We start from the raw sequence: 576,716 nt of genomic DNA on the forward strand, positions 1-576,716 counted from the left end.
TGTTATGAAGTGCACACTTTCTTGTGGTACATTTATCATAAGGCTCAATGGTGCAATACTTATTCCTTACTTGAACACCTACTCTTATGAAGTGCACACTTTGTTGTGGTACATTTATCATAAGGCTCAATGGTGCAATACGTATTCCTTACTTGAACACCTACTCTTATGAAGTGCACACTTTGTTGTGGTACATTTATCATAAGGCTAAATGGTGCAATACTTATTCCTTACTTGAACACCTACTCTTATGAAGTGCACACTTTGTTGTGGTACATTTATCATAAGGATGAATGGTGCAATACTTATTCCTTACTTGAACACCTACTCTTATGAAGTGCACACTTTGTTGTGGTACATTTATCATAAGGCTCAATGGTGCAATACTTATTCCTTACTTGAACACCTACTCTTATGAAGTGCACACTTTGTTGTGGTACATTTATCATAAGGCTCAATGGTGCAATACTTATTCCTTACTTGAACACCTACTCTTATGAAGTGCACACTTTGTTGTGGTACATTTATCATAAGGCTCAATGGTGCAATACTTATTCCTTACTTGAACACCTACTCTTATGAAGTGCACACTTTGTTGTGGTACATTTATCATAAGGATGAATGGTGCAATACTTATTCCTTACTTGAACACCTACTCTTATGAAGTGCACACTTTGTTGTGGTACATTTATCATAAGGCTCAATGGTGCAATACTTATTCCTTACTTGAACACCTACTCTTATGAAGTGCACACTTTGTTGTGGTACATTTATCATAAGGCTCAATGGTGCAATACTTATTCCTTACTTGAACACCTACTGTTATGAAGTGCACACTTTGTTGTCCTACATTTATCATAAGGCTCAATGGTGCAATACTTATTCCTTACTTGAACACCTACTCTTATGAAGTGCACACTTTGTTGTGGTACATTTATCATAAGGATGAATGGTGCAATACTTATTTCTTAATTGAACACCTACTCTTATGAAGTGCACACTTTGTTGTGGTACATTTATCATAAGGCTCAATGGTGCAATGCTTATTCCTTAATTGAACACCTACTCTTATGAAATGCACACTCTGTTGTACTACATTTATCATAAGGATCAACGCTGGAATGCTTATTTCTTATTAACCACGTGACAATGCTAAAGCTACTAGTTGCTCAGGGCAATTAAAACATACCTATAGGATTTCAGAAGTGGTTACTGCCCTTCTCCTGCACTGCAGATCCAAACCATATGCGCAGTAGTTCAGGTGGCTATTTCGTGGATGCTTTGGACTGATATATTTCTAAAGAAGTCTACTGTGGTGCTGGCAGTCTGGTAGAATGAGCTACTACAGAGCCTTCTAAGGCTTGTCCATTGTTCTCAACAGAAAAAATACAGCTGGTTTACCACTTAGTTGTTTTTTTTGTACAATTGTCTATTCTGCCTACCTGGTATGAAAGGTACAGACAGCTGGTTTGACTTGTCTGAGATCCTTTGCTCTTGAACTGAATTGGCTAAGCAAATTTAAGATGAGTAACATCCTCTCTCCCTTATTTTGTGGTTTGGGAAGAGAGAAGTTAACTGCATGATCTGATACAATATCATTTCCACCACTGCCCTGGGACAAAGGAAAGCTTAGTTCTAAGGCCTACTCTATTTCTATGAACTGTAATGTTTACCCACTTTCAAGGCTAAATGGGTCAGCTGACAAATCTTATCCTTCATGGCCTCATCAGGGATTTCGCCAGTCATGTTTCCTGTGTTTTTGAAGGTATTGCGTACCTAATTATATGCATTTGCTAATTTAAGGTGTATGAGGTATGATCTTTTTTTTTTTATAACTGGCCGATAACTTTGGTCTCTGTACCAGTATAGAACATCCTACTGCCTGCAGGTACTCTGCACCCCCTTGTAGCATACAACAGCACTGCTGACTCAGCTAGTGAGTATCTGCACAGATACTTACATGGGTCTTCCAAAATGAAAAACTTACAAGCTTTTAGCAGGCTTGAGGCTGGGGAAAAGGGTTCCAGGGGTGAATTTTCCAAGGCATGTAGGGACAACTAGCAACCTCAGTTCTTCTATGCCCAAGAGGTCTGGGGTACTACTTATGTGGCTTTTAAACTAACGAACAATTGAAACATGCTTTATCTTAAGACTAAATGTTTCTCCCAATGAAATATTCTCTGAAGGATGACCTGATGATTTGGTTCCTTGTCACTGTATTATTGCCAGTGCAAAGTCATCAGTGTCAAATATTGCAAATTCTCCTTGTCCGTGTCTGAGGAATCTGGATGAGGGGATTCTCTTGGATTCCACTCCCGAAGTAGAAGGCTGGTCTGGCCTGGAATAAGAGCTGATTCCATGCCATGTGACCATGCATTCCTTTGTAAATTTCCAACAATCAAAAATAGCAGAGGCTGTAGCAGGTGTTGGAAGTCTGACCAGAATAGTGGATATCTGCACATCTCTAATGTGCTAATCCCCATGGATGAGGGTCATACTGCAGCAGTGATGCCCACAACAAACATGTTATACTTCCTTGCAGAATGCACTTCTTGCAAAAGCAGTAAAAACAGTGCAGTGTTTCTTACAGCTCCAAAGTGGTTCAAGTGTCTGATGTTATTACGGTATACTCAGCAAATAATGTACACGCACATGAACACCAAGATTCATGTTTATACCTGCCATTACTTTCCAGTTCAACATTGTAATTCTATTTTGCTAAAGACGACGGTGACCACAACGAATGAACTACAAATACTACACAACGATGTAAAAACAAGCAGCACAATCAAGTGTAAAACTGGAGGATTTTTTTTTCATGGAACTGTTTATATTTGTAAAAATGAGAAAGATTTACAGTAAACATAAAAATACTGTACAAAGTGAAACCTTACTAGTACCCCTACCCACTGAGATGTTATGGTCTCTTTAAAGCCCAGTGACAATGTTAACAAGCATTATATTTACAACTGCAAAACATTTGCTTTGGTTCTCATTAAAACACAGATGCTGCCCGTCATATCAGACAGGCTTTACAGACCAACCTTTTTTCAAAACACTTGTGTCCATTTTTGGTAGGCAAAGAGGCAAACATATCAACTCATATGTTATTGCACAACTCAGACATTATGTGTAAATCTTTAAATATGCTACAAACTGATGATGAAAGTAAGAATAACGGTCCCTTGTACTGTAAGTATCAAACGCAACATTACCACAGATATCTGCAGGCCACTGCTAAACATGAATTCTATGACATCTTTCTATTAATTAACATTTCAAAATTAGACGGAACACAGGTTAAACAGCACTCATGGCAAAGGAAGAAAACTAATATGGCAAACAATGAAGCAGGCCATGCAGTTAAATTCACTAGCAGAGTACTCTATGGCTCATAATGTAATTTTTAAACAGAATTATAAAAGTGAATAATTTAAAATAGTTAAAAAAAAATCTGAAGCCCACATTCATCCATACATCTAAAATGGGGCATCTCCTAATTTAACAGTCAGAAACTTCTGGTTGTTCAGACAAAAAAGTTTGATTTTTATCTCTTTAAATTCTTTGTGAAAGAATCTAATGTATGGAGCCAGCCACACACATTATAAATTACTCTCTTGGGACTCCTGTGGTAAAGCATTTATTTGACCTTGGGCTCTATATTTCTCTCTCTCTTTTTCCCAGAACCATTTTGAGAACAGACATACTTCTGAAGGTCACTGATACAGGAGTTGTGTCAGTGTTGGTATTACTTCTTTATTTGGCCTTTCATTCACCTTGTTCTCTTGTTTTCTACTTGTGACAGATAAAGTCTAGCATTGTTGGTATTAGTAAGTGAAAGAAGCACAGTATAAAAATAATGCTAGCTCAACATAAATACTAACACCCCTTAAACACATTTTGTAATTTAATTATATAAAGGGACTCCAAAAAATGCACTACTTTCCTGTTTAGCCTTACATGTCTGCTGGCTTCTTGGACTGCATGCCTACATCAAGAATATTCAAACATTAACAAGATATAATTCTGCACCTTGTGATGTACATCTTCAAGTGACTATGACAACAAATTTACAGATATTACCTCATCCATGATAGCTGAATGAACTGCATTACCTTGCTGCAACCCTAACCAGTACATGCATCATGGCTGTGTGCTCCAAACCCTTTTGGAACCAGCATGCAAGAAAAGTACAGTTGTGTACCTACCATAAATGTAGATGTTCGAGTACATTCACTGTTGCAGTCATTACTCTTGGGTTATCCTGCTGGCAGGCTACCCACACTCGGCCTGAATTACAAAGTCCTGGTTCGGAGTCGGTTGCTGTCGCCTCTTCCCTGACGTCAGTGCGCCAGGGGTACAAAAGATGCAGCCAACGCCATTTTCTTCAGTTTTTCTTGCCCCAGATGTCAGGTGCCCCCAAAAGTGTAGGCTAAAAAAACATTGCTTATAAAAAGCATGCACTAAAATAAACATTACCTTCATCTACAAGCAAATACACCACATAGGTTGTATAGAATAGAGAAGTACAGATAAGCCCCAGCAAAGAAAGGGGGATGGTGGGTGGGTAATCTGGACTGCAACAGTGAATATACTTGAACATCTACATTTATGGTAGGTACACAACTGTACTATGTTCATCGTGTTTCACTATTGCAGTCATTACACTTGGGTTGAATCCCAAAGCTGAGGTTGGGTGGCTGGGCCTAAATAGGATTAGGAGTGGCTATGAGGCCCTGCAGAACTGCAGTGGCAAAGCCTGCTCTGGATTTAGAATAAAGAGGCAAATGGTAGTGCTTTGTGAAAGTGTGCACTGAAGTCCAAGTTGCAGCCTCCAAAATGTCCCTAGTTGGTACTCCTCTGAGGAAGGCTGCTGAAGTGGCTGCTGCTCTGGTTGAATGTGGCCCAATGCCTTTAGGCACTGATTTGCCATGTTGAGAATAGCAGAAATGAATGCAGTGTCCTATCCATTTTGAAATAGTCTGCTTTGAGATAGCCTTTCCTTGTGATCCTGCAGCATATGCCACTAAAAGTTGCTCAGTCTTTCTGAAAGCTTTAGTTTTGTCCAAGTAGAAGCGTAGCTGTCTGTGTATGTCCAAAGAATGCAGAAGTCTCTCCCCTTTATTCTGTGGGTTTGGGTAAAAAGTAGGCAAATGAATGGTTTGGTTAAGAGCCACACTGGACACTACCTTAGGCATACATGTTAGGTTTGTCCTTTGAGAAACCCTGTCCGGATGGAAGATAATAAAAGGTTCCACAGCCATTAATGCCTGTAACTCTGAGACTCTTCTTGCTGAAGTTATTGCTAGGAGCAGAGCTGTTTTCCATAAGAATTTTATCTCAGCTGTATTGGCTGGCTCAAAAGGAGGCAGTGTGAGTTTTTCCAATACAAAATTGAAGTCCCATGCAGGTATTGGTGCTCTCCTTGGAGGTCTTATGTTTTTGGCCCCCCTGAGGTACTGCCTAAGCAATGGATGTGAAAAAATAGGTGGGTCCGTATTGTAATGAGCTGAAATGGCAGAGGAATGGATCTTAATTGATGAGATGGATAGGCCTTTGTCCAGCATCTCAGTTAGATATTGTAAAATCTGAGGAATATTTGGAACAAGCGTGTCAATTCCTTGTGCCTGGTTCCAAGCACAGAATCTTTTCCATTTTTCTGCATAAGATTTTCTGGTGCTGGGCCTCCTGGCCTCCAAAATAACATCCATAACCTCTTTAGAAAGAGATGTATTCTGAATGGTTACACTATCCACCATGCAGCTAGGTTTAGGGTTCTGAGTTGGCTGTGCAGGATCTGATTGTCTTGCTGGGTCAGTAAATGAGGAATTTGAGGCAATGTCCAGGCTGGGCCTTGAGACAAGCTCCTTAGGATTGGGTACTAGTGTTGGCATGGCCAATATGGGGCAATTAGTATCATTTGTGGCTTCTCTTGTCTGACCTTTAAGAGTACTTTGGGGAGGAGAGGCAGTGGAGGAAAGGCATATACTGTGAGGTTGTTCCAGCTGAATGACAAAACATCCACTTTCCATGCTTGTTTGTGATAAGTCCTTGTGCAGAATCTCTGAAGTTGGCAGTTGTGAGGGGAGGCAAAAAGATCTATGTCTGGGCATCCCCATTTCCTTGTTATCATGTTGAAGATTTGTGGATCTAGTTTCCACTCATGAGGATCCATGAGGTTTCTGCTTAGTTCGTCTGCCAGAGCATTTGTTTTTCATGGCAGGAATTGTGCTTGCAGGTGTACTTGGTAAGTCAATGCTGTGTTCCACAAAATCATGGCTTGTCTGTGGAGGGGGTAGGAATGTGTGCCCCCCCTGCTTGTTTATGTACCACATGACTGTGGTGTTGTCTGTCTTTATCAGCAGCTGTCCTGGATGAAGTAGGTCCTTGAAGGCTGTGAGGGCATTTTGTATAGCTAGCATCTCTTTTTGATTGATGTGAAGATGCCTTTGGCTTGTGGGCCATGTGCCCTGAATACATTTTCCTACCATGTGGACCCCCCAGGCATAATCTGATGCATCTGTTGTTAGTGTTTGCCTGGCTGTGGGTAAAGTGAATGGCTGTCCCTTGTTGTGGTGACAGGCCTGTGCCCACCATCGAAACTTCTGTTGCAGGCAGGGAATGAGTGAAATGAATGATTCCAGGCTGTGGCAATGTTGTGTCCAAACACTTTTTAGATACCATTGTAGTTTCCTCATATGCAGTCTTGCATATGGAATTAGCAGAATGCAGGATGCCATGTAGCCCAGAGCCTGCAGAATTTTTCTCGCAGATAACTGGGTCTTTGTTGCCATGCTTTCGAAGTAAGAAGTCAGTTGCCTTTGTTTATCTGGCGTGAGATAAGCCATCTGGGCAGTTGTATTTAAGCTTGCACCCAGGAATATTATCTCTTGAGAGGGTACTAGTTTTGATTTCTTTTCGTTTACTGTGTACCCTAGGCAAATTAGTAATCTTTTTCAAACGCCAGATGCTTTAATAGAATGTCTTTGGTCTCTGCTTGAATAAGGCAGTCGTCCAAGTAGGAATATATTTGAATTCCTCTGTCTGCAAAATGCAATTACTGGTGCCAGGCATTTTGTGAAGACCCTGGGCGCAGTAGATAAGCCAACGGGCAGTGCAGAGAATTGGTAGTGCATTGAGCCAGCTATGAATCTGAGGTATCTTCTGCAAGATTGTCTGATTGGGACATGCAGGTATGCCTCTTTGAGGTCCAAAATTACAAGCCAAGATTTCTTGCCCAGCATGGGCAGAAGCTGCTGCAGAGTCAACATTTTGAATTTTGGAATGTCCAGAAAAGTATTTAGAATAAACAGGTCCAGAATTGGTCTCCATGCTTTGTCCTTTCTTGGTACTAAGAAAAGTCTTAAGTAAAATCCTTGTCCCTGCTCTTGTTGTGGTACTGGCTGAATAGCCCTCCTGTCCATGAGAGCTGAAACTTGTTTTTGTGCCTCTGCCCACTGATTGTGTGGCAGGTCTGGCATACCTTTTGCCTTTGGAAGGGTGTGAAAATGGAACCTGTAGCCCTGAGAGACTATATTTAAGACCCATTTGTCCTGGGTGATCATGTGCCAATTTTGTGAAAAAAGTGCTAGCTTTCCCCCCAAGGCTGCTGCCAAAAGATAAAAAGCTTGGCATTGGCAGAGGGAAGTCATTGGGACTGTTTCCAATATGGCTGTGATTTGTCTTTTCTGCTTTTGGAGGTAAAAGCACCCCATTGTTTGGGCCTGTATGAGCCCTGGGTCTGTTGTCTGCCTCTAGGGCATCTTTATCTGCCTCTTTGTGGCCTGTCTGACATGGGAAAGGACCAATTTTTAGAAGGCCAGTTCCGGCTAAATCTGGGTGGCTGTACCTGTAAGAAATCCTTTACTGTCTGCATAGACTTAGCTTTATCCTCCATTTTCTTCAACACATCTTCTACCTTAACACCAAACAAAGTATCATGCTGTAATGGAGCATCCAATAATTTTGCTTTAACATGATCAGGCAGAGTCTGTTCCTTTAACCAAGCATGCCTTCTAATGACAGAACCTGTAACAGCGGCCCTGCAAGAGGCCTCCAGTGAATCAAAACCACATTGCAAAGTATGCTTTCCCACTTGTTCAGCTGCATGCAATAAATCCTGCATTTCCTTGTTCTCAGAACATTCAGAATTTGTCAACATTTTCTGTTTTAGCAGATACATTAAGTATTGCTGATATTTAAGCATATGAAACTGACAATTTTAAAGCCCTTACAGCCAAGGTAGCAGAAGTGTAAACTTTTTTCCCCCATCTGTCCAGTACCCTTGAATCTCTATCTGAGGGGACATGTTTTTTTGCAGTAGACGCCTTGACCCCTTTGGGACCATGAGAAATAGTTTATGGGTCAGCAGCAGGGTTTTTATATGGAAATTTATGAGAATCTGGAACCCTGTAGTATCTGTCTGGCTTAACAGGTGCAGGAGGTAAAGAGTCGGGAGACAGTCCGGACTCTGAAAATACATTATCTACAATGTCTAGAACAGGTGGAATAGCAAGAGGTCTGTGCTGAGGTAGTAAAAGAAAGTCTCTGAGCCTTTTCTTAGATTTTTGAGTAATCTTGGCTTTCCCAGTGGAAATGCCCCCTCATGGTATGCAGGGTTTCCCCAAAGGAATAATTCTCAGGAGGAGAAGCTGAAGGAATAGGCTGAAGGAATAGATTCTTCAGCATCAGAATCCTCATAGGGAGGGATAGAGTATCCCTGTTCTGAAGAGGAGTCAGAGGAAATGGAAACCTGATCAGAGGAATCATATTCAGTGTCTTGCCCAGGCCTCTTATCAGGAGGGGGATGGGAACCCCTGATCAAAGTAATTAGGTCTTCGGCCATTTTGAGCATCTGTTTCTTAGGCATGGAAGTTTGTCCTGGAGAATGCTATACTTATTTCCTTGTCTTTAAAGCTGTTTTAGTCTTTGTCTTGGATGCTGAAGTTGGCTTCATGTAAAGCTGTGTAGGTCTGAAAACACCCTCAGAAGCCGATGCCTGCTCAGCGGCTCCGGACCCATCTGAGGGATTAGCTTCTGAAGGCCCAATGCCTTAAGTATTCAGAGGCCTAGTTGTCTCCACGTGGGAGTCGGAGGCGGCCTGTGGCTCTGAGGTAGCGGGTGTCAGGGGCTGTGAAAGCGCCTCACTGAGAACCGGTGACTGGCCTAGAAGAGGCTTTGTCGTCGGTTTTGGACCTCGGATGCCTGTCCTTTTCTTTTTCCTTGCGCTTTTTATGAACTCCGGTTGTTGGCTGTTCCGACGGCATATATAGTTAAACCTTCAGCCAAAGTAATGAAATGCAAAATCGTACCGAAGCTTAATAGTGAGTTGGTTAAATCTAGCACAAAACCGACAACTAGCAACGTCGCGGTCAGGGCCTAGGCAAGAAATACAGTAAGAATGAAAATCCTTATGAGGTATTTGCTTCCCACAAGAAATACAATTGATAACTTTTTCTGACATCGGTCTGGAGCAAGAAAAAAGTTTCCCCAACAGGGTACTTAGCTTTAATGAAGACTTTGGTTCTCAAATTCAATTACGAAAATCTCAGGAGTCGGCCGACCGGCACTTGCGAACTGCTTTTGCTTTGGGCAAAGCGCGGCAAGAAAGACTGAAGAAAATGGCATCGGCTGAATCTTGTATACCCCTGGCGCACTGGCGTCAGGGAAGAGGTGACATCAACTGACACCGGACCAGGACTTTGGAATTCAGGCCGACTGCGGGTAGCCTGCCAGCAGGATAACCCAAGTGTAATGACTGCAGCAGTGAAACACAATGAACATCAAGCTATAAGGAGCTGATTGTATCTTATCATTCTCATACTGCAAGATCAATGCACTTTAGGTAGATTTGAAGCACTTGCATAAGAAGAAATTTTAAATACCAGTTACTGTAGTTTACAACATAAAACAAACTCTGTGATGCCCTTTGTGTTCATAAATGAAAAACAATTTCAAAATACAACTTTACTTCAAATTAAACTAAAATTAGAATTATATTTAGAAAATAAAATCACAGCTCATATGGTCATTTCAGTGGTATGCTCATCACATCATTAGAAGGGAAATGTTTGACAACTCAACACTTCACTTCACTTCCTCTTACTTCTTGTGATCTTAATGCATGTAGTTTTGTTGATAAGGTTTTGTAAACTCCAGATCAATCCTCAGCCCTACTACTCTGTGTGCATGTCTGTGTGTTTGTATATCTATATATCTATATTTACACACACACACACACACACACACACACACACACACACACACACACACACACACACACACACACACACACACACACACACGTGTACATATTTAGAAAATCAACCCTCACTCAGGGGGGGATTGCAATGGCATAATGGTGTCACCAGCTGTCTTATTACAAAATAAATCAACAGAGGCATTGTGAGACAAAGCACAGACATTAAACCCAAATTAAAGCAAATTAAAATACAAATCATCCACGAGACCAGAAAAGACATGTATCCTACTGATGGCAATACTGTTCTGAGAAATTCAGACCTACAACTATGTATGTGACCAAAACGGTACTTTCAGAAAAGATACTAACAGAGCAAAGACGGTCTTAAAATGCTGTCATCAGGTATGAAAGCTCAAAGTAATCTAAAAAAGTTTTTTTTTTCAACTGTTTTGCAGCATTAGCAGGGGTGGCTTTTTGTGAAAGAAAGAAAGAAACCAGCTATTTAGAAATTAATGGCAAGAAAGATGTAGGTAAGATTTTAAAATCAGCACAACTTCCGACTTTAGCCAATCACAATACTTAAGTTTTCAAATAATATGCAAATACATGGTCTATTTAAGATTTGGAATCCTTCACATCCAACCAACAGATTAGAATGCTCCAGTTCACTGGCTTTACAATGAATTCAGACATATGGCAAGTTACTTCTTGACAAGCATTTGTCACAGAGCCAACTACTATGTCTTGTGAATTACTTGGAGATCATTTTACAAATCCCTAGACAGGGTGAGCAGTCATTGTGAGGACAGTCTCCTTGCAGGAAATGAGAGTAGATGGATTACAAATGAAGATTATGGCTAATCGTTTTCAGTGGCATAAACCCAGCTATAACTTCAGAATGATTTTGTCTTTATGTCATGCCTTGTACAACAATACTGGTAGACACAGTGAAAATTCTTCTTCTTCAAGTAATCCAATAACATTGTGCATCAATAATACGTACTGTGCAGCATTGTCACGGTTTGCTTTTACACATCAAATAATTGCTCAATTCACATGATGTGCACATTTGTAGAACACACTTTAATGGCACTTTGCTTATCACATAAAAGCTTATCAATCTGTATGAAGTTATCCACAGTTCAGTTTTTGTTACTGTTTTGTCATATACAATCTAAACTATTTCGACAAATGAGAAGGAGTTTTTACATTAGTAATCAAAGTTTTGTTTAAGAATGTTGCTCATTCAAAAAATAATCACTTTTGTTGAGTGTACAGAACTCTGGGCAAAGTTACTAGGTGAAGAAAAGACCACAGTAAAATAATCCATTCGTCCATAATTCAAAACATGGCAAAGTCTCTTGGCACATGCTAACAGATGCATGAAAATGACGTTGGCTTTGGCGCCATTGGACAGTGCTTAGAGAAAGAGAAATGAGGTTGCTTTGACAAAAAAGCAGCATCTATCCACAGCTGATGAAAAACGTAGGCAGTGCTGTCCTGTTCTCTGCATGTAGAACCTGACCTCCCTCAAAAATGGGAAGGCTTCACAAAGTTTTTAACATGAAGACATATTTTGTTGCAGATTTGTGTTTGTTTTGCAGCACACCTGGAGTATGTGGTATTTTTTTTTTTTACTTTCAAAGAAGCTGTGTAACATTCTTGTAAGCCATTTGGAAATTCTCATAAATAGGCATTTGTTTACAACAAGTTAAGGTGCTGCACATTACTACTCCAGATCAAATATAAATGGACTTCTGGCTCATTAATGACCAGCATAATTGTTTAGCATGAGCCTGAATTTCCAGGTGGAGAAATGCTAATGAAAACAAATTAGCTCCATTACATCTCCAGTGAAACCACCACTGCTTTTAAATAAACTCATAATAAGATATTAATTCATTTTTAATTAATCACAACTTCTGTGGGACTCATTAGGTATAAGATACCCAGACTGCCTTTGTTAATTCCACTATATAAAATGAGTTTGAAATATTCAACATGGTTTCCCTCCAAAAGAAGTCAGCACAAAAAAAGACGATTTTGAAATACACAACCAGTTTGTTCTCTTCTTTTAAAAAGTTCAGATAACGAAGGCCTTAAAATCAGAACTTAACCCTGTAAAAGTCTGTTCAAGGACTTTAACTTTGCGGTTGCGTGGATTTCCTCCGGGTGCTCCAGTTTCCTCCCACACCCCAAAGACATGATGTAGGTGGATTGGACACTCTACATTGGCCCTAGGCGTGAGTGCGTGTGTGTGGAAAGTTGAGTGCTGGGCTGGCAATGACACCGTAAAAACTCCACTGCCAATCATGAGCAGACAGGTGATCCGCTGTGGCGACCCCTAACCGGGAAAGCCAAAAGAAGAAGATTAGCTATTTCAGAATATCTACAGTGTATTTTAAATAAAAGCTAAAATCTGCAGTATTTTGCTTCACACATGAAGAAATGTCGTCTTTTTCTGTTTCGCTGTTTATCGGACAGAGTGTTCACTGAAGAAAGCGGGATGATTATTCAAACAGCTGAAGATCAGAACAACAAGGTTCAAGAGTTACCGCTGGTTGGAATCAGTAAAGAATGCAGAGCCCAGTTTCTGGTTATACAGAACTGATGTGTCCAGCACACTGATGTCCTTGATCAGGCTAACTGAAATCCAATTCCTTTAGGTCAGTACAACTCCCCAAAAAGTTTCCTTCATAAAAGACAGATGAGACTTTTCCCCTCTTCAATCTCTTCTTGGACTCTGTCACTGGATGTGGCGATTTCAGCCTGTGCTGAAAAGACAGCACAGAGGAACGTCAGCCCAGTGCCTCCGATGGCTGTGTAGAAGGCCCATCCTAAAGAACATTCACCAAGCTTATACGGAGATGCCTCAGGGCCACAGTAATCTTCTGCCTTCTGACAACCCCATCCAGCAGGGAAAAGGATGAGACCAAGGATCAGGAAGAGGCCTAGAAAACAAAAATCAGAATATGAGGAAAAAGTGAAACCTAACTGCAGTTTCAATACATGCATACCTCTCAATCTTAGTGCAAGAAATCTGGACAAAGCCTAAAATGACAGTGGGACAAAGGCCCAGGAATTGGGAAAGCTTTTAAATATTGCTCTTATATACTTACAAAAATTACTAGAATAACATCATTTGTGTTTTTATGCATTTTCTGAAGAATACGAAGTCTGAAACTAAAATGTATATCATTATTTAGTAACTTCAATCCTCAGTGATTTACCAAAAATCTACCAATGTTATGGGAATCAGGCCAAAAATATAAAGCAAAATATGAACATTCTGTGAAAATCTGGACAGTTGAGACGTATGTAAAAATAACAATATTTTGGAAGAAGTTTACACTTTTTGTACACAGTTCACAGGGTCATGCTGCCTGAATTTTGTGCTGGCTAAAATCATTTGAAGTATTAAACTGCAGCTGGGGAACCTCATTTCTAAATATACATACTTCAAAAACTGAAGGACTGAATGACAAAGTTCTAATTTTATCTGGCCAAAAATGTGTCAGAAATTTGAAACAGATGATTTTTACCAATAAGTCAGTATTGTCCCCAGAAAACAGTGCAATGTTCATTTGTAAATTGTTCACTAAACCAGTCAAGCCAGTGAAAACTGAAAGGCAGGTAAGTATATAGTCAAGAGGTTTCAATGGATCATTCCAGAAATAAACCAAAATATACAGAATGCATGGCGAGTGCCTTTCAGAGGATTACTATTGGGTCTCCAATCATGATCAAGCTATTATATGTTTTCAACATGGATGTCAAGAAATTTAACTCAAGAGTCCAATGAAGCATATGTTGAGAGTTGAATTTTGTCATCCATGTGAGAACATGTAACTACTATGATCAGCCAGACTTGATAATACTTCTTTGTAGTACACTGTGATACAGCTGCTCCAATGTACAGTTATAGAAAAAAAGTGCAGGAACATGAAGTATTTTACAGCTTTGAAAACCATAAATTACATGGTGCTGCCATACAGATAACACACAGAAAGTACAGCTGTGTACACTTACCATAAAAGTAGATGTTCAAGTGTATTCACTGTTGCAGTCATCACATTTGGGTTATCCCTGCCAGGGTAGCCCACATTCGGCCCAAATACCAGAGGCTTAGTATTTCTGCGTCAGTTGCTGTCGCTCCAGGACTGACATCAGGTCATCAGTGGTATAAAAACAGGTAGCCGACACCATTACATCTGTTTTTCTTGTCCTAATGTCAGGAGTCCCCAGTAAGGAGCTAGGTTATGGAAGAACACCACCAACAGAACGTAAATACCAAAGATTCCTTGGAGTGAGAGAGAGAGAGAGAGAGAGTGAGAGAGTGAGAGTGAGAGAGTGAGAGAGTGAGAGAGAGAGAGAGAGAGAGAGAGTGAGAGAGTGAGAGTGAGAGAGAGTGAGAGTGAGAGTGAGAGAGTGAGAGAGAGAGAGAGAGAGAGAGAGAGAGAGTGAGAGAGTGAGAGTGAGAGTGAGAGAGAGAGACAAGGGGGATGGAGGGACGGAAACCAGGACTGCAACAGTAAATACACTTGAACATCTACATTTATGGTAAGTGTACAGAACTGTACTATGTTCTTCGTGTTTCACTGTTGCAGTCATCACATTTAGGTTGATTCCCAAAGCTGAAGAAAAGGGTGGAGGCAGTCAAGGAGACTAGGGGCTGGCTAGGATGCCCGGCAAGACTGCAGTGGCAAAGCCTGCCTTGGATTTGGAGAAGATAGGCAGGTGGTAATGCCTGGTGAAGGTATGAACAGAAGTCCATGTTGCAGCCTTCAGGATGTGCCTGGTGTGGACCCCTCTGAGGAAGGTTGCAGAGCAGTGGCGGCTGGTGACTTCACATCAAAGGGGGGCTGCAGGAGACAGCTGAATGGGTGGGATCAATGGGAATGGGTGCAGCCAACTAGAAAGGGGAGGAGCTATGCTCAAAACCACAAAAAGTGTAACTTTAATTAAATACTCTGCCCTGGGTGCCAAACCATCATAATGAGAGTCCAATCAAGACAAAATGAAGTATAGAAGAAAAGACATTTCAATCCATTGGCTGCATGACAGCTTACTTAATATCTAGATGAAAACAAAAAGGTTGTGAGGCATGAAAAAGTACAGTTTTGTACCTACCATAAATGTAGATGTTCGAGTGTTCACACTGCTGCAGTCATTACACTTGGGTTATCCTGCCGTCAGGCGGTCCTGCAGTCAGCCAGAGTTCCAAAGTCCTGATCCGGCATTGGTTGCTGTCACCTCTTCCCTGATGTCAGTGCACCAGGGGTATACAAGATGCATCCGATGCCATTTTCTTCAGTTTTTCTTGCCCCAGATGTCAGGTGCCCCCAAGTAGGTAGGCAATACATATTGCTAATAAAAATATACATATAAAAATAACAACAATACCTTCATTTACAAGCAAATACACCACAAAGGTTATATAGGATAGAAAGGTATAGATACGTCCAGCTAGTTCAGAGGGGATGGAGGGAGGATAACATGGACTGCAGCAGTGTGAACACTCGAACATCTACATTTATGGTAGGTACAAAACTGTACTATGTTCATCGTGTTACACTGCTGCAGTCCTTACACTATTTAGAATCCCAAAGCTAAGGTTGGGTGGCTGGTTTATAAAGAGTTAGGATTGGCTATGAGGCCCTGCAGAACTGCAGTGGCAAATCCTGCTCTGGATTTAGAGTAAAGAGGCAGGTGGTAATGCTTGGTAAAGGTGTGCACTGAACTCCATGTTGCAGCCTCCAAAATTTCCTTGTTAGGTACTCCTCTGAGAAAGGCTGTTGCCTTGGTGGAATGTGGCCTAATGTTATTTGGGACTGATTTTCCATGCTGTGTGTAGCAGTAATGTATACAGTGTCCTATCCATTTGGATATAGTCTGCTTTGAGATAGCCTTGCCCTGTGATCCTGCAGCATATGCTACAAACAGTTGCTCAGTTTTCCTGAAAGCTTTTGTTTTGTCCAAGTAGAAGCGTAGCTGCCTGTGTATGTCCAAAGAATGCAGAAGTTTCTCCCCTTTATTCTGGCGGTTTGGATAAAAAGTTGGCAAATGGATGGTTTGGTTAAGAGCCACACTAGATACCACCGTTGGCATAAAGGTAGGGTTTGTCCTTAAAGAAACCCTGTCCTAATGAAAAATTATAAAAGGTTCCACTGCCATTAATGCCTGTAGCTCTGAGACTCTTCGTGCTGAAGTTACTGCCAGGAGCAGAGCTGTTTTCCATGATAAAAATTTTAGATTGGCTGTATTGGCTGGCTCAAAAGGTGGCAGGGTTAGTTTTTCCAAAATGAAATTGAGGTCCCAAGTTGGTGCTGGTGCTCTCCGGGGCGGTCTTATGTTTTTAGCCCTTCTGAGGTACTGTTTTAGCAAGGGATGAGAGAATAAAGGAGGATCCGTGTTGTAATGTGCTGAAATGGCAGAGGCATGGATCTTAATTGATGAGAAGGGGAGGCCTCTGTCCAGCATCTCAGCTAAGTATTGTAAAATCTGAGGAATGTTTGGAACAAGAGGGTCAAGGTTTTGAGCCTGGTTCCAGGTGCAGAATCTCTTCCATTTTTCTGAGTAAGCTTTCCTGGTGCTAGGCCTCCTGGCCTCCAAAATGACATTCATAACAGCTTTAGAGAGAGGTGTTGCCTGTTTGACTAATGAATCTGCCATGCAGCCAGGTTTAGGGTTTTGAGCTGACCGTGTAGGATCTGATTATTTTGTTGAGTCAGAAGGTGCGGAATTTGAGGCAAAATCCATGGTGGGCCTTGAGCTAAGTTCCTTAAGATAGGGTGCCAGTGCTGGCGTGGCAGCAACCTGGAGCAATCAGGATCATCTGTGGTTTTTCTTGTCTGGCTTTTAGGAGTACCTTTGAAAGGAGAGGCAGTGGCGGGAAGGCATAAACTTTTAGGTTTTTCCAGCTGAACAAAAGAGCATCCACTTTCCATGCTTGCTTGTGAAAAATTTTTTGTAGTTGGCAATTCAGTGCGGAGGCAAAAAGATCTATGTCTGGGCATCCCCATTTTTGCATTACCATGCTGAAGATTTGTGGATTCAATTTCCATTTGTGAGGGCCCATGATATTTCTGCTTAGATCGTCTGCCAGAGTATTATTCTTTCCTGGCAGGAATTGTGCTTGCAGGTGAACTTGATACGTTAGAGCTGTGTTCCACAAGGTCATGGCTTGCCTGCATAGGTGATACGAATGAGTGCCCCCTTGCTTGTTTATGTACCACATTACTGTGGTGTTGTCTGTCCTGGATGCAGAAGGTCCTTGAAAGCTGTTAGGGCATTTTGAACAGCCAACATCTCTTTTTGATTGATGTGAAGATGCATCTGGTCTGTGGTCCACTTGCCCTGAATGCATTTTCCTGCCATGTGTGCTCCCCAGGCGTAATCCGAAGCATCTGTTGTTAGAGTCTGCCTGGCTGTGGGTAGGGTAAAAGGCTGACCCTTGCTTAGGTGACATGCCTGTGCCCACCATCGAAACTCCTGTCGTAGGCAGGGAATCATTGGTATTACTGCTTCTAAACTATGAGAGTGTTGAGTCCAAACACTTTTTAGGTACCATTGTAATTTCCTCATATGCAGTCTGGCATATGGTATTAGTAGTATGCAGGATGCCATGAATACCAGGGCCTGAAGAATTTTTCTTGCAGGGAGATGGGACTTTTTTGCCAGTAGTTGAAAATAATGAGTTAGTTGAACTTGTTTGTCTGGTGTGAGGTAAGCCATCTGGGCCATTGTATTTAAGCTGGCACCCAGTAATATAATCTCTTGTGAGGGCACTAGTTTTGACTTCTTTTCCTTTACTGTGTACCCTAGAGAAATTAACAACCTTTTTACAAACGCCAGATGCTGTAGAAAAATGTCCTTTGTCTCTGCTTGAATAAGGCAGTCGTCCAAGTAGGGATATATTTGAATTCCTTTTTGTCTGCAAAATGCAATTACTGGTGCCAGGCACTTTGTGAAGACCCAGAGCGCAGTAGATAAGCCAAAGGGCAGTGCAGAGAATTAGTAGTGCATTGTACCAGCTTTGAATCTGAGGTACCTTCTGCAAGTTTGTCTGATAGGGACATGCAGGTATGCCTCTTTGAGGTCCAGAGTAACAAGCCAAGCCTTTTTGCCCAGCATGGGTAGAAGCTGCTGTAATGTCAACATTTTGAATTTCGGAATATCCAGGTAAGTATTTAGAATTGAAAGGTCTAGTATGGGCCTCCAGGCCTTGTCCTTTCTGGGGACCAGGAAGAGTCTTGAGTAAAGTCCTTGTCCTTGTTCCTGTTGTGGTACTTTTTGAATAGCTCTCATGTCCATGAGGGCTGAAATTTGTTTTTGTGCCTCTGCCCATTGATTTTGTGGCAGGACTGGCATTCCTTTTAGCCTTGGTAAAGTATGAAAGTGGAACCTGTAACCTTGAGACAATATTCAGAACCCATTTGTCTTGGGTGATTGTTTGCCAGTTTTGAGAAAAAAGTGCTAGTTTTCCCCCTAAGGGGGCTTCCAAAAGGGAAGTTCTTGGCGTATGAAGGGGAAAGTCATTTTGACTGTTTCCTGTAAGGTTGAGACTTGTCCTCACCTTCTTTTGGGGTTGAGGTGCCCCACTGTCTTTGAGCCTTGGGGTTGAGATCTGCCTCTTGGGCATCTGTATCTGCCTCTCTGTGGCCTGTCTGACACTGGAAAGGACCAATTTTTTGTTGGCCAATTTCTGCTAAATCGAGGTGGCTGTACCTGTAAGAAATCCTTGACTGTTTGCATAGATTTAGCTTTATCCTCCATTTTCTTTAACACCTCTTCTGCCTTAACACCAAACAAGGTATCATGTTGTAAAGGAGCATCCAATAATTTTGCCTTAACATGATCAGGTAAACTCTGTTCTTTTAACCAAGCATGTCTTCGAATCACAGAACCTGTAACTGCAGCCCTACAAGAGGCCTCTAAAGAATCAAAACCACATTGTAGAGTATGTTTTCCCACCTGTTCAACTGCATGCAATAAATCCAGCATTTCTTTACAATCAGGAGCTTCTGAGCTTGCAAGCATTTTCTGTTTTAACTGAGCCATTAAATATTGTTGGTACTTAAGAATGTGAAACTGGCAATTTAAAGCTCTTACTGCTAAAGTTGCAGAAGTGTATACTTTCTTCCCCCATCTATCCAAAGCTCTGGAATCTCTGTCAGAGGGCACTGGATTTTTTGCAATGAAGCCTTAACCCCTTTTGGACCCTGGGAAATAGTTTCTGGATCCGCCAAAGGGTTTTTATAAAGAAACTTGTGAGAGTCTGGGACTCTATAGTATCTATCTGGCCTGGCTGGTGCAGGGGGCAAAGAATCAGGAGATAAGCTGGATTCAGAGAACACATCATCCACAATATAAAGCACAGGCGGAATAGACAAGGGCCTGTGCTGAGGCAATAAAAGGAAATCTTGAGCCTTTTCTTGGATTCCGAGTAATCCTGACTTTCCCAATGGAAATGCTCCTTCATGGTATGTAAAGTTTCCCCAAAAGAGTAATCCTCAGGAGGAGAGGCTGAAGGGATAGATTCTTCAGCATCAGAGTCCTCTTAGGGGGGTAGAGAGTATCCCTGGTCTGAAGAGGAATCAGAGGAAATGGAAACCTGATCAGAGAAATCATAGTCTGTATCCTGCCTAGGTCTTTTCTCAGGAGGGGGATGGGAACCCCTGATTAGAGTAATGAGGTCTTCGGCCATTTTAAGCATCTGTTTTTTAGGCATTGAGGACTGTCCAGGAGAATGCTGTACTTGTTTCTTTGTCTTTAATGGTACTTTTGTCTTGGCTGTTGTTTTAATGGTAAGTTGTGAACGTCTGAAAACACCCTCAGAAGCCGATGCCTGCTCAGCGGCTCCGGACCCATCTGAGGGATTAGTTTCTGTAGGCCCAATACCTTGGGTTTCCAGAGGCCTAGTTGTCTCCACTTGGGAGTCGGAGGCGGCCTGTGGCTCTGAGGTAGCGGGTGTCAGGGGCTGCGAAAGTGCCTCACTGAGAACCGGCGACTGGCCTAGAAGAGGTTTCGTCATCGGTTTTGGGCCTCAGATGCCTATCTTTATCCTTGTCCTTGCGTTTTTTTCGGTATTGCGGTCATCGGTTGATCCGACGGCATGGTATAATTGAACCTTCGGCCAAAGTAGTGCAAAGCAAAATCAAAACGTCTTTTTATAGTGCGTTTGTTAAATCTAGCACAAAACCAACAACTTGTCACGTCGTGATCAGGGCCTAGGCATGGAATACAGTAAGAGTGGAAGTCCTTATGAGGTATTTGCTTCCCACAAGAAATACAATTATTAACTTTTTCTGACATTGGTCTGATGCAAGAAAAAAGTTTCCCGAATGGGGTACTTAGCTTTATTGAAGACTTTGGATCTGAAATTCGACTTCGAAAATCTTAGGAGTCGGCCGACCGGCACTTGCAAACTGCTTCTGCTTCGGGCACCACGTGGCAAGAAAGACTGAAGAAAATGGTGTCGGATGCATCTTGTATACCCCTGGCGCACTGACGTCAGGGAAGAGGTGACAGCAACCGACGCCAGACCAGGACTTTGGAACTCTGGCCGACTGCGGGACCGCCTGATGGCAGGATAACCCAAGTGTAATGACTGCAGCAGTGTAACACGATGAACATCATACATTACTTTTTAAATACATTACTGGAATGCCAGTTAAAGTTAAGTATAAGAAAAACAAGCAGCACTCAACTTAAACCACTTCTCCTTGCAGTGCAATTCTAATTATAATTTATATTCAGCTTTATTAAAGTACCAAGTAATATGTTGAAAGTAGCAATCTCTGTGATACCCCCACTTGTAAAAATGTTTCTTATCCAAAAAAGACCTGCTGCCTGACACCAACTATCTACTTGTTTCATGGGGAAAACATGATCAAAGTAAAAAATGAAAAGCAAACAGGAAACAAGCTCAACATACATTGCTTAAAGGATTACTGCACAGGATATGGACTACACATGATAGATTGCCATTCTGTTTAGTTTGCAGGTAAAGCCTGTAATGAGCTCTTACAATAATGTAATCCTGTCCTTTATTACAAATACTGTCATATGCATTTCAATACCCAAGGCTTATATGTTATCTAGTTATGTAAGTATTCTCTGCATGGCAACAACAGAAAGGCTTTCAATGTTGGGAATTCTTTAACAGTATGCTTATTAAAACTTACTTGCATCTTACAATCTCAGACAAGCTTACCAGATGGTCATTAAAGCACTGCTACTTAAACACAGAGCAACAGGCACTTTCTGAATAATAATAAGCATAAATCAACAGTATAAAAATATGACAGAAACCAGAACATTCTGCAAAATCAAGGACAGATGAAAAGCCATTGTAGTACTTGTGTCTACCTTGGATGGGGGGATAGTCTGCACATTTACACTGCATAACTGCTCCTTGCCTTGCTTGGACACATCCAGAGTCACTACCTGGGGGAGTGGGGTGCAACATGTATGTCACAATTTGAAATGTCTCTGGCTGACTGCAATGGCCCTGACACATTTGTCATACCTCTCAGCTTCAGAGCAAAAAATCTGGACAAAGCCATACATAGAAGTGGGACAAAGACCCAAAAATAAGGATAATTTTTAAATATTGCTCTTATAAACTTAGAAATATAATAGAATAGTAGGTCTTGCATTCGTATGAATTTTCCGAAGGGTATGAAATCTGAAACTGAAATGTCTGTCATTATTTTCTAACTTCAGTCTTTAATGATTTGCCACAAAAAACACAATTTTATGAAAAATGGACCAGAAATGTGACTCCAAAATATCAAATAGCCACACAATACAGCTGGGAACCTGTCAAAGAATGGACACTTTTTAATACTGGTACTGCTAACTTGAGCAGCTGACAAAATAAAAGAATCTACATGCATTTCTGAAATAAAAGTAATCTATAACTGATTATTACAGTTATTTATTAATTGTAAACCCTCCATGTTTTCTTCCAAAATTGCCATTTTGTGGAGGGATTATTAGGGGAAGAGCAACATTTTGAGCTAAAATCGGGGACAGTTGAGAGGTTTGGATATGCCTAATTCTATAAAGCAATTTATTTGCATGTACCTCTCAACCTGTTAATGTAGGAAATCTGGACAAGGCCAAATATATGGGGGGAACATATAAACAGTACTAAAAATTGCTCTTGTATAAACTGACAGTTGATCGCATAACAGGTCTTGCTTTAGCATGCATTTTTCTGAAGGTTATGAAGTCTGAAACTCAGTGTTTGTCATTATTTAGTGACTTCATTCCTAAATGATTTGACAGAAAACCACAAATTTTATGAGAAACAAATGAAAAATAAGAAGCAAAAATGTATTCATTCTGCAAAAATCTGGACAGTTGACAGGTATAGTTCAGCCGGGGCTGTCTTTGAGTTTGCTGCCCTTCCCCCCTCACGAAATCATGGTCGAATGGAGCTCCCCCCCTACAGCCATTCCAGTGAACCATTACTTGGCTATTTCACCCCATTTACCATAAACACTAATGTGCATACTGCTTTAGTTCTGCGATGATCTGGACTTCATTTAATAGTTTTATTTTGCATTTTACAGCGCAAACACTAATAGATAGCATATGTGCTAAACAAAATAATGCAGTCTCACAATGAGAACAGACTTAACATTAAAACTTCTCTGCCCTTGAAAACTCACAATCACTGAAACAGCATTAAAACCCACATTCAAAGAAAATACATTTTGCCAGTGGCTGATTAACTTTGACTTTGGGCTGTTTTCAAATCACAGGTCCCTTGCACACGAAACATACACATGCTCTTTCATATATCGTCCTGATTGTATTAAATTATATTCCTTGTACAATACAGTACAGTTTTAAAGGGTGTTTTAAATTTACTGTTTTGAAATTTTTCCAGTAAACAATGAAACAAAATGCATGCACCAGTAATGACAAAACTGTCCAATTCAGAACATTTCCATCATAAAAGTCTACTCAAACTTCTACAGTTCACCAGTATCAGTACATATGCACAATCTCTGAAGAAGTAAAAGTCATCTAAATAATTCCACATTAAAGAGATCTGTAACTAATGAAGAGGTTCATAGGTTCATAGGTTCATAGGTTCATACTAGGCTATCTGCCCAAGGGCATTTATAAGCCTAGCCCATAGTTATGTGGCTTTCGCCACCCCTTTAGTTTGAATAAAACTATGCCTATTATTTTGCTGTGCCTCTGTCAAGCAGTGACACTGAAGTAATCCCTGGGGTATATCTGCGATCTCCCATCCATTGGTCAAGATTCCTCTTGAACAAGGCCAGCGAGGTGCTCTGCCTCACATGTACCGGGATTTTGTTCCACAGCATAGGGAGTCTCTGGGTGATGAATCTGTCCCTCCAGCACGTTCTATTAATAACCGTGTCAAGGTTTAAGTCTCCCGCCCTTGTGGTTCTGAGGGATCTAGATTTTTGAGGTGAAGCATATTCATCAAATCTGGGTTTGACATGGCCTTATATGTCAGGCACAGGTCACCTCTGAGCAAGCGGTATGAGACTGAATAGAGCTGGAGTTCTTTCAGTCGGGCAGCATAAGACATATTTTTGAGACCCTTTATCCTTTTGGTGAGGAACTTTTGGGGCCTTTCCAGCTGCTGCAGGTGTCGGGTCAGATACATTCGAATGGGGCATTGTACTCAATCATAGGTCTAATGAGTGATGAGTACAGGGGGACGATGACCTCCCTTGATCTAGATGTGAATCCCTTCATGATCAGGTGGGCAATGTAGAAGGTTTTCCTAACTACTTTAGCAACATGAGTGTCAAACGAAAGGCTACTGTCAACCTGGGTCCCCAGATCCCTGATGACTTCTTCTGTGCTCAGTGGATTGCCACCTATATGGTAGCTAGGGGTAACCTTGTTTTTCCCGAAGGGTATGACTATGCATTTTTTGGCGTTTAACTTCAGGCCATGGCTCTGGCACCAGTTATCCGTTTCTTTGAGGCCCTTCTGGAGGATATCTGTGTCAGATGTGTTTTCGACTATGGCCCAGTTTGCAGTCATCTGCAAACTTTGTCAGCCATAACCCTCCTGTGTTTGCTTGTACTTCAGAAAAGTAGATGCCGAACAAGAGTGGACCCAGGACTGAGCCCTGTGGGACACCACTTGTGACAGGCTTTGAGTCTGACATGGCTCCAGCAACTCTGACCCTGTGGGTTCTGTCACTTAGCCAGTTTGCAACCCATCTTGTGATGTATGGGTTTACATTCAAGCTGATGAGTTTTTCGATGATACCTGAGTGGGGTATTGTGTCGAAGGCCTTTGCCAGGTTGAGGTAGGCTGTATGGACTGCCTTTCCCTCATCAATGGCCTTGGTGACTGTCTCGAAAAAGTCAACCAATTTTAAAAGGCATGATCTGCCTTTGACAAAGCCAAACTGGGTTGGATCCAAAGTCTGCAAGTTCCCTATGTTTTTATTTATGAGTTCCATTATGATCCTCTCCATGGCTTTGCAGATAAGGCTTGTCAAGCTAATGGGACGGTAATTTCCAGGGTCGGTGGAGGCACCGCCCTTGTGAAGTGGGACCACAGTCGCGCCACTCCTTGAGTGCGTATCCTGAGGTGAGGCTAAGATTAAACAGCTGTCCTAACTGCGGGTTTAATTCCTCATTGAGTTCGTGGAGCACACAGCCAGGGTCACCATCCGGTCCCATGGATGCTGTGTTTTTTGCCTTGGAGAGAGCAGTTCTCACCTGGGCGTTGGAGATGTTTGGGGGGCTACAATCCTCTGGTATAGATATCTCTCCTTTTGGGAGAAGTTTGCACTGAACCTGTCAGCCAGTATGTTGGCAATGTGTGTAGGTTCAGTAATCTTCACATCATTTTGAACTAATTCTGTGCATATCTGGGAGTTTCCTCCTAGGTTTCTAACATAGCTAAAGAAGGCCTTATGATTGTCTTTTTGAGTCCTTGGCGATTTTTCTCAAAATTTGCCTTGGATGATTTTATGAGAGCTCTTAGTTTTTTACTTATAATGATCAAAGGTGTCTTACCTTTCAAGGATTTTGCTCTATCTTGTAGTAGCTTCCTCCTTTTGTTGTAGAGCTTGTTTATGGCTGGGGTCCACCAGACTGGACGCTTGCCTTTGGTACAAAGAGTCTTAGTTTTGTTTGGGATTGCCTGATCCATGCAGTCCTGTAGGTGCTGGTAGAAGGCATTTGTAAGTGATTCAGCGGTTTGAGTAAGGTTTACCACTGGCTCAGGGGCCTTAAAGGAGACCACACTAGTTTTTAGAAGTGTGAAGTCGGCTTTTGAGAAGTTTTTCACTGTGGTCTTTTTTATTTCAGGTGGGGGCGGGATGAGGACCTCCAGCGAGATTAGTTTATGATCTGATCTCACCAGTGAGGGGTATACTTCCGGTGTTGAACATTGTGATCCCATGTTCGTGATGATGAGATCAAGTATGTTTTCTCCTCTTGTGGGGATGGTGACTAGTTTTTCCATGGCATTTGAGTTTATGAACTCCAGGAACCTTTGGGCTAGAGTTTTTGGGCTTGAGTAGTGTTCCCAATCTATATTGGGGTAGTTGAAGTCACCTAGTATGATGGTGTTTGGAGATACATTTATCCCCTCCAATGTTTTCAGGAAGGCCATGTGAGGTTCCTGAGTTTGAGAGGGTTCCTGAGTTGCTGCTAGCAAACAACTTTGTATTTAATTGTTTCATCTACAAATAAAGTGCCTGTTACCCTTGAGGAATAAATTGCCTATCTTACACTAAAAAAATGATAAGCTAGCAATATTGCAATAGGGAATGGATGACAAACTGATAACAGGTTTTGCAACACAGTACAGTATCAGCAATGCATCTATCTACTGTGGGAGTAGAACCCACAGCCTTCTGCATTACTGCTTGGTAGTAACTTGATTAAAGTGTAGCTATCATTCTAAGTCTTTTGGATTAAGCACTTGGGCTTCAGACCAGTTTTACATTAGGAAGGTTTGTGGCATGCACTGTGGTGGCAGGACAGGTAGCTTTCATCCTTCTAAGTTGGGAACTGCTGATTGAGAGCCCAGTGTCTGTTATTCTTAAAGTGTATTAGTTCTGGTTTAAGCACTTGGGCTTCAGGCCAGTTATTTTACATTAAGAAGGTTTGTGGTCTGCACTCTTGTGGGAGAAGAGGCTGGACTCTGCCCTTCTGAGCTGGGAATTTCTGGTTAAAGGTTTATAGTGCCTGAATATTTGAACTGTATCTTACTGAAATTGGTACACCTTGTTTGCTGTAGCATAGACTAGATCCAGGCCTGCAGAATCTAGCTTTGTTTATATGCTTGTTGTTTGTTTGCTTGTTATTTCCCTGGAATGCTAATTTCACCTAATAAGCGGCTTCTCAGCGCTTCTGTGGATCACTAGTGATATCTGCATTGCTTACTGTACTTATTTCCTTGTTTCACTTGAAAGAAAGTTACTGTTTGTCGTTTTTGCATTTAAGTTACCTGCAACACATTGCACTTAAGTTACTTGGCACTTGCTCACTAAAGCAATTATATAAGTCAGCACTAAAACTTAAAAGCACTACACCCTCACTCCCCACTGGCCCTTGTTTTCAATTATAAAGGAATTCCCAATATTATTCTAGCATGTCCAAAGGTCAGTTCAGTTGTCAATCTCCTCTCCGGTCCAGCTGGTGAATCTGGGAATCTTGAGCAATGTTACAACTGCCTCATGTACTACACAGACAACCCTCTCCTCCTCCCAACAAATTCCAACACATGTGAGAGATGCAACCATATAGCCAAACTGGAGGCTAAGCTCTCTCAACTCAGTACTGGCATAACCAGTCAGGAGGAGAAGGAAACCACACTCACTACAATTCCAGTCTCACATAGACCTACCATGACAGCAAACCAAACACATAATCACACAAAAAACATACTCGGAGGCTCTAAATAAAGATCTACCTAAGCAGCAGAGACCTCCAAAGCAGACACCCAAGCAACCGCTACCCCAAAACAAAACAAGTGCAACACATATCTCACAAAGCCAGTGTGCCGAACAGTCACAGCCCTTAAGACTAAACAACACACCTGATATACTTGTAATAGGTGACTCTATCGTCAGGCACACTGACGTCCCGCTCACCAGGCTGAACAAGGAGAGGGTCACGGTGAGTAGCCTGTCAGGCGCTAGGATCCACCACATAACACAAGCACTCAGGTCACTCCAAGGCAAGTACAAATATGACTCAGTCATTGTCCATTCTGGTGTGAATGACCTGAGACGTACTTCCCTGGGCTACATGAAAAGAGACATAGAGGAGCTCTCTGAGCATGTAGCCCAGGCCGGTATGACCCTGACCTTGAGTAGCATCTTACCCTCACCAAGAATGATGCCACAATATGAAGACAAGATGATCAATTTCAACAATTGGCTTAAGTACTGGTGTCATTCAAAGGGGATCCAATGCCTGTCAGCTTGGGATGATATGCTCGACAAGCCACTATGCTTCGCTAGGGATGGCTTGCACCTGTCACCCCTGGGCTTTCGGATATTGGCAAAGGCTCTTGCTACCCCCATAGTGCCTTTTTTAGGCAAGGCTCAAAAGACAAACCCACCTCCATAGGTATCACAAGGGATAAGAAACTAAGAGTAATGCTACTCAATGCCAGAAGTCTAAACCTCAAGATGCACTTTCAAACTCTCCTTAGCATGGAGAACATCGATATCTGTGCAGTAACAGAAACCTGGTTCAGGGCTCCCGAGAGCACCCCAGCACTACCAGGTTATACCTCATACCATGCTTTTCATCCCCAAAACTCGGACCGAACCACAAAAGGAGGGGGAGTATCGATATTCATCAAAGATACCCACACCTCCAGGTTGATGGCAAAGCACGAAGCATCAGAGACTATCCATGTGCAACTAACAGTGGGTAAAATTGCCTTCCAGTTTATAGCCTGCTACAGACCACCCTCCCAAACCCAGGAACCCCACTCGGCTTTCCTGAGAACACTGGAAAATATGAAGGTCTCTCCAAACACCATTATATTGGGCGGCTTCAACTACCCAAACATAGACTGGGAGCATTACTCTAGCTCCAACATCCTAGCCCAAAGGTTCCTAGAATTTATAAACTCAAATGCTATGGAACAACTTGTTACCACTCCCACAAGAGGGGAAAACATACTGGACCAGATCATTACCAACATGGGGACTCTATGCTCCAGACCAGAAGTGTATCCCTCACTGGTAAGATCAGACCATAAACTAATCTCACTGGATATTCACATCCCGACATCACCCCCTGCCCAGAAAACTTCTCTAAAGCAAATTTCACACTCCTCAAAACCGAGGTGGAATCCTTCAAATACCCCGGGCCTGTGGAAAATACGGCCCAGACCACAGAATCCTTTATAAACGCATTCTATGAACACCTTCAGGAATGCATGGATCACGCGATCCCAAATAAAACCAAAACCCAATCCTCCAAAAGCAGACGTCCTCTCTGGTGGACCCCAGCCATAAACAAACTATACAATAGAAGGAGGAAGCTACTAAATGATAGAGCAAAATCCCAAAAAGGGAAGGCATCACTGATCAGTATTAGCAAAAAACTACGGGCACTCATAAAATTGTCTAAGGCCAGCTTCGAGAGAAAAATTGCACAGGACACTAAGGATAATCACAAGGCTTTCTTTAGTTATGTTAGGAACCTGGGTGGTAATTCCCAGATATGCTCAGAATTAGTCCAAAATGACAAAAAATACACCGAACCCACAGACATTGCCAACATCCTAGCTGACAGGTTCAGCGCAAACTTCTCCCCCCCCACCAAAAGGGCAAATATCTATCCCAGCAGAGTGCTGCCCCCCTGACATCTCAGATGCTTAGGTAAGAGCCACCCTCTCCAAAGCAAAAAACACAGCATCAATGGGACCAGACGGTGTCCCGGGCTGCGTCCTACATGAATTCCAAGAAGAGCTAAACCCAAACATAAAACTACTGTTCAATCTCAGCCTTACTACAGGATATGTGCCCAAAGAGTGGCGTACAGCAACAGTGGTCCCTCTCCATAAAGGTGGTGCCTCAATGGATCCTGGAAACTATTGCCCCATAAGCCTGACTAGCTTGGTCTGCAAAGCTATGGAAAGGATCATCATGGACCTCATAAATAAAGATATTGGGGACCTACAGACACTGGATCCTACCCAGTTCGGCTTTGTTAAGGGCAGATCCTGCCTCTTAAACCTGGTTGATTTCTTTGAAACAGTCACCAAGGCCATTGACGAGGGAAGGTGGTCCACACAGCCTACCTGGACCTCATAAAGCCTTCGATACAATACCCCACTCGGGCATTATAGATAAGCTCACCAGCTTAAATATAAACCCCTATGTCACTAGATGGATTGCAAACTGGCTCAACGACAGAACCCACATGGTTAGAATTGCTGGAGCCATGTCAGACTCCAAACCAGTTACAAGTGGTGTCCTACAAGGCTCAGTCCTGGGACCTCTCTTGTTCGGTATATATTTCTTGGAGGTACAGGCCAACACAGAAGGACTGTGCCTGACCAAGTTCGCAGATGACTGCAAACTGGGCGCCATAATTGACTCTCCAGCCGACACAAGCATCCTCCAAAAGGGCCTCATAGAAACAGACAACTGGTGCCAGAGCCATGGCCTCAAGCTAAATGCCAAAATGTGTATAGTCATCCCCTTTGGCAAAAACAAAGTGTCCACAAATTACCACATAGGTGGTAATCCATTAAGTACAGAAGAAGTAATTAGGGACCTGGGGACCCAAGTTGATAGCAATCTCTCATTTGACAACCACGTGGCCAAAGTGGTTAGAAAAACATTTTATATAGCCCACCTAATCATGAAGGGATTCACATCTAGATCAGGGGAGGTCATCGTGCCTCTTTACTCATCCCTCATCAGGCCCATAATTGAGTACAATGCCCCTTTTGGGATGTACCTTACCAGACACCTGCAGCAACTGGAAAGACCCCAAAACTACCTCACCAAGAGGAACAAAAGGCTCAAACAGATGCCATATGCTGCCCGGTTAAAGAAACTCCAGCTCTACTCAGTGGTATACCACCTGTTCAGAGGCGATCTGTGCCTGACGTATAAAGCCATGTCCAACCCGGAATTAATGGACATGCTGCACCTCAGAAAATCCAAATCCCATCGAGCTACGCTCGAGACTTGAACCTCAGCACTGAAATAAATAGGACACGCTGGAGGGACAGATTCATAACCCAGAGGCTCCCTTCACTCTGGAATAAAATCCCAGTCCAGGTTAGGCAGAGTCCCTCATTGACTCTCTTCAAGAGGAATCTTGATGAGTGGATGGGAGATCGTAGGTTTACCCCGGGTATCAGTTCTGTGTCACTGTTAGACAGAGGCACAGTATACTAACCTCGAAAAAGGGCATAGCAAAACAAATTTAAAATGGGTGGCGAAAGCCAAACACATTTTGGCTAGGCTTATAAATGCCCTAGGGCAGATAGCCTAGTATGAACCTATGAACCTATGAAAAGCAAGTATACTACCTGTTGTGCTATTAACAATGCAAGCAGACTCAGCATAAGCAGCACTAAACTTTTGCTCCCCTGCAGCTCTAAGTTCCTTGTAAAATCTACTCAGTTGTATCTCTGAACTTTGCAGCACAAAGAAATCTGGAAAAAGCCAAAGTTTATTGTGGGGGGGACAAAAGCCCAAAAACCAGGGACACATTTTAAACATTGCTTGTATAATGTTGAAAAGTTGCTAGAATAAAATACTGTGTTACCACCATAGATTTCACTGCCAAGCCTTAAACCCAGGACCCTGTGCAAAACAGTCAGAGCAACATACCACAGAAATCAGCTGTTTTGTGAAAGAGGAAGACAGAAACTTAAATGGTTACCATTTAGTGAATTCAACCTCTTAGCACAAAACACCTGAACAAAGCCAATAATGGGTGAATACAGCCCCCAAACATTCAGTGAATTCAGTTCTCACCATAGCTCTCAACCTCTTAGCAAAAAACACCCGGACAAAGCCAGTAATGGGGGAATATAGCCCCCAAACATATTCAGTGAATTCGGTTCTTACCAAAGCTCTCAACCTTAGCACAAAACGTGGATGAAGCCAATAATGGGGGAATACAGTCCCAAAAATAGGGACACGTTTCAAATATCCATCTTATACACTTAGAAAATTGCTAGAATAAAAGCTTTTGTGTTACCATGCACTTTCTGAAGAATATGAAGTCTGATATTCTAATACATGTCATTTTTAACATTTGTTAACCAGGAAAGTCTGACTTGGAACAAAAGCTCATTTTTAGCAGAGGCCCAGTGAGAAACACTCCAGACAAGCGCATGTCTTTGTAAGGTGGGAGGAAGCAAAAACAGGGAGGGCATACAGACTCCACACAGAAGGTAAGGCACCCCAGCCAGGAATCAAACCAGAGAACATGTAGTTGTCAGGCAACAATGCTACCACTGCATCAATACACTACTGGTTTTGCAAGGGCACAAAAATACAGAAACCACAGATTTTATGAGGAACAGAACAAGTATGAGGGAAAAATCTGCAACAATTTTACAAATGGTGGTGGGTAGGGACAGGGTTCAATCCTTATTCTCTACCCACCACCATGTAGCACCTGGGGTATTACACACACACACACACACACACACACACACACACACACACACACACACACAAAATCTGGGACAGGTTCATTCATTGCAGCACTAAATCCTTCCATAGCTTTGTTCGTTGGAGCACTAGAAAGCCCTGCGAGATGTCCTTCCCTGATGAGACTCCTAGCCTGCTGATGTTGCAGTCTGAGTTACAACTGCATAGACTTCTGGGATCTCTGCACTTGAATGCTGTGAATGTCCGCTACTTGTGATCATTTTTTTATTTTCTTTCTTTATATTTTATTTTACTTTCTATTATTTTCTTTCTTTTTTTACAGCTGGGGGGGGGGGCTGCAGTCCGGCAGTCCAATAGCATGGGCCGCCCCTGCTGCAGAGGTGAAGGTTGCTCTGTTGGAATGTGTCCTGACCCCCTTGGGGGGAGGTTTTCCATGCTGTTTGTAGCAGAAATGGATGCAATGTGCTATCCATTTGGAAATTGTTTGTTTGGATATGGCCTTGCAAAGCTGACTAGCAATTGATCAGTTTTTCTAAAAGATTTAGTCCTGTCTAGGTAGAATCTGGGCTGTCTGTGCACATCTGGAGAGTTCAGAATCCTTTCCCCCTTGTTTTGTGGGTTGGGAAAAAGGTGGGCAAATGAATGGATTGGTTGAGAGCCACACTGGACACCACTTTTATCATGAAGGATAGGTTAGCCTTGAGGGAGACCCTGTCAGCATGGAAAATGATGAATGGCTCTACAGCCATAAGTGCTTGTAGCTTGGAGGGGATAAATGTATCTCCAAACACCATCATACTAGGTGACTTCAACTACCCTAATATAGACTGGGAACACTACTCAAGCCCAAACACTCTAACCCAAAGATTTCTGGAGTTCATAAACTCAAATGCCATGGAACAACTAGTCACCATCCCCACAAGAGGAGAAAACATACTTGATCTCATCATCATGAACACGGGATCAAAATGTTCAACACCGGAAGTATACCCCTCACTGGTGAGATCAGATCATAAACTAATCTCGCTGGAGGTCCTCATCCCGCCCCCACCTGAAACAAAAAAGACCACAGTGAAAAACTTCTCAAAAGCCGATTTCACACTTCTAAAAACTAGTGTGGTCTCCTTTAAGGCCCCTGAGCCAGTGGTAAACATTACTCAAACCGCTGAATCACTTACAAATGCCTTCTACCAGCACCTACAGGACTGCATGGATCAGGCAATCCCAAACAAAACTAAGACTCTCTGTACCAAAGGCAAGCGTCCAGTCTGGTGGACCCCAGCCATAAACAAGCTCTACAACAAAAGGAGGAAGCTACTACAAGATAGAGCAAAATCCTTGAAAGGTAAGACACCTTTGATCATTATAAGTAAAAACTAAGAGCTCTCATAAAATCATCCAAGGCAAATTTTGAGAGAAAAATCGCCAAGGACTCTAAAGACAATCATAAGGCCTTCTTTAGCTATGTTAGAAACCTAGGAGGAAACTCCCAGATATGCTCAGAATTAGTTCAAAATTATGTGAAAATTACTGAACCTACACACATTGCTAACATACTGGCTGACAGGTTCAGTGCAAACTTCTCCCCCTCCCCAAAGGAGATATCTATTCCAGAGGATTGTAGCCCCCAAACATCTCCAACGCCCAGGTGAGAACTGCCCTCACTAAGGCAAAAACACAACATCCATGGGACGGATGGTGTCCCCGGCTGTGTGCTTCATGAACTCAACGAGGAATTAAACCCACAGTTAGGACAGCTGTTTAATCTTAGCCTCACCTCAGGATATGTACCCAAGGGTGGCGCCGGCGACTGTGGTCCCACTTCATAAGGCGGTGCCTCCACAGACCCTGGAAATTACCGCCCCATTAGCTTGACAAGCCTTATCTGCAAAGCCATGGAGAGGATCATAATGGAACTCATAAATAAAGACATAGGAACTTGCAGACTTTGGATCCAACCCAGTTTGGCTTTGTCAAAGGCAGATCCTGCCTCTTAAACTTGGTTGACTGTTTGAGACAGTCACCAAGGCCATTGATGAGGAAAGGCAGTCCATACAGCCTACCTCGACCTGGCAAAGGCCTTGACACAATACCCCACTCAGGTATCATCGAAAAACTCATCAGCTTGAATGTAAACCCATACATCACAAGATGGGTTGCAAACTGGCTAAGTGGCAGAACCCACAGGGTCAGAGTTGCTGGAGCCATGTCAGACTCAAAGCCTGTCACAAGTGGTGTCCCACAGGGCTCAGTCCTGGGTCCACTCTTGTTCGGCATCTACTTTTCTGAAGTACAAGCAAACACAGGAGGGTTATGGCTGACAAAGTTTGCAGATGACTGCAAACTGGGCACCATAGTGGAAAACACATCTGACACAGATATCCTCCAGAAGGGCCTCACAGAAACGGATAACTGGTGCCAGAGCCATGGCCTGAAGTTAAGCGCCAAAAATGCATAGTCATACCGTTTGGGAAAAACAAGGTTACCCCTAGCTACCATATAGGTGGCAATCCACTGAGCACAGAAAAAGTCATCAGGGATCTGGGGACCCAAGTTGACAGTAGCCTTTAGTTTGACACTCATGTTGCTAAAGTAGTTAGGAAAACCTTCTATATCGCCCACCTGATAATGAAGGGATTCACATCTAGATCAATTGAGGTCATCGTCCTCCTGTACTCATCACTCATTAGACCTATGATTGAGTACAATGCCCGTTCGAATGTATCTGACCAGACACCTGCTGCAGCTTGAAAGGCCCCAAAAGTTCCTCACCAAAAGGATAAAGGGTCTCAAAAATATGTCTTATGCTGCCCGACTGAAAGAACTCCAGCTCTATTCAGTCTCATACCGCTTGCTCAGAGGTGACCTGTGTCTGACATATAAGGCCATGTCAAACCCAGATTTGATGAATATGCTTCACCTCAAAAAATCTAGCTCCCTCAGAACCACAAGGGCTGGAGGCTTAAACCTTGTCACGGTTATAAATAGGGCGTGCTGGAGGGACAGATTCATCACCCAGAGACTCCCTATGCTGTGGAACAAAATCCCGGTACATGTGAGGCAGAGCACCTCGCTGGCCTTGTTCAAGAGGAATCTTGACCAATGGATGGGAGATCGCAGATATACCCCAGGGATTACTTCAGTGTCACTGCTTGACAGAGGCACAGAAAAATGATAGGCATAGTTTTTATTCAAACTAAAGGGGTGGCGAAAGCCACATAACTATGGGCTAGGCTTATAAATGCCCTTGGGCAGATAGCCTAGTATGAACCTATGAACCTATGAACCTATGATACTGTTCTAGCTGAAGTGATGGCCAGAAGCAAGGCTGTCTTCCAAGAGAAACTTTTTAACTCTGCTGAAGCTGCAGGTTCAAGGGGGGCACGGTGAGCTTTTCCAGCACAAAGTTTAGATCCAAAGCTGGGGTAGGGGCTCTTCTGGGTGGCCTCATGTTGTTAGCCCCTCTTAGGAACTGTTTGATGAGAGGGTGCGAGAAAAGAGGTGGCTCTGTGCTGAAATGAGCAGAGATGGCAGAGGTATGAATTTTAATAGAAGAGAAGGATAGACCCTTGTGTAGTAGGTCTGCCAGGTAATCCCGGAAGAGAGGTAGGGTGGGCTATGCCATTCCGGTTCCCTTAGCCTGGATCCAGGTGCAAAACCTTTTCCACTTGTCAGCATAAGACTTTCTAGTGCTGAGGCATCTGGCCTCATGTGTAACATCTAGAACTTGTTTGCTTACACTGGCAGCTTGAGGAGAGGTCAGGGAATAAGCCAGGCTGCCAGACTGAGGGTCTGCAATTGGGGAAGCATGAATTCTCCATTTCTCTGGGTCAGGAATGTTGGGATCTAAGGTAGGTACCATGGTGGCAGGGGTGACAGGCTGTATTGCAGTGGGTAGCAGTGCTGCCATGGCTAGTCTGGGGCAATCAGGATTGTCCTCGGTTTTTCCTCCCTTATTTTTAGCAGAACATTTGAAATGAGTGGTACAGGGGGAAATGCATAGACCAAGAGATTTACTCAATGGAAGGATAGAGCTTCCACTTTCCAGGCCTTGTTGTGAGGTTCCCTTGTGCAGAATTTGCTGAGATGATGATTGGAGTGGAAGGCAAAGAGGTCTATCTGGGTTACAAGGGTGAAGGTTCTTTGGTTTAGCTGCCACTCATGCGGGTCTAGCAGGTTTCTGCTTGGGTTGTCTGCCAGAGAGTTTAGAGAGCCTGGCAGGAATTGTGCTAACAGGTGTAGTTGCATGGCTGTGGCCGTGTGTCATGGCGAGCCTGCACAGAGGATAAGAGTGAGTCCCTCCCTGCTTGTTGATGTACCACATCACTGTGGTGTTATCTGTTTTAATCAGCAGAGGCCCCAGGACAGTAGAGGTCTGAAAGCTGTCATGGCATGCTGAACAGCTAACATCTCTTTTTGGTTGATGTGCAAATGTATTTGATGTGGGCTCCATTGGCCCTGAATACACCTGCCATCCAGTTGTGCATCCCAGGCATAGTCTGATGCATCTGTGGTGAGGGTCTGTGCAGCGTGGGGTAGTGAGAAGGGAAGCCCCTTGTTGTGGTAGCATGCTGCTGCCCACCAAAGAAAATATTTCCTTAGACAAGGTATCATTGGTATAAGAGTTTCCAGGTCTTGAGAGTGTTGACACCAAAGGCTTTTTAGGTACCATTGAAGTTTCCTCATATGCAGTCTGGCATATGGAATGAGTAGAATGCAAGATGCCATGAACCCCACAGCTTGCAGGATTTTCCTTGCAGATAACTGGGTCCTGGTGGCTAGTTGAGAGAAGTAGGTTGTTTGGTAGGTTTGTTTTTCTGGTGTAAGGAATGCCATCTGGGATGCTGTGTCCAGGCTTGCTCCCAGGAATACATTTTTTTGTGTGGGTACTAGTTTTTATTTCCTTTAATTGATAGTATAACCCAGGGAGGTCGGTAGGTCCTTTACAAAGGCCAGGTATTTTAGCAGCTTTTCCTGACTGCCTGAATAAGGCAGTTGTCTAAGTATGGGTAAATTTGAATATTTCTTTGTCCTCAAAAAGCAATAGCGGGAGCCAGACATTTTGTGAAAACTCTGGGAGCAGTGGATAAGCCAAAGGGAAGAGCAGAGAACTGAAAGTGCAATGATCCTGGTCTGAAACATAGGTATTTCCTGCATGACTCCCTGATTGGGATGTGTAGGTAGGCCTCTTTTAGGTCTAGGGTGGCTAACCAAGCATCCTTGGAAAACATAGGAAGAAGCTGCTGGAGGGTGAGCATTTTGGTATCACCAGAAAGGTATTTAGAAGGGATCCATCAGTATGTTCGAAGTTTCACTACTTCGAACCCCACTTCACTGAGTCCACTTGTTCGAAGTAGTGAAACTTCGAACATTGACTTCAGCAATGACAATACAGCACAGAATGGGAATATTCCCTTTTCCCCGCTGTAGTGCGATCTCGGAGTTGGTATATTTAAGTGGGGGTGTGTGGGGGGTGCAGCAGGGCTTGCCCCCCTGCAAAAACATGTTTTAGTGTTTTTTTTTTTTGGGTAGCCCAGGGAACTAGATTTCAGCGAAAGTGCACTTTCGTTTAAGTGGACTTTCGCTGAAGTATAGGGTCTACCGCTCTACTTTGAAGAAGTGTATTTTTGATGTAAAGCAGTAGACCCATTTAGAATGGATAGTTCGAGGATGGGGTGCCATGTACCCTCTTTTCTGGGTACCAGGAAGAGTCTGGAGTAGAACCCTTGGCATGACTGTTCTGCAGGAACATGCTCTATTGCCCTCATAGAGAGGAGGGAAAGGACTTGCTTTTTGGCCTCTGCCCATTGGTTTGGGGGAAGATCTGGGAACCCTTTTGGGGCTGGCAGAGTGTGAAAATAAAATTTGTATCCCTGGGACACTATGTTGAGGACCCAGCGGTCATTGGTAATGGTGGCCCAGTTGCTTGTGTGGAAGGAAAGTTTTCCTCCTAGGGGAAAGTGCAGATGGGCAGAGGGAGGGGGTGGAGGTGTAAAGTCATTGTGAGCTCGTACCATAAGTGGGTGGCCTTGCACTCCCTGGTTTTGAAGAGGAGGAACTCCATTTCTTAGATCTCTGCATTCCCTGGGGCTGTTGTCTGGGGAGCCTGCTTCCCCTGGGTCTGGGCTGAGCTGACCAGGGGGGGCAGGAAAGGACCAGTGCTTGGAGGGGCAATGCCTACTGAACCTCAGTGGCTGGACCTGTAAGAAGTCTTTAACTGTCCGCATAGATTTAGCTTTTTCTTCTATCTGTTTTAGGACCTCTTCTGCCTTGGTGCCAAATAAGTTGTCTTTGTTCAAGGGTATGTCCAATAATTTGGATTTGACATGGTCTGGCAAGGTCTGTTCCTTAGGCCAAGCATGTCTTCTAAGTACAGGACCAGTAACTGTTGCCCTGCAAGATGCTTCTAGGGTGTCAAAACCACATTGTAAGGTGTCCTTGGTTACTTGACTTGCAGAATGCATTAACTCTTGTAACTCTTTATTTTCTGCACAAGCAGGGAAGAAGATATTTTTTGTTTGAGGAGTTCCATGATATGTTGGTGATATTTGGGTCTATATTAGAATGCCGAAACCTCACTTACGCGAATCCCGAAAGGCTGACACATACACAACAAAAGTACAGTTTTGTACCTACCATAAATGTAGATGTTCGAGTGTTCACCCTGCTGCAGTCATCACACTTGGGTTATCCTGACGTTAGGTGGTCCCGCAGTCGGCCCGAATTCCAAAGTCTTGGTCCGGCGTTGGTTGCTGTCGCTTCTTCCCTGATGTCAGTGCACCAGGGGTATATAAGAGGCATCCAACGCCATGTTCTTCAGTTTTTCTTGCCCCAGATGTCAGGTGCCCCCAGTAGGTAGGCAAAATATATATTGCTATATAAAAATGTACATATAAAACAAAACAATACCTTCAGGCACAAGCAAATACACCACAGAGGTTGTATAGGATAGAATGGTATAGATAAGTCCAGCTAGTTCAGAAGGGATGGAGGGAGGGTAACCTGGACTGCAGCAGGGTGAACACTCGAACATCTACATTTATAGTAGGTACAAAACTGTACTATGTTCATCGTGTTACCCTGCTGCAGTCATCACACTTGGGTTGAATCCCAAAGCTAAGGATGGGTGGTAGAGTTAAACAGGGTTAGAAGAAGCTAGTAGGCCCTGCAAAACTGCAGTGGCAAAACCAGCTCTAGTCTTAGAATATAGAGGTGCTTGAGGGAGAAGAATGCCAGTATTCTTGAGTAGAGTTGTAGGTGGGGACAGCACACTCCTCATCACCTCGGCTGATCCCCCCAGCTCCAAGGACACTGCCAGTTCTGAGGAAACAGAGGAAATCCCTGGCCTCAAGGAGACTGACTCAGAGGCTGATGCAGGAGATGAGCTCACCCGCACCAATGTACTGAGGGATAGACTCAGAACTGACGAAATTTGGGACCAAGTGACCCCCCCCCACCAAAGCCAACTGGGGAACTACAGCTCCTAGGCACTCCGGACAGCACCGATAGTGTCGGAGCAGGCAGCGGTTCCGAAGAGTCCCAAAGGGGTCTCAGAAGCAAAGGATCTACTGCAAGAGGTATTTGGCATTCCGGCTTCGAAGATCCAGCTTGGCTTGGAGGAGGAATAGTGGATGTAATCATCCTGGGTGGCTCCGAGACTGGTCGGGTCGGAGCCAAAAACAATTTAGCCAGCGCCTGCGACTTCAAAAGCCTGAGCACCACCCTGTACATGTCATCATCAGATAAGCTCCTAGAAGACCTGGATGAGAGTGTAGAGGATCGAGACCTTTGAAGAATAGGGGATCTCAAGGTCAGAGACACCGGTTCTAATTCAATGGACTGGCTCTGAGAAATAGTCTCTACTGGTTCCGAAGTCTTTGGAACTGATGGACTTCATTTGTCTGCACCAACTGTCTTCCTTGGTTCCGAAGGCAGTGGAGCCAAGGAGATAGATTTTTCAGCTACTTTAGCAATTTTTTTAGGAGGCTTGGAATGAGCCGAGGAAGAAGAAGACGAAGGTCTCCTGGATTTGTCACTAGTAGTTGGAGACTTAGATTTTGAAGTAGATTGTAAAGCTTCATCAAAGGTAGGCTTTATTAAACCTCTTAAAATCAATTTGTTTTTCCTCTCATGTAACACTCAAGAGCTGAAGGAGTGACAAAAACTGTAAGATTCCTGAAGGTGAATAGCTCCTGAGCGGTACACCCACCCACTGTGCCCATCTGTTATAGACATTTTCTGCAAGCATTGTTGGCATTTCTTGAACCCAGAGGGCTTGGGTTCCTTATCTCTGGACTCTTTAGACATATTGTACACCAAAGGATTTTGAACAGCAATAAGAATCACTGACACTATAAACACTCTAAGACAAACACACAGAAAAACAAAAAACACTGTAGGGGAAACACAGCTCTACCCTCTAAGTTAAACGGGCACTAGGCCCTCTAACTTAAACAGACCTAGCTGAGCTAAAGAAAAACACATGACAACAAACCTTCTAACTTAAACGGGTTAGTATTAGCTCTCTAACTCAAACCAGCTAAAAGGAATATACTCAAAAACTACTACTAATGAAAAAAATTAACAGGGATAGGACTGGCTTAGTAGAGAAGACAACGGGCAACAAACAACAACAACAGGTGATAAAAATGCAAACGGAATACTAAAGTAAGGATAAACTGCCTAAGACTAGGATCTATAGCAACTCTAATAATAAGATTTTGACAAAAAAAACAACTATCAATAGTAAAATTGAAAACACTTGGCCTATGCCAAGTCGAGAGCATCTGAACTCGTCAAATGGCAAACGAGATCTGGGGATTACTCCAATGCATGATGGGATAGGTATTCAGCCATGAGCCAGGTGAAAGACTTCAAGCTAGTGTATTTGGCCGAGTCGGAGCCGAGGATCAGCTCCGAACCCATCCAGTAAGAATGAAGGCGAGAAGGACAACATGACATATGTAATTTAGAAGTACATAAAACTGGCAAGGGAAGAAAGCAGCTGGAGCAGTGGCCAGTGACACAGTTTTATACAGTTGCATGTGATACATTAGGTCTCAAACCATGAAAGCCTTGTTAGAGTTTGGGAGTCTGCTAATATGTTTTTTTTTTTTTTTTGTATTTCAGTCTGTCAGGTTTGTCCACAGACCACAATATCCAGTGGCCTCTTTGTGGGAAGGAGGTACTAATCATCGACTGCTGGCAGTATCAGTTAGTGATCAACACCATGAGTTAATAATGGTTTAGTAGGGTTGAAACATATAGTAGAGTGATGCATAGAGCTGATGGGTCAAAGGCAAATAAGGGGCTTAATATTTAGACAGGGATGAAGACCCAACTGTCTTGGACCTCCTGTTTCTATGCAAGTCCAAAATTTCCAACAATACTAGAACCAAGGACCTAAATATTTACTAACAGATAAATAAAACACAGTTGAGGGATAGGTTTATAACCCTGCACCTCCCAAACCTCTGAAATACATCTCCTCTGCATGTTAAGCAGTGTGGTTTAAGCTACATGATTGGATTGGTGTCCGTAAATTTACTCCAGCATGACTGGTATGGTTCTCCTGTAGAAGGAAGAAGCAGCCTGAGGGATGGTTTTGGCAACATGTGAATGGTCATAATTCACAGTGGCCTTGTAATATCTATGGATCTATGAATCAATAGGGGCAGATATGCAGGTGGAAGTAGGTAGGACATTGATAGTACTGAATACAGATAGCAGAAATGGAAAATTTGAGAGGATAGAAAAGGGGTAAAGGCATGGAGACAAAGAGTGGTGCAGATTGCAATAGGTCTCTTTGAAGGTGTGGCTTGCCATTTCCCAATGTGAGAGGGCTCACGGGTGATGTGTCCATTCAGCTGAAAATAGAGGTATGGGTAGTGAGTCCTTTGAAATGTAACATGGGTCATTGGAGTGTGAGATCAAAACTTTATAAAGAACCTATCCTGCTAAAACAAGATGCACAGGCTAGCTCCATAAAGTAGGGGCTTGCATTTGGGTCACTGGACTAGGTGTAAGTGAGAGAATTTGTGGTTTCCTGTAATGGATCCTCCATCAGTATGCCCTGATACCTTAGCTTATGTAAAAGTCCCTGGTGACTGTGCATGTGGCACAACTTTTTTTTTTGTCTGGGGAAAGGGGGAGTTATAAGTCATCTTGTATACAGAGACAATGAGGTGGAGTTTGCTAGAGCTGTATTTATCTCACTTAGTGCCTGGTGCTGGTCCCTAAAGTAGCATCCCACCCCCTTAGCTCTTCAAGTGAAGATAAAAAAAAAACACTTCAGCTTTTACTGTACAAAGCCAATAGGTACTTTTTTACCAATTAGTTCCAACATCAACCAAATCTACACCCCCCCCTCTGGTTCTTCATATGAGAAGCAAAAAAAAAAAAATCATCTTCATACAAATACATGCCTGCATTACAATACAGGAAAAATGATTAAGGAATACAGGAACTCTCTATCTCACCCAGTAACACTTTGCGGCCATGGCAGCTGCCCCATTCTCCCAAAGTACATTCCTGGAGTTTGCATATGGGGTGGCGGATCACTTGCTTCAAAGGACAGGTATAGCAGTTGCTTGTTGGTTTAATAAATATTCACCAGAACTGACACCCACTAGGGAACTAAGATAATGTGTTTATACTGGAGAGAACATGTCATGTACATCTGCATCTCTCTTTTTTTACAGGCTTTAGTTTTACCCTTGATATTACACATTAAAAAAACTTAGATGACTCAAACTCACTACCTGAGGGATTTCATTATATGCACCTTGTTGGGTAGCAGATGGGAGAGAATGTCAAGGGCTGCATCCCAAACATATGTAGTAGAGAGTAACATTACATAATTTAGGTTTGGTCGAGTGGAAGTTTGATCAAGTGAGTGAGATGTCAGAATAAGGATAAGGTAAGTGTATTGTTTGTGATTTTAATGCCAAAAGTTTTGCTTTGTTGCTCGTTGTCATTTACTTAGCATTTCTACATGCACTGTCACTTTAAATAATGTACTACACTGACTGAAAATATTTTGATTGGATAATGCATGAATGGTGGGCTTAAGTTCCTGTAATGAAAATGTTTTACCTCTGAAGAAGTCTTATAGTGCTAAGATTTATTAAAACCTTTGGAATTTACAAGTGTTTTTTTTTTTTATATTGAATACTAGCCCAATTTCTGTTCAGGTGGTTCACTGGAGGAGTCTAGTGTTCATGTTGGTTGCTGGTTCATCCTGCTTGCTGCAGCTCTGGAGTGGTTACTAGTTCATTTTGTCAAGTTGCTGCACCTGACTCTTCACTCCATCTTATTCACGGGAGGGCTCTTTGCTGTTTTTTCGTTTTATTTGAGTTTGATGCTGGTTTTACTGGTTGTACTTTTTCAGCTGGAATTTACTTTGTATTTCATATTTATTAGCCAGTACCAATATAGAATCCTTGCCAGGTGATTTAACGATATTATTACAGCAGTTATCAAAGTTCATTGTAGTATCGAGGGTCAAGTGAAGGACTTGCTTTTCTTAACACCATGGGCAATGCGGAACCATGTGGTTCTACACTGGATCTTTCGGTGCATTTCAATCCATTAGATAAAGTTTGCACTTCGACCTCAAAGCATGCCTTACTAGTCCAGACTTTAGGATTCAAAAAAAATCAGCTAAAGGTACTCTTACTACTCAAATTAGATTGTTTAAACAAAATCTTATTAAGTTGGGGAACTTGCAATTACACAATACATATTATATGAATGTATAAAATGTAAAAATCTACCAAGAGGTCTAAGACAGTGGAGATACCTTTTAGGGTCTTAGAGATACCCTTTTGATATTAACATAAATTCCCCTTTATTTCATGATCTGGATGAATTATTTGACAGAACGGGAACTGAAATGATGAAACTACTTATTGCAGACAATGAATGGAAAATTCAATTCCTGGAAAATGAGGTTTTGCAACTTAATAGCAGTATGGAATCTGACCCCTCATTTCTGGCATACAAACAAGAATATCTGAAAATCTTTAATAGGGTTGACAATTTGGTGAAAAAGAATAAATTTAGAAAGCAGAAGAAACTTTTGAGAGACAAGTAAGAGTATGACAAAAATCGTGCTTACCCTAAGCCTAAGGTTTTTAACCTAAGTAAAGTTTTCAACGCATTGAACGAAAGGCAGCACAAGACTGATGAAGAATTTGGTTACAGTCCTTTAATTTCAAATAACACCAAGCCATTTCCAGTTTTCACCAATAGTCAAACAGGGAATAATGAATGAAGGCCTTCCACTAGAAATGTTCTTCAGAGTCCCCCTTTTGGGAAACAGCAGATGAATTCCCCAAAACAGCCGAGACGGACAAAGAATGGGAGGAACACAAAGAGAAACCGAATGGAACATTTCTAATTGGTAGTTTATTAACAAATAATTTAACATGCAAAATTATTGCCACCAAAGGCTTTAAAGTTTTTAATTACAGTTATCTTGATTTTGATATTACACTTAGGTTCATAGGTTCATAGGTTTATACTAGGCTATCTGCCCCAAGGCATTTATAAGCCTAGCCCGAATTTTTGTGGCTTACGCCACCCCTTATATGAAAAAATACTGTACCCATTAGTTTGTTGTGCCTCTGTCCAGCAATGACACAGAGATGATTCCCGGGGTAAACCTATGATCTCCCATCCACAGGTCAAGATTTCTCTTGAACAGAGCCAGCGAGGTGCTCTGCCTCACATGGACCGGGACTCTATTCCACAGCATAGGGAGTCTCTGAGTGATAAATCTATCCCTCCAGCACGTCCTATTTATATCCTTGCTAAGGTTTAAGTCACTTGCTCTAGTGGTTTTGGTAGATTTGGATTTTTTGAGGTGGAGCATGTCCATTAATTCCGGGTTGGACATGGCCTTGTATGTCAGGCACATGTCACCTCTGAGCAGACGGTATGCGACTGAATAGAGCTGGAGTTTCTTCAATCTGGCAGCATATGACAGATTTTGGAGTCCCTTTATCCTTTTGGTGAGAAACTTTTGGGGTCTCTCCAATTGCTGCAGATGTCGGGCGAGATACATCCCGAATGGGGCACTGTACTCGATCATTGGTCTGATAAGTGAAGAGTACAGGGGAACAATGACCTCACTAGATCTGGATGTGAATCCCTTCATGATCAGGTGGGCAATGTAGAAGGTCATTCTAACCACTTTAGCAACGTGAGTGTCAAAAGAAAGGCCACTGTCAACCTGGGTCCCCAGGTCCCTGATAACCTCTTCTGTGCTTAGTGGATTGCCACCTATATGGTAGCTTGGGGTTACCTTGTTTTTCCCGAAGGGTATGACTATACATTTTTTGGCGTTTAACTTCAGGCCATGGCTCTGGCACCAGCTATCTGTTTCCATGAGTCCCTTCTGAAGGATATCCGTGTCCGATGCACTTTCCACTATGGCCCAGTTTGCAGTCGTCTGCAAACTTTGTCAGCCAAAGTCCTCCCATGTTGGCCTGTACTTCTGAGAAGTAGATGCCGAACAATAGGGGGCCAAGGACCAAGCCCTGTGGGACACCACTTGTGACCGGCTTGGAGTCTGACATAGCGCCAGCAACTCTAACCCTGTGGGTTCTGTCCTTAAGCCAGTTTGCAACCCATCTTGTGACATATGGGTTTACATTTAAGCTGGTAAGTTTTTCTACAATACCCGAGTGGGGTATTGTGTCGAAAGCCTTTGCAAGGTCAAGGTAGGCTGTATGGACTGCCTTTCCCTCATCAATGGCCTTGGTGACTTTTGAAGAAGTCGACCAAGTTCAAAAGGCATGATCTTCCCTTGATGAAGCCAAACTGGGTCGGGTCCAATGTCTGCAAGTCCCCTATATCTTTGTTTATGAGCTCCATTATGATCCTCTCCATAGCTTTGCAGACTAGACTTGTTAAGCTTATGGGGCGGTAATTACCAGGGTCCGTAGAGGCACCGCCTTTGTGGAGTGGGACCACAGTTGCCGTACGCCACTCCTTGGGCACGTATCCTGTGGTAAGGCTGAGATTAAACAGCTGCCTTATGTGCGGGGTTAATTCCTCATTTAGCTCATGTAGCACACAGCCGGGGACACCATCCGGTCCCATTGATGCTGTGTTTTTAGCTTTAGAGAGAGCAGGTTTCACCTGCGCATTTGAGATGTCTGGGAGGCTACACTCCGCTGGGATAGTTATCTCTCCTTTAGGGGGGGAGAGGGGGGTGAAGTTTGCACTGAACCTGTCTGCCAGCATGTTGGCAACGTCTGTGCGTTCAGTGATTTTTGTATCATTTTGGACTAATTCTGAGCATATCTGGGAGTTTCCACCCTGGTTCCTAACATAGCTGAAAAAGGCCTTATGATTGTCCTTTGAATCCATGGCAATTTTTCTCTCAAAATTGGCCTTAGTTGATTTTATGAGTGCTTGTATTTTTTTACTAATAATGTTCAGGGGTGACTTCCCTTTTATGGATTTTGTTCTATCATGTAATAGCTTTTTCCTCTTATTGTAAAGTTTGTTAATGGCTGGGGTCCACCAGACTGGACGTTTGCCCTTTGTGGAAAGAGTCTTGGTTTTATTTGGGATTGCCTGATCCATGCAGTCCTGGAGGTGTTCATAGAAGGCATTTGTAAGGGCTTCTGCAGCTTGGGTTGTGGTTTCCACTGGCTCAGGGGCCTTGAAGGATACCACACCAGTCTTGAGTAGTGTGAAGTTTGCTTTAGTGAAGTTCTTCACTGTGGTCTTTTGTGTTTGGGGTGGGGCGGGATGTGGATTTCCAGTGAGATTAGTTTATGATCAGATCTCACCAATGAGGGATATACTATCGGTGTGGAGCATTTTGTCCCCATGTGTGTGATAATGAGATCTAGTATATTTTCTCCTCTTGTGGGAACAGTGACTAGCTGTTCCATGGCATTTGAATTTATGAACTCCAGGAACCGTTGGGCTAGAAAGTTAGGGCTTGAGTAATGTTCCCAGTCTATATTCGGGTAGTTGAAGTCACCCAATATGATGGTGTTTGGAGATACATTTATACCCTCCAGTGTCTTCAGGAAGGCTGTGTGGGGTTCCTGAGTTTGAGAGGGTGGCCTGTAGCATGCTACAATTTGTAGAGCAGTTTTGCCTATGGTTAGTTGCACCTGGATGGTTTCCAAAGCTTTGTGCGTTGCCACCAACCTGGAGGTGTGGGTATCCTTTATGAATATGGATACACCCCCTCCTTTTGTGGTGTGGTCCGGATTTTGGGGCCGGAACGCATGATATGAGGTAAAACATAATAGTGCCGGGGTGCTCTCAGGAGCCTTGAACCAGGTTTCAGTTACAGCACAGACATCGATGTTCTCCATACTGAGAAGGGCCTCGAGTGCGTGCATTTTGAGATTTAGACTTCTGGCATTGAGCAGCATTACCCTCAGTTTCTTCCCATTTTTGTTTTCTAGGGTGGTAGGTTTAGTTTCCCTATTTAAATTGGGCTTTAAGTTTGTCCCTGCATTTAAGCAGGACTTTGTGGAAGTTTTAGTGCATTTTAAAATGTACACTAGACAAATGAATTTACCAATGTGCTTTGGTAACCCCCCCACTCAAACACCACTCAGGCTAAAAATGAAGAGTCCTTTTATGCCCCCTACTTGCCCTATGGTATCTGTGTTTGAAAGGATCTGTGAAAGTAAATTTAGGCATTTATTGAAAAATAGAGAGTTCCTGATAATTTAATGCCTAAAGAAAGAGTTATACTTCCTCAGATTAGAGGTAACATGGACAGCTGTGTTATGAAATCTGATATGGATGGGGGAGCTGACATCATGGATTTTTTTATGTATGCTAGTAAAATGTTGGAATTACTCAATGATACCAATACATACACACAGGTATCAAGGAAGGAGATCAATATAGCATATTCTAAGATAGATTTTTATTTACAGGACCTACCTTTCAAGGTTTTATGTCCAATGATGTTTTTTTAAGTTGTTAAAGTGAATTATCTGGTAGTCCCAGCAATTTTGAGGATACCAAAAGTTCACAAAAATGTACAAAACCCGCCTGTCAGACCTATCATATCAGCTGGTAAATTGAAAACTATTCCACTCGTCATGTATGAGCCGGCCTTAGGCATAGGCCAACTAGGCGGCCACCTAGGGCGCCACTCTAGCAGGGGCACTTTTCCAGTATTTATTTGGTGTAGGTAGACCAGGATGGGGGCAACAGGTGGTGTGATGGGGGGCGCCATGGAGCCCTTTTGCCTAGGGCACAAGTTGACCTAAGGCCACTACTTGATGTGCATAGTAAACATTTTGTGGACAACGAAAAACACATCCTAAAAGATTCATGACATCTTTTGTAATTTTTAAACACCATTCAATTTAAAGAAAATGTAATTTTTTTCACAAATTATGTGATCAGTCTATTTTCTGTTATTCCACATGCATTAGGGCTAGAACACTTCAGGAAAATGAGAATGAAATGTTTATTATTTCTGAATTTTTGGAAATGGTGTTAAAAAATAATTATGTCTACTTCAACGGGAATTTTACCATCAAGTGACAGGTGTAGCTATGGGGCGAGATATGCTCCCACATATGCAAATTTAGTTCTTGCCAACTGAGAGCACACAAAAGTCTTTATCAAACCATTTTAAGAAAGTGTTTCATTAGTTCAAGACTTGGCTGATATATTAATATTATGGGATGATGATGATGTTTCTAACTTTGAAGAATTTTTAACAGAATTGAATATTTCCACCTGGTGGTGGTGTAAAACCTTGGCTCAAGATGATTGTCACTGTGGAAGTGAAACTCTGACCCCATGTGCAAAATGGGAAAAGGGGTTGAGGGATGAACGGAATGCTTCAACAACTTTTCTTAAGTTTAGATCTTCTGCTGGTTTAGATTCCATTAATTTCCTTAATCTTACTACATCTAAGGATTATGACAGATAAAAATGTCTCAAATATTTACAGAAAGGAAACATATTCTATTACAGCAGTTGTCATCCTTCCTATCAGAAAAGAAACCTTCAATCAAAGTCCAAAGGTAAAACAACACCAAAAGTAAAGAAAAACGGCACCAGCAGGACTTAGCTTAAAGCTATTTTAATAAAAATCCAGAAAAAAAACAATAAGGTAAGCACTTTCATTCATTGTGTTATTTGTCTGATGAAGTTTAGTTACTGGATTGAAGAAAGCGCTAACCTTATTGTTTTTTCTGGATTTTTATTGAAATAGTGTTAAGCTAAGTCCTGCTGGTGCCGTTTTTCTTTACTTTTAGAAAAGAAACCTGATCAAAGGTTGAATGGTTCATTTATTAAGAATAGTATCATTTAATGCTACCTTCAAAGATGAATTAGACATGTTATGTAAAATGTTTTATGAAAGAAACTATTCTGTTAAATTAGTCTTTAAAAGGAAGGTCTCTACGGTAGGGAAGGCAAGTATTCTCCTATTCTTTGTGGCGCTTTCACAGCGGTAGATATGCCCCAGGTGACAACCCATAATTCTACTAATGTAGATAAAACAGGTGCTATGCTTATTAAATACAACCATCACGCACCAACCCTCAGGAAGATCCTTACAGATACGTGGGAGACAGTTTTTAATGATGAGTTTCAACATCTTATAGGACCACATCCTAAGATCACTTACAGCCGTGGCAACAATCTTAAGAACATTTTTGAAATAAATAATGCCAGTACGAATAGATCTATACATTCTAAGATGTAGTGGGGTTCCTGTAAATACTGTAAATTTATTAATGATGGTTCTTACCCTGTAGTAGAAGGATGCAACAAAACACTTTTGTGTACTGGAATTTGCAATTATAGAACAAAAATGGTAGTTTATTTGGCTACGTGCACGGCTTGCACTGCACTCTATGTAGTTAAAACTACTAGGTCACTTAAATAACGGATCTATGAACATGCTTATGATATCAAAATGTTTAAAACTACAAATGCACTGTATTAACATATGTTGCAATGTTCACAATTAAAAGATTTCTATTCTATATTATTCATAGGGTATATTTTATGGACAGAGAGAGAAATAGCGAATTACTGTTAGAAGAGAAGGAATTGAATTTGCAGCTCCGGCTTGATGCTTACAAGAATCCTGGACTGAATGATATGCTGTCCTCTTAATTGTTTTCTGAAATCAAGAGCAGCAAAACTGAATTGGACAAATTCATGTCATTTTATATGTGGTTGTTTTAACTGTTTAAAAAGTTGTGGTGGCAGTGATTGCACGATGTATAAGAAATGTATGCGTTGCTGCTCATTGTCTTTTACTTAGTGTTTCTACATACACTGTCACTTTAAATAATATACTATATCAACTGTGAAAATAATGTAAGGATGGTGGGCTTACTTAAAGTTCCTGTTAATGAAAATGTTTTATCACTGAAGAAGCCTTACGCTTGAAAGCAAAAGCGCTAAGATTTATTAAAACCTTTGGAATATACGAACGTTTTGTGTTTTTTACATTGGATACTAGCTCAAATTTCTGTTTGGGTGGTTCACTGGAGGAGTTCTGTGTTCATGCTGGTTGCTGGTTCATCCTGCTTGCTGCAACTGTTTAATGCAAAAGTGTCAAATTTCTGAATCTTTCTGCAGAAGTGTGAGTGAGGATATTCGTTTATGTATGTTTTCAGGTTAGGATTAGACTAAAAGCTATGTTTGGGATAGATTTAGTGTTGTACATGTGTGATTTTGTTTGCTGCGTGTGTGTGTGTGTGTGTGTGTGTGTGTGTGTGTGTGTGTGTGTGTGTGTGTGTGTGTGTGTGTCTTTGGCAGGAAAGTGTGTATGTGAGCATTTGCAGGTTAGGTCTAGATTTAAGGTTAGGTAAGGGGATAGGTTTAATGTTATTTTTTGTGTGTGTGTTTGAGTGTGCACTTGTGATCTTTGAATGTCCACTTAAGTGGTAGTGTTATAGAAAAGGTTTTAGTGGTAATGTTACAGAAAGGATTTTAGTAAAGGACTGTGCAGGGTTAGGGTTAGGCTCTGCCTCTTTGTTTCACATTACTAATACATGATACCCTTTTCCTTAACACTGCACCTTACCTTACAAAAACCCTTTCCGTAACACAACACTATACAAACAGATTTAGCCTGAATGCTCTTGCACTATCATGGAAGGAAACTCTTGGTTCCCTTCTGAAATCATTGATCACCACGTGTTCGATGCTTCTGCATTTCAATCAGCTGTTGTACATTTGGTTAGCGATTGGAAATTGCTGATGTTGAAAGAGAGCCCCCCCACAAAAAAACCCCAATATTTATTTATTTACTTTTACATTTGTTAACCGGGTTAGTCCGACTGCAGAGCCCTTTTTTCAGTGGAGACCAGAGGAGAAAAGCTCCAGGAAAGTAATTAAAAAATAAAAAAACTCACAATTCAAGTTGTAAGATACTTAACTGTACAGAAAACAGAGAGAAATATACAATATAAATATATACAAGGCAAAAGTACAGTATTTTGAGAATGCAGTAACAATATGTTTGAGAAATTTGGTTAACATTCAGTTATTTACAAGGAATGTAGCAATGCCCAAAACAAAAGAAAAAAAAAATTCAGAGTAACATTATGTCATAGTACAACAAAGATGTATTTAATAGCATAGGTACTAGCTGCAGAGAGAGAGTAGTATATGTAGACAGTTTAGGTAGATACCAGGCAGATATGTTAATTGAGAGAAGAAGAAAAATTCGTTAGGAAATTTCCTAACAAGTACATATCCATGCATGTTGGAAATTAATTTTTAGTTGCTTTTTGAATTTGCCACTTTTGGTAGTGGAGCGAAAGGACAATGGAAGGGAGTGTAAGAATACATCAGTCTGGGTGCTTCAATGGAAGGCATCTATGCTCTCTGAGCAGTAAGTGAGGACCTACTTAGGGGAAGTAGAAATGGCATAAAGAGAAGCTATACTCCTCCAGTAATAAACAGAGATAACCTTAGTCAGTACTGAGCATGTGCAAATTCATAAGTTTAGGGATGATTGGAAGAGTTCAGATTGTTCTGTATATGAGCTGTGAGTAATATAGCCAGGAGCGTCGTGTCATTAGCTTACAGAAAACTGTAAATATTTTGGTATGGTTGGAAGACTTGAACAAGTTGCAAAGAAATGAAACTGAAGGCATGTGGAATGAAACTAGGTACAGACTAAACAGCTGTTATGACAGGAAATGGAGGAAATTAGAAGAAGCTGAAAACTGAGATAGAAAGAAAACAGTGGAAAAGGTTAACAGTTTCAAATATCTAGGAGGAAAATAAGTTTGAATGAGAAGGTCAAAGCTAGAATCAGAGGGGCTGGAGCCAACTGGTACAGAGTGTCATGGGTAGTGTATGACTAAAAAACTAAGAAGCTGAAAAGTATGGTGTACAATTCAAAACAGTGGTGCGACTGGTACTACTGAACAGTACAGAAATCTGGGCAGTAAAGGCAGAGCAATTGAGGACCTACCTTTCAAGGTGATGGAGATGAAGTGCCTGAGATGGGTAATAATGCCATTAGGACAGACGCCAAATTAACTTCAATCACAGAAGAAGTGAAAAAGACAGATTATAATGGTTTGGGGACATGTGCAGTAAAGTAGAAGACAATTTGGTGTAGAAGATTTGAGAGAAACAGGAAGAAGGCAAGAGAAAACAAGGATGTCCAGCAAAGAGATGGATGGATTGTGTGAGGGAAGACCTGTCCAGTCAGGCATTACTCTCAAAAGAAGGTGAGAGAGTGGCATTGAACTGTCAGGTAGCAACTGTTGATGTGACACCCTTAATCCATGTATGAAATGGGAAAACGGGGTTGTTGATGATGATGATGAAAGTGGCAGTGGTTGGAAAACATGGCAAAGAGCACAATTAAAACATATTGTTTACAGTGGTGTATCCATGGAATCTATATTATGAAAAAGTACAAAGTTATTAAGACTGTATTAAGTAAAGCATGGATAATGGTGATTTGAAGTTATAATTATTGCATTTATGATCATTTTCTTGCCTAATAAAGTATGGTCAAAAATGCACTCATGTGGTATGTACTTTGGGAGGGGAGATAAAGGGTACTTTACTACAGTATTACAAGAGTAACTGTGGAAGTTATAAGGATGCAATCTGAAGTATGTACTGCATGGTGCAAGTTCTGAAAGCGGTGATGGAATACGCAGATGAAAACATGCATGAGTAAAGAAGAAATTTTGTTCTAATTACAATTACTTTTTAGGCAGTGACCAGTAATGACAACTCTCTCACACTTCACAGCCAACCGCAGTTTTAACAGATTGTTCCACCACATTCAAAACATCATTTATGTGGCATTGTATGAAAAATTTCCAAAATCACCTTTTACTGGGATAATGCAAGAATGAGAATGACATACACCAAAAAGCACATAAGACCTAAAATATCCACCAGGCAAACTACAAATATAAATTAGCCAGCAGCTTGCTGCATCTGAATTCTGCTATAAATGCAGGTTTGCTGCACACTTACATGAATCTGCTTTTTGTATTTGAGCTAACATTTTAAGAAGTCAGTTTCAAGCATGCAACACAAAGTCTATGAAAAAAAAGAAAACAAAATCATTATGTTTCTTCTAAGGCATCACTTAAGACTGCTCATACTGCTTAAAGAGTGATGCAATTCATCTCATTCTTATCAGCTGCCCCAATGTATTTAAAAAGTGATCCTACCCTCCCCCATACCTCTCAAACTCTTAGAGCAAAAAAATCTGGACAAAGCCTAAAATGATGGGGGGACAAATAGGGACAGATTTTCAATATTGCTCTTACAAACTTAGAAAGTTGATAGAATAATAGGTTTTACATTAGCATGTATTTTCTGAAGGATGTGGAGTCTTAAACTGAAATGTTTGTCATTATTTAATGATTTCAATCTCAGCTATTTGCCAGAAAAGTACGGATTTTAGGAGGAACACACCAAAAATATGAAGTAAAAGTATGGACATTCTGCGGAAATCTGTACAGTTGAGAGGTAGCCCCCTACTCTATTCAGTGGCACATTTATTGTCTTGTCACGTTTTGCGCTGTGTTGGATAGGACTCTGTAGAATTTCCATTTCTATTTCATCTGTCATTTTTTGGACTGGCGCCATTCTGTCTCCTTACAGATATGGAATCTCTCTAGCCAAATAGTGTCTCATGTGTGATCTTGTTAACCTGGTACAGCAGAGAAATCATCCTTATCCCACAGACACAGTGCTTCTGTCCACATATCCCAGTATCAGAACTAAATGCATTTATAACACACAGCTTCTCCAAATATACATCATCCCTTAGGAAAACACCAGGTCTGTATTTAACAGCTCTCTCTCTTTCCATTGTTATCCTCTGTGTTGTTTTATTAGTTACATCTACCTGCCTTACTCTGCTCTGAATATAAATATCCATATTCGTGACAAGTCTATCTTAGTCCCCCTCTTCCATCTTTGTAATGACCCTTTGATAGATGTGTGTGTTATTGATGAAGGGATGCAGATTTTCATCTTTATCACATACATGATATTACAAAGAACCAGACACAAGTTCTCATTCTTGTGTTAACTTGATGGTAACCAACCACTACCTTGAAAGGACTGCAGTTACTACTGCACTGTAAACCCTGCTATGCAGCCTTTTTTTATCCACGGCCACAGTCAACACCTCCTTTCCTTACCCTTTAATAACTGTGTGTGCAAAGGAGATCAAAGTGTGAGTTACAGAAACCAAGTTTTTGATGACAGTGTTTCTGGGTTCATCTTACACTACACTAAAAGGCGAATGGAACAGGTGTCAATGTATGTAAAAGGTTGCATTATTCTTATTAACTTGACTCTGGAACTTCTCCAGTGTAGATGAGATTGAATGCTTTAGGCAACGTTCATTCTCAGGCAATGCTACACAGCTAACCTCATTAACTATAGTCAAACATGTTGTTCAGATTCAATGCCTACATCAGTAATCTCAAATGTCAGCCACAAAGCCACAGGTGTAAGGCAAGTGGCAGATAAAAGACCTGTGTACAGGATCAGGGGATGCTTTTTTGTTCTCGTTTTTTCAAGTTTTAATCAGCAAAAACATACCAAGCTAGAAATAGCTGCAGTTCCTAGGTGTGACTATAAGGAAATGGATGGGAAATGCATGCAAGGCAAAGACTTAAAAAATTATTGAAAACAGTGCAAGAAAATTTACATCACAACATTTACATGGAAAACCTATGCAGGCAGACATGCACAAACATGCATAAGACCACTGAATACAATATGGAAAGAGAAAGAAAAAAAAAGGTAGGAGAAAAAAAATTCACATACAATAATGGAATTTCACCACAACTCTCCAAATATTCACAAAAGGCAACTTGATGACGTTTCTTCCATACAACCTGAACATGCCAAAGAACTGTCGAGAAAGAGATTTGTGGTGCATGATAGGAAGGAGAAGGGGGCTCAGCAGCCTGGGAAATCTGCAAAATAGTCCTAAAGCCTGCAGCTTCAGTCCTAAATTTTACTGTTAGGCATCACTATTTGTCTATGCTCTACTCATTTTCAACACAGTCCCCATGATGGCAATAAATGATTTTTTTTTTTGTCACAATGAGCTTTCCTTAAAACAAATGGGTATTTTGGGGGTTCTAGAAATGCCACGATTTCAGACCACTATATTTCTTCACAATTTTCAGATTGCATAATTTTTCCCATACATTTCAAAGGTAGGAGCCTTTTTGCACATGATTTTTGACATGCATAATAATGTATTTATTTTTTATTATTGTGATCCTATTGTTTTTTATTTTATATCAGATTTAGTGCTATATTAGAACTATTCATGCAATCGACGTATTATGTACTTTTAATTGAATTTTTGTGTCATTTTGTTTTTGCTGGATTGTTGCTGAAAAGCCAACTGATCAGTAGTTTACTTACCTGGTTTTTGAATAAATAAATAAATGAATAAATACATTTAACACATTATTTTTGCCCACCTAATGGTGAACAACTCATCATGTTTCATGCAGACTGAACAGATGGTACATAATATAGTATAATCTTTTTTTTTTAATGCAGGACTACTTGTTTACCCATAATCATAAAAATGAAATTTAAAACACAGTGAATTCAGTTCACTGATCTGTATCACTTTTCTACTGGTAAACTACTGCTTATGTTGTTGTTGTTTGTCTTTTCCCGGTTAGGGGTCGCCACAGTGGAACTCCAGTCCGCTAATGATTGGCAGTCGATTTTTTTTATGGCACCGAGTTGCCAGCTCGACGCCCAACCTTCAGCGAAGGCATGCCTATTCGCGCATGTCTTTCGGAGACCACTCGATCGCGGGGGGGACGTACAGACTCCACACAGAAGGCACTCCAGCCGATAATCGAACAGGAGAACCTCTTGCTGTGAGGTAACAATGCTAGTGCTGTACCACCGCGGATAGAACTACTGCTTATGTGTTTTGTTATTTGCAAGCGAAAAGTGAATCAGTGTGTGTGTGTATTTGTGTCTTTTCCCCATGGCTGTGTACCCTCTGAGTACAGAAGGTACAAATAAGGAGGTACAGGAGGTGAATGCTTTTTCAAACCAAAGCTTTGCCCAGTGTGTTTCATCTGGTTGAAGCCTAAGCAAATTTTAATTGCAGAAAATGTACAGGAAGTATTCTTCTCACTTGCCTGCAGTTCTAGAAAGTTCTTACTTATAAAGTCAATTTATTAGTACAGTGCATTTTCATGAAGTCCGAAGAACTATGTCTAATTCTTTTAAATAAGCGCTTGCCAAATTTCTGTATCCAGTATTTATACCGATTCTCAATTTGCTTACTTAGTTATTTTTTCATATTATTTTTCTTATTTTTAATAATTTCCTACGGAATGTCTCTGTCATGTCATAAGTACATATACTAGCATTGCATAACAAATGGCATACAGGTAAACACTAGTCCCAGAAGAACATGTGACTTCACAGCGCAATGAATACCATGATGATGAGAGGACCCTTTTAAATGGGCATATCAAAGATGGGGTAAGTGGGTCTAATTATTAAGGGTGGAGTTGTGTAGGGATATAACCAGTAGGCTAAATTCTTGGGATTAACAAACATTTGAGTTGTTTTAAGATGAAGATAAAGTTTAACTGAATGAGACTGAGGTTCTGTTTCATGACCTCATTTCTGTGAAGCCCTAAACTTGTTTGCTGAGAAAACTGAGAACACTTTAATCACATACACAGAAAAATCCTGTAAAACTTTAATCCCGCAGGCAGAAACTAGTAATCTGAGAACTAATGGGAAAGTGTTTAGATGTAGTTATCTTCCAGTTTTAATGACAGCTTCTTAAAGCATTACATCTAACAAAGGACTAGGCTATAAGCCACTTTGTTTTGTTGTTGTTGTCTTCATTGAGGGATGGCTTTTCCCCAGGGAAGGCATCAAAGAATCAAAGTATGTTGGGTTTTTACAAAGATAAAGGCCTTCTTATCCAAAAGCTTAAAGTTGCTGCATTTTCCATGTTGTGGTATATTACACTGCGCATTACGGGCTAACACTACTTTTTTATCATTATTACTTGTGAAGAAACACCCAAGTCAGAAATTTCACATTTTAATTATATTTTCTATTTAAAAAGCAAATATTCATAACCTAATTTTGTACTATTATGATCTGTTGCTTGACTTGATAATTACCTAGGAAGACACATAAGACAATCACTTTTTATTGCATGCAATTTAGAAGTGCTATAATTAATATCATAATGTTGCACACTGGGCTTACATTACAAAGACAAATTCTTACGGTTCAAAACAAACAGCTTGTCATAGTAAATTCTGAGGTGTTGTCTTTCTCTGTTTGTTCCGATGATGAAGCGTTGCAAAGAAAGCAACTCTTCCCACATTGAGCAGTTTGACTGAAGTACAAAAAGTAAGTCACAACGTGAAAACAGCAACTTTACAAAAAGCTGGTGTAGTGATCCATCAATCCATAACCCCTTTTCCCATTTTTGCATATTGGGTCGAGGTGTCACATCAGCAGTGACAATTATCTAGAGCCAAGGTTTACATTGCTGGGTGGCTAGCCCTGCCACTGTAGTTCTTCCAAAATACACACTTACACCTATGGCCAATTTAGAGTGTCCAACCCACCTAATGCATCTGTTTGGAATGTGGGAGGAAACTGAAGCAACTGGAGAAAACCCATGTGAACACAAGGAGAAAATGCAGACAGAAGGCATCCCTGCCAAGAATCAAACTATGGAACCTACTACTGTGAGGCGACAACACTACCCACTGCACTACTGTGGCACCCCTGTCAGGCACAAACAACATACGTTCATTGCCTAGAACTGGTGGTGACAACTATGCTTACCTGCCCTTCAGCAGATTCGGGTGGGCATGCCTGTCTGCCCAGAGCTTACCATGTCAGCCTTCTTACATACAAGGACAGTATGGGCCACTAAAGTGCTCAGCTACAGATGGCAGCTCTCAACTACTTCTGCTACTGAAGTCCACTTCTCTAAAAATTATATCTTAAGCAAGTTCCCTTCCACCATTCTCTCTCTATTTTTGGTTGGCAGGAAAACAGCATGACACTTTATCTCTCACAAAGAAAAAAAAAAAGAACAGTCATCAAATTTGCCATTACACAATCAGCTGTCAAGAAACTTGAAAGTATTCCTAGGACTCCTGGCCTCTTGTTATTCAAAGTCATGAAATCTGCCATCTCTGAATCATTTCTCAGGAAATATGAATCCATTCTCAGCATCACTAGCCTGTGGTTTGCAACAGTTTTCCTTACTTCCATGACGTTACTCATTATGAATAAAACATATGAAGCTGGAGCCTACTACTGCTGTTATCATAATGCATCAAGCAGTATAGGCTCATTCTAAGTAAGTCATTTCCCAAATCCTTAATGCCTGCAAACTATATGGACTTTGATCCTGTACTCCTGTAATGGTCAGGTCTGAAGAGTATCCCATTAGGCCTTCTTCTTCTTGTCATGATGTGCTCTTGCATCACAAAAATAGACCAGAAATACACACACTGCCTTAGGAGGCATCTTACCAGACAGTACAAACCAATTTCTTTTGGTGCTAACCATCACCTCATGCAAATAATTCACTTTAATGGTCTAATTATTATTATTTCAAGCCTCCTCAACGCCCTTTAGAATGCATCACATCACAGACTTCGTACACAATACTTCATCTTAATTTTGAAATCTTCCCATTTCCTTAACTTGCCCTCCTTCAGTTATTATATGACAAAAGTAGCAACACTACCAAAGTTGCTGAATGCATAAAACTATAAACAGTCACAACTGACCAATCTAAAGTCTGTCCAACGGTATAGAGTCACACTGTTGCTGACAATATATTCATAACTATGGACCAAACTCATCTTCTGCCTAGCTTTGTCTATACAAGTGGTACTGTTTTTTAACTTTAATTTGTTTGCTGAGTGGGTAGGTGAAATGCTCCTTTCTGGATACTTTACAGCCATAACCAGCAAGTTTTAAAAGGAGGAAGAAAACCAGAGTACCCTAAGAAAATCTACACAAACATGGGCAGAACGTAGAAACTCAACACAGACACTGGCCAGAGATCAGGAATGAATCCTAAACCCTGGAGTTATAAGGCAGACATCTTACCACTGAAACACATAGCAAGTTTGAACAACCTGTAATGGAGTAGATAAATATGTAACTTGTTGTTGTTGTGTCTTTCAGCTTTTCCCGGTTAGGGGTCACCACAGCGGAACTCCGGTCTGCTAATGATTGGCAGTAGATTTTTTACGTGCCGAGTTGCCAGCTCTGACGCACAACCTTCAACGAAGGTGCACCCATTCACGCATGTCTCCACACAGAAGACGCTTTAGCTGAGAATCAAACAGGACAACATCTTACTGTGAGGTGACAACGCTACCGTAGCACCACCGCCGCAGTTTAGATAAATATGTAGCTAAACTCCCAAAAGATCATACTAGTGTCTTTTTACTACTGAAAATCCAGTGACCAGAATTAAACCATTGTATGGCTACTGATCTGCTCAGACTGACCCAATCCATTCCATACATCCTAGCAGATGCCCAGTTACACAGAGTATCATTCTGGATCTAGGACTGTTGAACGAAACTTCAACAGTCCGAATCCAACTTCACCGAACACACTTTAACGAAAGTGCTTTTACTGAAAAGCACTTTCACTAAAGTGCATTAAAAAAAAAAAAAAAGAAAAAACAGGAAAAAAGCATTTATGCAGGGGGGCTGTGTCCCCCACACCCCCCTACTTTAATATTCTCACTCCGAGATCACACTACAGTGGAGAAAAGGAAAATATTCCTTTATCCTCACCGTAGTACGATCTCCGCAACAGTCACTCCCCCACAACTCCCTCTACCTGCAAGCATACTTCCGCGAAGGTGCTTCTTCGGTGAAAAGCACTTTCACGGAAGTATGCCCAACCGTTTAGGATTCGGTGGAATGGCCATTCGCACATCAGTCCTAGACCCATCATTCTACGGTACCAACCAGCCCACTGCCTTAGGTTTAGGTCTCTTCATGTTACTGAGGCTATGAAATCTTAAAACATTTTTGTCAGGTTTATGTTTTCAAATGCCATGTCTGAACTGTGAACAGGCTAATCAAATTAATTGTTTCTTCAACCTTCTCTCTTCAACCTTTTTGACTTCTGCTTAGCTGTACTTAAATATGTAACTTATGTGTACTGTTTTACAGTCAGATAACGTATGTTTTAGTCATTTGTAATATCATATAGTTGATTTTCAACAACTTGTCTACTGTTATATATCTTCATTCCAAGTGATGTTCACCAACTTGTCTGCTGTTAATCAATCTGTCAATGTTTGTAACGGATTCTGATTACTGTTGTATCTGGAGCTTTTCTCCCCGGGCCTCTGCTGAAAAAGGACCTGTGTCCAGTCAGACTTTCCCAGTAAACAAATGTAAAATAGAATAAAATAAATAAATAAAATAAAAACTGAACCATTAGAGAAATTTAAAGCAGGTATAAAAATTCACTGCTATACAAAGTGGAAATGCAACTCTTACTCATGGTGTCACAACATTATTACCTTATTTTAAAGCTGCAAAGTAGTGACGCCTGACATACCTCTCTTACACCACCTTCCTTACTGCTTTACTAATTCAATTTGTAATCTGTTCCAGCTGTTTATCATATCAAAGTGGTACAACAGTTAGTCTAGCTGTTTCATAGCTCTTGACTTTCAACTTCATTTCCCATCTGTGCTCCCTTCTGTGTAAATTCAGCATGTTATTATACCTGTATCCACCTATTTTACAAGGTGTACTGTGTTTTCCCACATCACAAAGAAATGCCATTGGGTAAAATGGCAGTCTGCTAAATATACTGCAGGTATGTATAGGGTGTATGTGTGTGTGTGTGTGTGTGTGTCTGTGTGTGTGTCTGTGTGTGTGTCTGTGTCTGTGTCTGTGTCTGTGTCTGTGTGTGTGTGTGTGTGTGTGTGTGTGTGTGTGTGTGTGTGTGTGTGTGTGTGTGTGTGTGTGTGTGTGTGTGTGTGTGTGTGTGTGTGTGTGTGTGTGTGTGTGTGTGTGTGTACATACTGCCATGGATCATTGGCCCCTCCAGAACTGGTTCACAGCCTTACATCTGCTGAGTGCTGGGGCAGACTCTGCTCCTCTGATCCCTAACAGCATAAAACAGGTTATCAGAGAAAAAACACAATGTCACTCCTTCTCTGTAGCATTACTCAACTGTCTCAGTGCACCTAACAGAATGCTGCTTATAAAATTCCCAGTTATGAAACCTGTGAGTGTTATTTACTGGTGTATAAGCACTGCTCTTCTTGCCACCATTAGATAACATTTCTTTGCATATACAAAAGGGTTACAGAGTTCACTTCCCACAGATTTTCCCTAGCCTTTCTGCTAATCTACGTGCCTTTAAGTAACTCTTCTGGATGTGAAGCTCTTTAAATAAGCTGCAAATAGGAAATGGACAAACAGAGATGGGGGATGAAGTTTTCCAACTGGTCCTTTTTCATTAATGTATATAAGCAGCAATTAAATCATTAAAAACTCGTTAACATACATGCCTGAGGTTACAAATCAAGCCCAGGCTTGCTGAATATCGTAGCTATCCCATTCCACATTTTTTCTTGGCACATCTACACCCTCTGTAGTTGCTAGCCTGTTGTTTGGTTCTTGACTGTCTGAACATGTCTTTGCATCACCTTCCCAAGTTGTGGTCATGGGAATATGTTGTCTATGTGCAATCATGGATTATAATTTTACACATCACTGGAAAAAAGGCTCCAGTTATAAGAAACCCAGTTTTAGAAGACATTAAGAACAAAACAGCAGACAGACAAAAAGGTACTGAAATAAATGAGCCATTTTGACACACTCGTATTTTCATAGCTATAATCTGCAGAATGCTGACCTGCCCGACTATTTATTGATTTTGTTGATTGGGAAATTCCAGCTGGACAAACATGCTACCTATTTTCAACAGAGGCCTGGACAGAAACGCTCCACATGACATATGACATGTAATATATAAATATTCATTATACAAAGTACAAAAATGGTTACATATAAACAGATTAACATATTACTGTGAGAAAAACAGAAACAATAGGAGTTGACAGTTTGTAGGCGCTAAGGGAAAAAAAGAAACAATAAAAGTCAACAGGTTAAAGATGCCAAGGGAAAAAACAAAACAAAACAAAACAATAAAAGTCAACAGGTTACAGGTTCTTAAAAAAGAAACATTGAAAGTCAACAAGTTATAGTTTCTATTTTCCCCAGAAACCGACTTTTGCATGCTGAAGATATTTAGATGAAAAAGGTGTGTGTGAGGGGGATGTGTTAGGGATGCACATTCCAATGGCAAAAAGATTATCCAACTTTTAAAGATCTTAACTGCCCTTAAATTCAAATGGAATGGCATTACCGATCGTGCTCTAATTTAAGCCCAGTTTTTCATTCTGTAGTCTGCAGTGCTGTAGTTATCCTAGACTGATGTGGAATCATTGCATAAAAGCATACTTGTGCATGGTTTCAAATAAAGTCTTAAAAAATTAGAGACAAAGACCTCAACTGCACATCTTGAAACAGTAGCTAATTTCGCTTAGAAAGAAAACCATGTCTGTTGAGTCTTGCACTTTCTGCACAAGAAAGATTAGCTGCAAATCCTTTCTACCTGTAGACACACTTTTGATAAAAAAAGCAAACACTGAGCTGCCGTACTGGTATGGCTAAGACATGTATCTCTAGATCCCTACATAAATGACTTCTAAGCTTTTATACATTTTACATTTCCACAATGTTTACATCCTTGTGTAAATATTTTGCGACACTTAGCAATTTTTTATAATCTTTCCACTATACAAGTATCCCTTTGTTACTTTGATCAGTTAGTCTTTCTGTACCATACACAAACAAGGGTAATATGATGGTAAGATGGGTGATGGAGAGAAAGGCATCTTTTTGAGGGAAGATGCACAAAAGCAAGGAGAGTACCTACAGGGAGGAAGCAATTTGATTTAATAAGCAAAGATCCTCATGATACTCTTGTACTTTCTTATGTCATACACAGTATTGCTTCAGGCAAATTTTGTTTTCTTTTTTTTTTTTTTTTTTTTTTTTTTTTTTTTTTTTTGACTTGCATATGTGTAATCAATATGGAAACCACTAGATGGCAGTACTGCCCTTAAGTTGGTATTCCCTACCCCCCCACCCACACCCCATCATCACACCACTACCACCATTTCACAGCTCAAACAATGACTACAGGTGTGATCTAACATTCTGTACAAATAAAAGGCCTAGGTGTGTAAGTACTAAGTTGTTAACCAAGAGTCCAGAGACACAGTTAAACCACCATACATATTATTGACACATTTACTTAAGGACAACATAAATAAGCACATCGACAAACCTCAAAAAAAATATTTTTAAATAAGCAAAGTGTAATTGCTTCTACAACAATGCAATTACTTAATCTCTACCATAATTCCCTTTAACCCTATACCTGTTCTATTGTCATACACTTACAAATAACTGTTCAATACAACATGGGGTTAGTCAGCAGAAAGATCGACAACACTACTGTGCTGTATCAAACAATGTAAATGGATAAGCACAACACAGCACAAAGCTTATTAACTATGTATATGTCCAGCATAATGCCAGCATTATTGGTAAAGGGCTGCATAATAAAGCATCACGCTATTAAAATGGCTGCGCTGCGGGTGATAACGTGATTGGCATGAGAGAGAGAGATAGTAAGGTGGCATGGCCAGTGTTATGCCCAGTCATATGTGCAATAGAGTGCCTCATAGTCGCAACACAAGTAGTATAAGCAGGGCACATTGGGCCACCCTAGTTCATCATAAGAAAGCCTGAAAAGGGACAAGAGCAAGTAGAGAAACACACACAAACAAGATGGTAAGATGGGGAGAAGGGTATTTTTTAAGGACAGAAGCACAATATCAAAGAGTATGTACATGGAGGAAGAAGGGTAGAGGGAAAGTAGCAGGGGCAGACAAAAAACATAAAATGCATATAAAAACATGGAAGGTATCAACACAAAAGGAGGGGAGACAGGGTGAACAAGTGGTGATGGTGAGAACTTCATATGGAAAGGAACAAAAGAAAGGAATATGCGCGGAATGTAAGGTCAGAGGAGAACCCACCTACATGTCTGTCACATTTGTATGACAGATATCATAGGCAGACCCCACCTCCTGTGCAGCTGGCCTGCTAAGCAACTCTATCAAATGCACAAGGAAGCAATTCAGGGTTGGATTGCAGGCCTTCATATGCTGGCCATCTCGATTGTAACAAGTTGCCACTGTGAGACCCAGAGAGACCCCCCTCCAGGCCATTCTCAGAGGAAAAGCCTCTGCTTTCCTCCTTTGAGGTAGCCCCAGAGGTCAACTGTGAGCCTTCCAGGTCATATTTCACAGGATGTCCTTCACCCACTACAGTCATCTCTGGGGAATGTTGGTGACCCAGCGGTACAGATGTTGGCTGGTGTAATCTAGGGAGCCGCAACCACATAGCATTCTGCACTGCAGCTGACCCACAGAAGAAGAGAGCCAAAAGACAAAGAGAAAAAGTACAACACATTCATATATATATACATACATATATATATATATATATATATATATATATATATATATATATATATAGATCCCTATCACAACACCGACACGCCACAAAGCCGACACCCAGAACACCGACACCAAAAGACCGACAACACACAATACCAACAACGCACAAAACCGAACACCATAACACCGACACACAAAACGTAAACTACACATTACACACAGCTATGCATGCACTAACCTTAACCCAAACCCTAACCCTAAGGTCCTACACAACCACACACTTACCCTACCCGCACCCTAACCCTAACTCACTTAACCCACCCCTAAACCTGCAGTCCGTCACTATCGCACACATACCCTACCTGCACCCTAACCCTAACTCACTTAACCCACCCTTAAACATATAGTCCGTCACTATCGCACACTCACCCTACCCGCACCCTAACCCTAACTCACTTAACCCACCCCTAAACCTACAGTCCGTCACTATCGCACACATACCCTACCTGCACCCTAACCCTAACTCACTTAACCCACCCTTAAACATATAGTCCGTCACTATCGCAAACTCACCCTACCCGCACCCTAACCCTAACTCACTTAACCCGCCCCTAAAACTACAGTCCCTCACTATCGCACACTTACCTGTCCGCTCCCTAACACTAAATCCCTCACTCTATTGTACACTTACTGAGTCGCGCTCACACCTTCCCATGTTGGTGTTTCGTCCGTCGGGATCTCACCTTGTCGATCATCTGCGTCGTCGGTCTTCTCATCTCCTTCTTTAGAGTGTCGGCCTTCTGGTGTGTAGGTGTACTGAAGGGGACCCATATATATATATATATATATATATATATATATATATATATATATATATATATACACACACACACACACACACACACACACACACACACACACACACACACAGGTCCCCTATAGATGATCGAAATCCCAAAAAGTCAACTTTCATATGGGCGAGACCATATGATCGACTTATGGAATTTCTAACATTAAGAATGGACATCTATGTATAGCGCAGAATGGGAAGATTTCCATCTTCCGCGCTATAGTGCGATCTTGGAGTTGGTATATTGGGGGCACAACCCCCCCAAGTAGCAACATGTAAGCAAGTTTTTGTTTTATGTTTTACATTTTAAACGATGTTCGAAATTCCAAAAGTTGATCATATGGTCTTGGCCATATGAAAGTTGGCTTTTTGGGATTTCGATCATCTACAGTAGACCCATATATAGATATCTACATATATACAGTATATATATCTGTATGATACCATATCAGTGTTAAGTGATAGATGTCAATGTGCTGGACCAGTGATGGTGAACTTTTTGGGTTCAGCGTGTCAAAAATTCAGAAAATGCCTAACTTGGTTCAGTTGGTAAGTCACACCCCCAAAACAAAAATAAATTAAAAAAATATAAATAAATAAATACATGTAAATAAAACAGCATAGCTCTCAATACATCAGGGATAAATCTCAACAGAATCAGGGACAAATCTAGAAATAAGAGACACGGACAGTTTTAAACTACTAGTACTGGTAATCTGAGACACTGACAGAAAAATGAATGCAAATTAATATACATCTTCTGAAGTAAAATAAGTCTATTAAGTGTAAAAATTCACCAGTTTTAGGAAGGATTAAGAGGGACAGTTGATAAGAATGTAAAACAACACATGCTTAGAAATGCAGACTACTTGCCCTGTGCAGAAGTATAACCAAGAAGCGAAAACAATGTCAGCACTGCCCTTTGCAGACTCTATCGAGAGTATAAATGTCAGCACTGCCCTTTGCAGACTATTGAGAGAGTATAAATATCAGCACTGCCCTTTGCAGACTCTATCAAGAGAGTATAAATGTCAGAATTGCCCTTTGCAGACTCTATCGAGAGAGTATAAATGTCAGCACTGCCCTTTGCAGACTCTATCGAGAGAGTATAAATGTCAGCACTGCCCTTTGCAGACTCTATCGAGAGAGTATAAATGTCAGCACTGCCCTTTGCAGACTCTATTGAGAGAGTATAAATGTCAGCACTGCCCTTTGCAGACTCTATTGAGAGAGTATAAATGTCAGCACTGCCCTTTGCAGACTCTACTGAGAGAGTATAAATGTCAGCACTGCCCTTTGCAGACTCTATTGAGAGAGTATAAATGTCAGCACTGCCCTTTGCAGACTCTATTGAAAGAGTATAAATGTCAGCACTGCCCTTTGCAGACTCTATTGTTGTTGTTGTGTCTTTCGACTTTTCCCAGTTAGGGGTCGCCACAGCGGAACTCTGGTCCGCTAATGATTGGTAGTTGATTTTTACGTGCCAAGTTACCAGCCCTGATGCACAACCTTCCACGAAGGTACGCCCATTCACGCATGTCTCCACGCATAAGACGCTCTAGCTGAGAATCGAACCGGACAGCATCTTTGCAGACTCTATTGAGAGAGTATAAATGTCAGCACTGCCCTATGCAGACTCTATTGAGTGAATAAATGTCAGCACTGCCCTTTGCAGACTCTACCGAGAGAGTATAAATGTCAGCACTGCCCTTTGCAGACTCTATTGAGAGAGTATAAATATCAGCACTGCCCTTTGCAGACTATCGAGAGAGTATAAATGTCAGAACTGCCCTTTGCAGACTCTATTGAGAGTATAAATGTCAGCACTGCCCTTTGCAGACTCTATCGAGAGAGTATAAATGTCAGCACTGCCCTTTGCGGACTCTATCGAGAGTATAAATGTCAGCAATGCTCTTTGCAGACTCTATCGAGAGAGTATAAATGTCAGCACTGCCCTTTGCAGACTCTATCGAGAGAGTATAAATGTCAGCACTGCCCTTTGCAGACTCTATTGGAGAGAGTATAAATGTCAGCACTGCCCTTTGCAGACTCTATTGAGAGAGTACAAATGTCAGCACTGCCCTTTGCAAACTCTATTGAGAGTACAAATGTCAGCACTGCCCTTTGCAGACTATTGAGAGACTATAAATGTCAGCACTGCCCTTTGCAGACTCTATTGAGAGAGTATAAATGTCAGCACTGCCCTTTGCAGACTCTATTGTTGTTGTTGTGTCTTTCGACTTTTCCCAGTTAGGGGTCGCCACAGTGGAACTCCGGTCCGTTAATGATTGGTAGCTGATTTTTATGTGCCAAGTTACCAGCCCTGATGCACAACCTTCCAAAGGTACGTCCATTCACGCATGTCTCCAAGAAGAAGACGCTCTAGCTGAGAATCGAACCGGACAGCGTCTTTGCAGACTCTATCGAGAGAATATAAATGTCAGCACTGCCCTTTGCAGACTCTATCGAGAGAGTATAAATGTCAGCACTGCCCTTTGCAGACTCTATCGAGAGTATAAATGTTAGCACTGCCTTTTGCAGACTATTGAGAGAGTATAAATGTCAGCACTGCCCTTTGCAGACTCTATCGAGAGAGTATAAATGTCAGCACTGCCCTTTGCAGACTCTATCGAGAGAGTATAAATGTCAGCACTGCCCTTTGCACACACTATCGAGAGAGTATAAATGTCAGCACTGCCCTTTGCAGACTCTATCGAGAGAGTATAAATGTCAGCACTGCCCTTTGCAGACTCTATCGAGAGAGTATAAATGTCAGCACTGCCCTTTGCAAACTCTATTGAGAGTACAAATGTCAGCACTGCCCTTTGCAGACTATTGAGAGACTATAAATGTCAGCACTGCCCTTTGCAGACTCTATTGGAGAGAGTATAAATGTCAGCACTGCCCTTTGCAGACTCTATTGAGAGAGTACAAATGTCAGCACTGCCCTTTGCAAACTCTATTGAGAGTACAAATGTCAGCACTGCCCTTTGCAGACTATTGAGAGACTATAAATGTCAGCACTGCCCTTTGCAGACTCTATTGAGAGAGTATAAATGTCAGCACTGCCCTTTGCAGACTCTATTGTTGTTGTTGTGTCTTTCGACTTTTCCCAGTTAGGGGTCGCCACAGTGGAACTCCGGTCCGTTAATGATTGGTAGCTGATTTTTATGTGCCAAGTTACCAGCCCTGATGCACAACCTTCCACGAAGGTACGTCCATTCACGCATGTCTCCAAGAAGAAGACGCTCTAGCTGAGAATCGAACCGGACAGCGTCTTTGCAGACTCTATCGAGAGAATATAAATGTCAGCACTGCCCTTTGCAGACTCTATCGAGAGAGTATAAATGTCAGAACTGCCCTTTGCAGAATCTATCGAGAGAGTATAAATGTCAGCACTGCCCTTTGCAGACTCTATCGAAGGAGTATAAATGTGAGCACTGCCCTTTGCAGACTCTATCACGAGAGTATAAATGTCAGCACTGCCCTTTGCAGACTCTATTGAGAGAGTACAAATGTCAGCACTGCCCTTTGCAGACTCTATCGAGAGAGTAAAAATGTCAGCACTGCCCTTTGCAGACAATCGAGAGAGTATAAATGTCAGCACTGCCCTTTGCAGACTCTATTGAGAGAGTATAAATGTCAGCACTGCCCTTTGCAGACTCTATCGAGTAAATGTCAGCACTGCCCTTTGCAGACTCTATCGAGAGAGTACAAGTGTCAGCACTGCCCTTTGCAGACTCTATTGAGAGAGTATAAATGTCAGCACTGCCCTTTGCAGACTCTATTGAAAGAGTACAAATGTCAGCACTGCCCTTTGCAACCTCTATTGAGTACAAATGTCAGCACTGCCCTTTGCAGACTATCGAGAGAGTATAAATGTCAGCACTGCCCTTTGCAGACTCTATTGAGAGAGTATAAATGTCAGCACTGCCCTTTGCAGATTCTATTGAAAGAGTACAAATGTCTGGACTGCCCTTTGCAACCTCTATTGAGTACAAATTTCAGCACTGCCCTTTGCAGAGTATTGAGAGAGTATAAATGTCAGCACTGCCCTTTGCAGACTCTATTGAGAGAGTATAAATGTCAGCACTGCCCTTTGCAGGCTCTATTGAGAGAGTATAAATGTCAGCACTGCCCTTTGCAGACTCTATTGAGAGAGTATAAATGTCAACACAAATCACTTTGTAGCCAATATCCTCCAACCTTAAAACAACAGTTTATTGACCAAAGTCACAGTGAAACATAACGAAAATAAAAAAGTTTTTGATCTTTCCTTTCTCTGGTTTCTTGCCACGTCCAGACATCTTGGGGTTTAATCAATAAAATGGTGTTTTTTACAGGCAAAGTAGATGTGGTAGTATTGTATACTTAGTTTAGAATTAAGCACAAACTAGTATGTTTGTAGAGACCTTCCAGAAAGCTATCAAACTACTCAGATTCAAGTTATTATAGTCTCCTAGTAGTTAAGGTGTGAGCATTTTAATCAAGTTTTAGCTTAAATGTCAGCACTGCCCTTCTGCAGACTCTATCGAGAGTGTATAAATGTCAGCACTGCCCTTTGTAGACTCTATCGAGAGTATAAATGTCAGCACTGCCCTTTGCAGACTCTATTGAGAGAGTACAAATGTCAGCACTGCCCTTTGCAGACTCTATTGAAAGAGTACAAATGTCAGCGCTGCCCTTTGCAACCTCTATTGAGTACAAATGTCAGCACTGCCCTTTGCAGACTATTGAGAGAGTACAAATGTCAGCACTGCCCTTTGCAGACTCTGTTGAGAGAGTATAAATGTCAGCACTGCCCTTTGCAGACTCTATTGAGAGAGTATAAATGTCAGCACTGCCCTTTGCAGACTCTAATGAGAGAGTATAAATGTCAGCACTGCCCTTTGCAGATTCTATTGAAAGAGTACAAATGTCTGGACTGCCCTTTGCAGATTCTATTGAAAGAGTACAAATGTCTGGACTGCCCTTTGCAACCTCTATTGAGTACAAATTTCAGCACTGCCCTTTGCAGAGTATTGAGAGAGTATAAATGTCAGCACTGCCCTTTGCAGACTCTATTGAGAGAGTATAAATGTCAGCACTGCCCTTTGCAGGCTCTATTGAGAGAGTATAAATGTCAGCACTGCCCTTTGCAGACTCTATTGAGAGAGTATAAATGTCAACACAAATCACTTTGTAGCCAATATCCTCCAACCTTAAAACAACAGTTTATTGACCAAAGTCACAATGAAACATAACGAAAATAAAAAAGTTTTTGATCTTTCCTTTCTCTGGTTTCTTGCCACGTCCAGACATCTTGGGGTTTAATCAATAAAATGGTGTTTTTTACAGGCAAAGTAGATGTGGTAGTATTGTATACTTAGTTTAGAATTAAGCACAAACTAGTATGTTTGTAGAGACCTTCCAGAAAGCTATCAAACTACTCAGATTCAAGTTATTATAGTCTCCTAGTAGTTAAGGTGTGAGCATTTTAATCAAGTTTTTAGCTTAAATGTCAGCACTGCCCTTCTGCAGACTCTATCGAGAGTGTATAAATGTCAGCACTGCCCTTTGTAGACTCTATCGAGAGTATAAATGTCAGCACTGCCCTTTGCAGACTCTATTGAGAGAGTACAAATGTCAGCACTGCTCTTTGCAGACTCTATTGAAAGAGTACAAATGTCAGCGCTGCCGTTTGCAACCTCTATTGAGTACAAATGTCAGCACTGCCCTTTGCAGACTATTGAGAGAGTATAAATGTCAGCACTGCCCTTTGCAGACTCTGTTGAGAGAGTATAAATGTCAGCACTGCCCTTTGCAGACTCTATTGAGAGAGTATAAATGTCAGCACTGCCCTTTGCAGACTCTATTGAGAGAGTATAAATGTCAGCACTGCCCTTTGCAGATTCTATTGAAAGAGTACAAATGTCTGGACTGCCCTTTGCAACCTCTATTGAGTACAAATTTCAGCACTGCCCTTTGCAGAGTATTGAGAGAGTATAAATGTCAGCACTGCCCTTTGCAGACTCTATTGAGAGAGTATAAATGTCAGCACTGCCCTTTGCAGGCTCTATTGAGAGAGTATAAATGTCAGCACTGCCCTTTGCAGACTCTATTGAGAGAGTATAAATGTCAACACAAATCACTTTGTAGCCAATATCCTCCAACCTTAAAACAACAGTTTATTGACCAAAGTCACAGTGAAACATAACGAAAATAAAAGTTTTGATCTTTCCTTTCTCTGGTTTCTTGCCACGTCCAGACATCTTGGGGTTTAATCAATAAAATGGTGTTTTTTACAGGCAAAGTAGATGTGGTAGTATTGTATACTTAGTTTAGAATTAAGCACAAACTAGTATGTTTGTAGAGACCTTCCAGAAAGCTATCAAACTACTCAGATTCAAGTTATTATAGTCTCCTAGTAGTTAAGGTGTGAGCATTTTAATCAAGTTTTTAGCTTAAATGTCAGCACTGCCCTTCTGCAGACTCTATCGAGAGTGTATAAATGTCAGCACTGCCCTTTGTAGACTCTATCGAGAGTATAAATGTCAGCACTGCCCTTTGCAGACTCTATTGAGAGAGTACAAATGTCAGCACTGCCCTTTGCAGACTCTATTGAAAGAGTACAAATGTCAGCGCTGCCCTTTGCAACCTCTATTGAGTACAAATGTCAGCACTGCCCTTTGCAGACTATTGAGAGAGTATAAATGTCAGCACTGCCCTTTGCAGACTCTGTTGAGAGAGTATAAATGTCAGCACTGCCCTTTGCAGACTCTATTGAGAGAGTATAAATGTCAGCACTGCCCTTTGCAGACTCTATTGAGAGAGTACAAATGTCAGCACTGCCCTTTGCAAACTCTATTGAGAGAGTACAAATGTCAGCACTGCCCTTTGCTGACTATTGAGAGAGTATAAATGTCAGCACTGCCCTTTGCAGACTCTATTGAGAGAGTATAAATGTCAGCACTGCCCTTTGCAGACTATTGAGAGAGTATAAATGTCAGCACTGCCCTTTGCAGACTTTATTGAGAGAGTATAAATGTCAACACAAATCACTTCATAGCCAATATCCTCCAACCTTAGAATAACAATTTATTGACCAAAGTCACAGTGAAACATAACGAAAATAAAAAAGTTTTTGATCTTTCCTTTCTCTGGTTTCTTGCCACGTCCAGACATCTTGGGGTTTAATCAATAAAATGGTGTTTTTCACAGGCAAAGTAGAATAATAGACTTAAAAAAAAATGTAGTAGCATTGTATACTTAGTTTAGAATTAAGCACAAACTAGTATTTGTAGAGACCTTCCAGAAAGCTATCAAACTACTCAGATTCAAGTTATTATCATCTCCTAGTAGTTAAGGTGTGAGCATTTTGATCAAGTTTTTAGCTTAAATGTCAGCACTGCCCTTTTGCAGACTCTATCGAGTGTATAAATGTCAGCACTGCCCTTTGCAGACTCTATCGAGAGTATAAATCTCAGCACTACCCTTTGCAGACTCTATTGAGAGACTATAAGTGTCAGCACTGCCCTCTGCAGACTCTATCGAGAGTATAAATGTCAGCACTGCCCTTTGCAGACTCAGTCGAGAGTATAAATGTCAGCACTGCCCTTTGCAGACTCTATCGAGAGTATAAATGTCAGCACTGCCCTTTGCAGACTCTATCGAGAGAGTATAAATGTCAGCACTTCCTTTTGCAGACTCTATCGAGAGTATAAATGTCAGCACTGCCCTTTGCAGACTCTATTGAGAGTATATAAATGTCAGCACTGCCCTTTGCAGACTCTATAGAGAGAGTATAAATGTCAGCACTGCCCTTTGCAGACTCTATCGAGAGAGTATAAATGTCAGCACTGCCCTTTGCAGACTCCATCGAGAGAGTATAAATGTCAGCACTGCATTTTGCAGACTCTATCGAGAGTATACTGAAATAGTCTTTGAGGTTAATAACTCCCTTACCTCTGCTGCAGTGTTGATGAACTGGCTCCTGGCACAAAAATAATTCAGTGCTTCTCACGAGCAATGAATGCAAAAGCAGTTCCTTTGGTAACACGGGTGTTTGTGAACGTTGGTGGGTCACCCAGGACATTGTGGCATGTCACCTTTGACACGCGTGTCATAGGTTTGCCATTACTGTGCTAGACTTAGCTTGCTGCCTGGAGAGTCTGTCATGTCTCTTAAGGCATGCTGTCTGATTTAATGCTATCTCAACTGCTACTGTCATATACACAACAGACAGCAATCAGTATAATATGTTCCTGCCAACCAATGACAAGGATGGACACCATAAGATAATACTCAGGAAAAAGCAGTGTAAATCCATATATTTAGTAGTTACTATAGAATGCTGTCTCTCTCTCTCTCCCTAACATTTGTCTCCCACTGCTGCATCAAGTCAGGATGGCACTTCTGCAGGTTGGTGTACCTGTGTCAGCACAGCTCACAATGGACAGTGGAATTACTCCTAGGCCTGTCAAGTCAGTTCCAGGCATCAATTTACATGTGGTGCCATCATATTAGCTTAGTAAGTGCTCCCTATAATCCATGTGTAGCAAGAAGAAAGACATAGAAAGAGAACTTTATTTCTTTGTTGCAACAGATGACAGTCCAGCTGAAACCCTTGCCTGAAGAGACCATTTCCTCTCTGCAGTTCAAAACAAGCAGGAAAATGTTAGCTTCATATGCATGGGCACACATTAAGCACACCGCATAACTCCCATCATCATGCGGCATGGCTGTGCAATGTCCATGCAGGCAGTGGTCAGCATGGTAGCACTGGCTATGGTTTATAAACATAACGGTACAGCAGTATTTCAGAGATGATCATGCTAAATCACTGCATTAACATAATCACAAAGCATCAAGGCCCACTTTAGTGCAAAAAAAAAGCGTGGTCACCATATTGCAGGACTTGTTATAACAAGCAAATTATGAACTAGAATAAGGGGAATAATAGTTTGTACTGTCAAAAAGGCATTTTGATAGCCAAAAAGACAACTGGTAATGGACCACAGGACTGCAGGATACCCATAAAGGTGCATGGAAGCAATGTGAACAGTGTGTGTGTGTGGGGTGTAACACTGCACAACAACATGTTAGGTACTGTGAAGAGATTAGTACACCCTGACAGGGAACAGAGCACAACGACATGACAAATTAGTGTCCTGCTGTGGTGTGGGGGTTTATCTTCACATAGCACAAGACATGATAGCTTTCTGTCCTGTTGCTGGGATGACTCACCCTGACAGGGAACACAGCACAAGGATGTTACAGGGTACTGTCCTGTTGTCTGGGGGGGCAGCACTGTACTACATGCAGCATGACTTACATTATACACCCCACAGGATGTGCAGTTGCAAACCTTGCCCATACCCTCACCTCACAGGTGGCCTCCTCCTTAATTCTCACCCATAATCATAACGTTTACTATGAAAATGTATAAGCAACAAGTACATCCTTTTGTGTACTCATGAAGCTTTCCTACTACATACAGTTTCGTGCTAAAGCAATAAAAGAATACAAAAAAAAATAAAAAAGAAGTGATACAACAACACATCTACCACCCACCACAACTATTATTAATGATGTTTTATTTACTGATGATTTCTTTATTTTATTGGGGTGGTTGAAGTACAGACTTCTGTATTCCTCTTCACATTCTATTTCTTTTTTATTTTCATTATTAGGCTAAGGTGGGAGGTTCAGGAATGTAGTAGTCCCCTTTCTAGAAGTCCGAGTACAAACCTCTGCATCTTCTTTGAGCTCTCTTCCTTACAAGTTTTTTCCACTAACAGATTATGATATTGGGTACAGGGAAGAGGCAGCCCCCCTCATTGGAAGCAGGCATTACTAATGATATACAACAAGAATGGTAAGAAATATTTTCCTCTTACCATTTGTATGCCTTTGGCATTACAACAGCATGACACTGCATACATTTTTCAGAAATAACAGACTGAATTTATTTAGCTGCCAATCAGCCAGTGCCAGTCATCTGAAAACACACCCACACAATACAGTTGTGTACACTTACTATAAATGTAGATGTTCAAGTGTATTCACTGTTGCAGTCATCACACTTGGGTTATCTGCCTGCAGGTAGCCCTCAGTCGGCCCGAATACCAGAGTCTTGAGATTTCTGCATCAGATGCTGTCACCTCTTCCATGACGTCAGGTCTTCAGGGGTATAAAACATGCAGCCAATGCCATTACATCAGTTTTTCTTGCTCCAGATGTCAGGAGCCCCCAAAATAGGAAGCTATTATGTGGTGTGGAACACCTCCAGTAAAAAGTAAATACCTCTGCCATAAAACATGGCCATAAAGAGGATAGGTAGAAAGGATAGAGAAAGACAGGGGGTTGGAGGGAGGGAAACCAGGATTGCAACAGTGAATACACTCAAACATCTACATTTATGGTAAGTGTACACAACTGTACTATGTTCATCATGTTTCACTGTTGCAGTCATCACACACAGGTTGATTCCCAAAGCTGAGGAAGGGTGGAGGCAGTCAAGAAGCATTAGGGCTGGCTAGCAGACCTTGAAAGACTGCTGTAGCAAATCCAGCTCTGGATTTAGAAAAAAATAGGTAAGTGGTAATGCGTGGTGAATGTGAAGGTGTGTACAGAACTCCAGGTTGCAGCTTCCCGGATGTCCCTGTTAGGGACTCCCCTGGGAAATGCTGTAGATGTTGAAGTAGGTCTAGTGGAATGAGTTCTGATCCCCTGGGGGGTAGGTTTTCCATGGTGCTTGTAGCAGAAATGGATGCAGTGTGCTATCCATTTGGAAATGGTTTGCTTCGAAATGGCCTTGCCCTCTGCCCCTGTAGCAAAGTTGACTAGCAGCTGGTCAGATTTTCTGAAAGGCTTAGTCCTGTCAAGGTGGAACCTGAGCTGTCTGTGCATGTCCAAGGAGTGCAGGATCCTTTTCCCTTTATTCTGAGGATTAGGGAAAAAGGTTGGCAAATGGATGGACTGGTTTAATACCACACTGGATACCACTGTGGGCATAAAGTATGGGTTAGTCCTGAGGGAAACCCTGTCAGCATGGAAAATAATGAAGGGCTCCACCATCATTAGTGCCTGTAACTCAGACACTCTGCTTGCTGAAGTAATAGTTAGAAGTAAGGCTGTTTTCCAAGAGAGGAATTTTAACACTGCTGAAGCAGCAGGTTCAAAAGAGGGAAGTGTGAGCTTCTCCAGCACAAAGTTAAGGTCCCAGGCCAGGGTGGGAGCTCTCCTAGGGTGCCTTAAATTGTTAGCTCCTCTCAGGAACTGTTTGATGAGAGGGTGTGCAAAAAGAGGTGGCTCAGTATTATTATGAGCTGAGATGGCAGAGGCATGAATCTTAATGGATGAGAAAGATAGGTTTCTGTGGAGCAGTTCTGCTAGATAATCAAGGATTTGAGGTATGTCCTTTCCTTGAGACTGAATCCAAGAACGATATCTTTTCCACTTTTCAGCATAGGATTTTCTAGTACTAGGCCTTCTGGCCTCAAGGATGACATCCAGCACCTGTTTGCTGAAAGATGATGGTGGTGTACTCAGGGGATAAGCCAGGCTGCAAAGTTTAGGGTTTGCAGGTGTGGATGCAAAATCTGTCCCTCCTGCAGGGACAGCAGAGAGGGGGTCTGATGTAGGTGCCAGGGTGGTACTGCTTTCAGACTGCCTAGGAGTGGGTACCAGTGCTGGCGTGGCCAGCCTAGTGCAATAAGGATTGTCCTTGGCCTGTCCTATTTGATCTTGAGTAGTACTTTTGAGAGGAGGGGCAGAGGAGGAAAGGCATAAATTGAGAGGTTTTCCCATGTAAATGATAGGGCATCCATTTTCCAGGCTCTGCTGTGAGGGTTCCTGGAGCAAAATTTGCTCAATTGGTGTTTTTGGGGGGGAGGTACAAACATTCACCTCCGGTGTTCCCCACCTCTGGGTTAGAAATTTAAATGAGTTGGGTTCCAATTCCCACTCATGAGGGTTCAGTAGATTTTCTGCTCATCTGCCAGTGAATTTTGCTTGCCTGGCAGGAATTGAGCTTGTAGGTGCACTTGGTTGCTCAAGGCTGTGTTCCACAGGGCCATGGCTAACCTGCAGAGTGGGTAAGAATGAGTTCCCCCCTGTTTGTTTATGTACCACATAATTGTGGTGTTGTCTGTCTTTGTCAGGAGCTGTCCTGGAAGGATACGGTATTTGAAGGCTGACAGCTAACATCTCTTTTTGATTAATATGCAGGGGAATTTGTTCTGGGCTTCATTTGCCTTGAATGCATTTGCCTGCCATGTGAACCCCTCATGTATAGTCTGATGTATCTGTTGTCAGGGTTTGGGTGGCGAGGGGTTGGGTGAAAGGAAGTCCCTTGTTGTGCTTGCATGCCTCTGCCTACCAAAGGAACTCTGCTCTTAGACAAGGTATGATAGGAATCACTGTTTCCAGATCCTGAGAATGTTGACACCAGAGACCTTTAAGTACCATTGAAGTTTCGTCATATGCAGTCTTGCATATGGAATTAACAGAATGCATGAGGCCATGAACCCTAGGGCTTGAAGTATTTTTCTTACAGATAGCTGGGTTTTGGTGGCCATTAGTTTGAAACAGTTTATCAAATTTATCAAATGAACCTGCTTTTCTGGAGTGAGGAATGCTATCTGGGAAGTTGTGTTCAAGCTTGCTCCCAGGAATACAATTTGTTGGCTGGGCACCAGTTGTGATTTCTTTTCATTGATGGTGTATCCCAGTGAAGTTAGAAGTCATTTTACAAATGCCAGGTGCTGAAGTAGCAATCCCTGACTGTCGGCCTGAATCAGGCAATCGTCCAAGTATGGGTAAATTTGAATATTTCTCTGCCTGCAGTATGCAATGGCTGGAGCCAGGACCTTTGTGAATATTCTGGGCGCAGTAGATAAGCCAAAGGGAAGTGCATAGTGCCTGCCCTGAAACGTGGATATTTCCTGCAAGACTCCCTTATGGGGAAGTGCAGATAAGCTTCTTTTAAGTCTAGGGTGACTAACCAGGCATCCTTGGCTAGTATAGGAAGAAGCTGTTGCAGTGTAAGCATTTTGAATTTTGGGACCACCAGAAAGGTGTTGAGAACTGATAGATCCAGGACATGGTGCCAAGAGCTCTCTTTTCTGGGCACCAGGAACAGTCTGGAGTAGAAACCCTGTCCCCTTTGTTCTACTGGAACAGGTTGAATAGCCTTGATATGGAGAAGGGAAAGTACTTGCTTTTGAGCCTCTCCCCACTGGTTTGGAGGAAAGTCTGGCAACCCGCTTAGGGTTGGCAGTGAGTGGAAGTAGAAGCTGTATCCCTGGGATACAATGTTTAGAACCCATTGGTCCTGAGTAATGGACATCCAGTTTTTTGCATGAAGGGCGAGTTTTCCTCCTAGGGGTGCAACTACTTGGACATGGCTGGGAAGGATAATTGGAAAGTCATTGTGAACTTTCTCCATAAGGGTGTGGCTTATCACTCCCTGTTTTTGAGGTGGGATCACTCCATTGTTTAGATCTCTGCATACCCTAAGACTGTAGTCATGGGGGTCTGTTTCCCCTGGGTTTGGACTGAGAAGGCCTGGGAGGGACTGGAAAGGACCATTTTTTTGAAGGCCAATGCCTACAGAGTCTAGGTGGCTGCACCTGTAAGAAATCTTTGACAGTTTGCATAGATTTAACTTTTTCGGCCATCTTTTTAAGAACTTCTTCTGCTTTTGTGCCAAACAAACGATCCTGATTTAATGGAGCATCTAGTAATTTTGCTTTGACATGGTCTGACAAGACTTGTTCCTTCAGCTAAGCATACCTTCTCAATACAGGCCCAGTGAGAGCAGCCCTGCAAGATGCTTCTAAGGCATCAAACCCACACTGCAGAGTATGTTTGCTAACTTGGTTTGCAGAATGCATTAACTCTTGTAAATATTTATTTTCTGCACAATCTGGAAGTAGCACCATTTTTGTTTAATTAGTTCCATAATATGTTGCTAGTACTTCAACATGTGAAACTGGCAATTCAAAGCCCTGATGGCAAGAGTTGCGGAAGTATATACCTTCTTACCCCATCTGTCTAAAGCTCTAGAATCCCTGTCTGAAGAGGTAGGGTTTTTTATCTGTAGTAGCCTTAATGTCTTTAGGTCCCTGGGAAATGGTCTCTGGATCCACAGTAGGATTCTCAAAGAGAAATTTGTGAGTGTCATGTACTCTGTAGTACCTGTCAGGTTTTCTAGGATCTGGTGGGAAAGTGTCAGGAGTAATACTGGATTTCATGAAGACATCCTCTACAATATCCAGGACAGGGGGTATAGCTAGAGGTCTGTGCTGAGGCAAATCTAAAAATTCCCTGAGTCTCTTTTTGGACTGAGGATAGTCCTGGTATTCCCAGCAGAAATGCAATCTTAAGGTATGCAAGGCTTCACCAAAAGAAAAATCCTCTGGAGGGGAGGCAGAGGGAATGGATTCCTCTGCATCTGAATCCTCATAGGTTTATAAGGGTATGTCCTGGTAATCAGAAGGGTCAGAGTCATTGGACCCCTGGACTGTAGAATCAGAAGGAAATTCAATTACTTGTCTTTTAGCAGGGTAAGGCTGGCTTCTCCTAATTAGAGTAATAAGGTCTTCAGCCATTCTAAGCATTTGTTTTTCTGGCATAGGAGCTTGGGCATGCGCTTTGGACATTGGTTTTCTAGGCGTAGTGCAAACTCTGGGCCTGAGAAACTCAGTAGTTTTAGTTAATATGAATATCAGGAGGTCGGAATACATCCTCAGAAGCCGGTGCCTGCACAGCGGCTCCGGACCCACGCAGGTTTCATAGTCAAAGAAGCATCTCGCGGCATACCGGACTCCGAATGGATCTCAGCAGAGGCCTGCGAATCTGTAGAAGTAGGCATCAGGGGCCGCAAAGGCACCTCACTGAGTACTGGAGGACTGGCGACTAGTTTAACTGAAGCATCATCGGCAGTTTTTGACCTATGCGGTCTGTCTCTGTCTTTGTGCTTTTTTGGAAGATCGGTAGTCGGATGGCTTACCAAAGCTATTTTGGAATATGGAGAACGAGAGAGAAAGAATTTAGCTACAAAGATAGCCCGGCGATGAATGGTTCGGGCATTAAACAAGGCACACAACTGACAGTGAGGGACGTCGTGGTCTGGGCCTAAACAGGTGACGAAGTAAGAATGAAACTCTCTATGAGGTATTTGCTTTCCACAGGCAAGACAATTGTTAACTTTTTCTGACATCGTTTAGAGCAAGAAAAAAGAATCCCCAATGGGGTACTTAGCTTTAGAAGACTTCAGGTTTGAAACTCGAAAAACAAAAATTTCAGGTAAGGGCCGACTGGCACTTGCGAATTACTTCTGCTTCGGGCCCCTTCTCGGCAAGAAAGACTGATGTAATGGCATCGGCTGCATGCTTTATACCCCTGATGGCCTGACGTCATGGAAGACGCGACAGCATCTGACCCAGAAATCCCAAGACTCTGGTATTCGGGCTGACTAAGAGTTACCTGCAGGCAGATAACCCAAGTGTGATGACTGCAACAATGAAACACGATGAACATCTAAAGTGATATGGGGTGCCTGAAGGAAATTAGTCTCCATATGCACCTAGACCACAACACATGCTATAGAGGATATGAGGTCATCTGTACACGTCACACTATATGTTGTCAGTACAGTACAGTGCTGCACGATGGTGGACAATGGTAACCAATGTGACCATGGTTGTTTTCAGTATGTTGCAGGGTGTAAATGGTGACAGAACATTATCAGAGAAGTATGTAGCCATCAAATGCAAATAGGGTGACACTGCTGAGATACAGGTGTCTCACACACATACACAGGTTATGTCTTGGCACTGGACTGAGAGAATAACAGTGTCTAGAAAAGATAATTACACTGGAGACAAAGGTGTTATTGGAGGACTTACACACATGACATGCATATCCTTGAGAAGGGTAAAGCAGACAAGACTTTCTGGGACCAAGTGTAGCAGGGTGGTGATACAGGACACCAGTACTGAAGGTCCATATTAAGACAGTAATACAAAAGTCTTGCAAGGTGGCCAATATGACACTACATGCCATGTTTCTTTTATTCTTTTTCTCCCCTTTCCTTTTACATCTTTAGCTTCTTCCATTTCATCTCAAGACAGTCACCTACCATTATATTTCAGGCAACAAAAAACAAACTAATCACTGATATGCATAAATGATCATCATCCCCTAAGCAAAACCTATTTTCAACACATTATCACATCCAGACACTGTTGTCTTACTCTTGTGCCTCCAGGCTTCATGGAGTTCCTTTCTTATTTCACATTATACATTTCTCTGATAAAGTTGTGTAGTCACAGGGATGTCTTTCCTTACCTTGCACCAAGTACTGCCCCAAACATCTGCAACTGTCTTGTTTCACAAATGATGCAAATCAGATGAAAAAATAAAGGAACACCTGAATAACCAGCGTCCTCAGTTAATTTACTGAATGTCATGACCCTGAAGCAAAACTGAATATCACCACCCACTCACTCCAAGGGTCTGCATCACCAGCCACCGACTCCAAGGATCTGCATCACCAGCCGCCCACGCCAAGGATATGCATCACCAGCCACCCACTCCAGGGATGTGCATCACCAGCCACCCACTCCAGGGATGTGCATCACCAGCCACCCACTCCCAGGATGTGCATTACCAGCCACCAACTCCAAGGATCTGCATCAACACCCACTCACTCCAAGGATCTGAATCACCAGCCACTGACTCCAAGGATCTGCATCAGCAGCCACCCACTCCAAGGATGTGCATCACCAGCCACCCACTCCAGGGATGTGCATCACCAGCCACCCACTCCAGGGATGTGCATCACCAGCCACCCACTCCAGGGATGTGCATCACCAGCCACCCACTCTCAGGATGTGCATTACCAGCCACCAACTCCAAGGATGTGCATTACCAGCCACCCACTCCAAGGATGAGCATCACCAGACACCCAACTCCAAGGATGTGCATCACCAGCCACCCACTTCAAGGATCTGCATCACCAGCCATCCACTCCAAGGATCTGCATCACCAGCCACTGACTCCAAGGATCTGCATCACCAGCCACCCATGCCAAGGATATTCATCACCAGCCACCAACTCCAAGGATCTGCATCAACACCCACTTACTCCAAGGATCTGAATCACCAGCCACTGACTCCAAGGATCTGCATTATCAGCCACCCACTCCAAGGATGTGCATCACCAGCCACCCACTCCAGGGATGTGCATCACCAGCCACCCACTCCCAGGATGTGCATTACCAGCCACCAACTCCAAGGATGTGCATTACCAGCCACCCACTCTAAGGATGAGCATCACCAGACACCCAACTCCAAGGATGTGCATCACCAGCCACCCACTCCAAGGATCTGCATCACCAGCCACCCACTCCAAGGATCTGCATCACCAGCCACCTACTCCAAGGATCTGCATCACTAGCCCCCCACACTAAGGATATACATAACCAGCCACCCACTCCAAGGCTGCCAAAACCCCGTACAATTAAAGAGCAGGCTGCATAACGGAATGAACATAATCTTAACTCACTATGTAGCTACAGTATTCAAGCATGGAGTTCATATGCAAATGACCCCCTCCACAGTTGTATATGACTGACCCCTGCACACTCACTCAGTTGAACTCTAACTGCACTCCTCTACAACAAGCTAATGTATTGGCTACAGACCATGGAAAGTAGAAGGAGCTGTCTAAATAAAAGTGGGTGCAGAAAGTGCACACAAACACCCAAATTCCACAAGGAGAAACAGACAAAAAAGTGAGGAACACAATGAGGACAATTACTCATCGACTCACTCAAAAAGAAAACAAAAAGGAATTTAGAGTATAATTCTTTTTATGTACAGACAGATAGAGAGACAGAATTTCTTAGGTCCAGCAAAGGATAGAGGAGACAAGGGAAGAAATTCAGCCAAATGTTTCAGAATTCAGAAGTAAATCACACAAACAAGACCTTCCCAGCAGCATGTAAAGACAAGGATAACCAAAAATAATAACTCACAGCCTAAAGGAATCAGAAACCGAGACAGATGTTGTTAGTAGGAGCACAGCAATGAAGTCCTGTAAAGTGGAAACTGGTGTCGAAATTCGTGCACAGTAGAATGGGAGAAGGTGTGTACCAGTCTAGGAAAGGTTGGAGTGTTGAGCAGTCCTAATACTAGGGCACCATAACTCTGAACTACTTTGCTCAAGAATTCTTGACAAAGCCAAAAGTAATGTAAGGGGGGCTAACAGAGACGCAAAATTAGGAACAATTTTAAATATTACTTGAATTCACTAAAAAAGTGCTGCATCAACGTGTATTTTCTGAACAATATAAAGTGAGAAACTAATGTCTGCCATTATTGACCAACTACAATCCTCAATAATTTACTGAAAAAAAAAATATGTGGAACAGGGCAAAACAAAGGACATCCTGAAACATCAGGCTCAGTTAAAATGTATTCTGTGCATTTAGTCCCAACAGGTTACAAAAGAGGGACCTACTCTTACCAGAACAAAAAGCTTTACTATATTCCATGAAAAATTCATCTGTAGTACAGAATACAAGAATCTGGAAAATACCCGTTAAACCCCTATTTTCTGTCCAGATTAAAAATGACCACAATCCCATAAATTCAGAAAAGAACAAAATGAAATAGTTGCATAAAAAGAAAATATACAGTGCATGCAACAATGGACAAGAAATGAGAATATGGGCAAAGCACCTACATCTTTAACGTGGACACAAACATATTTGACAGTACCTTTTCAACCTATCCTGGACTAAAATTAAGTACTATATGCCATCTTGCTGGCAGACCACTTTATTTGCTTTGTGACTAATTCTGCAATTCATATAGGGAAATGACTGCCCCAAAGCACCCAGCTGGACATTTTTACAAAATGCGGTTACTTCTGTGTTCTACATCATCCAAGAGGTATCAGTCCACCGCCCCCCCATTTTTATAATCAAGTTTCCTTAATGACTCAGTATTGTTATGGAGATAATTTAGGCTGAATGTCATTATAATTGCTTTGCATGTGTTATAAGCCTGCACCACACACACAGCAGTAGTCACATTGTCAAAGGATTTTCTGAAGAATGTAGTTTCATAGATACTGCCTGCCCCTAGTGGCCCCCCCAAGCCTTTTTCAGTTTAGCTGTTGTCCTCTCTATGTCTGAGAATCCCCCTCCCCAGGTGGCACTACTTAGTTTCTTTTCGTACCCAATTCAGTCCCAAATTCATTTAGTCAGCTTTATGACAGACTTCCTTGCTGTCTGTCATGGCAACCTGAACAGGGCTATTGTTGTTATTATTATTAACATTATTAATAAAGTGGTAAACATGTGCAGGTGTAGAGCTGAATGAAACTTGACTAGCGAGGTTTTTATACTGACTGAAGGCACAACAAGAAACCCAGGTAATCACTGACTACTTAATTTGACATAAGTGTTGATGCCTGAAGCCTTGTAAACTGTAACTCTAGACAAAGCATAAAGAATAATGCACAGTCATGCAGATATACACTATATCATCTTCAAATGGTCCTTCCAATGACACAGGCCCATCATAATACAAATACTACCACTTGATGTTAACAGAAGGTAATATAGAAGCAGTGTTACACAGTAATAATTTCCACGATGGAAACAGCCACCTTGTTTACACAAAGTGACCATATGTTTATCTATGAAGAATATTTAACATTTTTTTAAAATTCATTACGTTTTAAACATAAAGCAGTGGACATTTTTTCCATTATTATGAAAGAATATGCCGATTACAGCCCATACTAGGAAGGGGACATTTCCACTTGCTTTCTAACGGCAAAACAACAGCACAGGTCAAGCAAGTTGCACACATGCTGGTGGCAGGTAATGGAAACAAAACAGTTGATTATATGACTTTTTTCCTAGGTAAAAATAAAATACCACTACAAAACAGGTGAACTGTATTAAATAACAACAGAACTGGAGCATAACAGTTATGTTAGAATTTTAAAAATCCTTACAGAATAACAGATAATCACACACAATATAACAACATCTGTGCAATACAAGTTTTGCCTGTACTCAGCAATTAGAGATTAGAGTCCTGGTAAGCCAAAAAAATGCCAACTGACAATGAAAGAATATCCATCCACTGCTACTTAATTTTCCTTTCTTTTATTTTTCTTACCTTTTCTGCTTGGGTCTACCAAAGAGGTTCCGATTTCCCAGCCAGAGGTCAGGATCAGCAGATTACTAACTGCATCTTAGGATCAGCCAAAATGAACCCTGAGCATTATCTTCCTGCACAGAGTGTCTGCATACAGGTGCAGTACCACAACAGAGGCTAAAAGTGTTGCAATGTAGCTGCACCTGCTTACCTGTCCTAGAGCATGTCTAACCTTTGTGCATGGTAAGCACGCCAAGCACTGCCTAAACAGCATCATCTTCATCATCATCAACCCCCCCACCCTCTTTCCCCATTTTTCTACATGGGGTGAGGATGTCATCTGAAATGTCATCCCCTCTCTCAATTTACTGCCTCATCTCCTACCTTCTGTAAGAGTCATGCCTGAATGTTTTTGGGACTGTTTTCATGCAAACTAACCTTCTCTTCTCTGGATGCCCCCATTTCTTCCTGCCTTTTTCCTGTCTCTCTCAAATCCTCTTTACCAAATTGATTTTTGCTTTCCTATGCATGTGTCCAGATCACCATAATCTGTTCTTTTTCACCTTCACTGCAACCAGAAATACTTTGTCTTCTCATCTGATGTCATAATTTCTTCAACAGTCCTACAGTGTGCATCCTACCACCAGTCTCAGGCACTTCATCTCCATTGTCTCTAAACTTCCTCAACTACTATGCTTTCACTGCCCAGGGTTTCTGTACCATACAGTAGTACGGATTGCCCCACTGTTTGTACACCTTACTTTTCATCTTGTTTGGTATTCTTCTGTCATACACGACCCTTGACACTTTGTGCCAGTTGACTGCAGCACATCTGACTCCAGAACTGACCTCTTCATTCTGACTTCCCTTCACCTTAACCACCCCTGCCAGATACCTGAAGTTATTAACCTGTTACACTATTTGTCCTTTTACCTCAGTTTTCAGCTTATTCTGGTTTACCCCATTTGCTGCCATGACAAGGGTCTCCATCTTTATTCCTTCTGCCCCCACTCATGTGGACCCACGTAGTCTTCATGTCCTGTATGTCTGTACTGACATGAGCATTCAGGTCTCACAGCTCCTACTGCATTGCCCAAAACTTTCCATGAAAAGAGAATTGCATATACTTAATATCCTCATCTTCACTAGCTTCTCTAAGACCAGGTTTGTCCCTAAATTCATGCCACCCATACTCCAGGGAGCAATCCAATAAATGCCTACTTAAGCAGGTTGTTGATCATTTCTGCCATCCTTAACATGCCACGCCTTTTCTGCTGTTGAATATAGGCCTGTTAGAGTACTGGGGTACTTCACTGATCTGAATGACACATTTAAGGTGAGCAAAAATGCAACCTACATAATCAAAAAGTTGATGAATCCTTATATGGAACATATAAACACCTTAAAGTAGTGTCACTATCTATTCTGCATCTTTTGCATTCCACCAAAGGTGGAAAACTGCCAAAGGGAAAAAAACGAAAAGGATAAACAGTACAGCAAGAAAAAAGACAAGCGCAGGTCTGTGATTAAGTATGTGGCAAGTACAAGATGTAACTCATGCTGGTGGGTGGGATGGAATGAGGTGGGTGAGGGACCAGTAAATGAAGAAAAGTAGGTTGGTAAAAAAACGAGGCAAAACACGTGATACAAATACACGCACACACACGTACATGCGCACACAGAGCTTCAAGCACATATTTGTGGCTTACAGTGTACCCTCCCCAAAACAATTAAATAACCTTTCATAAAAACTCTAACCTATATATAAAACTTTTTTTGAGACTACAAATCATCACACTGTTCATTAAGTGCTGACAGCAACATGCAAAGTCAAGCATAAAATTCCATCTGACAGGTTCAGGTTTTCCGAACATGCCCAGTGTAGATTCACAAGTATAAAAGTAAGCAGGTTGCTCTGCTACTTTAATCTATCTGGCATTTCGACCATACAACAGCTGTATCAGATCTAAAGCAAAGTAGTATGTACAGTTCTTGAGTTCATCTACACAGAGCAGAGGGAAATAGTGCAGGTTCAATACAACAGCTAGGCATAGTAAATGCTACAACATGCTGAAGTTCCTTAATGTGCTTGGTGTAATCAAGCAAAACTAAAGGGCACAGGTGACCTCAGCTATAAAGGCAAGTATGGACAAGAACAAACTACAAGGCATGCTTGTATGGTGTTTTGGACTGGGGTCCCATAGCAGAATACAGAGGAAAACTACTGTAACCTGTAAGTGCAAGTAAATGTACTGTTTTAGGATAACCAGTCAGACAGATTATGTGTTAATCAGTCCAGTTTGTGCTTCTCTGTAAATATGCCATGATGAGGTCAGTGAATCCATATGTTGTATGATACCAAACATCATGCCTAAAATGAGCACAGCTGGCATTTTAAAACCTTAGCATATTTTCATGTCTCGTTTCCTCACATACATTGTTTACATGTTATTCTCAGACAAATAGTTTCACAGGTATATACCTGGCTTATAAAGACCACCAGGGTTTTTATAAGCCTAGGCGTGCAACCCAACTCAATTGTGTCCTTAATAAATGCCCATGATACATAGGGACACAGCTGGGCTGAGTTGCACAGCTTAGCTTATAAAGGTCCCGGTGATCATTTGGCTAACAAAGAGGCTAAGAGAACAGTTGCAATTGCAAAGAACAAGGCATCAGAGGCACACTATTAGCTTCTGGAAAGTGACTTTCCAAATAGCACAAATGAACTCTATCAGGTTGTAAGACAAAAAACAGAAAGATAAAGAAGACAGTCAGACCCCCTTCATAAGGGATGCCAGCAACGACCTGCTCACTAGTCCACAGGACATCAACAACAGATGGAATGAGTACTTCCAGCAGCTTCTGAATGAAAAAAAATAAAACAAAAAATAAACACAGAACCTATATTGCCCAAGACACAGCCTACGATGAAAGAAGAAGAGGAGCCCACCCTAGAAGTAAGAACAGCACTAACGAAAATGAAGTCAGGAAAAGCAGAAGTCTCAGATGAGATCATGGCAGATATGATTAAAATGTTAGATGATTTAGGGGAGAAATGGCTTCTAAGTGTACTCATTGCAGTATGGAGAGAAAAGTGTATCCCAGATGACTGGAGAAGAAGCATTCTAATGCCAATGTACAAGAATAAAGGGACATGCACAACAGAGGTATCAAACTCCTGTCACACAGCATGAACGTTTTGCAGAGGGTGATTGATAAATGAATATGTACAGTAGGAGAAAGTAAGACAGGAGATGAGCAGTTTGGATTCAAATCAGAATGTAGCACAACTGATCTGATGTTTGCAGTGAGACAAATAGTTGAAAAGAAGTTACACATGAGGAAAGGGTCCAATTAGGCATTCCTAAACTTGGAGAAAGAATATGACAAGGTCCAAAGAAAGTTGATTTGGGCAGTCCTGTGATAGTTAGAAGTTCCAGAAACATTGGTAGGATTAGTGCAGGCCATGTACAAGGACTCAATGACACAAGTGTGAATAGTGTTCGGGCTTACTGATGGGTTCCCAGTAGGAGTGGGTGTCTATCAGGGTTCAGCTCTGAGCCCACTGCTGTTCATACTAGTGATGAACTACATTAGCAAACAAGTAGGTACTAGGAGGAGGCATATAAACAAAGTTCCTGTATGCAGACAATATGTCATTACAGGCAGACTCTGAACAATAACTTCAACGAATGTTAGGGGAATGGAGTAACAAAATCAGCTCAAATGAACCTCATGGTGTTGCTATTCAATGTTAGGAGCCTAAACAGAAAGCCCTCCTCACCCTAGAGAATATAGACATAGTACAGTTTTGTACCTACCATAAATGTAGATGTTCGAGTGTATACACTGCTGCAGTCACTACTCTTGGGTTATCCTGCTGTCAGGCGGTTCCCCAGTCGGCCTGAGTTCCAAAGTCTTGGTCCGGCGTCGGTTGCTGTCGCCTCCTCCCTGACGTCAGTGTGACAGGGGTATATAAGATGCAGCCGATGCCATTTTCTTCAGTTTTTCTTGCCCCAGATGTCAGGTGCCCCCAAAAAGGTAGGCTATTCCAAATGCTAATAAAACATACATAAGAAAAGCAATCAACAACTTTCAGATAACAGCAAATACTCCACATAGGTAGTAAAGGGTAGAAGACATAAGTACATACCAGCAAGTAAGAGGGGAAGGGGGGAGGGTAACCTGGACTGCAGCAGTGTAAACACTCGAACATCTACATTTATGGTAGGTACAAAACTGTACTATGTTCATCATGTTACACTGCTGCAGTCATTACACTTGGGTAGAATCCCAAAGCTGAGGTAGGGTGGCTGGTAGTATATGGCATTAGGGGTGGCTATAAGGCCCTGCAGCACTGCAGTGGCGAAGCCAGCTCTGGATTTAGAGTATAGAGGCAGATGGTAGTGCTTGGTGAAGGTATGTACAGAACTTCAAGTTGCTGCTTCCAAAATGTCCTTGGTAGGTACTCCTCTGAGGTAGGCAGTTGAAGTGGCTGTTGCCCTGGTGGAGTGAGATCTAATGCTGTTAGGTACAGGTTTCCCATAGTGTGTATAGCAGAAACGTATACAGTGTCCTATCCATTTTGAAATGGTCTGTTTTGAAATGGCTTTTCCCTGTGCTCCTGCAGCATATGCTACCAATAATTGCTCAGATTTTCTGAAAGCTTTGGTTTTGTCCAAGTAGAAGTGTAACTGCCTGTGTATGTCTAAAGAATGTAGTAGTCTCTCCCCTTTATTCTGTGGATTTGGATAAAAAGTTGGCAAGTGAATAGTTTGGTTTAGAGCCACACTTGATACCACCTTTGGCATAAATGTAGGGTTAGTTCCTAAAGACACCCTGTCTTGGTGGAAAATGATGAAAGGTTCCACTGCCATTAATGCCTGTAATTCTGAAACTCTTCATGCTGATGTTATTGCCAGGAGTAGAGCAGTTTTCCAAGAGATATATTTTAAATCTGCTGAGTTAGCTGACTCAAAAGGAGGTAAAGTTAATTTTTCCAACACGAAGTTGAGGTCCCAAGTTGGAGTAGGTGCTCTACGGGGCGGTCTTATGTTTTTAGCCCCTCTGAGGTACTGTTTTAGCAAAGGATTTGAGAATATTGGTGGATCCGTGTTGTAATGAGCAGAGATGGCTGAGGCGTGGATCTTGATGGATGAAAAGGAGAGGCCTTTGTCCAGCATCTCAGTTAAATATTGTAGTATCTGAGGAATATTTGGGACAAGAGGGTCAAGGCTGTGAGCCTGGTTCCAGGCACAGAATCTCTTTCATTTATCTGAATAGCCTTTCCTGGTACTAGGCCTTCTGGCCTCCAGAATGACATCCATAACAGCTTTGGAGAGAGACATTGCTTGCTTGACTAGGTAATCTTCCATGCAGCCAGGTTTAAAGTCTTTAGCTGGCTGTGAAGTAGAGTGTTATGCTGAGTCAGCAGATGTGGGATTTGAGGCAAAATCCAAGGAGGTCCTTGTGCTAAGTTCTTCAAGATTGCGTACCAGTGCTGGCGTGGCCAGTCTGGTGCAATCAGGATCAGCTTTGGCTCTTCCTGCCTGGCTTTGATGAGTACCTTTGGAAGGAGAGGCAGTGGTGGGAAAGCATATACTTGTAGGTTTTTCCAGCTGAATGAGAGGGCATCCACTTTCCATGCTTGTGGATGGTAAGTCCTTGTGCAGAATTTCTGTAGCTGGCAGTTCATTGGGGATGCAAACAGATCTATGTCCGGGCTCCACCATTTCTGTGTTATCATTCTGAATATTTGTGGATTCAACTCCCATTCGTGGGGATCCATGATGTTTCTGCTTAAGTCGTCTGCCAGTGTGTTTTTCTCTACTGGCAGGAATTGTGCTTGCAGATGAACTTGATAGTTTAGAGCTGTGTTCTACAAGGTCATGGCTTGTCTGTAGAGGGGATAAGAGTGAGTGCCCCCTTGCTTGTTTATGTACCACATAACTGTGGTGTTGTCTGTCTTTAGTAGTAGTTGTCCTGGATGTAGCAGGTCCTTGAAGGCTATTAGGGCATTTTGTACAGCTAGCATCTTTTTGATTGATGTGAAGATGCCTTTGTTCTGCGGGCCACTTGCCCTGAATACATTTTCCTGCCATGTGTGCTCCCCAGGCATAATCCGATGCATCTGTTGTCAGTGTTTGCCTGGCTATGGGTTGAGTAAAAGGCTGTCCCTTGTTGAGGTGACAAGCTTGAGCCCACCATCGAAACTCCTGTTGCAGCAAGGAATTAGTGGTATAACTGTTTCCAAACTTTGACAGTGTTGAGACCAGACACTCTTTAGGTACCATTGTAGTTTCCTCATATGCAGCCTGGCATATGGAATTAGTAGTATGCAAGATGCCATGTAACCCAAGGCCTGCAGAATTTTTCTTGCAGGGAGTTGGTTCTTGTTGCCATCAATTGAAAATATTGAGTCAGAAGTCCTTGCTTGTCTGGCATGAGATAAGCCATCTGGGCCATTGTATTCAAGCTGGCATCCAGGAATATTATTTCTTGTGAGGGCACTAGTTTTGATTTCTTTTCATTTACTGTGTACCCTAGGCAACTTAATAACTGTTTTACAAATGCCAGATGCTGTAGAAGAATGTCCTTGCTCTCTGCTTGAATCAGGCAGTCGTCCAGGTACGGATAAATTTGAATTCCTTTCTGTCTGCAAAATGCAATTACTGGTGCCAGGCACTTTGTGAAGACCCTGGGCGCAGTAGGTAAGCCAAAGGACAGTGCAGAGAATTGATAGTGCATTGAACCAGCTATGAATCTGAGGTATCTTCTGCAGTTTTGTCTGATAGGAACATGCAGGTATGCCTCCTTGAGGTCCAATGTTACGAGCCAAGCTTTCTTGCCCAGCATGGGAAGAAGCTGCTGTAGTGTCAACATTTTGAATTTCGGAACATCCAGGTAAGTGTTTAGGGAACAAAGATCCAGAATGGGCCTCCAGGCTTTGTCTTTGCTGGGAACCAGAAAGAGTCTTGAGTAAAATCCTTGTCCTTGCTCCTGTGGTGGTACCTTTTGAATAGCTCTCATGTCCATGAGTGCTGTAAATTGTTTTTGAGCCTCTGCCCATTGATTTGGTGGCAGGTTTGGCATTCCTTTTAACCTTGGCAGAGTGTGAAAGTAGAACCTGTAACCTTGAGATACAATGTTGAGAACCCATTTGTCTTTGGTGATCATATGCCAGTTATGATAGAAAAGTGCCAGTTTTCCTCCCAAGGGAGCTGCCAAGAGAGAGCTGTTTGGCAGCTGTAGTGGGAAGTCATTGGGGCTGTTTTTTATAAGGTTGTGGCCTGTGTTCCCCTTTTTTCTGGCCTGATGCACCCCATTGTCGAGGCCTGTAAGAGCTTTGTGGTTGACCTCTACCTCTTGGACATCTGTATCTGCCCCTTTGAGGTCTGTCTGAAACTGGAAAGGACCAATTATTTGTTGGCCAGTTTCTGCTAAATCGAGGAGGCTGAACCTGTAAGAAATCCTTCACCGTTTGCATAGATTTTGCCTTATCCTCCATTTTCTTTAATACCTCTTCTGCCTTAACTCCAAATAACACATCCTGCTGTAAAGGTGCATCCAATAGTTTTGCTTTAACATGATCTGGTAACGTATGTTCTTTTAACCAAGCATGTCTTCTAATGACAGAACCTGTAACAGCTGCTCTACAGGAGGCCTCTAAAGAATCAAAACCACATTTGCAAAGTGTGTTTTCCCACTTGTTCAGCTGCATTCAATAAATCCTGCATTTCCTTTAAATTAGGAGGATCTGAATCTGGAAGCATTTTTTGTTTCAGCTGAGACATCAAAAATTGCTGATATTTTAACATGTGAAACTGGCAATTTAAGGGTCTCATTGCTAAAGTTGCAGACGTATATACTTTCTTCCCCCATCTGTCTAATGCTCTGGAATCTCTGTCAGAGGGGACTGGATTCTTTGCTGATGAGGCCTTAACCCCTTTGGGTCCCTGAGAAATAGTTTCAGAGTCGGCAACAGGGCTTTTATAAAGAAATTTGTGTGAGTCAGGCTTAACTGGGGCTGGAGGTAAAGAATCAGGATTTAAGCTGGATTCAGTATACACATCATCCACAATATCTAACACTGGCGGAATAGCAAGGGGTCTGTGTTGAGGTAATAAAAGGAAGTTTCTGAGCCTTTTCTTGCATTCTGAGTAATCCTGGCCTTCCCAATGGAAATGCTCCCTCATGGTATGTAGGGTTTCCCCAAAGGAGTAGTCCTCAGGCGGAGAGGCTGATGGAATTGATTCCTCAGCATCAGAATCCTCATAAGGGGGTAAGGAGTATCCTAGGTCTGAGGATGAATCTGAAGAGATGGATACCTGGTCGGATGAGTCATAGTCTGCATCCAGTCTAGGCCTTTTATCAGGAGGGAGATGGGAACCCCTGATCAGAGTGATTAGGTCTTTGGCCATTTTGAGCATTTGTTTCTTAGGCATGGAGGCCTGTCTTGGAGAATGCTGTATTTGTTTCTTTGTTTTTAAAGTAGGTTTAGACTTAGCAGAAGATTTAATGCTTAACTGAGTAGGTCTGAAAACACCCTCTGAAGCTGCGGGTTGTTCAGCTACTCCGGATCCCTCTGAAGGAGTAGTTTCGGTAGTCTGAATAACTTGTGCGTCCGAAGGTGCAGCCATCCCCATGTGGGAGTCAGAGGCGGCCTGTGGTTCTACAGAAACGGTCGTCAGGGGCTGAGAAGGCGCCTCGCTGAAAACCGGAGAACCGGCGACTGGCCTAGAAGAGGCTTCATCGTCAGTTTTCGGCCTCGGATGCCTATCCTTGTCTTTGCACTTTTTATGTATTCCGGTCGTCAGAAGTTCCGACGGCATGATATAATTGAATTTTCTGCCAAAATAATGTCGGGCAAAATCAAACCGACGTTTAATAGTGTGCTTATTAAACCTAGCATAAAACTGACAACCAGTGACATCGTGGTCTGGGCCTAGACATGGGATACAATAAGAATGGAAATCCTTATGAGGTATTTGCTTCCCACAAGAAATACAGTTATTAACTTTTACTGACATTGGTCTGAGGCAAGAAAAAGTTTCCCCAACGGGGTACTTAGCTTTGTAGAAGACTTCGGTTCTGGATTTGGAATGAAAATCTCAGGAGTCGGCCGACTGGCACTTGCAGACTGCTTTTGCTTCGGGCACTGCGCGGCAAGAAAAACTGAAGAAAATGGCGTTGGCTGCATCTTATATACCCCTGTCACACTGACGTCATGGAGGAGGTGACAGCAACTGACGCCGGACCAAGACTTTGGAACTCAGGCCGACTGGGGAACCGCCTGACGGCAGGATAACCCAAGTGTAATGACCGCAGCAGTGTAACACGATGAACATCTGTGCAGTTACCAAGGCATGGCTTAAAGCTGCACAGAGTACCTTGGCAGTGCAAGATTTCAGTGCTTTCACACTTTAACAGTAGCTGCACAGACAGGGACAAAAGGTGGAAGTGTCTCAATATATGTCAATAACAAGCATATCTCTAGGTTGATTAAACAGGATGATGCTCTGGTGATTCTCCACATGCAGGTCACCATAGATAAAATCAAGTACCATATGCTAGTAAGCTATAGGTCATTTGCTAAGTTCCAAGAAAATTATAGCGCATACTTAAACCTATTGGAGACATTCACCATCCAACCTAATCCCTTACTTATGGGGGCCTGTAATTATCCTTCTGAAAATCCTACATGGTCTCCAAATCTGCAGGCACAGAGATTCCTGTACTTTGTAAATGCAAACACTCTTAACCAGTTAGTGCATATGCCCACTGCAGGTTCCAGCATACTAGATCTTATACTCACAAATATGGAAGTATGCTGCACCACCCCCAGTGTCATGTCCTCCATGGTAAGGTCTGACCATAAAGCTGTCCTCTTCAAAATCACACTGAACTGTGTAACCCCAGTAAACTCAGTTACAGAAACTATTCCAAGGCAAACTAACTTTTATTAAGCAATGCTTTGTCAAAATTCAATGCCCATTCAAATGCAGAAAACACAGAGGCCAATGCAGAATTGTTCACAGAAACTCTGTACAACTATGTCAATGGCTGCTATAGGGAAAGCCCTCTACCACATCATAGCCACCTATGGTCCCCCAGCATGAAACAGGAAAAGCATACCTCATAACTGGACTTACTGGAATCACTTGCCATACAGCCCAACACCTTACTCATAGGTGCTTTTAATTATCCTACCATCGAATGGGAAACATACACAACTACAAACATGCTGCCTCAGAGGTTCTTGGACTTTGTCAGTGCAAATGCCCTTGAGCCGCTAGTCAACACACCCACAAGAGGCTCAAATGTCCTGAACATACTATTCACTGACATGGGAAATCATAGCCCCCCCACCCCATGCAATGCCCAACCTGGTAAGATTGGACCATAAATCAGACTCATTCAATGTAACTGTTACAAACCAAAATGCTGCCAGCCTAGCTATCTGGAATTTTATAAATAATCATATGTCATCTGTGAATATCAACATGATTCATATGCTTGTCTTACAAATGAAAGAGAACTATATGTTATATGTATATTAAACTACTGGTGCAGAAATGTGTGTTGAACAGGGTTTGTACAGAACTGGGCTTCAAGGATGTGTCCATAATGTACCCTACTGGAAAAGAACAGAAGTGTATATAAACTATATACCTGTGCAGATGTATGTTTTAATAGTAGGAGCTGGAACATACAGAGTTAACTTGCAAAATGTCAAGAAAATAAGTTGAAATTAAAGTGTTTTATGATTGTATCATCTCTCAGTTTCATTTCAATAGCAGACACAATGTCTAGAGCTAGAGGTTTTGTATCATCTTCAAACAGAAATAATTACTAGGTTTCAAATGTAAAAGCGTTTTATTGTTTTATGACTTCCAAGTTCTGCAAACTTCTGAGAGATATGTATTTCCCACACAGAGATGTTAAAATTCTATAAGTTTCTGTTTAGCCTGGGAACTGAAGTCAGGTGACAGAGTGATGTCATCTAAGCTAACCCAGCAGTAATGTATGATGTTAATTTATGAACTCTCTCAGAGAGAGAGGCTGTGCATTTTTTATCTTGTCTTGGACCTAGAAACATCTACTCAGCACTTCTGCTTGCATGTTGTCTGTAAGACTTAGGGTATAGTATATCTCTTAGATATAGATAGGAATACAGTAAAGATTAGTTTAGATGTTTTCTGTATTTATCTGAGACTGTCCTGCAATGTTGTTTTAAAATATTTGCTGTGATTTTGAACTCTGAAGTAACTGTGTTTGTTTATTGAGTATTGTATTGTTCTTTTACTATTTATTATTAAATATATTTAAAGCCACCTTTGTGGCTATTTGTAAAACATATTTAAGCTCTTAGAGTACTTGCATATGTATTTGGTGGCACTGTACAGCCCACTTCTAAATAGCCTTGCAAGTCTTGGTCAAAACTACAATTTGGATTAATAGTAACAAGGGTAGTGTGACAGCGGTGAGATCTGCAGTGGGAGTGACAGATGCGTTTATGGTGGAGGTGGGAATTACATCAAGTATCAGCTCTGAGCCTTTTATTATTTGCAGTGGTGATGGACAGGTTGACAGATGAGATCAGACAGGAGTCCCCGTGGACTATGATGTTTGCAGATGACATTGTGATGTATAGTGAGAGTAGGGAACAGGTTGAGGAGACCCTGGAGATATGCTCTAGAGAGGAGAGGAATGAAGGTCAGTAGGACTAAGACAGAATATATGTGTGTAAATGAGAGGGAGGATAGAGGAATGGTGAGGATGCAGGGAGTAGAGTTGGCAAAGGTGGGTGAGTTTAAATACTTGGGATCAACAGTTCAGAGTAATGGCGAGTGTGGAAGAGAGGTGAAGAAGAGAGTACAGGCAGGGTGGTGTGGGTGGCAAAGAGTGTCAGGAGTGATTTGTGACAAATGAGTACCAGTAGGAGTGAAAGGGAAGGCCTACAAGACGGTAGTGGGACCAGCTATGTTATACGGGTTGGAGGCAGTGGCATTGACAAAAAGGCAGGAGTTAGAACTGGATGTGGCAGAGTTAAAGATGGTAAGATTTGCAATGGGTGTGGCAAGGGTAGACAGGATTAGGAATAAGTATATTAGAGGGTCTGCCCAGGTTGGATGGTTTGGAGACAAAGCCAGAGAGGCGAGATTGCATTGGTTTGGACATGTGCTGAGGAGGGGAAGCTGGGTATATTGGGAAAATGATGCCAAGGATGAAGCTGCCACGTAAGAGGAAAAGAGGAAGGCCTAAGATAAGGTTTATGGATGTGGTGAGAGAGGACATGCAGGTGGTTGGTATGACAGAGCAAGATGCAGAGTACAGGAAGAAATGGAAACAGATGATCCGCTGTGGCAACCCCTAATGGGAACAGCTGAAAGAAAAAGAAGAAGTAACATTACACAGTAGAATTGGACACCCTTTGTAAGGGCCTTATAGTAGCTGATAAGTAAGGGTGGCTGGTGGCAGCTGGTACTACCTTATAGTCTGGGCAGAAGGGGGCATAGCAAGTAAACCTGTGCCAGCCTTCCCCAGGTGTATGTGTGTGTTGGTATATAAATCAAATCTCAAAGTGTGTGTTATATGTGTCAGCTACTTGGGCAGGGACATGATGCACTGGTTGGACAGAGAGGGTGCTGGAGGTCTTAGCTTGGCCACTCGGCTGAGATCTCAACCCTATAGCTATGCCAGTGGAGAGTCTTATTGGAGATCTGGAGAAAGAGGGAGCAACCAGCCCCAGACTGACTGTGATCTCTGTGTGCTCTTAAGGGAAATTGTACTTTACTGTGTGTGTACTTGTCATCCTCCCATTGTGTACATCCCCTTACTGTTACCAGTGATGAGGATTGAGGCTCCTTGATTACTGGGCCAGTGCAGGACTGTCACAGTAATTATAAAAAAAAACAGATACTTCATCAAGCTCAAAAATGCTAAAGAATTTTTCAAAGACAAATTACCTCCTACTAAGTGATGGTATAAGAGGTTTCAAAGCCTCTTTCAATGCAGATAACATTGACTCCTACACAGAGGATTACACCAATGCTCTGTATAACCACTTAAGCAGTTGTACAGAATCGGATGTATCTGACCAGATTGAAGCCATGTCTTGCCAAAAAAAGACAAGCCACCCTGGTGGACCATTAGTATAAACAAACTATACAACAAGAGAAAGAAAGTAATGCCCAAAAACAAGAGGAAACTTGCTCAGTAGAGGAAGAAACAAATCAGAGATCTTGTCAAGCCCTCCCAAGCTAATTACGAAGCAAAAATAGTTTCCCTAGCTAAGGACAATCACAATGCATTCTTTACCTATGTCTGAAATCCAAACTGGAATACACAGCTATGTGCTGAACTGGCTTTGGATGCCACCATCCATACTCAATTGGAGGTAATAGCCAACCTGCTAGTTGACAGATTTGGAGCATACTTCACCTCCCTGTCCTCTCCAGTCATCCCCCAAAGTATACCTGTCACCATTCCTCAGCCAAGATGCCAGTTGAATGTCATCTTGGTGCTCTCCAAGGCCAAAAACACTGCATCGATGGGACCATCCAACATCCCAAGTTGCTTTTTAAACAAATTAAAACATGACCAACAGACCCACTTGGATCCCTGTTTAACCACAATCTGCAAACTAGCTATGTTCTAGCAGAATGGAGGACAGCAACAGTAATCCCCCTGCACAAAGGAGGACCATCAACTGACCCTAGGAGATATAGGCCCATAAGCTTGACTAGCCTCATCTGCAAGGCCATGGAAAGAATCATTATGGACCTTATTAACACGGACATAGGTAATCTCCAAACTCAAAACCCAACCCAGTTTAGACTTGTTAAAGGTAGATTATGCCTATTAAACATGGTCGACTTCTTCGAGAAAGTCACCAAGGCCCTGGACGAGGGAAAGACAGTGCATATCACCTATCCTGACCAAGCCAAGGCACTTGACACAATATCCCACTCAAGTATTATAGAGAAACTCTCCCAATTGAGAATTAACCCCTATATTACCAGATGGGTAGCCAACTGACTCACCAACATGACACATACTTTCAAAGTGGGTGACTTCACCTCTATCAAAAGACCAGTCACCAGTGGCATACCACAGGGCTCTGTGCTGGACCCCTTAATGTTTTGAATTTATTTCTCAGATGTCCAGGCAAACTTGGACTGCCTGTAGCTGACCAAGTTTGCTCACAATTGCAAATTGGGAGCAATCATTGAGTCCCCCAACAATGTTAATATATCGCAGATAGGGTTAATGCAGACAAATGAATGGTGCCAAAGGCACGGATTAAAGCAAAATGCAAAAAATGCATTATTATTCCCTTTGGGAAAGCTGACATCCATGCTAATTACATTATAGACAGCACCCCCTACATTATAGACAGCACCCCCTAAGTGTAGAGCCAGTGGTATGTGATCTGGGTATTCAGGTTGACAGCGATCTTAACTTTTACAGTAGTAAGGAAAACCTTCTATGTGGCACATCTTACAAGTGAAGGTATCTCATCTACATCTAAAAATGTTATAATTGCATTATACTCTGCCCTCATCAGAGCAATAATTGAGTACAATGCTACTTTTTGCATGTACCTCACTAGACACCTGCAACAGTTGGATAAACCACAGAGGCTTCTCACCAAGAAATTACAGGGTACACAAAACATCTCTTATGGGGAAAACTGAAAGCCCTGTCACTGTATTCTGTCTCCTACAGGTTGCTAGGGGATGACCTGTGCCTGGCTTACAGAGCAGTCTCTGACCCAGCCCTGATAGAAATGATACACATTTGTAAATCAAACTGCACGAGGGTCATTCATTCCAGGGATCTTAACCTAGCCTCTGAAATGAACAGGCCATGCTGGAGAGATAGGTACATCTCACAGACACTGCCACTTCTCTGGAACAAGCTTCCAATTCACGTGAAACAGAGCCCCTCCCTTCTTCAAACACAACCTAGATCAATGGATGGGTGACCACAGATTCACTCTTGGGGTGGTGCCCATGTCACTCCTGGTCAAAGGAAGTCGGTATTAACTACCATAGACCCTTACCTCTGTGAACTTTACTCAACTAACCATCGACAAATTGTTCAACTTGGGATAAATATGGCTAATCTTGTAAGGACTCGGGCATTTGGCCTAGTAATCTTCTATGAATCTATGAACCAATACCAACCGGAAGTACACCCAAAACTAACTCCAAAATCAAACCACCCTGGTGGTATCCCAGACTAAACAGATTACACAACAAAAGAAAAAAATCATGACTAAAATCAGGAAGTGTAACTCCCATAAAGATAATAACTCTCTCATCAAAATAAATATGGACAGCTAAAGGGCTAATTAAGACTAATAAATCCAATTTTGAGGTCAAGATAGCCTCCCAGGCAAAATATATCTACAAGGTCTTTTTCAGCTATAAAATTATCAATAAAGACATAGGAAACCTCCAGAAACTGGACCCTTCCCAGTTTGGCTTTATTAAAAGAAAGTCATGCCTAATGAACCTAGTGGACTTCTTTGAGAAGGTTGCCAAGGCAATGGATGAGGGGAAAACAGTACATACTGCCTACCTTGACCTTGGCTAAGGGATTTGATATGGTAGCCTGTGACGATGTGAAGTAGTGCCAGCTATGCCAGAGAGAGTAGGGCAGTGTATGTGTAACATATGCCAGGATAGCTAGCTGGAGTTTTGTAAAGAATTGCATGTCATTTGTATAGCAAATTGATCTGTACAGGTGCTTGTGTTGAAAATGTATTTGTAAAGCTGCTTCTGTTAAAAATGTACCAACAGTGGGTCCTGCTGGACAAAAAAGAAATACACCTGTACATCAGACTGTATTGTAACTGTTTAAATGAATATATTGTAACAGAGGAAACTGGAAGAGATTAATCTCAGTCCAGCTAACTTTGAAAAATAGTCTGAAATTAAATGATCTGGTTTAGGCCATAAAGATTGTATCTTACAGTTCTGATTGCAGTGAGAGAGAAAATGTCTGTGAAAACCAGGACTAGGAATCCTACTGTATTGCCTTTATGGGATGAACTAATTGCTATCCTGGAAGGGTAGAAGATTTGAAATGATTTTGTAGCCTTTGGGTGCTACAACACATCTTAGCAAAGCTCTATGTTTGTGTATTATGACACATACATGCTAGATCCTGGTTCAATTTCTAGTAAAGGGGGTAGTGTGGGAACCAGAAATCAGATGACCAGATATGTGTGGTATCATTCTGTAAGCCAGTACTGAAGTGATGTTTTAATATTAGATGAGACAGAAGTCTCAGGGCAGTTTTTGAAACCTGACAAAGAAGGATCACTCGCCCACTTTATCTTGCCTTGCTTTAGTGAGTAACCAGGGGATAGTAATTCTTTAGATTAGTCAGGAAAATATAGTGAGATTAGTTAAGTACTGTGTTTCTGTATCTGTGTGAATCTGTCTATCTGCGTTATATTTAATATTTCCTGTGATTGAAACTCTGATGTTTATTGTGAATAGATATTCAGTATTTTCATGTTCTTTTATTATTTATTATTAAATATACTTAAACGTTTCATTGTGGCTGGTCTTTTAGAGAATATTTTAACCTTTGAGAGTACTTATATTTATCTGATGACACTGTGGCTGCTTCTGAAAGTCTTGCTGCATTGGTCAAATACTACCATTTGTATTAGTATTAATTTTACTAAGTATAATTGGATACCTTGGTAAGAGCCTTAGAGTGGCTAGAGTGTTCTGGTGGCAGTATCAGCCTTATAGTATGGGCAGGGGAGGCATAGCTGGTAAATCTGTGCCAGCCTTTCCCAGGTGTGTGTATGTAAAAATCAAATCTCAGAGACTGTGTGCATCAGCTACTTGGAGCAGGGACACAGAGCACTGGTTTCACAGAGATGGTGGTGGAGAACTTGGCTTGGAACACTCAGCTGAGGACTCAGCTCCACAGCTGTGGTCAGTGTGTGGTCTTATTTGGGGTCTGGTGAGAGAGAGGGAAATCCAGCCCTAGGACGGGAGTGTGTTCACCGTGTGCCCTTAAGGGACATTGTGCTTGGTGCAGAGAACTGCGTCTGGAAATACTGTGTGTATCGATTTTTGTTTCAAGTGAACATCCCTCACCTGTGTCCATGGTGAGGCTTGAGACTTCTTGATCACTGTCCCAGAGGAGGGATGTCACACACCCCACTCTGGGATTGTTAAACTTATGGAATTAGGCATAAAACCCTATATAGCACACTGGACAGCTAGCTGGCACATAGATAAGACCCAGGAAGTTAGGATTAGTGAGACCACCTCCTCAAAGAAGTGATCCACCAGTGGAGTTCTTCAAGACTCATTGCTTCACCAGTGGAGTTCTTCAACACTCTGTGCTAGGCCCGCTCCTCTTGGGCATCTACTTCTCAGAAGTCAAGGCTGATGTCAAAGACCACTGGATGACCAAGTGCAGATGATTACAAACTGGGAGCAGTCATAGAATCCCCCAAGACACTAACATTTTACAAGAGGGTCTAACACAGACAAATGACTGGTGACAAAGCCATGGATTAAAACTCAATGCAAATAAATGCATTCAATTATCTTTTGGGAAGTCTGCCACCCCAGGAAACTACATAATCAATAAAACATCCCTAAGAGTTGACCCACTAGTCAGGGATCTGGGAACACATATAGACAGTAACCTGGCTTTCAACCAACATGTATTCAAGGTAGAAAGTAAATCATTCTATGTTGCTCAACGTATAAGTACATGGCATCTAGGTCCTTGGAAATCATTGTACCACTATACTAGGCCCTCATCAGACTCATTGAGTATAATGTTTCCTTTGATATGTACCTAACCAGACACATGCAGCAAATGGAATGTCTGCAAAGTTTCCTTATAGAAAGAATATAGGGTGTAAACACAATGTCATATGCAGATCATCTCAAAGCCCTATCTCTATACTTGATCTCATACAGACTACTATGAAGTGATCTATGCTTGGCATACAAGGCATCCATGAACCTTGCTCTGATGAACCTTTTGCACATCCACAAAACAAACAACATCAACTACTACATCTAAAGACCTAAATTTTGCTTGTAACAGAAATAGAACATATTGGAAAGACAGATATGTATCTCAGAGAATTCCCTTTCTCTGGAACAGGCTCTTCATCCATGTGAAACAAAGTTCCTCCCTAACCCTATTTAAGCCCAATTTGGACCACTGGATGAGAAACTGGAAATGTATCCCTGGTCTAGCACACACATCTCTGATGGACAAGGCAGTCAGTAAACCATGTCATAACTAATCATCCCTATTACAAATGTCTAAAAAATATAATTTGTGGAACACATTTGGGTTGCATGGCTAGGCTTATAAAGGCTCTAGTAGTGGTCATTAGCATAGTATACACTTATGAACCTATGGAATGCAAAATTTTTATTTATTTTATTTTATTTTACATTTGTTAACCGGGCTAGTCTAGCTGGATATATGTCCATTTTCAGTAGAGGCCCGAGGAGAAAAGCTCCACACATACTAAATTTCAATGGGACAATTTACAGAGTACATAATTAAGTACAAAGTGAATTATCATTTAGTAACATGAATAAACAAAAAATAAATATACATGAAGTATCTAAGGAACATACTATAAAAAAAAATTGTTGTTCAGTAAAAAGCATTACAAAAATTGTTGTTCAGTAAAAGCATTACAAAAATTCAGGATTAGCAAGAAGGTTTCAAAAGAAAAATGAAGAAGAGAAGAAGAACAGGAGATAAGAAGGGAATAAAAAGAAGGAAGAGGGAAAGAAGAAATAGTCTGGAGAGGAGAAGGGTAAGAATGTGTATAAGAGGACAGGGGAGAGAGAAAGGAGGAGTAGGTTAGAGCATTAGAGGATAGTAACAGGGCAATAAGAAGTAGGAATAAGTATATTTACTAAGTAAAGTGTAGAGTTCTAGTGGTGGAGGGGAAAGAAGAAATTAGTCAGGAGTCCTACAGGAACAGAGCCAGTGATTTTGGAAATACAGTTTGATTTTTTGTTTGAACAGAGGTAAGGAGGAGGTTAGAGTGATATCAGTGGGTAGCTGATTCCATATCCTTCCTATAGTATTAGTGAACAGAGAGTCACCAGCTAGGTTATGGGACTTTACTGATTTAGTCATGAGTTTGGAAGAAGATTGAAGGGAGGTAAGATTACTGTAAGGGATTAAAAGTTGAGAAAGTATAGGGGTGTTATAAGGTTGGTAGAGTATCTTGTGAGCAATGGTAAGTTGTGAGATCAAAAGACAGTTTTGTAGCTCAAGCCAGCCTAGGAGTTTTAGGTTGTGACAGTGGTGTGTTTTGAAAGGGTTGCTGGTGGCAAATCGGGCAATGCTATTGTAACAAGTTGCAAGTTTATTTAGGTTGGCCTTCTTAAGGTTAGTGAAGATTGGTGAGGCATAGAAGAGAGTAGATATAAGATGGGAGTGGGCAATAGTAGCTCTGGTAGAAGGTGTGAGAAAAGGTTTGATACGGTATAATGATCCTATTTTTTTATTAACAGTTTTGATGGTGTTATTGATGTGTTGATCAAAAGTCAGATTGTTGTCGATGGTAATTCCTAGCAGTTTAGTTGTTGTGTCAGGAGAAATAACAGTAGTGTCATTAGACAAAATGTTGAAGTTTAATGGGGAGGCTCGAGTGGTAGGAGTGAAAAGGAGAAGTTTTGTTTTTTTAGCATTGAGGAGGAGGTATCGTCTAGTAAACCAAGTTTCTACAGTGTTAAAGATAGTTTGAGTTAGAGACAGTAGTTCTGTGGGAGTGGATGCTGAGCAAATGATTGTTGAGTCGTCAGCATATTGGATGCAGGTAGCTTGAGGGATGACTGTGTTGAGATCGTTTATGTATAGGGAGAAGAGAAGTGGACCTAGGATAGAGCCCTGTGGAACTCCAATTGAAACAGGCAATAGAGAAGAGATATGATTGTCCCAAAGGACGGCTTGATGTCTGTTGTTAAGATAGGAGGTAAACCATTTTAAAGCCAGGTTATCAAATGAGAGGGATTTAAGTATATTAATAAGGGAAGAGTGGTTCACCATGTCAAAAGCTTTGGAGAGGTCAATAAATAGAGCAGAGGAGAAGATATTGGAGTTTCGATAGTTGTTGATAGTATCTATGAAAGAAAGGAGGGCAGTGGAGGTGCTATGGTGGGGCCTAAAGCCATGTTGACAGTTGGCAATTATGTTGTGAGAAGAGAGATAATGTATGAGTTGCTGATGAATGCATTTCTCCATAATCTTAGCAAGAGGAGAGAGAAGAGCAATAGGTCTAAAGTTAGTAAAGTCAATAGAGTTTCCACCTTTGTGTAGTGGGATGATATGAGAGATTTTCCATATATCTGGTATGGTTCCTTCTTGGATAGTCCTATTAATGAGTAAAGATATAGGGTATGCAATCTGTTTAGCAGCCTTTTGAAGAAAGAGAGAGGGAGTTTGTCAGCAGAGGGGTGCAGGGTTTCAGTTTAAGAATAAGCTTATAGATGAAGGAGGTAGAGATAGGATGAAGAGTGAAGTTTTGGGATGAATCCATAAGATTATTTGGAGGGTAAAAGTTATTGGCATCCAGTTGTCTAGCAAGAGATCGAATGGTTTCAATAAAAAAGGTGTTGAAGGCGTTAGCAGTATGGCTAGGGTTGTCTGGGTTTGCGTTTATAGGGGAGGGAGTTTTAGCTGAACCAGGAGAAAGGAGTTTGTTGATTGAAGACCAGAATTGTTTTGGTTTGTATAATTGGGTTGTTTGAAGATCACAGTAAAAGTTCTTTTTGTCAGAGATTATTGCTTTTTTTGTGAGATTTCTAAGTTTGCAAAAATGATGAAAATCAGAGGTGGCTCTGTGGTGTCTCCATTTGGCCCAAATTTTATTTTTATTGTGAATTAGTTTCTTTGTTTCCTTAGAGAGCCATGGGGCTGTATTAGACTTCATTCTAATAGAGCATGTAGGGGCATGTTTATCCAAAATGGAAAGGAAGGTTGAGTTAAAGAATGATACTGCTTCATTAAGAGGAAGTGATTTTAAGAGTTTCCAGTTACATGTTTCGAGATCCTTTTGAAACAAATCACTGTTAAAGTTTTTGGTAGAGCGTATTATTCTAGTGTTAGGGAGGTTTAGATAGTCGGTCTTTACTCTGGAGATATAGGTTAGGCAGTGGTCACTGAGGTCATCAGGCATAGTTCCTACTTTGTAAGAGACATTAACTTTGTTTATAAGTATCCAGTCTAAGATACTCTGTTTCTTATTTGGTTTATTAAACCTAGTTGTGGTGGTAATGGATTGTGTAAAACTATGTAGGTTTATATGACAGGAGGGATTGTTGCTACTAATAGTATTCCAGTCTATATTAAAGTCGCCCAGAATTATAGTTTCTTGGGGGAAGTTTGTGGAAGTCCAGCTGAGGAAGTCTTCTAAGATTGGTATGTTGTTGCCTGGAGGTATGTACATACAGATGATGTAAAGGGCTTTTTGAGCATTTAACTGAAGTTTAGTGATGATGGCTTCAACACTAGGATCTTGGGTTGGGCAGGCTGGGAGGGTGGAGATGCTAAGATGGTTCTTAAATAGAATAGCCACACCACCACCTTTACGCTTAGTACGATCAAGCCTATGTATATTATAGCCTTGGGGTATAATTTCAGTGTCTTTGGTGGCTGGCTTTAGCCAGGTCTCTGAGAGGCACAGAATGTCAAAGTGGTGAATATCTAACAGGGCATGTAAATAGGGTACTTTGTTATTTACACTCAGATATTTAGATGACCTATGAGAAGGGTGTTATTGAGGTTAGGCTTAGATACTTGAGGGAGGGATTTGATGGGCCTGGGTTGGGGTGAATATCACCGCCTTGTAGGGTTGGAGTATAAGGTCTGGGTGTGAGGTTACTTTTAAGAGGGTTAGTTGTTTCATTTTTATCAGAGGGAAAGGTGTAGGTAAGATGATAGTGCCTATGGAATTTGGGAAGGTGATAGCTAGGGAGGATGTGGAATTTAAGAAGGAGGTAAGAGAGGTGTGGAAGATAGCTGTATGTTTATTTATAAGTTCTGGCTGGTAAATAAGTGGGTGTTCAAAGAAGGTAAGAAGGTAAGAAGAATAAAGAGAGGTACAGAATAATGATAAGAATATTACCATGGTGGGTGTGTATGGAGCCATTTGTAGGAGTGGTGAGGTAAGGGAAGTTATAAATTAATTGAGCAAGGGAGGGTGAGAGAGGTGAAGTTTTAGGTAAAGTGCAGGGAGGAAGGAAGGAAAGAAGTAATGGGTGGATATGAAGGGGTATGAAGAGAGAATACAAAGTGTAGGTGTAGAGACTAAAGGTATATAAGAAGAAAGTAAGGAGTAGAAGAGGAGAGAAGTTAGTTATAGGAGAGTAGGAAGGTTTTAGGAGTAGAGGAAGAAGAGGGGGTGGAAGAGTTTGTATGGAAGGGAGGGGTTAAGTTTTTGGCGGGAAAGAACAGGAAGGGATGTTTGAGTAAGTGGGTGTGGTTAGGGAAGTATAAGGGTAGGACCCCTGGGGGTGGGTGGGAATTGGGGGTAGGGAGGGGAGCGGAGTGAGCCCGTAGGGCGAACGGAGCGGGATACACAGAAGAGAGAGAGGAAGGAAAAAGTAACAGAGAAAGTTAGCAAAGAGAAGGTTTGAGATAGAAAGGGAAGGGGGAGTGGGTCACAGAGCACTTCAGAGATGGAAAGGAATGGGGTGAGAAGGTGAGGGTAGGAAGAATATGGAAGGGAAATATCCAGTTCTGTAGGTCTTGGAGTGGACAGAGTGATACCTACTGGACACAGAAGTCAAGGTACAGAGAGGAGTCACAAGGTTCAGGGGTAGGAAAGAAAAAATGACAAACACTACTGGGAGGGAGAGTACAGGCTAAGTACAACACTAAGGACAAAGAGAGGAAGATTAAACAGAGTAAGGGGTATGGGGGGGCTGCTGCTAGGAAACTAGGTGGGAGCAAACCAAAACAGCACAAGATAAAAATGGGAAGAGACCATAAACAAATTAAGTAAACATACTCTCTTAGAGCTTGAGGTAGTGAGTTTGTAGAAGAGTGCAGGGTCCAGAGCTTTCAAGGGTTGTATGCAGAAAGTACCCTCATATAGTGGAGAGTTGTTCAGCCCAGGCAAACAGACGCTGGGTTAGGCAGGAGAGTTAGTCTCTTAGAGCTTGAGGTAGTGAGTTTGTAGAAGAGTGCAGGGTCCAGAGCTTTCAAGGGTTGTATGCAGAAAGTACCCTCATATAGTGGAGAGGAGTTCAGCCCAGGCAAACAGACGCTGGGTTAGGCAGGAGAGTTAGCTATTTCAGCTAGGAGAGCTCAGCCACAGTCGCACAGCAGCAGCGAGGTAGGATACAGGTAAACCCTTATGAACCCGATGAAACTGAATACACATAAGGCAGTTATAATGGCAGCAAACTGGGGAAATCAGAAGATGCTGAGAATTGAGATAAAAAGGAAAACAATGGAACAGGTGAACAGCTTGAAGTACCTGAGAGCGGTGTTTGAAGAAAAAGGAATTCTGAGTGAGGAGGTCAAAACTAGAATCAGTGGGGCTGCAGTCAACTGGCACAGAGTGTCAGGTGTAGTATATAACAGAAGAATGCCAAAGAAGCTGAAAAGGAAGGTATACAAAACAGGGGTACAACCAGTACTACTGTATGGTGCAGAAACCTGGGCAGTGAAGGTAGAGCAGTCAAGGAAGGTAGAGGTGATGGACGTGAAGTGCATAAGATGGGTGGTAGGATACACAATGTAGAACAGATAAAGAAATGAGGACATCAGAGTAGAAGCTCAAGTAGCTCAATTTGCAGAAAAGGTCAAAGATAACAGATTACCGAGGTCTGGGCACATGTGTAGGAAATTAGAAGACAATCTGGAGAAGATTTGGGACAGATAGGAAGAAGGCAAAAGGAAATGAGCACATCCAGCAAAGAGATGGACAGATCGTATGAGAGAAAAACCTAAGATGGTCAAGCATGACTGTCACAGAAGAATCGAGAGAGATGGTGACAGTTGACATGACACCCCGACCCGATGTAGAAAATGGGAAAAGGGGTTGATGATGATTTTATACATCGATATGGAAGCACTTTACTATCTTGAAATACTGAAATGTCGAATTTCAGTATCTCAAGACGAAAGTGCCAAAAGTGCAGTTGAGCGAAACTGCACTTGATTAAATTCGAAATGTCAAATCCGCGGTTGTGGTGGTGCACTACATAAGATTTGCTGTGCTTGTAAGATGCGGTGTGCTGTGGGATATGGTTTGCCTGCCATTGTGTGGATATATGTGGAGATTCAGGTAAGTGCTGTTTTTTTTAAGGGTTTTGGCTAGGTATTTGAGTGTATGTGAGTGTGTTGGGAAGTTTTAAGTGTAGGTTAAGGTAGGAAGGTAAGAGTGTGAGTGTGTAAGTGTTGAGAGTGGTGGTGTTTGTATGTACGTGGTGTGTGTTTGTGCAAGGGGAATACAAAGTATGTAGTGGTGGGTTTAGTGTCTTTGTCTTTTTAGTGCAACCTCGGAGTTAGTATATATAAGTAGCAGGGGTGTGTGGGGTACAGGGGGGTAGGTGTGTACATCTATGTTGCTGTGTTTGTTTTGTTGGTTTGTTGTAGTGTAGGGAGGAAGGTGTATGTATGTTTGTTTGTGTGGTGGAGGGTGTATTTAAAAGTCACGATTTTGAATTTCGGGCTTTTGGGGTTTCGATATTCTGAATGTTCGGCTTTATAGTCTCAGGATACTGAAATTCAAGGTTTCTGTATTTCCAGATTATAAAGTGAATCCATCTATATATACAACACAAACGCGCACACACACACACACACACACACACACACACACACATATATATATATATATATATATATATATATATATATACATATACACACACATCTATACACACACACACACACACACACACACACACACACACACACACACACACACACACACACACACACACACATATATATATATATCTATGATTATATTATTTGTTGCAAATAGCATTACTCTAAACATATCTCATTGAAAACATTAATCATGGCACAAATGGCCTACTACAACACAAAGAACATGTAAAGCAATTGTGTTACATTTGAAATCAACCTACACCAAACAAAAAATACAACTGTAAATGCAAATCTGCCTTATAGCCCAAAAACTTATATATACGCTTCCGTGTATGTTTGCCTGTTTCGTAGATCGGACTACAGTGCAGGTAAAGGAAAATTCCCTTTTCCCCACTGTAGTGCGATCTCAGAGTGAGAATAATAAAGTAGGGGGGTGTGGGGGGTGCACTTAGATTTTTTTTTTGAACTACACATACACGGAAGTGCTTTTCGATGTTAAGCGCCTTCGTGTACGTGTGTTCGATGTTTTGTGATTCGGACATATGCTAGTCGAGCATGTGTCCTAGACCCATATTATATATATATATATATATATATATATATATATATATATATATATATATATATATATATATATACATACTAATTTCATGGTTACACAGTCATGTTAAAGTCAATAGTCCAGGAGTTATGCAACATTCCTCAAGCAGCAGCTCAGCTATGGCGTAATTCACTTAATTTAACTAGTGCCTAGTGCCTACCTGTGCAGAATAGTGTGCACTTAAGAACATGAGTCTTTAACCAAATAAATGGAAACTACTTGTGTGTATGTGTATATTTATGTGTATATATACAAACATATATAAATATATATATATATAATCTATATATATATATATATATATATATATATATATATATATATATATATATATATATACATATAAAATCTATATAGATCTGTATATCTATATATACATACATATATAAAATTATGCAAATGTTTTTTGCCATGCATATGAATGCGTCTTGTCATTTGCTATTCTGAATATCTTTGACTGTCACGTTGCTTAACATTTTAAGCTTCATTATACTTATTCGGACCATTCTGTCATTCTAATTTTTAATATTCATTGCCTGCTATACTTTTGTTTTCTATACTTTTCATTGTTATACATCTTTTCTTTTATTGTTGCACTCTAATCTGCTAATTCTGACCTACTGTTCTTTAATATTTTTTCCTTGCTTCGGGTAGTGGCTGAAATGGGTCCCCCTGGTTTAGTCTGCTAGACTGGATAATAAACAATAAAAAAGAAGTTAAATAAATAGTACCACTTCAACCACTTGCATCTTACAGATTAACACTTAACTTAATCTGTGACTGTATTTTCAATGATACAGTAATTGCAAAGATTTACAGATGAAAATGCAACACCTAAAACTGTTGCTACGTCAATCAGGGTCTTGCTCTGTTTCTCTGCTACTGTTCTATATGGTTAGCAGGACAGCATTACTCGCTGCCTGTACAGGCTCACTTAACATTTATAGTACTGCGGAGTCCTGCAGTAATCATAGAATGCTGGAAGGATCTGTTTGTAACCGGTTGCTATAACCTACATTACCTGTGCCCATACCTCTCAACTATCCAGATTTTTGCCTCCTAGTTTTGGTCTGCACATTTTAAAATTTGTGTTCTTCTGGCAAACTACAGAGGATTGAAGTCACTAAATAATGACATACATCTGCATTTCAGTCTTCATATCCTTCAGAAAATGCAAGTTAATACAAAACCCATTATTCTAACAACATTCTAAGTTAAAATCAATTACTTTAAATCTGTCCCTATTTTTGGGTCTTTGTCCCTCTGTTACTTAAGGCATTGTCCAGACTTCTTGTGTCAGGAAGCTAAAAGGTATGCCTGTGCCTTTCTTTTGTGTCTTTGTAGTATTAGTGTTAACTTTAAGCAAACATTTTCAATGGCATCTAATCATCTCTCTCACTCTTCCTCTAAACAGCTTCTATAGGATATCTTTTTCCTTCCTAAGCTGCATTTCCATCCTGTACTATTCAAGCTGACAGATGCCATGGTATTTACACAGACTGTTGTTGTATCTTTCGGCTTTTCCCGGTTAGGGGTCGCCACAGTGGAACTCCGGTCCACTAAATGATTGGCAGTAGATTTTTACATGCCGAGTTGCCAGCCCTGACGCACAACCTTCAACGAAGGTATGCCCATTCACGCATGTCTCCACACAGAAGACGCTTTAGCTGAGAATAGAACAGGACAACGTCCTACTGTGAGGCGACAACGCTACCGCAGCACCACCACCGCAGTTCAGGTCTTTACACAGACTACTGCTTTTATTATTAGTTTTTATACTGGAGACTACTTTATTACTTCATAGTTGTGCTGCTCCTGTTTCATTTGTCATCAGGCATCACTAATTACTTTTTAATCATCATTTAGCATGAAGTACTCTTGTTACTGTCTGAGTAACACCAGTGTCTGTGCTTAGCAAAGCAGCTGTTCTTTGATTAGCAATGTCTTCCAGCTGAAAAGACCAAAACTCCCCCTCCCCTCAAAGTCAGCTACACTATAACGGCTGTCCACCCAACCTCATATTCAGGTCTAAGTGCGCCCTACCCACTAACAAAAATATTAAATATTTTAACATAACCTCATAGGTTCATAGGTTGGTACTAGGCTATCAGCCCTAGGGCCTATACAAGCCTAGCCATAACAATTCCCTGGCTATTTCTTCCCACATTATTTACTTTCCTGGACCCCTGTCTAGCAGGGCGACTGACGTGATCCCTGGGGTGAATTTCCTTTCTCCCATCCAATCGTCAAGGTTCCTCTTGAAGAGGTTCAAAGAGTCACTCTGCTTGACATGTATGGGCAATCTATTCCAGAGTCTGGGGAGTCTCTGGGTCAGGAACCTATCCCTCCAGCATGTTTTGTTTATTGTGATGACAAGGTTTAGATCCCTGGAGCGTGTAGCTCTGAGGGATTGGGATTTCTTTAAGTGTAGCATGTCCAACAGCTCTGGGTTTGACATGGCCTTGTGCGTTAAGCAGAGATCGCCTCTGAGTAGACGATATGCGACAGAGTATAGCTGGAGTTTTTTAAGGCGGTCAGTGTAGGGCATCTGCTTTAGGCCTGTGATTCTTTTAGTGAGGTATTTCTGAGGCCTTTCCAGTTGTTGCAGATGTCTTGAGAGGTACATACCAAATGGGGCATTGTATTCTATAATGGGTCTAATGAGGGATGAGTACAGTGGGACAATGACCTCCTTTTTTCTGGATGAAAAGCCCTTCGTGATGAGGTGTGCCACACAGAAGGATTTCCTGACTGTTGTGGCGATGTGGTTATCAAAGGTGAGATCACTGTCCACCTGTGTCCCTAAGTCTCTTATCACACTTTCTGTGTTTAGTGTACTGCCACCTATATGGTAATTCATGGATACATGTTTTTCCCAAAGGGGATAACAATACATTTCTTGGCATTGAGCTTGAGCCCATGGCTCTGGCACCAAGCATCTGTTTCTGTAAGGCCCTTTTGTAGAGTATCCACATCATTTGGGGATTCAATAATGGCTCCCAGTTTGCAGTCATCTGCAAACTTTGTTAGCCAGTGTCCCTTAGTGTTGACCTGTACTTCAGAGAAGTAGATGCCAAACAAGAGCGGCCCCAGGACTGAACCCTGAGGTACTCCACTTGTCACTTGTCTGGAGCTGGATTTGGAGTCGGCTACTTTTACAGTGTGGGTTCTATCAGTAAGCCATTTAGCAACCCAATGGGTGACATAGGGATTAATGCCCGACTTAGTAAGTTTATCTATGATTCCAGAGTGGGGGATGGTGTCAAAGGCCTTGGCAAGGTCTAGATAGGCTGTGTGGACCACCTTACCCTTGTCCATGGCTCTGGAGACTGATTCAAAGAAGTCAATCAGGTTCAGGAGACAAGATCGCCCTTCACAAACCCAAACTGGGTGGGGTCCAGTGTTTGAAGGTTGCCAATGTCTTTGTTTATAAGTTCCATGATAATACACTCCATGGCCTTGCAGATAAGGCTTGTCAGACTGATGGGACGGTAGTTTCTGGGATCCAAAGTGGATCCCCCCTTGTGGATTGGGATAACTGTAGCTCTGCGCCACTCAGTGGGCACGAAACCTGAGGTGAGGCTATGATTAAACATGACACTTAGGTGAGGTGCCAGTTCATATTGTAGTTCATGTAGTACACAGCCCGGGATGTCATCTGGTCCCATGGGTGCTGTATTCTTGGCTTTAGAGAGTGCGTTTTGTACCTGTGTGGCCGTTATTACTGGAATTTGGCAATCTTCTGGTATTGAGATGGGCCATTTAGGGGTGAGAGGGATGCAGTTGGCACTGAAGCGACCTGCCAGGATATTGGCAATATCCTTGGATCAGTATATTTAATGCCATTCTGTTTTAGCTCAGAGCAGATCTGAGCATTGCCATTTAGATTCTTGACATAGTTATAGAATGCTTTGTGGTTGTCTTTGGAATCTTCGGCAATTTTATTTTTGTAACTAGCTTTGGAGGATTTTATGAGGCATCTCAGTTTCTTACTGAGGCTAGTAAGGGAGTTTTTGCATCCTGGGATTTTCCTCTTTTCTGCAAAAGTTTCTTCCTTTTGTTGTAAAGTTTGTTTATGGCAGGGGACCACCAGATTGGCTTCCTTTTTTTGGATGAGAGCATTTTGGTTCTATTTGGGATGGCACGATTCATGCATGAGTGGATGTGCTCGTACAGTGCCTTAGTGTAGGATTCAGCAGTTGAACTTTCAGTTCCTGTCTGCATGGGTGTCATGAAGTTTGTCACTTCTGACTTGAGTAGCATGAAGTTGGCTTTGGAGAAGTTTTTTATGGTGGTTTCTTTACTGGGGGTGGGGTGGGATGTGGATGTTAAGGGTGATTAGCTTATGGTCAGACCTGACTAACGAGGGGGTGACCATAGGTATGGAGCATCGATTTCCCATGTTGGTAATGACCAGGTCTAGGATATTGGAGCCCCTGGTGGGACTGTGGATTAGTTGATCCAGGGCGTTGGAATTTATGAATTCCAAGAACCGTTGTGCAAAGGTGTTGGGACATGAGTAGTTTTCCCAGTTAATGGCAGGGTAGTTAAAATCACCCAGTATTAGGGTGTTTGTACATAATATATGTTCATAGGTAAATACTAGGCTATCAGCCTGCAGACTATTACAAGCCAAGCCAATAACCAGAGATACCTTGTATGTATGAGGGAAAGATTTTTACCATTATGTCAACCTCACTGGAGACTTCCCTTTATTTATTATATTTTATGCAGACTGCATCTCCATTATGCCTGCAAAACAATTTTTCTGCTTCTAAATAACGTACTTCTCTCACTTATCCCTTTTACTATCTTAAGTCATCCTCAAATCACAGTCTTCCTACTACCTGCCATTCTTATCAAACTATGTTCTCATCCTTCTTTGGTAATCTCTACAACCACCCACAAAACACACACGTACCACACACGTTAGCTATTATCTTACCTGCTACGCTTTATTACCCCACTCAACCATACTTCATTCTCCACTCACTACCATCTCCTCTGACCACAGCTGCAGACAATGGCCACTTTTACTTTTTCAAAATACTGAAACTTTGTAATTTCAACACCAGAAGTCTTAAGAATTAATTCTACCAGAATCTTTAATTAAAACCAGAAATAAATGCTTCAAAAGGCTTACAATGAAAGTATGCTGAACAAACACTTGTTAAAAGAATATCTATAGGTATCCTCTTGCTTGTTTTCAAAAAATTTCATTATTCTATTACAGCCATCTCTCCACACAAGCCCAACCATTAACACAAACAGGTTATTACTGAATGTCTAGTAGATGGACATCTATAGCTTATACTGTCTGCTTTTACACTCCTCCCACAATAACATAAACAAGCTGAATCAGTGCTTGAAAGCACGTTCCCTGTAATGGAAAGACTACGCAGCAGCATTACTAATGCCTTCGATGCTCAATGCTGCTCTGCTAACAGTCACAACAGTGTATTACCTCTGCAAGTTAAAACAGGCATTCCATAAGCCCCTCTGGAACTTAAGAAATGCTATATGTCAAATCATTCAGTAATATACAACGGAAATGCACTAAGTACATAACTGGCTTACAAGCCCTTGGTATATATTGCGTAAATAGTTATATAGTTATTAGTTTTACTAAATTGTTGTAAGTTAACAGAAGGGTCTCGTTATATTACTTTATTAGATATACATCATTATTGCTTTTTGAGTAAAAAAACATTGCTAACTATTTTTGTATCAACTGTCAATAAACAATTTAAGTCGGGAAAAACACTCCAGTTTCTGTTGATAATCACTGAAGGCAGTTTATGTAACAATGTGAATAAAGGAAACAACAATGGCAAAAAAGGAATTTTTCAAATTGAGTCATTTCAGAATGTGACACAGTGATTCTCCCAAGATACAGGAAATTCTCTGCAACACTCAGCTCAGGAAGTGCACAGTACACTGCTGTGAGGGTTTCACAAAGCCGCAAACTACAGCAACTGTAATAAATAATAGAAATGATGTATGGGTAAACCCAAGCAGCCATTCGTACTCAGGAGAGGATGACTAGAAATATTGGATTTGATATGAACAGCTCCAGCTGTCAGCAGAATGTAAGCAGATACTAAATAAGAGCCTGACTTTTATACCCGCTGACTTGGCTAAACTTATTGTATTCTTTTTCTTTAATTTATGTATTTGTTAATTGGGTAAGCCCACTGGACTCAAGTGTCCCTTGCCCAGGGTGACCCGGGAGCAATGTCTGGTTTAAGTGAATTTGACACAGACAGTGGGCAAACTGAGGTTAAAAGAATCAAACCCTGTACCCTTGACTACAGGAAGCATCTCAACAGCTCAGGGCTGTAATCCTCTGCACTAACTGCCTAACAAAAACATTAGACAATGTACAATTGTTTACTCATGAGCTGAATTTGAAGCGATTATTTCCAGGTTCCAGTCACTTGCTTGGATTTCTAGGCTTCAGCCACTCTTGTTAAAGCATATTCGCTCAAGCAGCATTTGTTCAGGTTTTCTTTGCTCACATTTGAATAGTCCAATACTGTATATACTCAGATCTTAGTGAGTTATGGGAGTCTGAGTTCAGTGCACCTTAGAGGAAGGGCTAGACAGTTATTACCTTTCCTGACAGGGAATATTCTTTTTCCAACGTCAACAACCTCAGAGTGAGAATAACAAAGTAAGGGGGTGTGGGAGTGCAGAGGATTCACCTCCGTGTAAAAATTATACATTTTTTTTTGTTCCACAGCTGCTGCTACAGTGATGAGTTTGAATACATTAAAGGCATTATGCGAATGTGTGTACTTGACCTCTCATTTATAAGCTCTTGTGATTGAGAAAGTGTAGCACTAATTTGTAAATATCAGGCATACACTGTAGAGTTGTTACTTCCAGATCCCTCCTCAACTTAAACAAGCAAATAAGCCTCCTAGTGAAGTCCTCCAAAGCTAACTATGAATCCAAATTAGCTTCCCTAACTAAGGATAAATACAAGGAGTTCTTTAGTTATATCCATCACCTCAAAGGTAAGGCCCAGATTTGCGCCAAACACATAGTTAATGGTACTACATATACAGAACCTGTGGATATGGCAAACCTGCTTCCTAACAGGTTCAGTGAAAACTTCACTCCTCTGTCTATGCCACATATGCCCCAAAGCATCCCTAACACCTGTCCCCCACCTAGTATCTCCAAGAAGCAGGTCTTAAACGGCCTCTCCATGGCTAAAAACACAGTCTGTATGGGACCAGACAACATCCTGGTCTGTGTATTACATGGGTTAAAACAGGAATTAGCAGCACCACTGCGCATGCTTTTCAATCACAGCCTAAGCACTGGCTTCATCCCAGTGGAATGGAAAACAGCTACCGTCATCCCTTTACACAAAGGGGGTGCATACACGGACCCTGGGAACTATACACCCATTAGTCTGAACCAGCCTTATATGCAAGACTATGGAATCATCATGGACTTTATTAAGAAAGACATAGGAAATCTCCAAATGCTCAACCCCTCCCAGTTTGACTTTGTCAAGGGGAGATTATGCCTTTTAAACTTGGTGGATTTCTTTGAAACAGTCACCAAAGCCCTAGATGAGGGCAAATCTGAGCATATGGCCTACCTAGACTTGGCCAAGGCCTTTGACACAATCCTCCACTTAGGCATCATAGATAAACTCACCTAGCTGGGTATCAACCCATATATTGTCAGGTGGGTTGCAAACTGTCTCACTGATAGAATCATACAGTCAAAACAGGGGACTCCACCCCCTCCTGCAGACCCCTAACCATTGGTGTTCCACAGGGATCTGTTCTGGGGCCCCTACTGTTCGGAATCTACTTCTCTGACATACAGGCTAAATCTTAAGGACTGTGGCTGACTAAGTTTGCTGATGACTGCAAACTGGGTGCGATCATTGAAACCCCTAGCAATGTCAACATCCTGCAAGAAGGTCTAATGCAGACTAATGACTGGTGCCAAATTCATGGTATTAAACTTATTGCAGAAAAATGCATTATCATCCCCTTTGACAAGGGTGATGTTCCTGCAAACTACCACATAAATAGAAATACTATAAGCACACAGTCAGTGGTGAGAGATCTGGGCAAAGAGGTCATCAGCAACCTTAACTTTGATCACCATGTCTCCACAGTGGTAAGAAGGGAATTTTATATTGCTCATCTCGTATGTAAGGGCGTTGCCTCCAGAAAAAGAGAGGTTACAACCCCCCTGTACTCTTCCCTCATCAGGCCAATAATAGAATACAACACTCCCTTTGGTATGTTCCTTTCCAAACACCTGCAGCATTTGGAGAGACCACAAAATTCAGAGTCTTCAAGATCTGTCGTATGCGGACAGTCTGAAATCATTGCCACTTTACTCTGTGTTGTACAGACTGCTCAGAGGTGACCTGTGCCTTGCATATAGAGCAATCTCTGACCTAGCTTTAATGGAAATGCTGCAGATTCACAAGTCAAATGGCACATGGGTCACTCACTCAGAGGACCATAACCTGGTATGTGACATCAACATAACTTGCTGGAGAGACAGATTTGTCTGACAGAGCTTGCCCCACCTTTGGAACAAGCTTCCTATTCATGTTAAACAAAGCCCCTTGTTGGCCCTATTTAAACATAATTTGGATGATTGGATGGGTAAATGGAAATTCACCATGAGGGCTCCACCTGTGTCTCTCTTGGACAGGGGTAAGAGGTGCTTATTTTAGTGTCTGCTTGAACCAGACCCCCTTTGGGAACATGGGCTTAACTCGGCTAGGCTTGTAAGGCCCCTGGAGCTGTTAGCTTAGTAACTTCCTATGATCCTACGATTGTATGATGATTGTAATTATATTTTTTTCTTAAATGTCTACTTTTATTCCTAGTAGGAACACTGCAGCTTCAGCTTTTGAAATAATGTATGAAAGGGAAAGTAGCACTAAATAACAAATGCAGTTATAACTATTACAACATGTGCAGTCAGTGAAGGAGTGTTCTGCTAGACTTAAGCATACATAAAATCAGTTAACATTACTGAAGGTGATAAGGTGCAACAACTGTCATTTTAGATTCTGAATACCTTTGCAGTCCCTGCTGTGGCTCATAGAATTCCTTTTCATACTTGCCATTTAATAAATGCTGACATAACCCAACTCCATATATGCATTCTTGTTTTAATTACATCCTAGAGACTGACAAAAGGCTTACCACGCTACGGACTGTTCTGTCTTGTCCTATGTAGGAGACACTTGTGTAGCTTCCAAAACTTGTGACAAGACCTACTACATTTTCTTAAGGGACCCTTATCTCAAGACCACCACTTGTAGTCACTCTGCTGTAAAGACAATCATAACAGAGCTTTATTCTGTTTTTTTGGGAGATGGGGCATCCTTTTTCTAAGCTGATCAGTTGAGGTTTTGCCTCATTTTTTACCGTAATTATTTAATTAAGTAAAATTGCAATAATTTAATCTTATTGCAGCTGCAACACTGATTTGTTTTCATTTACACATGGACACTTTGGGGTCACTGATGTGGGTGCATCTCTTCTTCCCTCCCAGATTGGCTGAATATGCCCATGCCCTCTAGGAGTTAACAGGTTCATAGGTACTTATTAGGCTGTTGATCTGTAAGGATATCAAGAAGCCTGTTAGCCTTACATTCCCATGGTAGTTTTAGCCCTTATAATTTGCATACGAATATCACAGAGGCAGGCAGAACAAGGATACGGTGGTAAACTTACTTGTTGCCCCTATAAATCGGGAATGAATTTAGTTTCCCATCCATTCATCCAAATTACATTTGAATAGAATGAGAGAGGTTCTTCGCTTCTGATTCTCTTATGGCCGAATCTAGATGACCTAGATGTACGCAGACACCGTCCTCGGTCACTGTTACAGTGAATTCTACTTCAACCAGTACCCAAATGGGCCATATCCCTTGTACTTCTTATATAACTTTATACAGGCAAGGTTTCTGACTTTTTTAATGATTATTACTAAGTTTCAACATGTCAAAATGCCTTTCATATGAAATAAAATGTTACATAATCTGTGAGAAACAAGTAAAAGTCAAGAAAATGGTATTTTAATACTATACATCCTTTTCACTTAATTTTATTCAAGGAAAATGAAGCATTCATCAGCACTGCATACTTCATATCAGTTTGCAATACCTTAGTGATAAAAACATTATAATATACATTTGCTTCCAGTTTTGTATAATTGCATCTCTTTATACTTCTCATTCATAATAATAGCTTTTTTTGTTAAAGTGAAGAGAATTAGTGAATATATACCATGGATTCACTTTTTTGTTTAACTCTGTTTACTTGATTTTTCCAGTACAAAAGTGACAATTTCAGACAAATAGATACTGTAGATTATCAATGTTCAAATGTTAGTAAGTAAAGCTTGAGTATATCTTAAAAAAATGACATTAGATTATAAATTGCAGATGAGAAGTTTCCATGAAAAAGGGAAACATTATTCAGTTAAATTAGTGGAGCATAATATAGAAGATTCTTATCAAGTGACATATAACTTTAAGTGTTGTCTTCTTGAATGACAAAAATACAAAAATAAATCAATCTATTTGATGAAACAGCCATTGAACAGGTACCAATTATCAGGCATGGACTCACTTTTTGACCCACTGTTAACATCTCACCTAGCATTTGTGCCACAAAACTTATATGTTAACATCATTTTGATATGAAGACTTAAACCTACAGAGAAAGGACAGTTTTATAAGTAAATACTGTAACTGTAAATGTTCAGATAGATCACTGCTGCACTATATATAGCTAGATGGGACATATCCAGCCAGTATACAAAAGCTTTTGGGCACCTTATACATCCATGAAGATCAAGTGCATGCTAGAATAAAATCAAACATACAGACACCAACATTTGGAGCTTTCTTACCACTCTAAAAAGGGAGACTGAAACAAAATAGTAAGTTAAGCAGGTTGCCAGTTTGGACATTTATATGCTAAGAGAAAAGTGGGACCAGGGAATGGAAACCGCACCCTGGCCAAACAAGATAAGTGGGATGGAGAGAGGGTTGCAGTCCTCCAACAGTGATCTAGTTGAACATCTGCTGCTATGGTCAGTTTACTTACATGGCTTTACTATGCTTAATATTTGATCACAACTGCAGTAGCATACAGCTGTACGGGATGATTACCAAAGCCTAGATAGCCAGGGAGAAGGATTTAGGGACCCTGGAGAACTGAATTGAAAATCCTGTTCTGACCTGGGATAAAAGTCAGTCTTGCAATGCTTGGTGAAGGTATATACAGATGACCAAATAGCTGCCTAGAGAACAGTCCAGCCCTTTCTAAAATGCCCTACAAGCAGCCTTACATCATATACAGTGAACTTACCATAGTGAGAACAATGAGAATGAATGGAATGGGATAAAGTTTTGAAACTGGCTGCCTTTTCTTTCTTTCCATCAAAAGAAATGAAGAGCTGGTCTGAATCTCTAAAACCAGTAGTTCTGTCAATGTAGTATCTGAGGTTTTTGTGAACATCCAGAATGTGCAGGATTCTCTCTCTCCTGTTTTTAAGTTCGGGGGAAGAACACAGGGAGATGAATACATTGGCTCAAAGTAAATTCTAAGATGACTTTTGGAATAAAGGCTGGATTCGTTTTTAAAGTTACCCTGACTGTATGAAATATGTGAAAGGGTCGGTTTACCACTAAAGCTTGCATCTCAGATGCCTGCCTAGACAGTGTCAGAGCAGCAAATAAAACAGTTTTCCAAGTTAAAAATTTCAAGTAACCTTGATGATTGGTTTGTTGATAGGGTGTTAAAGTAAGCTTTTCTAGGACATAGTTAAGATCCCAAGAAGGAGCCCCTGTTTTTTTTGTTGAACAAAAATGCAAAACTCATTTCAGAACTTGTTTAACCTGGATTAAGGAAGAAATGGGGTGACTATGGGCAGACATCTAGACATGACTTAAAGATTAATTTTTATAGAAGCCTAAGAAAGGCTTGAAATGATCAAATCACACAGATAATGGAGACCCAGAGGTGCCACTACCTTGTTTGGATCCTGGTTCTTTTTGAGGCACCAACTGGAAAATCTCTTCCATCAGGCTACATAAGATTTCCTAGTAGTAGGTTTCCAGGCCTCTGTCTTCAGAAAAGTGGTCCTAAGAGGGATCAAAATTCTAGCATCTAAGGAGTCCACTGAAGATTCTGCAGGCAGGGGTGGATCGGATGAGTGATTCCCTTGTCCTGTGTGAGTAGATCCATCTTGTAGGGAAGAATCTGGTAACTGTTCTTTGCCATTTTCATGAGTAGGGAGAACCAATGTTGTCTAGACTGCAAGGGAATTATCAATATGACTTTTGGAGAGTCCTTTGGGATCTTTAAAAGCACTATGGTTATCAGAGGAAAGGATGGAACATTCCTGTCCATGGGAAGGAAAAGGCATCTGCCTTCAAGGCCTTTCTGCAAGGTGTGACAGATGTGTGTTATGAATAAAGGCAAACTCATCTATTTGTGGGATTTCCAAAGGTGGATTATTTCCTGGAAGACCCCTGGGTTTAACTTCCATTCATGGGAGCCTTTCTTGGATAAGCTTAGTTTGTCTGCAACATTGTTTTGCTGTGACAGAATCTAAGTAGCCTGAAGGAGTAAACAATGTTGTGTTGCAAGTTCCCAGGTCATCATGGCTAGTCCAAGCAGAGAGTAGGACCTAGTTTCTCCCTTGTTTGTTTTTATACCACACCACTGAACTGTATTTTGTAATTACCTGAAGTGGTTCTGGAGTCCACAAATGGTTTAAGGTCAAAGCCATCATTTCTTTGAAATGTATGTTTCTTTCTTGGCACAATAGTCTCAAAAACCTGTACTTTGATTCCCTGAGATATCACCCCCAAGCAAAGTCTGATGCACTGTGGCTGCAGACTGGGATGGGGATGAAGAGGAGATTGAAAGACTTGGATTCAGCAAAGTTTGTTCTGTCCACCATAATAGTTTTTTCCTGACAAACTGAGGCACTAGAATATTGAAAGATAAAGGGTGTTGATGCTGAATCCATACTGATTTGAGAAACTGCTGAATTTTCCTCATGTGTAATCTATCTAGAGGAATCGTCAGGATAGTGGAATCTGTAATACCAAAACTGCAGAGACTGGCTGTGATAAAAATTGTCTTAGGAAGATAAGCCATCATTAGAGATGTGTCTAGCATTCAACCTAAAATGGAATTCTTTGAGAAAGAATAAGGGATGACTTATCCAGACTGAGATGAAAACCCAGGTTTTGAGACAGATTTATAACAAATATCAGAGACTCCTAACATTTCTGAAAACAGTCTGCAAAAATAAGGCCATCATTTAAATATGGGAAAACGAGAATGCCCTTAAGTCTGCAAAAAGCAGTTTACTGGTGCTAGACATTTTGGGAATATCCTTGGGGTCGCAGAAAGACCAAAGGGTAATGAAAAGAATTGAAATGTGAACCAGAAACAGAAAACCTTAAAAAGTGACTGAAGTTTTAAAGAATATTTGGTGACCTGAGTTACAGAAGTGAGCATACTGACCTGGGAGGATTTAAATGTCTCATGATGGGAAACCTGCAAGCACCTTCTTTATGTCAGCAAAGGAAGCAGATACTTTGCCATTTGAGACTGACAGTTGGCAGTCCTTAAAGCATGGGTTGAGGACTTGTAAACTTTCTTCCCAAATTTGTCCAAAGCTCTTCCATCCTTACCAGAAAGCAGAAGATTACTAGCAATAAGTTGTTTATAATTAGCATCCTTAGTGAAGGAAATTGTACACGGATCAGCCACAGGGATGTGGAAAGTACAGTTGTGTACTTACCATAAATGTAGATGTTCTAGTATATTCACTGTTGCAGTCATTACAATTGGGTTATCCTGCTGGCAGGCTATCCGCAGTCGGCCTGAATTCCAAAGTCTAGGTCCAGTGTCGGTTGCTTTCGCCTCCTCCCTGACGTCAGTGCGCCAGGGGTATAAAAGATGCAGCCGATGCCATTTTCTTCAGTTTTTCTTGCCCCAGATGTCAGGTGCCCCCAAAAGGGTAGGCTAAAAATATGTCAATAAAGCATGCATGCACCAAGGTAAAATTTTCCTTCATCTACAAGCAAATACACCACATAGGTTGTATAGAATAGAGAAGTACAGATAAGTTCCAGCAAAGATAAGGGGGATGGTGGGAGGGTAACCTGGACTGCAACAGTGAATACACTCGAACATCTACATTTATGGTAAGTACACAACTGTACTATGTTCATCGTGTTTCACTGTTGCAGTCATTACAATTGAGTTGAATCCCAAAGCTAAGGTTGGGAGGCTGGAGCTAAATAGGATTAGGAGCGGCTATGAGGCCCTGCAGAACTGCAGTGGCAAAGCCTACCCTGGATTTAGAGTAGAGTGGTAAGTGATAGTGCTTTGTAAAAGTGTGCATTGAACTCCAGGTTGCAGCCTCTAAAATGTCTTTGGTTGGTACTCCTCTGAGAAGGCTGCTGAAGTGGCTGCTGCTCTGGTTGAATGTGGCCTAATGGCCTTAGGCACTGATTTGCCATGTTGTGAATAGCAGAAACAAATGCAGTGGCCTATCCACTTTGAAATAGTCTGCTTTGAGATAGCCTTTCCTTGTAATCCTGCAGCATATGCCACTAGTTAATTGCTCAGTCTTTCTGAAAGCTTTGGTTCTGTCCAAGTAGAAGCGCAGCTGTCTGCGTATGTCTAAAGAACGCAGAAGTCTCTCACCCTTATTCTGTGGGTTTGGGTAAAAGGTAGTCAAATGAATAGTTTGGTTAAGGGCCACACTGGACACTACCTTAGGCATAAATGTCGGGTTTGTCCTCAGAGAAACCTTATCTGGATGGAAAATGATAAAAGTTTCCACAGCCATGAGTGCCTGTAGCTCTGAGACTCATCTTGCAGAGGTTATTGCTAGGAGCAGAGCTGTTTTCCATGATAAAAATTTTATATCAGCTGTATTGGCTGGCTCAAAAGGAGGCAGGGTGAGTTTTTCCAAGACATAATTGAGGTCCCATGCGGGTATTGGTGATCTCCTTGGAGGCCTTAAGTTTTTGTCTCCTCTGAGGTACTGCCTTAATAAAGGATGAGAAAAAATAGGTGGCTCTGTATTGTAATGAGCTGAAATGGCAGAGGCATGACTCTTAATTGATGAAAAGGATAGGCCTTTGTCCAGCATCTCAGTTAAATACTGCAAAATCTGAGGAATATTTGGTACAGTCGTGTCAAATCTTTGTGCTTGGTTCCAAGCACAGAATCTCTTCCATTTTTCAGCATAAGATTTTCTGGTACTAGGCCTCCTGGCCTCCAAAATAACATCCATCACCGCTTTAGAGAGAGGTATGTTTTGAATGACTACATTATCCGCCATGCTGCCAGATTTAAGGTCTTGAGTTGGCTGTGCAGGATCTGATTGTTGTGTTGGGACAGTAAGTGAGGAATTTGAGGTAATGTCCAGGCTGGGTATTGAGACAAGTTCCTTAGGACTGGGTGCCAGTCTGGGGCAATCAGTATCATTTTTGGCTTCTCTTGTCTGAATTTTAGGAGTACCTCGGGGAGGAGAGGCAGTGGAGGAAAGGCATATACTGTTAAGTTTTTCCAGCTGAAAGATAGAGCATCCACTTTTCATGCTTGCGTGTGATAAGTCCTTGTGCAGAATCTCTGTAGTTGGCAGTTGTGAGGGGAGGCAAATAGATCTATGTCCGGGCATCCCCAATTCCTTGTTATCATGCTGAAGACTTGCGGATCCAATTTCCACTCGTGGGGATCCATGAGGTTTCTGCTTAGTTCGTCTGCTAGAGTATTTATCTTTCCTGGCAGGAATTGTGCCTGCAGATGTACTTGGTAAGTCAATGCTGTGTCCCACAAAGTCATGGCTAGTCTGCATAGGGGGTAGGAATGAGTGCCTCCCTGCTTGTTTATGTACCACATGACTGTAGTATTGTCCGTCTTTATCAGTAGTTGTCCCAGATGAAGTAGATCCTTGAAGGCTGTCAGGGCATTCTGAACAGCTAGCATCTCTTTTTGGTTGATATGTAGATGCATTTGGTTGCGGACCGTGTGCCCTGAATACATCTTCCCGCCATGTGGGCCCCCCAGGCATAATCTGATGCATCTGTTGTTAATATCTGCCTGGCTGTGGGTAAAGCGAATGGCTGCCCCTTGTTGTGGTGACAGGCCTTTGCCCACCATCGAAACTCCTGTTGCAGGCAGGGAATGAGGGTAATTATTGTTTCCAGGCTGTGGCAATGTTGAGTCCAAACACTTTTTAGATACCGTTGAAGTTTCCTCATATGCAGTCTTGCATATGGAATTAGCAGAATGCAGGATGCCATGAAGCCCAAAGCCTGCAGAATTTTTCTTGCAGATAACTGGGTCTTTGTTGCCAACACTTTGAAATAAGTAGTCAGTTGCCTTTGTTTGTCTGGTGTGAGATAGGCCATCTGGGTAGTTGTATTTAAGCTTGCACCCAGGAATATTATCTCTTGAGAGGGTACTAGTTTTGATTTCTTTTCGTTTACTGTGTATCCTAGGCATGTTAGTAATATTTTTACAAACACCAGATGCTGTAGTAGAACGTCCTTGTTCTCTACTTGAATAAGGCAGTTGTCCAAGTAAGGATATATTTGTATTCCTCTTTGTCTGCAAAATGCAATTACGGGAGCCAGGCATTTTGGGAAGACCCTGGGCGCAGTAGATAAGCCAAAGGGCAGTGCAGAGAATTGGTAGTGCATTGAGCCAGCTATGAATCTGAAGTATCTTCTGCATGATATCTGATTGGGACATGCAGGTATGCCTCTTTTAGGTCTAAAGTCACAAGCCAAGCCTTCTTGCCCAACATGGGCAGAAGCTGCTGCAGAGTCAACATTTTGAATCTTGGAATATCCAGATATGTGTTTAGAATAGATAGGTCTGGTATTGATCTCCAGGCTTTGTCCTTTCTGGGCACCAAGAACAATCTTGAGTAAAATCCTTGTCCCTGCTCTTGCTGTGGTACTTGCTGAATGGCCCTCATGTCCATGAGGGATGACACTTGTTTTTGTGCCTCTTCCCATTGATGTTTTGGCAGGTCTGGCAAACCATTTGCCCTTGGCAGGGTGTGAAAGTGAAACCTGTAGCCTTGTGACACTATATCCAAGACCCATTTGTCCTGGGTTATTACGTGCCAATTTTGAGAAAAAAGTGTTAGTTTTCCCGCTAAAGGTGCTGCCAAAAGATAACTGCTTGGCACAGGCAAGGGGAAGTCACTGGGACTGTTTCCTGTATGGCTGTGATTTGTCTTCTCTGCTTTTGGAGGTAGAAGTACCCCATTGTTTAGACCTGTATGAGCCTTGGGGCTGGGATCTGCCTCTCTAGGGCATCTGTATCTGCCTCTTTGTGGCCTGTCTGACACTGGAAAGGACCAAGTCTTTGTAGGCCTGTGCCTGCTAAATCTTGGAGGCTGTACCTGTAAGAAATCCTTGACTGTTTGCATAGATTTAGCTTTGTCCTCCATTTTCTTCAACACCTCTTCTGCTTTAACACCAAACAAGGTATCATGCTGTAATGGAGCATCTAATCATTTTGCTTTAACATGATCAGGTAGATTCTGTTCCTTTAACCAAGCATGCCTCCTAATGACAGAACCCGTAACAGCGGCCCTGCAGGAGGCCTCCAGACAATCAAAACCACATTGCAAAGTATGCTTTCCCACTTGCTCAGCTGCATGCAATAAATCCTGCATTTCTTTGTTTTCTGCACATTCAGAATTTATCAGCATTTTCTGTTTAAGCAGTGACATAATATATTGCTGATATTTAAGCATATAAAACTGACAATTTAAAGCCCTTATAGCCAAGGTAGCAGAAGTGTAAATCTTTTTTCCCCATCTGTCCAGTGCCCTAGAATCCCTGTCAGAGGGGGTGGGTTTTTTTGCAGTGGAAGCCTTGACCCCTTTGGGACCCTGAGAGATGGTTTCTGGGTCAGCAGCAGGGTTCTTAAAAATAAATTTATGTGAATCAGGAACTCTGTAGTATCTGTCTGGCTTAACAGGAGCTGGAGGTAAAGAGTCAGGAGTCAGACTGGACTCTGAAAATACATCTGCAATGTCTAACACAGGTGGAATAGCAAGGGGCCTGTGCTGATGTAGTAAAAGGAAGTTTCTGAGCCTTTTCTTAGATTCTGAATAATCTTGGCTCTCCCAGTGGAAATGCTCCCTCATGGTATGCAGAGTTTGCCCAAAAGAGTAATCCTCAGGAGGAGAGGCTGAAGGGATAGATTCTTCAGCATCAGAATCATCATAGGGAGGAAGACAGTATTCCTGATCAGATGAGGAATCAGAAGAAATGGAAACCTGATCTGAAGATTCATATTCTGTCTCTTGCCTAGGCCTCTTATCAGGAGGGGGATGAGAACCCCTGATCAAAGTAATTGGGTCTTCAGCCATTTTGAGCATCTGTTTTTCAGGCATGGAGGCCTGTCCATGGGGCTGTTGTACTTGCTTCTTTGTCTTTAGAGATGCTTTATTCTTTGCCTTTGAAGCTGCAGTCATTTTAACATATAACTGTGTAGACCTGAAAACACCCTCAGTAGCCGATGCCTGCTCAGCGGCTCCGGACCCATCTGAAGGAATAGTTTCCGAGGTTCCAATACCTTGAGTTTCCAGCGGCCTAGTTGGCTCCACTTGGGAGTCGGAAGCGGCCTGCGGCTCTAAAGTAGCGGGCGTCAGGGGCTGCGAAAGCACCTCACTGAGAACCGGCAAACCGGCGATTGGCTTAGAAGAAGCCTCGTCATCAGTTTTGGACCTCGGATGCCTGTCCTTTTCTTTGCGTTTCTTTTGAATTGCGGTAGTCGGATGGCTATCCGACAACATCGTGTAATTAAATCTTCTGCCAAAATAGTGAAATGCAAAATCGTACCCACGCTTAATAGTGCGTTGGTTAAATCTAGCACAAAACTGACAAGTAGCAACATGTGATCAGGGCCTAGGCAAGGAATACAGCAAGAATGGAAGTCCTTATGAGGTATTTGCTTCCCACAAGAAATACAATTATTAACTTTTTCTGACATCGGTCTGGAGCAAGAAAAAAAAGTTTCCCCGACGGGGTACTTAGCTTTTAATGAAGACTTTGGATCTGAAATTCGAACACGAAAATCTCAGGAGTCGGCCGACCGGCACTTGCGAACTGCTTTTGCTTCGGGCACCACGCGGCAAGAAAGAATGAAGAAAATGGCATCGGCTGCATCTTTTATACCCCTGGCGCACTGACGTCAGGGCGGAGGCGACAGCAACAGACGCCAGACCTAGACTTTGGAATTCAGGCCGACTGCAGGTAGCCTGCTAGCAGGATAACCCAATTGTAATGACTGCAACAGTGAAACACGATGAACATCAGGAACTTATGAGTCTGTGACATGTTATAAATTTGGCCAGGTTTCTTGTGTGCAGGTAGCTGACTATCAGGTGAAGTACATGCTACATTACAGGTGTCTTCAAAGCATGTATTACAGGAGAAATGGCCCAAGGCTTAAGGGTCTCAAGCTGTTAAAGATCATAGTATCTTGTTTGGGTCTCAGAAATCTCAGGCTTCTCTTTTTCTTCCCATTGGACGAGGGCCACCATTCTGTTAATGGTGTCTGAAAATTAAATTTCAAATACTGGAGAATCTGAAGAAGTATTTTGTTTAAACTCTGACTGTAAGGGAAGTTCACAAGGGTGGACCACCAACTGCCTCCTGAAAATGCAGACCTATTAGTTTGACTAGTCTAATATGCAAAACCATGGAAAGAATTATCATGGAAATGATCAACAAAGAGACAGGCAACCTTCAGACAATGGACCCAATCCAGTTTGGCTTTTTCAAGGGATGGTCATGGCTTTTAAACCTGTTGGATTTCTACTTCTTTGAGAAGGTCACCACGGCAATGGATGAGGGGAAAACTGTGCGTACCACCTATCTGGACCCTACAAAGGCATTTGATAAAATACCCCAAGTAACCACATGTTGTGCTGGAGGACACACAAATCTGGGAAATAATAAAAACAAAACTCAAAATAATTGCACCGAAGACATTAGTACTAAGTGCTGCTCAGGTTCCCACTCTTCTGACCTGTTAACAGCTCTACAAATTATACCAACTAGTACAGTTACCTACACACAAACTTATTAAAACTAATATACACAGCCTTCAGGACCAAATTCTTCTGGCTCATCAAAATAACTTGAAACAATAAGTGTTATGGCCATTGCACTTAGCAACCATTACTCCACATTTGCAATAGTGAACAATTGTGCAATCCCTAATCAACATAAATGACTACAAGTTAGGATCATGGAAAACCTGAATGAAGACTACTTAGACTGGCTCACTTCTGCCATAGACTGGCATTGCCTAATCCAGTCACTCACTCAGTGTAGACAAAGCAGTAAATCAGAAAACTAAATCCAGAAAAAATGCTTCCCAAAGTACAGTTGTGTACCTACCATAAATGTAGATGTTCGAGTGTATTCACTGTTGCAATCATTACACTTGGGTCATCCTGCTGGCAGGCGACCCACAGTCGGCCTGAGTTCCAAAGTCTTAGTCCAGCGTCGGTTGCTGTCACTTCTTCCCTGACGTCAGTGCGCCAGGGGTATAAAAGTTGCAACCGATGCCATTTTCTTCAGTTTTTCTTGCCCCAGATATGAAGGCTGAAAAGATAAAAATATGCCAAACAACCATGCATATATTACTATAAACATTTCCTTCATCTAAAAGCAAATACACCACATAGGTTTTATAGAGTTGAGAAGTACAGAATAGTCCCAGCAAAGAGGGGGATGGAGGGTGGGTAACCTGGACTGCAACAGTGAATACACTCGAACATCTACATTTATGGTAGGTACACAACTGTACTATGTTCATCGTGTTTCACTGTTGCAGTATTTACACTTGGGTACAATCCCAAAGCTTAGGCAGGGTGGCTGGGTCTAGATTGGATTTGGCGAGGCTAACAAGCCCTGCAGAACTGCAGTGGCAAAGCCTGCTCTGGATTTGGAGTAGAGAGGTAGGTGGTAGTGCTTGGTAAAAGTGTGCACTGAGCTCCAGGTTGCAGCTTCTAATATGTCTTTGGTTGGTACTCCTCTGAGGAAAGCTGCTGAAGTGGCTGCTGCTCTGGTAGAATGAGGCCTAATGCCCTTAGGCACAGATTTGCCATGTTGTGCATAACGGAAGCGGATGCAGTGTCCTATCCATTTGGAGATTGTCTGCTTTGTAATAGGCTTTCCTTGTGATCCTGCAGCATATGCTAGAAACTGTTGCTCAGTCTTTCTGAAAGCTTTTGTTTTGTCCAAGTAAAATCATAGCTGCCTGTGTATATCCAAAGCATGCAGAAGTCTCTCCCCTTTATTCTGGGGAATTGGGTAGAAAGTAGGTAAATGAATGGTTTGGTTTAAGGCCACATTGGAGACCACTTTTGGCATGAATGTTGGGTTTGTTCTAAGAGAAACCCTGTCTTGATGAAAAATGAGGAAAGGTTCCACAGCCATCAATGCCTGTAACTCTGAGACTCTTCGTGCTGAAGTTATTGCTAGGAGCAGAGCAGTTTTCCATGACAAGAATTTAAGGTCAGCTGTGCTGGCTGGTTCAAATGGAGGCAGTGATAGTTTTTCTAAAACAAAATTGAGGTCCCAAGTAGGTACTGGTGCTCTCCTAGGGGGTCTTATATTCTTTGCCCCTCTGAGGTACTGTTGTATTAGAGTGTGTGAAAAAATAGGAGAATCCGCATTGTAATGAGCTGAAACGGCAGAGGCAAGGATTTTAATAGATGAAAAAGATAGGCCTTTGTCCAACATCTCAGTCAAGTATTGCAAAATCTGAAGTATATTAGGGACCAGTGGGTCGAGCCCTTGTGCCTGGTTCCAAGCACAGAATCTCTTCCATTTTTCTGCATAAGATTTCCTAGTGCTGGGCCTCCTGGCTTCCAAAATTACATCCATAACAGCTTTAGAGAGAGATGCAGTCTAAGTGGCTACATTATCTGCCATGCTGCCAGGTTTAAGGTTCTGAGTTGACTGTGCAGAATCTGATTGTTTTGCTGTGTCAGAAGATGAGGGATTTGAGGTAGAGGCCAAGGTGGGCCTTGGGACAAAGTCTTTAGGATTGGGAACCAGTGCTGGCGTGGCCAGTCTGGTGCAATCAGGATCATTTTTGGCCTCTCTTGTCTGACTTTTAGAAGCACCTTGGTGAGAAGAGGTGTCGGAGGGAAGGCATAGACTGTCAGGTTTTTCCAGATGAATGATAGAGCATCCACTTTCCATGCTTGAGAGTGAAAATTTCAGTATTTGGCAATTGTGAGGGGAGGCAAAAAGATCTATGTCTGGGCGTCTCCATTCCCTTGTTATCATGTTGAACACTTGTGGATTTAGCTTCCATTTGTGAGGATCCATGAGATTTCTGCTTAGTTCGTCTGCCAGTGTATTTTTTGTTCCTGGCAGGAATTGTGCTTGCAGATGTACCTGGTAGGTCAGTGCTGTGTTCCACAAAGTCATGGCTTGTCTGCATAGGGGGTAGGAATGTGTGCCCCCTTGCTTGTTTATGTACCACATAACTGTGGTATTGTCCATCTTTATTAATAGTTGTCCTGAATGTATTAGGTCCTTGAAGGCTGTCAGGGCATTCTGTACAGCTAGCATCTCTTTTTGATTGATGTGAAGATGCATTTGTTCCTTGGGCCACGTGCCCTGAATACATTTTTCTGCCATGTGTGCCCCCCAGGCATAATCTGATGCATCCGTTGTTATTGTCTGCCTGGCTGTAGGTAAGGTGAAAGGCTGTCCCTTGTTGTGGTGACAGGCCTGGGATCACCATCGAAACTCCTGTTGTAGGCAGGAGATCAAGGTTATGATTGTCTCTAGGCTGTGACGATGCTGAGTCCAAACACTTTTTAGATACCATTGTAGTTTCCTCATATGCAGTTTTGCATATGGAATTAGTAGAATGCAGGATGCCATGAAACCCAGGGCCTGCAGAATTTTTCTTGCAGGGAGCTGGGTCTTTGTTGCCATCATTTGAAAATAATGAGTCAGTTGCCTTTGTTTGTCTGGTGTGAGATAAGCCATCTGGGCAGTTGTATTTAAGCTTGCACCCAGGAATATTATCTCTTGAGAGGGCACTAGTTTTGATTTCTTTTCATTTACTGTGTACCCTAGGCAAATTAGCAATCTTTTTACAAATGCCAGGTGCTTTAGAAGAATGTCCTTGCTCTCTGCTTGAATAAGGCAGTCGTCCAAGTAGGGATATATTTGAATTCCTTTTTGTCTGCAAAATGCAATTACTGGTGCCAGGCATTTTGTGAAGACCCTGGGTGCAGTAGATAAGCCAAAGGGCAGTGCAGAGAATTGGTAATGCATTGAGCCTGCTATAAATCTGAGGTATCTTCTGCACGATTGTCTGATTGGGACGTGCAGGTATGCCTCCTTGAGATCCAAAGTAACTAGCCAAGCCTCCTTGCCCAGCATGGGCAGAAGTTGTTGTAGTGTTAACATTTTGAATTTTGGAACATCCAGGAAAGTATTTAGGATTGACAGGTCCAGTATTGGTCTCCAGGCTTTGTCTTTTCTGGGTACTAAGAAAAGTCTTGAGTAAAATCCTTGTCCCTGTTCTTTTTGTGGAACATTTTGAATAGCTCCCATATCCATAAGAGCAGCAATCTGTTTTTGTGCCTCTGCCCATTGGTTTTGTGGCAGGTTTGGCATACCTTTTAGTTTTGGAAGCGTGTGAAAGTGGAACCTGTACCCCTGAGAAACTATATTCAGCACCCACTGGTCTTGGGTGATCATGTGCCAATTTTTTGAGAAAAGTGCTAGCTTTCCCACTGGGGGAGCTGTCAACTGGTAAGAGCATGGCATTTGCAGAGGGAAGTCATTGTGACTGTTTCCTATAAGGTTGTGATTTGTCTTCTCCTCCTTTGGGGGCTGAAGCACCCCATTGTTTAGGTCTGTAGGAGCCTTGGGGTTGAGATCTGCCTCTTGGGCGTCTGTATCTGCCTCTTTGTGGCCTGTCTGACACTGGAAAAGACCAATTTTTTGAAGGCCAGTTTCTGCTAAATCTAGGTGGTTGAACCTGTAAGAAATCTTTCACCATTTGCATAGACTTTGCTTTATCCTCCATTTTCTTTAACACCTCTTCTGCATAACACCAAACAAAGTATCATGCTGTAGTGGAGCATCCAATAATTTTACTTTAACATGGTCAGGTAAACTTTGTTCTTTCAACCAAGCATGCCTTCGAATAACTGAGCCTGTAACTGCGGCTCTACAAGAAGCCTCTAATGAATCAAAACCACATTGCAGAGTATGCTTTCCCACTTGTTCAACTGCATGCAATAAATCCTGCATTTCTTTACTGTCAGGACTTTTTATATTTGTAACCATTTTCTGCTTTAACAATGACGAGATACTGTTGATATTTAAGCATGTGAAACTGACAGTTTAAAGCTATTACGTTCCCCCATCTGTCCAGAGCTCTGGAATCCCTATCTGAGGGGACAGGATTTTTTGCAGTGGAAGCTTTAACCCCTTTAAGACCCTGAGAAATTGTTTCTGGGTCTGCAACGGGGTTTTTGTAAAGAAATTTATGAGAGTCAGGGACTCTGTAGTACCTGTCTGGCTTTACTGGTGCAGGGGGTAAAGAATCTGGAGACAAGACTGGATTCAGAAAAAACATAATCTACAATATTAAGCACAGGGAGGATAGCCAGGGGCCTGTGCTGAGGCAATAAAAGGAAATCTCTGAGCCTTTTTTGGATTCTGAGTAATCCTGGCTCTCCCAATGAAAATGCTCCCTCATGGTGTGCAGGGTTTCCCCAAAAGAATAATCCTCAGGCTGTGAGGCTGAAGGAATGTACTCTTCAGCATCAGAGTCCTCATAGGGAGGGAGAGAATAGCCCTGATCAGAAGAAGAATCAGAGGAAATGGAAACCTGATCAGAGGAATCATAATCAGTGCCTTGCCTAGGCCTTTTGTCAGGAGGGGATGGGAGCCCCTGATTAAAGTAATAAGGTCTTCGGCCATTTTAAACATCTGTTTCTTTGGCATGGATGACTGCTCTGGAGAATGCTGCACTTGTTTCCTTGTCTTTATTTGACTTTGCCTTTGCTGCTGTCGTAGCCTTAATTGTAAGCTGTGAAGGTCTGAAGACGCCCTCAGAAGCCGGTGCCTGCTCAGCGGCTCCGGACCCATCTGAGGGTATAGTTTCCGTAAGCCCAATATCTTGAGTATCCACAGGCCTTGGGGCCTCCACGTGGCTGTCGGTTACGGCCTGTGGCTCTGAGGTAGCGGGTGTCAGGGGCTGCGAAAGCACCTCACTGAGCACCGGCGAACCGGCAACTGGCCTAGAAGAGGCTTCGTCGTCGGTTTTGGACCTCGGATGCCTGTCTTTTTCTTTGTCTTTGCGTTTTTTATACATTCCGGTCGTCGGTTGTTCCGATGGCATTATATAATTAAATCTTCGTCCAAAATAATGTAAAGCAAAATCAAACCGATGTTTAATAGTGCGTTTATTGAATCTAGCACAAAACCGACAACTAGTAACGTCTTGATCAGGGCCTAGGCAAGGAATGCAGTAAGATTGAAAGTCCTTATGAGGTATTTGCTTCCCACAAGAAATACAATTAACTTTTACTGACATCGGTCTGGAGCAAGAAAAAGTTTCCCCAATGGGGTACTTAGCTTTATTGAAGACTTCGGTTCTGAAATTCAACTTTGAAAATCTCAGGAGTCGGCCGACCGACACTTGTGAACTGCTTTTGCTTCAGGCACCGCGCGGCAAGAAAGACTGGAGAAAATGGCGTCAGTTGCAACTTTTATACCCCTGGCGCACTGACGTCAGGGAAGAAGCGACAGCAACCGACGCCGGACCAAGACTTTGGAACTTGGCCAGACTGCGGGTCGCCTGCCAGCAGGATAACCCAAGTGTAATGACTGCAACAGTGAAACACGATGAACATCACATTTTAAGCTGTCATGACTGAACAAATCCCTGTCCGCTTACTTAAAAAAGTAGATCCAAGCTTTACTAAGCAACTATAAAATGTTCAGAAACAGAGACAGAAGACCAATTAAAGAACACAAAAATAAAGCTTTGATCAATTTCACTACTGGCAAAATCAGTTAAAATCCTATTGAAGTAGTCTCTTGCAACCGAGAAATGGATCAACTGCCTCCCCACCACCAACAGCGGAATTATTAAAAAAAAACCTTTGTGAAAATGCTGTCCCATTTGCTAAAGGAAATTTTCCTACCAATTCTTATGCTTTCAGGATGACAACTGATTCTATCTTAAAAGAACTAAGTATTTACATTGTAAAGAAATTACTAAAATAAAAAATAAACAGTCTGGGTCAACTGGATTTAATGGCTTATCCACAAAACTCATTAAACTGGCACCACATTCATTAACTAGCCTCGTAACTCTCATATCAATAGTAGCAATCAGGAAAACATCTTACTTCCTTTATGGAATGAGGCACATATTATCCCTCTTCACAAAGGAGGAACTAAAACGGACCCAAAGACTTTCCAACACAACTGAACCAAAGACCTTTTCACCCCAGCTGCCATTTTACATGCAGTTTTCAAGACCTTAGAACACGCAGATCATCAACAATGCTCTGCACTCATGGAAGAATAGAAGATCCTAAAAAACTCCCAGCACAGTCTCTACAAAGAAATATCACTCAGTGCATCACTACTGTCCCTTAAAGAAACTCTGAAGGAAAATCTGAAAGCACTGAATGGCTCCAGACTTACTTAACAAATAGAAAATTCAGAGTAAAATACTGTATAGCCTCTCCACAGAAGCATATAAGTAATACAGTGTACCACAGTAATAGATACTGGGCCCCTTCCTATTTAATGGATACATTAACACATTACCTGAACATTGCATTTAGCTGTCCATGATCCAATACACCAATGACATATCTCTCTCAACCTCTAGGTGCAAGAAGTCTAGGAAAAGCCAAAAATAATGGGGGAGAAAGGCCCAAAATCAGGGACAAATTTTAAATATCATTCTTATCAATTTACAAAGTTGCTGGAATAACAGGTTGTGTTAGTGTGCATTTTTTCTGAAGGATATGAAGTATGAAACTCAAATATGTCATTACTTAGTGACTTCAATCCTCAACAATTTGCCAGAAAAACATAAATATTATGAAGAACAGAACAAAAATTTGAGGCAAAAATGTGGACATTCTGCAAAAATTGAGTCATTTGAGAGGTATGGGTTTTGTGTTACATGCAGTTTATGAATGATTTGAAGTCTGAAACTCAAATGTATCTCATTACTTAGTGACTTGACTCCTCAATGATTTGACAGACAACTACGAAATGTATGAGGTACAGGCAAAATCTGGACATACTGCGAAAATCTGGACAGTTGAATGGTATGGCTAATGATACTACTTTACTCTGCTGTGGTGTCAACCACAAATAACCTGAAAAAGAACTGCAGGAAGGCCTCTCAGTTCTTGAATCCTTTTCCCATTTCTGCCAACGCAGTCTCCCTGAAGTAGCACTCATTTAAAAATAAACTTCATTATATCTCCCTAATCAATGCCTATAAATTACTCCACCGTACAAACTCATCAACTACCTTTAACTTCATTGACTCATGCCACCTGATAGAAATTTCTATTCAGGCAACAATCTACTCATTAAAATCTCATAAAGCCACAATTCATATGAAAATGCACCGTCAAGAAATTCTCTGGGGGTTGCATTGAACAACCTACCCTCAATCATAAATCATATGAGCAGCATTCAAGAAGCTCTCACTAACCATTACATTAATGAGGTAAGCTGCAGCTGTTTTTCCTTTATCCCCATTGCAGTACAGCATCCAGTGATGCAACACTTTTTTTTCTTGTTTGGACCGAAATCTCTTAATGCCGACTATTGTGTTTGCAAAATCATTGTACAGTGGGTCGCAGAATTTGCCTTTTCCTTGCTATTGTGTGATCTCTGACTTGGTATACATAACTAGCAGCAGGTAAAGGGAGTGTAGAGTGTTTTATTTATTTATTTTTAATTGTTCTTTAATTCAATCTTTTTAGATCAATGTTTATTTGTTCATATGAGCATTTGTGTTTCATTAGGTAATCATATACATACACATATGTGTGTGTGTGTCTTTGTGTGTGTGTGTGCATGTGTGTGTTAACCTGAACCAATAAATGCATGTTATTAATGCCAAAATTGCTCCTTCTTCAACGTTTGCTTTCTCCAACACATCATCATAATGCTTCACTCAGCAGATTATTCAAGTTGTTGCTACCTTCTTTTATACATTTCTAATTTTAACACTTAGTGTAGAGGACTAAAGCTTCCACAAAGTTCGCAGATGACTGCAAACTAGGAGCCATAATCGAAACTCCTAACGATGTGGACATCCTAAAAAAAGGGCCTCACTGAGACAGATGCCTGGTGTCAAAGCCATGGCCTCAAGCTCAATGCCAAAAAGTGCATTGTCACCCCCTTTGGTAAAATCTCTGTACCCATGAACTACCACATAGGCAGTAGTCTATGTAACACAGAAAGTGTGATAAGAAACCTTGGGACACAGGTGGACAGTAGTCTCTCCTTTGATAATCACATTGCCACAGTAGTCAGGAAATCCTTCTACGTGGCACACCTCATCACAAAAGGTTTCTCATCCAGGAAAAATGAGGTCATTGATCCCCTCTACTCATCACTCATTAGACCCATTATAGAGTACAATGCCCCTTTTGGTATGTACCTCACAAGACATCTACAACAGCAGGAAAGGCTGCAGAAATACCTCACAAAGATGATTACCAGCCTCAAACAGATGCCCTACACAGACCATCTCAAAAAACTCCAGCTTTACTCCGTTGCATATCGCCTACTCAGAGGTGATCTCTGCCTAACATACAAAGCTATGTCAAACCCAGAGCTGTTGGACATGCTCCACTTAAAGAAATCCCGATCCCTCTGAGCTACATGCTCTAGGGACCTAAACCTGGTCACCACAATAAACAGAACATGCTGGAGGGATAGATTCCTGTCCCAGAGACTCCCCATACTCTAGAACAAACTACCTATCTATATCAAGCAAAGCTCCTCATTAGCACTATTCATGAAAAATCTTGACAATTGGATGGGAAATAGGAAATTCACCCAGTGGATCACTTCTGTGGCTCTGCTCGACAGTGGCACAGGAAAATACTTTTCTTGGATGGCAATAGCCAGGGTACCTTTCTGGCTAGGCTTATATAGGCCCTAAGGCCAACAGCCTAGTACCTACCTATGAACTGTTAATGGGTTGCTTCCTGTGCTTTGGGTACAGGGTTTGATGCCTTCAACATTCATTTTTCTACTTTGTGACTTTAACCAACTCACTTAACCAGACAGTGCTCTTGGGTCACCCTTTAAAAGGGACAAAATGTGCCAAGTGGGTTTACCCAGTCAAAAATAGGTAAAATAAAAATAAAAAAAATATTGCCGAATCTTCCTCATTGTATATGTATATGTAAAAATTGATAAGTTAACAGAGTGCCTTGTTCACAAATTATCATCATTTGTATTTTTCCCTGAGTCTCCGCTGAAAATGGGCCATGACCCAGTCAGGCATCCCAGTCACCAAAACATAAATACACAAAGACTTGAGAACCTTCTGAGCAGCCTTCGTTTTCTTCCTGTGTTCATGTGGATTTTCAATGAGTGCTCAGGTTTACTCCCACATAACACACATTGTTCATATTGTTCATGAACTAGCATTCCCTTAAGTTGAATGTAAGATTGTATGCTACCAATAGGGAGTGAGTGAGTGAGTGAGTGAGTGAGTGAGTGAGTGAGTGAGTGTGAGTGGGTAAGTGGGTGAGTGAGAGCATCTTGCACTCCTTTCAGTTTTAGTTCCTCTGTCTGGCACCAATTAATATTTAAACTGTTCTTATTTGACTGGGGTGTTCCTTTTGTACATTTTTGAGTATTGCTGGCCCTTTATTGGAGTTTCTACAAGCAAATTTTTTGGTTTTGGAGTGATATTTTTCGCTTTTCATCTCTATTTTTGTTTGCTACCAATTAATAATAATAATAATAATAATAATAATAATAATAATACCTATTTGTTAATAAGGTAGGCCCACTGGACATTGAAGCAATGCTTGGCTAAGTTACTTTCTCAAAGTCACACTGTAGGCAAATAAGGGTAGAGTGAATCAAACCCTGCACTACAAGAACTACAGCTCACAACCTTAACCCTTGTGCCAAATGGCAGACAAGGTCCAGGACAAGCTGTCACATTCCTACAGTCCTGAAATGGGTTAAGTGTGTAACTACAGAATGAATGAAAGAAATAACTAATAGTATACTAGCAACTTTAAGAGACTACCCAGTAACTTGGCCACTCCTCACAAATGTCTACATAATTTATCCACAAGAATCAAAATACAATCAAAAGCTAATAACATTAAAAGTATCTTCCATGAAAAGAAAGGGAAAAATGTCTCGGATATAGGTGACATTCTTGATGCCTACAGAAATCACTATATGGAACATTTCCAAAAAGAAGATATACATATTGATCAATTAAATCTAGATGAAAAATATTCTAATATAAAAAAATACCAGAAAAATAAAAACTAGATCTGCAAGCACCCATATCCTTCAAAGAAATTACAGATACAATAAAAGAGGTTAAAAATAATAAAAGCTCCAGGTATAGATGGCATAATTATGGAAATATATAAACTTTTTCCTTCAGAGATATTATCCCTCTTCCATAAAACTCTATTTGAAATTCAGTCACAAGCTTTAATATCACCCTCTTGGAGATATTCCTTAATCATGCCAATCCTAAAGGAAAACAAATTCCCAAACCTCTGCACCTCATATAGACCTATATCATTCTTAAGTAATGACTATAAGATATTTATGACAATATTAACTAACAGAATGAAAATACCACTATCCAAAACAATAAATAATGATCAAACTGGATTTATATATCATAGACACACACGTAATAATATTAAAAGGATCATTTCTCTTACAGATTATGTTAATAAAGAAAATAAAGAAACACTCATAATTGGCTTAGATACAGAGAAAGCCTTTGATTCCCTAAATTGGGACTATTTATTCAAAATTCTGGTGTTGTTTGAATTTCCTCCTTCCTTTGTTCATCTATTAAAGAATACATATACAAATAATTTAGCGTACGTTAAGCTAGGTTCTTTTACCTCTGAATCTATACATATAACAAAGGGCACTAAACAAGGATGTCCCGTGTCACCAATTCTATTTGCTTTGGCTATTAAAATATTGGCTGATTCAATACGTAACAATACAAAAATCAAAGGAGTAGATGTTTATGAACAATACAATTCTAAATTAATGCTCTTTGCTGATGACATATTATTAACATTATCCAATACAAAAGAAACATTAGAAGAATTAGATATTTTAATTGACACATTTTACAGGACTTCAGGACTCCATTTCAATAAATCAAAATCAAAATTTTTATATTTAAATAAAAAAAATGCAGATGAAGGGGAATCACATTATAGGGAAACAAGAATCTACCTTAAAATATCTAGGAATTGGGTTATGCAAGGATAATAAAGAATTAGTCTCAAAAAACTACAATAATATCATCAATACAATTAAAATCTCTGGAAAAGTGGAACAAAATAATATTAACATTTGAAGATAGACTACAGTTAATAAAAATGGTTTTACTACCCAAGATTCTATATATAGCTATAGGATGCGTTTAAGGTGGAGGTGGGATTACATCAAGGATCAGCTCTGAGCCCTTTCTTATTTGCAATGGTGATGGACAGGTTGACAGATGAGATCAGACAGGAGTCCCCGTGGACTATGATGTTTGCAGATGACATTGTGATCTGTAGTGAGAGTAGGGAACAGGTAGAGGAGACCCTGGAGAGGTGGAGATATGCTCTAGAGAGAAGAGGAATGAAGGTCAGCAGGACTAAGACAGAATATATGTGTGTGAATGAGAGGGAGGATAGAGGAATGGTGAGGATGCAAGGAGTAGAGGTGACGAAGGTGGATGAGTTTAAATACTTGGGATAAACAGTTCAGAGTAATGGTGAGTGTGGAAGAGAGGTGAAGAAGAGAGTACAGGCAGGATGGAGTGGGTGGAGAAGAGTGTCAGGAGTGATTTGTAGCAGACGAGTACCAGTAAGAGTGAAAGGGAAGGTCTACAAGAGGGTAGTGAGACCAGCTATGTTATATGGGTTGGAGACAGTGGCATTGAAAAAAAGGCAGGAGTCAGAGCTTGACGTGGCAGAGTTGAAGATGTTAAGATTTACACGAGGTGTGACGAGGATGGACAGGAGTAGGAATAAGTATATTAGAGGGTCAGCCCAGGTTGGAAGGTTTGGAGAGAAAGCCAGAGAGGCAAGATTACGTTGGTTTGGACATGTGCTTAGGAGGGATGCAGAGTATATTGGGAAAAAGATGCTAAGTATGAAGCTGCCAGGTAACAGGAAAAGAGGAAGGCCTAAGATAAGGTTTACGGATGTGGTGAGAGAGGACATGCAGGTGGTTGGTGTGACAGAGCAATATATAGAGGACAGGAAGAAATGGAAACAGTTGATCTGCTGTGGCGACCCCTAACGGGAGCAGCCGAAAGAAGAAGAAGAAGATTCTATATATAGCTTTGGCAATACAACTATTACCAGAAAGGAATATACTTAAAGAAATAAACTCATAACAGACCATGGAAACAGGGAGGATTAAACTTTCCTGATATAGAAACATATATAAAAGCATCAATATCTAAAACAATCTCAGATTGGATAAGTCCAAATTATTCTGCAAACTGGAAATAATTACTAATTGTAGTATCATTAAATGAATTTGATTTACAAAAAGAAATTCAAATAACAGATAAAAACAATTTGCCATGGCACATATTATGCATTAGTACGCAATATAACATAATTAAGCCCACTAAAATTCATATGATTAATTATTACATTGACTCATTTAGGAAAATTATTAATGCAAATATAGATTTAAAAATTTGGTTTGATCTTTTAACACCATTCATAGTTACAAAGAGTTATCCACATAAAATATACAGAGAAATAATTAATTCCTGGGAACAGAAAGGATTTGTTTGTTGGTTTCAATGTATCAAAGAACTAAAAGTTCTGGATATGCAAACAATAGAAACAACATACAAAATTCCACAACAAGATTGGTTAACTATGCAAAGCATTCTAATGTATTTGCAAGATTTATGCATAATAATTAGTAATTCTTCATTTATAGAAATACTTAAACTTACGAAATACCTATATGAAATTATATATAATGATTATGACATGGGAAATAGTATTTTGAAATTTTACAAAATATTGATAAATTATAAAACAACACCCAAATCCTCACATTAGAAATATATAACAAAAGGACACTCATTACAGCTAACTGAAGAAATTAAATCAAATATTTTATTATTAATAAAACATACATCCTTTACACAACACTGGAAAGTTTTAATTGGAAATGCTTGCACAGAGCATTCTTAACTCCAGCTAGAATTACTAAAATTAATTCTTTCACAAAGGGAATATGTTGGAGGTATGAGCAAATACACAATACAGATTTGAATCACATTTTTTTGACTGTGTTAAAATTAAGCTATTTTGGAATGGTATTAAAAACTTTTTACAAGCTTTATTTAATGAATCGTTTAACTTATCTAAAGCTCTAGTATTATTAAATGTCTGCGAAGGTCTTCATTTGAATGAGTCAAATATGTATCTACTATGGACAATACTTGCAATCTCAAGGAAGTGTACAACAAGAAGATGGAATACAAGCACAATATCAACTTTGGAAGACTTCTACAGTCTACTGAAGACAACAGCATTGCTGGAAAATAAAATTAAAGAATTAAGGATTCATCCTAAGCCATTTATTAACACTCCATGGAAAAAAAGTCTTAAAACTTTACAATAACTGAACAGATGCACTCTGATAACTGGACTGTTATACCTATAAAGTAATTGTATATATTGAGCTCTGTTATAGTGTCAGGCTGATGTAAATAGTGTACATAGTTATTAAGATGTTATATACAAATACTATGGAATTTATTCAACTGTATTTGAAAAATAAAAAAATTTTGATGACAGAAACAACCCAGTTTCAGCCATATTCCCTGGATGAGGAGTTACTATCAAGGACATTAGTATAAAGATATTTTTGAAAAAGAACTGGTACCCCACCTCCTTCTTTTGTGGCAGGACGATTACCTCAGAGAGATGTGCAATGACCATTTAGTGGGTAACTACCACATGAATAAATGAATGCGTGAATAAATAAATTAATGAAATATCTAACAGCATGCTCATCAAACCAAACTGAAGGGACTACCCAGTTTCAGCCTTGTTCCCCGGATGAGGGGCTAACACCAAGGACATTAGCATAAAGATGTTTTTAAACAAGAACTAGGACACCACTTCCTTCTCTTGTGTCAGGGCAATTATATCAGAGAGGGGTATAACAGGCCGAGAGTGCACTTCCTGACTGACTGGAGCTAGGCTTCAGATATGGCTAGGGCATCAGGAGAGTCTATGAAAAGGCACACCTTGAACTCAACCAGATTAGGCAGAATACTACCTGTATAAAGATGGGGCACTTTTAATATAATATTTAATTTTAATGAACAGGATACAACCTGGGGAAGGGATGCTTTATATGAGAGGGAATAATACTTTGTTACACGCTATCATCCACAAGGAGAATCTCCACTAAAATATAGAAAAGACAGACTTTTTGAGAGTCTTGTCTGGGATCCTCAGGAAAGTACAGTTGTGTACACTCATCATAAATGTAGATGTTCAAGTGTATTCACTGTTGCAGTCATCACATTTGGGTTATCCCTGCCAGGGTAGCCCTCAGTTGGCCTGAATACTAGAGGCTCCAGGACTGACGTTAGGTCATCAGTGGTATAAAATAATGCAGCCAATGCCATTACATCCGTTTTTCTTGCTCTAACTGTCAGGAGCCCCCAAGAGAGAGCTAGGTTATGGTGGAAGAGCATCACCAGTAGAAAGTAAATATCAAAAATTCCTTGTAAGAGGAGAGAGAGAGAGAGAGAGACAAGGGGGGTGGAGGGAGGGAAACCAGGACTGCAGCAGTGAATACACTTGAACATCTACATTTATGGTAAGTGTAGACAACTGTACTATGTTCTTCGTGTTTCATGGTTGCAGTCATCACATTTGGGTTGATTCCCAAAGCTTTAGAAAAGGGTGGAGGCAGTCAAGAAGATTGGGGGCTGGCTACGATGCCCTGCAAGACTGCAGTGGCAAAGCCTGCCCTGGATTTGGAGAAGATAGGCAGGTAGTAATGCCTGGTGAAGGCATGAACAGATGTCCATGTTGCAGCCTACAGGATGTCCCTGGTGGGGACTCCTCTGAGGAAAGCTGCAGAAGTGGAGGTTGCTCTGGTAGAATGAGTCCTGACTCCCTTGGGGGGTGGTTTCCCATGCAGCTTGTATCAGAAATGGATGCAGTGTGCTATCCATTTGGAAATGATTTGTTTGGATATGGCCTTGCACTCTGCTCCTGTAGCAAAGCTGACTAACAAATGATGAGTCTTTCTAAATGATTTAGTCCTGTCTAGGTAGAATCTGAGCTGTCTGTGCAAATCTAGAGGGTGCAGAATCCTTTCCCCCTTGTTTTGTGGGTTAGGGAAAAAGGTGGGAAATGAAAGGATTGGTTGAGGGCCACACTGGACACCACATTTGACATGAAGGCTGGGTTAGTCCTGAGGGAGACCCTGTCAGCATGGAAAATGATAAAGGGCTCTGCAGCCATAAGTGCTTGTAGCTCGGACACTCTTCTAGCTGAAGTGATAGCCAGAAGCAAGGCTGTCTTCCAAGAGAGAAACTTTAACTATGCTGAAGCTGCTGGTTCAAAGGGTGGCAGGGTGAGCTTTTCCAACACAAAGTTTAGGTCCCAAGCTGGGATAGGTGCTCTTCTGGGTGGCCTCAAGTTGTTAGCCCCTCTTAGGAACTGTTTGATGAGAGGGTGGGAGAAAAGAGGTGGCTCTGTGCTGCAATGAGCAGAGATGGCAGAGGCATGAATTTTAATAGAAAAGAAGGACAGACCCCTGTGTAGTAGGTCAGCCAGGTAATCCAGGATGAGAGGTAGGGAAGGCTGTGCCATTCCGGCTCCCTTAGCCTGGATCCAGGTGCAAAACCTTTTCCACTTGTCAGCATAAGACTTTTTAGTGCTAGGGCGCCTGGCCTCACGTATAACATCTAGAACTTATTTGCTTAGATTGGAAGCTTGTGAAGTGGTCAGGGAATAAGCCAGGCTGCCAGACTGAGGGTCTTTAATTGGGGATGCATGAATTCTCCATTCCTCTGAGTCAGGAGTGTTGGGATCTGAGGGAAATGCCATGGTGGCAGCGGTCACAGGCTGTGCAGCAGTGGGTATCAGTGCTGGCATGGCCAGTCTGGGGAAATCAGTTTTTCCTCCCTTATTTTGAGCAGTACCCTTAAAATGTGTGGTAGAGGGGGAAATGCATAGAGCATCCACTTTCCAGGCCTTGCTGTGAGGTTCCCTGGTGCAGAATTTGCTGAGCTGATAGAGTGGGAAGCAAGGAGGACGACCTTTGGGGTGCCTCATTTCTGGGTTACAAGGGTGAAGGTTCTTTGGTCTAGCTGCCACTTGTGTGGGTCCAGAAGATTTCTGCTTAAGTTGTCTGCCAGAGAGTTTAGAGAGCCCTGGCAGGAATTGTGCTAACAGGTATAGTTGCGTGTCTGAGGCCGTGTGCCAAAGGGTCATGGTGAGCCTGCACAGAGGGTAGGTGTGAGTCCCTCCTTGCTTGTTGCTATACCACATCACAGTGGTGTTGTCTGTTTTGATCAGCAGAGGCCCCGGGGAAAGTAGGGGTCTGAAAGCTGTCAGAGCATGCTGAACTGCAACATCTCTTTTTGGTTGATGTGCAGATGTATTTGATTTGGGCTCCATTGGCCCTGAATGCACCTGCTGTCCAGGTGTGCACCCCAGGCATAGTCTGATGCATCTGTGGTGAGGCTCTGGGTGGCGTGGGGTTGTGAGATGGGAAGTCCCTTGTTGTGGTAGCATGCTGCTGCCCACCAAAGGAAAATCTTTCCTTAAACAAGGTATAACCGGTATAAGAGTTTCCAGGTCTTGGGAGTGCTGACACCAAAGGCTTTTTAGGTACCATTGTAGTTTCCTCATATGCAGTCTGGCATATGGAATGAGTAGAATGCAAGAAGCCATGAACTCCAGAGCTTGCAGGATTTTCCTTGAGGATAACTGGGGTCTGGTGGCTAGTTGAGAGAAGTAGGCTGTCAGGCAGGTTTGTTTTTCTGGTGTAATGAATGCCATCTGGGATGCTGTGTCCAGGCTTGCTCCCAGGAATACAATTTTTTGTGTGGGTACTAGTTTTGATTTCTTTTCATTGATAGTATACCCCAGGGAGGTCAGTAGGTCCTTTACAAAGGTCAGATGCTTTAGCAGCTTTTCCTGACTGTCTGCCTGAATCAGGCAGTAGTCTAAGTATGGGTAAATTTGAATATTTCTTTGTCTGCAAAAAGCAACGGCGGCAGCCGGACATTTTGTGAAAACTCTGGGAGCAGTGGATAAGCCAAAGGGAAGCATAGAGAACTGAAAGTGCAGTGATCCTGCCCTGAAATGTAGGTATTTCCTGCATGATTCCCTGATTGGGATGTGTAGGTAGGCCTCTTTTAGGTCCAGGGTGGCTAACCAAGCATCCTTGGAGAGCATAGGAAGAAGCTGCTGGAGAGTGAGCATTTTGAATTTTGGTATCACCAGAAAGGTGTTTAGAATGCATAAATCGGGGATGGGGCAACATGTTCCCTCTTTTCTGGGCACCAGGAAGAGTCTGGAGAAGAAACCTTGGCCTATCTGTTCTGCAAGAACATGCTCTATTGGCCTCATAGAGAGCAGGGGAAGGACTTGCTTTTTGGCCTCTGCCCACTGGTTTGGGGGAAGATCTTGGAACCCTTTTGGGGTTGGTAGAGGGTGGAAATAAAATTTGTATCCCTGGGACACTATGTTGAGGACCCAGCAGTTGTTGGTAATTGTGGCCCAGGTGCTTGCATGGAAGGAGAGTTTCCTCCTACGGGTAAGAGCAGGTGGGCAGAGGGAGGGGGTGGAAGTCATTATGAGTTCTTACAATGAGGGGGTGGCTTAGCACTCCCTGGTTTTGCGCACTGAGCAGCGTCGGGCAGCGCCGCCTTAACAGGTTTAAACTATTCCAGGCTCCATAAAGTCTGCTCTTCACTTTTTCCCTTAGAACTGTTCAAAAATCACTCTATTCTCTTTCTAAAGCCCTGCACTTGCTCAGCACTTATAAGGAAACACTAACTAACTAAAGCACTACACCCTTCTTGACTTCTCATAAGTATTAGGCTCCCGATTGGTCCTTCCTGATCAAGTGAAAAATCAGTTCCCTTCCCTAATCTGAGCAGTAAAAAAACAGTTCCCTATACTAATCTGGTATGTCCAAGGGTCAGTTTCAGGGTTACTCTCCAGTCCAGCTGGTGAATCTGGGAATTTTGAGGCAATGTTACAATTGCCTTATGTACACAGACAACCCTCTCCTCCTTCCAACAAACTCTAATACATGTGAGAGATGCAGTTACACAGCCAAACTGGAGGCAGAGCTCTCTCAACCCAAGACTGGCACAGTCAGTCAGGAGAAAAAGGTAACCACCCGCACCACAAATCCAGTCTCACACAGACCTATTGCATCTGCATACCCAACACATAAACACACAAAAACATACTTGGAGTCTCTAAATAAAAATCTGCCTAAACAGCAAAGACCTCCTAAGCAGATATCCAAGCAACAGCCACCCCTCAACAATACCCATGAATCACATATCTCACAAAATCAGTGTGCCTCACAGTCACAGCCCTTAAGGCCAAACAACACACCAAATACACTTGTTATAGGGGACTCTATTGTCCGGCACACTGATGTCCCGCTCACCAGACTGAACAAGGAGACGGTCACTGTAAGCTGCCTGTCGGGTGCCAGGATCCGCCACATAATGCAAGCACTCAGGTCACTCGAAAGCAAGTACAAGTATGACTCCGTCATTGTCCATGTTGGTGTGAATGACCTGAGACGTACCTCCCTGGACTACATGAAAAGAGACATAGAGGAGCTCTCTGATCATGTAGCCCAGGCTGGTATGACCCTGACCTTGAGTAGCATCTTGCCCTCACCAAGAATGATGCCACAGTATAAAGACAAAATGATCAGTTTCAACAATTGGCTAAAGTATTGGTGTCATTCAAAGGGGATCCAGTGTCTGTCAGCCTGGGATGACATGCTGGAGAAGCCACGTTGCTTCGCTAAGGACGGCTTGCACCTGTCACCCTTAGGCTTTCGTATACTGGCCAAGGCTCTTGCCACCACCATAGTGCCTTTTTTAGGCAAGGCTCAAATGACAAACCCACTTCCATAGACAACCCAAGGATAAAAAAACTAAAGTTAATGTTACTCAATGCCAGAAGTCTGAACCTCAAGATGCACGCACTCGAGGCTCTCCTCAGTATGGAGAAAATTGATGTCTGTGCAGTAACAGAAACCTGGTTCAAGGCTCCTGAGAGCACCCCAGCACTACCAGGTTATAACTCATACCATGTGTTTCGGCCCCAAAACTCAGACTGAAGCACAAAAGGAGGCGGAGTATCTTTATTCATCAAAGATACCTACACCTCCAGGTTAGTGGCACTGCATCAAGCATCAGAAACCATCCATGTGCAACTAACAGCAGGCAAAACTGCATTTCAGTTTGTAGCCTGCTACAGAACACCCTCCCTATTACAGGAACCCCACTTGGCATTCCTGAGAACACTGGAGAATATGAAGGTCTCTCCAAACACTATGTTATTGGGTGACTTCAACTACCCAAACATTGACTGGGAAAACTACTCAAGCCCAAACACCCTCGCCCAATGGTTCCTTGAATTTATAAACTCTAACGCGATGGAACAACTGGTCACCACTCCCACAAGAGGGAACAACATATTGGACCTGGTCATCACCAACATGGGGACTCTATGTTCCACACCAGAGGTAAACCCCTCATTGGTAAGATCAGACCATAAACAAATTTCCCTGGACATCCATATCTAGTCTCCAACCCCAGCCAAGGAAATCACTGTAAAGAATTTCTCAAAAGCCAACTTTGCACTTCTCAAGACTGAGGTGGAATCCTTCAAAGCCCCTGGGCCAGAGGATAATACAGCCCAATCCACAGAATCCTTTACAAATGCATTCTATGAGCACCTGCAGGAATGCATGGATCGTGCTATCCCAAATAAAACCAAGACTCACTCCTCCAAAAACAGGATACCTGTCTGGTGGACCCCGGCCATAAATAAGCTATACAACAGAAGGAGGAAGCTACTACATGACAGAGCAAAATCCCAAAAAGGGAAGGCATCTCTGATCAGTATTAGCAAGAAACTTCGATCCCTCATAAAATCATCAAAGGCCAGTTTTGAAAGAAAAATTACCCTAGACACTAAAGATAATCACAAGGCCTTCTTTAGTTATGTCAGGAATATGGGTGGAAAATCCCAAAAAGGGAAGGCATCTCTGATCAGTATTAGCAAGAAACTTCGATCCCTCATAAAATCATCAAAGGCCAGTTTTGAAAGAAAAATTACCCTAGACACTAAAGATAATCACAAGGCCTTCTTTAGTTATGTCAGGAATATGGGTGGAAATTCCCAGATATGCTCTGAATTGTTGCATAACGGTACAAAATATACCAAACCTACAGACATAGCCAACATCCTGGCAGACAGATTCAGCGCAAACTCCCCCCCCCCTTCCCCCCCAAAGGAGCAAATGCCTATCCCAACTGAATGTAACCTCCCTGACATCACAGATGCACAGGTGAAAGCTGCCCTCTCCAAAGCAAAAAATACAGCATCTATGGGACCGGACGGTGTCCCAGGCTGTGTCTTACACTAGCTCCAAGAAGAACTGAACCCTCACATTAAGTCACTGTTCAAACTTAGCCTTACTACAGGATATGTACCCAAAGAATGGTGTACAGCTACAGTGGTCCCACTCCACAAAGGTGGTGCCACAACGGACCCCCAGGAACTATCGCCCCATAAGCCTGACTAGTCTGGTCTGTAAAGCTATAGAGCGTATTATCATGGAACTCATAAACAAAGACATTGGGAGCCTCCAGACACTGGACCCTACCCAATTCGGCTTTGTTAAGGGCAAATCTTGCCTCTTAAACCTAGTTGATTTCTTTGAAACAGTTACCAAAGCCATAGATGAGGGCAAGGTAGTCCACACAGCCTACCTGGACCTCACAAAAGCCTTCGACACAATACCCCACTCGGGCATCATAAATAAGCTTACCAGCTTAAATATCAACCCCTATATCACAAGATGGGTTGCAAACTGGCTCAGGGATAGAACCCACATGGTCAGAATCGCAGGTGCCATGTCCAAATCCAAACCAGTTACAAGTGGCATCCCACAGGGCTCAGGTCTGGGACCTCTCTTGTTCAATATATACTTCTCTGAGGTTCAGGCTAACACAGAGGGATTATGGCTGACAAAGTTCGCAGATGACTGCAAACTGGGGGCCATAATCGACTCTCCTGCTGACACAAGCATCCTCCAAAAGGGTCTCACAGAGATGGATGCTTGGTGCCAGAGCCACGGCCTCAAGCTAAATGCTAAAAAGTGCATAGTCATCCCCTTTGAGAAAAACAAAGTGCCCACAAATTACCACATAGGTGGTAATCCATTAAGTACGGAAGAAGTAATTAGGGATTTGGGGACTAACGTAGATAGTAATCTCTCCTTTGATAATCACGTTGCCAAAGTGGTTAGAAAGACCTTCTATATAGCCCACCTTATCACGAAAGGGTTCGCATCTAGATCAAGAGAGGTCATTGTGCCTCTCTACTCGTCACTCATCAGGCCCATAATTGAATACAATACCCCTTTTGGGATGTATCTTACCCGACACCTGCAGCAACTGGAGAGACCCCAAAAGTACCTCACCAAGAGGATCATGGGCTACAAACAGATGTCCTATGCAGCTCGACTAAAGAAACTCCAGCTCTACTCAGTTGCTTACCGCCTACTCAGAGGTGATCTATGCCTGACGTACAAAGCCATGACAAACCCAGAATTAATGGACATGCTCCACCTCAAAAAATTCAAGTCGCTTAGAGCTACACACTCCAGGGACTTAAACCTCAGCACAAAAATAAATAGGACATGCTGGAGGGACAGATTCATTTCCCAGAGGCTCCCCTCACTGTGGAATAGAATCCCAATTCATGTTAGACATAGCCCCTCGCTGACCCTCTTCAAGCGAAATCTGGACGTGTGGATGGGAAATCGCAAATTCACCCCTGGGATCTCTTCTGTGTCCCTGCTAGACAGAGGCACAGTAAACTAATCTTAAAGGGTACCTTCTGTGACCTACTTTACAGAGGCACAGTAGGCTAATCTAATAGGGAGGCGGAAGCCAAATACACTCTGGCTAGGCTTATAAATGCCCTAGGGCAGACAGCCTAGTATCTACCTATGAACCTATGAACCTATAAAAGGATGAACTCCATTGCTTAGATGTCTGCATTCCCTGGGGCTGTTATCTGGGGGCCCTGCATCCCCGGGGTCTGGACTGAGCTGACCTGGAGGGGGCAGGAAAGGACCAGAGTTTGGAGAGACAATGCCTACTGAACCTCGGTGGCTGGACCTGCAAGAAGTCTTTAACTGTCTGCATAGATTTAGCTTTTTCTTCCATCTTTTTAAGACCTCCTCTGCCTTGGTGCCAAATAAGCTGTCTTTGTGCAAGGGTGCATCCAATAATTTGGATTTGACATGGTCTGGCAAGGGCCGTTCCTTAATCCAAGCATGCCTTCTAAGGACAAAATCAGTGACTGCTGCCCTGCAAGATGCTTCTAGGGCGTCAAAACCACATTGTAAGGTGTGCTTAGTTACTTGACTTGCAGAATGCATTAACTCTTGTAACTCTTTATTTTCTGCACAAGCAAGAAACAAATATATATTTTTTTGAGGAGTTCCATGGTATGTTGCTGACATTTCAGCATATGAAACTGACAATTTAGTGCTCTAATAGCAAGAGTAGCAGAGATGTATACTTTTTTACCCCATCTGTCTAGTGCTCGGAAATCTCTATCTGAGGGGGTGGGATTCTTAGCAGAGGTTGCTTTAATCCCATTAGGCACTTGATAAATTACCTCAGGGTCAGCAGTAAGATTTTTGAAAAGAAATTTGTGAGAGTCAGGGACTCTATAGTACCTGTCAGGTTTTCTGGGAGCAGAAGGGAGGGTGTTAGGAGTCAAACTGGATTCCATAAAAATCATCTAGAACATCCAGGACAGGAGGAATGGCCAGAGGTCTGTGCTGTGAAAGATCTAAGAATTCCCTGGGTCTCTTTTTTGACTGAGGGTAGTCCTGACATTCCATTGGAAATGTTCCCTTAAAGTATGCAGGGTTTCCCCAAAGGAAAATTTCTTGGGTGGAGAGGCTGAAGGGATGGATTCCTCTGCATCAGAATAATCATAAGCAGAGAGGGGTTGCATATCTTCATATTCAGATGCATCAGAGTCATCGGACTCCTGTTCAGATAAAACTACAGGGACAAATCTCTTTTTCTTTTGGAAGGGGTAGCCTGGCTTCCCCTGATAAGCATTATAAGTTCTTCCACCATTTTAAGCATTTGAGACTAAGGAAAGGAAGCAGGTGCCTGAGCTTGGTCTTTGTTTTTTTTGGGTGTGGTTCATACCCTGGACCTTAGAAACTCTGCAATGTTTTCAAAAGAACGGTAGACATGAAAGAAGTCAGTCTATGTTGAGAATCAGTAGTGCGAAGTACTTCCTCGGAAGCCGGTGCCTGCTCAGTGGCTCCGGACCCATCCAAGGTAGAGACATCCACAGGATCCTTAGGCGATGAAGAGTCTTGCTGCATACCAGACTCTGATAGGGTCTCGGTTGAGGCCTGCAAATTCACAGAAGCAGGCATCAGGGTATGCGAAAGCACCTCACTGAGAACCGGAGAACTGACGACTAGCTTAACAAAAGCGGCATCGGCAGTTTTGGACCTGTGTGGTCCGTCTCTGTCTTTATCCTTACATTTTTCGGAAGATCTGCTGTCATATGGCTTACCAAAGCCATATCGGAATTCAAGGACTGAGAGCAAAAATATCTAGCTACAATAAGGGCCCGATGAATTACTGTTCTGACATTGAACAAAGCACAAAAGCGACAGTGGGGGACGTTGTGGTCTGGGCCTAAGCAAGTGACGCAGTAAGCATGAAAGTTTCAGTGTGGTATTTGCTTTCCACAGGTGAGACAATTGTTAATTTTTTCTGACATTGGTTAGAGCAAGAAAAAAGGATCCCCAATGGGGTACTTAGCTTTAGAAGACTTCAACTTCAATTCGGACATAAAAAACTCAGGTAGCGGCCGACTGGCACTCATGCGAACTGCTTCTGCTTCGAGCACCTCGGCAAGAAAGACTGATGTAATGGTGTTAGCTGACTTATTTTATAACACTGACGACCTGACGTCAGTCCTTGAACGACGGCAACTGATGCAGAAATACTAAGCCTCTGGTATTCGGTCCAACTGAGGGCTACCCTGGCAGGGATAACCCAAATGTGTTGACTGCAACAGTGAAACACAAAGAACATCAGAAATAATCCAAGGGACAAATATCTCTTTTGGTTAGTAAAAGTCATCAGAGAAGCTGGGTCTTATCATGACACAGTTGTTAAAACAGTGTCAAATGATCACAACTGATACTACATATTCCAAGACATTTTAGTTCAGAATAATAGGAAACATACAAAGTAGGAGAAAAGCAGGTTTAGCAGGCTGTAAAAGTTATCCAAGATGGAAGGGAAGAAACCTGAATAACAGCCAGTATACCATTGCTTCTACAGAAATAATATCAGCTCCAAATCTCACAACAGAAATTTTGTTTGGATAAGATTTGCACAGTGGTACACATATACAACAGTGGTACACATAAATTAGCTAAAATAAAATAAGCTTATACAAGCTACATGAATTTCAGTGAAATCATTTTTAGTACTTTAGAATAGCTGCTGACCACTGCTGAATGCATAATAAATACACAGTCAGTATGCAGTGAGCAAACAGAGGAAGTCCAGAGAAAGCAACACTTGGAATTTCCTCTCTGTTAAGCAGTATCTGGGAATGGAGCCCAGACTCCTGAAGTAGCTTTGATGTAATTTTATTCCACATGGGATGTCAGAATAGAGGTGGCCTACCAACTAAAGCAGTGGTATAACAACAGTATTTTTTCCTGGCACACAATTCCTTTTCAGTATGCTTAGTTAAGTTGACCCTTCTAACATAAAGGATGTTTGTGATGTCTGCACTTCATATATTAATGATCACACATAAATATACATTGGGCTGCATTCACAGATATATTCCACACATACACATAGTTCTGACTTTTTGCCACAAACTTTCCTAATGCTTGGGTTAAGATAAAAGAGCACAACCAAAGCGGAGACAAATGGGCAGGTTTCCATTTGTAACCACTCTTCCCAGTACCATCAAACAAAGACAAAAATCTGAAAGAAACCATAAGGCTAACTCTCTAGCATCTGGTTGTAGAATTGTCATTGTGAGCTATCAACATTAAACATAGAACATTCTATCAATTATGTCACACACTGACCTTAGGTCATGCATTAATAGACCATTTTGCTGAATTTTGTTTGTGTGCAAACAAACCAGAATTCTAAAGTTTTTCTCCTCAGGTGGGCCTTTGTTCTCCACCCCCAAGAAGAAGGGAGTACAGCTGCATCTGTTTTCTTGTATAATCAGTGATGAGGGTAATACACCTCACCAAAAGGAGAATTTCTCTTTCTCTGAACAATGTTCACTTCAATCAAATCTACAATTTGCGCAGGTGGCCATTACATAAACATTATACTCCAACCATGTTTGGAGCACAGGACAAATTAGCACAAAGTTAACTTGCCATGTCTCTGGGAATAGGAATCATGCATATTTTTCTTTTTTCTTGTAGCTAACCATCAGCTGCTACCAGCTCTTCTCCTTCTTCAATGGGTTTTAGCTTCCCAGGCTCAACCTGACCCACGTTTAAGAGTAGATCAAGCATGCTCGTACAGTGTCATACTGCTACCACGGAGTGTGCTTTAACTCCCCCCACCTTTCATCAGTCTTGTTGGCTCCACAGCTCCTGCCCTCAATAGGTGCAAATGCACTTCTGTGCATGTGCAACCTTCCAACTAAGTGGTTTGCCACTTACACAGCACTGAGCTTGGGAGGCTCATACACTGCTTATTGTAGCATGTCTATACTGCCTCCTTCCCTCCCTCCCACCGGGATGCACGAGCTGACATCTGCCTCTCACTCCTATCCTTTCCCTGTCCCCTCCAACGACAGTGCCGCCAATCAAACACAAGTAAAATGGGAAATAGTAACGGCTTTATCCCTCTGTGCCATGAGGCAACTGTACAGGTTTTTATTCATATTACAAACACACACACACACACACACACACACACACACACACACACACACACACACACACACACACACACACACACACACACACACACACACACACACACACACACACACACACACACACACACACACACACATACACACACTCAAATACGTACACATGCAAACGTACATGTTTTGCAATGGAATATGTCAGTACAAATATTGACTGGCTTGGAATGTGCAGGAAATATCAAATGGTAAATATATTGTCTCTACATTTGTTTGAATATGTTATGGTCAACTGGTGTGGTCAGCTGGAGTGTTTCTGGGGTTTTACATAAGTAGTAGTGGTTTGTGTTTGTCCAAAGTAGGCATTAGTTGAGTAGGGTTTTCTTTGCAGTGAGATATCACTACCAGTGCCATGTCCGATTGTGCCCCAGTACTGAAAACAAGTCAAAAGTGATTTATTGTTTGTCCATGCCTTTGTGACTGTAGAGTTGGTGTGTGTGTGTGTGTGTGTGTGTGTGTGTGTGTGTGTGTGTGTGTATATATATATATATATATATATATATATATATGTTTGGGGCGGTGTGGTGTCATAGGGGTGTTTGCTTCCTTGGAAAAAACATTCTGTTTGACTTTTATGCATATAGGCAATATTATGTATGATCTAGTGTTGGTGTGGTTGATATTACTTTTTTGGTGTTGGGAGGTTCAGTAGTTGTGGAGTTTGAGTTTTCACTTTAGATGTAATAGATATAGCTATATATATATATATATATATATATATATATATATATATATATATATATATACATATATATATATATATATATATATATATATATATATATGTATATATATATATACACACATACACACACAGAAATAAAAAAAAATATATATATATACATATATATATATATATAGTTTCAGTTTATAATCTCAAAATACTAAAATACCGAATTTTAGTATGCTGAGACTATAAAGCCGAAAATTCAAAAAACAGACAATCCACAACTGCAAAATTCAAAATCGCGATCATACACATACACACACCACAACACAAACAAGCACACATACACCTACCTAACTACACTACAACAAACAAAACAACACACACAAACACACCTACCCTACCTATAAGAAGGCGGGCAAGCCCCCCTTCAACCCCATGTGGGGAGCTGTGCCCCCCACACCCCTGCTAGTTATATATACTAACTCCAAGGTCACACTAAACACACAAACACATAAAACCAACCACTACACACACTCACACACACTAAAATCCCTACCCAATACCTTTACAAAAACACCACTTACCTGAATCCCCAGCTAAATTCACAAACCGCACATCATGTCACAAACACGCCAACATAACCGCAGATTCAACATTTCCGCATTCGATATTATGCAGTTTCGCGTAACTGCACTTTTGGCTTTATAGTGTCGAGATACTTTGATACATTTGATTTAGAAGTAATATATTTAGCTTGTGCAGTGTAATCTTTGAAGATGTAGTCATTTAATTCAAACAGCTCAGATTCACCGTATCATATAATTGATATACTGTTGTGTACATCAATTTACTTGCATTTACTGTCAGTTGCCCTTGTGATGGGTATAGCTTATCACGATGACCAGTGAACAATAACAACATTTCAGCAAAATACTACAAAATCTTAAAAAAAAACATTGTTTTAGTATTTAATTATGATCTTTCTTAATAAAAATGATCATATTTTGGTATAATACTTATGTCTCATTAAATCAAAATGTTATTTGCACTGCACATCATGAAGTATTGTAACTGTCTGATGGAGCATCATCTAGATGCCAGATTTAGACCCTGCACTTTCTCCACTTTTATTTTTAAGTACAAATCAGCACAGGGGTTCAGTTTTCATAATCTATAGTAGCAAATGCAACCACTATAATATCTGAATGATTTAGCTTTTAGTTTAATGGAATACTCTGCATGTTGAAAAATCTTAAGTACTTGCAGAGAACTGAAAACAATAAGGAGTTCCTATACATTAACTTAAGACTATTCTCCTAGGAGACTAACTGCCTGTTCATAAACTGGGAGACTTACACACCTTCAAACATATATGCTCAGAAATTTCTGGACTGCAGTACAAACTCTTTGGACCAGTTAGTCCGCACCCCAACTAAGAATGATTAAATCTTGGACTTTGCTCCCCAGCTACTGTAATTTCCTGAATGGTCAAATCTGACCACAACTCACTCACATTTACCTTAAGAATGAAGCTGGAAGTATCTTCCAATACTTTGATATTTGGAGATTATGTCAAAGCTAATCTACTAAACTGAGTGATGTCCAAGCAAAATTCAAAAGCCCCTTTCATTTTGATGACCCCACTGCTCATGTGGAGTCCTTTACTGCCAAATTCTGTACACTTGTACATAACTGTGTATAGACATCCCCAGATGTAAATACAACACCAAATTTAAAACTAAAAACTAAACCTCTGTGGTGGAACCCTAATATAAGCAGGCTCTATAATAAAAGAAAAAAACACTCATTGCATGCAAAAATAAAATCAGCTCACATCAAGAGGCCAACAACACTTTTGCTAAACTTTACAAGCAACTCAGGACCCTGATCAAATTAACCAAAACCAGATATAAGGCAAAAATAACAACCAGGCAAAGGATAACCACAAATCCTTCTTTATTTTAGAAATTTCAGAAACAATTCCCAGCACTGTGCAGAGCTAATATTAAAGGATATTATATACTCAGGCCCAGAGGACACAGCCAGTTTACTAGCAGACAAATTTACCTCAAACCTCTTCCCTCCTATATTTCCAAATTACATACATGCGTCTACACCATACCCCCTTCAAATCTCCCAAGAAGAAGTCCTCAGTGATGATCAGGAACAGTCAACCCCTTCCACAAATGTGGGACATGAATGTACCCGGGAAATTATAGACGCCTAAGCCTGACCAGCCTCTGTGTAAAGCTATGGAAAGGATCATTACAGAATTAATAAATAAGGAAACAGGTAACTTACAAACTCATGACCCAAGACAGCTCGGATTCATCAAGAACGGATTTTGATTATTTAACTTGGTGAGCTTCTTTGAGAAGGTTACTGAAGTAATGGCTGAGGGAAAATCAGTACGCACTCTGAATATTTAGATCTTGCAAAGCAGTTCAACACACCCCTGAAAGGTGATTGGGGATCTGGAAACCTATGTTGACAATGAACTATCCTTTGATCACTATGCAGTCACTAGTGTAAGGAAGTCCTTTTTCATCACACAACTTATATCTAAAGGTCCAGAGATGTAAACATTCCACTGTATTCAGCTCTCATCAGGCCGATCTCTAAATACAATGTTTCATGCGGTACATGCATGTCCAAACACTTGTCACTACTAGAGTGGCTTTCTCACTACAAATGACCAAGGGCCTAAATCACAAAAACTATGCTGACTGCTTCAAAGCCTTGCCCTTCTCAGTATTATACAGGCTACTAAAAGGCAACCTCTGTCCTACATACAGAGCCTCAGTGTACCACATCCTGTCAGTCCTTTTACACAATCATAAGTCCAGTGGTGGCATGAACCTTTTCAATAGATCTCGATCTCTTGTGCAACATAAGCAGAATATGTTGGAGGGTTAGATATGTATCACAGAGAACACCTCATCTGTGGAACAATATTTTTCACTGTATTTAAAGCAAAGTACTTATCTTACTTTATTCAAATGTATTTGGATGAACACACAGGAAACAACAAATTCACCCCCAGTTTAACAACAATGTCCCTCAAAGATAGGTGAAACAAATTAAATGTCACAACATACATTTGTTCTGCCTGCCTCTGGGCTATTCATACACAAATTATAATGGCTAAAAACTATCACAGGAGTGTAAGATTAGGCTTCTTAAGATCCTCACAGATCACTAACTTAGTAAGCACATATGAACCTATATATATTTGAGGACACACATAAAAACACATGCATGCACACATGTACACACACACACACACACACACACACACATGTCGTTTATGTTTGTGCATAAATGTATACAGTATTACAATACCAGGATTCTGCTGGATGCCCAAGTCTCAGCTGATGCATTTTCTACCAGTGTGACAATTTACTAACTATCAACCCTCTTACCTTAGCTTATTACACAAGAACGGTTTCATCAAGAAGACAAGTTTCGGATCAAAGATCACCTCGTTGCCCACTTAAGACATCAGTGATGCACAAAGTGTACAGTGGAAAGTGCAGGATGATGGGTGTAACATCAGCAAATTACATTTTCCTTACAGGTTTTAACAAAAATAAAATATTTTTTTTATGACAGGTATAGCAGAGAATATCAACACACAGTGAAATATCCCAAAGTACAGAGACAAGGGCTGGCCTAAAGATGGACAGGAAAAGTTTTCATCTGTGATGTTGGTGACTTGGGTTCAAGCAGTAACTCTGATGCCAAGACCCCAGCGGAGAGGAGAAGATTTAGGCCAGTGGTCAGCTCTTCTCTCTACCAGATGGGCATACATTTCTGCGCTGCCAGGAAGTTCCCCAGTTGTGGGCAAAGGACTATCAGCAGGCACAGTGGTTAGACACAGGCAGACATCTGTAGTGAAATTACATGCATTCCTCCCAAGCTGACGTCACTACACTATAGAGTAGAAGAATACCCTGATACAGCATTAAAATAATACTAAGGTAGTAACTGAGGAAAGGGCTATCACTGTACATACCAGAGTGGAAGAATGCCATGATACAACATTAAAATAATACTAAGGTAGTAACTGAGGAAAGGGCTATCACTGTATATAACAGAGTGGAAGAATACCCTGATACAGCATTAAAATAATACTAAGGTAGTAACTGAGGAAAGGGCTATCACTGTACACAACAGAGTAGAAGAATACCCTGATACAGCATTAAAATAATACTAAGGTAGTAACTGAGGAAAGGGCTATCACTGTATATAACAGAGTGGAAGAATACCCTGATACATCATTAAAATAATACTAAGGTAGTAACTGATTAAAGGGCTATCACTGTATATAACAGAGTGGAAGAATACCCTGATACAGCATTAAAATAATACTAAGGTAGTAACTGAGGAAAGGGCTATCACTGTATATAACAGAGTGGAAGAATACACTGTTACAGCATTAAAATAATACTAAGGTAGTAACTGAGGAAAGGGCCATCATTGTATATAACAGAGTGGAAGAATACTCTGGTACAGCATTAAAATAATACTAAGGTAGTAACCAAGGAAAGGGCTATCACTGTATATAACTGCAAAAATAATAGGCGCACCAATGACCTTAGAAGCCAGCAAGCATACTGATAATCAGAGTTAAAGGGAAGGGTATTCACTAAATAAAGAAAAGCAGACATTTAGAATTACACCTAACAGTTTTAGTGGTGGCTAAAGTGACAAAAAAGTGTTCTGATAGAGAACATGTGGAATGACCTTGTTAAACCACATACACTGCATTATGGAGTCCCGCAAATTCGCAAAAAATCATCAAATTCTAATTAAATGTATGCCAGTTGCCATGTTCAAATGCTGCACACTTTGTCTGTAAACTTCCACACTGATATGTTTTAACAAGATAAGAAATACCTAGTCATTTTACATCTTTGTTAATGTCCTAATGCAGTTTACTGTGACCAGATTTTGTAAACTTCTGTACTTGGCTAATGACCACTGGAACCTTTTTAAGCTTAGCCATGCGTCCCAAATCTCTGACAAATCCTGGCACCCTTGGTAGTGTAAGCAGGGGCTTGGCAGATACAACATTGGAGATGAACCATTTATCGGCCAAACCAGGGGAGAATTTCCAGTTCCCCATCCACTTGTTCAAGTTACACTTGAATTGGGTTAGGGTAAGGGTTGTTCCACAGATGGGGTAGTCTCTGGGATACATACCCATCTCTCCAGCAGGTCCTGTTTATATCACAGGCAAGGTTTACATCTTTAGAAAGTCTTTAGAATGGGTAATTCTAGTGGTGTTTGTTTTGTAGATATGCAGGAGGTCCATCAGGGTGGGATTTAACAATGCCTTTTATGCCTGGTACAGAACACAGTGATAGGTCTTTGAGGCAGTCTGCATAGGACATGTTACTTATGTCCTGTATTCTTTTAGTGAGGAACCTCTGTGAATGTTGCAATTGTTGGATGTGCCTGGTTAGACAAATATCAAAGGGGGCATTTTATTTAATGATAGGTCTGATGAATACTGAATACAGTGGAACAATGACCTCCTTGGACTTAGATGCCATACCTTTATAAGTTGCACAACATAGACTGATCTCCTCACTACTGTAAACACGTGATGGTTAAAGGGTAGCTTATGCTCTATGTCTGTCCCCATGTCTCTGATTACTGGGTTGACTCTTAGGTGTGTATTGTCAATATATGACCGTTACCGGGGGTGGATGACTTCCTGAAGGACACTATTATACATTTCTTGGCGTTTGGTTTTAGTCGATGCTTCTGACACACGTTATTTGCTTGTGTCGCCCCTTCCTGGAGAACATTTGTGTCAGAGGGAGATTCTGTGACTGCTCCTAATTTGCAATCATCTGCAAAATTGGTCAGCCTGATGCCCTTGACACTGGACTTGACTTTAGAAAAGTAAATGCCACAAAGGACCGGCCCCTGGACCGATTCCTGAGGAACTCCACTTCTGACTGGCCTCTTTGGAGAGGTGGACTCCCTAGTAAAAACTTCCTGGGTCCTGTCTGTGAGCCAGCTGTTTACCCACTGGGTGACATAAGGGTTTATACCTAGCCTCTTGAGTTTGTCAATAATTATTGAACGGGGTATTGTGTCAAATGCCTTTGCCAGGTAAAGGTAGGTGGTGTGAACTGTTTTACCCTCATCCATTGCTTTGGTGACCTTTTCAAAGAAGTCCACCAGGTTGAGTAGACATGACCTGTTCCTAATGATGCCAAACTGGGTTGGGTCAAGTGTTTGGAGTTTCCCAATGTCATTACTGATCATTTTTATCACAATTCTTTCCATAGCTTTGAATTGTCAATGTGAGGTCCTGTGCTGGGGTATGGTCTTTAACAGGTGGTGTCAGGAGAAAAATGTTTCCTTCAAAAAGGCCTTACAAGTCTTAAGGAGGCTATAGAGCTAGAGTCTACTCTTGGGTGACAATTCAAAATTCCTGTTAGCTGGACTGGTTTAATAACTAGTTCCAGAATTAAAAAGGCCTGCAAAGAATTGCAGGAAAGAAGGTGCTAGAGCTGAGATGGGATCCAAACCTTTGTCAAAAGCCTGCATAGAAAACTTTTTTTGATTTAGTTTTTTACAGTTTTTTAAAAGACTGCTTTTAAGAAGCAGTTAAAATCTGTACTATCCTCAAAGGCAAAAGCAGAGCCATTGGCCATCACTGGAATTAGAGAAACCATGCTGTCAGCTTGAAGGACCTGATGTCTGAATGAGGCTTACTGGATGGATAGGACAGAAGATCTGGTCATGGATTCAGAGACCATGGTGGCTGGGTTAAATGAGGCCAAAGTGTAGGGAATCACATTAGCATAGGCCAAAAAGGGGCAATAACAATTACTATTGCCTTACACATGTCATGACAGGAAGGGGAGGAAAGACACACAGAAGTCCAGGGCAGCCAAAGATGGACCAGAGTGTCCCTAGCTGACTGTTCTTGTAGTGGGACAAGGCCAAAATAGCTACTGCATTTTGAATTGTGAGATGAAGCAAATAGATTGTATAAAGGAGAATGGACCACAGAGCTTTCTTCTAACAGCTCTTTCTTTGAGGCTGCTACAACCAAAATGGAATCTATCAGAGGTTCTTTACTTCAACAGCAGCTGTCCTTGAAAACCATTAAAATGTTATCTGGTTTCTGGGAAATGGATCCCACCACATTGGGGTCTCACCATGCCATCTCTATGACCAGATCTATAAAGTAGTTAATGTGCGAAGTATATGGGCTAGCTCTAGAGGCCTTGATGAACCCTTTCTTATCCAGAAAAGGGATACCTGTGTACCAGTTTCCTCTTTGTTTTGTTAGTTCCATGACTTCTCCAAAAGTGGAGTCTTCAAAAGGAGTGCAGGGAGAACGTTTCCCTTCATCAAGGTCTATGTCCTGAGTGAGAGATTCCAAAGGGGAATCAAGGTGTCTCCTCTTATATCTTCTGTGCACTTTCAGGGGAGAGTCTACAAAGAGCCAGAAGTGTCCTTGTGCTCTTGCTAAAGGGAGGGATCAAGACCTTCAGAGCTAGGCTGTCCTTGGGAATGATGGTGAGGGATGTAAGCAGCAGACAGAATGAGTCATATGAGTGGAGCCAAAAAAATAGGAGCATCCCCCTTCCTGTGTAGGTTGGTGGGCCAGAATCTTCTTAAACACCTCAAAGGCTGAAGTCTATGATGACAGTATTGAGGACGGTAGCACCTATGTTGTTCCCAAGTGTAAAGCATCAAATCCGAGACAATTGGAGATGAGATATCGAGCACCAAAGAAACTACAGTTGTGTTCCACTTACCATAACTGTAGATGTTTGAGCAGATTAAAGTTGTAGAACTGATTCTTAGGTCTTCATGCCATGTAGAAGCCCATTTCCAGAGTCTTTCCACATCCCTTACAGACTAACATATGGATGACAGGGTATATGAAGGGCATCCATCAGCTCCATCTTCAGGTCCTTCTAAGCAGTGAAGGAGCAGCATGATGCCGGGTAATTTAAGTGAGGAGGAGGAAAAAACATAGGAGGCAGAGAAAGTACAGTTGTGTACACTTACCATAAATGTAGATGTTTGAGTGTATTCACTGTTGCAGTCATTACATTTAGGTAATCTGCTGGCAGGTTGCCCTCAGTCAGCCTGAATTCCAAAGTCTTGGGTCCTGCATTGGTTGCTGTCTCCTCTTTCATGTCATCAGGTCATCAGGGGTATAAAACATGCAGCCAACGCCATTTTCTTTAGTTTTTCTTGCCTCCGATGTCAGGTGCCCCCAAAAAGGTAGCAAAAAAAAAAAAATAAATAAATAAAAAAAAAAAAAAAAATATATATATATATATATATATATATATATATATATATATATATATACATGCATCAATATAAACTTTACCTTCATCTACAAGCAAATACACCACATAGGTTGTAGAGGATAGAGAAGGAAAGATAAACTCCAGAATGAAAGGGGGATGGCGGGAGGGTAACCTGGACTGCAAAAGTGAATACACTCTAACATCTACATTTATGGTAAGTGTACACAACTGTACTATATTCTTCATGTTTCACTGTTGCAGTCATTACATTTGGGTAGAATCCCAAAGCTATGGTTGGGAGTTTGGAGCTAAACAGCATTAAGAGCGGCCATAAAGCCCTGCAGAACTGCAGTGGCAATGCCTGCTCTGGATTTAGAGTAAAGAGGCAAATGATAACGCTTTGTAAAGGTGTGAACAGAACTCCAAGCAGCAGCCTCTAGAATGTCTTTGGTTGGTACTCCTCTGAGAAAGGCTGCTGAAGTAGCTGCAGCTCTGGTGGAATGAGACCTAATGCCCTTGGGCACAGGTTTACCATGGTGTAAGTAGCAGAAATGGATGCAGTGGCTTATCCACTTTGAAATTGTCTGCTTTGAAATAGCCTTGCCCTCTGATCCTGCAGCATATGTCACTAGTAATTGCTCAGTTTTTCTTAGAGCTTTAGTCCTGCTTAAGTAGAATCTTAGTTTTCTGTGTATGTCCAAGGAATGCAGAATTCTCTCCCCCTTGTTCTGCGGATTTGGATAAAAGGTTGGCAGATGAATTGTTTGGTTAAGAGCCACACTGGAAACCACCTTAGGCATAAAAGTAGGATTTGTCCTCAGAGATACCCTGTGTGGGTGAAATATGATAAAAGACGATATAGCCATGAGGGCCTGTAGCTCTGAAACTCTTCTTGCTGAAGTAATTGCTAGTAGCAGAGCTGTTTTCCATGAAAAGAACTTTATATCAGCGGTAGCAGCTGGTTCAAATGGAGGCAGGGTGAGCTTTTCCAACACATAATTGAGGTCCAATGCAGGCAATGGTGATCTTCTAGGAGGCCTTAAATTTGTGGCTCCTCTAAGATACTGCTTTAGTAAAGGATGAGAAAAGATTGATGGCTTTGTATTGTAATGAGCCAAAATGGCAGAGGCATGGATTTTAATTGATGAGAAAGATAGGCCTTTGTCAAGCATCTCAGTTAAGTATTGCAATATCTGAGGAATATTTGGTTCTGCTGTATCAGTTTCTTGTGCTTGACTCCAAGCACAGAATCTCTTCCATTTGTCACCATAAGATTTTCTAGTACTAGGCCTTCTAGCTTCCAAAACGACATCCATCACAGCTTTACTGAGAGGTGTTGTTTGTATGACTACATGATCAGCCATGCTGCCAGGTTCAGAGTCTGTAGTTGATTGTGCAGGGTCTGATTGTTTTGCTGGGACAGTAGTTGTGTTTTTTGAGGCAAGGTCCAAGCTGGGTATTGAGACAAGTTCCTTAGGATTGGGTACCAGTATTGGTGGGGCTAGTTCGGGGCAATTATTATCATCTTTGGTTTCTCTTGTCTGACTTTTAGGAGGACCTTGGGGAGAAGAGGCAGAGGAGGAAAGGTGTAAACTGATAGATTTTTCCAGCTGAAGGATAGGGTGCCCACTTTCCATGCTTGTCTGTGATAAGTCCTTGTGCAGAATCTTTTCAATTGATAATTTTGAGAAGAGGCAAATAGATCTATGTCTGGCCTCCTCCATTTATCTGTTATCATGCTGAAGACTTGTGGATTTAGTTTCCACTCGTGAGGGTCCATAAGGTTTCTGCTTAAATCGTCTGCCAGAGTGTTTTGTTTTCCTGGCAGGAATTGAGCTTGAAGATGCATTTGGTAGGTCAAAGCTATGTTCCACAGTGCCATGGCTAATCTGCAGAGGGGTATGAGTGTGTGCCCCCTTGCTTGTTTATATACCACATGACTGTTGTGTTGTCCATTTTTAGCAGTAGTTGTCCTGGATGAAGTAAGTCCTTGAAGGCTATTAGGGCATTTTGAACAGCTACCATCTCTTTCTGGTTGATATGCAGATGCATTTGTTTCGGTGACCATATGCCCTGAATGCATCTTCCTGCCATGTGGGCCCCCCAGGCATAATCTGATGCGTCTGTTGTTATGGTTTGGCTGGCAGGGGGTAGAGTGAATGGCCGTCCCATGTTTTGGTGACATGCCTTTGCCCACCATAGAAACTCCTGTTGCAGGCAGGGAATGAGAGGAATCATTGTTTCCAGACTGTGAGAATGTTGACTCCATAAACCTTTTAGGTACCATTGAAGTTTCCTCATATGCAGTCTTGCATATGGAATCAGTAGTATGCAGGATGCCATGAAGCCCAGAGCCCGCAGAATTTGTCTTGCAGAAAACTGGGTTTTTGTTGCCATCATTTTGAAGTAAGTAGTCAGTTGCCTTTCCTTGTCTGGCGTGAGGTAAGCCATCTGGGCAGTTGTATTCAAGCTTGCACCCAGGAATGTTATCTTTTGAGAGGGTACCAGTTGTGATTTCTTTTCATTTATTGTGTAGCCTAGGCATGTTAGAAGCCTTTTCACAAATACCAGGTGTCGAAGAAGAGTGTCCTTGTTTTCTGCTTGAATGAGACAGTTGTCTAAGTAAGGATATATTTGTATACTTCTTTGTCTGCAAAATGCAATTACTGGTGCCAGACACTTTGTAAAGACCCTGGGTGCAGTAGATAAGCCAAAGGGCAGTGCAGAGAATTGGTAATGCATTAAGCCAGCCTTGAATCTGAGGTATCTTCTGCATGATTGTCTTATTGGGACATGCAGGTATGCCTCTTTTAGGTCTAAAGTCACCAGCCAAGCATTTTTGCCCAGCATGGGCAGAAGCTGCTGCAAAGTCAGCATTCTGAATTTTGGAATGTCCAGGTATGTGTTCAAAATCGATAAATCCAGTATTGGTTGCCAGGCCTTGTCCTTTCTGGGTACCAAGAACAGTCGAGTAAAAACCTTGTCCTTTTTTCTGTTCTGGTACTGTCTGAATGGCCCCCATATCCATGAGGGACGTAACCTGTTTCTGTGCCTCTGACCATTGATTTTTTGGCAGATCTGGCGAACCATTTGCCATTGGCAGAGTGTGGAAATGGAATCTGTATCCCTGTGATACGATGTTAAGTACCCACTTGTCCTGGGTTATTAACTGCCAATTTTGAGCAAAAAGTGACAATTTTCCCCCTATGGGTGCTGCCAAAAGATAAGTGCTTGGTGTAGGCAGAGGGAAGTCATTGGGATTGCTTTCTGTAGGTTTGCACTTTATCTCCTCCAGATTTGGAGGTGGAAGTGCCCCATTGCTTTGACCTGTATGAATCTTGTGCCTGGTATCTGGAACCCTTAGGGTGTCTGGATTTGCCCCTTTGAGCTCTGTCTGACACAGGAAAGGACCAATTTTTGGTAGGCCAGTGTCTACTGAATCTTGGTGGCTGCACTTGTAAGAAGTCTTTAACAGTTTGCATAGACTTAGCTGTGTCTTCCATTTTCTTTAAAACCTCTTCTGTCTTAATACCAAACAGAGAATCATGCTGTAAAGGTGCATCTAGCAATTTAGCTTTAACATGATCAGGTAAATTTTGTTCCTTTAACCAGGCATGCCTCCTAATCACAGATCCAGTAACTGTGGCCCTGCAGTAGGCCTCTAAGGAATCAAAACCACATTGCAAAGTATGCTTTCCAACTTGTTCAGCTGCATGCAATAATTCCTGCAATTCTTTATTTTCTGCACATTCTGAAATCAACATCATTTTCTGTTTCAGCAATGCCATAACATGTTGTTGGTACTTAAGCATATGCAATTGACAGTTTAAGGCCATGATTGCCAAGGTTACAGATGTATAAACCTTTTTTCCCCATCTGTCCAGTGCCCTTGAATCTCTGTCAGAGGGGGTAGGATTTTTTGCTGTTGAGGCCTTAACTCCCTTTGGACCCTGTGAAGTAGTTTCAGGATCAGCAGCAGGGTTTCTAAATAAAAATTTATGTGAGTCAGGGACCCTGTAATATCTGTCAGGCTTACTGGGAGCTGGTGGTAAGGAGTCAGGGGACAAGCTTGACTCCGAAAACACATCATCCACAATGTCTAAAATAGGGGGAATGGCTAAAGGCCTGTGCTGAGGGAGAAGAAGGAAATCCCTGAGCCTCTTTTTTGATTCTGAGAAGTCTTGACTCTTCTAGTGAAAATGCTCCCTCAAAGTATGCAAGGTTTCTCCAAATGAATAATCCTCAGGAGGAGATGCAGATGGAATAGACTCCTCAGCATCAGAATACTCATAGGGAGGTATAGATAATTCCTGATCAGAAGAGGAATCAGAAGAAACAGAAACCTGATCTGAAGATTCATAATCAGTGTCTTGCCTAGGTCTCTTATCAGGAGGGGGATGGGTACCCCTGATCAAGGTAATAAGGTCTTCAGCCATTTTGATCACCTGCTTTTTAGGCATAGAGGCCTGTGCACGTGGCTCATGCGTCAGTTATTTAGTTTTAGAAGTTGCTTTTGTCTTTGGTTTTGCAGCTGTCTTCGGTTTTATATAGAAATGTTGAGGTCTGAATACACCCTCAGAAGCCAGTGCCTGCTCAGCGGCTCCAGACCCATCCGAGGGAGATACATCTGTCGGTCCAATACCTTGAGTATCTTGCCTCATGCCGGACTCCACATGGGTGTCAGTAGAGGCCTGCGACTCGAAGGTAGCGGGTATCAAGGGCTGCGAAAGCACCTCACTGAGTACCGGCGAACCGGCAACTAGCTTAGGAGAAGCTTTGTCATCGGTTTTGGATCTCGACTGCCTTTCTCTGTCGTTTTCTTTGCGTTTTTTATGTACTCCGGTAGTTGGATTGTCTGATGACATTTCTGGGTAGTTAAATCTGTTTCCAAAATACTTTGATGCAAAAATATACCGACGCTTAACAGTGCGTTGGTTAAATCTAGCACAAAACCGACAGCCAGGCACGTTGTGATCAGGGCCTAGGCAGGGAATACAGTATAAATGGAAATCTTTATGAGGTATTTGCTTCCCACAAGTAATACAATTATTAACTTTTTCTGACATTGGTAATAAGCAAGGAAAAAGTTTCTCCAACGGGGTACTTAGCTTTAGTGAAGACTTTTGTTCTGAAACTCAAACTCGAATATTTCAGTAGTTGGCCGACCAGCACTTGCGAAATGCTTCTGCTTCAGGCACCACACAGCAAGAAAGACTAAAGAAAATGGCGTCGGCTGCATGTTTTATTCCCCTGACGACCTGACGTCATGGAAGAGGAGACAGCAACTGACGCAGGACCCAGGAATTTGGAATTCAGGCCGACTGAGGGCAACCTGCCAGCAGATTACCCAAATGTAATGACTGCAACAGTGAAACACGAAGAACATGGGATGATGAAGGTAAGAGGACTACCTGCAGAAAGAATTTTCTCTAACCCTTGCACCCAGCAAAGGATAGTCAAGTTGTCATCAGAGAGAGGGGTTGGAGGGTGGGAGTATGTAGTGCAACATGGATGCATTTGAACATCTACAATTAATGTAAGTGAGCCACAGCTGTACAATGTTTTTCATATTCAGTGTTGCAGTACTGATTCTTGGGAGGACTCCCAAAGCTAAAAGTTGGGGGTGGGTCATCCGTACGACCTTAGGAAATAAGATTGTGTAAGATTGTAGTAGTGAAATCTGTTCTAGAGCTGGAGCATTGTCTAGCTTAGAGTGTTTTGTAAAGCTGTGCACGGAGTTCCATGTGGCTGCCTCTAGGATGGCCTAGGTGGGGACTCCTTTGAGGAAAGCACTGTAGTTGCCTCAGGTCTGGTGGAGTTTGCTTTAATATGTCCAGGTAACTCTTTTCCATGATGTGAGTAACAGAACTTAATGCAGTTAGCTATTCATTTTGAAATGGTTTGTTTGGAGACAGGCTTGTCATGTTTACCCTCTGTGAAGGCCATCAACAATTGCTCTGCTCTATTAGGGATTTTTGTTCTGTCTAGGTAGTACCTGATCTGCCTGTGCACATCCAGGAAGTGGAAGACTTGCTCTGCCTTGCTTTGTAGATTTGGGAAGAAGTCTGATATGTAGACAGCCTGGTTTAAAGTAAGTTCTGACAACACCTTAGGCATAAAGGATGGGTTTGTTCTGAGGGTGACCCTATCCCTGTGGAAGGCAGTGAAATGTTCTTTAACATGAGCGTTTGTAGCTCACAAACTCTCCAGGCTGATGGAACAGCTATTAGAAAACTGGTTTTCCAGGTAAGCATCTTTAGAGAGGGAGGGGTGGAGGTGGTGGGGATGGATTAGTTTTTCTAACACTTAATTTAGATCCCATGCTGGAATAAAGTTCCTTCGAAGTGGCCTCAAGTGAATCACACCTTTTACAAAGTGTTTTATGTGGGGGTGTGAGAAGATAGATGGAGCATGATGCAGGCAAGAAGATACTGCAGATGCATGTACCTTAATGATGGAATAGCAAAGTCCTTGTCTAAAGAGGCAAGACTGAGAAGTGTTCAAGTTTGTGCTGCGACATCAGGTGGAAAATCTTTTCCATTTTGCCAGGTATGATTTCATGATATTGGGCTTCCTTGCTTTTCTTAGAATGAAAAGCGAGTCCTTGGGATAGGATGCTTTCCTTGGTGTCAAACCCAATCCTCCAGGTGGTTAACCTGAAGGTGGCTAGGTGGGGATGGAAAACACATCCCTTGGATTGGCTGAGAAGAGCGACTTCCTGGGATAAGGTGTGGAATCTCCTTTTCCTGAATGTCAGGAGGAGGGACAACCAGTGCTGTCTTGGCCAGAAGAGGGCCACTAGGATCAAGCTAGGTTTGTTCTCCTTAATTTTTATTAGTACCCTGTGGATCAGGGTAATGGCAGGAAAGCACACAGGAAACAGTATGTCCATGTGAAGGAGAATGCATCTATTCTCCAAGCTCCTGTCTGTTGAGTTCTGGAGGAGAACTTCTACAGTGTTTGTTGTGATGAGAGACAAACAGGTCTGTTGAGGGAATTCCCCACCATATGGTCAAGTCCAGGAAGACCTCTCTCTTCAGCATCCATTCATTGGGCTCTAGAAGGTCTGTGTTTAGAGAGTCTACTCCAGAATGCAAGAAGCTATGAGTTAGCCCTGATTTATAGGTAGGTACTAGGCTATCGGCCCAAAGGTCTAAGTAAGCCTAGCCAACAAGGTTCCCTGGCTTATGCCACACAGTAAAGTTAATTTCCTGTGCCCCTGTCGAGCAGATCCACAGAAGTGATCCCTGGGGTGTATTTCCTATTTCCCATCCACTCATCAAGATTTTTCTTGAACAGTGCTAATGAGGAAAGTACAGTTTTGTACCTACCATAAATGTAGATGTTCGAGTGTTCACACTGCTGCAGTCATCACACTTGGGTTATCTGCCGTCAGGCGGTCCCGCAGTCAGCCTGAGTTCCAAAGTCTTGGTCCGGCGTCGGTTGCTGTCGCTTCTTCCCTGACATCAGTGCAACAGGGGTATCAAAGAGGCAGCCGACACCATTTTCTTCAGTTTTTCTTGCCCCAGATGTCAGGTGCCCCCAAATAAGAAGGCAATACATAACCCTAAGTAAATTACATAAGTAGAAAACAATAGCTACAGCTGTAAGCAAATACGCCATATAGAAATACATCTTAGAGATTGTATAAACAGGGAGCTATAGATAAAACCCAGGTAAGAAGAGGGGAAGGTGGGAGGGTAACCTGGACTGCAGCAGTGTGAACACTCGAACATCTACATTTATGGTAGGTACAAAACTGTACTATGTTCATCATGTTACACTGCTGCAGTCATCACACTTGGGTTGAATCCCAAAGCTAAGGCTGGGTGGTTGGTTCTAAACAGGGTTTGGAGAAGCTAGTAGGCCCTGCAAAACTGCAGTGGTAAAGCCAGCTCTGGCTTTTGAGTATAGAGGTAAGTGGTAGTGCTTGGTGAAGGTGTGGACTGAACTCCAAGTTGCAGCTTCCAAAATATCCTTCGTTGGTACCCCTCTGAGGAAGGCTGCTGATGTTGCTGTAGCCCTGGTGGAATGAGGCCTAATGTTACCAGGTACAGGTTTCCCATGGTGTGTGTAGCAGAAACGGATACAAAGTCCTATCCATTTTGAAATGGTCTGTTTTGATATAGGCTTTAGTTGAGATCCTGCAGCATAGCATACAAAGAGCTGATCAGATTTTCTGAAAACCTTTGTTTTATCCAAGTAGAAACGTAATTGTCTGTGAATGTCCAAAGAGTGTAGGAGCCTTTCCCCTTTATTCTGGGGGTTTAGATAAAAGGTGGGTAAATGAATGGTTTGGTTTAGAGACACACTGGATACTACCTTTGGCATAAAGGAAGGGTTAGTTCGTAAAGAGACTCTTGATGAAAAATGATGAAAGGCTCCACTGCCATTAGGGCCTGTAGCTCTGAGACTCTTCGTGCTGAAGTTATTGCTAGCAGCAGGGCAGTTTTCCATAATAAAAATTGTAAATCAGCTGAAAAAGCTGGCTCAAAGGGCAGTAGTGTAAGTTTTTCCAAAACAAAATTGAGGTCCCAAGTTAATGTTGGTGCTCTTCGGGGCAGTCTTATGTACTTAGCCCCTCTGAGGTACTGTCTTAATAATGGATGTGAAAAAATAGGAGGATCCGTGTTGTAATGAGCTGAAATAGCTGAAGCATGGATCTTTATAGATGAAAAGGAAAGGCCTTTGTGCAACATCTCAGTTAAATATTGCAGAATCTGAGGAATATTTGGGACAAGAGGATTTTGGCCTTTATCCTGGTTCCAGGCGCAGAATCTTTTCCATTTGTCTGAGTAGGCTTTCCTGGTGCTGGGTCTCCTGGCCTCCAGAATGACATCCATAACAGCTGTAGAGAGAAGTGTTGACTGGTTGTTTAGATAATCTGCCATTTAGCCAGATTTAAAGTCTTGAGCTGGCTGTGTAGAATCTGATTGTTTTGCTGCGTCAGCAGGTGAGGGATTTGAGGTAAAATCCATGGTGGGCCTTGAGCCATGTTCCTTAATATTGGATACCAGTGTTGGCATGGCCAGTCTGGAGCAATGAGTATCATTTGTGGCCTCTCTAATCTGGCTTTTAGCAGCACCTTTGCCAGAAGAGGTAGTGGAGGAAAGGCATACACTGTTAGTGTTTTCCAACTGAATGAGAGGGAGTCCACTTTCCAAGCTAGTGTGTGGTATGTCCTTGTGCAAAACTTTCGCAGTTGGTAGTTTTGGGGGGAGGCAAACAGATCTATGTCTGGGCTCCCCCATTTTTGAGTTATCATTGTGAATACTTGTGGGTCTAGTTTCCACTCGTGAGGATCCATGATATTTCTGCTTAGTTCGTCTGCCAATGTATTTTTCTTTCCTGGCAGGAATTGTGCTTGTAGTTGAACTTGGTAGGTCAGTGCTGTGTTCCACAAGGTCATTGCTTGCCTGCATAGGGGGTAGGAATGTGTGCCCCCTTGTTTGTTTATGTACCACATCACTGTGGTGTTGTCCATCTTTATTAGAAGTTGTCCTGGATGTAGGAGGTCCTTGAAAGCTGTTAGGGCATTTTCTACAGCTAGCATCTCTTTTTGATTGATGTGGAGATGCATTTGATCTGCAGACCATTTGCCCTGAATACACTGTCCTGCCATGTGTGCTCCCCAGGCGTACTCCGATGCATCTGTTGTCATTGATTGCCTGGCTGTGGGCAAGGTGAAAGGCTGACCCTTGTTGAAGTGACATGCCTGAGCCCACCATAGAAACTCCTGTTGAAGGCAGGGAATGAGTGGTATTATTGTTTCCAAGCTGTGGCTGTGTTGAGTCCATACGCTTTTCAGGTACCATTGTAATTTCCTCATATGCAGTTTGGCATATGGTATTAGTAGTATGCAAGATGCCATGAATCCCAAGGCCTGCAAATTTTTTCTTGCAGGGAGTTGGGTCTTTGTTGCCATCATTTTGAAGTATTGAGTCAGTTGTCCTTGCTTGACTGGCGTGAGATAAGCCATCTGCGCCGTTGTATTTAAGCTGGCACCCAGGAATATTATTTCTTGTGAGGGCACTAGTTTTGACTTTTTTCATTTACTGTGTACCCCAGGCAACTTAGTAGGTTTTTTACAAATGCCAGATGTTTTAAAAGAATGTCCTTGCTGTCTGCTTGAATAAGGCAGTCGTCCAGTTATAGATATATTTGGATTCCTCTTTGTCTGCAGTATGCAATTACTGGTGCCAGGCATTTTGTGAAGACCCTGGGTGCAGTAGATAAGCCAAAGGGCAGTGCAGAGAATAAATCAGAGTTATCTTCTGCAATTTTGTCTGATAGGGACATGCAGGTATGCCTCCTTGAGGTCCAACGTTACTAGCCAAGCCATCTTGCCCAGCATGGGAAGAAGTTGCTGTAGTGTGAGCATCTTGAATGTGGGTACTTCCAAGTATGTGTTTAGAATTGAAAGGTCCAGAGTGGGTCTCCAGGCTTTGTCCTTTCTGGGAACCAGAAAGAGTCTTGAGTAAAATCATTGTCCTTGCTCCTGCTTGAGTTACAATATTTAGGACCCATTTGTCTTTTGTGATGATGTGCCAATTGTCTGCAAAAAGTGCAAGTTTTCCTCCCAAAGGGAGCTGCCAAGAGTGATTTGCTTGGCAGTCTGAGGGGTAAGTCATTGTGATTGTCTTCTAATAGTTTGAGACCTGTCTTCTCCTCCTTTCTGGGTTGTGGCACCCCATTGTCGTGGCTTGTAAGAGCCTTGTGGCTGACCTCTGCCCCTTGGGCATCTGTATTTGCCTCTCTGTGGTCTGGCAGAAATTGGAAAGGACCAGTTCTTGGTTGGCCAATTTCTGCTGAAACGAGGGGGTTGAACCTGTAAAAAATCCTTAACCGTCTGCATAGATTTTGCCTTATCCGCCATTTTCTTTAAAACCTCTTCTGCTTTCCACCAAATAAAACATCCTGCTGTAAGGGTGCATCCAATAACTTTGCTTTAACATGATCAGGTAAAGTTTGTTCTTTTATCCAAGCATGCCTACGAATGACAGACCCTTTTACAGCTGCTCTGCAAGAAGCTTCCAATGAATCAAATCCACATTGCAAAGTACGTTTTCCCACTTGTTCTGCTGCATGCAACAAATCTTGCATTTCCTTGTAATCAGGCTGCGCTGTATGTGTGCTCATTTTTTATTTTAATTGAGACATCAAATATTGTTGATATTTCAGCATGTGAAACTGGCAATTTAAGGCCCTCATAGTTAGAGTAGCTGAGGTATATACTTTCTTTCCCCATCTGTCTAGTGCTCTAGAATCCCTTTCAGACGGTACAGGAGTTTTAGCAATAGAGGCCTTAACCCCTTTGGGACCCTGGGAAATGGTTTCTGGGTCAGCATCAAGGCTTTTATAGGAATTTATGTGAGTCAGGGACTCTGTAGTATCTGTCTGGTTTGGCTGGTGCAGGAGGTAATGAATCTGGATTAAGGCTCGATTCTGAATAAAGATCATCCACAATGTCTAACACAGGTGGAACAGCAAGGGGTCTGTGCTGGGGTAGTAAGAGGAACTCTTGGAGCCTTTTCTTAGAATCAGAGTAATCCTGGCCTTCCCAGTGGAAATGTTACCTCATGGTATGTAAAGTTTCCCCAAAAGAGTAGTCTTCTGGGGGAGATGCTGAAGGAATAGACTCTTCAGCATCAGAGTCTTCATAAGAGGGAAAAGAGTACTCCTGTTCCTTAGAAGAATCTGAGGAAATGGAAACCTGGTCAGAGGAAGCATAGTCCTCCTCTTGTCTAGGCTTTTTGTCAGGTGGGAGATGGGAACCCCTGATTAGGGTAATTAAGTCTTCGGCCATCTTAAGCATCTGTTTCTTAGGCAAGGGGCCTTGCACTGGAGACTGCTGTACAGGCTTCCTTACTTTTAATGGAGTTTTCAGTTTTGCATAGGATTTAATAGTAAGTGTAGTCAGTCTGAAGACACCTTCAGCAACTGACGGCCTTTCAACTGCACCGGGATCCCCTTCAGCCATGGAGTCGGAAGGGTCTAAAGATAAAGGCTCTGGAGGCCCTGCAATCTCCGCTTGGGAATCGGATGCAGGCTGGGGTTCTAAATCAGCGGTCATCAGGGGCTGTGTAGGCGCCTCACTGAAAACCGGAGAACCGGTGACTGGCCTAGCAGAGGCCTCGGTGTCTGGTTTGGGTCTCGGCTGCCTGTTCTTATCCTTGCGCTTTTTATGCATCCCGGTCATCAGTTGCTCCGACGGCATGGTATAATTAAATTTTCTACAAAAATAATGTCGGGCGAAATCAAACCGACGTTTAATAGTTCGTTTGTTAAACCTAGCACAAAACCGACAACCTGTGACGTTGTGGTCTGGGCCTAGGAAAGGGATACAATAAGAATGAAAATCCTTATGAGGTATTTGCTTCCCACAAGAAATGCAATTATTAACTTTTTCTGACATCGGATTGAGGCAAGAAAAGGTTCCCAGTGGGGTACTTAGCTTTATTGAAGACTTCAGTCTGAAATTCGATTTGAAAATCTCAGGAGTCAGCCGACCGGCACTTGTGAACTGCTTCTGCTTCGGGCACCGCGTGGCAAGAAAGACTGAAGAAAATGGCTTTGGCTGCCTCTTTTATACCCCTGTCGCACTGACGTCAGGGAAAAAGTGACAGCAACAGATGCCGGTCCAAGACTTTGGAACTTGGGCCGACTGCGGGACCGCCTGATGGCAAATAACCCAAGTGTGATGACTGCAGCAGTGTAACACGATGAACATCTTTGCTTGATATAGATGTGTAGCTTGTTCCAGAGTATAGGAAGTCTCTGGGACATGAATCTATCCCTCCAGCATGTCCTGTTTATTGTGGTGACAAGGTTTAAGTCTTTAGAGTGTGTAGCTTGGATTAGCATCCAAATGTTACTGGAAAGGCTGCACAGAGGGTAGGACAGCATTCCCCCTTACTTGTTTATGTACCAAATCACTGTGGTGTTGTCTGTCCTGATTTGCAGGGTCCCTGGGATTAAGTTCTGTTGAAAGGCTTTTAAGGTCAAGTATACTGCTTGTAACTCCTGCTGATTTACATACACTTTTCTCAGCTGAGGAGACCAATTGCCCTGCATTTTCAGGGAACTTAAGTGGGCACCCCAAGCTATGTCTGAACTGTCTGTGACAATGCTCTTTCCTGCTTCTTTTTCTAGTAAAGAGAAATTCTCCCCTGGGTTCCTCTATATAGTGTTCTTCCACCATAGGAGTTCTTTTTTTAGGTATGGAAGAAGGCACAGTAGGGTTTCCAAGGGTTGGGAATGCTGTTCCCAAACATTTTTCAAGAACCAATGAAGTTTCCTCATGTGTAACTTTGTAAATGGGATCATGAGAATTCAGGATGCCATGTAACAGAGTATCCTCAGGAATTCTCTTGCAGTGATGAGTTGCTTTGAAAGCAGACTGATTAGATAGCCTGTAAAGAAAGGAAGCTTGTCTTGGGGAGGGAAGATTGTTTGTTGAACCAAAACTATGAGTGATCCCAGAAAGAGGATCCTTACTTGAGGGAGTTTGAGATTTTTGAAGACTTATGGTGAGACCCAACTTCTGAAAACCGTCTACTGTGACTGCAAGACTCATAGGATCTCTGATGTGGCTCTTCCCTGAATGAGATGGTCATCTAAGTAGGGGTAAATATGAAGCCCCAGAGTACAGCAATGTACTATCAGAGGAGCTATACATTTTGTGAAAAATCTGGGAGGAGTAGACAATCCAAATTGTAAAGCACAGAACTGGAAGCGAGAACTTGTTGCTACAAATCATAGGTACTTCCTTTGACAGTTTGCAATGAGGACATAGAAGTCAACATCTTTTAGGTCTAGAGTGACTGTGAAGGCATCTTGGAAGATCATGGTCAGTAGTTTTTGCAATTTAAATATTTTGAAGTTTGGGATGTTGAGAAACTTGTTTAGCTTTTAGAGGTCCAAGATGGGACTCCAAGTCCCCTCCTTTCTTGGAACTAGTAAAATCCTTGAGTAGAAGCCTTTTCTTTCTTGTCCTGGAAGGACAGGCTGGATGGATCCTTGGTGAAGAAGTTTCCTGAGGATGGATGGTAAGAAGTTTTCCTGCTCTTTTGGTGTTTTTGGAATGCCCAAGAAGGGGGGATTTCCCTGAACTGGATGTAGTACCCCTTCTCTATGATGCTTAGTACCCATTGGTCCCTGGTGATGTTTTTTATTGAGTTAGGAAGAAAGACAGCCTTCTAGCCAAAGGCTTGGAGGGGGTGGGGTGTGAAACAGTATGGGAGGCTGGGATGTAGCATAGTCAAAGTTGGTGTCTGTGCTATGTGGGACTCTTTGGAGCTATCTGCTCTGTGTAACTGTTCTGTTTGCCAACTCCTGGATTGTCTTGGTCATTTGCCATGGAAAGGTCACCCCTTGTTCAAGGTTTAGAAGGGTAATTCCTAATGTGCCTTGGTGTTGGAGACAGGTAAAATTATTTCACAGTTTCAATTTGCTTTCCTTTTTTATCCATCTTCTCAAAAACTTGTTCAGCTAAGGGATCAAAAAGAAATTTCTAATCTAACAGGGCATCCAGTAGTTTAGCCATTTCCTGACCTGACAGGGGCTGGGTCCTGAGCCATGCATGTCTCTGCGGCAGCTGCTTTGTAAGAAGCATCTAGGGCGTCAGCCACATTTTAGGGAGTGTCTGGTGACATGTAAAGCTTCTCTGCCTGTCTCCTGTATTTCTTTAGATAACGTTCTATCCACAACAGTCCACCTTAGCTAGAATTTTGTCCTGTAAAGATTCAATGCTCTCATTGCTGGGATGGAAGAGGAATAAGCCTTTGCCCCAAATCTGTCTGATAATCTACTTTCCCTATCATTAGGTAGGGGATGTTTTGATTGGTCCCTTAGCTGTCTAATAATCTACTTTCTCTGTTATTAGGAGGGGGATGTTTGATTGGTCCCTTAGTAAAACCTTTTGTGGATCAGCGGAGACTACAGAAGGGTCAACTTTTAGGTTTTTGTAAAGGTGCCTAGGAGCAGGAGGCAGAGAATCAGGGTACAAAGCAATGTCTTCAAAGACGTCATCCAATACAACATGAAGAGGTAGGAATAGCCAGTGGTCTGGGTGAAGGCAAACTTAGCAGTTCCCTAGAAGTGGGTCTGAGCCTGTGAGAGCTACTTACTTTCCCATCTGAAAACCTCTTTCATTCTATGCAGGGTGTGCCAAAGGAGAGGTTCTCAGTGTGGAGGTGGAAGAGAGGTTGTCACCAGAGTATGAGTCTGGGTAAGTACGTGCTGGCAAGTGTCCCCTTCGCTTAACTTTGTGAATGTAAACAAGAACATGACACATAAGCAAAAGCAGCAAGAACACTTTGGCTAAATAGTATTTTGTGCATCAATTTTAATAAGTTTTTTATTTAGCATTTTGGATTTTGTACTATGTATATTAAGTTTGTATGTCCTCTGATGAACAGTTGGGCAAACAGATGGCGTGACAGGTAAACTTTTTTGAAGGGTTTTCCATATTAGTTGTACCAACAGCCCAACAGTACGCTAGAGAGTCAGAGAAAGAATGTGTAGCAGCAATATGACAGCTGCGACTGAGTAAGTCACGATACAATACAATACTGGCAAAGAGGTGGTATCTGGTCCACATCTATTGTTCATAGGTAGGTACTAGGCTATTGGCCCTAGGGCCTATATAAGCCTAGCCAAAGGTACCCTGGCTTTCGCCACCCAAGAAAATTATTTTCCTGTGCCACTGTCGAGCAAAGCCACAGAAGTGATCACCTAGACAACACACAATGAAATGATGTATGCATTATCACATCTAAGCTTATGCAGAGCAATGCATGGACTGGCCACCTTCTGCATCAGAGATCACTATGCTCACATAGGTTAGGGAAAGGAGGAACGCAGTCATCATCATTTGTATCATTAGTTGCACAGGTGGGAGTAGCACATTGACAGGTGACTGTAACTATAAGATGGGAGTAGGATTATGGGAGTTGAACATGTTAGCCACATACTCTAGAAGGCTGCTAGGAGTCAGGGATCACATCCTCCAGTGGCAGGGTCAAACTTCCATGACTTAACCATTAGCATCATCCACTGTGTTGGCTTGGGGTGTTGGGGCTTGGTGTGATGTGGGGCAGGGAAGATGTAGAACTATGGGACAATTAATGTCCACCCTGAAAAAAACATAGTGGGTTGATCCTGATAAGTTCATAGCTCCTCCCCTTACAAATTTGGTTATTAGTTGGAGTTAGCATTCCAAACAGCCTCCCCACACCATTTTCTTACTGTAGCCATTCATCAGCACAGGGGACTGGAACTCCATACCTTTTTGGCATTTCCACACTTCATCCACAGGCAAATTGTATCAAGCCATGGGCCTGCATATCAGCAGCCTCACTGCCGCTGAAATCCACCATATGTAGGGTTTGATGTTCTTCTTGTAGCACATTAGCATGCAGGACACCTTCCCTAACTTTGTAAAGTTCCAAATCTGAAGCATCTTTACTGAAATCCTTCTAATTCACACAGTTTTAGCAGTGTTATGTGAAATGATCTTGGTGCTTCATACCACTATAACAAGGGCGAGAAAAGCATAGCATTTATGCAAATGAAGCTAGTTAGGATCCCTGTCTGTGAATTGCTGCCACAGTACATTTTGCTACTCAAACATACTATCGCTATGTATGCTATGGTGACTGTAAAGCAGAGCATTATCCATTCCTAGTGCCACTGTGGAATGCTAGGAAGATACAATAGTGCCTTAGTGCAGTGCTACACTGCATGACACACCAGTGTTTATCTGTATCCTTTCTTAGTGTCACTGTGCAAAGCTAGACAGATACAGTAGTGCCTTAGTGCTGTGCTGGGCAGATGGAGTAGTGCCTTAGTGCAGTACTACACTGCATGACACACCAGTGTTTATCTTTATTCATTCTTAGTGTCACTGTGTAATGCTAGGCAGATACAGTAGTACCTTAGTGCAGTGCTAGGCAGATGCAGTAGCGCCTTTGTGCAGTGCAAGGCAGATGCACTAGTGCCTTAGTGCAGTGCTAGGCAGTTGCAGTAGTGCCTTAGTGTAGTGCTACACTGTATGACACACCAGTGTTTATCTGTATCTATTCTTAGTGTCACTGTGCAATGCTAGGCAGATACAGTAGTGCATTAGTGCAGTGCTAGGCAGATATAGTACTGCCTTAGTGCAGTACTAGGCAGACATAGTACTGCCTTAGTGCAGTGCTACACTGCTTGACACACCAATGTTTATCTGCACACAAAGAGTACTATTTTGCTTCTCAAGCTGTCCTATGTGAAAGTTAATGGCTACTTCATGTACTGTGGAATGCAGGGAGACTCACCATGATATGCCACAGAGAGTGGGATTTTCCTGTTCTTCCAGCACAGATACTTACAGGACTGGGTCAGTATGATAGCTTATTACAGAATGTGGATGCCTAGCACAAGCTTGTCTCACTATGGTGAGTGATGACACTGGCATCACTCATTCTGGTAAGAACTGCAGTATTGGTACAGTGATCTGAGGTGGCATCACTTGACGTGCTGTCAGTGGGACAACAGAGAGTCTAAAATATGCTGCAAGCATTTTATGTACTATTGTGTTCTGCTATCTTAACTGTTGGACATGTATACTTAGGAATGTGTACTTTGTTTTCCAGCAGAGGAAGAGAATAGTACAGTTGTGTACACTTACCGTAGTACACGTACCGTAAATGTACATGTTCGAGTGTATTCACTGTTGCAGACATCACATTTGAGTTATCTGCTTGCAGTAGCCCTCAGTCGGCCTGATTAACAAAGTCTTGGGTCCCGCATCAGTTGCTGTCTCTTCTTCCATGACATCAGGTCGTCAGGGGTATAGAACATGCAGCCGACGCCATTACATCAGTTTTTCTTGCCCCAGATGTCAGGTGCCCCCTTAATGGAAGCTCTGTCCAACCAGTGATTCATGTCCCTGCCCAAGTAGCTGACACACATACCCCTTGAGGTCTGATTTACACACACACACACACACACACACACACACACACACACACACACACACACACACACACACACACACACACACAAGGATATACCTCTACTAAAAAAGCAAATACACCAAAAAGCTTTTAAGTATAGTAAAGGAGAGTAGAGGTATAGCCAAAAAAAAAAATCAGGGGGCTGGAGGGAGGGTAACCAGGACTGCAACAGTGAATACACTCGAACACTACATTTATGGTAAGCGTACACAACTGTACAATGTTCTTCATGTTTCACTGTTGCAGTCATCACATTTGGGTGGATTCCCAAAGCTAAGGATGGGAGGAGGAATTTAGATAGCATTAGGACCAGCTATAAGACCCTGCAAGACTGCAGTGGCAAAGCCAGCTCTGGATTTAGAGAAAATTGGTAAATGGTAATGTTTGGTGAAAGTCTGTACAGAACTCCAGGTAACAATTTCTAGGATGTCCCTGGTAGGGACACCGTTGAGAATGGCTGTAGTGGTAGATGCAGCCCTGGTTGAATGGGGTCTGATTCCCTGTGGGATAGGTTTTCCCTGGTGCTTATAGCAGAAATGAATGCAATGGCCTATCCATTTAGAAATGGTTTGCTTTGAAATAGCCTTCCCCTCTGCCCCTGCAGCAAATGCCACCAGCAGTTGTTCAGATTTCCTTTGAGGTTTAGTCCTGTCCAAGTAAAATCTAAGTTGTCTGTGCACATCTAAGGAATGCAGTATCCATTCCCCTTTGTTATGTGGATTAGGAAAGAAGGTTGGCAAAAGAATGGATTGATTAAGAGCCACACTGGATACCACTTTGGGCATGAAGGAGGGATTGGTTCTGAGGGAAACCCTGTCCGCATGAAAGATGATGAAAGGCTCCACTGCCATAAGAGCCTGTAATTCAGATACCCTTCTTGCAGAAGTGACTGCTAAAAGGAAAGCTGTTTTCCAGGAAAGGAATTTAAATCTGCAGTAGCAGCTGGCTCGAAAGGAGGAAGAGTGAGTTTCTTCAATACAAAGTTAAGGTCCCAGGCTGGAGTTGGGGCTCACCTGGGTGGTCTTAAATTTTTGGCCCCTCTGAGGAACTGCTTGAGCAGTGGATGAGAGAAGAGGGGAGGCTCTGTGTTATAATGAGCTGACATGGCTGAGGCATGAATTTTAATGGAGGAAAAAGAAAGGCCCTTGTGAAGCATCTCAGTTAAGTATTGTAAATCTGAGGTAAGTTGGGCGCTACTGTGCTCATCCCTTGAGATTGGTTCCAGGCACGGAATCTTCTCCATTTTTCAGCATAAGATTTTCTAGTACTAGGCCTCCTTGCCTCTAAAATGATATCCATCACTGGTTTACTGAGGGATGGTAAAGAAGACATTAGGTACTTTGGAGAGGAGAGGCAGAGGAGGAAAGGCATAAACTGATAGTTTTTTCCAGCTGAAGGACAGAGCATCCACTTTCCAAGCTTGTTTGTGGGGAGTCCTTGTGCAAAATTTGTCTAATTGGTAGTTCTGGGGGGAGGCAAACAGGTCTATATCCGGGCTCCCCCATTTGTTTATCAACATGTTGAAAATCTTTGGTTCCAGTTTCCACTTGTGTGGGTCCATGAGGTTTCTGCTTAGTCCGTCTTCCAGTGTATTTAGTTTTCCTGGCAGGAACTGAGCTTGTAGATGCACTTGGCAGCTCAAGGCTGTGTTCCACAATGCCATGGCTAGTCTGCATAGGGGGTAAGAATGGGTACCTCCCTGCTTGTTTATGTACCACATAACAGTGGTGTTGTCCGTCTTTACCATTAATTGTCCTGGAAAAATGTGGTCCTTGAAGGCTGTCAGAGCATTCTGTACCGCTAACATTTCTTTTTGATTGATATGCAGGTGCATTTGACTTGGGTTCAATTTGCCCTGAATGCACTTTCCCTCCAGGTGAGCCCCCCATGCATAGTATGATGCGTCTGTTGTTAGGGTTTGGGTGGCAGGGGGGAGAGTGAATGGTAGTCCCTTGTTTTGGTGGCAGGCATCTGCCCACCAAAGGAACTCTAGGCATAGGCAGGGTATGATAGGAATCATTGCTTCTCGATCCTGAGAATGTGGACACCATAGGCTTTTTAGATACCATTGTAGTTTCCTAATATGCAGTCTTGCATATGGAATTAGAAGAATGCAGGAGGCCATGAACCCCAAGGCTTGCAGTGTTTGCCTTGCAGATAGCAGGGGTTTTGTGGCCACTAGTTTGAAATAGGTTGCCAAATGAATTTGTTTCTCTGGCGTAAGGAAAGCCATCTGGGAAGTTGTATTCAAGCTTGCTCCCAGGAATATAATTTGTTGACAGGGTACCAGGTGTGATTTATTTTCATTTATGGTGTACCCCAGACAAGTTAGCACCCTTTGTACAAAGGTCAGATGATTCAAAAGTATGTCCTGGCTTTCTGCCTGCAATCATCCAGGTATGGGTATATTTGAATATTTCTTTGTCTGAAAAATGCAATGACTGGAGCGAGGCACTTTGTGAATACCCTGGGCGCAGTAGATAAGGCAAAGGGCAGTGCAGAGAACTGATAGTGCGTGTAGCCTGCTTTGAAGCGTAGGTATCTTCTGCAAGATTCCCTGAATGGGATGTGCAGGTATGCTTCCTTTAAATCGAGTGTTGCCAACCAGGCATCTTTGCCTAGCATATGAAGCAACTGGTGAAGAGTCAGCATCTTGAATTTTGGAATCACGAAAAAGGTGTTTAGAGTAGACAGGTCCAGGATAGGATGCCATGAATTGTCTTTTCTGGGTACCAGGAAAAGTCTTGAATAGAAACCTTGTCCCTTTTCCTCTTCTGGTACAGTTTGAATAGCCTTTATGCTTAAGAGAGAGTGTACTTAATATTGAGCCTCTGCCCATTGATTTGGGGTTAGGTCTGGCAAACTGTTTGGGGTTGGTAACGTGTGGAAGTGAAATCTGTATCCTTGGGACACTATATTTAAAACCCATTTGTCCTGGGTAATGAGTTCCCAGTTTTTTGCATGTAGAGCAATCTTTCTCCCCAAAGGAGCAGTGAGTTGAGAAGGGCTTGGAAGTTTTAAAGTTAAGTCATTGAGTCAGTTTACCATAGGGGGGACTTTTACTAGTCCCAGACTTGAAGTAGGGGCCCCCCACCGCTTAGTCCTGTGCGTACCCTGGGACTGAAGCCTTGGTGTTCTGCTGGATCTGGGTTTGGACTGAGAAGGCTTGGAAGAGGCAGGAAAGGACCAATTCTTAGAAGGCCAGTGCTTGCTAAATCTTGGAGGTTGTACTTGTAAGAAATCATTTTGCATAGATTTAGCTTTTTCCTCCATCTTTTTAAGAACAACTTCTGCCTTATTGCCAAACAGGCAGTCCTGATTTAAGGGAGCATCCAGTAATTTAGCTTTAACATGATCTGGCAAGGATTGCTCCTTAAGCCAGTCATGCCTTCTAAGTACAGACCCAGTGACAGCAGTCCTGCAAGATGCCTCTAGTGAATCAAAACCACATTGCAAGTATGTTTTCCAACTTGTTCAGCAGAATGCATTAAATCCTGTAAATCCTTATTTTCAGCACAATCAGGAATCAACATCATTTTCTGTTTAAGCAATCCAATAATATGCTGCTGATACTTTAACATATGAAACTGGCAGTTTAAGGCCCTAATGGCCAAAGTTGCAAAAGTGTATACCTTCTTACCCCATCTATCCAGCGCCCTGGAGTCTCTATCAGAGGGGGTAGGACTTTTTGGCAGTAGTAGCTTTAATGCCCTTGGGCCCCTGTGAAATGGTGTCAGGATCCGCAGTAGGATTTTTGAAAAGGAACTTGTGAGAGTCAGGAACCCTGTAAAATCTAGCAGGTTTTCTGGTTTTCTGGGAGCAGGAGGTAAAGAGTCAGGGGCCAAGCTAGATTCCGAAAAGGCATTATCAACAATGTCTAGTACAGGAGGGATAGCTAAAGGCCTGTGCTGGGGCAGGAGTAAGAAATCCATAAGCCTCTTTTTAGAATCAGAGAATTCCTGACTTTCCCAACAAAAATGCTCCCTAAGAGTATGCAAGGTTTCACCAAAAGAGAAATCCTCTGGGGTGGAAGCAGAAGGAATAGAGTCCTCAACATCAGAATCCTCATAGGTAGATAAGGGTAAATCCTGGTCATCAGAGGAAACAGAAATTTCAGAATCCTGGTCAGAAGTATCATAAGCAAACTCAGTCCTAGGTCTCTTAGAGGGGGAAGGTTGGCTTCCCCTAATTAAAGTAATAAGGTCTTCAGCCATTCTTATCATTTATTTTTTAGGCATAGAGGCCTGACCATGCGGTCTGGGCGTCAGTGTTCTAGGCATGGTTCGAGTTTTAGACCTTGAAGAAGAAGATGGTGTTGGTTTAATATGCAAGTCAGTAGGCCTGAATACACCCTCAGAAGCCGGTGCCTGCACAGCGGCTCCAGACCCATCCAAGGTAGAGACATCTGCAAGGCGGCTCCAGACCCATCCAAGGTAGAGACATCCGCAGGTTCCACAGTTGAAGCATCTCACGGCATTCCGGACTCCAAATGGGTCTCAGTAGAGGCCTGAGAATCTGAAGTAGTGGGTATCAGGGTCTGCAAAAGCACCTCACTGAGTACCTGTGAACTGGCGACTGGCTTAGGAGAAGCGTCGTCGGCAGCTTTGGACCTAGGCGGCCTGTCTCTGTTTTATCTTTGCGTTTTTTCAGAATGTCGGTAGTCGGATGGCTTACTGAGGACATATCTAGATATGAACTGAGCACCAAAATATTTAGAAGCGAAAATATACTGACGATGGATAGTTTCTGGTTTAAATAAGGCACAAAACCGACAGCGAGGTACGTCGTGGTCAGGGCCTAGGCAAGGAATACAATACAAATTAAAATCATTATGAGGTACTTGCTTTCCACAAGAAATGCAATTATTTACTTTTACTGACATTGGTTTAGAGCAAGAAAAAGTTTCCCCAACAGGGTACTTAGCTTTTAGTTGAAGACTTTGGTTCTGAAACTCGAAAAAAAAAAAATTCAGGAGTCAGCCGACCACCACTTGCGAACTGCTTCTGCTTCGGGCACCGCATGGCAAGAAAAACTGATGTAATGGCATCGGCTGCATGTTTTATACCCCTGAGTACCTGATGTTATGGAAGAAGAGACGGCAACCGACGCAGGACCCAAGACTTTGTTAATCAGGCCGACTGAGGGCTACTGCAAACAGATAACCCAAATGTGATGACTGCAACAGTGAAACATGAAGAACATCTGCTTAAAATGGCTGGATGTCGCAGAAGTCAGAAGTGACTCTCCTGACAGTCGAGTATTCATGGCATCTGTGCGGTCTACTGTACAACTACAATTGTGTCTCTAGCATATATATGTAATCATTTTTCCCATTGTATCATCCTTCTGCATGTCCAGTTGTGGAGGATGAGGTGGAGGGGAGGCTGCACTCACCTCCTGGTGTGATGGTTCTTTTGCTAAATATGCTCTAAAAGGGTCACTACTGCCCTCTACGGTTGCTTCCTGTGGGGAAGAGGTCTGCTCTGGTCTCCTATCCATTGTGGAGGCTGCTGGCTATCAAGGTGTTCCAGCAACTGGATTCTCGCATTAGCAATGCTAAGTGCCTTCTGGCATAGTTTATGAAGTAATGCAACCAGCAAGCACTACCCACCGGACCACCAGAGCTACAACCAGTCATATCACTGGCCACTCAAGCAAGTGATGCCTGGGTTTGCTGCCCTATAGCTGGTCTGGCATCCAACCATCCCAGGACCCTGTCCTATACCAATCCTGGTGTTTTCCTTCCAACAGATGCCATTCTCCAGCCTTGTCTGTCATCCAACCATCATCACCACTAGTCTCTACCTTTTGCATACTCGTGTCTGTCCACTGTGTTATCAACCTTCTGTTGTCTGCCTGAGTCTGTGTTGTGTGTTTAAGACTGTCTGCCCCTATTACCAGTCCTTTTCTCCAAATCCCATCTCCAGCATTCCCGCAACAATTTTCTTCTAAAAAAATTACCCTTCCTCCCTTCTATCTTTTATACCTTACGGTTACTTTTATGTGTTTCCCTCTGTTTCTCCCTTTTCTCCATTCCTATGTACCCAATTTCTGCTCCATTTCCTTGATGAACAGGGTTAGCACTCTGTTGTGCACATACATGGTGGTCTACTTGGTGGTGATAATGTTGCCCTTCTTGTGTCAGATGACAATGACATGCAGCTGGGTGGTGCTACATTGCACACATGATCATGCACTGTCTCGACTTTACTAGCCTACCTTTGCCATCATAGAGCAGTGTAGTGCTGCTTATCCCGTGAGCACTATTTGACTATTTAACTCTGCTCTACATTGCGCCCATGAGCATGCACTGTCTCGACTTTACTAGCCTACCTTTGCTGTTTACGTCTGTTATAGAGCAGTGTAGTACTGCTTGTCCCGTGAGCACTACTTGACTATTTAATTCTGCAGTTCTTTGCATGGACAGCTAGTGCTATTCAATGCCTAATGCATGTCTGATTAGTGGTGTGCTTCTCCCTGCTGAGACCTCAAAAATTAGTGCTGCCTACGAATCCCAGCTGCTACACTCACAACGATATGGATACAAAAACATTAAAAATCTGTCACAGAGTGCTGTCTCCTCTTCCTAACACCAGTCACAAACCCTCACATCATTGTATTAGCTGTACAGAGCAGAAGCATAAAACTGCTAGTGAATAGAGACAGTACATTTTTATCTTTCAACTGCAGTCTAACTTAAGAAACATGCATTCTTTTGCACTTAACATTAGATTAATCTTACATTGTCTTAATCTGTAAATATTTTCTTGAATGCAAAAACACTTAAAAACATGATGAATCTTCATCTGCAGTTTTTTTACTCTCTCTCAATAGTACAAACCTAGTTAAAATATAAAATATAATAAAATACAGGACAAAAAAACTCTGAGCTGACATTGTTCATTTTGGCCCATAATGTTAATTATATAACTGGCATTAGACAGATGTTAAGCAGAAGTTAACTATCAAGCACTATTGTACAAAGGCAGTAATTATCTGACAAAGGTCATGGGGTAAGCAGCACTTTCACCCAAAGCTGAGGTCAGGTGGGGAGGAAGACTCCCGAAACAAGACTTCTCACGTACACACTACATTTAACAGAATCATGTGAGAAACTCTCCAATGCCTGAGTTTCCTCTTCTGCAAATAATATGTTGGTGGTACTCTGCATACCCTTAGCAAGTGTTTCGTTATTTTAATCAGCAAGAAAGACAAGTCTGTGCGACCTGCCTGCAAGAATGGGTTTTCAGAGTCTTGTAAAAATGATTAACGTGACTGGTTTTATCTTCGACATTCTCCAGAGAGAAAAGAGTTCAGTTTCTGTGAGATAATCAAGATTTTTTTTTCTGAAAGCACAGTATTCTGAACAGGACTATTATTATGACAAACACTGGACTGTAAGAAATTATGTCTCAGAAATGTGTTAGCCATACACTCCCAAAAATTTTACCGCCTAGTCTGTCTGCAATAACTGTAACTGGTCCTGCACAATAATTTCTCCACACCTAATTGCTCATAGAACTTTTATGCCAGCCGGAGACATACTTGGCATATCAACATACTGCAGTTTGCACTTTTTATTTATAGTTTGGCTCTTAACCACCTTTCTCTTCACTTACTTACTCTTACACTACTTTTCTTACTGTCATAGCCGGCCTTAGGCATAGGCCAACTAGGCGGCCGCCTAGGGCGCCGCTCTAGTAGGGGCACTTTTCCAGTATTTATTTAGTGCAGGTAGACCAGGATGGGGACACTGGGTGGTATGGTAGGGGGCGCCGTGGAGCCCTTTTGCCTAGGGCACCAGTTGACCTAAGGCCGCTTTTACTGTCCATCTTTTCTTACATCAACACGTAACACCTCTTATCCCCCTGTCCTACTATAACTGTACTAAGATTACATGTAAAACTTTTTGCCACCACTTTTATATTCCCAATGTGTTAACAAATCTACTTGTGAATATGTACCAATGTTTCTTATTTTTTAACATATATATGTATATATATATATATATATATATATATATATATATATATATATATGTATGTGTGTGTGTGTGTGTGTGTATTTTTAACTGAATATGTACTAATGTTTTTCTTATTTTTTAACTGGATTTCCACTGTAAACTTTTATACTATGTAATACCTTTGTTCTTCACCAGTATTACAAAATGTGAATGGATTGTTTACATTGTATACTGTTGTCACGGAGCTTTTCTCCCTGGGACTCCATTGAAAAAGTACAGTTTTGTACCTACCATAAATGTAGATGTTCGAGGATCCACATTGCTGCAGTCCTAACTATTGGGTAGTCCGCTGTCCCAGTCGGCCCGAATACCAAAGTATATGGCTGACGTCGGTCAAGGCGCATTAGACTGACGTCAGTACGTCAGGGTACTAATGCGCATGACCGACGTCATATCCTCAGTCTTTTCTTGCCCCAGATGTCAGAAGACCCTAAAAAGACAAGGCCAAAACCAAAAACTCCAAACATTCCTGCACCAAAAACATGTACAATATATACAAAATTACCAGAGTATAACCTCACCTACACAACCACCCCTAAACACAGAGGGGAAGGAGGGAGGGTAAATTGGACTGCAGCAATGTGGATCCTCGAACATCTACATTTATGGTAGGTACAAAACTGTACTATGTTCTTCATTCCACATTGCTGCAGTCCTAACTATTGGGTAGAATCCCAAAGCAGAGGTAAGGGAGGCTGGCAAATCATAAGGAAGCAGGAGCTGACAACATGCCTTGCAAAATAGCTGTGGCAAAACCAGCCCTAGATTTAGAGTAGAGAGGAAGGTGATAATGCTTAAAGAAAGTATGCACTGAACTCCAAGTAGCTGCCTCCAAAATATCCTTAGTTGCCACCCCCCTTAGAAATGCTGTTGAAGTGGCAGTAGCCCTAGTGGAATGAGGCCTAATCCCAGCCGGAATCTCCTTGCCATGATGGGAATAACAAAATGCAATGCAAAACCCAATCCACTTAGAAATAGTTTGTTTTGACACAGGCTTGCCCTGAGAACTCAAAGCAAAAGAAACAAACAACTGCTGAGACTGCCTAAAATCCTTAGTCCTGCTTAAATAATAACGCAATTGCCTGTGCACATCTAAAGTGTGCAAAATCTTTTCCCCTTTATTTTGGGGATCTGCATAAAAAGTAGGCAAATGAATAGTTTGGTTTAAAGCCACACTAGAAACCACCTTAGGCATAAAGGAAGGATTAGTACGTAATGATACCCTATCCTTATGGAAATCAAAAAGGCTCTACTGCCATAAGGGCCTGCAATTCAGAAACCCTTCTTGCAGAAGTAATGGCCAACAAAAAAGCAGTCTTCCATGACAAGCATTTCAATTCAGCAGAAGCCGCAGGCTCAAAAGGTTGTAGAGTAAGTTTCTCCAACACAAAATTGAGATCCCAAGCAGGAGTAGGAGCTCTACGGGGGTCTTATATTCTTTGCCCCTCTAAGAAATTGCTTGAACAAAGGATGCGAAAACAATGGTGGGTCACAATCATAGTGAGCTGAAATTGCTGCAGCATGAATCTTAATGGAAGAGAAAGACAAACCTTTGTTCAATAACTCAGTAAGATATTGAAGAGCCACACTCAAATTAGGCTCAGAAATCTCCAAATTGTTTGCTGCACTCCAAAATAAAAATCTCTTCCATTTTTCTGTACACTTTCCTTGTACTAGGTCTTCTGGCTTCCATAATCACATTTAAAACTTGTTGAGGAAGTTGAGACCTGCTGTGTTTCAAAACAGAAAATGCCAGGCTGTTAGATGAAGAGAGTGAAGCTTGACATTGAGCAGGTGACCGTCCTTCTGAGACAACAGGTGTGGAATCAAAGGTAAAGGCCATGGAGGCTTCCTTACCAGACTCCTCAGTAATGGGTACCAGTGTTGCCGAGGCCAATCTGGAGCTATTAAAATCATCCTTGGCTTGTCTTGTCTGACCTTTAGGAGCACCTTTGGGAGAAGAGGCAGAGGTGGAAAGGCATACACATGAAGATTTTTCCAACTGAAAGAAAGAGCATCCACTTTCCAAGCTGTGTGATGAAACCTCTTTGTGCAAAACTTTGGCAGCTGGTGGTTTAGTGGAGAAGCGAACAGATCTATGTCTGGAGTTCCCCATGACACTGTCAATTTTGAAATACATGAAGATCCAGTTTCCACTCGTGGGGATCCATGATTTGTCTGCTTAACACATCTGCTAAGGAGTTCTGTGCTCCCGGCAGAAACCTTGCCTGAAGAGTTAGTTGCAAGCTGAGCGCAGTCTCCCATAAAATCATTGCTTGCCTGCACAACGGGTAAGAATGTGTTCCCCTTGTTTGTTGATGTACCACATGACAGTTGTGTTGTCTGTTAGAATCAACACCTGCCCTGGAAGAAGTAACTCCTTGAAAGCCATTAATGCAAACTGGACTGCTAACATCTCTTTCATGTTGATATGTAGATGCTGTAGTCTGGCAGGCCACTTGTCTTGTATCCACTTTCCATTTAGATGAGCTCCCCAAGCAATGTCTGAGGCATCTGTCGTTAGAATCTGACTCGCCTCTGGCCGGGTCACAGAGAGTCCCTTGTTTAGGTGACATTCCTGAGCCCACCACAAAAATTCCTTTTGAATGCAAGGTATTATTTGAATGACAGTGTCCAAATCCTGGCAGTGCTGTGTCCATACATTTTGAGATACCATTGCAGCTTCCTCATATGCAGTTTGGCATTGGGAAGCACCAGAATACAAGATGCCATGAACCCTAAGGCTTGAAGGACTGTCCTTGCAGTCAGCCCGGACTGAAGAGATAGTTGATGGAAGTAACTGGAAAGATTCTTTTGTTTGTCCGGGGTTAAAAAGGCCATCTGGGCTGCTGTATTCAGTCTCACACCCAGAAAGCACATGTCTTGAGAGGGTACTAGACTGGACTTTATTTCGTTCACAGAATACCCTAGGCATCTTAGCACTGCTATCACAAATTCCAAATGCTGTAAAAGGTCTTCCTTTTCTTGAGCCAGAATCAGGCAGTCGTCCAAGTAAGGATAGATTTGAATTCCTTTTAGCCTGAAGGAAGCTATCACTGGAGCCAGAACCTTTGTGAATACTCTGGGCGCAGTAGATAAGCCAAAGGGCAATGCAGAGAACTGATAATGAGAACTTCCAGCTCGAAAACGCAGATACTTCCTGCAACTTAGTCTGATAGGCACATGAAGGTAAGCTTCCTTGAGATCTAAAGTTACCATCCAGTGATCTTTGCCCAGCAGAGGTAAAAGCTGTTGTAACGTCAACATTTTGAACTTGGGAATGTCCAGATAAGTGTTGAGGATAGATAAATCCAAAATTGGTCTCCACGTGTTCCCCTTCTTCGGTACTAGGAACAGGCGAGAATAAAATCCCAGGCCCCTTTCTGGCACAGGAACTGGCTGAATGGCCCCTATTTGGAGCAACAGAGAAATTTGCTTGTGAGCCTCTTTTCTTTGTAGAGGAGGAATGTCTGGCATGCCTTTGAAAGGAGGCAAGGTATGGAAATAAAACCTGTAACCGTGGTGAATGATATCCAAAACCCATCTGTCTTGGGTAATTAAATCCCAATTTTCTTTGAAAAGAGCCAGCCTTCCTCCCAAAGGTGCTGCCAGGCGAGAATGTACTGGCAGCTGAAAAGGCAGGTCATTGGGTCTGCTTACGAAAGGACTGACCCCTGCCCTCACCAGAAGTCTGAGCAGGGGAACTCCCTGTCCTAGGCCTAAAAGAACCTTGAGCTCTGCCCCTACCACATCTAGACCTACCCCTAGACTGGGAATCATAAGCAGGATAAGTCCATCCCTTAGTAGGCCAATTTCTACTAAACTTCGGAGGCTGCACCTGCAAAAAATCTTTAACAGTTTGCATAGACTTAGCCTTGTCCTCCAGTTTCTTTAAGACTGCTTCCACAGGCGAACCAAACAACACATCAGACTGCAAAGGAGCATCCAAAATCCTTGTTTTAACATGGTCAGCTAAATTCTGATCTCTCAACCAGGCATGCCTACGAAGAACAGAACCAGTGGCAGCCACCCTCGAGGAGGCCTGCACAGCATCAAAACCACATTGCAAGGAATGTTTACCCACCTGTTCAGACACATGAACTAAATCCTGCAACTCTTTACACTCAATACCTTCCGCCAGAGCATCCACCTTAGATTTCAATTGTGAAAGGAGATAATTCTGATATTTTAACATGTGAAACTGACAATTCAACGCCCTCATGGCTAAAGTGGAAGAAGTATACACTTTCTTTCCCCATCTATCCAAAGCCCTTGCCTCTTTATCAGGAGGAACAGGATTTTTAACAACAGAGGCCTTCACACCTTTAGGCCCCTGAGAGAGAGTTTCCGGGTCTGCCCTAGGACTCTTAAAAGATACTTATGAGCTTCAGGCACCCTATAGTACCTATCCGGTTTAACTGGGGCAGGAGGCAAAGAATCAGGATTGAGGGAAGCCTCTGCAAAAACATCGTCCACCACATTCAGAACAGGAGGTATAGCTAAAGGCCTATGCTGGGGTAAAAACAAGAATTCCCTAAGCCTCTTCCTGGAATCAGAGAAATCTTGACCTTCCCATTTAAAATGCTCCCTCATGGAATGCAGAGTCTCTGAAAATGAAAAATCCTCAGGAGGAGAAGCTGAAGGAGTAGAATCATCCACATCAGAATCAGAATAAGGAGGATACTCCTGCAAGTCTTCAGCAAGACTCAGAAGCCTCGAACATTGCTCAAAACTCTCAAACTCAGGTTCCACCCTAGGCCTCTTATCAGGAGGGGCATAGAACCTCTAATCATAGTAATCAAATCCTCTGCCATTTTAAGCATATGTGTCTTAGGCAAAGACCCTGAAGCACTAGGAGAAACCCGCACTCCAGTTAACCTTGGCCTGCCTGTCTTAGAAGCCGTGCAAACAGAAGGGAGGCTCTAACCACCTTAGGAAGAGAGGGAAGAACAGCCACCTGAGAAGCCCCTCAGCCTGGCCTACTTCCTGCGAGGATACATCCTGTAACAGTAAAGTCTCTCCTGAGACTCCAAAGAAACACCTGGCAAAACCTCCGGCTCCAGTGAGGCTTCTAAAGATGCGACGACTGGGACTGTCGGTTCTTCCACTCTAGGCTATGCTGCTTTGTCCTGCGCTTTTGGCGAAGCGGGCCGGAGCCTCCGACGGCATTTTATAATTACAACGCTTCCCAAAACTAACCTGGCACAGTCTAACCTTCTCTTAATAGTGCGTTTGTTAAATCTAGCACAAGAGCGCATCCAACAACGCCGTGCTCAGGCCCTAAACAAGGTATACACAAAGTATGGTAATCCCTATGAGGTATCTGTTTCCCACAAGAAATACAGTTATTCACTTTTTCTGACATCCGGTTAAATACTGAGGCAAGAAAAAACCAAAATATTCCCCAACGGGGTACTTAGCCAACTTTGATTCGGTCTGAAACTCTGACTTCAGAAACTTTCAGAACGCCAACCTGCACTCGCAAAATTGCTTCTGCATCGGACCATGCGGCAAAAAAGACTGAGGATATGACGTCGGTCATGCGCATTAGTACCCTGACGTACTGACGTCAGTCTAATGCGCCTTGACCGACGTCAGCCATATACTTTGGTATTCGGGCCGACTGGGACAGCGGACTACCCAATAGTTAGGACTGCAGCAATGTGGAATGAAGAACATCGGCTCTTCTTGGCCCAACGGACTATCCCGGTAAACAAACTGTAAATAAATAAATAAATAAATAAATAAATAAATATGGTGTCTACCACCCTTTCAGTAAAGCACTTTGTTGCAATGTGCTACTACCCTGCCTGCTTTCTCCTCAGGCTTAATCAGCTTAACTGCAACAGACTCTTCTTTGTGCATCTTACTTGTACACTTGCAGTTAACACTCCTCTGTCTTAAATGAAGCACTAGTTGAAATATCTTGGGGCTTCTTGTGTAAGACTATATCACTTCAGTGTGTTGAAATATCTTGGGGCTTCTTGTGTAAAACTATATCATTTCAGTGTTGTTTTATTCAGTAGGCAATGTGTTTCCAAAGATGATAGCACCAAAGCAGAAGACAATGTAAGAAATGGTATCATCAGCACGTGCCACAGAAATTAAATCAGTTTTACCCTCATGACATCTTTATTCCTTCAAAAGTGCACAGCATCTCACTAGAGCACTGCAGTGCCCTCTCATCATAGTCTTGCTCCTATAGGATGGTTACCATGGTTCCTATGTTCTGTCTCTGCCTGGATAATACCAGCATTCTCCATTTTACATTTCCTTTATGATAAACTTCAGCTGCATTACTTCCCTCATTTATTAGCTGCCTAGTGCATTGAAATTCAGCTCATTCATTTATTTATTAATAAGGTAAACAAAGGAACTGTTGCCAGGGTCTTTTGATCCACAAACCACTGAAAGACAGACCTAACATATAATTTACCACTCACAGCTTACTCAAATACAGATATGACAACAGTGACCAAAATTTGTGCAAATGAAAAAGGCAAAAGATAAAATAAATCATGTTTTACAAGATTTAATGACAGCAACTGTAATTAGTATACTTCCTTAGTCATTATTTTTACTCAGGCCATAGTCCGATAAAAAGGTTAAGGGAAAATCTAAAATATATCTCAGAGCATGTAAAACCCCTTTGGCTTTGCCACCCAGACCCGTGGCTTAATTTATTCCCTTTACACTTATTACAATGTAGTCTGGCCCAGTTAGACTGCATTGAAAGGATGCCATGCAAAAAGCTGAAGAGTAAGACAAAAGTTGGGTGGAAGGTTGGCATAATGGTTAAGGTGTTTACCTTACAGATACAAGGTGCAGGGTTTGATTCTCACATAGGGTAACTGGCTAGGCTTACAATGGCTCACAACAGCAGTTAGCCTAGTACTAATCTATGAACATATGAAAATGTAAGAAGGGGTGGAGAAGAGTATGCTGGCTGACCTAAAGAAATTGTCATGGGGTATCTGATCTGAGAGCACTGGGCAATGTGTGTAGGAGGGAGTAGTGGGCATTGTGGGGGGGGGGGGGGACAAGGAGCCCTTCATTGAGGTGCTATTTCACCTAACCTCAGCTCAGAGCTAGCCATAAATAGGATTATGGAGTCTTTCTTTTCGTCAGCACTGAAACTAGAGAAATATTTTGTTATCAACATATAGTCAGTTCAGCTGATACTAAATTCAAAAAAGTCACAAAGTAAAGAAATTCAGTAGAAAAAGTACATTTCTGGAGACTTCACAACATTATACATGCCAGCAGCTGATTAGTCTCTGTGTCGTGATGTAAGAGGCAAGAAGAATCATGCACAGTTTCAACATGAAAGGAGGAAACAACCCACAGAGCTTGGAGGTCTAAAACGCAGATCAATTGATAATGTTTCTCAGTATCTTGGATGTTAATAATTACCATGGCTTGCCAACAAGTGAAAACTGCAACTGACTTTAGGTTATTTACAATTTGGGAATTAAAACTCTGAATTCCGTAAACAAGTGCAACACAGCAAGACATAACAAAACTTTCATGTTTTCGTTATTTTGGCCAGACTACAAAGTAGTTATAAAAATACAGAGGAGTGAAAACATTAAGCCCCTATAAAATAGTACATACTAAGCTATACTGCCAGACTGTGCCTGATTGGTACCAGCACTACTTGTTAAGAAGTAACACATTTTCATTTAGTCTGCACATGGATATTGTAGGACAAAAGAAAACCACAGCCTCCTACCATGCTGCAAATATGCACTTCCAGACTACCTATAAAATTCTTGCTTTTATTTTAACTTTAAATCTAGTTATGCCTTGCAATACTTCAAACTGAAAGGCACACATCTTTGTGTGTTTAAGGGTGTGCAAAATCACAGACTTTGATGTCAGATTAAAGACTATTTATCTTAGCAATTCTGCCCACTTAACCCTACCTGGTGGTTGTTGAGCTGTTCATCCTAATTGTCAATAGGAGTTGTTTAACACAGGGAAATGCAAGAAGGGGATATAAAAGGAAATGTATTCTAACCTTCTGGCATACTGTCGCTGGAAGGTTAGATTCTTGTCAAAGAGAGCAGAAAAAAACAGATGATTTTGGCCTGTTTGAGATCACTGCAACAAAAATGCACAGTAGCACTTGCCATCTGCATAGGTTCATAGGTTAATACGAGGCCAACTGCCCTTGTGTGCTATTTTAAGCCTAGCCAATTATCCCATGTGAGAATCAAACTCTGCATCTTGTGTCTATAAGTCAAACACCTTAACCATTATGCCAACCTTCCAACCCCAAAAGAAACCATCCCCCTTTCACTGTTGTTAGGGACTGAATAGGCCCGACGCGTAGCAGAAATAATTACCCCTGCCAAGTCTCAAACCCAGGACCTTGTCAACTACAGCACAGTGGCCCACTAGGCCCACTCAGCTCTAAATTATATCACTCCAGATGGGACATGAACCCACAATCCCTGGCTTAGGTGGCCAATGCCGTATCCATTAGGCAACTGGAACAGAACTGCATAACTTAATAGGATGGACAGAATGGGCAACCAAACGTGTTTTGAACAGAGCACCTATATGACAGTAACTCTTGTACTCAGTAAATGAGCACTTCTAATATCATGTTGTCTTTCAACTAAAAGCATATTTGACATATTTTCAGACATACTTACATAATACTGCAGCTCAACATCAACTATGCTATATGTACTGATTGGATACTTTATTCTGTAAAAAAAAAAAAAGAAAAAAATATTTTGCGTTTTTGATGTCTTTGCTCTCATCTACTCATTGTTTGCTGTGTGGCTGTACCTACAAAATGTCATGGGTCATCTGCATGCAGGTTCATGAATACAATTTTCTTCAGAAAAGCTTTGAGAACTGGCATCATATTCTGTTTTTTATAGGTTCGGATTTTTTCTTCTTGTTTCTATTTTATTTTAAAATCTGGTACTGGGTGTTTTTGTCTATTCTGTTTCTATTTTTATTCTTATAAGTTGCCAACAGCTGACTCTTGCTGGTCTATAAGCAATGTCTGACCCAATTCTGTTTGAAAGATTGTGCCTGGAATTCACTCCTGGGGATGATAATACCAGTTTAGGGGACCTAATATTAAAACAAATAATAACAGGAAAAAAGTGAAAGATGCATTACAAGCACCTTCCAATGTTATGGAATAAGCTTCCCCTTACAATCAGTGGTCAGTCAATCATTAATATTCTTTAAAAATAATCTTAATATGCATACGGGAAGTAAAAAAATATAAACAACTGGTTATGATAATCAATCTTGTTGAAGAGTATGAGCTTGGAAGCGAAACCTGCTATGTATGACCCTCTGACCTTAAGAAGGAAAAATAAAAAGTGGAGGAGCGAACACTGTTGTCGTTTCATTGCTACAGCGCCTCATACATTCCATCTTCAAAGTCATGGTGTACAGTTCTCCTACATCTGCAGTTGGCAAATAAACATACTAGTAGCTGGTCTATTAGCTTACATATGGTGAGATGTACGTGTACAGCATACATGTTATCTATTTCCAAACTTCACTACCTACAAAAACAGAGGATGCTGTCCTTAGCAAAAAATAAAGGGGAAAAATACCTGTTTTTTAGCACTCAAAATAACGTAGTGCAGAAGTCTTCATAGGAGGCAATTCTCCACTAAATGAAGTTACTGCATTTTTTGAGTTTAGCTTGCTGCAAAAAGATCTCTAACTCACTTTAATGGAATAAGTATATCTGTGTGTGACATGCCTCTTACATCTTCTTCCTTGTAACCAAGTTAAAACTGCATTCATAAGCTATACGCTACTCCCTGTCGGCAGAAACTTGCTACAAATGTTACATTTGGACTACATTCTTGACCTCAGGCCACAAAACACCTACCAAACACATAACTTAGAGCTGGGTATACTTCAAAAAGGATTTCAACAAAAATACATTTAGTAACATAGTGCATCAATGTGATTGGTCTTCTCTCAAACCGCATGCGTTAGGTTAGAAGGTAACATTCTGCACTTTAAAAGTACAATTTTAGGTATCCTCAATTCTTTAGCACCTACTTGGGGAAAAAAAAAGAGTAAAGTGCTGCTCTGCTCCATGGATGTTCACCAGCATTTAGTAGCTAATGTTTAAAAGAGACAAGGCTTGCAAACAATAGAAGACTATCCAACATGCACACACCAGTCAACTTTACTACACATGTTGATCTACATTAAATTTACAACACATGTTGATCTACATTAAATTTCAATGTGCCATAGTAAAAAAAATACTTCCACTATGTACAAAACAACAACCAAAATCCCAGACGATATTGGGCATACCTTAATAAAGACACATACCCACATGAAACAGATAAACAAATTAGTTCTTTATTAAGTAAATATTTCATTGACTCAGTTAACTCAATAAGCACAACTCTACTCTCTAACAACCATTAGGGCGGCACATTTAACCTTTCGCGGGTCAGTGTGAGCTAAATTAAGAAATTACCCCAAAATAAATTAAGTCCATCTCTTGCTCCTGATGACCTTCATTTAGAACACTGCCACCTATCTTCCTGCCCCCTCAAGACAGGATAGTAATAGAAGGAGGAGTCCTTTTTCCACTAACAACATATGTATAATCTCCTTGTCATAGCTTTTACCTCCAAAAGAAACCTTTTCTTTCCCCAATCCACCATTAACAATATCTGCAGATATATTATTCTCTCTTTCCCAGGACATAATAACACTGCAACACGGCCTAGACAAAGCAAAATAGCTTCCCATATACCGCAGAAAACAAACCTTCTTCTAGAATCCACAATATTTAAGTTTATCAACATGGAATCATTCCCTTTTTTTGTCAACAGACTATCAGAAAGACTGGTGACATTCAACCTGAGGTCACTCTCTACATTTACCCTTAACCTTCTCCTCCCATTCGGTGAAGTAAAACATAATAAATACTCTTTCTTGGTAACAACTCTAAGTCTGGGAATCCATCCCAAACCCATAACTGGCACTCAATCACTCCAAACATTTAAGACAAAAAAACTAAAAAATACATCTCCACACTGCAGCAAAATACAAATGGTACTGCAAAGGCAGCATAACTTAACTATGACCTATACAGAAAACTCACATCAGCATATACAACTACATTCAATATTTGCTCAGATCAAGGCATCCTTTAGACCTAGTTTTCTCACACTTTTTGATATTACCTCCTGTACTACAAAATGTCTCTCTCCGGGTTTATGGAGGTGCTATTACCAAGTTTTGCTTTCTGCATACACTGTGCATATCTTTGAACAATATTGTTGCTTTCTCATTAGTGTATATACCCTTCAAAATAAAATATTTTAAATAGAGACCTCAACTTTGGTTTCAGTCCTTGTATTTTCAGTTTTTTATACAGGATGGATAAGTGCTGCTAAGAAGTCTCTGGAGGATTTACTTTTTTCTTTTTATTTGATCAGAATCTGTGTTTGGTGCTTTAACTGTTTTCATTGCTTATTGTTGTTTGTTTTTTCTCCTCTGTGACGATTGGGGAGAGATGGACAAAGGCTGCCAGCCTAGTCAAATAGAATTTGATATACAATTATGGCATTTGTAAATAAATGTAAAATACAGGCATGTTTTCTTGAATGTAAAAGAATACTGTGAAATGTGGAACTGCAAAATATGTGACAACATTACACTCTACTAGCCCAGTGAAGCATGTTGTGACCCTTTCATGTTAGAATTCAGCTCCAGTGCGGCTGGATGAAGGTTTCATGCCCACTGTTTTAAGGCTAAAGTTTATGATCAGAATTTACATGTGGAAGGTGCTTTATTACTCTGGTTTCTGCTAGAGAGTGTATATGTGAAATGCCTTGTATTGTTGTAAGTTTCTGAACAGGTGTTAGCTTGCTAAATAATGCAGTTTGTGGCCTGAGAAAACCTAAGTGTCAAAATGATGTAATTTGGGAGGGCCTCAGCAGAGACATGTTTGTTAGTAATGTTTAAATACTATTTTTCACAAGAGACTTGGAGCATTTTGATCTTGGATATCCATCTCAGCACTCTGGCTAAGCTCACATGTAAGTTTTAGTACTGTGATTTCTTGTAGGAATAGATTAATTATGTATTTTTCTTTGAAAGCAGACCTGTACTACTGTATTATTTTAAGTTTCTGTGTGATCTCTGAACTCTTAGATATCTCTGTGGTGTAGCAGTTTTGTCTTGTGTTTTAAACATTTATTATTACATATTTTTAAAACCTTCTACGTGTGGCTGGTTTATGTAGAGATAAATTATGCTTTAGAGTACATTATATATTTATAGAGTTTATTGTCTTAGACTCTAAGCCCTTCCAATAAGTCTAGACTGAATAGTCACATTACCATTGGATTATAATATTTCACAGTAATAACTGGACACTCTTTTAAGGGACTTTTAGTAGCTGATATTATTAGCTGGGTGGTGGCAGGGATTACTACTGTATAGTCTGGGTAAAGGGGCACAGCTGGAGAATCTGTGTCAGCCTTTCCCAGGAGTGTCTGTGAAGTTGTACAAATACTTATCTCAAAGTGTGTGTGTGTTGTGTCAGCTACCTGGCAGGAACACAAAGCACTGGTTGGACAGAGAGGGTACTGGAGGTTCTAGCTTGCCCAGCTAGGCTGAGACCTGGACCCTATAGCTGTGCCAGTGGGGAGTCTTATAGGGGACCTGGTGAGCAAAGAAGCAACCAGCCCCAGACTGACTGTGATCTCTGTGTGCACTTAAGGGAAATTGTACTTTACTGTGTGTATTAGTTATCCTTTTTTCTCTTCTATGAGACAACCTCCCTGGTGTTAGTGGTGAGGATTGAGGCTCCTTGATTGCTGGGCAAGGGCACGGTCGTCACATTGTGGTGGCAGTTGTCTACTTCACATACTAATTGGCTTGTAGTGGTTTGGGTAGAGTGAATTCCTGTAGCTTATGCACAGTGATCTCTAAAAGTGTTTTGTACTCTAAAACAGCTACGCAGTGTATAAGAGTTCATATCACAATTGTTTTATTTCTTTTGTTAGCTTAATGTTAGTCAGGGTGAGCAGGCAGCACATCAGCAGAGGAGTATGGAAAGCTGACAAGGAGCCAGCTGGCGGAGATGTGCCAGGCTAGGGGGCAGGTGCATGGAAACCTGACTAAGGCAGACCTGTTTGCAGCCTTGGTTACAGCTGCATCAGAAAACAGCAGCCTGGAGGACAATCAGACTGACAGTGGAGATACAATATCCTCAGAGAATGGACAGCTCAATCTTTCTGCAGTGGACATAAAAATCCAGCTGGAGCTAAAGAGACTTGAGTTGGTGGCCAGGCATATGGAACTAGAAGCAGCTGAGAGAATGAGGAGCCTAGAAGCTAAAGAACAGGAATGGCAGAGAAAGCATGAGAAGGAAATGCTGACTCTTCGCCAGAGTCATGGAGGTAATGGGGAAGGGAGTAACCGGACCCTAGAAGCACAAAAGGCCAGTAAATTTCTTCCACAGTTTAAAGAGGGGGATAATTTTGATAGCTTCATTCATATGTTTGAGCAGGTATGTAAACAGTATGAAGTTGACCAAAGGCTCTGGGTACGGTTCCTGACCCCCTTACTCCATGGTAAAGCTGTAACTTCTTTAGCAAAAATGCATGACACTGACTGTTTTGATTATACTGCTGTACAAAGACATTTATTAGAATGTTTTAAGCTAACACCTGAAATGTACAGGAAAAAGTTTCGTGAGCATAGACGCAAGGCAGATGAAAATGTATGTGAATATATTGTTGAACTGAGGACTTATTTTCATAGCTGGGTGAGTGGATGTCAGGTCACCACTTTTAAAGGGCTGGCAGACCTTTTGGTAAGGGAACAAGCCCTTAGCACTTTGCCTGAGGATATGACGATCTGGTTAGCTGATAGACAGTGTGCTACTTCAGAGGAGTTGGGGAAGAAGGGAGACCTATACCTAGCAAGCAGGGCAGCCCTGCACAGGAAATGGACCCCCAGTACTGCTCATGGGACTAAAGGAACCCATGGTGGGCAGCACAGACTGCACCAACAGAATCTGCCAGTAGCATGGGAAGTCCAGGTACACGTCCAGGAGCTAGGGTTAAATGTTTTGAATGCAACCAGTGGGGCCATGTGGCATACAGATATCCATGGAGGCAAGGTGGGGAACCAAAGGTGAGGGAGCCAGTAAGTGGGAAAGACAAAATGGCAACAGTAGGTTGTCTTGGGACAACAAGGGTACCAAACTACCATCAGAGGTTATATCCTATTGTAGTGAATGGCAAAGAGGCCATTGCTAAGAGAGACACAGCCTCTGCTATAACCATTGTAAAGCCTGCACTGGTTACAGAGGAGCTCTACTTGCCTGGGCAGTCTACTCCAATCAGGGCTTTAGGAGGGATCCCATTCCAAATACCTTTGGCTAGGGTTCACTTTGACTGGGAGGGTGGAAAAGGAAGCCAGCAAGTAGGTGTGTTTGAGGATATACCTGCAGATGTCCTGATAGGGAATGATTTTGATAGTGCAGTACCCTGCGGTTGTGCAGTTACACGCAGTCAGGCTTGGAGACAAGCATGTAAGTCTGGTAGCCTGGGGGAGACCCAGACAGACTGCACACTTGCAGTCAGGACTGCAGATGTGGTTACTTCAGGGAGGGAGCTACGCTGTAGCAGTGAGACTGAATGTGAGCCACAGCTGCTTGTGGGTACTGATGTTCCCTTGGGCAGGGTAACTGCAAAGGTAGAGGTAAGTAGTAGTACCCAGGTTGACAGTGAGGCACTGCTGTCAGAGGATGCCAGACTTCCTGTGGAAGGGGAGCTGGGAAGGGTTACAAGTTGAGAGCTGAGACAGGCTCAGCTCTCAGACCCTACATTGCAAGGCCTGAGGCAGGTAGCTAGGGAGGCACCTGATTCTCAAGGGAAGGGGGAATCTGTATACTGGAACAAAGGGTTACTGTACAGAGAGTGGACTCCTGAGGGAGGGCTAGAAGGTGAGAGAGTACAGCAGTTGGTAGTGCCTAGAGCTTACCATCTGGTGCTTCTAGCCATAGCCCATGATATTACCTTTGCAGGTTATGTGGGCATAAAGTGTGCATAAAATGTACAAAGAGGTGTATTATGCAAAACTTCTATTGGCCTGGAATTTCCAGAGATGTAACAGGATACTGAAGGACCTGTGAGCAGTGCCAAAAGGTAGGCAAGGCAGGAGATAAGGTGAGAGCTCCATTTATGCCTTTGCCTGTGATTTAGGAGCCATTTCAGAGGGTAGCTATGGATATTGTGGGTCCTCCGAGTACCCCAAGTTCCACGGGGAAAAAGTATATCCTAGTGATGGTAGATTATGCTACACGATACTCTGAGGCAGTGGCTTTGTCCTCCACTGAGGCCGAGAATGTGGCAAATGCTTTGCTAGAGATTTTCCGCAGGATAGGTTTCCCAAAGGAAATACTGTCTGACAGAGGTGCAAGTTTTATGTCAGACCTGCTGGTTTGTCTGTGGAAGTCCTGTGTGGTGAAGCACATGAAGACCACTCCCTACCATCCCAGACTGATGGTCTTGTTGAGAGGTTAAACTCTACATTCAAGTCCATACTATGGGCATTGGCAGATCAGTTTAAGAGGGAGGGGGACAGATATTTGCCCCATCTGTTGTTTGGTTACAGAGAGGTTCCCCGGGAATCCACAGGTTTTTCACCCTTTGAGTTGCTGTATGGGCATAGGGTGAAGGGACCTCTAGATTTAATTCGAGATGAGTGGGAAGGTGAGTGTGAGTCTCACAAGGAGGCTGTTGTGGCATATGTCCTGAACCTCAGGACAAGGCTCAGGGAACTCATGAGCATGGCCCAGAAGAACCTGGCAGAAGCCCAACAACAGAAAAAGGTGTTGTATGACAGGAATGCTCGAGCTACAGAGTACGCTGTAGGGCAGCAGGTGATGGTTCTCATTCCTGTCAGACACAACAAGCTGCAAGCAGCTTGGGAGGAGCCCTACAAGGTGGTAAGAAAGGTAAGTGATGTTAACTACATGGTGGAAGTGCTAGGCAGACAGCAGGGGCACAAATTGTACCATGTTAACATGATGAAACCTTATCATGATACGGAGGCCCTTGTGCTGAGCATTTGCAGTGGAGTGCAGGAGGAGTCTGAGGGAGATCTGGGGACTGATCTCCTCAGTGAGGCTCGGGCTGACACCTCGGTGGAAAAGGTAGCAATGTCCCAGCCGCTATCTTCTACCCAGGTTTGAGAAATCCAAGCAGTGTTGCAGAAATTTGGGGACATGTTCACTGGGAAACCAGGGAGCACCCACCTGGTGCAGCACCAGGTGGATACAGGATCCAAAAGGCCTATCAGGCAGGCCCCTTATAGGGTGCCTGAGAGAGTCAAACAGACTCTGAGGGAAGAGGTACAGGAGATGTTGGAACTAGGGGTGATTCCAGAGTCCAACAGTCCCTGGGCCTCGCCAGTGGTACTAGTGCCAAAGAAGGATGGCAGCACCAGGTTCTGTGTGGATTACAGGTAATTAAATAGTCACACAGAGGCAGATGTTTACCCCATGCCTAGGACAGATGAGGCCCTAGAGCATCTGGGTGGGGCTAAGTATCTTACAACCATTGATCTTACCAAGGGTTACTGGCAGGTGCCTTTGACTCTTAGTGCTAGAGAGAAGTCAGTCTTTGTGACTCCTTTTGGCTTGTATGAGTTCACAAAGATGCCTTTGGGATGAAGAATGCCCCAGCGCCTTTCCAGAGGCTGGTAGATCATATCTTAGCAGGATAAGGAGGGTTTGCCCTTACTTACATGGATGATATTGCTATCTACAGCCATTCCTGGCAAGAGCACCTTCAGCATGTCAGGGAGGTGCTGGGCAGACTATAGATGGCAGGGTTGACCATTAAGCCGAGCAAATGTCAGGTGGGTATGACAGAGGTCTCCTACCTAGGACATAGAGTGGGGAGTGGTAAGATAAGGCCAGAACCTGCCAAAGTGGAAGCTATTCAGGCATGGCCTGCACCTGTTACCAAAAAGCAGATAAGGGTATTTTTGGGGACAGCAGGGTACTACAGAAAGTTCGTTCGTAGTTATAGTACCATAGCTGCTCCCCTCAAAGAACTGACAAGGAAGAACAGGCCAGATAAGGTAGTGTGGACCCTAGCATGTGAGCAGGCATTTCAGAAGCTTAAGGAAGCTTTGGGAGGACCCCTTGTGTTAGCCAGTCCAGACTATAGCAAAGAATTTGTTGTGCAGGTGGATGCTTCAAACTATGGGGTAGGGGCTGTACTTAGCCAGATTTCTTCAGAGGGAGAAGAGCACCCAGTGGTTTATCTCAGTCATAGGCTCCAATCCAGGGAGGAATGCTATGCAGTGGTAGAAAAGGAATATCTAGCCATAGTATGGGCACTACAAAAACTTCAGCCTTATCTGTATGAAAGAAAATTCACTGTGATGACAGATCACAACCCTCTAACATGGTTAAACAAAGCCAGTCAGCAAAATGCCAAGTTGCTAAGATGGAGTCTGGGATTGCAGGGATATGATATCTCAGTGCAGCACTGCAGTGGGAGTAACAATGTCATTGCAGATGGGCTCTCAAGACAGGGAATGGGGTGAGGTACACCCAGATAAACCTGACACTCTCAAGCGATGTTACTCAAGGAGCACTTGAAAAATATGCTGGAGTTCCCCAGGGGGGAAGAGATGTAACGATTGGGGAGAGATGGGCGAAGGCTGCCAGCCTTGTCAAATAGAATTTGATATATAATTCTGGCATTTGTAAATAAATGTAAAATACAGTAATGTTTTCTTGAATGTAAAAGAATACTGTGAAATGAAGAACTGCAAAATATGTGACAACATTGGACTCTACTAGCCCAGTGAAGCATGTTGTGACCCTTTCATGCTAGAATTCGGCTCCAGTGCATCTGGATGAAGGTTTCATGCCCATTGTTTTAAGGCTAAAGTTTATGACCAAAATTTACATGTGGAAGGTGCTTTATTACTCTGGTTTGTGCTAGAGTGTATATGTGAAATGCCTTGTATTGTTGTAAGTTTCTGAGCAGGTGTTAGCTTGCTAAATAATTCAGTTTGTGGCCTGAGAAAATCTAAGTTTCAAAATGTAATTTTGGAGGGCCTCAGCAGAGACATGCTTGTTAGTAATGTTTATACTCTACTTCTCACAAGAGACTTGGAGCATTTTGTCTTGGATATCTAACTCAGCACTCTGCCTAAGCTCACATGTAAGTTTTAGTACTGTGATTTCTTGTAGGAATAGTTAAAGCTAGTAAAGATTAATTAGGTATTTTTCATTGAAATCAGACCTGAACTACTGCATTATTTTAAGTTTCTGTGAGATCTCTGAACTCTTAGCTATCTCTGTGGTGTAGTAGTTTTGTCTTGTGTTTTAAATATTTATTATTAAATATTTTTAAAACCTTCTACCTGTGGCTGGTTTATGTGGAGATAAATTATGCTTTACAGTACATTATATATTTATAGAGTTTACTGTCTAAGCCCTTCCAATAAGCCTAAACTGAATAGTCACATTACCATTGGATTATAATATTGCACAGTAATAATTGGACACCCTTTTAAGGGCCTTTTAGTAGATGATATTATTAGCTGGGTGGTGGCAGGGATTACTACCGTATAGTCTGGGTAAAGTGGCACATCTGGAGAATCTGTGTCAGCCTTTCCCAGGAGTGTCTGTGAAATTGTATAAATACTTATCTCAAAGTGTGTGTGTGTTGTGTCAGCTACTTGGCAGGGACACTAAGCACTGGTTGGACAGAGAGGGTACTGGAGGTTCTAGCTTGCCCAGCTAGGCTGAGACCTTTACCCTATAGCTGTGCCAGTAGGGAGTCTTATAGGGGACCTGGTGAGCAAAGGAGTAACCAGCCCCAGACTGACTGTGATCTCTGTGTGCACTTAAGGGAAATTGTACTTTACTGTGTGTATTAGTTATCCTTTTTTCACTTCTATGAGATGACCTCCCTGGTGTTAGTGGTAAGGATCGAGGCTCCTTGATTGCTGGGCCAGGGCACAGTCATCACATCCTCATATTGATTTTATAGCCAAGGTGCTTGAATGTCAAAACATTAACATGACCTTTTTGAAGAGCTACAATTAGAAAGAAACAGGGATAGCTTCTCATAGCTTGCTTTATGGGAGCTGTAGTATTTTGTGACCAGTCCTTCAACCTCATTTAGGAGTTTGCAGTTTTTTCAATCACATTATCCTGAATTTTCTTTTACTTAGCATTACATTTTAGCATGATTGCTTGTGCAGTTGTATGTAACTTATTTGTAATATAGGATGACATGACTTCTGAGAAAACACAAGAAATATTTTCAACCATTCTATAATACTGTTCTTTCCAAGGTGGAATGCACTTGGAGTGAAAATAACTAAGTAAGGAGTCGCAGGAGTGGTTGCCACTTAGAAAAAGCATTTGATTTACATTTTAGAGTGGCTGTATGGTGTCTACAGATGGCCTGTCCATTTTCTTTGTGATTTTGGATTTGAGGGACTGTTGCTTTCTGAATTCTGACTGGGCAATTTTCATTCAAATATTTTTGTTTGCTATTTTGAGGGGGAAATGATTTCTAGTGTGTGTGTGTGTGTGTGTGTGTGTGTGTGTGTGTGTGTGTGTGTGTGTGTGTGTGTGTGTGTGTGTGTGTGTGTGTGTGTGTGTGTGTGTGTGTGTGTGTGTGCGCGCGCGCGCGCTCGCGCACATGTTTGGTAGCACCAAGCTTGGTTTCAGATTTCTATACGGTATGATCAGCAATAAATAAGAAAAATATAAAGGTGTTGCGGTTTTAGCAAGTTCAAAATCACTTATCTCACTCCTTGCTACATCAAGAAATGTAGAATGAAAGTAGCTACTTTGGAGAACTGCTTATGTGCACTGTACAGTGCATTCCACAAATATTTCTCTGTTTGGTCTGATGGGAAAAGTACAGTTTTGTACCTACCATAAATGTAGATGTTCGAGTGTTCACCCTGCTGCAGTCATCACACTTGGGTTATTCTGCCGTCAGGCAGTCCTGCAGTCGGCCTGAGTTCCAAAGTCTTGGTCCGGCGTCGGTTGCTGTTGTTTCTTCCATGACGTCAGAGCGCCAGGGGTATATAAGAGGCATCCAACACCATTTTCTTCAGTTTTTCTTGCCCCAGATGTCAGGTGCCCCCAATAGGTAGGCAAAATATATATATATATATATAGCTAGATAAAAATAAAACAATACCTTTAGGCACAAGCAAATACACCACAGAGGTTAAATAGGATAGAGTGGTATAGATAAGTTCAGCTAGTTTAGAGGGGATGGAGGGAGGGTAACCTGGACTGCAGCAGGGTGAACACTTGAACATCTACATTTATGGTAGGTACAAAACTGTACCATGTTCATTGTGTTACCCTGCTGCAGTCATCACACTTGGGTTGAATCCCAAAGCTAAGGATGGGAGGTGGAGTTAAACAGGGTTAGAAGGAGCTAGTAGGCCCTGCAAAACTGCAGTGGCAAAACCAGCTCTAGTCTTAGAATATAGAGGTAAGTGATAGTGTTTGGTGAAGGTGTGCACTGAACTCCAAGTTGCAGCTTCCAGAATATCCTTGGTTGGCACTCCCCTGAGAAAGGCTGCTGATGTAGCTGTAGCCCTGGTGGAGTGGGACCTAATGTTAGCAGATACCGGTTTCCCATGATGCGTGTAGCAGAAACGTATGCAATGCCCTATCCATTTAGAAATCGTCTGTTTTGAGATAGCTTTTCCTTGTGATCCTGTAACATAGGCTACAAAGAGCTGGTCAGAATTTCTGAAAGCCTTAGTTTTATCCAAGTAGTAACATAATTGCCTGTGAATTTCCAAAGAGTGCAGGAGTCTTTCTCCTTTGTTCTGGGGATTTGGGAAAAAGGTGGGCAAATGAATGGTTTGGTTTAGGGCCACACTGGATACCACCTTTGGCATAAAGGAAGGGTTAGTTCGTAGAGAGACTCTGTCTTGATGAAAATTGAGGATAGGCTCTACTGCCATTAGTGCCTGTAGCTCTGAGACTCTTCTAGCTGAGGTAATTGCAAGTAGCAGGGCAGTTTTCCATGAAAGAAATTTTAAATCAGCTGAAAAAGCTGGTTCAAAGGGCGGCAGTGTAAGCTTTTCCAGAACAAAGTTGAGATCCTAAGTAGGTGTTGGTGCTCTCCTTGGCGGTCTTATGTTCTTAGCCCCTCTGAGGTACTGTCCTAGGAGTGGATGTGAGAATAAAGGAGGATCCGTGTTGTAATGAGCTGAAATTGCTGAGGCGTGGATCTTAATAGGTGAAAAGGAAAGACCTTTGTGCAACATCTCAGTTAAATATTGTAGAATCTGAGGAATGTTTAGATCAAGGGGAATTTGGCTTTTAGCCTCAGGCGCAAAATCATCTCCATTTGTCTGAATAGGTTTTCCTGGTGCTGAGCCTCCTGGCCTCCAGAATGACATCCATAACTGCTTTGGATATAGGTGTTGGCTGGTTGTTTAGGTAATTTGCCATGCAGCCAGGTTTAAAGTCTTGAGCTGGCTGTGTAGAATCTGATTGTCTCACTGGGTGAGCAGGTGAGGAATTTGTGGTAAAATCCATGGTGGGCCGTGGGCCATGTTCCTTAAAATTGGATACCAATGCTGGTGTGGCCAGTCTGGTGCAATGAGTATCATTTGTGGCCTCTCAAATCTGACTTTCAGCAGTACCTTTGCTAGAAGAGGCAGTGGAGGAAAGGCATACACTGTTACTGTTTTCCAACTGAATGAGAGGGCGTCCACTTTCCAAGCGAGGGCGTCCACTTTCCAAGCTTGTGGATGGAATGTCCTTGTGCAAAATTTTTGAAGTTGGTAGTTTTGGGGGCTTGCAAACAGATCTATGTCTGGGCGTAACCATTTTTGAGCTATCATTGCAAATACTTGAGGCTCTAGTTTCCACTCGTGTGGATCCATGATGTTTCTGCTTAGGTCATCTGCCAATGTGTTTTTCTTACCTGGCAGGAATTGTGCTTGTAATTGAACCTGGTAAGACAGTGCAGTGTTCCACAAGGTCATTGCTTGCCTGCATAGAGGGTAGGAATGTGTGCCCCCTTGCTTGTTTATGTACCACATTACTGTGGTATTGTCCGTCTTTATTATTAGTTGTCCTGGGTGTAAGAGGTTCTTGAAAGCTGTTAGGGCATTCTGTACTGCTAGCATTTCTTTTTGATTGATATGCAGATGCCTCTGATCTGTAGTCCATTTGCCCTGAATGCACTGTCCTGCCATGTGTGCTCCCCAGGCATAGTCTGATGCATCTGTTGTCATAATTTGCCTGGCTGTGGGTAAGATGAAAGGCTGACCCTTGTTGAGGTGACATGCCTGTGCCCACCATAGAAACTCCTGTTGAAGGCAGGGAATGAGTGGTATCATTGTTTCCAAGCTGTGGCTGTGCTGAGTCCATACGCTTTTCAGGTACCATTGTAATTTCCTCATATGCAGTTTTGCAAATGGTATTAGTAGTATGCAAGATGCCATGAATCCCAAGGCCTGCAGAATTTTTCTTGCAGGGAGTTGGGTCTTTGTTGCCATTATTTTGAAATATTGAGTCAGCTGTTGTTTCTTGTCTGGCGTGAGATAAGCCATCTGGGCCGTTGTATTCAAGCTGGCACCCAGGAATATTATGTTTTGTGAGGGCACTAGTTTTGATTTCTTTTTGTTTACTGTGTACCCTAGGCAACTTAGAAGGTGTTTGACAAATGCTAGATGCTTTAAAAGAATGTCCTTGCTTTCTGCTTGAATAAGGCAGTTGTCCAGGTATGGGTATATTTGAATTCCTCTTTGTCTGCAGTATGCAATTACTAGTGCCAGGCATTTTGTGAAGACCCTGGGCGCAGTAGATAAGCCAAAGGGCAGTGCAGAGAATTGATAATGCGTTGAACCTGCAATGAAGCAGAGGTATCTTCTGCAATTTTGTCTGATAGGGACATGCAGGTATACCTCTTTGAGGTCCAACGTTACTAGCCAAGCATTCTTGCCCAGCATGGGAAGAAGCTGCTGTAGTGTTAGCATCTTGAATTTTGGTACTTGCAGATAGGTGTTCAGAATTGAAAGATCCAGAATGGGTCTCCATGCTTTGTCCTTTCTTGGGACTAGAAAGAGTCTTGAGTAAAATCCTTGTCCTTGCTCCTGTGTAGGTACCTGTTGAATGGCTCTCATGTCCATGAGAGCTGTAATTTGTTTTTGTGCCTCTGCCCATTGATTTGGTGGCAGGTTTGGCATTCCTTTTATCCTTGGCAAGGTATGAAAGTGGAATCTGTATCCTTGAGAGACAATGTCTAGAACCCATTTGTCTTTTGTGATGATGTGCCAGTTGTCTGCAAAAAATGCTAATTTTCCTCCCAAGGGAGCTGCCAGGAGAGATTTGCTTGGTAGTTTGAGGATTGAGTCATTGTGTTTGTCTTCTGCTAGCCTGGGGCCTGTCATCTCCTCCTTTCTGGCTAGCAGTACCCCATTGGCGAGGTTTGTAAGGGCCTTGTCACTGACCTCTGCCCCTTGGGCATCTGTATTTGCCTCTCTGTGTTCTGTCAGAAGCTGGAAAGGACCAGTTTTTCGTTGGCCAATTTCTGCTGAAACGAAGGGGTTGTACCTGCAAAAAATCCTTGACCGTCTGCATAGACTTTGCCTTATCCTCCATTTTCTTTAAAACCTCTTCTGCTTTGACACCAAATAATACATCCTGCTGTAAAGGTGCATCCAATAATTTTGCTTTAACATGATCTGGAAGGGTTTGTTCTTTTAACCAAGCATGTCTACGTATGACAGAGCCAGTAACAGCTGCTCTACAGGAAGCTTCCAATGAATCAAATCCACATTGTAAAGTATATTTGCCCACCTGTTCAGCTGCATGCAACAGATCCTGCATTTCCTTGAATTCAGACTGTTCAGTATGTGTGCTCATTTTTTGTTTTAATTGAGACATTAGGAATTGCTGATATTTCAGCATGTGAAACTGACAATTTAATGCTCTCATAGCCAGAGTTGCTGAGGTGTATATTTTCTTTCCCCATCTATCTAGGGCTCTGGAATCCCTTTCAGAGGGCACAGGATTTTTTGCCATAGAAGCTTTAGCTCACTTAGGACCCTGGGAAATTGTTTCTGGGTCAGCCACAGAGCTTTTATAAAGGAATTTGTGTGAGTCAGGTACTCTGTAGTATCTGTCTGGTTTGGCTGGAGCAGGAGGTAGAGAGTCTGGATTTGGACTAGACTCCAAGTAAACATCATCCACAATATCCAAAACTGGAGGGATAGCAAGAGGTCTGTGCTGGGGTAGTAAAAGGAACTCTTGGAGCCTTTTCTTAGAATCAGAGTAGTCCTGGCCTTCTCAGTGGAAATGTTCCCTCATGGTATGTAAAGTTTCCCCAAAGGAGTAGTCTTCAGGGGGAGATGTTGAGGGAATAGAGTCTTCAGCATCAGAGTCTTCATAAGGTGGAAAAGTGTAATCCTGTTCCTCAGAAGAATCTGAGGAAATTGAAACCTGGTCAGAGGAAGCATAATCCTCCTCTTGTCTTGGTCTTTTATCAGGAGGGGGATGGGAACCCCTGATTAGGGTAATCAAATCTTCAGCCACCTTAAGCATCTGTTTCTTAGGCATGGGGCCTGATGTACAGTCTTCTTTGGTTTTAAAGGAGTTTTAAGCTTAGCATAAGATTTAATGGTGAGTGTAGTCGGTCTGAAGATACCTTCTGCAACCGAAGGTGTTTCCACTGCACCGGGGTCTAATTCTGCTCCGGTGTCGGAAGGGCCTAATGAAGATGGCTGCATTGGCCTAGTAGACTCCGCTTGAAAATCCACAGCTGTCTGGGGTTCCAGTTCTGTGGTCATCAGGGGCTGTGTAGGCACCTCACTGAAAACCGGAGAACCGGCGACAGGCCCAGTAGAGACCTCGGAGTCTGGCTTGTTCCTAGGCTGCCTGTCCTTATCCTTGCGTTTTTTATGCATGCCGGTCATTGGCTGCTCCGATGGCATGATATAATTAAATTTCCTACCAAAGTAATGTCGTGCGAAGTCAAAACGGCGTTTGATAGTTAGTTTATTAAACCTAGCCCAAAACAGACAACCTGTGACGTCGTGGTCTGGGCCTAGCAAGGAATACAATAGAAATGGAAGTCCTTATGAGGTATTTGCTTCCCACAAAAAATGCAGTTGTTAACTTTTTCTGACATCGGACTGAGGCAAGAAAAGGTTCCCCAACGGGACACTTAGCTTTATTGAAGACTTCGGACTGAAATTCGAATCGAAAATCTCAGGTGTCATCCGACCGGCACTTGCGAACTGCTTCTGCTTCGGGCACAGCACCGCCATTTTCTCCAGTCTTTCTAGCCGCGCGGTGCCTGAAGCAGAAGCAGTTTGCAACGAAGGCATGCCCATTCATGCATGTCTTTCGAAACGCCACTCGACCACGGGGAAAACATGCAGACTCCACACAAAAGGCACTCCTCGCACACCAGCTGAAAATCGAATGGGAGAACCTCTTGCTGTGAGGCAGCAACGCTACCACTGCACCACCGCTGATATCATCTCTTTTATGGTAAGTGATACATTTTTTACATTTAATTTGTGATTCTTTGTCCTTACACCAATTTTAACATTGGAGCAATTGTGAGTCAGTTGAAGATTGAACAACAACCCAATTTACTGTCATCTGAAAACTTTGTTAACTATAAGCCAGAAGCGCTTGCCTGAAGGTCTGAGAAATATATGCCTAACAGGAGGGGGCCCAAAACTGAGCCCTGTGGTAGACCACTGCTAACGTTTATGCTTTCACAAGTGGCACATGCTACTCTAACCACATGGGTTCTGTGAGCCAACCAGTTAGCTATCCATTGCATAGTAACCAGGGTCCATGGTTGGGTTACCCTTGTGTAATGCCATTACAATGTTTGTTTTCCAGGCTTTAGAAATGTATGAAGTGAACAGGCTAAGTAGGGATTCAGAAAGGCCATATTTGGAAATGATAATCAGGCAACCCTGGTACGTTGTGAAGGCCCATCAATGAAGTATTCTTTATTCTTAGTTTTTGAAAAGGCTGAAACAACTTGTTCCATGGCAATTAAAGGGGGTGCCTGGGACTGTGGAACCTGTGGGATATCTATAACTGTGGATGGAGTAATACTTGCACTAAATTTCTTAGCTAGGATATTAGCTATTTCCTTTGGGTCAGAGAGTGTAGTACTATTATGGACTAGCTCAGAACACTATTGGGTGTTAACTTCCAGACACAGTTAAAGAAAGATTTGCAGTTATTTTTGTTTTTACTGGTTATTTTAACTTCCTACTCAGCTTCGAACTTCCTAATAGTTCTCTTAAGCTCTTTGTTAGTTTGCTTAACTGTGGTCTTAAGGTAGGTAGAATGAGATCTCTAATAAATCAGTAAGCAGTTACTTTCTCTTGTTATATAATTTATTTATATGTGTATTCCACCACAGGGGTTTGTTTTTAAACTTCTCATTACATTTGTTGCACATAGGGACTGCCTTATCAATGCAACTATTTAAGTGCGAGAAGTCAGACACAATACTGCCAGTACAGTGACAGCATCTGACACGCAGTTCCAGACACTGCACAGTTATGTGAACATGCTCCCTCTATGTAATGTGTTAAAAAATGCAAACACTGGTTATCAGTACTTTCAAAAATACTACAAGTAGGAGACATTTAAGCCACACTCTAATGATTTAACACTGTTGAATTCCTTTTCTTCTACTAAAATAAATGAAGCTTATATTTTTTCTTCAGTTAAATATGCAGAGGTCAATGTTCCTTTTCAACCCACAGCTAAACATGCACTTGACTTTTCACCTAGCAGTATTAACAGTAAGTGACTAGAAACTCGGAACTGTAGGGAAAATCCAGGCAAACTCTTAACAGAAAGTTAGATAAAAGATGACATATCAGTGTAGCCTGCTACTGCACAAAACTCCATTGCAAATCTTACACATGTATGTGATCAAAGAATCTTGGTCAGAAAATGCTTTAACAGTATTTTGCTAAGAAAAGAAAACATTCACCATATGAAAATACTCCTACGTTGTTGGTCATGTAAGATTACACTGGATGGCTGCACCAAGCTACTGATACTGGTTACATACTCAACGCCACCAGCTTTCATGTACATTTTTGAAGAAGTTCCTAATGCTATGTATAAAGGACTTCTCAAAGAAAAAAAGATTCTGGTGGAGTATTTGAACTTCAAAGTGAATGGGAGTAGTAGTCAGTACTATAAAAAAGGGTGGGCCTACTATATCTCGACACATTCAAGTTCGCATTACAGTAATTTGACCACAAGATCCCGTAAATGATAGCTCAAGTGCACAAATTCTCAGCTTTCATTTTATGAGCAAATAAAAAGTACTCTTTGCAAAAGAAGGCAAGCCCCTTGGACTCCCGCCCAAGGGACTTTGCCATCCAAGACTGTATTGGCTTTATTTGTTCAAAGACGGCTAAATCTTGGACAAAGAGTGATCACTGACAGGCAGTGTTAACAGCTGTCTTGCTATCTGTGAGTCACACCGACTTCGAACCTCTCACAAACAGTTGTTCTTTTAGTTTGTTTCTCAGTAACTGGTGTCTTTTGCTGACTCACTGCTGCAGATAGCCAGTTCCAAACAGTTGGGCCGAGCCTAAGGATAGCTCTTTCTCCGTGGAGGTTTTAAACTCAGATCTAATGAGGATAATGATATCGTCCTGATGGTTTCTGTGTGTGCAGTTAGGCTGCCTGATTTGTAATTTTTTTTTTTGGAGTGGGGCAGTATCCTATTTTAACACAAAGAACTATAAACCTTCAAGCCACCAAACAATGAAGCAAGGAAAGTATTATAAATTACCATACTTATTTCAAGTATTTTACACCTGAGAAAATACTCAACTATGCCAGGTAATTCTAAATAAAGTCTGTCATTTTATTTCCTTTCATATCCTGGAGAACATTCTTTAACCTTCCAAAGAGAGAACTGGTTACCAGTTTTAACAAGGGCTACATTTGCTATTAGACACCCCCACACTCATATTATTATATCCTGAACACTGACCACTTCTTGCACAACTGTCAGCAGCAACCCACCACTAGTCCCAGAAGTCTACTGAGCAGAATGCCTTTACACTTATGCAACCCACATTCACACTGGCACTGGAGAAGAGGGACTTCCCAAAGTTTACACCAGCTGGCCGAAACTATCTACCAGACAGATGCCCAGAAATGTCAGTGTTACAGAACCAAACAGTCTTGTAAAAATATGTCATAAGTCCAATGTTTAAAATATTATAAAGACCATGTCTCTTTATTAATAAATAAATGGAACATCTCTCCTGCTTGATTTGTATTTATTTATGGTGTGCTTTGCATGTAGTGTGCAAGTCGGATGCAGAATATTGGGAATGAGTACAAAGCATATCTGCAGTCACTTTTGAAGATCAGCTGGCCAGCTGGAAGAAACACAAAATAATGAAAGCTAATGGCCAAACAGGTGTGAGCAAAACATTATGCTCTCATAAACATGGAAGCTAGTAGCACAGGGGTACTTAAGCAACAATAACAGAAGCTGGTAAAAAGAGCACAACTGTACAACAGAGGACAACTTAGAATTCTGTTAACAGAAAATAAAATGTATTTATAGTTTGTGCCACATGTGAGTTAGTATCTGTACTATACATGCATCCTGTAGTTGGCGGAGCACTGTCCAAAATAAGTTCTCTCCCTTTCCATCCATTGACTGTTCAACATAAGCTCTGGATCCTTGCAACCCTGAACTGAAGTAAGCTCACAAACTGAAACTGAATGAGTTTAATGTGCAATGTAAAGCAGTGCAAGTTATTACAAGATGTGAGTGAGAGACAGAAAGAGAGAGACAAAGAGCAAACTAGAGTGCTAGACAGTGGTCCAGGGGGAGTAAATACTGTGGGAAGAAACAGCCAGGGAATTGTTATGGCTAGGCTTGTATAGGCCCTAGGGCCGATAGCCTAGTACCAACCTATGAACCTATAAAATGGGACACCTTGAAGATAGTGTAATAAAAAGAAAGAAAAGGTGTACAGTTTGTAGTGTAGTCCTAGCGGGATGTGTGACTTAGTATCCACAAGTAATGCAAGTGTGAACTTCAGCAAATATTCTGCTTAGAGAGACCATAAAAAGTTGTAGATTACTCCAGAAGCAGCAGGAGTAAAACTGAAAATGGATACTGGGGCGGAAGTGTTTTATTATTTCATTTACTGCTTATAATAAACCAGATGCACAAACAAATATACAAATAAATAAATAAGTAAGTAAAAGTGCTATTCAAAACAGTAACATGAAAGAAATTGGTCCCCAAAGATATCAACGTACCAGTCATTTATAAAGGAAAAATGCAAATAATGAATTATGCATGTGTGTAGGGAGTCTAGGTAGGGACTGCTGTACTTTGGTTTTGTGCATAACTTCACAAAATGGTGCCTACAAAACATTCAGTATGAAACAAACAAAACAATCAGCTAATATGGAATGTTATGACAGTAATTTTGTAAACTGGAAGACAGAGTCTGGTCTGCATTGCATAACAAAAATAGATTTTAGTTCTGTACATCATAGCTGCCTGCAAGCAATGCATGCCACCAAAAGACTGGATACAATAACTCAGCAGACAAAAAAGAGATTTGGTACCTTACATATGTCCCTGAATGTCAAAATAGTGGTTGGAATTAAATAAGAAGTCACTAACAAGAGCGCTAAATGACGGGTTTAAATAGAATATTACATAAGAGTGTCAAAAAGCCTTCAAGACTGATGTTATGTCTTAGGAAACTGGTGCTTTTAATGTTAAGAAACTGCATAGAGCATTCACAACCAACACTGTAGCTCAACTAACCCAAACTAAGCTGCAGACATACAATACATCACTGGCTACTAAATACTGACTCTAAGAAATCAGGAAATGTCACACACTATCCTAATAAAGAATAAAATACATTTTGTGTCCTCACAAGTGCATGATGTTAACTTTTAGACACAAATTTCCAAAGCCACAAACTAAATGCCATCGACAAGACAAACTCTTAAGTCAACACTCAGTGTTGAGAATCCCAGATGCACATCTAACCAAACAGTGCTTAACATTGATAATGATGGATGACCACAACTGCATATACTCCTGGAGACAGATGTGTGTAACATACTCTGAGAAGGAAGATGGTATAAGATGTCCACTACCCATTAAGGATGACTACACCCTTAAATAAATTTGGTTCATGTAATGCTGGAGTCTGCAGAGTGCTGACCAGATGGCTTCAAACGAGCCGGCTGTCTATTCTGGACCAAGCCCAACTACGATTCAGAGATATGCCAATGAGTGCTTCAGACGGGTAGAAGTACATGTGTTTGAAGGATTGGGGTTTTGATAATATTACATAGACCCAGCAGTGCAGGCATGGAGTTGCAGCAAACATCTGACTTAAATATGAATTATAAAAGCCATCACCACTCCCAAAGTCCAGGTAAGTTGTGACATCTGCAGAACACTTGACCCTTACATCCAGAGATGATCATTCAGCTGTCTAGATTTGAATCTGAAAAGAAGTCAGCCATGGCCCAGTCAACTACCACAACTGGTACTTCACAACTATGATTCAGAAGTAAAAATAATCTACATTTCATTTAAAAAGTTTGTTTTTCATTTGCAACATGATATGGTCATAATGCTATGCTTTAAAGCAGTGAAAGCTGTGAGGTCAAATTCAGAGTTGCGATGTAATGGAAGCTCTGAGATTAGAACTGCAGTCTTAAGTGTGTGTTCTAGCTGAATTTCATATTTTCACTAGCTGAAAGTTTTGTAATGAAATCTTAAATGGCGACAGAGAAGCAGTTATTCACAGACAGGTCTTGCCACAGTGTGACCATTTTGTATTATACCAATTTTGGGCACTGCTGTGAACCTCTGTTCAGTATGCTGAGTTCACTATTGCTAGATATCACTTGTAGTGTTACATAGCCTTTCAGGTGGTCTATTTTTGCTATTCATTTCACAAAAAATGCATATTTATATTTTTAAGCTGACAGACACAGTATATTTTGAATCATAACACTAGCATGTTCTTGTAAAATGAAAAACAAAAATAATACTAGTTTTTTAGGAAAAAGTACTATTCCGCCATTCTGTAATGTTATAGCAAAATATTCTTCTGTTATATGCTCTGAGGGACATTCCCATATTTGACATTCTGTTTTCTAGTTTCCCTAAAATATTTTAGGCTGTGGAAAACAAAATGAAAGTGGGTCTATCAAAGTGTTTTTGCTAAATTGTTCCTCAAAACATCTTGAAGCAGTAGAGAAATATTATCTTTTGAACTTATGGTGTAATCCAGCCAGACTGACCTTTGTAAATGAAAAGGGTGCAGCATTTATAAATAATTTATCTCAAAATTGTGTGTAGCATTCAGGTGTTCATCATTAGATCACTGCTGTAGTGGTCTTAAACAACAAAGGACATCTGCCAAGGACTGGACCAGCCAAACAACTTACCAAAGTTTTAGGGCTCCCTATATTCCCAAGCCATTGGTATGTGCAAGGAATGTAAAGAAAAATGGTGGCTAGGGAGCTAAACACTTAGAACTTTCTTGCCGCTGAAGAGTGCACTCTACCACTGGCTTCATGAGATCAATGGTTGGTTAACACTTCCTTGAAGATGGGCAGATAAGTTTGCCATTGGGGATTATCTTCCACTTATTAAAACAATGATTTTGTTTTGTTTTATGCAGTAATTTATTTAAAGGGAATTTCTTCCCATTGCACTTTTTGTCACAAGAGAAATTTTCTTCAGAGCTTAAGTTTTATGTTTTTTCTGCTTTGTGGAAATTCCCTTGTATAACTGTATTTTTTTTCTTACAAAACTAATATTTTAGTTTAGCATTTCACTAGTGTGGCTTATTCTTTAGTTGTCAGCTTTGTCTTTTGTGACTTTTTCAACAAAAAGTTATTTTTCTGTCAAAAATTGGGACTGACCTTTCTCATCTCGTCTAACCACTTATCAGACACTACTCTTGGCTGTAAGCCACTCCTTAGTCCTGAGGGATATTCCCTAACCTTCTGGGAATTTTAATGAAATTCGTGAGTAAAGGTGTACTGCTTATGTATTCCTTTATTGTGAGGGGCTAGAGCAAGTGTTTTTAATGCTTGAGAGGAAAACTTTTTACCTCAGTAATTTCCTTTTTAGTTAGGAGATTTCATTGACCCATCTTGGCTTCATTATCCATCTGAGAGACTCCATTATTGGGTAGGACATGGATCAGACTCTAGCTAAAAAGTACAGTTGTGTACACTTACCATAAATGTAGATGTTCGAGCGTATTCACTGTTGCAGTCATTACATTTGCGTAATCTGCTGGCAGGTTGCCCTCAGTTGGCCTGAATATCAAAGTCGTGGGTCCTACGTCAGTTGCTCTTCCATGACGTCAGGTCGTCAGGGGTATAAAACATGCAGCCAATGCCATTTTATTCAGTTTTTCTTGCCCCAGATGTCAGGTGCCCCCCAAATGGGAAGTATATATATATATATATATATATATATATATATATATATATATATATATATATAAACAGCAATATATGAAAATGCACTTTTAGCAACATAAACTTTACCTTCATCTAAAAGCAAATACACCACAAAGGCTTTGGAGTATAGTGAAGGAAAGAGAAGTTATAGAAAAGGGGGATGGCGGATGGGTAACCTGGACTGCAACAGTGAATGCACTCGAACATCTATATTTATGCTAAGTGTACACAACTGTACTATGTTCTTCGTATTTTACTGTTACAGTCATTGCATTTGGGTAGAATCCCAAAGATATGCATGGGAGGATGAAACTAAATAGCATTAGGGGCGGCTATAAGGCCCTGCAGAACTGCAGTGGCAAAGCCTGCCCTGGATTTAGAGAAGAGAGGCAAATGGTGATGCTTTGGGAAGGTATGAACAGAGCTCCAAGTAGCAGCTTCTAGAATGTCTATGGTTGGAACTCCTCTGAGAAAGGTTGCTGAGGTAGAGGCAGCTCTGGTTGGATGTGACCTGATTCTCTTGGGTACAGGTTTACCATGATGCAAGTAGCAGAAATGAATGCAGTGGCTTATCCACTTAGAAATAGTCTGCTTTGATATAGCCTTCCCCTCTGATCCTGAAGCAAATGCCACCAGTAGTTGCTCAGACTTTCTTAGAGATTTGGTCCTGCTTAAGTAGAACCTTAGTTGTCTGTGTACGTCCTATGAATGCAGAATCCACTTCCCCTTGTTCTGGGGATTCGGGTAAAAAGTTGGCAGGTGAATAGTTTGGTTAAGAGCCACACTGGATACCACCTTAGGCATAAAGGAAGGATTGGTCCTGAGGGACACCCTGTCTGGGTAAAATGTAATAAAAAGCTCCACAGCCATGAGAGCCTGTAGTTCTGAAACCCTTGTTGCTGAAGTGATTGCCAAAAGGAAAGCTGTTTTCCAAGATAAAAACTTTATATCTGCAGTAGCTGCTGGTTCAAAAGGAGGCAGGGTGAGTTTTTCCAACACAAAATTGAGGTCGCATGTAGGAGTTGGTGATCTTCTGGGAGGCCCCTCTAAGATACTGTTTTAGCAAAGGATGAGAAAAGATGGGAGGCTCCATATTGTAATGAGCCAAGATGGCAGAGGCATGGATTTTTATTGAAGAGAAGGATAGGCCCTTGTCAAGCATCTCAGTCAAGTATTGTAAAATCTGAGGGATATTTGGTTTTGCTGTGTCCGTTCCTTGTGCTTGGTTCCAAGTGTAGAATCCTTTTCCATTTATCAGCATAAGATTTTCTAGTACTAGGCCTTCTGGCTTCCAAAATGACATCCATAACAGATTTACTGAGAGGTGTTGTCTGAATAATTACATGATCAGCCATGCTGCAAGGTTCAGAGTTTGGAGCTGAGTGTGCAGAATTTGATTGTTCTGCTGAGACAGTAGATGAGGTATTTGAGGCATGTTCCAAGGAGGGTGTTGAGACATATTCCTTAGAATTGGGTACCAGTGCTGGCGAGGCCAGTCCGGAGCAATTAGGATCATTTTTGGTTTTTCCTGTCTGACCTTTAGTAAGACCTTGGAGAGAAGAGGCAGAGGTGGAAAGGTGTAGACTGATAGGTTTTTCCAACTGAAGGATAGGGCATCCACTTTCCATGCTTGCCTGTGATAAGTCCTTGTGCAGAATTTGTCCAGTTGATAATTTTGGGGGGAAGCAAATAGATCTATGTCTGGGCTCCCCCATTTCTGTGTTACCATGCTGAGGACTTGTGGATTCAGTTTCCACTCATGCAGGTACATAAGATTTCTGCTTAGGTCATCTGCCAGAGTATTTTGTTTTCCTGGCAGGAATTGAGCTTGAAGATGTACTTGGTAAGTCAAGGCTGTGTTCCACAATGCCACGGCTATTCTGCAAAAGGGTAGGAATGTGTACCCCCCTGCTAGTTTATGTACCACATAACCGTGGTGTTGTCTGTCTTTATCAGCAGTTGTCCTGGATGAAGTAAGTCCTTGAAGGCTGTCAGGGCATTCTGAACGGCTAGCATCTCTTTCTGGTTGATATGCAGATGTATTTGTTGGGCTCCATATGCCCTGAATGCATCTCCCTGCCAGGTGGGCCCCCCAAGCATAGTCCCATGCATCTGTAGTTAGGGTTTGGGTGGCAGGGGGTAGAGTGAATGACAGTCCCTTGTTTTGGTGGCATGTCTCTGCCCACCAAAGAAACTCCTGTTGTAGGCAGGGAATGAGAGGAAAGTACAGTTTTGTACCTACCATAAATGTAGATGTTCGAGTGTTCACACTGCTGCAGTCATCACACTTGGGTTATCCTGCTGTCAGGTGGTCCTGCAGTCGGCCAGAGTTCCAAAGTCTTGGTCCGGCGTCGGTTGCTGTCGCTTCTTCCGTGACATCAGTGCGCCAGGGGTATGTAAGAGGCATCCAATGCCATTTTCTTCAGTTTTTCTTGCCCCAGATGTCAGGTGCCCCCAAGTAGGTAGGCAATACATATTGCTAATAAAAGGAATAAAAGGAATACCTTTAGTTACAAGCAAATCCACCACAAAGGTTGTACAGGATAGAAAAGGTATAGAAAAGTTCAGCTAGGTCAGAAGGGATGGAGGGAGAGTAACCTGGACTGCAGCAGTGTGAACACTTGAATATCTACATTTATGGTAGGTACAAAACTGTACTATGTTCATCATGTTACACTGCTGCAGTCATCACACTTGGGTTGAATCCCAAAGCTAAGAATGTGTGGTGGAACTAAACAGGGTTTGGAGAGGCTAGTAGGCCCTGCAGAACTGCAGTGGCAAAGCCAGCTCTGGTTTTAGAGTATAGAGGTAAGTGATAGTGCTTGGTGAAGGTGTGCTCTGAACTCCAAGTTGCAGCCTCCAAAATATCCTTGCTTGGTACCCCTCTGAGGAAGGCTGTTGATGTTGCTGTAGCCCTGGTGGAATGGGGCCTGATGTTACCAGGTACAGGTTTCCCATGGTGTGTGTAGCAGAAATGGATACAATGTCCTATCCATTTTGAAATGGTCTGTTTTGAGATAGCCTTTCTTTGTGATCCTGCAGCATAGGATACAAAGAGCTGGTCAGATTTTCTGAAAGCCTTAGTTTTATCCAAGTAGTAATGTAATTGCCTGTGAAGGAGCCTTTCCCCTTTGTTCTGGGGATTTGGATAAAAGGTGGGCAAATGAACACTGGATACCACCTTTGGCATAAAGGAAGGGTTAGTTCATAAAGAGACTCTGTCTTGATGAAAAATGATGAAAGGCTCCACTGCCATTAGGGCCTGTAGCTCTGAGACACTTCGTGCTGAAGTTATTGGTAGCAGCAGGGCAGTTTTCCATGATAGAAACTGTAGATCAGCTGTAAAAGCTGGTTCAAAGGGCGGTAGTGTAAGTTTTTCCAAAACAAAGTTGAGATCCCAAGTTGGTGTTGGTGCTCTCCGGGGCGGTCTTATGTTCTTAGCCCCTCTGAGGAGCTGTCTTAGTAATGGATGTGAAAATATAGGAGGATCCGTGTTGTATTGAGCTGAAATAGCTGAGGCGTGGATCTTAACAGATGAAAAGGAAAGTCCTTTGTGCAACATCTCAGTTAAATATTGAAGAATCTGAGGAATATTTGGGACAAGGGGATTTTGGCCTTTAGTCTGGTTCCAGGCGCAGAATCTTTTCCATTTGTCTGAATAGGCTTTCCCGGTGCTGGGCCTCCTGGCCTCTAGAATGACATCCATCACAGCTTTAGAGAGACGTGTTGACTGGTTGTTTAGGTAATTTGCCATGCAGCCAGATTTAAAGTCTTGAGCTGGCTGTGTAGAATCTGATTGTTTTGCTGAGTGAGCAGGTGAGGAATTGGAGGTAAAATTCATGGTGGACCTTGAGCCATGTTCCTTAGTATTGGATACCAGTGTTGGCGTGGCCAGTCTGGAGCAATGAGTATCATTTGTGGCCTCTCTAATCTGGCTTTCAGCAGCACCTTTGCCAGAAGAGGCAGTGGAGGAAAGGCATACACTGTCAATGTTTTCCAACTGAATGAGAGGGTGTCCACTTTCCAAGCTAGTGTGTGGTATGTCCTTGTGCAGAATTTCCGTAGTTGGTAGTTTTGGGGGGGAAGCAAACAGATCTATGTCTGGGCTCCCCCATTTTTGAGTTATCATTGCGAATACTTGTGGATCTAGTTTCTACTCATGAGAATCTATGATGTTTCTGCTTAGATCGTCTGCCAATGTGTTTTTCTTTCTTGGCAGGAATTGTGCTTGTAGTTGAACTTGGTAGGTCAGTGCTGTGTTCCACAAGGTCATTGCTTGTCTGCATAGGGGGTAGGAATGTGTGCCCCCTTGCTTGTTTATGTACCACATCACTGTGGTGTTATCCATCTTTATTAGTTGTCCTGGATGTAGGAGGTCATTGAAAGCTGTTAGTGCATTTTGTACAGCTAGCATCTCTTTTTGATTGATATGTAGATGCCTTTCATCTGCAGACCATTTGCCCTGAATACACTGTCCTGCCATGTGCGCTCCCCAGGCATAATCCGATGCATCTTTTGTTAGTTTGCCTGGCTGTGGGTAAGGTAAAAGGCTGACCCTTGTTGAGGTGACATGCCTGAGCCCACTATAGAAACTCCTGTTGAAGGCAGGGAATGAGTGGAATTATTGTTTCCAAGCTGTGGCTGTGTTGAGTCCATACGCTTTTCAGATACCATTATAATTTCCTCATATGCAGTTTTGAAAATGGTATTAGTAGTATGCAAGATGCCATGAATCCCAAGGCCTGCAGATTTTTTCTTGCAGGGAGTTGGGTCTTTGTTGCCATCATTTTGAAGTATTGAGTCAGTTGTCCTTGCTTGTCTGGCATGAGATAAGCCATCTAGGCCGTTGTATTTAAGCTGACACCCAGGAATATTATGTCTTGTGAGGGCACTAGTTTTGACTTCTTTTTGTTTACTGTGTACCCAAGGCAACTTAATAGGTTTTTGACAAATGCCAGATGCTTTAAAAGAATGTCCTTGCTTTCTGCTTGAATAAGGCAGTCGTCCAGGTACGGATATATTTGAATTCCTCTTTGCCTGCAGTATGCAATTACTAGTGCCAGGCATTTTGTGAAGACCCTGGGCGCAGTAGATGAGCCAAAGGGCAGTGCAGAGAATTGGTAATGGGTTGAACCTGCTATAAATCGGAGGTATCTTCTGCAATTTTGTCTGATAGGGACATGCAGGTATGCCTCCTTGAGGTCCAATGTTACTAGCCAAGCCTTCTTGCCCAGCATGGGAAGAAGTTGCTGTAGTGTTAGCATCTTGAATTTGGGTACTTCCAGATATGTGTTTAGAATTGAGAGGTCGAGAATGGGTCTCCAGGCTTTGTCCTTTCAGGGAACTAGAAAGAGTCTTGAGTAAAATCCTTGACCTTGCTCCTGTGTAGGAACCTGTTGAATGGCTCTCATGTCCATGAGAGCTGAAATGTGCCTTTTAGCCTCTGCCCATTGATTTGGTGGCAGGTTTGGCATTCCTTTTATCCTTGGTAAAGTGTGAAAGTGGAATCTGTATCCTTGAGATACAATATTTAGGACCCGTTTGTCTTTTGTGATGATGTGCCAGTTGTCTGCAAAAAGTGCTAGTTTTCCTCCCAAGGGAGCTGCCAAGAGGGATTTGCTTGGTAGTCTGAGGGGTAAGTCATTGTGTTTGTCATCTGATAGTTTGAGACCTGTCTTCTCCTCCTTTTTGGGTTGTGGCACCCCATTGTCGAGGCTGGTAAGAGCCTTGTGACTGACCTCTGCCCCTTGGGCGTCTGTATTTGCCCCTCTGTGGTCTGGCAGAAGCTGGAAAGGACCAGTTTTTGTTTGGCCAATTTCTGCTGAAACGAGGGGGTTGAACCTGTAAAAAATCCTTGATTGCCTGCATTGATTTTGCCTTATCCTCCATTTTCTTTAAAACCTCTTCTGCTTTTACAACAAATGAAACATCCTGCTGTAAAGGTGCATCCGATAACTTTGCTTTAACATGATCAGGTAAAGTTTGTTCTTTTAACCAAGCATGCCTACATATGACAGACCCTGTCACTTCTGCTCTACAAGAAGCTTCCAGCGAATCAAATCCACATTGCAAATTATGTTTTCCCACTTGTTCAGCTGCATGCAACAAATCTTGCATTTCCTTGTAATCAGGCTGTTCTGTATGTGTGATAATTTTTTGTTTTAATTGATACATCAAATATTGTTGATATTTCAGCATGTGAAACTGGCAATTTAAGGCCCTCACAGCTAGAGTAGCTGAGGTATATACTTTCTTTCACCATCTGTCTAGTGCTCTAGAATCCCTTTCAGTGGGTACAGGATTTTTAGCAATAGAGGCCTTAACCCCTTTGGGATCCTAGGAAATGGTTTCTGGGTCAGCAACAGGGCTTTTATATAGGAATTTGTGTGAGTCAGGGACTCTGTAGTATCTGTCTTGTTTGGCTGGTGCAGGAGGTAATGAATATGGGTTAAGGCTAGATTCTGAATAAACATCATCCACAATATCTAATACGGTTGGAATAGCAAGTGGTCTGTGCTGGGGTAGCAAAAGGAACTCTCAGAGCTTTTTCTTAGAATCAGAGTAATCCTGGCCTTCCCAGTGGAAATGTAGTCTTATGGGGGAGATGCTGAAGGGATAGACTCTTCAGCATCAGAGTCTTCATAAGGGGGAAAGGAATATTCCTGTTCCTCAGAAGAATCTGAGGAAATTGAAACCTGGTCAGAGGAAGCGTAGTCCTCCTCCTGTCTTGGCCTTTTATCAGGGGGGGGATGGGAACCCCTGATAAGGGTAATTAAATCTTCAGCCATCTTAAGCATCTGTTTCTTAGGCATGGGGCCTTGTACTGGAGACTGCTGTACAGTCTTCTTTGTTTTTAAAGGGATTTTCAGCTTTGCATAGAATTTAATAGTGAGTGCAGTCGGTCTGAAGACACCTTCTGCAACTGAAGGTGTTTCAACTGCACTGGAATCTCCTTCAGCCATGGAGTCGGAAGGGCCTAAAGGCCTAGCAACCTCCGCTTGGGAATCGGATGCTGCTTGGGGTTCTAAATCAGCGGTTGCCAGGGGCTGCGTAGGCGCCTCACTGAAAACCAGAGAACCGGCGACTGGCCTAGCAGAGGCCTCAGAGTCTGGTTTGGGTCTCGGCTGCCTGTCCTTATCTTTGTGTTTTTTATGCATTCCGGTCGTCGGTTGCTCCGATAGCATGGTATAATTAAATTTCCGACCAAAATAATGTTGGGCGAAATCAAACCGACATTTAATAGTTCGTTTGTTAAACTTAGCACAAAACCGACAACCTGTGACGTCGTGGTCTGGGCCTAGGCAAAGAATACAATAAGAATGAAAGTCCTTATGAGGTATTTGCTTCCCACAAGAAATGCAATTGTTAACTTTTTCTGACATCGGACTGAGGCAAGAAAAGGTTCTCCAATGGGGTACATAGCTTTATTGAAGACTTCGGTCTGAAATTCGATTTGAAAATCTCAGGAGTCGGCCGACCGGCACTTGTGGACTGCTTCTGCTTCAGGCACCGCGCGGCAAGAAAGACTGAAGAAAATGGCGTCGGATGCCTCTTATATACCCCTGGCACACTGACATCAGGTAAGAAGCGACAGCAACCGACGCCGGACCAAGACTTTGGAACTCTGGCCAACTGCAGGACCGCCTGATGGCAGGATAACCCAAGTGTGATGACTGCAGCAGTGTAACACGATGAACATTCATTGTTTCCAGACTGTGATAATGTTAACCCCATAAACATTTTAGGTACCACTGAAGTTTCCTCATATGCAGTCTTGCATATGGAATTAGTAGAATGCAGGATGCCAAGAACCCCAAAGCCTGCAGAATTTGTCTTGCAGATAACTGGGTTTTTGTTGCCATCTGTTCGAAGTATATAGTCAGTTGCCTTTGTTTGTCTGGCGTAAGGTAAGCCATCTGGGCAGTTGTATTCAAGCTTGCACCCAGGAATGTAATTTTTTGAGATGGTACCAGCTGTGATTTCTTTTCGTTTCTTGTGTACCCTAGGCATGTTAGAAGCCTTTTTACATACGTCAGATGTTGAAGAAGAATGTCCTTGTTTTCTGCTTGAATGAGACAGTCGTCCAAGTAAGGATAAATTTGTATGCTCCTTTGTCTGCAAAATGCAATCACTGGTGCCAGGCACTTTCTAAAGACCCTGGGTGCAGTAGATAAGCCAAAGGGCAGTGCAGAGAATTGATAATGCATAAAATCTGCCTTGAAGCGGAGGTATCTTCTGCATGATTCTTTTATTGGGATATGCAGGTATGCATCTTTTAAGTCTAGAGTCACTAACCAAGCATTCTTGCCCAGCATAGGCAGTAACTGTTGTAAAGTCAGCATTTTGAATTTTGGAATGTCCAGGAATGTGTTCAAAATTGATAAGTCCAGTATTGGAGCCAGGCATTGTCTTTTCTGGGTACCAGGAACAGCCTTGAATAAAAACCTTGTCCTTTTTCCTGTTCTGGTACTGGCTGAATAGCCCCCATATCCATGAGAGACGTAACTTGTTTCTGAGCCTCTGCCCATTGATTTTGTGGCAGATCTGGCCAACCATTTGGAATTGGCAAAGTATGGAAATGAAATCTGTACCCCTGGGATACTATGTTTAATACACACTTGTCCTGAGTAATTAACTGCCAATTTTGAGCATGAAGTGCTAATTTTCCCCCCAAGGGGGCTGCTAAAAGATAAGTGCTTGGTGATGGTAGAGGGAAGTCATTGAGACTGCTTACTGTAGGGTTGTGCTTTGTTTCCTCCAGATTTGGAGGTGGAGGCACCTCACTGCTTTGACCTGTAAGAATCCTGTGATTGGTATCTAGAGCCTTTTGAGCACCTGGATTTCCTTGAGAGGCTCTGTTGGGCACAGGAAAGGACCAATTTTTAGTAGGCCAGTCCTACTCAACCTGGGAGGCTGCACTTGTAAGAAATCTTTTACAGTTTGCATAGATTTAGCTTTGTCTTCCATTTTCTTTAAAACCTCTTCTGCCTTATTACCAAACAGAGTATCATGCTGTAAAAGGGCATCCAACAATTTAGCTTTAACATGATCAGGCAGATTTTGCTCCTTGAGCCAGGCATGCCTTCTAATCCAAGGAATCAAAACCACATTGCAAAGTATGCTTTCCAACCTGTTCTGCTGCATGAAATAATTCCTGTAATTCTTTATTTTCCACACAATCAGAAATCAACATAATTTTCTGTTTTAATAGGCCCATAACATGCTGTTGATATGTAAGCATATGAAACTGGCAGTTTAAGGCCCTAATTCCCAAGGTTGCAGAAGTATAAACCTTCTTTCCCCATCTATCCAGCACCCTGGAATCTCTATCAGAGGGGGTAGGATTTTTGGCTGTAGAGGCCTTTACACCTTTGGGACCCTGTCAGATAGTTTCAGGATTAGCAGCAGGATTTTTGAATAGAAATTTGTGGGAGTCAGGAACCCTGTAATATCTGTCTGGCTTACTAGGAGCCAGAGGTAGGGAATCAGGAGCCATGCTTGATTCCGAAAACACATCATAAACAATGTCTAATACAGGAGGTATAGCCAAAGGCCTATGCTGAGGAAGAAGAAGGAAATCCCTAAGCCTCTTTTTTGATTCAGAGAAATCCTGACTTTCCCAATGAAAATGTTCCCTTAAAGTATGAAAGGTTTCTCCCAAAGAATATTCCTCAGGAGGAGATGCAGATGGGATGGATTCTTCTGCATCTGAATCCTCATAGGGTGGTATAGAATATTCCCGATCAGAAGAGAAATCAGAAGAAATAGAAACCTGATCTGAAGATTCATAATCAGTGTCTTGCCTAGGCCTCTTAGTGGGGGGGGGGGGGGGTTGGGAACCCCTGATCAAGGTAATTAAGTCATCAGCCATTTTGATCATCTGTTTTTTAGGCATAGGGGCGTGAGCACGTGGCTCACGCATTGGTTTTTTAGACTTAGAAGTTGTTTTTGATTTTGTTTTTGAAGCTGGCGTCAGTTTTATATAAAAATGTTGAGGCCTAAAAACACCCTCAGAAGCCGGTGCCTGCTCAGCGCCTCCGGACCCATCCAAGGGAGAGACATCCACGGGTTCAATACTCTGAGAAACTCGTGGCATACAGGACTCCACATGGGTCTTGATAGAGGCCTGCAACTCAAAAGAAGTGGGTATCAGGGGCTGCAAAAGCACTTCACTGAGTACCGGCAAGCCGGCGACTGGCTTAGGAAAAGTTTTGTTTTTGGACCTCGACGGTCTGTTTCTTTCTTTTTCTTTGTGTTTTTTGTGAACTCCAGTAGTCGGATTGCTATCCAACAAAATTTCAGGGTAATTAAATCTGGATCCAAAATATTTTGAAGCAAAAATATACTGACGCTTAATAGTGCATTTTTTAAATCTAGCACAAAACTGACAGCGAGGCACATTATGATCTGGGCCTAGGCAAGGAATACAGTACAAATGAAAATCCTTATGAGGTATTTGCTTCCCACAAGTAATGCAATTATTAACTTTTACTGACATCGGTAAGGAGCAAGAAAAAGTTTCCCCAATGGGGTACTTTACTTTAATTGAAGACTTTGGTTCTGAAACTCGAATGCGAAAATTTCAGGAGTCGGCCAACTGGCACTTGCAAACTGCTTCTGCTTCAGGACTGAATAAAATGGCATTGGCTGCATGTTTTATACCCCTGATGACCTGACGTCATGCAAGAGGAGACAGCAACTGATGCAGGACCCAAGACTTTGATATTCAGGCTGACTGAGGGCAACCTGCCAGCAGATTACTCAAATGTAATGACTGCAACAGTGAAACACGAAGAACATCTGTTGTTCCTTCTCCAAGCCACAAGAAAAAAAAAAGTTCTCTGGGAGACTTCGTTCTTCAAGCCAGCTTCCTTCTTGCCTCAGCCATGAAAAAATGTCTCTGCTATGGTCATCAGTTATTCCTCAGCCCACTCTTCTTTTTCTCCTGGTCCTTCAGGGGTTGCTCCTCAGGATGCCAAAATGAACCAGGAGTCAGGTACATCCTATGTGGCTATATAGGGAAGTGGGACACACCCTTACAGGCTTGAGGTTCATAGAAATTTATCAGGATTCCAATCCAGGGAACCATTGAGGAGTCTAGCCTAAATTCCCAGTTGCCCTTAAGCAACTTCAAGGTCACACAGTAGGCAATTGAGGGCTGAGGGAATCAAACTCTGTACCAAAAGAACTAAAGCTCATAGCCTTAACCTTCTGCATCAACTGCCAGGGTTACATACTGGAGGAGCATTTTCCCTGGGGTAGTGACTGTCAGTTCAGCCTCTCTTTTTTTGTGGGGAGGGGTTCTCCTACAGAAGTCTAGACATTTTTCCTCATCTACAAAAAATAACTGTCAGGGTTTGGCAAAAGGATTGTTGACAGAATTTCAGTTTCTGACAATGATTTTCATTCTCTGAAAGTATCTATCTCCCCAGCAGGATCTATTTACATTTCAGTGGAAGTTAGGACCTCTTAAGTGGGTATTTAGGATATTAGTCCTTTTGTGGATGTGCAGCAAGTTGCATAGGACTGGATCCTTCAAGGCTCTGAAGACTAGGCAGAGGTCATCCCTCACTGGTCTGTAGGAAACAGAAAAGAGAGAGAATGATTTAAGGCTGTCTGGGTAGCCAAGGGTGACATGCCTTGATCATCTTAATGAGGAAATGGTGTGGTCTCTCAGTCTGGGTCATACGCTTAGACATGTACATACCAAAGGGGTAACTGCACTCTATTATAGACTTGATGGGGGGGGGGGTATGAGAGGGATGACAACTTCCTTGGATCTGGAAGAAATACTCTTGGCGATTAGTCTGGCTTGGTAAAAGACTTTCATAACAGCAGTGGACACATGGTGATCAAAGGATAGCTTATTGTCAGTAAAAATGCCCAGGTCCCTAATGACTGAGTCTATGTTCCAAGGGGTGACAACTATATGGTAAATGCATGGGTACCCAGTTTTACCACAGGTTACAATGCAGCATTTCTTGGTATTTAGTTTTAGGCATGGTTAAGTCAGACAGGGACTTAATGACAGCTTGAAGTGTACAGTCATCTGTAAACATAGTCAGCCACAGGCCTTTACATCAGAGAACTAAATACCAAAGAGAAATGGTCCTTGTACTGACCCCTGGGGACACTGCTAGTAACTACTGTTTTTGAAGAGAGTGTACCTTCTACACTAATAGACTGGGATCTGTCTGTTGGCCAGTTTGCTATCCAGGTAATAAAAGGGTTCACATTTAGCTTACTGGTAAAATGGGAATGTGGGATGCTATCAGAGGCCTTGGACAGGTCTCAGTAAGGAGTGTGAACCAATTTGTCTGAATCTTATGCATCAGTGAATTGCTCAAAGATCTGCCTTTAGCAAAGGAAAATTGGCCTGTCTTGGGCCCATTACTTGTAGACTGCCTATGCCACTGCTAATAAATTCCAAAATGAAGCACTCCACTGCCTTGCAGATTAGGCCGGTCAGGGTTATAGGTATAGTTTCCTGGATCAGTAGTGGATCCCTCTTGTGGTGTAGGATGAATACCACAGTGATTCATTTTTGGATCACAAATTCAGCTAGGAATCTAAAGTTGAATAGGGATAGTAGTGAATCTACCAGACAGTGCCTGGTGCTGACAAGAGGGTAGCCTGTCACATTATTAAGACCTATGGAACTAGTGTTTTTCACCTTGGAGACAGCATTCAGATTTTGCTCAGAGGTGATTAGAGGGGGTGGTGTGGATATCAATAAGTTAGGGAAAGTTAAAGGGAGTAAAGTCAGAGCTGAATGTTTTGCTAATATGTTGGCTATGCTTTCAGGGGATGAAAATTTGTATTTATGTATTAGTTCTGAGCATTGATGAGCATTACTCCTAGGCTTTCTGACACTGACATAGCTGAACATAGCTTTGTGGTTGCCCTTAGCAGAGGTGACAGTTCTCAAGTCATAGTCAGGGCTAGCCAGTTGTTGGTCACATTGACTAATGTTGATGCGACACCCCAATCCCATGCAAAATGGGCAAAAAGGGGTTGATGACAATGATAACTTACTTTTGGAAGATTTGATTTTTTTTTTTACGAGTTCTTTGTTGATCATTCTGAGTTCATCTCTAGATGAAAGATACTAAGTTTGCTTTTATGGGCTATGGGTCTCTTCCCCTTACTGCACAGTAAGGTTCCATCATAGGTTCATAGGTAGGTACTAGGCTATCGGCCCGAGGGCCTACGTAAGCCTAGCCAATAAGGTTCCCTGGCTTACGCCACCCAAGAAAGTTGTTTTCCTGTGCCACTGTTGAGCAGAGACACAGAAGTGATCCCTGGGATGTATTTCCTATTTCCAAAGCACTCATCAAGATTTTTCTTGAAGAATGCTAATGAAGAACTCTGCTTGACATAGATGGGTAGCCTGTTCCAGAGTATGGGAAGTCTCTGGGACAGGAATCTATCCCTCCAGCATGTCCTTTTCATTGTGGTTACAAAGTTTAGGTCCCAGGAGCATGTAACTCGGAGGGATTGGGATTTCTTTAGGTGTAGCATGTCCAACAGTTCTGGGTTTGACATAGCTTTATATGTTAAGGAGAGATCACCTCGGAGAAGGCGATATTCTACCGAGTAAAGCTGGAGTTTTTTGAGATGGTCAGTGTAGGGCATCTGTTTGAGGCCAGTAATCCTCTTTGTGAGGTACTTCTGTGGCCTTTCCAGGTGCTGCAGATGTCTTGTGAGGTACATTCCAAAAGGGGCGTTGTACTCTATAATGGGTCTAATGAGTGTCGAGTAGAGAGGAACAATGACCTCTGTTTTCCTGGATGAGAACCCTTTTATGATGAGGTGTGCCATGTAGAAGGACTTCCTGACTACTGTGGCAATGTGACTATCAAAGGACAGACTACTGTCCACCTGGGTCCCAAGGTATCTTATCACACATTCGGCATTAAGTAGACTGCTGTCAATGTAGTAGTTCATGGGTACAGAGTTTTTACCAAACAGGATGACAATGCACTTTTTGGCATTGAGCTTGAGGCCATGGCTCTGACACCAGGCATCTGTCTCAGCGAGGCCCTTCTGTAGGATTTCCACATCATTTGGGGACTCGACTATGGTTCCTAGTTTGCAGTCATCTGCAAACTTCATTAGCCAGAGGCCTTCTGTGTTTGATATCTACTTCTCTGAAGTACAGGCTAACAGGAGAGGTCCCAGGACTGAACCTTGTGGTACTCCACTTGTCACTGGTTTGAGGTCAGATCTGGAGTGTGCAACTTTTACAGTGTGGGTTCTGTCAGTGAGCCAGTTGGCAGCCCATCTTGTGACGTAGGGATTTATACCTAGTTTAGTGAGTTTAGCTATAATTCCAGAATGGGGGATGGTATTGAAAGCCTTGGTGAGGTCAAGATTGGCTGTGTGGACCACCTTACCCTCATCTACGGCTTTAGTGACTGCCTCAAAGAAGTCGATCAGGTTCAGGAGGCATGATCTGCCTTTCACAAACCCAAACTGGGTGGGATCCAGCGTTTGGAGGTTACCAATGTCTTTGTTTATGAGTTCCATGATGATACATTCCATGGCCTTGCAGACCAGGCTCATCAGGCTGATAGGGCGATAGTTCCCAAGATCAGTGGTGGCTCCCCCTTTGTGGAGTGGGATAAAGTACAGTTGTGTACACTTACCATAAATGTGGATGTTCGAGTGTATTCACTGTTGCAGTCATCACATTTAGGTTATCTGCTTGCAGTAGCCCTCAGTTGGCTTGATTAACAAAGTCTTGGGTCCTACATCGGTTGCTGTCTCCTCTTCCATGACGTCAGGTCATCAAGGGTATAAAACATGCAGCCGAAGTCATTACATCAGTTTTTTCTTGCCCCAGATATCAGGTGCCCCCCTAATGGGAAGCAATTAAATCTATAAATACACAAGGTTATACTTTGAACAAAAAAGCAAATACACCAAAAAGCTTTTAAGCATTGTAAAGGAGAAAAGAGGTATAGCCAAAAGAGGTCAGGGGGCTGGAGGGAGGGTAACCAGGACTGCAACAGTGAATACACTCGAACATCTACATTTATGGTAAATGTACACGACTGTACTATGTTCGTGTTTCACTGTTGCAGTCATCACATTTGGGTAGATCCCCAAAGCTAAGGATGGGAGGAGGAATTTAGATAGCATTAGGACCAGCTATAAGGCCCTGCAAGACTGCAGTGGCAAAGCCAGCTCTGGAGTTAGAGAAAATTGGTAAATGGTAATGCTTGGTGAAAGTATGTACAGAACTCCAGGTAGCAGCTTCCAGGGTGTCCCTGGTAGGTACGCCTCTGTGAAAGGCTGTAGAGGTAGATGCAGCCCTGGTTGAGTGGGGTCTGATCCCCTGTGGGATAGGTTTTACATGGTGCTTATAGCAGAAATGAATGCAATGGCCTATCCATTTGGAGATGGTTTGCTTTGAAATAGCCTTCCCCTCTGTCCCTGCAGCAAATGTCACCAACAGTTGTTCAGATTTCCTTTGAGGTTTAGTCCTGTCCAAGTAGAATCTAAGTTGTCTGTACACATCTAAGGAATGCAGTATCCATTCCCCTTTGTTCTGTGGATTAGAAAAGAAGGTTGGCAAATGAATGGACTGATTAAGGGTCACACTGGGTACCACCTTTGGCATGAAAGAGGGATTAGTCCTGAGGGACACCCTGTCCGCATGAAAGATGATGAAAGGCTCCACTGCCACAAGGGCCTGTAATTCAGATACCCTTCTTGCTGAAGTGATTGCTAAAAGGAAAGCTGTTTTTCAAGAAAGGAATTTTAAATCTGCAGTAGCAGCTGGCTCGAAAGGAGGAAGGGTGAGTTTGTCCAATACAAAGTTAAGGTCCCAGGCTGGAGTCGGAGCTCCCCTGGGTGGTCTTAAATTTTTGGCCCCTCAACTGCTTGAGCAGTGGATGAGAGAAGAGGGGAAGTTCTGTGTTATTATGAGCTGAAATGGCTGAGGCGTGAATTTTTATTAAGGAAAAAGACAGGCCCTTGTGAAGCATCTCAGTTAAGTATTGTAAAATCTGCAGTAAATTGTGCACTGCTGTGCTCATCCTTTAAGATTGGTTCCAGGCACAGAATCTTTTCCATTTTTCAGTATAAGATTTTCTAGTACTAGGACTCCTTGCCTCTAAAATGATATCCATCACTGATTTACTGAGGGATGGTAAAGGAGAGATTAGGTAATTAGCCAGGCTGCTAGGTTCAGTGTTTGAAGCTGAGGGTGCAGAATCTGGTTCTCCTGCTGAGACAGCAGGGACGGAGTCTGAGGCAGGTGCCATGGGGCCAACAGTGACACACTGTGCAGGAGGGGTACCAGTGTTGGCATGGCCAGGCTGGTGCAATCAAAATCATCCTTGGTTTGTCTTGTTTGATCTTTAGTAGTACCTTGGACAGGAGAGGCAAAGGAGGAAAGGCATAAACTGTTATGTTTTTCCAGCTGAAGGACAGAGCATCCACTTTCGAAGCTTGTCTGTGGGGAGTCCTTCTGCAAATTTTTTCCAGTTGACAGTGCTGGGGGGAGGCAAACAGGTCTATATCTGGGCTTCCCCATTTGCTTGTTAACATGTTGAAAATCCTTGGTTCCAGTTTCCAGTCGTGTGGGTCCATGAGATTTCTGCTTAGTCTGTCTGCCAGTGTATTTAGTTTTCCTAGCAGGAATTGAGCTTGTAGATGCACTTGGTAGCTCAAGGCTGTGTTCCACAATGCCATGGCTAGTCTGCAGAGGGAGTAAGGATGTGTTCAACCCCCCCCCCCGCTTGTTTATGTACTACATAACAGTGGTGTTGTCCATCTTTACCATTAATTGTCCTGGAAGAATGTGGTCCCTGAAGGCTGTCAGAGCATTCTGTACAGCTAACATTTCTTTTTGATTGATATGCAGGTGCATTTGACTTGGGTTCCATTTGCCCTGAATGCACTTCCCTGCCAGGTGTGCCCCCCCTCCATGCATAGTCTGATCCGTCTGTTGTTAGGGTTTGGGCAGCAGGGGGTAGTGTGAATGGTAGTCCCTTGTTTTGGTGGCAGGCCTCTGCCCACCAAAGGAACTCTAGGCATAGGCAAGGTATGATAGAAATCATTGCTTCTAGATCCTGAGAGTATTGACACCATAGGCTTTTTAAATACCATTATAGTTTCCTCATATGCAGTCTTGCATATGGAATTAGAAGAATGTAGGAGGCCATGAACCCCAAGGCTTGTAGTATTTGCCTTGCAGATAGCAGGGTTTTTGTGGCCACTTGTTTGAAGTAGGTTGTCAAGTGAATTTGTTTCTCTGGCATGAGGAAATCCATCTGGGAAGTTGTATTCAAGCTTGCTCCCAGGAATATAATTTGTTGATAGGGTACCAGGTGTGATTTTTTTTCGTTTATGGTGTACCCCAGACAAGTTAGCACTCTTTGTACAAAAGCCAGATGATTCAAAAGTATGTCCTGGTTTTCTGTCTGAATTAGACAATCGTCCAGGTATGGGTATATTTGAATATTTCTTTGCCTGCAAAATGCAATTACTGGAGCTAGGCACTTTGTGAATACCCTGGGCACAGTAGATAAGCCAAAGGGCAGTGAAGAAAACTGATAGTGAGTGTAGCCTGCTTTGAAGCGTAGGTATCTTCTGCAAGATTCCATGATTGGGATGTGCAGGTATGCTTCCTTTAAATCTAGTGTTGCCAACCAGGCATCTTTGCCTAGCATAGGAAGCAATTGGTGAAGAATCAGCATCTTGAATTTTGGAATCACGAAAAAGGTGTTTAGAGTAGACAGGTCCAGGGTAGGACGCCATGAATTGTCTTTTCTGGGTACCAGGAAAAGTCTAGAGTAGAAACCTTGTCCCTTTTCCTCTTCTGGTACCAACTGAATAGCCCCTATGCTTAAGAGAGAGAGTACTTGCTTTTGGACCTCTGCCCATTGATTTGGAGGTAGATCCAGTCAACCGCTTGGAATTGTTAACGTGTGGAAGTAAAATCTGTATCCTTGGGACACTATATTTAAAACCCATTTGTCCTGGATAATGAGCCCCCAGTTCATTGCATGTAGTGCAATCTTTCCCCCCAAAGGAGCAGTCAGTTGAGAAGTGCTTGGAAGTTTTAAAAAGAAGTCATTGAGACAGTTTACCATAGGGGAGAGTTTTATTACTCCCAGATTTGGAAGTGGAGGCCCCCCACTGCTTAGTCTTGTGTGTCCCCTGGGACTGAAGTCTGGATGCTCTGCTGGATCTGGGTTTGGACTGAGAAGGTCTGGAAGAGGCATGAAAGGACCAATTCTTAGAAGGCCAATGCCTACTAAATCTCGGAGGTTGTACTTGAAAAAATCTTTAACGGTTTGCATAGCTTTAGCTTTTTCCTCCATCTTTTTAAGAACTTCTTCTGCCTTGTTCCCAAACAGGCGATCCTGATTTAAGGGAGCATCCAGTAATTTTGCTTTAACATAATTTGGCAAGGATTGCTCCTTAAGCCAAGCATGCCTTCAAAGTACAGACCAAGTTACAGTAGCCCTGCAAGATGTCTCTAGTGAATCAAAACCACATTGCAATGTATGTTTACCAACTTGTTCAGCAGAATGCATTAAATCCTGTAAATCCTTATTTTTAGCACAATCAGGAATCAACATCATTTTCTGTTTAAGCAATCCAATAATATGCTGCTGATACTTTAACATATGAAATTGGCAATTCAAGGCTCTAATGGCCAAAGCTGAAGAAGTGTATACCTTCTTACCCCATCTATCCAGCGCCCTGGAGTCTCTATCAGAGGGGGTAGGATTTTGGGCAGTAGTAGCTTTAATGTCCTTAGGTCCCTGTGAAATGGTTTCAGGATCCGGAGTAGGATTGTTGAAAAGGAACTTGTGAGAGTCAGAAACCCTGTAATATCTATCAGGTTTTCTGGGAGCAGGAGGTAAAGAGTCAGGGGCCATGCTAGATTCCGAAAAGGCATCATCGACAATGTCCAGTACAGGGGGTATAGCTAAAGGCCTATGCTGGGGCAGGAGTAAGAAATCCCTAAGGCCCTTTTTAGAAGCAGAGAAATCCTGACTTTCCCAATGAAAATGCTCCCTGAGAGTATGCAAGGTTTCACCAAAATAGAAATCCTCTGGGAGGGGGGGGGGGCAGAGGGAATAGAGTCCTTAGGATCAGAATCGTCATAGGTAGATAAGGGTAAATCCTGGTCCTCAGAGGAAAAGTACAGTTGTGTACACTTACCATAAATGTAGATGTTCCAGTGTATTCACTGTTGCAGTCATTACATTTGAGTAATCCTGCTGGCAGGTTGCCCTCAGCTGGCCTGAATTCCAAAGTCTTGGGTCCTGCGTTGGCTGCCGTCACCCCTTCCCTAATGTCAGGTCGTCAGGGGTATAAAAGAAGCAGCCAACGCCATTTTCTTCAGCTTTTCTTGCCCCAGATGTCAGGTGCCCCCTAAAAGGGTCGCCAGACTTATATATATATATATATATATATATATATATATATATATATATATCTATCAATAAATGCACCAATATACGTTTTACCTTCATCTATAAGCAAATACACCACATAGGTTGTGTAAAACAGAGAAGGAAAGATAAGATCCATAGAAAATAGGGGGATGGCAGGTGGGTAACCTGGACTGCAACAGTGAATACACTCGAACATCTACATTTATGGTAAGTGTACACAACTGTACTATGTTCTTCGTGTTTCACTGTTGCAGTCATTACATTTGGGTAGAGTCCCAAAGCTATGGTTGGGAGGCTGGAGCTAAACAGCATTAGGAGTGACTATGAGGCTCTGCAGAACCGCAGTGGCAAAGCCTGCCCTGAATTTAGAGTACAGTGGCAGATGATAATGCTTTGTAAAGGTGTGCACTGAACTCCAGGTAGCCACCTCTAAAATGTCTCTGGTTGGTACTCCCCTGATAAAGGCTACTGAAGTGGCTGCAGCTCTGGTGGAATATGGCCTAATGCCCTTAGGCACTGGCTTGCCATGGTGTAAATAGCAGAAATGAATGCAGTGGCCTATCCACTTAGAAATAGTCTGCTTTGAGATAGTCTTTCTTTGTGATCCTGCAGCATTTGCCACTAGTAATTGCTCTGTCTTCCTGAAAGCTTTGGTTCTGTCTAAGTAGAATCTAAGCTGTCTGTGTACGTCCAAAGAATGCAGAATTCTCTCCCCCGTGTTCAGTGGATTTGGATAAAAGGTTGGCAGATGAATAGTTTGGTTAAGAGCCACACTGGACACCACTTTAGGCATAAATGTTGGGTTTGTCCTCAGAGAGACCCTGTCTGGATAAAAAATGATAAAAGGTTCCACAGCCATGAGCGCCTGTAGCTCTGAACCTCATCTTGCAGAAGTAATTGCTAGGAGCAGAGCTGTTTTCCAAGATAAAAACTTTATATTACTAGTAGCAGCTGGCTCAAAAGGAGGCAGGGTGAGCTTTTCCAAGACATAGTTGAGGTCCCATGCAGGTATTGGTGATCCCCTTGGAGGCCTTAAATTTTTGGCTCCTCTGAGGTGCTGCTTTAATAAAGGATGAGAAAAAATTGGTGGTTCTGTATTGTAATGAGCCAAAATGGCAGAGGCATGAATTTTAATTGAAGAAAAAGATAGGCCTTTGTCCAGCATCTCAGTTAAGTATTGCAAAATCTGAGGAATATTTGGCACAGCTGTATCAGTTCCTTGTGCCTAGTTCCAAGCACAGAATCTCTTCCATTTTCCAGCATAAGAATTTCTAGTACTAGGCCTTCTGGCTTCCAGAATGACATCCATCACAGCTTTACTGAGAGATGTTTTTTGTATGACTACATTATCCGCCATGCTGCCAGGTTTAATGTCCTGAGTTAGCTGTGCAGGATTTGATTGTTTTGCTGGGACAGTAGACGAGGTATTTGAGGTAAGGTCCAAGCTGGGCATACAGACAAGTTCCTTAGGATTGGATACCAGTACTGCCATGGCCAGTCTGGGGCAATCAGTACCATTTTTGGCTTTTCCTGTCTGACCTTTAGGAGTACCTTGGGGAAGAGAGGCAGTGGAGGAAAGGCATATACTGATAGGTTTTTCCAGCTGAAAGATAGGGCGTCCACTTTTCATGCTTGTCTGTGATCAGTCCTTGTGCAGAATCCTTTTAGTTGGAAGTTGTGAGGGGAGGCAAATAGATCTATGTCCGGGCATCCCCATGTCCTTGTTATCATGCTGAAGACTTGTGGATCCAGTTTCCATTCGTGGGGATCCATGAGGTTTCTGCTTAGTTTGTCTGCCAGAGTATTTTCCTTTCCTGACAGGAATTGTGCCTGCAGATGTACTTGGTAAGTCAAAGCGGTGTCCCACAATGTCATGGCTAGTCTGCAAAGGGAGTAAGAATGTGTGACCCCCTGCTTGTTTATATACCACATGACTGTGGTGTTGTCTGTCTTTATCAGTAGTTGTCCCAGATGAAGTAGGTCCTTGAAGGCTGTCAGGGCATTTTGAACAGCTAGCATCTATTTTTGATTGATATGTAGATGCATTTGGTTTGAGGACCATGTGCTCTGAATGCATCTTCCTGCCAAGTGGGCCCCCCAGACATAATCTGATGCATCCGTTGTTAGTGTCTGCCTGGCTGGGGGTAATGTGAATGGCTATCCCTTGTTCCGGTGACAAGCCTTTGCCCACCATCGAAACTCTTGTTGCAGGCAGGGAATGAGAGTAATCATTGTTTCCAGGCTGTGGCAATGTTGAGTTCAAACACCTTTTAGGTACCATTGAAGTTTCCTCATATGCAGTCTTGCATATGGAATTAGTAGGATGCAGGATGCCATGAAGCCCAAAACCTGCAGAATTTTTCTTGCAGATAACTGGGCCTTTGTTGCCAACATTTTGAAATAGGTAGTCAGTTGCCTTTGTTTGTCTGGCGTGAGATAAGTCATCTGGGCAGTTGTATTCAAGCTTGCACCCAGGAATATTATCTCTTGAGTGGGTACGAGCTTTGATTTCTTTTCGTTGACTGTGTACCCTAGGCATGTTAGAAGTCTTTTCACGAACGCCAGATGTTGAAGAAGAATGTCCTTGCTCTCTGCTTGAATTAGACAGTCATCCAAGTAAGGATACATTTGTATTACTCTTTGTCTGCAGAATGCAATTACTGGTGCCAGGCACTTTGTAAAGACCCTGGGCGCAGTAGATAAGCCAAAGGGCAGTGCAGAGAATTGGTAATGCATTGAACCAGCCTTGAATCTGAGGTATCTTCTGCACGATTGTCTGATTGGAACATGCAGGTATGCCTCTTTTAGGTCTAAAGTCACAAGCCAAGCATTCTTGCCCAGCATGGGCAGAAGTTGCTGCAAAGTCAACATTTTGAATTTTGGAATATCCAGGAATGTGTTCAGAATAGCTAGGTCCAGTATTGGCCTCCAGGACTTGTCCTTTCTTGGTACCAAGAACAGTTTTGAGTAAAATCCTTGTCCCTGCTCTTGCTCTGGTACTTGCTGAATGGCCCCAATGTCCATGAGGGCTGATATTTGTTTTTGTGCCTCTGTCCATTGATTTTTTGGCAGATCTGGCCAGCCGTTTGCCTTTGGCATAGTATGGAAATGGAATTTGTAGCCTTGTGACACTATATTTAGAACCCACTTGTCCTGGGTTATAATGTGCCAATTTTGAGCCAAAACTGCTAATTTTCCCCCTAAGGGTGCTGCCAGAAGATATGTGCTTGGTGTAGGCAGGGGAAAGTCATTGGGACTGCTTTCTGTATGTTTGTGCTTTATCTTCTCCAACTTTGGAGGTAGAAGCACCCCATTGTTTTGACCTGTAAGAACCTTGTGCCTGGGATCTGCCCCTAGGGTGTCTGGATCTGCTCCTTTGAGGTCTGTCTGACACAGGAAAGGACCAGTTTTTTGTAGGCCAGTGTCTACTAAACCTAGGTGGCTGTACTTGTAAAAAATCTTTAACTGTTTGCATAGATTTAGCTTTGTCTTCCATTTTCTTTAACACCAAAGTATCATGCTGTAAAGGTGCATCTAGTTATTTAACTTTAACATGATCAGGCAGTTGCTTTAGCCAAGCATGCCTCCTAATTACAGAACCCATAACTGCGGCCCTGCAGGAGGCCTCCAAAGACACAAAACCGCATTGCAAAGTATGCTTTCCAACTTGTTCAGCTGCATGCAATAAATCCTGCATTTCCTTGTTTTCAACATATTCAGATTTTAACATCATTTTCTGTTTAAGCAATCCCATGACATGTTGCTGATACTTGAGCATATGAAAATGACAGTTTAAGGCCCTTATAGCCAAAGTTGCAGATGTGTAAACCTTTTTTCCCCATCTATCCAGTACCCATAAATCTCTGTCAGAGGGTGTTGGGTTTTTTGCTGTGGAGGCCTTAACTCCCTTTGGACCCTGTGAAATAGTTTCTGGGTCAGCAGCAGGGTTTTTAAAAAGAAATTTGTGTGAGTCAGGAACCCTGTAATATCTGTCAGGCTTAACAGGAGCTGGAGGTAAGGAGTCAGGGGTTAAACTAGACTCTGAAAACACATCTACAATGTCTAACACAGGGGGAATGGCTAGAGGCCTGTGCTGAGGTAGTAAAAGGAAATCCCTGAGTCTCTTTTTAAATTCTGAAAAATCTTTGCTTGCCCAGTGAAAATGCTCCCTCATGGTATGCAAGGTTTCCCCAAAGGAATAATCCTCAGGAGGGGATGCTGAAGGTATAGATTCTTCAGCATCAGAATCCTCATAGGGAGGTAAAGAATATCCCTGATCAGAAGAGGAATCAGAATAAATAGAAACCTGATCTGAAGATTCATAGTTAGTGTCTTGCCTGGGCCTCTTGCAAGGAAGGGGATGGGTACCCCTGATCAAGGTAATCAGGTCTTCGGTAATTAGGTCTTCGGCCATTTTGATCATCTGTTTTTTGGGCATAGAGGCCTGTACACGTGGCTCTTGAGTTTGTTTCTTTGCTTTAGAAGATGCTTTAGTCTTTGTCTTTGAAGCTGAAGTTGTTTTAATGTAAAGACGTTGAGGTCTGAATATACCCTCAGAAGCCAGTACCTGCTTAGCGGCTCCGGACTCATCTGAGGGATTAGCATCCGAGGCTCCAGTACCTTGAGTATCAAGCGGCATGGCTGACTCCTCATGGGAGTTGGTAGCGGCCTGCAATTCTAAAGTAGCGGGTGTCATGGGCTGCGAAAGTGCCTCACTGAGAACCGGCGAACAAGCGACTGGCTTAGGAGAAGCTTCGTCGTTGGTTTTGGGCCTCTGTTGTTTTTCTCTATCCTTTTCTTTGCCTTTTTTGTAAACTCCGGTAGTCGGATGGCTATCCGATGACATTTTAGGATAATTAAACCGGCTACCAAAATACTTTAAAGCAAAATTATACTGATGCTTAATAGTGCGTTGGTTAAATCTAGCACAAAACTGACAACCAGTAACATTGTGATCAGGGCCTAGGCAAGGAATACAGTAAGAATGAAAATCCTTATGAGGTATTTGCTTTCCACAAGTAATACAATTATTAACTTTTTCTGACATCGGTCTGGAGCAAGAAAAAAGTTTCCCCAATGTGATACTTAGCTTTACTGAAGACTTCGGTTCTGAAACTCAAACATGAAAATTTCAGGAGTCAGCCGACAGGCACTTGCGAACTGCTTCGGGCACCGTCGGCAAGAAAGACTGAAGAAAATAGCGTTGGCTGCTTCTTTTATACGCCTGATGACCTGACGTCAGGGAAGGGGTGACAGCAGCCGACGCAGGACCCAAGACTTTGGAATTCAGGCCAGCTGAGGGCAACCTGACAGCAGGATTACCGAAATGTAATGACTGCCACAGTGAAACACGAAGAACATCAGAAATTTCAGAATTCTGGTCAGAAGTATCATAAGCAAACTCAGTTCTAGGTCTCTTAGATGGGGAAGGTTGGCTTCCTCTGAATAAAGTAATAAGGTCTTCAGTCATTCTTATCATTTGTTTTTTAGGCATAGAGACCTGACCATGTGGTCTGGGTGTCAGTTTTCAAGGCATGGTTCGAGTTTTAGGCCTTGAAGAAGAAGATGGTGTCAGTTTAATATGCAAGTCCATAGGCCTGAATATACCCTCAGAAGCCGATGCCTGCACAGCAGCTCTGGCCCATCCAAGGTAGAGACATCCACAGGTTCCACAGTTGAAGCATCTCGCGGCATACTGGACTCCGAATGGGTCTCAGTAGAGGCCTGTGAATATGAAGAAGCAGGTATCAGGGGCTGCAAAAGTGCCTCACTGAGTACCGGCGCCTCAGAGGCCTGTCTCTGTCTTTATCTTTGCATTTTTTTGGAAAGTCGGTAGTCGGATGGCTTACCGAAGACATATCGGGATAATTAAACCGAGCACCAAAATATTTAAAAGCGAAAATATACCAACGACATATTGTTCATGGTTTAAATAAGGCACAAAACTGACAATGAGGTACGTCGTGGTCAGGGCCTAGGCAAGGAATACAGTACGAATGAAAATCTTTTTGAGGTATTTGCTTTCCACAAGAAATGTAATTATTTACTTTTACTGACATTGGATTAGAGCAAGAAAAAGTTTCCCCAATGGCATACTTAGCTTATAGTTTTAGGCTTCGGTTCTGAAACTCGAAAACAAAAATTTTAGGAGTCGGACGACCGTCACTTGTGAACTGCTTCTGCTTCGGGCACCGCATGGCAAGAAAGGCTGGTGTAATGACATTGGCTGCATGTTTTATACCCTTGATGACCTGACGTCATGGAAGAGGAGACAACAACCAACGTAGGACCCAAGACTTTGTTAATCAGGCCAACTGAGGGCTACTGCAAGCAGATAACCCAAATGTGATGACTGCAACAGTGAAACACGAAGAACATCTGCTGCTGTATGCCATTCAGTGGGCACAAAGTCTGATGTGAGGCTATGATTGAACATGGTTCTTAGGTGGGGAGCCAGTTCACTCTGAAGTTCATGTAAAATGCAGCCTGGGATGTTGTCCGGTCCCATGGATGCTGTGTTTTTGGCTTTAGAGAGTGCAGCTTTTACCTGCGTAGTTGTGATTACAGCATCTCTGCATTCTTCCTGTATAGATATGGGCCTTTTAGGGGGTGAGGGGGGGTAAAGTTAGCACTGAACCTATCTGCCAGGATGTTGACAATATCAGTTGGTTCTGTAATTTTCGTGCTGTTGTGCTGTAACTCAGAGCAGATCTGGGTGTTGCCATTGAGATTCTTGACACAGCTATAGAATGCTTTGTGGTTGTCCTTAGAATCAGTGTTGATTTTGATTTCGTAGCTAGCTTTGGAGGATCTTATAAGGGATCTCAGCTTCTTACTGAGGCTGACCAGGGAGCTCCTCCACTCATGGGATTTTACTCTCTTTTGCAACAATTTCTTCCTTCTGTTGTACAGTTTGTTTATGGCAGAGGATCACCAGATTGGCTTCCTTTTTTTGGAGGATAGCATCTTGGTTCTGTTTGGGATAGCACGATCCATGCACTCGTGTAAATCCTTATAGAGTGCATTTGTGTAGGATTCAGCAATTGTAACTATATTGCCCATCTGCATGGGTGTCATGAAGTTCACCACTTCTGTCTTAAGAAGCATGAAGTTGGCTTTGGAGAAATTTTTTACCATGGTTTCCTTAATAGGGGTGGGGGTGGGATGTGGATATCAAGGGTGATTTGCTTATGGTTGGATTGGACCAACGAGGAGTTGACTTCATGTGTGGAACACTGGTCACTCATGTTGGTAATGACTAGGTCTAGGATATTGTTGCCCCTGGTGGGGGTGTGGATAAGTTGATCCAGGGCATTGGAGTTTATGAATTCCAGAAAGCGTTGTGTAAAGGAGTTGGTACATGAGTAGTTTTCCCAGTTAATGGTGAGGTAGTTGAAATCGCCCATTATTAGGGTGTTTGGTTGGACCCTAATATTTTCCAGTACATCAAGAAAAGAGGAGTGGGAATCCTGGGGCATAATGGAGGATCTGTAGCAAGCTACAATTTGGACTGCAGTTTTTCCCAGAGTTAGTTGCACTTGGATAACCTCGGATGCATTATGCTGAGAAACTAGCCTGGAGGTGTGGATATCCTTAATGAATATGGACACACCTCCGCCTTTGGTGTTCTGGTCCAGGTTACATGGCCAAAAAGTGTGGTATGAGTTATAGCCTGGTAGTGCAGGGGTGCTCTCTGGAGCCTTGAACCAGGTCTCAGTCACTGCACAGATATCGATGTTCCCAATTTTAAGGAGTGCCTCGAGCGAGTGCATTTTGAGATTTAGACTTCTATCACTGAGTAGCATTATCCTCAGTTTTTGCTTGCCTGTTCCTGTTATGGTGGTGAATTTGTCATTTGAACCTTACCTAAAAAAGGCACTATAGGGGTGACAGGTGCAGGCCATCTCTGGCAAAACATCGTGGTCTGTTGACCATGTCATCCCAAGCAGACAGATACTGGATCCCCTTAGAATGACACCAGAAGCTTAGCCAATTGTTGAAGTCAATCATTTTGTCCTTGTACTACGGTATCATTCTGGGCGATGGCAGAATGCTACTCAGGGCTAGGGTCATACCTGCCTGGGCTACAAGATCAGAGAGCTCTTCCATGTCTTTTTTCATGTAGTCCAGGGAGGTAGGTCTCAAGTCATTCACACCAACATGGACAATGGCAGAGTCATAGTTGTACTCATTGTGGAGTGGCCTGAGTGCATGGGTTATGTGGCGGATCCTGGCACCCAACAGGCAGCTGACAGTAACATTCTCCTTGTTTAGCCTGGTGAGTGGGACATCAGTGTGCCTGACTATAGAGTCACCTATGACTAGTGTGTTGGATATGTTGTTTTGCCTTATTGGCTGTGGTTGAGTGGCACACTGAGTCTGTGGGCTTTGTGTCATTTGGGTTGTGTTGGGGGGTGGACATTACTTGCTTGTCTGCTTTGGAGGTCTCTGTTGCTTGGGCAGATTATTACTGAGAGCCTCCGCGAATGTTTTTGTGTTTCTATGTGTGGATTTTCGTGGTGTAGATTTAGTGAGACTATGTGATAAGTGTGGTGTGATGCAAGTATTTATCTTCTCCTCTTGAATGTCAAGTTCAGTCTTGGTTGAAGAGAGCTTTACCTCCAGTTTGGCTAGATAAGTGCATCTCTCACAGGTTGTATTGTTGGGTGGTAGGAGGAGAGGGTTGTCTGTGTACATGAGGCAATTTCTACATTTCCCCAAGATGCCCAGATTCATTAGACAGACAGGAGAGAACACTGGGAGCTGACCCTTGGACATGCCTGAATAAAAAACTATTTTCCTCTAGATAAGTGAGGAAAGTGAGTACAAGAGCTGTTTTTCTCTGAGCAAGTGAGGAAAGTAAGTGCAAAAACTGTTTTCCTCTAGGTAATGGGGAAGGTTTAGTGCTATAGTAATTAGTAGCTTATTTAGTGCTTACAACAAGTTCTGAACAAGTGTTGAACACGAATAAGCAAATTCAAGTGCTAAAACTAAGAATCTGTATCTGCACTAGACTAGTTACAGAAAAAAAACAAGTGCAAATGTGGGCTTTCAAATCAGAAAGTTGAGAGAGATGGAAAATATTGCCCAGATGGCCAATAACTACAATTTCTGGGCCAGAACCACTCGTTATGTGGTAGACAGTTACCTAGTGCTTACCACTCCCACTGACAAGCTAGAAGGCATCCCTCCAACACAGAAAGGCTTGGGGTATATTACCATAGGGGTTTATTCCTGAACTTGGCAATTTATTTATGTCATAGGGGAACAGATTCCTCAATGTGTGCTCTCAGATGGGCATAGAAATTATCCACAAATGTGGAAGCATGCAAGATGGGATCATCCTGGGTATTTAAATTTCATCAGGCCATCAGTTAGCAGGATTAGGTTTCTCTTAAGACAGATGGGTTTTGTGGTAATCACCAAAAAAACATCAAAATTGCTGAAAACAGCCACCAAAGACAAAATACACCAAACTATACAGCAACAGAAATAGCAGCACGGACTGAAAATAAATAAAAGTTTTATTGTGATTCTGGTACCTCGGCCTTCGCCTTCAAATGGAATAATTCACATTCTCAAAAACAAGCCTGTAAGAACCACCTAACATTTCATTAATTGAAATCAATTAACACTGCCTCAAAAATTTAACTATGGTTTGTCCCCCCCACCCCATAGGGTTTGGCTATAACACTAATAATTAAATCTCTCACCAAACTTCCATGCTCTTTATGAAAATGACTAGCTACAGGACTATCAAGCCTTACATTTCTAATATCTCCTAGATGTTCTAGTATTCTTAATTTTACCTTACGTTTGGTTTGTCCCAAGTACCATTTTTGTACTGGACAATTGCACCCAATAGCATAGATTACAACAAATGAATTACAATCGAAATGATCTATGGCATTATATAAAATGCCACTGATCCTAGTACCATCTATATTCCTGATCTTATCACATACTTTGCATCTACCACATGCATATGCACCTGCCTTAGCCATCTTTTTCCTTCTGCCTTTATTTCTTACTAACTCCTTTAAATTTTGAAACCTACCATAAGAAAAAAACACTTCCTTAGGAATAATGTTTCTCAAGTTGTCATCACTACTTATGATGGGCCACAATGCCATCACCAGTTTTTTTAAAATAGGGGAAAAAGCTGAAACCTATTGACAAAAAATATCTTGTCTTTCTCTTCACTTTCTTTATTGTCATTATTTCCTCCATTTCTGTTGTTCCTGTTTTTATATTTTCTTACACTACCTAAGGAACTTTGGTCATAATGCAATAATTTTAGTGTTATAGCCAAACCCTATGGGGTGGGGGGGACAAACCATAGTTTCCAGAGGAGGTTATTAAATATGGAATCTAAATATATTACTAATTTCAATACTCTCTATCCTAATGGCATGAATTTGGAAATATGAATAGTATTTGTGGATGTTTAACAGGAATTATTGTGCTATTTACTATTAGTGTACAAGTATTTAATATGTAATAAATACAGATAGAAGTGCTTTGTAGAAATTTTGTAAATGTGGCTTTAAATTTTTGAGGCAGTGTTAAGTGATTTCAATTAATGAAATGTTAGGTGGTTCTTATAGGCTTGTTTTTGAGAATGTGAATTATTCCATTTGAAGGCGAAGGCCGAGGTACCAGAATCACAATAAAACTTTTATTTATTTTCAGTCCGTGCTGCTATTTCCGTTGTTGTATAGTTTGGTGGGTTTTGTGGTAAGTCAGGTTTTGCCCTTATAGTGAGTATTATCAAATGGTGGTCATATTTCACCACTGATGTGGCAGCTGTAGATGTTGAGCATAGGGTGGCTATATATGTGACAAACCAGGTCCAAAATTTTTGAATCCCTAGCTGAGATTTCAACCAGTTGGTCTAGGGAGCTGGCATTAATGAAGTTCAGGAATTGTTGTATTTATTAGTGGTGGTGTATGTTTCCCACTTAATGGAGGGATGGTTCAAGTTTCCCAAAAGTGTTAGGCTCAATAAGGAGGGATGTCAGTTTGTTTAAATATGCCTTATGGGTACAGGTGACATGGAATAGGTTCATAGGTTCATACTAGGCTATCTGCCCAAGGGCATTTATAAGCCTAGCCCATAGTTATGTGGCTTTCACCACCCCTTTAGTTTTGTGTACTGTAGTTGACTATGATACGGTAGAGAGTTCTGCTTACTGTTAAATGGATATAGAGGAGTTCAAGGTCATTGTCCTGGCTTATGAGCTTGGTCTGGAAGTCAGAAGCCTTCTTAGGAATACAGATACACGACCTCCAGTAACACCATCATTTACAAAGTTGGGTCTGAAAGAGTGGTAGGCATTAAAACCCTGCACCATGGGAGTGCAATTACTACTCTGAAATCATGTTTCAGTAACTACGCAGATATCTATATTTTCCTGTAATGCTTGAAAATGTCAGGATCTGCTTTAGCAAGTCCTGTAATGCTGAGAAAGCATAAAAAAACAGACTTATATATACTAAATCTAAGCTAGTCATTTCTCAGAATATTCCCTTTTCTCTGCGGTATTGCAATGTTGGAGCTGGCATGTATAAATTTGGGGGGGGGGTACAAGGGAACTTTACCCCCTGCAATAAAGACATTTAAAGGAGGAGAGTGATGTTCAATATTCACTCTTTCCTGCATTTTGGTGGGTGCTCCTTTCAGCATGTCAGCAGTCAGTTATAAGTGCTGTCATTTCAACAGAGTCTCATATTTGCAAGAGTTAGGAACGCCTTTAAAGAGAACACCTTCTTTTTTAAACTTCTAGCATTGAACAGTTCTGCCTTTATGAAGTTTTGATTTCGATTGGCTATGGTAGCTAATTTGAGGAGACTAACCTTACTAAAAAGGCTCTGTGGAGGAGGAAAGTCCTGGCCAATATATGGAAGCCATGAGGACAGAGGTGTAGGCTATCCCTAGCAAAGCAGACAGGGACGTTGGATCATCTTCTCTCAGTTTAAGATATATTGGATAAGCTTAGTATGACACCAGCAGCTAAGCCAATAACGGAAGCCAGTGACTCCTTGTTTATATTGAGGCACCCTATTTGGTGATGGTAGAATACTTCTCCATGCTGTTGTCACACCAGTTCCAGATACATATTCTGAGAACTCTACCATGTCCCTCATCATACGATCTAAGGAGGTATCTCAAGTTATTCACTGCCACATGTGTAATGACCATTTCTTATGTGTACTTAGGGTGATGGGATTTGAGGGCCCTAAAGACACTGCAGATTGTGGGACCGGAGAGGCAGGTAACCATCACTCTGTCTTTGCTCAATCTGCTGATAGGTGCATCTGTGTGCTTGACTAGGCAGTCACCTATGACTAACACATTACCAGATGTAATGTCTTGGCCTTGCTACCTTAAGGGCTTTGGCCTGCCATTTGTGTGACTTCTTTTTGTAGTTGTGTTTTCTGTAGTGTCTGTATGTCGTTTGTCTTTTAGTGCGACACTGAGTATCCTGTATACCAAATCTTTGTTTAGGAACCCTTTGTGGTTTGGGTATTTATCTAGGACATGGTGAGCATGGTCGTTTGAGGTGGATGTTGGCACTGACAACATGCTGCGTACAGTCTTTGAAGAGTGGTTTGTAGACAGTTGCACCTTTCACATGTGGAGCTACCTATAGGAAGAATTAAATAATTACCCAGAAGTATGAGGCAATTACTGCACTGTCTCACTGCTTCTCTTGTTATCAGGCTGGCAACAGCTGGTGAGGTAAACTGTGACGTTATGATATTTAGTGCTTGGAGAAATAGGTAACACTAACGAGAGCTAATGAACTGCAATTTTAGGGAAGGTCTATGTACTAGAAAATTAGGATGAACAACGAGTCAAAGCTACAGAGTTACAGTTACATTTAGTGTCAATAAATTGAAGGGTACAAAAGTCAGTAAAAGGTGTAGCGATGACTAACAAGATATTTGAAGCACTGGCCATCAACTTGGCTCGGTGCCACAGCAGCAGCTTATTACAATTATTAGATTTGTCTTGAGTGCCACAACATCAGCTTAGCATAACCAGTGTCACACAAGTGACACTACAACATTGTAGTACAGTGACGAAATAATCACTAGTCTCCAGCTATGACAGGACTCGGGCTAGGCATGCCTGCAACAGACAGCAAGTGACATGACAGGTAACTACAATAAGTAATGATTTCTTGAAAACAGAGACTGAAAATTGGCTCAGACGCCACAATTGTTGTTTTGGTACAAATTTACAGATCACAGCAAGGATTAGACTTAGGCTGAAAATGCTCACAGCTGACAAAATCAGCGGAAGAGACAAATGATATGCCTCAATACGCCTAGCTCAAACGGAATTTAACCCACTGATGTGGCTCTCTGCAAGTGGTCTTAGGTGTACATAATTGTGCCTGTATGTCCCTAGCTGTCAGCAGCCTCACATGGTCACTGAAGGAGTATACTGATATGACCAGTTGCATACTCTTATTCTTTTAGTACAGCACCCAAGAAGCAAGTCTTAGAGGTGACATCACATCAACAGATTTTTTTTTAACAGAACCAGATGATGAGAACACTTTGAACTGTCGCAAATAGTTCTGAATTGTACTCAAAGCTGCTGAGGAATATGCAACAGTTTCCAAATCTAGTGGGGTTTGGTTCTGAAGACAAGTCCGATTGGATATCCCCAGGTGTCCCTCATGTTGTCACAGCCCAGCAGAGTAGAGAGACCATGTCTACAGTCATGCTCAACTTAAACAACAAACCAGAGCATACAGGCCAATAAAAAAAATACTCAACCAGTAGCAAATTTGGCCCAGAAAAATAACAGCACCCCCTTCTCTCACCAAGAGAACTTTCAAAACCAGTTCTAAATGCAGAAATCCAGCACAGAATAACACAGTGGAGTATTTAAAATCAGCACTACACACTAATTTAAGTGCAAACACAAAAACTTGTACTTCCCAGATGTAGCGGGGTTTGGTTCTGAAGTCAAGTCTGATTAGGCATACTCGGGCTTCCTTACGTAGAAATGTCTCTTTTTTATTATATTTGGGAGTACCCTGCTGGCTTTTCTGTTAATACTTTATTGAATCCAGATGTTAAAAGAGCAGTCAATGTCATGAGCATGTAACATCCTGTGCCTTTTACTTCTCTTTCTCCTATGGGCCTAATTACTGTGATTATTGTCCTGATCATGTCTCCTCTCCTTAGCACTTCTGTTAAACATCCTCAACATTTCCTCTTTTTTTTTTTATTTTGGAATTTACTCATCTACTTACTTATTCATAAGTTTTTTTTCCCCCTGAAACATTAACTAAAATATCAACAAACATGTTCAGTCCTTGAGGTCCAGAGACACCAGAAAAGCCTGAGGGAGCAAAGGAGGAAAAAGGGACAGAAGGGACAACATCCGGGTGGAAGGCACCTTCAGATGGGAGAGGTCTAGAATAGGTCTCCAAGTACCTTCTTTCCTGTGCACTAGAAATATTCTTGAATAAAACCCTTTCCCCCTTTGGGACACAGGCACTTCTTGGAATAGTACCCTGAGACAAGAGGTCTTGAAGAACCTCTGGGAAAAAAGGAAGCTGTTCCTCAGGAGGCTGAGGAATGCCCATAAAAGGTGGGTGGGAAATCCAGACCGTGAAGTACCCTTGCCAAATGATTGATAGAACCCAAGAATCCTGGGTGATTCAGAGATAAACAGGAATAGAAAGAGAAAGGTGAAGAGAAAGAGGAATGTGGCTGGGAATGGGTGGATAGGCAGATAGCATCTGGTTTGTCAGGAAGGGAAAGCTTGAGAATCCCTGCAGTCTGAGTGGCCTTAGCAGGAGGAGTTTGTTTACTATCCTTTTTACCTTTAGGAGGAGGGCGAGACTGCCTACGAACAAAAGCTGGCTTAGAGGGGTAGTTTCACTGAAATTTAGGCACAGGAGAAACAAAGACATGCTTAAGCTCCTGTAAAGCCTTCCCCTTGTCCTGAAGAGACTTAATAAACCAGCAGCCGCTTCACCAAACAAAAGAGTATTACCCAGAGGAGCATCTATCAACTTAGCCTTAATATCATCGGGCAAAGGTTGAAGCTGAAGCCATGAATATCTCCTCAGAACTGGAACAGAAGCAGCCCTAGAAGAGGCATCTGCTGGATCATAACTACATTTGATAGAATGACGAACTACCTGAGAGGAAGACCCAAGCAAAAAAAGGCCAGAAGATTTACTCTCAGAGTCTGGAAGATCAGAAATAATCTGACAAGCCTGAGAAAGAAGAGCCAAGACATACCTAGAGATATGGGTCTGATAATTAATAGCCCTAAAAGCTAGGGTAGCTGAAGTATATACCTTCTTACCCAGCCTATCCATGGTTCTATTGTCCTTGTCAAAAGGCAGTAACTTGCATGAAGGAAGTAATTGAGATAGCTTATCAGAGGCTACAAACACCACAGAGGGGTTAGCAGCAGGACATTTAAACAAAAAGGAACAGTCCTCAGGCACCCTATAAAACCTATCAGACTTCTTAAGAGCAGAGAGCAGAGAAAGTACAGTTTTCTACCTACCATAAATGTAGATAACCGATAGGTATGCATCTGCAGTCCTAACATATGGGTTGTCCTGCCTCAGGCAGCCCTTCGGTCGGCCGGATTCCAAAGTCTGGGTCTGGCCTCGGCTGATGTCGCACTTCACCTGACGTCACAGCTGCTGGGGTATAAAGGCATCAGCCGACGCCATTTTCCTCAGTGTTTCTTGCCCCAGATGCCAGGTGCCCTCTAGGAAGGCTAAATTTGGATAAATGCAAATAATTCCAAACAGTAGAGAGCAAACAATATATATATATATATATATATATATATATATATATATATATATATATATATATATATATACATATATACAAACAAATACACCATAACAGATTCCCCCAGCTAGCTAAAAGAGGGGTAAATACCCTAGGAATACCACAGAGGGGAAGGAGGGTGGGTAATCCTGACTGCAGATGCATACCTATCGGACATCTACATTTATGGTAGGTGCAAAACTGTACTATGTCCTTCAAGGATGCATCTGCAGTCCTAACATATGGGTAGAATACCATAGCCAAACTGGGGGAGGAGGCACTAAGATAAAGATGGTGTAGTTAAGATCCCTTGCAAAACAGCAGTTGCAAAACCTGCTCATGATCTAGAGTATAAGGGAAGATTATAATGCTTGGCAAATGTATGCACGGAGCTCCAAGTAGCAGCTTCTAAAATGTTTTTGGTAGCCACTCCCCGTAGGAAAGCTGTAGTGGTGGCTGTAGCTCTTGTGGAATGAGGTCTGATATTTGCAGGAGTTGTCTTTCCATGAAAAGAGTAACAAAATCGAATGCAATTTCCTATCCATTTTGAGATTGTCTGTTTTGAAATTGCTTTTCCTTGCATTCCTGTTGCATATGCTACCAGAAGCTGGTCAGTTTTTCTGTTGGTCTTAGTTCTGTCCAGATAGTAGCGAAATTGTCTGTGCACATCCAAGGTATGTAGCAGTCTTTCCCCCCTGTTCTGTGGGTTGGGGAAGAATGTAGGTAAATGAATCGCTTGGTTCAATGATACTCTGGAGACCACTTTTGGCATAAAGGTAGGGTTTGTTCTCAGAGATACTCTATCCTGATGGAAGATAAGGAAGGGTTGCACTGCCATTAATGCCTGTAACTCAGATACCCTTCTTGCTGAAGTGATTGCTAGCAGGAAGGCAGTTTTCCAAGACAAGAACTGTAATTCTGCTGTTGCTGCTGGTTCAAAAGGGGGAAGTGTTAACTTTTCCAGCACAAAGTTGAGATCCCATGTAGGTAAAGGTGGTTTCCTTGGAGGTTTTACATTTTTGATTCCTCTCAAGAACTGCCTGAGTAGAGGATGAGAGAAGACAGGAGGATCCATGTTGTATTCTGCTGAAATTGCTGATGCATGAATCTTAATGGAGGAGTAGGACAGGCCATTGTGGAACAGTTCTGCTAAGTATTCCAGGATGTGTGCTATGCTTGCCAATGAGACATTTTCTCCCTTTGCTGCACTCCAAATGAGGTATCTTTTCCACTTGGCTGAATAAGTTTTCCTTGTGGAGGGTCTGCGTGCCTCCAGGATAATGTCCTTAACCCTCTGAGATAAAACTGGGTTATTTTGTTTTATGCAATATTCCAAGCAGCTAGCTGCAGTGTTTTCAAGTTTGGATGTAGGATCTTGTAGTTGTTCTGTGTTAGAAGTAAGGGACATAGAGGTAGAGGCCATGCGTGTGTCCGAGACATGCTTCTCAGTAGCGGGTACCAATGTTGCCTCGGCCAGTCTGGAGCTATCAGGATTACCCTTGGCTGATCCTCTCTGATCTTCAGTAGGACTTTGTACATCAAAGGAAGAGGTGGGAATGCATATGCTGTCAGGTTTTTCCAGCTGAAGGAAAGGGAGTCCACCCTCCAAGCAAGTGGGTGGTATGCTCTTGTGCAGAATTTCTTCAATTGGTGGTTGTGTGGGGAGGCGAACAGGTCTATCTCTGGTAGTCCCCATTTCTTTGTTATGTCTTTGAAGATATCTGGATGCAGCATCCATTCATGAGCATCTGTGGTAGTTCTGCTTAAGGTGTCTGCTAGTGAATTTTCTTTTCCTGGTACAAATCTGGCCTGAAGTTGAATGTTGAGATTCAGGACCACATTCCACAGGTCCATTGCCATCCGGCATAGAGGATATGAGTGTGTACCTCCCTGTTTATTGATGTACCACATGACTGTGGTATTGTCCGTCCTTATCAGCAGATGACCTTGTTGAAGGAGTGGTCTGAATGCCTGGATCGCATGTTTCACTGCCAGCATCTCCTTTAGATTTATGTGTAGATTCAGCTGGTCTTGGGTCCATAGGCCTTGTATACACTTGTCCACCATGTGTGCCCCCCAGCCTAGGTCTGAGGCGTCCGTGGTGATGGTCTGGCTTGGATGAGGTTTGTGGAAAGGCAATCCTCTGTTCAACTGACAGGCCTGAGCCCACCACAGGAATTCTTGCTTCAGGCATGGAATTATTGGAATCTGGGCTTCTAGACTGTGCTTGTGTTGAGACCATACATTCCTTAGGTACCATTGCAACTTTCTCATATGCAGCCTGGCATGCGGAATCAATATTATGCAGGATGCCATGTAACCCAGGGCTTGCAGGACTTTCCTTGCAGTAAGCTGAGTTTGTGTTGTTAATGTCATGAAGTAGACTGGTAGTTGCTTTTGTTTTTCTTCTGTGAGAAAGGCCATCTGAGTTGATGTATCCAGTACTGCACCCAAGAATGTTATCCTTTGGGATGGTACTAGTCTTGACTTTTGCATGTTGACTGTGTATCCCAAGGCTTGCAACAGTTGTATGACATTTTCCAAATCTTTTGTTAATTTTGCCTTGTTGTCCGCTTGTATTAGGCAGTCGTCCAGGTATGGATAAATTTGAATTCCCTGAAGCCTGCAATGAGCAATTACTGATGCCAGGCATTTCGTGAATACTCTGGGTGCAGTAAATAAGCCAAAGGGCAATGCTGAGAATTGATAATGCTCTGATCCTGCAAGAAATCTGAGGTGTCTTCTACAATCTGGTCATATAGGGACGTGCAGGTATGCCTCCTTGAGATCTAGAGTCACCAGCCAAGACTCCTTGCCCAGCATGGGAAGAAGTTGCTGGAGGGTCAGAATTTTGAATTTTGGAACAATGAGGTATGTGTTCAGTGCGGACAAGTCGAGAATACGTCTCCATTGATTTTCTTTTCTTGGTACAAGGAAAAGCCTGGAGTAAAATCCTTGGCCTTGTTCCATAGGCGGTACCTTTTCTATAGTTCTCATCCTTAGTAAGTTGTTGATTTGTCTTAGAGCGTCTGTTTTTTGGCTTGGTGGTAGGTTTGGCATTCCTCTCTTTTTTGGTAGAGTGTGGAAGTGAAACCTGTAGCCCTTGTCTATTGTTTGTAAAGTCCATTTGTCTCCTGTAATGTAATGCCAGTTGTCGGAAAATAAGGCTAGCTTTCCGCCCAAGGGTGCTTCCAGTTGTTCCCTGGTAGGCGGAACCAGAGCCAAGTCATTGTGCCTGCCCTGTGGAAGTGGTTGTAGTTGAATCTGTGGTAGTACTTCTCTGGTTGGTAGGTTGCCACTGACGTCCCCTGTAGGCACCCCTAGATTGACCTCTGCCTCTTGGGCGTCTATTTCTGCCTCTCTGTGCTCTGGAGTTGTCTGGAAAGGACCAATTCTTCGAAGGCCAATTTCTGCTAAACCTCGGAGGTTGAACCTGTAAGAAATCCTTGACTGTTTGGACAGATTTTGCTTTTTCTTCCACCTTCTTTAGAACCTCCTGTGCAGGGGAACCAAACAAACTTTGTTTCTCCATGGGAGCATCTAGGAGTTTTGACTTAACATGGTCTGGTAAGGATTGTTCTTTTAACCAGGCATGCCTTCGAATCACTGTTCCAGTCATAGCTGATCTAAAGGAAGCCTCCAGTGCATCATAGCCACATTTTAAGAAATGGTTACTGACCTGCTGAGAGTTATGTACCAAATCCTGAAGGGACTTGCGGTCTATAGGTTCAGGAGAGGACAGTTTTTTTATTTAGCTGGTCTAACAAAAACTCCTGGTACTGAATCATGTGAAATTGACAGTTTAAGGCCCTGGCCGAAAGAGTAGCAGAAGTATAAACCTTTTTACCCCATCTCTCTAATGCTCTAGATTCCCTTTCAGAGGGAAGAGGGTTTTTGGCAGAGGCAGCTGCCACACCTTTAGGGCCCTGTGAAATGGTTTCAGGGTCTGCAACAGGAGCCTTATACAAATGGTAGTGTGTGTCCGGGACCCTGTAATATCTGTCAGGCTTGGCAGGGGCCGGAGGAAGAGAATCAGGGGCAGTACAGGCATTATTATATGCATCATCAGCAACTGTTAGTACTGGAGGAATGGCTAAAGGCCTATGCTGTGGTAAGTGTAAAAAAGTCCTTAGCCTTTTCCTTGAATCTGAAAAATCCTGGCCCTGCCATTGGAAGTGTTCCCTCATAGCATGTAAGGTTTCCCCAAAAGAAAATTCTTCAGGAGGAGAAGCAGAAGGAATGGAGTCTTCTGCATCAGAATCCTCATAAGGAGAATATGGGCCTTCCTGAGGGTCTGAAATGTCTGAGTCATCCGAGGAATAGTCTGTAGAGACAGGTTCCGGGGGTTCAGTCCTAGGCCTCTTATCTGGAGGGGGCTGAGAGGTCCTGTCTGGGTGAGGTTGGGATCCCCTGATCAAATAAATGCGATCCTCAGCCAGGCTGAGTATTTGGGAACTAGAGGTAGGCCTATGTGAGGGAGTTTTAGCAGGTAAGGCCTTAGAAGATTTAGCTGATTTAGCCCTGGAAAAAGCCTTGATAGACATAGAAGCAGGGGGTCTAGCAGCCCCACGTGCAGGGGTAGATATGTCTAAAGGAATAGTGTCTGACAAATCCTGGGTGCCTGCTTCTGTAGCAGTAAATTCAGTAGCAGATTCAGCCATGCTCTGTGAGGTCTCGGTTATCGGAGGCATGCTTTCGGCCGAAGGAAGAACCGAGGACTCGGTTTCAGCCGAAACAGAGACACTCGTGGTTGGCCTAACCGTGGTTTCAGCGGAAACCGCGGACCGCGAGTGTCGGTCCTTTTCCTTGCGCTTTTTAGCTAATTGCGTAGTCGGAATCTCCGACGGCATTTTGTATGCAAAAGCGGGACCAAAAAACTCCTCTGCAAACTCCGACCGAAGTCTAAGCGTCCGTCGGTTGAAGGAAGCACAGGCTAGACAAGCTGATACGTCGTGGTCTGGGCCTAAGCAAGGAAGGCAGTAAGAGTGGAAATCCTTATGAGGTATTTGTTTCCCACAAGTTAAACAATTATTTACTTTGTCTGACATCGGCTGAGGCAAGAAAGAGTCCCTAACGGGGTACTTAGCTTTTTAGAAGTCTTCAGTAGTAGAAATCTCTGGATCTGACCGACCGGCACTTGCGAACAGCTTCTGCTTCTGGCACCACGCAGCAAGAAAGACTGGGGAAAATGGCATCGGCTGATGCCTTTAAACCCCAGCAGCTGTGACGTCGGGTGAAGTGCGACATCAGCCAAGGCCAGACCCAGAATTTGGAATCCGGCCGACCGAAGGGCTGCCTGAGGCAGGACAACCCACATGTTAGGACTGCAGATGCATCCTTGAAGGACATTACAGCTCTTTACAGGCATTGGAAAAACAATCCAATAAAGCAGGCAAGACAGGAAGAATGGCCACAGGTTTAGGAGATTCCATCCGCAGTAAGTCATAGTACCTCTTATGGATATCCGAAACCTGAGCACAATCCCACTTAAAAAATTCCATCATCCCAGAGATTGTGTCCCCAAAGGAAATTACCTAGAGTATGAGTCCTCCTCCTCAGACCAACAGTCATGAGCATCCTCAGACCAATAGTCTAAAGGAGAAGGAATCTGGGTAGAGTAAGCAAGGGAGTCATAATCAGAATCCACCTCAGAAGAATTCAATTCTCTGGGTCTTTTAGGGGAAGAAGAGGACCAAGGAGGAGCAGGAACTGAAACCCCTTGAGGAGGCCTCAACGACAGTAAAGCCTTAAATAATCCCTGAGTAAAGGCCTGCCACTCACTTTGTGGATCACTAGGAGCAGAAGAAACATGATTCATTTTCTGTTTCTTTTTTAAGGTGACATCCATTCTAGAAACCTGAGAAGGCCCAGACTTAGTACGGCATTCCACAAGTGCAGTAGCAACCTCTTTCCAAAAGAGAAATTGCGGAACCTCTCTATACCCCTTGGAAACAGTCAACCGTGGTTCCCTCTGAACATCTGAAACAGATGCCTGAAAAGCCTTGTTACACATGCTGCCCGCACAATCCTCACAGGCCTCCAACCCAGATGCAGTAGAAGAATCTGACAAAACAACTGGGTAAGCCGCTAGGTTCGTAATAACCTCAGGAGAAACTCCTGGCAGAGGCAGGATAGTGGAACATTCCAGTCTTACCCTATGCACCTTCTTCTTCCCTGATGACTGACCCTTGGGGCAGGAAGTTTCATCCATAGTATCTGCAGAAAGAAGCTCAAGGCAATGGTTCTCAAGACACAATGAAAGGGAAGAAAGCCTACTATAAAGAGTTTTAGAGACAAAATGCCTGACAAATTGAACAAGACGTATTTTTGTGAGCAGCACCTAGGCAAAAAAGACAATTATTGTGGTGGTCTTTATGGGGGGTCAGTCTCCCAAAATGGCATTTACCCTTCCTGGATGACATTAACTCCAAACAGCACAAAACAAACAGAAAAAATAACCAAAAACCCAAATGGGTACTTATCTGCAACTGTGAGGACTCCAGAAAACAGGAGTAAGCATAGGAATGCCAATAAACAGAAAAATGGTAAAAAAATGGACGGAAGTAACAGACCAATGGTTAAAACAGTGTTCAGACTGGCGGCAAAGAAGTTCAGAGGATGGTATGCCTGGACATCACCTTTATGCCCTATCCTATGCAAGGAGTGTGCAGGTGACGTTCAACGTACCTTAAAGCAATGGTAGACTTTGGTAAACTGGCCGAACAGTGGGTTTCATTGAAGGGAATCCCATTTGTAAGGAATAGTGCAGCGATGAATGTAAAGACATCTCAAGAGGCTTTCCTTATGTGAACATATGAATAATCTGACAGAAGGTTATAAATCTTACTGGATTTCTCTCACTGTTTCACCCAAAACAACTGCAGCTGCCTCTTTCCTTCCTAAACTATACTGAGTATCACTATTAATCTGAATTTCCACCACTTACTCTGGAAAGTTAACTCATGTCCCCACTTCTAGCCTATCTCTCACTCTATTTTCCATTTTTTTATCCTGCTAGTCCAAATCTATACTGGTTCCTCTCCTCCATCTCCTCATTCCCCTTCAGCCTGGAAATACCTCAGCTGTGGCATACTCTGTAATTCAGGTCTCTGCCCACTAGGTGGCGCCTCTTTACTTGCTGTCTAACTTATATCCTCACTCTCTCCCTTTATATCTTACTAGCTACACCTTCTGTTCTTCACTATAGCTCTTCTCGTACTAGCACACCTTTACTAGATTCCTAGCTCTAGTTAAACCCTGTGTCTTAATAGTTTTACTGTGCCCTAAGGGTCTAATATCTTTATCCACCCCTCTAAGCATCCTATATCTCCCACTGTTAAGCCTCTCACCTCCCTGTTATACTTTCCACCTCTACACTCACCTCTCTTGTCTCTCTTTTCTCACTGATTGTCTTCTTGGATTCAGGACTCCTTGTCTCTTCCCGCTCCGTTCGCCCTGCGGGCTCACTCCGCTCCCCTACCCTGCCCCCAATTCCCACCCACCCCCAGGGCCCCTACACTTATTCCTCCTACACCACACCCCCTTTAATACTGCACCAATACCACTGCTCACATCATTATCACATCACACCTCCCCTAACACAATAGTATTAGTCACACCCACCCCAATTAACTCTGTTTTTCACTTCCCACACTACATTCACCACTACACCAAGGTACCTATCACACCACACATTCTATTATCAACTATTTCAATCCAAAATGCCATCATCTCCTACCCACCTCCTAACTCAACTACTTCTCAGTCTTACACTACTTCCTCCTCTTTTTACTTTCTATCTCTTAACCTCTTACGAACAACCACTCTACTCCTCTACCCACTTCCCCACAAAATATACTTCCACATTACCACTTACCATTACTCCAATCTCTTTAAATATTACATCCACACCCATCTACATACTTCCCAAATTTCACAGACTAGCACCCATTACATATAATAACTCCAATAATAAAAAAATACTTATCCATTCTTACAAACTACTTTACCATAAATACTTTACATACCTTCACTCCCTACTAGATGGAGACATTCACCCAAACCCTGGTCCTAATCATACCTCTACCACTGAAAAATATACTCCAATTAATAGTAGCTCTATAACCCCTTCCAAGCCAGCAAACTCTCTCCTCATAGCACATCTTAATATACGCAGCATTAATAATAAAATCCCACACCTCCATGCCCTACTAGATGTCCACCATTTTGATATCCTATGCCTATCTGAAACTTGGCTTAAACCCACTATCAAAGATAATGAAGTTACCCCTCCTGGTTATAATATCATAAGAAATGACCGTACTACCAAAAAGGGAGGAGGGGTTGCAATCCTCTACAAAACCATACTCCAAATAAGCACCATTGACCTTAACCCATGCTTAGACAACAAAGCTGAATTACTTATCACTAAACTTCAAGTCAACCCTAATAAAGCTATAAATGTCATCTGCCTATACCTTCCACCAGGAAACAATATTAATACCCTTGAAAATATCCTGAACTGGCTTACTATCAACCTTCCTCAGGAAACTATAATTTTAGGTGACCTCAATATTGATTGGCAGTCCTGTAATAGTTCACACCCTTCTACCCACATTAACCTACATGGCTTTACTCAAATTATTAACTCCTCTACCAGAACTCACAAACCCAACAACAAAGAAACTATCCTGGACTGGATACTTACTAATAATCCTCTACATACCTACAAAGTAGGGACCCTCCCAGATGATCTAAGTGACCACTCCTAACCTTTTTATTAGATTTAAAACCAGTCTTACTCACCCCAACATTGCCAGAACTGTTGCTCAAAAAACAATTTAACCACGGTCTATTCATACGGAACTTAAACAATGTAATTGGTCACCACTGAAATATCTTCCACTTGATGAAGCTGTTGCATATTTTAATTCCACATTCTTATCCATCCTGAACCACCATGCCCCACTGCGTACTATTAGATGTAAAGCTAAACCCGCACCTTGGCTCTCGAACACTTCAAGGCATAAAATCCATCTGAGAAACAAAGCCTGGGTGAAATGGCGTTCTACCAAAACCCATTAGATCACTTAATTTTCAGACAACTAAGAAATGATACAAAAAGCCATAGTACTAGATAAAAATAACTTTTACCTCCAAATACAGCAAACCCATCTTAATAAGCCTCAAATGTTCTGGAACAGCATTAACAAACTTCTCCATCCAGGACAATCAGTCACCCCCAACCCCCTAGGCTCCAACCCAGATAAGCCCATTCACACTGCCAACTCCTTTAACTCCTTCTTTACCAATGCCATCCAATCTCTTGCTAGCCATCTCACACCAGACACTGCAAACCTGCCTAATTCTTCTGTAAATCCTCCCCTTCCTTTCTATTGCAACCAGTGTCTACTTCTACTATTTGCTCTCTTCTAATAAAACTTAAACCTTCCACCCCCTCAGCTGACCAACTCCCAGCAGAATACCTTCAAATAGGAGCCAAATCTATAGCCTACCCTATATCCATTCTTATCAACAGAACCATTAGTGAAGGACATGTCCCGACCATCTGGAAAATTTCTTATATTATTCCTCTACACAAAGGTGGGAACTCAAATGATTTCTCTAATTTTTAGTCCCATAGCCTTGCTATCTCCCTGGCAAAAATTATGGAAAAATGTATTCAGAAACAACTTCTTAACCACCTTCTTCAAAATAAGCTACTGGCTAACTGTCAACATGGCTTCAGACCTTACCATAGTACCACCACTGCCCTGCTATCTTTTACAGACTGTATTAACAATAATCGTAACAATGGCTTTCATTCCTCTGCAGTATTAGTTGATTTATCCAAAGCCTTGACATGGTTCATCACCAGCTGCTCTTGCATATCATGCAATCTCTGTCCCTTGACCCATTAACCATCAATTGGTTCAAATCTTACCTTAATAACAGAAAACAAGCAGTTCTCTGGCACAATAATCTTTCTAATCTCCTCCCTATCTCCCTTGGTGTCCCTCAGGGCTCCATATTAGGACCGCTCCTATTTTCCATCTATATTAATGATCTTCACTCAGCTATTCCTTATTCTACCTGCATTCAGTACGCAGATGACTCCACTATTATCTGCTCAGCTACCTCTCAAATTGAACTGCAAACCATAACCCAGAATGCATTTAACACTGTGGAACAATGGTTTACAAACCGCTGTCTCCTCCTAAATCCTAAGAAAACAAAACTGCTACTCTTCTCCCCAACACGTAAGTCCACCCCATAGAATTTACACTTACATCTAACAATGGCACTGTTATCCCTCCAGACCCAACTACCAAGCTCCTAGGAATAACCATTGACAATCACCTCAACTTTGACACACATATTAATAGCACAATAAAACAGTCAACAAGAAACTTGGATCCCTCTATAGAATCAAACCCTTTCTTACTCCAACAGCCAGGACTGCTATAGCCAGAACTCATCTCATTTCTACTCTACTCTATGCCTCACCCATCTATACAAACCTTTCTAAAACCAACATACACAAGCTGACTGTATCCTATAATAATATTGCCAGATTTGCTGCTGCCTCTCCTTTCGAACTCACCACTGTCTAAATCTTACACAACTCGATTGGTTAGAATTTTTGCAGCATCTTCATTTTCACAGCTTACTATTGCCCATCAAAGAATGTATCAACCCTCTAATACTCCTATACTCTCAAGCCTACTCACCCTCTACCATAATCCTAAAACTTACGCTCTGCTAATAAACTACTCTTTAACACCAGCAGATCAAACAATGTAGCAGGTGACTCCCTATTCTGTAACACCGTTGGTAAGCTCTGGAATCTTCTACCCACTGAACTTACTACTCTCTGCTCTCATAAACTTTTCAAAAAGAAGCTCAAGCTTCATCTCAAGAAACACTGGTTATGTTCCTGTATTATCCCTGACTAACTGTTGCTTCTTCTCCCTATAACCACCTGCATCAGCTACCCTTCCCTTCTAAAGCTGCTTACTATGAATCCTGTGACTGAATTCTTCATAATTACTTCTTTATTATCTTCTTTGTGTAACTGCTTTACCATCATATACTTTGTATATATTCTTCTGTAGACTTCTTCATGTCCATATTGTAAATGTGTTTTTTTTTTCTATTATTCTGTAGACTTTTTTATGACCATACTTAAATGTTTTTTTTTATACATTGTTTTTATTCTATTTTTGGTTTACCATATGTTGTCTTTTGCATTATTCATATTGTTTTGCACATGGAGCTTTTCTCCCCGGGCCTCTACTGAAAATGGACATATATCCAGCTAGACCAGCCCGGTCAACAAATGTAAAATAAATAAAAAATAAAAAATAAATGTTTTTACTCCTATGTACAAAAATACTTTTTTTGTCAGACTTGAAGTTTCCAATGTCCACTCACCATTATACTTTACTTCTCCTTCTCTGTTTTTCCTTAACTCCAGCTCCAACCAGATCTCTGATACCCACAGCAGCAGTTCTTTCAGTTCTATCTTTCTTCCAGGTAACATGCTCAGTGCCTTCAACTTTCCACAAGCCCAGCCCCCTCCTAATCCTGACCATCTTAAAAGCACACATTATCTTACTATTTATATTACAGATGTATAACTGAGAGTTAGAACAATAGAACAAACAAAATAGCAATCCAGGACCACCAAGGCTTAGGATAAAAGCAGAATTTATTAAAAGGTTAACGCTTTCATGCCAACAACTCGGCACTTCATCTTCGTGTTTTACATAGTTTTGCTTTGCTTTGCTGGGATCTCTGCTGCCTTGATCTCATTTTGTTCTTCACATAGAGTTAAAACAGTAATAAGCAAATGAGTTACCTGCTTTTGACTCGAATTTGAGTCTCACAAACTATACCTGCACACTGTAAGATTCTGACCAGACAAGTTAACCAGCTCCAAGTTCCTAGCTGATCCCTGAAAACGTGTGTGTATCTGTATGTATGTGTGTGTATATAATATATATATACATATATATATATATATATATATATATATATATATATATATATATATAGATAGATATCTATATATATGTACACATATACACACATATACATACACATACACACACACACACACACACATACATACATGTGTGTGTGCGGAAAAGGATGAACTTTATAAGCAGCGAATGACACAACATCATTCCAAAGGACTGAAACTCAAAACAACAGCAACAACTAAAAAAACTTGCATTTTTTGTGTTTGGGGGCTGATATGGCTGTGTTCCCCCCTGATAATTATACATACCAACTTCGAGGTCACACAACAGTGGGGAAGGGGCAAATTTCCATTCTCCATTGTCCCATGACCTCGCAGAAAGTTATGTCAAATGATTATTCAATCACTTGTGCCGGCACTAAAGATGCTATAATACATTTTATTTATATGTGTCTGTGTGTGAAGGTGGAGTTGTGAGACTCCTGTACAGACATAAACATAAATGAAAAGAAAGAAAGAGAACTTCTGAAGCACACCTGGATAAATGAAGATTGCAATGATTAACCCACAAACCACCAAAAAGGAAAACAACTGCCATCAGTACTATCCCACACCCACAAAATAACCCACAACAAATGTAGCACCTACATCTACATGCTTAGAGCTCAATGCTAGGGAAGCAATAGTAAACCTTAACAGGAGGGAATGACTGATGAAATCAGACACTAAAACTCATAACCTCCAACGTCCAGGCTTGCTTTCTGAAAGGGCCTTCATTTCATCATACAATCAAACTAAGCTACACTCCAGTATCTAGTTATGCAGCTTAAACTTTAATGTCTACAGATAGTCTTAGAGAGCTGCAGCTGTTGGATTTAGACTGCCTCAGCTTAGTTGCCAGTTCCCACAACATCTCCTCATGTCCACAAATGCATCTAAGGGACTTTCCCCCTGTTGCAAACAATTCATAAAAGTTCAATGAAATTTCAGCTCATTTTAAATATAATATATGCAAGCATATATTTAAAAAATAAATATATCACCATCACCAGAAAACAAATAACGACATATAATCCATTTCCAGAGAAAAACAAACATATTTATTTTTATGGTCAGAATGTTCACTTTTACTTTGTTTTTACCTTTTTATTCAGCCATATCTTGGGCTATGGCAGACTTTTATAATTTAAAATCTACCTAGTAAGTGAAATAAATGATAACTCACAAAATTAAAGAATGTTTTTGCCTAACCACTGGTAGCTATAGATTATAATTGCAAAAAAATACACTCTGTTAGAAAATATATTACAAAGGAATGCAAACAAAGAAAAACGACAGTGAGCATGGGGTGAAAGGAGAAGGACAGGCAAATAGAAATAGGAAAGACAAAGGCTTCCCGTTTCTTCATAGGAGAGACAATGCTAATAACGGGTTAACTGAAAGCAATATTCCCAGAAAAGACCCCCTTAAATTAATTTTAACCTACACAAATGATATCAAGCAAGTTTGTGAGATAATAAACTTTTTCCTGTCCTTACACAGGATAACAAGCTGCGTGAAACTGTAGGTGATACTCTAAGTTTACTTTTAGGAACAAAAAGAACTTAAAGCGTATACTCTGTATGATAAGATGGTTTCTCTCACAGGACTATCAGCAAGAAGAAAGGTACATTTCGTTGTGGAAGGTGTTCTGCATGTAGCAGTATAGACACAGCAAATTTTTTTAGGCATCCTACCACTGGGAAAGTGTACTCGTTTTCTTGTTATGCTGACTGCCGCACACATCTGGTTTATCTTGTGGTATGTCAGGCTTGTTCAGCATATTATGTCGGAAAAACAGACTAAATGTTCAAAAATAGAATCTCAAGACATCTTTGTGATAGTCGGAATATAGACAACAGGAATGCATTAGCATGTCATGTTGCACAATTTCCAACACATTACTTAAAATTTCAAGCTATTGAAATTACTTTTCAAGGTATGAGACAAGGAGATATCATGAATAATACTGAAAGAAACAAAGCCAAATGGATTATAAACTTGAGGGCAGATAGAGCGCCAGGACTTAATGCCATAGTACCATTAAAAACCTATATTAAAGAATAGGAGAACAGTGATTGGCTGAATAAAAGGAGTGTCTCCCTTCACAGTCTTTCATTGGTGCAATTATTCTTTGGATAATGACAAGGGGCTGGTCCTGAAATTGATGCCTGATTGGTGTTTCAGATCGTATAATAGAAAGGTGAAGAAGGAGAAATCCAAAAGCGTTTATCATTTGCAGTAAGGGGAGTTGTTGTTTTTATCATGTTGTTGGACATTAAAGACTTCTTGGTTTATTTTACATTGGTCCATGGTGGTGACACTTACATTTTTTCTTTTCCTCCTCTGAAAAAGGGCTGCTGCCTAATCAGACTGCCCCAGCCAACAAATTTCAAATAAATAAATAAATAAGCAAATTAGAAAGAGAATAGATATAATGGAATCTGCACACAAGGCAAGACTGCTGCACAGTTACTTTGGGAGTTAGGAGTCTCTTGGTTGTGTATGCTTATGATGCATACTCGCATGACACATTTGCCACAAAACCTTCAAGGTAAACAAAACATGTGGCACCAGCAGACATTAGTAGTCATTCTATACACCCCCAGGTAGTTTAGTACTCCAGCCAGAATCTGTTTTGTGCAAAATATGGCCATGGTCACAGCTTGAGCCCTTCTGTACAGCTTAATCTCACTGGAGCAAATAACTTGTACAGCTGGTGATTGATCATGGGCGTGCAAAGAAACTTACAAGCAATGACCCAGGCACAAAGACAGTAATTAAACAGTAAAAATAACTACTTAAAAAGAAAGCAGAAATGTGTTTCCTGCTGGGAGGGCAGATTTTTAGTTTTGTTAATCTTTTTTTTTTATTTTCCTTCTTCCACTTTGGCTGGTTTCTTGAAGAGTGGGCTACATAGGGCCAGCCATGCTGCAGCCAACTCCAAACCTTCTCATCATCATCACCATCAACAATAATCTTCAAACCACAGGCTGTCTCTCTGTCACCCAGATAACACTTGCACTTGCCCTGTCTGGTTGTGGTGGTATGTGTGGTCTCTTCTATTACATATGCATTTATATAACTACAGCTGCCATGAGCTTGGATAAGCTCTGATTCAGCAGCAGGCCAGCCACAGAAAACATTTCTTACTTTATGTTGCTTATCAACATCATAATGTTGTGACACTAATATGACAAGTGTTCCTGAACAAAGTCACATCATGCCCTCTGATGCAACGTTCGCTCACATTAAGTATGACAAAAGATGCAGCTTTGATTTCAACAGTGCCCAGCAAAACTCACTTCTCTACCCTACACAGTTATGAAATAATACCTTTTCAGTGTTCTTCCTCTTGGGTGCTGCTGTCTATAGTAACACCTATTTAAAGCACTGGAACTACATGTTAACTGTCATACGACTTGCTTAAAATCAAGTTAGTAGCCACAGTCTTACAACACAGACAGAACTGTGATGCAGTAGGGAGCCAACATCAGATTCCCAACAGAGGAGTCCAGAGCTTGAGCTTTGCACTGAAGTCAAAAGCAGATTCAACAAAAATATATTTACAAAAGTGACTGCTTTACTGTTTGTAATGCTAAACAGAATGTGCAAAAATATTCCAAGCCAGGAAGTATTATTGATTTTGAAGTGTAAAACCAGAAGAAGCCTAATCTAAACCCACACCCTCAGTTATGTATTTCATAGGTTCATAGGTAAGTACTAGGCTATCTGCCCAAGGGCATTTATAAGCCTAGCCAGAGTGTGTTGGCTTTAGGCACCCCCTTAGATTAATTCCCTGTGCCTCTGTCCAGCAGAGCCATTAGTTCCCTGCGCCTCTGTCCAGCAGAGCCACTGCAGTGATCCCTGGGGTAAATTGTCTGTCTCCCATCCACTCATCAAGGTTTCTCTTGAAAAGTTTTAGTGAGGGGCTCTGCCTGATGTATGTTGGAATCCTGTTCCAAAGCATGGGGAGTCTTTGGGACAGGAATCTATCCCTCCAGCATGTCCTATTGCGGTGAGGTTTATATCTCCAGATTGTGGGGCTCTCTGGGATTTGTTTTTTTTTTTTTAGGTGGAGCATGTCCATCAATTCAGGGTTGGACATGGCCTTGTATGTCAGGCAGATATCACCTCTGAGTAGGCGGTATGCAACTGAGTACAGCTGGAGTTTCTAGAGTCGGGCTGCATAGGGCATCTGTTTGAGGCCAGTAATCCTCTTGGTGAGGTACTTTTGTGGTCTTTCCAGCTGTTGCAGGTGTTTTGTAAGGAACATCCCAAATGGGATGTTGTATTCTATGATGGGTCTAATGAGTGATGAGTAGAGAGGCACACTAACCTCTTTTGTTCTAGATGCGATCCCTTTTGTGATTAGGTGGGCCACATAGAAGGATTTTCTAACCACCTTGGCAATATGATTATCAAAGGAGAGAGTACTATCTACTTGGGTCCCCAGATCCCTTATAACATTTTCTGTATTTAGGGGACTACCTATGTAGTAGTTCATGGGTACTTTGTTTTTTCCAAAGGGGATGACTATGCACTTTTTGGCATTTAGCTTGAGGCCATGATTTTGACAACAGGTATCCATCTCAGTGGGACCTTTCTGGAGGGTGTCTGTATCAGCTGGGGAATCAATTATGGCCCCAAGTTTGCAGTCGTCTGTGAACTTGGTCAGCCATAGTCCTCCTTTGCTTGCCTGTACCTCTGAGAAGTATATACCGAACAGGAGGGGTCCTAGGACTGAGCCCTGGGGACGCCACTTGTAACCAGTTTAGAGTCGGACCTAGAGCCTGAAACTCTCGCCATGTGGGTTCTATCCGTAAGCCATTTGGCAACCCATCTCATGACATAGGGGTTTATGTTCAAGCTGGTGAGCTTCTCTATAATACCAGAATGAGGAATGGTGTTGAAAGCCTTTGCGAGTTCTAGGTAGGCTGTGTGGGCCTCCTTTCCCTCGTCTAATGCCTTGGTAACTGTCTCAAAGAAGTCCACCAGGTTTAGGAGGCATGACCTGCCCTTAACAAAGCCAAACTGGGTCGGGTCAAGTGTTTGGAGGTTCCCAATGTCTCTGTTAATGAGTTCCATGATGATGCCCTCCACAGCCTTACAGACCAGGCTAGTCAGGCTTATAGGGCAATAGTTCCCAGGGTCCATTGTGGCTCCACCTTTGTGGAGTGGGATAACTGTTGCTGTGCTCCACTCTGTGGGTACATAGCCTGTAGAGAGGCTGAGTTTGAACAGTGTGTTAAGGTGGGGGGGGGGGGGTTAATTCATTTTGGAGCTCTTGTAAGATACAGCCTGGGACACCGTCCAATCCCATTGAAGCTGTGTTTTTGGCTTTAGATAGGGCTGTTTTAACCTGTGTGTTGGTGATTGATGGGGCCCTACATTCTTCTGGTATGGTTAAGGGCTCTTTAGGGGGTGAGAGGGGGGTGAAGTTTGCACTAAACCTTTCTGCCAGAATGTTGGCAATATAAGTCTGTTCAGTGTATTTTGTGCCATTCTGCACTAACTCAGTGCAGATCTGAGAGTTTCCACTTAGGTTCTTGACATAGCTAAAGAACACTTTGTGGTTATCTTTGGCGTCCTTGGCAATTTTTCTTTCGAAGCTAGCCTTGGATTTCCAAGTGCACTTTCTTACTAACAAGTTGCAAAAGTGGCTCTGTTTAACCAAAACAGTTTTTTTGCTTTTTTAGCAAACCCAGAAGTGCTAATATGAATTCCTAGTTCTACTATAGTGACTTTCTTACTGTTCAGGACAAACATTTTATTTGATATTGATTTTCTTCCCAGGGAACCTATTCACATAGAGTTGTAATAAATACTGTAAGTCAACACTATAGTTGGAGCACCATAGGGGCCCTGTGGCTTGGAGAAAATAGCCATTCTTAACGAATTTCTTCCCACAGCATTCGTTCAACATCTTATAAGTTAGGGAAGGGGACACAGTAAAACTATATATTCACTGGAGGAATTCAACCACAGAGCAGATGTTGAAGCAAAATTGTGCAAGGATCTGATCATCCTTTATCAGGATAAACTTATGCAGAGACAATCCTTTTCGGACATAAACTCCACTTCCCAAAACCGAAAAGAGCAGGTCCCACAGCAACCATTCTTGCCTGTTGACCTCAATGTTAAGGGCTTCAGGGATGCCTGGATGACTAATTAGTTAAAAGACAAACAGAAAAAAAATACCTTTTACTCTCTAGTTACAGCGTCAAAAGTTTCTTCTCTTACTTACTAAAAATGAATTTACTTCACATGTAAGTGGAATTTCTATCAGAGAAATCCAAACAAACGGCCGGGATATGCACCAGGGAAAGCATGCAATGTAGTTTAATATACAAACACTGTAATTTGTTTATTCTGTCTATTTATGCTACCAGACTTCTCTAAATATATTACGCATGCATGCTTACTGTGACACAAAACGTTCTGAAATTTACAATTAAAACAAAACAAACTAATTACTTCCAAACAAGAGTTCTATAAGCATGAATTATTCAGAAACAAACAAGGAATGCCATTTTCTCTTAGTTCTTAGGTATCATCAAATTAAAAAAAAAAAAAATAAAGAAAAAGCTCTAGAAAACGTTTCAGTTACTCCCTCATGGGAACACTTCCTGCAATAACTCCTAATGGTACATGCAGGGCTACCAAGTATTCTACGCAAGGATGTTTATTTCGGAGCATAGTATTTTGACAATATCACTTTGATCAACCCTAGTTTTGCAGGTGTAGATAAAATAAATGCTAAGTTACAGTGAGTTTTGCATTTTATGTGTTTTGGGGAAATTGTCATTCGATGCATTTGTTACATGTTTGACAGTTTAGCTTTTAGGGTTTTTTGCTTGTTTTACTCATAGCCAAACAATGACTTCAGTTCAGTTTAACTGTTTTAGCAGTTAGAATTCTGCAGCCAGGGAGAGTGACAGTTTCAAAGTAGGTAATGTTTACCCTTTCTTTGATGGTTGTGTGACAATGGGGTTAGTTTATTTAAAGAAGGGGTGTGGAGAGTCTGTATGGGGAGACTGACATGCAAAAACATGGATTATTTTTAAGTTTTAATATTTTCAGTTAAACTGTGAGTATTTATTTTTACTTTTACTTTATTTTATTTGGAATTATCAACCAGGTTATAGGTCTGCAACGTAATGAAATGCGGGCTTACCACCACAAGCTGAATACAACTTCTTTAATACAGATTTAAAAGGTTAAAAAGGTAAATGTCAATGGCAAAGGCAAAATTCTATGAATAAAAAGCCTCCAAGGCACAGAAACAAACAAGACAAGGTAACTGCTTTCGGCCGTAGCCTTCTTCAGATCCTGTTTTACTAAACCAAGCACTCTCCCTTAACAATAAATAACAGCCAATGCATAGACACATAATGAGTATTATATTGCTACTACTCACTACACTATTATATTGTTATGAATATTACTGCATTTTGTAATTGGGTCATGCAATTTTGAGTGTTGATGCTTGTTTTTTTTTTCATGGTTTCACTCTGAGGGTCTTCAGTGCCACAACATGAATCGATTACTTCAGTTTAAAAAGAAAAATTCCAGATCCTTACCTGTGTACATACATACAAGCATACAAATATTTCAAGCACCGGCATTAATTACCTTCTAGCCTGCCAATATACTAAAACACTTGTTCCCAAAATAAGTGCCCAGGCTGTTCTTAAAAATATCTAAACTAGTACTTGCTTTAATGTAATTTGGCCGTCTGTTCCATGCATCACAACTGCTCTCGCAGAGAACCAGTTAGTGCACTTCTCATTCCTATAGAATCTTCTACATAGGTTGTCTAATGATTCTCTAGTACTTTTTGATAACCTCAAACATTCCCAGAGGCAACTGTCTATAAATGTCCTATATACCTGAATAAGATCTCCTATTAGATATACGAGACACTGTACAAGTTGGGGTAGTTTAGTCTTTCATAATAACTTAAATTTTCACATCAATGGATGCCCTTGGTATGTTTCTGCTATACTCTTTCCAGTTTACTCATGCTTGTTTTCTTATAAGGTTTCTATACTGTCATTCCATATTCAGGTTTGGGTCTAATGTAACTAAAAAACAATGACTTCATCATTTCTGATTTCCTAGACTTTATAAACCTTCTTATACAACCTATAGTTATATAACTATTAGTAACCAAATGGTTGACATAAGAAAAACTCAAAGCTAGATCTACCCATATACCCAGGTCCTTAAATGAATCTACAGTTTCAATCACTGTGTGCTGTATTAAATATTCACATTTTAATTTATGTCTCCCAAATCTCATATGCTTAGGTTTTGATGTATTTATCAACATATTATTCTCCTATGCCCAAATGATCAATTTAGTCAAGTTGTTTTGCAGACATGCCTTATCTGTAACGTATGTAATCAGTTTACCAAATTTCAAGTCAAGTCATCTGTATGTAGACTATAGAAAACACCTCAGATGAAAAAGTTAGGTCTGAAAGATACAATCAAAACAAGTATTGGCCTAGGACAGAGCCCTGTGGGACACCCTATCTGTAACCAAAATTTCACCTGTCCAGTTGCTGTATGATACTTGCCATGTCCTATTAGTAAGCCATGCAGATACCATCTAGTCAAGAGTACATCAACACCTAGTTATTCTAATTTATTGATCAGTGTTTTGTGTATGACCCTGTCAAATGCTGAAATTAAATCTATATAAATTATATCACAGCACAATTTTTCATTTACAGCTATTATTATATTGTTAAAGAACATTATGTTGCAGGTGGTAATAGATCTATTTTCAACATATGCATGCTGATATATGGTTTCAGTTCCCAACCTATACAATTCTGACAATAACTCATCCAATAATACCTTCTCTATTATTTTTCTACAACACAAAAGTAGACTTAAGGGTCTATATGACTCTGGGTTTATCCTACTCTTCTTTCCCTTAAAGACAAATTTAATAAGTGCATGTCTCCAGTCATGATGAATCTGCCCATATTTATATGACCTATTAAATAATAGATATAATGTTACTGTAAGTTCTTGCTGAAGTGTTCTCAGGTCATTATTACTAATTCTGTCTCATCCCTGTGCGTTGTTTGGATACAGTTTGCTCAATTATTTTTCAATATAATCTAATTTGATTCCAGTTTCTGCAGTTATCTAGATGTCAGTAGGGCAACATCACCCCATTTATGGAGCCAAACTATTTTACATAAGATTTTGTGAATATATCTATAATCTGTTATGTCTGAGAATAAATTTTATAATCTACACATAGATTATTAATTTTTATGTCTTTACTCCTTTCACATCTTTATCTATCTATAAATAGGTTTCCTATTATGCTCAATATCTTTATATAAATTTTCCTCAAATTTTTCATGACCTTGTCTCATACTATGTATAATTTATTTATCCAGCTTGTTTATTTCAGTTTTCAAAATTGTAGTTTGACCTCTCGTCAGTTTCTTATTTTTTTGTTTTTCACCTTAATCAAGTATCTTGTTCTTATGTTAATATATCCCCCTGATGTTGTATGCCTAGATCCTGATGTTAAAATATTTTGTGTTTGATTTTTTGCATTCAATCTCTCTTTCAAAACTTTCTACATTCCATCTGCAGTTTTTCTGCCGAACACATCACTGCAGTTAGTTTTACACAGTGACTGTTTTGCTTGCATATAATCTGTAATTAATCTTCTGTGCATTGGTTTAGATTTCAGTTGGGCAGAAATATCTAGCAACAAATTAAACTTTATAACCCATGATCACTGCACATCAACAGTGGTAAAACTTGACTTAACGTAACAGTAACTTCCTTAGGAATACAAACAATATCTAGTTCCACTCCCTGGTAGTTTTTTTTACAATCTGAAGCAACTGTTGTTCCTGAACATATGTTGTGAATAATTTTCCTTACTAATGATGTATCAATATTATTCCAATCTGTTTCTGGTAAATTTAAGTCCAGGGCCAATATTATTCTTTTCTGCCTGTGTTTTATGCAAGAAACCTATGGATTCCTCTAGGTCATCAGCACTTGCCTTTGGTGGTCTATACACTCCAACAATTGTTATATGTTCCAGGGTCATCTTTATTGTCACAATCTATAGTATTGGCATTATCACTGAACATGTAATAATCACATGTCTCATAACTATCTTTAATCCCCATCATAACACCTCCACAGGATTTTTTGTTGAGTGTCTGTACAGTAACATTTATACCCTGACAGAACTGGTTTCCAATCATTGTTCTTCAATCATGTTTCACAAACAGCAAGAATATTAATCTTGTGGAAACGTAGTAAATTTTCCAATAAAAACATTACTATTAATGCTCCTAGCATTGACAGCCATCAGAAATGCATCAGATGTTGCTATCTGTGAGCTGTTAAATGTTTGACCTGGCAGAAATTCTGTCTAGTGTTTGTTAAATATTGCAAAACATCTGCTACAAAAATTCTCTTCGCTGATCTTGACAAAGGCATGCCATCCTGTCTGAACACGTGTGCTCAAAACTAGGCTTGGATGCTCTACACATTTCCATTTTTTAAAATGGGACATTTCTTCCATGTAGGTATTTACCCAAACAATCTTTTCATTCACAGTGACCTGACTATCCTTTATGTATGTGATTTGTGAAAAATACATCCTAACACCAGTACAAGCTATACTATCTAAGAGAGCTCTAAGTTCCTACTAACATTCATAGAGTCCTTGTGGATGAGCTCATTTGTACCAACATGAATGAAAACAGATCTGTGCTTCCTTACATTAAGGCATTCCAAAGCTTGCCTCACATCTTCTATTTTTGCTCCTGGCAAGCATAGCACTATTCAATGTTCATTATCTTGTCTGAAAATGTAAGTATCAGTTCCTCTAATAATAGAATCTCCATTTACAAGAATATCTTTTCTGAGCCAATCTGAAGAATCTTCAACTTCTACAATACAATAATATCTGCTCTAGCAGTTATTACAAATGAATGATCTTCATCACCATTAGTCTTATTAATCCCACTGTTTTCATTGCATATTACATTTGCAAGCATACAGTTCTCATCCAGCTAGCTTTGTACATCCACAGCTAGCGTAGAGCCATGTAGTCAACATCTGTCTTTCTCTTCTTTTTCCTTACTGTAATGTTCTTCACTCCTTCCACATTCAGTTTTGATTTCTTCCTTTTCACCTGTCCCTTAACTCTTTTTTTTCTATCTTCCCTTTTGGAAAAATTATGCCTTTTTCTGTAGGCTGAAGGTTTTCTGATAGAAAAAATGCTATCATTCCTGTAATCTGTGTGTTACATAGCAAAGCAGTGGTCATTTTAGCATGTATAAATGGTCCGTGAACAGTCTTAAGAAAACATATTTATAAAATCTGACGAAGTGGTGATTTACAACACTATTAAGTTGCCTTAACATAACCCGAAATACAACTCCCCTTGATAAAAAGTATTTGGTTTGGAGATCTGCATTCCAAATGGGTGCTTCACAAACAGTTTTTCCTTCAATTTGACCATGGGCTTCCCAAACTCATGAGACAGTTAAAGATCCTGAATTACTCTCTTTAAACTAAAGTGAACATATGCTTGGGACACAGACAGGATACCCTTAAATTATAAAACGGATACTTGCAATGCATAACACTGGAACCACATTTACATTAAAAGCACTGTATTTGATTAACAGATGTGTAATGCGACAGGATGCAAGGCTGCATAACGCAAAAAGTGGAAGAATGGAACAAAGGTGTGCTACAACGCACGAAAGAGATGCAAGGTTTTGTAAGCAGATGCACGGGATACGACTGTCACAACTAAGGAGCAGTCTACAGCAGGTAACATTCTTCTAATATGATAGCAAATAATTAGCAAACTACAGTGTGATGGCCTGTAGAACAGCAAATGGTTCTAATAAGGTACAGCCAAGCATGTGACGTGCTGTGTGGATGGGCACAAAATGTGGGAAGTTCATGAAAATCTTTATTTCTGCATTTACTTTTAACATGATGTACTTTTCAAATGTATTTCTATTATGTAGTTCCAAGTTGACTGAAGCAGGCTACAAGCCTGCCACACTTACAACTATAATAACTATAACAATAAAAATGAACAATCACAAAAATATCTGCATCATAGCCCTTTATATTTCTCCTGGTAACAACATCTCTACCCTCAACGATATCCTCCTTTGGGCCTCATCTGAAATTAATTACAAAACTTATATTTATATATCAATTGTTATGATGGTATTTCCTAAATGAATCTCCACAGTACAGTCTTCCAGATGCATCAAAATTGTCTTTTGTCAACTAAGCCTGATACAGAATGTTCATTCATGTAAACTGTACTTTATTTTTGTAACTTACTTACTTTTGTATCTTTAATGCTTATGTTATATTTGGAGCTTTTCTCCCCGGGCCTCCACTGAAAACGGGCACTCATGGGCCCACTGGACTTCCCCAGTCACCAAACTGATACAAATAAATAAATAAGTAATAATTTAAGCATACATGAAAAACGAAAGTAAGGGGAATCTAATGTCAATACTGACAAATTAATTGTTACTAGCTCTTTTGTTTTCAGCGATTCGGAATTCATGAGTGCAGCAACCCAAGCTGAAAGAATGACCCCTCTGACATGACAGATCACTTTTCCAATGTGATAAGCTTATCAATGCAGTTATACTACCATACATTTTACATACTGTTCCCAGTCTGTGCTTCATGGAAGAAACTCATTCATCCATTCACTCTGCAATACCCACTTAATATTACTTAACATCATGGTGAGAAGAAGCCAGTCCTGGCAAGCAGCAAGGCACAAGGCAGTTAACCAGTCTGAGAGAGAATGCAACTCCATCAAAGGATGCACACGCACACTATCATGCAAATATGTCCGAGCAATTTGAATGATCACCAATTTTCTTATTTACATCCCTTTGGAATGTGGATGGTAACTGAAGACCCCAAAGAAAACTCCGTGGATATAGAGTACACATACATTTCTCCATAATGAAGGCACCCATCTAGCTGGAATCACAGTACAGAACCAACAGCTAGCCTCTGCACCACTGTACCACTGCTTCATGGGAGGAGTTCTGGGCTCAAGTTCTGTTATCATTGGTCATGTGTGCTTACACAGTGTAATGATCCTACTTGTATGTTTTGTTGTTTTGTATGTGACTTTACTGGCTAAATCTGTACTATTTTATCATTTTTCAAATAGGTATAGAATGCTTTTTGTTTTGTTTTTTCAATTGTGTTGCATATGGCTGTGTTCTGGGTAGCAGAAAGGTGTATCACCCTTAAGTAAATTTATTTTTATTTATTTATTTTAATTTACCCTTTGTTGACCGGGTTAGTCCAACTTGGCCAATAGCCTCTTTTCAGAAAAGACACAAGATAGTGTTTATACTACTAAGGGATATTTGGCCAGGACATCGGGGGGGGGGGGACTTTCCGTACTCTTTTCAATAGGTGCAGCGTGATCTTTTACATCCACCTGATCTACAACCAACTCAAACAGATGGGGCATCAGTACAACCTCTCATCTGAAGGATGACACAGTCAGAGTGCAGCAACCCCCTTATGCTGCACTGAAGTGATAATATTCCATCTCCCTGATATGGGAAAAGAACCCACAGCCTTCTGCACCAAAGACAAGTATACTACCTGTTGCACCACTGACACTGAACAGTGTCATGAACAAGACAGAGGCAAAATAAAAGAAAGTATCAAAAACGGTTGATCATCTACATCAAAAGCCACATAAAATCAGACTGCAAGAACCAAACAGCAAATGTCCCTCAGGGATTGGTCCTGGGAGTGCTCCTTTTGGCACCTACTTCTCCGAAGTCAAGGTCAATGTCAAGGGCCTCTAGCTGAACAAATTTGTAGATGATTGCAAATTAGGAGCAGCCATAGAATCTCCATCGACACTAATGTTTTCCAAGAAGAACTGACACAGACAAATAACTAGTGTCAGAGCTACGGACTAACTAAATACCAAGAAATGCAAAACAGAATCCTTCAGGAAGTTATCCACTCCTGATAACGATCATACTGACAGCACACCCCTAAGAGCAGACCCAATAGTCAGGGACTTGGGGGAAAACATTGATAGTAATATACCCTTTGACCATCACGTGCCTGTGGTACTGAGGAAAATTATTATATGTTGTGCAAATTATAAACAAAGGTATGGCATCTAGGTCTAAAGAGGCCATTGCTCCACTGTATTCAGCATTCATCAGACCTGTCATTGAGTATAATGACCCCTTTGGTATGTACCTAATCAGGCACATCCAACAACTGGAATGTCCACAGCGGTTCCTCTCTAAAAGAATACAAGGTGTAAATAACATGCCCTATGCAGACCACCTCAAAGCCTTATCCCTGTATTCTGTCTCCTACAGATTGTTGAGGGAAGAGCTATGCATAGCATACAAGACATTGTTGGACCTCACTCTAATGGACCTCCAGTATATCCACATAACAAACAGCACCAGAATTACCCATTCTAAAGACTTAAACCTTGCCTGTGAAATAAATAGGACCTGATGGACAGACAGGATATATATCCCAGAGACAACGCCTTCTCTGGAACAGGATCACCATCCAAGTGAAGCAGTGTTCCTCCTTAACCCAATTCAAGTGTAACTTATACAACTGGACGGAGAATAAGAAATTCACCCCTGGTTTGGCACCAGTGTCTCTAATGGAGACAGAAAGCCTGTAAAGGGTTCATCTCCCAGGCCCCTGCATACGCTTACCAAGGGTACCAGAACTTGTCAGAGATGTGGGATGCTTAGCCAGTTTTAAAAAGGCCCCAGTGGTCATTACCCTAGTACATATGAATATATGAATACGTACAGTCTTGATGAAAGGAAGTGAAGAAAGATATGACAGAAACCTTATAAAGTTTTGAAAGAAATCCAAGAAGTCCATGTGGTTATCATCTTTCAAAAAAAGAACACAATTTAATTGGGAGAAATGAGGAAACACTACTTAGAAAAGTTAATGGCCGATTGATAAGTGGTGCCTTTCTGAGGAGGCAGCAGGATGATAATGGTTGTAGACCTCATAGAAAGGCGGGGAGGGATAAACTCTGTTGAAGAGGGAATCCACAGGCTATCCTAGGTACAGCAATGGGCTAGCAGTCCTTGTCAACACCAAAATCTATGTTTCTGTACAAACCCTTTGTAGTGCCAGACATTCTTATATTGCAAGGCCCACACATGCTAAAAGACAACAAACCCACATTTACTAATTTATTTATCTCTAATTATAAGGAAAGTCTGACTGAGCAAAGCCCTTTTTCAACAGAGTCCCAGAGAGAAAAACTCCACATTACATAGATTTGTACAGGCAGTTAGCACGAGTTAACAGTAAAAATATACTACACAAAACTGAGGTATATATAACTTAACAGGTGGCTATAGAGTTAAGTATACTACATGTTAAGTTCACACTCTTTTACGGAACATTCAGCATTATAGTACAGCGTACACATACATTGTAATTTTATGACACAGACAGCAGATGAGACATACACGCATTTTATCCAGACAGTTACTCACTTGAAATCTATGAACAGGAGACAAATTGTAAGGATTTTATAAAATCTGATCTTACTGCATAAGGAGGAGACTTTAAATGAGATTTTAAATTATAAATGTCTTATCCCATTTACAACATCAATTGGGAATCAGTTCCACAGTTCATTAACATACGCAGACTACTGGTAATAACCAGTATGATTTTTTAATTTTTTGAGCAAGCCCTCAAGTGTTGGTTTTGTGACTGCAGTTCTCTGTGGGGTGTGTACCAGTTTAACAACTGGCTGGGGGCAGGGCACTAGTCTGGTCTATACAGGATGGTACAGGCAGTCTTAGTGTGAGATTAGGATAATGGATTACTTAACTCCAGCCAGTTAAGGAACTGAAGTACAAGACAGTGATGTGTTCAGTTACTGTGGTTACTTTTAAACTGTAAAATGTTATTATATGATTGCTCTAGTTCGTCTAGCTGTGAGGACTGCAGGTTAGTCAAAACTGATGAGGCATACAGGAGATTTTACTCCTGGCCCCTAACTTCTGGCATAGTCTGCTCACCCCAACGTCAAGGGCATTACATCCTATAAAATCTTCAGAACATGACTTAAAGCATTTCTGTGGAAACAAAGCAAGTACAAGCGCCCTAAATCCAATCATATCATATAACTGTTATTCTGACTTTTGCAGCAACCTTCCGTTCACAATCCTCCACTCTCACACTGTTGGCTTTTCATGTATACATGTACATATCTCCCCCATAATTGTTGTATCACTCCTTTTCTACATCACAGAAGAAAAGATGGCAGGACACTGCTGCTGCTCAATAAAACTTTTAATAAAAACTTTAAAACAAGTGAACAAAGTAATCCAAATGCAGACAAAATGAAAAAAGGTTAGCGCTTTCGGGTTACACCCTTCATCAGACAACAAACACTGCATGCACATTCTTTTTAAAAAGAGTCACAACCAATGAAAACCTTATAGGTCAATGAAACACACGCCTCTTCAGGAGTGTGGGTTTTAAAGGAATAACTATTTAAATGATGTTATTCCTTTAAAACCCACACTCCTGAAGAGGCGTGTGTTTCATTGACCTATAAGGTTTTCATTGGTTGTGACTCTTTTTAAAAAGAATGTGCATGCAGTGTTTGTTGTCTGATGAAGGGTAACCCAAAGCTTAACCTTTTTTCATTTTGTCTGCATTTGGATTACTTTGTTCACTTGTTTTAAAGTTTTTATTAAAAGTTTTATTGAGCAGCAGCAGTGTCCTGCCATCTTTTCTTCTGTTTTGCTTATTTTGGATTCGCAGGACTTTGGCAAGGCTAAGTGGATTCATTTTGTTTGGTCCTTTTCTACATCCCAATAGCAGTTTGCTTACCTACACATACAGCTGACCCTTCTTCTTTTCATGTATATATACACATGTATCCCAGTATAATTCTTACTGTATCACTCCTTTTCTACATCCTAATATCAGTTCTCTTACCTATTCTCACATATACCGGACCCTTCTTGTTTTCATGTATATGTACATATATCCCCCTATAATTCTTACTGTATCACTCTTTTTCTATATCAGATACGTCTCAACTGTCCAGATTTTAGCCTCATATTTTATTCTGTTCCTCATAAAATGTTGGTTTTCTGTCAAATCACTGGCATATCATTGAAGCTTGAAGTCAGAAAATAATGATAGACATTTAAATTTCAAACTTCATACACGAGAAAATCCATGTTAATGGAAAGCCCATTAATCTATCAACTTTCTAAGCTTGTAAGGGCCATATATAGTCTCTAATAAAAGAACAAAAACTGAGAACATTGCTCGGTATATTGACTTTGTCCTGAACCCCTTAGTTCAAGCAACATCCCATTACATCAAAGACTCTTGGGACTTTTTAAACACATTATTTTCTGCTGATGTTGATTTATCTAACTGTATTCTTGTTACACTGGACGTTGTAGCCTTGTATACCAGTATTCCCCATTTGGATAGTGTTGAATATGTCAAACATTACTTACGTAAATATGTCAAATTTCCCAAAAAACAAATTGATACCTTGGCTACATTAATTTCCCTTGTGTTAGATAATAACTTTTTTCACGTTAATGGTAGCATCTATCACCAGGTCAGAGGTGTGGCCATGGGAACGAAGATGGTTCCAGCATTTGCAAATTTGGTCCTAAAAGAGTGGGAGACAGACACACATTTGCCTGGATTTTTTCCTTATGAAATACTATAAAAGGTTTACAGATGATATTTTTTTTCTATGGTCCAGATAACTTATCAGAGAGTATTGGTTTTTTGAAATTTGTTATTGGTAATCACGGTGATGTAGTGTCCTTTTTGGACATAAATATTTCGATTGACAGATTCAATAATTGTTTTGAGTCATCCATCCACAGGAAAAGTACTTTCAGGAACAATTACCTTCAGTTTGATAGTTCCCACCCTTTTTTCATGAAACAAAATGTACTGAAGAGTCAATTCATTAGAGTGCCCAGATTAACAAGTAATAATATGGTTTTTGAAAATGAATGTGATTTTCTCTCCATTTTATTCACACAAAAGAAATACCCTTTAATTCTGATTAATGCAGTTAGAAGCCAAGTCACTAAAGATAGACTCACGAAATTTAAACCTATTATAACATACAGTTTTACTCCCACCCACAATATGCACAAAGAATTGATGGACTCTACACATACCCTTAGTTTTTCTTTACCAATGTGTAGGGATTTGAATAACCTAAGGCTTGTTTTGCAGAATAACTGGAAAATTTTATTGTGTGACCCAAACATTAAAACTATGTTAGGTGCTGAACCCTTGTTTGCATATAAGAGAACCAAAACCCTGAAAACGTTCTTTGAAAATAAGAGATAATCAATTTCAGTTATCTCCTGTTATCAATGTTTCAAGAGCCAAGGGAATGCATACATGTGGGAAATGTGTTTGTTGTAAATACATTCTTGAAGGTGAATCATACACTTTTACACATTGTAATGTCAGAGTGTCATTCAAAGATGTGTTTGACTGTAACTCTAGCATGGTGGTCTACTGTGAGGTCTGTTCAACCTGTTCTAGTTTTTACATAGGTAAAACTATCCGTAGGTTGAGTGACAGAATAAAGGAGCATTACGGTGCCATAAGAAATAATGACCACATGAATGCCCTCAGTAAACACAGTACCCTTTGTGGAGATTTTGGTTCATTTAAGTTCTTTATATTGGAACAAATCAAACCTTTCTTTGGGGATTCCGACTGTAAATTGCAATTACAGGAATTAAAGTGGCAACTGCGAGTGAAAGCAGATTTTTTTCCAGGTTTAAATGAGACTCAACCTAAAATGTGCCTTGAAGTGGTTCCACTGATGGAACCTATCTGAGGTTTGATGTCCCTTGACTTTTAATGTGACTGTTTACCTGTATATACATTTGATTTTTGTACTTGGTAATATGCATATAGGGTGGATTTTGTGTGCCTTTAACTGTCTTTTTTCATGACATTCTTTATTCACTAGCATGCTCTTACATATACATCACTGTAATGTTGTTGTTATTTACTACTGGATAGTTCTTGTATTTTAATATTCATGAGTTATGTAATGCTATGTTATACTTTGGTTCCTTGACATTTGATCCATTCTGAAGAAGTTCTGATACCTATTAAAAGGAACGAAAGCTTAATCAGTCACTGTGGGCTGTGTCTTGCTATTTTATATTTTATATATTTTTTTATATTAATTTAGTCACTAGAAGTCTTTATTGCAATATTTAAAAATTGTCCCTATTTTTGAGCCTTTGCCCCCTCATTATTGTTGCTTTGTTCAGATTTTGTGCTCTAAGAGGCTGAGAGGTATTCTTACATCCTAATATCATTTCCCTTACCAGTTCGCACATATACCTGACCCTTTTCTTCCTCTCTGTAGTCATGACACTGATTATATTGGTCAGATGCTAATTGCAGCCCTACCCTGATAAACAAACTTAAACAGATACATTCAGAAATAGGTCTGAACTATGAACTTACATGCATGCGCTGACAGAAAAAGATTTGATTTTATAAAGAAGTCCGACTTTATGTCACTGTCAGTGGCACAACAGGTAGCACACACACCTTTGCTGCTAGAAAATGACCAGATGACTGTGGGTTCTATTCCCACTCCAGATGATTGGACTGTTGACACTATAGTGTAGCATTAGGGGGTATTGCACTCCTGAATGAGTCATCCTTCAGAAGAGACATTAAAAGAAGGTCCCATTTGCCTGAGCTGGTGGTAGTTCAGGTGAATGTAAAAATTCCCATACCACCTAACAAAAAAAGTAGGAGAAATTCCCTAGTGCCCTGGTCAAATTTTCCCTAGTAGCATAAACAGCGCCTTAGGTTTCCCCTCAAAACAGCCAAGTAGGACTAACCCTGTCAACAAAGAATAAATAAAAATGATGTTTACTTTTAACAGTATATTTTATGCATTGCTCAGATCTTAACCTATGGTCAATTATTAGTCCCAGTAGTTTTGTATTTTGTACTAGATGAATTCTAGATTATTGGCTGACATGCAGCAATCTGATTTCTGGCTTGGAGGTGTAAATACCATAACTTAAGTTTTATTTGGATTTAGAAGTAGTTTAGATTGCTCTAGCCAATTTTCAATTTTTGTAAAGGAATGCTGTATATCACCCTGGAGGCATTTCATGGAGGGAGCTACACATATTAGTGTTACGTCATCTGCATACTGGATTAGATATACAAGATGAGAGGCTGTATGCATTTTGTTTATAATTATATTAAAGAATAAATGTCATAATATTGTACCTTTCAGCATATCTAATGTTATTTGTTGAGGAGTTGACAGCATATCAGACCCAGCATGTACATTGTGCTCAGTTGCTAAGGAAACCAAGGTGACCACATGATCACTGTACAAACTCTTACCTTACCACAGGTGCAAGCATCACTTAACCATGTCTTCTTTCTATTTTACTCATGAAATTACATAAGGTGTAAGACCCCAGTCCATTCACACAACAGAATACTGCACTACTGATGTACATAATGTAATCCAGCACTGACAGAGACAGTCAGAAGTAAATGGACTTGGCAGGCTTCTGTATGAGTCATCAAGGAAAGTTTGCTTGGCTTCTACATTCCTGATTTAACTTTTTGTATGTTGCCATCACATGTTTTCCCCACAAGCCTTTTTCTGCTGGTTTCTAAATAGTACAGCATCACTGTGAAATAATATGTTTATTTTTTTTTTACTTTATTTCTATTTGGTTACTGGGGTAGAGCACTGATCAGGTGATCAGGGCATGCCCAATTGCATTCTCAGCCTGGGGTACATTCAAAATAAACACAGGATATAGAAGAATTGATTTAGCTCTTGAGGAATATCTCATTGACAATCGTGTCACTTCTGAGGTATACGATTATTTGAAAACTGAATATCCTATCATGGCACATATCATAGGTATCCCTAAGATCCACAAGAACAAGAACAAACCTCCATTCAGACCCATTGTTTCTGGATCAAGGTCCAAAACCTTCAAAATAGGGACCACCATAGACCAATGGACCAAGCAGATATACACCAGGGTGGATCATTTGGTCAAGGATTCCTGGGATTTTTTAAGCAAACTCACTGCGGATGTATTGGACAAAGAACTGACCTTCCTCACCATAGATGTACAGGATTTATTTTCAAGTATACCAGCATCCATAGGTTTGGAGTACTTTCAAAGTAGCTTAAGTAAATATTCTGGATGTAGTTGGGATAGAGTGAATCTTATTATGGACATGATGGGGCTTGTTCTCGAACACAATTACATATCACATGCTGGAGATTATTTCCGTCAAACTCGAGGTGTAGCTATGGGAGCTTCTTGTGCTCCCATATTTGCTAATTTGGTCATGCTCGAGTGGGAGAATTTATTTATCTTCCCTAGTGAGTTTTACAAGCACATCAGACTATACACTAGATTTTTGGATGACGTTTTCATCATTTGGACAGGACCACAAGAATTGATTTCCTCGTTTATGGATTATCTCAATAATACTACACATTTTCTGAAATTCACTTCACAACATGATAAGGAAGGTATCGCCTATTTGGACACTTGGATTGGTAACACAGGAACAGGTTTTATCTCAAAGATATACAGGAAACCTACTTTCTCAAACGACTATATACATTATACCAGTTGTCACCCTAAACACATTTTCAAGAATATAGTCAAGGGACAGAGCATAAGAGCGGCAAGAATGTCCTCCACTACGGAAATTATGACTAATGAGTTGGGTAAAATTACAAAATTATTCTTGGATAGAGGATACCCAAAGAAACTGCTGGAGAATGTCACTTCATATGTAAGATCACAATGGGGTCACAAGTATACCCCTTTATTGGGGTGTGGTACAGTGTCTATTAACAACAAAAATGACGAAAGAAATAGAAGAGTATGTGCGATTACCTACAACCCGTTTTCCAGCGCTATCATTGAAATATTAAATAAACATTGGCCATTAATCAACACAGCTGGAGCAATAGGCAATATAGTTGGAACAAGTATTGATACAGTATTTAAAATGGGGAGTAACATTAAGAGAATAATGGAATATGGAAGAAGAGATACAAGTGACAAAAGAATGAAAGGAACAACTAAATGTGGTACATGCAAACAATGTGCACACATAGACATTCAACATAAAATTAAGTTAGACAACATTATGAACACCACTATACGTTACAAAAATGGAAATTGTAACACACAACGCATAGTTTATATAGCAACCTGTACAAAATGCCCAGCCTTTTACATAGGCAAAACTGAGAGGAAGCTGAAGACACGTATCTATGAGCACTTGTACAGGATAAAAAAGAGAGATACAAAAAATGCCTTATGTAAACACATTGTAGAAAAAGGGAATGAGCATAGTTTTAAGTTTGCTATCATTGACCAGGTAGAGATTAGTGACAAAGGAGGGAACTGGAAGACATACCTGTCATGGATAGAAAGTAAATGGCAAATATGTACTGACGCAACCACACTACCTGGTATAAATGATTTCATTAGTATCAAACCCTTTTTGGAATTAAATTAATATTGTACAAATTCATATTTCATATCACATAATTCCCACTACAGGCATCATCCTGAATGCATGTTATTAGGGGTGCTTCCTTTAGCAATACACTCCTGTACAAATCATTTAACAACCTGTTCACAATATAATACACATGTTTAGTATGATCACACAAATTGGTACAGTTCTGTTTATATGCATCAAATATGTGTTGAGATATTATAGAACTAATTATATGTATGATTCAATATATTTATTCATTCATTTAATTCAGTATTACATTGGGTACAGTATAATAACATTATAATGTAGTTTATAGGTTGATTGTAATTGAATTAGGATTTTGATTTTTATTTAATTATTTATATAAAAACATATAAAATTTGTAAATATTTTTATATTACATTTTTTATATTATAATTTATAAGTGTAAAGAGGAGTAAGTATTGTGTAGAAATCCACTAAGGTTTATATTTTATATTTTATATGTATTACTGTGTTTTTAACATATATAAGGTTTCTCATATTAGAATGTTTTTAAAAAATCAGAGTGGGTTCTAACTCAATTCAATTTATTTAATTTAATTGAATCTAATTGAATTTTGGCGCCTAAATGTGTTTAAATACAATGAAATGTAGGAGCACAATGGTTCTGATGAAATCTGCGATTTGACAGATGAAAGCGCTTAACCCTGTGTAAGAGCTCCAGTGTTATTCTTTTTCGTGTAAATAAATACTTTGTTTCGTTGGTATCCAAGGACTCGAGTGTTGGGGAGTTTATCAGCTGCTGGTGTGGATTGTGGTGTTGTTTTTTCTACTACTTGTACATTCAAAATAGCAGCAACAAAAAAATGTAACAATTATAATCAACAGTGGAACACAAAGAAATACAAAACTTGTTACAAAAAAGAGAAGAAATACTATGTACAAACTTTAGATTGTGATGTGTTCATTTTACAAGTGGAAAAGTAGAATTTGAGGTGAAGCAAGAAAAGTGTGAGAAGCAGGTTTAGCCTTGGAAACTGTAGGGGTTGAGACAAGGTGTTTAGAGGACAAAGCAAGAGATGAGTAATGGTAAAAAACAGAGTCTGAGGAGACAGGGGTCTGAGAAAGGTAAAAGATGACAGTGAGCAAGGAGAAAGAGGCACTATGCACTTATTAACAGGAAGCAGAGACACATTGGTAATGAACTGAACAGCAGTGTAAATGGGGTGATAAACGACAACATTAATCTAGTGCACAGTAGTGTTGTTTAACTGCGGTGGTGGTGCTGCGATAGCATTGTCACCTCACAGTAAGACGTTGTTCTGTTCGATTCTCAGCTAGAGCGTCTTCTGTGTGAAGTCATGCATGAATGGGCGTACCTTCGTTGAAGTTTGTGCATCAGGGCTGGCAACTCAGCACATAAAAATCTACTGCCAATCAATTGCGGACCGGAGTTCCACTGTGGCGACCCCTAACCGGCAAAAGCCGAAAGACACAACAACAGTAGTGTTGATTAAGTGATGTGTCCTGCACTGTAGCATTTGCATTTGGACTGTTCAAACTGATGCTGTCTGAGTTGGGGCATGAACTTGGTGTAGTTGGAATGCTTGATGTGACAGTGAGGTAGGTAATGGAGCAGCTTTGGAGCAAGTACAGAGGAAACTACAGTCAGAGTTAAGTAGATGGAGTTTGGAAAGTAGGGCCTGTTGCACTCAGGCTTCAGAGGTTGTAGGTTGGGGTGGTTAGTGATAAGACTCACTGCAGGTGCAGAAGGGGCTTCTGGGTGGAGGGATTTGAAAAGTTGGGAACCCAGAAGAAGGTTGGATCTGGCGTGTACTGGGAGACAGTTTGCCTTTGAAAAAGTAAGGCTGTATTGTTCATGGTAAGAAGAATGGTTACTGAAGCAACACATTTATTAGAGAAGGTCTGTAGTGCTGGTGTGTTTTTATTAAAGGAGTTGGTAAACAAGGGTAACGCATAATCAAGTTGTGCAAGCTAGACATTTCCCAGTGACTGCCACAGCCGATGATGGAAGAAAAGGAGATAGTTGATATTAGGTCTACGTTTTTGAATATTTCTGAAAGTTAAGAGGTTGGTCAAGCCAGATGCCTAGGTATCTGAATGAAGTGGAGGTTGGTATTATGGTTAAGATATTTGCCTTACAGACACAAGTTGCAGGATTTGATTCTGACATGGGTTAATTAGTTAAGCTTAAAATGGCCACATCGGCAGTTAACCTAATATGAATCTATGAACCTAGGAGTGGTGCTTTCAATAAGGTTGTTGTGATTATAAAAAAGTTCAAGTGAGCTGGGAACTTTGAAAAGTCTTTTCTTAATACCAAACATAGTCTTGTTTTTGGGAGGTTAAGGAAAAGTTTTTGGGGGTGAGACACTGGTTTAGGTCCAGAAGGTCAATCTGAAATTGGGTTTGGATTACCTGTTGTGTTGGTTTGGATCTGTAGGTTACTGTCATCAGCATTTAAGAGTTGTATTAACTGGGGTATGACAAGGGTAATTTATTTTTAAAATGGAAAGAGTAGTGGGGCAAGTATTGACCCCTACAGTACATATGAATGAGTGCAAGCAGCTAACATTCACAGTAAAGGATCTATTGGTCAGGAAGTCTTTGAACCACTCTTACGGTTACTGGATTTTCATTTTCCATCTATGCAGCGCAGCTTTGCAGTTAGTAAATAAGACGGTATGGGTAGTGCAATGCAAAAACAATGCTTTCAGGAACTGTAGCTGGAATTATGGGAAACTGTGTTCCAAATTGTGACCGAATGACTGCCAAATGTCGTCTTGCATTATGATTCTGTTTTAGGTGGAACAGCTTCACCTGCACAATTATAAAATACCTCCAAGGAATAACTTTATGCAGGCTCCTGTCATACAGGACATGTCTGACTGCTGGCTCAGCTTCTAGAAGGCCAGACAGACTGCAGAAATTTAACCCATCCAACAGCTTATTGCACATAAATGTTATCAGGTATAACCAATCTGGCATGCTACACACCAGGAAACTGAAATCTGCATTCTCCATGTGGATATATGACTGACATCCCACAATACCAGCAGATTCATGAACAGTTTTTATCCAACTGCAATAAGACTCATTAATGCAGACATAAATCTGGATGTATCAAAACTATAATAGATTGTTATGCTCTCATTCTTTTTTTCATACAGTAATTCTATTTATTTTTTGCATACTAAAATTAATATATTCTCATTTAAGTGCAATTCTAGTCACTTCCTTATTTGCTACATCACCCAATCTCACCTCCGTGTATAGTGTACTTTTCTTTTCAAGTGTTAATTGTCTAGTAGTCAGTGTTGTCCAATGTAATAAATAGTGTACAAGCATGTGTGACAGCTACTTGGATATTTAGTTTTGTACCATAGCGGTGGTGGTGCTGCGGTAGCGTTGTCGCCTCACAGTAAGACACTGTCCGGTTCGATTCTCAGCTAGAGCGTCTTCTGCGTGGAGACATGCGTGAATGGGCGTATCTTCGTTGAAGGTTGTGTGTCAGGGCTGGTAACTCGGCACGTAAAAATCAGCTACCAATCATTAGCGGACCGGAGTTCCGCTGTGGCGACCCCTAACCGGGAAAAGCCGAAAGACACAACAACAACAACCATAGTTATTGTTTATTCTTTAATATATATCATGTCTGTCTTTTTGTGTTTGTTTTCTCCTGTAAAAGATCTGACATTGACACTTGAAATTTCATTTAGGTAGGATTTGTGTTTCCTAAATGACAATAACGTTTCTTTGAATCTTTGAAGAACAGTACACCCCTCCCCTTTGTAAAGCAAATAACTGAAACAAATAGTGCCTGCAGTAAGCACAAAACACTGCTGGATAAGGAATGGCTATTTAAGTCATGATGAGACAAGTAAACCACAAATGTTTATCTCAAAGTTAAATGCAAGGCAGCTTTTGTATTTTTTTTAAAAGTACTCCTATTTTACTGACAAAAGGAAACAAGTGCCAAATGTTTACAGAAAAACATGGCACTACTGTAAAAATTAGATACATTGTTTGTTTCTCTGATGACCTCTAGTGTTCTGACATTTATGCAAGCTTTGCAGTGAGTCCCAGTCCTAAATGAGGCACGCATTCAGCCTTTTAGCATAAGATCCACACTGCACAAAAGCCTCCAGAAATTACATAAATACAGTTAATGTGGCAGAGCAAAGCACTTGGGACCCACAACTCAATTTCTTTCAACTTGATTTAATGAAAGGAAAAAAAAAATGCTAGCACTCATTCTCTCCTGCCTGGAACAGAATGAGAGTCAGATGCAGGTTCTTTGAGTGTGGTCATTTTCATTGCAAAGGGCTGCCTCCTATTTGAACATGATGAAAGCCAATACATACCAGAAGGACTTGGGTCTAATTCTCCTAAACAGCCTGGGAGAAGTACAGCAGATGAAAGCTGATAAAATAAGGGCCACACGAGGGAACTGAAAAAAAGGCCCTGATGAAAGACACAAAAATCAGATTACACAGGAATACTGGAAAACTACAACTGTGATGCATGACGGATGATGACTTAACTTCTATGCATTCCATGAAGTTCTTACAACAAAGCGGTCACAGTGGATAGGAAGAACTTTGTCTGTGAACAGTGCAATTCTTTGACCTTATTCCATGGTGTATGATAGGTTAAATGTTATACCGATTTCCAGCCTCAGAGGTGTGCACCGTATCAAGTGAAGCACAGGGTTTGTTGCTGTACTGTCTGCAGGCCTTGGGAATGGGGCCTGCAAATAAACATCGTTTTAACAGGGCAAGTGAAGCAGAACCACACAAAATGCAACAGATTCCAAGGAAACAAGAGTGTCAGTTTTACATATAGTCCGAACAGTGATTCTGTCACTGATTTAAAAACTAATTTCTTGGGACTGTGATCTTGAAACAGTGCACAAATATGGCATGATCCAAAGATTCTAACACTAACACATCTAAACATTTTTCATAGTTTCAGCTGGCATGTACTGAAATTGCTGACTTGTGCTACAGTGAATGGTTCAACTAGTATCATAAACCAGATTGACCATGTGGTCCTGCCTCTTTCACATGCTGAATCCCTTGCACACAAAAGAAAAAAAATCAAAAGATCAAATTATAAGATAAGTTGGCTTCATGGAAAGCCTGCCTAAAAATTTAGGAAGAGTCAGTAAGCATCAAAAGAAGTTAAGGCACGGGTGTACTCCCCAACCAGTCAGGTTATCATTATGCCAGCACAAACACATACCCTTAAATACTAAGTTGAAAATTCACTTGTGCTTTAGTCAAAATTAGTCTGTCACTTGTGGCCTGGTTTGGTATTTTGATGAGCTGGTGGTATGGCTATGGGTATGGTTACTGGTTTGATTATGGGTATGGCTACTGCTATGGGTACGGGTATGGCTATGGGTAGAAGTATGTCACCCACTTTATCCTTAGCAGTTTATGGAGGTTAAATTGGTCAAATTCTGGCCTAAGAGGACAAGCTTGCAGCTATTCAGTGTTAATTGTGCTAGCTGGCAAAATTATACTGTTTTTATTTTTATGTATTTTCCACACTGGTTGATGGTACTCATGAAAAACCTATTACTTCAACAACACATTGCCACCCCTGTCTTTCTTTCTACTGCACCACTACAGGACAGTCTTCTTGAGCCAAGGTATCCCCCATTAGGGTAAACATGTCACTTGGAGCTGCTGATTTCTTAATGAGCTGTGTTGTCATAGGATATCAGATGTATTCTTCCCTTATAAGGCCCTATAAGGCCCATTATTGAGTACAATGCCCCATTCAGCATGTACCTCGCAAAGCACATGCAGCAGCTGGAGAGACCACAGAGGTTCCTCACCAGGAGAATCCAGGGCATCAAATCTAGCAGACTGTAAGGATAGCTTCCCCAGCATCCTCCTAGCCAAAATCAAACATTGTTTATACCTTCATTAATCAGAAGGCTCAGTGTTGTCAGATGTCTGCAACACAGCACTCTACGTTACCATCAACAGTGGAATCCTCACTGTTCCTAGGGTGGAAATCTTATGCTGGTCCACACTTCATCTTCTTCCAGTGAAGAAATGAAAAAAGCCTCCAGAGTAACTCATCTGTCCTCCACTAACCAGCCTATTTCAATGAATAAATTTAGACTGCACCATGGAACCTTTTTTTTGGTCATTGTTTGTGGACTCTGTTCCTGGAATCTGGTGATGAAATTCTACAATAGAACGAGGTTCAGACTTACTTCCAGCAAGCCCAATTTCAGGATTTACTTGGAGATCAAATCTGTCCCCCCAAATGTAGTTTGCACATGTACACTGTGTGTTATATTAAAGTAAAGCTCATCTGCCTCATTCAGTCCAACGTTTGGGAACTAAATTACATTTCAGTGAAGCTTTAGTTATAACACTTTCAAGCACTTCAAGAAATGCAAGATGTCATTGCCTTCTTTGTGAAATAAAATGTATGCACTACTCGCAAATAAAAACACAAGTAATGCTATAAACAGAAAACAAGCTCACCATCTGTTGTAAAACTGTGGAGCATTTTCAACTATTCGACTTAGACCTTTCCCTTCATGCAGGAGATTTTAATTAGCAAGAATTCTTTTTATGTACAGGTGCAGCAATATAGTAAAGGATTTCCCCCTCTTTCTAACCTGTTCCTGATTAAACATTTGGGATAGCAGCTGCTATGTTGTGGAAATCATTTTCACATTTGTTTAAAATCTGCTTGCATACTTAAAATTATCAGTTTTTGGGCTTTCTTGTTTGTAGGAAGGTTATAATTGCCTACAAGGCCCGTAGTAGAAGTATGGGTGAAGGTCTTCATTCATTATTAGAGAACTGTAGGACCCACTGAGGGCATTATCAGGAACGTCATATGAAGCAGCTTAAAGACTATTATTTAATAAAGTGAACTTAGTGGGGTAATGATGCAGCACACTCATTCATCTAAGAACTGCATTAAGAACAATGAATTGCCTCAAAATATAGCATTATTTTAAAAACCAAGAAAAAACATCTTGTTTTAATACAAATAACAACAAAAGCATTACAACCAACTGCTTGGTCAGTGTGTGGACTGGTGCCATTTATCAGTTCTTACAATAACCCCATCACCAAGAGCAACGACAGAAAATAACAACTCCTTCATCGTAGCACTGGGGGATGGGAGAATGCATGACTTGCAGTAAATGTTTTCAGACTGGCTTAACTAAACTACAATGGAAAAAAAAAGAAAGGAAAAAAAAAACAGCTCTGCGCTTATGTTATGGTTTCTGAACAATTCTGCAATGCTAATTCATTAACACTTTTAATGCATCACAGTCAGTAACCAAAGTGTTTTATGAGCTACCAAACACATTTTTTTTGTGGGGGAAATGCAGTTACAAAACTTAAAGGCACTTGGAAAATTCTCTTCTGGGCATTTGCACCTACATCATGCTGTCATTGTAAAAACAGAAACGGGTGCTAAACCCGCCACATGTAACAGATACAAGCTCAAGTCCTGTTTCTTCAAGTTATACAACATAAACATGAAAACAAATGCCCTGACAGATTCGCAGGAAAGCCAGCCAAAATGATGCCAAGACAGTTTCATTTTATTTTCTCTTCTTCACTTAAGACTTTATTTCTAAAAAAACAAATGTCATTTTTTTCACATGGAAAGAATTCATTAGAAAAAATACATTATAATATTACTTCTCCAGTTCTGTAAAAGGCCCTGTTTCCAGTGATTTGGATTCAATTACTGAGAATAAAAAACAAGACTGAAACACTACTAAAGACAGTGCTGGCAATCAGTGAGTGCTGCAGTGAATTCTTAGCTCCACTATGCGGAGTGTATAACGAACGGCTTAAGTTTTTAGTCTGCCTAAAGTCCACCCCCTTCTTGGTTCACCCTTACAGCAGCCTGCTCTCTTTTTACATATACATGCAGGATTTATCCTTCAAGGGTCAGTACTTATACTAATAGCACAGTGATTTTTCACTTCCCCCGTCCAGATGCTAGCTCAGAAATACCACACAGAAGTAACACTTGCCTCCTGTGTGTAAACAAGGTCCACTGACCAGGAAAGCAAACTATTCTAATCTTCTTTTAAAATATTTTGGCACATTAGACCCTAGTGCTATTTCCTCCTTCCCCAGAATGGGTTATATATACATTAGGTTTGGACTGTGTTCTTTTCAAAAGGCTGAATCCCTCAGTTCCCTTGTGATCCTATGTTACTTAACACGGATGTGTACAGTGGTTTAGCCGGTTGGGACCACAAAACTACATATACATCACAAGAGGACAGAAATGTACATTACTCATAAAGACACCAGCACTTACCTGCAATTCCCTGTATTAATCCACAAACATTAAAAATACTTTTCTTCATGATGCTTTGGACACACATGGTGAATACTGATACAAATGCAACAGCACAAAGAAACAAGATCCCTATTGCCAGAAAAATAGCAGTTGCTTGCCAGAACCCGCTGGCGATTTCATTGAAGTTCTCAGCATACGGTCCACACAGTGTCTCCCTCCAGGATGATGCAAGTTTGATGCAGCGCCCATAGATTCCAAGTGTGGGACGATATGGCTCTGATGACCCCCCTGTCCTGTTCTCCACACTTGCAGAATTGATGCTTTTCGCCTTTCCTACTAGCCATTCAGGACTCATGAAAGCAATAAGTTCAGCAAATGCCACTACAATACTCAAAAGGGTCCACAACATGGAGCGGCAAGTTACTATGACATGACACATTCTGATGCCCAAGGTGCTGTCAGCCCAGAGAACTGAGCAGTACTTCTAGCTGGAGGCAGTCTGAAAATGTGATCCCTCTGTTTGTGTTATGGTAGCTTCTGATGATCACTGGCTCATAAGCTAGCTGCCAAATAACTTTGCCAGTCATTTGTTGGCTATATTATCCAGGTCGTCTCTCATTCTGCTACAGTACTACAGTTCCAAAAACGCTGCTGGAGCTTCACAGCTCATGCTGCTACATGACAGAGTGGCTGAGGCGAGCTGATCTGAAGGAGGTCTGCAGGTCCGCCCTCTTTTCTGACATCAGACTTCTACACACCTACCAGAGGGAGAAGAACGTTGCAATCAGAACAGTTAACACACACACAAAACAAATACTGCAAGACTCCTCCCAAAGTAGGCAGAGACTTCTCACAGAATTATGAATCACCCAACACCTTTAGTAGAGGTTTGCTGGAAAGCTTTCAGGCAAAATGTTTCTGTCATTAACCCCTTTTTCTCCAGGGAAAGTGATATGGTGTTGCCTCATTTCCTGTACTCATGAGGCCATATAAGCAGCTTGGGAGAAGAGGTTAATTCTTTTACATGGCTGTATCTTTTATTCCACAAGTGGTGGCTCCCTTTCATTCGTTCAAGATTTCTTGAAATAGTGATGGTGTCTTCAGTACAGTTTCACAATGATGTAACAAATAAGCATACCTTAAAACTTCCCAGACTTTACTTGCTCCTTCGTAAGATTTGTTATTAAGGTACAGAGTTTGATTGTAACTGGCTAGCCTTAAAATGGCACACAAAGGCAGCTACCTTAGTACATACATACCTATGAACTATGAACTGAAAAAATACACTAGGCATAATAAGTGTGTGTGTTTTTAATCTTGTTTTAAATGTTTGTAGCAGTCTCACTAAGTCTGTCATTAAACACTAACAAAACACACACACACACACACACACACACACACACACACACACACACACACACACACACACACACACGCACACAGAAAATACTTGAGTATTATACACAACTGCATTAGAAGGCAGAAGAGTAACACTACAAAGTTAGACATCCCAGCTTGAATCACATCAGTCATTTCTATACTTTGTTAGGTTCTGTAAGTCATATACATCCTTAGTTATTTATTAAAAATGCAGAAGTGGCCAAATAAATCAATATACAGCAATGAGTTATAAATTCTGGCTTACAACCAAGGAGAGGTCCGTAATTTAATAGTAAAGTGCCATTTGGTAAGTGTCAGAAGAGACAAATGGGACAGCACTGAGGTGTAATTGTTTGCACTATTGTTTCAAAAGTCCCAGTGTATGAAGTTTGAACTTGACCTCATATTAAGGGCTGCATGAATTTTATACAATCTCTCCATGTCTTCAACACAGACACTGCTTTAGGTTGTCTGGGTGACACCACATTTGTGTCTATGCGAATAATCCTTTGTAACAAGCTTCTCACTCACTATCCTTGAGTTTATATGGTCAGATGAACTACTCTGTAAGCTGTTTCAACTGGCCTAATACGTCTTAACCTCTTACTGCAAGAAGTCTGCACAAAGACAAAAATAACAGGGGCCAAAGGCCTAAAAATAGGGACAATTCTTAAACATTGCTCTTATAAACTTAGAAAGTTGATAGAATAACAGGACTTGTGTTAGCATGTATTTTTCTGAAGGGTATGAAGTCTGAAACTCAAGTGTCTGTCATTATTTGAAGACTTTAATCCTCAAGTTTTTTACCAGAAAACTACACATTTTAAGAGTAACAGATACAAAAATCTGGACAGTTGAGAGGTATGACTGGTCTCTATGTTGTTTCAGTCCATGTACAAAGACATTCATCTGGAGCATTTCTCCTCGGGCCTCCCCTGAAAATTGGCTTTGTTCCAAGTCGGACTTTCCCTGTAAACAAATGTTAAATTAAATAATTAAATAAATAAATAACTGTAAGAAATTGTGAATTTCTATCTTAGCCATGCTTTGAATATTGCTCAGAAAGTGGTTCCTGCTCTCTGAGCATTTGTCTGCCAACTTTTCTTTCAATAATTGCTACCTTCTTTATATGTAGTTATCAACTCCACTTTTCCCCAATCTACATGGGCTGGGAGTGTCACATCAATATTATATCAGTTATAAATGTGCACTATTTTGTTTGCTCAGTAGAAGTGTTCACTGGTCTGTATTTTATTGCTATATATGTGCCAGCCCTAGCTCTGAACCTCTTTGCTGAAGAGTTCTTAACCAAGGCAGCCAGCTTTGGGACATAGAGGGATAAAAACCCAATAACAGTCCAGGCGCCCCAAATTCAGTCAGTGTTATTAAGTCTCCTAAAATTAGAGTAAGAGATCTCAACCACTAGGCCATATTGCTGCTCTCACTCTGTCACCATATAATTCAGCAGGCACTACACAGACTTCAGGGTCACAAGAATGAATGTCACAAGCCCCTAAGACCTAATTGGTGACACACTATTGTAAGGTACACTGATGTCATCCTCATTAGGTTGGACAAGAATAGCATGACGGTTGATTCTATTTCAGGAGCAGAAATCTATGGCATTGTGTGGGCTCTTAGATTCCTCCAGCCTGACAAATATAACTATGAATCACCAAGCACCACAAATGACCCCCTGTAAACACCAAAAACACACACCAAAGGGAAACACAAGACCCTTTCATAATACTGTGATTGCTTCTATCCTTTATTAAACAGAATTATTCAGAAAGCTTGCTGTTATGTAGTACTTTCAATCCACCCCTCCATCCCCAGCTAGCCAACCTGGAGAAGAGAATTGAAAGGGAAATACGCAAGGAATTATCCCACGTGCATTTTGACCATAATTTAACTGAAGATGAAATTAAAATACTGTATGACCTAGCACACAATCACACCATTAGAGTGATGCAACCCGACAAGGGAGGGGGCACAATTTTTATGAGTCAGGCCCTGTATGACAGTAAAATGGGGGAAATTCTGTATGATACTGACCAGTATTCTCTTTCCTCCATTAATGAAATTCATCTGTCTTACAAAAAAATCGACTTGACCATAAAAGATATGTTAGATGAAGAAATCATTGAATTTGACACCTATTCATTTTTAGAAAATAATCATCCTAAAGTGCCCACAATTTTTGGTGTGCCTAAAATTCATAAATGTGTGGAGGATCCACCACTTCGGCCTATTGTGGCAGCACAAGGTTCCAAAATACACCCGCTTTCCAAGTTTTTGGATTGGAAACTCAAACAGGTTTGGGGAAGAGAACCATATCTACTCAAAGACTCTTGGGAATTTCTACGCAGTATTACTCATGACCTGTGCAGGCCAAACCTCATGTTTTTAACAATAGATGTGGTTGATTTGTTTTCAGCTATTCCCACCGATACAGGCTTGGAATGGTTAGAGGAGGCATTGTGGGAATGTCCTGGCATTTGTCATAATGACGTAAGAGTTATCACAGGGTTACTGGAGTTAGTACTCAAGAACAACTACATCTTTTATGCAGGTGAATACTTCCAACAAACTAAGGGGGTTTCCATGGGGGCCAACTGTGCACCAACCTATGCAGATATCATCATGGCGGTATGGGAAAAGAAATTTGTCCACAACAGTGGTTACGAAAAAAATTGGATATACTATTCCAGGTTTTTGGATGATATCTGCATTTTTTGGGTTGGCCCAGTGGAGGCCATTCATGAATTTATTAGTTACATTGGAAGCACTACGACCTTTTTAAAGTTTACATACAAGACATCCGAGGCATATGTTAACTACTTGGATGTAACGTTAACCCAGGACAAAACAGGGTTCATTTCCACAGTTTACAGAAAGCCGACTTTTTCTAACAGTTACCTGCATTTTTCCAGTTCCCACCCTGGGTACCAAAAGAGAGGTATTGTCAAGGGACAGTTTGTTAGGGCTTCCCGCATGACCTCACAGGACCTGTTATTCAACATCGAGTGTGACAAGTTGTCTGAGATGTTTCTGGAGAGGGGGTACCCCAGAAACATGATAGATTCTGTCAAGGAAGAAGTGTCAAAAGCAAGATCCACCAGATTTAAGCCTATTTTAGGGGTGGGTTCCTTGAACAAATTGCAGGTCAACACTCAGATTGATCTTTTTAGGAACCAGTTACTGTATATCTCTGATTTTAGCAGTAATATTGGTAACATTAGCAGAATCATAAACAATGAATTTAAGTCCTTTCAGGAATTAACGGACCTTGGTAGATTTAAGAATGTTTCTTTTAAAACTGTATATAGGAAAGGTGTCAACATAAAAAGAATTTTGGAGCAGGATAATACACCACCCTACCAAGAAAGTCCACGTATAGGGAATTACAAGTGTGGATGGTGTTCACAGTGTAAATACATTCTTAACCAAGACTTTGTGTATTTGGAGAGTAGAAATAGGAGGATAATTTCCAGAAAGATGTATAATTGTTCATCCTACGGGGTTGTCTACTTGGCGGTGTGTCAAGCCTGCCAAGCATTTTATGTAGGCAAGACCAAGAGGCAACTCCGTAGAAGAATATATGAACATTATTATGATATGAAAAAATGTGACACAAACAATGCACTATACAAGCACCTTACTACATGTTCTGGAGCGATTTTTTCCTTCTTTGTTTTGGATTCTGTTCTTAAGGAAGCCAGGGGTGGACCATGGGAGGTCATCTTATCCCATAGGGAAACATACTGGCAAATTTTGTTGGAATCTTACAGATTTCCCGGGATCAATGATTCTGTGTCCATCATTCCATATTTGAAACTCAAATCTGACAAAATTTGAGATATATCTTGTGCAGTTACTAATATATATATTTTTTATCTTATATTCACATGTTATATAATACTGTTGGTGTTTTAACCTGTATACAAACATTTTGAAAGCTTTTAGCGTTTTAAAATTAGTTTAGATAACATGGTAAATGTGGAGGATTTTAAATATTTATTTTATGCCTTTAACGTGATGGTACTAATTAATTGGGGCGAAGTGCTTAATTAATTGAGTATTTAAACTGATGTAATTCATCTGCCTTCATCTGATGAAGTCATTATCTTGACGAAAACGTTTGTGAACTGAGTGGCGTTAATAAACTTATATTCGTGTTATTGAGCATTGAGCCTTTCATTGTAAGCTGTCAATACAACGTTTCCACTAATTTTCTGCTGGAGTTTGCCCTGGACAGTCTTTTTACTTGGTTGGTTTGGTTTTTTGTCTTCGTGTTTTTGGTGGCGTTAAAAAACTAAACAATCTATTAAAATATAAAGTGCTGTTATTTTTTCCATGCATTGTAACTTAGCTGCTTTGTTATTCACTGCCTTATGCAAATAAATCTCAATTTGTTTGATCAGTAATAAGAACAGCATATTTAGCCTATGAACAGGTATTTTCACTTGTCCCATGAATATTAACAAGTGGATGTAATACAAAGAAGTCATTTTATAATTTTTTGTCATATGATCTACAGTTGCAATGTGATTTAAATAATGTATTGCATAACACCACGTTTTCTGAATTTTAGTAGTCTGTTTAATATGGGATGAAAGTGTTAAATATACTATGTCAGGGCTTGTTTCCCTATGATGTTTTTTTTTTTTTTTTTGGAAATACGACTATAAATTGGTGGTGATCCACTTGTGGGTGAAAGATCAGAGGAGTTCCACCCAAGGGAAAATGCAGAAGCATCTGATTGTGTCGCAAAAGGAAATATTGCCAGCCCAGCTATCTGGAATTTTGTAAATAATTATATGTCATTTGATAATATTAATATGATTTATATAGAAATGTGACAGAAGGAGAAACTGCTAGCACTGTTTCTTGAATGTTGTAAATAGTTATATATAATTTGTGAATATCAGCAGAATGCAATTGCTTGTGTTACAAATGTATTAGAACTGTATGTTATGTGTGTATCAAACTGCTGAAACAGAAGTATGTGTTGAACAGGGTTTGTACAGTACTGAGCTTGAAAGATGTATCCACAGTGTTCCTTACTGGAACATAGAAGATTAACTTGTAAAACTTAAGAATAGTTGAGACTGAATTACTTTATTGCTGGACCATAAACAAGAGATGTTACCTTGGACAGAGTGAATGCAAGGGCAGAGGTGAGTAGTAGTACCCAGGCTGACAGTGAGGCACCGCTGTCAGAGAATACCAGACTTCATGTGGAAAGGGAGCTAGGAAGGGTTACAAAGAGATAGTTGAGACAGGCTCAGCTCTCAGACCCTACATTACAAGGCCTGAGGCAGTTAGCCAGTAAGACATCTATCTGATTGTCAAGGGAAGGGGGAATCTGTATACTGGGACAAAGGGTTAATGTATAGAGAGTGGACCCCTGAGGGAGGACTAGAGGGTGTGAGAATACAGCAGTTTGTAGTGCCCAGAGCCTACCATCTGACACTTCTAGCCATAGCCCATGATATTCCCTTTGCAGGTTATATGGGCATAAAGTATACAAAGAGATGTATTATGCAGAACATTTATTGGCCTGGGATTTCCAGAGATGTAACAGGGTACTGCAGGACATGTGAGCAGTGCCAAAAAGTAGGCAAGGCAGGGGACAAGGTCAAAGCTCCTTTGATGCCTTTGCCTGCGATTGAGGAGCCATTTCAGAGGGTAGCTATGGGTATTGTGGGGCCTCTGTGTACCCCAAGTTCCACAAGGAAGAAGTATATCCTAGTGATAGTAGATTATGCTACCAGATACCCTGAAGCAGTGGCTTTGTCCTCCATTGAGGCAGAAAAGGTGGCAAATGCTTTGTTAGAGATTTTCAGCAGGGTAGGTTTCCCAAAAGAAATACTGACTGACAAAGGTGCCAATTTCATGTCAGACCTGCTGCCTTGTCTGTGGAAGTATTGTGGGGTGAAACACCTAAAGACCTCCCCCTTCCATCCCCAGACTAATGGTCTGATTGACAGGTTAAACTTTACACTAAAGATCATGCTATGGGCATTTTCAGACCAGTTTAAAAGGGAGTGGGACAAATATTTGCCCCATCTGTTGTTTGCTTACAGGGAGATGCCCCAGGAATCCACAGGTTTTTCACCCTTTGAGTTGCTGTATAGGCATAGGGTAAGGGGACCTCTAGATTTGATTCAAGATGAGTGGAGGTGAGTGCGAATCCCACAAGTAGTCTGTTGTGGCATATGTCCTAAATCTCAGGACAAGGCTTAGGGAACACATGGGCTTAGCCCAGGAGAACCTGGCAGAATCCCAACAGCTGACAGGAATGCTCGAGTTAGAGAGTATGCTGTAGGGCAGCAAGTAATGGTTCTCATTGCTGTCAGACACAACAAGCTGCAGGCAGCTTGGGAGGGACCCTTCAAAGTGGTTAGGAAGGTCAGTGATGTTAGCTACATGGTAGAACTGCTAGGCAGGAGGCAGGGGCACAAATTGTACCATGTTAACATGTTGAAACCTTACCATGATAAGGAGGCCCTGGTGCTACGTATTTACAGTACAAGGCAGGAGGAGTTTGAGGGGGATCTATTGTTACAGGGAGCCAGCCAGCCAAATCCCAAATTACTATGGTGGAGCCCAGGGTTGCAGGTATGTGATAGGACAATGCAGCACTGTACTGGGCTAAGCAATGCCAAGGCAGCTGGAATCTCAAGACAGAGTATTGGGTAAGGTATTCCCAGATAGGCTCAACCCTCTCAAGCAGAGTTTCTCAAGGGTCACTTGAAAAACTAATTTGAGTCTTTGGGGGGGTGGATCTCACACAAAGAAATATTGCCAGCTCAGCTATTTAGAATTTTGTAAATAATTATATGTCATTTGAGAATATTAATATGATTTATATATAAGTGTGACAGAAGGAGATACTGCCAGCACATCTGAAATCTGGAGCATTTCTCCCCGGGCCTCCACTGAAAACAGGCTCTCTGGAACCTAGTCAGACTTTCCAGTCAACAAAATGTTAAATAAAAAAAAAAACACTTTATAAATAGTTATATGCCATTTGTGAATAGCAGCAGAATGCAATTGCTTGTGTTACAAATGTATTAGAACTGTATGTTATGTGTGTATCAAACTGCTGGCACAAAAGTATGTGTTGAACAGGGTTTGTACAGTACTAAGCTTAAAGATGTATCCACAGTGTACCCTACTGGAACATAGAATATTAACTTGTAAAACTTAAGAACAGTGGAGATTAAAGTACTTTATTGCTGGGCCATAAACAACAGATGTTATCTTTCAGTTTTAGTCAACACGAGATGGTATGTCTATACTAGGGGTCTCTGAGTTGCCTTGAAAGAGAGATAATTACTAGGCTTGAGATGTAGAAGTGTCTTATTGTTTTAGGAATTCCAGAATCTGCAAACATCTGAGGAAAAGCCTTTGTTTATGTATTTTTCACAGGGAGAAACTAAATGCTGGTAGTTTCTGACAATGGGGGTTTAGCTGACTAAAATCAGGTGACAAAAATGTGATGTCATCCAAGCCAACCCAGCAGTAACATTTGATATTAATTTAAGAACTCTCTGAGAGAGAGAGAGAGAGAGAGAGAGAGAGAGAGAGAGAGAGAGAGAGAGAGAGGGCATCATGTATTTTGTCTTTAACTGTCAAGAACATCCACTCACCACTTCTGCCTGCTTGTTGCTCTGTAAGTGAGTTAACTAGGGTACAGTAATTTATCTTAGATTCAGTAAGGAATATAGTGAAGTATAGCTTTTATATTTTCTGTATTTATTTGAGACTGTCCTGCAATGTTGTTTTAAATATTTTCTGTGATTTTGAACTCTAAATTCACTGTGAATACATATTTATTATTGCCTCACTCTTTTATTATCTGTTTTTAATATATTTAAACCTATTATTGTGGCTGATATTCGTGAGACATATTTAAGGTCTCAGAGTACTTGCATATTTATTTGGTGACACTGTGGGCTACTCCTAATAGCCTTGCTCTTGGTCAGACTATCATTTGGATTAATAGTAACATTACACAGCAGGATTGGACACCCCCATTTATTTATGCTGAATATCTGAGCTGTTTGGCTGACTGCTAAATACCTACATCAACTGTAGTACAAGCTGAGTTAAGTACAAACTTGCAGTGTTAAAGATATACTGCATTTTATTTTTCTGTTTATTTATTTGTCTCATTGAATATTGTGTTAAAGATGGTACTGCATTTTATTTTTCTGTTTATTTATTTCACTGAATATTGTGGTCTCTCTGTCTTTCTGCAGTTAGTGGGTGTTATTGTTTTCACTTCACTGATATTCGGTGTTGAACTCTTAGCCTAGAGGGTTTCTCTGTGCTTATAAGTGTTAGTCAGTTATCTGTGAATTTATTTCTGCTGACTATCTGAGCTGTTTGGCTGGCTGCTATATACCTACATCAACTGTATTACAAGCTAGGATTACCCTAGGGCCAATAGCCTAGTACCTACCTATGAACCTATAATAACTTTCTTGGTTGGTAAAAGCCAGGGTACCATTTGGCTAGGCTTATATAGGCCCTAGGGCCAATAGCCTAGTGCCTACCTATGAACCTATGAACCTATAAGCTGAGTTAAGTACAAACTTGCAGTGTTAAAGATAGCACTGTATTTATTTTTCTGTTTGTTTCATTGAATATTGTGTTAAAGATAGTACTGCATTTTATTTTTCTGTTTATTTATTTGTTTCACTGAATATTGTGGTCTCTCTGTCTCCCTGCAGTTAGTGGGGGTTATTGTTTGCACTTCATTGATATTCTGTGTTAAACTCTTAGCCTAGAGGGTTTCCCCGTGCTTATAAGTATTAGTCACTTATCTGTGAATTTATTTCTGCTGAATATCTGATCTGTTTGGCTGGCTGCTATATACCTACATCAACTGTATTACAAGCTGAGTTAAGTACAAACTTGCAGTGTTAAAGATAGTACTGCATTTTATTTTTCTGTTTCTTTATTTGTTTCATTGAATATTGTGTTAAAGATAGTACTGGATTTTATTTTTCCGTTTATTTATTTGTTTCACTAAATATTGCGGTTTCTCTGTATCCCTGCATTAAGTGGGGGTTATTGTTTTCACTTCTCTGATATTCAGTGTTGAACCCTTAGCCTAGAGGGTTTCACTGTGCTTATAAATGTTAGTCACTTATCTGTGAATTTATTTCTCCTGAATATCTGAGCTGTTTGGCTGGCTGATATATACCTACATCAACTGTATTACAAGCTGAGTTAAGTACAAACTTGCAGTTTTAAAGATAGTACTGCATTTTATTTTTCTGTTTCTTTATTTGTTTCATTGAATATTGTGTTAAAGATGATTGACTTCTTTGAATCAGTCTCCAGAGCCATGGACAAGGGTAAGGTGGTCCACACAGCCTATCTAGACCTTGTCAAGGCCTTTGACACCATCCCCCACACTGGAATCATAGATAAACTTACTAAGTTGGGCATTAATCCCTATGTCACCCAATGGGTTGCTAAATGGCTTACTGATAGAACCCACACTGTAAAAGTAGCCGACTCCGAATCCAGCTCCAGACAAGTGACAAGTGGAGTACCTCAGGGTTCAGTCCTGGGGCCGCTCTTGTTTGGCATCTACCTCTCTGAAGTACAGGTCAACACTAAGGGACTCTGGCTAACAAAGTTTGCAGATGACTGCAAACTGGGAGCCATTATTGAATCCCCAAATGATGTGGATACTCTACAAAAGGGCCTTACAGAAACAGATGCTTGGTGCCAAAGCCATGGGCTCAAGCTCAATGCCAAGAAATGCATTGTTATCCCCTTTGGGAAAAAACATGTATCCATGAATTACCATATAGGTGGCAGTACACTAAACACAGAAAGTGTGATAAGAGACTTAGGGACACAGGTGGACAGTGGTCTCACCTTCGATAACCACATCGCCACAACAGTCAGGAAATCCTTCTATGTGGCACACCTCATCACGAAGGGCTTTTCATCCAGAAAAAAGGAGGTCATTGTCCCACTGTACTCATCCCTCATTAGACCCATTATAGAATACAACACCCCATTTGGTATGTACCTCTCAAGACATGTGCAACAACTGGAAAGGCCTCGGAAATACCTCACTAAAAGAATCACAGGCCTAAAGCAGATGCCCTATGCTGACCACCTTAAAAAACTCCAGCTATACTCTATCGCATATCGTCTACTCAGAGGCGATCTCTGCTTAACATACAAGGCCATGTCAAACCCAGAGCTGTTGGACTTGCTACACTTAAATAAATCCCAACCCCTCAGAGCTACACGCTCCAGGGATCTAAACCTTGTCATCACAATAAACAAAACATGCTGGAGGGCTAGGTTCCTGACCCAGAGACTCCCCAGACTCTGGAATAGATTGCCCATACATGTCAAGCAGAGTGCCTCTTTGGACCTCTTCAAGAGGAACCTTGGCGATTGGATGGGAGAAAGGAAATTCACCCCAGGGATCACGTCAGTCGCCCTGCTAGACAGGGGTCCAGGAAAGTAAATAATGTGGGAAGAAATAGCCAGGGAATTGTTATGGCTAGGCTTGTATAGGCCCTAGGGCTGATAGCCTAGTACCAACCTATGAACCTATGAACCTATAGTATTGCATTTTATTTTTCTGTTTATTTGTTTCACTGAATATTGTGGTCTCTCTGTCTCTGTGCAGTTAGTGGGGGTTATTGTTTTCACTTCACTGATATTTGGTGTTGAACTCTTAGCCTCAAGGATTTATTTTTGTTTATAAGCGTTAGTCACTTATCTGTGAATTTATTTCTGCTGAATATCTGAGCTGTTTGACTGGCTGCTATATACCTACATCAACTGTATTACAAGCTGAGGTAAGTACAAACTTGTAGTGTTAAAGATAGTAGTGCATTTTATTTTTCTGTTTATTTGTTTCATTGAATATTCTGTTAAAGATAGTACTGAATTTTATTTTTCTGTTTATTTATTTGTTTCATTTAATATTGTGGTCTCTCTGTCTCTCTGCAGTTAGTTTCCTGCCCTCCCTCCCTGTTCATGCTGTGGTAGTAATCTTGGTGGCTTTGGAATTGCCCACCCCTCCTGTAAATTTGTGTTTGAACACTTTTTCTGGGTCCATTTCATTTGCTCACTCATCCGAGTATAGTGAGATCATATTTTGATTTCAGAGACTCCTACCCATCTTATTTGTTCAGCTCTATCCCAGCTCTATCCCAGTCTAGTGTCATTAGCTCATTCTACCTAATACAGAGAGAACATTTGAGAAGGTCAACCCACTTAGGTCCTTAACCTTGAATTATCTTCTGTTTCTCTTTTCTCCCTTTCCAATTTACTAAAAAAAAAACTTTGCTAGAATCTCCTTGTGTTCTGACTGAGTGTGCTTCTCAGCTAAGTATACTGTTCAGAGTTGAATAAAATAATTGAATTAAGTTCAAAATATAGTTTGAATAAATTGCATTTATTTAAACTGTACTTGCTTTAATATTGCTACACACTCAAGTGTGCTAGCTTGCATTGCATGTGGATTGTTTTAGTGCTGTTTTAGCTGCTTTTCTGTAAAAAAATAATCTAAGCTTGTTTCCTGCCTTTCCTGTAACTAGTCTAGAACAGATACAGATTTGCTGTATCAGGACTGTTTGTAAGCTTCTGAGACCCCCAAGCCTTTCTGCATTGAGAGAAGCATTCTAGCTTATCAATGGGGGTGGTAAGCACTTAAATAGCCTATCTACCACAAGAGGAGTGGTTTCTGGTCCAGAAATTGTAGTTTATTGGCTGTTTGGGCAGTTTTTTCCATCTCTTTCAACTTTCTGGTTTAAAAGCCCACATTTTCACTTGTTTCCCACCTTTCTTATAACTAGTCTAGTCCAGATAGAGATTTGCTGTATCCAGGACTGTTTGTAAGCTTCTGAGCCCCCCAAGCCTTTCTGTGTTGGAGGGAAGACTTCTAGCTTATCAGTGGGAGTGGTAAACACTAGGTAGCCTATCTACCACAAGAGGAGTGGTTGCTGCCCCAGAATTTGTAGTTAATTGGCTGTTTGGGCAGTTTTTTCCATCTCTTTCAACTTTCTGGTTTAAAAGCCTGCATTTGCGTTTGTTTCCTGCCTTTCCTGTAACTAGTCTACTCCAGATAAAGATTTGCTGTATCCAGGACTGTATGTAAGCTTCTGAGCACCCCCCCCAAGCCTTTCTGTGTTAGAGGAAAGCCTTCTAGCTTATCAGTGGGAGTGTTAAACACTAGCTAGCCTATCTACTACAAGAAGAGTGGTTTCTGTCCCAGAATTTGTAGTTTATTGGCCGTTTGGGCAGTTTTTCCAGCTATTTCAACTTTCTGGTTTAAAAGACTGCAATTGTGCTTGTTTCCTGCCTTTCCTGTAACTAGTCTAGTCCAAATACAGATTTACTGTATCCAGTACTGCTTGTAAGCTTCTGAGAGGTGCCAAAGTCTGCTCTTCAATTTTTCCCTTATATCTGCTAGTTCTCTCCTCTCCTGCACTTTTACTAGCTTATTATTTATTTATTTATTTGCAGTTTGATTACCGGGGAAGTCCACTGGGCCGAAATGACCCATTTTCAGTGGAGGCCTGGGGAGAAAAGCTCCAAGATGCATTATACAGTTTAGATAGTTAGTATTAAAGATAATATTATGTAGAATAGTTACTCATAAATGCATTCAATATCATGCATAGTTAAATTCATTAAGCTTGAAGGTAGGGATCATACAGCTTCATTTGAGGAAAGCAGATATGTGTTAGGTGTGGAAACAGTTTACATACAAACCTTTTAAGAAAATGTAAATACGCTTTACATATACACATCAACAGTAGAATGCTATTTACAATATTTACAAGGTTGGGCTGTGTGAGGGTAGCTGTAGGAGTTGTTGGGAGCTTACAGATAAGCTATTTAAATTGTTGAGAGTTTAGATAGGCTCATAGGAAGATAACTATGAGAGTTGTAGAGCTTGGGAACCAGAGAAAGAACCCCCTTGGATTAGGTTGGGTGAAGGCAGGTACATTTCCATTTAGTGGACAGGTGTTTGAATAGTTGGTTTTTGAAGTTTTCTGAGTTTGGTATTAGTCTAGCACTTTACCATACCAGACTTCCTGTAGCTATTATTGTAGCACACAAAAGTGTTACCAGCACTTAAAGTTCTATAAGGATACAGCTCCAGTACTGATTATTAATGCCTATCCCTCCGGGCATGTCTAAAGGTCAGTTCCCTGTGCTTTTTCCTATTAACCTTGTGAACTTGGGCATCCTGAGGCAATGTAGCAACTACCTCAGGTACATCGACAACCCTCTCCTCTTACCTCCCAACACTCAGACTTGCGAGAGATGCACTTATATATCCAAATTGGAAGCCACACACTCTCCAGCCAAGACTGGAATAGCTCATCAAGAGGAGAAGGTTAACACTTGCACCACACCACAGGGAACACATAGCCCTCCAGAACACACACCAGCACTGCCTTCACATAAAAAAACAAACCACACACCCACATTCGTGGAGGCTGTCAATAAAAATCTACCCAAACAGCAGAGACCTCCAAGGCAGAAATGCATTTAACCACCAAAACAGTGAGCCACTCAACCAAAGCCCCTAAGGAAAAACAGCATGCCCAGCACACTAGTCATAGGTGACTCGATAGTGAGGCACACTGATGTCCCACTCACTAGGTTGAATAAGGAGAAAGTAACAGTCAGCTGCCTGTCAGGTGCCAGGATACACCACATAATACGTGCACTCAGGTCCCTCAACAACGGGTACAAATATGACTCAGTCATTGTACATGTGGGTGTGAATGACCTGAGACATACCTCCCTGGACTACATGAAAAGAGACATGGAGGAGCGCTCAGATTATGTAGCCCAGGCGGGTATGACCCTAGCCCTGAGCAGCATCCTGCCATCACCCAGAATGATACCACAGTACAAGCAGAAAATGATTGATTTCAACAATTGGCTAAGTTTCTGGTGTCATTCTAATGGAATCCAGTATCTGTCTGCCTGGGATGACATGATTGACAGACCTCGATGCTTTGCCAGAGATGGCCTGCATCTGTCACTCCTGGGCTTCCGGATACTGCCCAAGGATGTTGCCACCCCTATAGTGCCTTTTTTAGGTGGTGTTCCAAAGACCAAATTACCACCATAACAGCTGCAGACAAATGCAATCTGAGGGTCATGCTGCTCAACTCTAGACATCTAAATCTCAAAATGTACTCACTCGAAGCACTCCTTAAAATGGAGAACAACGGCATTTGTGCTGTAAGAGAGACCTGGTTCAAGTCAGCAGAAAGCATCCCTGCACTACCAGGCTATAACTCATTCCACACCTTTCAGCCCCAGAACTTGGTCCGGAGCTCCAAAGGCAGTGGTATTTCCATATTCATAAAGGATGCATACACCTCCAGACTGGTAGCCCAACATAATGCATCAGAGATACTTCAGGTACAGCTAACATTGAGTAAGACAGTGATTCAGGTTGTAGCCTGTTATAGGTCCCCAACCATGTCCCAAGACTCACGCTCCACATTCCTAAGCACCCTGTAGAATATTAGGGCCCAACCTTACACTCTCATACTGAGCCGCTTCATCTACCCCTCCATTAACTGGGAAAACTATTCATGTACCAATACACTTGCCCAGTGTATCCTGGAATTCATTAATTCCAATGCCCTGGACCAGCTTGTTCTTACCCCCACTAGAGGTAGCAACATCTTTGACGTGGTCATTACTAACATGGGTGACCATTGCTCTACACCAATAGTCAACTCCTCCCTGGTTAGAGGTGACCACAAACTAATCATCTAGGAAATCCACCCCCACCCCCCCACAAAGGTAACCACCATGAAAAACTTCTCCAATGCTAACTTTGGGCTCCTAAAAACAGAGGTGGCTAACTTCACGGCACCCATGCAAATTGAGAATAGTTGCATGAGCACCGTGTCATGTATCAATGCACTGTACGAACACATACACAAATGCATGGATCTTGCCATACCCAATAGAACCAAGACACTCTCCTCCAAAAAAAAGGAAGCCAATCCGGTGGTCCCCTGCCATAAACAAACTCTACAACAGAAGGAAGAAACTGATGTGGAATAAGGTGACGTCCCAAGACTGGAAAATCTCCCTTATCAGCCTCAACAAAAAGTTGAGATCCCTCATCAAATCCTCTAAATCTAGCTATGAAAACAGAATTGCAGCAGATAGTAAAGACAACCTCAAGGCCTTCTATAGTTATGTAAAGAATCTCCATGGCAACACCCAGATTTGCTCTGAGTTACTGCACAATGGTTCCTCCTATGCCGAGCCAACAGATATTGCCAATATACTGGCAGACAGATTCAGTGCCAACTTTACGCCTCTCTCCCCCAAATGACCAATCATAATGCCAGTAGATTGACAGGCACCCAGTATTACTGCTGTACAGGTTAAAATAGCATTCTCTAAGGCCAAGAATACAGCTTCTATGGGACCTGACAATATCCCTGGCTGTGTTCTACATGAACTACAGAGTAAACTGGCACCTCACCTGTGTGCCCTGTTCAGTCACAGCCTCCACTCAGGCTTTGTCCCTACCAAATGGCACACTGCTACAGTCATCCCTCTCCACAAAGGAGGAGTGACTACAGACCCTGGGAGCTATCGCCCCATTAGCCTGACAAGTCTGATATGCAAAGCTATGGAACGCATCATCATGGACCTAATAAACAAGGATATAGAGAATCCACACAATTTGGTTTTGTGAAGGGTAGATCATGCCTGCTCAACTTGGTTGATGTCTTTGAGTCAGTCACCAGAGCAGTGGATGAAGGCAAGGTGGTTCACACAGCCTAGCTTGATCTGGCCAAAGCCTTTGATACCATTCCCCACTCAGGAATCATAGAAAAACTCACTAAGCTTGGCAACAACCCCTATATCACTACGTGGGTTGCAAACTGGCTCACAGATAGAATCCACAGTGTGAAAGTAGCTGACTCCAAGTTAGACTGCCAACCAGTCACTAGTGGAGACCCACAGGGATCGATCTTGGATCCTCTCCTGTTTGGCATCTACTTCTCAGATGTCCAGACCAAAACAAAGGGACTCTGGCTGACAAAGTCGCAGACGATTGCAAGTTGGGAGGCATTATTAACTCCCCAAGTGATGTAGACGTCCTATGGAAAGGCCTCATTGAGACCAATGACTGGTGTCAGAACCATGGCTTTAAGCTCAATGCCAAAAATTGTGTCATCATCCCCTTTGGGACAAACCCAGTTCCCATGAATTACCACATCAATGGTAGTCCACTGAACACAGAAGGCATTAAAAGAGATCTGGGAACACAGGTTGACAGCAACTTCTCTTTTGACCACCACATTGCCACTGTGGTCAGAAGGTCTTTCTATGTGGCACATCTCATTACTAAATGTTTTGCATCCAGGAAGAAAGACGTCATTGTCTCCCTCTACTCTTCCCTCATTAGGCCAATCATCGAGTACAATGCCGCATTTGCCATGTACCTCACTAAACACCTGCAACAATTGGAGAGGCCACAAAAGTACCTCACAAAGAAGATCCTAGGCCTTAAACACTTGTCCTATATGGACAGACTCAAAAAACTCCAAGTATTCTCTGTCTCATATCTCTCTGCTTGACCTATAAAGCCGTGTCTGACCCAGCTCTATCAGAAATGCTACATGTAAAGAAATCCCAATCCCTCCACATCACACGCTCCAGAGACCTCAACCTCAATTACCACAATCAACAGAACATGCTGGAGGGATAGGTTCATACCTTAGAGATTGCCCATGCTATGGAATAGACTTCCCATACATGTCAAACAGAGCACCTCACTGGCCCTCTTCAAGAGAAATCTTGATGAGTGGTGGAAAATAGAAAATTCACCCTGGGGATCACTCCAGTGACTCTGCTCTACAGAGGCACTGGGTATTAAGGTCGGGTGGCATGATGCCGGGGTAATCCTATGGGCTAGGCTTGTAAAGGCTCCAGGGCAATTAGCCTAGTACACACCTGTGAACCTTTGTTAAGGCCCTTAAAGTAGCTGATAAGGAGTGGCTGGTGGTGGAGGAAACTACCTTATAGTCTGGGCAGAAGGGGGCATAGCTAGTAAACCTGTGCCAGCCTTTCCCAGGTGTGTGTTTGTGTGTATATGTGTGTGTGTGTGTGTGTGTGTGTGTGTGTGTTGTGTGTGTGTGTGTGTGTGTGTGTGTGTGTGTGTGTGTGTGTGAGTGTGTGTGTGTGTGTGTGTGTGTGTGTGTGTGTGTGTGTGTGTGTGTGTGTGTGTAAATCAAACCTCAAGGGGTGTGTGTGTCAGCTACTTGGGCAGGGACACGAAGCACTGGTTGGACAGAGAAGGTGCTGGTGGTCTTGGCTTGGCCACTCAGCTGAGATCTCAGCCTTATAGCTGTGCCAGTGACCACAAAAGTACCTCACCAAGAGGATTACTGGCCTCAGACATATGTCCTATGCAGCCCAACTTGAAAAACTCCAGTTGTACTCAGTTGCATATCGCTTACTCAGAGGTGATCTCTGCCTGACTTACAAAGCCATGTCCAACTCAGAATTGATGGACATGCTCCACCTAAAGAAATCCAAGTCACTGTGAGCCACTCACTCTAGTGAGCTAAACCTTGCCACAACAATAAATAGAACATGCTGGAGGGATAGATTCCTGTCACAGAGACTCCCCATGTTTCGGAACAAAATTCCTAACTACATTAGGCAGAACCCCTCACTAACACTCTTCACCCTTACTAACACTCTTCAAGAGAAAGACAGAGGCTCAGTTAATTAATCAATGGGGTGGCGAAAGCTGACACACTCTGGCTAGGCTTATAATTGCCCTTGGGCAGATAGCCTAGTACCTGCCTATGAACCTATGAACCTATAGGATTTATAAGTTAAGAAACAATAAAGTGTAGGCAGAAGTCCTCCCTGTGCACCTGAGAGATGGTAGGGCAAGGACATAGCCATCGTTTTATAAAGTACTGAATCAGACTTTTTCTGAATTGAGGTAGAGAGAGTTCAGATGTAAGATTAGCAGGAAGAGAATTCCAAGTTTTGCCAACAGAGTTAGCAAATAGAGATTTACTGGCTGTGTTGTTGGATTTGAGAGTTTGAACTAGTAGTCTTTCAGGTGAACGAAGTGCGCTAAGGTTACTGTAGGGGGTGATGAGGTTTTTAAGTACGGGTTGGTACAGGATCTTGTGTGCAACTATTAGTTGGTTAACCTGAAGTAGGTTAGGCAGTTCAAGCCATCCTAGTAAATTTAGTTTATGACAGCGATGAGTTCTGTAGGCTGCACCGGTAGCAAATCTAGCAATGTGATTGTAGCTGCTAGAAAGTTTATTATGGTCAGTTTTGCTGAGGTTTGTAAATAGAGGGGAAGCATAGAGGAGGATGGAGAGTAATGTGTACGAGCAATTACAGTTCTGGCTAATGGCGTTAGGAAGGGCTTGACCTATATAGTGAGCCAAGTTTTTTATTAACTGTTTTAATAGTTTTATTGATATGCAGATCAAACTTAAGGTTATTATCTATTATAACTCCTAACAGTTTGGTTGAGGAATCTGGGGAAATAATGGTGCCATTGTTGGATTTTAATGTAAAGGTTATAGGGGCAGACCTGTGAGTGGGGGAGAAAAGCAGCAGTTTGGTTTTATTAAGATTTAACATGAGACAATGGTTAAGGAGCCAGTTTTCAACTGTGTTAAAAGTATTTTGGGATAGAATCTGCAACTCTGTAGGTGAAGTGTCGGTGCATACTAAAGTGGAGTCATCCACATATTGAATGCATGTTGCATTTGGGATGACCTTATACAAATCATTGATGAAAATGGAAAATAATAGTGGAGCTAGTATGGAGCACACTACTTACTACAGTAAGTTCAGACAACAAAATTGCCATCAATACACCACACATCACACCTCTCCAAGGCCGTCACAATACACATAATCTATCATATGCTGAGGTTCTAAAGATTAACTTGCCTAAACCTCAAAGACCTCCAAAATAAAACACAGACACAAAGCAGTCAGCAAGTTAAGCCTACCTCCTTACATAATGCAAGGAGTCCCAAAGTCACAGATTCTGAGCCCATGAGGCAGGCATCGAAGCAACCAAACATTCTTATGATAGATGAATCCATTGTAAGATATACAGGTGTACCTCATACCAGGCTGAGCAAGGAAAGAGTGATGGTTAGTTTTTTTGCCTGGTGCCAGGGTCCGTCAGATCATGCATGCACTGAAGTCCTTGAACAACAAGTACCAGTATGACTCTGTCATAATCCATGACTTGAGGTGTACCTCCCTGAACTATATGAAGAGAGACATAATGAAGCTCTCAGACTGTGTGTCCAAGGCAGTATGAGCCTAGCACTGAGCAGCATTCTACCTCTTTCAAGGACGATGCCACAATATAATCAAAATATAATTGAATTCAATAATTGTCTTAGTTTTTGGTGTCATTCAATGGGGGTCCAATGTTTGTCAGCATAGGAGGATATGATCAATGGGTCAGGAAAAATTCACCGACCTGAGCTTTTTTGAGCTGTTTTTGGATTTTGCCCTATATGTGCCGTCGAAACGGCATTCGCTATAATGCCATTTCGACAATATAATATAGACCCGACAGATCATGCTGCTTTGCTGAGGATGGCCTGTATCTGTCTCCGTTAGGGTTTCAATTATTGGCGCCATCTCCATAGTGCTTTTTTCAGGCATTGCCAAGCTGATAAACCTACCAACACAATGAAACAAGGAAAAGAAACAGTGAAGGTGTTAATGATTAATGCTAGGAGCCTGAACAAGAAATTCCACTCCCTACAAGCCTTTCTCACCCTGGAGGACACTGACTTCTATGTAGTGACTGAGATATGGTTTAAAATAGCCGAGAGCACTCTCAATGTGCAGGGCTATAATGATCACACATGTTTAGACCAACTACTGTGCAGCAGGAGAAACAAGGTAGAGGTGTCTCAGTCTACATCAAGATGAGACTCACATCAATGCTGGTTAAGCAGCATGATGCACTAGAGCTTCTCCTTGTCCAAATAACCATCAGAAAGGTCCAGTACCATATATTATCTAGCTACAGAACTCCCTCTGTGACACAAGAAGCCAGAATGCCTATCTACAGCAACTAGAATCAATCAGCATTAAACCTAATACCATTTTCCGAGGTGATATAAATTATTCATCTATAGAGTACCCACTAGGGGAATTAACATCTTGGATCCTGTCCTTAATAATATAGGAGCATCTTGCACCATCCCTTGGCTATCTTCATCACTTGTTAGATCTGACCATAAAGCAGTCTCCTTTAAAATAAAATAGAAAAAAGAGATCCCTTACACCCATGGTACCTTGGAAATTTATTTAAGACAAACTACCTACTCCTAAGTGATACATTGGCAAGCTTCAGATCCCCACCAAACTTACATAACTCCACTAAATACACAGAAATGTACACCCCCACTTTATGCCAGCATGTAATATGCAGCTGTACCCCATAGGAACACATGCAGGGCAAACCCGAGAAACAAATCCACATGGTGGAACCAGAATATTAACAAGCTTTATTAAAAAAGGAAAATAATTTTGACCAAAAGTAAAAACAATAATTCCAAGAATGTTACAGCCCTTGTCACTGAAATAAACAAACAACCCAGGAGCTTAATAAAATCCAACAAAGCTAAATTTGAGGCTTAAATAGTTACCCAAGACAAAGACAATCACAAGGTGTGTTTTAGTTATGTTCATAATCTGAAAAGCACAATGCAGCAATGTGCTGGGCTGATTGTGACCAGTGTTACCTACAGTGAGGCTGAATATCCAGTGAACCTACTGGCTGATAAATTTAACTTTACCTCTCTTTCTCCCCTCTGTCTGTCCCTCAAGATATACCTGAAACTGGCTCCCCTCCAGCTATCACACAAGGACAAGTTCTAAAAGTGCCATCAAAAGCTAAAAATACTGGATTTATGGGTACTGACAATATCCCAGGATGCATCTGAAATAGCATGAAACATGATTTAGCCACACCCCTAGCAACACTGTTCAATCTCAGCCTCCATACAGCTTTTTACTAAGTGAATGGAGAACATTTACAGTCATTCCCCTGCATAAAGGAGGGCCTTCCACAGACCCAGGCAATTACAGTCCCATAAATCTGACCAGCCTCATATTTAAAGCCATGGAAAGACTTATAATGGAATTAATAAATCAGGCTATAGGGAACCTCTAAACTCTGGACCCATCTCAGTTTGGATTTATCAAGAGCAGGTCATGCTAACTCAACCTGATGGATTTTTTGGAAAGTCATCAAAGCAATGGATGAAGGTAAAATGGTACACACCGCATATTTATTTTATTTTATTTTACAGTTTGCTTACTGGGATAGTTCATTTAGCCAAGAAGAGCCCATTTTCAATGGAGTCCCGGGGAGAAATCCTCCATGAACAACAATATAATATGAAGACAATGCATTTACATTTATGTAATACTATTGAAGAATGATGGTATTACACAACATGACAAAAAAATCCACGATTGCAGTGAAGATACAGTCAAAAAAGAAAAAGGTAAAATTACACACACGTGCACGCACACGCACACACACGCACACACACGCACGCACACACACACACACACACACACACACACACACACACACACACACGCACGCAGGCACGCACACACACACACACACACGCACGCACGCACGCACACACACACACACACACACACACACACACACACACACACACACACACACACACACACACACACACACACACAGACACACATGCACATAAATAAGTCAATTAAAATAAGAAAAATCCATTGGTGCATATTCCTGTTAGATTTGTTACCATGTGAAATAACACAGGGTTGACATTACAGTTTTACATTAAATCTTAGCAGTTAAAGTAGGATAGGGGGATAAGAGGTGGTAATTGTTGAATGTAAGGAATGTAAGAAGGGTGGGACAATCAGAAAAAAAAAATATTTTGACCTGGCAAAAGCTTTTGATGCAAATCCTCACTCAGGCATAGTAGAAAAGTTGAATAAACTGGGAATATCTCCCCTGTGTCACCCGCTGAATTGCCAGTCAGATCACAGGTAGGATTTAGGAAATAAAAATAGGGGAAGTTACTCCACAAACAGACCAGCCACCAACGTATTCCCACAGGATTCTGTGCTGGAACCTCTCCTGTTTGGCATCTACTTTTCTGAAGTAAAAGTCAATACCAAAGGGCTCTGACTAAGTTTGCAGATGACTGAAAACTAGTAGCAGTCATTGAATCCCCATATAATTTACCCATTGTACAGGAAGGTTTGTCCCAAATAAATAACTGGTGCCAAAATCATGAACTGAAGCTAAATGCCAAAAAATGCATTATTATATTGCTTGGGAAGTCATCTACCCTAGGGACCTACCACACTGACAATATGCCCCTAAGAGTCCACCCAGTTGTTCAGGATTTAAGAACTTATGTTGGTAATGACATAACTTTTGATCAACATGTGTCCATTGTTGAAAGAAAGTCCTTCTGTTTTGCATAGCTTATAAGCAAAGGCATTGTGTGTAGATCTAGGGATGCCATTGCCCCATTTACTCAGTTCTCATTAGGCTAATCCTTGAATATAAAACCCCCTTTGGCATGTATCTATCCAGACACATGCAACAACTGGACCACTCACAGAAAAGATACAGAGCCTAAACAACATGCCCTAAATGGACCAACTCAAAGCGCTGTCACTATACTTGGTATCCTACAGACTGCTAAGAGGTGACCTGTGTCTGGCATACAAGACATCCTCTGACTCAATACTAATGGATTTACTGCACATCAGCAAGTCAAGTGTTATCAGAAAGTTTTGGTCTAGGGAGCTAAACCTCTTCTGCAACATCAACAGAACAGTTTGGAATGACAAATATATCCTGCAGAGAATACTTCTGCGCTGGAAGAGAATCCCCCATCCATGTAAAACAAAGTTTATCCCTGTCCATATTGAAGTGCAAATTGGATCTATGGATGGGAAACAGAAAATTTATCCCAGGACTGCCCTAGTACTACTAATGGAAAGAATCAGCTTCTAAATGCTTTATCTCATGCATGGGTCCCTTCAAATTAACTTTGGTATGATCCCAGTTATTCTCATTAGGTGTACTATACAGTTACCTATTAGAAAATCGAAGTTACGGAACTTCGAATGCCATATGGTCGACACCATATGATCGAAGTTCCGTAACTTTGAAATTAAAAAAAATAAATAAATAAAACAATAAAACGCACCCTGACGGGTTAAAGCAGGGGGGGGCAAGCCCCCATGCACCCCCCACACCCCCCACTACTTAAATATACCAACTCCGAGATTGCACTTTAATGGACTACAGTGCAGAAAGGGAAGATTTCCCTTTCCTACACTGTAGCGCGATCTCGGAGTTGGTATATTTAAGTAGCAGGATATTTTTTATATTAAGTATGTGTCTTTACACTCTAATATTGCCTAAGCTTTTCACATATTAATCCTGTTATAATCATGTCATGTTTGTATTCTTTTATGCAGTGTATATTCACTATTATTGGTCTCTATGTTTAATTATTTTTTTTTAAATATGTATTTTATGTAGTTATTTGTATCAATTTATATAATGCTGTAGTGGAGCTTTTCTCCCCAGGCCTCTACTGAAAATGTACATATATCCAGTTAGACTAGCCCGGTCAACAAATGTAAAATAAAATAAATAAATAAATAAATAAATAAATAAAGTGTGTGTGTGGGGGGGGGGGGCACAGCCTTTACTTTTTCTTTCTTTTTTGTTTTTTTAACGGTTAATTTGAAGGATTCGAATGTTCAATTGTTCGATCATTAAAGGTAGACCTTTACTGATTCGAACAATTGAAAATTTGATGTTCCAGTAGGAACCTGTAATATACTGTTATCTCTAACCACATGGGGTAAGTTAATTTGAGCACAAAAAGGGAAACTAGTTAGGCTTAAAATAGCGTGCAAGGGCAGCTAACCTAGTACTTACCTATGAACCTATTGGCTGGGAAAGCAAGCAAAACAGGGATCATGTGACAATCATGGATATGAATAGCAACAGCAGAGAAACATCAACAAAACTGGGCAGCATGTGAGATATGTACAAGAAAATAAAAAAGCATCAGCAAAACTGGGTAGTATGTCAGCTATATACAAGGTCAAACAATTCATAGTATGGATTTCTGACTGCAAAACTTGTACATGGTATTCAACAACAAAAAATAAACCCCACGAGGCAGCCATCATGGGAAAGACTGAATGTTACTGATAGCACTCCATTCTTTTGTTGGGGGGGAGGTCATCTCCTTGTTTGTCTACTAGGAAACCCTGGTGGAGATCAGAGGCTCCCATGCTCTGGAATTTCCAAAACAGGGGTTGAGGGTTAGGAGGGTGGCCTAATGGAGAAGATGTTTGCTTTACAAGCAGAAGGTGCGGGGTTTGAGTCTCACAAGGGATAATTGGCTAGGCTTAAAATGGCTCACAAGGGCAGTTAGCTTAGTATGAATCTATGAACCTATGAATGGGTTTTAATGCCTACTCTGCTTACAGAATACATTCTGGTAGGGGAGGTGGGAAGTGATGACCCCTTCAGCCACTTAGAGACCAGGAGATATCACTAGCATTTGTTAGTCACACCACCTCTGTGGAATAGTAGGATGGAGACTTGACTACTTCCCAGATGAAATAGACACAAATTTAATGGTCTACATGCTGAATCAGCTAACAGTGGGATGGGACTGAGTTGTTAGTTAACCCATGCTAAAGGGAGTGATATGGTCTGATACAGTGAAGCACTCTGCTCTAGCAGAGGCTCGAGGAAGTTTACAGCAAGAAATACCAGAGAAAGGTCAAAGTTCCTTTAGCCTGTCAAAGAGCTTTCCACACTACAGCAGGAATCAGAGAACTAGTGGAGACTATCTTTACTTCAGATAATGGTTAAGGCCCCTAAATGCCCATCCGACTGGTCAAAGAACAAGAATTCTGGAATTCAATATATGTGCACCATCAGATATGCAACAGCAATATTCTCTATTTTTCAGGATCCCCCTGGAAATATCTAAAGTAAAATCATAGCTTTTTGGGCATGGCTAACATTCTTTGTATGTCATATATTTCACTGCCTAACCTTGGAAATGATAAATGACTTTTGCAAGTTTTGAAGCTTTAGTATTATATTACTTCAAGGTTTTATAACTGAATGACATTTACAACAGAGGATTCCAAATGCTTTAAAAAAATGTCAGCTCAGTGGTACAAAGGTTAACCTTGTTGCCTCAGCACTTAGTTCTATGGTTTGGCTCCTGGCTGGAGTGACTGCCACATGGAGTTTGTAGACCCTCTCCATGTCAATGTGGACTTTCATTAGTCCTTGATTTCTTTTCATATCCCAAAAACATGTAAAAAAAGGCAACTTAGTGACCCTCTAAGCTGCCTTCAAGTGTCTGTTTAGATATTTGTGCTTGAGTCCTGTGGCAAACTATCAGTCAAACCAGGAATGTTTTTTTCCTTCCTTTTTATTTTTTCTTTTATGCCCAGTACTTGCAAGAACAGACTGTGGTTTCCTGTGACCCTAAAAGAGGGTATCAGAAAAATCAGTGAATTGAATTATCCCAAATGAAAAACACTGTTTAAATACATTTCTTAATAAATAAATATCTTAATAGAAACACAATTTTTCACAACTAATAATTTTAAGTGCACATGTAATAATCACTTTTGCAGTTAAACAGAACCTCTGCAATGCTTTCACCACTTCCTTCCATAACCAAACTACCAGAAATAACAGTACCACACCCTCCTTAAATACCCACACTGTACTTACAATAATTTTATCTAGTCCCATAGTAAGAAAAAATCACTAGTAGATATATCCAGAAAGCTGGTCTCTACCACAGTCTCCCTAACCCTAAAAGTAATTCCAATCATCCGTGGAATCACTCCACAAGCAGTCTTGCCTGCATATTCAGACTACTGCCAAAAATGAACTCAACTACTCGCATATAAAAGGCTGAAAATGAATTTGCCAGCACCAATTGTCAGTATAACACCAGCTGTCAATATATTGTAGTCTTTTTCCACTCAAACGTGTCATAGCAATACAAAAATTCATAACATTATATAAGCTATTATAAAACTGGATAAAAAGTTGACTGTCATGTATGACCCCAGAGATATGATGATATGTCATAATACTGCCACAGATAAAGCTAAATCTAATACATATATATATATATATATATATATATATATATATATGTGTGTGTGTGAGTGTGTGTGTGTGTGTGCATATATTTTTGTTTTAACTTTTACATTGGGGCCCATTTTATAATAGCAATAACATGTTCCATCATGTGCATTACCATACAAAATGAGCACACCACAGGGGTGTAAGACACTCAGTCTTACCTGGTACATTACAGTACACCAAATGCAAAGCTGAATCCTATGATAAAACACACTGTGATGTGTTATTCCTTAAATATATTTACTAGACGTTTTTGCACATATCCCTATTGGATCTTTTTATCATAGCAACATAATTCAGAATGAACTGAGATCTTTCAATGTAGTATACTACCTAGCCCTTACCGAATGATCTCAGCCTTTCTTCCAATGTCAATGAGCATATGGTAATCATTCCCAGCAACAGATCTCAAGCTGTGTGTGGCTTGTACCAGCTACAACCACCTCCATATAAGGGCAACACTAAAGTAATGGAAAGGTTTTATCCCTCCAACAAGAATGTTTGTCTTAAAAATGAGTATTCTGGCAGGTACCTGCCACTGTGTACAGTCTTGTAAGACCTCATGGTGGTGGCAAGTAATGGTGATGGCTTCTGGCGCACATATCACCTACAACATCACCTCCAATCCTTGCAAAACAAAGTTGACTTACTTGACCGTTCCCCACTTAGTTTCAAGACTGCCTATTTTATATTCAGTCACACACATTTAGTTTCATGCCTGCCTATTTTATATTGTCGCACACATTTAGTTTCATGCCTGCCTATTTTATATTCAGTCACACATCTTTAACCTTAGTGGCTTATTTTAGGATTAAGCATTTTAATAAAAGCTGAGTTGAGCTTTAAAAAAAAAAAAAAAAAACAGAAGAAAAAAAAGTCATACCCAGTACGACATTTCTTACTAGCTGAGCTTCTTATAACTGAATATAATCTCTGTAGCACAAAAGAGTGCATTAACTCTGGTTTTCCAACTTGTTTTCTAATGTCTCACTCCAAGATTTTCTGTCCTTCAAAGGCATCCTGTTTTTTTTTTACATTAGCCACCTGCTCATATTGATTCCCTTGTTTAAATTCTTTTAATTTCTTCTGCCACCGTTAATTCTTCTGGTTTCATGTGTGCTCTCACTGCATTCTGTACAGTACTCATTTATTCAGAATCATTATCAACACAGAGAAAGTCTTAACGAATGATTCCTGGTCATCTGCAGCCATCTGTGACCCAGTTACTTCAGATTGTTCTCCATGAAGCAATCAAAACTGAGTTTGTGCTTTATATTATCTTTATTGTTTCTCACCACAAAGCAAAGGGAAGGATATTAAAGTTTAATGAAAATAATAACGGGTTAACTGAACAGCTGAGTTAAAAATCGGGACTGCTAAAAGAATACTGATTTGCATTATTCATAAAGGAAAAGAAAAGAAATTTGACAAAATCTGCCAGAAGTGTTTGAGATGGGAGGGGGTGGTTTTGTTCCTTTCACAGCAGAAACAGCCTTGAAAATAACATAAAACCTGAAATGCATAACGCAATCAAAATGATGAGGTTAATATTAGAACTGCTAAATGAGTGAAAGATCACATGGTAATACCACTAACTAAACTTTTCAACAAATCATGTCAGGAAGATAAACTTCAACAGGAGTGGGTGTTAGTTCAAATGATTAAATAATTACATTTTTTATGTAGTGTTACTAAGTTACTCTGAATGTGTTTCTTTAAAGAAGTTAATGTTATTAGGAGTCAGTTTATAGTTTCCTGTCTTTTGATTAGTGTGAACTTTTCTAAAGTAGTGAGTTTACTAATTCTGTAATGCTTTAAACAGTAAAGACTTTTTTTCTCCAAGGTACCACTTGGCTAGCTTAAAATCTTCATGAAAATGTATTCTGTGTGGGCTTTATATATTGTATTTAGAAGGTTAGAATAAATTGTGGCTGTGCTTGAAAAATATGAATTCCTTGAAAAAGAAACCAGAATACTGGATCAGAAAGGAGTTGCTGTGGATGTGGCATTTGGCACATTGCCACGTAAAAGGTTTAATGGCAAAATTAAAATTTGCGGTGGTTACTATAATTTTATTTGTTAACTACTGGTCAGTTGGCAGGACATAGAGGGTCATATTAAATGGAGTCTATTCACATAAAAGGAACGAGAACAATAATCTGACATAGTGGTCATTTCTAGGACTTATCTTTTCAACAGTACAGAAGGACCAGAAAGAAAAGTTCTTAGGTGAATAATACCTTTATGACCAAAGGGCCATTGAAAAGTGTAGCTGTCACACCTTGTAGATTTGAGAGCGTGTTAACTGGTGAAAACATTATTTCCACATATCCCAGAAAAAAATTATACTCTTCCATCCAATGGTCTACTCTGGTATTGAAGGTAGATAGGGTGTTACTTTGCTTAATGTGTAAAAGGGAGGTTATTCCAACAGCAGAGGATATGTGCTGGGTTGTAAATCTGTCTCATCAATAGGTGTAGATCTCGTGGTGAATGTTAAGATCTTTGGAACTAATGCTGATTATTCCACTTATACTGCAAAGGTGGTGAAGGTAAAAAATAGTGAGTTTCTGTGCTTGAAGCACCAAACAAAGGTAACCCCTCAGGAGTCTATACAAGACAGAGGAGAGAGATAAAGCTTTTAATCTTTTGTGGTAGTTTAGTTTGTGTAGCACAGAAATCCCAAATCTCTGACAAGTTCAGATACCCTTGATAAGTGTAAGCATGGGCCTAGGAGATGAACCATTTACAGGTTACCTGTGTCCATTAGAGACATAGGTGCCAAACCAGGGATGAATTTCCAGTATCCCATCCAACTGTCCAAGTTGCACTTGAATTGGGTTAAGGAGGAACTCTGCTTCACATGGATGGGGAGCCTGTTCCATAGACGGAGTAGTCTCTGGGATACATGCCTTTCTCTCCAGCAGGTCCTATTTATATCACAGACAAGGTTTAAGTCTTTAGAACAGACAATTCTGGTGCTGTTTATTTTGTGGATATGCATGAGGTCCATCGGAGTGGGGTCTGACAATGCCCTGTATGCCAGGGATAGATCTCCCCTCAAAAGCCTGTAGGAGACAGAATCCAGGGATAGAGCCTTGAGGCCGTCTGCATAGGACATTTTACTTACACCCTGTATTCTTTTAGTGATGAACCTCTGTGGATGTTTGCTATAGGGGACTGGGCAGATCACACGGAATATTTTAAACACCTCAGCATATGTCAATAAAATGTTTAGAAAAATTCATTGAGTTTTGCTGCGTATCTTTAAATCTTTTCTGTGTTTTCATGTGCATCACGTGCATTGGTATTGACACCACATTTGAATTAAGTACTGCCAGTATTGAGTTTACTCTTTATCTTCTGTTGATGTGGAACTCTTCAGTTTTGCATTCAAAGGCAAACTTTTGCACTACAATAAATAGGGCTGTTTACTAATGCTAGGTGTTGTAAGGAGACATGCCCCCAAGCTAAATAAGTATTTGCACCTGTCACAAACAGAAGCAGTGATCAAGAAGTAGACAGTTGTCAGTAAACATGAGTCAGCTACTACATAGTCTCAAAACTCCCAGAGTGAGCAAACTAGCAAGGGAAGGGCATGATCAGGACAGGTGGGAGTCCGTGATAATAGGGGGCTATATCTAAGTGCAATGTCAGGTGTTGTGATCATACAGTCAAGGAAAGTTAGAAGGGAAAGTTAAAAGCTAAGTCCTGTATGTCCAAAATTGCCGAGCAGCTATTCCAGAACACTTGGTGCTACAAACTAACTTCAAAAACAACAACTGAACAGAAATGGCTATGCAACACAATTTGGGATCTCTGCTAACACACTTACTAAGCATACCTGTTGCAATTGGCTATCTTTGTAGGAACATCTGAATAGAAATGGCTAGGTAGGTGCAACAACAACAGCAAGTCAGCCACAACACATGACACACTCATACAATACGCAGATGACTCAACCATCATCTGTACAGCCCACTTCCTACCCGAACTGCAAAAAGTCACACAGAAAGCATTTTCTTCTATTAAAACTTGGTTATCCGATGCCCAACTAATACTCAACCCAAACAAAACAAAATTACTAATCTTCCAACGCACCAAACTTACCCTAGACAGCTCTCACTTTAACATCACAGCAAAAGACAACACCACCATCCATCCTACAGAACACACAAAATTACTAGGAGTAGAAATAGACAATAAACTGAACTTTGACATTCACATTTCCATAACCATTAAAAAAGTGCACAAAAAACTAGGAGCATTATACAAAAACCAGTAACTACTTACCAAAGCAGCTAAAGTTTCGGTAGCAAATTCTCATCTTATCTCTACCCTACTCTGCACCTTTCCAATATTTACTAACCTTAGACAAAGTGACCTAAATAAGCTGGAAACCTGCTACAACAAAATCGCCAAATTCGCCACAGGGGCTTCTTACCGTACTCACCACTGTCTTTCACTAGGAGAACTGGGCTGGCTAGAGCTCCCCCACCTCCTTCAATGGTACCAACTCACACTCACCCACAAACTAATAAACCAACCACTAAAAGTCCCATCCCTCCAGAATCTACTCCAACCCTACATAACCACGAGACCACTAAGATCCAGCCACAAACACCTTCTACAGGTCACAAGAGCCAAGAACTCTGCTGGAGAAGCATTATTCTCCTGCACTATAGCCAAACTCTGGAACTCCCTCCCATCCTCAATTACCTCTGTAACTTCTTGCACCCACTTCAAATCCTTACTAAAATCACCCCTAAAAACTTGTCAAATATGCCCTTGCAACCCCCCCCCCAATACCATCCAATTCACCCACCCACTACCTCTCTTGGCCCCCTATCAACAGCCTACTCTTAGCAAGCTTGGCAACTCATGTTTCTAGCTACCTACCACATAATATTAACTTCTTGTAGCAACAACTGCTAATGGCTGTTATGTACCTCAAAAACAGATTGTATCAATTGTTCACTGATGAATCTCAACTACATTTGTAACCATGTTTAGTATATGTCAGCATATTTTAAAATTGTACTATGTTTTACAGCTGTTTTACATCTATGTTTTATTCTTGTCTTATGTCCTGAGCTGGACTAATGTCTATATTTAAATGCTATGTTTTTTAACTGTATAAATGCAAGTAATACTTAATATGGAGCTTTTCTCTCCGGGCCTCCGCTGAAAACGGACCTGTGTCCAGTCGGACTCTCCTGGTCAGCAAATGTAAATAAATAAATAAATAAATAATAAATAAGTAGGTGCAATACACTTACTAAAGGCTACAAACAATAGGCAATCATTTGCATTAGGACAACTGGGTATAACTAAGTGAACTGAGATGCTTGTTGAACAGAGTAAGTGGGTGCAACTACAGCAGGGCAACTGGATAAAAATAAGTGGCTTGAAATGCCAGCTGTACAGAGACATTAGGTATTACAAGGTGACTTCAAACAAAATAAAAATGGCTGTTGAACATGTTAAGGAGCAGCAACCGATAAGCAACACGTATTAGGCAAAGAACAATGCCCAGAAGGTGTAGTACTCAATAGATAGCTAAAATGCAACTTAATTCAAGTGTAGTGTCAAAGCAAACACAAGTTTGATACACATGAAAGCACAGAAAAGATTAAAACTGGCTTGGGAAAACGAGGAATTTTACAAAATGATGTATCTTAGAATAAAATACACAAAAAATGCAAAACAATGCAAATGGAGTTCAAAAATCCTATACACGAGCATATAGATGGAGAGAAAGCAACAACATATGAGGAGTATATCTTGAGGATGTATACAAGCTGTCCCCAAAGTAAGCAAGCAATGTGTGAGTGAAGGAAGAAAGGACAGGAGTGAGGAAGTCAGAGCACTGGTATGTAAAAGAAGAGCCATCTCCAGTATAAATTAAGAAGTTAGCATGCTTCTACAAACACTGTTGGTAAAACCCATCTGAAGTAGTGGTGTGCAGCTCTAGATGATGAATCATGCAAAAGATAATGGATTAAAAGAGGCCTTTCAGAAAAGGGCAAAAGAAATGATACACTGCACAAAAAGCCACAGAGAGAGAAAGTGAGAGAGAGAGAGCGAGAGAGAGACTGTAAACTGTTACCATATATATTCTTAAATAATGAGATTGTGATTAAGGTACAAACTTTAATTGCTGCAAAGGTAACAGAAAAATTAAGTTGCTAGACTCTTTAAAAAAGGATGTACAACATTAGTGGAATGCAACAAGAAGGATATTGTGGATGACAGGAAGCGCAAGCAAATATTTATCCAGAGACAAGAGGGATGGATAACTAGAACAACTGAGGTGTATAAAGTACGTCCAAAAACACTACGAGCGTTCAGAATATGTGGGACAATTGTGAGGTAATTTTATGAGGTTTGGGATAAAAGATAGGTGGCTGGTTAAATAGGATCTTCATGCAGTCCAACAGGTAGAGAAACGGAAACTGTTCTGATGTTTCCATGGTGCTGCTGTTGGTAACAGCATGTGTGTGTGTTTGTGCGTGTGTGAGTGTGTTCGTATGGCTAATTCCATTTGTATGTGCTCATATTTGCTCACATTAGCAGTCTCCTCGTACTACTCACTCTTTTCTTTTTCTTGATGTATAACTCTAGAAAACAAGCTGCTTTTGTCTTCAAATGCACACCTTTAGACTAAAAGCTGTTGAAACAGAGACACTTACTCCACAATCATTTCTTGCATATGCTTGTCACAACTATTCTATTTTGAACCTTGAACTGCCACATTTCACTGCACTCTGATCAGCTCTAACCTATGCATCTGTCTGACATATATTACTGTGACCTAAATTAAACAAACCAAGGACAGTTGTAGTGATGAACTGCAATCTAATCATGACCCACATTGTCGTGAGCTACCCATTTACTTAAATTGTATAGAGCTAAGACCACAAAATGTCTGCATTTAACTTCTCTTCAAGTGAGTAAAACTTCCAAAAGCATCTACAGTGGAAGTATGTTACTATCTTAACCCCCTGCTTTTTTTTTTAGTAATACTGCTACAATATTTCTTGATAAATTGTACAAAATTTTAATTCTGGCACTGGGCAGCATGCTACAGCGGGTGGGCATTCAATCCCCACCAAAGCCAATTAAGTCATCTATGAATGAAAAAGTCACTTGACTATTTCCAGCTGTGAAAACGGGCAGAATTCTGCACAGGATGTTAACATCTGTTGGTTATTGCGAATAACTGTACTGTAAATGTGACTAAACACAAAGAAGGTTGAGCATTAACAGAAAAAGGAAAAGTTTATGTAGACCACTTCCAAATGAGTCTGACTGCAGTTAATAAAGTTGACAGCCAAAAGCAATTAGCTTGTAGAGAAAGTCCAAGTTAGTAATTCGAGAAGACAGTTATCAGTGTAGTTAGTATAAACTCATCTACAGCTGAAAATGAAATTGGAAAAAAGGCAGATGCATTTTATAAACACATCTAATCTTTATTGCTTTACAAAGCAAGAAACCAAGATAAACAGCCATCAATCTATTAAACTAAGGGACAAGTCCAAAGAAAATAGCTGGCATTTTACGTTAACTGTCATGACTCACCCAAGTTTAAATAAAGGATTGTCACCGTGAAAGAACAATCCAAATACTGTTATGTATGTAACAGTCATGTCTACCATTGCTTAGTTACAGCTTACACAACTGAAAGGCAAATATGACACCAGGAAATTATAAAACTGCTAAGCCAAATTCTAGTTGATCACTAGGCATTGGAAACTTTATAGGGCTTACTAAATGAGGCCGTAATCATACAGCTTACTGTAAAATCATCATTCAGTCTTTTAATCAAGTACATGGATTTAATAATTTTCTAAATACATGCAGATGTTGAAAATGAACATAATGCTCCTAGTGGTATAGGCTTACCACCTGTCCCCTCTTTCCGATGGACAGTCCATCTTTGAGAGTTGCGTCCTGTGAAAAAAATTAAAAAATGGCAAATGTCCTGAGATTTTAAGACAAAAAATATTTCCTAAGTTTTCTTTAATAGTTGCATAAAACAGTTATTTTCTATCTGAAATACCTAAATGCTATAATAAATGGCATAAGCAACTCAAATGCTACAAGAATAACCTTTTATTTTGGCAAAAAAGTGCCTGTCCTCTGCACTGGCTGTGGGTATGTTTTGACCTGCAAAATATCATGTTTCTACAAAAAATGTCCTACTATGGGCATCTGAAAAGGTGGCAATCCTATAGAGATACAGTTTTCAAAATAATAGTTGTCAAATTAAACAACACCTAAAATAAGTCATTAAATGCTGCCAAGAAACTTATCGTTATGGTCAGAGATGCTGCATTTGATTTGGTCTGCTTATATTACCATTTAATCCTTGCATACAATATAGAGTGTCAGGCTAAAATTCTGCAGATCCAGTATTGTATTTTGTTACCGTGTACTGGGGTTTTGGCCTCTTTTCCACCCTGCTAAGGTGACTGTGACCCACTGAATGTCTCTTGCTCCATCTAGACACCTATGAAATCTGAAGGTTTATAAGTATTGTGAAGGAACGGAATTTGGGGTGCTACTTGAAATGTGCGAGGTGACTGTCTCTATTTATTCTTTGTGGGAACACCTCCCAGGCAAGATGGGGCAGAACTGCTATAAAACAAAATTCAGTCAGTAACAATGCTCAGTAGTTCCATAATGGCAACTGGTGATTAGTTCATCCAATCTTATGATCCTTCTATTGTCCCACAGACCAATTCATGTGATGCTGTACTAACTCAGAACAAACCAATCAATGCTGTCAGCTGAGTGAGTGTAACTCTGACATCATCACTGAAATGCAGCTGTATAATAACTGTGCTCCTCATGTAGATGAGCAACTTTAACAGTTTTTTGCACATTATAGCTCAATGAAGGGCCATATAAAGGTGTACATGACCACATGTCTTACCACTTCACTTAAAAACTTCATAATGTCCCGGAGGATGAGACCAGGCATCTGAGTAAATAAAATTAGGAACAGAGTGCAGATTTCTTTTCAGCTACCATCTACCAGACAATGTGGTTATATGCTTCGACAGGATTTCACAGATTTTTTCATAGAGTCAGTTTTAGGGTTCACAAAGTGACTAGCTTATGGAACTTCAATATCTACACTGATGAAGAACCTTTTCATCTTGGCAGGTAAATTCTCCATAATATGCATGGGACATACATCACTCAGGTTAGCACTGCTACCAAATAAAGTCTGTCACTCACATATTCCAAATGGATAAGGAATCCACGGGTACAGCGAAGGATCCTGAAAACTGGCCACCTCCATTTAGGCCAACGTACAGTGAGATGGCACATTAATGTCAAATGTGACTAGTTACTCTGAATGACATGAAGGATGTTAATGCATTTTCTAACATAGCTTGGGATACCTCTCACCCATAAGCTAGCTAGGTCTTTTAACAAGGCCACGACTGGGGTGCAAGACCTGTTCATAGGACCATAACAGGATGTTGATCTGTAAGGATCTTAAGAAGCCTAGACCTGCATTCCTGTGGTAATTATTAGCCCTTATATTTTACAATATGAATCTTGGAAGAAAGGCCACACAAATATATGTTGGGTACTTACACTTTCGTATCCGTGAGGGCCACTGGGGCTAAACCACACACGGGCAAATCAGTAGTGTCAGAACCATGGATAAAACTAAATGCCAAGAATGCATAATAGTATTCTTTTGCAAGTCAACCACCCCTGGTAACTATCATATTGGCAACACAGCAAGCACTATGCTGGACTGGATTGTCACAGACTGAGCATGGATGCTACTCTGGCACATCTTTCAATTGAGTTCAACTGCCACCTATATGTCAGGAGCCGTCCGTGACACCTCTCAGCATTAGGCTCCTCTGTGAGGCTGCTCAGTGGTGGGTATAGTCGTATAAGATGTAATATGCTCATCTTCTGCCATAAATGCAAGGGGGGCATTGCTGGTGGTAGGATCAGTGGGGGGGCATTCCCCCACTGGAGATGGCAAGCATTTAGAATGTACAGTGTCATGTTCATCTGAGGGTTGGGTCATAATCTTGGCCTGTTCTGTTGGTGGAAGCCCATTAATGATTTGTTAAAGCAGAAATATATATGCTATGTATATTTAAAGATAACAGCAGATAACACTGGTGATCTGTGTTCCTCATGTCAAATGTTGGATGATTTGCTTACTATTATTAGTAGAAAATCTAGGCTTACTGAAGCCAATTGCACTCGTGCAACTGGCATGGCTTGGAAAACTGTTGTTACATACATTAATAGGATTGGTGAGATAAATAATGTTAGGTATAAGCAAATAGAACACATCGAGGAAAGGAAGTGTCTACTGCCTGTAAACATCACTCAAACCCTATGAAACAAGATAATGCCACTAACAACTCTGGAATTCTGGATACAAGTATTGAGCAATTTGAGGATTCAGGACATTTAAAAGGAAATAAAAAGGTAAAGAAAGGAAAAACAAATACATCATGTGAAAGATATAGTGACACTGAAACTGAAGGCAGGACGCTCACATAAGGACAAATCTAATGTCAAATAGGTTTCCAGCACACACACACACACATACACACACACACACACACACACACACACACACACACACACACACACACACACACACACACACACAAGTGCACACACTCACACTCACACACGCGTGTGCGCGAGTGCACACACACGCGTGCGCACACATGCACGCACGCGCACACACATGCTCACACACAGGCATGTAGATACACACATACACACACACACACACACACACACACACACACACACACACACACACACACACACACACACACACACACACACACACACACAAGCACACATGCACACAAGCACAGACGCACACACGCACACACACCCACACGAGCGCACATGCACACACGCATACACACGCATACACACGCATACACACGCACACATGCACACACACACACACACACACACACACACACACACACACACACACACACACACACACACACACACACACACACACACACACACACACACACACACACACACACACACACACACACACACACACACACACACCACACTAAATAAGGACATGACCCATAAACCCACATATGCAGAGCTACTCACTAGTAACTTTCCAAAAGATCAGAGGCCTCCCAAATGGAAAACACTTACACACACAAAAATGCAAACAACAACCACAACACATAATAACAAACACATAAGTGTCTCAGTAAATAAGCCCATAATGTGTAACACCACAAAACCTAATATATTTATGTCATAGGTGACTCCATTGTGAGACACATGGATGTTCTCCTCATCAGGCTGGATAAGGAGCAGGTTACGTTTAGCTGCCTGTCAGTTGCCATGATCCATCCAGTCACTCAAGCATTCAAATTACTCAACCACAAATACGGGTATGACTCAATCATAGTCCATGTGGGGATAAATGACTTGAGATGTACCTCACTGGACTATATGAAGAAAGACATGACTGAGATCTCAGATTATGTGCCACAGGGAGGTATAAGGCTAGCCATAAGCAGCATTCTACTTTCTCCAAGGATGATGCCACAATACAAACAAAAAGTGATTGACTTTAACAATTGGCTTAGCTTCTGGTGTCAGTTCAAGGGGATTCAGTATCTGTCAGCCTGAGAAGACATGGTCGACAGGCCATGCTGCTTTGCCAGAGATGGTCTACACCTGTCTCCTCTAGGCTTTTGGATACTGGCAAAGGCATTAGCTACTGCTATTGCACCCTTTTTAGGCCGTGTCAAAGTAGCCAACCTCTGTACATTACAAAATCCTCTCTAGATAAACTCCATGTACTACTGCTTAATGCTAGGAGTTTAAACAATAAACTGCCCTCCCTGGAAACACTCCTCATTTTGGAAAATGCTGGCATCTGTGCACTCACTGAGACATGGTTCAAAGTCACAGAAAGCACTCTGGCAGTGCAGGGCTATAATGCCTTCCATATGTTCAGACCACAAACTGAGTGTGAAAGAACCAAAGGAAGAGGCATATCCATCTTCATTAAGGATAGATACACCTACAGACTGGACAAACAATATGACTCTCTTGAGCTACTCCATGTCCAATTAACTACAGGCAAAGCCCCTTACCACAGCATAGCTAGCTATAAGTCCCCCACTATGAAATAGGAAAAGCATACTGCATAAATGGACTTACTAGATTCACTTGTCATACAGCCCAATACCTTATTCATGGGCGATTTTACTTATCCTACCATTGACTGGGAAACATACACGATCACAAACATGCTGGCTCAGAGGTTCTTGGACTTCGTCATTGCAAATTGTCTGGTCTGGAATAGCTAGTCAGCACACCCACAAGAGGCTCAAATGTCCTGGATATAGTACTCACTAACACAGGAGACCATTGCATGCTCCACCCCTGTATGATGTCCTTTCTGGTAAAATCAGACTATAAATCAGTCTCGTTCAATGTAATTATAAGACCATATAGCCAATCAAGCTCAAAAATGCTTAAGAATTTTTCAAAGACAAATTGCCTCCTACTAAGTGATGGTATCTGTAGTTTCAAAGCCCCCTCAAACTCAGATAACAAAGACTCCAATAAAGAGGTATACACCAATGCACTGTATATCTATTTAATAAGTTGTATAGGATCGGCTGTACCTGAACGGATTAAAACCAAGTCTTGCCAAAAAAATAAGTGACCCTGGTGGACCCTAGTATAAATAGGCTGTACAACAAAAGAAAGAAGTTAACGTCCAAGAACAAGACGGAAATGGCTCAGCAGAAGAAGAAATCCCTCTCTAGCTTAAAAAAACTAATTAGAGGCCCTAGTCAAAAACATAAACCAGGCAAATGACAAACAGAGCAGAAATTTGTAAATGTTTTAATTAACTCAAGGACATTTTATTGACCAATGAAGAAAAAAATGGTAAGCACTTTCACGTGGACCAACCACGCTTCCTCTGACATAAATTGACAAACCCACACCCCATTTTTAAAAAACAGCCCATCCAATCCCAATGGAATAATGATTAACAGGTCAAACTAACTAACCACTCTGCAGATAAAAACATAACACAGCTAGCCAAAAAAGAAATGTATAAATAACAAATCCGAGTGCATATAGACCCTGCCTAAACTGTTTTCAAAACTTAATGCATATTTTTTGCATATACATAATAGAGTCATTTGTGCAAAAAAAAAATGCTAAAATATATAAAAATCTACAAAATACAAGACAAAAAACATACTTGACAGATATAATTCCTCAAAATACGCTCTCACATAACTGTATAGAATCTCGCGAGAAGATGCTCTAATTGCATTTTACTAAGCAACCAACAACACAGTCACTCACTCACTATACTAAAACAAGATATATTGAACATGAATAAAAATATATACCTTCAATCTAAAATCTTATATAAACAACAAAAAATAATACATATGCAAATTTTAATTTACAATTAAATGCCTAAATGCACCTATAAAAATGAAGCAAGTCAGTCAAGTAAATATATTGAACTCTTGTTATAAAACAATTTATTATTACAATATTGTGTTAAACCCTACTTGTCAATAATGGAAAACCCATACCAAAAGTATGTTTGCAACTAAAGCATATGATCTCATAAGTAAATACTAAACTAGACCCATCGCTGGACAATAAAGGGGTTGCTCATTGCCTCGAAACAAATACCATCAAAACAAATTACTCAATGAATAATGAATAATAATGCCTGTAAAAATACAGGACTAATATACCAATTTTCTATCTTTCAAAAAGGGCTTAAGGAAGGGATGTTGCTTCATTCAAGCCATGATATTTATCCGCTTGAAGTAAAACTATCCACTTCTGTTCTGCCTTCTCTACAGACTTGAGGCCTGTTCTGATAAGTTGAATAAGTCCAGTGTTAGATCTTGTAGGCTATGTATACCCTTTACGTCAGACAATAAATATATTATGAACATTGTACAGAGTAATTGGCACATACTGACAGCAGATGAAAGTATAGGTAATACAGTATGTCCCTATCCTAAGGTTACCTTCAGGAATGTGAAGTCCTTCTGTTGCAGAACATGGGTTTTTTTTTGGTAGCAAGATGCCATTCGATAGAGAGTACACGTAGTTGCAGGTTTATTGCTAATAATAATATGTCTGAGTTTAAGACAACTGGTAGGAAGTTTGTATTTCATCATATTGTGCTGATTTTTCCACTCGTAACATTGTTGATTTACCTAAATGTGTCAGATGTCCAAAATTGTATGCTGGGATTACCACTAGGGTTTTTAGTGACAGAATCAGGGAACATCTCTATTGTATTAATATCAGTGACAAGAAGAATGCTATAGCTATTTTAACAATGTTTTTTGCAGAAATGACTCTATTATGTGTATGCAAAAGATATGCATTAAGTTTTAAAAGCAGTTTAAGCAGGGTCTATATACACTCAGATTTGTTATTTATACATTTCTTTTTTTGGCTAGTTGTGATATGTTTTTATCTGCAGAATGGTTCATTAGTTTGATCTGATAAACATTAGTCCATCAGGACTGGATGCACTGTTTTTTAAAAATGGGGTGTGGGTTTGTCTATTTATGTCTTTGGAAGCATGGTTGATACATGAGAAAACACTTACCATTTTTTCTTCATTGTTCAATAAAATGTTCATGAGTTAGTTAAACATATTTGTTGCTTACCTGGTTTATGTTTTTGACTTAATATCTTTGGACTGGGAGCTTGACTTCATCCGTAGCAGTGGATTTGATATTGTTATTTGGTTTTGTTGTTAGTTCCACTGTGAAGGAGCATGGAATAAGGTTTCAACATTGAGCTTAATTTTAATCCAGCCAGTGGGTCTTCAGTAAGAGAGAAGGATAGTTTTTCAGACTTAGTACAAGTGGAAGGTAATCCATTATTGTTTTTTGAATTAAGGCCTGCCATGATGTTGAAGGAGCTGTAAACTTTGACTTGCATGACTACCTCAAATTGTGTAGAGATTTTGAGGAAGTGTTGGTTAAATTTAAGAAATGGCAGTGGCAAAGAAAACATTTTGAAGCTTGTGTACATTTTAAGGTAGTACCTTGTAGGTTGTGAGTGAACAAAATGCCCACCTATGGCCCTAGTTTTCTGGATCTTCTGGCCAAATGGCAGAGACTTAATTTAGATACGAGTTTTGGCTATATGTGGTTATTAATTGAGCACTCTAAGCATGTGGAAGAGTTGATTATTATTTTTTTATTTTTATTTTACATTTGTTGACCGGGATAGTCCGACTGGATGCATGTCCAATTTCAGCGGAGGCCCGGGGAGAAAAGCTCCAAGGGTAAGCAGATACAGCATTACATAATACCAGCATTACATATTACAAACAGACTATTTACAGTGATTACATAAGTAAGCAAGTTAAACAAGTTCCACAGGTTAGAGTTAATCCCGAGCATAAGTCAGGATTAAATTAAATTACACAGTAAACTGGTTAACAGATTTTTACACATTCTAGAGAGAGTTAGCCAGGCTTGATACATTGACATAGCCAGTTAAGTGCCAAATGTTGTTTGAGTATTACCGAGTTAAATGGGCATAAGAAGCGATTATTTGATCAGTTTCCTATGACAGTAGCCAACAAAGCCCTAGGTGAAGTCATTGTTTTTGCTACCATGTTTGAACGCAGACTACAACAACTGAAAAGATCTAAGCTGGAATGACACTTGAGAGATTTTAGGGATGGAAATGTTTTTTTCCTGGCCCAAGAATGTAAATACTTTAAGCAAGGGGAGCAAACAATGTGTTACTTAGAAGCCTGTTTCTGTAATGACCATGGTAATATGCTCAACTCTGAGGTTATGTTGAGTTTGTAATTGGATGCTCCTGGTCCTTCTGTTGAGAATATTGCTCCTGTGACATCAGCCATGCCCGATGTTAGACCCAAGACTAATTCCAGGGTCATTTCAGATGATAAACAGGTTTTTCCAAGTCTACCACTTACTATAAGAGATTGGAGAGAGAGGCAGAGGCCACCCAGTCGGGGGAGGAAGCATCAGAAACACTCAAGTGGACAAACCGCAACTCTATTGGTGAAGAATTATTGGAAACAGATGAAAGAGACGTGATATATAAGCTTTCTGCATTCAGTTTGACTGAAGGACATTTAAGTGTCTTACAAAAGGGTCTTTCATATGTACCAGCTATGTTCAGTAATTTTAGCGACATTGTTTTGGATTTGAAAATGTTTTGTAGAAATATTATGTTAAATGTTTTATTTCCTTCAACGAACACTCAGAATCATGTTTTGAAAAAGCTGAGTGTATATACTTCCAGTTTTCATCCTCAGTTTGAGGTTTTTTTGAGAACATGTGAACATCTTTGTTTAAGATATTTAATGACACTGAGCTATCAAAAAAGAAAGGGTTTTATAATCTTTCGTCTGCAGAGTTTTTAATATTGAAAAAATTGAAAGTAATCACAGCATCACCATTTGTCCTGCTGACAAGGGTGCTGCTGTAGTTGTGCTAAACCACATGGATTATGTGAGGATGATGCTTGAATTGTCATCTGACACCTCTACTTATAGGTGTATTACTTTAAAAGATGTGCAAAGAATTATAAACAATGTTCACAATGAGTTAGTTGATAGTTTTTTCATGCACATATATCAGGAAAAAGTTATTTGAATATTTATAGTGGAAAAAGCTATGATTCCATTTATTAAAGGTTTACCTAAGATACGCAAGTCTTTAGCTAAGATACACAAGTCTTTAGCTAACCCTCCTTTTAGACCCATTGTAGCTGATCAGGGGTGACTCACTGAGCCTATTTTGTTTATTTAGAAAGAATGTTACATCCATTGTTGATGAGGACATCTGCTATTTTAACTGACACTAAACAGTTTTTGACAACGTTATTTGAAACATTGGAGGTTACTCCTTTAGATAGTAGGGATATTCTAGTTGCTTTGGATGTGTGTTCACTTTTCACATGTATTCCCCATGACATTGGTATTGAGTATTTGAAGGAATTTTTGATGGAAAACAGTGATTTTTCTAGCAATTTCATACATACATACCCTTTGTATGCTTATGGACCTAGTTCTAGAAAATAATGATCTAGCTAGTATATTCAACTAGCTGGGGTGGCCATGGGTACTCCATGTGCCAACTCATATGCCAATATGATTATGGTACATTGGGAGAATAAGTCAATATTAGCTAACGATGAATACAAGAGATATATAGTTTATAACAAAAGGTTTGTAGATGATATATTTATTCTGTGGCCTGGCTCAGTATTGAATTAGCAGCAATTTAATGATTTTGTAGGGAAGACTACATCCTTTTTGAAGTTTACATTGCATATGTCACAGGACATTATTGATTTCCTTGATGTTAGGCTACAATGAGTAGGTAATATATTAGAAACTCAAAATTTTAAGAAGGAATGTAAAAAGAATAGTTTTTTTTAACAAGGACTAGCATGCATCCTGAATATGTGTTCAGGAATGTATTGATGGGGCAAGTCTTGTACTTGTCCAGATTGATGAGTAATGATGTTACCGTAGCCTCACAGGTATGCCACCCAAAAAACAAATTTTTAGATAGGGGCTATACTGAAACTGAATGTGATGCTCAATTCAAAGTAGTTGATTTGGAAAGAAGAGATAAGGGTAAACCATACTTTTTAAAGAGGCGTGAGGCCTGTTCTGATAAGTTGAATAGGTCCAGTATTAGATCTTGTAGACTATGTATACCCTTTACGTCAGACAATAAATATATTATGAACAATGTACAGAGTAACTGGCACACATTGACAGCAGATGAAAGTATAATACAGTACATCCCTATCCTAAGGTTAATGTTATAGAACAGGGTTTTATGGTAGCAAGATGCCATTTGATAGAGATGGTACATATAGTTGCAAATATTGTAATTATTGCAGGTTTATTGTTAATAATAATGTGTTTCAGCATCCCACAACTGGTAGGAAGTTTGTATTTCATCATTGTGCTGATTTTTCCACTCGTAACATTGTTGATTTACCTAAATGTGTCAGATGTCCAAAATTTTATGTTGGGATGACCACTAGGGTTTTTAGGGACAGAATCAGGGAACATCTCTAGTGTATTAATATTGGTGACAAGAGGAATGCTATAGCTAAACACATAAGGGAGAGTAATTAACATAGCTTTCTTTTTATGACACTACAAATTCTTCCCCTTAGTGATAGATTAAGTGATAACAGGAATGATGTAGAGAAGGCAAAACAGAAGTGGATAGTTTTACTTCAAGCAGATAAATATCATGGCTTGAATGAAGCAGCATCTCTTAAGCCCTTTTTGAAAGATAGAAAATTGGTATATTAGTCCTGTATTTTTACAGGCATTATTATTCATTATTCAGATAGTAATTTGTTTTGATGGTATTTGTTTCAAGGCAATGAGCAACCCCTTTATGGTCCAGCGATGGGTCTATTTTAGTATTTACTTGTGAGATCACATGCTTTAGTTGTGAACATATTTTTGATATATGTTTTCCATTATTGACAAGTAGGGTTTAACACAATATTGTAATAATAAATTGTTTTATAAGAAGAGTTTGATATATTTACATAATTGACTTGCTTTGTTTTTATAGATGCATTTAGGCATTTAATTGTAATTCACAATTTGCATACATACTATTTTTGTTGTTTATATAAGATTTTAGATTGAAGGTATATGTTTTTATTCGTGTTCAATATATTTTGTTTTAGTATAGTGAGCAAGTGACTGTGTTGTTGCTTGCTTAGTAAAATGTAACTAGAGTGTATTCTTGCATGATTCTATAAGGTTGTGTGAAAGCATATCTTTAAGGAATATATCTGTCGGATATGTTTTTTTCTTGTATTTTGTATTGTTTTATATATTTTAGCAATGTTTTTCACACAAATCACTCTATTATGTATATACAAAAGATATGCATTAAGTTTAAAAAACAGTTTAAGCAGGGTCTATATAAACTTGAATTTATTTATACATTTCTTTTTTGGCTAGCTATGATATGTTTTTATCTGCAGAGTGGTTATTAGTTTGATCTGTTAATTATTATTCCATTGGGATTGGATGGACTGTTTTTTAAAAATGGGGTGTGGGTTTGTCAATTTATGTCTGAGGAAGTTTGGTTGATCTACGCAAAAGCGCTTACCATTTTTTTTCTTTGTTGTTCAATAAAATGTTTATGAGTTAGTTAAAACATTTAAGAAGTTCTGTTATGTTTGTCACTTGCCTGGTTTATGTTTTTGACTTAATCTCTTTGGACTGGGAGCTTAACTTCATCCCTAGCAGTGGATTTGGTATTGCTATTCAAATTAGAGATCTTCTCATGTCCCCCAAAGCTAACTGCAAAGCAAAAATAGCCTCTTTAGCTAAGGATAACCACAAGGCATTATTTAAATATGTCTGAAATCTAAAAGGGAATACCCAGCTTTGAGGCACCACCCATACTCAATCAGAGGTAATAGCCAACATGCTAGCTGACAGATTTGGAGCAAACTTCAACCCCCCATCCCCTCCAGTCATCCCCAAAGTATACCTGCCAGCATTCCTCAGCCTATTCTTTCAAGAGAGAAGGTCATCTTGGTGATCTCCAAGACCAAAAATACAGCATCAATGTAACCATCCAACATCCCAGCTTACCTTTTAATCAACTTAAAAAATGACTTAGCAGACCCACTTGGATCTCTCTTTAACTACAGCCTGTAGAATGGCTATGTTACAGTGGATTGGACGATAGTAACAGTAATCTCTCTGCACAAAGGGGTCATCAACCAACCCTGGGAATTATAGGCACATAAGCTTATGGTCCTTATTAAAAAGGGCTTAGGTTATCTCCAAACTCTGGACCCAACCCTGTTCAGATATGGTAAAGGTAGATTATGCTTGTTAAACATTGTTGACTTCTTCAAGAAAGTCACCAAGGCTCTGGCCGAGGGAAAGACAGTGCATATCACTTATCTTGGCCTAGCCAAGGCATTTAACACAATCCCCCACTCAAGTATTATAGAGAAACTCTCTCAATTGGGAATTAACCCCTACATTTCCAGATGGGTAGCCAACTGGCTTACTGACAGGACATATACTGTCAAAGTGGGTGACTTCACCAGTGGCATACCATAGGGTTCTGTGCTGGGCCCCTTACTGTTTGAAATTTGTTTCTCAGAAATCCAGACAAATGTGTACAGCCTGTGGCTGACCAAGCTCGCTGATGACTGCACACTGGGAGCAATCACTGAGTCCCCCAATGATGTTAATATATTGCAGACTGTGTTAGTGCAGACAAATGATGGTGCCAAAACCACTGATTAAAGCTGAATGTAAAAAAAATGCATTATTATTCCCATTGGAAAAGCTGAGATCTCCACTAATTACATTGTAGACAGCACCCTCCTAAGGGTAGACCCAGTGGCATGTGATCTGGGTACTCAGGCTGATAGCAATCTGAACTTTGAACACCAATCTGAACTTTGACCACCACGTATCTACAGAACTAAGGAAATCCTTCTATGTGGCACATCTTATAAGTAAAGGGATCGCATCTAGATTTATGGATGTTATAATTACATTAAAGTCAGCAATCATCAGAACAATAATTGAGTACAATGCTCCCTTTTCCTTGTACCTCACCAGAGACCTGCAATAATTGGAGTGACAATAGAGGTTTCTCACCAAGAAATTATGGGGTACACAAAACAAGTCTTACACAGAAAGACTGAAAGCCCTGTCAGTGTATTCTGCCTCCTAGCGGTTGCTAAGGGGTGACCTGTGCCTGGCTTATAGGGCAGTCTCTGACCTTTCCCCGATGGAAATGCTACACATTTGTAAATCAAACTGCACGAGGGTCACTCACTCCAGGGATCTTAACCTAGCCTTTGACACAAACAGGTCATGCTAAAGAGATAAATACATCTCCATGAGACTGACACTTCTCTGGAACAAACTTCCAATTCACATGAAACAGAGCCCCTCCCTGACCGTCTGCAAAGGCAATCTAGAGCAATGGATGGGTGACCACACATTCAATCTCCGGGTGGTACCCATGTCCCTCCTGGACAGAGGAAATCAGTATTAACTACCATAGACCCTTACTTCACTCACCTAACCACCAACAATTGGGGCAACGCGGAATAAATATGGGTAGGCTTGTAAGGGTTCTAGGGCCATTAGCCTAGTAACCTTCTATGAACCTATGAACCTATGAACAACTAACAAGGAAGAAAAAGAAACATAAATGTCCATAAAGCACTTTGTTATGTAACAGACAGGAAATTATAATATTTTTCTACCAGAAAATCTTCAGTCTACAGAAAAAGGCGTCATTTTTCCCCCCAAAAAAGGTAGAAAAAATAGGTAAGGGGCAGGTGAAAAGGAAGAAATCAAAATTGAATGTGGAAGGATTGAAGAACATTACTGTAAGAAAAAAGAAGAGAAAGACTTTGATAACACAGCTCAAGCTGTGGATGTACAAAAGCCAGCTGGACGAGAATCGCTTGCTTGCAAATGTAATACGCAGTGGAAACAGTGGAATTAATAATACTATTGCTGATGAAGACCATTCCTTTGTAACAACTGATAGAGCAGATATTACTGAATTAGAAGTTGAAGATTCCTCAAATCTGGTCAGAAAAAAATATTCTTGTAATTGGAGATTCAGTTATTAGCCAAAATGATACTTACATTTGTAGAGAAGATATTCTTCTTCTTCTCCTTTTGGCTTTTCCTGATTAGAGGTCACCACAGAGGAACAACAGTCCTCAGAACGATCAGCAGTGGAATTTTTATGGTGCTGAGTTGCCAGCCCAGTGCCCAACCTTCCTCAGAAGGCACACACATGTACACACTCACACCTAGGGCCAACTTAGAGTGTCCAATTCACCTATAGCATGTCTTTGGGATGTGGGAGGAAACCAGAGCACCCAGGGGAAACCCACGCAACTACATTTTTAGTGAAGATAATGAACATCAAATAGTGTTATGTTTGTCAGGAGCAAAAATACAGACGTGAGATAGACCTCAGAATCCCTTAATGTAAGGAAGTATGGATACATTTTTATTCATGTCGGTACAAATGAGCTTATCCACGAGGATTCTCTTAGCTGCTAGTAGGGAACTTACAGCATCTTAGCTGGCATAGCTTGTACATATTTTAGGACATATTTTTCACAAATCACATATAGAAAGGAGAGTCAGGTCACCATGAATGAAAAGATTTTTGGGGTAAATACCTATATGAAAAAATGACCCGTTTTTAAAAATGGAAATCGGTAGAGCATCTGTGTCTAATTTTGGGCACACATATGTTCAGACAGGATGGCATACATTTGTCAAGATCAGGGAAGAGAATTTTTGCAGCATATAAATTGCAATATTTGTCAAACATGAGGCAGAATTTTTTCTAGGTCAAAAATTTAACAATTCACAGATAGCAACATTTGGTGCATTTCTGATGGTTTTTAATGATAGGAGCATTAATAATAATTTTTTTATTGAAAAATTTGCCTCCCCCCCCCCAAGATTGATGTTGTTATTGTTTGTGAAACATGGTTAAAGAACAATGATTGGACACCAGTTCTGTCTGGGTATAAATGTTTTTACTGTCTAACAAAAAATATGGTGGAGGTATTATGATAGGGATTAAAGATAGTTATGACACCTGTTCAGTGATAACACCAATATTATAGATTGTGTAACTGTGACAATAAAGATAACCCTGGAACATATAATTGTTACAGTGTATAGACCACCAAAGTCAAGTGCTGACGACCTAGAAGAATTCATAAATTTCTTGCATGAAACATAGGAGGGAAGAATAATATTAGCTGGGGACTTAAATTTATGAGAAACAGACTGGAAAAATATTGATTCAGCAATGTTAATAAGGAAATTATTCACACTGTATGTTTGGGAACAACAACTGATTCAGATCTTAAAAAAAATGGGAATAGAACATATTAGACATTGTTCATTCCTAAAGAAATTACTGTTACTTCATGTCAAGTTTTACTATTGATGAGCAGGATCATGGGGTTAAAAGGCTAATTTTTTTATCTAAACCAATACAGAAGATTGATAGCAGATTATATGGAATTAAAACAGTCACTGTGTAAAACTATTTGGAGTGATACATTTATTTGAAAAACTGACGAAGGAATGTGAAAAGTTTTGAAAGAGAAATTGTTTGAATGCAAAAAATCAAAAAAATTTTAACATCCTGATCTAGGCAAAAAAGCTCAGGAGAATATATTTCCATAAGAACAAGATACTTAATTAAGGTAAGAGACAAAAATATAATAAATGGAAAAGAGGTCAAACTACAACTTTGAAAACTGAAATGAACAAGCTGGACAAATAAATTAAGCACAGTGTGAGACAAGACCAAGAAAAATCTGAAGAAAATTATATAGCGATATTAAGCATAATAGGAAAACATTTTGTAGATACACAAGATGTGGAAGGAGTAAAGACACACAAATTGATAAACTGTGTAGATTCTAAAAGTTATTCTCAAACACAACAGATTATAGATATATTTACAAAATATTATGCAAAACAATTTGGCTGAACAAAGGGGATGACCAGTTGTCCTAGTGACATTCAGGTAACCTCAGATACTGAAATCAATTTAAATTATATTAAAAAACAACTGCACAAACTGGATTCAAACAAAGCACAGGGAGGGAATGGTATTAGTAATAATTACCTGAGAACAGGAACTTACAGCACCATTATATCCATTATTTACTAGGTTATATAAACATGGGGAGATTCCTCAAGATTGGAGACATGCAGTTATTAAACTTGTCTTTAAGAGAAAGGGGAGTAGGACAAACCTAGAGTCATACAGACCCTTAAGTCTACTTTCATGTTGTAGAAAAATAATGGAGAAGGTAATATTGGATATGTTATTCTCAGAATTCGAAAGATTTGGACTTGAAACCATATATCAGCATGTATATGTTGAAAACAGATCTATTACCACCAGTAACATAATATTCTATAACAATATAATAACAACTATGAATAAAAAAATTGCGCTGTGATGTAATTTATATAGATTTAACTTCAGCATTTGACAAGGTCATGCACAAAATACTGATCAATAAATTAGAACAACTAGGTATTGATTTACTCTTGTATCATAAAGCAATTGGATAGGTGAAATTTTTGGTTACAGTCAGGGTATCCCATACGGCTCTATCCTAGGTCCATACTTATTTAGATTGTATCTTTCAGATCTATCCTTTTCATCTGAGGTATTCTACAGTCTGTATGTAGATGACTTGAACTGGGTAAATGGATTACATGCGTTACAGACAGGGTATGTCTGAAAAGAGCTTGATTAAATTGACCATTTAGGCACAGGAGAATAAAATGCTAATATGTACATCAAAAACTAAGTGTAGGAGATTTGGAGGGGCATAAATTGAAAGGTAAACATTTAATACTGCACACAGTGATTGAAACTGCAGATTCATTTAAGGACCTCTGTATATGGATAGATCCAGCTTTGAGTTTTTCTAATCATATCAACCAGTTGGTTAATGATAGTTATAAAATTATGCAATGTATAAAAGATTTATTAAGTCTAAGAAATCAGAAATGATGAAGTCATTGTTAGTTACATTAGACCCAAACTTGAGTATGGAATAAAAGTATGTAAACCTTATAAGAAAACAAGCATGAGTAAACTGGAAAGACTACAGTGGAAATATATCAAGGACATCCGTAGATATGAATTTAAAGTTATTATGAAAGACTAAAATGTCTGAACTTGCACAGTGCCACATACAGATATGTAAAAGGAGACCTTATTCAGGTATATAGGGCATTTAGAGATAACTACGTCTGGAAATGTTTGGGGTTATCAAAAAGTAGTAGTAGAAAGAATCATCAGACATCCTGTATAGAATATTCTATAGGAGTAAAAAATGCAGTAATTGGTTTTCTGTGAGGGCAGCTAATGCATGGAATAAACTATCAACTGATTCCATTGTAGTAAGGAAATCCTTTTATGTGGCACATCTTATAAGTAAAGACATTACATCTAGATTTAGGGATGTCATAATTCCATTATACTCAGACCTTATCAGATTAATAATTGAGTACAATTATCCCTTTTTCATGTACCTCACCAATACACCTGCAACAATTGTAGAGACCACAGAGGATTCCCACCAATAAATTACAGGGTACACAAAACAAGTCTTACATGGAAAGACTGAAAGCCCTGTCATTGTATTCTGTCTCATAAAGGTTGCCATGGGGTGACCTGTGCCTGGCTTACAGGGCAGACTCTGACCAGGCCTGATGGAAATGCTACACATTCTTAAATCAAACTGCACTAGGGTCACTCACTCAAAGGACCTTAACCTAGCCTCTGACATGAACAGGTCATGCTGAAGAGATAGATACATCTTCCAGAAACTGCCACTTCTCTGGAACAAGCTTCCTGTTCTCATGAAACAGAGCCTCTCACTGACCATCTTCAAACGCAACCTAGATCAATGGATGGGTCACCACAAATTCATTCATGGAGTGGTGAGATGTCCCTCCTGGAAAGAAGAAGTCAGTATTAACTACCATAGACCTTTACCTCTACAAACTTCACTCATCTAACCATGAACAATTGGGGCAACTCGGGATAAATATGGTTAGGTTTGTAAGGACTGTAAGGGCCATTAGCCTAGTAACCTCCTATGAAGCTATTAATATTATTTTTAAAAACAGCCTGGACATTTATTATGGGAATGACTGTTTTGGTATATTGGCAGGATAGAAGGGCATTAATACCTGTGCTTCAAATATATGTATGCAGGTATGTATGTACATATGTATGGAGACAGACAGTGCCACTGTGTCAGACTGGAACTCAGGTATCTGTGCCTCCTCATTCAGCTCAGTTCCAAGCCTCTTCTATGCCTCCTCAATGCTAACCCTCCCACAACCAAGCCAACTAGCCAAAATGCAACAGAGCTAGAATAAAATCTCTGAATTTGCTTCTTACCTCTACAACGTCACCCACAACTGCAAAGAAGCAGAGCAAATTGTTATACATTTAAACACTTACAATAGTGCATGTACACTTCTGCTTGTTAAAATATATAGTTAAAAATATACATTTAAATACTTAAATAGTGCATGTACACATATTAAGGGTTAAACTTTTCTTAGATGAAAATAAGTAGAAAAAATAAAAAAAGAATATAGTAAAGCAACCATTACACATGCTTTGGCATCCTACTGTGTGTGATGCAAAATGTTCTGTGACTGAATGCAGCTTTAAGGAGAACTACAGATAAGAATAACTCCCTAAACCCAGGTGCAAGGACGATGACTGGCGACAGGATTGACTCCCCAAAACCTTGACATAACAAAATGGATCTTATTAACAAACTATATGACATTAGGCAAATACCAAAGAAAAAGTTTTCATCAGACTGCATGACATCAAGCAAATTCCAACAGTATTAACATCAAAGCACTGCTTTTTTGAACAGGATCCGGATGTCACAAAAAAGTGTATAAAAAGTACAGTGAAACTGTATTGTGTTAGATCTGATTTTTTGTTAGATCTGGTATTTGTAGGAACACATTTGTTCCAAGGTAAATGGAGAATGGAAAGTTATCATCTGTGCCAAGAATCAAACCTTGAACATTAAAAGCTGTAGCTGTAACAGTATAGTACATGTTGTCTGTCACATAGATAAGTTACTGTTATTAGTAACTGCACTCAAGTTGATAAAGTGTTCCACATAACCTGTCAAAAGGTAAAAAAGAGAAAAAACAGAACAGTTCTAGTGCATAGAAATCAAATGAGAGTAGTTAAAAGCAGTAAAGACATAATGTCATACAAGTGACATGCACGTATTTTTTTCACCTAAAGCGCACCTGTTTAAAATGCACAAGTGCAAAAGGCAGTCGAGAGAAAATGTAAATAATGTTAATATATCTGTTTTTAAGCATGTGCTACCTAGAGCAATATCTGTTTTGTTTGCTACAATATTTTGTATTTGTATAATAACACCAGAGCTATCAGAAACTCTGGCAGAAAAAGTATACAGAAGTAATACAAATAGAACTCAAGGTAATTTCTCTTGTCCAAGGGGACAAGAATGTCACATTGAAAACCTTTCCCTAGACTAGAGTATTACAGTCTGGAAGACAGCTAGAGGACAAATATATATCCAACTTTCAGTGTAAAGCAAATGCATCCTTACAAAACAATCCTGCTGTAAAATGCTGCATACTGCAGAAAAAATGGCGCTCTTTCATTTTTACACTGTGTAAACAGTACTGCAACAGGGTCTAAAAATAAAGCTGTGGGAGGGAAATAATATCTCATTTCCACCTAGCAATACTGGCTGTAGAAAACAAAGAGCATGTTAACTTTTAAAAGGAATTTCTGCAATGTTTTAATAGATTTTGATTAGCAGGCTTCAGTCTAATATTAATGTCACTAAGTTTATAAACTGGACTAAGTGTACATTACAGTCCATATTTGTACAAATGCAAAAAAAAATTCTGTGCAAGCAAAACTGATGGTAAATAATAAATAAGCTTGGTGTACACTGTACAGCAAATGGTTTAATATGTAAAAAACATTATCCATTATATAAACCAAGGTTTCTACAACACTCTGTAAATATGTGTAAATAGACAATTTTGCCGCCAAGTTGCTCCTCAATTTGTTTGTATTGTGGGAGTTTTTCTAAGCAAACACCCTTTGTGGGATGTCTTAGTAATATCAATCATTTAGTGTGGCATAACAAAACTTATATATTTACTCCAGAAAGTAAAATGTCTGTGTCTTTTAAATACAATCCTCAAGTATTGCCTCTTGTAAATATTCTTTGTATAAGGTAATTAAGAAAAGTAAACAGTTAATTCAAAACAGTTACTAAAGGTTAATAAAACAGTTCTAAGCCATGAATTAAATTATATAATTGTAAAAAAATAAGCTAATCAAGTTAGCAGAAGACTAAAGCAGACATAGCACATAATTGGTGGGGCATTTTTACAGAATGGTCTGCAAAAGAAAAACATTATTAGACTGAATTATGCACCCAATTCTGGTAGTAATATTTGTTATCATTGTATTAACTGTGTAAAATTGCATTTTGTCTTGTTGTATCAAAAGAAAACTAAAGGTTTTGTTTCCTAATGTGTTTTCTGTTAATCATGATAACATTTATGATCTGACCAAAGTATGCATATCAGTGTAAACTGTGTTGTGTGTTTTAAAAATAAAAGGGAGAACTGTTAGATTATATACATCTAAACACTTACAATAGTGCATGTACACTTCTGCTTGTTAGAATACATAGTAAAAAAAGATACATTTAAATGTTTACAATAGTGCATGTACAGTTCTGTTTGTTAGTATACACATATTAAAGGGTTACATTTTTCTTAGCTAAAAATAAGTAGGAAAAATAAAAAGAATATAGTAAAGCAGCCATTACACCTGCTTTGGCATCCTACTGTGTGTGATACAAAATGTTCCATGACTGAATAAAAAGGACAGTAAAACTGAATGATGTTAGATTTTATTTTTTGTTAGCTTTGGTATTTGTAGAAATACATTTGTTCTGAGGTAAATGGAGAATGAAAAGTTATCATCTATATCTGTTATAAGAAGCAAACCTTGAACAGTATAATTTGTAGCTGTAACAGTACAGTATGAGTCGTCTGGTACATAGATAAGTTACTTTTATTAGTAACTGCGCTCAAGTTGATAAAGTACAGTGCTGCAAAGCATATTTGTTATTTTATTAGGAAGTAGCCTAATGGTAATTAATTTTTCAGTGTGGAGCCTAGCCTGTATTCAAACACAAGGGGAGTGGTGTCTTGCATAGGGTTACTCCAGTAAAGGCACAGTAACTAAAATTTATGAGGAATCCTGAATAGGAGCACTCCAGTTTTATACAGCTTGCAGCAGTACAGTTTCCATAAGTCTGAATCTGGAATGAGACTGCCGTGCAGGAAGGTCGCAGTGCAGTAAATTCTCCAGGTTGGTGAATTCCAAGGTTTCAAAGCTGTAACTGCCAGTTTTGTTTCACCAGTCTTTTGAGTGACTACAGAGACTTTTCAACCATCTACAGTAAGCAGCCTGGTCACCTGCCTCTCTGTTGACTGATAATAATTCTTTCTGTGTTACATACAGTATGGATGCCCTTAGAGGTCATAGCAGAAAATGTAAACAGACGTTTACCCTTAATGTATCAGAACAACCAGATAGAGTCTGGGGCATACTGCAATGCTGGCATACACAGCATATTAGCAAATGTAAAACCTTATTAGGGCAATATGATAGTAAGGCATTATGCAAATGGGTAGAAACATTTGATTGGTATTTCAAAGAAAAGAATGTATGGCATGACAGTAAACGTTTATTGTGTAAGTCATATAAAACTGCTTTCTGTGTACAATGCCATACAAATACAGTGCAGAACATTACTAAAAAGTCAAACCGTAAAAAAATCTTCTGATGATAAAAAAATTATATCCAAATGTTAAACAGTTATGTCCTATCACCACATGTGAAATGTTAATTTCAGAGTTAAAACAGCAATCAGATCAGTTATTAACAGAATCTCCTGTACATCTTGTTACACCCTTTAGAGAATACATACAAAAGTGGAATAATACTGGAAAGTATAGGTTCATAGGTTACTACTAGGCTAACTGCCCTTGTGGGCAATTTTAAGCCTAGCCAGTTACCCCATGTGAGAATCAAACCCTGCACCTTGTGTCTATAAGGTAAACAACTTAACTATTAGGCTACCCTCCCAACTGTTTCTCTCCTCTTCCTCATCTGATATCCATGAGACTAGAGATGTTAACATCAACTGGTCAACTCTTACCTTAGCATCTCTGTCCACTTTCATCAGCTTACATGGTTTTTGCCAACTCATAACTACACCTACTTTTACCACCAAATCTACTACCCATTCATCTATACTTGATTGGATACAAGTATCACATCCCCATAAATATCACTTCCCTTAAACCCTTCCTGACACCCTCAGTGACCAGTGTCTGATTAAGGTCCTTCGTTTTACTTCATACTTACTTAAACTCCATACAATCAAAACTTGCTGTAATCTAAAATACTTTAACCCTAATGAACTTAATAGTCAACTCTCAGCTATCAGCTGGTCCTTTCTCAGGCAACTACAACTCAATGAAGCTGTCACTGAATTTAATAATATATTTCATAACATATTTCTCTTGCCCCTATATGTTATGTTAGAATAAAATCTACCATATCCCCCTGGCTGACTCCCGCCACTCATTCCCTAATGGCTCAAAGGGATAAAAATTGTAAGATTTGGTCCAAAACCAATCTGCCCTTTTACCTACAACAATATAGACACCTTCGCAACCTTAATAAAAAGCAGTTATCAATGACAAGAGAAACTACTACTCTAATCTCCCCAAAATACACCTACATAACCCAAAGAAATTCTGGCATACAATTAATCAAATCCTTCATCCCAGTAACCCATCTACTCCACAGCCTAGCCCCACTCTCACTCATCTCCAAACTACTACTAACTTCAACTCCTACTTCATAGACTCTATCTCTAAACTTATAAATCTTCCACACTGTTACTCCACCACACCCTCCTTCCCTCCTATTCCTTCTAATAATTCCTCTGCTTTCTGCTTAACAACTGTTTCCACTACATATGTAAAATCTTTACTCCTGAAGCTTAAACCTTGCTCTCCCTCTTTTGATGGTCTCCCTCCTCTCTTTCTCCAACTAGCTCACAACTCCCTAGCACTACCCATCTCTATTCTCATCAATCAATCCATTACTGAAACTATGGTCCCTGACATATGGAAAAAGTTTTACACTCTTCCCATCCATAAAGGAGGTAATTCTACTGAACTGTCCAAATTTAGGCCCATAGCGATTCTATCACCTCTATCCAAGATCTTGGAGAAATGTGTACACAAACATCTTACACATGAGAACCTAATCACCCCTACCCAACATGGCTTTCTCCCTGGTCATAGTACCTCTACTGCTCTCATCTCCTTCATAAATACCATTTCACAAGCCAGAGACCAGAATAAATTTGTTTCCTGTCTCTTTCTTGACCTATCAAAGGTATTTGATGCTTTCTCCCACCCCCTTCTGTTAGACAAACTCTATATATTAAACCTATCTACCACCACTATCTCATGGTTTTCCAGTTATCTTAGCAACCATTTCCAATCTGTCAAATGGTGCTCTGCTACCTCCCCTGTACTCCCTATACAAAGGGGAGTTCCCCAAGGATAAATTCTTGGACCACTGCTTTTTAATATTTTTACTAATTATTTCTCTTCCTCAACCCAATATTCATCACATGTCCAGTACGCGGATGACTCCACAGTCATCACCATTGCTGATACCATCCCCGAACTTCATACTAAAATTCAACACTCCTTGTCTGTTGAAAACTGGCTCAACCTAAACCTTCTAATCTTAAATCCAAAGAAGACCAAACTCTTACTCTTCATACCAAAAACTTTGTCCTATTTGAAATCATCTTTCACAATCTCTTCTCACAATAACACACCCAGCATGACATCAAGCAAATTCCAACAGTGTTAACATCAAAGGAATGCTTTCATGAACAGGATCCGAATGCTGTTAGATTAGATTTTTTGTTAGATCTGGTATTTGCAGAAATACATTTGTTCTGAGGTAAATGGAGAATAAAAAATTATCATTTATATCTGTTCTAAGAAGTAAACGGTAAACAGTATAATCTGTAGCTGTAACAGTATAGTATGAGTCATCTGGTACATAGATAAGTTATTTTATTAGTAACTGTGCTCAAGTTGATAAAATACAGTGCTGCAAAGTATATTTGTTATTTTATTAGTAAGCCTAATGGTAATTAATTTTTAACAAATTAAATGACTTGAAATTCCCAACAATCTTTCATACATTACTTCATAACTGCATGCAGAATTTTTCACTTCAAAGAAATAACTCATCTATTACAAACTATTACAAACCTACTTAACAGCTATGCTCCACCAACCAAAACCTTGTTCACCCAGAAAAATCTAACAACTCTTAGAGTGGCTGTTTTTACTCCATCCACATAGCAAAAAAATGGACTATTTTACCAGACTTTATGTGGCAAACTCCTTCTCTAAAGGAGCTTAAACATCACCTAATGGCACACCTTGGCAACAAATGGTTCTGTTCCTGTTTTACATCTACTGGGAAGTCTCAACATTATGTAACTCTCACTAGATTAAAGTAGCTCTAAGGACTCAAGTTTACTGGCCATGTGAATGCTTATGTCTTCTAAATTGACAATAGGGGCACTTGTACTTTTGGGTTCCTTACTACTATATTATACAAAGTATGTACTGCTGTATCAGCTGCAGCTAGCTTCACTCATCAGGCATATGCTAGACCAAACTAGTCCCAAAGTATTGATATGAACTTACAATGTCACACCACACTGAAGTCAGTATTGTTTTAATAGAATGATCCACAAAACCCCTACCTGCAGTAATATTTCTTAACTTTATAACAAGTTGACCTCCAATGTGCCTTTTAACATTATTATAAATGGCTATATTAATCACTGAAAAATATTTTAACAATTGTTTTACTACAATTGTGCAAAAACTCTATGCTGTATTTATTTACTTTGATTGTATTTCCTATGTTGTATCTCTTTATGTCTTTCAACTTTTCTCTCTTTGGCTTTGCTGAAAAGAGGCACAGCCCAGTTGGAATATCTCAATTAACAAAAGCAAATATCCCCTGTTTCAAAGCATTGTTCTTTCTAACACTGATAAAAATAAATTTCATCTTTAGTTTCCTAATTGCTTAGATATCTAAACTTTATTTTCCTTCTCTTCCATTTCCTTTTCACAATTAAACATAAATCTAAACCCTAACCCTTTCACCTCTTAAGCTATAGAATCAAATTGCATATACGTGTAAATATTGTACAAGCCAGTTGTAGACTACTGTTTCAGATATACTTAATCACTTTTTCTCAAATGATCCTACCTTTATTTTGGACTTTATGACTACATCATAATGTCAGCTATGCATTTTATGTTTGTTTGTTTGTTGTTACTGTTCTATCTGAAATGGTGAGCTTTTCTCTCCGGGTCACTGCTAAAAAGAAGCAGACTTTTGTGGGCTGAAAGACAAATATAAATTATATATCTCTATATATAATATATAATATATATCAGTCCAAAAGTAAATGAAACAACCACTAAAGAGCCACACCATAGAAAAATGATGATAACATAGCTAAAAAAAAGTAGGGTCACCATTGAATCAGGCATAAATAAACATTTATTCCACAAAACTAATTAAAAACAAGTCAGAGATAAGTGCTTTTGGGTTCTAAGACCCTTCTTCAGATCCACTGTACAAATGTCACAGTCTTGTATTTATTATGCCTACTAACAAATAAGAAGTTACCATTTCTTGCACCAAAAGATATAACCAATCATTACATAGCAACTAAATTATTTTAAAACAATGAATATTTAAACATTCATATTGGCTAGAAACTATAAAGCTATAAAACTTTAACATTAACATCATTATCAACATATTACCAATCATCTTCAAGCATTCAATCTTTCAAACAATAAAAACTACAAGATCGAGCGTATCAAAAGATCACAATCAAACAGTAAAACTTCCTGTAAACCAATAATTACATTGCTAGCAACTGCCAGTCAACAAACGCTTCAACATACTAGAGCGAATAAAAAATATGCTAATAATATGGAATCCAATAATATAATTCTTTCTCATTGCCAATCAGCAATGACCATAACATTTCACATCAAGTCAAATCGGTGAACTTCTGAACCAAAAAAGTAGTGTTTTAACCACCTACTGTCAATTATGTTCAGAGCGATGCTATTCTAAATATGCACTTGAACTTACCCTAAAAAGATCTGTGTAAAAGTATATACTAGAAACTTTGTATGAAAATGTATCAGAAATAATGAAATCATGTTCAGCCAGTGTCAACTTATTAAGTAGTACAATCATCAAACACATAGCTGAAGTCGTTGTAACACTCTGGCGGCAGCCAAACTTCATCAAGATGTTACATGCTTAAGCGAATTAAAAACGTAATTACAGAATAACCAATCAAAGACAACCATTGGTTTTCCCAAGAAATTAGGACCACAAACCTCATAACCAATAAAAATATTTTTCAAATTATCAGCTACCAAGCAAATTCAAATCACCACAACTCTAAACAGTATGTTGATCTGAATAGAAAGTCTGTGTCAAAATTTAACAACGGATGATAGTTGTATTATGCTCAAACTCAAATGACCAAAATAAACTAACAAACTACAATGATATCACCAGATAATCCACATTAAGAAGCCCTAAAAGTTAGATATAAAGTAACAGAATGCATTGATGTTATCATCATATAGAAATAAAAATAGGACTTATGAAGTAATAAATCTAAACATATCTAGCAAACCAAAACCAGAAATAAAAACAAAAAAATCATATTACATAATAAATGACCCACCTTTGCTAGATAATGATAGCTTTGAATAAGATTATAAATACAACAAGAACAAAATAGTCTAACCTCAACCTGTAAAGGCCAGGATGTTTATCTGCCTGAAGTTTAAAAATCCATTTCATTTCCTCACATTCTCTTGTAATAAACATGTCACCATCTAGATTACTAACTCGAACAACTTGTGACGCAGCAAAACTAAAACTATGATCCTTGTTTGTATTAATATGTCTGGTCAATGGACTCTTAACATTATTGAGATGGATATCACTCATATACTTAGATATCTGTTCTTTCAAACATCTGTTAGTCTTCCCAACTTAAAAACAATCACATATATTACAGTAAGCAATATATAGCACATGTTTGGTTCTACAATCTGCATATGTTCTCACAAAATATTTTCTGCGAGTAATTGGATGTAAGACAAAATTCCAGAAATGTCATGGAAATGTACCAATTTACATAGCTCTAATCTTCTCATCTGATATAGTTTTATAGCATAGATGTTGTTTAAGATTGTAATTCTTCTTAAACATGAAGCAGGTATGTCACCCACTATATCTTTGAGATTGGAATTTGTTTTCAGAATTTTCCAGTTATGTGTTATGACTTCACAGATATAACGAATGTCACTGGCATAAGTAAGAGTGATTCTGTACCTGTTGTTGATATGCTGCTCAGTTTGTGTAGTTGCAGCTCATCCAAAAAGGAATGGTCTACCAGTATCACTCCTAATTGTCTCTAAATCAGATGTTAGTCTCTTAACCTCTTTCAATCTGTATCCTCTATGTTCAAAATTTTGTGTCATCTTAGTCATGGCTTCTTTACATTGTACATCATCAGTATGTAGCCTAAAAGAGTGAATGATCTAATTTTTGACAACATTCTTAAACATGTGCAGGGGAAGCATACTCGTTCTATGTAGGAGATTATTCCTCCAACACTTCTTATAAAGACATGTATTGATCTTACCTTTGGAATCAATGTACAGTCTCACATCTAAGAAGTTACTGGGTAATTCTGTGTAATGCATTGTAAACTTCAAAAATGTTATGGTTGTCTCTAGATATTCAATAAATAATCCAAGCTGTTTCTTCATATCACCACATAATAAAAAAACACGTCATTCCCAAATCTTATGTAAAATCTCAAAGCTGATATAAAGGGGATTGCTGTTGTTATATATGTTATCTTGAGTCCCATTATTCCAGGATAACTATTCAGATCAACATAGTGTTTAGAGTTGCATTGATTTGAATATGGTAGCTGATATTTTGAAAAACATTTTTATTGGTTATGAGATTTGTTGTCCTGACTTGTTGGGAAAAGCAATTGTTGTCTTTGATTGGTTATTATGTAATTACGTTTTTAATTCGCTTAAGCATGTAACATCTTGATGAAGTTTGGCTGCCGCCAGATTGTAACAATGATTTCAGCTATGTGTTTGATGTTTGTACTACTTAACAATTTGAAATTAGTTGAACATGATTTTGTTATTTTTGGTACATTTTCATATACACTTTCTAATATATACTTTTACACGGATCTTTTTGGCCAAGTTTAAGTACATATTTAGAATAGCATTGCTCTGAACTTGATTGGAAGTAGGTGGTTAGAACACTACTTTATTGGTTCATAAGTTCACTAATTTGATTTGATGTGAAACTCTATGGTCGTTGATTGTCAATGAGAAAGAATTATATTATTGGATTCCATATTATTAGCATATTGTTTTTAATTTGCTCTAATATGTAGAAGCCTTTGTTGACTGGCGGTTGCTAGCAATGTAATTATTTGTTTATGGGAAGTTTTACTGTTTGAATGTGATCTTTTGATATGCTCAACCTTGTAGTTTTTATTGGTTGAAATATTGAATGCTCGAAGATGATTGGTAATATGTTGATAAAGATGTTAATGTTATAGTTTTATAGCTTTATAGTTTCTATCCAATAAGAATGTTTAACTATTCATTCTTTTAGTTTAATTTAATTGCTATGTAATGATAGGTTATGTTTTTTGGCGCAGGAAATGGTAACTTCATATTGGTTAGTAGGCATAATAAATACAAGATTGTGACATTTCTGCAATGGATCTGATGAAGGGTCTCAGAACCTGAAAATGCTTATCTCTGATTTGTTTTTAGTTTGTTTCACAGAATAAATGTTCTTTTATGCCTGATTCCGTGGTTACCCTCATATATTTTTTAGCTTTGTTATCATATTTTCTATGGTGTGGCTCTTTAGTGGTTGTTTCATTTACTTTTGGACTGATTTATTTCTGTTTCAGACAACTACACATGGCTGAAGGCATAGATCATAGTACTGCTGAACTGCAGTTGGATTATAGACCTAAGACATCCAACAACAAGAGTCTTAACATGTTGGGGAGAAGTCCTAACATTACTTTGAACCCATTACTTCATTTGGACTTGTTAAACCAACATCATTCTTCGGTGAGTTCACCTGAGGATATGGACATCTTCCTTATGAAGGGAAGGGAACTGGAAAATATCCTATATAAGCTAAAAAGACAGCAATGGCAACATCTTCATCTGGAAGCATGTTTGCACTATAGAATCATTCCCAGAGGTCTACATGTCTTAGTGATATTAAAATATGGGGATACGCATCCAAACTCCTTAGAAAATGGCAAGCCCTTAACATAGAACAAGGTTTCAATTATATGAGACTTCTTTTAGAATATTTTGAACCAATAGAGCAAGGCTTGTGCATGAACTTTGAGAAATTACAACAGGAGATTGAGACAAAGTTTGTTGGAGATATATGTAACAACAAGCTTGATGAAATCTATGCCAATATCTCCTCTTATGATATGAATTTAGAGCAGATTAAGTCCAAAAAGCTAAGGCATGATTACCAGAACTTCGAGAATGGTCATATTTTCACCTTACCATGCACAATTTCTATGTCTGTGTCAAACAATGATGTTGTAGAGGTACACATTGATACATCATCCTCTTCACAAGAGATGACACATTCTAATAATATTAATGTGAATGCTCAAGCCACTTCCTCGGATGTTAGTAATGGAAAAGGTTTGGGTGCTAGATCTAAGGATACTTCACTCCCTCCACAGGTTTTTCTTGCACTTCAATTACAGATAGCTACAACAAAGAACAAAGGAAGGATGAGATCAACAAGTCAGGGAAGATGAAAGAAGAGGTTATCCAACAACTGGAGAGAACAGTATGGACAGGCCAAACGATGAATGACAAACATTTAGTTGTGACTATCAGATTTGAATTTGACTGAAGCACAGTTAGCTCTACTTAACAAAGGCTTGAGTTTTGCGCCTGCTACAACATCAAAGTTAAGTGATGTAATAACAAATTTGAAACTTTATGTTAGAAATGTGATGTTGGGTATAATGTTTAACAATGTTAAACATGCTGATTCCAATGTATTCAATAAATCCAGTTCATTTTTTCCACAGAACAATGCAACTTTAGAGACATTTCTTCAAGTATGTGAAGGAGAGATTGCAAAGAAGATGAATGGAGCAAAATATTGTTTTCATAATTTGAATAAGGATGAGATGGCTGCCCTACAACAACTCAAGATTGATAAAAATGTTATTGTCAAACCAGCAGACAAAGAGGGTGGCATTGTCCTCATGAAACCTGATTATTATTTTGAAAAGGTGGGTTTGCTATTGGCCGACGATACTTATCAGAGGATCAATAAACTTCTTTTGAATGATATCATTAAGAACTTTCAAGCTGAACTAAGAACTCTTTTGAGTTTAAATAAGATTAATCAAGATTTATATAATTACTTTTTTTATTTAGTTCCTGATTGTTCCCAGTTTGAATGGACTTCCTAACATATATAAATCCATGAACAATCCACTGATGCATCCCATTGTATCAGGCAATGGATGGATGACAGACCCCCTCTCTATCTATATTGAAGATCACCTCAAACAAGTTTTAGTTAAGGCACCAGTTGTGATTAAAGATACAAGGGATTTTTTATATATGCTATCTGAGTATCAGAATGCTCAAACAGAAATGGAATTGCTTTTAATGGTTATGCTAGATATTCAAAGTCTATCTACATTCATTCCCAATAGTTATGGAATAACAGCAAATAAAAGCTTCTTGAATGAAAATAGTATTTTTGACAATAAGATCAATTTTATAAGTATTTTATTGGAATTGGTCTTGGAAAACAATGTTTTTGTTTTTGATAAAAATATATATATTGGCGGAAGTGGGGGGGTAGGTATGGGTACCCCCTGTGTGAACAGTTATGCAAATATTGTCCTTGGACAATGGGAATCTAGGTACATATACAACAATCCCTTTATATCAGCTTTGAGATTTTACATAAGATTTGTAGATGATGTTATTATTATGGGGTGACATGAAGGAACAGCTTGGATCATTTATTGAATATCTAGAGACAACCATAACATTTTTGAAGTTTACAATGCATTACACAGAATCACCCATTGTCTTCTTAGATGTGAGACTGTACATTGATTCCAAAGGTAAGATCAATACATGTCTTTATAAGGAGTGTTGGAGGAATAATCTCCTACATAGAACGAGTATGCTTCCCCTGCACACGTTTAAGAATTTTGTCAAAAATCAAATAATTTCCACTTCCAGGCTACATAATGATGATGTATAATATAAAGAAGATTTGACTAAGATGATGCAAAATTTTGAACAAAGAGGATACAGACTGAAAGTGGTTAAGAGAGCAACATCTGATTTAGAGACAATTAGGAGTGATACTGGTAGACCATTCCTTTTTGGACAAGCTGCAACTACACAAACTGAGCAGCATATCAACAACAGGTACAGAATCACTCTTACTTATGCCAGTGACATTCACTATATCTGTGAACTCATTAAAGATAACTGGAAAATTTTGAAAACAGATTCCAGTCTCAAAGATATAGTGGGTGATACACCTGCCTTTACGTTTAAGAAGAATCGCAATCTTAAACAACATCTATGATATAAAACTGAATTTGATGAGAAAATTAGATCTATGAGAATTAGTACATTTCATGTTGTTTCTGTTCATCATGCAAATATATTTCTATGAGGAATTTTTTCTTACATCCACTTACTGGCAGAAAATATTTTGCGAGAACATATGCAGATTGTTGAACCAAACATGTGGTATATATTGCTTGCTGTAATCTATGTGATTGTTTATATATTGGGAAGACTGCTAAACAGTTAAAAGAACAGATATCTAAGCATATGAGTGATATTAATCTCTATGATGTTAAAAGTCTTTTCACCAGACATATTAATGCAAACAAGGATAACAGTTTTAGTTTTGCTGTGTTACAAGTTGTTCGAGTTAGTAATCAAGGTGGTGACAATTTTGTTAGAATGGAATATGAGGAAATGAAATGGATTTTTGAACTTTAGGCAGATAAACATCCTAGCCTGAATGGAAACTTATCTATTAAACCCATAATGAAAGGACATAGATTACATAAATAATTATAAGAAAAATGTTTTATATGCTTTTTATCAATCTTTATTGGCTGTTATTTTTCATTTCTGCCTCTTAGTAGGTTCACCCAACCTGTAATTTTACAGGCTGAGCTTAGACTATTTTGTTCTTGTTGTATTTATAATCTTATTCAAAGCTATCATTATCTAGCATCAGCGGGACATTTATTATGTAATATAGGTTCATAAGTTCATAGGTAAGTACCAGGCTATCTGCCCTAGGGCATCTATAAGCCTAGCCAGAATGTGTTGTCTTTCGCCGATTTGATGATATTTTTGTTTTTTATTTCTGGTTTTCGTTTGTTAGATATGTTTAGATTTATGCCTTCATATGTCCTATTTTTATTTCTATATGATTGTAACATCAATGCATTCTGTTAATTTATCTCTAATTTTTAGAGCTTCTTAATGTGGATTATCTGGTGATATCATTGTAGTTTGTTAGTTTATTTTGGTCATTTGACCAGACATATTAATGCAAACAAGGATCATAATACAACTATCGTCTGTTGGTAAATCTTGCCACAAACTTTCTATTCAGATCAACAAAGTGCTTAGAGTTGTATTAATCTGAATTTGATTGGTAGCTGATATTTTGAAAAACATTTTTATTGGTTATGATGTTTGTGGTCCTGATTTGTTGGGAAATGCAATTGTTGTCTTTGATTGGTTATTATGTTATTAAGTTTTTAATTCCCTTAAGCATTTAACATCTTGATGAAGTTTGTCAGCCACCAGAGTGAAACAATAATTTCAGCTATGTGTTTAATGATTGTACTACTTAACAATTTGACTCTGGCTGAACATGATTTTGTTATTTTTGACATATTTTCATACAACTTTTTTTAACATATACTTTTACACAGATCTTTTTAGGCCAAGTTTAAGTACATATTTAGAATAGCATTATTCTGAACATGATTGGCACTAGGTGGTTAGAACACTACTTTATGGTTCAGACATTTGCTGATTTGATTTGATGTGAAATACTATGGTCATTGCAGATTGGCTGTGAGAAATAATTATATTATTGGATTCCATATTATTAGCATATTGTTTTTTGTATTCACTCTGGTATGCAGAAGCCTTTGTTGACTGGCAGTTGCTAGCAATGTAATTATTGGTTAACAGAAAGTTTTCATGTTTGAATGTGATCTTTTGAAATGCTCAACCTTGTAGTTTTTATTGGCTGAAATACTGAATGTTTGAAGATGATTGGTAATATGTTCATAGGTTCATAGGTGTGTACTAGGCTAATGGCCCTGGAACCATTATAAGCCTAGCCCATAGAAGTGCCCTGGCATCATGCTGCCTGATGTTAGTTCCCAGTGCCTCTATCAAGTAGGGCCACTGAAGTGATCCCTGTGGTGAACTTTCTATTTCCCATCCACTCATCAAGATTTCTCTTGAAGAGGGCCAGTGGGGTGCTCTGCTTGACATGTATGGGACGTCTATTCCAGAGCATAGGCAGTCTCTAGGTTATGAACCTGTCCCCTTCATGAAGCATTTCTAATAGACCTAGGTCAGACATGGCTTTGTAAGTCAAGCAGAGATCGCCTCTTAGTAGATGAAATGAGACAGATAATAGCTGGAGCATTTTGAGTCTGTCTATGTAAGACATGTGTTTAAGGCCTAAGATCCTCTTCATGAGGTACTTTTGTGGCCTTTCCAGCTGTTGCATGTGTCAAGTAAGGTACATGCCAAATGCGGCATTGTACTCGATGACTGGCCTAATGAGGGAAGAGTAGAGAGAGATGATGTCTTTCTTCTTGGATGCAAACCCCCTGGTAATGGGATGTGTCACATAGAAGGACTTTCTGACCATAGTGGTAATGTGGTGGTGGAAGGGGAGGTTGCTGTCAACCTGTGTCCCCAGATCTCTTATAACACCTTCTGTTTTCAGTGGGCTCCCATCGATGTGGTAATTTGTGGGAACTGAGTTTTTCCGAAAGGGGATGATGACCCATTTTTTGGCACTAAGCTTAAGGCCATGGTTTTGACACCAGTCATTGGTCTCAGTGAGGCCTTTCTGTAGGATGTCTGCATCACTAGGGGAGTTAATAGTGGCTCCCAGCTTGTAGTCATCTGTGAGGTCAGCCAGAGTCCTTCTGTGTTGGCCTGGACTTCTGAGACATAGATGATGAACAGGAGAGGACCCAGGATTGATCCGTGTGGGACTCCACTTGTGACTGGTCAGCAGTCTGACTTGGAGTCCTCTACTTTCACACTGTGAGCCAGTTTGCAACCTACCTAGTGATATAGGGTTTGATGCTAAGTTTGGTGAGTTTATCAATAATTCCTGAGTGAGTAATGGTATCAAAGGCCTTGGCCAGATTGAGGTAGGCTGTATGAACTGCCTTGGCCTTATCGACAGCTCTGGTGACTGACTCAAAGAAGTCAACCAGGTTGAGCAGGTAGGATCTACCTTTCACAAAATTAAATTGGGTGGGATCTAGGGTTTGAAGATTCCCTATATCCTTGTTAATTAGGTCCACAATGATGCGCTCCATAGCCTTACACATCAGACTCATCAGGCTAATGTGGCGATAATTCCTAGGGTCTGCAGTCACTCCCCCTTTATGGAGAGGGATGACTGTAGAAGTGTGCTATTCGGTAGGGACAAAGCCTGAGGTGAGGCTGTGATTGAACAGGGCATACAGATGTGGTGCCAGTTGACTTAACAGTTCATGTAGAACACATCCAGGGATTTTTTTCAGGGCCCCTTGGAAGCTGTATTCTTGGCCTTGAACAATGCAGCTTTAACCTGTGCTGCAGTAATGCTAGGTGCCTGACATTCCTCCGGTATTGTGATTGGTCCTTTGGGGAGGAGAGAGGGGTAAAGCTGGCACTGAGTCTGTCGGCCAGTAGGTTGGTAATATCTGTTCAGCTCAGTATAGGAGGTACCATTGCACAATAACTCAGTGCAAACATGGGTATTGCTGTGGATATTCCTGATATAACTATAGAAGGCTTTATGGTTGTTTTTAGCGTCTGCCACAATTCTGCCTTCATAGCTGGCTTTAGAGGTTTTGATGAGGGATTTCAACTTTTTTGAGGCTAATAAGGGAGTTTTTCCAGTCTTGGGACTTCACCTTTTTCTCCAACAGTTTCTTCATTCTGTTGTAGAGTTTATTAATGGCAGAGGACCACTAGATTGGCTTCCTTTTTTTGGAGGAAAGTGTCTTGGTTCTGTTGGGTATGGCTAGTTCCATGCATTTATGTACGTGTTTGTACAGTGCATTGGTATATGATTTGGCAGTCATGCATCCATTTTCCATTGACATAGGTGCCGTGAAGTTAGCCACCTCTGTTTCTAGGAGCCCAAAGTCAGCTTTGGAGAAGTATTTCATGGTGGTTACCTTTATGGGAGGGGGGGGGTTGGGGTGTGGGTGAGATGTGGATTTCCATGGTGATTAGCTTGTGGTCAGATCTAACCAGGGAGGAACTGACTATTGGTGTATCTCAATGATTGCCCATGTTAGTAATAACCAGGTCAAGGATGTTGCTTCCTCTAGTGGGGTTAAGAATGAGCTGGTCCAGGGCACTGGAATTGATGAATTCCAGGAAGCGTTGGGCCAGTGTATTGGTGCATGAGTAGTTTTCCCATTTGATGGAGGGGTAGTTGAAGTCACCTAGTATGAGAGTGTTGGGCTGGACCATAATAGTTTCCAGGGTGCTTAGGAACGTGGAGTGAAAGTCTTGGGACATGATTGGGGACCTATAGCAGGCTACGATAATGATGTCATTGTTATAGTTTCATAGCTTTACAATTTCTATCCAATAAGAATGTTTAAATATTCATTCTTTTAGAATAATTTAATTGCTATGTAATGACTGGTTATGTTTTTTCGTCACAAGAAATGGTAACTTCTTATTGGTTAGTAGGCATAATAAATACAAGATTGTGACATTTTTACAGTGGATCTGAAGAAGGGTCTTAGAACCTGAAAGCACTTATCTCTGACTTGTTTTTAATTTGTTTTGTGGAATAAATGTTTGTTTATGCCTACATCTGTGGTGACCCTACAGTTTTTTTAGCTTAGCTATATATATATATATATATATATATATATATATATATATATATATATATATGGTTTACCTTCAAAATGTCGAATGCCATAATGTCTAATGTTCATTTGGTTGAAAAATAACATCTAAATCCAAAACATTGAATGATCAAAATGTCTAAAATCACTTAATTGAAAAAGCAATGAGATCACCTCTACTATTTTGTAGGGGGGCTACGCCCCCCTGCACCCCCCATTTATACTTAAATATATCAACTACGATATTGCACTATGGTGGAGAAATGGGCAAATTTGATAATTTCAACATTGTGAGTTTAGACTAACTTTGTTTCAACATTTTGATCATTCAGTATAGTGCACACAACCAATTCATTTTCAACCATTTAGCATTCAACATTTTGAAGGTAAACCTATATATATAGACCAAGAAAAAAATCAAGATATAAGCTACTGAACTTAAAAGAATGATACTGTAGAAGATAAGCAGATATCCAATAAATGACCAGAACAGACACCATGGTTATGTGCATAAACTTGTTTATTAAACACGTGCATGAATAAAACAATAAAACAAGAATAAAAAATGAGCGCTTTCGGGTGGCTTCCACCCTTCTTCAGATTCTACACAGCATAGTGACCTAAAGTCTTTTAAATTTGTCCTAGCCAATCAGAGTTAAAACTAAGTTCCATCCTACCAATAGGCTTGCAGTAATACAGCAATTATATTCTTGTTTTATTCATGCAAATGTACGTTTTTAATAAACAAGTTTATGGACATAGCTGTGGTGACTGTACTGGTCGTTTGTTGAATATATATATATATATATATATATATATATATATATATATATATATATATATATATATATATATATAAACACACACACACACACATATATATATATATGTGTGTATATATATATATATATATATATATATATATATATAAAAGGATCAAAACACCACATCATCAAAGACAAATTCATCGAGACAGCATCTTCAAAACTTTAAAACATCGAAGTTGAACACCCGGAACTCCGAAAGCCATCTCAGGGAAGAGAACCAATTGACCACCAGGACAAAAAAGCAAACAAAGAAGCAAGTAAAACCCTCCAAATTGGGGGGCTTCACACCCACACCCCACTATCTAAATATATGAACTCCGAGATCACACTACAGTGGGGAAAGGGCAATATTCACAGTTGTGGTAGAGCGGTTCTTTTCTCGGGGTTTGTATTCGATGGTCCGAGTATTTGATGTTTTAAGGTTTTGAAGATGTCTTCTAGATGAATTAGTCTTTGATAATGTGCTGTTCTGTTATTCTTAGGCTTGACCCACAGATATATATATATATATATATGTGTGTGTGTGTGTGTGTGTGTTTGTGTGTCTCATCAAACCTTGTACACTCATAACACAAACATAGAAAGATCAATCATTTTAGAAAGTTCAGTCGTATGAATTTTTGCTCTTCTTTACAGGATACAGATGTGTTTACTCATACTAATGTTCACAGTTCTGACCTGTAATCTTATATATACACACACACACACACACATAAATATATACATATGGGATGTAAAGCTGTTGGTTGATTTGAGTTTTAGTTGACCTCTATTTTACTGACACACTTTAATGACAAAACAGATTTATTTATTTTTTTTATTCATTTGTTAACCAGGTTAGTCCAACTGGGCTGCAGAGCCCTTTTTCAGCATAGACCTCAGGAGAAAAGCTCCACAAATAAACAAATACAAAAATAAAACATCATACAATATTAACATACAAGTGTATATACACAGGAGAAACAGAATACAACTTATAACTGAACATGTTAGAATACAAGAGTAATATTGAGGGTTTAAACAGATATGGTACATATTAAGTATATAAAATATAATATAAAAAGTTAGATTCTAACAGTTACCATCAGAGAGAAATTCAAGGTTGGTAGAATATCATAAAGACCTGAAAGAACTGAAATGTGTAGTTGTGGTAAGTGTGAGAGCTGAGAGGGGAAGGTGAAGAGGAGACAGAGAAGTTTAGGTGGGAATGGGACAAGGACAGATCCAGGAATTAGTAAATAAGTCATTTAGAAGTTTTTTAAAGTTAAGGAAGTTGCTATTTGTCCTTAGAGAAAGGGGGGGAGTTTGTTCCAGGCATTGGCGAAGGAGTGGCTGTATAAAAGTTTATATTTTTATTGGGTTTGTAGATGTCTAAGAGGTATAGGTCTGTGCTGCAGGCTCTATGTTAAATATTCGAACATCCAAAATGTCGAACATTACATGGTCGAGACCAAATGTTCAACATTTGAATGTTTGATTATAAAAAAAAAAAAAAAAAAAAAAACACAGAAAAAAACAAGCCCCCCTGCACCCCCCCACCCCCCCCTACTTAAAGATACCAACTCCGAGACCGCACTTCAGTGCAGAAAAGGGAAATTCTCCCTATCTGCACTGTATAGTGCCATTGAAAGTCTATCTTTGAGCACTCAAAATTTCGAACGTTTGGTCTCGACTATGTAACATTCGAAATTTTGAGCATTCGAAGATTTGACTGGGAACCCGTGCTGCATAGGTTGCACTTAGTAGAGTAGGACGTGATAAGGTCTGTGAGGGCAGGACAGTGGGAGGATTGAGTTAGGTTGGGTTGGGAGGTCGCCTAATGGTTAAGGTATTTGCCTTACAAGCACAAGGTGCAGGGTTTGAGTCTCACAAGGGATAATTGACTAAGCTTAAAATGGCTCGAAAGGGCAGTTAGCTTAGTACTAATCTATGAACCTAAGTGTGTGAGGTGAAGTTGGGGAAGAGGGAGTTGGTTATGGAGCTCAAGCCATTGTAGATTTTTAAAGCTATTCAGTGGTGAGAGTGATAGGGAAGGTTGACAGCAAATCTAGCTATTTTGTTGTAGGTGGTTTCAAGTTTAGCTAATAAATTGTAATATGTATTGTTGAGAATAGGGGCTGCATAGAGTAAGGCTGGGAGAAGGAAAGTCTGTGCTAAACATTTGGCATTAATGGTGAGGTATTTTTTGTTTGTATAAGAGACCACGTTTTTGGTGGGTCTTTTTGATGGCTTGCTGAATATGTATGTCAAACTTTAGTTGGGCATCTATGATTACACACAGAAGTTTAGTATGTGGTTCAACAGATATAGGTGTATGATTAAGAGAAGATACTGTGAAGGTATTTATGTTTCTGTAGCAATTTGGGGAGGAAGAGTAGATGCTTTGTTCTTTTTTAGGATGAAAAGTAGTTGATTATTGGTCAGCCATTTTTCGACTGAAAGGAGGGAAACTTGAGTAAGAGCAAGGAGGTGGGGAAGGTTATCAGAGCGTGAGATAATAGTGGAGTCGTCTGCATATTGTATTAGTGTGGAGTTTGAACAGGAAGTGTGTAGGTTATTTGTAAAGATATTTAAAAGGAGAGGTTCAAGGACTGACCCTTGGAAGATACCTGTTTGGATTGGGAGAAAGGGGGAGGAAGAAGAAAGACATTTGATGGACTAGAATCTGTTGGAGAGGTAACTGGAGAACCACAGTATAGTAGAAGAGGAGAGATTAAGGGAAGAAAGTTTTGAGAGCAGTAGGGTATGGGAAACAGTGTCGAAGGCTTTAGATAATTCAAGGAAGAGGCATGAGACTAGTCTGTTATTGTCTCATGCTGTGGCGATATTCTGTGTATATTAAATGAGAGCTGTAGAGGTGCTGTGGTGAGGATGGCCAACATCTGAGTGAGACTGACAGTTGCTTGGGTTGGGGAATATGCTCTTTCCCCTGTGATTGTGCAGTGTTGTAGTTAGCATATATATATAATTAGCAGTCGGGGCTTTCCCATGCAAAAAAAAAAAGATATTTTTTTTTCTTTGCTGCAGATGTTAGCATCATCAATGTTCAGTGGCATTGTTCTGGGTTACTGCATATATATATATATATATATATATATATATGTATATGTGTGTGTATATATATATATATATATATATATGTGTGTATATGTGTATATATATATATATATATATATATATATATATATATATATATATAGATATAAAATCAGATCATTGCCTAACACTGAAATGACAACATTGGCCTGGTGTCCTGCCTCAATTACTACATGTAGGAACATACTAAAAATACTAATCAAGTGATGATGGGGACCATAAGATGCTTAACCATATACACTTACACACACTTAAATGTTTGCGAACCACTATCAATGCTTTGCCCTGTATTCACAGCAAAATGCATACCGGAATGAACAAAGTACCTGTGTTAAAACTGTGGCCATGTGGCATGCCGGCTAAGGCACCCATGGAGATGTACGATACCATCCCAAGTGACCTCTTTTGACAATCTGCCTTGGTTGGATAACTCTTGTTCCTCTAACAAAACATTGGCAACATACATTGAGGTGAGGCTGCAGTCCCTTTGTACAGTACAGAAATCTGCTAAACATGGTATTAACTTGGTGCATCATCCACCAAGATACAAGGGGGTAGGTCCAGCCACAAACCAATATCTAGTTCTCCAGAACTATTATCTCCCTGCAAGGACACCAGAAACTCCTCTTGACACTGTTAACTTGCTGCTCCTGGGTACTCATCCATGGCTGACCTCTCAGCTTCTATGGAATGTGTCTTTGCCTTGGCATGGTCTCATATGTCAGTATTATGTTTATGACGTTGCTGTGCTGTAGAGTTCTGACCACCACATGACACTTATGTTAAAGGCCACTGTCTGCCACACCTGGTCCTGTAAAGGCTGGTCAGTACCCTCCTCTCCCCAAAAGGCACTGTAAATGTCCTAAGTGCCTGTAGCTTGACATAATTTTCAGCATGGCTACCCCCCCCCCCCCAAACTCTGCTACCCAGATCATCTTTAGGACATACAGAAACCTGTAAATAGATGGTGTGGAGCTATTAAACTGCATATACTGGGACTGTTAGAATGACAGCTACAGACAAAAGGGTAACCTAGTTATACCATATGTATTCATAGGGACAGCTAATGAGGTATGCCATATAACAGATGTAGGGATATACAGGGAAATACATACAAGTATAATTGCCACAAATTAGGACATAGTGCAATCTCCACAGGGCTCAGCCGATTTGTGAGGACCAAAGGTATGGATTGTGTAAAGCAATCATCCCTGTTGCCAACACTAAGGGATACCATGAGAAGCACTGGCAATATGGTCCTACACCACTGCAGTGGGGAGAATAAATGTGTGTAGGCAGGGAAAGTACAATTGTGTAAGACCTACTTACCTATAACAGTAGGTGTCTGAATTCCTCAGTGTCTCAGTATCATTTTTGGCTATTTGCCAAGGTAATCCACTACTGGCCAGCTTTCAAAAGCTCATATTCCCCCTCACTCTCCCTTTCTGTGATATGTTATTGGCTGAACACATCCTGAAAGGGAAGCTTTCAGCTGTCACAGAAAGTGAGTGTTCAGGCTTTTTCATCTCTACAAATAAGGAGAGGTGAATATCTGAAGCCAGAATCGTTTAAAGAGAATAAATTCCCAGCCAGTCACAATACCATACAAAAACACAAATCCTACAACCAAATCAAAGAGGTTGAAACCCACCTCAACTAAGCACAATTTGGGGGTTGGCAGGTGGGTGGGTGCTGTCACTGAGGCAGTAAAGAATTCAAACATCTATGGTTACAGGTAAGTAGGACTTGCACAACTGTACTGTATTTATCATTCCCACTGTGTTAGAGGCATTTTGGATAGATTCCCAAAGCTTACCCTACCTGGGAGGTGGAAGGATAAGTATCCAGGAATCCTTGGAGAATTGTCCAAGCAAAGTCTGCTCAGGACCTTGAAAAGGAATCCAGTTTGTAGTGCTTTATGATAGCATAAACAGGGGACCAGGTTTCTGCCATTGAAGATGATAAGGACCTAGTCGAGTGAGTCTTAACCTTGCGCGGAAGCAATTTACCATGGTGGGAGTCACTTTCAAAGTCACCATCGCCCCCAACCCCCCCCCCCCCCAGCTAGGGTCAAACAAAAAAATTCTCCAAAGCTGATTACAACTTCCTGAGGGAAGGTATAAGCAGCTTCACAGCCCCCTCCCCGTCCATAGGAACTGGCACATATGTCCGAACCTAAACCAAAGCACTATATGAGCACTTATATAGCTGCATGGAATCAGGAATACCAGACAGGATGAAATCCTCCTCAAGGAAGAGTAAACCTGTCCGGTGGACATCAACAATAAATAAACTCTATAATAAAAGGAAAAAAATTTGCTGTCCAGGACCAAGAAGGAGCAGGTGCCTAATTGGAATCAACTTTCCTTAGCCTGAACAAGAACATAAGAGCACTAGTGAAATCCTCCAAAGCAAACTTTGAGTCCAAACTGGCCACATCTACTAAAGACAATCATAAGGCCTTCTTCATATATGTCTGCAATCTCAAGGGAAGCACCCAGATCTGCTCAGAACTGGTGGTCAAGGACATCACATACACAAATGCTGTAGTATAGCCAACCTGCTGGCAGACAGGTTCAGTGAAAACTTCACTCCTCTGTCCCCCCATCAATAAAAGAGGACATCCCCAGTACCTACCCCCTCCCCTTATCTCTAGGGAGCAAGTTACCACTGCCCTCTCAAAGGCAAAAAATACAGCCTCCATGGGACCCGATAACTTCCCAGGCTGCATCCTACATGAACTCAAGCAGGAACTTGCAGCACAATTAGGCACCCTACTCAACCAAAGCCTGAGTACTGGCTTCATCGGAGCTGAGTGGAGGACAGCTACTGTCTTCCCTTTGCACAAAGGTGAAGGGTCCACCAATCCAGAAAATTAGATCCATCAGCCTAACTAGCCTGATCTGCAAGGCCATGGAGCAGATTATCACGGACCTCATTAACAATGACATTGGCAACCTCCAGACACTTGATCTCACACAGTTTGGTTTTGTCAAGGGGCAGTCATGCCTGTTAAATTTGGTCGATTTCTTTAAGACAGTCACCAAGGCTATAGACGAGGGGAAGAAGATGCACACCACCTACCTTGACTTGGCCAAATCCTTCAATTCTATTCCCCACTCATGTATAATAGATAAAATCTCTCAACTAGGTATCAATCCATATGTTACCAGATGGGTAGCAAACTGGCTCACTGATAGAACCCATCTAGTCAACATAAGGGAAGCCACCTCAAGTAGTAGACCCGTAACAAGTGGTGTACCCCAGGGATCAGTCTTGGGGCCTCTGCTGTTTGGGATATACTTCTCAAAGGTGTGGGCCAGATCTAGTAGGCTATGGCTGACCAAGTTTGCAGATGACTGCAAGCTGGGTGCTCTCATCAATTCCTCTAGTGATATGGACATCCTCCAAGAAGGTCTCACCCAAACAAATGACTGGTGCCAGAAACATGGCCTCAAACTGAATGCCAAAAATGTATCATCATCCCTTTTGGGGAGAGTGACATCTCCACAAATTATCACATTGATAATAAGGCACTAAGCACATAATCAATTGTGAGGGAGTTGGGCACCCAGGTTGATAGCAAACTGACTTTTGACCACCATATTGCCACCATTATACGGAAAGCTTTCTACATGGTCCACCTCATTAGTAAGGGTATCTCATCCAGGGACAAGGTGGTCATAACATCCCTGTATTCTTCCATTATAAGACCCATTATTGAGTACAATGCCCCATTTGGTGTGTACCTCACTAACCACATGCAGCAGCTGGGCAGACCAGAGAGGTTCCTCACTAGGAGAATCCAGGGCCTCAAACATCTACCCTACACAGATAGACTAAAAGCCCTGTCCCTCTACTCAGTCTCCTACAGACTCCTCAGAGGTGACCTCTGTCTGGCATACAAAGCAGTCTCAGACACCGCCCTGATGGGACTGCTGCATATCTGCAAGTCAAGTTCCACTCGAGTAACCCACACGAGCGACCTCAACCTGGTCTGTGACATCAATAGAACGTGTTGACAGAACAGATTTGTGTCCCAGAGACTCCCCCTTTTGTGGAATAGACTCTCTCTCCATGTAAAGCAGAGTACCTCATTAAACCTTTTTAAGCACATTCTGAATAACTGGATGGGGAACAGAAAATACAGCCCTGGGATTCCACCTGTGTCCCTGCTGGACAGTGGCATAGAGTGCTGACTTGTTGGAACATGGGCTAAATTCTTGGCTAGGCTTGTAACGGCCTCAGGGCTAATAGTCTAGTAACTTCCTATGATCCTATGAGTAATGGAAAACAATGGCAGGGATAATTATCATGCAGTAGTTTGTTTAGAGACTGGCTTATCTTCCTTAGACCCCACACAGGAAACAAACAGCTGTTCAGCATTCCTAAAGGGCTTTGTTCTGTCAGGGTAGTACCTGAGCTACCTATGGTCACCCACGCTGTATAGAATATTTTCTCCCTTGTGTTTTTGGATTAAGATAGAGCAGTGGGATATTGATGACTTTTTTCAAGGTAAATGCAGAAACAAATTTAGGCATGAATGGTGGATGTGTGTAACCCAAGTTTGTCTTTGTGAAAAATCAGAGGAGTTGCTCACCATGAGAGCTTGCAGCTTAGAGACACACCTTACAGATGTCAGAGCAATAAGTAAAACAGTCTTCCAAGTAATGAACTGTAAATCAGCCTCACAGGCAGGTGCAATAGGAGGTACTTTTTCATGAACAAAGTTAATATCACAGGGGGGTGGGGAATTTGCTTTAATGGGGGGTCATGTGCAACACTCTTTTTATAAACTGCTATACTACAAAAAGAGACAAAAGAGGGGAATCCATGGGCAGACAAATTGAGATGGCCGCACGATACACTTTGATACAAGCATAAGACAAACCATCTCTAAGCATTTCATGCAAATATTTCAGGGTTGCAACTCTTTCAGGACTTCTGTTATTGACTAGGCACCACATAGACAACCTATTTCACTTGTAAACGTAAGATTTTCTAGTTGCAGGTTTTCTTGCCTCCTTAAATATCTGCTGCACATCCTCATGGAACAAGTGCCTAAAAGGTATCTAAACAGAATCATCCAGGCTGTCAGTTGCAAATGCTTTAAGAAGGGATGTACCATTTGCCCCTGATGCTGTGTGAGCATATCCAATTTCTGAGGAAGCTTATGGCGATTGCCCTTAGCCAATTCCATCACAAAGAAGAACCAACTTTGCCTGGGTCAAAAGAGGGTTACCGCAATGATCCTTGGTAATTTTTTCTGAATAAAGTACCTTGGGAATCATTGGAAAGGGTGGAAATGTATACAGGAACATTTCTGGCTATTGGAATGCTAGAGCATCTGTCTTCCAGGCATGGCTACAAGGATGTCTTGAACAGAATGTTTTTCAGTTGTCTGTTTTGAAATGAGGTAGACAGATGTATGTGAGGTGTTCCCTACATCTGGATCAAGTCCTGAAAGACCTCTGCATGGAGTTTCCACTCATGAGGATCTGCCCAGGATCTGCTTAGTCTGTCTGCCATTGTGTTTTGTCCTAATGGAATGCATGAGGCCAGAAAAGGGAGAGAATGCTGTAGAGCAAGCTCCCAAGCTGCCACTGTCAATCATCAAAGAGGGTATGACCTTGTATCCTCTTGCTTGTCTTTTCTGGTGGGTGTGGGGGAATTCCCCTGAAAGGGGGAGTATTTCCAAACACTGCCAAGCTTATCCTCTCTGAATTAGTCTCACAGCCTATTTGCCAGAGACTACTTGCAGCCAGGCTGCAGTGTTGAGACAGAGAGCCTCAGGGAAGGAAGATGAGATGGGAAGGTAGGGGTAATGGTACTGTGTGGCTTGGAATAGTCATTTCTTTGAGGGGGGGTTAATCCCTTTTTGGAAAGGCACTCCTCTTGTTTGCTTTCATGGAATTATTCTCCTGACATTTCCCTTTATATCCCTGACTTTTGTTTGGCTGGGATTTGTTTGTTCTGCTCCTTAAGGGAAGATACCTTGTTTGTGGAGAACTTGGATACATAAAAAGCATTACTTTGCCCCTATCATCCCATTGTTTGAGACTCTGTGTAACAGAGGGCTCAAACGCCTGTTCATAACTTAAAGAGTGCATTCAGAATTTCATTTTTTAAATCACCAGAGAAGTTCTGATTACATAACCAAGCATACCGTCTTAACACAACAGAAGCAGCAGAATTTCTTGAGACGGTATCTGCACATTCAAACACTCCTGTCAAAGCATGGTTTGAAACCCTGAGTCAGAATAGAAAAATGTCATTCATATAGGACTTTTTCCATGTAGAAGAGTGAATTAGTCAGAGTCTTAGTTGTTTGGTAGTTGTTTGTTGCTTGATCTGGTTGTTTACTTACACAGAACTCTGCAACGCGTTTCCAGTGTTTCAACTGCATCCCGAGCCACCCAAGCCAAGCTAAGAATATTCTCTTGATTTACTGCACTTGCACTTGCTTTGCCCAGTGGTCACTTCTGCCTTTGAGTATTTTTAGAGCATTTATTCAATTCTGTGACAAAGATAATAACATTTTCTGCTTGTTAGCTTTTCCAATGTTGTGTGCCTCCAAATCTATTTGCAGAAGGGCAAAGTAACTAGGGACTCAGTCTTTTGGTAGTTTGTTGTTTGATCTGCACTTGAGAGCTGATTTTGCTGTGCTTTTACATTAAGAATTTCTAGGATCATCCATCTTGTGGCAGAACATGTTTACCTGGTCTCTTCGAGGAAGCTCAATGTGTGGTTGCTTATTAGCTAGAGGGCATAATAATCAGTTTACAACCTTTTTTCTTTACTATAAATCTGGCAAGTTTGTAAGGAGCTGCCCACTGGGCAGCAGCAGTTAAAATTGTTCTGTATAGCAGTAAATGCCCAAACATTACAATTTCCCTATAAAGTTCGGATTAGAGCTGAAACCTGTTAAACAATATGGCATTGTGCAGAGATAAGATTACAGCAGCTAGCTTGCACATTGAATATCACTACCATATCCTAGAATTATAGCATGTTCCCCTTCACCCCAGAAGCAAGTTTGTGCATCGAATAACACTTCCATTTCCTAGCACTAGGAATCCCCTGTTAACCCGGTCAACAAATATAAATAAATAAATAAAAAAAAAACAGTCCTTAATCCTTAACATTCCATCCTATTACAGGACTGGACGACATGGTTATGCAATTTACAAATGTTTCTGTGGCCAGCTTGGTAGAGTTGGGCATTCTAAGGCAATGTAGCAATTGTCGCATGTTCCCAGACAAGCAGTTACTCATTAAAGAATTAACTCAGTATTGAGACATGTAAATACACATCTTTCTTGGAGGCAAATCTTGCATACAAATGTCATTCTCAGAAATACCCACTCTACATAACTCACACAAACACACACACATTTCTTATGCTAAGGCACTTAAAAAAAATCTTCCCAAATCTCAAAGTACTCCAAAAGCACCAAATGACAACACTGCTCCTCAGAAATCTATAAAGCACACAGCAAAAGTGACACGTAACATCTCACATAAGCCTACAACCAATGGTCCCCCAACAGCAAAGCCCATAAGGCAAGCATATACTTTATCTAATGTTCTTGTCATTGGGGACTCTGTTAGTTGCCTATCTGGAGCCAGAGTCTGCAATATCATGCACATACTCAAGTTACTGCACCCCAGGTACCAATATAATTCTATCATAGCCCAGGTAGGTGTAAATGGCCTCAGACATACCTCACTGGATAATATGAAAGGAGAAGTAATGGGTCGCTCTGAATATGTGTCATAGATAGGTATAACCCTTACAATGAACAGCATTCTACCTTCACCAAGGATGATGCCACAGTATGAACATAAAATGATCAAGTTTATTAATTGCAAATAAGCATGAAACGGCAGAAGAGCAAACAGAGCTTTAACTTGAAAACAACAAGTCCACACATGTTAAAATATACAGAGTAAATTGATTTAATAAGTAGTGAACTGGCAAGCACTTTCACCCAAAAGGGCTTTATCATGCCAAAAACAAACTATTTAGATAGAGGGTATAAATTTAAATAGTCAATGGAAAACATCATAGTGACATCACTTCCCCCAATTGATTTAAAAACATATGTACCAATCTAGAAACTTGTCAAGTATTACAAATCAATCAAAGCAACCATAATAAACACTGCATAAAAATTATTACATATAAAACTATGCAAACATGAAAATGTTGTTCTCTAGGATAACTTCCAGCAAAGCACATAACAGATCAATCTCTCTCTGTGTATATGTAGTCTTGCTTATTAGACACCTCTGTACACACTGTATACCATCTTCATTTGGTATAACGGTGAATAAAAACTGAACGTCTAATGTCACCAGTCTAATGGATGAATCACAATTAATGTTAGTAGTCTTATCATATAAAGATAACAAGAAATGTTTGGTATCTTTCAAAATATATGAGTAACTCTCTACTACAGGTCTATGGCAATGTTCTAGATAAATGGAAAAGGGTTCTGTGACCCAGCCCCTGCCCGCCACAATAGGTCTCATAGGGGGGTTATGTTTGATAGGACAGCTTATATTCAAATGGATGGCGTGGCTATGGGCACTTCATGTGCCAATAGCTACGCCAATCTAGTGATGGCAGATTGGGAACAGAATAGGTTGTTTCCTTTAAGTGATCTTTTTAAGCAGTATGTTATTTTTTATGTCCGCTTTGTGGATGATATTTTCCTCTTGTGGACAGGTAATGTCACTCAGCTACATGTCTTAGAGACCTCTATGTCACATACTTTTAGATTTCAGGTATTGCAGTTAAATGTACCGAGTATTAGGGGAGGGGACATGAGAAATTTTACAGAGAGGTGTGAGTTTGACTGGATTATTAGATTGAGAGCAGACCAGAAACCAGATCTGAATGATAAAATCCAGATTAAACCTTTGTTGAAGAATAGGAGACTGAAGGTTAGATATTGTGATATGATCTACGTATTATTTTTGTTTTTTATGTGCATATAGTTTTATTTGCATAGTTTTATATGTAATAATTTTTATGCAGTGTTTATTATGGCTGCTTTGATTGATTTTTAATACTTGACAATTTTCTAGATTGGTACATATGTTTTTAAATCATTTGGGGGAAGTGATGTCATTATGATATTTTCCATTGACTATTTAAATTTGTCCCCTCTATCTAAATAGTTTCTTTTTTGCTTGATAAAGCCCTTTTGGGTGAAAGCGCTTGCCAGTTCACTACTTATTAAATCGATTTACTCAGTATATTTCAACGTGTGTAGACTTGTTTTCAAGTTAAAGCTCTGTTTGCTCTTCTGCCGTTTGATGCTTATTTGGATTTATTTTTTCTGCATGAAGAGCATTTACTTCTTGGTGACAGTTTTGTATTTTTAAGTTTAATAATTGGCTTCATTTCTAGTGTCACTTCAGGGAGATCCAATATCCGTCAGCATAAGAGGACATGGTCAAAAGGTCACGTTGCTTTGTCAAGGACGGCCAGCACTTTCTCCCCCTAGGCTTTTGGATATTGAAAAAGAAAATAATGTCAGTGTCATCACCATGGACCAGCGTAAAATAAACCAAGAAGTCTTTAATGTCCAACAACATGATAAAAACAACAAGTCCCCTTACTGCAAACGATAAACGCTTTTGGATTTCTCCTTCTTCAGATCGTATAATAGAAAGGGGAAACTCTTACATTTAAAAAAGTATAAAACACCAATCAGGCATCAATTTCAGGACCAGCCCCTTGTCATTATCCAATGAATAATTGCACCAATGAAAGACTGTGAAGGGAGGCACTCCTTCTATTCAGCCAATCACGGTTCTCCTACTCTTTAACATAGGTTTTAATGGTACTATGGCATTAAGTCCTGGCGATCTATCTGCCCTCAAGTTTATAATCCATTTTGCTTTGTTTCTCTCAGTATTATTCATGATATCACCTTGTCTCATACCTTGAAATGTAATTTCAATGGCTTGAAATTTAAAGTGATGTTTTGGAAATTGTGCAACATGACATGCTAATGTATTCCTGTTGTCTATATTCCGACTATCACAAAGATGTCTCAAGATTCTATTTTTGAACATTTGGTCTGTTTTTCCAACATAATATGCTGAACAAGTCTGACATACTGCAAGATAAACCAGATGTGTGCAGCAGTCAGCATAACAAGAAAACTAGTATACTTTCCCAGTGGTAGGATGCCTAAAAAAAAAATTGCTGTGTCTATACTGCTACATGCAGAACACCTTCCACAATGAAATGTACCTTTCTTCTTGCTGATAGTCCTGTGAGAGAAACCATCTTTCATACAGAGTATATGCTTTAAGTTCTTTTTGTTCCTAAAAGTAAACTTAGGAGTATCACCTACAATTTCACGCAGCTTGTTATCCTGTGTAAGGACAGGCCAAAACTTTTTATTATCTCACAAACTTGCTTGTTATCATTTGTGCAGGTTAAAATTAATTTAAGTGGGTCTTTTCTGGGAATATTGCTTTCAATTAACCCATTACTAGCATTGTCTCTCCTATGAAGAAACAGGAAGCCTTTGTCTTTCGTATGTTGAACCCTTTTCTCAACACTGATGGTGGTATCTTTAAAGCTGTAACCTCTTTGCCCTAAATTGGCTTGGAGTTGTTCTAGCTCTCTATGATACTCAAATTCTTGAGTGCATAACCTGGAAATCCTTAAATTAATTTTAACCTACACAAATGATAAAAAGCAAGTTTGTGAGATAATAAAACAATGATTGGCTGAATAGAAGGAGTGTCTCCCTTCACATTCTTTCATTGGTGCAATTACTCATTGGATAATGACAAGGGGCTGATCCTAAAATTGATGCCTAATTGGTGTTTTATACTTTTTTAAATGTAAGAGTTTCCCCTTTCTATTATACGATCTGAAGAAGGAGAAATCCGAAAACGCTTATCGTTTGCAATAAGGGGACTTGTTTTTATCGTGTTGTTGGACATTAAAGACTTCTTGGTTTATTTTATGTTGGTCCGTGGTGATTAGACTGATATTTTTTCTTTTCCTTGTCTGACTCTTATCAGTGCACCTTCAGCAGTTACAGGTACTTTGACTTTGGCTTTTGGATATTGGCTAAAACTTTATCCACTGCCTTAGAGACCTTTTTTAGGTAATGCCAAAAAAACAAAACTACCAACATAGTGAAAAAATCTACAAGCAATGTTAAGAGGTTACTGCTCAATCCTTGGAGCCTTAAAAAATTGCACACCCTTCAAGTCCTCCTCAGTCTGGAGATTGTAGACATCTGTGCTTTGACCGAGACTTGGCTTAAAGCTGTGGAAAGTACTCTGCTAGTGTAAGGCTAATTTGACTTCCACACATTTAGACCAGCAAAAGCAGAGACTGGAGACCAAGGTGGAGGAGTCTTGATCTACGTTAGCAGAAAACATACCTCCAGGTTAGTTAAACAGGATGATACCGTGGAGCTCATCCATGTGCAAGTCACCTTAGATAAGGTTCTTCACCATATCACGGCCAGTTACAAGTCATCATCTATGGCCCTGGAGTCTCATAACTGATACCTAAATCTGCTAGAGGTGCTCACCATCTGAACAACCTATTCATGGGTAACTTTTACTACCCCTCTTTAGATTGGGAAATGTACACTGCCTCAAACTCACAGGCACAATGTTTCTGGACTTTATTAGCACAAACATCCTGGAACAGATAGTGTATGCTCAGCCAGAGGATCAAACATACTGGATCTGGTACTCACCAACATGGGACAGGGTTGCATCCCCATGTCACATCCTCACTAATGAGGCCAGATCACAAAGCTGTCTCATTTGAAGCAAAAATCAACCCAGAAAATCCATCTAAACCAGTAACAGTTAGGAACTATTTAAAGGAAAACTATGTCATATTAAGTGATAATTTGACAAAATTTAAGGCTTCCCCTAACCCTGAAACCACAGCTACCCATGCAAAATTATTCACAGAGTTCCTGTACAAACATGCAAATGGCTACATAGCGGCTTCTGTACCTACCAAAACTAAACCCAAAACAAAAACTAAAAACAAACACCATTGGTGGAATCCTTAACTAAACAGAGTATATAATAAAAGAAGAAAACTCAGGAAGAGTAACTCTCTGAAAGACATGTGCTCTCTTATGCAACTAAACAAGAAACTAAGAGTTCTAATTAAGCCCAACAATGCCAACCACAAGGTCAGGATAGCCTCACAGGCTAAGAACAATCACAAAGCATTCTTCAGCTATGTCCAGAACCTTAGAAGTAACACACAACAGTGTGCTGAACTGGTGGTGAATGCTACCACCTTCGCCGATTAGGGTGACATAGCAGATTTACTGGCTGATAAATTCAGCTCATATCCTACCCCCCCCCAGATTTCCCCACAACTCTACCAGGTGAAATCCCCTCCAACATACGTCCCTCAGTTATCAACAGGGACCAAGTGCTGGTAGCACTTCCTAAAGCCAAGAACCCTGCCTCTATGGGTCCTGAGAACATCTCCAGTCTAAGGCATGACTTATCAGGAACACATGAGGCACTCTTCAACTACAGCCTTGAAACAGGCTACGTTACAAGTGAATGGAGGACTACAGCAGTCATTCCCCTCCACAAGGGTGGACCATCAGCCCACCCAGGAAACTACAGACCCATCAGTCTAACGAGCCTAACATACAAAGCTATAGAATGAAATTATCATGGAAATGATAAATAAGGACATTAGCAACCTACAGACACAGGATCTATTCCAGTTTGGCTTTGTTAAGGGAAGATCATGTCCACTTAACTTGCTAGACTTCTTTGAGAGGGTCACCAAGGCAATGGATGAAAGTAAAATAGCGCATACTGCATATCTTGACCTGGCTAAGCCTTTTGATATGATACCCCACTTAGACATTGTGGACAAGCTCTCTTATCTAGGTGTAAATCCTTACATAACTCATTGGTGTAAATCCTTACATAACTCATTGGCTTGCTGGCTCACAGACAGGATTCAAGAAGTTAGGACTGGTGAGATCACCTCCACCAAGAGGTTTACCAGCAGAGTATCCCAGGTCTCTGAGCTAGGCCCTCTCCTGTTTGGCACCTACTTCTCTGAAGTCAAGGCTAATACTCAAGGCCTCTGGCTCACCAAATTCACAAATGATTGTAAATTGAGAGCTATTATATTTTATTTATTTATTTATTTATTCTGTGTTGATTGGGTTAGTCCCACTAGACTAGTAGCCTATTTTCAGGGAAGACATGAGGTGTTATTCTTACTACTAGGGGAAATTTTGACCAAGGCATCAGGAGGACTTCCCTTGATATATACCTTCCACCTGAGCTACCACCAACTCAAGAAGATGGACCTCAGTTTAACATCTCATCTGAAGGATGGCACACTCAAGAGTGCAGCACTCACTTATGCTGCACTGCAATGTCAGCAATAGATTTGCCTGGTGTGGGTTTAAAACCTACAGCCTTCTGCCTTTTGCACCAAAGGTGAGTGTGATACCTGTTGCACCTCTGACACTGAGTGGATTATAGATTCCCCAAGACACTAACATCTTGCAAGTAGGTTTAGACAAATGACTATTGCCAAAGCCATGACCTAAAACTCAATGCCAAAAATGTATTATAATGCCCTTTGGGAAACTATCCACCCCAAATTAATTACTCCACCAATAAAAATGCCCCTAATAGCCGACTCAGTAGTAAGGGCTCTGGGGTCATATGTAGACAGGAATCTGGCCTTTGATCAACATGTAGTTAAAATGACAAGGAAATAATTCTGTATCACCCAACTTATAGGTAAGAGTATGGCATCCAGGTCTAAGGAAGTTATAGCACCACTCTACTCATTCCCTTATCAGACCCGCCATTGAATATAATGCCTCCTTTGGCATGTATCTAACCAAACACTTTCAACAGATGGAACACCCACAAAGGCTTCTCACCAGCAGAATTCAGAGCACAAGTACCCCCCCCCCCCCCGTCCTATACTGATCACCTAAAGGCTCTGGCTCTGTATTCAGTCTCCTACAGGCTGCTGAGAGGGGATCTTTGTTTGGCTTAGAGGGCTTCCTCAGACCCAGCTCTTATGGATCTGTGGCATATGTGCCCAACAAACAGCACCAGAAACACTGGATCCAAGGATCTCAACTTCAATTGTGACATAAACAGAACATGCTGGTGAGACAGATATGTGTTCCAAAGGATCGCAACATTGTGGAATAGGCTATGTAGCTTGGTTAAATAGAGTTCATCCCTGACTATTTTCAATTGAAACCTTGACAACTGGATGAGAAATCATAAATTTACCCCCGGTCTGGCTCCCATGTCCATCAGTAAGAAAGTATTATCCTAACTAACACTCCCCAACAAATTCTTAGTTACCTCCCTACTAACATGCTCCACCAATGTAGACACCCATGATACTCAGGACCCAGATTGTTTAGGATGCGTAGCTAGGCTTATAAAGGTATTTCTTAGCGTAGTAACTTATAAATCTACGCATCTATGTTTGCAGGTAAGGATGCAGAAAAATCATCAAAAATGTATGCACACTGTAAAATAAATTTTTACTTATAGCGTTGATAATTTAACATTCTAAAGGTTAGTACACTAGAAAGAGGCAAGTTTTTCCCCTGAAGATCTAACCATTTCCTTCTTTATCAGGGAGAGTTGGATTAGATGAAGCCAAGGGTTTTTTATTTGGGCAAGCAACAGAGAAGACTGAAGCTGTGTCAACAGGCACATGAGAATAGACACCTGTCATATCCAAGGAGACCCTATATTTTCTCTGAGTCTTTTTATGGACTGCTGGAATAGATACTGGTATCTTACAAGCAGCTCTATCAACATTTTTCATGGCAACTAAAAGAAGGGGAATAACAACAGAACTGGGCATTTCACCCTCTATAAGATCATATACCCTGCCTAGTTCTGGGGAAATTCTCGAATGCTGCCAAGCAAAAGCATTGCTAAACCTAGCAATCAACTGAGGAAAGGTGAACACCTATTTGGACTTAAGTTCAGGTTCACCTTCTAAAGAATCAGAGTCACTGGACTCAGTGTCAGCTAGGAAATCACCATTGTCCTTATCAGATTCATCAGCATTCTTTGAAACAACAGACATGTCTCTAGCCAAACTAGCACTAGTGCCATGTGTGGGAAAACAATCACTAGAATTAGCTGCCTGCAGAACACTCAGCAAAGGAACCATATCAGCCCTATGAACAGTTATAATCTGATTATCAGATGTTTGGTGGAGCTCCTATTTCTTTCTGTTGTGATCTTCAATGTTAGATAAAATATCTGGGGATTGAGTAATATGTCTGGCAAGGAGTCTCTGTCCCAGGACTATTCCTGCACCTAAAAGGTTTGATACTCCCTTACCTCTGCCAGGTACTAGAACAGCAATGGAGGATGTGTCTAAACCCAGTTCCATACTGTCCAACAAAGCTGCATTAAATGGAGATGTGGCAAAAGCTAAGTGTTCTGCAGGCCAAGCAATGGCCCTTACAGAATCACTAACCATAGGCTGAGGCATATTTTTCTTTTGTGTTTTTTGTTTTTAAATAAACATACAAATAGGAGAAGAATAATAAATGTAATAATAACATGAGATGAAGGGGGAAAATCAGCACTGGATCCTCTGAAGAGACAGATGACTTTCTTCTTTAGGTGGTAGAAAAATATTGACCACTCACCTGCTGTGACAGCTGAAGGCCTCACTCTCAAGATACACTCAATCAGCTGCCACAAGAAGAGAGAGTGAGGGGAGTCAGAGCTTTTGAAAACTGGCCAATACTAGATTACCTTGGCAGATAACCCAAAATGCCACTGAGTCCAGTGGGAATGATGATAATCTGCTGTACTTACCAAGACAGGCCACAGTACAGATTACGCAGTCTACACCTTTCCTGTGCATAGTGTCAGGTGTGTACAAGAACTGGTTGCCCTAATATTGTGGTTACCTAGTAGTCAGTACATTCTGCATATAATAAACATGTGCAGACACACATATTCATATTGCAAGCCATTTTAATGGGAATTCCAGTGGAAGAGTACACATCCTTAGGAAGGTAGACCAAAACAGTTTACCATGTACTTTCAGAGTACTGTGTGCCTCCACAGAGCTGCCTATAATCAAAAACAGTGCTACCATTCCTCCTAATACCGCTGCTGAGATATCCATTGTCCAAGATCCTTAAGGATCTGCATGCAAAATCCCACTTTCTGTCTTTATTTCTTGAACTTCCTCCCACTTCATCATCATGACTTTCATTTTGAATTATAACCTACTGCTTGTGTTATGTATATGAACCTTAACTGTGTAGCTCTAAAATATCCCTTCAAATCCTAAAACACCTTGTTATATTGGAAGGATAAATTTATCCCACTTAACTCTTGTCCTATTCCCATTCCATATCAGGGAATGCAAATGTATCCATTGCCCTACTCGTAAAATCCCATCTTATTCTATGAATGCTTTCTCCGCATCAAGACCTACCAATAACAGCAGTATTCTCTTATATTCTGCTTCTGCCTGGATCATCATTGTTTTATTAATGTTATCAAATGTTTGCTCCCCTCCACAAAACCATATTGATCCATGTCTATCAATTTTGGCATCACCTTTGCCATTTGTTTACCTAGTATAGACATAAACACTTTATAATCATTGTTTAAAATTGAAATGGGTCTTTATGAATCTGGATCTGATGGGTCTTTACCATCCTTAGGGAATACAGCCACCACAGCTTTCCTCCAAGATGTTGGTGGTTACCTTCCTTTTAAAATACTGTTAAAATCTTCCCTCCTAACTTCCAAAATTCAACATGAATACCATGTGTTCCTGGAGAGTTTCCCGAAGACTGATTATAAATTACTATTTTTATCTCATCCCCCCTATGTTAACTGTTAGTTGTTGAGCCTCATCTACCTCTAACCTTGGCATAATTAAGCCTTTCATAAACATTGCCATTTGTGTTCCTTCTTGATTTCCATATTTCCCTGTTTTATATAAATTTTCATAAAACTTTAGGACATACCTTTAAATTCTTTACAGGATCTGTAGTTATTTTTTCTTGTTAATATGCTCGCCTAAGTTTGGCAACAACCCTTTCTACTTTCTGATGCCTAAGTCATTTTTCTGCTCTGAAGTTATCAAAATAGTTTCTTAGCAGCAATATTTCTAAACTCATGCATATTATCCAGATACTCACTTATTTTCTTTTTAATACTCTTCATTTCTGCCTCTTCATGTTCTGGGAGATTCCCCTTTTTCTGTAATATTTTAACCTTTGTCATCCCATCTAATTAATTCATATTACTTCTTAACCATATCTCCTTCTCTTTTATTCCTACCCTGTTTTTAAACTCCATTTTCATTTTATCCCACTCACTAGCTATAACTTCTGAAGATATTTCTATCTTCCCTAATAACTCTTAAATAATTTTCACTACCCATTCCTTAAATTTCTCTCTTTTTAACAGGTAGGTAGGTGGGAATGCACCAGTATATCATTTTACTTAATTACCTTGCATTTTATCTTAGATTTTATTGTTGCATGATCTAAATTATTTATTAAGTGTGTATTGAACCTTTCAATTAAATGCAAATATTCCCATGAAATATAATTTCTATCTAGTTTAGACCAGTTATTGTACCTTAAGAAATAATATATAAAATTATCTCTGAGTTCCAACTACCAAATTCACATTTTCCATACCAAATATTTTCATACATTTATTCAGAAATCAACCTATTTTTATATTTTCCGTTCTAGACCCCCCTGATATATCCTCACTATTAAAAATTAAGTTTCAGTCCTTGCCTATAAGTAATATTCCCTGCTGAAAGCTGATAATTTCTCCCAAAATGTTCTTAAGCTTCATAATACTAGTTTTTTTGTGGTATATAAATACATGCTAGCATAGTCCCCTCCCTAGCCAATAGTCCGTTGCAACCATAAATCTACCATTATTGTCTTTTTTCCCTCTTCTATCACTATTGGAGCCCCTTTAGCAATTAGTATAATTACATCCATTTTCCTTTATCCCTAATATTCAGATGAATATTCATCCTGAAATCCTTTCTTTGCCAAATTCACACACTCATTTCTTTCCAAATGTGTCTTCTGCAGCATTGGTATTTACACATTTCTTAATATAATTCTGTACTCTTTCCCTTTTGTCTATACCTGGTAGGCAATTTACATTCCAAGATAACATTGTCATGTATTATACACAATAATTTGTTTAATGTATATTTCTAAGTTTGTGTTATATGCTTAAACTAATGTTTGGCAGACTGATCTTTTGTACTAGTGTTTCTTTTCCTCTCCATTTGAACCTATATCACATTTCAAGACATTGTGTTTTAATGTAAACCTTCAAAAAATGAAATATTTTTCAAAGTACCCTATAACCTATTAACTTTGAACAAACACACAAAAATGAAGTTTAACCCTCCAGATAGGAACAACTGCTCCAAATTGACAGCTGCACCCACAGGCATTACCTAACCTAGAATTAAGGTTATCCATATAAAAGCACATATTACAGCCTGTGTTCTTACTTAACATTGACTGTTGTCTGCTCTTTTATTCACTATATGTTCCTCCCAGATGGAAAAAAACTCTTATATGCTTTCAGAAAACATTAACTTTTAGTCCTAAGAAAAAGTGCACTGGCTAACTTTAAACAAAACTAAATTGTACAGTGTTCTATTAAATGCATTAAAGTATTAAAGCTGCTAGGGAGGCTATAAATGCATTAAAGTATTAAAGCTGCTAGGGAGGCTATCTCTTATTCACTTACCATAATTTCAAACTTTATTTTTCACTGACCTGCTTGCCATTTTACCTTTAAATTTTGCATTTCCTTCAGCAAAGAGTATTCAGAATTGACAAGATTAACTACTTGTGCCTGCAGACAGTTTGTCCTCATGGAAAATACTCAACAATGAATCTTTGTAAATTTCACTCTGAACAGAATTTACAGCTGCCTTCAGCTGCAGACTTCATGACTTCAACTAAACATTTGCTAATGGAAAAATAAAAACAACCTAATATCTTCATAGTTGTAAGAAACCTAGCATTTCAATGGCTTTCATCATTTTATCTTATTTTTAAAGCCTACTTGTTTACAAAGACACTTGTTTATAACTTAACCCAAATGCATTGATCTAGATATCCACTCTTATAAAAACAAGAAAAAATATCTTAATTCTTCATATAATATAATCAGAACAGTTTTATACCTCACCCCACTCCAGGAGTCCAAGTTTCCAGCATATTAACATTAAACTTGCTTTTGTCCAGCCTTTCTTCTTTTGTTACACTGTAAAGCCTATCTGTATTTCTTACAACTCAAAAAGCACTTGTTTACTTTAATATATTTGGCACACACAACAGTCACTGAAAAGTATCCCCCTGCATTTAAAATGCTTCTGACTACACACTACAGAAAACTGTTTTACTACATATACCACACAGTTTGTATCATGACATGTTTTATGCAAATACTAATAAAAACAAAAACTGTTTTCCTTACAGTTACTTTCCCTCATTAGGAGTCCTTTTAAACATTAATAATATAAAGTTGGGTATTTGCTTTACAGTCTGCCCACAGGTTTAACAAAGTCAACAAAAGTCTAGACTTTTAAGTCATTTTTCTTGCAAGGCCATTTTACATAAATGTGATTGATGCGTTATAGTCTCCCATTTATTCATGAATTTCAGTGCTGGTGATCTTCTTCCTGTTCATTTCCATCTCCTGTCACCAGACTCTAGTTCAAGTCCAAGGTACTCCTGATTCTTCTAGTCAGCTCCTATGCTTTTTATGGCTCTCAAACATTTTTCTTTGGAACATTGGAAAATGTTTCATTGGCAAAGACTCTCTATGAACCTTGCTGTCACAAAAATGAGAAGCAGAGCCCCCGTCTGCTTGCTAGCTCACTTTTTATTAGAGAAATGTTTTTATTTCCTCCTTAGCCTGTTCTGCATAAAAAATGACATTGATCCTCCAGGAAAAATACTCTGAAGGCAGCTGGATACAGCTGATTGAATCTCACATCTATCTCTTGATATCCCCTGATTGCTGGGATAAAGTTGTTTCTCTTCTGCTTGGTATATGGTGAATAATTATTTTCTACAAACCATCTGCTGTCTCCAGTTTTTAATACTTTGCCCTTCTGTCACAGTTTTGTCAGGATCAGCTTTTTCTCCTGGTATGATTGCATCTTTACTAATATAGGTCTTGTGTGCTTTCAAATGGCCAAGTTTGGAGCATACACTCGATGTGCCATTTCAATTAACAAATCCTGCCATGGAACACCAACACAGTTTCTTATTTGAGCTTCATAAAATTAATATAGTCCATTTTCTCAGGGTATAGCAAAACATCTCAAGTTTTCTCTGCATGATCTGTCTTCCAACTCTTATTTTTTGAAAAAGCTCTTGAGATGCCTTATATTCAGGCAGGTATTTATTCATTTCAGCCTCTGATTTTTGCAGTTTTAAAAGTTCATCTGAACAGCTAGTTAAAGCTTCTATTTTTTCACATTTTTTTATTTGAGTTTATATATTCCTTCAAAATTTCATTTATTTTAATCACCTCTGAGTACATTTGATTTATTTTTTTCCTCTGAATTACTTGGAAGCCATGTCTTGAACCAAAGCTGAAGCTTGACTTGCTTTTTTGCCGAGCAGCTGCAGAACTTTTATCAGATAGTGTTTTCTCTTTAACTTTTCTGGTGGATTTTCTTTCAGGTTTTCTAAATTTATTCTTTACTGGCATCCAGGCATTGTATTTACTAGCCAGTACCTGGATTTTACCCAAAACAGTTTTTCTGTTTTCACACTGGGAGAAGTGAAGTTAAGCTGTTGATCAGTTTGCAGCTATCTCAGAAATCCCTATATGCTGGGATTTATAACTCTACCTACTAAGCATATAACCATAGGCCAGCCAGGTGTGAACTGCTCAGCAAACTAATTCACAGACATTGCCTGCTAATCACAGAGCATCACTGTTCAAATTAAATGGCTAGTTCAAACAGCTACCTTAAGTACAGCCTTGAATGCTCTTCAGAAACACATGGGCTACTCAAATACTTTATTTCACTCTTTGTTTATCCAGCTAAAATTTTCAGATGGTAGTATTTTAATGCAGGATTTCAGCAAAGGTTAACCTCTACAAGGAATAATATAATTATAGCCTAAAACCATAAATACTGATCTAATGATGGTGAGGTACACCTTAAGAGTACTATGAAAATAATAAAGAGGGATAGCAAAGTGTTATTCTTAACAATAAGGCATACAAGGGACAAACATTTGTTCACAAATGTACTGTACCTAACACACAAAAATGCACAAAACTAGAATTGGGATTGAAGATGGAAACAAACTATTTATACAACATAATCAGCAGCACAATTGTCATTAGAAGTTGCTAGTAGATTTAAATGCTGCTTTGACATATTAGTTTTCTTAGGTGGGTGGGGAAACATACAACAAATAATATGACCATACTGAATGGCAGAGTGTGTGTGTGTGTGTGTGTGTGTGTGTGTGTGTGTGTGTGTGTGTGCGTGTGTGCGTGTGTGCGTGTGTGTGTGTGTGTGTGTGTGTGTGTGTGCGTGCGTGTGTGTGTGTGTGTGTGTGTGTGTGTGTGTGTGTGTGTGTGTGTGTGTGTGTGTGTGTACATATACATTTTTATTCTATGTTTTCAGTATTGGCTATTAATCTCTCTTGCCTTCTTGATTGTGCTATTGTATGGGAAGATGGTGGCAGGATTACACATTAATAATCTATTTCAGGGCCAAGGCGAGAACCTATGTGTGAGTAAGATAGGAAACAGAGCTGTAACTGCTGATGGGCATAACTTAGCAGATCCGTCAAGTCTAAAAGCACAGCCAAAAGGCTTATACCTATCCTTCTGAATCGTGTTCTGTTAATGCAAGGGCACTTTGCACTATAATGCTGTCTGTGTATGTAAAAAGAGAAGAAAACAACCAAGATTCCAACCACTTTATAATCCCAAAATACTGAAATATCGAATTTCAGTATTTCGAGACTATAAAGCCGAACTTCCGAAATAGCAAAACTACATAATTGCGAATCCGGAAATGTCGAATCCGTGGTTGTGGTGGTGCATTACGTGACGTGGGATGTACTGCATTCCTGACGTACATTGTAGTGTGCGGATATGGCTGGAGATTAAGGTAAGTGAATATTGTTTTAAGGGTTTTGGGTAGGGATTTGAGTGTATGTGAGTGTGTTCAGACGTTTTAGGTGTGGGTTAGGGTAGGTAGGTAAGAGTATGAGTGTGTAAGTGTTGAAAGTGGTAGTGTTTGTACATATGTAATGTGTGTGTGCGAGAGGACTGTAGAGTGTGTAGTGGTGAGTTTACTGTCTTTTTCTGTTTGGTGTAATCCTCTGAGTTAGTATATATAAGTAGCAGGGGTGTGGGGGATGCAGGTGGGTTTGCCCCCCTGCTTATATGTAGGGTAGGTTTGTGTATTTGTATTGTGTTTGTGTGTTTTGTTTGTTTGTTGTAGTGTGGGGAGGACAGTGTATTTGTTGTGTGGTGTATGGTGTGTTTATGTTCGTGATTTTGAATTTTGCGCTTTTGGAGTTTCAGTGTTTTGGTTTTTCGGCTTTATAGTCTCGAGATACTGAAATTCGATATTTCAGTATTTTGAGATTATAAAGTGAATCCATATATCTATAAAAATATTTGTAATATCTATTAATGTCTTTGAAAAATATTTATATATAACTATTAGAAGGAATTCTTATAAAAATAACTGCTTAGCAAACATTTGGAAATACTTAAAATGATTGCTTTCAACAAGGGCTTTAAACTACTTTTTGGAATATAAGTGGATAATTTTTTTTCAGAGTGGTCCAATCATCAGGTTTAAATGTAAAAAATAGTTTAAACCCCTTTTTAAAAGATAAACATAGTTACATTACTTAAGTAACTTAAGGAAAAGTTATATTTTTGCTTTAATGGAGAAACTTTGGTAAAAACTCTGTACCCATGAACTACCACATAGGCGGCAGTCTACTTAACACCGAATGTGTGATAAGAGAGCTTGGGACCCAGGTGGACAGTAGTCTCTCCTTTGATAATCACATCACCACAGTAGTCAGGAAATCCTTCTACATGGCACACCTCATCACAAAAGTGTTCTCATCCAGGAGAAAAGAGGTCATTGTTCCCCTCTACTCGACACTCATTAGACCCATTATACAGTACAATGCCCCCTTTTGGAATGTACCTCACAAAATATCTGCAGCAGCTGGAAAGGCCACAGAAGTACCTCACAAAGAGGATTACTGGCCTCAAACAGATGCCCTTCACTGACCGTTTCAAATAACTCCAGCTTTACTCCGTAGCATATCGCCTACTCTGAGGTGATCTCTGCCTAACATATAAAGCTATGTCAAACCCAGAGCTGTTGGACATGCTACACCTAAAGAAATCCCAATCCCTTTGAGCTACATGCTCTAGGGACCTAAACTTTGTCACCACAATAAACAGGACATGCTGGAGGGATAGATTCCTGTCCCAGAGACTTCCTATACTCTGGAACAAGCTACCCATCTATGTCAAGCAAAGTTCCTTATGAGCACTCTTCAAGAAAAATCTTGATGAGTGGATGGGAAATAGGAAATACACCCTGGAGATCACTTCTGTGGCTCTGCTCGACAGGGGCACAGGAAAATAACTTTCTTGGGTGGCGTAAGCCAGGGAACCTTGTTGGCTAGGCTTACTTAGGCCCTTGGGCTGATAGCCTAGTACCTACCTATGAACCTATGAACTATTATTCTGTCTTTTATATTATACAACTTTGCAGTGAGTCTATATGAATTATGGAATATGGGAAGACTGCAGGAATATCTTTATCGATTCAGTCTATGGGAGTTATAAGCTTTCCTTGGGGCATTATGCTCCCATTTTTAACAGATCAAATGATGTGATAAAAAACTTTGTGTCAGCTGTGTATTTATTTATTATCTTCCTTTTGATCCTTGAAATCGTTTTAAAAGTAGTAATGTAGCACAGATTCTACTGCAGTATTTTTCATCACCAGCACTACTGAATGCAATATACAGTGCATATGTCACATTGCTAAGACATTTCTACAAAGAGATAATTATGATTAATCAGTTATTTTATTAATATCATTCATTTTATTTATTGTTGGATACACCATTTCTTGCCACTCTTTTGGTTTTCTTAGTATGCATACTCCAGATTTCATAGAAGAGCAGTTGCAGATGCATAACTCTCAACTGTACAGATTTTTGCAGAATGTCCAGATTTTTGTCTTATAATTTTTGTCCATTTTTCATAAAATTGTGGTTTTCTGGTAGAGTGAAAATCATTAAAGAGTGGAGTTGGAATATAATGACAGATATTTGAGTTTCAGACTTCATACCCTTCAGAAAATTCAAGCTAATGCAAAACCTGTTATTCTGTCAACTTTCTAAGTTTTTAAAAGCAATATTTAAAAACTGTCCCTAGTTTTGGGCTTTTATCCCACTTTTATTCATGGCTTTCTCCAGATTTCTTATTCTAAAAGTTTGCGAGGTATGATATCTGGTATAACAATATAAAAATGATATTTTCAGTATTCTGGCATGTCAGATTTTGAGTGTTTACATATTCAAGATTTTCATCTTGACCTCTTGTCTTTCTGTGAACTGTTTTTACCTCATATCTTAGATCCTTAAAATGTTGTGAGCAGTTTATCCAGTTACTATTATTTAGTCCAAATGCATACCCATAATCAAAACACTAATGTAAGGTGCACATCTGTTATCCTCCATACATCTTGCTCTTACAAAAGTCCTACTCATACTGTGTTATAAAATTTGCTCTTATTTGTTGACCTGTTTTTAGTCTCACTAGGCTAGTGGCCTTCTTTCAGAGGAGACTGAAGATATGATTTATTCTCTTTTCGATAGGTGTCATAAGATTTTTTTGCAACTACCTCAGCTACCACCAACTCGGGCACATGAAACTTCACTTTTATGTCTCATCCAAAGGATGACACACTCAGGAGTTTTGCTCCCCTCTTACACTGTACTACCACTTTAGCAAACTATTTACCCAGTGTGGGAATAGAACCAAATGGAGAGATGATAAGTCAGCAAGCAATGTAGAGTAGTACTGCTGGATTAGAATTAATCCTCAGTCTTGGTGAGTACCTTCATGAGGTGGAACCTGTTTTTCACAAAATCTCACCAGGACAACACTGATATATAGACAATATTTTATACAGCATATATCATGGAGACAAATAGGTTAAAAAATAAAAAAAGATAGTTGGGTGCACCATGCACAAGACCCAGGATAAAAATATCCCCAATCCTGGTAGGTGCACTGGTGCCAGGACTGGAAAAATGACAGCGCAGAATCCTCAAGACATGGAAATATTCCTAGAATGGGGCTAGGCTAGGCTCAGGGGAGGATGCCCCCATTGTAGAAGGAAGTAGCAATCCACAAAAATCACAAAAACTGATAGGCCAAAAAAGAGCCATAAAGATGATAGAGTGGACTATTGAAGTTAAGAAAGAAATTATGTATTGTTACTATTATGCAATAAGCCCAGAATTTCCAGACAGACAAAAAGATTAAGAGAGAAATTAAAGGAAAGAAAAAAAAAGATTAAGAGAGAAATTAAAGGAAAGAAAAATACTTCCACAAGAACAACTGTCAGAAGCTTAAAATACAAATTTGTGTTCATTAGTACAACAAATTTATGAAAAATTTTATAGAGACCAAGAAACCTTGGGCAGTCTGGAAATACCAAGGAGTGAGAAAGTGTGAAAATATAAAGAACAAAATCTAGAAACTTTTGAAAGGTATAAAAAAGAAATATGGACATGGGAAAGAAAGACAGATCTGATATAGTGCAATATTTATGCAAAGGAGAAAGCTAAGTCAATCAACACAAAAAAGCAACCCAAAAGATATTTGAAGAGAAATACATGTAAAGGCATCCAAATATGGAAAAATTCACAATAAAAAAATAAGACCACAAAGAGGGAACATAGAACTCAAGATTAGTAAAGCAGAAGTTAAAAATTAGAAGATGAAGTTATGTAATACTTTCAAAGTGAAGGCTTTAGTGCAGAAAGTCTAACACAGGTTGCATCACAGCATGATAAAATAACGAGACCCCAAAGTAAAAAGGAACAGGAGGAGCAGGAGGCATCTAAAGAAGAAATATGGACATGGGAAAGAAAAAGAGATTTAATATGGTGCAATATTTATGCAAAGGAGAAAGCAAAACTAACCAATACAAAAAGAGCAGCAACAAAGATATTTGGAGAGAAATACAGGCAAAGGCATCTGGACATGGAACATTTAAAAATACAAAATATAAGAAAGCAAAGGGGAAAAACTGAAAAGAGGATTAGTAATGGAGAAGTTAAAGAAATAGAAATTGAAGTTACAGATTACTGGCAAAGTGAAGGATTTATGTAGAAAATCTGCCTCAGATAATATCACAGCAGGACAGAGCAATGGATCCTCAAATTAAGGAGAAACCAGTGGAACGGGATCAGTTGCCATATGAAGATACTTTGGAGCATTTCATAGGAAACCAGTACAAACATTCTGTTGGAGTTGCACAATAATGGAAGGAACAGGAAACTGTGGCATCTCTGACATAGTCAATGTTGTGGAGAGATAGACCAGTTTGAGTTTCCATATGAAAGAGCAACAGACGACATAAGATGAAACTGAAGAGAACATGGCACAGGAAGATGCTCTGGAACTTGCTATAGAAAGCCCACAGGAAACTGAGAACAAAGAATGTGCCTTCAGTTTAGAAGTAAATTAAGAAGATTTGCTTGATCTAATAGTAATAGACAGACATATTAAGATCAATGAAAGAAATAGACTACAGAAAATCAATAAAACCCACAAAGTTAGAAGTTTGATAAAACAAATGAACATAATAATAATTGCAGCTGTCCATAGAGATTCATGTATAGAACAGAAGTAAATTGGATATATTACTGTGCAACTAAATTAATAACAGATAAAGGATTACCACAAAAACACAGAGCAGTAAGGGAAAGGAAGAGCAGCAATTGAATGTTATCATGGAAGTATTCAATAGCAAAAACTATAACGCAATTAAGACAAGAAGTGTCACTGTTAGAAGAGTATAGAAGAGGGAACAGATCAACAAAAATGCTCAGAAAGATAGATGTAATAAAAGCAATGTGCAATATCAGAACAGATCAGGATATATCATGAACTACCACAAATAAGCTAAAATAATAGCACAGGCAGAAAAACTTAGAATGTATGCATATAAATATAAAGTATAAAATAAGCAATTTACTGATGACCCAATAAAGTTTTATAGAGAATTGGGAAACAAGGCAAAAGGAATTGAAACACCACCAAAAAAAAAGAAGAAATAGGTACATTTTGGAGAAATATATATGAAGATCCTGTGGAAAATAACAAAAATGATAAATGGCTAGAAGTAAAAGAAAGAATAAGAAGTTCAAATGTACAGGATATTAAATGGGATGAAGTAACAGCCAGAGAGATTGCAACAAAGTTAAGAAAAACTCCTAACTGGAAAGCCCCAGGCCCAGATGGAGTACCTAACTTCTGGCTAAAAGTATTAGTATCTTTACATGAAGATTTAGCCATAAGTAAGAACTATTTATATGCGCACCCTGACCAGACACCAGCCTGGTTAACAATAGGAAAAACAATTCTCCTAGTTAAAAGTGAACCTGCAAGCTATCCTAAAATATAATGTGGGAAGAAATAGCCAGGGAATTGTGGCTAGGCTTGTATAGGCCCTAGGGCCAATAGCCTAGTACCAACCTATGAACCTATGAACCTATAGCCTAATAACTTGCCTTCCAAAGACATATAAACTATATAATGGAACTGATGCCAACAGAGTTTATAGTCATTTAGAAGAAAACTCAATCATGACAATAAAACAAAAGGGTAATAAAAGAAAGGCATGTGGAACAAAGGATCATTGTTGTTAAAGTCATAACGGAGAACTGTAAAAAGGGGAAGAAACTAAGTATGGCATGGCTAGACTATAAAAAAGCATTTGACAATATCCCACATTCATGAATAAAAGAGTGCTTAAAATGTATAAGATATACTGGCGTACACCGACAGCGACCATGAAACAGTGACAAACCACTTTGCAGTTAAGCCACGATAAAGGACAAATTATTATTCCAGGGATAAAAATTCAAAGGGGAATATTCCAAAGTGACTCTCTGTCACCACTGCTATTTTGTCTTGCCCTTAACTTATTAAGTTTTTTTACTTAACAGATTACGTCATGGCTCCCAGAAAACAAAAAAGTGTAATGACTTCTCATCTTCTTTTTGTAGATGACTTAAAACTGCATAGTTCAGATGAGGAACTGAAACCAGAACTGCAAGTAGTCAAAACTTCTTCAGATGATGTAAGAATGGCATTTGGTTTTGATAAATGTACAAAGGCAAGCTTCAAAGCAAGAAAGCTGCAACACCAAGAAAACATTACTTTAGGTGAGGAATGTGACATAAAAGAACTTGAGCAAGAGGGAGTGTATAACTATTTGGGAACTGATGAAGGATCAACAATAAAAATTGAACAAATGTGAATAAAATGTAGTAAGGAACATCTTAGAAGACTTAAATTAATACTGAAAACAGCATTAACATCTAGGAACAAAGTCCAGGCTATAAACCAATTTGCTCTTCCTGTCCTAACTTACAGAGTTTTGGAGTGGCTAACAGTGGTTGGACAGAAAAACAAGAAGGATGCTTCATGCTCATCAAATGTTTTATAAAAATCAGTGCATACCAAAATTATATATACCCCGTTCTGAAGGAGATAATTGATTACATGTATAGATCTGCAATCGTAGGAATGCATACATATCTGCTGAAATTACAAGACCCAAATGTAGTGAAGGTTGTGAAACATGAGGAGAATAAGTCTAAGATGATTTCCCTGCTTAGTCTAGCAGAAGCATGTCGGCGTCAGGCGGGAATGGAAATCAAACCAGAAGTAGATAAAAATCAGGCGGAAACTGAATGTGCCATAAAGTGAAGGATCAGATGAGAAGGCAAGAAATGTGGAAAATGCATAAATATAGTTGCAAGTATAGAAAACTCTTGGAACAACCTCATGTTTATCAGGATCGAACACAGGTATGGTTAAGAAGAGGTGAATTTATACCAAAAGATGAAAAGTTAATATTGGCAGCCTAAGATAGTAGATTGCATACATGTTGGTTTACGAAGTCCATTGAACATGTGGGTGAAAGAGACAAATGTAGGTTTTGTAAAACCGAACTGGAAACAGTTGTATACCTTGTTGCTGGTTGTGACATACTAATGGCAGAAGGACTGTATACGGAAAGGCATAATAATGTGGCAAAACTGTCGCAATGGGGATTGTGCAAACATTATAATATTTAACTAGGTGAAAAACACTGGAAAAATGAGCCATAAACCATTACAGAAAATGATGATGTTTATATCACATGAGATTACCCATTACCAACAGTTCAAAAAATAGATGCGAGAAAACGAGTTATAGTTGTCCATGGAAAGCAAACAATAGTAGCATTGATCATTAAAATCGCTACACCCAGTGACTATAGTGTTGTATGTACAGCGATAGCATTGATCATTAAAATCGCTACACCCAGTGACTATAGTGTTGTATGTACAGAGAGACACAAAGTCATAAAATAGCAGGATTTGAAGGCATAAGCGAGGGCAATGTGGAAGGTTACCCAGACAGTTCTGATAGTAGTAGGGGCAATGGATCTTATAAAAATGAATTTACAATCACACTTAGATATTTATTTATTTATTTTTATTTTATTTTACATTTATTTACCAGGAAAGTCTGACTGGACACAGGTCCATTTTCAGTGGAGGCCCGGGGGGAAAAGCTCTAAAGTACATTACAATACATATGAGAAGTATAACATACATATAAGCATACGATGAAGTAGAGATTAACAAACTCTTAAATAAACAGAAAAAAACATTACACTGAAACAGCACTTGATTTTTTTAAAGATAACTATCGAAATTGCAGTTTACGCATAGATGTTATGAAGGATAAAAACAGGCTGGTAATGGTGCTTAAATTGCATGAGTTAATTTGTTTGAGGCAACAGGAAATGTTTGCCAGTTTTATAGAAGATAGATATTAGTTCTGTACAGTAACAATCAACAGTTTAACAAACTTTCCAGGGTATGTTACCAATACATAAGTCCATATGAACTGTAGAAGAATTCATTACTGGGCAGATTGCGGGTGCTGCGAAGAGCACCTCTGGCTAACATCAAAGACTGAAACAATGCTGATTTAATGAACTTTAATCATACTTTGACTTAGGAATGGAGTCCATTCCCCTTGTGGTATTAGAACCCCTAAAGACCTGGAGAAATTAAAAAGGGACAGACCTCACTTTTATGTCTCATCCAAAGGATGACACACACAGGAGTTTAGCTCCCCTCTACACTATACTACCATGTCAGCAATCTATTTACCCAGTGTGGGAATAGAACCCGCAGCCTTCTGCTGTGGCAAACACTTTGCACCACAAACACTTTGTAAAATCAAACAGAAAACTGTGATGATTTAGAATGTAGTGCTTTGAAATGGGTAAGTCCATGTTTGAATACTTTACCAGCATTTACATTTTATGTCCTTTCATGAGGACATAACATACTAATTTATTGCATTCTTTTTTAGATTCTTATTTTCTGAAAAAATACCATGTGAGAAAATTGATTGATTCTTACAGACACATCACTGTGAGCTAAGTGGCTCTGACATAACAGAAACTCATTTCAGACAGATTGCTTGTATCACATAAGGAGTAAAAGTACTTTCAGTGAGCATTAAAGTGATTTTACAACATTTTCTAATCTTACGTTTGCACCATGGCATGTGGTGCAAAAACTGCCAAACAACACCTTTTTCCATTAGAGAACATTTTTTGTTGTATTCCAACTGGAAAAACACTAAGAAATATGATTTCCATGCACTGACATCAAGAAAAAAAAAGTAAATTTTAATCTTAGCGGCGTCAGTGTAAGAAAAACGTGGCATGTCCAAAGAAGCACCACTGCGCATGTGTGAAAGTGCCCATTAAAGTCTATGGACATAACACACATTATCCCAAAGTAATGTCACAGTAGTAAATGCTAAATATATTTGGGCTGTGGTTTAATAAAAAAGTGCATGAAGCCTTTTATAAAACTGGTCCAAATACTTAACTACAGATAAGTGCAAAAATGCATCTTGGCACTAGACTTATCAAATGGCATTATGTATATCCTTACATCAGAAAATCACTTTAAAATAAAACATTTTCATATATTCATTTCTTGACCTGATCAAACATGCATTCTAAGTTAAATTATGATGCTGTTTACATTAACAGATTTTATTTATCTGCACTAAAAGCCTTACTAAAATAGCAGATTGGAATATCCCTACCATATGCTGAGAAAAGAAGGACTTGTGATATCAAATCTAATTTTCCAGTAAAAACAGATTAATATTAATTCAATACAGCAATATCTCAGTGAATACAAAATCCATGGAACACTTCTGAACTAATGAAGCCATTCAGGACTCCATGAGCTAAAAAGCCTGTAGCTCTGACACATGGAGAAAGACGTAGGATATCATTTCTATGTATTATTTTCTAAAGCATTTTACAATGTGTTTGCAAAACTAGTAACATTCATTAGATATTGATTAGAATGCTGAAAGCAGACAAGGTCATACAAGGAAAGAAGGATAAAAAGCAATGTCTAGGGAAACCCCTGTAACCACTGTTGTCCCATAATACTTTGCATGACTAGCTTTTCCTTTATATTCCATTGCCCCTTCTTAACTGTGCTGATGTCTTGCTCAGCTTTTACCAAAAAAATGAATACAAAAAGGAATGCATTAAATTACTTGCTTTTTATGTTCATGAGTAGTTACTAGTCCTGAGGTCAAGGAGACCATTAAGCAGCCTAACCCAGTTTCCCAACTGCCCCAGAAGACTGTCTGGTTAAGTGTCTGTAGGAAGCAGCTCATAGGCTGAGTGGAAGCAGCTATCAGAAAGAGTGGTAGCCATAACTATCAGAAAGAGTGGTAGCCATCCACAGCATACAATGTACAGTGCTAGGCAACCAAACAGAAATGCTTCTTAATTTTCTGTCTTGCTTGTTAACTCAGGTGGCAAAGCTCAGCATAGGTTTCCACTCCAATGGATGGTCCTCTGCAGAAGAACATAATAACCCGAAAATACAACCAACTGATATCCATAAGGCATAAGTCAAAATGCTGTCTACTGCTCAAAAATGACAATTTCTTGTTTAATGAAGGCTATCACAGGGCATAACTAAAACTGTCTACTGATCAACAGTGACAGTTTCTAGTTCAAAGAGGGCTACTAATCAGTTTTATTAAAGTTCTCATGGCTTATCCATAGGAGTGCTTAAATGTCACAAGACACAAAATGCATGTTTTCTTTTTTTACAGTGTGTTATTTTAATTCAAGCAGTATTGCTCAGACGAACCCCTGGACTGTTCCAACTGTTTCTATGAAAAAGTCCTTCTACTGAACTCTGTAGCATGCAGCATTCTGATGAACTCATATTAGCCATTTGTCTCCAGCTATTTAGCCCCCCAGGCAGATTTATAAAGCGATTTCAGAAAAGAAAAATGAAACACAACAAAACTTCAAGTAATATAATTAATGTCTCCTTACTGAGCAGATCAGGCCTCTCCTGCAGAAAGAAGCCAATAATGTGATTAAAATTACATCATCCCGTAGACTGTACTGGTGATAGACAAAAAATGCCATGTAAGTAAACACTGCACTTATACAAATGGCTTTCAGCAGCAATAAAGAATTTAACAAAGAATTTACAAAAAGTTTAAGGCTCCATGCTGATTTGGCAGCATCCTTTCCTTTCACAAGAGGCCTGCACATAGGTATTATTAAGCAGGACATATGTTGTCCACTGATTGCTCCATGCCACATTAATATCAATGTTGCCAAATGCAGTAGTATAAATGAATCAATGTTACCAAGTGCGGTAGTATAAATGAATAAATGTTGCCAAATGCAGTAGTATAAATGAATCAATGTTGCCAAATGCAGTAGTATAAATGAAAGATGATGACTAGCCTAGACCACCAAGGATTTCCATTTATTGCGTGCAAAGCTGATTTTTAACTGTGATAAAAGTGAAATAAATTATAGCCAACTTGTCGCTCTTTTAGACATAATAACCTTTAACCTTCCTCCAACACACACACACTCTATATATATATATATATATATATATATATATATATATATATATATATATATATATATATATATATATGCCACAGCAATGATGGTTTTTACACTGCATTTGAATGCAGATAAAAACTTCAAGTGAAATATTAGACATTTTAAGAAACATACTTCAGCATACCTCTCAAGTGGCCCTGATTTTGACTCAAATTTTAGCTCTGTCTCTCTCAAACCTTCCTAAACCTGGTAACTTTTGCAGAAAAGGTGGTGAATTACATTTAATAAATAATGGGAATGATTAGAGTTATAGACCTCTCTTACTCTAGAAAATGTATATTCATTCACATTCTCTTATTTTGTCAGTGTCACAAGTTAATAGTGCTAACATTTTATGCATCCCTGATTATTTCTGGATTTTTACTTGATACAGCGAGAACTATGTACTTCAGAAGTTTGTTAGCTTTCAGAATGATTTAAAATATCTTTCAAGTATCCAACGTGACTGGATTTCCTGAAAGAGACCTGATTTCTTGATTTTGTGCAGAGACCCTGATTTCCTGATTGCTAAGGAACATTTCCTGACAGATGGCAACCCTACCCTAGTGATAGGAATGGTGGCACAGTCATGAGACAGATTACAATGAATATTTTGACACCGAATGGGGAGGCTGCAGCTAACTGATGTTTTGTGGGGTGATCTGTGTGACATCAGTAGTTGTACCTTAAAGGGGCACACAAAAAATCATGAGGCATGCAAGCCAGTGTACATGATGTTGTAGGCTGCTCTGCTCTTACCCATTTCCCCTTGTCAATCAGCTGTTATGCTCCCACTCTTTGTGGGGGGGGGCGGTAGTACCAAAGTCATTAAGGTGAAAAGGAATTATAGGAATAGCCCTGCCCTAGGCAGCAGCTCGTGGTCAGCTGTTGGGCATGCAAAGGGGACAAAGAAAATTAAAGAACCACACACAAGAAGCAAAATGTCAAAAAAAAATTCTTATTACATATTAAGTACAAGAAACTTTTGATTCACACCATTGATCCTCTTTACTCTTCTGATTATTTACAGTAGTGTCTCATGTACCCTTCCATATTAGTGACTGTTTTTCATTAGCATACCTCCAATGGTCTTGTTGCAACTACTTGCAGAAGCCGAAAATAAATTCCATGCTCAGTCCTAAATGCCAGGTTTGTTACACTGCAATCATACACATTTCCAGATGCAGAATATTTTGCACTTTGCATTCATCATCAGTTTTAGGTTCTGTAACAGGTCTGCATGCATGTGTGTGTGTGTGTGTGTGTGTGTGTGTGTGTGTGTGTGTGTGCGCGTATAATGTAGTTACTCTTGGACGACTTGTAGTCATGGCTGACTAAACAGTTTCACTGAGCAATGCAGTTAAATGGTTTACAAATGAAATAAAAGCCAGTATTATTTTGCCAGTTACATTTGTCAACTTGTCATTTATATTTCCTTTCAATACAGCCCTTCTTATAGCACTTTGTAAAAAACTTTTCTTTTGAACCAAAATTCATTAACAGAGTGCAGAATTACACCAACCTGAACACATAGTGATGTCTCAATAGGGTTGATGAATTCATAAATTGTATAGATCTTTCTGCAAATCTATTGCTTCCATTGCAGCTGCTTTTCATGGATACTGCAATGTGCCATGTTTTACGTAGGGTTAGATCTTATTTTGACAGCAACAGCTAACATAAGTTGTAGTCATGTTTATTACTCACCAAACTGTCTTTTGGTGTCTCAGTCAGTCCTTTATGAAAATGATAGCATCCTGACAATGCATATGCAGAAGTAGCTTTGTTAGCTTTTTGATTTCTTTTCTGAAAGGTAAAGCATATAGTTAGTGCAGATGGCTTTGCATTCAAGTGCACCTGCATACTGCATGCTATATCCTGATAGGACTTAAATTTACACATCTTTTCTGGTGCCACCAAACTACACAGCAACCTATAATTCCTAGGTCCCACTGGCATTAAGTAAAGCTGTGACCTTCTGTGTGCCATCAAAGCTGCTACAATTATGTTAGTTTAACATCTGTGGAAATAGTACAGTTATACCTAACTTCCACGTTATAAAATTATAAAATACTAACTCACAGCAGGGCACGTGTGCAAAGGTAGTCATGACGTGAAATGGTAAAGGTTACTGGGAATTATATATTATACCATGGATAGCAACACTACTAACTGACTGCAAGACACATGGATACATGCGTAATTATGGGATGAGATGGGAGGAAGCCACCAGGAGTGTATATCATGCATAGTAAAATGCAAAAAATGTGCCTAAGATCAGTCCTCAACTCTAAGGTGATTTTAAATCACCAACAGGAAGGAGTGACCACTACAGTTAGTGAAATTACTGAAAATAATGTAATCAAATATCAGCCATTTGCATTTCCTGAATAAGGAGCAGCACATTTAAAAACTGCACACAAAGCATGACCAGCATAGTATTTGCTTAATTCACCCGTCTTGTTACAAAATTTTAAATAAAAGCAGCTTTAACTGGATGTAATACTGTGTGATTCAAAACACTTCAGATGAGCGTCAAGGAATAGAACAGCTAACTGCAATTAGTAAAAAAAAAACAAAATAGTACCATTATTATATGTTGCTCAAGTCATGTTTTCTCTTATCAAAATGCCATGCTTTCCACTCTTAACCTGCTAGCTGAGCATCTAATGCTGCAATAACGCTGCTTGTCAGTTGATAAAGCATTCTTTTCCTCAGGATATGCTCCAAGAGGGCAGGGGATAATCAAAGCTTCAGTCTATCTGCTGTTTTTGGCAGTGGGAAGACAAGACTAGGGGATACCTAGTGAGACTGAAGATTGTCCTACCCTCCTGATATGAAGAAAAATAATCTAGGGAAGAGATGTCTGTGGATAAAACTAAAACATATTGAGTTAAACTGATCTTCCATTCAGGTATGTACAGCTGCAGGTGCTGTGTGCTTTGTAATTTTTAACCACTAATGCAGAGTATTTTAAACTGACAAAATCCCTATGGCTCAAATATCCATGATTTTGCAGAATTTCACTGATTTTCCCTCCTAGTTTTGCCTTGTCCATCTTAAAATGCTTGATTTTCTGGTAACTAAGGATTACAAGCCGTCAATAATGTCGGACATTAGAATGTCATCCTTCTTACAGCTCAGAAATGCATGTTGATATAAAATCCATTGTTCTATTACTGTTTTAAGGGAACTATGGTAATATTTAAAACTTGTCCCTCATTTTGGGTCTTTGTCCTCCCATTATTTTAGCTTTATAAATTTGGTACGCTGATCTGCCAAATAAGTACATTTGGGGGAGGGTGTTGGAATATACCCACTGAAAATGGCACACTAATTGAAAAGTAAATCAATATGACTGCCACATTATTAGCCTCTAACTTATACTATGCACTAAAATAAGCCAAATGGAATATAAAATTATAAACTCAAAAATACAAAATGGATCACTTTTATTTGCTTTAGAACAATACAACAAAAGTAAAACAATTAGCATATTAAAACAAAGCTATGTTTTATTATAACTAATAAAATAAAAGGATTGTCATAACATCTGCATACTATAGCCACTTGGGGGACATAATGAGATTTGTTCATACATGGCTTGAAATTGGGTCATTGTCTTTGCCTGCTGGTCAGACCACCCCAAGTCTGAGTAAACCCAACGTAATCCACATCCATACCTGTAATACTGCTATAAGTATTAAAAGTTTTGCTAGTAAAGATAAATTTTTTTTTTTAATTTTTATGCACTCTTTCAATCTATTTATTTGTCAGTCTGCTAAGTGAACTGTGTGTGTGTGTGTGTGTGTGTGTGTGTGTGTGTGTGTGTGTGTGTGTGTGTGTGTGTGTGTGTCTGTGTGTGTGTGTGCCTATGTGTGAGTGTGTGTGTGTGTGTGTGTGTGTGTGTGTGTGTATATATATATATATATATATATATATATATATATATATATATATATATATATTTTTTTTTTTTGTTTACACACATTAATCTGTAATTAACTGGGAGGCATACCTTTCAATCTGTTATATCACACATATGGCTGCTGTACCCTTGGTCACATGCTGCATTTGTCATTTGTTGAATGCCATTTGTGGTATTGCACGTGGTTGAGTGCAGTATGTGTTGAGTGAAGGAAGGGCTGAATGCTGATTATCGAATGCAGGTAAGTGGGGGGTAACAATGTCAATATTGGGACTGAGAGTGTGTGAGTACATGCAAGTGCTCTTGGGTTAGGCTTAGCATGAGGGCTATGAAAGGGGACAGCTTTAGTGTTATATGTGTGGGGTGTGTGTGTGTGTGTGTGTGTGTGTGTGTGTGTGTGTGTGTGTGACTATTCTGTGCCTATGTATCTTATTTACTGATCTAATGTGCAGAGTTGGGGCTATAGGCAGGGATAGGGCTAGCACATATGAGTACAGCGGTGTGGGGGGATGTAGTTTTCGAATTAATGGTCTCCTGCTTTTTTTCTTTTCTTACCAGTCACAAACAGATACTGTATGTTTCTTTTTGTGACTGGTATATTTTTGGGGGTTGTAGTTTCAATCATTTGAACCTCTAACCTCTGTATAGGCTACCACATACTGATCATAGGGTTCTATCATAATTCTCTTCCTAACTCATATACAGTGCAACTCACTAAATCCTAATTTGTTGTTGATTTAAATTTTATGTTGTTGATACCACTGATAAACTGTATTTCTTATCTTTGTGTTTTTACTATTGTTAACTTACTGTATGTATTGTTCTTTAATTTTTTATCATCTTCTACAATGCTAATGTTTTTATATTTTATTTTGTACTGGAGCTTTCCTCCCCGGGCCTCCGTTATAAAAGGACCTGTGTCCAGTCAGGCTTTCCTGGTAAACAAATGTAAAATAAATACATAAATACATTTAGATAGTCAATGGGCTTGCAGCGATATTTTGCGATTCACTGTAAGTCTGTATGAATAATACATGTGTGTGTGTGTGTGTGTGTGTGTGTGTGTGTGTGTGTGTGTGTGTGTGTGTGTGTGTGTGTGTGTGTGTGTGTGTGTGTGTGTGTGTATATATATATATATTATATATATATATATATATATATATATATATATATATATATATATATAAATATATTTTTTTTTATTACTGACACATTAAAATGTCATCACCTAAATACCACCAGTTCATAGTACCAATACATAAAAACACAGAACTCACAATACTCAAGCCTCACCACATTAACCAAATTATAGATACAGTCTACTTTTGAGTTCAGTTTACAGTAAAATTAAAATAAAATAAAAATAGCATATTGCATCTGTGGCAGCCTCTTCATTTTCCCTACACTGGGTAGGCCTCTGTTCTAAACCTTCATGTGAGCCAAGCTGCAGGCTATGTGAAAGCCATGAACATTTGAAGGAGGGGAAAAAGATGGGTAAGATAGGGTGAAGGGATAAATGTCAAAATATCTGAGAATGACATAGAAATAGGAAAAACATAAATGATAGGTGACAATACAATGTTGTTGTTAAACGCTAAAGGGGAGCAAAACGTAGATGATGTGGAAAGGGACAGATTTTTGAGCATGTTTTCACCAAAAAAATGAATATGAAATGTCAGTGAATGTGGAAGGTGGGCAAGACGAGAATATACCTAAAGAAATAGAAAATGCATCTATTGTAAAAACAAGGTAGTTTTTCAAGGAAGAAAGAGTATTTAAAGATAATTAAAAATGAAATAAAAACATAAAACAATGAATTGTGTAAAAATATGCTATTTGAATGTGAAAAGCATAAAGTCACATCACTAGTATGATATATATAATAGCAAAATGGATTGAAACAGCTGATTTTGATGTTTTAAGGTTACGGGATGCTTAGCTAACTGAAACAGAAGAACAGGTTTATAAAATAAATGTAATATCAAAGTACAGCATAGTGTGGTTTAAAGGGGAAGAAGTGTGCAGGAATCTGCTTATTAATAAACAGGAAAAGTAAAAGCTTGCAGGTAAGGGGTACATTTCTATATTGTCAGCATTAAGATCTATTGTTTTACAAGTATTACTGCTCATCTGACAGTTCTGATATTAAATATAACTTTTTTCCCCATTTTTTTAAAATCCCCTTTGCCCCCTGCTTTCTGCCCAGTGGCTCTCTTCTTTTACCCAACTAACCCATTCATTCCTCTCTCTGGGCAGCAGCCAGGCACCTTTTGGGCATGGTGACAGCCAATTTGTTCTAGGTCTGGAAGGCTCATTCAATCCACATAGAGGTGAAAGTCAGACACAACAGACTCGTCTTCCACACCCCCTCCCCTGCTAGAGCTGTTCACCCTTGCAACAACTCTCTGGAGTTCCACTATGCGCTGGCCCAATGGAAATTATGCATGTTGCCTAAGTTATCTTTCACGGTTGGCACTTAGTACCACTTAGCTTTGTGTACTCAGCAGATCTATTCTTCATGGAAGTAATACTTGGTGCTCCTTCTTGTGTCAAATGAGTGCAATCTCCCCTCCCCCAGTGTGATGAGTTGGCAATGGCTATGGCCACTTACTCCCCTCTTTGTTGGCTCATTCCCTCCAGCACCTCTGCTGCTAATTGAGCACAGGTCATCTTGGTCACAGTCAAGGCTTTATCCTCTGCATGACGGGATTGGTCAACTGACCTTTTTCATTTTTAAAGTTTTATTCTGTTTATTAAGTTTATGTTGAAACAATCTGATGCTACAAATATGTTATAATGAATACATTCAAATGGTAAGTTTTGTTTTTACTACAAAAAGTCTAGGCTTAGGCTTTATAAGAAACTCTGACTGATAATCTGACTGAAGGAAGTCTTTGGTGCTAATCTCCTTACAGTTGACACAATAGAACTGGAGTCAGCTGTATTTCCATGGTGGCTCTGTATTCATTTGAAAATGTGAGGACAGCCATGGCCTTTTTTGACAAATCCAAGAACTAAGTACCATTGTGCTGTACCTGGTCTGGCACTGAAAATCATTCTCTGACTCACTGGTGCTGATGGAAAGACATATAGCAAGTCCTAGTTCCATGGGAAATATAATGTATCAGTTCACTGACCTGAATCTTCTTGACCTCATGAAAAGCCCCTTGGCTCTGAGAATTAGTTAAGGTGAAAAGGAATACTTGCCGGCAACTCCATTTCTGGGCTGTGGGTATAAAAGGGTTCCTGTTTAGCTTCGGTTCATATTCCACCAAGATTCTTGTACTCAGTCTGCTTTTGTATTCAAATGTCCAAGAAAAATGGTCATTGAAGCACCATTTCCGGAGTTGTAGCATAAGTCTGCACAACTGCCGAGAACAGATCCTTCATTTCTTAGTACGGCAGCACATGACAGCTGCATTTTCTTTCTGCATTATGACCTACATGAAGAAAACTGTGGAATGCTTCTAAGGCTACTTCATGATGATAATATACAACAAAGTTACAGGTAGATCCCAGAAGCTCAAAAATAGTAGAGATTGGAACAGAACTTCATAGTAACAGTCTGATTAATTTGTTATAATAATCGAAGATACAGATGGAATTTTAAAGTGCTTTCCTCTGAACAGATTCTGTGCTGTAAACCACCAATGTAGATATAGCAGGAGTTCTTTTCTCAGGGAAAACTATCTTTATATTGTTGATCTCATAATACATTTACAGCCCCCTGGGTGTATTTCATGTGCAAGCTGGTATTTGGAATTACAACAACGTGGGAAGCTATGTATACCAGAACCCTGAGATAAAGTCTCATTGCCATTGGTCTGTAAGATTGCAAAGAAGTCCATAATGTTTTATTCCTTCTTCTGAGGAAGGACACCTTGCATGGGACTCTGCTGTGAGAATGCCCAGGAAACCAATGAAATAGCTCTGGGTGCTTCTGGAATGCACTGCATGTAATGTATGTGGGGAAATTCTATTGAATACCCTAAACAAACTACTTCTGTGACTCATTTGTTTGCTACTGCAGATTAAAAGAGACATGGAAAGGGGGAAAGACTTGGAAGATGTGTATGACCTTCATTTATTTTTGGGAAAAAGGGATACTTAAGAGTGGATACCAAAAAAGAATTCTTTTGAAATTATTATTTTTTTTTTATTTGTTGTATCCTGGCTTTCCTGAAACTTAAGAAATGCTTGAATAAAAGTATACAAAGATTAAAATATGTTTTTTCAATCCATTCTTTGTTTTCAGGACTTTTTGAATTTGGACAGAATCTAGTGTTCTGTGTACCCAAAAACAGTGTACAAAAATGAAAGAAAAACAAGGGAAAACTACAATATGTACTAGAAAAATTTACTTCTTTATTTAGCCTTTTAAGTGCTGCCTACAGTCGTAGAAAGAACTCCCTAGATCCCTATACATTATTGACAGCATTACCTCATTACCCCTCCTTTTTCTCAACTCCAGACTAAATGAATCACTAATTGATAAATAAGGTAGACTAACATGTTGCTAAACCTTAGATGTGGAAGCCCCACTGACTTATATCAGATATATGGGACAGCCACCTATTATTTACCCCTTACACAATATTCTTCTTCTGGCTTTTCCCAGTTATGGGTCACCTGTCCACTCATGATTGGCAGTGGAGTTTTACAGTGTCGAGATGCCAGCCCAGCACCCAACCTTCCACAAAAGGCACACACACGCATGCTCTCACACCTAGGGCCAATTTAGAGTGTCCAGTCCACCTACAGCATGTCTTTGGGATGTGGGAAGAAACCGGAGCACCCAGAGAAAACCCACGTAACCACAGGGAGGACATGCAGACTCCGCACAGAAGGCACCCCAGCCGAGAATCAAACCGGAGACCCTCTTGCTGTGAGGCAGCAATGCTAACCACTGCACCACTATGGCCGCCCACCCTTACACACTAACGAATAGAAATACTTGGGGCCACACACACACACACACACACACACACACACACACACACACACACACACACACACACACACACACACACACACACAGACATGCGCACTTACTTATGCACACACACACACAGACACACACATGCGCACTCACTTATGCACACATACATTTGCACACACATACATATTTTGTGTCTCTTCTTCTACTTCCTGTGTCTTTCAGTTTTGTTTTGATTTTCACCATAAATAAATTACACATCCTATTGTAGCTCAGTTACTTTACCCTGGCATTTTCATTCACCTCTTCCCCCAGTAACTTGCTGGAATTCATAATTTTAACTTTTTAACATTTGTATTTTTTTTAAAAATAGTTCTCCCTGTTCAACTTGTTTACTTTAAATAATCCCATGCTTACATCGTAAGTAGCCACATAAGGCACAAGCATCTTTCATTAGATTCATTTTTTAGTTTTACAATGTTCAACTACTGATGTGACATTTAACTTAAATGAAACTAGGCAAATTGACCACTAGCCTACAAGTATTGTCAACTGATCAGCTAGTTAGTTATGTGAGGATGAAGCCAATGACCTCCTAAGGAGTTAAGCACACCACACTCATGGTACTCTATAAAAGCAAGCACATCACGCACATAAAGACTGATCTATGAATGAAGGCACACCGGCTTCTATGCAATGAATATAACTGAGCTTTTGCATTTGGCATGAATTTGGTTAACTGCCACATGGACTGCTGCTATTCATGCAAAAAGTAAAAATGGAATGAACTGTACACGTAAAAATACCATGACCAGTAATAATGAAATGTGCACACTTAATATCTAAAACTGAACGCCTTGTGTAAGAGTCCATATTAAAATGTAATGAACCTTAAAAATGGCATGGTCAGGTTAGTAAGAACAAAATATGCAGACTTTGTATCTAGTACAATTTGCCCTCCAGTGGCTAACACTACTACCAATCCAAAATGCAGTTCTCTGCTTCCCCTACCCAGTCAGAGGACACTTTTTTTCTACCAGTCCCTCATGCACTCAACATACATCTCAGCCTGTCATATCACCACCCTCCCTCAGCATGATTAGAACATTTGCCAGAGGCTCCAAGCAAACCTTCACTTACATTCCCTGCTCCTATTAGCTCACTCATGCAAATGACAAGCTTTTATCTGCTCCATTCACAAATCTCTTAGGCATGGAGGTCAGGAACAATTAAGAATTAACATTTAATCTGTTGTTTTCTAGGAACCAGATTAAGATATAAATTCAAAATATTACTGTATTGGATTAGATCTCTTAAAGCCCTTTGGGCAAAATTGCTCATCAAATGTTACTTTAGAATAAAGGATCATATTACAGGAGAATTGATCGTGCATCTGACTGGAACTGTTTATTATTATTATTGTTATTGTTATTATTATTATTATTATTATACTTTATAAAAGTCAAAAACATACAGAGACTTAAGACTGGAGACAAAGCGTAAACAGCTGAATACAGGGGTTAATTTCACTAGTACACCTTTTAGTTTTCCCTTGTTTTTCTTACTGTTCTGACCTTGACTCTAGGACCGGCAGTCCAAGACAGGATTGGAAAACTGGTGTCTCTCAACTGGAGGATCTTGTACTCTTAGAAATATACTGTCAAGGATTCAAAGGGGCATTTAGGATAAATATCATGGCATCATCAAGGTTATGACTGAGACTTTAGACAGGTCTGAAGACTCATAACAATATGTAATGTTACTACTCTATAAAATGCATCGGCTGCTTCCTGATTACATTTAGCCATACAGCCAACAATTTCATTTGTTGTTTTAGTTAACTTACTTGTTGGCACCTCCCTTAGGCAGTTTGGTTATCTCCGCCTGTTTTTGGAATCTACGTGAGCTTGGTAATTTAGTGCTAGGGTGCAGAAGGTGTCAACATTCTTCACTTTATTTGTCTACAGTCCTTAGCCTCCTTGTCTAATGGCAGAGCCCTCCCACTTGGTTACTCTCTCTGATTCACCATTCCAGGATCAGCTTTCACACTAGGCGGCCATCAACTGCACTATACAGTTTACACAGGCAGCTATAAGCCAAAGCCTGTGTCTAAGAGGTGATTTATTTCTTTTATTTTTATTTTACATTTGTTAACCAGGATAGTCCAACTGGGCTAATAGCCCCTGTTCAGTGGAGTCTCGGGGAGAAAATCTCCATGATACAGTGAACTGACTAAATATAACATTAACAGTAGAAGGGAACATAAAGTTTTGTCAGAAAGAGAAACAGAAGTGACAGTATATGTACATAAACATAACATAGGTACAAACAGTACATAAACAAGTCATTTTTATCAGTATTAAAAAAGAATACAAAAATTACAAGCATAAATGAAAATTTAGCACAAGACAAAATATAATCACTGCTATACTGTTGCTTAGTGGGACTAATTCAGTCAATAAAGGATAAATAAATTAAAAAAAATAAATATGTTTCAGGAGGCAAAGGAAGCTTTGTAAATGATTGTGGTTGTGTAGCCTCAAATAATTCAAAGCACCTGATCAATGGAAAGAAACTTCCATATCAACCCAAGGAAAGCACTCCTTCATAAAATCAAGTCTCAATCTAAGTTACATTCTTGGCAGAGTAATCAGAAGATGCAGAGAGCAGGCATACTCATTTCCAGTACAATGTTTAGAAAGGGAATAAACCACGGATTTATAGTACTTCTCATCCTCTTCATCAGACTGTCCTATTTTAATATACTACTTCTTAGGAGCAGAAAATAATACTCAAGAGGTCTTGTAAAGCATTACTGCTGAGGCCTTGGTGGGTAGAAACACAAAGGGGGAAGCAAATGGCCCTATATACCTAGTGAAAGTAACCGTCTTGTTTCTTGTTAAATCATTGGCCAGGTTCTGATAATCAGCTGCCACTAGTGATACATGGAGGATATATCTTTGTCTGTGAGACCTTCACTGAATCTTTAGATTCTGCCACTCTTTTATTTTCAACATCATGTGAGTCAAAAGTATTTCTGCAGTCTGTATGCTAACTGTAACACTGCCCATGGATTACCTTGCAACTTGTATCTTAAATGTCTGGCTTCCTATGTGGATAAGACAACATGTAAACTCAAGTTTAGATTTATGATTATAGTAATGTTATCAAAAGCCTGAATACAGAAATGCCCTGTGTAAGATTTCCATAACATTACAAGCTTCAGATTTCAGAATAAGTTGAAGATAATGTTAGAGGTGTTTACACTACTAACAGGTTAAGCAGGCTGAATAATACTGACTGTCAAAATTCAGTTCATGGATGCCATTTGAACTTAATATCTCCATTACCACAAAACCATTGTAGTACATGAAAACAGTGATTATGCTCTGAATTCATGAAAAATACAACTGTATTAAGCACCTTCCTGGTGTAATAAAGGTGTTAAAAAATTTTAAGCATGTTTCAGTGCTGTTAAGCACTACTCTGATTTTAGGGTATAACAGCAGCCAATGTTGGTTGCCAGAGAAAAGTTTCAAGACTCTAAAACATTGTTATTATTATTATTATTATTATTATTATTATTATTATTATTATTATAAACATTGTTGTTATTAATACATAAATGCATTTGTTTTATTTTTTGTGTGTTTTTTGTTTTTATTCAGTGTACTGAGTTTTGCGAAAGTGGGTTTTCATGTAAATGCACTTTCGCTGAAGTGGGACTGCGTATTTAATTTTCGGTAAAGTGTAATTTTGATGAGTTGAAGTAGACCCATATATATATATATATATATATATATATATATATATATATATATATATATATATATATATATATATTCATAATTATAATTATAAATATAATATAAAATTTTATATATATATATATATATATATATATATATATGAGTGCATATTATTATATGGATAATAAATATATATATATATATATATACACACACACACACACACACACACACACACACACACACACACACACACACACACACACACATGAACAAGTGCATACATATGTATAATTTCAGTTTGATACTGCATACTCAATTTTGTTACTGAATTTTTTTATCTTGAATTAGAGGTAAAAAAACTGTTAGAAGAAGAAATTGTGATGAGGGGAAATAAAGGAGAAGAAAATAGAGAACGTAGGCCCCCATTTAGATATGGGACGTCTATGCCCATTCAAAATAGTGTGGATTCACAAGCCATTAAAATGTTATAAGTAGAAATTGGGGTTTATTTAGGGTAAATAGTGAACTACTTAATAACCTAGGGAGTCACCCAAGTTTATTCAGAAAAGAGCTAAGAATTATAAAAACTATTTTCAAGGTGGTGGTGCTGCGGTAGCGTTGTCGCCTCACAGTAAGACGCTGTCCGGTTCGATTCTCAGCTAGAGCATCTTCTGCGTGGAGACATGCGTGAATGGGTGTACCTTCGTTGAAGGTTGTGCGTCAGGCCTGGCAAGCCGGTACATAAAAATCAACTGCCAATCATTAGCGGACCGGAGTTCTGCTGTGGCGACCCCTAACAAGGAAAAGCCGAAAGGCACAAACAATTTTCAAGGCAAACTGAATAGACACAAAGTGATTAAACAAAAATGTGTCATGATTAAATGCTTTAATTGTAATGTGTAATTATATATTTACAGATTCTAATGAAATAAGTATAGGAGAAAAATTGTTTAAATACCAGGGTTATTTAGTTGTAAGTCAAAAAAGGTTGTGTATTTGAGTTTTTGTGTTGAATGTAAATCCTTCTATGTGGGTAGAACCACCTGTGAATTGAACAGAAGGATTTATGAGCACAAGTATGCTATTCAATCTGGAGATGAGAGGAACACATTGAGTAAGTATTACAAAGCTAAAAAATGTAAGGTTGAGTTTAAATTGATTGTTTTAGAAGCACTTTCTAACAGTTTGAATATTATTAATATTGAGAAAGAGCTAGACTGGCTTGAATATTGTTGGCAAGTAAGGATTAATGCCTGCTTTTCACCAAGGTTAAATAACAGAGAAGAGTTTGTGATGTATCTTACAAGGAAAGGATTAAAGCACTAGTATTGTACTTTTGTTTAGGTGTTTGATTTTAAATTCAAATGCACTTGAGTATGTGTTTCGTTAAGTCATGCGATGCAAGCATAATGGTCATGTAATGGTTTTGTGCTATTTAAATGTATGTGTTTAGTTGCTTCAGTCTGAAGCAGTCTCTGTGTATTTTAAGTGAGACGAAAGTGCTAACTGGAGTTTTATTTATTTATTTGTATTTGATTTTATTAAATTGGTGTTTTCCTTTTTGGACCTTGAAAGTTTTCTTGGCATTTTCTGCTTTTATCAGGTGCAAAATAATATCATCTGCAAATAAAGACTTTTCTTGATTACCATATCAGTTATGTCCTTGAATTTCTGATTCCCTTATTTTCTTTGCAAATGGCTATAAATAGAATGCAAATAACAAAGGGGAAGGAGGACACCCCTGCCTTGTTCTTCTGTTCAGCCAGCTTATCAAAGAAGAACCCTCTCACTTTAATTTTTGCCTCTGATCTCTTATGTATCCTCTTTACTTACCTTATTACTGTATTAGTGAATGGAAATTCTTCCATTGTCCTACTCATATAATCGCAGCTCACGCTGTTGAATGCTTTCTCTACAGCAGGACCCACCAACAACTGAGCAGTATTTTCTTACATTCTGCTTCCTTCTTGATCATCATTTTTCTTAGTGTTGTCAAATATTTGCTTCCCCGCCATAAAACCACATTGATCAATATATGTCAATTTTGACAACACCTTTGTCATTTTTTTTACAGTTATAGACATAAACACTTTATAATCATGGTTTAAAATTGAAATGGGCCTATATGAAGGTGAGTTTGATGGGTGTTTACACTCTTCAGGTATTACAGCCACCGCAGCTTTCTTCCAAGATGTTGGTGCTTCCCCTCATTTCAAAATACTGTTAAAAAATCCTTCCAGATCTCTATCACTTTCTTCCTTCCTAGCATCCAACCCTTCTTAGGAATAACATCTATTCTTGGAGACATTCCTTCAGATTGTTTATACATTACCATTTTTATCTCATCTCCTCCTATCTTACCTGTTAATTCTTTAGCCTCATGTACCTCTAACCTTGGCATACTTAAGTCTTCCATAAATATTTCCATCTGTACCTTTTCTTGATTTCCACATTAATATGCTTTATACAAAAATTAGTAAAACATCCAAAATATCTATAATACCTCTACATGATCTCTGGTTATTTTTCTTGTTATAGGCTCCTTAAGTTTGACAACAACATTTTTTGTTTTCTGTTGCATAAGTCATTGTGCTAAGACTTTTTGTGATTTGGAATCATTATCAAAAACATTTGCTTAACAGCAATCTTTATAAACCCATCCTTATTACCCTGATTCTCCCTTATTTTCTCTTTAGCTCTCTGCAGTTGTGCCTCTTCTTGTTTTGTGAGATTCCCCTTATTCAGCCCCTCTAAATAATTATTGTTACTTCTTGACCATATCTTTTTTTCTTTTATTTTTACCCTATTTTTAACTCCACTTTCATTTTATCCCATTCACTAGCTATAACTTCTGAAGAAATTTTTTATCATCTCTGATAACTCTCAAATAATTTCCACTATCCATCGATAAATTCCTCTCTTTTTAACAAGTAGGTGGGGATGAACCCATGTCTCATTTTTACTTCATTAGCATGCATTTTTATCTTAGTTGTTATTGACACATGATCTGAATTAGTTATTAGATATGTGATGAAGTTTTTAATTAAATGCATATGCTCCTGTGAAATATAATTTCTGTCTAGTCTAGCCAGGCTATTTTACCTTGGGGAATAATACGTACTATTGTATTCATGTCTTCAGTGCCAAATATTTTCATAAATTTCTTTAGAAATATATCCTCTTTTGTTATATTTTTATTTCTGGGTCCCCCGGATATATCCTCAGTGTTGAAAATGAAGTTCCAGTCCCTGTCTATACATAATATTCCTTGCTGACAGCTACTCCTCTCCTTTGCCAGTAGCCCCTTAATACAATAAATATACCATTACTACCATTTCCCCCTCTTCCTTCACTATTGAAGCTCCTCTAGCAATCAGTATAAGTACTCCCCTTTTCCTTTTTCTGTAATATTTTGCTGAATATCCATCATGAAATCCTTTCTTTATTAAACTGACATGCTCACTTCTTTCTAAATGTGTCTCCTGTAGCATTTCTATTTGTACTCCTGAATTTCTTAATATAATTCAGTGCTCTTACCTTTTTTGTCTATACCTGTGAAGCCATTCACATTCCAAAATAATATGTTTAGTGTAGTCATAATGATAAAAAGTTATTATTCCCACCTTCTATATATGACAGTTTTTTAAGTGCCTACTTGCAGCATTTTTATTAGATGTACCCACTAATTTTTGGCAGGTTGATCTCTTATACAGTTGCTTCTTGTCATCTCCATTTGAACCTATGTCACATTTTACAAGACTTTTTGTTTTAATGAAAACTCTCAAAAAAAAAACCCAAAGCATTTCCATAACCTAGTAATGTAAAACAAACAAAACTATGTATATATTAAATAATGTAGCTTAACTTTCCTGATATGAACCATTATTCCAAATTGACAGCTGCACTCACAGGCATAACTTAACCTAAAATTAATGTTATTTATACTAAGATGTATCTTAGAGCCTGTGCTCATACTTACAATAATTGCTGCCTGTTCTTGTCTTATCTTCATTCCCATTGCAGATATATAAAAACAGTTTATATGCCATCAGAAAACATTGTTTTAGCCTTAAAAAGTTTTCTCACTTTTATTTCCTCTCCCTGTAGCCAGCTTGTTTCCATGGAAAGACAAGTACCAAATATACAGCTCTGCAAATCTCTCAACTTACAATGAAGATCTATTTGCCAAAGGAAAACTTTTCATTACATTCAGTGTTCTCTTATCTACTTGATTTCACACAAAAAATATTGTTATTAGATTAAGCCAAAGGCCTTAATCCAGAGATTCAACTATACAAAAGTAAGAGACAGCATATCAACTCAATGTATATTATAATCTGTGCACATTCATACCCCATCCCCCAACTCAACAACTCAGGCTTATAGCACATTAACGTAAAAGTGCTTTTGTCCAGCATTTCTTCTCTTATTACATTGCAATGCCTAAATTTCTTAAAAACTAAAAAAATAGAAAAAAAGGGCACTTGTTGACATTGGTATTTTTATCACATACAACAATAACTAAAAGTTCTTTACTGTATAGCATGCAATTTATATCATGAGATGTTCTATTCAAGTACAGTCACCCATCTCTCTTTTTCTCTTCTTTTTTCTCCCTCTACTCAGTGTCCTTATAAACATCTTTGACATGAAGTGGAGCAAATGCATTTCAGTTCCCCACAACTTTAAGAAAGTCAACTAAAGTATAATATTTCCACTTGTTCTTGTGAAGGCGTATTTCACAAAAGTGACTGATGCTTTATAGTCTCACATTTACTCACTAATTTCAATATTGCAGGTCTGCTTCATATTAATCTCCATCTTTCATTCCCAGACTCCAGTTCAAGTCCAAAGCACTCCCAGTTCTTCTAGTCAGCCCCTATGCTTTTTTTTTGTCTCTCACACATTTTCATTTAGAACATTGGAAAAGTTTTTTTTGGGTAAAGTCACTTTATAAGCTTTAATATCAGAAGAATAAGAAGCAGAGTCCCCTTCTGTTTGATAGCTCACATTTTGTTGGACAGACTTTCCTATTTCCTCCTTACCCTGTTCCACATCAAAACATTACTTTGATTCTCCAGAAGAAAAAAAAGTTCTGAAGACAGCTAGGTACAGTAGCTTGAGTCTCACACCTGCCTATCGACATTCCCTGGTTGCTGAGATAAATTTGCTTCTCTTCTGCCTGGTGTACAGTGACTAATTATTTTCTACAAACACTGTACTGCTTCCAGATTTTCATACTTTGCCCTTTTGCCACACTTTTGTCAGGACTGATTTTTTCTGCAGTTATGACTGCATCTTTACTAATAAAGGTCTTTGTTGCTTTCTCATAGCTAGATTTACAGCATACACACAATGTGTTATTTCCTGCTATGGTTTATCAGTCCTGTTGCTTATTTGTGCTTTCATAAAATGAATGCAGTCTATTCTTTCCAATTTCTCTGGTACAGCAGTCTCATAGTCAGAATTTTCTTCCTTTCAACCTCTGATTTTTGCAGTTTTATCAGTTCATCTAAATAGCTGTTTTAAAGCGTCTTTAATTTTTTTCCAGCCTTTTTTTATTTGAGTTGATATACTCCTGTGCTTTAAAATGCAACTAGACTGCAATGGCAATTAACTCTTTGCACGGAAGGACTTAAAGGCACACACAAACGTGCGCACGCACACACACGCCCGCACATACGCACAAGTCCATGTACCCCACCGTCGCTCGCATACACGCACTCATGGAAACACACACACATACACACATGTTTACCCTGCGCTAATTAAACAGCCTGATCTAACAAGTATATGTTAGAAGGCTGTGTTATGTCTGTTATGCTGCCCCATGAACAAAAAAAAAAAAAAAAATTATTATGTGTCTTAAGTCTCTTGTCTAGGTCTTAGTTGTCTTCACGGTTTTAACACACATCCTGAGTGAGCAACTTGTTTATTATATAACGAGTCAACACTTGTCATCCCATTTACATTCCAAGGAACACGTACTGATGTCTTCATATCTTCCTCTTAGTATCATGAAGTGATATGTTCCGTCTTCTAGACTTGCTAGATACTGACATTCCTCTGTCAGCTATGGTCGGTGGAATTGCAAGAAGTCATCCAGAAGGCATATTAGTGCAATATTGCATGAATATAGGCAGTGCTAAAAACAAGTACATTAAACAGAGGGTGTAGCCAGGCATACTCATTGTACTCTTTTTCTGAGTATCATATCAACGTGGCTTTTTTTGGGTCACATTATGTCTACAACTGTCTAAATTAATGTCTTTAACAACAAATGCAAGAGTGCTAATCTAAAAACAATATTTGTTAATAGTTTTAGGATGAACAGCTGAAAATGTTACTTAAATTTATCAAGTGCTGGGGGGTAATCCCAGATTGACCCTGATAATTTCTGGATTTCCCCTAATTCTGATGAGATTTGTCCCTGATTCATATGACAGCTATGAAATATGTTTGAATATTTTAACAAAGCGGATCTAACAAAAGTTGTTGGTGAGTAGATTTGGGGTGGGGGTTGGGGCATGAGAAAAGCACCTAGAAGTCAAAGTTTTTCATGTGGTTGGGGTATTAGGTAGGAAAAGTGGAGAGATCTGAAAGACAAAATAAATCAGCTTTTGGACAGGTGATGGGGAGCACTAGGCCCATTATGAGACACAGTTGAGGTAATCCGGGTACCTAGTAGCACCATTATTGTTATACCTGATTAGGCACATGCATTCAAGTTCATCTGATCATTGGATTAAATAGATACAGAAAGCTTGGCTTAGTGTATTTGGCAGAGGAAAGGATGTTCAAAAAGACAGATTGAGAATATTCAGAAAAGAGGGAGGGAAGATGGAAACATACCAGTTTTGATGTCATAACACAAGAAATCTGGACAAAGACAAAAATAATGAGGGGACAAAGGCCCAAAATCAGAGGCATATTTTAATTATCGCCCTTATACATTTCAAAGGGCGGCCACGGTGGTGCAGTGGTTGGCACTGCCGCCTCACAGCAAGAGGTTCTCTGGTTCAATCCTCGGCTGGGGTGCCTTCTGTGTGGAGTCTGCATGTCCTCCCTGTGGTCGCGTGGGTTTCCTCCGGGTGCTCCAGTTTCCTCCCACATCATAAAGACATGCTGTAGGTGGATTGGACACTCTAAATTGGCCCTAGGTGTGAGTGTGTGCATGTGTGTGTGCCTTCTGTGGAAGGTTGGGCGCCGGGCTGGCAACTCGACACTGTAAAACTCCACTGCCAATCATGAGTGGACAGGTGATCCGCTGTGGAGACCCCTAACTGGGAAAAGCCGAAAGAAGAAGAAGATACTCCTGTGTTTTTTGTTTATTTCAATCTGCTCCAAGCACGTTTGACTTATTTTTTTCTCTAGATTACTGGACGTCATGTCTTGCACCAAAGCTGGTGTTTGAACTGCTTTTTGCTGAACAGCTGCAAAATTCTTCCCAGTCATCTTGTTTTATGACCTCATTATTTGTAGAAGTATATATTTTCCATGAATACATTTTTTTTTCCAAAAAATGATTTCATGAAGTCCAGTTTGTGGATGAAAGGGCTTATCATGACTGAATAAAGCTGATTTTTTTTTTAGCTGACCACTTCTACTTCATTTTTATTATGTTGTAAAACTAAGTATTTACTTTTGAAGTTTTGGACTGATGTTAACTCTTACTGAATGCTTCATGTTTAAGTAACTGCTGCTGTTATTTTGGATCAAACAAAGAAGTACAACCTGCTGGCTCTTCTGATGCTGGGTCAGCTTTTCTCCTTGTTGTTGTTTTTAATGTAGTATATAATACAGCTAGTGAATACCCATAAACAGGAATGTAAACCATTAGTTTCATTCTTTTCAGAGGAATAGCAACAAATGATCTCATAAATAGTATCTGTACAGTGTGGTCTATCACTTTCTGTAGTTGTTCAGAACAGGACTCTATGCATTTAGATGCATGATTTTTGCATGCAGAATATATCTTATAAATTCAGTGATAATATAGATGGGGCATTTAAATAGGTTCCATTCCTTTGACTGAAAACTCAAACTGCTGAAACCCAAAATGTCAAAACTCAAAATATTGAAATTGGGATTTTTTGTTGTATGATCCCAACATTTGTATATGCAGTCAGCATGGGGTATGAGGAATTCTGGGAGAGGGCCTGTCCTTCTACATTAAATAGGTTTTCGAGATATTGATTTTTTGACATTTGGGGTTTCAGCATTCTGGGGTTTCTGTATTATGACATAGATCCATTTAAACAAGAATGTCTTTAATTGGGTACCTGCTGTTATTCTGAGGATTGTAACTGCATTCCTTGTAATTGTGCGGTTGTTATTTCAGCAACAGGAAATAATATATAAGTTAATAAGTAGATGCTAAGCAATTAGTCCAGTAGGCCGTATATAGTCTAGCCACTGTAATCGCCACTACTTGCTCCCTCAATCAAGACGGAAAGGACATGAGACCAGGGGGAGAATTTAGAGATCTCCATACTCTCTTCTCACTGACGTTGTTTTTGAAGTGAATCCTGTCAACAAGTTTTGTTTATGTTACAATGTAGATTTAGATCCCAGCAGGTATTCATAGTGCTACCAGCTTTATGATCATGTAGGAGATCAAGCAGGATGGAGTAATTTGCTGCCTTTTAGGACAGGTAGAAGTTGCTATGCAGAAATGTGTAAAAGAGAATGTAGAGATACAGGGCTTTTTAGTTGCTATATGTAGCATAGCAAGTTCATACTTGAGATTTTCTTTGTAAGGAAATGTAGATTTTTTTTTGGAGGAGTTGGATGAAATGTCTGACCTGATGAGGAAGGCGCATAGAGGGACAATTACTTATTTTGTGCTGAAGGCTATAAACCTTTGAAGAGTGTTGTTTTGCTTTTGGCCAGGTGCTTGTTTGAATATTTCCATCTTTTCTGTATTGCTATAAACTGATCATTTTTGAGTGGCGCAGAACTCATTTGCTAGAAACCACTACATGCAAAGCCACTGATTGTGATTTTTTTTGTACCAGAGCTGACTAAAATACCAGTTCTAGAAGACCTGGGATAAGTACAGTTTGTGTTCTTGGTGAGTTTATTGCAAGAGCTGCACACTTTTTGGTGATTATTAATAATCTAGCTGAGATTTGCTTTGGTGTACCTCTAGTGAGAGTAGGGAAAGTACCTAGCTATGTCAAGGCCTTTGATTGCTGTAGGACATTGAAGACTGCCATTTTGCTATTGACCACTGTGCTTGTTTTGATATTTTCCACTCTTTTCAGCTTTTCTGTGTTGCTTAAAATTGCCCTCATTGGCATGGTTTTCCTCATCATCCTGCCTCCATGTTTAAAAATCAATCTGAATGAATGCATTTGCAACAACAAATTCAGCCATTGTTTAGTACACTTATCCCTTATGGATAGGGGCAACATATAAATGTTCTGCTTGTCACTGGTTTATTTGTAATTTTAGGGTTGGAGGGTGGCCTAATGGTTAAGGTGTTTGCCTTACAAACACAAGGTGCAGGGTTTGAGTCTTACAAGGGATAATTGGCTAGGCTTAAAATGGCTTGCAAGGGCAGTTAGCTTAGTACTAATGTATGAACCTATAAGGGGTTCCTATCACATAGTCAAACTTGTACAAGTTCAATCCCCATATGGTCGAGACCATAAGTTTGAACTTGTATAAGTTTGAGCGTTTAAACCAAAATCTCCATAAGGGGAGGTTTCCATTAATTTCAGTGTGGTGCGATCTCGGAGTTGGTATATTTAAGTAGCAGGGGGGTGTGTGTGTGTGGGGGGGGCGAAGATGGGCTTGCCCCTCTGATTACAACAGTTTCTTTTGTTTTTACTTCTTCTTTTTTTTATCACTAGTCAAAGTTTTGTAAGTTCGAACGGAATGGTTCGAACATTCCGTTCGAAGTTATAAAACTTTGACTATGTGATATACACCTTAATATAAGGAGCAGGTGCTTTGAATATATATCACAATACAAGGAACACAGCTTGTGGCTTAACATTATTTGGAAGCTGGTGTCTTGTTTGCTTGAGATGTACATGGTCAAAAATTCTCATTACTGTATTACGTCAGTTTACATCAGTGTATGTAGCTGATTGATCGTCTGCATCTTGATCAGTGTTAGCAGCATAAGTGATTTGAGGGTAATGATTACTACGGAGATACTTGTAACTTATGTATAGTTTCTGTTCTCTCCAAGTTCACACACAATGGGATAAGAGAATTTTCCTTTTCTCTTCTGTTATGTGACCTTGGAGTTGGTATATTTACAGTAGCAGGTTAGTGTGGGGCTTTGTGTGCTCAATTAATATCAACTATATTGACTAGTTGATGTAGAATCCCTTTTCATGTATAGCATCGGGAGCTAAGACATACACGTATTGCCAGTGTATAAAACAAATTAAAAGGATGTGGATTATACCTTAACGTTCATGTGGTAGGCAGACTGAGATCCAGTCAAGCATCAGCCGAGTACATTAAAAATAAGCTTTTTATTTAGGCTGATTATTCTAACAGACATGGCTGTTGTAAATCCTTAGCTATAAGGATGTAAAGCTATAGGTTCCTTAGTACAACTTAACATGTTAAAATAATTTTTAAAATAGCAGTAAATGCATAAGCACTTTCTATAATCAAAGGCTGTAGAGGAAAATGTTTCTTAAATGTGGAAATAATTCAGCCACAAAAGGCAAACTTAAGATGAATGTCGTACCATAAACACCAGGTATTCATTTTTTGTTTGTAAGGGAGTAATGCCTTTAGGCTTTGTGCGTACATATGGTATCCATTTTATGACCTTTCATGTACACAGTGCTTGCTGTAATTTAGTAAAATGCAAGCACAGACATACTCTTCATTACTCTAAGGGCTAATAGAGGGTGAAGAAAAGAATGTGGATCGCTAAATCTGTAGCATGTTAAACTTAAACTGCGTATCTGGAGAGCACGGTTTATAAGAGGTTTAGTTTCTTCTACTGTATTTATAGGGGCAAGGTTACTGGGTAGGTAATGGCATGCTATACAATTTTCTTTAGAAGCAGAATAGTTACTTTGAAAATGAGGAACTGCAACAATGCATGTCTCATGGTAATTATGCATTTTTTTCCCAAAGTATCTTGACACTGTTTTCAAACTGTATTGTTTTATTATATGAAGTGTCTTAAGTCACTGACTGCTCTAACTGCTAGTGTACTATAGCCTTATAGCTTTTTTTCTGAAACGTGCACGGTAACTTTCTATACTTTTCAAAGGGTACTTTACCAGCAGCTAAATATATGTTGTCCACAGAAGATGAGGGCCAGACTAAATTAAAAGGGTCAGCTAAAATGCAAACCTGACATTTCTTTTGAATGTTTATACAAAAAAGTGCAGCAGTGCAAGTTGAAACCTGAGCACGTGGGTGCCAACTGTCAAGTTTCAATAAATCTTCAAAAGTAGAACACACAGATGGAATTCTGCCCTCATATTTTGCAAACCAACATTTTCACATGATGTCTTTTTGGTAAATAAAAATTAGTAGTGGGTTGAATAAACAACAGAAACACAATTACTAATCACGGCTTTGCTAAAAGGAATATGTTGGGGTGAAGAACCAGGGTTGAGGTTAACAGAGCTGTATTTCAGGGCAATAAAAACATGAGTAACTAAGCAGAGACATGCATGAGTAGGTAGATCACTGTGCTGCATGGAGGATGGAAATCTGTAAGTGAAGCACAATGACGTAACTGATAGAATAAAAAGAAGGGCAAGATAGCATTGACATGTTCCTTTGTGCGGGCCTTGACAGAACTCGAATAAGGTGTGTAGCACACAAAGCTAGTAGGCAGGCACCTGCTGGGGCAAGCTGTGTCTATGTGCTGCAGGGGAGCAACATATAGCAGAGGGCTAAAACCACTCAACTTGTACCCATCTAGCTGGACAACTTATTGGTTCCATGAAATGGGTTAAAAGAAGAATATTGGGAAGTAGGATAAGGGAACAGCAAGCAGAGAAACACATGGTAAGGACGTGTAAAGGGAAAGGAGGCTGAGAGAAGCAGGGCACATTTTTTTGTGGGAAGAAACCCCCCATTTTACATAGACGTGTATGTGTGTGTGTGTGTGTGTGTGTGTGTGTGTGTGTGTGTGTGTATATATATATATATATATATATATATATATATATATATATATATATATGACAGAGGCAAGGGAAGACGAGAGTGGTGAAAGACATGAAGGGAAAATAAAGCAGAGGAAGGGGTGGGCACTGGGAGTAAATAAACACACATGCAACCAGAAAAACAAAAAGGACAGATGTGTGCACTAAAAGGGGGAAATATAGGCTCTACACAAACAGACAAACTGGGAGGAGATAAATACTGGGGATAGGAAAGGGTACCGGCAGCACAGCATTTGCCAATTGTTCCAAAAAATATTACTTGGATGCAGTAGGTGGTGGTTTTGGGTCCAGCTGGCTGGTGGCATGGGCCACACCTACCTGTGGTGGCCTGATGGCACAGGTCAACCATTCCAGTGAATCTACATTCTTCTGAAGGAGGGGTTGATGTCAGGAAATGTAGTATATGAATGCCTAGTCAACTGACATCTCTGCCACAAGATCCATGTCAGTCTCAGACACAGTAGATGATAGGGGTAGGTCACCTGTAAGTTAGGGGCCAGAACCCCCTGAGTGACCAGAACACTACCCTAGCAAGGCATTCTCACCTCACAGGTTCAACGTAGCCCCAACCTTGGTTGATGCAGTGGATGATGGCAGCTGATATGCCTGCAGCTCTGATGTGTCACTGTGACATGAAAGGAAACAAAAAGGGAATCTTATTATTAATAATCATGGGTCACATTGGGCACACAACTTTACAAACAAAATACACTAGCACTGTTATATGCAGTAAAGCAGAAACAGCGACATTTCCACACATAGTTGAAGTACAATAAAAGCATGAAATGGTAGCCTCAAGCATACAGAGGCACAGCCATGTACCCTATCTCACAAAATACCACAGACAACACAGTGCCAGAACAATGTACTGTAGATGGCAACAATAGCACGCATAGACAGTAACCAATAGCAGCTAACCTGGCAAATCATGGCGTGCATTAGAATAAATAAACTTTATTAGGAACTATACTTTAAAAAGCAGAAAATAAGTTTTAAATTACAGTGGGAAACAATAGAAATGCAGACACTTACAATACTACTTAGGGTATTCCTGTCTCACCTCTGCTTCCAACATTTGAAGATATTCGGCATTGCAAGTCACTGTACCAGTGACTGCACTATTTACAAGTATGGGGGCTGATGGTTGGTCTTGTCATTTGGATGACCAGGTTGTACCATGCACCTACCTTATCTAAAGGGCATGCATGTGGTCTCAGCAGGTGCTCTCTGATATGGCTGTACAGCAGTTTTGATCAGTGCACTCCTTTACTCTCCCTGGCACCACGCAGGCACTCTCTGTGGGGCACTAGTATCAGCAGACATTGCCAAGAATATACAACAAAAATGGGGGTCCAAATGGAGAGATGATGAAATTAACAAGAAAAGGAGAGTAGTAATGCTGGAACTGAATTCATCCTCATTTCTTGGTGAATACCTTCATGTAGAGAATATATGAGAGGAGGTGATACAAATAATTTTCTAGAAAATGCTGAATATTCTTGGTTTGTGAGACTACAAGCAGATGTTTTTCCTGGGATTAGTAATAAAGTGAGTATAAAACTTGTTTTGGTTAAAAAACAGCATATACTGCATTAATAACACTTGTAGTCATTTAGGGCATTATATTGCTTATATTGTGTGTGTATATATGTTTTATTGCAATTTTTATATATACATACATATATTATATATATATATATATATATATATATATATATATATATATATATATATATATTTATATATTTTAGTATTGTATTTATGTTTTATTGGTTGGCAATGTCAGGTGATTTTACTAATTGTTATTTAAATTAATTGATTGCATTATTAATTGTTTAAGCACTGAGGAAGGGGAAACCCAAAAGCTTTGCTGTCTAAGTGTTGTATTGCTGCATTAAATTGTGGATACTGAACGTTCCTGTGCTCACTTTTTTGCTGCTTGAATACCTTCATGTGACAGACCCTGTTTTCACAAACTCTCACAAAGATGACAGTGATATAGAGACTGTATCTTATTTAACATATATCATGGAGAGACGTAGGTTAAAAATTAAAAATATAGCTTGGTACACAGGTTCCAGGATAAAAAAGTGCTCAATCCTAGTGTGTGTGCACTGGTGCCTGGACAGGAAAAATGGCAATGTAGAATCCTCAAGACATAAGAGAATTTCAATTAAAAATGGAACTCGGCAAGGCTGCCCTCTATCTCCTATACTCCTTAACCTATGTCTTGAACCACTCTTCTTAAATATCAAAAAAAACCTTTACCACAACCCCCCAATAATATAAAACACCAAAACCTTCCTCTCAGCGTTTGCAGATGATTTAAACATATATTGTACTACACAAATCTCAGATGTAGACAAAATATTATCTGCTATAGAACACTTTTCAAAAATATCAAATTACAAATTAAATCTTAAAAAAACTAGCATATTTCCTTTAAAAAACCCTAAACCATTCTCGCTTCTGCCCCTAATAGGAAAAATAAAAAACAAAGGAGGTAATCAACTATTTAGGTATTACTTTTTCAACAAACAACAAAGATTTTCTACTCAAATAATATAACTCAAAAATGGCAGAATATCATTTCAGACCTTAACAGATGGAAAAATCTAAAACTACCTTTCCTGGCTAAAGTCTCAGTAATTAAAATGAGTGTATTACCCGGATTACTTTATATATTCATGAATACTCAAATAAACATACCAAATAAATTTTTTAGACAAATTCATACTTTGCTCGCAAAATTTATATGGGATCCTAAAAACACCAGAATCTCATATAATAAACTCTCGATCCCAAAAAGTAAAGGTGGCTTAGACCTTCCCAACTTCGAGATCTATTACCTAATCACGAATGCCAATAGAATTCTGCGAATAGCAGAACACAACCCAAAAAATAAAGATTGGTCCTCGACATGGATAATAATATACCAAAAACATATCAAAAGCTTAGATATTAACCCCAAAGCCCTACCCTTTCTAAATACCACCTTAATGAAACCATGCAGTATAATAGAACCCCTTAAACACTCTATTCTACTAACTCAAAAACTCTTTAAACATTTATATCTGACACAAGCTATGATGATGTTACAACCTTTCCACAAAAATCCCAACCTCAAAATAAACAATCAGACCCTGAACCTGAATCTCTTTCCTAGATTAATTAATATAACCATTCAAGATATATACCCACTTCTAAACATTTCTATACAAGAAATGAGGAATCAATTGAACCTTCCCAAATCCTATCTAATAATTCTAAGGCAAATTAAAGAACTATGTTACAGCTATCTACAAAACTGCAATATAACCAACAATGACTTATTAACTTGTAATTCCCTATGGAAAACCATTCTTTCAACTAAAAAATATATCACTAATTCATATAAATTAATCAAAGACATTAAATTCCAAAAAGACATACTTGTGTCGGACTTTTGGAAAAAGAATAATCCATCCATTGATAACTTTCAACTAATTCAAGCAATTAATTTAACAAATAAATCCATACCCCTTAAAAAACTAGCATTTACCCAACTCATGATTTATAACAATGCATATTTCACTCCTGTTATTTTATATAAATTTAACTCTAAGAAATCCCCTCTTTGTCCACACTGCAAAGCGCTATCGGCCGATATACTCCACCTATTCTGGAGCTGTAAGTGTGTATTTAAACTTTGGAACTCCCTTAAATTTCAATTACAGAAAATGGGCTATCAATCATCCACACTCACCTGGGAATTTACTCTCCTACATATCATACCAAATAATATCTCTAAAACTCAGGCAATTACTATGATTAATCTTTTTCTCTGAATAAAACTCTATATAGCAACCAATTGGCTTAACCTAACTAACATTTCCTGGGAGAATTTTAGATTAATGGCAACCAAGCATCTCTTAGCCCAAAAGATTTTAATTAACAAGGGGAATAAAAACATCAAACACAGGAAATTATGGGAACAAACCTTTAATATTATTCTGGCCTAGCTCATTACAATATAGTAAAATTAACTACATATAAAAGGTTCCATATTAACCTATATCTATAGCTCATAAAACTTTTCTTATTTTTTCTTCTCCCCCCTCTTTATAAGGTATATTTCTAATCACAATAACTCTCACTGAACTGTAACAATTTCTCTCTTGAGTATTGAAAGCATCTATGTATATAGTGTAAATAGTATTGTTTGATTGTTTTACCTACTACTGTACTACCAATAATGTGTAATAACCTCATTGTATTTATTTTTTTTGAAGTGATGTTACCTCTACATATTATACTATGTTTGTTACCTTATATCAATGAAAATAATAAATAAAGAATTTTTGGAAAAAAAAAAAGAATTCTCAAGACATGGAAACATTCTTACAATGGGGCTAGGCCAGGCTTAGGGTAGCCCCATTGTTGTAGAAGGAAGCAGTAGTCTATAAAAAACACAAAAAATGACAGGCCAAAAAAGAGGCATAAAGATGACAGCGTGGACTGTTGAGGATAAGGAAGAAATTGTGCATTATTACTGTTATGCAAGAAGCCCAGAATTTCCAGATACAAGGTATTCAGAAAGATTAAGAGAGAAATTAGAAAAAAGAAAAATACTTACACAAGAAAAACTGTCAAAAGCTTCAAATGCAGATTTACTTTCATTAATACAACAGATCCTTGAAAAACATAACATAGACAAAGAAACTTTGGGCTGCCTGGAAAAAGAAGCAACATAGGACGTGCAAAAATATAAAGAATAAAAGCCAGAGATTTTTGAAAGGTATAAAAAAGAAACACGAACATGGAAATGAAAAAGAGATATGATATGTATAATATTTATGCAAAGGAGAAAGCCCAACTAATCAATACAAAAAAAGCAGCTCTGAAGATATTTGAAGAGCAATACAGGTAAAGGCACAAAAAATAAGAACACAAAGGAGAGATGCAGAACAGAGGATTTGTAAGGTAGAAGTTAAACAAGTAGAAACAGAAGTTATGGCTCACCTGTGAAGTGAAGTATTTAGTGTAGGAAGTACAACAGAGGTTATGTCATGGGTCGACTTCAAACTGAAGTTACAGATCACCTGTGAAGTGAAAGATTTAGTGTAGAAAGTACAACAGAGGTTATATCATGGGTCGACTTCAAATGGTCAATGGGCTAAACTGCTGAAACTCACGTGGTTGAGACTACATGATTGACAATTTAGTTCACTGACCATTTTGACTGAGATCACAGTACAGTGGAGATTGGGGAACATGCCCTTTTCCCCACTGCAATGCATTCTCAGAGTGTGTGGATCTACTTTATAAAACTGAAAAAACACTTATTTGAATTTCATAACATCGAGACCACTTCAGCAAAACCATATATTATTGAACACCCAGAACATCACACTGTCATTCCGGGAAACCAACCATTGGGCCACTGTGGTGAACTTTGTTCTTTTCTGTGCTATAGTGTGCTCTCGGAGTTGGTAAATTTAGTTAGGGGAGTAATTTAGTATGGGTGGGTTTGATTTGCTTTGGTTTGTTTTTTCACCATGGTGACCCATAATATACATTTTTGCTGAAGTGGTCTCGTCTCGAGGTTATGTCCTGGAAAACCGATTGTGAACTCCAGGTAAGTAACCACTTGTCCAAAAAAATATAAAATTAAACCTGAAGGAAATGAAACCCACAGATGTGGGGGCTTTGCCCCCACACCTCTCACATCTGCCTAACTAAATATACCAACTCTGAAGTTGCATTACGGCGGTGGTAAGGGGCAAGGTTCAACATGGTGGCCAAGTGGTTACTTACCTGGAGTTCACATTGGTGTTCTGGGACATTGGTTTTCTGATGTTGTCTGCCTCCTCATCTTGAGATTGTGAAAGTCAGTGTTGTGGTATTTCGGCCTTCCAAAGTAAACCCATATATATATATATATATATATATATATATATATATATATATATATATACTATCTATATATATATATATATATATATATATCTATGGCTATCTAGCTATCTCTCTCTCTCTCTCTATATATATATATATATATGTGTGTGTGTGTGTGTGTGTGTGTGTGTGTGTGTGTGTATGCATACATAATCTATATATATATACATATATATATATATATATATATATATATATATATATATATATATAAATTTAGCACGGGTGTGGGGGCACAACCCCTCCCACATGTGGAGTGTAGGAAAGCTTGCTCCCATGCAAAAACTTTATGTTTTGTTTGCTGATGTTATTTGGCTTGTCCAAGTTGATTGACAAACTATTGTCAATCATATGGTCTCGACCATGTTGGTTTTGACAATTTAGTCTGAAGACAAGCTAAGTAGACCCATTGTCGCAGCAAGATGATACAATGAGTCCCACAATTAAAAAGAAGCAGGTGAAGTGGGAAGTATCTGAGGAAGAAATATGGACAAGGAAAAAAAAAGAGATCTGATATAGTGCAATTTTTATGAAAAGGAGAAAACAAAGCTAATAAATATAAAAAAAAAATCTGCACCAAAGACAAGATGGAGTTGTACAGGAAGTGAAAGAGCAGGAAACACTGGCAGCTTTGATGCAGGCAATGTTGCGGAGTGATGTGCCAATGAGTTCCCATATGAAGGAGCAACAGATGATGCAGAATGTAGCTGAAGAGGATAAGTCATAGGAAGACATTCTAGATTTTCTGTAGAATGCCCGCATGAAACGGAGAACAAAGTATGTGCTCTCAGTTTAGAGGAAAATTACCAAAGAGAAGAGTTTGCTTGGTGTAATAAAGATGAATAGACATATTAAGAGTGATGTAAGAAACAGATTACAGAAAGTAAATAAGACCCAAAATGTTAGAACTCTGATAAAACAGATGAACACAGTAATCAGAACTATTAACAGAAATCCATGTGATATAACAGAAGTAAATAGGATATATTATTGTGCAACTAAATTAATAACTGATAAAGTTTTACCTCAAGAAACATAGATCAATAAGAGAAAGGAAGGAAGAAATAAAATGCCATCATGGGAGTACTGAATAGAGAAAACTATAAAGCAAATAAGACAATAAGTGTAATTGTCAGAATACTATAGAAGAGGGAGCAGATTATCAAAAATACTTAGAGAGATAGATGTGGTAAAAGCAATGCGCAGTATCGGAAGAGACCAGGATCTATCGTACACTGTTACAAATAAGCAACTAAAGATATCAGCACAGGCAGAAAAACATAGAATATAGCCAGATAATTATGAAGGAAAAGTACAAAATAAACAATTCACTGATAACCCAAAAACGTTTTATAGAGAATTGGGAAACACAGCAAAAAGGAATAAAAATACTACCAAAAAAGAAGAAATAGACATATTTTGGAGAAATATTTATGAAGACCCTGTGGAATATTACAAATAGGCTGACATGATAGAAAAAAAATAAACAGTAAGGAGTTCAAATGTACAGGATATGAAATGGGATTAAGTAACTGCTACAGTGTTTGAAACAAAATTAAGAAAAGCTCCAGACTGGAAAACCCCAGGTCCAGATGCAGTACCTAACTTCTGTCCAAAGGTATTAACATCTTAACACAAAGATTTAGCCATGAGTAAGAATTACTTATATACACATCCAGACCAAACACCAACCTGGTTAACAACAGGAAAAACAATACTCCTCAAGAGGCAACCTGTAAGACTTCCTAAAATCTATAGACCAATATCTTGTCTTCCGAAATTAATAAACTGTATACTGAAATTGATGCGGACAGAGTCTGTAGTCATTTAGAAGAAAACTCAATCATGGCAAGAGAACAAAAGGAAATCCTATAGAGCAAAAGATGATTTGTTGCTAAATAAAACCATAACAGAGAATTGTAAAAAGGGGAAGAATCGAAGTATGGCATGGATAGATTACAAAAAAGCATTTGACAGCATCCCACATTCACGGATAAAGGAGTGCTTACTTATGTAAAGGATACATCCTATATTGATCAGTTACATTACAGTGACCATGAGACAGTGACATCCCACATAGGGTCATAGATGTTTACCAAGCTAATGACCACAAGGGCTTTTTTAAGCCTAGCCATGCATCCCAAATCTCTGACAAGTTCTGATACCCTTGATAGGTGTAAGAAGGAGCTTGGGAGATGAAACATTTACAAGCAGGGGCCTGGGAGATGAACCATTTACATATTGCCAATGTCCATTAAAGACATAGATGCCAAACCATGGATGAATTTCATGTGCCCCAAAGACAACGACATGCTCTCCGTTGGGGAATAGAACCGTGGTCTCCCACATGACAGGCAGGGATACTACCACTATCCTAATGAGGAAGATAGTCAATTAAGCCATGACAAAGGGCACATTATTATCCCGGGGGTAAAAATTCAAAGGGGAATATTCTAGGGTGATTATTTGTCACTGCTGTTGTTTTGTCTTGCCCTTAACCCATTAAGCTGTTTACTTAACAGATTTGGTCTTAGTTACAATTTGGCTCCCAAAAAACAACCCTGCTTAAAGATTTCTTATCTACTTTTTGTGAATGACTTAATAGTTCATCAGATGAAGAGTTTAAAACACAACTACAAGTGGTTAAAACTTTCTCAAATGATTTAAGATTTGGTATTGAAAAAATGTGCAAAAGCAATGTTTAAAGCAGGAAAGCTCCAACCCCAATAAAATATCAATCTGGGACAGGAATGTGATATAAAGAAACTTGAACAGGAAGGAGTGTGTAAATGTCAGAATTGATGAAATATTGGCAGTAAAACATGAACAAATGCAAATAAAACTCAGTAAGGAATATTTCAGAAGACTAAAACTAATATTAAAAACAACCTTGATGTATTTTATTTTATTTTATTTTTTATTTTATTTTATTTGACATTTGTTAACCGGGTTGGCCCAACTGAGTTCAAGCCCATTTTCAGTGGAGACCCAAGGAGAAAAGCTCCAAATACTTATACAACTATATAAAAATAAGCAAGTGAAAATCTAAGAATATTGTCCAAGTTAAAAAAAATTGCTCTTCCTGTTCTACAGTTTTGATGTGATTGACTGGCCCCAAATGGTATCGGAGCAGCTGGACAGAAAAACAAGAAAAATGCTTCACGCTTATCAAATGATATATAAAATTCACTGTATACCAAGATTATATATTCCACACTCTGAAGGGGGTATGGGCCTCCCTGAAAATGATTATATGTAATGATCTGTAGTTGTGGGCTGCATAAATATCTGCTGATCTCAACAGATTGAAACTTAGCGGAAGTATTAAAACATGAGGACAGGAAGTCTAAGATGACCTCTTTGCTTAGTTTACCAGAAGCATTCCAGTGTCAAATGGGAATGGAAAACAAACCATAAGTAGACAAGTAGTTTGTTTCCCTGTCTTTCCCTGTGAAAGGAATTCGGCAGTCTGTTAGTTCGTTTTACTTTCATGTAAAGAAAATAGATCTATCTATATATATATATATATATATATATATATATATATATATATATATATATATACACACACACACACACACACACACACACACACACACACACACACACACACACACACACACACACACACACAGACACACACATATAAACTATACAAACACATACAAGTATATCAATAATTCTGACTGATAGAAAACTCAACAAAAAGTCTCAATTATGTAAACTGTGATGACGTGAGGTATTGCCAGCTATGTCAGGAGAATTAAGGCAGTGGATGTAATGTGGATGGTGCAGTGGTGCAATGGTTTGCATTGTTGCCCCACAGCAAGAGATTCTCTGGTTCGATTCTTGGCTGGGGTGCCTCTGTGTGGAGTCTGCATGTCCTCCCTGTGTTCATGTGGGTTTCCTCTGGGTGCTCTGGTTTCATCCCACATTACAAAGATATGCATCTGGAGTGTTTTTCCCTGGGCCTCTGCTGAAAACTGGCTCATTCCAAGTCAGACTTTCCCAGTAAACAAATGTTAAATAAAAATAAATATGCCAGCACAGCTAGCTGGAATTTTGTGAAGAATTATATGCCATTTGTATATCAAACTAATTTGAACAGATGTTTGTGTTGGAAAAATGTATTTGTAAATCTGCTTGTGTTAAAAGTGTACCAACAGTGGGTCCTGACTGTATTGTAACTGATTAATTGTATATGGTTTAACAAAGGATACTGGAAGAGAAGAGGTTAATCTCAGTCCAGCTAACTTTGAAAAATAGTAAGAATTAAATTACTTAATTTAAGCCATAAAGATTGCATCTTACAGCTCTGACTGCAGCCAGAGATGAAATGTCCTCCCTGTGGTTGCGTGGGTTTCCTCCGGGTGCTCCAGTTTCCTCCCACATCCCAAAGACATGCTGCAGGTGGATTGGACACACTAAATTGGCCATTGGCATGAGTGTGTGCATGTGTGTGCCTTCTGTGGAAGGCTGGGCACCAGGCTGGCAACTTGACACCATAAAACTCCACTGCCAATCATGAGTGGACAAGTGATCTGCTGTGGTGACCCCTAACCGGGAAAAGCCGAAAGAAGAAGAAGATGAAGACTGTATTTACAATACAAGTCAAAGGTAATTGAAATGGCACAGTAGGTGGCTAGCCAACATCACTTTTGGGGAAGCAGACACACTATGCTTGTTTGAACCAGTACATTTTAAGTTTCGGTCTGAACTTATGGTATGTGTTGATTTCTTTTAGATGTAATACAGGGAAAAAGTGCCAGCATGAGTTAGCAGTAGAGAAGGAGCATTTTGTATAATGGAGTTCAGCTCTTGGAGTTATAAGTTTGGGAGCAGTACCTTAGGTTGTAAGATATTTATTTGACAGTTTGACTACAAGTAGAAGAACGTTTAGAGATGTTGTTTATAGAGCTGAGATTGGATTGGATTAGAACTAGGCTAACTGCGCTTTTGGGCCATTTAAAGCCTAGCCAGTTACCTCCTGTGAGAATCAAACCCTGAACCTTGTGTCTTTAAGGTAAGCACCTTAACCTTTATGTCATCCTTCCACCCAGATACTAGTAAATATTGCATTCACTGCTTTACTGGGAGCCATTTGGATTTGTTTAGGGAGAGCCAGTGGTGTTCTTTTGAAGGGGAGTCAGTGATGGAGCAGCAGATGGTGTTAGTGATGGTTTACAGAGTAATAATGTTTTTTTCATGGATGTCACAGCAATAAGCTGATTGCATTCTAGCTGAGAGAATAGGTCTCCTTTGCCTATGGCTGTTTTGACTGGGGTAAAGAGATAATGATTTTTTGGAAAAAAGAAAGGGATGGGGCTGAGTCCAGCCACTACTTTTTTCCCACATGGGTATGGTACTTAACTGATTCAATCCAGATGCCAAGATGTTGCTTCTATATTGGAGTTGTTTAGATCTGCAATAATTATATTGCTACGAGCCTGTGAGACTTTTTAAGGCGTTTTAAGCAGCATGCTTTGTTTTAGGGAGGTTAAGTATTAACTTGCGGTTAGCCATAGATAGATAAATCAGCATCAATGGGAAGAGCAATGACAACAAATAAACAAATGGCCTCCTTCTACACATATCGTATGGATTTCTATCACAAGCACATATTTTGGGGCTCACAGACATACAGTCCCTGTCATCAAAATCCACATCTCTTTTACCTATACAAACCTATCAACCTTCATGCAGCTGTTTGTGAAACCTTCCTTCACCTATACATAACTATGAGCCTCTGTATGTTACCAACCCCAACTTTAGACATGCCCACATCTGCCCCTAAACTTAGTGACCTTGTTGACCACTGAGGTGTGGGATCAACTGACTTCCTAGCCATGTGCAATCCTGCCTTGTTGTCAATTTCCAAACAAAGGCAGCCCAGTTCACCCAAATATCAATGTTCTACCACTATATATTATTCTCTTATTAGGTGCAGGCATATTCTGCAAGGCACAGATGGCAGAGGTTAAATTAATTCAGATCTGAAAAGAACATTCAGTTGCAGGCAATCAGGACCCAGAGGCAGTACCTTTTGGGGGAACAGGGGATGCCTACTAGCATCTACAAGACCATGTGTACTAAATGGTGGTCCATAAAATCCATGTCACTGGTAGCAGAAATTGCATGACACAGCAATATTGGGAGCAAGTCAGTGACATGACATGTTGAGCCTTACGTAAAGCATTCAGAATAGTAACCAACAGGTATACAACTGGTGTGGGGGAGGGCATCACCCGGTGCAAGTCTCATGGGTGATGAGTTATTCACAGCATCCATGCATAGAGACAATGAAGGCACAGATGGTGTACCAGGTGGCATGCAAACCACTTCTGGGAGGCATTGAGAATAATATGTCTCACACTGGGACTGGGCACATCAGTAGCCATAACATATATGGTATACAGAAGAACAACAAGCTTCAGGCTGAGGAAACAGACCAGCGTAATCCAAAAGAGCCATACAATACCAGTAGAATTGGTGCAAATGAGCTTTAATAAAATCAGTAAAGACAAGTGCTTTTGCTCGGCTAAATACCGAGCTTTCTCAAGTTAAAATGAACTAAAAACTACTAGCAGCAATATTAAATAATCCCTTCCCCATCACATGGTTAGTTAATTAGCCACAAATTTAAAGTTAATTAACCTCAAAAATAAAACAACACACATTTAAAGAGCAATTTTAGCTAAAAACATGTAACTAGGTCCTCTAAAACTGTGCATGAAAATGTATATAATGGATCTGAAACAGTGTGATGTAAAAAATAGTACAATATAAAATGCATTTCTTAAAAGTGGAACACTAATAAAGTTTTAAAAGTTCTTAATAAATAAATATTTATGTAATGAATGTGTCATATTATAACACAAAACTCACAGAACAATCAATAATGTACCTTGCACAGTGTGTGTACATATAAATCTATAAATGTGCTCTTCTAATTTTAAGAACACTACTGATGTTAATACTCTCATTTAAACCCGGGGGTCTACTTGCATCCAGCTTGAGTTGCCAAAGGAGCTCTGGTTTCCCAGTCACCACCCCTGGTATCGGGAGGTACTTGTTCCAGGACTAAGAATCTAAATTCAAAGTTGTTACATACAAGAGAATGCTTGTACAAAGCATTTGATTCTTTTTGGTTAGAAATATCATACAGGTGCTCGTAGATTCTTTTCCTAAGCCGCCTTTCAGTTTTGCCTATGTAGAAACTGGTGCAGGTGATGCAGAGCCCTAAGTAAACCACCTCTTTACTACCACAATTTGTGAAGATTTTAGGGTTGAAAAGAAAGCTCCTAGAAACAATGTATACACTTGGGGTGTTAAAAATAGTGTTACATTGTTTGCAGGGACCACATTTAAAGGTGCCTATTCTGGATAAGTGTGCATTCATTGTAGAAAGGTGATTCCCCTCAAAAATTTCTTTAAGGTTAGTGTCCCTCTTTCTGATGAACCTAGGGTGTGTTGGTATTATATTTTTTAATTCATCGTGAAGTGAAAGGACTGGCCAGTGCCTACGTATTACTTCTTCAACTTCAGAAGAATTAAGACAATAAGTGTAAATAAAGCTACCATGGACATCATCAGGTATTCTGCTGTCAGTGTGATAAGAAATCGCCTCTGTACCAAAAAGGGGAGGGTAACAGGTTTCCCTACTGTCCATAACCTGTCAGGCTAGAGTGGTTAAGAGTGTAGAAGGGTACCCTCTTTCATAAAACAAAGATTTTAAAAAATCGATCTCTTCTAAAAAATCATGTAAAGTACTGGACATTCTGGAAGCTCTGATGAACTGTCCTTTAACAATACCCCTTTTTTGATAAAAGGGGTGCCCACTCTGGAAATGTAAATATGAATTGGAAAATGTGGGTTTCCTGTATACTTTGGATTGAAATGAATAGTTAGATTGATCCTTGTATAAAGTTACATCAAGATAATGTAGTTCATGATCACTAATCATGTAAGTGAAAGACAAAAAGTGAGTGGTTGAATTGAGATAGTTAAAAAAGTCCAAAAATTGATTTTGGGTGCCTGCCCAAAAAATACATATATCGTCTAGGTACCTCTTGTAGTGCACCAAGTACTGTGCCCAGGTGGTGGAAAAAATAAACCTTTGCTCCCATCTATGTAGAACAACGTTGGCATAGAAGGATGCACAGGGGGTACCCATAGCTACTCCTTTTTTCTGCTTGTATATTTCAGCATTGAAATGTATATAGTTGTTTTCTATAATTGTTTCCATGTATTCAACCAGCAAGTTGATTACAGTGTTGCCCAAATTGGTTTCGGTAGTTAATACCTCATTAAACCACTCCAAACCCACTGAGTGTGGAATACTTGGGAATAGATCAACTATGTCTGTAGTGATCAAAAGAAGTTCTGGTTTGTAAAGAGAGGGTTTTATTCCTTTAAGAAAATCCCAGGAATCCTTACATACATGCTTTAATGATGTACCAAACTGTTTAGTTACCTGGTCAATAAATTTCCCTAAAGGTTCTGTGATACCCCCTGCTCCAGATAGAATAGGTCGAAACTTCAAGGGATCAAGCCCTTTGTGTATCTTAGGGATTCCAAAAATAACTGGGAGTTTTGGCTTGTTGACATATAGATAGTTGTACAACTTTTCATTGATAGCTCCTTGAAGTAAGTGATCAGTTAACATAAAACTGATTTTGGAATAGGCAATGTTGGCCTCATTTCTTGATACTAACTCATACTGGTTGGAGACCTGTAGCATACTGTAAATTTAATTGTCATAGTCGGAATTGTACATCAACACCACCCCACCCCCTTTGTCAGGTTTCATGACTCTAACGTTCTCTTTCTTAAGATGGTTAATGAGTCTGGATGCTTGTTGATCTAGGTTGATGGAAGAGGTTTTAACTACTTGGGACCGTAAAAATCTAAGGTCCCTGTCGACAAGTTCCTCAAAAACCTTAATGGATGGGTGGGTGGGGGGTGGGGGGTTAAAAGTGCTATTCCTGGGTCAGCTGGTAAAATCCCCTACCAGAGGTGAAAACATATTGGACCTGGTCATCACCAACATGAGTGACAGGTGTTCCGCACAGGAGTCATCCCCTCAATGGTTAGATCAGACCATAAACTAATCACTCTGGATGTCCACACCACACCACCACCCCAACCAAGGAAACCACAGTGAAAAACTTTTCTATAGCAAACTTCACCTTACTTAAGACAGAGGTGGTAAGTTTCACAGCCCCCATGCTAAAGGATAACAGTGTCCAAGATGCAGGAACCTTTACAAATGCACTCTATGAGCACCTACAAGGATGCATGGATCGTGCCATCCCTAGCAAAACCAAGACTCCCTTCCCTAAGAGAAGGAAACCAGTCTGGTGGATCCCTACCATAAACAGGCTAGTTCAGAAAAAAGGCAAATCCCAAGAAGGGAAGACATCCCTGATCAGTATCAGTAAGAAACTAAGGTCCCTCATAAAATCATCCAAGGCTAACTTCAAAAGAAAAATAGCCAAGGATTCGAAAGATAACCACAAAGCCTTCTTTAGCTATGTCAAGAATCTCTTACAAACTGCTTGTTTTTTATCTTGTTTTATGAAGGTAGAGCTTTAATTATTGAATATCTGACAGACATCCTGCTGTTTTGCAGAGGTCAATCATGTTCTGATTACATTTGTAAGCATTCATATGGCATGCTATTGTACTTAGAAGACTTACAGGCTGGACTTTATAATTGCTTTTATAGAAGACTAAGTGAATTTAGTTCAAGTTACTGTTAGTTCATACTGAATAACATAGCTCTAGAAATATTGTCCTACAAACAGCCATACTTTGCTTTCTGCATTATACCCTGTGTGGATTCACTGAAGTATACAGCTGTTATCACTGGACTTAGAGGCTGTATGTTACTGCTGTTGGTCTGTGGTTTTACATAGCTGATACTGTATGCACTATAATCAATTTTAATTATAATGTATGCAATATAATTAATTTTACTCTCCAGCTCTTTTCCTTGCATGCTCTCCACTTCACATTCTTGTAACCGTTGCACTAATTCTGCCTTAGTTACCTTTATTTTTCAGTTTGCATGGGTTTCTTTCCTGAGTGACCCCCCACCTGGGATTCACTGCATAAAGCAATTTCTACCTTCTCCACTGAAGCTGGCTATCTTAACTAAGTAAAACCTCTGGGAAGCAAGAACCTGACTCCCTCCAGCTTTTCAATTGTAATAGGTGAACTACAATTTAGTTTTGGTAAACTGTTGAGGCTTAATGGTGTATGCACATCAACAGTGAAGGGATCTAGCCAATTGCCACTAGATTGGGCTATACTACATTGAATCAGCCTTACACTCACACAGTGTTCCAGTCCCAAGCATTTACTTTTTAATTTTGTAAAGTAATTTCGCTCCCTCCTTATTGACTACATTTGCTAGTTTACCCCTAGAATCCAATTAAAATTTGCCTGAAAATTGGTGTAAAATTAAAAAAGAATAAAACAAATTAAAGTACAGCCAAAACCATTGCTTACATACAATCATACAAACCAAACCAAAAGCCCAAGGTAACTCTCAGCCCTGCCCCCAAATTCCACCCGCCCCCACTAGTGCTAAATTTAAACCAGACTTTGCCACTCCCTTGCCACTTCCCTCCTGCTAAGTACCAATCAGCACCTCACACATCATTGAGCAACCCTGCCTCCTTAACCCATTTCCTTCTCTCTCATTCTTCCACACCCCATTAGCACAGTTAGCCATCAAATTTGGCCCGCCCCTTATCAAAATGCAAATAAGCAAAAAAACACTAATTATCCAAATGCCTATACTGTTTCTATTTTACCATCTCACTGCCTACGAACAAACACTTGACCATGGTATTCACTACCCAAATGGTCAAACAGACATCCACAACTTCACACATAACACCAAACACTTTACCTTCCCCAGCACACTGAATATACCACCCTCTATACAATACCACCCCTGTACAGCCACAAAACATAATCCTAAAGGCAAAGACTATATAAAGCTTATAAACAAACTCTTAAAGCTCAGAATATCCTGTCACTATAACCTTATAACACATGGAGACATTCATCCCAACCCTGGCCCACCCACACCCAATAACCTTCACTCCCCTACCACAACCCCCACAGTCAAGCTACCCATGAATACTCCCACTAGTTCCCTCCTAGCATTTCACCTAAATATTAGAAGTATTAACAATAAGATTCCCAACCTACACGCCCTCATAGCAACCCACTCCCCAGACATTACATGTCTTACGGAAACCTGGCTAAAACCCAGTACTACAGACAATGAGATACTACCTCCGGGATACAATATTCACTGGTTAGACCATGCTACAAGAAAAGGAGGTGGGATAGCATTCCTTTACAAAAATACTCTAACCATTAATAGAGACACCATTCAACCTCCCCATTTTAATAACGTGGAACTCCTCATAACCAAGGTACAGATTAACCAAAACAAACACTTGAACATCGTCTGTGCATACATTCCACCAGGCAACAACCTAAATACCCCAGAAGATCTCCTTTACTGGTTATCCACTACCTATCCCCAAGAAACCATAGTTCTTGGTGATTTTAATACCGACTGGCACCCCTGCTTCTCCGACACCTCCCTCACTCATATAAACTTATCTGGGTTTAAGCAGACCATAACCTCTCCCACTAGGATAAACAAACCAACCAACAAGAAAAGTATCCTAGACTGGATCTTAGTTAATAACCAACCCCAACTGTACACAGCTGGTACTCTCCCTGATGACCTCAGTGACCATTGTCTAACCTATATCATAAAACATAAGGCAGGAAACCCTCACCAGCCCAAATATAAAACATTTAGAAACAGGAAAAACCTTGATGCTGCTATATTCCAAAATGAATTAAAAGCAGTTGACTGGTCAAAACTAAAAAAATCTAACATTAGAGGAGGCCATAGATCACTTTAACACTAAATTCCTAAGTATCCTTGATTCCCATGCTCCAGCACGTACAATAAAAACTAGATGAAATACAGCACCATGGCTCACAAAAGATACCAAAGCTAAAATCAAAACTAGAAACAGAGCCTGGGCCAGCTGGAGAACAACCAAAGCCCCACTTGACCATCTAAAATATCGTCAACTTAGGAATGATACAAAAAATCTATTTTACTGGATAAAAAAGCTTCTACAAAAATCTCCTACAAAAACACCACAACAACCCTCAAAAGTCTTGGGCAGACTTAAATCAACTACTTTGTCCAGGTCACTCCACCACCCCAACCCCGGCTAACTACACCCATAGTTCCCCAGAGACCATAGCTAGCGCCTTTAATAACTTTTTCACTGAAACAGTCCAATCCCTAGCAAATCAGCTAACCCCAAACCACATGCCTAATCTACCTAATAATCACCCAGAATTTAGCTTCCAACCAATATCCACTAGTTTTATCAAAACACTTCTAAAAAAAACTAAAACCTATCACCCTCGCTGCAGACCTGCTTCCTGCAGAGTACCTACAAATATCTGTAGATGCCATTGCATATCCCATATCTATACTCATCAACAGAACCTTATCCGAAAATGCTATCCCCTCCCTCTGGAAAATATCTCACGTCACCCCACTCCATAAAGGTGGTAGTTCCTCAGACATATCCATCTATAGACCCATTGCCATTCTTTCCTCACTAGCCAAAATAATGGAGAAATGTGTACACAAGCAACTAATGCAATACCTTTCACAGAATAACTTACTATCCGACTCCCAGCATGGTTTCAGGCCATACCACAGCACCACCTCAGCCCTCCTTTCCTTTACTACTGCCATAAACCAAAACAGGAATGACAATAGGCTAACCTCTGCCCTCTTTCTTGACCTATCAAAAGCCTTTGACATGGTCAATCCCAAACTTCTCATTCTTTCACTAAAAATCTATTTCCCTCAACAAGCCTGCTATCCAGTGGTTCCAGTCCTACCTGACTGGTAGACAGCAGGGGGTACTATGGCAAGGCAAACTCTCCAGCCAGTTACCTCTCACACTTGGTGTCCCTCAAGGCTCCATACTAGGTCCACTACTCTTCTCTATTTTTATCAACAACCTCCACACTGCTATCCCTAAAGCCACCTGCATTCAATACGCAGATTATTCCACTCTCATCTGCTCAGCCACCTCCCCATCCGACTTGCAAATTTTAACCCAAAATACATTTAACACTATCGAGAGCTGGCTCACCAACCAACACCTACTTCTGAACCCCAATAAAACTCTACTTCTACTCTTCTCTCCCACTAGCAGATGCACCACACTTTCATTCTCTGTCACATCTAACAATGGTACCACTATTTCCCCAGATAATCACACCAAACTGCTAGGAGTTATCATAGACAGTAATCTCAAATTTGACCTACAGTCAACAAAACCATACTGACCATCAATAAGAAGCTTGGATCACTGTATAGAAACAAGACATTTTTTAACCCCACTGGCTAGGACTACAATCGCCCGATCACACCTACTTAACCCAAAATACATTTAACACTATCGAGAACTGGCTCACTAACCAACACTTACTTCTGAACCCCAATAAAACTAAACTTCTACTTTTCTCTCCCACTAGTAGATCCACCACACTTTCATTCTCTGTCACATCTAACAATGGTACCACTATTTCCCTATATAATCACACCAAACTGCTAGAGGTTATCATAGACAATAATCTCAAATTTGACCTACAGGTCAACAAAACCATACAGACCATCAATAAGAAGCTTGGATCACTGTATAGAAACAAGACATTTTTAACCCCACTGGCTAGGACTGCAATCGCCTGATCACACCTACTCTCTACTCTTTTATATGCCTCGTCTGTACTCTCAAACCTCAATAAATCCGAACTAGGTAAGCTGTCCCATAGCTACAATCATATTGCCAGATTTGCCACTGGCTCCACCTATAGAACCGACCACTGCCAGATCCTTAAACAACTAGAGTGGCTAGAACTGCCCAACATAATTCAATTCAATCAACTCTTAATAGTACACAAAATGTTGTACCACCCTGAGGATACCCCCTCACTTAAAAATATTATTAAGCCATATAGCAACCTAAGATCCCTACGGTCAGCCGATAAACTATTGGTCCAAACCCACAAAGCTAATAACTCTGCTGGTAAATCCCTGTTTGCCAACTTCATTGGCAAAACCTGGAATTCATTGCCAAACTATATAACCCTACAATCCTCCAAAATCTCTTCAAAAAAACCTCAAACAGTATCTCAAAGTGAATTGGCTATGCCCATGTACTAACCCTGATTAAGTTATAAACTAAAAGCATATTCCTGCAATTATCATAACTTATAACTACATCACCAAGCTCTGCTTCCAATCTGATGTCTCTTACTTTTAATTGTATGTCCATGAGAATTGTGAGTCCCTACTAGGGAACACTACTAACCCATTGTATAAAATCATTTTGTTTTTATAATTGTTTGCTAACTTCTGTGTAATCTATGTAAGCTTGTCTATGTGGAGCTTTTCTCCCCGGGCCCCCTCTGAAAATGGACATGTATCCAGTTGGACTATCCTGGTAAACAAATGTAAAATAAAATAAATAAGTAGCAACTCGCAGATATGCTCTGAGCTAGTGCAAAATAGCACAAAATATACTGAACCTACTGATATTGCCAACATCCCAGCAGATAGATTCAGTGCAAACTTCACCCCCCTCTCACCTACAAAAGGGCCCACAACAATAGTGGAAAAGTGTAGTGTCCCGGAAATCACAGACGCACAGGTGAAAACACCCCTTTCAAAAGCCAAAAGCACAGTGTCAATGTGGCCAGATGGTGTCCCAGGCTGCGTCTTGCATGAACTACAGAATGAACTAACCCCCCACCTAAACACACTGTTCAACTTCAGCCTCTCCACAGGCTATGTGCCCATAGAATGGCGCACAGCAATGGTTATTCCACTCCACAAAGGAGGGGCCACAACTGACCCTGATAACTATCGTCCCCTTAGCCTGACTTGCCTGGTCTGCTTGGCTATGGAGCGCATCATCATGGAACTCATTAACAATGACACTGGGAACCTCCAAACACTTGACCCGACCCAGTTCGGCTTTGTTAAGGGCAGATCATGCCTACTAAACCTGGTTGACTTCTTCGAGACAGTCACCAAGGACATAGATGAGGGGAAGGTGGTTCATACAGCCTACCTTGACCTCGCCAAGGCTTTTGACACCATTCCCCACTCAGGAATTATAGAAAAACTCACCAGACTGAACATAAACCCCTACGTCACAAGATGGATTGCCAACTGGCTTACAGATAGAACTCACACAATAAGAATAGCGGGCTCCAGGTCCGACTCTAAACTAGTCACAAGTAGTGTCCCACAAGGCTCGGTCCTGGGACCCCCACTGTTCGGCATATACTTCTCAGAAGTACAGGCAAACACAGGAGGACCATGGCTAACCAAGTTTGCTGATGACTGCAAACTGGGAGCCATAACTGACTCTCCAGCTGACACAGACATTCTCCAAAAGGGTCTTACTGAGATGGACACTTGGTGTCAAAGTCATGGTCTCAAGCTAAATGCCAAAAAATGCATAGTCATCCCATTTGGGAAAAACAAAGCATACCTAATTACCACATAGGTGGCAGCCCCCTTAATACAGAAGAGGTAATAGGAGATCTGGGGACCCAGGTAGATAGTAATCTCTCCTTTGACAATCATATTGCCAATGTAGTCAAGAAATCCTTCTGTATAGCCCATCTAATTACTAAAGGCTACACATCTAGAAATAAAGAGGTTATAGTGCCCCTCTACTCGTCACTCATCAGACCCATCATAGAGTACAATGCCCCATTTGGGATGTACCTCACAAGACACTTCCAACAGCTGGAAAGACCACAAAAGTACCTCACCAAGAGGATTATTGGCATCAAACATATGTTCTATGCAGCCCAACTGGAAAAACTCCAGCTGTACTCAGTGGCATATTGCTTACTCAAAGGTGATCTCTGCCTGACTTACAAAGCCATGTCCAACTCAGAATTGATGGACGTGCTCCACCTAAAGAAATCCATGTCACTGCGAGCCACATGCTCTAGTGAGCTAAACCTCACCACAACAATAAATAGAACATGCTGGAGGGATAGATTCCTGTCACAGAGACTCCCCATCCTTTGGAACAAAATTCCTAACTACATTAGGCAGAGCCCCTCACTAACACTCTTCAAGAGAAACCTTGATGAGTGGATGGGTAACAGAAAATACACCCCTGGGATCACTTCATTGGCTCTTCTTGACAGAGGCTCAGTTAATTAATCAATGGGGTGGCGAAAGCTGACACACTCTGCCTAGGCTTATAAATGCCCTCGGGCAGATAGCCTAGTACCTACCTATGAACCTATGAACCTATATAAGTACTGTCAGAGGTGCCTGCTTTATTATATTTTACAAGCTTCTTTTTGCATGTCTCTTGACCTCTGAACATCCTCTAAATGCCTCCCATCTTCCATGCCTGCCCAGCCCCATATCATATTTGCTCTTTTTTAACCAGGAACCATTAGACATGACATCACTGGGTGGAAATCCTACCTCTTAATGCAAGAATTCTGGACAAATCAAAAAATTACATGGGGAACAAAGACACAGAATCAGGGATACATTTTAAATATTGCTCTTATAAACTTAGAAACGTTCTAGAATAATATGTTTTGCATTAACATACATTTTCTGAATGATTCAAAGTCTGAAACTCAAATATCTTATTTTATTTACTGACTTCAGTTTTTGATGATTTACCAGAAAACCACACATTTTATGAGGAGTGGACCAAAAAAATGCGGGCATTCTGCAAAATTCTGCATAGTTGTTAGGTATCACAATAACTGTACTATGGTAGAGGAAAACTCCGCTCGACTATAGGACGCCAAAAAAGATGAAAATGATGAAAGAATGTTCCAAAATGGATAAATCCAAAACGAAAGATGGTAGAAGCAATAAGACTTTATTGAATCAGTTAAGCGCTTTCGGCTGTACCCCAGCCTTCATCAGAACAACCAAATACTCACTAGCAACGTGGTATTTATACCCCCACATCCAATTAGCAGCCTCTCATACAATTAAAACATTAAAATACGCGCCAAATATTTAAACAGACCCTACACTCAAAATTATGTAAACATTTCCTACACTGGTGAGCCACTAAATTACTTCTATGATAAGAAAAAATGTAATATAATATAATGAAATATAATATAATAAAATGAAATAAATACATTTTATGATTATATATAAAGGCTCACGAACAATATATGCTCTCTCTAAAATTCATAAAATACATTTCCACCTACATAGGTGGAACATTTGATCAGCATAGCATCTAAAATATAGTATAGAAAATCATTTAATGCTTTGAGAAGTGAACAACTCATACCTCTAATGCATATAAAAAATTTTATGAATTTTAGAGAGAGCATATATTGTTCGTGAGCCTTTATATATAATCATAAAATGTATTTATTTCATTTTATTATATTATATTTCATTATATTATATTACATTTTTTCTTATCATAGAAGTAATTTAGTGGCTCACCAGTGTAGGAAATGTTTACATAATTTTGAGTGTAGGGTCTGTTTAAATATTTGGCGCGTATTTTAATGTTTTAATTGTATGAGAGGCTGCTAATTGATGTGGGTATAAATACCACGTTAGTGAGTATTTGGTTGTTCTGATGAAGGCTGGGGTACAGCCGAAAGCGCTTAACTGATTCAATAAAGTCTTATTGCTTCTACCATCTTTCGTTTTGGATTTATCCATTTTGGAACATTCTTTCATCATTTTCATCTTTTTTGGCGTCCTATAGTCGAGCGGAGTTTTCCTCTACCATAGTACAGTTATTTAGTTGTTAGGTATGCTGACCTGCGTCTTGCCTGGACTGTCTCCACTAGAAGTTTCCCAGGCACCTGGTTCCCTTAAGCCCTCACTCCTGAGATAAGACACCTGGTCATTGCCTGCTCTGCACACACACCCCAGCTGGCTCTACCAACAGACGGAGTCCATTCAAAAACTTAGGTTAAAGGTGGCACAGTAAAATACCCTTTCTCTGCACCAGTGTGCCAGATTTCATCAGTGAAAGCTTTTTTGACAACTTTGTAGGTGACCAATCACTACCACAATGTTGAGAGGGAGTTGTGAAGTACCATCACAAACACCCCAGTTGGAAAAGGAGGTAAATGAATTCTAGGAAGTTAGTTTTGTCAGGCTGTAGATAGAATCTACCACCATGACTGGTGAGAGTAGTGGACAAGAGACTCAAATCACTTCCACCAGGGTGAGTGATGGGGTAAGCAGAAGACACGTTCCCCAAAGTGGGAGATGGGGTAGATATTGCCATAGACATGCTGGGGTAGATAATGCCATAGACATGCTGGGGTAGATATTGCCATAGACATGCTGGGGTAGATAATGCCATTGACATGCTGGGGTAGATATTGCCATAGACATGCTGGGATAGATATTGCCATAGACATGCTGGAGTAGATATTGCCATAGACATGCTGGGATAGATATTGCCATAGACCTGCTGGGGTAGATATTGCCATAGACATGCTGGGGTAGATATTGCCATAGACATGCTGCTAGCTAGAAGTCCAGAGACAAGGACTGCTGACAAGAAAGCGCAGGATACCTGAGAACAAAGATCACTAACAGAAGTCTAGGTGGTTATAAAAAAAGATAAAAGGAGTGGTGTGGAAGGTAGGATCTGCCAGCTACCAAAAGCGCAGATGAATGGATGACTTAGTGAGTGTTCTGATGGGGAATGTGCACTGATTCATTACTTGCCAGAAGGTTACATGGTGGAACATCAAAGTCAGCAAGCACTGTTAGTCTGTTTGTGTGTGTGTGTGTGTGTGTGTGTGTGTGTGTGTGTGTGTGTGTGTGTGTGTGTGTTGGGGGGGGTATAAGGACACTCATTAGTGCATCTAAAATGTATCTTTACCACAGTGGCAGTAACACCCATGAGTTCAGAGCCCTAAGGCCACAGGTTACTGGAGAAGAAGGCAGACTGTACAGAATATGTATGAAACCCTTTTGAGGGGTAAATATGCCTGTCACTTGTCGTTATCAAGGGAACAGGCTTTACTGGCTTCAGATGTTACTGTTCACAATTCAAAGTGATCCCCAGGGATTGGAAGGTCTGAAGCAGATTTTTCCTTTGTTGGATGAGACTGTCTCAACTGCTGTCAGATTAGGGAAATGTCCATGTGCAGATGGGAGAAGGTGGCTGTTACTGCCATGCATTCTGTAAATGTTGTGGGATCTGATATAATGCAGAAGGTTAGCATTTTGCACCAATAAATGAGTGCATCCTACAAAAAAGTGACAGAATCTTCTTGACTGCTTCTAGACCTCGGTATGCAGGTAAACATCCTGAAGATCCAAACAGCACATCCAGGCTCCTGTGGTGAATAGTGGAAGAATAGACTGAAAGGTGAGTATGCTATTTTTAGAATAGCCATGTTTAGGCCATCACTTAAATTCAAGACTGGTCATATTGTTTCACATCTTTTTTGAACTAAAATAAAATCTGGAGTAATATTAAGACTCTTGCTGATCTGGCTGGATGTCTTGGATGGGTGTTTTCCTGAGATGCACGAGCACCTCCTTCACTGCCATTGTTTTTTTTTTTTTTTGTTCTTGGAGATACATCCAGCAAGAGAAAAAAAAAAGCTGTGGGGATAACTTTATATGGTAGTCTTTAGCTATCACCTTGGACCCCTACTCTTCTCTGTTTTCACCAAATAATCTAGCCTCTGCCACCAAACATGGCACACTCATACAATATGCAGATGACTCAACCATCATCTGCACAGCCCAGTCCCTACCCAAACTGCAAAAAGTCACACAGGAAGCCTTTTCCTCTTTTGAAACTTGGTTATCCAATGCCCAATTAATACTCAACCCAAACAAAACTACACTACTCATCTTCCAACCCACCAAACATACTCAGAACAACTCTCACTTTAACATCACAGCAAAAGACAACACCACTATATACCCAACTGAACACACCAAATTGCTATGAGTGGAAATAGACAATAAACTAAAATTTGACATTCACATATCCATGACCATAAAAAAGTCCACAAAAAACTAGGAGCATTATACAGAAATAAGCAACTTCTTACCAAAGCAGCAAAGATTTCAATAGCAAATTCCCACCTTATCTTCACCCTACTTTATGCCTCTTCAATATCTACCAACCTAAGGCAATGCGATCTAAACAAGCTATAGACCTGCTACAACAAAATCGCCAAATTTGCCACAGGGGCATCCTACTGTGGTCACCACCGTCTCTCACTTGCTAAGCTGGGCTGGCTTGAACTCCCATACCTCCTTCAATGGTATCAACTCTCACTCGCCCACAAACTAATAAACCATCCACTAAATGTTCCATCCCTCCAGAATCTACTCCAACCCTATCACACCACCAGACCACTAATATCCAGCAACAAAAATCACTTGCAGATCACTAAAGCCAATAACTCTGCTGGTGAAGCACTATTCTCTTGCATCATAGCTAAATTATGGAACTCCCTCTCACCCACAACTACCTCCATACCATCATGCACCCACTTCAAAACTTTATTAAAAGCGCACCTAAAAACATGCTGGCTATGCCCTTGCAACTCCCACTCTAATGTCACCCACCCCATCCAACCACTACCTTTCTTTCCACTCTACTAACTACCTTGATTATAGCAAGCTCAGATGCTCATAAGCCTAGTACTTATTATACAGCAGGAACTTCTTATTGTAACAATTGTTAATGTCTGTTATGTACTTCACGGATAAAGATTCTAGTTGTCTACTATGTTCTTCATCTGTAAATATGTTGTAAGTAATTGCTGTGTAAAATGTTAATCGCTATGTAATCCAATGTAACTACTGTCTGTTTATTTTAACTGTGGCGCTTTTCTCCCCGGGCCTCCGCTGAAAATGGACCTATGTCCAGTCAGACACTCCCGGTCAACAAATATAAATAAATAAATAAATAAATCACTTCCCTTATCTATGCATCATTTGTCATGCAGGAAGAATGTGCCTGTAACCTCCATCCTTGGAGGCATGTTTAGGAGGATTACTGCTGGCCAACCTTGGAATGTTCTGAAAGTACCAAGGCCCATCCTTTTGACCAATGTCCCTGCAGGCAACTAGAGAAGGAGACTTGCTAATTTCTATGGGAGCTCTGCTGTTGGATCTATACATTACTGCACCACCAAGGTCTCATGTGGCTTATATGCATTTGTGAAAATGACCAATGTGGACATTTTACACACATAGCTGAATGTGTATGCCCTCTCTTTCATGGATTTTAGGTAATCATCTGCTTCTGAATGCCTTGAGAAAAAGAGTTAAGATTGCACTTCTGGTGCATATATATGGCATGTACGTTGAGCAGCTTAATGGTGTTGCAAAAAAAGTGAAAGCTGGATAAATGAAGATTGAAGAGATGGGCTCTTTAAAGCCATCACAGAAATGGTCATAACTGACTTGTGGTTTTTGGAAAGGCCAAGAAACCCAAATGACTCAGGTTACTTGTCCTGACTAACCCATGGGGGAATGGAACAGACACTCTGCTGTCTTTGGGAATGTGGCCACAGTTTAAGATTTTCTCATATTTGTTCAGTAGTGCCCTGCAAAGTTTCCAAAAATGGAGGCTACTATGGTACTCCACAGGCCTTTTAAAGCCTCCTTCTCTTTTCTCTGTGGAAGGTGAAGCATGAGCAGGCAGCTCCCAATATTATGTTAAAAACGATCCTTTACTTGGGGAAAAGAGCTGTCAGTTAAGCCCTATTCCTTATCACTGTATTCAGAGTTTTTTTGCTTAAACACCTTTATTAATGACATAGGCACGCATAAATTAGTAGAAAAGAAAACAAGCCCTATTAACATTTTTCCATTTACACACATTATACATTATAGAGGCTTTCTATCATTATAAAAAAAACTCTCTCTCAGTCCAACATTATATAAATCACTTAATTTTGTCTTCCCTTAAACCTTACTCCTCCTCCAGAACATTGTTTTGCATGTATTGTTCCCACAAATTCCATTTATTTCTATATAATTTGCTCCTTCCCTTTTCTAAAGATCTCTCTTCCATTTTATATCTCTTTTACAGTGGTCAGTACTTCAAATACAGTTGGTTTAGATTTTGATTTCCATTTTCTTGTATCTGCACTTTCTGGAGCCAACAGAATTAAAATTAGTTAAGGCCTTAACTTGTCTAATCAATTCAGATCCCGTGCACCAGTTCAAAATAATACGTTTTTTAATTACAGCCATTTACTCCAACAATATTTCTAACAGTGTACTCTGTATAAAACTTTTAAAATTTGCCAACACATTACACTCCCCAAAACATGTTTCCAGTTAACTTTTTGTTCCCCCTCATACCTCCAACATTTGCTAGCTACCTGTGGAAAATTCTATAAAATCTGATTGGGATATGAAAATACCCATGCAAACACTTCCAAGCAAAAATCCTAAACCTTCTGGACTATGTTGCGTACTTGGGAACCATGCATATGTTCTCCCATTGTTTTCATGTAAATTATTTTTCCAGTCTCTCTTCCCAATCTTTTCTATTGATTCTCTGCATGTCAAATGCTTTCTCTTCATCACGACTCACTAATAACATCAGTATTTTCTTACATTCTTCTTCTTCCCTCTGAATCATTTTATTAATGTTGTCAGATGGTTGCCTCCATTCCACAAACCCACACTGATCGATATCTATCAGTTTTGGCAACACCTTCAGCATTTTTTATCTGATATAGAGAGAAACACTTTATAACCATGGTTTAAAATTGAAATGGGCCTATAGGAAGCAGGGTCTGATGGCTCTTTACCCTGTTTCTCAGAAGTGAAGGCCAATGTCAAGGGCCTTTGGCTGACCAGATATGGAGATGATTGCAAACTAGGAACAGTTATAGAATCTCCCCCTAGACAGTAACATCCTACTGGAAGGACTAACACAGACAAATGACTGGTGCTAAAGCCATGGGTTAATACTCAGTGCCAAGAAATGTATAACAGCACCCTTTGGGAAGTCAGCCGTGCTAAGAAATTACATCATCGATAGCATACCCTGAAGTAGTCAGGGATTTGGGTAGGCATGTAGATTGCCACCTGCCTTTTGAGCAGTAGGTGTCTAAGATGGTAAGGAAACCATTTTATATTGCCCACCTTATAAGAAAGGGCATGGGATCCAGGTCTAAGGAAATCATTTTATATTGCCCACCTTATAAGGAAGGGCATGGGATCCAGGTCTAAGGAAGTCATTTTATATTACCCACCTTATAAGGAAGGGTATGGGATCCAGGTCTAAGGAAGTCATTTTATATTGCCCAGCTTATAAGGAAGGGCATGGGATCCAGGTCTAAGGAAGTCATTTTATATTGCCCAGCTTATAAGGAAGGGCATGGGATCCAGGTCTAAGGAAGTCATTTTATATTGCCCACCTTATAAGGAAGGACATGGGATCCAGGTCTAAGGAAGTTATTTTATATTGCCCACCTTATAAGGAAGGGCATGTGATCCAGGTCTGAGGAAGTAATTTTATATTGCCTAGCTTATAAGGAAGGGCATGGGATCCAGGTCTGAGGAAGTCATTTTATATTGCCCACCTTATAAGGAAGGGCATGGGATCCAGGTCTAAGGAAGTCATTTTATATTGCCCATCTTATAAGGAAGGGCATGGGATCCATGTCTAAGGAAGTCATTTTATATTGCCCACCTTATAAGGAAGGGCATGGGATCCAGGTCTAAGGAAGTCATTTTATATTGCCCACCTTATAAGGAAGGACATGGGATCCAGGTCTAAGGAAGTTATTTTATATTGCCCACCTTATAAGGAAGGGCATGTGATCCAGGTCTGAGGAAGTAATTTTATATTGCCTAGCTTATAAGGAAGGGCATGGGATCCAGGTCTGATGAAGTCATTTTATATTGCCCACCTTATAAGGAAGGGCATGGGATCCAGGTCTAAGGAAGTCATTTTATATTGCCCATCTTATAAGGAAGGGCATGGGATCCAGGTCTAAGGAAGTCATTTTATATTGCCCACCTTATAAGGAAGGGCATGGGATCCAGGTCTAAGGAAGTCATTTTATATTGCCCACCTTATAAGGAAGGGCATGGGATCCAGGTAGTCATTTTATATTGCCCACCTTATAAGGAAGGGCATGGGATCCAGGTCTGAGGAAGTCATTTTATATTGCCCACCTTATAAGGAAGGGCATGGGATCCAGGTCTAAGGAAGTCATTTTATATTGCCCACCTTATAAGGAAGGGTATGGGATCCAGGTCTAAGGAAGTCATTTTATATTGCCCAGCTTATAAGGAAGGGCATGGGATCCAGGTCTAAGGAAGTCATTTTATATTGCCCAGCTTATAAGGAAGGGCATGGGATCCAGGTCTAAGGAAGTCATTTTATATTGCCCACCTTATAAGGAAGGACATGGGATCCAGGTCTAAGGAAGTTATTTTATATTGCCCACCTTATAAGGAAGGGCATGTGATCCAGGTCTGAGGAAGTAATTTTATATTGCCTAGCTTATAAGGAAGGGCATGGGATCCAGGTCTGAGGAAGTCATTTTATATTGCCCACCTTATAAGGAAGGGCATGGGATCCAGGTCTAAGGAAGTCATTTTATATTGCCCATCTTATAAGGAAGGGCATGGGATCCAGGTCTAAGGAAGTCATTTTATATTGCCCACCTTATAAGGAAGGGCATGGGATCCAGGTCTAAGGAAGTCATTTTATATTTCCCACCTTATAAGGAAGGGCATGGGATCCAGGTAGTCATTTTATATTGCCCACCTTATAAGGAAGGGCATGGGATCCAGGTCTAAGGAAGTCATTTTATATTGTCCAGCTTATAAGGAAGGGCATGGGATCCAGGTCTGAGGAAGTCATTGCCCCACTATATTTGGCTCTCATTAGGCTCATCATTGAGTGCAATGCCCTTTTGGTACGTATCTGACCAGGCATATGCAATAATTGGAATGTCCACAGAGGTTCTTCACAAAAAGGATACAGGGCACAAACAGCATGTCCTTTGCAGATTACCTCAAAGCATTATATGTGTGCTCTGTTTCCCACAGACTGTTGAGAGGTGATCTATGTCTAACAAGCAAGACACCCTTGGATCCCACTCCGATGGACCCAATATTTTCTAATCTCCTTTGATTGAGTCTATACTTATGCAATATTTATATACTCTACTAATTATCCCTCCCACTTTAATTCTTGCTGATGATCCTTCATATACCCTCCTAATTAACCTTATTACTGTATCCCGGAATGTAAATGCATCCATTGCCCTACTCATAAAATCCCAGCTTACTTTGTAAAATCCTTTCCCTGCATCAAGACCCACCAACAAACACTTGTTTCATTTTTTTTACTATTTGCTTGCTCAAAAGAAAATTTTCCATGTGCAGTGCTGGTGTGACCCTTTGTGCATTCAAGGAAGTCATTTTTAACAACATTGAACAAAGAATGCTTTTCAATGAGCAGGAAATCAAAGTGATATAGAAGATTACCTTTTATGTGTCTTTTCTAGTTTGCATTTTTCTTGATGAAACATGTAAACCTTTCACTTAGTGTCCTGGTTACCATTTCTGACAGAATAGAACATCAAACCATCACAAGCTTGCATCTCTCTAAGTTGGTTTCCAGACACTAATCATGCCAAGGCCCTGTGCTCTGTACAGGTTGTTCTACCAGCCTTTGAAATCCAAAGTCCAGCAAAAAACATATTTGCTTCAACAATGCATTAGATGTACTATGTGAAGATTGTTCAGCAGCTGCTGGAACCCATGGTGCACTGTGGCACATGCTTGCCTGAACAATGCTTTCAATGTGGTAACATTTACAATTATAATAATATGTTATAATGTTATAATGATATATAATAGATTATGACTATTATAATAACATTATTAGAATGATTACTATTATTATAATAATAATGTTATTATTTATTATGACATTACTGTGTGAGCAACAAGATTAAAGTTCCTCACAAATTTTCTGTACTCCTGCAGTATTTATATCTTGTTCCTAGCTAGGTCATTCTTCCTTAAGGAGGCAATGGAATCAATCCCACTTCCCTCTTCAAATCTGCCTGTGATCATAAGGATTATGATTATGCTTTATTAGCTATGAAATCAAGAGGACACCTTATCTGTGTATCACTTCAGTCAGGTGCAATGGTACTAAAGCTAGCAGAGACTGCATTCTAATCCACTGCACTCTAACTATGCCATTTGGGTTTACAGAAATAAGTGTTTTAGCCCATTGCTCTGCTACATGTTAGCTATATAGTGGTGTAGCACCACCGAAAAAGACAATTTCACTACTTGACTAATGCATCCAATGCATCCTTATACTCTTAGCATTGTTCCTTGTAATGTGAACAATGTTGTGTTGAAAGGGCTCAGCTAAAGAAGTAGCTTTTCATATTGCAGAGTTCTTCGTCCTGCTATAAGGAAGACTGCTATAGTCAAGAAAGAATAACTTGGTTAATAACTTGGTTAAAATTTAGTGGCATTTCAGTTGCCACACAGATGTAGAACACCACTGACAGCATCCAGACTACACATATCATGTGTGCCAAAGTATCCTTGTTGGCTGGCATTTGTGACAGTTGGGACAAAGATATAGAATGCCACCAGTAGACATGATATGGTGGCTGACACTTCTTAATCCCAAACTTGCAAACTACATGTGGACCTTTAGGTTCATAGGTTCATAGGTAGGTACTAGGCTATCGGTCCAAGGTCTTAAGTAAGCCTAGCCAACAAGGTTCCCTGGCTTACGCCACCCAAGAAAGTTAATTTTATGTGCCCCTAGACTAGATTCTATTCATGTAGACTGTAGAAGCACCATACTGGTGTCAGTATGGAAGAAGTTATGTATTGTAACAGGTGAAAGCGCTCAACTGTTATTAAAAGTGTTTTTATTTAGTCCTGCTGGTTTGCACGAGTTTGCTTCATTGTTTTCAGTTTCTCAAGCTACATAGTGTGGTGTTAGCGTTCGCCTTTTTGCTTGTTTTATGGTGTACTTATAACGCTTGGATTATAATATAGCCAGAAATGCCTTTAATTCTGGGGGATACCAGTATGTCACGACAATGTCAAGTGGCAGATGACTTCACATTCATAAGCAAAACTGCTCAACACTGGATGCATAACTACTTACACAAATGATGGCTCCTATCAGCCAATTTGTGTTTCCATTGTTATGCCAGTTTATTATTGTAATGTAGTATTCTGGGAAAAAAATGTACAAGTACACTTAGATTCTTGAGATGCAAAATCATTGAAAGTTCTTGTATTTGCATCCTTGTATACTTTAAATATGAGGTGTACACAGCATAACAGACTATTGTAAAAAAATACTTTAGCTTTTATTTTAATACTTCTGCCTTTTCTGAAGCTTTTCAGCTGTTCCATCTACAAACGTACTGTTCTTTGGTTGTTTTATATTTTGGTTCAGTTTATTGCTTATAACCTGCTTATCAATAAATGAAGCCAGCTGTAGATAAGGCTGTGAAATGGCAATTAAGATCACTGACTGAAAAAGCAAAGCAAAATTTCACAAATGAGGGTTCATTTCTGTTTACATATCTTAAGTGAATACTTTTGCTTGGAAGAGCTGTGAAAGTGACAGAGAAGGTAAAGAAAAGAAAAATGCAGGGTTTGAGATATACTATGAAGACTTATCTCACACAGGAAACAGCATTTGCAAAAAGCAGGCAATCATATTCTTGTTGTCTGGTGGGAACACAATACCTCTCACACATCACCATCAAGGTTTAAGGTCATTGTATCCTATCCTGTGGGAGAATGGAATAGTAGATACATTTGTTTTTACATGAAAAAATGTAACAGGGATTTAGGAGGCAGAAGGTCGCAGGCACTGTGCTAACAAACTGCAAAAACATGTGAATGATTAAGTGCACATCCTGACATACATATCAATGCACTCCAAAGTGAGACATGATTTAACAGTTGCACTGTGGCAGAATCAGGAACTGAAAGCCTTGATTGTGGAACTGCAATGTTTAAGCACAGATGTGATGCCAGATTTTAGCAACCACAACATACTGTATCTGTCCTTGCCATTTTATAAACATAATAATTGTTCATGCACACCATAGAAATGAGGGAGTAGTAAAAATGTTAGCTTTGTAAAACAAAAATCAGCAGAAACTAAGAAGTCAGGAAGTAAAAAATGCACTTCAAATAATTATAACTACATATTACTCATGAGTTTGATAACCATGCTGCCACACTACCCAAAAAAGTGTAAAATGTTTAGATACAAAGCCTAGATATGAAAGACTACATTCAGCAGCACAGGATAGCTTGCATATTCACATGCTGTACACTAGCAATGTTCTTTTTCTTCAACGGACCCATACTGCTGCAGCTTACAAAGTTGTATACTCATGAACTTTCAGTTAAGATGGGGACATGCATGCCTCTTAGGCCTATCACTCCTCTCTCCTAACCTCAAAAAAGTGCAAATTATACCCTATGTACATCAACAAACTACACCTTTTTCACTCAAGGACAGTAAAATAACATTCAGTTTATCTATCTGACCTCCTTATGTCTGGGAGATAATCTAAATCGGGAAGGAGAAGGAGCTTTCTTTATCTGATAGCACCACAAGAACAGCGCCATCAACCAGTTTCAGTGCCAGACACTGAATGTTAATGTAAACTAAAAACTATACAATGCACGTACAGTGCCAGACTCTTCTTGCTTCATTGGACTCAATTATGCAGGGATGTCAAAAAGTATACTCTGCACTTTCCACATGTATGAAGAAGTCAGATAAAAGGATAAAAGAGAGGAAAATACTCTCACATTACATTCAAACCACCTTACTGAAGTCTATAAAATGTATAGAAATATATAAGATACACCCTGCACTGATCGACTGCATTACAGTAACCATGAAACAGTGGCAGACCACTTTTATTAAGCCATGATTAAGGACAAATTATTATCACAGGGATAAAACTTCAAAGGGGGATATTCCAGGGTGACTCTCTGTCACTGTTGTTATTCTGCCTTGCCCTTAACCCATTAAGCTGTTTACTTAACAGTTCAGGTCATTGCTATAACTTGGCTCCTAGAAAACAACAAAATGTAAAGACTTCTCATCATCTCTTTGTCAATGATTTAAAACTGTATAGTTCATGAGATGAGGAACTGAAAACACAACTGCAGGTTGTCAAAACTTTTTCTGATGATATAAAACTGTCATTTGGTCTTGATAAATGTGCAAAAGCAACGTTTAAAGCAGGAAAACTGCAGCACCAGGAAAACATGAGTTTGGGAGAAGAATGTGATATAAAAGAACTTGAGCAAAAGGGAGTGTATAAATATTTAGAAATTGATGAAGGATTAACAATTAAACATGAACAAATGTGAATAAAACAGTAAGGAATACTTTCAAATATAAACAGGTTGTACAATAAAATAAAAAAAGTTATAGCCACGATTAGGCAGTGCTATTCCCAGCATGATAAAGCACTCTCATCAATCAAAAGAAAACAATTAATAGTGAAAATCAAACTGATTAAAGACAAATTTGAGGTTAAGATAGCCTCCTAGGCAAAGTGAAACTACAAGGCTTTCTTAAGCAATGTAAGAAACCTGAAAGGCAGCACACAGCCTGTGCAGAACTGATTGTAAATACAGCTGTCTACACAGGGCTGGAAGATATAGCAAAACTGCTGCCCAACAAATTCAGCTCCAATTTTGGCCCTCCCCCTCTTCCCCAGGTGAAATATCATACTAGGCGTCAAGTCCTAGATGCGTTCTCTAAGGCCAAAAACACTGCATCATTGGGCTCCCAATAACACTGCAGGATGCCAGCTAAATAACCTGAAACATGACCTATTGAGATCTCTGGAGTCACTGTTAAACCATAGCTGCCAGACAGGCTTTGTGTCACATGAATGGAGAACTGTATGTTAATCCCTCTGCACAATGGCAGGCAACCAATGAACTCTGGGAACTACAAACCCATAAGTTGAACTAGTCTCATATGCAAAGCTATGGAAACAAATTATGGAAATGATTAATAAAGACATAGAAAACCTTCAGATACTGGACCCATCTTAGTTTGGTTTCTTCAAAGGCAAGTCATGCCTATTAAACCTGGTGGACTTCTTTCAGGAGGTCACCAGGATGATGGATGAGGGCAAAATGGTGCATACTGACTACTTTGACCTAGCTGAAGTATTTTATACAATACCCCACTCAGGCATTGTAACCAAACTCATGTATGTAAGCATAAAACCATCTTTTACATGCTGGGTAGCCAGATTTCTCTCAGATAGGACACAGAAAGTTAGGATAGGGGAGACCACTTCCATAAAGAGCCTGGTCACTAGTGGAGCCCTTCAGGAATCTGTGATGGGTCTGGATGACCAAATCTGCAGATGATTGCAAACTGAGAGCAGCCATAGAATCCCCTCAAGATGCTAACATCCTACAGGAAGGACTAACACAGGCAAATTACTGGTGCCAAACCCATGGCTTAAAACTCAGTGCCAAGAAATTAAAAATAGTACCCTTTGGGAAATCAGCCACCCTAGGAAATCACCTCATTCATAGTACACCTGTAAGTGGAAAACCAGTAGTCAGGGATTTGGGTAGGCATATAGATAATAACCTTACTTTTAACCAATATGTGTCTAAGGTATTAAGGAAATCATTTTATATTGCTCAACTTATAAGAAAGAGCATGGCATCTAGGTCCAAGGAAGTCAAGGAAATCATTGTTCCACCATCTTTAGCTATCATCAGGACCATCACTGAGTACAATGCCCCCATTGGTATGTACCTGACCAGGCATGTGCAACAGCTGAACAGAGGTTCTCACAAAAAGAATACAGGGCATAAGTAACATGTCTTATGCAGATTGAGTCAAAGCCTTATCTTTATACTGTGCTTCCTAGAGACTGTTGAGAGGTACCGTAAGCCTAACAAACAAGGCATCCTTGGACCCCACTCTGACGGATCTTTTTCATAGTCACAAAATGAACAGTATCAGAATTACTTGATTTAGTGATTTAAAATTTGCTTGCAGCATAAGCAGGACACGTTGGAGGAACAGGTATGTGTCTCTGAGAATTCCCCTTCTCTGGAACAGGATTCCCATCTATGTGATACAGAGCTCTGCTCTAACCCTTTTCATTAAAAACCTGTACCAGTGGAATTGCAAACTGGAAATACACTCTAGGTATAGCACCTATGTCTCTAATGGACAGAAGCAGCCTGCAAATCTTGCCCTAGCTTATATATACCCTTTAAAATAACCTTTAAGGCACATAACCTTTTGGGGTACAACTGGAATGCTTGGCTAGGCTTATAAAGGCTCTACTGGTCATCAGCCTAGTATATACGTATATGAATCTATGAGGGGTCCCCATGAACAAGGAAGGTGGTGACTATATGAGTTTTAAGAAGTTATCAGAATGATAGGTATTTGTGATTGTTTTACTGTCTTATGCTCATGACCTGCCAAGACAAGCTTCCCTATGACCCTAAACATGATAAAGAAGGCACTGGAACATGAATGAGTGAAATATAAACATTGAAGAAATTGTATTTCCATAGGTAACAGGGAAAATGGGGAATAACAATAAATGTGAACATTTCAGCACTCCATATTCTTAATTTTATTATTTTTTTTATTTATTTCCATTTTGCACCTGCCCTGCTGACCACCTAGCAATTCAGCCCAATTATTTCCATGTGGTAGGGGTTAATGCAGAATTATGGGGGTGACAGCCATCCAGAGGGGCAACTATTCAGGTAGCCACGAGGACTGCTTATGGTTTCGCCAACACTCCAGCTATGAGGACATTGCTAATGAGCCTAACCTCAACCCCTGTCATGAGGGGGAAATGTGATCTGCACCACAGTGGGGGTTCAACAATGCCTCTCTTATGCAGGAGCATGGTTCCACTCACCTACTACAAAGGCTTCCACCAGTCACAGGCTTATTGAGCTTAATGCCATCCCCTAGGCCTCTACTTGCATGGCCGCATCACCTCTGGGGGAGCATGGCTTGGTCCACCCATCCTTCCCTGCCAGCTCCATCACCTGCCTAAGCTGCTACTCAAAACTTCGGCCACTTGTGTCATATTCAATGCTTTATCTGTCTCTGCCACTTGGGCTGGCTTTTTAATATTAATAGTTTTATTTAGCATTTGTCAACAGGGCAATTAGACTTGTCCACAAATCCTTTTTGTATCATGACATGGGCCACAACAGCAAGGGTGAATGCTAGACTGGAACAAAGAAGAAAACAGACTAATATTAGCAAACTCACACTGAGATAGGCAGAACATGCACACTTCATAACAGCAATGAAGTATTGTTTCAAAATGTGTAGCACTCTAGCTGGGCTTATGAAAAGTGGCTGGAGACTAATAAACATGAGTGGGTGAAATAAAGTAGTTTTTGTTGTTCCAGGCCTCTTCCAGAGTAGAAACATAGACTTTTTATGAAAGTCATTTTCAGTACAGTCTAACTTGTCAGTGACCTCAGCAAGGTTACTTAACATAAGCATCATCCTGTGATGGCTTCCTAGTCCTGGGACTTGGTTTTGACAAATAAGGAAAGATAAGTGACAAACAATATTATAATTTTTCTTATTTAATTTATTTAGTAACACACTAAAACTCAACAGATGTTTCAAAGTACTGCTACAGCTTGAATGTTGTAGAATGTTGTTGAAAATGGCATTTAATTCATGTGTTTCACATATGTTTTTTTTACAGCCAGTTTGTTTCTTTAAACATGCATTGGAATAAACAACTCACAGTCTTTCCTGTAACTTTTCCAGGCTTACAAATAGCTTTTCACCCCTGCTCAGCTAAATAACATTTTAACCCTTTTGTAGTTCAAGATTATTTTATGAACATTAATGTTAGTAGTGACTATTATTCTGTTTAGCCTCTACAGCAGAGGTGCACAACACTTTTAGAATTGCTACACTAAACTTGTAAACATTTTTACATATTAGACCAACTTGAGAAATAAAAAAAAAGCTCATAAAACTTGCAGATAAAGAAAATATGCTTTACACGAAGTCTGTGCAAGACCATATTTTTATGCAAAAGTCAGTGTTTGTGAAGCAGTAGAAACAATGCTGACTTTCCTGACAGGCATACCTTCTAACTAAAAACCCATAACATCTTTTTACTATACACCCTCCACAATATCAAAAGTTTTTAGTTAATTTGATGTTTGGCATAATAAAACAGATCTGATAATACAGGTGAAACAGAACATGCACACATATCATAGTTTACTGGTTGTATAAATAAAACATTACAATGCAGAAGTGAACAAGGGATGACTATCTGTAACTTAAAAGCTACCAGTCACTAAGTATAGCTCTCAATTTTTTACTCAAGAACTCTAAATGAAACCAAGAATAATATGGATACAAAGACAAAAATCATGGAAAATATTAAAACTATTGCTTTAATTCACTTAGAAAGTTTTCATCAATATGTGGTGTCTGAAGAATAAGAAAGACAAAACTCTAATATCTAATATCTGAGATAACAGACTGACTGTAATCCTCAGTGATTTACCAGAAATTGTTTTGGCCCCCAGTAATCATCAGCTCCCTCCTGGACAAGTGGCCCCTTCATTCTTCATCACTGCGTACCGAGTAGATCAGAAGGGCCAATCATTTAGGTGTCCATCAGATGTGGTTTGAGCTTCTTCTGTTTTTTCCTGGTCCTACTTCCCCATAAGCACAAGGTGAAGCACCAGGAAGAGGATGTGAAATGAGCTGAATGTGGGGGATGTCCCCTCACTCCTGCAAGGGAAGTTCACTCCCAGCAGCCCATTCTTTCCACATCACTGAGGAGAAGTTTGACCTGGAGGGGCCATCATTTAGATGCCATCATATTCAAAGTTTTTGTTTTTTTTTAGTCCTACTTTCTGATCATCAAAGACTTATGATTAATGACCACCAACTCAAATTCCACAAGTAAAGCTTCCACTGTACAAGAAAATGGGATTATATGAGAAATCAAACAATTCTTTCTTCCCTGAGATATTGAGATTGTTATTAAATTCCTTTCTTAAAGCTTCCAGGACTTGTGATATCCAGAAAAGCCACAATAGTGCTCTTGCTAAAGAATAAGAAAAATCTAAAAATGCATAAGACTCACACATTTCAGATGAAAGTTCAGGAGCTGTAGCTTTAGCTGAAAATTTGTAGCTCTTGTTACATATCAAAGAAGCGATATCTACCTTTCAGTTGTTGATTCAGCAGATTCATGTTTCTAAGAAAGGCCAAATCTAGATCTGCATCTGGAGCATTTTTCACCGGGCCTCCAATGAAAATTGGCTTTGTTCCAAGTCGGACTTTCCCAGTAAACAGATGTTAAATAAATAAATAATAAAATAAAGATATCTACCTTTCAGTTATTGATTCAGCAGATTCAAATGACCAGTAATGTTTCTAAGAAAGGCCAAATCAAACAACCAGGTATTGTCCACAAGCACATATATTTCTTGATTCTTTTTAGCAAGAAATGTGTGCATATCTAAATACAGGTCAATATATTGCTTCAGAACTTTGCCTCTACTCAACCACCTAACATCTCTATAAGAAACATCTTAGAATTCAGACTCTTTCTTAACAGAATGATGCTCATTCTCATTCAAATATTGTAGTGATGCTGATCACCACAATAGTCTATGAGATGAACAACAGATTTATTGCATCTGTGTAGCCTATAAAGGGTTTTATTACCCAGAATGCATTGCAATTTAAGTAAGCTATACAGGAAAAAGCTATGGGGTGTGTTTAATGGGCTACCATACTTTTACTGAGGCTGAAAAATAAATGTAAAGAGCTTTCACCTGCGTCCACTGGTTTGTACACTAATTTTAACACTTGTTGAAGGCATATTGTGACGTGGTGTCAAAAGCAGGGTTTTGCTCTAAAACAGTACTGAATACTCTCAATGCCAGTTTCAAAGAAGACTAGGAAATGTCCCTGGGGGAAACAGAAACCATGACAAACAGCCAAGAAAGATGCCGCTGATGAGTTTCAAGCCATTTTGGCATGTTAATAGATCTAACAAATGCACAACTTAACTTAATCTAAAGATCCAAACAGCTTACAAAATGACAAAATTCAGCCCACCAGAGCCCTTCTGTTTTGTGCAACCATTTGACTGGCATACTTGGAAGCAGTAGTTTGCACGGTTTAGAGTAGTATTCATTTTGGATAAGGAGGAAAAAGATATTAAGCTAAATGTTCTACTTTATTTTTTTCATTTCTTAACCAGGCTCACTGGACGTGTATCCCTTTTCTATGGCAACCTAGAAGCACTGCCTGGTTAAGTGACTTGCTTAGTCACATAGTAGGCATGTGAAAGTGGAAGGGATCAAACACTGTACCCTTGGCTACAGGAAGCATCTTACTATCAGTTCAGAGCCTTAGTTTTCCATGCCAACTGCCAGACTTTAATTTATTGGCAAAGTGGATGAGTCTGTTTTTAATGTTTCTATATTTGCTGAGGGACAGCTCATAATGTATGAGTCTGTTACCACTAAACTGGATGAACATTTTGTGCTAAAAGGAAATGCAATTCATGCTAGGGCATGCTTCCACAAGTGTGTGCAAGGTGTTAACAAATCTCTTGTAGTAAAATGAAAAAAAGAACCAGTGAAGTTGCATTCTTAGGTTCATAGGTTCATAGGTTCATACTAGGCTATCTGCCCGAGGGCATTTACAAGCCTAGCCCATCGTTTTGTGGCTTACGCCACCCCTTTAGTATGGGGAACTATACCCATTATTTTGCTGTGCCTCTGTCGAGCAGTGACACTGAGGTAATCCCTGGGGTATATCTGCGATCTCCCATCCATTGGTCAAGATTTCTCTTGAACAAGGCCAGCGAGGTGCTCTGCCTCACATGTACCGGGATTTTGTTCCACAGCATAGGGAGTCTTTGGGTGATGAATCTATCCCTCCAGCACGTCCTATTAATAGCCGTGTCAAGGTTTAAGTCTCCCGCCCTTGTGGCTCTGATGGATCTAGATTTTTGAGGTGAAGCATATTCATCAAATCTGGGTTTGACATGGCCTTGTATGTTAGGCAAAGGTCACCTCTGAGCAAGCGTGGCGACTGAATAGAGCTGGAGTTCTTTCAGTCGGGCAGCATAGGACAGATTTTTGAGACCCTTTATCCTTTTGGTGAGGAACTTTTGTGGCCTCTCCAGCTGCTGCAAGTGTCGGGTCAGATACATTCCGAATGGGGCATTGTACTCAATCATTGGTCTGATGAGTGATGAGTAAAGGGAGACTATGACCTCCCTTGATCTAGATGAGAATCCCTTCATGATAAGGTGGGCAATGTAGAAGGTCTTCCTAACTACTTTAGCTACATGGGTGTCGAATGACAGACTACTATCAACCTGGGTCCCCAGGTCCCTGATAACTTCTTCTGTGCTCAGTGGATTGCCACCTATTTGGTAGCTAGGGGTAACCTTGTTTTTCCCGAAGGGTATGACTATGCATTTTTGGCATTTAACTTTAGGCCGTGGCTCTGGCACCAGTTATCCGTTTCTGTGAGACCCTTCTGAAGGATATCTGTGTCAGATGTGTTTTCTACTATGGCGCCCAGTTTGCAGTCATCTGCAAACTTTGTCAGCCATAACCCTCCTGTGTTTGCTTGTACTTCAGAAAAGTAGATGCCAAACAAGAGTGGGCCCAGGACTGAGCCCTGTGGGACACCACTTGTGACAGGCTTTGAGTCTGACATGGCGCCAGCAGCTCTGACCCTGTGGGTTCTGTCACTCAGCCAGTTTGCAACCCATCTTGTGATGTATGGGTTGACATTTAAGCTGATGAGTTTTTCAATGATACCCGAATGGGGTATTGTATCGAAGGCCTTAGCCAGATCGAGGTAGGCTGTATGGACTGCCTTTCCCTCATCAATGGCTTTGGTGACTGTTTGAAAAAGTCAACCAAGTTTAAAAGGCATGATCTGCCTTTGACAAAGCCAAACTGGGTTGGATCCAAAGTCTGCAAATTCCTATGTCTTTATTTATGAGGTCCATTATGATCCTCTCCATGGCTTTGCAGATAAGGCTTGTCAAGCTAATGGGCGGTAATTTCCAGGGTCGGTGGAGGCACCGCCTTTGTGAAGTGGTACCACAGTTGCAGTGCGCCACTCCTGGAGTGCGTATCCAGAGGTAAGACTTTGATTAAACAGCTGTCCTAGCTGTGGGTTTAATTCCTCATTGAGTTCATGGAGCACACAGCCGGGGACACCATCAGGTCCCATGGATGCTGTGTTTTTGCCTTTGGAGAGAGCAGTTCTCACTTGGGCGCTGGAGATGTTTGGGGGGCTGCAATCGTTTGGTATAGATATCTCTCTTTTTGGGGGGGAGGGGAGAAGTTTGCACTGAACCTGTCAGCCAGTATGTTGGCAATGTCTGTAGGATCAGTAATCTTCACATCATTTTGAACTAGCTCTGAGCATATCTGGGAGTTTCCTCCCAGGTTTCTAACATAGCTAAAGAAGGCCTTATGATTGTCTTTTGAGTCTTTAGCTATTTTTCTCTCGAAATTTGCTTTGGATGATTTTATGAGAGCTCTTAGTTTTTTACTTATAGTGATCAAGGGTGTCTTACCTTTTAAGGATTTTGCTCTATCTTGTAGTAGCTTCCTCCTTTTGTTGTAGAGTTTGTTTATGGCTGGGGTCCACCAGACTGGATGCTTGCCTTTGGTACAAAGAGTCTTTGTTTTGCTTGGGATTGCCTTATCCATGCAGTCCTGCAGGTGCTGGTAGAAGGCATTTGTAAGTGATTCAGCGGCTTGAGTACTGTTTTCCGCTCGGGGCCTTAAAGGAGACCACACTAGTCTTTAGAAGTGTGAAGTCGGCTTTTGAGAAGTTCTTTACTGTGGTCTTTTTATTTCAGGTGGGGGTGGGATGAGGACCTCCAGCGAGATTAGTTTGTGGTCTGATCTCACCAGTGAGGGGTACACCTCCGGTGTTGAACATTGTGCTCCCATGTTCGTGATGATGAGATCAAGTATGTTATCTCCTCTTGTGGGGATGGTGACTAGTTGTTCCATGGCATTTGAGTTTATGAATTCCAGGAACTTTTGGGCTAGGGTGTTTGGGCTTGAGTAGTGTTCCCAGTCTATATTAGGGTAATTGAAGTCACCTAGTATGATGGTGTTTGGTGATACATTTATCCCTCTAGTGTTTTCAGGAAGGCCATGTGAGGTTCCTGAGTTTGTGAGGGTGGCCTGTAACATGCTACAATTTGCAGAGCAGTCTTGCCTATGGTTAATTGCACCTGGATGGTCTCCGATGCATCGTGCGTTGCCACCAGTCTTGAGGTGTGGGTGTCCTTGATGAATATGGATACCCCCTCCTTTCTTGGTATTGTCCAGATTTTGGGGCGGAGCATGATATGAGGTAAAACCTGATAGCGCCGGGTGCTCTCAGGAGCCTTGAACCAGGTTTCTGTCACAGCACAGACATCGATGTTCTCCATACTGAGAAGGGCCTCGAGTGCGTGCATTTTGAGATTTAGACTTCTGGCATTGAGCAGCATTACCCTTAGTTTTTTCCTTTTTGTGTTCTAGGGTGGTAGGTTTAGAATTTGAGCCTTGCCTAAAAAGGCACTATGGGGTGGCAAGAGCCTTTGCCAATATCCGAATCCCAGGGTGACAGGTGCAAGCCGTCCCTTGCGAAGCAGCGTGGCTTGTCCAGCATGTCATCCCAGGCAGACAGACACTGGATCCCCTTTGAATGACACCAGTGTTTAAGCCAATTGTTAAAGCTGATCATCTTATCTCTGTATTGTGGCATCATTCTTGGTGAAGGTAGGATACTGCTCAAGGTCAGGGTCATACCTGTCTGGGCTACATAATCAGAGAGCTCCTCAATGTCTCTTTTCATGTAGTCCAAGGAGGTGCGTCTCAGGTCGTTTACACCAGCGTGGACAATGACTGAATCATATTTGTACCTGCTGTTGAGAGACCTGAGTGCTTGCGTTATGTGGCGGATTCTAGCGCCCGACAGGCAGCTTACTGTGACCTTCTCCTTACTCAGTCTGGTGAGCGGGACGTCAGTGTGTCTGACTATGGAGTCACCAATGACTAGTGTGTCTGGCATTGTGTTTGGCCTTAAGGGCTGTGACTGTTTGACACTCTGACTGTGAGGTCTATGTGTTGCAGGTGTTGTGTTCTGAGGTGGTGGTTGTTTGGGTGTCTGCTTTGGTGGCCTCTGCTGTTTTGGTAGATTTTTGATCAGAGCCTCCGAGTATGTCTTTGTGTGTTTATGTGTATGATTTGAGGTTGTAATGGTAATATGTGAGACTGGGTCTATAGTGTGTGTGGTAACCTTCTCCTCCTGACTGGTCTTGCCAGTCCTATGTTGAGAGAGCTCAGCCTCCAGTTTGGCCGTGTAGTTGCATCTCTCGCATGTATTTGTGTTTTGTGGGAGGAGGAGAGGGTTGTCTGTGTACATGAGGCAATTGTAACATTGCCTCAATATTCCCAGGTTCACCAGCTGAGCAGGAGAGGACACTAGCAACTGATCCCTCGACATGCTAGAAGGAATAGACAAAAAACTTTAAAAAGATTCGGGGCGTGGGTGACCGAGAAATGGGGGTTGCCTTTTGGGGTACTATCTATGACAAGAGTGCCGTATCAAGGTAATAAGTACTGTAGGAGCAAGTGCTACGTTTAACAGATAGAGAATAGTCTACTTGGAGTCAAGTAGAGATGATCTTTTAATTATAGGATACGCTGATTAGATCAGTAGTATAGTTCGAGGAAGGTAGTTTTAAGGGAAAATTTGAAGAGTGGACTTTAGGTAGCCGAATAGTTTAAACCTGCTTAACGCGCTGCCCTAGTGTGCAACAGTAGCAACTCCGCTAAATCGGCTAAATCGGCTAAATCGCTAAAGCGTGCTTTATAGCAGGGGCTGGATAAGACAGGAAATGACCCAAATTGGCCAACAAACCACAAGTCACTGCCCTAAACCACTCCTCCGAGGACAAATGAAGGAGTTATGGAAATGACCCCTAGTGGCCAATAAAACTACAGTTTCAAGTCAGTAACCACCTCTCCGGGGCAGGGAAGCTGCTCAATGTTAGTCACTCCCACTGATAAACACAGAGACCCTCCTTCAGCCCAAGCAAAAATGGCCTCACAGAAACTTTCAAACAGTTCAGGAACAGCAAGCCTGTAACTGAACTTTTTAACTCTCAGAAAAGTGGGAAAAAGCAAGATTTTTTTTTGTTTTTGTTTTTACAGAGATAGCAGAGGTTCACAAGTAATATCAAGTTATAACAGTGCAGTAAATGACCCCACACAAGAGTGCTAGGTCAAGGACAGAAAATATGCAAGTTTTAAGAAAAAAGCGATTTAAAATTAAGTGCAAACAGGAAATTCAGCAAACAGCTTTTGGTTGTGCTCTAAATACAGCTACTAATACAGAAATCAAGTTTAACAAGCCAGAAAATGCTCAAGCTAGGCAGCTATGCAGAAAAACTTAGCAAATAAACAGAGAAAAATACTTAAAATCTCAAAAGTGGCTCCTTCTTCTCTCAGCGTTTTTCCTCTTGGAGGGTGCTTCACCAACAGCCAACAAGCCTGAAAAGACGCTCAAACCACGAGGCAACTAGGTTTTAAGAGAGGAAGATGAAGGAGTTATGGAAATGACCCCTAGTGGCCAATAAAACTACAGTTTCAAGTCAGTAACCACCTCTCCGCGGCAGGGAAGCTGCTCAATGTTAGTCACTCCCACTGATAAACACAGAGACCCTCCTTCAGCCCAAGCAAAATGGCCTCACAGAAACTTTCAAACAGTTCAGGAACAGCAAGCCTGTAACTGAACTTTTTAACTCTCAGAAAAGTGGGAAAAAGCAAGATTTTTTTTTTTGTTTTGTTTTTTACAGAGATAGCAGAGGTACACAAGTAATATCAAGTTATAACAGTGCAGTAAATGACCCCACACAAGAGTGCTAGGTCAAGGACAGAAAATATGCAAGTTTTAAGAAAAAAGCGATTTAAAATTAAGTGCAAACAGGAAATTCAGCAAACAGCTTTTGGTTGTGCTCTAAATACAGCTACTAATACAGAAATCAAGTTTAACAAGCCAGAAAATGCTCAAGCTAGGCAGCTATGCAGAAAAACTTAGCAAATAAACAGAGAAAAATACTTAAAATCTCAAAAGTGGCTCCTTCTTCTCTCAGCGTTTTTCCTCTTGGAGGGTGCTTCACCAACAGCCAACAAGCCTGAAAAGACGCTCAAACCACGAGGCAACTAGGTTTTAAGAGAGGAAGATGAAGGAGTTATGGAAATGACCCTAGTGGCCAATAAAACTACAGTTTCAAGTCAGTAACCACCTCTCCGGGGCAGGGAAGCTGCTCAATGTTAGTCACTCCCACTGATAAACACAGAGACCCTCCTTCAGCCCAAGCAAAAATGGCCTCACAGAAACTTTCAAACAGTTCAGGAACAGCAAGCCTGTAACTGAACTTTTTAACTCTCAGAAAAGTGGGAAAAAGCAAGATTTTTTTTTTTTGTTTTGTTTTTACAGAGATAGCAGAGGTTCACAAGTAATATCAAGTTATAACAGTGCAGTAAATGACCCCACACAAGAGTGCTAGGTCAAGGACAGAAAATATGCAAGTTTTAAGAAAAAAGCGATTTAAAATTAAGTGCAAACAGGAAATTCAGCAAACAGCTTTTGGTTGTGCTCTAAATACAGCTACTAATACAGAAATCAAGTTTAACAAGCCAGAAAATGCTCAAGCTAGGCAGCTATGCAGAAAAACTTAGCAAATAAACAGAGAAAAAATACTTAAAATCTCAAAAGTGGCTCCCTTCTTCTCTCAGCGTTTTTTCCTCTTGGAGGGTGCTTCACCAACAGCCAACAAGCCTGAAAAAAAAATTCTTGTATTCACCAAAAGTAATTTAATTCCACAGTAAACTTTACTGTGGAATTAAATTACTTTTGGTGAATACAAGAACGCAACTTCACTGGTTCTTTTTTTTTCGTTTTGTTGTTGTTTGGTATAAGTGGTGCTTTGGTGGTTCAAAAAAATCTCTTGTAGTTTTTGTGATAAATTTATTTGAACTGGACGAATGCTATGAATTTAGCTGCTAAAGATGAGCAAATAAAAGACATGATTATAGGTACTTTTGAGGGCAAAGTTTCACAACACTGCAGTTACAGCCAAATTTCACACTAGAAAAAGCTATATACACAGCTTGGTAGTTTAAGGACTGATACTCATGCTGGGACAGATGTGGGTGAAGTTAAGCACAAACTGATTATGAAAAAAATGGTAAAGTATGGCACTAGCCAAAACAAATGCGAGTAGCAAAAAGACTGAATGCAATCTGGAAGAATATAGTAGATATAGGGGTCAATTAAATTTTGTTGAATCACAAAGTAGTGAACACCTCTTCGAACACCTATTTAGTGAAGTTACACATCATCAAATGGAGTTTTCAGCAACATTTTTCCTAGGGCAAGGCAACTGTTGGCTGCATCTGGAATTTGCTGTTTTCCTCACTGTAGTGCAGTCTCAGAGTTGGTACATTCAGTTAGGGGTACAGTAGCTGTTACGTTTTTTATTTTGTTGTCAGTCACTACGGTGGCCTAACGTTGGTTTGCCCTAAGACAACTTTTGCCGAAAAGTCTGTTCATTGATTTGCAGCTTCTATAAATAATTGTTTGACGAATAGGGGTTTGACAAGAAGCAGTTTGATAAACTGATATAGACCCATAGATGCAGCCATGTGCATTGTAGGTCAAAGTAATGCCAATAATAAAATCAGAAGTCAGGACGTATAACAATTCCCAGTTCATGGAATTCCACTGAAGTTTAAAACAAATATTGGGACAGACATTACAGTAATGCCACATGGTGCCTATACAAACATAAGTCTGTGCCTCACTGTACTCAGCTGAATGGTGCTGCAGAAAGAGCAGCACAGACAGCTAAGAACATTCTTAGCCTGAACTGCATATTGCCTTAATATCTTGAACAGTACCTCCAGATAGTGTAACTGGGTTTGAGTCCAGTATAACTAATATTGAGCAGAAAATTCCACGCAAATGTACCTGTGTTAGAATCCAAGCTAAATCCAAAGGTTATTCCACATAACAGTCAATAAAAATTGCCAAATGAACAATTCTGCATACAAGTTCTTCTATATCTAAAGGTATTCCACCCATCTTCTACTTGGTTTGGAAAAAGCCCAAGCAGTTTACTTCAAACTAGACAGGGAAAGAAGATGGAAGATGACTGATGTGGCTGTGGAAAAATCCAATGAACTGAAATCATAGCCTGTGTAACTAATTTATCACTGTTTCTGCATTTTCTGTGTGTTTCTACCAAAAAAACAAACAAACAAAAAAATAATCCTTGTTTTCCCGCCTTCCTCAACTAGTTTAGACCAGTTTACAGGCATTGCTGTATTCTGGGCTGTGGTGTAGTTCCTGTGTTGTCCATTACCTTACTTGGATAGAAGGAAGTTTCTTTGCTCACCAGTGGGAGTGGGGAGCCTTGAGCAGCCTACCTGTCCTTGGGGGAAGTGACCTCAGCACAAGAAGCTGTAGTAATTGGTTGTTTGGGACCATTCTAGCTCTTTTGTAGTTCACTGTTTAAAATCCGCCTCTGGGCGTTTTTTTTCTGGCTGTACTGCTCAGACAAGCTCCACGTGGGTTTACAGAGTGGTCCTAGCAGCAGGGAACTCAGAAAAGCGACTACCTTCTGGATTTAAGTATCTTTGCTTTTTTTCACTTGAAATAGCTTCTGTAGCTTACCTTGAACTAGCCTGAACTGTTTTTTAACTGATTGCTGCATTAATTTAAAATCTGCACTTAAAGTTACATTTTAGTCGAATTGCTTGTTTGTTTGTTTAATTTAACTGTGGAGGCTGCCCACTAAAGTGTGCTAGCCTGTGTAACTAATTTATCACTGTTTCTGCATTTTCTGTGTGTTTCTACCAAAAAAACAAAAAAACCAAAAAATAATCCTTGTTTTCCCGCCTTCCTCGACTAGTTTACAGGCATTGCTGTATTCTGGGCTGTGGTGTAGTTCCTGTGTTGTCCATTACCTTACTTGGATAGAAGGAAGTTTCTTTGCTCACCAGTGGGAGTGGGGAGCCTTGAGCAGCCTACCTGTCCTTGGGGGAAGTGACCTCAGCACAAGAAGCTGTAGTAATTGGTTGTTTGGGACCATTTCTAGCTTTTTTGTAGTTCACTGTTTAAAATCCACGTTTGCACGGCTTTGCGCGGTTGTGGCAGCGCCAGTTAAACAAGGTTAAACTTTTTCTGGCTCCGCCAAGTCTGCTCTTCAAATTTTCCCTTAAGGAAGCTCTACTCTTAGTATAACCAGACTACTCACTGTATTATAAGCCTAGCACTTGTTCTCAATACTTCTCTACTAAGTAAGCACTCTCGTACTAAGTAAAGCACTACATCTACTTACCACCCCTGTGAATATCCACTTCCCTTAAATGTATACCACTCCCTTATACTGTTCTAGCATGTCGAGTGGTAGATTACTGGCGTTGTCTCCAGTTCAGCTGGTCAATCTGGGTATCTTGAGACAATGCTACAATTGTCTCATGTACACAGACAACCCTCTCCTCCTCCCAACAAACACAAATACATGTGAGTGATGCAACTATATAACCAAACTGGAGGCTGAACTCTCTCAACACAGGGCTGGCATGACCAGACAGGAGGAGATGGCAACCACACACACAACAATCCCAATCCCACATAGACCTACCACAACTGCAAACCAAACACATAAAAACACAAAGACATACTCGGAGGCTCTAATAAAAAACTTACCAAAACAACAGAGGCTCCCAAAGCAGACATCCAAAAATCCACCACCTCAAAACAAAACACATGCAACACTTACTTCAATAAATCAGTATGTCGACCAATCACAGCCCTTAAGGCCAAACACCTTGCCTGATACACTAGTAATAGGTGACTCCATAGTCGGACACACTGATGTCCCACTGACCAGGCTGAACAAGGAGAAGGTGACTGTGAGCTGTCTATCAGGAGCTAGGATCCGCCACATAACACACACACTCAGGTCACTCCAAAGCAAGTACAAATATGACTCCGTCATTGTCCATGCTGGTGTGAATGACCTGAGATGTACCTCCCTGGACTACATGAAAAGAGACATAGAGGAGCTCTCCGATTATGTAGCCCAGGCTGGTATGACCCTGACCCTGAGCAGCATCTTGCCCTCACCAAGAATGATACCACAATACAAAGACAAGATGATCAGCTTTAACAATTGGCTCAAGTACTGGTGTCATTCTAAGGGGATCCAGTGTCTGTCTGCCTGGGATGATATGTTGGACAAGCCACCCTGCTTCGCAAGGGATGGCTTACACCTGTCACCACTGGGCTTCCGGATATTGGCTAAGGCTCTTGCCACCCCCATAGTGCCTTTTTTAGGCAAGTCTCAAAAGACAAACCCACCTCCTTAGAAAACAAAAATGGAAAAAAACTAAGGGTAATGTTGCTCAACGCCAGAAGTCTAAATCTCAAGATGCAGGCACTTGATGCACTCCTCAGCATGGAGAACATCGACGTCTGTGCAGTAACTGAAACCTGGTTCAAGGCTCCTGAGAGCACCCCAGTGCTACCAGGCTATACCTCAGATCATGCTTTTCGCCCCAAAACCGGGCCGAACAACAAAGGGAGGGAGTGTCCATATTCATAAAGGACACCCACACCTCCAGGTTAGTAGCAACACATGAAGCATCAGAGACCATACAGGTGCAACTAACCATAGGCAAAACTGCTATACAACTGGTAGCATGTTACAGACCACCCTCCCAATCTCAAGAACCCCACTCAGCCTTCCTGAAGACATTGGAGGATATGAATGTATCACAAAATACCATCATACTGGGAGACTTCAACTACCCAAACATAGATTGGGTACATTATTCTAGCCCTAATACCCTAGCCCAAAGGTTCCTGGAATTCATAAATTCAAATGCACTGGAACAACTAGTCACCTCTCCCACTAGGGGAGATAATATACTAGACCTGATCATCACAAACATGGGGACAAAATGCTCCACACCCGAAGTATACCCCTCACTAGTGAGATCTGACCACAAACTAATCACCCTGGATATACATATCCCACCTCCACCTCCAGCACAAAAGACCACAGTGAAAAACTTCTCAAAAGCAGACTTCACTCTTCTTAAGACTGAGATGGTATCCTTTAAGCCCACTGTGCCAGTGGATACCACATCCCACAATGCCGAATCCTTCACAAATGCTTTCTATGGACATCTCCAAGAATGCATGGATCATGCAATCCCAAACAAATCCAAGTCCCTCACCACCAAATATAAGCGTCCTGTCTGGTGGACCTCGGCCATAAACAAATTGTATAACAAAAGAAGGAAGGTACTGCACGTCATAGCGAAATCCCATGAAGGGAATACATCTCTGATCAACATTAGCAGAAAACTACGTTCTCTCATAAAAACATCCAAGGCAAACTTTGAGAGAAAAATCGCTAAGGACACTAAAGATAACCACAAAGCCTTCTTCAGCTATGTTAGAAACCTGGGCGGAAACCCTCAGATATGCTCAGAGTTGGTTCACAACAACAAAAAATACACTGAACCCACAGATATTGCTAACATTCTGGCTGACAGGTTCAGTGCAAATTTCTCCCCTCCTTCACCCCCAAAAGAAGAAATACTTATCCCAGCTGAATGTAATCTCCCTGTCATCTCAGATGTCTAAGTGAGAACCACCCTAAACAAAGCAAAAAACACAGCATCAATGGGACCTGACGGTATCCCGGGGTGCGTGTTACGTGAACTCCAAGAGGAGCTAAACCCACACATAAAAATGCTATTTAACCTTAGCCTTACTTCGGGATATGTACCTGAACACTGGCGTACAGCAACAGTGGTCCCACTCCACAAGGGGAGTGCCTCTACAGACCCTGGAAACTACCGCCCCATAAGCTTAACTAGCCTGGTCTACAAAGCTATGGAAAGAATCATTATGGAACTCATAAACAGAGACATAGGGGACCTACAGACACTTGACCCTACCCAGTTTGGCTTTGTAAAGGGCAGATCCTGCCTTTTAAACCTGGTTGACTTTTTCGAAACAGTCACTAGAGCCATTGATGAGGGCAAAGCAGTCCATACAGCATACCTGGACTTGGCTAAGGCCTTCGACACAATACCCCACTCAGGCATCACAGATAAGCTAAACAGCTTAAAAGTAAACGCTTATGTCACTAGATGGGTTGCAAACTGGCTAAAGGACAGAACCCATAAAGTTAAAATCGCTGGAGCAATGTCAGACTCAAAGCCAGTCACAAGTGGTGTCCCACAGGGATCTGTCCTGGGACCCCTCTTGTTCAGCATTTATTTCTCAGATGTTAAAGCAAACATGGGAGGGCTGTGGCTGACAAAGTTCGCAGATGACTGCAAACTAGGCACCATAGTCAATACACCAGCAGACACACACATCCTACAAAAAGGCCTCACTGAAATGGACAACTGGTGCCGTAGTCACGGCCTTAAACTAAATGCCAAAAAATGTATAGTCTTCCCTTTTGGAAAAAACAAAGTACCCACAAATTATCACATAGACAGCAACCCACTGAGTACGGAAAACGTAATCAGAGACCTAGGGACCCAAGTAGACAGCAACCTCTCATTTGACACCCACGTTGCCAAAGTGATTAGAAAAACATTCTACCTTGCATACCTCATCATGAAGGGATTCACATCCAGATCCAAGGATGTCATTGTACCCCTATATTCCTCCCTCATCAGACCCATGATTGAGTACAATACTCCATTTGGTATGTACCTCACCCGGCATTTGCAACAGCTGGAGAGACCACAAAAGTACCCCACCAAAAGGATCAAGGGTCTCCAACATATGTCTTATTCTGCCAGACTAAAGAAACTTCAGCTCTATTCAGTAGCATACCGCCTGCTCAGAGGTGATCTCTGCCTGACGTACAAGGCCATGTCCAATCAGGATCTGATGGACATGCTCCACCTCAAAAAATCCAAATCCATCAGGACCACGAGAGCTAAAGACTTAAACCTCGGCACAAGTATGAATAGGACATGCTGGAGGGATAGATTCATAACCCAGAGGCTTCTCATGCTTTGGAACAGGATCCCAGTTCGTATTAGGCAGAGCCCCTCACTGACTCTCTTCAAGAGAAATCTTGATGAGTGGATGGGAGATCGTAAGTTTACCCCAGGGGTCACATCTGTGTCACTGCTAGACAGGGGCACAGTAAACTAATTCTATTATATAAGGGGACCTTCATTGTGTCACTACTAGACAGAGGCACAGTATTCTAGATTTATTCTGTACATTTTTGTACCATTTCATGGGGTGGCAAAAGCCACATCACTATGGCTAGGCTTACAAATGCCCCAGGGCAGATAGCCTAGTACTATACTATGAAACTATGAAACTATATGCGATTCAAACAGAGGATGGAGCTGTTAGAAGAAGAAACAGAAGACACATCAAGCCCTTCCCTGAGATGTCTGAACCAGAGAGATAAATGCCTGAACCAAGGGTTTTCATATCAAGGAGATAAATGCTAAATCCAGAAAAAGCAGGTGCTACGTTTTTTAAAAATTAAAAACCAAACAAAACAAAACAAAACAAAAAAAAAAAACAAATGAAATAAGGCACTCTGAATCTGAGATTATGAAACCCAGCCGCAGGGCTTGTCTTGATGTCCCATCAGAGACATTTTAACAAGTGACTGATATCAGAAGAAGTTCTGCAATAGTTACCCAGATTAAACATAAGTCACTGGAGATGACAAACAAGACAGACACATCTAGAAAGGTTGCAATTTCTCATATTCACAATCAAACCAATTTCCTTTTGCTAGCTCCCAGCCTCTCTGCATAATGTTGACTGGGCGTGTGATAAAATATCAAGTATGGTATTGGGATCATTCAGCATTCCAGAGGCAGATAACTAGCTAAATATTGCCTTTTTGAAAAAAATTGTAGTGGGGAGTCTAAAGTCAAAAGTATTTATTTATGCTTGACTATTTCTTGTATTAACATAAACTGGCAAAAACACTGTGCATTATCTTTCACATGCTAATGGACTTGTGGTAAATTAAACAAAATGATTTATCCTTATTATAGTTATCCATAAACTACTTCAATATCCATTCATATTGAACTATTGCCATTGCATACTTCAATATTCATTAATATCGAGTTATTTTCCTTGCCCATTTTATACTGTGCTCTATAAATGGTTGCATCTTTGATTAACCTTAGCCTTACTATATGATGCACAATTACTTTAATAAAATTTGGATTTATCTTTTATTGCTGGAACATAAGGAAATAGTGATATATGTGGGTTTCACTGTCATCACTGGTTTACTAATACTTATGATAATTGTAGTTCATAGGTTCATAGGTAGGTACTAGGCTATCTGCCTGAGGGCATTTATAAGCCTAGCCAGAGTGTGTCGGCTTTTGCTGCCCCATTGATTAATTAACTGATCCTCTGTCAAGCAGAGCCGATTAAGTGATTCTAGGGGTGAATTTTCTGTTACCCATCCACTCATCAAGGTTTCTCTTGAAGAGTGTTAGTGAGGGGCTCTGCCTGATGTAATTTGGAATTTTGTTCCAAAGCATGGGGAGTCTCTGTGACAGGAATCTATCCCTCCAACATGCTCTATTTATTGTTGTAGCGAGGTTTAGCTCATTAGGGTGCATGGCTTGCAGTGACTTGGATTTCTTTAGGTGGAGCATGTCCATCAATTCTGAGTTGGACATGGCTTTGTAAGTCAGGCAGAGATCACATCTGAGTAAGCGATATGCCACTGAGTACAGCTGGAGTTTTTTCAGTCAGGCTGCATAGGACATATGTTTGAGACCAGTAATCCTCTTGGTGAGGTACTTTTGTGGTCTTTCCAGCTGTTGGAAGTGTCTTGTGAGGTACATCCCAAATGGGGCATTGTACTCTATGATGGGTCTAATGAGTGACGAGTATAGGGGCACTATAACCTCTTTATTTCTAGATGCGAACCCTTTAGTAATTAGATGGGCCACATAGAAGGATTTCCTAACTACTTTGGCAATATGATTGTCAAAGGAGAGATTACTATCTACCTTGGTCCCCAGATCTCTTATTACCTCTTCTGTATTAAGGGGGCTGCCACCTATGTGGTAATTCGTGGGTGTTTTGTTTTTCCCAAACGGGATGACTATGCATTTTTTGGCATTTAGCTTGAGGCCATGACTTTGACATTAGGTGTCCATCTCAGTAAGGCCCTTTTGGAGGATGTTCGTGTCAGCCAGAGAATCAATTATGGCTCCCAGTTTGCAGTCATCAGCAAACTTGGTTAGCCATAGTCCTCATGTGTTTGCCTGTACTTCTGAGAAGTATATGCTGAACAGTAGGGGTCCCAGGACCGAGCCTTGCAGGACACCACTTGTGTCTGTTTTAGAGTCTGACCTGGAGTCTGCTGTTCTTACCATGTGAGTTCTGTCTGTAAGCCAGTTGGCAACCCATCTCATGACATAGGGGTTCAGGCTGGTGATTTTTTCTGTAATACCTGAGTGGGGAATGGTGTCGAAAGCCATGGTGAGGTCAAGGTAGGCTGTGTGAACCACCTTTCCCTCGTCTATGGCCTTGGTGACTGTCTCAAAGAAGTCAACCAGGTTTAGTAGGCATGATCTGCCCTTAACAAAGCCAAACTGGGTCGGGTCAAGTGTTTGGAGGTTCCCAATGTCTTTGTTAATGAGTTCCATGATGATGCTCTCCATAGCTTTGCAGACCAGACTAGTCAAGCTTATGGAGCGATGTTCTGCACACCTTAGCATGTTGTGGTTTACTTTTTATACCAGGTGATCATTGCTGCACATTTATTTTTATTATTTTTATATCTGTGTATCCGTGTGGAGAGCAGCAATTCCTGGCATGCAAACTATAATTAACCTGGGAATGGATAACTGGACAGTGTCTACAGTCCTGGGAAGGTCAGAGAACAGCATTATACTGTAATCTACAGTAAATAAGGCTCTTCAGTACAAATAACAAATGTACATAAGTGCCACGTAATTAAAAGCAAACTAGTAAACTCTAAGCTTAAAAAAATGCCATTTTTACATCAAAGATGAGATTTAGGCAATTAAATGTGCTTTAGTATTGCCAGCTCCATAGCACAGAGGGATAAAGTCCTAATACCACCAGAGGTGACCTGTCTTTCATTACAGCTTGGGAGCTTGTTGGGATAAATGTGGGGAGCAGAAGTAATGAAAAGGCTCCACCTGCTCACATGGGTGTGACATGCTGATGGAGGCAGTTCACTTCACAAGCCCTGGTGCAAATTGAGATTTGTAGGAGCCACTAGCAAGGCATGGAGGAGGCCCAGGTAGGAATGCCCATTATAGGGCATGGGGTAAACATGCTCTCATAAGCCATGTAGGGATTAGGGCTAAAACCTAACATGTATCCTCCCTCCCCTAGCAGCAGTAGCAGCTTCCAGGATTGCCTACCACCTTTCATGGAGAAGACATGTTCTAAGCATAGGATGGGGCACTTAACACCTGCCCAGAGGAGTTAAACACACAAGTGAAGCATTCACAGACCTCAGGATGAAGTTTATCAGTGTCATACCATATATAACAGTGCTGCCTGACTGCAAAAAATGTATTTAGGGAACTACTAACATGAAGCAGCTAGAACACTGCAAAATTTACAAAACTTAGCCACATATGTTGCTATGCAGAACTTTGTCCCTCAAAGGGCATCAACAGAAAACCATACATGATTATTAGACTTGACAATCATATTCAACCTTAATGTAGGTTATATAGCAACACTACCCATGTTTTTTTTCACGTATCAGTATTTAGCCATGTTGAGAAAGCAAACACATTTACTATGAATCTAAATAGGGGGGTTCACACCCCAGATTAATAAAATGTTGACTTTGAGGATGCAACACCTCAGAATAATGAGCTAAATAACATTATTTAATTTACTTCAAGCTTATGCAACCTCAGAGTTAATCTGAGGAGAGATGGCAAAGCCACTCAGTATTGGTACAGCCCCCTTCCAAAAAGGATTAATGTCTTTTATTAGGTTCATAGGTTCATAGGTTTATACTAGGCTATCTGCCCTAAGGCATTTATAAGCCTAGCCCAAATTTTTGTGGCTTATGCCACCCCTTATATGAAAAAATACTGTGCCCATTAGTTTGTTGTGCCTCTGTCCAGCAGTGACACAGATATGATTCCCGGGGTAAACCTACGATTTCCCATCCACAGGTCTAGATTTCTCTTGAACAGAGTCAGCGAGGTGCTCTGCCTCACATGGACCGGGATTTTATTCCACAGCATAGGGAGTCTCTGAGTGATAAATCTATCCCTCCAGCACGTCCTATTTATAGCCGTGCTAAGGTTTAAGTCGCTTGCTCTAGTGGTTTTGGTGGATTTGGATTTTTGAGGTGGAGCATGTCCATTAATTCCGGGTTGGACATGGCCTTGTATGTCAGGCACATGTCACCTCTGAGCAGACGGTATGCGACTGAATAGAGCTGGAGTTTCTTCAATCTGGCAGCATATGACAGATTTTGGAGTCCTTTATCCTTTTGGTGAGGAACTTTTGGGGTCTCTCCAATTGCTGCAGATGTCGGGTGAGATACATTCGAATGGGGCATTGTACTCGATCATTGGTCTGATAAGTGAAGAGTACAGGGAACAATGACCTCACTAGATCTGGATGTGAATCCCTTCATGATCAGGTGGGCAATGTAGAAGGTCTTTCTAACCACTTTAGCAATGTGAGTGTCAAAAGAAAGGCCACTGTCAACCTGGGTCCCCAGGTCCCTGATAACCTCTTCTGTGCTTAGTGGATTGCCACCTATATGGTAGCTTGGGGTTACCTTGTTTTTCCCGAAGGGTATGACTATACATTTTTTGGCGTTTAACTTCAGGCCATGGCTCTGGCACCAGCTATCTGTTTCCGTGAGTCCCTTCTGAAGGATATCCGTGTCCGATGCTTGTTGCTATTGTTACAGTACTGCATTGGATACTGAGACAAGCTGGTCTGTCAATCGTGTTGGCATGGCTATCAAATAAATATTTTTTTCTATTCTCTGTTTTATTATATTGTATAGTAATTTATTGCTACACAAACTTTTTGTTTCACCTTCACTTTGTATGTGCATTAATAGTAGAATGTTCACCACAATATTCTCCAGAAATCTAGAAGTATCTGCTGGCTGAAAAAGCCTGTAATTTAATCCAAGGCTGTGCAAATGGGATTGTACAAGTGAATACTGACTGTACCATAATGTAAAATTTAAAGAAAAAAATGCTATATATTGTAACAGAAATATAAGCCTCATAAGCATCTCGCAACTACAGTACTCCCTGCCTTGACAAAGCTTAATTTGAGTAGCACTTTCAGTAAATTTGATATAAAGCTTAGTAGGTAACAGCAGCTAAATATAATAGTTTTTAAATACAATAGTACTTTGCACACTACTATACCTAAGTGGGACTAGTTCTACTTACACAGTCAAACCAATATGCAAACTTTGCAAGCAACCAGTGCCACAATACAATACCTAATTTCAACCAAAAAAGCAGGCAAAAAAATAAAATGTTTCGCTGTGAATTAATATACATCTCTACACTTACTTTATTGCAAACAAGCTAATCATGCCATAATCAAAAGTCTTCCAAAAGCAAGAGCAAATATGCAATAATAAAAACAGAACTAACCCTAATAACACTGCTTCTCATCAGGGCCACCTATACTCTCGTACCAGCTTTACTCATACTATCAACACACGATCCATTAATTTTCTACCACACCAGCATTCTATTATATCGCTTACAGTTATAGAACTCTTCCAAGACTGCAAAATACAAAATATATATATGAGCACCATAACCCCTGAAAAAGTCACTCATTTCCCATATCAAATTGCTCCAGTCAGTAACACATCCATCAATGTTGTCCAGCACAGGAAAAAAAAAAACAGCATCCACTCTTACCTCAATCATTCCAAAATTCAGCCATTACGCATATCTATGCAGCTACACTACAGCAGAGAATGAAAATGAATGGGGTGGGAGGTTGGCATAATTGTTAAGGTGCTTACCTTAGAAACAAAAGGTGCAGGGTTTTATTTGAAAATAGAGTAATTGGCTAGGCTTAAAATGGCCCAAAGGGCAGTTAGCCTAGTAGTACTCTATAAACCAATGAACCCTTCTGATTTACCAACAACTGACCTTATCTCTACAAAAGTCACTCTGACGGCGCACTCTAGTCTACTTCTGACTGTCTTAGTTATTCTGTTTACTGGAACATCACAGAATTCTCTGTTCCCACAAATGTGCAAAAATAAAAGGTGGAAATATTCATATTTCTTAAAGGTGGTCATAAGAAACAGCTGTAGACCAATAGTCCTCCTTGAACCTTTCTCCAAAAGCCTCTTTAGAGCTGCAGTTCTCTTGCTACCCCTTGCCCATGCAATTACTTGACCACCTGTTTTCAATAATTTACAAACGTCTTCACAGTATGGTTTAAGACCTCAAGACAGTGACAACATTGCTTTATCAGCTTTTACACATACTACTAGAATTGCATTAAACAAAAGATGCTCTGAAGCTGCAGCATTTCTAGATCTTTCAAAAGCAATAATCAAACATGCCTTATTTCTCACTGCCTCTTGCATGCTGGCATACAGCTGTCTAATATAGACTGGTTCTCCAGCTATGTTACTAACTAATCAAGCACTACAAATTAAATGGTCCTCTGCAGTCTCAAACCCAAGACCAGTACTTCGAAAGATTTCATGGGGATGCAGACACTTCTGTTCACAATTGTCTGTAAGCAACATGGGAGTCCCAATGCCCAAGTACTACTGTCATACAATACAAGAAGAATTCTTCCTTTATGTGGCCACATAAACCTCCTAGGAAAGCATTAACAAACAAACAATGCACATTCTCCTCAATACAGTTCTGGCTAAAATGTTCTTCCCTTCTACTTAATCCTTCAGAATCCGAATAGAATGCTCTGCACCCTATAACAATGTTGATGCCTATGGCCTTTAGGAAAGGCATGCAAAATACTGTTTCAGAGACTTTAATCATAATGTTTATTCAAGCATACTCAGCAAGGAAGAAACAGTCACATGTAATTTAGCCTTGTTAAAATAAAGAAAAAAACAACTCAGAATGCTTACTTCAGCTTGTTACACAAAACTTAAAAGCACTTCCATAACTGAAAATAGAAAACAACATTTAAACATACCTTAGCTTGGTTTAGTCCTTACCAGTTTAATTTTTAGTCCATATTGTTGAAACCTAAAAATGTTCCCTTGGTTTGCAGCATTCAGCAAAACACATCATTGTTCTGTGTAAAAAAAAATCTTTAAAATGGCCCACATTCTGTACTCAGCTTCACATAATACTTGTCCATGAAAATGCCCACTAAGAATATCTCATCAGCACATGGAACTACTCTAGACATTACCAAATTCCATATCTTTATCTACTGTATTTCCATGCCTCGAGACTCTTACCAATGGAAAAACGAAACTATACTCATCTCTCACTTTAACAGTCTTAACCGCAGAACAGCTAACAGCACTTTGCAACTGTACAAGTGGCATCACAAAATGGATGGTCAGTAACCATCTTACTCCACATCTAACAGCTGTACAATTCACCTCATATGGTCCTCATGCAATATATCTAACTCTGAAATCATACAACTTTGATGTAGGTTAGTAATTTTTATTAACGTTGGATTCACTTAAATGTGGCATCAAGTTTGTAAACAGTTGCTGCTGTCCTCACCACAAATCTATACACCTTCTTTCCTCTGTAACATCCTTACTCAAGCTAATTCTTTCACTTTTGCTCCCTCAAATGACTCTTTCCTTTCTTCCCCTAAAGAAAGTCTTCTTCTAATCATTTGTCCCATCACTTCCTACTTCAGTCATTGTGCACATATACATGTCACCATATGACAACCTGCTCAGTGAAATAAATTATAAATTGTTAACTAAATTATGGACTATTGAATCCCCTGCAAGGATATACCTTTTCTATGAATATAATATTTCTGGCTCCTGCAGCAGCTATGGTATTCATATTTGAAGCATTTACAAGCATCCAGATGCTATTACTTCAAGACTGCAAAGAAGCTTATAGGTTCATTGGTAATTACTGACCTTATGATTAAAGAAATGATTGAAAAGCCATATCACCCAATGTTTTTGTGGGGGCTTAATAGTGTCCCCTGTTAAGATTATTATCCTGTGATATCCCAAGTTACATTTGCAATAGCCTATTATGTCATATAGACTGGCATTAAATGTTGCCAGGGAAGTTCTTAGCATGACAGTGGATTAGGTACTTGCCACTCTAGCTGATATTGTTAATGTGACAGCATAGGTTTAGGTCACCACAGCGGGTGTTTGCATTACCACTGGTTCTAGTAAGGCATTTGGTGAGGGTGGGGGTCATTCAAAGCCTGGAAGACAAAACAGAGATAACACCTGAGGAACTGATGTGAGATGGAAGAGTACAGGGGTAAGACTCTTAGCCTATCAAAGTAGCAAAGGGTAATAAGAATTGAAAACTTTTTATGTATAAACATTGGGGTCTCTTGAGTTTGTTTATGTACTCAGTGATGGACATGCCAAAGGAGACATTATGTTCAGTATGGGACTAATGATGGAGGAATAAAGTGGAACAATAACTTCCGTGGATATTGAAGAGATAACAGGAAGGATAACTTCTGCAGGGTAGAAGGATTTTCTAACCTTGACGAAGATGTGGAGGTGAGAGGAGAGTTTGTTATCAACACAGAATCAAATTTAAGTAGAATGTTATAATGCAGTCATTTACATAAAGTTTTCATAACAGTTGAGGTTCATATAGATCACTGTGGAAAGGAGCCTAAGCCTATGGGATGTATCCTGACAAGGATCTGCCATATGGCTGGTATTCAGTGATTTTGGGTGCCTTCCTAATGCACTGTATGTCCAAAGAGGCACACGAACATGCTGGTATTAAACCAGACATATGGGTGCCAAAATTTAGACCTTTCTTGCTTCTCAGGAAAGACAGGCTTGAGTCCAAGTATAGTAAGTTAACTGCTAAAAGAAAAGAGAAAACCAGGGAAAAGAGGAATCCTGCCCTGGTAGTCAGATTAAGGAAGGTATAAGAACAAGTAGGCAATCCACAGTGGAAACCCAAGAAACTGGGGAAGGCTGGAGGGTGTCAGAACTGCAACAGTGATCCATTCAAAAATCTACTGTGATGCAAATGTACTATGTTTATCACTGGATCACTGTTGCAGTAGCCAAAGCTACAATGGACAATTACCACTGCTTAGCCAGCTAGGGAGGAGGAAGAAGGGTCAGAGTACTGGATCCCCTGGGGAGAGTTAGCATAATGGTTAGGGTCTTTACCTCTGAGACACAAGGTACAAGGTTTGATTCTCACCTTTGAGGAAAATAGGGTAGGCTTAAAATGGCCCACAAGGGCAGATAGCCTAATACTTACCTATGAACCTATGAATAGTTGTAGCAAAATGATCTTGATCTGGAGAAAGAGTCCATCTGATAATATTTAGTCAAGATGTGAACAGGAAACCAAGCTGCCACCTTCTAGAATCCACCATTTTCCATAAAGCTCTAGAAGTAACAAAAACTCTGCTATACCAAGCATTGATAGTGAAAGTAAGAATCTTTCCCTGATGAGAATAATAAAATTATCTGCTGTGACAATGGCTGTCCCTGTTTCTTACCATCATAGGAAATTATTCTAAAGTCCTTTGTCCTGCCAGTGCAATATCTAAGTTGCCCGTGGATGCCCACAGAATGTAGGACTCTCTCCCTTATTTTTATATTCAGGAAATAATAAAGGGAGATATTCATAGGTTCATAGGTAAGTTCTGGACTAGCTGCCCTTGCAGCCATTTTAAGCCTAGCAAATGTTCCTTCTGGTGCTTGAAATAACCTATTACACTTATAGTTACATTGGCCTTACCCATCCCATGGTTGATGAATATAGGTTACCCATAGTAAGAATAACTGGGATCATACCATAGATAATTTGAAAGCATTTACTAGCTGCCTCTGTCCATTAGTAGGGTTCAGTCCTAGGGTATATTTTCTGTTCTCCATCCATAAATCCAAGTTATGTTTGAATATAGACATGGATGAACTTTATTTTATGTAGACAGAGAGTCTGTTCCAGAGCAGTGGTATCCTCTACGAGCTATACCAGTTCATCTAAACCATTTTTTTGATGCTGCAGAAAAGGTTTAGATCCCTAGACTAAGTATTTCTGATGCCATTTGACTTGCTGATGTGCAGTAAATCCATCAGTACTGGGTTGGAGGATGCCTTGTATGCCAGACATAAGTCCCGTCTTTTAATAGTCTGTAAGATACTGACTATAGTAACAGGCCTTTGAGTCTGTCCATGTAAGACATATTGCTCAGGCCTTGTATCCTTTTAGTAAGGTATCTCTCTGGGAGTTTCAGTTGTTGCATGTGCCTGGACAGATACATGCTAAAGGGGGCATTATACTCAATGAGTGGCCTAATGAGGGCTGAGTCAAGGAGAACAATGACACCCCGGGGTTGGATTACTCAGTCCCTTTCTATATTTGTTGAGAGAAATTTGAAATCAGTATTGAAACACTCTTATGTATGTTTTGCTAGACACAAAACAGTTTTTACATGACCTATATGAATGTGTTAGCAATTTGAGCACTAATCAATGACATGATTGCCTTTTGGTGTCTATGGACATTAATTTGTTATTCACTGTCATACCTCATGACCAAGGAATATCTGCTGTTAAGTCTTACCTAAACATGCACAGTTCTTTTGATATCAGAAAAATGTACTTAATATGCATGTTGATGGAAATGATCCTTGAGAATAATGCATTTTTAATCAGTTCCTGCTATTATATCAAGAACAAAGGTTATGGGCACACCATGTGCCAACAGGTACGCCAATATAATGATGGCAGATTGGGAAGAAAGCCTAGCTGTTGTTCATTCTGAATTTAGATGAAATGTCTGCTTTTATCGTAGGTTTGTGGACGACGTATTTTTTCTGTGGACAGGATCTGTAAATGCCCTGGGTGATTTCATACAGCTTTTACAGATAAGCACTGGTTATCTAACATTCACACACAGACATTCTGATAGCGTGATGGCAATTTTAGTACAGGATTACACACCAAACCATGTAAAAAGAATAATTTCTTGCATAGATGCAGTGTGCACCCTCCTCATGTGTACAAGAATATAATAAAGAGACAGTCAATACGTATTTCTTAACTGAATGATAGTGATGATAGATTCAAGTGTGATTTGGAGAAATTTCAGGAGGATCTGTTAAAATGCGATTACGGACCTAAGGATGTCAGTAGAGTTGTAGAACAAGGTAAAACACTCAGATATACTACAGTTAGACCTTATTTTTCTCGTCCTTTGAATCAAACAGGCTCTGTGGTTCAGGAGCATGACTATTCAACTGTTTCACTTAATTTACACTACTCCACTGATATAGATACTATTAAACATATAATCAAACAAAATTGGTTCATTCTTTCTTCCAATGAGAAAAGAAAGAAAGTAGTTGGCGCTAGACTCAGGTTCCAGTTTAAAAACAAGAAGAACTTGACACTTCTTCTTCGCTATGAGAGTAACAAGGGTGAAATGTAAGCATCAAGTTGGGATGTTACCTTGTGGTAGGTATAATTACTGTCATGTATTGCTAAGAGGTTTCAATTTTTGCCATCTTGTAACTAAAGAGTGGTTCCAATTGGACATCTCTGCCACCTGTAATACTCCATGTGTAGTCTACCTTGCTTTATGTAATTCTTGTTCTTCATTTTATGTTGGAAAAACTGTTTGAACACTACATGAATGTATAAGGGAACATTTGAATGCCATTAGAAACAGGGATGCTGAAAGAAGTGCTCTAGCGAAGCATGTCATCGATAAAGGGGTTGATCATTCCTTTTTTTTTGTTATTAGCATTAACACTAATTCACATTTGGATTACCTTAATCATTTCCCGAAGAAATGTGAAACCAGGTGGATTATTAGACTACATGCAGATAAGCCCCCTGGGCTTAATGCAAATGTACCTTTAAAACCATGCTTATAAGCATGACCAATTAAATAGATTTCATGACTGTTTCAATGAAATGCTTAGACACTTTCATATTTTTATATTTTGTATTTTTATATACTTATGTTTCATCTTGTTTTATTGACTATTCATGCTTTGACAGTTTTTATTTGATTGAATTCCCTTTTGTTTTTAGGAATGTATTTAAGTAATCAACACTGAATATTACTTATTTATGAGGCTTTTCTGCGATTGGTTGAATTGATGATGTAACAGATGAGCTTGTATTATATAATGATTTCTTTGATGATTTTAAATGGTCTGATGGAGCACCTTTGAATGGGTGCAAAAGTGCTTACCTCTTAATAAAATTCCTATATGATTTATCTGCCTTGTTTCATCCTATAAACTTTTTATTTATTTGTTTATTTGTGGGACTGTTTGCATGTTTTAGGACGTTTATCCAGTGAGTTGTATCGCTTTATTTGTTCTACAATCCCTAGATCTAAACACAACTCCTTTATTTATAACCTGTGCAATATAGAAGGACTTTCTTACCACAATGAACACATTTGGTCAAAGTTAGGCCACTGTCCTTATAAGTTCCCAAATCCCAAACATAAGGGTCAACTCTTAGGAATATATTATCAATGAGGTTGTTCTCCAGGTATCTCAAAGGATACGATAATGCATTTTTGGCATTTTGTTTCAGCTCATGATTTTGGCACCAGTTATTTATTTGGGACAAACCCTCCTTCAAGATGGCCAAGTCATTTGGGGTTTCAATGACTGCTCCTAGCTTGCAGTTACCTGTAAACATGGTCAGCCGAAGCACTTTGATATTGGCTTTAACTTTAGAGATAGTTGAGCTTAAAAAATTTAATGACCGATTTGATAAACTTCATTGTTGATGTTATGGATTTGATTTTGACTTCATAATTTTATTTATTTTGAGAGTGAATATTTTTGCCAGATGAAAGGTTTAGCAGTGGCTACAAATTGTGCCCTCACCTATTGCTAATCTGGTTATGTACAGTTGGGAAAGGGAACACATTTTTAAATCTGATTACCACCATCACTGGCATTTGTTTTTACATTTCTTGGATGATGTTTTTGTTGTTTAGAATAATTTTAACCCCATTTGTGATGATTTGGTGTCATATATTAACCAAATTGGCTCATTTTTAACTTTTACTCACAAAAAGAGTGTGTGGACTATTTAGACGTCACTATTTACAAAGACATTAATAAAAACAGATTTGTTTCGAAGATATACAGGAAACCCACATTTTCAAACAGTTACCTTGATTTTTCTAGTTGTCACCCAATTTTTTCTAAAAAAATATTTTCAGGGGACAGCAGGTTAGAAGTGCAAGAATGTGTCCTGATTATGTTTTTCTCCAAGAGATGGAAAAAGTTTTCAAAATGTTTTTAGACAGAAACTACCCACAAGATTTTTTAACAAAAATTTGAGATGAAATAATTAATAAATGGGGTAAGAAATATACACCATTGATAGGTGTGGACAAAGTAGTCACAAACGAAGAGCTGTTAACTCAACAAGGGGACAACAATTTGTTCTCTAATGCACTGGTGGTCACATACAATTCTTCCTCAAAAATGGTGAAATATATTGTTTGAAACAACCGGAAAATTTTGAAAGTGAACGAGGAATTTTTTAACATTTTAGTGGATACACCTAGATTTGTTTTCAAGACAAGCAGGAATTTTAAACATTTATTAGAACACCCCGAAATTCATCCCACAGGTACCTGAATTAAGGCCACTAAAAATGCTTGGCTTCTGCCTGGTTCATCCGTTGCTTACCTGTTACATTATTTCTCTAAAAAATGTGGTAGTTGTGGACAATGTTTATGCACTCTAGAAAAAGAATGTATGCACTTAGATTGGTTTCCTTACAGCATTCCCTTAGCACATGGTAACTGTGCTTCCAAAGGAGAGGTTTATATATCACTGTGTTAAGGATGTTCCAATTATTACATTGGTAAAACTGAACAACATTTTAGGAAAAGAATTTATGAGCATGTTTACACTATTTTAAAGCAAAACTCCAACAACGCCTTATTCAAACGCACACAGCTGTGTACTAATTGGAAATTTAAGTTTGGCATATTGGAAGTGTTCCCACACAATACGTAGGGTAGTCCCTGGGAAACCAGAATTGAACACAGAGAATTGATCTGGCAGCTCAGATTGAATGTATGTAATAATCAGGGCTTAAATTAATATGTTTCCATTGTCCCTAAACTCAAATCTAGAGGTACCAGATTATGATGAATTTTTAAATATATTTAGACAAATTTTAAACAAAATTTGTTATTTGTATATTTATTTGCAGATTCTTTAACAAAATAACCCATTGATGGTATTTTCCACACACACACACACACACACACACACACACACACACACACACACACACACACACACACACACACACACACACACACAGACGTATTTTTTTTTAAACTGTGTAGAAAGTATTGATACAGGTTGAATTAATTTGTTTGACTACCATTGGATATTTTATGTCATATGATTTGTTTAACAACCTATTTAAACTGGTTCAAATGCATAGTATATGGTTCTGATGAAGACCTACTGATTTTTAGGGACAAAAGTGCTTAACCATTTTTTACTTTTAGTTTATGTCTATTAAACTTCAAATCTGTATTTTGGAAACTGAGTTTGAATTTTTACTTGGATACCAGTTATTTATACAAGACACTATGCAAGCCTTTTGGTTTTCTTGCTTGGTTTAAAGCTTTGAATGACCGATAGATGGGGTTCTATGGTTGGATATAATGTGATAATTTTAGTCAGTGCTAGTATGACTTTAGTTACAGATTTATATCATCTGGAGTCTGGCAAGAGACAATGGGATTATAAATAAATGTAATTACTTCCCAACAGTTTTATATGGATCTGAATGCATCATAGGCATTTTACCAAGAACAAGAGGGAGCATTATCACCACACTGAAAAGTACAGATGTGTAAGTTGCACTTACCCATAACAATAGATGTTTGGATTTCTCAGTGCTACAGTAGCTTTTATGATGTATGAGTTGTTTCCTGCCTAGGAAGCAACAACTGGTCAGCTTCAAAAAGCTCTGGCTCCATACCTCTCAGCCTCTTAAAACAAGAATTCTGGACAAAGCCATAAATAAAAGTGGGACAAAGGCCCAAAAAATAGGGATAATTTTAAAATATTTTCTTATATATTTAGAAAGTTGATAGAATAACAGGTTTTACATTAACACACATTTTCTGAAGGGGATGACGTCAGAAACTCAAATGTCAGTCATTTTGTAACTTCAGTCAATAATGATTTGCCACTAATATGCCAGAAAACCACAACTTTATGAAAAACGGGCCAAAAATATGAGGCAAAAATCTAGACATTCTGTGAAAATCTGTACAGTTGATTGGTATGTCTGGCTCGCTTAACTCCTTCACTCTGACTACTGATTGGCTAATCCCAAGAAGGGAAATCAGCAGTCAGAGTGAAGCTTTCTTCAGGACATTCTTGTCAATACATAGACAGAACAGCATAACAATCCTTAATAAAACAACCAATAATAACAAAGAAACACAAAGAAGAAACACACAACCCCCCACTTTATATCCCAACTAGAACTATATACAAGCATAGGAGGTGGATGGTGAGTGTGGCTATTATAGCAGTGAAGAAATCACAAATCTACTGTTATGAGTAAGTATAACTTACACAATTCTACTATGTTTATCCTTCTTACTGCTGCAGTAGTGCTTAGGCTATATGAGTTGATTACTAAAGCCTATCCAGCCTGGAAGGAGGAAGTATTTTGATCCAGGAACCCTTGAAGAAGGGTCCTAGCAAAACAAGCTCTGGACCTAGAAAAGGAATGCGGCTTGTACTGCTTTGAAAAAGAATGTACAGAGCACTATGTAGCTACCTCTAGAATGCTTCTAGAGTCCAACATGCCATCAAGGAAGATAAAAATATGCCTCCATACTGCCTGGAATGGATTTGCCATGGTGGGAATAACAAAAAGCAATACTGAGGGCAACTAACTGGAAGCTGTCAGTTTAGACAGAGTTTTTGTTGATTGATAACAATAAATAGCTGATCACATTTTCTAAAGGGCTTACTTTTATCAAGATCGTACTTGAGCTGCCTATGCAGAATCTGTTCTCCCTGTTTTTTAGGTTCTGGTTAGAAAACTGGGAGCTTGATGGCTTGATTCAAAGTAAACTCTGAAACAATTTTGGGCAGAAATGAGGGGCTTGTCCTTAAAGGGGCCCTGTCCCTGACAGAAATCATACAGGGCTCATCCACCATGACAGCTTGGAAGTCAGATACTATTTTGCAGATATCTAAGCAGTGATGAGTACTAGAAAATTGTTTCCACTTACCAATATAGGATTTTCTCGTAGTAGGCTTTTTTAACTGATGCACATTCTTATGAAATATGTGCCCAAAGGTATTAGAATTGAATCATTCAGCCAGTTAGCTGAAGTTGATTAAGTCTGATGTGTATTAAACTCTGATTGTATTGTGAGAGTAGATTCAGTCTGTGAGAAAGCTTAGGGCAATTGCCCTGGACCAAAGTGGGTCACCACAATGATTTTTGGAGAGTCCTTCCAAATCTTCAGAATTATCCTGGATATCAATGGAAAGGGTGGAAATGCATAAAGAAACATTCCCTTCCAAGGGAATGAAAATGCTTCTGTTTTCCAGGCTTGCTTGCAAGGACCCCTGGAACAAAATTTGTTTAGGTGTTTGTTTTGAAAGGAGACAGAAGTATTTCTGATATTTTCCTTCACCTGTTATAGTTATTGATAGTATTGATGAGACCTTTCAGGTGCCCGAATATGTCAATTGTGGTACAAAAGGGGTTATTTATGTTAGTTTATGCAGTACCTGTCCAGCTTTTTATGTTGGAATGACCACCAGGAGCCTTAAAACCCATATTCGTGAACACATTTATAATATGAAAACCCATGACGAAAACAACGCATTGTTCAAGCATTCTCTTGTTTGTAACAATTTTAAAAAAAATTTATTTACTGTTATTGAGGTTGTGAAACCAGATATTAGAGGTGGAGATTTCAAGAATTTTGTTGAGCAAAGGGAGACATTATGGCAAATCAAATTGAAAGCTGACAAATATCCTGGCTTAAATGAGTCTATTAATATTAAATGTTTTTTAAAAAACAGTAAATTAGCTATTGATAAAAGCCATTTTTCTTCCTTTTTTAAGTAATGCCTTTGCCTCCCCATTTTTAATTAATTGGGATTATTTTTAGATAATTGATAATTGATTAATTGTTTGATGACTCATAGAGTGTATTTAAATGCTTGGTTTTTTAAATATTTTGTATTCTGAAGAAGTCCACGGACGAAAGCGGTTATTAAAGAGGTTCTACTACGCTATTTCTTGGAGTTTCCTGCATTTTTTCCATTGGTTGGTTTCCTGTTCGCTTTTTTTGGTTTGGTTTTACAAGTGGTTTTTGACTGTGTGTTTTTTGTACCACTATGGATGAGGAAATCGACGAGACACTGTTAAACATGAGTACACATCCAACTCCTGGTTGTGACTCAAACAAGGATGTTAACAGTTTACTATTCTCTACACTCGTTGACATTCAAAAATCGCTAAAGTTTTTAGTAACAAGAGCCACTGTTTCATCTTCACCAGCGGCGAATGCCCTTAGCCCGAGTGGGTCCTTTAAGGAATTGGATACCATTATTGAGGTAGAACCTCACGGCGCATCTACCAACGCGAGAAGGACGGATAATGATAATGTACCTATTCTTCGTCAAACCCGGGCTCCTGTTTCCGGGGTAAATTCTTTACTTAAGCCTTTCGTTAATCCTTTTGGGAGGCTCTTAAACTATCAACCCCATCAAGAAGAAGAAATTAATAAAAAACGTGAGGTATTGACCAAATTGTTAAAGAGGTATCGCTCTTTAACTGTGGAGAATTGTTATTTTGAGCACTGTATCGAACTAAGAATTATGCCGAAAGGGCTAAGATTTTTCAAATGCCCTAACGGCGTACATGTCGGCGATCCTATGTTTGACAAGTTGGTGTCTTTTTTCAATGAGGCAGGTATGTCCTTTCTAAAGTTGCTTGTAGAAAACAATTCTGTCAAAATGTCTTTTTTAAAAGATGAAATTAATCAGTTGGAACATGAAATTAATTGTGCTGACAAAAGCATGACTGATTCTTGTAATGTTATGTTAGAAGAGGTTGAAAGGCATTCAATCGAAATTACAAATAGAAAGCACGCTAAGTTACAGCGAGACATTGCCGCTTACAAAGATAACTCTGCGTACAATCATTTTATGCCTGGTAATAGGGAGTTTACCGGGAAAGCGTCATCTTTTTTAAATGCTAACAAACGAAATTATAGTTATGTAGTTAACAGTAAAAATGTACAACATCAAGGCTCTGGTTCAAACTCCAGTTGGAAAAAAGAACTTCAACCTTCTAATTTTAGTACTGTTACTGACACCAGGGAAGTTTTCCCTTCAGCGGATGCAACGCGGCAACCTGTTAGTGTTGTCAGCATGGACAACAATGATGCTGATACTGAACAATCTAGTTCCAAGAACAGTGACATTAATTCTAAACCTGGTGATGGGGTTCTTTCAGCCCCATCTAACAATTCTAATTTTTTAGGGAAAAAGAACACCATGGTAAAGAAAACTGTTTTTACCAGGAGCCGGACATTTCTAGGCTCAAATTCGTCGGGGGACGAGATGTAACTGAACGAACTGATTGTTTTGACATTATTAACTTGACTGACATTACTTTTTCTAATGAGGAACTTAATGTTTTACTTCTGGGTTTAAATTTTGTACCTACAAATAAGGCAAATTATGGCAGGACTGTTGTTGACATAAAAAAATTTGTTAGGAAACTTAATTTATCTTATATTTTACATGACATTCCCATCAACAATAATGTGCTTAAAAAGCATTCCACCTACAATCCCCCATTGGTTCACACCATAAAAGTTTTTGAAGAAATGTGTTTAAAAGAGTTAGAAAGTTTGTTAGGCAATAATGATAGATACCAACATAATTTAAATTGTGAAGAAAGAAAAGCTTTTAATGATTTACGTCAAAAAAATAACACCCTGAGATTCATGAGAAGTGACAAAGGTGGCAATATAGTTGTTATGTCACAAGAGTCTTATCGTTTAAAAATGTTGGAATTGTTAGAAAATCAGGATGAGTATGAGGTTACAACTTTGTATGATATTAAAAGGAAAGAAAGATTGATTCATTCATTCCTTTATGAGGCTTTGATGTCCAATGAAATTGATTTGGATGTATATGAATTTTGCGTGACCGAGAACCCCAAAATTGGGGTTCTTTTTGGTATTCCCAAAACACACAAAAACTGTATTGATCCACCATTTCGTCCGATAGTTTCTTCCCCACATTCCTTAACAGAGGGAATTTCTTTGGTTATAGATGCTACATTAGGTCCTTTAGCGGCCAAACAGGATTCCTTTCTTAAAGATTCCTGGCACTTTCGAAACAAATTAAATCAATTTGCCATAGAAAATGTTTTTAATTCAGAAAAACACATTATTTTTACTGTGGATGTTATCTCTCTATTTACGTGTATCCCCCATGATGAAGGGGTTGAAGCCATTCGCACTGTTCTGGGCAAAAGTAGTGAATATAGCACAGGACAAATATCTACTATTTGTAGATTTTTGGATATTTTGTTACAGAACAATTATTTTTTATTTGGAGACAAGTTCTACAGGCAAAAACGTGGTGTAGCAATGGGGTCATCAGCTGCACCATCGTATGCCAATTTAGTGATGATTTGGTGGGAAGAGGTTTTTTTGAGTTTATTAAAAGTTAAATTTTCAATTTTGTTATACTCAAGGTTTGTTGATGACTTGATTTTTATTATAGAGGGGAATAAGAACACAGTGGATCAATTCATCACTGACATGAACGAATTGGGTTGTTTTTTAAAATTTACGTTAGGTAGTTTTGGTTTGGTTATTAATTTTTTGGATATTTTGTTTTGGTGGGATCAGCTGGATATGAGATTTAACAGTAAAATTTATCGTAAGGAGACCTTTACGAATAGTTACGTTCATTTTTCTAGTGCTCATCCTAGATACACTATCAAAAACATTCCTAAGGGGCAATTTATCAGGGCATGTAGAATGACATCAAAAGATAAAGACCTTATGGACGAAACTGAATTCATTAAGTCTATGTTTCAACAAAGGGGGTACCCCTTAACACTGTTAAATGAAACAGTTAATGAAATTTTGGACAAGCGACAAACACATTATCCAGCAATATTAAGTTATAATAAATCTGAGAACCTGGTATTTGCTTGCAACAATGGTGCAAGGGATAAATGTTTCAACAAATGTGTTTGTTCCTTAGACATGAGTATTGACGGGTATGGTATTAGGCAAATTTTAGAAAGGAATTGGAAAATTTTGCAAGGGAATCATGATATTTCCAAGGTAGTAGGCAATAAGCCAAACTTTGTTTTCAGAAACACCTATAATACTAAGAAAGCTTTGGAAAATAACAAATTTAAACAACTGGCCCCTAATACTTTGAGGAAAGGTATGTTTGCATGTAACAACTGCAACATGTGCAGGTACATAGCCAAAGGACCTGTTATAGTTATTGATAGTATTGATGAGACCTTTCAGGTGCCCGAATATGTCAATTGTGGTACAAAAGGGGTTATTTATGTTAGTTTATGCAGTACCTGTCCAGCTTTTTATGTTGGAATGACCACCAGGAGCCTTAAAACCCGTATTCGTGAACACATTTATAATATGAAAACTCATGACGAAAACAACGCATTGTTCAAGCATTCTCTTGTTTGTAACAATTTTAAAAAATTTTTATTTACTGTTATTGAGGTTGTGAAACCAGATATTAGAGGTGGAGATTTCAAGAATTTTGTTGAGCAAAGGGAGACATTATGGCAAATCAAATTGAAAGCTGACAAATATCCTGGCTTAAATGAGTCTATTAATATTAAATGTTTTTTAAAAAACAGTAAATTAGCTATTGATAAAAGCCATTTTTCTTCCTTTTTTAAGTAATGCCTTTGCCTCCCCATTTTTAATTAATTGGGATTATTTTTAGATAATTGATAATTGATTAATTGTTTGATGACTCATAGAGTGTATTTAAATGCTTGGTTTTTTAAATATTTTGTATTCTGAAGAAGTCCACGGACGAAAGCGGTTATTAAAGAGGTTCTACTACGCTATTTCTTGGAGTTTCCTGCATTTTTTCCATTGGTTGGTTTCCTGTTCGCTTTTTTTCATTCAGCCAGTTAGCTGAAGTTGATTAAGTCTGATGTGTATTAAACTCTGATTGTATTGTGAGAGTAGATTCAGTCTGTGAGAAAGCTTAGGGCAATTGCTCTGGACCAAAGTGGGTCACCACAATGATTTTTGGAGAGTCCTTCCAAATCTTCAGAATTATCCTGGATATCAATGGAAAGGGTGGAAATGCATAAAGAAACATTCCCTTCCAAGGGAATGAAAATGCTTCTGTTTTCCAGGCTTGCTTGCAAGGACCCCTGGAACAAAATTTGTTTAGGTGTTTGTTTTGAAAGGAGACAGAAGTATTTCTGATATTTTCCTTCAACTGAATCAGTATGTTTTGCTCTGATGGAATATAAGATGCTTGGAGGGTTAAGGAATGCTGAAGAGCTAAATCCCAGGCCATCACAGCCGGCCTGTGTAGGGGGTATGACCTTGCTTGTGTCTGCAATTATTTAAAGTGATCCTGAGGGCTATAGGTGATGGAGATTGTGATGGTGATGGATCACATCCAGCATCTCCTTTATGTTTATGTGCTTTGCTCTGCCTGAAAGATTCCTTTACCCACTCCACAAGCAAAATCTGAGGTGTCTGTAGTGTCACACTGACTTGGAGGTTGATGAGAAAAGGGGAGACCTGCATTTGCTTGCATTTGTCGTCCCCATCAGTGCAGTTCCTTTTCTACAAAGCCCAAGATTGGTATCAGAAAATCCAGAGGATTCAAGCATTGAGTCCATGTGTTTTTAGATATCATTGAATCTTTTTCATGTGTAACCTGGTGAGAGGAATCATGAGAACCACAGATGCCATGGTCCCTAGAATCCTGAGACATTCTTTGGCTGAAGTTTGAAATTGAAGTGAGAACCTCAGGAAGATTTCCAGATAAAAATCCGGCTTCTCCTGCATCAAAAAGACCTTTTGCTGCAGAGTGTGTATAGGAAATCCTAGAAAGACAGTCAGGGAAGGATTTGTAAAAGTTTATCTGGAGCCCAGTATGACTGGTATAGGGAGAGAGCTAGCTGATATGATGGAGAGAAGGAAGGTTGATGTATTGTGTGTGCAAGAGACCAGATGGAAGGGGAGTAAGGCCAGGTGTACAGGAGAGGGTTCAAATTGTTCTATCATGGTGTGAATGGGAGGAGAAATGGGGTAGGGGTTATCCTGAAGGAACAGTATGGCAAGAGTGTTTTGGAGATGAAAAGAGTGTCAGATAGAGTGATGTTTATGAAGCTGGAAATTGATGGTGTAATGATGAATGTTGTTAGTACATACTTGTGCAAGTTGGGTATGCAATGGATGAGAAAGAAAAATTTTGGAGTGAGTTGGATGAAGTGGTGGTGAGTATACCCAAGGGTGAGAGACTGGTGATTGGAGCGGATTTCAATGGGCATATTGGTGAAGGGAACAGAGGGGATGAGAAAGTGATGGGCAGGTATGGTGTTAAGGAGAGGAATGCAGAAGGTCAGATGGTAGTGGATTTTGCAAAAAGGATGGACATGGCTGTGGTGAATACATATTTTAAGAAGAGGGAGGAGCATAGGGTGATGTACAAGAGTGGAGGAAGATGCACTCAGGTGGATTATATTCTATGCAGAAGGGCCAGTCTGAAGGAGACTAGAGACTGTAACGTGGTGAAATGGGAAAGTGTAGTTAGGCAGCATAGAATGGTAGTCTGTAGGATGACATTGGTGATCAAGAAGAGGAGGACAAGTGTGAGAGCAGTGCCAAGGATCAAATGTTGGAAGTTGAAAAAGGGTGATTGTGAGGTGGAGTTCAGGGAAGAGTTAAAACAGGCACTGGGGGGCAGTGAAGAGTTACTGAATAGCTGGGTAACTACAGCAGAGATGGTAAGGGAGACAGCTAGAAAGGTGCTTGGTGTGACATCTGGATAGAGGAAGGAGGACAAGGAGACCTGGTGGTGGAATGAGGAAGTACAGGAGAGTATACAGAGGAAGAGGCTAGTGAAGAAGAAGTGGGATTATAAGAGAGATGAAGAAAGTAGACAGGAGTATAAGGAGATGAGGAGCATGGCAAAGAGAGAGGTGGCGAAGGCTAAGGATAAGGCATATGGAGAGTTGTATGAAAGGTTGGACATTAAAGAGGGAGAGAAGGACCTGTACTGATTGGGTAGACAGAGTGACCAAGCTGGGAAAGATGTGCAGCAGGTAAAGGTGATAAAGGATAATGAGGGAAACATACATACAAGCGAGAAGAGTGTGTTGAGCAGATGGAAAGAGTACGTTGAGGGGTTGATGAATGAAGATAATGAGAGGGAGAGAAGGTTGGATGATGTGGGGATAGTGAATCAGGAAGTGAAGCAGATTATCAAGGGGGAAATATGGATAGCTATGAAGAGGATGAAGAATGGAAAGGCTGTTGGTCCAGATGACATATCAGTGGAAACATGGAGGTGCTTAGGAGAAATGGCAGTGGAGTTTTTAACCAGATTGTTTAATGAAATCTTGGAAAGTCAGAAGATGCCTGAGGAGTAGAGAAAAAGTGTTTTGGTACCTATTTTTAAGAATAAGGGTGATGTGCAGAGCTGTAGTAACTACAGAGGGATAAAACTGATCAGCCACAGCTTGAAGTTATGGGAAAGAGTAGTGGAAACTAGGTTAAGAAGGGAGGTGATGATTAGTGATCAGTAGTATGGGTTCATGTCGGGAAAGAGCACTACAGATGTGATGTTTGCTCTGAGAGTGTTGATGGAGAAATATAGAGAGGGTCAGAAGGAGTTACATTGTGTCTTTGTGGACTTGGAGAAAGCATATGACAGGGTGCCAAGAGAGGAGTTGGGGTATTGTATGAGGAAGTCGGGAGTGGCAGAGAAGTATGTAAGAGTGGTACAGGATATGTACAAGGGTAGTGTGATGGTGGTGAAGTCTGCAGTGGGAGTGACAGATGCGTTTAAGGTGGAGGTGGGATTACATCAAGGATCAGCTCTGAGCCCTTTCTTATTTGCAATGGTGATGGACAGGTTGATAGATGAGATCAGACAGAAGGCCCCATGGATTATGATGTTTCTAGATGAAATTGTGATCTGTAGTGAGAGCAGCGACCATGTTGAGGAGACCCTGGAGAGGTGGAGATATGCTCTAGAGAGGAGAGGAGAGGAATGAAGGTCAGCAGGACTAAGACAGAATATGTGTGCATGAATGCGAGGGGGCATAGAGGAATGGTGAGGATGCAGGGTGTAGACTTGGCGAAGGTGGATGAGTTTAAGTACTTGGGATCAACAGCTCAGAGTAATGGTGAGTGTGGAAGAGAGGTGAAGAAGAGAGTACAGGCAGGGTGGAATGGGTGGAGAAGAGTGTCAGGAATGATTTGTGACAGATGGGTACCAGTAAGAGTGAAAGGGAAGGTCTACAAGAGGGTAGTGAGACCGGATTCCTATTACCTAATCGAACTTCCAGAAGGTCGAACACCAGACGCGGCTTTGACATTTTCTCGACTGTGGTGCGAAGGTTACGGAATGGGTTAAGGTAAGTGTGTGATTGTGATGGACATTGGGGATAGGGTGCGGGTAAGGTAAGTGTGTGATTGTGAGGGAAGTTGGGGTTAGGGTGCGGGTAAGATAAGTGTGTGATAGTGACGGACTGTAGGGTTAGGGTTTGGGTAAGGTAAATGTGCGATAGTGACGGACTTTAGGGTTAGGGTGCGGGTAAGGTAAGTGTGCAATAGTGACGGACTTTAGGGTTAGGGTGCGGGTAACGTAAGTGTATGATAGTGACAGACTTTAGGGTTAAGTTGTGGGTAAGGTAAGTGTGCGATAGTGATGGACCTTAGGGTTAGGGTTTGTGTTAAGGTTAGTGCATAGGTAGTTGTGTATGTAAGATTTAGTGTAGGTTTATATGTTTTTTGGTGCGCTTGTGTTGTTTGTGTGTTTTTCAGAACAGCAAATTTTTTCCCTGGGAAAAATAGTCACTGTTCTGATGTTTCAATGTTATTACATTTTGATCTTCCAAGTTCGAACATCTAGTGTTCAACCTTCTGGAATTTCGATAATGTAATATGAACCCATGAGACCAGCTATGTTGTACAGGTTGGAGACGGTAGCATTGACAAAAAAGCAGGAGTCAGAGCTGGAAGTGGCAGATTTAAAGATGTTAAGATTTGCACTGGGTGTGACAAGGATGGACAGGATTAGGAATCAATATATTAGAGGGTCAGCTCAGGTTGGACAGTTTGGACATGTGCTGAGGAGGGATGTTGGGTATATTGGGAAAAGGATGCTAAGGATGGAGCTACCAGGTTAGAGGAAAAGAGGAAGGCCTAAGATAAGATTTATGGATGTGGTGAGAGAGGACATGCAGGCGGTTGGTGTGACTGAGCAATATGCAGAGGACAGGAAGAAATGGAAACAGATGATCCACTGTGGCGACCCCTAATGAGAACAGCTGAAAGAGAAGAAGGTCTGGAACCCAGACTACTTAGAAGAGGTGAAATCCATCTTAAGGACTCTTGACATTTGGGAAAAGACTCTGCAAAGATAAGTAAGTTGTCTAAATAATGAAAAATGTGAGTGCCATTCAGCCTACAATGAGCTATGAATGGAGTTAGACATATTGTAAACACTCTTTGAGCAGTAGATAACACAAAGGGTAATTCATAGAAATGACAGTGTGATCCAGACACAGAAAATCTGAGAAATGTCTTGAAGCCTTTGGTTGTGGGAGTGGGATACTATGTATCTTTTAGGTTCAATCTTTCCATTAAGCTTCCCTGAGGAATAAGAGGTAACAGACTCTGAACAGTCAACATCTTGAATTTTGTAATTTCCACACACTGATTCAGGAAGGAAGGATCTAGAAGTTTAACAGTATTAGTAGAATACACTCTCTTACTGGCAAATGGCATATGGGTAATGGTACCCTGCTACCCTATCTCTGGCAGTCTAATAAAGCTCATAGCTCCTCCTCCTGCCTGTCTGTGGGTGTGATGGGCCAATCACTTGAGAGTACAGGGATGTCCTTTCAGGCTCACAGACAGGACCTCTTTCAGTTTTCTAGGCTCCAAAAGGAAGAGAAGAAGAAAACATAAGCTTGCAAAAACCTACTGCTCCAAACCAAAAATGACACACACAACAAAAAGACTTCTGAATATAACTCAGCAGCAACTCCAACACCAAACTATGTTCATCCAAAAACTGGGATTGTGGATAGGTACCACCAGTAAGGCAGTATGTTCTACGAATATCTACTGTTACAGATGAGTAGAACTTACTTGGCATATGGGTAGATTCCCAAAGCTTACTCAACCAGGGAGGAGGAAGGATTTGGGTCTAGGAGCCCTTGGAGACTGGTCCTAGTGAAGCCTGCTCTGGATTTAGAAAATGCATCCAGCTAGTAGTGCTCATAAAGGTATGGACAGAGGACCATGTTGCTGCCTCTAGAATACATCTAGAGTCCATTCCTTTCCAGTACCAAGTGAAGAGGGAAAGGCCTTAGTGGAATGCACCATTTCATTGTCTGGATTCAATTTGCCATGGTGGGTGCAACAAAAAACAATACCAGAGAACAAACAACATGTAATGGTTTGCATAGAGACAAGTTGACCCTTCTTTGCCCCTGTGTTGGAAACAAAAAGCCTTTAAGCCTTCCTGACATTTTTTTGTTTTCTGTCAAGGTAGTACCTGAGCTGCTGATGCACATCTAAGGTATGAAGTATCCCCTCTCTCTTATTTTTAGGTTCTGGAAAGCATACAGGGAGGGTAATAGACTAATTGAGGGTGAATTCTGTGGTCACTTTCCCCAAGAAAGAGTGGTTAGTGCATAACATGTCCCTATCCCTAGGGAAAATCAAGTAAGGTTGTCTAAACATGAGAGTTTGCAGCTCAGACTCACCCTGTAGATGTCAGAGCAATAAGCAAAACAGTTTTTCAAGTTAAGAACTTCAGATCAGCCTGAGCAACAGGTTTGAAAGGTTGTTGTTGTTGTTGTTGTTATTGTGTCTTTTGGCTTATCCCGGTTAGGGGTCGCCACAGCGGAACTCCGGTCCGCTACTGTTTGGTAGTGGATTTTTACATGCCGAGTTACCAGCCCTGACGCTCAACCTTCAACGAAGGCACACCCATTCACGCATGCCTCCACACAGAAGACGCTCTAGCTGTGAATCGAACGTGACCACGTCTTGCTGTGAGGTGACAACGCTACCGCAGCACCACTACCACGGGTACTGAAAGGTGTTAAGGTCAATTTTTTCAGAAAGTATTTCAGATCCCATGAAGGAAGAATTTGCTTGTGAGGGGGTCTCATATACAATACTTTTTTCATGTGTTTTACCAAAGGAGAAGAAAGTGGGAGATCCACTGGCAGAAAAGTAGAGATGGCTGCTATATGTAATTTAATGGATGCATATGATAAGCCGTCCTGAAGTCGTTCACACACATATTTTAAGACCAGAGGGATGAGAACCTCAAGGGACCCTCTGTTACCACTTAGGCACAACTTAGAAAAACTCATCCATCTGTATATATAAGATTTTTCTAGTTGCAGAGTTTTCTGGCCTCCTTTAACACTTGCTGCACATTGTCATGAAACAAATACCTACACAGAGTCTAGACTGAAACATCCAGGCTGTCAGTTCTGGCTTTTCTAAACTGAGGTGCACCAGTTGCCCCTGAGACTATGTGAGTAAATCCAGTGTGTAAGGAAGTCTGTGGTAATTACCCTTGGCCAGTACTATTAGAAGGGAGAATCAAGATTTCCTGGGCCAGTAGGGGGTTACCACAATGATATTTGGCATTTCTTTTTGGATCTTGAGAAGTACCTTGTGAATCAGTGGAAAGGGTAGAAATACATACAAGAGCATTCCTGTCCAAGGGAATGAAAATGCGTTTGCCCTCCAAGCATGGCTGCATGGATGTCTGAAACAGAATTTCTCCATCTGTCTGTTTTGAATGGAGGTGAACAGATCTATTTGAGGCATTCCCCACATCTGGACTAGATCCTGGAACACCACTACCTTGAGCTTCCACTTGTGCATGTCTGCCCAGGATCTGCTCAGTCTATCTGCCACAACATTTTGCTCTGATGGGATGTATAGTTCCTGAAGAGTAAGAAAATGCTGAGCCAGATCCTAGGTCATCATTGCCAAATGGTACAGAAAGTATGACCTTGTGCCCCCTTGTTTGCTGAAGTACAACATCCCTGTGGTGTTGTCTGTAACCACATGAAGAGGACCCAGAGTCCATATGTGGTGAAAATCTTTCCAGGAGTGGATTACCACCCAACCGTTCCATGATATTTATGTCTTGCTATGCATTCATGGATCCCCAAGTGCAATTGCACTCCCATTGACATAGCTCTCCAAAAAAAGAAAAAGTTAGACGAATCTGTCAGAACAGATTGCACTGCAACAGGAGGGAAAAAGGTACGTTCTGGACTGATACTCAGCTCAGCTCTCCACTGCTGTAACTCTAATCTAAGAAGGGCAGAAACAGCAACTGAGATTCCAGAGAAAGTAGAAGCTGGATCCAACAATTCCAGATATATTATTGATTTTTTTTATGTGGAGATGGACCAGTGTTATAATGAGAATCATAGATGCCATAGGTCCTGGAATTTGTAAGGATTCTCTTTCTGAGGTGATGTTTTTCCTGAATAATTCCTGAAACAACAACTTGTAATACATGACCTTTTTTTTGGGGAGAAAGGCCATTGTCTTGTTGGTGTTGATTAAGCACCCCAGGAAGACAAGGCTTGTGAGGGTGTCAGACATGACTTCTGTAAGTTCATCCTGAACCCTACATGGGAGACTAAGACGGAGACTTTGTCTAGCAAATCCAAACACCTGTATTGAGACTCTGCACAGAAAAGCAAGTTGTCCAAATAAGAAAAAATGTGAATGTCAAGAGTCTAACAGTGAGCCTCTACCAGAGTAAGGCATGGTGCAGTGGATAGCCCAAAGGGTAATTCAGAGAACTGATAGTGCAAACCAGATGCAACAAATCTCAGATATGTCCTGAAGTAATGACCAGTGGAAATATGGTGATATGCATCTTTCAAGACCAGGGTTACCATGTAGCAGTGGCCTGTGAAAAGAGGGCAGTGACTGCAGGGTGAGCATCTTGAACTTGATGACCTTGACAAAAGTACAACATGGGTCTCCACGAAAGCTCTTTTTTTGGGAGCCAGGAAAAGTTTGGAGTACAAACTTGTAATTTTTTCTGAAGACAGATTCTATGACATAGACTTTTTGCTCAGCAGGTGATGCAGCACATTCATCTAAACTATACATACACCTCGACACAAACTTCCACATAAAATTCTGGTAGGTAAACACCTTAAAAGCTACCTTGCTGGACTGTGCCAGCTTCCTTCTCTAGGATTCTAGCCACTTTTCTAGTTTATCTGAAGGGATTGGATTTGATAAAGACATATGGGGGGAATTCAATAAAGCCTATGTGGTCACTTTTCACTGCGTGCATGTCGCACTGCAGCAAGTTTTCGATTTAGTAAGCACCATGTAGAGGAATGCATCCCATCACAAACAAGGTAAACACAGTGGCATGCTAATTACAGCATACGCAGCTGAACTGCACACTAATCAACCAATCCAACATGGTGGAGCTACTTAACAAGCTATAAAGTATCCCTGTAGAATCCGTTCTAGTTTTTCCTGCGAATTCCAAAACATTTGGAATATAGCCATGGAAAGGAGTCTACGCAAAAAGAATGTTAGAGGCTGCTGCTGTTTTAATACATTTGTATGTGCTACAGGCTGAAGCCAATGCTGCTGCTGCTAATAGGCTTAGGCCAAGAAGCAGAAGAGTTTTCAGGCCCCCTTTAACTTTTCACAATCTACAGGATGTGGAAATTGTAGCACGTTACAGGATGGACAGGGACACATGACAGAAACTCTGTGACCTCTAGCATACTCAACTCAGAGCCAGAGCCAACAGAGGAGAACCCATCTCAGTGGAGACAAAGGTATGTGTTGCCCTTAGAATATAGCTACAGGTACTTGCAGAGACCAACAGGGGACATGCTGGTGGTGTCACAGGTATCAGCATCCAGGATCCTCCACCAACTCCTGAATGCTATGCTCCAACATGCCAATGACCACATATATTTTCCTTGAAGTTCAGAGAAAAGGACCAGAAATGTGCAAGAGTTCTACTATGTAGCACACTACCCTGAATAACTAGGTGCCATCGACTGTACACATATAGAAATGAAGGCACTACCCGGGGAACAGAGTAGGCTCTACATAAACTGAAAGGGCTACCATTCTATCTGCCATGTCATGTGTAATGCCAGGGAAATCATCTTGAATCTGTATGCTGGCAACCTTGGCAATTGCCACAACTCACATATCTGGCAAACCTCCCAACTATACCAGATGTTTGCTAGGAGGGATATCCCACAGGGTCAATTACTGGGGGATACAGGCGATGCACTTAAACAGTGGCTGATAATACCCATCAGAAATGCAGACACACCCACTGAAGAACACCATAATGAGGAACATGCTAAAACCAGAAATATCACACATCGTGTGTTTGGCTGTTGAAGTCATAGTTCTGGTGGCTAGATACATCTGGGGAGCCCTTCAGTACAATCCATGGATATGTACAGAAATATTCACAGCATGTGCCATGGGTTCTGAGGAAACAGCTTCAACAGAATCAGCAAGGGGAAGGGGTACCCATTCCACCATCAATGCCAAGGTCTCCACAGCCACAGGCAGAGGGATAGTCCGAGGGGGAATCACCAGCTGCTGTGGGTGTAAGCAGATGTAGGTGTGCTCAGTATGCCCCTGCATTGGCTAAGAGACAACGCATAGCAGAATCATTCACCACTTACAGGCCTAAAACCTTCCTACTACACCCATACCTACAGTAACATTAATGCCAGGATACTCACACAACCTTTACCTCCCCGTGTATTGGCTGTGAACTGCTTGCATCAGACAATGTCAGTCCTGAACTAGAATTGTGTCAATTGCTGCATTTACAAGGTGCATCTCTAACCTGGAGTTTATTGTGTAATAATATGAAAGAGTGGCATATCCTTGTATCACACTAATTTGTACAGTAAGCTAGTAAAAGGTGGGAGATTGATACTGAAATGATCTTAACATATGACAGCAGAGACTTGTGTGACTTATATGTGTTCATTATTTAGTAGTAGGCCTCAGGCATCAAAGTTCACACAGTCATACCCCTAAAAAGTAGTGATGGTCACTGCAAGGCCCAGTTTAGCACCATACATCTGTAATGGAAAATCATTAAAGGGAGAAGTTAGAAAGTAATGATACACATTGCAGTTTCTGACTTAACAACCCTCACAAGATCATTCACAATAAAGTTGGGAAATTTTGATGCTATCAGTTGTGTAACTTTCCAAGGCCAATATACATCAGAAATGTCTGGCTTACGATCTACAAATGAGATTCTCCTCTACAATCCAGATGGGCCTGGAAGAAGCCAAATAAGAGGTAAGGGCAACATGATCACAATTAAAGGTAAAACAGAGGGTAATACTTTTACTCCTTTACATGTCCATTAACTATACTTTCAAAAAGAATGTGGCTGTCAGCTCTGGCCTAAGCTAAATTGCAGCAATCTTCAATCCCCTCACCCCAAAAAAATACAAGTGACATGGAAGTAATGCATTGATTTCAGTTGTTTTACTATACAACAGCATTTAACTGTTGAGATATCAAAGCCTACCTAAAAGCTCCTCCTGGGATGTGCTTGCTGTCTCTGAAACTGTTCCTCTGACATCCAGGACATGCTGTACTGCACTCTCCTGTGAGCTGTCTGGATCCGTGATATTGGCCAGGAACTCTTCTCTGGGTGTTAGTGGTGGTTCCCTAGCACGTCCTCCCGGTAGCCATCTGGTCACGGCCCACTGAAGCTGCTCTCCCCTCACAAACAAAGTAAACACAGTGGCATGCTAATTACAGCATAAGCAGCTGAATTGCACACTAATCAACCAATCCAACATGGTGGAGCTACTTAACAAGCTATATAGCATCCTTGTAGACTCCATTCTAGCTTTTCCTGTGAATTCCAAAACATTTGGAATATAGCCATGGTCCTGGAAAGGAGTCTACACGGAAAGAATGTTAGAGGCTGCTGCTGTTTTAATACATCTGCATGTGGTACAGACTGAAGCCAATGCTGCTGCTGCTAATAGGCCTAGGCCAAGAAGCAGAAGAGTTTTCAGCCCCCCTTTAACTTTTCACAATCTACAGGATGTGGAAATTGTAGCACGTTACAGGATGGACAGAGACACATGACAGAAACTCTGTGACCTCTACCATCCTCAACTCAGAGCCAGAGCCAACAGAGGAGAACCCATCTCAGTGGAGACAAATGTATGTGTAGCCCTTAGAATCTTAGCTACAGGTATTTGCAGAGACCAACAGGGAACATGCTGGTGGTGTCACATGTATCAGCATCCAGGATCCTCCACCAACTCTTGAATGCTATGCTCCAACATGCCAGTGACCACATATATTTTCCTTGAAGTTCAGAGAAAAGGACCAGAAATGTGCAAGAGTTCTACTATGTACCACACTACCCTGAAAAACTAGGTCCCATCGACTGTACACATATAGAAATGAAGGCACTACCCAGGGAACAGAGTAGGCTCTACATAAACTGAAAGGGTTACCATTCTATCTGCCATGTCATGTGTAATGCCAGGGGAATTATCTTGAATCTGTGTGCTGGCAACCTTGGCAATTGCCACAACTCACATATCTGGCACACCTCCCAACTATACCAGATGCTTTCTAGGAGGGATATCCTACAGGGTCAGTTACTGGGGGATACAGGCTATGCACTTAAACAGTGGCTGATAATACCTATCAGAAATGCACACACACCCACTGAAGAACTCCATAATGAGACACATGCTAAAACCAGAAATATCACACATCATGTGTTTGGCTGGTGAAGTCATAGTTCTGGTGGCTAGATACATCTGAGGAGCCCTTCAGTACAATCCATGGATATGTACAGAAATATTCACAGTAAGTGCCATGGTACACAACATCATTCTGAGGAAACAGCTTCAACAGAATCAGCAAGGGGAAGGGGTACCCATTCCACCATCAATGCCAAGGTCTCCACAGCCACAGGCAGAGGGATAGTCTGAGGGGGAACCACCAGCTGCTGTGGGTGTAAGCAGATGTAGGTGTGCTCAGTATGCCCCTGCATTGGCTAAGAGACAATGCGTAGCAGAATCATTCACCACTTACAGGCCTAAAACATTTCTACTACACCCATACCTACAGTAACATTAATGCCAGGATACTCACACAACCTCTTTACCTCCCCATGTATTGGCTGTGTACTGCTTGCATCAGACAGAGTCAGTCCTGAACTAGAATTGTGTCAACTGCTGCATTTACAAGGTACATCTCTAACCTGGAGTTTATTGTGTAATAATATGAATGAGTGGCATATCCTTGTATCACACTAATTTGTACAGTAAGCTAGTAAAAGGTGGGAGATTGATACTGAAATGATCTTAACATATGACAGCAGAGACGTGTGTGACTTATATGTGTTCATTATTTAGTAGTAGGCCTCAGGCATCAAAGTTCACACAGTCATACCCCTAAAATGTAGTGATGGTCACTACAAGGCCCAGTTTAGCACCATACATCTGTAATGGAAAATCATTAAAGAGAGAAGTTAGAAAGTAATGATACACATTACAGTTTCTGACTTAACAAACCTCACAAGATCATTCACAATAAAGTTGGGAAATTTTGATGCTATCAGTTGTGTAACTTTCCAAGGCCAATATACGTCAGAAATGTTTGGCTTACCATCTACAAATGAGATTCTCCTCTACAATCCAGATGGGCCTGGAAGAAGCCAAATAAGAGGTAAGGGTAACATCATCACAATTAAAGGTAAAACAGAGGGTAATACTTTTACTCCTTTACATGTCCATTAACTATACTTTCAAAAAGAATGTGGCTGTCAGCTCTGGCCTAAGCTAAACTGCAGCAATCTTCAATCCCCTCACCCAAAAAAAAATACAAGTGACATGGAAGTAATGCATTGATTTCAGTTGTTTTACTATACAACAGCATTTAACTGTTGAGATATCAAAGCCTACCTAAAAGCTCCTCCTGGGATGTGCTTGCTGTCTCTGAAACTGTTCCTTTGACATCCAGGACATGCTGTACTGCACTCTCCTGTGAGCTGTCTGGATCCTTGATATTGGCCAGGAACTCTTCACTATGTGTTAGTGGTGGTTCCCTAGCATGTCCTCCCGGTAGCCATCTGGTCACGGCCCACTGAAGCTGCTCTCCTCCATACAAATGTGATCATGTCATTGCCCTTGTGGCACACCTGCTTATATGTCCTGCTGTGGCCACCCACGGCATTCAGATCAGCAACTATCTATTGCCAAATGCATCCTACATGCATATCTCTCCATTTCCTTTCCAGCAGAAAAGCACTATGTTGTCAATAGGCATCTACTATGACCTGGTTCTTGGCATTGATGATTGACATGCCTGACTGGCATACTCTTAGGTGTCCTAAAAGACAACATAAGGATAATACACATAAGTATCAGACAAGTACAGAATAATTGTTTCCAGATGAAATGGAAAAGGTAGCCACTCAGTATTACCTGCTGGAGAAACATACAACAGAGTACCATACCTCTCAACTGTACAGATTTTCACTGAATGTCCACATTTTTCCATCATATTTTTGGCCCATTTCTCATAAAATTGTGGTTTTCTGGAAAATCATTGAGGGTTAAAGTCAGAAAATAATGACAAGCATTTGAGTTTCAGACTTCATACCCTTCAGAAAATTCATGCTAATGCAAAACCTGTTATTCTATCAATTTTCTAAGTTTGTAAGAGCAATATTTTTCAAAGGTGTCCCTATTTTGGGGCCTTTGTCCTCCCACTGTTGATGGCTTTGTCCAAATTTCTTTCTCTATTAGGTTGAGAGATATGCAGCCTACAGATGTGAAATATGAATAACAGGCAGGATGCAAAACAAGCAAACTAACAAGTGCAACATATCCTTGTTTGTGCCATAACAGTAACTCACCTTTGCTCCCCCCCCAAAAAAGAACAGCAAAATGACACATTTTGCTAACAAACCATCTTTGAAATGCTAAAAGTGCTATCAAAGAAACTGTCCCTGAAACATTTGTAAATATTTATCACACAGCATTCCATTTACATGTATTTGCAATCATGTATATCTCTGAAATGGCTTGCCAAACATGCCCATGCCATCAGTATACTTCCAACTAATGAATTCAGATAAAAGTGCAAAAGCATTTACTTCAGATATTTCTTATATGCATTCCAGCATATGCAGTATGTAGCTGACAAAGTGGGAGCATACCTTGTGAAGTTCAGTACTCCTCTGTACATATATATCCTGAAAAAAGGCATATGTGCAGTCTTCCCAACATAAATAAGTCTCTTCACCATCAGTTTGCCTAGCTACAATGGTTGCTTTTTTATATGGTGTAGATTCAAGGCTGTTCACATGGTGAAGATGCAAATGAGGTGTGAACTCAACAGAATTGCTGAATCCCAAATACTTGGATCCATGTAGGAGATGTAAATATAGTACAGACACTACCTTAGTGTTTGGTTTTAATGGATTGCAACTGTGAATGCTTAGTGTTTGGGAGTGGGAAAACACAACAGCACTGCAGGCTGCCTTACTTCCACTGGGTATGTCAGGTTAGATCTACAAACTGTTAGATGCAAGGTTGGAAAATGTAAGTAAGCAGCACATAAGTCGCAGGTTGTGTTCCTTAACAATCAACCTGCCGTTCATTTGGTGGCAACTGCATATTATATTATATTATTTCCACTTAAAATCCTCACATATTTTAATGTCAGTGATATAGAATGGCTTACACACTGCACGTCTCAGATTACTGCTCAGATAGATGAAGAATGGCCAACAAACAGAGAAATGTAAAACAGAGCTGTATATTTGCAAGCAATAATTATGACAGGTTGTGTGATGATTAGGTGCACTATATCCAAGCCTAATAAATGTATAAATGACACTTGTATGGTTTTATATCACTGTAGATGCTGTTGCAGTTGATTGTGTGCAGTCTGAGTTCAGTTTTTTATTGCAAAGTTATTTGTGTGGCAAAGCGGGATAAGTCACCCATACTGTGTTCTGAAGGTGCACTGGAATGAGGGTGAGAGTTCAAATCCAGACCTTTGTAGGTGCTTTTTACTGACTTATTCCTTTTCCACCTTTCCCTCCCCTGACCTTGGTACCCTTCACTCCAACCACACTCTTACTCTCTAACAAAGTGTACTTTCCTCTTATTAGCCTCTTAACCCTTTTTTACATTCTCTCACTCTCCGACTTACCTTCTGTTTTCTCCCACTCTATAGATTGTCTTCCTCAGTAGTCCACTCTCTTGTCTCTTCCCGCTCCGTTCGCCCTTCGGGCTCACTCTGCTCCCCTACTGTGCTCCCAATTCCCACCCACCCCCAGTACTGCTAAACATATACCTCCATAAACACACCCCCACTATCATAATCCAATCATATACTCCTCATCCTGCCACACCCAGCCTACAGCTCTTATAACAATCCCTCTTTCACTTTATCTCTACTCCGCTCAGAAAATATACTCTACCCACTGCCACACATCCTTAACTTCCTATAATTCCTAACTCAACTCTTAATTCCTACCTCTCTAACACCTACTACACTCTCCTCTACTATGTCTTACCAATGCCAATTATTAGTAGTACTCTCTCTCCTACCTATCCTAACTACTACTTACCTATTAACCTCCTATGAACAACCCCTCCTCTCTACCCTTACCCTCCCTTCCATACAAACTCTATCACCTTCACCAGCTGGATCTACAAGGTTCCTTAATGTCATTTACAAACCCAGCTACTTTCTAGCTAAATATCACAGATTAATACACATTAAATATACCATCCTAAGTAATAAAAAATTATTTGAATACCATTGTAAACCTCTCCAATTTAACAACTTTATATTACTCCACTCCTTAATAGATGGACACATTCATCCTAACCCTGGTCCAAATCCTTCCCTACCCACCACAAACTTCAACCAACATACAACAATCCCCTTACCCTGAACCAAACCCTCCATTTCACTTTCTATAGCCCATCTAAACATACGCAGTATTTGCAACAAAATTCCCCAGGTTCATGCCCTTCTAGATGTACATCAGTTTGACATCCTCTGTTTATCAGAAACATGGCTTAAACCCACAATAAAAGACAACAAACTTATCCCCCCAGGTTATGGCATCCTTCGTCGCGACCACACAAGCAAAAAAGGTGGAGGGGTAGCAATTCTCTACAAAGCAGGACTACAAATTAGCAGTGTAAATCTTAACCTACCCTCAGATAATAGTGCAGTACCTCTCAAGAAGACATCTGCAACAACTGGAAAAGCCACAGAAATACCTCACTAAAAAAATCACAGGCCTAAAGCAGATGCCCTACGCTGACCGCCTTAAAAAACTCCAGTTATACTCTGTTGCATATCGTCTACTCAGAGGCGATCTTTGCTTAACATACAAGGCCATGTCAAACCCAGAGCTGTTGGACATGCTACACTTAAAGAAATCCCAATTCCTCAGAGCCACATGCTCCAGGGATCTAAACCTTGTCATCACAATAAACAAAACATGCTGGAGAGATAGGTTCCTGACCCAGAGACTCCTCAGACTCTGGAATAGATTGCCCATACATGTCAAGCAGAGTGCCTCTTTGGCCCTCTTCAAAAGGAACCTTGACAATTGGATGGGAGAAAGGAAATTCACCCTGGGGATCACGTCAGTCGCCCTGCTAGACAGGGGTCCAGGGAAGTAAATAGTGTGGGAAGAAATAGCCAGGGAATTGTTATGGCTAGGCTTGTATAGGCCCTAGGGCTGATAGCCTAGTACCAACCTATGAACCTAAGAAATAATTATCTCTAAACTACAGCTTAACTCACACAAATCAATAAACATCATCTGCTCCTATCTTCCCCCAGGAAAAAAACACAGTATACTAGAATACCTTCTAAACTGGCTTTCTTTGAACCTCCCTCAAGAAACTATAGTCCTAGGTGTCTTTAACATAGACTGGAATTTATGCAGCTGTACTAACCCCACCTCCCTGATCAACCTGCATGGCTTCTCACAAGCTATAAACTGTGCCACCAGAATAAATAAACTTAATAATAAAGAAAGCACCTTGGATTGGATACTTACAAATAGCCCACGACAAACATATACAACAGGAACCCTTCCAGACGACCTAAGTGACCATTCACTAATATATATTACCAGACATAAAATAAGCCAAACTATCCCTATTTCTGTCAGAACAGTCCATACCAAAAAACATTTTGATCCCAAACTGTTCCAAACTGAACTTAAACAATCAAACAAAGAAATAACTACAGAGCTACCAGGCAAAGTCACAGTACATAAAAGCAGGAAACTGCAAAATATATGACTCTCCATATATCCAAGTAACAGATATTAAAGTCAATATACGAACTAGTTAAAAAAACAGGTTTATTGTAAATGAGGTAAGTGCTTTCACTAAGGAGCTTCTTCAGACCTATCAACTAAACAAATAAAAATTACTGAATATATATACATCTCAATCAACATTAATGGATGCTCGCTCATTCAAACCCTTGCCTCTATCAGCTTTTAAGGTAATAATTATTAAAAGCTGATAGAGGCAAGGGCTTGAATGAGGGAGCATCCACTAAACCATTTTTAAAAAGAAGGCGTTTACGCAAATGACATTTTCACCTCAGTGAAAGGTCCCAAGCGTACTTTCTATGGACATATATACTTTTTAAAATATATATGTATATTTATTTATATGGACATGATATAGGTTTTCATCAGAAATGTATTTTATATAGGTTTTTATATTTTTCTATTATAATTTTATATAAATTTGTTCTCAATATTATGTTGTCTATATGTCTTTAAGAATCTGCTTTGATGTATGATTTGTTAATTGATGGATGTCACATCTAATCCTCTAGGCTCCAACCCTGACTGCCCAACACAAACAGCAAACGCCTTCAACGCTTTCTTTACTACTTCTATACTGAATCTTGCAAACCATCTATCCCCTGACACCTCTAATCTGCCTATTCCTACTTCCATCCCCCCCCCCATTATTCCACCTAGAACCAATGCCCACATCCTATATCTGTTCCCTAATCCAAAAACTAAAACCTACTACCCCCTCAGCTGATAAACTCCCAGCAGAATTCCTGCAAAAAGGAGCTAAGGCTATTGCTTATCCCATCTCCATATTGATCAATAGAACCATAAAAGAAAGCACTATCCCATCTATCTGGAAAATTTCTTACATAATTCCTCTTCACAAAGGTGGAAACTCCAATGATTTCTCCAACTTTCGCCCCATAGCTCTACTCTCTCCACTTGCTAAAATAATGGAGAAATGTATCCACAAACAATTACTTAACCACCTTCTCCATCACAGTCTACTAGCTAACTGTCAACATGGTTTCCGCCCATTCCATAGTACCACCACAGCCTTGCTATCCTTCACTAACTGTATCAACAAAAATCGCAACAATAATATGCTTTCTTCTGCTTTCTTTGTTGACCTATCGAAAGCCTTCGGCATGGTTAACCACCAACTCCTCCTACACCTATTGAAGTCCCTCTCACTAGACAGCCTAACTATGAACTACTTTACATCCTACCTTGAAAACAGACAACAGGCAGTTCTGTGGCAAAATCATCTTTCGAATCTCCTCCCCATCTCTCTAGGTGTCCTTCAGGGTTCCATATTAGGCCCTCTACTGTTTTCCATTTTTATAAATGACCTTCATCTATCCACTCCACTCTCCACCTGCATTCAATATGCAGATGACTCTACTATAATTTGTTCCGCCACATCCCAAACCGAACTTCATTCTCTTACACAAAAAGCTTTCAGCACTGTAGAACAATGGTTCTCTAACCATTGTCTTCTCCTTAACTCGAAAAAAAAAACAAACTTTTGCTCGTTACACCTACCCATATGTCTACCTCTCTACACTTCAATCTTACATCCAATAATGGCACCCTTATTTCTCCTGACCCCACCACCAAACTCCTAGAAATTACAATTGATAATCACCTAAACTATGACACCCACATAAATACTACAATAAAATCAATTAACAGAAAACTAGGATCCCTTTATAGAATCAAACCTTTCCTTACACCAGAAGCCAGGACCGTAATAGCTAGAACCCACTTAATCTCTACCCTATTCTATGCTTCCCCCATATATACTAACCTTTCTAAAAATAATCTCAACAAACTAGCTATATCATATAACAATATTGCTGCTATAAATTCACCTTTCAGGACTCATCACTGTCTGAATCTAAAACAACTGGGCTGGCTTGAACTCCTTAACCAGCTACGATTTAACCAACTTACAATAGCCCATAAAGCCCTATACCAACCCAGCAACACTCCAATTCTTTCTGCCCTCATCATACCATATAATAGCCTGAAGAATCTACGCTCCTCAAACAAAATGTGGATTCATACTACCTTATCAAAAAACCTAGCAGGTGACTCCTTTTTCTCTAACTCTGTTGGTAAAGTATGGAATCAACTACCACATGATCTTACTTCTCAGACCTCTCTCCCACAATTTAAAACTAATCTAAAATGTTTTCTCACCAACCACTGGTTATGCTCTTGTACCAACCCTGACTAACTGTTATCCTTTACTGACTGCTACACTCTATAACCACTATATCCCTACCTATAACCCTCTATATTCTACACTCTATAAACTAACCTATTTTTTTACTTAAATACTAATGCTTATGAGTCTTGAGGACTATTTTCCATATTTACTATTTAATTAAATTTAAATTTTTTTTTTTATGTAAACTTTAACTGAATGTTGTAATATTGTATGTTAATGCCTTTTGTAGACTTATATTACTTTTAAATTTTTTGTAAGTTTTTTCTGAACGTTTTCTCCCCGGGCCTCTACTGAAAATGGACATGTATCCAGTTGGACTAGCCCGGTCAACAAATGTAAAATAAAACAAAATAAAATAAATAAAATATCTCATGCAACTATATTACCCAACGAATGTTTAGGTTAGCGAATACCTAAATGTCAACCTGGTAATATTGAAAAATTAAAACAGCAAACGGCCGATTTAATGTAGGGAATGAATTCCCTTAGCCGCAAAAAAAAAAAAAAAAAAAAATTAAACCAAAATGAGGTAGGGGCTTTGCCCCTCACACCCCCTGATGTGGGGGGCTGTGCCCCTCACACCTCCCCTAACTAAATATACCAACTCCGACATTACTCTACAGTGGGGAAAGTTACAAAATCTGTATAACGGCCATGGAAATTCTTTCCCTGTGTTAAATCGTCCATTCGCAGTTTTTTGCTTTCGCTATTACCAGATCGACGTTTAGGTATTCGCTAACCTAAACATTAGATCAAGTAATATGAATGAATATCTCATGTGTACTAACATTTTCTAGTGTGTATGTCATGGATTGCCTTCCCTCATTTCAACTACTTCTCCCCTTTTCTCTTTTTTTTTCCCATTTCTTTTTCTTTCTATTTTTTTTTTTTTTTTTGCCAGTGTTTGCTGAAGTGCTAGCTTAGTGCAAACATGGGAAATGGACAAAAATGAATGTCAGGTTTGGCTGCATTTACCTCATTTGTGTGAAGTGCAGCAGTGCACAAACTGGACAACTGAACCACTCAGGAAGCAGACAGGACTCAGACAGCCAAAAATAGAAATATTAATTATATATATGAGGGCTGAGGCACTACTGTTGTGTCACTTATTTAATTCCTAGAATTTATAAATTCAAATGCCCTGGATCAACTGGTCAATACCTCCAACAGAGGTGACAACATATTGGACCTGGTCATCACCAACATGGGCGATTGGTGTTCCACACCGGAGGTCAACCCCTTGCTGGTTAGATCTGACCATAAACTAATCATTCTGTATATCCACATTCCGCCCCCACCCCCTGTCAAAGAAACCACCATGAAAAACTTTTCAAAAGCAAACTATGTTACTTAAGACTGAGGTGGAAAGTATCAAATCCCCCACGCTAAAGGATAACGCTGCCCAAGCTTCAAAATCCTTTACTAATGCACTCTACGGGTACCTACAAGAATGCATGGATCGTGCTACCTCAAGCAAAACCAAGACTCACTCCTCCAAGAAAAGGAAACCAGTCTGGTGGACCCCTGCCATAAACAAGCTATACAATAGAAGGAGGAAATTAGTGCAGAAAAGAGTAAAATCCCAAGCAGGAAAGACATCCCTGATCAGTATCAGCAAGAAACTACTATCCCTCATTAAATCATCCAAGGCTAGCTTCGAAAGAAAAATTGCCAAGGACTCCAAAGATAACCACAAAGCATTCTTTAGCTATGTCAAGAATCTAAGTGACAATTCCCAGATCTGCTGAACCGACTGATATCGCCAACAACCTGGCAGATAGGTTCCGTGCAAACGTCACTCCCCCTCTCACCCCCAAAAGGGCCCATAACCATACCAGAAGAATGTAGTGCCCCTGAAATCACAGACACTCAGGTTAAAACAGCCCTTTCCAAAGACAAAAATACAGCATCAGTGGGACTGGAGGGTGTCCCAGGCTGCATCCTACATGAGGTCAAAGATGAACTAACCCCTCACCTAAACACACTGTTCAAACTCAGCCTCTCCACAGGCCACATATCCATAGAGTGGCAAACAGCAACTGTTATTCCTCTCCACAAAGGTGGAGCCACAACAGACCCCGGGAACTATTGCCTTATAAGCCTGAAAAGCTTGGTCTGCAAGGCTATGGTGTGCATCATCATGGATCTCATTAACAGAGACATTGGGAACCTCCAGACACTGGACCCTACCCAGTTCAGCTTTGTTAAGGGCAGATCATGCTTCATAAACCTGGTGGACTTCTTTGAGACAGTTATCAAGGCTATAGACAAGGGAAAAGTGGTCCACACAGCCTGCCTAGACCTTGCAAAGGCCTTCAACAGCATTCCCCATTCTGGTTTTATAGCCAAGCTCACCAGCCTGAACATAAACCCCTACATCACGAGATGGGTTGCCAAATGGCTAATGGACAGAACCCACATGGTAAGAGTTGCGGGAGCTAGGTCTGACTCTAAACCGGTTACAGGTGGTGTTCCCCAGGGCTCAGTCCTAGGACCCCTCCTGTTTGGCATATAGTTCTCAGAGGTACAGGCAAGCACAGGAGGACTATGGCTGACCAAGTTCACAGACGACTGCAAACTAGGGGCTATAACTGACTCTCCGGCTGACACAGATATCCTCCAAAAGGGCCTAGCTGAGACAGATACCTGGTGTCAAAACCATGGCCTCAAGCTAAATGCCAGAAAGTGCATAGTCATCCCCTTTGGAAAAAACAAAGTACCCACAAATTACCACATAGGTGGCAGCCCCCTAAATACGGAAGAAGAAATAAGGGATTTGGGGACCCAAGTAGATAGCAATCCCTCCTTTGATAATCACATTGCCAAAGTTGTTAGAAAATCCTTCTATGTGGCTCACCTAATCACAAAAGGGTTTGCATCCAGATCAAAAGAGGTCATTGTGTCCCTCTACGCATCACTCATCAGACCCATCATAGAGTACAATGCCACATTTGGGATGTACCTTACAAGACACCTGCAACAGCTGGAAAGACCACAGAAGTACCGCACCAAGAGGATCACTGGCCTCAAACAGATGTCCTATGCAGCTCAACTGGAGAAACTCCAGCTGTACTCGGTTGCATACCGCCTACTCAGAGGTGATCTCTGCCTGACATACAAGGCCATATCCAACCCAGAATTGATGGACATGCTCCACCTAAAGAAAAGCTTATCCCCTCGAGCCACATGCTTTATGGATCTAAACTTCACCACAACAATAAATAAGATGTGCTGGAGGGATATATTCCTGTCCCAGAGACTTCCCATGCTCTGGAACAAGATTCCAATCTACATTAGGCAGAGCTCCTCACTAACACTCTTCAAGAGAAACAGGAAGTTTACCCCGGGGATCATTTCAGTGGCTCTGATGGACAGAGGCATAGGGAACTAATCTAAGGGCTGGCAAAAGCCAACACATTCTGGCTAGGCTTATAAATGCCTTTGGGCAGATAGCCTAGTACCTACCTATGAACCTATGAACCTATTTATTATCAGATATATGACTATGGGTATACCATGTACTATATTCCTGTAAGTGGTCTGAGGAACAATTGCTGGCCATTACACAGTCACTCACTATTGAATGAGGTGAAGACTGAGCCCATAAAGTAGAGAAGGGTTCTCTGCTAAGTTGTTTTTTTCATTCTAGGAACAATAGAAGGCATACCAGCAGAAGTGGGGTAATATCCATGTTGTGGCTGAGTAGGATGCTTTGGATATGTGCGAATTCTCTGAAACAAGTTGGTCAGAAGGTAAGTTGTCAAACAATTTGCTCAAACAGCACAATTACATTTTCACACAAATTAAGAGCCTCCAAAACACAGCAATGCATAAGCAGCACACGAGAATTCTGTCAGAAACTCCTTTAAAATAAAATTATTCTGACAGAAAATAATGGCAGGTAATCTGTTGCAGTGAGAACGCAAGCACTACTTCACTCGCCTAATTCCCCTGCCCCAAACAAAACTCCCCTCCTTAGAAGACTTTAGTTAAAAAGAACTAAAGCATATATAAGCAGCACATTTCCCCACAAAATAGGCCCACAAATTAGCTGAAGTTAAAAATTGCAGTTTCTGACAGGAAACGTCCAATACTGAAGAAATATCAGATTTCTTAAAGGGTCAGAACAATTACAGTAAAAAAAAATTAAAATTCTGTATGGCAGGGTTCCCCAAAAGGGACTTATCTGGAAGAAAAAGATCTGATGTGCCAGCTGCTGCTTTTGTGAATCGTCTGAGCTGCTTCTTCTTCAGGTGGTAAGAAAATAATGAAGGTTTTCCACTCTGATTTTCCCTCCTCAGGGCTGACCAATCAGTAGTCAGAGTGGAAGTATGGGAAGGAGCCATAGCTTTTGGAAGCAAGTCGGTTGCTGTGCCTTAGGCAAGACACAACCCATATAGCCCAATGGCTACTGCAGCAGTGGGAATGATGAACATTGGAAGTTTGCTCCAGAGGTATGGTTGCATTGAGATATAAATCTATTTCACCAATGTATCCTCTTTATCTTTTGGGAAATAATAGGTTCATTCAGGGTCAAATCTGTCATGTCTCACAAGGTTAGACAGAGATCACCACTGAGAACCCTGTAAGACAACAGGTAAGGATGGCTCCTAGTCTACCTGAGTGATATATTTTGACAAATACATGCCAAAAAGAAAATTATATCCAATAACAGGTCTGATAAAAATAGAAAAAAGGCAATAAAGATTTCTTTGAATCTAGAGATGTGTTTGAAAAGTAGTTCAACCAGATAAAAGCATTTCTTAATTACTATGGAGATAGGATGATTTCAAGATAAAGAATTATTTATAAAAATGAGTGCCTAGCTCTCTTACAAAGGTGTCTGATTGGAGGGGTGTTTCTCCTATGTGGCATGAAGTAGAAATATTAGCTTCAAGCCATTGTCTTGCAACAGTTACTTTGGAGAAATTGTGGGTCTGTGGTGGAATGAATATTATCAAATTTACAGTCCTCTGAAAACTTAAAGAATCATAGGCAATATGTGCTGGCTTGAATGTCCAAGAAACAGTTGCCAAATATGAGGAATTCAGCACTGAGCTCTGAGACACATTGAGCAGGATTCATGAAGCCTCCGTGTAAGAGTTACATGTCTTACACGGAGGCTGCAGTTAAACGGTGTGACGTCAGAATGCCATGCATATTCATGAGGGCATGCTGACTCACGCCCAAGGCTAACACGGTCCGTGTAAGAAAGTAGGGGACGCGTCCACAGGGCGAGTCCTGCAAACGGATACACCCCCTGAAGAGTAACAGTCCCGAAAGTAAACCCCCACGAGAGAGCCTTCGTAAATGTCAACAAACACAACACAACACATGCCCCCACAGACTATAAACATAATATGTTTGCCCGTAATTGCGCTCATTTGCGTGGGCGTGCCAGTCGCTTAGCCACAGTTAGCAGTCAGTGGAAAAGCATATAAGATCTAAATATGCAAAGTAAGCCAAGAAGCAATAGCATAGCAGTAGAGACGTTGGCTGAAGAGGAGGCAGTCATGGTTCGAGCCCCCACAACATCAATTTTTATTTTTAGTGAAATAAGCACAAAACAATTCCCTGACATATATGTACACATATAAAATTATATTTATGTAAAATGTAATGCAATGGGCCATGTATTTTGAAGAAATGTGAGATAATAAAAAAAAAAAAATGTCAGAAGTGCCTATAGCTGAGCTACACTCTGACAAGCTGAGCATATCTGCCCGTAGGTGAGCAGTGGTTTAACAGGTGTAAAATGAGTGGCCGGGGTTGAGCAGTGCTGTAACATGCTGAAACTGTGTGCCCGTAGCTGAGCTGAGCGTAATATGCGTGCTGACAGCCAAATGATGCGTAAACCAGTGTAACCCATTTGCGCGGAGCTGCGCACTGCGCCAACAAGATAACCAGCGGGCAACGTTGAGCAAGCTGTATCAAAACCGCCTTTACACAGATACACCTCCTAGCTTGTGTAGACAGTCATAAAAAAAAAACAAAGCAATGGCCACGCTCGAACTCAGGATACCATGCACCATAGTCAAAGTACTGAACCACTAAGCCATGACAGCTGCTCTTAGAAATGCAGTATTAGCATATATATAGGAATGAATGGAAAGAGAAGCATGACAAAGCAGGTTTTGTGAAGCTGATACATTTCCAAAATGGCCAATCACAGATAAGTGCGGGGAAAACGGCATATATAAGCCCCATAGGCGGGAATACACAGCATAACTGATTGTGGAATTGATTTGCAGTCAGGATGGCAGGTGTAGGAGAGGGTAGTTGCTTCCGAGCACAGAGGTGGGGCATTGAGGAGTCCAAATATATGGTTTGGCTCCTCGTCCATGATCATGAGGCCCAACTCATGCAGGGCCAGGTCCTGTGGGGAGCGTACAAGGCTGAGGCGTGGGACCGGTTGGCACATGATCTCACCAGTGCCACAGGAATACCAAGGACTGGTGAACAGGTCCATCACCACCATGCGGACCTGAAGAGACGGAAGCAGGACCATCTGAACCGTTGGATCCAGGAGGCCCGGCAAATGCCCAACGCCCCACTACTTAGTAAGTTACATGTAATTATTTATGTAAGAAATTAACCTAGCTGATATTATGGAGATGTGTATTCCAATATTACTTCATTTATATTACAGCTGCAGGTGTCCGTTCCATGAATCGTCGAGCCTATGCTGATAGGCTTGTGCGGTTGCGCCACCAGGCAGGTTAGTAATTCTCTCCCTGTAACTGTTAAAAAATATAAGTATGACAGCTTGCAAAAGAGTGCAGGTAGTCACGTATTAACAAAAAGTGTAAGTAACAGTGTAAGAGAGATTCTGCTAGTACTGTGTGATGACATAAGTGTGATGCAGCCTGTAATCCAAAATTAAAAATGAAACAAGTCTGAAATAAAGATGTTCCACTTGTAATGTAATAGTACATAACCTGCAGCAGGCTGTAAAGTGCAGCTACACAAGCTGAGTAAAACACATGTGTGAAATATATCCCCGTTTAAAATCTGAAACATGACACAAGTGAGACTGTTGGAAAGGATTGTTGTAACCAAGTAAAACATGTCAATAAAGCCTAGAATTAAGTACCATCCTGAATTGTTAAAATAAAACAAGTGAGAGTGTGAGAAAGAGGTATGAATCCACCAATAAAGTTGTAATAACTCCTGAATAAAGTATACTGCAGTCAGTACAGAATGAAATGAATGTGACAGGCACAACCAAACAGTGAAATGTGTGGAATAAAGTACTGAAGCTGGAATGTGTGTTCCACAATTTGGATATTTTGCTGTATGTTTGCAATATGCAGTTAGTATGGTTGTATGAAATACCAAACATCCACAGTTATCTAGAGCCATATAAAGCAAATGTAGCAGGATGCTGTAGCTGAACAGAGCCAGATATAAATGTGTATGAATAAAAATGCAATGTATATTAATATAGCAGTAATATTCCCATCACCAACATGCATAGGTTTACACATAGGAAACTGTAGTCAGACCTGTAGTGTGTATATATCTGCAGCTAGTAGAAATGTACAGCATATGTATAGGTATTTGAAGTTGTTAATTAAATATTTCTTCACTCTACCCTATAACCACAAATAATCCATTCCACATGAAATGGGTATGTGTATTCACAATTAACTTCCCTGGACATTTGTCCTGTTGGTTCATACATATTTGCATGTACGTTGATGCATGTGCCCTGTTCATACATCCAAACCTGATGGCCTGTTGCCATCAATCAACCCTGCATGTTGTTGGATTGTGTATTTTTGTTCAAATTATGCATGTGTTATGCTTGCTGTTCAATGGCTTGAATTTATGGGTGTTTGGTTAATGGGAATACTAATGCATGCTGTTACAACTAATTGTGAATGGTATTGTACGGAACTAACCCAAACACTCATAAAATATTGCAAAACATAGGATGACAGGGAAGGCGGGTTCCAGCGGACCCACCTCTCCCACCTCAGCTGGCGAGTGCACCTGGCAGTAGTGCCCAGGCTGGAATCTCCTCCGGTGGCCCTGTGCCACCTGTGGGTGGAAGCACTGCAGGGGATGGGGCTCGTCCTCCCTCTGAAAGCGTGGCCGTAGGAGAACATCCACTCACCCACTGTAGTGTCTGGACTGTGGTGTGTAGGGAGATCAGGCATGCTGTGCTTGGGCCCCTATGCCAGCTTGAGGCACACGTGGCACAACTCACAGGCATGCCTGCTGCCCGTCATACACAGCCCCCAGCACAACCCCGTCCTGGGCAGTGAAGGCACAGTGGCAACTGCCCATGGGTGGGGATCTCAGTTCCACTGTTGCCATCTGTGGGCTCATGGGCTCGAGATATCCAAACATCCGTCCCCGTCAATTGTGTATCCCCCCCACATGTGTCATACACCACCCCTGTATGCGTCTTGTTTGTCTTGTCTGTTAACCTCCCCTACCTACCTCCCCAGCTATACCTACTTCCTGTACCTGACATACCACTCTCACCTGAAAAAAAAAAAAAGGCACTCTGTACTCACAAAAAAATTACGCCCCATACATAGCTGCCCATTTCGCATACATGTCGCTGGACATGTAAACTGGCAATTACAATTGGCTGTACAACAAATATTGTCCCCACCCCTCTCTCAGGGGTGGAAGGTTTCAAATTTCACACCAAATTACAAACATATGCACAGCTGTTGCTGATAAAGAAATGGGCAGCTATGGGCCTTTCCTACATCCCTCCTGCAAAACCCGAGCTTGTTTTCCTACTGTCCTACCCTCTTTGTGCCCCCTTTTTCACCACTTTCCTTTCTCCCCATTTTCTTTTCTTTAAAAGAAATTAGCGCAGGTGTGCGTGAGAGTAAGCACTTTTAAGCAGTAGTAAGCCGGAGTGCGCTTCTGTGCGTTTAGCTAAGCGAGTGTGCGCGAAGCTAAGCGACAGTGTGCATGCGTGAGTTCTGTGCAAACCAGCGCTAACCCGCTTACAACTGCTTAAAAGTGCCTTAGTCACTCTGAATGACAAGGCATGCAGTTTGCTCAGCAGCAAAATAAAATTCCTCTGTCAGTCTCAAACCTAGGACCTTGGAAACATTAGTCTGCATGACTTACCACTAAGCCATGACTGCTATACAAGAACATTGTACTGAAAGAAATATATCATGAAATAGTAGGAATTGATGTAAAGGGAATATAGCAAGTCTAGTACACAAAGCATGTCATGTTTGGGAGGGTGGCCTAATGGTTAAGGTGTTTGCCTTACAAACACAAGGTACAGGGTTTGAGTCTCACAGGGGATAAATGGCTAGGCTTAAAATGGCTCGCAGGGGCAGTTAGCCTAGTACTAATCTATGAATCTATGAATCTATGTATATTTACTGTCAAATCTAGTGGATTTGTAAAATAGTACTGTGTGAAGAGAAACAGCCATGCTAGTTGGTAGCTAGTAGGTAATAATGTCACAGTAGCACCTGGCAAGCCACACACATACTCAGAGCAGGATAAACACTGCCATAGTTGAATAGTTAAGAGCCCAGACATAGCAACTGTGACTTAGTTACAGGGATGTCCCTGATTTGAAAACAAATGTCAACTGTGCCCCACTGACTCCCTGTGAAATGTACTAACAGTAGGCAGAAAGGTGTTACAACACATGCAATGGTAACTATGAATTACTGAAAGTATGCACCACTTGCACGTCACAAATGGAGTAGTAATACATATGCTCAAAATAACCCACAGTCACAACTGCAGAATATCAGAATATTTCATGGGTGTATCCCACTGATATGTACCATTCCATGAGGCTGATAAAAGATGCACCTGAGAGTATCTGAGGCCTGCTCAGCAGCATGATCAAATACCCTTCTAAGTGTCAAGGCCCACACCATGGCCAGACCACACTGTATGCAATACCACCCTACCACAACAAACACATAGGGAATTGCTGACCAAACAGATATAGCAAGCATTACAAGCTGTGAATGTAAATGGAAAATAGGAAAGTCATAGCAACATGTTATAGGAAAGACACCTAGCAGGCATACAAGGAGTGAATGTAAAGGGCAAATATTGAAGCCATAACAACAGATTGCAAGAGCCACTGCTATATACCAGTTACACCACAATTCCCACAGGAAAGCACACACACCCATATACACAGTATTATTAGCCATAGGTGTCAGTTTACATACACACTGAGAAGAGGAAACTGGAGGAAGGAATACTCAGGTTACAGTAGAACATGCATTGCAGTGTCTACAACACAGCCTGAAATATGAGAGACATTCCAACCCTTACACTCACAGAATAGTGTCCACAGCAAACCAGCATGGTCCCCACCCTGATAATATGAAAGGGCTACGCCTACATAACAAACCTTTTTATAGCACTGTCCTGAAATCACAGTGAGAACTGCAATCACTACACAACAGGCTGCATGCAATTAGTAAATGCTGGCTAACAATTGGTGCAGAGGCCATCACATGGACATGTGCAGATACCTACAAAAGCATCCTGTACTCCCAGTCCACACATGCAATACTTTCATTGCACCCTCTGGAGGTAGAGACAGAGAAAGAGAAAGAGAAAGAGAAAGAAAAAAAAAAAGTAACAACAAAACAAACAAGTTGACAGCAGGCCAACTATCTGAAAGCCAACGCAAACAGCTGCAACAAACACAGGCAATGTAAAGTACTAATATAATAGTCTACATACTGTGAACCCACCATATGTGTTATTGGTCTGTATCTATGTATATGAAGATGTGCATAGGGCCGTGGACATACTGCAATTGTCACTGAAGGCTGTACATACATACATATGTATGTGAAGGTAGCTATGTGCACATATCAATGTAGGTTGTAGTGCAATGTACAATGTAGGTTGTACAGTAATGGATGTTCATCAGTACGTTAGTGTGTGTATACATATGTGGAACTAAAAAGGATTATATATATAGCTATCATGTGTATACGTATGTATATCGAGATATGTATGCATGCATGTATATATATATATATATATATATATATATATATATATATATATATATAATATGCATATATGTATACATAGATAGAGAGGGATGTAGAAATACATAGACATATATAGTTTCACAGTTTCATAGTTTAGTACTAGGCTATCTGCCCTGTGGCATTTATAAGCCAAGCCATAGTGATGTGGCTTTCGTCACCCCATGTAATGGTACAAAAGTGTACAGAATAGATTTAGAATACTGTGCCTCTGTCTAGTAGTGACACAGTGAAGACCCCCTTACATAATAGAATTAGTTTACTGTACTTCTGTCTAGTAGTGACACAGAGATGACCCCTGGGGTAAACCTATGATCTCCCATCCACTCGTCAAGATTTCACATGCAGAGAGTCAGTGAGGGGGTCTGCCTAACATGAACTGGGATTCTGTCCCAGAGTATGGGAAGCCTCTGAGTTATGAATCTGTCCCTCCAGCATGTCCTATTCATATTTGTGCTGAGGTTTAAATCTTTAGCTCTCGTGGTTCTGATGGATTTGGATTATATGAGGTGGAGCATGTCCATCAATTCCTGATTGGACATGGCCTTGTACGTCAGGCACAGATCACCTCTAAGTAGGCGGTATGCTACTGAATAGAGCTGGAGTTTCTTTAGTCTGGCAGCATATGACATATGTTGGAGACCCTTGATCCTCTTGGTGAGGTACTTTTGGGGTCTCCCTAGCTGTTGCAAGTTCCGGGTGAGGTACATACCAAATGGGGCATAGTACTCATTCATGAGCCCGATAAGGGAGGAGTATAGGGTTACAATGACCTCCTTTGATCTGGATGTAAATCACTCCATGATAAGGTGGGCAAGGTAGAAAGTCTTTCTAACCACTTTGGCAACGTGGGTGTCAAATGAGAGGTCACTATCGACTTGAGTCCCCAGGTCTCTGATTACTTTTTCCATACTCAGTGGGTTACTGTCTATGTGATAATTTGTGGGTACTTTGTTTTTCCCAAAGGGGATGACTATACATTATTTGGCATTTAGTTTAAGGCCATGACTCCGGCACCAGTTGTCCGTTTCAGTGAGGCCTTTCTGTAGGATGTATGTGTCAGCTGGTGTATCGACTATGGTACCTAGTATGCAGTCATCTGTGAACTTTGTCAGCCACAACCCTTCCAAGTTTGCTTCCACATCTGAGAAATAAATGCCGAACATGAAGGGTCCCAGGACAGAGCCCTATGGGACACCACTTGTGACTGGCTTTGAGTCTGAAATGACTCCAGCGATTTTGAATTTATGGGTTCTATCCTTTAGCCAGTTTGCAACCCATCTTGTGACATATGGATTTACATTTCAGCTGTTGAGCTTGTCTATGATGCCGGAGTGGGGTATTGTGTCGAAAGCTTTAACCAAGTCCAGGTAGGCTGTATGGACTGCTTTGCCCTCGTCAATGGCTCTAGTGATGGTTTCAAAAAAGTCAACCAGGTTCAAAAGGCAGGATCTGCCCTTTACAAAGCCAAAATGGGTATGATCAAGTGTCTGTAAGTCCCCAATGTCTCTGTTTATGAGTTCCATAATTATCCTTTCCATAGCTTTGCAGACCAGGCTGGTTAAGCTTATGGGGCGGTAGTTACCAGGGTCTGTAGAAGTGCCTCCGTTGTGGAGTGGGACTACTGTTGCTGTACGCCAGTGTTCAGGTACATATCCTGTAGTAAGGCTATGGTTAAATAGCAGTTTTATGTGCGGGTTTAGCTCCTCTTGGAGTTGACGTAGCACGCAGCCTGGGATACCGTCAGGTCCCAGTGATGCTGTGTTTATAGCTTTGCTGAGGGCAGTTCTCACCTCGACATCTGAGATGACAGGGAGGTTACATTCAGCTGGGATAAGTATTTCCTCTTTTGGGGGTGAGGGAGGGGAGAAATTTGCACTGAACCTGTCTGCCAGAATGTTGGCAATATCTGTGGGTTCAGTGTATGTTATGTCATTGTGCACTAACTCTGAACATATCTGAGGGTTTCTGCCCAGGTTTCTAACATAGCAGGAGAAGGCCTTGTGGTTATCTTTAGTGTCCATAGCGATTTTACTCTCAAAGTTGGCCTTGGATGTTTTTATGAGAGAATGTAGCTTTCTACTAGTGCTGATCACAGATGCCTTCTCTGCATGGGATTTTGCTCTGTCATGCAGTAGCTACCTTCTTTTGTTATAAAACTTGTTTATGGCTGGGGTCCACCAGACAGGACACCTGCCCTTGGTGGGGAGGGCCTTGGTTTTATTTGGATTTGCATGATCCATGCATTCTTGGAGATATACGTAGAAAGCATTTGTGCAGGATTCTGCATTGTGGGATGTGGTTTCCACTGGCCCAGTGGGCTTAAAGGATACCGTCTCAGTTTTAAGAAGTGTAAAGTTGGCTTTTGAGAAGTTTTTCACTGTAGTCTTTTGTGTTGGGGGTGGAGGTGGGATATGTATATCCAGGGTGATTAGTTTGTGGTCAGATCTCACTAGTGAGGGGTATACTTCCGGTGTGGAGCACATTGTCCCCATGTTTGTGATGATCAGGTCTAGTATATTATCTCCCCTTGTGGGAGAGGTGACTAGCTGTTCCATTGCATTTGAATTTATGAATTCCAGGAACCTTTGGGCTAGGGTGTTTGGGCTAGAATAATGCACCCAGTCTATGTTAGGGTAGTTGAAGTCTCCCAATATGATGGTGTTTGGTGAGACGTTCATATCCTCCAATGTCTTCAGGAAGGCTGAATGGGGTTCCTGAGATTGGGAGGGTGGTCTGTAACATGCTACCAGTTGTATAGCAGTTTTGCCTACGGTTAGTTGCACCTGGATGGTCTCTGATGCTTCATGTGTTGCCACTAACCTGGAGGTGTGGGTGTCCATGATGAATATGGACACTCCCCCTCCTGTTATGGTTTGGCCCGAGTTTTGTGGCTGAAAAGCATGATACGAGGTATAGCCTGGTAGCACTGGGGTGCTCACAGGAGCCTTGAACCAGGTTTCAGTTACGGCACAGACATCGAGATTGATAGAATATGTACGTACAGATATATGTAATACACACATACATATATAGATATATGTAGATACATATACATATACAGACAGATCTGATTGTCTACAGATATGTCTGTATATGACTATCTCTCTCTCTCTGTCCCACCCCCTCTCACTCTCTCTCTCCCTCTGTCTCTCTCTCTCCCCCTCTCTCCCCATATTTATATCTATATATCTATAGCTATATCTAGCTATATATATATATATATATATATATATATATATATATATATATATAGATATAGATATATATAGATATATATATATTTATATATATATATATATATATATATATATATATATATATATATATATATATATATATATATATATAAATATATACATATATATATATATATATATATATATATATATATATATATATATATATACACATATATATATATATATATATATATATATATATATATATATATATATATATATATACTGAGTGAGGCACATGTGTGCAGATGTATTGCAACAGGTGCCTGGTGACAAAGGCATAGAGTGAACACCAGTGTGGATACTGGAGTACCATACCCCATTCCAAAACACGGACACCAGTAACTACCACATATGTGCATGCCTGCCCACCACTGCATGTGTCAGGGGGGAACAGTGGCAACAAGTGTACAATAGGCTCCCCATTGATATACACAATGGCACACTAGTCCTGTAATACCTGTACATGGTATGTGTCAGCAGACATGGTGTGTCAGCTATGGACATGTAGGTCACTGTACCCCTCTACACCCCACAATGTCCTACACGGTATGTACCTCCCATGACAGCTACAGATATGGAGAAGGACACAGTCATATGTAAGTAACTGTGTCAATGCACTCAAACACAGTACCTATGCAGAGTGACTGACAAGACCACAGAGCGCACCCAGACTACCTACATAGAGGTTACCACTGCTGGATATACATAGTGAAGTCACACCCATGACAGTTGTCCAACAACCATGGTGACACCTCACATCATCCACAACCCAAATTACCTATGTCTGTCGTCCTTGTCACCGCAGTAAAGAGCACATGGTGGAGGTACAGGTCCCTACCCACAGATAAGACATACCCTGGAGTAAACCACACAGCATTAAGAAGCAAGGCTCCCCATGAGTAGAAGTCAGACATACCCCTGCTGAATGTTATGCAGATAGGTAATATGCCATATGAGTCCCCCTGTGTAACTGTTGGACAGGAGCAGGTACGATCACATCACATGTGTCACAAGGGCAGGGTAGCATAACAGTATGCTGCTGTAGGCCGAGGGCCAATAGCATACTACCTACCTAAGATACAATGCACACCCACAAACCCATTACAAACCAAATATGTGAGGTGGAATGAGTGTACCAGTGACTGGGTGCATGTTATGTACTGGTGTGATTGCTCACCATGACTGTCTGTCTGTCATGGTAGTGTGTGTCCTTGGTGTGAGGCCAGAGACAGATGTGTGAGGTATTGCGATCAAAACATACTACATTGCCATATGTTGTGCTGTGTTACCCTGTATGTGACTGTGGTGTAGGTAGGGTTATGGCAAGTAAGAGTAGTGTGCATTACCAGTGAAATATGTAACGTGCATTGCATGCAGTGCATGGGTTGATAATGTTCCACATACAGTACCTTGATACAAACCCCCAGTGTGAGGTTGTGCATTGGACCTGAACCAGTGTGCTGACTGCTGGAGTATACTAGTCTGTCATATGGAGTGTGCCAGGTACTGTTGCACAGTTGTCGGCTGAGCACTGATATCTGGTCATTTACATGTGTATCCCCCAATAGACAGACAGATGCTATATATGGGGGTTAAGTTATATCACTACAGTCTGGTATTATGTGTATTATGTGTGCCATATTTTGATGACATATATTGCTGACATATTTTTCTTTTCCTTTTCAGGGCTATGGCTCACCAGCGAAACCCTGTGTACTCCGCTGCGGAGGATGTGGAGATACACCAGAGCCTGGTGCGGGATTTTGCAATGCTCTTTTTCTGCACCAGCCAGAACCAGCAGGAGAGGGATACACTGGGGCAAGACCTGGTCCTTCGGGTAAATGACATAGGCACACATAACCGGACATATGAGCAGGTACGCCATCACTGCAGTGATTTAATTAGAAATGTCCATCAGCGTGCGTCAGATATCCACAGGCAACAGCTTGCCACAGGTGGTGGGGCGGCTATACATCCCCCCCTTACCAGACTGGAGGGACTACTCCTAAGTGTTGTGGCTCCAGCCCAACAGCAACAATAGCAGCAGCATACATGCGTAATGATGGAGGCTGGAGCCACCCAGCAGCAGGACTCGGAGCGTGCAGGTAACATGCCATATGTATAGTTGACTGTTCTGTACACTGTTAGTTTATGCATGTGTGAGGTGTGTCCTCGGTTTGTAGCTGTTATCTTGGTAATTATTGTGCAAGAGTGATATTCTCAATATCAGCAGTAGACCTGTGGAAGCCAACTGTTGTACTACTGAACTGTATCATACTCACAGTATCAATGGCACAGTTGTGGCCACTGACAATAAATGTCTCATTTCTGCAGGTCCCTCTGGTGTAACAGCAAGGCAGCCTATCCATGCTGGTGAGTGTGTAATAACAATACCTTCAATACTCTTGATACTAATAGTAATAATAGGCTGAAGCAGTAGTGCTATGTGTTTGATTGCAGGTGTGTTTGTGTCTGTGTGTTGATATCTCATATACTGAGGAGTGTGCATGTGTGCATGTGTGCATGTGCCCTGTGTGCATGTGTGCATGTGTGCATGTGTGCATGTGTGCATGTGCCCTGTGTGCATGTGTGCATGTGTGCATGTGTGCATGTGTGCATGTGTGCATGTGCGTGTGTGCATGTGTGCATGTGTGTATCAGTGGTGACATTGTGTACACATTGTAAACTGTGTTTCCTGTCTTACTCCCACAGGTTCTGGTGCTGCTCTGGTGTTGTGCAGCAGGGAACCTGAATCAGCTGCCGTGGATAGTGATAATGATGATACCTGTGTAATGGCACAGGGAGGTGTGCCAGGGTCTGTCGTTGGTCAGCCAATTGACAGTACACAGCTGTCAACCCCATCAATGTGCACAGTCATCCTGCCAATACATCCTTTGTCACCAATGTCCCGAGGTGATGGACAGGATACAGTGGGCATTGACCAGGGTAATGTGGTATCAGTGGCACATGCATCCCCACACAGCAGCCATGGCCAGGGTCCTGACATGGTACCACACAGGCAGATGTCCAGGGGTTCTTGTGGGAGCATCCGTGGGCCCCTGTCAGATGTGCCCACAGAAGTCTTTCAACCTCAGCTATGTTTTGGGCTGTAATGCAGGCACAGTCACGTATGGAATGGTACACCAGACAGGGTCTGAGGGAGCTGAGAGAATGCCGCACAGCTATGAGTGACAGTATGTGTGATGTTGCGGCTGCCATCCGTAATTTCACAGAGGTCATTGACAGACGTTGGGGGGACACATTAGATCTGTTCCACAACTACATGTCCATGAGCCAGGGCAATGGTGGATGGTTGAGGTGTCGACGTGGGCGTATGCCAGCAACAGCAGCAGCTGGCAGCCATCACGGACGACAACAGGACTGCGGCCACTCCCATAGTGCCAGCAGCAGCCCCAGCAATGCTGGGTCTGTGGTGTCATCAGACCGCCCCAGGAGACCACGTGCATGTGGCTCTGGACAGTTCCAACAGGGACCTGTCTCCAGTCACCAACCACCTGCTTCTGATGACAGTACCCAGTCTGGCTTAATACCTGATATGGTCCGTAGCACCCCTGCCAGGCACAGGTACCATGTCCGTGGCCAGAGACAGTGATCTGTATGACCTGGCAGGTACAGTCTGTGGCTGTCCACAAACACCTGTATATGGCAGCCATGAGGTGGAACTGTGTGCATGCATACACACATGCGAATTGATAACACCTAGGGCTACTGCATACACGCACACACTGCATCAACATTGCCCCATCTTGTACTGCTGTCCCTCACCAGCACACACACACACACAGACATGTCAATTGGTTGTATCAGTGGCAGACTCAGGCATACCAAGTACACACCCTGTGCATATGATGAAACTGTGCCACCTCCTGCATTCTGTAACATCAGTGCAGGAACAGGTTAACATAGTGTTGATGCACAGGGTGACTACATAGAAGTGTAGTAATAGTATCATGTTGTCAACAGTACAGTGTAATGATATCATTGTGGGTATATCCCAGCATGCCTGATGCAGTTACAGTATGAATGTCATTGTATTGTTTTGTACATCCATAGTAATTACCATAGTGTAATGTCTGCACATCTTTGCATACTGGTGGTGAGGCTGTCAACAGAAGGCCACCTACATAGGTAGCACAGGGGATAAGAAAATGTAAGTATTGATACTCAATGATGGACATGTCAACTGCAAGTTGCATGCTGTCCACACTCGACTCTGCAATGAGGATGTTTGAGGATGTTGATATCTGTGCAGTAATACACAACAGGTTCAAGACTCACAAGAGCACCTTAGCACTACAAGATCATACCTCATACCATGCATGACAGCCCCAAAACACAGAGCTAACTATGGCTGGAGGGAGAGTCTCCATACATGTCAAGGATACTGTGGTGCCAGGACAGGTAGTATACATCCTACAAAGTTTGGAACTGCTGAGTGAGGGCTCAGTGTCTGTTATTCGAAATGTGTATTAGTTCAGGTATAAGCACTTGGGTTTCAGGCCAGTTATTCTACATTACGAAGGTACATGGTCTGTACACTTGTGGGAGGTGGGGCTGGACACAGCCCGTCTGACCTGTGACTTTCTGGGTACAGGCTTATAGTGCCTCCATATATGCACTGTTACCTACTGGACGTCGTACACCTTGTTTGTTGTAGCATAGTCTAGATCCAGGCCTGCTGACTGTAGCTTTGTTGGTATGCATGTTTGCTTGATATGTTCCTGAAACACTGATTCCACCTGCAATGCAGATTTACAGCGCCTCTGTGGATCCCTAGTGACATCTGTATTGCTTACTGTACTGATGCCCATGTCTCACTTGACAGAATATCACTGTTTGTCCTGTTTGCATGTAAGTTGCTCATGAAAGAATTTATATGCCAGCACTAACAAATCAAGAGCACTACACCCTCACATACTCACCTTGAGTACCTTGTTCCCCATTGGCCCTATGTGTTGTTAATTATTATGGGATTCACAGTACTATGGTAGCATGTGCAAAGGTCAATTGCCAATCTCCTCTCTGGTCCAATTGGTGAATCTGTGAGTCATGTGGCAATGTTACATGTACACAGACTACCCTCTCCCCTTCCCATAAACGTACAACACATGTGAGAGATGCAACCACATAGCCAAACTGGGGGCTAAGCTCTCTTAACTCAGTACTGGCATACCCTGTCAGGTGGAGTGGGATACTACAGTGAATACAATACCAGTCTCACATAGACCTGCCACGACAGCAATCCAAACACAGAAACACACAGGAACATTCTTGGAGTCTCAGAATAGCATCCTGCCTGAGCAGCAGACACCTGCAAAGCAGACACACAAGCAAACGTTACACAGAACAGAGCACGTGCAACACATAGCTCACAAAGCCTGTGTGCCAAACAGTCACAGCCCATACGGCTTAACAACACACCCGTTACAGTTGTAATAGGTACCTCTATCGTCAGGTACACTGCAGTTCTGCTCACCAGGCTGAACAAGGAGAAGGTCACGGTGAGATGACCATCGGGCACTATGATCCACCACATAACACAAGCATACAGGTCACTCCAAGGCATGTACAAATATGACTCAGTCATTGTCTGTGCCAGTGTGAATGACCTGTGACGTACCTCCCTGGACTACATGATAGGGGACATAAAGGGGCTCTCTGAGCATGTGGCACAGGCTGGTATGACCCTGACCTTGAGTAGCATCTTACCCTCACGAAGAATGCTGCCACAATATGTAGACAGGATGATCAATTTCTACAATTGCCGTATGTTTCGGTGACATTCAAAGGGGATCCAATGCCTGTCAGCATGGGATTACATGCTAGACAAACCACGTTGCTTTGCTAGGGACAGCTTGCACCTGTCACCCATGGGCCGTTGTATATTGGCAGAGGCTCTTGCTACACACATAGTGCCTTTTTATGCAAGGCACAAATTACATAGCCACCTACACAGGTATCACATGGGATAGGACACTAATAGTAATGCTACTCAACGCCAGCAGTGTAAACCTCAGTATGCATGCAGTGGACACTGTCCTTAGCATGGAGAACAGCAATATCCATGCAGTAACAGACTCCTGGTACAAGGCTCCCAGGTGTACCCCAGCACTGCCAGGTCATACCTCATACCATGCTTGTCGTCCCCTAAACATCCACCAAACCAGAACAGGGGGGATGTATCCAAAGGCACCACAGATACACACACCTCCAGGTTGGTGGCACAGCACAAAGCATCAGAGCCTATTTAAGTGCAACTAACAGTGGGTTAGACTGCCTTCAGGTTCATAGCCTGGCACACACCACCCTCCCATACCCAGGAAACCCACTTGGTCTTCCTGACAACACTGGGAATATGACGGTCTCTACAAACACCATTATATGGGTGGACTGCAACTACCCAAACATAGAGTGTGAGCATTACTCTAGCTCCAAGACCCTAGCTGAAAGGTTCCTAGCATTCATTCACTGAATTGCTATGGAACAACTTGTTACCACTCCCACAAGAGGTGGAAACATTCTGCACCTGTTCATCAACAACATGTGGACTATATGCTCCAGACCAGTCGTGTATCCCTCGCTGGTAGGATGACACCATATACAACTCACACTGTATATTCACATACCACATGCAGCCCCTGCACAGAACACCACAGTCATACAGTTGTCTAATGCAGATTCCATGTATTCACATGAGGCAGGCTTCAGACATGGGAACTATTGAAGGTCACAGATACATATGTGTATATGGCACACACATACATCATGTGTGCATTGAAATTACTGATATGATCTATGTCGTGCAATATTGGGAACAACACCCCACACACATGGACAAACTGTGTGACAAAAACACACATGGCGTTTTTAGGATACAAACCCCTACCTAACTGTGTTATGACACTTGTGAGTGACGCAGTAGCAGATCATGCTATTTGCATTACTGGGAAGTTTGCTTTCCCCTGCTGTACTTATAGGTTGCTGACATCATCGGTGTTTAGACAGTAGAATATGCAGCATGTGGTCTGTTGTACTAGTTGCCAAAAGGGACATTTCTCTTACACATAGAATTGCCCACACACTACTCCCCAAACATACATACACACACTGAGCACTTGAAGGATTCAAACCCCTACCTAACTATGTTATGACACTTGTGAGAGATGTAGTAGCAGAGCACGCTATTTGCATTACTGGGAGGCTTGCTTTCTCCTGCTGTACTTATAGGGTGCTGACATCATCAGTGTTTAGACAGTGGAATATGCAGCATGTGGGGTGTTGTACTAGTTGCCAAAAGGGACATTTCTCTTACACATAGAATTGCACACACACTACTCCCCCCCACATACACACACTGAGCACTTGCAAGATTCAAACTCCTACCTAACTTTGTTATGACACTTGAGAGAGACGCAGCAGCAGAGTGCACTATTTGCATTACTGGGAGGCTTGCTTTCTCCTGCTGTACTTATAGGGTGCTGACATCATCAGTGTTTAGACAGTGGAATATGCAGCATGTGGTGTGTTGTACTAGTTGCCAAAAGGGACATTTCTCTTACACATAGAATTGCACACACAGTACTCCCCCCCCACATACACTGAGCACTTGCAGGAGTCAAACCCCTACCTAAATATGTTATGACACTTGTGAGAGATGCAGTAGCAGAGCGCGCTATTTGTATTACTGGGAGGCTTGCTTTCTCCTGCTGTATTTATCGGGTGCTGACATCATCAGTGTTTAGACAGTGGAATATGCAGCATGTGGGGTGTTGTACTAGTTGCCAAAAGGGACATTTCTCTTACACATAGAATTGCACACACACGACTCCCCCCCACATACACACACTGAGCACTTGCAAGATTCAAACTCCTACCTAACTTTGTTATGACACTTGTGAGAGACGCAGCAGCAGAGTGCACTATTTGCATTACTGGGAGGCTTGCTTTCTCCTGCTGTACTTATAGGGTGCTGACATCATCAGTGTTTAGACAGTGGAATATGCAGCATGTGGTGTGTTGTACTAGTTGCCAAAAGGGACATTTCTCTTACACATAGAATTGCACACACACTACACCCCCCCACCATACACTGAGCACTTTCAGGAGTCAAACCCCTACCTAACTATGTTATGACACTTGTGAGAGACGCAGTAGCAGAGTGCGCAATTTGTATTACTGAGAGGCTTGCTTTCTCCTGCTGTATTTATCGGGTGCTGACATCATCAGTTTTTAGACAGTGGAATATGCAGCATGTGGTGTGTTGTACTAGTTGCCAAAAGGGACATTTCTCTTACACATAGAATTGCACACACACTACTTCCCCCCACATACACACACTGAGCACTTGCAGGATTCAAACCCCTACCTAACTTTGTTATGACACTTATGAGAGACGCAGTAGCAGAGCGCGCTATTTGCACTATTGGGAGGCTTGCTTTCTCCTGCTGTACTTATAGGGTGCTGACATCATCAGTGTTTAGACAGTGGAATATGCAGCATGTGGTGTGTTGTACTAGTTGCCAAAAGGGACATTTCTCTTACACATAGAATTGCACATACACACTACTCCCTCCCCACATGCACACTGAGCACTTGCAGGATTCAAACCCCTACCTAACTATGTTATGACACTTGTGAGCGATGCAGTAGCAGAGCATGCTATTTGCATTACTGGGAGGCTTGCTTTCTCCTGCTGTACTTATAGGGTGTTGACATCATCAGTGTTTAGACAGTGGAATATGCAGCATGTGGTGTGTTGTACTAGTTGCCAAAAGGGACATTTCTCTTACACATAGAATTGCACACACACTACTCCCCCCCACATACACTGAGCACTCGAAGGATTCAAACCCCTACCTAACTATGTTATGACACTTGTGAGAGACGCAGTAGCAGAGCGCCCTATTTGCATTACTGGGAGGCTTATTTTCTCCTGCTGTACTTATCGGGTGCTGACATCATCAGTGTTTAGACAGTGGAATATGCAGCATGTGGTGTGTTGTACTAGTTGCCAAAAGGGACATTTCTCTTACACACACACACTACTCCCCCTCACAGTCAAACATACACACACTGAGCACTTGCAGGATTCAAACCCCTACCTAACTATATTATGACACTTGTGAGAGATGCAATAGCTGAGCGCGCTATTCAAATTAGTGGGTATCACTTGTGCTCCTGACATATGTATAGTGTGCTGACATCATTACTTATGACGCGGTATGTACATCTGTTACTATCCATCATTAAGGGGAGAGCATATATATGCATTAACTTTGCTGAGGCACAGTGGCCTACTGTACTGCAGAGGCAGACGCCAAATACACTGTGGATAGCCTTCTGTATTCCCTAGGGACAACAGCCTAGTATTGCACTCTACGGCCATATGTTTACCTGTCAGATGCAAGTATCTGTTGCTCATATACTGTTTGTGGGTCTTTATTGCCATATCTTTCCCTATCTCTATGAACAACTTGTGTCCTGTGGAAGATGTTTGCATATGAGTGGGATCCAGTACTTTACTTATGTCTCTGTTGTAATTTCACTGTGTGCACTGGGCAGATTTCTGTATTGTGGGAGGTTCCTGTGTTAACACATACAAATGCCAGATATGTGTGTGCAACTGCTGAACTGTGACATGGCCCACGTGTGTGAGCATGCCCAGTTCACAGTTTCTATGGCTTCTTGACTGACACGTATCATTTATCTAAGTGTGCGAGCATGCCCAGTGTGAACTTTCCATATGTTAGGAATTGTGGTCCACCACATTTGTGGTTGTGTGTGGACTTCATCTATATTTCACATGTACAGTTGAGTGTTGGATGTCAGGTTGTGTTCTTACTGACCAACTGCTTTGTGTCTGAAGCTAACAGGCATTATGCTGTGCCTGCAGGGTTGCCATGGGATAGTTTGCATAAAGTTGTCAACATCCTTTCATACTGACCAAACAGTGTATTGTTGTATAGTGTACTGGTTCAGTACTTTCACTTTGGTGGACAGTATCATCGGTTTCAGTCCTATCACTGCTTGTAATATTTATAGTGAGCACACCAGACTGGTTGAGGGACAGTTGTGCAGATATGACCATGTTGCATTTTGTTCAGATATGGACAAAATAGAACAGGATTGTCCGACATTGTTAATGTATTCCACAACTTGTTTGGACAGTGACAAACAATGGCCATGTGCCCTAGGCCATTTGTAATGCTAGTCAGAGAGTGTTTGTCCTTCAACACACATATTTACTGGGGTTTTCCATGACATATGTCAAGGTTAGTGTGCTGTGCCTCTGTCTACCCGTGACATACAGGTGATATCCAGGGTACACCTACCATCTCCCATCCAGTCATCATGATTGCTCTGGATGACAGTCAATGAGGGACTCCCTGGATAACCTGTACTGGGGGTTTAGTCATGAGTGGAGTGAGCTTCTGGGTTATGGACCAATCGGTACAGCATGCCCTGTTTATGTCTGTGCTGGCATTCAGGCCTGTCATCTGCATAGGTCACCAGCATTCAGATTTTACATGGTGCCAGATGTCCATTGATTCCAGCTTGGTCATGGCTTTATACATCAGGCACAGATCACCTCCAGCCAGATGGTATGGCACTGTGTGGAGCTGCAGTTTGTTTAATCAGGCAAAACATGGCATCTGTTACAGCTCTGAGATCCTCCTGGTGGGGTATTTGTGGGGTCTTTCCAGTTGATGCAGGTGTCTGCTAAGGTACATCCCAAAAGGGCCATTGTACGCAATTGTGAGGCTGCTGATGGATGACTGGAGAGGCACGATGACCTACCCTGACCTAGCTGTGCTTACCTTCATGATTAGGTGGGTATATGGTATGTTTCTGTAACCACTACAGACACATGGTTGTCACATGCAGGATATCTACCACCTTGTGTTCCCAGGTCTCTTTTTGCTCCTGATGTACTTAATGGGTTAACACCTATGTGGTAATTTGTGGCCACGTACTGTGTTTCCACAGGGGATGACTATACACTATTCTGCATTTAGCTTGTTGACATGGCTGTGGCACCATTTGTCTGTTTCTATGTGTGCCTTTTGTAGGATGCTTGTGTCAGCTGGAGGGTCCGATATGGTGGGCAGTTTGTAGTCATCTGTGAACCTGTTCAGACAGAGTCCTTCCATGTTGGCCTGTACCTATGTGACATATATAGCATACAAGAGAGGTCCCAGGACCATGCCTTGTGGGATGCCAGTTGTACCTGGTTTGTAGTCTGACATGGCTGCAGCATGTCTGACCAGGTCAGTTCTGTCCTTGAGCTGGTTTGCAACCCATCTACTTGGAGATGGGTTTATAGTTAGGCTGGTGTGCTTATCTGTACTGAACAACTGGGGTATTGTATGGAAGGGTTTAGCAAGGTCCAGATAGGCTGTGTGAACCACATTCCCCTCATCAATAGCCTTGGTGCGTGTTTCACATGAGTCAGACATGTTTAAGGGGCAGGATCTGCCCTATGAAAGCCACACTGGGTATGGTCCAATGTCTGTAGGTACCCAATCTCGTTATTCATGGGATCCATGATCATCCTCTCCATTACTTTGCCAACCAAGATAGTCGGGGTTGAGGGGTGATAGTTTGCAGTATCCATTCAGGCACCCCCTTTGTGGTGAGGGACCACTGTTGCTGTACACTGCTCTTTGGGTACATATCCTGTGGTAGGACTGATAGTGCACAGTACTGCTATTTGGTGTTCCATTCTTCTTACAGTACTTGTTGGACACAACCCAGGACACCATCTGGTACCATTGATGCTGTGTGGTTTGCTTTGTAGATGCTGGCTGTTACCTCAGCATCTGCAATGTCAGGGGGACAGCACTCTGCTGGGATAGATATTTGTCAGTTTGGTGCTAGTGGGGAGTTTGCAAAGAATCTGTTAGGTTGGATGTTGGCAATGTGTGTGGGTTTGGTGTATTGTTTGTGATATTTGAGTACTGCAGAGCATATGTGTGGATTAGCACCATGGTTCCTACCATCAGTTAGGACAGCTGTGTGATTATCCTTTGTGTCCTGCACAATTTGTATCGTCATAGGTTCATACGTTCATACTAGGCTATCTGCCCTGGCCATGTTGGAGCATAGACAGACTGTGTGTGTCTTTCGATGCAATGTGCATATTATGCCCATTTGGGGTTTACTTTACTAGATGTGACACAGGGATGGCCCCAGTGTACACCTACTATCTCCCATGCACATGACCGGATTTCTCTTGTTGTGTATGAGTGTGGAGCTCAGCCTATCATGGACTGGGATTCTGTTCCAGAGTGTAAGGAGCCTCTGGGATATGGACCTGTCCCTCCAGCACATCCTATTTATCTATGTGTGGAGGTTCAGATATCTCACTGTGGTGTCTCTGCTGGATTTGGAGTTTCTGCAGTGGAGCATGTCCATTCATTCTGGATTGGACATGGCCTTGTACATCAGGCATACATCACCTCTGACTGGGCAGTATGCATGTGAATTGGGCTGTGGTTTCTTCAGCCAGGCAGCAGATGACAAATGTTTGGACCCTTTATCCTCTTGGTGAGATACATTTGGGGTCTTTCTAACTGCTGCAGGTGTCGGGTAAGGTACAGCCGAACTGGGGCATTGTTCTCAAGTATGGGCCTGATAAGGGTAGAGTATGGGGGCACAATGACTTCTCTTGATCTACATGTGCATCCTTTCATATTAAGGTGGGCAATATAGCAGGTCTTCCTGGCCACCTTGGCAATGTGAGTGTCACATAACGGATTACCTTCCACTTGTGTCCCTAGGTCCCTGATTACTTCTTCCGTAGATAATGGATTGCCCCCTATGTCATACTTTGTGTGTGCCCTGTTTGGTATTTGTTGAGACATTCATACTCTGCAGTGTCTTCAGGAAGGCTGGCTGGGGTTCCTGGGTTTGTGAGGGTGGTCTGTAGCAGGCTGCAAACAGGGACACAGTTTGAGCCACTGTTACATGCCCGTGGATAGTCCATGCTGCTTCTTGCTGTGGTACCAACCTGGGGGTGTGGTTATCCTTGACAATTACTGATAGCCACACTCCTACTGTAGTTTGTTCCATGTTTTGGGGTTGTAGAGCATGGTATAAGGCATAACCTGGTAGTATTTGGGTGCTCTTCTGGGCCATAACCCAGGTTTCTGTTACAGAACAGATATTAACATTCTCCATGCTGAGGTGGGTTTGGTCTGCATGCACCTTGCAGTTTAGACTTCTGGCATTGGGTAGCATTACGTCCAGGTTGTTATACCTTGTGTTACCTATGGTGGTGGGTTTGTGTTTCCAGCCTTACCTATTCAAGGCACAGTGGGGGTGACAACAGCCTTTGCCAGTATCCACACAGCCAGGTGTGCAGGGTGCATGCTATCCCTAGCAGGTGGGGCATCATGTCTTGCTTGGCATGTCATCCCAGGCTGTCAGCCATTTGCTCTCCTTTGCTAACAGCAATACTTCAGCCAATTATTGTACTTGATCTTGTTGTCTTCATAGTGTGGCATCATGCTTGGTGAGGGTGAGATGTTAGGCAGGGTCTTCATGTTTGCTTATACTAGATGGTGTTACATTGCTTAACACATGGCAATCATGCCTCAGGTGGTGCTGCAGGGCTGCCTATGTCGGATGCACATACTACACTCCCTGTACATGTTTGAAAGCAGGTTTTGTCATGTTAGGCGTCCCTGTTACTATATGAGTGAGTCAGAGAGGGGTATCATTCCCAGGGTTCCTACTGAGCCAGTGTATGTGCTATGCGTTGCCTCTTTGCCAAGGCCAGAGCATACTGGGCATGCCTCCTTCTGCCTACTGGGGCAGGCTCAGGTTGTTCCTCCTCCAAGTCATGCTCTGCCTGTGATGGCCTTGGCAATGGTGGGGGGCTGTTTGTCCTGGCCCTATGCTGGTCCTGCTGCAGCTGTTTTTGCAGAATCATATTATGTAGCATAGCACATACCATGACAGTTTGGGTACATGTAGTTGGTGAGTACTGCAAGGCTCCACCAGATGTGTCCAGGCACTGGAACCATGACTTGAGCAGCCCAAACACATGTTCTATTACATTTCGTGTTTGTGAGTGTGCCTCATTATGGCGTTCTTGTTCAGGTGTGTGTGCGTTTCTGATGGGTGTCATCAGCCATGGCTCCAGTGCATATCCAGCATCCCCCACTAAGTGACCATGTGGGATGTCCCCAGTGGCAAATGTGTGGTACAGCTGTGTCAGATGCCAGATATGGGAATCATGGTAGCTTCCAGGGCAGCCAGTACACACATTCATTATTATGCCCTGGGCATCACACATGACCTGGCAGTTGATGGAGGGGAAGCCCTTGTGTTTAATGTAGGCCCTACCCCGCTCACTGGCTGGTGCTTTGATGCATATATGCATGCAGTCTGTTGCACCCACTACCTCAGGGCATTCCGCTATTTGCTGGAAGAGACGCATATTGCTGGCCAATACCTCACGGGAATTGGGGAAATATACATGCTCACCGACATGTGCTGACATGGCATCCAGGAACTGGTGCAGTACCCTTGGAAGCTGATGCCTGTGATATCCCCATCATATCACCAGTTGGTCTCTGGAAGGTACCTGTTGCTAGTATTCTTAGGCCAACACATACCTTGGTTTCCACTGGGATGGGTTCCCCTCTGTTGGTTCTGTGTGTGAGGCGTGGCCTGCACAGCTCAACAATTTGCTGCAGTAGGTCTCTGTCCACTCTATAGCGCTCCACTATCTCCTGTCTTGCAGTGTCTCTTGAGAGAAACATATTGCAATGCTGGGCTAGTATTCTGCCTGTGTAATTGCCTGCTTCTAATTGTTTTCACCTGCTAGTACTACCAGTATTCCCTGCTAGCTTCCTACTATTTCTTCTGCTTCCTTTTTTCCTCTCTGTTTCTTCAGGGGGGAGCAGCGCGCATACCAGCGAAAACACGCTCACAGTGGCTACCACACGCGCACACATGCTTACACGGACTAGAATCTGCTTATTTGGTTTAAAACACACGCACACCAGCGCAAACAGGTTTATAGATCTTTACACAGGCTCCTACATGCTTACTCTGCCTTACACGCGCGCACTCTGTCTTACTCGCGCCTCCCAGCGTGCACATGCGCGCATGCACGCACAGCAAGAAACTTTGGTATTAGCCACAGTGTACACCTTCCATTTCTTGACTTTCCCATGCTTATCTCTTGACACTCCCCTTTCTATGCTGTGTGACTGACATCTGTCACATACCACTTTGCTCCAATGTGCTTGATTTCTTTCTAACATTCCCCCCTGTGATGTCACCTATCTCCTACTCTGTTACTCCCCCTTATCTAACTCTTACACTACACGGAATGTGCTCATTTGCTATGTGACAGTGCGATTCACTATCCTACCACTCATTTACATAGGATTGCCTACTAATGCTTAGTTATGTGTCTTACACTCAGCTTCCCCCCTTAGCAACCACTAAATGGTGGCCATGTTGTTTTCGGTCTGCTAGTCCCTGCATTGTAAATCCATGCATTGCATAAAACCCACATTTGTGGGTTTCAAACCTTTATTTTTATGTCTTATATAGGGCAGCCCGTTTGCGCGGGGCTGCGCTGCGTTTAAACCTCGCCGATCGCCAAAAAAAAATGTATTTTATTTCATGTTTGCATCGGGTTACCATGCCAATGACCACATATTTGACCATTGGCATGCTGCCTGATACATATGCACACTTTATTTGGAGCTGACATGGCTCCATTGTGTTATTTGCAGAAACGTACTTAGTTGTCAACTGAGTACATTTCTGCACCTAGCACGACTCTTACACGGGTTGGTTTCAGCTTCGTGGATCGCTAATCTACCTCATTTGCATGCCTTTCGGCTGCAAGTGAGGTAATTAGCATATCCACGCCCTGCCCGTGTAAGAGACGTTTTAGCTGGTCTCTTACACGGTATTTCGGGCTGTTCCTGGATCGCTATGGCTGCATGGAGTCTTACACGACTCTTAGACTCCGTGCAAGCCATCGTGAATCCTGCCCATTATTTTTTACTTTTTTTGCTTTCAGAAGTGGCACCGGTGGCTCTAACCACAAGGGCTCTGTCAGACAATCAGTTAGTTATTCACCACACGACAGATGAATTTATATTCAGGTTTACAAGTCTGTCAACAACACCTGCATGGAGAATACTGTCAAAGGCCAGAAATGCTATATGTACTAAACAACCATTGTTCACTACTTTGGTGAATTTTTGAAGAAATTAAAATAGTTATAGAGGTTGTACTTGACTCTGACAAAGTGAATTGATGAGGATCCAGAGTTAAGAAAGTTTTAATGTCCAGATTAATGAGAGCTAAGATAATATTTTCCATAACTTTACATATGAGGCAACTGAGATTAATAGATCTCTAGTTATATAGGTCAGTGGTTGATCAATCTCTATGTAACAGTATTACAATGGATATTTTCTAGGTTTTAGGAATGCAACTAGAGGTGGGACTTGGACTAAAACATTAGGCAGGAGTTCTAATAGGCAATATTTAGTTCTTATAATCAGGCAATCTGGTATATTATCAGGGCCTATGGATGAGGTGTTCTTAATTTTTAGGAATGCTAAGAGGACTTGTGCCAAGGGACTGTGGAATGTATATAACTGTGGGTGGAGTGCAGTTTGCACTATATATGTGAGCTATTATAACAGCTATTCCCTTTGGGTCTGTATGAGCAGTATTATGGTGGACTCGCTCGCTGGAGTTTAGTTCCTAACTTCCTGGCATAGTTAAAGAAAGTATTGTAGTTGTTTCTGGTTTCAGGGGTGCTTTTAAGTCTATGTTCAGTTCTGAGCTTCCTAATGGTACCCATAAGCTCCATGCTAGTTTGTTGAGGTGAGTTCTCAAGGTGGGTAGAATAGGACCTCTTATAAGTAAAGTACAGTTGTATAAGTAAACTTTCCATAACAGCAAATGCTCGAATAATCACTTCTGCAGTAGCCTTAGTTTTATGAATTTTATCCTACATAGGATATAACAGCTGTCTATGTTCTAAAGCTCCAGGGCACCTTCCACATGCCTAATTTGTCTGTCAATTTGAGCTGAGATCTCTAAAAAGACAGGTTTGGGTGCCAAGCCCTTCAGCGTTTTCATGCTAACTGAGAGAAGGAGGCTGAGCCCTGAAAGCATAATGCTAGGAACAACAAAAAATAAATAACCACAGCTTTCATAAACAACACCAGACAACAAGGAGGATGGAGGGGGGGGGGTGGAGCAGATACTGCTGCAATGATAATTTGAACATCTACAGTTATGGTGAGTTTACTTACACAAATGTACTATGTTCATCATATTGGGCACTATATGGGTAGATTACCATAGCTTAGTACATTTGACAGATAGAAGGAGAAGGATTCAGCATCCCCTGGAGAATAGTCCTAGCAAAGTCTGATTTAGACCTTGAGAAAGAATCAAGCTTGCAGTCCTTTGTAAAAGTATGTACAGAGGACCAGGGTGCTGCTTCTAAAATATTTCTAGAATACAACCTTTTCCAAAAAGCCAAAGATGAAGCCAAGTCCCTAGTAAAGTAGGCCTTGACCCCTGTCTGGAATAGTTTTGTTGTGGTGAGCATAACCAAAGGTAATAGCATGAGACAACAATTTGGAAATAGTCTGTTTTGACACAACTTGTCCCTTCCTCTTACCTTCATAAGAAATTAACTATTGATCCAGTGATTTGAAAGAATTAGTTCTATCAAGCTAGTACCTGAGTTGTCTGTGGATATCCAAAGTATGGAGTATCCTTTCTTCCTCATTTTTAGGTTCAGGAAAGAAAATGCAGGGATAAATAGTTCGGCTTAATGTGAACTCAGATACTACTTTAAGCATAAAATAATTATTTCTTAAAGAAACCATGTCTCTGTGGAAAAAGAAAGAGCGTTGACTCATCATAAGAGCTTGCAATACAGATATCTTTCTTGCAGAGGCCAACTCAATCAGTACGACTGTTTTCCATGTTAAGAACTTCAAGTCAGCCAGGTTAGCTGGTTTCAATGGAACAAGTGTTAACATCTCTAATTCAAAACTAATTTCCTGAGGAGGGCTCATTGGTTTTCTTGGAGGCCTCTTATGCAAAAAACCCTATCAAAAACATTTTGACATGAGAATGCATTGAAAGAGGAGAATCCATGGGTAGATATGCTGAAATGGCTGATATATGAACCTTGATAGTAGAGTAAGAAAGTACATAGTATAGTAACTCACACAGATATTGTAAAACCAGAGAACAACTGGCCTTGAATGGGTGCTGGTTATGTTGTTGACATCAGCTAGAAAACCTTTTCCCTTATTAATACACAATTTTCAAGTAGAAGGCTTTCTTGCCTCCATTAGTACCATCTGTATGTCCTCCATAAACAGGTGCCTAAAGGGAGTTTAGACCCTATCATCCAGGCAGTCAATTGAAGTTGATAGGGGTCAGGGTGTATCAAACATCCCTGATATTGCCCGAGGAGTTCTATTCTGTGAAGAAGCTTGTGGTAGTTGCGTCTGTCCATTTCCAAAAGAAGAGAAAACCACTGTTGTTTGGGCCATAAGGGAGTCACCACAATGATCTTGGGGGATTTCTTCTGAATCCTCAGAAGTACCCTGGATATCAGTGGAAAGCATAGAAAAGCATACAGGAATATTCCTGCCAAGAAAAAAAAAAGCCATCTGTCTTCCAGGCTTTCTTGCATGGTACCTGGAGAAGACTGTTTCCAGCTGATTGTTCAGAGAAGAGGCAAATAGGTCTGCTTGAGGATCTCCCTACAGATGAATCAAATCTTGGAAGACCACCTGATCTAGTTTCCATTCATGAGAGTCTGCCCTTGCCCTTCTCAGCTTATCTGCCAGACAGTTTTGCTCTGATGGAATGTAGGATGCCTGTAGAGTGAGACTGTACTGTGATGCTCTAACCCAAACCAACGTGGCTAGTCTGCAAAGAGGGTACAGCCTGGTTCCCCTTTGCTTGTTGATGTACCATGACTGTGGTATTTTCTGTAAAAGCTTGAAGAGGTCCTGAGGACCACTGATGATTCAGACCAAAGTTCTTTGATTGGGGTAAGCATCTCTTTTATATTTATGTGCATGCGTCTGTCCTAGTGTCCCATCAACTTTGCACTTTTATTCCTCCTGTTCTGCCCCCATAGCAAAGGATGAGGCATCAGTGGTGATTGACTGCTTTGGAACATGGAGGAAGAAGGGGAGACCTGGATTTAAGGATATCTGCAGTCTTCACCAAATGAATTCACTTCTGACAAACCCATCACCAGGATTTGAAAAAACAAAGGATGTTGGTTCTGGGACCAAAGAGACTTCAGTTGCTATTATATATTTCTCATGTGGAGTCTTGCCAGAGGTGTCATGAGATGCCATGAGACCCCAAATCCTGAGGTATTCCCTCAAAGTGATTAAAGTCTGAGTGGAAAACATTAGAAATAGATCTATTTTTCCCTGTGGAAGAAAAGTTCTTTCAACTGAGGTTTCTGGCGGACACCCCAGGAATACAATCCTGATCGAAGGAGTCAAAAAAGACTTTTGAATGCCCTGTTGGAAACCAAGCTTGTATAAGAGACTTCTCATACAAGTGAGAGATTCCTGACACTTTGAACAAGACTCTGCAAAGACAAGCAAGTTGTCTAAATATGAACTATAACTGGAGATGGACACTTTGTGAACACTCTTTTTGCAGTGGATAGACCAAAGGGTAAAACAGAGAAATGATAATGTAATCCAGGCACACAAGAAGTTAAGAAACGTCTGTAGTCTGGACAAATAGGAATGTGATGATAAGCATCTTTTAAATATAGTGTTACCAAGAAACTTGAATGTGGAAGAAGAGGTAACAGATTGTGAAGTGGTTTCATTTTGAACTTGGGAGCTATCACAAACAGTTTTAGGAAAGAACGATCCAGAACTGGTCTCCAAGAATTTTCTTTTTTTGGCACTAAAACATCCATGAACCAAAATCTTTTCTTACCAGGGAAGGAGGAAATGGTTCTATCACTCCCTGGGACAGCATATGAATGACAGGTGGAAATGAAAGAATGTGGTCTGGTGGATGAGGAATTACCCACCGAAAAGGAGGAATTTCCTCCCACTTCTGTAACCTTGATGAATGATCTTTAGAACTCATTTCTCTGAAAATATCTGTTGCCAAAGAGAAAAGTGGAGATTCAAACTTTTGGAAGGGAAAGGGGGCTTCCAGGGTAGGAGTGGGAGACAAGATCCCTTGAATAGTCATTCTTTTTTTTTTGTGCAACATTTTTTTCTTTTTGCATCATCCTTCATATTACCAGACTGCCACCCAGGTACTTGTCATTGCCGGAACTACCAGCTTTGTCTTTCTTTGACCCCAAGACGTAATCTGTTTTTCTGGAGCCAGTCATAGGCATCCAGGGCCTCACCATATCTGAGCATCTATCCAGAGGGAATTTTTACTCTCACAGCCTATCCATCCCCCTTCCCCCTTGCAGACCCAATAGTATGCCCAGCTTATTGCCGTACCTCTGCAGTAGTTCAGCCATGTCTCTGCCTTGAATCTCTCTTGGGTATGCTTACCAGTGTACTGACCCCAGCCACCACTAGGGATTGTCACAGCAAATGCCCCCTGGGTCTGCCACCCACCAGAGTATGGTAACACTCATCCTCCCCTGTCACTCTGTCAATCACCCAAGCCACTGGGTCACTTGGGTTATAGTCAGGACTTTATTAATCTATGCTGCCAGAGCAGCCCCCTTTGAATAGTCATTTTGACTTGGACTGTCCTTGGTTTTAAGGGTATCCTGAAATCTTTTTGGAACCCCCTCGCCATTTCCTCTTAAATGTCTGTTTACCTGCATTTTGTTGAGACTGTTGATTTTGTTTTCTGCCAAAACTGGATAAGGGGTTTTAGAATCCCTTAGAAAATTTTGAAAAGAGGAGCTGAAAAATCTTAGCGATTACCACACTTTTTGATCACCTCTGCAGCAGAGGACCTGAAAATGAAATTTCTATCCAAAGAAGAATTTAAAATCTCATTTTTTACATGATCTGGGAGAGCCTGTCAATGAAATCAGGCAAACCTCCTAAAAACACTGTCAGTGGCCATACCCCTGGAAGAAGTATCAACTGAGTCATACACACACTGTAAACAATGAGTTGTGACTTGTATAATTATAGAGATTATTTAAAGTAGATTTTTCCTCACAAGAAGAAACTGCAGACTCAAGATTCCTCATACTTTCACAATTAGTCAGAATAAACTTTAACATATGAGCTTGACAATTTAAAATTCTGAAAATCAAAATTGTAGAAGCATACACTTTTTACCATACTTATTAATAACCTTCACCAGAAATAGTAGGACTGGAATTAACTAAATGTTTAACAGCAGGAGGATGTTATATATATATATATATATATATATATATATATATATATATATATGCTGTTGGGTTACATTTGGGAAGAGTGTACAAAAACTTTTGCCTTTTTAGGGGCAGCAGGCTGACTGTTATGAAAAGTGCAGACAGTGGCACACACTTCCTCCAAAGTTGACAGAAAAGGAGGATTGGATAGAGGTTTTGTAAATTTCTTCTGTAACTGCTCATAGTACTTTCTGAGGACTGAGGATCCTCAGTTTTCTCCCACTGAAAACACTGGCACATTCTGGAATTAGTCTCAGAGAAAGAGAAAGCCCCATAGGCAGAATCAGGCATTGAGCTCTCCTCTTGAGTCTGAATCAGAAATCTGAGGAGAAAACCCTAAAGCTGACCCTACATCTTCCAGTCCACATTTAGAATCCTGAATCTCTTTAGGAAAAGATCTATCCCTTTTTCTGTTACACCACTTTACAAGAAGGATCAACAGCCTGAATTAAACCCTGAGCCACAAGTAAACTGCTCCTGTCTAAGGAAATTTGAGGAGTAGTAGGCACTTTTAGTTTTCTGTTTGTTTTTGACAGGAAAATAGGACCGACAGTGTTATTATTGGCAGCAGCAGCTTCCCAGGGATTAGCATAACATTTTGACATAACAGGGATGTCTTTCTTGTTCCCTCTCCCAGGACTGACAACAATTGGTCACCCCTGCCACCTCAGGGGACCCCAACAACAGCAGAGGATGTGTCTAACACCCAGTCTATAGTGGATGTAGGTGTCACCCCAGAAGGATCTGGGGTAAAAAATGAGTGGTCTGTGGAACAAACGACAGCCCAGCAGAGTCACCTACCTGTGGCTGAGGCACATTGCTAGCCTGCTGTGGTGGCAAAGGCTGTATGCTTAACTTTCTCTTTTTGTGGCTGGAATTAGGACCCAGTGAGGGACAACGTCGTTTGTTCCATGTTCAAGCTGGAGATGGCGCCTCTTTCCTGTGGAAAACAAGCAGCAAAAGCCAGTAAAAAATATACATCTTTAAAAGTCACTTTTTTTTATACACTTTTTACAGAAAAACACAGTAAATGCACTTTAAAACATTTTGCCAGCCCCCCTCAAATAAAATAAAATAAACACAATTTCTCCAAAGAAAAAATGTTTTTCAATTATTGTAAACAAATTTTAAACTGACAGGAAAACGTGACTCTCTTTTAAAAGTGCAATGCAGACTAGTGACAGTGCATTAAAATACAAACTCCTAGCTTAAAAATAGATTTCATGAACAGGAAAGTATTACTAAACACATTTTTTTAAATGGAAGTGTTTTGTCCAAAAGGAGCTTATCTGCCCAGCAAAGAAACAGTACAAGCCTACTGTCAATCCTTGAAAGCCTAATAGGAGCATACTCTCTGGAGATAGGAAAGGGCTGAAAGGCTTGCTACAGCTTGAACTGACTGATGGTTTGGGCATATGGAAGGTACCCTTAAGTTTTGGAACTGGCCGGCTGTTATATGCCTTGCAGTGCATAACCCATGTAGCTAAGGCTGCTGCAGCAGTGATCAATATAATGGACATTAACCCATTTATTTCTCTTGTTATATAGTTTATTAATAAGGGTGTTCCACCACAGGGGTTTATTTTTAGATTTCCCCTCATTTTTGGTGCTGATAGGACTGTCTTATCAGTGCAACTATTAAAGATGGAGTAGAAGTCAGTGGCATAGGTGGAAGCTTTAAGAATGGGGTCTGTTGGAGCAGGGCTACAGCAGAATTTATTTAGGTCATTAAGTAACTGAAGAAGGTTTGCTTTTGAGAAGTCCCTAAACACAGACTTATTTGGAAGGAAAGTATCACTAGTTTTAAAGGAAACAAACACAATTATGATCTGATTTAATGAGGGAAGGTGATACACATGGAGGTGTGTAAGAAGGCACCAAATTTGGGAGGACAAGATCAAAATGTCAAACAATGTGAACACAAGACCAGGAATCACCAAAGTCCACAGCCACAGCACCCAAATCTCCAAAAAATGTGGTTAGAAGCAGTAGGTTGAGAACAGCACATTTATTGGTACGTAATCTGAATCACACCAAACAGTAACAAACAATAAACCAAGCGCTTTCGCTCGGTTATTACCGAGCTTCTTCAAGGTTAAAAAATCTGTTGTGTAGTCAGCCATGTTAAATGGGCACGATTATAATAGGGGTTATTGTAGACTGCTTAAATTTCCCCGTTAAACATACTATTATTGGATGTACTTGCAGTTTAGCCTAATGCCCTAGTTTGGTTACCATGTGCTGTATTGGTAATGAAGAAGTTACATTTAATTACTTTATGGTCTAGTTTAATATTTATTATTGTCATGTTTATTAATTTCGTTACTATTTAATTTATTTTTTATGTGTTTTTATATATGTTGTAATATATTATATATTTTTATTTTTGGCATTACTGGATTCAAAGTTGAGTTTGAATTTTGGATTGGAACACATATTTAACATTTAATGAAAGTTTATACACACTGTATTTTTAAGAAACTGATTAGGGATGACTCACATGTAGGGGGGGTATGTCATGTGATGTTGCATTTAGTATTTAACATGGCTGACTACACAACAGATTTTTTAACCTTGAAGAAGCTCGGTAATAACCGGCCAAAGCGCTGGTTTATTGTTTGTTACTGTTTGGTGTGATTCAGATTACGTACCAATAAATGTGCTGTTCTCAACCTACTGCTTCTAACCACATTTTTTGGAGATTTGGGTACTGTGGCTGTGGACTTTGGTGATTCTTGGTCTTGTGTTCACATTGTTTGACATTCAGAGCTTATTATTTCCATGGCTGAAGGAACCAATTCCACCAACTTTATGGAGACCCCAGCGATACTGAGAGAATACATTGACAACGCTCTGGTGAGCCGCGCTGAATTTACACAGGTTTTGAACCTGTTAACTGAACTTACTAAACAACTGAAAGAAAAAAATGCTGAACAAAGTTTTGGGTTGCCCGGCAACCAGTTCCAGTTTTCTGATAAGCGCAATAGGGTCACGTCTTCTTCACCAACTGCTACGAACAGCAGGGCGGATGACGTCAGTTCCGGTAACCATTTGCGAGACCATTCACAACGTGGTACGTCTTCCACTAAAAATGTTACTAGTGGTAAACCGAGAAAAGATGACAACACAAGGGATACAAACAAGGATTTTAACTTTGGAGCATGGACTGAAAAGCAGTTTCATTTTCAGCAAGGTACTGTAGACTCCAATTTTAAAAGAAACATTGAGAATAATTTTAACTTGTTTAGAGACAAGTTATATGCGCTTAAAAACAACCAGTTGGAGATAGACTACTTAAATGAATGCATACAGGTCAACAGGGTTCCCAAAGGTCTTCGTTTATTCAAATTTCCTAACTGTGTGCACCCAGGGACTGAATTGTATGACAAGTTATGAGATATTTTTAACAACGCGGGTATAGAAATGTTGAAACTAATGACTGTGGAGTACCAATCCAAGGCTGAACTTTTACTGAAGGAGCTGACCGCTCTTAACCAAAATGTTACCAATGATGTGAATTTTGGAAGTGTTAAAAGAAGCTATGACAATGTTTTTTATGAGGTTGACCAACACTGTTTAAAAGTTTTAAATAGGAAAATTAAGAAACTTGACAGGGACATGCACGAATACCAGGAAGGCTTAGCCTGCCCTATTTACAGAAATGGTGGTTGGAGAAACAACTACGACACTGTATTTGTGGAAGGGGACAACATGGTGGAATGTAACAGTAAGGGTGTTAGGGTTGACAATGAACCACCCAGGAGGAGTGAAAGAATTGCAGAGAGGGGCAGGAAACAGTCCTACCAGGATTTTCAACACCCTCCCAACAGGGGAGTGAGGGGGATGGGACATCAGAAACAAGGGTGGAACCGTATACAGAAATAGAACCACTGGTTAATGTTTTATCATTAACAATGGATGAGGCCCCTACTAAGAAAATTATTTTCAGAAAAGATAATTTTACAATTTACAACTTCACTGATTGCTTGCTCACAGATGAGCATTTCACTTTATTTTCAAAAGGTTTCACCTTTGTCCCATCTATTCCCTTTGACACCACTAATACATTTATAGATTTTAAATTGTTCATTAGGCAGCTAAACCTTTCAATATTTTTTAAGGGTCAACCCAGTACCCAATCAGGTCTAACTAGAACCAGCACCTTTAACCCCCCCCCCCCACACATCCATCTCTTAAGATATTTGAGGAAATGATAGAGAGAAAAATTAGAACAGCTGGTAAAAACAAGAAAAACACGTGCCCGTTGAACCTCAGTAACGAAGAATTCGAGTTGATTGAGAATTTAAAGCAGGAAAAATGCCGGGTTATGAAACCTGACAAAGGAGGGGGTGTGGTGCTAATGTACCAGTTAGACTACGATTTCATCCTACAGGGAATGTTGCAGGATGTTGAACAATATGAACTGGTGTCCCTTAATGAAATTAATCTAGCTTATGCCAAAATTAGTTATTATTTATACGACCACCTCCTGCAAGGCGCTATTAATGAGCAGCTTTATAACTATTTTCATGTTATGAAGCCAAGGGTACCAATAATATTTGGTATTCCGAAAACACACAAAGGCTTAGCCCCTCTAAGATTTAGGCCCATTGTTCCTGGGGCAGGCAGTATCACGGAGCCCTTAGCAAAATTCATAGATCATATAGCCAAAAGAGTCTTAACACCAATTGCACATATTTGCAAAGACTCCTGGCATTTCTTAAAAGTTATTAACCGACAGATGTTTAGTCCAGAGCTACACATGGTAACCATTGATATTATAGACTTATTTCCAAGTATCCCTCACATAGTAGGACTTGAATAGTTTAGGCAAACTCTTACGTTGGACGGCACGTTGGCTAGCAACGTCATCAATTTAGTAGTGGACTTAATGGACACAGTTTTGACAAACAATTTCATTTACTTTAATGGAGAGTTTTTTCGCCAAAAGAAAGGCGTGGCGATGGGAGCATGCTGTGCTTCGCTATACGCCAATTGTGTACTCTACCATTGGGAACAGGAATTTGTGTTCAACACACCATGGAAAAAGTTCATTACACATTACACCAGATATTTAGATGATATTTGTCTACTATGGAAGGGTTCTATTAACGACCTGAATGGGTTTTTGGAACACATCAATGGATGTACTGATTTTCTTAGATTTACTTATAACATTGACCAAGATGTTTTACACTATTTGGATGTAACATTAATTAAGGACTATGCAAACAGCTGTTTCCATTCCAAACTTTTTAGGAAGACTACCTTTTCCAACGCGTACCTTCATTTTTGTAGTGGGCACCCTTTTTACCAGAAAAAAGGGATAGTTAAGGGCCAATTGATTAGAGCCTCGAGAATGTGCAGCACTTTTGAATATTTTTTGGAGGAAGCTAACATACTCCATGGCTTATTTATAGAAAAAGGATACCCAGGCAACTTGATTGATGGACTGGCCCAGGAAGTTACCGATAACAGGGAATCTAGGTATTACCCTTTATTAGGTACCGGGACAGCTGGTACTGAGTTGGTGATAGACAACAACACCTCCAAATTTAAGAATAGTTTTGCATATATATATTCTTCAGACTCTCAGGTAATAGAACAGGTCATCTTAAAGTACTGGCCCATTATTTCAGTGAATGAGGATATAAAACATCTCATTCCTTCAGTACCAGGTTTCATTAGAAAAAGAGGAATGAATTTGAAAGAATTTTTTGAGAAAAACAAGGCTGTTAAGAATGAGTCCACTAGAATGAAGAAGGGTACCCATAGATGTGGTTCATGTAACCAATGTGCCTTCATATTGAATAAAGAGATTATTTCTATTCCTTCCAGAAATTTTAGATACAAGTTTAAACAATACTTTAATTGTGCCACCAAAGGAGTGGTATACTTAGGAATCTGCCTACATTGTCACAGTTTCTATGTAGGCAAGACAGAGTGGATTTTTAGGAAAAGAGTCTATGAACACGAATATGACATTAGTAAGGGTAAAGTGACCAATGCCTTTTTTAAGCATTCACAACTATGTGAAAATATGCAAATTAAGTTCACAATTTTAGAACAAGTGACACCCGACCCACGGGGAGGGAACTGGGAAGCTAGGTTGGAGTATCAGGAACTGTTTTGGCAGCTTAGACTGGACACAATTAGACCAGCGGGCATGAATGACGCCTTGAATATAAACAGTGTGCTCAAATTAAGAAGGGCAAGATTATAATAGGGGTTCTTGTAGACTGCTTAAATTTCCCCATTAAACATACTATTATTGGATGTACTTGCAGTTTAGCCTAATGCCCTAGTTTGGTTACCATGTGCTGTATTGGTAATGAAGAAGTTACATTTAATTACTTTATGGTCTTGTTTAATATTTATTATTGTCATGTTTATTAATTTCATTACTATTTAATTTATTTTTATGTGTTTTTATATGTGTTGTAATATATTATATATTTTTATTTTTGGCATTACTGGATTCAAAGTTGAGTTTGAATTTTGGATTGGAACACATATTTAACATTTAACGAAAGTTTATACACACTGTATTTTTAAGAAACTGATTAGGGATGACTCACATGTGGGGGGGGGTATGTCATGTGATGTTGCATTTAGTATTTAACATGGCTGACTACACAACAGATTTTTTAACCTTGAAGAAGCTCGGTAATAACTGAGTGAAAGCGCTTGGTTTATTGTTTGTTACTGTTTGGTGTGATTCAGATTACGTACCAATAAATGTGCTGTTCTCAACCTACTGCTTCTAACCACATTTTTTGGAGATTTGGGTACTGTGGCTGAGGACAAGATCAAAACTATTTGGTCCCAAATGGGATGGTAAAAGTCTTTGCAAGGAACTCGCATTTATAACAAAGGATGCATTAAGCTTGACAACCATTAATGGCACAGGCCAGTGGAGTAACTAGGGTAGGGCGAAGGGGGAGGGAGACCCAGATACAAACTGTCAGGAGGTACAATTGGCAGGTGCAGATGGTGTAACATTACACTATCAGCATAAATGAATGCCAATACTGCTTTTATTGTTCTGCTGAAGCTTTACTGACGTGTGCGTTAACTGTAACAAGCTGCTTGTGATAGTTTGCTACAGTCGCAAGTGTGGAGAAGAGTTTTTTTTTTTTTTTTTTTTGCTCCACAGTTTTGAGAACTTTAAGCTGAACAGGGCACCAGTTTTGTGATTTGCATACGGTACCAGATGAACTTCAGGTTCATAGGTGGTTACTGGGCTATTGACCCAAAGGTCTTTATAAGCCTAGTCATATATACCCACTATACTACTAGAGAAACCCAATATAAAGGATATTGCCTAAACTCAAGATGCTATTTAGCAATGACTGCCCATGTCTAGGAGGGTCATATGTGAAATCCCTGGCAGGAATTTATGGTTTCCCATCCAGTCATCCAGGCTATGCTTAAATAGGGTCATAGAAAGCTTTGTTTGATATGGATTGGTAGCCTATACCAGAGAGTTGCAACCTCTGAGAGAGGATGTTACGTGCTCCCCTTAAGGGAATTGAACTTCGATCTCCTGCATAACAGACAGGGATACTCAGCACTATACTAACAAGGAAGACAGTTGGTTCTGGTATAGGTCAGCCAGCTTATTGAGAGATAGTTGAAGTTCCCTAATATAAAGGTTCTCAAATGAATAGGGGTTTTTGCTAAGACAGTGATACCTGTCATGGTTAGCAGAGGGCATAGAGAGTGTTGTGTATCTAGCCATGAAATTGTAATTATTTATTTAGGGTGATTTGAGTATGTAAATGTTTAAAATTTGGGGCCCAAGGAATCAGTCTGGAAGGGATGGTATCAAATACTGTTATGTCCCTACAATTACCACTTGGTCCTAAATGCATGACTGGTGCTTAGACCAAATAGAGGGTATGTTTTCACTATTTTGAGACCATGTCTCTAACTACACATCTATGAAGGTGTTGAAGTTTCAGG

The 576,716-nt window shown here is 40.5% G+C and overlaps 1 protein-coding gene across 1 annotated transcript; it reads right to left on the reverse strand.

Moving 5' to 3' along the window:
• Positions 1-12,461: 12,461 nt before the first annotated feature.
• On the reverse strand, positions 12,462-304,559 carry LHFPL2 (LHFPL tetraspan subfamily member 2). The gene is made up of 2 exons (XM_044063706.1): positions 303,831-304,559; positions 12,462-13,152 (listed from the first exon to the last, which is right to left on the reverse strand). Exons 1-2 carry the CDS (start codon positions 304,249-304,251, stop codon positions 12,896-12,898), a joined length of 678 nt encoding a protein of 225 aa, XP_043919641.1. The 5' UTR covers positions 304,252-304,559; the 3' UTR covers positions 12,462-12,895.
• Positions 304,560-576,716: the final 272,157 nt, after the last annotated feature.

Source organism: Protopterus annectens, chromosome 2.part2, assembly GCF_019279795.1.
Source record: "Protopterus annectens isolate FY-2018-M chromosome 2.part2, PAN1.0, whole genome shotgun sequence".
NCBI classification, from domain to species: domain Eukaryota; kingdom Metazoa; phylum Chordata; order Ceratodontiformes; family Protopteridae; genus Protopterus; species Protopterus annectens.

Coding starts and splice junctions, on each gene's coding strand:
- LHFPL2 (XM_044063706.1), bottom strand. CDS start 304,251: ATGTGTCATGTCATAGTAACTTGCCGCTCCATGTTGTGGACCCTTTTG. Junction 13,153..303,830: donor ATTAATACAGGGAATTGCAG/GTAAGTGCTGGT, acceptor TTTGTTTTCTAG/GCCTCTTCCTGATCCTTGGT.